Source organism: Cloeon dipterum, chromosome X (assembly GCF_949628265.1).
Source record: "Cloeon dipterum chromosome X, ieCloDipt1.1, whole genome shotgun sequence".
NCBI lineage: Eukaryota > Metazoa > Arthropoda > Insecta > Ephemeroptera > Baetidae > Cloeon > Cloeon dipterum.
In genome coordinates, this window is record NC_088790.1 from 8,831,896 (window position 1) to 9,319,482 (window position 487,587).

Consider the following 487,587-nt stretch of genomic DNA (forward strand, 5'->3'; position numbering starts at 1 on the left):
GTGTTATGCAATTTGCTTTTTGGCTTAGGTGAGATGCCATTCGCAGATAAATAATACACGACGAGCGAGGCCAACAATTGAAAATCGCACTCGCAGCCGCCTTTTCATGCTCTGCTTCAAAGTGTCGAGTGAGGAATACATTCCCATAGCAGAAATAAATTAAATTACAGCGGTAATTGCAGACCAAAAGTGGCTTTGTTTCAGAATATTTTTTAATCAAAAGGAAGGACATTAGTGAAGAAAAGAGGCATGAGTGAAGACGGACAATTAACTGTAATTAAAGTGAAAAAATAAATCTTACATTAGATTATCAGTAATTCCTTTTAGCATGCCGTAATTTCGTTAAGGATGGACCCAGATTTAAAATTTAAGTGGTCTCAAATTGGGCTAAAAATTGACATATTTGGATTAAATTGGTCATGTAATGTGCTAATCAAAAGACGTTCCACATTTCCTTGCTCTGATTGGATCGTTTTGCGGCGGATGAGAACCAAGTCGAGCGTACTAATCGAGGAGATTCCGAGAAACTTGAACGCCAGGCAGGCTGCCGCTGCGTCCGTCTGAGAGGAGAGAAGGATAAAAGCGGCACACACGGATTTCGGTTCGTCTCGGGATATTAATAATAATGCGTCTGGCCGTGCACCACAAACCTAGCTGCATTTCCCCGCCTAAGGGGAGCTAGGCAAAGGGCGCGCAGGAGAAGGGAGGGGAGAGGCGCGCATACCTCGCCAGAGATGCACCCACCGTATCTACATTTTTCTCGTTCCTATATTATACGAAAAGTGAAAGGTACGCAAATCGATCTGCCGCAGAAAGAAACATGGAAAATGTACGGTGATGCACATTGTTGCCTCATTGTTGTCGGGTGCATCCTACAGCAGAGAAAGCAGCGCATTATATAACCTAAAGCCCAGTGCAACAATTGGTTGATTGAGCCGCAGACGCAAAGGTCGCCGCCAGCCAGCTTCTGTGGCGCAACTGACTTCCTTCATCCGGCTCAGGCCACTTTTACCGATAAACTACATAAAAACGTGATCAAAATTTCGTCGGACTAGGAAGTTTTATTCAAGAGATAATGTAGTATTGGGAGTAAGAAAAACAGAAAAGCCCTCTGATGTGCACAGTTGTCCCTAGCTTTAATTTATGGTTGAATTAATAGCTGTAAAAGTTGCAACTATCACATTTGAACAAACAGAGCAGAATCCGACAAATTACATCTAACTGTTATTTTCGACATAAAAATTGCGACAATCTTACACTTCGGGGAGCTTAAGTGTGCACTAAAAATCAACTTTTACTTTTTCAATAATAAATTCAATTTCCAACTGGTTAAATTGCTCCCTCAGTTCTCTAGGGCTGACATTCTTGGAACTTGTAAACATTGCGCAAAAACCATTGATACTTTGCGGTATACTAAGCACTGCTAGAATTTTTTTAATATTTCTTTTTCCCACGCCGCGGCCGAGTTGTAAAAGACGTGATGTAATACGTATATATCCAGCTCCTATTGGGTCTGGTGAAAATTGCAGAAAATAAACATCCCCGGCGCGTCGTTTGATCGGCAGCAGCCGGTTACAGCACACAAGTTGTGACTGAAACGAGACAACTTTTACTTTCGTTCAAAGCCGCTTTAAAACGCCGCAACGCTGGATTCACTCGCCTTCGATTTTTGACACTTTTCCTTTCTTTCGTTGTTTGCGCGCTCAGACAGTTTTCTTTCGTAAGAAGAGCATTAAACCGACAAAGGACAACGCCAAAAAATGCGGTCGACCGGGCCGCCGCTCTGGAGAAATGAGTTCTGTTGAAAATCGCTAGGTAGACGAAAGGAGTATTACATTACATTTGGGGATGACGATTGTGGCGTCCTTGGCTTGCGTCACGAGAGAGAAAGAGCCGAGATTTCCACTGCGAGCAGATGCGAGAATTCGGTCGGGAGCAACGAGTAAAAATGCATTGCACGTTGCGAGTGGCGTAATTATCGAGGAGAAAAACTGTATTTCATTTTTAAAGCCTACCTTCTTGTGGTCCCAGAGCGCGGGGGCGCTTGGCTTGCCCCGCCGCATGTCAGCCTGGTCTATCACGTCGTCGTGCACCAGGGACGCTGTGTGGATCATCTCAGCAATCATCGCAACGCTCCGTTGTGACGGTAGGAGTTTTCTGCACCAAAAAATACGAAAATTGCATTAATTTTTCCCCAAAGGAATTGATAAAAAATAATGCTACTGGCCAAACTAACAAATATTTCGTCAATTTTTTCCTGTGAGATCCTTTTCCTTATTTTAGTAGCAAAGGCCTGTTGAATTTCTTCTTTAGATTCTCAAAAGAAATAAAGAGCTATTAGTTGGAGGACTTACCCATTATGAACGTCCAAGTGGCAATTGACTGCTCTGGCCATGAGGATGGCCAGCATAGGCCGGAACGCCTTGCCCTGCCCGTCGAAATAGTACGTGGAAATGGTCTGGAGTAACTTTTGATTTGTGTTGATGGTGAGCTCCTGGCAAGACACAAGCAAACGCAATCATTAACCGCGGTACATACACAGGGCAGAAAAGATCACAACAATTGCCGCCGTCTTTAGCGTATTTTTCTGTCCTCCGCATCCACTGGCAGGCTGTAGGGCTGGCTACTTTCACCCGGCCGGTGGAATACGAGTCTTTAATAAAGTGAAATCACGATTGAAACATAAGGCCAATCATCATCACATCGCGGATCCTGTTTCCTCCGCTCGCGGATCGCGCTCGTCCGCTTTTACCGACAGTGATTAAAATAAAACGCCCAAATGTTGCCGGAACTGGCTAATTAGTCTCCACGCGTCTTGCTCCCAATCGAATTATTTTTCAAAACGCACATTCCAACTTGGAAAACGTAAATGAAAAGTTTCACAGGATTGGTAAATGTCCACAAAACGAAGGAAACTTTGTAAAATGAAAATAATTTAAAGCGGAAATATTTTTATATTGGGCTTGGCATGTCAAGTCAAGCAAAGGTAAAAAATATTCTTTAGATTAGAAACTACGGACTATATTGCATTGAATTAAAAAGACAAGGGAGGCTGGGGGCGGTGGGGCTGACCTGCCGCATTCCGGCGTAGATCTCCTTGAGGTCATCCTCGAGCAGGCGGTAGGGGTCGACGGGGGCGTGGTCCTCGCGAGGAAGGGAGCCGGGGTGCTGCGTGTGCATCGTGCCCAGGGCACGCTTGGCCGTGTAGCTCTGCGCTATCGACGACGCAGAAGGCGCCACCAGCGGCGCCGCGGTCGCCGACGCTGACGAATTGCTGCTGCTACTGCATGCTTGTGTCTGTGGACAATGAGTCAATTATGAGATTTTTGAATTATCAAATTTGAAAATTGAAGGCTAAATAGATGTTTATTCAGTTATATGTTCCCCGAATACTTGCGAAATTGATTGCAAAACATGAGTTCAGGGTAAGCAGAAAATTGCAAATCGATGATTCTTCCGGCTCAAGAAAAGAGCTACGGATGTATTCAATTTTAATTAGCCTCCTGGGTAGAAAAATCGCAACTCTTATCAGTCACAAGGTCGAATCGGCTCTCAATTTGCACTTGCGACTGCTTGCGACCGGGGGAAAATGAATTATTAATTTTCGCACTGATTTTATCTCTCGCTGAAAGTGCAAATCTGCAGGCAATTAATGATGAATGGACGCGGTGCGCGAGGCCTGAATGGAATAGCTGCTATTTGCCGCGACCGCTGCAGACTGACTCATTAATCTAGATGAATGGCACGTGAGTATTTTGCCAATCAGACCCGTTTGTGTAGTGTTGCTCTGAGACAAAGTTCGCGCAAAGTTTTACGCGAAAATTAGGAAAGGCGGCGGAATTTGAACGGGGGTCAAGGGTCGACGCTGCATATTGGCCAACCGCTCACTCCAAGGTGAGCATCTGCCTTTTCAATTTGTGGGCCAAATCCTCTGCAGCTGACGCAATTTCTTTTGCACATCGCGGGGATTGTTTCCCTGCGAAAGAGAAAGAAAGTCGTGCCGCTCGGCACAATCATGTTCGCAGATAGATCGCAGACGAAAAGGGAAAACGAAAGCTCACAGCGATTAATGGATTCGCCGGCCCAAAATTTTTCGCCGCTGTTGCTGGCATCGAGATTAATGCATCATTAATGCTAATGTCGATTTGACAAATTGCACCTGAAGGCAAACTCACTTTCATTCGCGCAACATGCAGCTAACACAGATAACCGTTTGTTTTATACGGCATTTCTAAAATTTAATCAGGTAATGTGCAATCGCGTTTTTTAGGCTTTTATCCATCAAAAAATAAATGTTGTCGACTAGACCTGTTCAAGCATTTAAGCTAAATTTTGACCAACAATTTCAGTAGGGAATAATTCAATAAAAAAGCAATTAACCCACTAAAATGAATCCAAATTACTTGTGAGATACTTTGTGATCTGACTCCAACAAATTCCTTCCCTAAAAAAACAGATCTCTATAATTTTATTTTGATTTTTCTGAGGTTCATGGTCAAATCTGTTAAATGTCTTGTCAGTTATTTTCACTGGAATTTTTTAATAATATATTTTATCTGGCACAATCTAACAAAAATACTTTCCAAAATAGAATCATATGATTTATTTCATTTTGCTGAAGCCAATCAAAATAATTTCTCATCGCATATATATAAAGGAGGGTTTTGTAAAATAGGTTTCGCGGTTTGCGAATTCCTCGCGCTGGTCAACGAGCCGAACGTTCTCGGACTGTGTGGAGATTATGATCAATTAAAAAGGGCGGTAATTAGGTTTAGATGGTCATCGCAGCGCGTCTGTTTCGACTTTCACTGTGCATTCTGTGCATTCTTGCGGCCGATGCACCTGAATGGCCGCAACAATACAACAAGTAGTGTCAATTGGTCAAACGCACGCACGCACACACGCACTGGGTTCAAGGAGAGAAAGTGTGGAAAAGCGACGAGGAAGAAGCAAATGAAGGAACAAGGAGCCCGCATTCCTCTCCGCTTTTGTCTGCTTTTCTTCCTTTCAAAAGGGTCCAGAGAAGAAAGGCTGCGGCTTTTTGTAATTATCGAGACGCATCAACCTTGCGTTTGGTAAAAAAAATAACTAATCATCAGGCAATCTCACAAATTCCGGGATGTAACATAGAAAAATCATTAAATGCTAATCATGTAATTTTTAAGACTATAATTATTGCTTCCCTGGAAAGCACTTCTTGACAGTAAAATGTCAGATTAATTGATAAAGCTCCTCCAGAGCACGAAAATAATACTGAATGGGAGCAGGAACAAAGCGTTTGTGTAATTTTTCGTAACAAAATTAATGCCGTATAAAATTAAAAGTCCGCGAGATAAATGAAATTAATAGGCGTTTACACAGGCATTGTTTATACACGTTATTCACACTTGTTGCGTTTGGCCGCAAAACGCGTGTGCGTGTGTAAATGTTATCCCACGTTCCAAAAATGCGACTGGCATGCGTGGCGCACGTGGAAAATTCGGATTAATCCTCGAGTAAGTGCCCGGGGCGTTAGAATCTCGAGTGTGTGTAATTCGAGCGCAAACTTTCTAACTCTCGGTTTCTCCTCTCTCATCCTCGGATTCACTGCCAATGCCGAATATGCAGCCGACCAAAGTGCGGCCAATAGAATGGGGTCAAGTTGCTGGGCGTTGACAAAATAATTGCACAAAAATCGCGGCTTTAGCCGATTGTGCAACGGTCAGATCATAAAGACCCACACACCTTTATTGGCCGTTTGTGCCAGATTTGCGTGTCTGCACATCCAGCCAAAGCAGGATAAAAATGTGCCGTGTTTCAAGAAAAGCTTCTTTGTAATATAATTCGTATTTGGATCTGCGTATTGCGATCTTTAGAAGGCTTCTTCGAAGAAGATAAAATTTTAACGCAATAATTAAGAGCAAAATGCAAATTTTCAAAATCAGTAATTCAAGGTGTTATCAATATTCATAATGGTTAAGAACTCAGATGGAGAAAGGTGCGTACACGTTGAAATTTTAAGTATAATTCTTTCAAGGCGATTCGTAACCACTTATACTGACAGCGAATTTTCCCAGGTGTTTAAACGGTGACCTAGGCCAAATTTATACCAAACGTGGGCCTCAAGGTTCAACGCAAAAAAATCCTAACCTCACTCAAGCGTATTCTTCAAGTGGTGTACGACATTCAGTTGAATGATAATCCTGCATGATCAAGGAAAACATTATAACCAGTACTTGAAATATACTACATTGAAATCGGGTAAAAACCAGTAAAAACTAAACTTATGAAGGTTTCTGTGTCAATTTTAAAGTGCTGCTTTTCAATTGGCGGGCACTGTCTGCCTAAAGAAAATCATAATGTTTTTCGCTAAGTGGAGAATTTCAAGAAGAATAATGGCAATATATGGATTTTGATTATCACTTGGACCTAATTCGATGAATTCACATATCACTGACTAATCATTTTCAGATTTAACTGCCGCAAAAAATTATAAGTGGATTGCAGACGCACCGATGCTTTGGTTTCATCCCGGGAGTGCCAATGAGAACAAAAGCGTCTCGCAAATCAGTTGTACAACTGTTCAAGATTTCTCCTGGGCTAATGTATGCACAAGGGCCCACACGGTTGCAATTAAATGGATTAACTAATTAATAGGCGATGATGCCGTGCGCTAGTGATGCCCGCGAGGTGCGAGCCTCGATTAGAAAGTCGTGCGCAAACTATGCGAACAGAGCAGTAGCGCGCGGACAAACAAATTTCGCGAACAAGCGTAGCAGGATGTCTCCGCGTTGAATTATTCAAGCCGGTCTTGGCACCGAAGCCCCTAGTTGCCGTGTTGGAAATTCAGTGTCAAGCGCAGAAAATCGCTCTTCGACGCCGCAGAGCGTTTGTTTGTTCTCCTCTTGAAAGGCTCAAATAAACTCCAGGTTTTACTGTTTCAAATTGCTCTTTTGAGCATTTTTAATAAGGCACAATCCGACGCCGCACACTTGCGGTAAAAGCAAGCAACAGCAAATAACGTTTTGAGCAACATTCTATTGGGCAACGCGCCGGGCGCGTTCGTTTCCCAAAGATATAAAACTTTAGTGCCTCTAATTAGGAATATATCATATTGATTCGGTCTGCTGCTTGAGTTATCGTTGAGAAAGTGAATTTCTTTCTGCTTTTGTGCGTGTTTGCACTATCAGGATGAGTGAGCAAACCCGTGTTGTGCGAGTTGGGTGTGTGACTGTGTGCGTATTCGAGAGTTGAAGCAGTGAAAGTCACTGAACGAGAGAGACGCACCTGCTGTCTCCGCCGCCATTCTGGACCATCATCCAAGCCGGAGCCGGAAAGGCGAATTAGCATCCGATTGAGTAATATAATGGCCGACAAAGAATTCCTGACAGAGAGTGCGGTAATTTCATGTTTAACGAAATTTTATTGGATTTCCAGTTAGCAAAAAAGTTGCAAATTTGACCTTTCTGCAGATTGACCATCACCCGTTCGTCAAAGAGAGTGAGATGAATTTGCGAAAAAGCACTTGTCTTGCTTTCTTCGGTCTGACATAACTGACGAAAATCGGCAGCCGGTTCTTTCTCTTAAGTGAAATCTGTGTTTTTCAACAGCGGCGGGGATAAACGCACTTGCATCCCATACCATAATTTCTCCTTTACGCAACACGAGGTGGAGGCAGCCGCACGAATTTTGCATAGATCTTCGGAGAAATGCCTGAGCGTTGGGCGCGGCCGGCCGTCAGTCCACGCACAAAATTAGATATTTGCACTTGCGAAATTCATATAAGCGATTCGGCGCGGTTGGAGCACAATTCGCTGTTAAAATCTCTCAGTGTTAGACTACTCAAGACACAGCAACAATTAACAATGCAAATTATTCAAAATCGTGACGAAAACGTTTTCTACTGCAATACTAAAGATAAAAACTTGTGCAAATTTTAACCGATTTGACGCTTCTTTAACTTTCAGCCAGAGGCATTGTTATTTGTGCTTCAGATAAGGAAAATGCTTAGGAATCACGTTCTTTTGTAACTCACGGTCCCTCAGATTTTTTTCGCTTGATTTATGGCGCTTTTGGACGAAACTACAAATCTCTAAATCGTTCATCTTCTTAAATTTTATTTCCTCGGTTTGAGCTTGAAGTTGTTTGCCCTGCTTTCAGCTTCTCAGCCTGCTTACCGAGTGAGACGCTATACTACAAGTGCGGTGGTCAAAATAAAAGCGCACGCGAGAGAGCTCGGCGGCGCGGAAAATGCGCGGACAATGAGCACCGTTATTGTTGTTGCAATTAGAGAGAAATTATTAAGTGCATGCTGACCATTTGCGCGTGCGGTCGTAACTGCTTTGGCAAATAAAACACGCTAACAGCAGATGAGCAGAGTGAAAATGTTTGAGGAGAAATGCGACTTTTTTTCTCGATTTGCAGCGGGTTCTCATCGGCACCATTTAAAATATAGGAGGGCCGGGCCGTTTCGCAAGCTGACTGATCCGTTCCTCATATTACAATGAGCGAATTGGTGAGCGTGCAGATCTCCGCGACAGCATCTCAAGGCACACGAGAGTTGGAAATCCCAGAAGAGTGAGTCTGGCCCCCGGTTCAGCGAATATACCAGAAAAGCATCATAAAGACGAATGCCATCACCTAAGCTTGAGACAAGTATCACGGTGATAATTTAAACTATGTTTAGGAAAACCACAAATTACCGCAGAAAATAGATACAAAATTTGCGTGCTTATGAGAAAGATAGACAAAAATGAGGATGGTAAAGATCCCACCATTCTTAGGTAAGAATTAAGCAAAAATAATTGTGATATTACAAAATCTGCATAATGTTTTTTTTACAATTTTATATGTTTTACAATATTGTCTCGAACAATAGACTGACTGCAAATGAATTAACTTATTAAGAAGTAATCGTTTGTCGTGAGCATAATACAAAATGAAAATTTGTTCTGTGAATGGTACACAACCAAATTCATTGTTGCCCAACCTTAATCCGCTTTAATTCTGCGGTTTTTACCGACTGGCATTGTTGACTTGACTCGCCTAATCAAATTTTGCACGCAAACAACTTGCTGCGGTTTTCCCCCGACCAGAGACCAAAACTACGCGCTGCTCTGGCACGCGAGAATTCCCAAACGGACCGTCAAGATTTTTATGCGCAACCGACGCAAGAGCAGCTTCCTCATACTTTTCGTCACGTACGCGGAGCCTCCTGCGTCGCGCATCAAATCAGGCCTTTCCAAAGGGAAGCAAAGCAGAATTAACCAGATCAACCAAACACGTTGACCTTGAGTGTGGGGCGAATTGGAATGTCCGTACAAAAATTTTATTGAGTGATCAATACGTCAGTCGCGAGACTTGAACGTTCGCAGAGATAATTTTCGTACTACTCCGCCGCCAGTTTCGAAGTAATGGACGAGTCATTCTAAATTTCACGAATTTGTCTCTGCCGTCGAGGCGAAAAGCATTTTCATGTGAAGCAAGAGGCATTAAATCAGAACGCAGGTTACAATCAGAAGCAATTTGCAAAGTCGAGGCATTGCGCAGACGGACAGTTCAAGTTTGACATCAATCAAAGGAGGTGCCAATTTGCGTGGGCGCTATGCGGGGCCGCTGGCTCGCGCGAATTAGCATTCCGCGAGTGCGTGGCACAGTGCAGGTTGGCCGCGATGCCTGCACCAAATGTTCGGCAAAGGCATACCTGCAGGTGCGTGATTTGCATCCTCATCCAATCGCCTCATCGGCTCGCTCCAACACGAAGCTCGAATCGAAAAGATTCGAGCTCGTGTTGAAATTTCTTTGCATTGCGCATAAGCGGTGCAATTGGTCGTAAAAGCGGCGGGCAATTAGCGTTTTTTACGAAATTGGCCAACGTGCGCGGCGCATTCCTCCTTAAAATGCACACACACTTTCTTTCACAAACTGAACACTGAATGAAGCGCTAAATGCTGTCAAGGATTCTACCGCTGCGGAGAAATTACCGAGGCGTGCGTTACGTCACAACACACAAACCCAGGCGTTTGGGTTCGTTTCCTGATCGCATATACAACCCAGTTTTTCTTTCTTCACGCGAGATCCAGGTCGGCGATAGTAATTCGTGTGAATCCTCGGCATGACGCAAAACACACGGACGGACGCATCTTTCGCACCTTGCACCGATGACGCCGATCTCGCACCTCGTCAGTCATTCAAAGTTCACTGTCAACGCAGTAAAAAGAGACCCGCCGTCATTGTTAGAGTGCATTTTGTTTGCCCAAGTCGAAACTTTTCTATTGGCTTTGAACTTGCCAGTCAAGAACAGCATGTTTTTCGTTTGTTTGCGCGGACGTATCGTTTTACGCGGCGTGATTCAATTTTTAAGGAAATATATACTCAGAATCACAAGTTTCCAACCACGTTATTTTACCGGAGAAATATTATTATTTTTGGTTGAATGTGGCGAGTTTTAGAGGCCGAAACTCTCATGTCTATATTTACCCAACAATAAGCAGAGTTGCTGTAAGAAATTCGACTCAATTTTGCAACCTTCAACCTCGTGGACTCGGCGCAACATTTTTCGACGTGCTGCAATTACACATTGTTCCTTCAGAGTCGGGGGGCGAATTTGGCGCGTTGAGAAACGCTCAATCAATTCAGTTTTTCGCTTCCGCGAGCTGGCTCCCTCCCTAGTTCGCGTTGATTAGCATCCTTGAATGTTGGTTATTGTGATTCGGATGACATAAGCAAAGCGGCAGAGTGATTGTGCACTCTCATTGTAAAGGAGAACTTGACATTAGGGCCGAAAACATAACGTAATTAAATTGTCACCACGATGCAAATGGCGCAACATTGCTCTTTTCGCACTCGAGCGTGAATTCCCTCTCAAAAAGGTCCTTTCAATCTCAAATTGCGGGCTTGGCTTACGGACGTCACTCAACGGCGGGTTGTCATTAAACTTCTGTGCATTGTCCCGCGGATAGACAATGGCTGCGAAGGTTGCGCACGAATTTCTTGAATTATTCTTCACTCACAAGATACATTACTTGGTGGTTAACTTCCTAAAAAAAGAAACTTTATGCAAATAAGTAAAAATCGAGGGTCGACCAGCTCTAGAGCTAGGCCATTAATAAAGCTAGAAATTTGTCTGTTGACAAAGTGGTGATTTGGTGCTGGGTATTTTGTCCTTGGTGCCCGTGCCCGACGCGCTCACCTTTGCGACCTTTTCGCCAAACAGGATCCTCTGCCGAGCCACAAATCATAATGGCCGGGCCAGGTGGCCAAACACACGTGCAGAGGTCATGCAATGAATGGAGAACGAGATTGAAATTTCAAGCGATCCATTGCCCTTTTCGAGATTGAAGATTGCGCTGGGAAAGCCCGACAGGCGAAGAAAAACCAGACATAACGATGCAAATTACACAACGAAATTGCACTCTCTTGGTAAATACGAAATCACAGTAAAATACAATCACGAGAAAACCTAAAATTACACAGCGTTGCGGAGAGGTCTGACCTTTGCGAATTGCCTCTTACGTAAATTAATTGCGGTCGGAGAGAGAAAAATTAATTTCATTTTATTCCCTTTGGTGGCTGTGGTCCGGATTGAAACACGGGCCTGGAAAAACCAAGAGTGGCCTTGGTGGGTGCTTCATCGAAAGTTTCCCAGTCCACTTTTCACGCTCCACTCGAATAATAATTCAAAGAGCCTTCGCATTTGTCGCTTCCTACACAATCGAGGAAGAGCTTTTTTATTCAAGAAGCGACGCGATTCGACTCTTTATTACACGGCGCAACCTTTGCCTTTGATTAGCCTTAATTTGTGCGCGTATATTGTTTGGACGATCGGCATGTCAAGCATTTCGGCCTTCGCGGCCCACGGTTTTTCTTTTTTTCCAGAAGAATTTTCTCGCAGAACACGGATTCAAAATTCTTTGAACCTTCTTTGTTTAGAACTTTGAAATCAGGCCGCGTTCGGTTGCCAATTTGAATGGGATCGGTCGGGGCCGTCACCTTGGCAGTGAACTTTTAGATTATCGAGAGTGACCAATTGTGTTATGACGTGCGTATTGAAACGGACCGAGCGAGCGAGTCTCTCCGTCGACGGAGCTATAGCGCGTCCCACATTCGAAAGAAAGTCTCTCTCTCGACATTCCTCACTCGCTGGCTGCGCGGCTCAAAGGAAGAGTCGGATCGGCGTTTTGAGAAAAGCGGCTCGTCAAGGACGTCCTGCTTTTTTAAGGGAGAAAATGATTGAGGAGCGACCGTGAATACTCCGAAAATTAATTAATTAATTAATTTTTCTTGGTGCACACGCTAATATTCTGCTTTTCTGGCGACACGCACGCGACTTCTTTCTTGATATTCCGTCATTATGTCATTGTTGCGTGCTGCACTTGACTCGTCAGATTGTCTTTGTTCCTGCCTCGCCTCCAGGAGAAAGTGTGCATGAAGCAACTCCCCAAAACACCCGAGTTTTTGCGCGTTCATGCGAGCCGGCAATTCGTTTGGTATGCGGCTCGAGCAGTTCAACCAGGCCGCGCACAATGGATTTGCACTTTGCGAGGAAAACAAGTTCAATCAGCGGCATTTACCGCTACTTCCTTCCCTGTTTCGAAATTAATTTCAATACTTTGTGGCTAGAAGAAAAATTGTAAATGTTTAAAACCAATTATTAAGAAATACAATTTTCTTATTTTCCCATTTTCTCGAGTGTAAGATTAAATGCCATCCCAATCGCAATTGTGGAGGCTCAGGATAGATTTCCCTCAACGAGTGAGCGCAGTTCGATTTCCTCTCTTGAGCGTTAGACAATAATTAGTCAGCCGCTCATTATGGATCTCTGCGATTTTGAATCGACGCGAGTTACGATCCGCTATTTACTTTCCCTGATTGTCATTGTGCGCGCCGCGAGATGTTATTAGTGAAAGTTGTTGCTGCCGCGCGCGCGAGTGTGCCGCCGCCGCATCTCCTTCGCGCGAATAATGCACATTACCTTCCGTCGCAATGATAATTACTGTAACACTCATACACACAAACAAACACACGCGGGTCCACCGAGCTCTGAAGACCTGCTCCACCATTGTTCGATTTCGTGAAAACCGCGTGCGTTTCAATATATATATCTTGGCTGCCGGTACGCAGATAAGATTCGCCATTTTTCCTTCTTCACGCTTTTTGCAGAGAAAGCGTCAGGTGCACCGATTTTGGCCCAGAATTTCGCAAAGTCACATCAAGAACAGGTGCAATTTTTCTAACTCTGTAATCGGAAAGAGCGGAAAAGTAGCCCATCTTTTCAGTTTTCGCACTCTCCAAACAAACATAGGCCGAATATGTATATTTGAAATGAACACACACGACCGGCGCTTTCTTTTCATCCGACTATATCATTAGAGAGCTTATGCTTGATCTCCTTAGATTTGGTTCCTCGCATCTCCGCACCTATTATTTGGGTAAAAATTTTCCGACCCTCAGGCTCTCTCTTGTTCCACAAATATTCAATTTTAAATTCAGACCTTGAAATCCGTGATTGTCCTTCCAACGATGACCGCACAACTAGTGCGTTGAATTATTAAATCTGAAGTTAGATTTACTTGAACTGGTTTGTTCATCATATCCAAAATTTTAATTTTGTCATCACTTGATTTTTCTCTTTATGTGTAAAGTGGCTACAAAATAATAAATTAAATATATGTTGAGAAAAATTAAAACAAACTAGAGTGGTCGTATATTTCATAATAAAAAACGTTTTAAATTCATGGATCACAAAAAAGAACATTTTTTCTTTGATATGGATGAAAGCCGGATTGTTTTAAAAATATTTCCTAAAACAGAGTAATCAGTTTATTGAAGAATTGTTGATGCCACACTGTTAAAAATTTTCGACGTGGAAACTATGCTCGAATTTGGTCCAAACTTTGTCGGTCAGCAGGCTGAGGGCTTTTTTGGCCTCTGGGCAGCCAAGGGGCCCACGCGGTCCCAGTGGGATGCTGGGCGCGGAATTTCAGCTCGTTCGCGTTCGCCTCTCGCGCGAGTCCCTTTCACTATTTTCACTCAGCTCGCGCGCGCGGCAGAAAGATATGTATGAATGTGCATTAGGTTTCTCTGAAAAGTTTCGCGCGCGCCTATCTAGGCCAGAATCGCTCTTTCTTCTCGCAGCACCAGCTGCCGCCGACCGTTCGCCACCAAATTCCGATCAAAAGTGTGTTTCCAGCAAAATTCTGAGTCGACCGAAAAAATTAAAATTTCCACTGGACCAATCCTAATATAATGTATTCATTTCAAGTTCAGTGAAAAAACAATAATGTATCAGGAATATTCTTTTGAAATATTGAAAATTCTTGAGTTTAGCTCACACGGAAGAGCCCAAAATTTAATTTTAACGTCAAGTCCTTCCCAAAACAAAAAAAAATATAAAAAAAATTAAAAATGAGTGCATTTTTATTTTAGAGAAAAAATATCGAAAGAGGTTCCAGGGAGCTTACCTTGAAGAAGGCCGCCCTTACAAGGGGGTCGACGACGGCAGCAGGGGTTTTTCTCCTGGCACTAATGTGTCCAAGGCGGGCGCACAGCCTCGCCGAGCCTAAGCACGCCATAGTCAGCACTGCAATGATCGCCTGCCCGCCAGCTCCATTCTGAAGCAGCCGAACGCACATCGCCTCAGGTCCAGCCGCTCCGAAGGTGCCCACCTCCTTCTTTCTCTCTCTCCTCGCCTCCTGCTCGTGTGGTGTGCCCTGCCGAGGAAAGGGGGCAGGCAGATTCACGACTCACGCGCCGTCTTTTCCTGCAACACACGGTCCCTGCGTGTCAGTCCCGTCCGAATCCAACCCCCGTAACAACCACCCCCGGCCGAGCCGAGGGGTGCTACGAAATTAGGCCACTGGGAAAGGTTGAAGGACATTTACCTGTTCGAACCATGCCGCTGAGCACCAGCTGTTCGCCTGCCGAGTTCGCTTTTTCGCCACTAGAGGCATGCCAGCCCACCGACCGACTACAAATTAATCTGCACGTCCGCCGACTCCACTAACCCGCGAATTTTTCTCAAAATTCTTCTCCCGAAAAATGATCCAAAATTTACGGATGATATTTAACTGATCTTTGCTGAATTCATTTTATTTACTGGCCGATATACGAAGATAAACTTTTTTAAGCGAATAAACTTCTGGATCCGAATTCACATCCCTTTGTTTTGTTCCCTGTGTCCTGAATGTCACGATAACCCTTTCTATAGCTAACTATCATGCTTGTTACTAAGGAATATTATATTAATTAATTAATAAAATGTTATAAATGGTTTATAATTATTAATTTTAATCAAGTTCAATAACAATAACAATTGCGGCACGTGACAACGTCGTTACAATTTATTGTTTCGGTCGGTTATGCAGTTCCTGCTTGTTCACTTTTTGCCATTGTTCATGTAACTTAATTTAATTTGACTTAATATGTAATGTACATGAATAAAGAAACAGATATATAATATTATCTATGCGTTGTTTTGTACAAAAAGGTCAACCCAAGAGCAGATCCTTTCAACATTTGATTCCATATCCTCAGGGCTATTGCTCGGCAGCTCATGCACGATTTCCTCAGCATATGATTCCTTCGCCTCCTCCAGAATTGTTTGGAAAATTTCGCACTGGATGTTGTCCTCCAGTTTCTTGCCGTTGTACCCTCTGAAATGAGTTGAAATTTAAAGTGCTGACCAGTGAGAAAAAAATTAAAACAAACCTCTGCCGCAGTCGGTCAAATAGTTTTGTATTGTCCGTCCTGAGCACAAACACTATGTCAAACCACCTCTCTGGGAAAAAATCACAGCCGTGGTAGTCGACAATAACGCCACCTCCTGACATCGTTTCTTCCAGTTCGTCGATCAACTTTAGAAAAAATTTCTTTATAACAAAGTGGAAAAAGTGAATTTAAAAAATACCCTGTCTTCATTGAGCACTGGGCATCTGTACTCTTCATCAAACTCGTCCAGGCAATCATTTTCTTCGGCGAACTTTCCGACCTTGATCCACTCGAAGCCAGTTTTTTCTGCAAGCTGTTCGCACAGAGACGATTTCCCAACCCCTGGTGTGCCTAGAGGGCCAAGGGAATATTTTAAAACCCTATCTCCAAGGTGCTTTTGTGATGAAACTCACCGGTTACCATTATGTTGGGCTTCGATCTCTTTCCAGAAGGCATTTCCATAGACTTTGTAAGGCCAGGTGCTATCAAAATAAAGAGCTGTTGCCGGTGTAACTTCCACAAGAATTACGGTTTATCCAACCTTACTTAGGACGACTTATGAATTCGGCGAAAATAGAAAAAAATTAAGATTAGCGCACAAAACGTGAGTTGTGTGATGAGCAGGATTCAGCTAGCTTGTCGCATGGTGCATTATTGTGGGTTGTGTGGGTCGTTGCACGCTGTTGATTACTTTGTTTTGTTGGTACAGTGATTTTTACTAAATTAAAATTTACTTTAATTTTGAAATTAATTCCTCAAATTACCCAGTTTAAATTGTTAACTAAAATACTACTGTTAAAATATCATTTGAATGAGAATAATTGAAATTTATTATTAAAAAGTCATAGATCCTCCAGATTATTTTTCACCTAAAACACTATTTGTTAGGTTGGCTTAGTTGGTGCTGACCAGTTAACCAGCAGTTAACGCCCCCTTCTTGTTGTTGTTTTGTTTCACAGCCTCTGGTTTTGCACCTTTTTGCTGGGCATGGCGGCGAACGAAGAAAGGAGTAGCTCACCTTTGAGCGAAGAGGAATTAAACAGATACGAGTAAGGATTTCCCTCTTAGTTTCCTTCTAAAATTAAATTCAGTTTTCTCAATGCAGCTACATAAATATGACCAATTTTATTGAAGTATTGTACTCAAATACATATTTTCAGTCAAATGCCCAACGCAGATGGAGGCTACACAGTTTCGTACAACTGGATAGACATCACTGCAGAGTTTACAAAGAACGTTAAAGGTTTGTTATTGTAATATACATATTATGTAATATTCAGCAACCTGTAAATTCGTCATCATCATTATGTACTATTAATTGCAGAGATGGAGTTGGGTGAGCTGCTGCATGATGAAATGTTCGGCTTGCTGGAGGCCATGTCCGCGATCGAGATGATGGACCCGAAAATGGACGCGGGCATGGTGTGCAATAGAGGAAGCAAGAAGGCACTGACCTTCGACCAGGCTGTGGAGGCAGGCGCGCTTAAGCTGAAGGAGCTAACCGCGTCAGAGCAGATCGGAATTATCGACTCAACGCTGGCGTGTTTAGTCTCATGGCTTGAGGGCCACTCGCTCGCACAGACTGTATTCACCAACCTGTACCTGCACAAGCCATACCAAATCGAGGACCGGCCAATGAAGGCCTTCAGCATTGCCGTGTTAAAGATCGTCGATCTCATTCGTGACTTCATCACTAAGTGCGCATATTTAACTGTCTATCTTGCTAGTGTAACATTGGTCTTGATCTCAGAGCGCTGGTTTTTGAAGAGGAGGACTTCCAGCTCATCACCTATGGCTTCCGGCTTGTGCCTGACATCACGGAAACCCGGGCTCTAGGCATGCTCAGGGAGGTTGAGGATGAGCTCAGCAAGAAGATGAAAGCCTCCAAGTCAAAGATCATGGAACAAAGTCCCAGAGACGAGCAGCTCATCGCTCAGGTACTTGAAAATCTATAAAGTGTTTAACATATAAATTATTAAAATACAAAGCATGAAGACACGCTGGCCCTGTACTCGAGGATAAAATTCACAAGGACATTCTACCTGGCACTCTCGGCCCTGGGAAAGCGCGACCAAACGCTTGAACAGGGTCGGTATCTTGGCGGCTGCTCAGAGCTGCTCGTCATTCTGCAGAAGACCGTGGACAGAGGCATCAAACCTGCGCCGCCCTGCACAACTTCCGGCTCCAACAGAGGTAGTAAAACTTTTAATAGAAAACATTGCAGCAATCCATTCTTTTCTAGGAAGATGCAATGTGATAAATCAATATTAATTATAATATTACTAACATGAGGAAATTCGCGTGATAATTTTAATTGAATTTTTAGACATCCCGACGATAATGGGCTTTGATCCTCTGGTAAACCAGCGTTTGCTGCCGCCTACCTTCCCGCGCTACACCAAAATCAAGTGCCGCGAGGAAGCGTTGGAGTACTTTGATGCGCTCGTGCAGCGACTCAAGACAGTTACTAAGATAAGCAGCTACAGTTCCTTCCACGCAGCACTGGTATTTTTTGCGATTTTACTCAATCCGTGGTGGAAATTGACTCTCGTACGATGTGCAGGACTTTTTCATCGAGTTCAGTCGCAGCAGCCCATGCATCCTGTCGCGCTCGATTCTGCAGCTGCTGTACCTGCCGCACTATAACCGGGTGCTTGGCGCGCACAACTTCACCGACATACTCAGGGAGGCGGCCAAGACATTCATTTGCCCACCGGCCCTGATGCCCAAGTCAACGCTACTCAACAACCCACAGGCTAAGGAGTATGTGGACACGTTCTTTGGGCACTGCGTACGGCCGCTTGGCACTTTGATCCAGATATGCGGTAATAACAGAGCCAGGCAGCGGGACAAACTCGCACATCTGCTGGAGGACTTTGCATCTCTCCAAGATGAGGTGAGTGGATTTCAATTAAGGCTCATTCAAGCCAACCTTTTCCTCGTCACAGCTGTTTTAGGTTGTTGAAAAGTATAAGTCACATAATACTTGACATCTGTGGTGTGTTTAATCCATTTGAACAATTTTTTAAAGTAATAGATGGTAAAAACCACACACATTAAAATTAATGAGCTGACCAAATAATAAGTCATCCTTAAGTGGGGACAAATTATTCACCACTAGGGCGACTTATTATTTGGTCAGCTCAAAACGTTAACTCAATTATTTGGCTGAAAAGTCCAAACTGGTGGCAAAACAAACACAAGAGTCTTGATGCTTGTAATTCCTTTCAGCAGTGAAACATATATGTGTACGAGGGAGTGGCTCTTATTTCTAACATAAAACTCATTAACCTTACATAACTGGTGGCTTTTTCAGAGCGAAATTTTGGGCTCTTTTAATTTTTCTTATGATTCTGTTGACAGGCAGAGCGAGTGGATGCGTTTTTGCACAACCTGTCATTAAAGTCAGACAACCCGCGGCCGCACCTCGCCTGCCTTGGCACTTGGATCCTGTACCACGCCCTGCGAGTCATGATCATGTACTTGCTATCTGGCTTCGAGCTTGAGCTCTACAGCGTCCATGAGTACCACTACATTTATTGGTAATAATCCCTCATATTTGTATTAAAAAGATAGATGAGGCAATGGTGTTTCAGGTATTTGTATGAGTTTCTGTATGGCTGGCTGGTATCGTCGCTGTCCAGGGCGGACAGCTTCATCCTCGAGCAAGAAGCGGCTAAGGACATGGAAAAAGCGTCTGGGCGCAGCTCGAAAAAGAGCAAGGCCAAGCGGAAGAACAGGAGCAGACCATACGGCCGCGAGATCGCGATGGCGCAAGTGCTGCTGAACATGTGCGGTGGCTACCATAGGGCGATGGTGGCCCTACGGCTGGGGGACAAGCTGCAGACGCCACACTATGAATTTGACGACGAGCGCGTGCGTTACGAGCATCGTTTCGCGCCATTTGCTAGTCTGATAACGCCGCCAATCATGCACTATCAGGAGTTCATGGAAATGACCTCCAACATCAAGGAGGGCCAGAACAGCGCCTACTTTTACATGCAGGGCGCCGACTTCTTTCACCAAGCCCGATCTTTTCTCGAAGGACTTCCCTTCCTTGACACAGAGGTGAGTTAGCCATTTTTAATGTATTAAAATAATCTATAATTATTTTCTTCAGAGGTTAGCATTGATTTACGCAAATAATTTTGTCACGCCCCTACGTTAATTCAATAAAAATGATTTCAGAATTGGTTTTCCTTTTTTTCTGTCCATTCTTATTTATGTTGGCCTTTACTATTTTCTCAGAATCCATAAAATACAATCATGTCTGCTCTTCAGACAATTTCACCTTCAAAAATTTCCCTTCAGCCACGCTCCCTTAATCTCCATTTCATTGCCTAATTTGTTGATGCCATTGAATTGCTTTCAGGGCCAGGAGTTGTTAAAAATCTGCAAAACAAACTTTGTGGTGCTGAAACTGCTAGGGGGCGGCCACAAAAAAGAATCTCCAGTGGAGCTCGACTTCTCCAGCCACCAGCATTTTCCGATTATCAAAGTGTGACCCGGCTCAGACTGTTTTGTTACTCGTGAGTAGTTTTTACCGTTTTACCATTGCCGCTCGTGACTGCTGTTTTGTTAACTCAAATCTTGTATTGGTCAATAAAAACGCTAATTTATATGTTCAAAACACAACATTACCTCACTCTATTTTTACTCAAATTGATCCAAACAAATTTAAGTTAACAAGCAAACACATATCAGGCCTTCTAGGATTGCGTTGAGTTGGCCAGTCCGGAAAGCGAAAAGTTGAGGTCCCACTGCCCGTTGTCGGACGGGGTTGGCGGGGTCGGCTTGTAGAAAATGACACCTGCCGGGCCAAGTTGGGCGCAGTCAAACGAGATCACAACCAACGGCCAGTCGTTGAAACGCAGCTCCATGTTCAGGCACGAGTGCAAATTCTGCTCGTCAGTGTGGATATCATACAGCTTGATGCACAGCGAGAGGATCGGCAGCTGTGGCAGAGGGATGCACAGTGCCGGCGGGTTCTTGCCTTTGAATACGAATTTTTAGAATCTTTGTGGGGACGTTTTTAACCAATTCTATTAATATTGTGTATTAAAAATAAAATACCTTTAGTCCTGAACGATATAAGAAAATCTAAAAAATATATTTCTTAACATGCTGTAAATTAATTCCCTTCATACCTGAAACTCTGGCGTTGAAAATTGACACGTTTGAGAGCAGCAAATTAAGCTGGATGGCGAAGTCACTAGGGAAGTAGGTGAAGTTCAGGCAACCTGGTTATACCGATTTTTAAAGTTGACATTCCTTACTACAATTTAATCAAACCTGTGTGGTTGAAGTTGAGTGGACTGATATCGTAGAGCGCGCAGCATCCGCACGCATTTTTCACGCACTCGCACTTGCCGGGCAAAGGCAGCAAGCCCTGTTGTGTTTGCGGAGAGTCGATCCGCGGTGCCAACAAATCGACTGTAAAATTTACAAACTCAGCGGAGACCAACAGCACTTTTTGTAAATGAAAATTATCAACCTCTAAAATCTCGACAATGCCAAATTGGTGAAGCAAAACATTTTGATAGTTAAAAAATGGAAAATCTTACAAGTGGAGAAGGACGCAGTGTAGATTGGAATTTCGTTGGCGGCGGCAAAGCAACCAAAGGTGAGGACAATGGCGATGCAAGCAACCACCATTTTTCCGTTTTCCAACTCGAAATACTGCGTTATCTGCCGTGGCCGCTCGCTTTTTATACCAAAATCACGCACATTTTAACAACTCGCGATGAATTTACAACTCGTCTCTTCCTTTTTACTTCTACGTCTATCTCTATTTTACAATTTGATTGCAAAATTGGACTCGATTGTGCGTAGTCGCGGCCCGACAGCCAATAACGAACACTTGACGTTGATAAAAAATAAAAAAGAAGGTGAAACCGTGTGCAGACAATGGGACATACAAGTTTTGTAGCGCTACACAGTGGAGTGTCGTAAAAGGGTCTCCTTAATTAGTTCGCTATCATTTTCCTTTTTTATTGGCCATCATATCCTCTTGTGCGTGGAAAAGCACACGTGTCGACATTAAGATTTTGGTATTTGGTCTTCAACTATTGCTATAACGTCGATCAACTACTGAAATTTGATTATTATTTTGGAATTAGAATAGGTCGCCGAGAAATGATGGCACCGATGGTCGATGTTTTGCATTTTATTTAACTTAATTGTTGTGGGTATAAAATTATAGATGTAAGGTTCAAATTGAAAACACTTGAAACATCATGAAATAAAAATATTTGGTTGCAATTTTTAGTAACCTGAAAATGAATGAAACAAATAAGACTCAACTTCAGGAGTATTAAACTTTATATTTTTACGGAATAATAAATATCAATTTTTTAATTTTCAAAAACGCTCAAAGGTTTAGTATAATTTTTATGCATTTCTAAATAGTGACGTACTAAATTGGTCGTTCGGATTTAAAACATAATTTCCTTGAAGGAAGTAACAGAGATGACGGAGCTTTCCAACTAGGAGGCCCTGGACGAGGATTGACGGCCAAGAGAAGGAGCACGCTTCCTTTTGGAGATTCAGCACTAAACTCGTAGCTGGTCGCCAAATTGTTTCGGAAAAAGTCTCTGCGCACCGGCTAAACCCATTCCAGTGGGGTGGGTCCAATTAAACCGCTTTGACTAGTTAAAAAAGTTCAACAACTAAAAATCAGTTCATTTTTAGGCTTAACTTTTATTAATAAATAAATAAATAATTTAAATTCAATTTTTGGGAGGCTTCTTCTTGGCGGGCTTCTTTTTGTTCTTGTTCTTATCGGGCTGCTCAGGCTCAAGTGGGTCGTAATCCTCGCCGACACCGGCCCCAGCGCTACCGCCCCCGCCTCCGCCGGCTCCGTAATCGATGCTGCCTCCTCCGCCACCGCCGCCAGGCGAAATCTGGCTGGGACCGAGGCCGCCACCGTCCTCAGGTTTCAGGAAGGCGAAGCCGTCGGCGCCCATGCGGAAACAGTCGAACTCAACGGCCAGCACAGGGTTGGAGTTCACCTTAGTCTGCCACTCAAGGCACGCGTGGAAGTTGCGTCCCGGCGTGAACACATTGAAAAACTTGGCGCAAAAATCGAAGCGGGGGATGAGTGACACCAAGCTCGGAATCGGGAAGCACAGTGGCGGCGGGTTTTTGCCTTGTAGAAAAAAATAAGACCTCTATTACAAAGATAATATACGATGGACTACAAAACATTATTATTTCTTCAATGACATGTTTTCAAATAGCTGCAAAGATTTTACAAATTTGTTAAGAGTAAATTACCAGAGACTTGCCGCTCCATCATGGTCCTCTCGTTCATCAGGAATTTAACGCCAAGTGCAAACTCGTCAGGGTCGTATGTAAAGTTCATGCAACCTGAAATAGAAGATATATTTATTTTCCATTTTAAATTTTTCATTGTTCCATTTGGCGAGAGTTTTTAGTCGTACCAACTTGGGTGATGTAGATAGTTTGAAGGGCCATGCCGGCACAGCATCCGCACGTATAGTCCACGCAATGGCACCGCTGCTGGCGCTGCCTGATGGGGAAGATGCCAAGGCTCCACCAGGGTCGTCTGGTGGTGGTCTCGGCGTTGTCCTGCTTGCCCTCATTATTAGCGCGCAGCAGCGGCTCTTGCGTCGTCAGGGTGGTGACGTCGGCATCCTCGGTGGTGGTGGTCGTCGTCGTCTCCTCTAGGTCGTGAGCCGACGAGAAGAGCGCCGCCAGCGAGAGGAGCAGCACCGCCGGCCGCCACAGCTGCATCTTGATCACTAAAAACCGTACACCAAAGTAAATACGAGTCTCTTTTGGCCTGCTTTATTCCTTTCCTTGGCGGCACCAGTGTGACGTCACGCATCACGGTGAAATAAAAAAGTTCAGGCATTTCGCGAGCCGACCTAAGAAAAGAAAAAGACACGGCGAGAGCGTTGACCTTTGCCGTACGTTTAGCATCTCGTTATTTGTTGTGCAAGCTGCGTGAGCGAGTGACACACTAACAATCGCATTGTGCGCTTTTGTATGTATGTGATTGAAGCCGATTTGTTTTTATCCGTGATTCGGTTTCATTGTTTGGGACATTAGCTTATTATTCTTTGCTCCACTCTCCTTAATTCTTCAGACTCCTTTCAAATTTTACGACTTTGCCCTTTGCATTCTCTTCAATGGTTTACATCTTTTTAGTACAGGCCGATGTTCTTAATTCCAGATGGTAAAATAACATCAACTTTCCTGGTGGCACAGAGCAATGAAATTTCTCCGTTTAAATTGTTGTATGCTAGATCCTTAAAATGTAACGCATGCGAAAGAAGAAAGACTTTTAAAAATAAATACTTGAATTTCATTTCTTGAAATATTTTTATTTCTCTTAATTTCACACAGCTGGAGAAATTTTAAAATAATTGAAAAAGTCACATTTTGTCAGTCATATTTATCGTGTTTACACTATTGTTATAAATATTACGGAAATTATTCTTGTGCATAATGAAAAAGAGAAATTAATTCTATTCTCTCGGTCTCCTGTTGGTTTTATGTATTTCTTCGATTTCTATAAAAGTTGTTGTTGGCAATGAGGGCAGATTCACTTTTCCTTCCACACGCATTGGTTGGATCCTGACAATGTGGGAATCAGAAGTCTTGCTCGCTGGTCTCGGCGTGGGTTTGGGCTTCTTTTTTGTTTTCTTCACCGGCGTAATTGGAGTAGGTTCATAACTGAACAAGAATTTAATCAAATTATAATGCCGATGAAAAATTGCTCTTAAACCAAAGTATACTGCCAACGTTTTGCTGGCAATTAAATACCAGTCAAATGAATAAGGGTCTTGTATTATTTGGATTTCAAATTATTTGGTCTCTTTAAATCATTTGATTTAGAGTCTGATTGGCTATAGACTCAATCAAAACTAAGAATAACGAGACTCACACGTCCTCCTGGAGGTTATCGTTAGTGTAGTCCTCGGGGTCGAGCTGGTCGTAGACGTCATCGACGTTGGACGGCTTCTGCGGCTGCTGGTCACTCGTCTGGCCGCCGCCTGCGGACACGCCACCCTCCTCGGGCGACAACAGCGCTACGCCCTCCATACCGACCTTGACGCAGTCGAAGGACATCTCGAACATGGGCTCACCAAAAACGCGGCCCTCCATGTCGATGCACGTGTGGATGTTGGGACCGGCCAGGTACACGTTTGAGAACTTGGTGCACAGCGTCACGAACCGCAGACGCGGAACCGGTATGCAGACCGGCCGCGGATTCTTTCCTGCGAATTATTTAAAATCTAACAATTTTCATTGATTCTTTTTGATCAGGATACCTGAGACGACCCGTTTGTACAGCATTTTGTTATTCATCGTGATGCTCACGGCCATTTCAAACTCGCTTTGGTCATACTGCATGTTTGCACAAACTGAACACCAAAAGAGTCATTATATAGGAATAGGAATATAAATTTCTTGTTTTAAATGTCTTACATTCTTGCCCAAGCGATGCAAACGACACGCCAGTGCAACATTTGCATATTCCCTCGAGGCATCTGCAAGGTCCTTTGCTCTCGGCTCTGAAAACGGTAGTGTCGGCACCTTTTTCTTGCGCTATTTCGGCGAAAACTAGTCGAAAAAAATTAAGCAAATAATTTAATAAAAAATCTCAAAAGGAATTCATAATATGTAGTTTAGAGAAACTTAGTTTAGGTTAGTGAGAAACCCGATTCTTTTTAAATGTTTCAATCGGAAGTAAAAGCAATTCCTCTGACAAATAGCTCACCTTCAGGGGGCAAGGTGACGTTGAAAAAGTAGCCGGGCGGGTGGGTACGGGCACAGCTTGGAGTAGCCAGATTCAGCAGGACCAGAGCAATCAAAGCAACAAATTTCTCCATTCCTGTCGCTTCACAACCGCCGCACATCTCGGCGCTGAGTTTCTTTTCCGCCTCGTCTAGCGTAATTATTCCCTTTCCCCATCTCGAGGATTTTCAACGCTCCTTGTTCCCTCTTTTTATTCAAATGCACAAAAGTAAGCATCGCAGCTATAAATACACTTTAAGATGCGGAGGTAATTTAATGTACAAATAAAATATGGTGTACCGCTAATCAAGCGAGCGGCCGTGCAGTCAGTGGGTCAGTCCCGTTAGACCGAAGACGCTGCGATGGGCGGTGGCGAAAAGGGGGTCAATGGGTTTCCGACCTTCTCGTTTCTATCGAAAATGAAAAAACCAGCGTTGATTCTTAAGCTTTCTAGACTTTATTTATCATTATTATGGCAATAAATAGAGTATCGCGCGAGTGACATGGTGACACCTCCGTCTTTTTTATTTGGTGAAAATTTCAGACGCTGCCCGACCGTGGATTTTCCAAAATTTATATCAAACATTCATTGTTGTGCTGACATGGTAAAATGGGCAATAAACCTCAGTCTATTATCGATTAATGAGCGGAGAGCGTGTATTACATACAATAAATAATCAATCGTTTCGCTTGCGATAGAAATTCAACAAAAACACTTTTCCTTAACAATTATATTTACATTGAGCAAATGCGGTGTTTCTTTCATTTTCGAGTATAGCCGATGGTATGTGCGGGCACGGAGAAATAAATTAAATAAATAAATAAATAAATTATTAATAAATTAAGTTGCGTGGCGGCAGGGTTACAAGCCCGTGGCCCTCGTGTTTCTGCGTTTCACGATGACGGACGCGGTGGGCTTGGCCGCCATCACCTTGTCCTTGGACTGCTCTTCCTCCTTGACGGGCTTCGAGCTGCTGCTGTTGTCGTCGTCCTCATCGTCATCGTCCAGACTGACCTCACCCACCTCGTCGACAAACTTCTCCATCTCGTCGATGATGTCAGACGAGTCGTCCTCGGTGGTTGTGTTGCTCACCGGCGCCTTGGTCGTGTCCGGCTTCGCAGTCGTTACCTTCTTCTTGTCGTCACCGTCATCGATGTCAGCCACCTCCAGCTCGCCGATGCTCTCCACCTGCGAAAAATATAATTTTAGTTTTAAAGGAAAATCTAAAGAGTAATGGTCTCTTCCCCAAGATTAAAAGCGATTGGAACCTACCTCTTGGACGACTTCGTTGATGGCGGCTTCTAGCTCGCTGCTAAAGCTACCTGGCTCCTCAGTGGCGTTTTCCTCCTCTTCGTCATCCTCATCCTTCTCATCCTCGTCATCCTTTTCCTCCTCATCATCTTCCTCATCGTCCTCATCATCGTCCTTTTCCTCTTCGTCGTCCTCCTCATCGTCGTCATCATCATCCTCCTCCTCCTCGGAAGACTCCTTCACGGGATCCGGTACTCTTTCAGGCTTGGAGGTGGTTGTGGTGGAGACGGAGACCTGGACAGAGGTTGTGGGTGATAAGAGGATGGTGGTGGGGGACTTTTGCGTTGTCGTCGAAGGGCTACTCACGGTCGCCTCAGTGGTGCTGGCGGGCTTAGCGGGTTTGGAAGGTTTGGCGGGTTCAACAGCCGGTTTAGCAGGCTTGACAGGCTTGGCGGGCTCCTCGGCATCCTTGGCTGGCTTCTTCTTCTTGACTGGTGTTTGCTCAGCCTCCTCGGACGCAGTGACGTCAGACGTGTTGGCGTCAGACGTGTCGGCGGCGGCGGCCTCGAGCTCCTCGTCAGAATCATCTCCAAACAGGTCGGAGAGGAAGCCGAACAGACCACCGCCCTCCTCCTCGTCCTCGTCGGTCTCCTCGCCCTCTGCAACGTCGTTTTCCTCGTCATCACCGTATTCAATCTCGATGTCATCGTCGTCATCCTCCTCATCATCGTCCTCGGCGTCCTCATCTTCATCGTCATCATCGTCCTCCTCCTCAGTGACGGCGCCCTCCTCGGAAGTGCCCTGCTTTCCCTTGTTGTTAGCGCGGCGACGGAACTCAATCTCGTCATCGTCGTCACCGGCGTCGTCGCCGAAAAGGTCGCCAAAGAAGCCACCATCATCGTCATCATCATCATCGTCATCTTCGTCGCCCGTGGAAGCGGGCAGGGGTGGCGCGGCGGTCAGACTCACGCCGCGCTCGCTGAACTTGAAACACGACACTCTGAGTGAGGCTTCCAGGTCGAGCACGGCGCGCAGCTCTAGACCAAGGCAAGCCCGGAAATCATCGCCTTCGCGGGCGATCCCGTACACGCGGCCGCAGAACTGGCTGAAACCGCCCGGCATGTCCAAACACGCGCGACGTGGTTTCTTCTCTGCAATTCAAATCCAAAAAATTAGAAGTATACATAAAGTATATGAAAGAATGGAAAAAATGTATACAATCTTTTTATGTAAAGCAGCAGGTGATTTAAAAATTTTTTATTTATATTAAATTTAATTTTTAATTTATTCAGTGAAACATTAAGTTAGATAAATATTTATGTTCAGATTCTTTTTTTCATTTGCTAGCTAAGCGCGTTGAACTTCAAATTTTCACAAGAAAAGATCCAGTTATTCTAAGCAGTACTGACACAGAGGACATGAAAGCTTGTTTTTTTAGTCTCTGTGCGGATGTTGCAAACAAACGCGACAATCAATCAATTTTCACGGCCCACTTACCATCGATGGTCATGGTTCGCACAATGACGTTATCTCCGAGCTTCATGTTGAGAGACAATTTATCACCTTTCTCGTACTTTAGGGACGCGCAACCTGCGAAAAGAATAATTATTTTTTTGCGGCAGAGCAATTTGTGGCTTTTTTAAAGTGGCGAATTAAAAACGAGAGGAGCAAGCAAACTGGTTTTGGGTGGCTGAGAGTGCTTGTTAGCACACTCTTGGACGCGCCAAAGTACCGTTCTGTAGAGAGGAACGGGCGTTAAAATCGCCACATAATCGCCTCGTGCTGAATTCCTTTTGTCCTCTAACAGCTCAGAGAAACAAGCCCAGATTTTGCTGGCAGATTGTTTTACAAGGACAAGGAAGTTTGAATGAATTTTAATTTCCCAAGAAAAAAAATGTGCCGCCATTATTCCTTTGCAGCATTAATACAAATATGGAATTTTTGGACCCATATTTTTGAATGTCATTATAATTTATTATGAATCGTACCCTTGCTGCTGATGGGCAGGATGGGGAGGGCAAAATTGCGGCAACAGTTGCACTCGAGCTTGGTGCACTTGCAGAAGCGGTCCGTCGTGTTGAGTACTTCGTTCTCCACGGCAGCCGGGGTCACTTCAGCGACGGCAGCGGAGGTCACCTCGGCCACTGGTGCCGCGGTCGACGCCACTTCGGCGACAGCAGCCTCGACGGCCTCGATGACATCGGTTGTTGCCTCAGCATCTTGTCTCGATTGGATCACTTCAGGGAAAAATCAGCAAATATGATTTAAAATCAGCTACTTCATAAAAAAATACAAATTAAAATTGCTCAAAGTAATTTGATACTGAAGAAAAAAATATGTTTAAAATATTTCAAAAACGGAGTAATTTTTACCAATTAGTTTACAGTATTACAGTAGTACTTGAATCCTCGCATATCAAGTAATGTAGACCGTCTCACAGTGGATTTTTGAGCAAAGTCCTTTAGGAAAATTTTGCAAAAAAAATAGCTCACCTGATCTGGCGGAAGCGGAGGCGAGGAGCAGGGAGAGAAAGAGCGCGATTGTCAACCTCATCTTCTTGTTGTTTTGATTGCGGCTCGCGGAGAGTGGACGGCTGGCTGGTGGCTAAGCCGCGGATTGGGACGTGTCGGCCGCACCTGGCGGAGCAAACAAATCAAGGATCGCGCACTACGAACGGACACAGGCAAAGGCCGGCCACCGACTGCACTGCCCGGCACCACTTTTGTGCGTGTGAAAATTGATAGAGGAGAGTAGAAGGGGTTTCTTAATAAAGCACGCACACAAACGCACCATCCACACGCGGTTTCGTTATAAAAAGGCCAGCCCAGGCACGGACTGTCCTTGGAGAGTGGAGATTAGCACGAATTGTAGACTTGTGAGCATTTAAAAACTGATTATGTGCGGTGGAATGCAATTGATTCTAACGGAGATACCCGGAAATTTATGACTGTCCAGATCCGAAGCGGTTTGGTTTTAGCAGTACTTTTTCAGTTTTGCAAAAATGTAAGTTTATTTAGTCTGCATTGCTGTTTTTTTATATGTCTGCAACATTTTTTTATTAAATTTTAACCAATTTCTTTTTGTAAACGTTTTAAAATATAATCTGAAAGGACAGAAAATTTGAGGGTCTTGAAGACTAAGAATTGTTTTTCAAAAATCAACAAGAATCCTTCAAATTAAAAAAAAATGTCAGAAAATAGCTTTCAGAAACCCAACAGCAATAAAAGCCTCTTGTGAAGAAAATGCAACCATTCGTTTAAATTCAAGAGACAGAGTAGAATTTTAATTTTGAATACCGGTTAGGTATCGCGAAACGGAAATTAATATTTGCACATCACAGACTTCCGAGTTGAAGTTTGAGCTTGGGACATGCCGGGCCTGAGTGGCTAAAAGAAGCAGATTTTGAGATCGCCGCGGCGGCCAGAATAAATAAATAAATAAAGTACGCGGTGCACGCGGTTTGCTGGCCTACATTATCAGAAGCGGTTATCGACCTGGTTCAGATCGCGCGTTTGACACGAACTTCCCAAAACACAGTTAGGGGACTCTTTGGAAAAGTGCCGGGAAATACCTGGTCTAGGAAGATGCTTGGCAAGTGGGCACTGACGGAGCCGCTTGCTTTTCGTTCCGTTTGCCGTGGCTCCTTGGGCTCTTCTGATGAGCAGGAAAATGAACAAGAGGAATGTCGGTCATCAGGGGGCGTGCGGCCCCTCCATCCTCCCAGCGCTGCTCCTCTGGCTCCTCTGGCCAAATTTTGAGCGTCCAATAATTATGTCACTCGCTGGCATTCCGATCGGCCGCCAATTTCGTCGTCTCTTCCGAACAGTTACGCGCGCACACTTGCTTTGGTGCGGCCGTGACCCGCGTGGCCGCCGGCCGCTGCATTATTACCGTTCTCTGTTGTCTCCGTCAAGGCTGCGTGCGTGCCATTCGATTCCTGCTGATGATGCACGCGCCTGCCTCGTCCTTTCCGTGATTCCGATTTGACACGCAGATCGGAATGCTAATTCGTCTGCCCTGCCGAGAGTTTTAATTAGGCTGCAGGTGGCTTTGGCCATGCATTTCAAATCAAATTTCATTTTTGGAAACTTATAATGAGACCAAATCGTGCAATGTAAATTATCTTAAATCTCATTAATTATAGGAGTTTTAAATCTATTTTGCAATGAAATTACACAAGGTTTTGGATTGATCATTTCAGATAGATTTTTTTCTTTCCGTTTTATCTTCTCTAATCAGAAATTCAACATTTATCTAAAAAGCATCGTTCGTTTAAAAAAAATATCCAGTCTAATATGCGAATTGGCACTGATTTTTTTAACGAGTTGTTTTAAGATGGTTCTGTCGCGGGGACTGAAGCATATATTAAATTCAAGCCAAACAGGTTCTTAGTCCTCTTATTAGTTTCTCAGAACCTTTGCTATTTGGTCAACAGAATTTTGACAGGAAGCCTTTTTGCCACGCCTGTCGCAATGTTCATAATATTTGCAAAGAGTGGAATATAAAATCAAAATAACTTTTACCAATTAGTTCACAGCATTAATTTATTACTTTAATCATCATATCAGGTAATATAGACCGTCTTAGATCACAGTAGATTCTTCATCTTGCAAGCAATTCTTGCGTGCTTGCGAATTTTTAACAATCGAGTCAATATTTGCTATTTCTTCAACAATCAAAAGCACTGTCTCAAACCTGCTCTTCCGAATTTGTGTACAAAGAGGTAAAAAGTGTTTGAATATGTTTCTCAGAAAGTGTGAAGAGTAATTCTGTGGCATTGCACCGCGTGCTCCCTTGGTAATAATTTTTGGCTGTTCCAAGGATTGCTTTCGGAATTCACCTGAAAATTTCATATTTATTGCAACCTTGTTGGCTCGCGTGACCATTTTTGAACACGTGTTTACTGCATAATTCATAAATTGGCAGACGCGGCGAGGAGGAATTAAATTAAGGAAGGGGATACGCGCGTCGAAAACGAACGGCGTGCGGAATTTTGCTAATGATGTTGCGGTGTTCTATTGCTGCGGCGCTGCGCATAACGGTTCAACCCACCGATCACGGCTGCACAGAGCAAACGCGAGATTAAAAGAGAGAAGAAAAAATGTCAAGTCGTGTCCTTCGAAAGGTTTCCCCGCGCGTCGGCCCCAAAGTAGAGCGTTCAAACAATGCGTCTCGCAGCTCATTTTCATACATTGCCCCCTTGGAAACGATGACGTCAGCCCCCGTGCTCCGGGATGATGCATACACGACTTTCTTTTTGCGTCTTTTTAACGCTTCTTCGGAATGATCTTTTAGCTTCCTGCAGCGAGAGCAGGATGGGGAAAAACTGCGACGATCGCGTTTAAGTGTGTTTGGTTTACACAATGTGTGCGATTAACCCATTAGCACTGAAAAGAAGTAGAATGACGAACAGGGGCACACTCGTCGAAAACGATTTCCTCCTCGTCGCGCACAGCTCGGCACAACAACAATTTTTTCGTTTTGCACGAAGCAGAACGAGCAAGAAACTATTTCAAGAGCTATTTTCTTGTGAAAATATTTTAGTGAATTTACCCTCCAATTAATAAAATAAACTGTTTCACTATGTATTTTCTACAACTAAAAACTATTCTGCGGTCTCGATGAAATTGCTCATTAAGCTTAATCAACTAATTATGCAAATCGAATTTGTTGCAAGAAGAGGGTAAAAATAAATTCTACAGTAAAAATTTGGGTTTTTCTTAACGTAATAGTACTTAAAAAAGTAAGGGGAAGGAAAATAGTTTATATTTCACTGCAAGAAAGGCTTTCTGTGTTGTTTTAAAGTATTAAAGAAAAAATCGTAATAGAATAGTGAAAGTCTCGTGGTTGGCGTGACTTGGGAAAAAGATGAGTACTTTTTTGGTGTTTAAAAGTCTGATTTGATGAGGTTCTTCTAGTCAGCCATCGTATCATATATAGGGGTGCGACAACTCTAGAATGGAATTAACTTTAAATATTTCTAAAGCCCATTCCGAGCAAATTTTCTGTGCTTGTAGCAGAAATTTTGAGCAAAAATAAACATTTTGTCAAATAAGTTCATGCCAGCCTTGATATTAGCCTTGTTATTTATTTAATATTTGATGCCGTGCCAATTTTGATTTAAAACTAATCCTAATTTTTAATAGAGTCACATACTGGCAAGATTATTTTAATGGTGCTGCCAGAATGTTTTTAAAATACAGGTTTATTTCCTGAAATTCATCATCAGTGACTTAATTTGAATAAAAATATTTTTGCTATGAGTGGTAGCGTAAGTTAAATTTTTCTTTGTGTGTTTAAATAACAATTTTGCTAATTTAATTTCAAAAGAAAGAGTTTTTAATATTAGTTATTTTTATTGTTTTTAAGGATTTAATTGAAAAACGACGAAGAAAATTATCAAGTTGAATTTTACAGTATTTCTGAGAAAAGATACGACATTATGAATAAATGAACTAACAATAATAAAATTGTTTTCATTCAGGTGATCTCAAACGGTTTTACCGTTCCAAAAGTGTTTCAGTAAATGGATAAAAGCTGCTCGTTCAACGTTAATTAAATTATTTTAGGACATCCCCATTTTTGCTAGTTTATCCGTTTTCTTTTCAATTTATGGCTTTAAAAGTGATTTCTTCTCGAAGCTTCGGCTGCAAACTGAGAACTGAAACTGTAACGTCGCGATTTGCAGGGGATTCGACTCGAGTGGGGGCGCAACAATGGGCAACAATCATCATAAATCGCGTGGAGGAGTGAAAATGTGTTCCACCTTTGCACGCGCGAGCAATAGTCGGGCGAGGCGTGAGTGGCTGCTTTTTGAAATGTCGGTCAGCAGGTAAAGGGTTTCGAGAGAGCGCGAAGTGTGTCGTCCTCGCGCTGAGCGCCGAGTGCCGAGAGTTAGACGGCAGCCGACAGCGCAGCAGCCAGCATGCGACTCGTGCTCCTCGTGGCCCTTCTCGTGTCGGCCGCATCGGCCAAGTCCTTCCTCACCCGTGAGTGCCCAAATCCCAACGAATTCGATCATTCCTCTCGAGCGCGCCTAACTGTTCTCCGCGCAGTTACTTTTCTCTCTCTCTCTCGCTTCTCGGCCACCAGCGAAGAGCCTCTTTGAAACGGTTAATTTTTTGTGAACCCAAGCTAGGGGGCTATTCATTATATTGACTCGGGAGACTTGGTTATTCTTTTTCCTTTTCCTGATGCGATGCCCCTCCGCACAGGCACTATTATTCGTAGTTCATTTACAGGTTTCGTCGAAATCAAAAGTAAAAAAGCCGCTAAAGAAAGGTCGCTCTCTACCCGCATTTTTTCTTCGCTCACAAGGAAATTACCCTGTATTTTACAAATGTGTCAGATTGAAAATGGCAAATTTTGTGTCTTTTTAGAATAAATAAAACTTCCATTCTTTGGCATTCAGCCAATTAAAATACGCAAATCGCATTTCAAATCTTCTATTTTTCTCCAACAACCTTTGAAAATAAGCTTTTCTTAATAAATTCATATGGATGGTTCTAACAAATATGTCATCGTACAACATTTTAAAACTGAGCATTGTCTAATTGTTAAATATGTATATAGGTCAGAAAAAAAGCCATAAAAACTGTGCCATGAACCTCTGTAAAAATTGACAGTTCCAAAAATAATTACAGCCACACTCATTTTGGTTGAATTTTCTTGACCTTTTATATGTTTTTGTGTGCAGAGCTGCTGGGCTTGGACTTTGGCGTAAGTAAGGGCGGCCCAAAGGCGGACGCGAAGCAGGACAGCAGCCCCATCAGCAACTGTGTGTGCAACGGCCCCGGATGCGTGTGCTGCAACGACTTTAATCTCACCTACATTGACCTAGGCGGACCAGGCAAGTTTAAAACCCCATTTTTTATCGCTCTCTTTATTCCTATCCCGCGGCATGACTAATTTCTAGATCAATTTGTCTTGAAAAGTGGACTAACAGGATCTTGGCTGTACAATGAAAATAGAGCTGTAGCGGTTCCCGCTTATTGGCGTTAACTTAGTTTGTAACCTTTAGATGTCACTTGTAACTGTATGATAAGCTTTTCTAATTTACCCTGTATAATACACCTTCACTGACCGCTCACCTACGCACGCATACGGTCATGTCGCATTTACCTCTCCGGCCGGGAGTATAATGTCGTGCGCATAATATGACGCTTGTAATAACTTATAGACCCGAAGATAATACCGGGGTAAGCATTGTATTTAACTGTGATAATAATTATTGTTATTCTCGACTCGCATATTGATGCGTTAATTAATTGTTTATATATTGACTTTCCTTTGAGATTTTATTGTGAATATTTATTATGTAAAACTTTACAGTCTTATTTATGGATTAAATCTACGTCTACAAAGGAACCAGATGCATTTCCTTTTGGCTCGAACCGAGTACCCCACAGAGCAATATTCCTCGAACAATATGCATTTGTATGGAAATTAATCGCTCTCGTCATGCTCCCAACTTGGAAATGAAATTGAGTTGCACTTTTTTATTACTTTCTCTCTTTCTTGCGTTTTTTCTCTCCTTGCCTTGTTGGTCGCCGCAAAGCCGCTTTTTACGCTTTTACTCCTTTTATTCTCACCTGCTCACTCATTGTTGTGATTTCCCTTTTGCACGCAGGCTGCGTGAGTCTGAAATACCTTTCTCCTGAGGAAGGAATGGCTGTGAACGTCTCCTACGGTGACAGCCTGCTTCACAGCGAGGTCGTCAAAGGTAAGTTATCATTTGATCGCTTTCTGAACTGCTTCAAATAATAACATGAACTTTCATAAAACGTTTCTAAAAATATCCTTTTGAGCAAAAGCGTCCCTTTTATTTCTGTGAAGCCATGTAATTTTATTTCGTCATAATTTTTAAATAATAATATGCGTGATAGATTAAAGAAAACGTTTGCAATTATGCAAATTAGAAATGCCAGTCTTAACAACCTTCTTTGAGCGATTCATTGAAATTAAAACTAAAAATACACTGGCATTATCTTTCATTTGTACGATAACATTTCAACTCAAGATGCACAAGAAGCAGCTCTATCTCTACTTTAATTTAATTAGTAAGGTTCTGATTAAGTGAATATTTTGTTACGTTTTGTTTCTCATACCTGATTTCTCCTTATTTATTTTTTTTTTGTAGAATTCTTTTACTTAGAGTTTGAGACCCCTCAATATATTATTTTAGTTTAGTAATATTTTTCGTTTCTGTATAATATTACTAACGCACAATCTGTGGCAAGTCCCGTTGCAATTTATGGTGTAAATTATACAGGCCCGAACCCTGAGCCGACGTGCATGAGCCTGCTGACGGACCTGGCGCAGGTGTGCGCCCGCATCCAGGACCTGCAACCGACCTCAGATGGCATGCGGGGCTGCGTGAGCATGGAGCCGCGGCTGCTGGGCGAGTCGACGGCCGAGTACGACCTAGGCTGCTTCCGCGTCGGGCCTGAAGGCATGACCTTCGACCCTCCAGCCAACAACACGAGGCCCGCCACCACCCAGGGCGAGGCCGGAACCGCTCCTGAGGAGGAGGAAGGCGAGGGCCCGACCGAGGAGGAGGTAATCGCGGCTGTGAACGAGACCGCTGAGCAGGGCCTCGCCTTCCTCGGCAGCCTTTTCGGCATCGACTTTGCCAGCCTGGCCGGCAACGCCACCGAGACCCCGGACGCTGCCTCTGAGGCCCCCGTCGCTGAAACCAGCACCACCGAGCGCGCCGCCAGGGCCATGGTCGTGGCCAACAACCCCCGCCTCAACGAGGTCTGATCTCCCGAGCCAATGAGAATGAGTGAAAACCGGTCTTCAAGGGTGCAAAGCCCACGTAGTGTGCTTATTTATTGCTCTTTTCTAGTGTCTTTCCGCTTTTCTGTATACTTTTTACAAAATATATATTATTAATTGTAACAGGATTAGCGTTTTTTCTTTTTGAAGCACCCTATCAAACCCCACATTCACAGTCGTCAAGGGTGCCCCCACCCCCTCAAAGACTGGAGTCAAGGGGGGATGACGTCTAAATATTTTACTAAAATTAACGCTCCTGTGCTGCAAAAGGAGGCTAAGTGAATTGAACCGATTAATTCAAGGAGTTTCGTTGCTTTATTGAAGTAAACAATATTTTCCCAAAGTAAAATTTTTAAACCAAGATGACGCTAATCAGATCTTTGTATGGCTCAGTTGGCTTTGGACCGATATTGACACAACCGAGGTCGTAATGGGCGACGCGAACCCTCTTCAGCCTGGCTTCCGCCTCGACGCAGCCATGAAATTTGTGTCTGGTCACGTCCAGGTCAAACATTCGCAGACACACTTCAGCCCACTTCTTCAGGTAAGGCATACCAATACAAAAAGGCGGCGGATTCCGGGCTGAAACGATCCAGGAAAAATAGCCCATGAGGTTAAAGTGATTTGGACGTTGTGCTAGATTTCGACACTATATAGTTATTATTTTCAAGTGTTTTGAGGAAATTTCCGAATAAAGTTTTAAAAATCTGATCTATATTGTTTTGGCATTCTTTTTTTTTAACGGAAAACCTAAAATTTAATTTAATTTGTTACCGGAGACAGTTTCGTTGAAAAGAGTATGGTGGTTCAACGTGATGGTGTAGGATAGGCCGTAGTCGTCGCTCAAGTACGTCATGTTCGTGCAAACTTTATGAACAGAGAGTCAAGTAAATTAGTCATTTCTTATTTCCGCTAATTTAAGTCCTCAACTTGTGCTGTTTAGCTCAATCACGTCCACCTGCATGTGGGAGCAGCATCCGCATGTGTAAGTGCTGCAAACGCAGCTTCCTAGGTTTAGGGCTGTATTTTTTTTTAAATTTCAAGATTGAATCTAAACATTAAGAAAATACTTTACCATTGATCGTATAAATTGCCTCCGACGCTTGGACTGTCACCAAAAGCACAAGCAAAATTCCAAAAAATGTAGTTTCCATAATGGTTATAGGAAAGAATATAATAAAGCAAAACAGATAAAAAAATCACTGCGGAGATTCTCAATAATATTGTTGTTGACGCAAAGAGAAATTATCAGTAGAGTTCCAATATAATCATTATCAGGAGGTTGATTACAGTCGAGTTAAGTTGCATTGGCGCGCTTTCTCGTGGCTGATGGTGGAATCTAAGGCGGCGATAAATTCGTTAAATATATTTATTTATTTCTACAGGTATACACGGTACACAAATCACTCATATGTTTGCATGCTAGTTAAGTAGCCCGCCACATACCTCTCTTTGAGATACCTGAGAATGGAAATTGAGTCGTCTCCTGTGAACTTTGCAGGCACTTTGAAGCAGCCGAACACGGCACGCGCGATTCGGTCATTTTTAACATTAAGGATAGCTTCCAGGCAGCAGCTCAACTGATTATTGCTTTCCTGCACTTTGTAGAATCCGACACAGATCTGCACCACCCTCTTCGTCTCGGGAACGTTGTAGCATTTGTGTGACAGTTCCTCCACTGTGAAAACGCATTTTAGCTTAAAAGTGTTGGGGTAAAATACTTTTGAATTTAGATTTCACCGGTAGCAGTTTCATTAACGATGACTTTGTCGTTCAGGTCCAATATGAAAGAAATTCCGTAGCTCTTACTTAAATAGGTTACTTGGGTACATACTGTAAATAATAAGATTTTAGTATATGGGCGATGCGATAAAAAAAGTCGGTGCTTCCCCTGTTTGAGTATGCATGTTTCTCTAAAATTCTTTACTTGAATTTTATAAATTATACTCTCAAACATTTCAAATAAAAGAGATTGTATTTCCCATAAATATAAGATAAAGATATCTTAAACTCTCACATGTGCTGTTCAGTTCAATGATATCTGCTTCCAAATGGACGCAACAGCCGCATGAGTGATGGGCACACTCGCATTTTGAGTTATTGTCGTGCGGATCTGTGGATTTGATGCTATAGTTATTTGGATTTTTAATTTTAATATCCACGTACTCTCTACAACGTACCAAATGTAGCAAACGGTTGCAATCAAGCCGATGGCGCCGACCGCGAGCAGACACACACAGGCTAACTGACTCATATTACACTCTGTGAGCTTTTGATCCAGAATTTACTAATCCAACGAAATGGAATAAAGCACCAACCACTATATAGTGGCCATCAAACAAACAATCTGCGATTGATAATAACAATTTTTGATTAAAACAATTTATAAAGAGACTCTTATCAAACTCATAAAAGTACCAGATTATGTATACCAATAAATTTATTAATGTAATTTAATTTTTAGCTGCGATGCACGGCTTCTACCTGTATCTCTTTCCCTCTGGCGAAGAACGACCATCATTCAGAATAATTGCAAAACCATCACACCCTTAAACTAATCTTGACATTCCCTGACCGACTAAAAGGGTTTAAGGGGTGCTTAAACCCCTAAACGGCTATATTTCAACCCCTTGAAAATATTAATAACTTTATCATGCTGGAATTTTCTATTCTCTTGCTTAAAAGATAAAAATGTTCTCTCAGAATTTTGAAAAAGCCATAGGGTGGTAATTTAGAGTGAGTTTAGGACAATTCAAAATAATTAATTAAGTGCTGCTGGTAAGCATTTTTAGTAGTACGTTTTTTGCTATTAAAATTATAGGATGAGGATGATTGCCTACTGATATTTTGCAAATTGAAAAAAATTACGTGGTTAGATATCATATCATTGACAATGAGTGCGTAAATTAAGTTGCAATTATATACATAATATATGTCAATGGCTAATTTAAAGATGAATGAAATATTTATTATTAATTTGTAATTTAAAGATGCAAGATCAATTTTGCTTAGTATGTTCCTTCATTAAATACATATAGGGAAAACCAAAGAACTTCATACAATTTTTATTCCGTTACTTTCAAAATATATATGACATGGGATCTGGTGAGGAAATATGAAATCACCTGAAATCACCTGAAAATCACTAATACACATTTTCATGCTAGTTAATTGTAAGTAACCAGATATGTTATCTGCGATAGCTGTTATCAATTTTTTAATCAAAAATACAATTTATGAAGAGTATATCTTATCAAACTCGTAAGAACAAAATCATACTTAAAACGTTTAAAACCAAATTTTTAGCTCATTCGCGCATGACTCAATTCAATTAATTTATTTGTCTTTCAGCATAGCAGTAAGTTCATAGTTCATATTCATAGATGATGATCTTCTCACAATGCACCCTTTCTGATTGCAAAATATGTTCTTCTACTGCTCAAAGTGCATAACAATTTCCGGAATTTCCAATCATCAAATTGATTAAAAATCCAAATAAGAATTAATGTAGAAGAGTATCTACATGCAATGACAATGCTGACGTTTTGGCTGATTTCCCGCTTCCCCCTCGCCAGGCAGCATTTAAATTTACAGCGCGAAATTCGAATTTGTAAACAAAGATGGCAGCGGCCGGTCTGTCGCACGCACGTCAGCTGCTTCTGCAAACCTTTGTCAGGACCAGGGGTGTGTTATCGGTGGCGGGTATCGCACCGAGGGTGACATGCGGTCGTACGGGTCCCACGGCCCTCTTCTGCTCGGAACGGAGCCAAAAGGGTCCGGACGGCAAGCCACCTGCACGGCCCAAGACGGTGCCCAAGCCGCTGGTGACCCTGCTTGGACCGGAGAAGGGCAGCATGACGGTAATGCTACTTGAGGAGGCCGAGAAGATTGCAAGGAGACGCAGCTTGCAGCTCGAGTATGTCTCTGACCCTGATGCCAAGAGCAACAGGGCCACCTACAGGTAAAAATATATCCATGATTGCTATCATTTTTACTATTTATTTATGTATTTATACGGAAATAATCGAAATAATGAACAAAATATTTAACATACATAATGGAATAAAATACAGTTTCTGCCGGGTTAAACATCTCGCGGGTGGCGATAACTAGTCATGACAAGAAGTGTAATTTTCCATAATGTGTAAAGGATTTGTCAAGGATTTTCCCTTTTGTGTAATACTTATAAATAATATTGTCACCTGCCCTTCTTGCAGTAATCATATCAATTTGGCAATTTGAAATTTTTCAGGCTACTAACTGCCTCGTCAGGCGCAGGGAAACTTGCTGCAAAGGTCACAAAGCAAGACCACAAGGAAAAGCAGGTCTATATTTTGTTCATCCCTATCCTTAAAAATTAATACCTTGGCAGCTGTTGTTAACCTCAAAGATCGGAGCGCATGACCTTGAGTCAAAAATAAAGCAGATGGTCAAGTGGATCAAGAAAAGGACTGACGTGCGAGTCACCATCTCCGGCGCCGAATCTGAAGCTGTAAGTGATTCAAAATAAATCTTTTGCAGTCGCAATGACTAAGCAACCATTTTCAGCAAGAGGTGTTCAGCACCATCGAAAAAGGCCTGATCAGTTCTGAGGCACGATTTCTCCAGAAGCGGTTCAAAGGCGGCAACCTTAAGTTCACAGTCATGGCGCCGAAAGAGACGAAGAAGGAAGCAGAGAGCAGTATTGAGGATATCATCAAGACGGCTGAATGAAAATCAAGTGAGTCTTATTTTTCCTCGAATATATTTTATGTTCGGCAGACGCTGTTGTAAAACTAACAACAAGTTCACGTGTAAAAATATTGCGCGCGCGATTTGTACACTCTTAGCCTACAAAATAAGCGTTTTTCTTGGCACCGCGGATCGTTGGGCAGAAAAAGAGTCTTGCGGGGGCGTTGAGCGGGTTCAGTCCATCTAGTCACTTGTTAGTGCGGTCGTTTCTATGTTCCCACGCGTGCAGGCGGTTCAGAGGGTAGCACATGATGGCCGACACAAGGATTAGGCCCCCAGAAAGGTAGAATGTCGCATCATAGCTCCCAGACATGTCCTTGAACGCGCCTGGTAATAAAGGAAATTATTTGAAATGGGCGAAAACTTCTTAAATTGAACTTAGTGATATTACTGCTATATTTAAGTCTCAAGTTAAATTAAATTTTGGTAGAATTTAAATTCACTAAAAACATATATTTATTTGATTAAGAATGTATTTGGACAAACAGACTCAAATAAAAATTCAGTCATTGTTCCAGTAATTTAAAATTAAAGAATCAATACCTGCGATTGGGGCTCCGATGGACGCTGCGATGCCCTGAAAGAGCAGCAATAGGCCAAAGGCATTTGTAAGTTTTTCCAAGCCAAGCAGGTCAACCAGAATGATAGATCGAAGGGAGGCGAAGCACGCTGTGAATCCCAAGTTTATTTCTGAATTGAAGCCACATTTTAAAATTACCAATGGCGAGGCCGAAAACGCATGCGTAAGCATATTGGAAAACCGTGTCTTCGGACGCGCCTGAAAAAATAGTCGCAATTCCGCCTGAAAAAGAAACACAGTGACAATTTCAAAACTTCTTTCAACTAAGATGATATTTGAATCAGTTGATTGGCCGTTATTTCTTAATAGCCATAAAATTTACATTAAAAAAGATACATTTTAAAGCTGTTCCGTTTTAATGAGCACATTGTTGGCTATTCATTTTTATTTATAATTACCAATGGTGAGCGCGATGTTGTTGACAACGAGGGCATTGATTCCAGGCATGCTGGAGATGAGGCCGCACATGATACGGCCAATGGTGTTGGTGATGCCGATGCTTGAGACCAAAAACACCGCGGCGGACGCCTCCATCCCCATGTCTGTGGCCCGATCTGTAAAGCAATTTTTCATTTAATTAGACTGTTCCTAAATCCATATTTTTATCGTACGCAAAATGATTTTTAATCATACAAATCCCTTGCCTGAGAGAAACATGAAAGGAACGAAAAAGCCCATCATAGTTAGGAATCCAGACACGCAAAGCAAGATAAAAGTGGGGCTCCTGAGTAGAGTCAGGTCGAAAATGCTGTTGGACGGCTCGGCGTTTTGCTTGTCAGCCGTGGCAGGCCGCGTCACTGATACGTGATACGCCAGAGAGGTCTGAAAATAATTTAAAATCAGCCGCATGATGAATATTAAGCCGCATCTGCTATCAGGGTCACAAAACTTTGACCTTTTTCTGTTACTAGTAAATAGTGACACCCCCTTTATCTTCCATTTTTAAACCGCACACATCAATGGTGTGACTATCACAACTCTGGCATTCAAAGGGGTCGTGTCAGTCGTGTGTGATTAAATTTTTAAAAAGAATTATATATTCTCACCCTAGAGGCATATTGCGGTAACCGCTGCATGCTGCCGGTGAAGTACATGTCGTCCCTCTGCATGGCCTTGGCCTCGGCCTTCCTCAGCCCGCTTTGCGTGCTGCATTCTGATGGCGTCCGCACCCTGAGCAAATTTTAAACTGATTACCATCACTCTTACTCCGCTTTGATGGAATATCATTTTTAAATTTGGACTTAAGTACCTGGAGGCTCTTCTACTGCCCATTTTGACTATCAGGGCGGCGGAGCTGTTTCTGCTGATGCTCTGAAATAGGAGATTAAAATCAATTATATGTCTTAATACAGGAAAAAGGGTTAAATGCCTTTTGCTGAGGGACTCCGCCGTTGCCCTCCTCCTCGACAGGGTTCAGTTCAGGAATGGCCAGGTACCCTGCAAGTTACTATTAAAAAAATTCATTGACAGGGCAGGGAAAATTCACCATCTCCGTTAATATCTACGTTTGATCCTCCATTTTTCATTGCATTAATTGGCGGGCCTGACTGCTGCGAGTACGTTGAAAGTCTTTTTTCAGTCAGAGAGAGTCTGTCAAAAAGTAAAATAGGCAAAGAATGTCATCATTTTAGAGGGAACCAACCTGCTATTCTCGGGGATGCTGGCAAAGGAGGCTGAACGTGGCATTTCCAGGTCCTTGCTAATTCTCTTCTCCATCAGAGGAATCTGCGTCTCGTTCAGCTCTCTGTCGTCGTCCGACGTCTCCACGAGGGTCGGCTCCAGGGGTCGGAACAGCAGGCCCACCACCGCGCATGATAGCACAATGCCTGCGAAAAATTCCATTAAGTCGTTTTCAATTAAAATGTTGTCTTCTTCAAACCGGCTTGGACGAGCAGAGCTACTTTCCAGTCATAAGTGTCGATGAGGTAGGTGGAGAGCGGTGCCATGAGGAAGGTGCCAATGCCCGAGCCACACACGGCGATTCCCGTGGCTAGGGCGCGCCATCGCTCAAAGTAGAAGCCCACGGCGATCACGGCCGGAACATAAATCAGCCCGAAGCCCACGCCTATCACGCAGATAGTTCAATTATTTTATTGAAATAAGAAAATGAGACGCTCATTGTCATTGATTACGTCAAATCGAGAATTGCTCTTTTCTACTCTCGTGATTTCTTTTACGCAAGAAAATGAAATAAAAACGTATGCCTAATGTTTTTATAAATCTGAATTACTTAACCTGCTTAACCTAAATTATTTGTTAATTATGATAGGACCGACTTATATTCACTACAAGAGGGGTTGTTTCTAAGGGAAATCGGCGCGGAAGGAGTTGTTGACCCATTCATTGCAAAATAGTCAAGAGAGGTGCAGCCCACGTGTAGTGGCTAACAGTTGTGCAATGCACATCGCGGCAAACACGCGGCAATCAAGTTAATGCATTTTGTGCTCACCTCCAACAATGCCGTAGGAAAGGTAGAGAAAGGTGACGCTGTCCGCGAAGTACGAGACGCTGAAGCCGATAGCGCCTAAAACAGCGCCTAAAATCGTTGCTGCTCGGAAACCGTACCTGTTAGACAATGCGCTCACAAATGGACCTAAAACCAAACAAAATTATTCGCCAGCCCAAAAATTGTCTAATTTAATTTTAACAAGTCCAGTCAAATGTTATAAATGAAGTTGTGGTTAAGTTAGCAAAAATATAAGGATAAAACAGTATGACTTCACCTGCGATGAGGTAGAATCCAGAAAGGAGCGAGCCGACGAGTGCCGTCCTCGCCTCCGTCTCGCCAAATTCCTCGATGATGTGCTTCTTGTACATGCCAAATGAGAAGATGATGCCGTCAACGACGAAATTGCAGAAAAAGGAGGCGGCCACGATGACCCAGCCCCAGCCGCCGTCGGGCGGAATGGCCACGTACTTGCTGCCCATCGAGCTGCCAAACTGATGTGTTAAAACAAACTTCCAACTTTTTTCTGAGAGAAAGGGAGTTGGTCGGTCGATTTGAATTTGTGCAATCGCACTTTGGCACTCGTTGCTGCTCGACTGGTTGTTCCAAAAGAGCCTTAAACGCCGCACCGATCTTACTAAAGGTCGCACGCTTCAATTCGTTATATTTAAACTTGGATATGGATCACAATAAAAATATTTACTTGTTACGCATGACAGTAATTCCTAGTCTTACTGTATATATATTTTGTTTACTTCGAGAGGACTGAAACAAAAACAAGAGGAAAACGACTTCTGAATGGGGGTTGCGTTAATAAATAATGGCTTTATTTAAATCCTTTTTATTTTATCTGGTCTTAATAATGCTACTTGGCTTTTGGGATCAATGTTTTTTCCATGATAAATATATTTTAGAACAGAAATCGGTGACTAATTTTTATGTTCTGGTGTTTGGAACTAAAATAACTGGACAATCTTTAAAAAAATATCACCTCTGTTACTCAAGAAATTCAAAGAATTCCTTCTGAAAAACAAAAACAACGGTCAAAATATGTTGTGATATGTGGCTATTTACTTAAAAATAGATATAGCTTTCTCCTTTCTATAGAAACACACGAATTCAAAATTTCTTTGATTCGACCGTCTTAAGCCAATATTAGTCCACAAACATTTTAAGAGCGATAATGAGAGATCAGAGTCCGTGAGCTGCTTGAATCCGTGAAGTCAAACTTAAAGCCAAGTGAAAAACGGCGCGAGGGTCACCGGGGGCGTAATTTCACGTTTGCCCCGCGTGTGCGCTCGCCTAATTACTTGCCGCAGCTCATACCCTTTCGCTCGGAGGACAGAGAGAGAGAGAGAGAAAGAGAGAGCAGTAGAAAACAAAATAATCAGCACCGCGCGAGCTGTTGACTTTTATTTATTATTTGTGCGATGCGTCCAGCGCTATGGCCTCCCGCTTGATTGGGATAGATTGTAGTTTTATTTCCGCCGACGCAAACACCGCGCGATTGCACCACTCGAATTGCACTATGTGAGCAAGTATCACAACAACCAATCATCGGCAGAAATGGAAAACAAACTAGTTTACATAATATATGTTGAAATTTGTTTCTAACACTCACGAAATATTTTATATTTATATGCTTTTTTCAAGTTTCAAAGAGCTGGGAAATATGTTACAATCAAAACTGGATATCGCTAGTCTTCTCACTCCCATCTCTGATTGAAACAAAAAACGGACAATATAGGCTCACACATTATTCAATTTTGAAACAAGTCACGAGTGTTTTTTTTAAATCCAGCAACCTGCCAAGCAAATCAATTTTTCTTTTCTTGATAAAATCACCAATTCTCTCCAGATAATTCTAATCTTCAAATTAACTTGTAAAAACACGTAAAAATCGTTTTCTCATCATATCAATGAGCATTCGTTGCAATGAAACGAGGCAAGGAGCACAGTTGGAGCGAAAATGAGGAAATCAGTGACGCATCTTCCTGGCGCCGGATTATTAATTTATTCTTTCCAATTGCTATGACACACGTGTGCACATCTTGAAATAGCAAGCAAGAAATGTATCTTAAGAAATTTAGAAATTTCATGATTAATCATTTTGCACGGTGGCTACCTGTAAATTATCACGCGAAAATGTAGAAAAATGCCAAGGCTGTCACCAATTGGTGCAGCAATCGGCGCACTTGAAACGGCGGTGATAAAAGCGATAAAAACCCTACTTATTTACTGCCCATTACGAGTCTAGAGAAGAAAACGCGCGACTATTTGCACTCGATGTTTTTCTGCGTGCGTAATTGGTTTTATGTGCAAAAACACCTGTTTGTCACCGTCGTCTTTTATTCATCAACGTTGCATACCACGTGCGTGCGCGGATCGATTTAATATTCTCTTCTTTCTCTGTGAGACACGCATTTTCTCATTCTTCTCTTCTTTTCTCGCTTGGCGTAAAGAGGGCTTAATGAGTAAGCTGTTTTTCTTTGCTCGTATGGCAGCGGATTTACCACTTAGACTGTTATCAAAGTGGAATATCTTGGATAGGTCATCAAGACTCAAGCCGTCCTTGTTGTCGTTGCGAATCATCGTCTCAAGCAGCGCATTGATTTGTGTAATTTTATATTCTGACCTCGGCACTGGTGCTCCTAACTATCAGCCTAACATGTGCAACCGATTAAAAAATTACAAAAAAATATAATTTAATCGGTAAAACTATTTATGAATTGTCCGTGAGTGTTATTAATTGAGATTCGTATTCCTCATTTCCTATTCAATATTTCTGCCGCCGTTTTTATTTGTTGCATGTAAAAATTTTATTTAAAACATTATTTCAAAATTTTGTTAGCGGAAAAAGTCCTTGGCCATTTTAATAAAAACCCTGACACAGAACTATGTTATTTCTTGTATTGAAGTATTAAAACACAGTTTTGAAGCAAAATTTCGAATTCGTCTCTGTTTTTTCACTGATCATGAATTGATTGAACTCTTGAAAATAAAAATAAATCTTATTACCTGAGTTTTCTGTCAGTGGTGGAGTGTTGGGCGTCTGATATTTCAATAGGCACGGTCGTTGGGCTGGAGGCTACTGATTGCAAACCCACCCTCCCAGTATTAACCCTGCGTGCCGCGAGGAGAAAGAAGAAGTGAGAGCGCTTGCTCAACCGCGGCCGTAGCTTTGGCTTAGCAAGCGCTCGCGAGGGGGCAGCATCTCGAAGATTTTCTGGGTCACTTATCATACCAGTCGCGGTGGCAATGACAATTTTATTGCGAGAGATCTCGGGGTGCAAATCCTCGCGTCTCCGTTTTCACCTCGCACGTTCGCGGATTTGCTTCACCGGAGCTAGGCGTCCTGAATCGCAATCTTTTCTATTGCGATTTCATCGAGTTAACTTTGAAATGATGCCAAAATCAATAAGAATTGCGTCAAATCTCATTATTATCAGCTTTTGAAAATTATATAAGGAAATGCGAAATATATAAGAATAAAAACCAGCAATTTGTAAAATTATACAGTTTATATATTCTTTCCTAAAATGTACACAAGTCACATCACATATACACAAACGCTATATGTCGCAGCAAGCAATTCCTCTGTTAAAAAAGTTCAGACTAGGCACCGTTTGCACGAGACGTTGCGCGTTGAAAATTCATAAATCACACACTAAATCGTTCATTACAAAATAAAGTCGACCTTAGCATCTATTATGTCACAAGAAGCAAACGAGTCCTATAAACCATCTAGGCACTTACATATCGATGAGGATGAGCTCTGACTTGTTCGACAAAAACACTATTTTTCAAAATGATAAGATGAGCAGCGTATAAATAAAAATGTTTTGCTAATCCTCTCACCGGTACATGCATGAAAAAACAGGATAAAGAAGTAAGTTTTGCTGATTGGCAACGGCACTCGAGCAGTTCAATAAATAATCAGGAATGCGGTCAGCGTTGCTGCTGCTGCCACTGCTCCTGGATGGCGGTGGAGGCGCCCCGCACGGCTGCTCCAATGGTCCGAGCGGCACCCTGCAAAAGGGCAAATATTTGCTTGAGAAAACAAGCGTCACGATAGCCAGAGTTGATGGATCGCGCGATAAAATTGATGCATCACGCCGCAGCAGAACAATAATTAAAAAAAATACTCACTGAGACTACTCTGGCCATCAAGCTGGCAACCGTCTTCGTCACGTTAATGGCCACTGTCACCAGAGCGGATTGCGGTGGCGGCTGAAAGATAGAATTGATTTTGATGAAGAAATAGCATTATATATGGCTGACAGAGGCATTGTCTATTTTTACGATTTGAAGTTTTTAAATAATTCTGCAATTTTATGTATTAAATCAGAATTGAAGAAAGTTCACAAATAACTGGAAAATATTGCCAAAACTTGTTTTACCTGCGGGTCGAATGGCTCAGGAACTTCTTCTGCGGAGAAGAAATTCTCAGTGGTTGTGGTTCTGAGGCCTGGCCTCCGTGCCGGCTGTCGGTACTGCTGCCTGCCTCGCGGTTTCTTAAGAAAAACAAAATTATAGGCCCTGCATTTAAATGTATTTAGTGGCTTGGCTCACTGGAGTGGTCACTTCGGTTTCCAGGAAGACGTCGGCGGGTTCTGCAGGCGCTGCTGCGTTGGACGGGCCCAGGCTGGCGCCGCCGATGACCTTGAGGAGCTGGAAGAGCGTGGATCCGCTACCCTGCACCGCGTTCCAGGCGCCACTGGCTGCTGGCGGTGCTTGAGCCTGCGGAGGGTTCGTTGGCACGACTCTGTACGGCCGTTTCGTCGTTTGCACCTGATCAAATGGTGATTCGTCCAGCTCAATAGGCTCCTCTTTCTCGCCAGCTGCTAGCAGTTTCTGCAGAATATTTCAGGTTTAAAATGTTTCTTTGAGTTAAAAGTGCAGACTAAATTTACCGCTAAGTTAAGGCCTGCAAAATCAATTTTTGGTCGCTCTGTGGGTTTTGCGGCCTTTTCACCCTTTGCCGTCTCTCCGCCGCGTTTGCTGAGCAACTCGAGCAGGAGCAGGTCGTTGGCAGTTATTCCTCCAAGAGCATCGATTGGCGTGTCCTTACTAGTTTCAGCCTTGTTGTTTGATGCCTGAGGAAATGATTTAATAACAAAATTTAATTTCTGTATGGATTTCTACCGAAGTGGATTCGCCAGTTTCCTTTGGTACGACCCACAGATTCGCTTTTTTAGTAGTTGGTGCTGCAGTTGTGGTTGTGGTGGTGGTTGTTGTCGTGGTTGTTGCTTCTGTTGTTGGGCGCCTGCTTGGACGACGAGTCGTCTGGAAAGAGAGTGTAAAGGATGGGAAAAATTTAACTAACGACTGTATTACTTGACTGACTTGGTTGTTGTCACTGATGATGGGCACTACGTTATTGGGAACTTTCCTTCCACTATTACTTTGAGCCTAAAACCATTTCAAATGTTTCATTCTGTTGCTGAACTTTTCTTTTTTCCTGTTTCACTATACCTTAGCTGTGGTCGTCTTGAAGAGGCTGGTCAGATCCAGGCCTTCAAACTCGGTAGTGGTTGTGGTAGGCCTTCTAGTTGTTGTTGTGGTGGTCGTAGTTGTGGAAGTCGTGGTTGAAGTTGTGGTCGTTGAAGAAGATTTCTGAGTAGCAAATTGAAAACGTTAGTTACACCTGTTTTTAATTGCGACATTTAGCTATCGATTCGTGTGTACCTGTGCATCTAGCAAAGCGGACAATAAATCTCCTGGCCCTGAAGTCTCTGCATTTACAATTTCAACCTACATAGATTAGCACGGTCATTAGCAAAAGGGTTAAATTGCGGACAAAAGCAAAAATCGAAAATGCACCTTTTCAGTCGTGATATCTTCTTCATGAGGTTTCCACTTAAACTCCTGAGTTGTGCTACTAATTGAAGGTGCGTCTGTGCTTGCTACTATCGGTGTTGTCTACATATAATAACTAAATTAGAATTAAATCTAATAGATTTTTAATGATCAATGAAAACCGAAAGTTAAAAGGAGAGAAATGGAAGAATTTGAACAAACACCAATGAGAGGGTTGCAAACTTTACGATAACAGCAAAACGAAAGCTGATAATTTTTGTGCCATGTGTAGAAACATTACGAATTCTTACCGTACTGGAGGTCGAAGAAACCGTGTCTGGAGTTAGAACGCGATATTTGGCCAGTTCAACTGCCGCCTCCATAACCGTCGATAGCCTGCTCGAACCACTCTTGCTCCCCTTTTCCAATAGCAAATTAAGAAAGCATTACAACTAATAGCGAGAGCGAGATAGCCGTTATGAACTTAAGCGGAACACACAAAAATACGCATTGACTCAACTCTCAAATCTTACGAAAATTAACGATAAAACGATCGTGCAATTAACATGATGATGGGAAAGCATGCAGGAATATGGAATGATTTTTAGATATTTACCCCTTTGTTACGTGGTACTTTGTAAATAAAGGTAGCTCGCTCGGTAGTGCCCTTGGAAGTAGGCTCGTTCTGTAAGGTTTAGTTGAGTTAATATGGTTTATTAGGTCTCGTTTTAATCACGATTTGTCTACAAAATTCAACCTCAGTACGCACCGTGGTATCCAGCCCAAAGTCGAGGAACGGATCGTCGTCTTTCTTTGTTGTTGTTGTTGAAGTCAGTGCCTCAGCCTTAGGCGCGGAACTCTGTGAAAATTCAAAGTTATAATCTGCTTTTTCTTGGAGTTAAAATCACACCAGGAAGATTTCCCTTTTATATTTTGTACAACATGCATTTTTACAGATTTTCCGTCACAAAAAAACGATAGTTTTGTTACAAGTGTTCGAGTTTGTGCAAGAGTATGTGAATTGATATATCTAATAGAGAAGTTGAGAAATCTGCGCGTACCGTGGTCTGGAAGCCATGAGCCGACGGAGTTGAACCCGCGCGCAAGGGTGGAGGAGAAAGAGAGGATTGGGACACTTCATTGTCCTCGATCTCGGGAATGTCTGGTATTTTGACCGTGCTGGTCACTATAGGTTTTGTGTACATTGTTGAGTAAACGAAGGGTGTGCTTGTGTAAATTATGTTTCTTGCTTCCGTCACGGAAAATTCGTCTGCTTCTTCGCCCATCAATGTGTTAGCAGTAGAGCTCCTGGAAATTGTCAAGGATTTATTCTCAAATGGCGTGGTTCCAGGACTATCCGTTCCAGTGGTAGTTAAACTCTTTGAAGTGGTCGATGGCAGCGTGGAGGATTTGTACTCAAATGGCGTAGTTTCAGGAGGAGAATAAATGGTTGAGCTTTTCAAAGACACATGCACAGCCTGGGTAGTTGTTGGGATGGTTGTCGAAACCGTCGCACTCTCAATTCTTGTGTTCGTGTACGAGGTGGTGGTTGAAGGAAGGCTCAAGACACGTTCCCTCCTGGCTGCGAATTGATTGGGGAACGTGGAGCTGATCGAAGCCTGGGTGCTGCTCTGGGTGCCGAGTGGCAGGATGGGTATGCGCTTTAAAAACCTGGGTGGTGGGGTGTCCTCTTCTGGCTTGGTGGTTGTGGTGGTTGATGAACTCACCGGCATTGGCGTCGTTGACGCAACAAAGCCTGAGGTGGTAACCTTCGAGTAAGGGTCCGTGTAGAAGATTGTGGTACTGGCCTCGGTCGCCGACCGAGAGCTTTCTGTCACCAGGTTGAGGGCGTGGTGGCCACGGATGTCGTTCGAGAAGTCAAAGAGTGCCTCAAGGCGTGGAATGGTCGAGTCAATCTGAGGCGTCCTTGCCGTGCTAGAGCGCAGACCGTTGCTCGTGACGATGGTTGCGACCTTTTTAGCCGGCGGGAGATCAATCGTCGGAGTCGAAGGTGCCGGCGTAGTCGTCGTCGTAGTCGTCGTCGTCGTCGTCGGGGGCTTGATAATGGGCGTCGAGCCCTTGGATTTTTCAGTCACAGCCTCTTGAGATCGAGTTTTGGAAGGAAGCGTTTTTGGCAATTGTGTAGTCGTGGTTGTGGTTGTGCTAGTTGTTGTGGTTGTGCTAGTGGGTGTTTTTGTAGTTGTGGTGGTTGTAGTAGTTGTTGTGGGCGTGGTTGTAGTTTTTGGGGTGGAGGTGGTAGTTATTACTCTGGGGATTTCGGTTGTTGTGGTTGTGGTAGTGTTAGGTTTAGCAGTTGTTGTGGTAGTTTTTTGAGTTGTAGGTGTGGTCTTTGGGGCCGCAGTAGAAGTTGTGATGGTGGTTATTGGGATAATAGTAGTTGTGGGTTCAGTCGTGGTTGTGGTGGAGGGTGCCTGTCTCGTGGACAATACCCGGGGAGGGAGGACAGGGATTTTGGAACCACGCTGCTTAGCCGAATTCTTCTCGGATAGCTGTAAATATGGCCATGCAAGTTCATGATGAGACTGTACAAAGTTTAGAACTGCTTGCTATCCCACTTTATGGTACTGTACAGTTATTTTATTTTTATCGTTTATTAAGACCGTCTAACTACAAGAGTTACACTCAATAGTTCAGTGACACTGCGATTATTGAATATAAATCACGTTTAGACATTTCATGCGGTGGAATTGGATATTTTTTTTAAAATATGACACAATTAATCTCTCGCTCAGGATTTTGGCTATGTTACATCATGCGTTCAGATTTTTTGCACTCACCAGCGAGAACGTCAAGGAGGGAACCGTGGGCACGTAGACCGGCGTGCTCGACACTATTGTCTTCAGATCACCGCGGTATTTCGAGCTGAACTTTAATGGAGAAGAGTTATCCTAGAAGAAAATATAATAATACAATATTTTGCAATTTTTTTAAAAAAAAATATGCATACCTCATCCGAAACAATGACTGGTTTGTTTCTATTTAGCCTGGAGTAGATTGGTCTAGGTGCCTCAGACGTGCTGCTGGCCACTGTGTCCTTCGTGTCACGAAGGCTTTCCTAAAAACCGAGAAATCATTTGAAATATTTGAAGAAATGCAAATTTAAGTTGGCAGCTAAACGCGCGTCATCTATGGGTTTAAATTTTTCGATACGCATCCCGCGTTACCATTACCAATGTTCGGAAATTCTATAGTCACAATCAGCGGCAAGCCGTATTCAATTTTTTTCCTTACGTTAATGAGCGAGGCGGTCTGTAGCGCTGGCCTACTTCTGACGGGCTTGCGCAGCTTTTCAGTGGTGCCGCTCTTGACTGCCTCCTTGTCGTCACCAGGAGCCCTGGTGGTGGCGGCGAGTGCGGGCGATCGTCGACGTCCTACCGGCGTAGATGACCCGCTGCTAGGGCGCAGAGGGCGGCGTCCCTTACCGCTCAACAGCTGGTTTTCTTCTTCGATGAACTTGTCCTCTGTCGGGAGCGTATTCGGCTTTGCGGTCGTAGTCGTGGTCGTTGTTGTAGAAGTGGTAGTGGAAGTAGTCGTGCTCTTTGCAGGGAACACCTTTGAGGGTGTCACGATGAAAGGAGTGTCATTTTCCTGAAAATTAAGACGGAGAGTTTTTTTATTCTTTAATGCTGTGTTAGCCTTTTACATATTACAATACTGTAATTCTAAAATACTTTAGGTATGTCCTTAATGTTGTATTATTTCTTAAATTGAAAGTACCTTCGGGCCTCCACCACTCTTGATCTTCTGTTTAAACTCCTCAGGATAGTTGTCTGATTCGCTGATGTCCTCCTCGGAGCCTTTGGGGCGCTGCGTCGAGTATTTAACACCTTCACCACTGGGTTTTCTTCTTCTCGCGGCTGTCGTCTGAAATTTCAAGCACCAATGGTCATTTTATTAACCCTCGACATTGTTTAAAGCTCATTTTTACATAAGCTCCAATATTAGGCTACTTTCGGCATAATTTTGTACATCAGGTGTTCTGGAATGGTCGTTAGTAAGCGCATCAGGTTTGTCTGTATATTTATTAATGTTTCTTGAGGGTGGTGTGGGTGGGAGGAGCAAATCCAGCTACCTCAAAGCTGCCTCGGACCACTCTACGATTACTTAAAGGAAAAACTGCAAGAGCTACACCACCTTTTTTTGCTCTTTTAGCGGCTGCAAATCGTTACTTGGCGACGGAACGTGAGCTGGAAAAGGTCTGTCCGTCGTGGAGGTGGTGGTAGTAGTCGTGCTGGAGGTCCGAGTCGTTGTGGGGGGCGGTTTCGAGGGGGTAGTTTGTTTCAGGGAGGAGTAGGGATCGTAGGAGGCGGATGCCGTGGAAGAAAGCTTTGGCAGCGGCGGCGACAGGTCGAGCACCGAGTTTTTTATTGACAGTATGGTCGAAACGCGCGCAGGGGTGGCGGTGCCTTCAGGCGTAGGGGTTGAAGGGGTGGTTCCAATTGAAACTACCACCGCCTTTTTGTGCTCGCTCTTGGGCGAGACGGACTTGACGACAACCGTTGCCTTTCGGCTCGGTCTGTCAGTCGTTTTTCGAATTGAAATTTCCTCGCGATGGTTCGAAATCACCGTGACAGATTTGAACTTTGCCGGCACGGAGGTTTTGCTCGTTGCCACGGTCGTTGATTCGGACGACAAAAGGTCTTTGTGGGGCCTGAAAGTTGTCACTTCAGGGCTCGGTTTGGACGCGTTTGGACTCGGGATTTTAGTGGACGGTTTGTAAGTCACTGAAGGTTTATAAGTCACAGGTCTAACTTCGCTCGATGGCACCTCCTCAGGTCGCTGTGCGGATGGTTGAGAAAACTTTAATTCATATGTCATTTATAAAATAAACACAGAAGATTAATAACATAAAATATTAACTCGTGCATATTTCTATATCTGTTGTAGGTTTTACCGGCAAAAACGACCGCTTGACTGGTTTCTCTGTAGTCGGTTTCTCGGAATTGGATATTTCCTCCGCGGGTCTCTCTTTGCGCTGCGCGTCGCCGTACAGTTTTCTCCTGGCTTCCAGGGGCCGCCGTTTCACCACCGCCTCTTCCGTCGTACTCTGCAACCACACAATCCGTGCTACATAAAAACGGAGAGAAGTGCACGCTCATCAGCAACAATTATTATTCCGACTCCCGCACCTGCAAGAAAAATGCTAACCATGTCATGCGGACAAATAACTTATTTGTCCCAAAAGCCCATTTTCTGATTCCTATATAGCGATTAAATCAAAAGTTTTTTACTGTTAGAAAATGATTGTTTTAATTAGCTTCCAAACCGAATTATTATTGTTATTGAATTTTCGAGGAGCGCCAACCTCAGGAAACTTTGTGCTTCCACCGCGTTTCGGTCCTGGTACTTCTGGGGCGGAGAAGGATGACTTTCCTCTGTAGCTCCTTGCTCTATACGTAGCTGTGGTTGTCTCCTCAGCCTAATTTTCAAAAGTTTACTAATCATCAACCCGAAAAAACCGTATCAGATTTTACTTATAACATTTTTTTAAGTCTTAGAGAAAGCCTAAATTATACCCAAATCGTAACTGGTTTCTTTTTCCAATTTTTATTTAAGAAAAAGAGTAAATATGTAGGAGGCTGTTAGTTTCAATGCCGTGGGAAGATCATTTTTTGAGCGGTATGGAAATGATGTGTTTATTTTTCGAGCAAACTGTGCGAGTCACGTTCATGATGCACCTGTTTTTTACGTCATTCAAGTAATAAGTTTGAAATGGGTCGGCCGTTAGCACTCGTTCCTTCCTGATTTGCTTAAATTGAATGGTGCACAACGCAGCATCTTTTTGTAGACCAGAGCGGACATGGATCTCGTTTTTTCCTAGAGTGGAAAGGTGTAAATTATGCTTGTGAATAATAACGAGATGAGCAGAGTGACTGGCAGAAAATTAAATTCAATGAATAGTCCACCAATGAGCCCGAAATTTGTGTGTCACTGTTTGAAAGGAAGAAGCGCGGCACTATGTATGATTGAACAAGGATGTTATAAAGAGCAAGAAAAATATTTTTTCAATTGACTTAGCAGTCAGTCGCGTTTCTATTTGACCAAGCTAAGTCAATTGTGGTTTGTCAGGAAAAAAGTGACAATATTGATTCAAAGGCAGATTTTTTATTCTTAAAATCATGCAGCATTTGCTACAATCGTTTTATATTTAATAGCATTTTCCCCCCGAATGAACGCAGCAGATTTTAACAAAGAGTTAAAAAATCAAACGTCCAATGGGGAGGGCCGTGAACAAATCAAAGCAAAGCCACTTTGTTGATTTTGCGGTCAATCAAGGCTAAAGAATGGTCAATTTCTGCACGTCAAAATAAATTGAATTAGTATAGCAGCAAAAACATCCACTAATAATTAGGGCCTTAAAAAAAGGAAACGCATGAACTTGGAGCTGAAGAACCATTTTCCAAATTAATGGAAAGCGACAATTTGGGGCCGGCGAAGCAAATCATGTGTGTGCGTTTTGCTGTTCTTTTAATGACGCGCGAGTGAAAGTAACTCAAAAGCCTGTTAAAGTCGATTGGAATGGACTGGCTATATAATAGCACGCTTGGCCGAGCTAGCGGTTTTCCAATTTTGCTGCCGTTTTATTATTGTGAACCGACGGCGCTGAAACAATAGATTACAATTGCAGCCGATCACGTTTTAATTGTTGCCGTCTAATCGAGCGGATCCTTTCGCCGCAATTTTATTGACAGCCGCCAAAATCGAGCCATTATATCCGCCAACAAAGGCATCACATCTCATCTGCCGTTGTTCCATCACAATGCATGAAAAAATTACGCTGACACGAGAGCGGCAATTTAGTCCTGCAAACAGCAATTTCGGACGTGGCCTTGATTGTTGCAGCAAGCCGCTTTGAAAAGTTGTCGTCCTTTGGCCGAGAAATAAACCGAGAAAGAGAGATTGCCGCCAGCAGGAAACAGTATTATAATATGAGCTCAAATAATGAACGTGTACTCGACAAACTAGTTCTTTTTTTCTCACCTTCTCATCAGCGATGTACTCTATTAATTTTGTGACATTCCATACATTGATTTATGGGAAAATTGTAGAAGAATTCATATATGTTCACCAATTCCAAAATCAGTTATTTGATAAAATTTCAGGAATATCCCTGATTAAATTTTGTAAAAATCACTCTTGATAAACACAGGCAATCAATTTTTACTCTTCCCAGCTCAAAAGAAAAATTGCTGGGCACTATTTTAAAACAATTTCTTCGGACAAAAAAAATACATCCTCAACAGACAATTCAAAGCTTTGTCAATTTTAAAGAAGAATTTTTCCCAGCTGGCCGGACGGAAGGGAACAATTTTACTCTCTCCCAGCAGTTAAAAAGAATTTCAATTACTGTGCCGTACGCGAGTGACGAATTGCGTAAGTCTAGCTCGGTTGCTATACAATAATTTGTTGTGTACCTGTTGAGCGAGTTGCTTAGTGCTGGCCGGCGACTCCGCCCTGCTGCCGCCGCGACTCCTGGTTCTCTTGGGCGCGGCCGCTTTTTCGCTCTCGGCCGCGGCAAGGCCGTTTGCGGCCTCATCCTTCTGCTGGGGTTGCTCCGCTCTCTTCAACGCGGAACCCTGAAATCGAAAATACCAATCTCAGCACATGCAATTTTTTTCGAAGGTAGCAGAGACGTGACTTCGCACGTTCACATCTCCTGAGAAAGCTAGTTTTGGGCGTTCACATCTCCGAAGATGGTGTTCTTTGATAACGCAAAAATGTCACAACTTTTCCATTTTTTATTGCTGGATTGGAAAGAAATTTTATTAAATTATCAAATCAGATCGGAGTTTACTTTCACCAATCAATCCCTTGACACTTATTGGAATTTTTTACGAATTTGGAGCTACAAACATATTTGGTAGTTTTAGTTTCTTTCCTCTCAATGTGATTATGATTAGAAAGGGTTTGTCGCCTACCTGGTTGACCCCGTTATATCTCTGTCGTGCTCTGCGCCTGCCGTTCGCCGAATCTGCAGCTGGTGACTTCACATAATCGCTGCTTGAAGCTGCAGCCTCAAAATCCTCGGAAATGGCGAGACGAGGCAGCTGTGAAACAAAGCAACATAGTTAAAAACATTATTTCAATGAAAAAATCTAATAAATGGAAGACTTAATGAACTAAAATTGGGAATTTTTTCTCGAGATTAATACTAATTATTAACAGTTTATTTTTTACATACTTGGAACCAAAAATATTAAGATTTGTTTACTTTTATTTAAAAAATTGATTTCCAAATTTCGTACTTTGATGGATGAAAAATCAAATTCCATTCTAAATTTTTATACTCGTTCAGATATTCCTTTATTTGAAATGCATTTTTTAAATAGTCTTAGTTGATTTAAGTCTATACAAAGAGATTTTCCATCTCATATGATATTTGAGCAAGTTAAATATTTTTCGAAAGTTAATTGCACACCCAAATATTTCTTATCGTTAAATACAACTTTGTATAATTTTAAAAGTGAAACACATAATTTGTCGTTATAATACTTGTAGAGAACCTCCGAGTATATCGTGAATTGTGCTCCGTTGGTAATATACGTTCGACTTTTTATACGTTGTATATTTCCTGCTTGTCAAGAACACAACGCGTTCAATAACAAAGTTTGCAGACAGCTTAAAAAACGAGGCTGAGAGGAAACTGGACTGTTAGATTTAAAGCGGCAAAGAGCAGAATCACGAGCCAATTGGCAAAATAAATGGTCTCGTAACTCGGCATTTCACAATTGCGTAAAAATATCAGCTGCTTCGTGCGAATCCGTCACGAGAGCAGTGATAATAATAAACACGTCTGAAACTTTCGAGCGCAAATAAAGTATTATTGCAGCTTTTTCTTCCGCGTGGACGAAAAACTGCTGATCTGTGGCGACGAGGGAAATAAATTCTAGAGGGTATTTGAATAGTCACAATCAGCAGCCCGCATAATATTATGCTCGCTTGGCGCAAAACTTTCGCTCTCGTTTGCAGTGCGCACACCATCCTTGACGGCCAATATGAGCAAAGCTGTCCGTCTGGATCCAATTTCGACACGCACCAAGCGCCTTCAAACGCAGGTGCCTCGCCAACTAATTGAATTCCGACGAATTTTCGACTTTCACTGGCCAAAAATGGTGTGTTAAATTTTACTCGGAATATTCACAAAATTGACTGCCTTAATTAAAAAAGCGATCACTATAAAACTAAAAATTTAATGATCTGTGATTGTCGATAAAAAAAATGAATTAAAAATCTCTCCGCTGGTGTGTCAGTCTAATAATGTCCGCTTCCAAATGATTTCGATGATCATTTTCGATCAGGAAAGCCAAAAAACAAGTATGAACAAGCAACGAGTCTCGTTAAACAGTTTTTCGCACGGTTAGCAAAGCGCTTCCCATGACACGTCGTGCGCGTACACCGACATCATATTGTTTTCGAAACCGCCACCGCCGATTTGCGGTTTCGCCGAAATTTTTCTCTTCGTCGTCGTGATGCCATTAATTGCATGCAAATCGACTGTCTCTTTCACTTTTGCTGCTAATTTAATTACCGCGCGATTTGGCGGCACAGGTAGTGCACAATAAAAATGAAAATGTGTGCACTTTCCCGCGCGCCGCCGGAGAGTAAGTGAGTGAGTGATTAGAACGTTCACAATGCGAAAGTGCAGCCAGTGTTTGAGACAAAGGCGCTTTATTTTCGGTTTTTATTGGCTCTCTCACACAGGTGCGGAACTCTTTAATTTTATTAACTCGCTCGTTAAGCAGGTGCAAACAATGCAATCGTAAAAAATACTATGCTCTTTGATTGATCTGCCTGCGTATTGTTTATTGTCCGGGAAATCATTCGTCGCAGGGAGTAAAAATGCTATCAAATTAACTGGAAATTATTGCCGCTGTAAATCTTTATTCTTCTTTTGTTTCCCGCTTTAATTTGATTTGTGAGAATCGATCTGGCCACTGTCAAAGTGAAACAGTCAGTTATCTTTTCGTGCAGATTAGTCGGGTACTTTTAGATGCCAATTTTAGCAGCTCTGCGTGGCAGCAATGAAAATAAGATCAAGGTGACTGCCCGTTTTAATTGTCAACAGTTAATATACTTGGCTTGAATCGCACAAGAAGAGGAGTTAAATTAAAGTAAAATAGTCCACACCTGCCAATGAGAACTACTTTTAAATTTTTGTGTTTACCGACCTTAACCACCCAATTTTAATAAATGCATTTCAAGGGAATAATTTTCATATTGAAATTCACGGACTTAAGAGAAAGTACACAAACAGAAATAAATTGTTGCCGTATTTTGACACTATCGAAATGTCTTGTAGAAAGGAAAGTGACAATTATTAATTGCATTGTTTCGTTGGCATTTTCGCGACTTCCTGCCCGCTGGACCTGCAGGAAGGTGACACCTTTGTGTGTGTTTTCAAGGAATGCGTAGCTTTCTTTTGTCATCTAATGTAGGTCAGTGTATCCCGGATTCTTTCTTTCTCTCTTGCTCTCCTACGTAATCTTCATTACGTAAAAGCATCATGTTAATATTTTTTTCGTCTGCCCGAGAGGAATAAAGCAATTACGCTAAAAGCCAAGAGCGAGTGGAGTGAATTTTTACTTTTTTATGCAGTCGGCCTCGAGCAGATAAATTATGTACTAGCGCACAAAATCGAGCCAGAACAGAAAACAAACGCTCTTTATTTGTGTTCATGCACCGTGAGCGCGTGAATAAATTAGCGGATTGTCTTTGCTTGCGGGAGAGATTTCTCTACGAAAGATGGAAAAGCCTCAAATTACGCTCTTTTAATAATATGTATACTACGAGCGCTGAAAAAATCGCGATTAATTCCGACCGAATGCCTCACTTAATAAGCCTTTCACTTTCGATGACGAGCAAAAGCAGCGCCTTCGATCCTGCTGCACCGACGTTTCGCATCATTTCAACAAATTGCCGCTATTTTTTCAAATAAAGTAAGCAGCAATTTGCGCTCTTCTGCGTACGTTAAAGCAAATTGCATCGCGTGCGCTCATTTAGTGGTGCCCGCAATCACGCAGCGTGACTTTCGTTCGTATTGTCTGCGCCCGTGATGGTATCACCAGAAACGTGGCGCTCTTCTTGCAAAACTCGGAATAACGCAGATGCACCTTGCGCTTGTTCGCCGGGAATTTCACCTCGCACTTGACCTTTGCAGCAGAAGCTCCTCCTTTTCGCGCTTCTCGCAGACATCACGACCGCGCATAGAACGGCTGTTAATAAAAGACGCTAATTATGCACCGCTTTGTGTTTGCATGTCGGTTTTCGCAGGTCGTTGGCACACTTCCTAATATCCAAGCCGGAGATCAGATTTTTAAGATGTTATGATTCATTTTTAAATTATATAAATGTTTTAACATTAAATCAGAAAACTATCCGCTTTGTTGTTTGCACTGTCAAATGAGTACGAAAAATGAATATGAAGCGTTTAGGAATGATTTGAGAAAAGGCTATTTAATTTCCAAGAAGCTGACAGTTTTAGTCAAAACTATTTTATTTCTAATCATTTTGTACAGGCCTGTATATAAATTAAAATTTCTATTTATTTCCTGTGGTTAGTGGCAGCTGTCTGTTAAACCAAATACCTATTCCATAACCATTTTTGGATTTCCACGAGTTTAATAAATTATTGTTCAAAATATTCGTACGAGTAATTCAATTCAATTTCTAAGTACCGGCCGCTTTAAGAGCGGGGAACTTGCAAATAAAGTTATGAAATACGCCAGCTGTCGATGTCGAGGTGATTTTCGCTACTTCCCTTCTTTCCGTGCGAGTGGGCGCGTCATGATTTCCGTCTGTGATTCACGAGCAAATGCAGCAGAAAGCATATATGAGTAACTCTCTCATTCACCACGGAGTAAGAGTGAATGTTGTAAATCCTTGGTGGCGAGTGACCAGCGGCTCTGCCTTTTCGAGCCTTTCCATACGTAAATGGGGCACAGCGACGGAGAACTAATCTCTGAAAGGCGCGCCGCTCGAGCGAGTCGAAAACCCAGCTGCAAATGCAAACTCTGCACACGATGAATGGATTTCCACGCGTTCCAACATGCATAGGCGCGTGATACGATTTGAGTTTAATTTGCAACATACAGCTGACAACCGCGGGATTGATATCTACTTTTGCAAAAGGAGCGAGGCACTTACAATTAGAGAAAGTTTTCTGGATTGTAAAGTAAAAAATTTTGACTTTGAGCTCTGCATTTTTAAGGTCAAAGCAGAACTGAAAGATTTGATAAAGATGAGGAAAATAAAAAGTTCCAGGATAAAACTAATAAAATTCTTGAAAATTGATCGGGTTATGTTTAAAAATTTAATTTGTTTGTTATTTGGGTTTTAGGTGCCTGCAACTGCCTTGACCGAGAAATTGTGCATCTTTGACCCTGAAATATTGACTCGACTCTCCATAGCACAATCATTTATTATTGGGTTTAGCTACACTTTTATTTCCTCAATTTAATATAAAACTTATTAGAGTTACATCTTCACGTCCAAGCTTTCACAAGTATTAATAGAGTGGTTTAATTCCTCTTTCTAAATCTATATATTATTTTTAAATAAGCTTTCCCTCGCATCTTCCATACAAAATAAAGGGTTAAGATGAGATTTGTTCACCTTTCTGCGAATTCGCCAATTGATGCGAGTGCAAGTATGAGTGACGAAACTGCTTGGTCAATTTTATGTTCAACCTGATTTCTTTTGCGATCGAGAGTGCGTTACACATTTTCCAAAGGGCAAAGGCCACGTTCCTACGTTCGTTTGCTGCTTTTTTACGCGATCGCTCACGATGTTTTTCACGTATGTGTATTTCTCCGACCCAGTGAACGCGATTCTCGCTTGCGATGCGTGCGAACGCAATCATAGTTCAGTGTAAATTATTTACGAGAGCTCTGCTGATCAAATTCCAAATTGATCTCACGATCTGACAAATCATTTTTGCACGATATATTAACTCGCAGCACGTTTTATGGATCAGGTTTATTTTCTGCTGCATTTATTTGCACTTTTTATTAAAAAGTAGGGATAAAATGCTGCTGAGGAATATAAAAATGCTACCATATTCAATGATGGCTTTATTCTCAAACTGTAAAAAATGTTCCCAACATGCACCTTTTAATTACTTGCCTCCGTCATGCATCCAATATCGGTTGACACACATTTTCTTCACTGACTAACACGTGATTCCCGTCTCGGCATGTATCATTACGCACAAAATCCGTGTTAGACGAAAGCGAGATGGAAAACTTTCCTATATAAAGCTCTCTTCCGGCGTGGGCTCCATCGCGTCTCGTTTACGGAAACGCGTTCGTGTAATGCCATTAGCGCGAGTGCTCGGGCCAAACACGTAACTCAGTCAGTCGGCAATGACGTGATTTTCACAGCCGCTCTGATAACAATAATTATTATTGCTCTCTCGCACATGCTGCTAATTTTTTCCGCTCTGTTGTGCGAAAACTTGTGTCACAATAGCTAATTTGCCCGGCGCCAGCCAATCACGATCGATCGTAGCGACGGAGAAATTCGCCGAATCGATTTAATTTCGTAACTTTCTTCTTATTTTCGATGATCAAATGCTGGCTTGCTAGAGTTCCTTGAGGGCTTTCGATTATAGAATCTATAAATTAATTACAATAAGGCACTTTATTAATCTCCACTTCTGCAACATTGTGTATAGGAGATGCAAAGCAGGAATTTGGTTCATGACCCGACTTATTTTCGATCTAGATTTTTCTTCAAACTCGAATGTACTGTATTTGCCTCATCAAAATATACTATAATTAAAAACAGGCTTTAAATAGGGTCAGAATTTTAAATACTGACCCTAAAAAGCTTGTGGCTCAGATTAAAATGCCCCAGAAATTTTTGATTTGGCGCAGAAATTTTTTACTTTATGCTGCTAGCTCGGAAAAGCCTGTCAGCATTCGAGGTGGCACGCGTGAGTCAAATCGCAGCTCGTGATTTGTGAAAATTGGTAATGTCCGAGGTGCGTTGACAAGCGAGTCGTGCGTCACGCAGAAAGCCTGAAAGACTTGTTATTCCTCAACTTGCGTTCCTTTTTATTTTCATTTATGGTCGGCGATCGATTGCTGCGGGCAATGGGAGCATCTCTTGCTCCAAATAATGCACAGTTTTTACTTGGCCTACGTGCAAATTTTCACATCCGTCGTCTAGGGTGGGCATGAAATAAATACAATTTCTCTCTACTCGTGGAGCTGGTTTTCATTGCTGCAAAGAGAGGACTAATTAATTAGGTCCGTGTGCGCCTAATTTTCGGCCAGAGGACGGGCTTAAAAATATTGCTGGCGCGGGGACCTAAACGAGGATTCGGTCTCTTTTCAATTACGTGCGCCGTTCTCGCGGGATTTGCATGGAGCTCTCTATCTCATTTTACAAACCAACGCACCTCCCTAAATAAAACCGACTCTCATCTCTGAAATATTTTTTACTTCGGAACGTGGAATGTTTGAAATTAAATTAATTCTTATAACTTTTTCTTTTGAGCCATAAAATGTTCGGCGCTAAGATTTCCTAAATTTAACGCGCACAGTTTTCCAAAGTTTTTGGGCAAAAGGGGGAAAATTGCACTCACCCTCTGACTTTGTTGGACTCCAGGGTCCCACGAGGTGATCACGTCTCCGTAGCTGTAGTCGGGCACCGGCTGCTGCTCCCAGTAGAACAATTGCTGGCCGACGACACCCTGGACGCAGACGACCACAGCCGCAACGGCGGCCAAAATCACGCACCGCATACTGAAACAGAATTTCAATTCGGTCAACGTCAGCATCTTTGCAAAAATAAATTCAAGAAACAGTCATGGTCATGGAATTCTCATTAAAGCTAGCTTTTGTCTAATATCTAGGTTTTTAGTTACTTTATTTTCATGGATTCCGAGCGTTGACAACAGTTTTACTTTCGATGTTGACAGAATTGGCGACTTTCTACGAAGTCGTCGCAAGTATAATAGGACTATTGGCTCGTGACCAGAAAGAGTCTGAGTCGATGGGATGCTCCAGAAGCTATGCAGGTTGGAATCAATTTCACTACGTTTGCTTTGCACTCGAGCAATTCGGGCTGAAAATAAAACCGAAGCTCGAGAGCTCATTACAAAACCAATTAGACGATCGGTTTCGAGAAGTAAACAAGTCGGAAGCGGCTGAGGCAGCAAGCTCTAATTGAAACAGTGCAAAAAATTTACACGCATCGCAAGCCTTGGTTACGCAATCCGTTGAAAAGTGCAAAAATATTGCGGTGCAGGCATGATTGCAGATATTATTATAGAGAAACTGATGCCCTGTTTATTGCCAATAACAACCGAGTTGGAAATAATGCAAAAAAGTGTGTGTCGGGCTGTGGATTGTACACAGAACATTAAAAAAAGTAAAAGAAGGCCAAGAACCACGGACTGTTCCCGACATGGCTACCAAGACATTTAAGCAGAGGTAACTTAAAGTCGGTGAATGGTGCGTTTCTTACTGTCAATATTTAAAAAAAGCCATAAAGTTTGATTATAAAATAGAAAAGTAACACACATTGCATAGAAAACAAGCTATATTTCATTGCAGTTTCCAAGGAAACTTAAAAGGATTTTCACTTATATTCTTTTTCAAAGAAACTATAAAATTGATCAACGTGGCTTCCATAAATTTTAATTCCTCTCTATTTAAGTCTCTCGCGTGGAAAAGCCAGGCTTCATGAGCTGCTATTTTTTGTGGAAATGGCAACCTAAGTTAGACATACTTGAAACTCAGATTCACGGCTTATTAAGAAGATTAATTCTGCAGAAGCACATATCCTGTTTGAAGACTTCATTGTTAGCGAGCACGCAGATGATAAACTGTTATGCACCACGCCAGCAAAGATGCACAACATTTTCTAAATTCTGCGCGAGCATTGTTGAGTCTGAATGAAACGAGAGCAGCCGCCGTGAAGCAAATCTTTCCAAACAGATCTACGTGAAACAAATAAAAATAATCCACACGTGCCGACGCGTATGACACATAAAAATTGCATCTCCCTAGATGCCGCGGAGAAACGATAAAAATGCAGGGGAAACGTTTACAGTGTGCCGCAGGGCGCGTGGGTAATAAAAACGGTTTGTTTTCTTGCTCGGCGCGACATTCGTCTTTTTGCTGCTGTTGTAAAATATTCTGCTCGCCGCGGCCGCAGCCGGATTAATTTTTCTCTCGCATTTTTGCTCCTTCACTCGCTCAGTGAAAGTAGATTGCGGCTCGGAGACGGCGAGATCGGCTCTGTTTCGCGCCAGGATTGCGATCAGCGCGCTCTTTGAAATTCATAACAAAATTGTTTATGATTTGAGCGGCCAATCTAATCTGCGGCGCTTGTTTAGAAAGCATTAATTGTTTTTAATCGTTGTGGGTCTGAAAACGAATTTACGACGTGTTATTCAACATTGAGAGTGAATTTTTTAGGCTCTCAAAATTATTCGAGCTGGCTTATAGAGAATAAAAAATTGATTCTTAGTTGAAAAATTAAAAAATCCCATGTATATGCCATTAAAATCAACTCATGTTGATATGTATAATAGTTTTTTTGTTGTACTTTGTTCAGTTGTTCGAATAGCTGAATATGTAACAATTATGATCGCCCTGCGTGTTGTAGCGCATTTAATAAATTTTCTAATCTAAAAATTAACACTTCTTGAAATAAAAGAACAAGCTGATTCTAAATAGGAAAGCAGCAAAGCGAAGACGGGGGCATGTCCTTAATTGATGGAGAAAACACAATATTTGCTTACTTAGCGAATATTTTTGACGTGTCCATGGATTCGCCGCGAGTGGCATTAGTGGCTACAAGATTATGAAAGTCGAGCGGAAGGTGTGGGATAAAAGCAAAGTGCGCGTGGAGGCAGCGTTCACTTTTGTTGCTAGTAATTATTCAGCTTCTTTAATGGATTCGAATTAGCGTCGAGTCGGAGAAATCACACGTCTTTTGGCAGCACCGGATACTCTTTCGACGCGTAAAAGCAAAAATCTGCTCTACACGTCGCTCAGCAGGGAAGGACAGATCAACTTTTTATTTTTTTAATATCATGTCTTTAAAGAAAGTGGTGAAAGATTGGAAAAGGATACAAGATAACTTTGAAAGAGAGCGTCAAATGGAAGGGGTAAATAATTTAAATCATTAAATGCATTATTTTCCTCTGAAATATGCAGGTTCAATCTCATTGAACATTTTAAATAACTACGCGCGAGGAAGCCATTAGTTAATTTGTGCTGACTTTTTTCTGCGCAATGTTATATAATCTGGAGTCTTACTCTTACTAAAAATACCACGAGACTTAAATAAAGACTACAATGAGAAAAGATACATTTCTGTCACGGCTCCTCAAACCCACAAGTATATGTTATTTATAAAAACTTACTTTGAAGTCATTCAAAAGTTCATTTTTCAGTTTAATAGAATTGGAATAAGTTTTACGCCCATTTTAGCAACTAAAATGTAAACGTTTTGAAGTGAAAAATATTTCAATGATTAACCGCGCGTGAGTTACAATTAATATAAAATAAGTGCTCCTCTTTACGCAAATAAATAGCTGACAACAAATAATGATAACCCGGATTCGCGTTGCGTTTCACGGGGCGTAATCATAATCATCTCGTTTTGCGGTGAACGAGCTGGAGTCACTCTCCTTGCATTGTTGTCGCCGATTTGCATACACGCAGAGTGATTTTGTTCAATTTGTTTCAGCGGGCAATTGGGTTAGCGACACCGCAGCCTCTCTCTTTGCCTCGCTTTATCGACTCTAAAATTAGCCCTTCTCTCTTAAAAGTTGAGGACGCAGAATCAGGGTTTTCCTTGAAAATAAAGATAAAGAAATCTAGTAAGCGGATAATCCAATTTGTCAGCATTTGGAGTTTCTCTAAGTCAATTATTTTAAGTTGTAAGAAAAAGCTAAAAAATAATAAAAACCAATATTTTCCGAGTCAAATCTAATTACCGCGCGCAGGTTCATGCTATTTTTTAATCAAGCTCTAAGTGCACTGCTTCCTCTCTCCATGGAAATTTATCACGTGTGCAACGCCCCACATTTTTATGATTTACGCGCACAAAGAAAGGCAATTTGCACTGCTTTTCATTCATTTCTTCCCGTGTCTTGCGTTTTTATGCACGCGCCGGCGAAATTAAGCAGAGTGACTGGCTGAAAGTGCAGGTGCTTACGGCCCGATCCGAAGCGAGCACAATCACGCGTTCAAAGGCGTGTCAAATCGCCACACTTTTGCCCCGGTTTGCAACACAACCGTGAAATTTTAACACAATTAAATAAATGACCATTATCTTCACTCTCGTGTTTGCGGCTTTTGAAAGTTTTTAAAACAGGAAGAATGTTAAGAAGTATATTAAATTTTTAAAAAACAACTCATCGATTTAATTGAATTAAACTTTATCACTGATCTTGAATAATTGTTCTAAAATTTTCTTCCTGAGCCGGAACATTTTACTAGAAGAAATAATAATATAAAAATGTTTTAATTTAATACATTTTTACCAGGAGTGGTTTAGAACAGCATTCAGTCAAAGAGTTACGTTGAATCAAACAACAACACTTTCTAGCAATGTTATTTTAAGAAAGGCCATTGCTTGGGAGCTGTTGTTTCGCTCTCTTTTGTGAGCATTACTTGCATTTCCGTCACGTGTACTCAAAGGTACGGCTTGAGTACATTGATATATTCTCTGAATGTACCAATTGCGGGAATGTGTCGATATAAATTGCAATGGAAGAAAATATTTTATTCGCAAGTGGTGCACTGCACACACTCACGCGAGCCATGCCGTTTTATTTTGCAGCCTCCCACATTTGATACAATTGCAAGCGTTATCTACTTGAAATTAAATCTGCAGCACACACGAAGCCTCTCAGCAGGCAAAGAAACCCAAGATCAGAATATTCTTAATGGAAGAATGGTCAAAATTAATTCAGTGTGCTACTTATAAACATACATACAGATTTTCTAATAAAATAAATTTTCAGAAGAAAGAAACATCTCAATAATTTAAAAGGGTGCATTACTACAAAACCAATGAAAGCATCATGTTAATATATTGTCAAAATAATAACGTGTATTTTTATTGTGTATTGCATCATTCAAAGAAAATTATTCACAAACATATTTAAAAGATATGTGCATAAAGAAAACATTCAAATGGCTCCTCCTGTCTGCTTCAGACGTGAGTTTGAAATGAACGGGGTATAACGTTCAAAATTATTGAGTGTCTGCCAATCTAGGGAATATAAGTCTCATTTTTCCATGGGTAAATCACTTTGCCACGCTTGAAAGCCTCGTAGAATTTTACCAGTTTGGCTTCACCTAACAAAATGAAACCTTCTATGTCGTCTTTAACCCCTAGGAAGTAAAACTTTGCACCGATGTCAACCAATTTCGGTAGAAAATTGGACGCATTTATCGTCAGATCACTCAATGCTCTCAAAAAAGGCAAAAATTCATTAACAGAAGCGGCTTCCCTTAAATCAATTGGATATTCGGAATAATGTTGGTACTGCAGGGTTGTAAGCCTGGCGAGAATTTGCTGCTTGGCGATCAAGGATGACACCTTGGTCATGTCATCAGCGTCAAAGAGCGGGCTCCTCATTGCGAACGTTTCCAGCAGGGGTGCCGACAGAACGTTCGATATTATACATCTTCTAGATGAATATCTGCCATTATTCTGATTAGCTACGATAATTGAAGTGAATTTCAACTAACATACTCATTTGGTGTCCAATCGAGATTTTTCAGCTTGCCAAAATAATGTATCGGTTTCAAGTCGTCAGTGATTATCAAACCTTCCAATGTGAGCGATTCAAGGTTTGGGCACAGATTGAAAATAGTTTTAAACTCGAAGCAGACATCGCTCAAATCACAACATGAAATGGTGAGTGATTGCAAGTTGTGGCCATATGTGCGTAGGAATTTATGAATAACTTCCGCTCTTTCTGGACAGTTTAAAAAGAGCTTCTGAACATTAGAAAAGTGCAGTAGACCTTTCAGGCGTGGATCGTTGCAGGTGGATATTTCGCCTAAACCAACCTAGATGTAAGAAGCAAAAGATCTTGGCGTCAAAAAGATAATTATGGTCATAATTTACCTTGAGGCAAGAGACCTCTGGAAATATCAGGTGCAGTCCATTTGTGCTAGGTGGTGTATTTAAATGTCGCAAATCCGATGTTTGCAACGGATGTTTAGAAGGATCAAAGCTTTCAAGTGGAGAGATTGAGTAAACGTCAATAAAGTATCGGATAACCTGAAGGTTTGTTAGATGCTGAACGCAGATATGAGTAAAATTTAGAGGTGCTTCTCGGTAAATCTGATGAAAGCTTGCGTCTGGAGAAATCAAGAAAACCTTCAATTTTGAAAAGCTGCTTTTCAATTCTTCAATGCCTTCAAAATTTGGACTGTCAAAGAGGATCGAGGCGTCGACGTATTTTAAACTAGGCAGTCGCTTGCACAGTTGCATCAAATTCTCCAATTTGATCCAGTGCATACCAAGCTCGAGTTTCCTTAGCTTGTTCAGTTTGCCAATTGCGTCGAGATATGCATCGTTTGCTTCGGCGATCGACAATCTCCCACATGATCGCTCAGTTCGGGAAATCCTGAAGTCCTCGTTTATGACTAATGATTGCAAATTCGGTGCACTGGAGGAGATCATCTGTACGATCTGTTCATAGAAAATTCAACCAATTAATTTATAATTTCAGCCGAAAGTCTTAGATTCAATTTTCAACTTCTTAGGACAGAATGTCATCAGTCCGTTCAGTTTGATCTTTCTTGTCCGCGGACTGAGCAAACGTTGAAATGCATTCAATCGCGGTTCGAATAATTCCAAGTCTCCGGCTCTACTCCAACAAATTTGATTGTTTAGTTCCTCTAGTAGTCTATCTTGCAGTGGCCAGGCTTCAAGTATATAGGAAAATTAATTTAAATAAAGGTTTATAAGAATTTAATAAACAGCAGGTCGATTTTTTTATCTTGTTGTACAATGGGACAATTTAGAATAGGTCATATTCACTTAACTAAATTATATGTAGTCTGTTTTTTATATTGTGCTGAAAATCAATCATTTGTTCGCAGTCTAAATTTCATGTGCGGTTTTGTAGAAACTTTTAAGAATATACAGAATTACGGTGAATTGCTATGATGAAAAGACAGTCTTCACCGGCGAATTTTTTAGTTGAGCAACTGATATTTTAATCATTTTCATATATTTTCCTGCATATTTATTTTTGCTGATTATAAAGAAATAACTTACGAAGCTCAGACGGTTGCGGTTTTTTGGATACCCTTTCCGTTAAACAGTGGAGGTTGTTAACGATATACTCGACCACTGTTTCAAACAAAGACTTGCTCCTTGCCAGATTCTGCAATCTTTTTTCACAATCAATTAAACGCTGCTTCCACTCCACCTCGCTGCGAAAATATTTCATTAAGTCATTATCTATGTAACTAATTCACTATATCATTTGATTAACTTGTTCGTCCAGACGTAATGACCCTATGAAAAGGGAAATATGCTGTAAACTTACCTCATTTCGATATCCATGCCGCTAGAAATCAGGAGAGCAACAATAAAAACACGTCACGTGGTCTTCTTTGGAATGGTTGCTTTCTGATCTCCTGAGAGGTTAGTTTGGGGGAAATCTCTCAGGTGGCAGGTGCTGATGTTGCATTATCCCCCTATTAGGGGTGTGCGCGCGGAACTCAAATCGAACGAAAGAGCATGTGTAAGGGGTCTAAGGAGAGTATATTACTTCCGATAATATTTATCCAAAAAGGTTGAAACCTCACAAATAATATTATTATTTTACTACTGTTTAATCCTAACGAGGAACTTTTTTAATAATGAATTGAAATTCTGTTGAACTTTGAGGAAAATGTTTGGAATTTCAATAAATATTATTTTTATTATTGTAATTTTAATTATTTTTCCAACTTTTGCATTTTTTTTTGCAAGGCCGCAATAAGGAGGAGAAAACTGTGACCTCTGTGGCTAAGCGATAGCGTTCAGTTAGTAGTGAAAAATCGTCCAGGTTTACGCCCAAGCAAGCAGGCAAACAAGGAATCCAAGAAAGAAAGTTGTTCTGCACGCCGTTTGATTTACGGGAGATTTTTCTGCGGCCGCAGACTCCCACCGCGACGCACACTTTGCGTAACTCTCAGTGCATCTCCGCCGGGTGTTTTTCGCCGCCGCTCCAGTTTGACACGGCTGTAAAATCGAGACCGACGCAACAGTGGCTTCAGGCGCTCTCGGGCACCGATGAGAGTGAATTTCGGCCGTTCAATCTCAAGCCAGAACGTTCAAGTGTAAATACAAGAATGAGGGCATCAACCCAAAACAATCTAAGTCGAATTTTACTAATGTAAAATTTAATGTTTTGAAATTATCGTCGGTTGCTATGATAATTTCATTAGATGAACTTGTCAACAAGTCAACAAATTATATTTTGAATGTCGCTTTGAATTTCCAACCTCAATTAACATATTTTTATGTGTTTTAAAGTTTGAACATTCATTACTAAAAGTCTTAAACAATTTTTATTTTCAAACTCAGATCAAATTTATTGTTTTTTCAATGAAGGCAACATTTACACAATTTTTGTAAATCCTTTTGATGGATTTCATTTGAGAGGAAACGTCACGCAGAACCTCCATTTTTTAACAAAATATCGATGCGTGGAGCAACCCATTTTTGACAGGCGGCCGAGCGTGCGTTCATAAATAAAGTGGTCATCGCCCGCAGAAATCGAGAGGCCGGGGAAAGTCTGTCTCTCATCTGCGGTGTCGGATTATTAAAGCAGCTTGGCGCGCGAGATCATAACGCTAACGCACCTGCGATGACCATAACGCAAAGCGCGAATCCAGCAGCCGCATCCGCTTTCCTATACGCGAGAAACTCGCTGCAAAACTGGATTTACGCGACACCGCGAGACGTTCACTTGCGCTTTCAGAAAAAGCTGCTTCTTTCTCCACGCAGTGATTTGCGAATCGAAACCAAAAAATCGTGAGGAGAGCGTAAAGAAAATGGAATGTGGAGCAAAACAATGCGATATGGACCGCCGACACTAATTGAATCTGGCGGGTGTGGTTCTTGATTCAGGAGTTTTGCAACTTTTTGCGCAATTGAATTATTGCTTCAGTTAACTTTCGTAAATCGTGGAAATCAGTCTAAAGAAAACTTTGAAATACGCGTCCTTGAAAAAAGTCATTTTCCATTCTGATTCTACTTGAATTAGTTCAATTTATAAAATTAATTCGTGTTTGAACAAAGCAATTAAATCTCACTGACAATGAATATTAGAAAAATAATCTACTTGAACCTTAATTACAATGAAAAGTTTTAAAATTTAGAGAATATGTGGAAAAACTTTTATCGGGCTTTCTTCGAATTATTATACATTTTTTTAAATTAATCTACTCTTAATCATAAAATGCTGTGTGAGGCTGTGAACGAAATTATAGCGTCATCAGACTAGTTTGAAGCCGAATCCGCCAACGGTCGGACGAAAAGCTGGCTCGCCTCGAAAGCGTGCCTGGAAGTTGACAAAAGCCGCGGCGGTCGCGCGTGGTTTTGCTTTGTTTGCGTCTCCGGCTGCCGCGCGCATCAATCAAGTGTAAAAGCTGGTGAAATTGCTTGCTGCCTACACGAAATAGGATTTGGCGAAAAAGCGGCGCTCTCGATCGCTCTGGTGGCCGCGCACCGCCAAATTGTGTGTCACAGCAGTGCAGAGCGGAGATGTTTCACGCCCCAGGTTCATTATCACCAGACACAAAGACTGAAAGCGACGCTAAACAAAAAACACCGGCAAAGACACACAAATCAGCCTTTCAAAAGCGACCAAACCCTCTAGAAAGGAGTTTAATATTTACTTTGAATTTTGGACTGTGTTGGAATTTCCGGAAATTAAATTTATCATTTACAATTTTTTTACAATTTTAATCATTTTGATCTTCTCTACAAGAAAAATTATAGCTTTATTTTTATTTTGCGGAAGATATCTTTTAATTTTAAATTTTTTGCAAAACTTGATTTTCTCACTTTGATATCTATTTTTCTGAAAGAAAAATGTTAATACCACTTCAATGATCTATCATGAGAGATAGGTTTTCTTAAGATTAATTTGATCTTTAATTACAATAAATTTATAAATAAAGGTTGACGTACTAATTTGGAGACACTAATATTTTTAACGAGTTACTTCCAATATTTCTATTTTCTGGACATAAATGTATTTAATAATAAATTCATGTATGATCAGCTCTCTTTAAGGCCTCTGTGGTCCACTTATAGAAATTGAACACCCCCAACTTACCCAACTAGCATCCTTTAACAATCTTTTAATGCTAACAGAAATGTGCTCTAATAACCTAGTGTGAGTTTGAACTACTGTGTGTGCAAAAACTGGCAAAATAAATCAACTTCCATCATTCTATCATCAGTTTTAAAAACAACCAAAATTGTTCTGAAGCCACAAGTTATAGTTTTTTAATTTGTCTATTTTTCCCATCTTTGAATTTATTTTTAAAATGTTAAAAGTTCATTATAAAAGAAAATATTTCCATTTATAGTAATTCGACACTATTGCTCATTCGTGCATTAGCTTTTGATTAAATTTTAGGTCGGGAAAATACCTGTGTAAGATCCGAAATTAGAGAGGACGTGAAGCACTCGTCGGGTTTCAGTCCATGTTCCCGCTTCGCACAGCACTTAATCCATGCACAGCACTTGTGGTTGCTTGATGGCGGAGGTAGGAGCACATGTGCGTCTTTCACCTGCTGCACACCGACTGACTGACTCGGAGGAGCGAGTCACTCTTGGCCAGTCACTGCTGTTCTCTCCCGCCGCAGCCACCGACACGATCACGAGAGAGTTTCTGGAGCAAAACTGCCGCTTCGAAAAGGCGGAAAAACTGCCGGCGCGCACGTCCGATTCATTCACCCAGAGCTGGCGAAATATGCTCGCCGAAAGTGTCACGCCCGGCATTTGGCACCACGCTGACCTCCAAAGGATGGTTAAAAGATTGTTAATAATGAAATTGTTTTTGCTCTCTCGTCGAGCGCTTTCACGATTCATTAGCGCTTCAATCGGACGCACGAGTGCGATACCGTTGATGAGAGATGAGATTGAGTGAATGGAAATGTGAAAATTAATTTTTACCGCTCGTTTAATGGGTCACTAGAATGTAATAGGCATAACTTCATAACTAAACAGTAAATTAAAATTAAAAATAACATTGAAATTAAATAGCCTACCTATAATTAAAAAATCTTTGAAAACTAAATTAGGTCACTTTTTAGTAGATAAATACGATGTTTAAAGTATAATGCGTACAAAATTTGTAAAAAGGTGAGTAATATTAGAGTATTGAAAACAGTGTAATATGAAAAAATTAACAAAACACAAGTACGGAATTTCTTAAAGAATCGCACGAGATCGCTAGATATTACCTAAAATACGTAAATTAGAATATAGAATATTTATTAGACGCTAACTAATTACATTTTTTACCAGAAGCAGCAGCCTTAGTGAGAGACATTAATGGTTTCATGGGACGGAATTAGAATGAACGCAATTGCATTTATCAAACAAATCTAGGTTAAAACAATTATTTGAGTAGATGAGAAAATGATATCCGTGACAAGAATATCTGGTAGGTAAACATGACTCGGTCTTTATGACTGGTTTTGGTCCAATCATAGCAGGCGCGCACGTCACAGAATTTTGGATTAATTGACTGTCGTTTAATATTCATGTTATGCAAATAGCATCAATAAGTAAATTAAAATAAATCAATGTTTAAACGAGGAAAAATATTTTATAAAACAACACCGCCTGCTTCTAATCACTTAAAAAAAGTTGATTGACGAGAATAGAAAATATTCAAAAATGTTGTTTTTCTTTATTCCCGTGTCTTTTTCGACACATATATATATGCCTCGAAAATATTTTCGACGAATTAACCGAAAGATAACTGAGACCACAGTACTTTGATTTCAACCTGTTCAGTTGAAATTTTCAAGTAAAAAAATGGATCTCGTTGTTCGCAGCATCGACCTAGACATTGAATTCTACCGTGAGAATGGTCTGCAAAGATGGGAGCAGCTCAGGTCGCACGAACCCTTCATTGATGCCCTCGACAGGTATATCGATGAGCTGAGACTCAAGGTGTCCGCCGACCTGGAGGACCTGGCCCTGAAATTTGAAGGCAGTGACCATGGATACTACTCCAATTTGAGCGGAGCCTCCAGATTGGAAGCAGAATCTCAAAATCAGGTGAAGTCATTATTTTTAAATATAATGTGTATAAATTTGTTTTGAAATCATTCTTATTCAATTGAGGTATCATTCCATAAGCTCTTGGTAATTAAAATTGGAATAATAGCTTCAAATGAACAAAATTAAAACCCAAAGCTCTAAGCAAAAATTACCCACTTTTTACTAATGATTCGGTTCGCATTTTTGAAATTTTGAATTTAACGTTTGGAATGAATTTAACTATTATTGAAAAATCCATTTTTTGGTAGAAATGATTTGCTTCAAAAAAATGAAGCAAAACGACTTTTCCATTATTATTGCTTCTAGTTTTTTTCCAACAAGCTCTTAAATGATGTTTAAGGGTGATTAAAGGCTGAGTTAAAAATTGCAGATGCAGTAAAACATTTTCGTATAAAGTCGATTTTCCAAGTCAAAAATATTTTCCATGTCAGATTTGTTGTATTAAATTATTTATTCCCTCCAATATTTTTGGTGACATAAAGCAAATATTAGATCATTTTACTAGCAAAATAACATTCAGGTTGTGTTCCTTAACTTTTCTCACACGGCTTAATTTTGTTGGAAACATAACAGGGATCAATAGACAAAAGAAACGGTCAATATTAACAAACATTTCTACTTTGCCGAGCTTTAACATAGACCCCTTCCTCCGGAACCATTTCTAGCTTTTTTTCAGCAAATTTATGATTAACATATAGTCTCCTTTCTCGGAATCCGCGGTTCTAGTTTTCCAGCAAATTTATTATCATTGTCCTACTCCTCGAATAGGACCGTCTTCTTGATTTCCAGGAAACATTTTTGCATAGTCCACTTCCTCTGGATCCGGTTCTAGTTTCCCAGCAAGTTTATGAACATAAAACTCTTCTTCAGGATCTGAATCAAGTTGATCAACAAACTTATGATCATAGAGGTCTGCTTTTTGTCTCATTGTGAAAAGGCTGGAAGTATTGCAGCAGTCTTTGAGAGCTCTCCTAAAAATCAGACAAATTTAAATGGAAAAACATGCCTTCTCATTAAGGGTTTTAATAACACAAACCTGACATGGTAATTGAAATTTGTGCAAACGATTTGTTTGTTTGGATCAGCAGAGAAAGATAAGTCCGACTCAGTCTGGTGGCGCTCGCACAAATAGTGCCACATGTCGATCTCAACGAAGGTCAAAGAGGAATTGTCTACGGTGTTGTTGTCTGGACACCACGAACATTTCTTTGACGAAATATGACCTGCGTTTCAAATTGATTTAAGCTTGGAATTTCTTTATGATTTCTTTTGGTGCTTACCAAAATCAGTAGTTGACACTGTGCGGCAGCCTTTGTTCACCATGCAACACGATTCAATAATCAAACTGTAATAAATTCGGGTGGTTGAAATCTGACAATGCGGATACCAAAGCAACCAACCTCAAGGTGTCTTTGCAAGATGGGCATAGGATATAGTCTTGCAAGTCGAGACATTCGAATGGCTCCATGTGTCGGGCGCACAGTTTGTCCACATTATCTTCTTCCACTTCAGACAGCATCGCCAAGCTTTTCCACTCGACTTGATATCCACAAACGTCGCACGGATGTGCTCGACAGCTCGCGGTGAAAAGCCTGAATAACTTTCCAAAAACCGTCCTGCCGAGATAAAATATTAATATTAATACCCATGTTTGTATTTCTCAAGAGTGTTACGCACTGGAGAATTTTGGTGGTAGCGCTAGTAGCGACGATCGTACAAATTTGCTCCATAGCGATGACGCCGAACCTCTGTCAGTTACTTTCTGTGAATGACTGATTGTGAGAAGCAGGCCCTGAGCACCGATTGAACTACATAAACCTTTGTTGATGTTTTCAAGAGTTAAACAAAATTTAAGTGTATATGTTTGCTAAACACAAACTTAGAGATCAAAGGTTGATTAAATAAATAAAAAACAATACGATACATAAAGCATGGAATAAATTTAAAAACATCTCTACAAGTGTAATTTTCTCGAAGAGAATTTAAAACTAAGTTAAAATCGTAACAAATTTTTTTCTGTCGTAAAGTTCAATTCAGGATTGGATGAAAATTTGTTTATATTTGAGAAGCTCACAACTTTTATTAAAATTAGGTTAATGACATGGTCGAAAATTAGTTTACAAAAAATCTATCAGTTTTTTATAAGCCATTTAAATCATACAAGAGTAGTTGTCACATATCCGCCACTACCCGAGGACGAAGAGTTAGAAGTTAAAGAGCTTAACGATTCAACGTCATGACAGCTGAAATAAACCTCGGTAGAGTTGCAGCAGTCTTTGATAGCCCTCCTAATATACAAGGAAATTGAATTAATGTGGCAAAATACGCATTATTTTTTAAATCACAAACCTAGCGTGGTAGTTGAAATTTTTGCAAACGAGTCGTTCTGCGTCGGGAGCGAGCAGGCAGTACGGCTCCAGCAAGTGGGTTAAGCACAAATTCCGCATTTGTTTGCGCTCGAACTTGCTCAGAGGAGTATTGTTGGCCTCGCCATTTGGAGGGCACAAAATGCAAGAGAAATCCAGGCAGAAATCCAATTCTGTGATATTGTTAATTATGTTAATTATTATTACCATAAAACCGTGCTTTAAAATCACGCGCGCAATAATTTCTTACCATTATTATTGGACTGTCTCTGATCGTAGGTCATGCAACATTCTTCGCTTAACATCCTAAAAATTGAAAAAAAAAATGTTTTGAAACTCTTGCTTTGAATGAGTGGTTTTAAGAAACCTACTTCATGAGTTGTCTGCAAATGTTGCAAATGCGAGGTGATTCACAGCTTTTGACACCTTTGAACGGCTCCATGTGTTTCACGCACAGTTTGCTCAGCATGCTCAATTCCTCAGTGGACATCAGTGTCCCGTTTTCTGGCATTACGGGACAGTCGCTGACTGCGCACCGATAGCGTTCTTCGCGTTTACCATCTTTATCTCCACTCAAGTACGACCAAATATTCTTGATGGTTCCACTGGAGAAGAAAATGTTTAAAATCTAGCAGATAGTTACAAAAGATAGTTTTCTTACTCAACCATAAGAGTGACGGCGGCGGTGGCAAAGAATGAACCAATTTTATCCATTTTCGATGGTTTCTTTAGACTGACGAGCTATAGGATGCGGAAACCTCTCTGTCTTGAAAAGCACTAATACTGATAGAATATACTAAACTCTCCCTCTCAAGAACTTTGAATGTCAATGAGAAAATCAGTCCAAATATTTGCTTTCAAACAAACAAAAGAGGACAAAGACCATTTTTTGTTTAGTAAATGTATGAGTCGTCAGTGCAGAAAGAACTGACCTTTACCATTTAAGTTTATCAAAACAACATTTATTCACAGCTTCCAGTTCCATATTTATTTGTATGTGTAAGAATCTTAAAAATTGACCTGATTCTTAATAATATTTCTGCTTTTCACAGTTACTGGGTCAGTCAGACGACGCGGAGGAGAGCACCAAGATGTCTGTCTCTCAGCTTTGCACAAAATTCGAGAAAACGTGTGCCCCACAAACGGCGACCCCGGCATTCCGCCCTCCGACTCCACACCCTCGTAAACTATCCCGTTCGCAACTCGCCCCCTTCACCCAAAGTGGACAGACGAACGGACGAGAGGGTGAAATGTCTGTGCCATCCAGTCCCGTACCGGAAATCGCTTCGCTACTGTTTGAAAGTAGCAATAAGGACGGCGAGTTTATAAATTGTTCCGACGACGATCTACTGGTGAGTATCTCGCGTTAATTTAAAAATTAATGTATTTGTAAGTTCTCAATTGATATTATAATTCGATCAAAATATATTTATATAGGCATCAATAAAGAGGAAAACTATGGTATTTTGTTAACAAATATAATCCAATTTAGAAAAATTATGTTTTTTAATCTGCACATGTAAAAGTTATGCCTATATATACACACACCGCTCATCTCATGTAATGTATCATCTATATATTTCAACTGAAATAAAGTGGCAAAATTTCACAAAGTAAAATGCTAGAATTACAAAAACATTAAGTGCCAAATTTATTTTATAATTTTGATTCACTCTTAATCAATTTGTTTACACCATGAACAAAATATAATCCATAGAAATTATGAAAACATGAACAAAAGTATTTTTTAAGATTTTTAATTTATCTGGCCAGTTTTGATGCGAAAAAATCAAATAATAGAACACCAACGCCTGAAAAAAAAGCAGATGGATATTTGAAGCTAGGATATATTTATATTAAAAAATATACGCACCATTTTTTCCTTAGGGGTTTCTTTTGCTGTGGCGCTGGTACGCTTCGACGACCCTTATTTGATAGCCTGTAAATTATATAGTTGTTATAGATATCATGAAAAATGTCTCCAAAACCTTGCAATTCGGCGACACGTCACGTAAATTATGAGCATAAAGAGGGCGATCACAAAAGTAAAGTTCACTTCAGCCATCGTTGGCAAGGCTTTTGTGCTCGGTTGATAGATTCTTCAAGTTTATAGTCAAGATTTTCTCTCGTGTTTTAAACTTAGGAGAGAAACACTGAAATTTTGTGGAAAAAAATAAAAGAAATTAATATCTGAAATCCAGAATAACATTGAATCGTTGTTGAAAAGCACTCACCAAACTTCTCTAAATACAGCAGTCAGCTGTTTAAAGCTCAAATGAAATAAATGGAATAATCGAGATTTATTCTTTTTCGAAGCCTTTAGGGTATAATATAGAGTAAATCAAAAGTAGTGATATTAGATGCGCATTTGTGTTTCGAAATATTAAACACTATCCTACTCCGGAAAATATTACAGTATCGTTTATTGTCTCAAATTTAAGTGCCTTGAAACAAAATGCTTTATTTGTGTTGAGAAAAAAATGCTGGATATAACAAAAGTGACAAACCAAAACATATTCCTGCTATATTATATGGTTTAAAAAGTCTATAGATATTTTCATTATTTAGGAAAAGTTGAACTTTATTTGCAACATAAGGAAATATTGATTAGAAGTATTACATACTTAATATCTTTAAAATGTTCGCAGTTTGAAGAATGTTCATTGAGTTCAAATGAGAGTGTAACCCTGGATTTTTCCGGCCTGTCCTTCGAGAATCTGGATGAGCTACAATACTCGACTCCCTTCCCCTCCTTCGACGATGAGCTAGATGAGAGCAGGTTTCTCAGCTCTGAGGACGTCACGCGATTCAAGGACGAGGACTGGTGCGAGGTGCCGGACGAAGAAACACTCCAGAAATGGTCAGGCGTCGGCATCCACTCTTTCCAGGTCAGTGTCAACATGGATTAATAAAATCCCATTATAATTCTCAACATTTCGAAATCACCCCCCTCCAATATGCGTAACAAATTATTTAGATGCTGTTCAAACCGATTTATTTTCAAATCCCTCCACCAGGCTGATAAATAATTGAGAGGAAAAGCCTATTAAATTGGTTAGTCGATACCAGAGCTACAACAGAGACAAACATGGAAGGGGGAGGTTGTTTTCTGGTCATCCCACTCCACTATACCAAAACATTTTAGCCTGGCAGCTCTAATCGTTGCGAGCTATTTTCCCCTTTTAGCCATGTATATCGACCCTCCCTCCAACCCCTCCAAATCCAGGTATAGCTTTTATCTACCCTCAATTTCTTCCGCAGTCAAAGCCAGCGGTTTCTTTCACCCTGCCGACACGGCGCAGTCGCAACCTGTGGGAGTACTCAGCGCCAGAGCGAGCGCAAGACCGTGATATCGCCAATCGGGAGGAGCGGCGGCGTGAGCAGCGGGAGCTGCAGAAGTGGCGGGATGAGAAGCAGCAGAAACAACAAAGGACGCCGCGGAACATTTCCTTTTTCCAGCTACAGGCCCAAGGGCCCAACCCCGTATGAATTGTTTTGCCACTCCACATAGTTCCGGCAGTTCCCAGGCTAGCGTTGGCCCCAGGGTCCCGCTACCTATTTGTTTTTATGATATTAAAATAATTTTAAATGAGAAGACCGTGCGTTTAATTTAAAAAAATCTAAATTCTTGTACTAGACAAAAATATGTTATGTTTTTCAAATGTTGCAAATTATATATAATGACAAACCTAATTAGTCTCAGCATTACCCTCCAATGCAAAAGTTTGAATGTTCTACAAATGAATGACAGAGGAACTTATTGAAAGCTAGATGTTTGTCTAGCAAGCTATGTTTTTTGCGAGACATAAACTGTTCAAAGATTGAAGTTCATCTTTATAAATTTTTGGTATAAATTATTTCTTGCATTATTCAATCATGGAAATAAATAAAATATGAAAATTTTATTCAGACATTTATATTTTAATCAACTACAAAATTTAGGATGGGAGAACGGATCAAGGGAGTCGATTTCAGACCACCCGGCCAGTCTTTCTAGTCTCTCTTTCTCGTTGCTCTGGATTTAATCCCGAGTCTTCTGCTGTATAATCCCAACTATCCTCACTGGCAGTCATTTCCATCTCGGGACTATCCCACACGAATGACAATTGTGATTTGGATTCCCAAGATGATAAGATCACTTTACCGAAAACAAAATAAATATAAAGAACATAATAAGATCTTCACTGTTCATTTACTCTTTCGTATCAAGTCGTCATCATCGTCCTGTGGTGTTTGATTTGATTCAGAGTCAGAGGAGGTGCTGGCAATCATTGATGACTCAAATGAACTCCAATCTGCAGATAAAATGCGCCAGCAATGAAGAATGGAATTTAAGACTCAGTTTACCTTTCGGGGAGCAGCAGTCAAAAGGGACTAACACATTACTTAGTGCGCTAAGACAATAAAATAAAAAAAGTAAAATGCTTATTTATGTGTAGAGGTCTCAGCCAGCCGGCAATATTTTTTTGGGTCATATGGGCAGTCGCCGCTGCTAAGCCTCTACTTATATGCAATCAACACACCGCAAAAAGAATCGCACCGAGGAAGCGATTCTGGCCATTATATTTTCCCAAGGAAGAATGTCGAATCCAGGCATCCTCCTCCCAGTTGGCAACAGTCCCTGCTGACTTCCAGCAAAACTTATACTGAGGCTGTCCTCATTTCTCACAGTGGAAGATCTTCTTTTCTGAAATCAATGGGATATTTTTAGACTTAATTTGTGTGTTTAAATCCCCAAACAATAAATAAATAAGCAAAATGCAAATTTGAACAGCTGAATTTGGTAAAACTTGTAACTTACCTCCATTTCAACAAAAATCGCTGTCGATCGGACGCGGACAAGCAAGCACTTCTTGATAAAACTGTCAGAGCTGTTGCATGCGCGACAAATGGCTGTGAACTCCGTTTTTAACCTTGTTCTATCCACTCGTTACATAGAGAAACAAAAATGAGAGGAGAGAAAAAATAATGTTAAAAAAAATACCTTTCAACCAAGTATTAATAGAAACAAGCTCTCTTTTAAATTTAATTTATTGCTCAATCTTTGAAAGACTATTTACTCGGTTAAACTTACTTTTTTATTTCATCATTGAAAATATAATAAATCCGTCAAAGTCCTTCATTATGGCCTATCAAATTTTAAGCGACAAAGGAATTTTTTGTGTCACGCACCGCTGGTTTTAAATAAAAAAAGTTTTTTTCGGTGAATAAATTATTTATTTGACTTTTCAGCCCTGTACATCGGAATAAAAATGCATTCAATTTTAGAGTGTTGAACAGCCACCAAAATCGTATTATTTATTCTCCAACGCAGCCAAGAGCCCCAATTTGTCAGTAGTATCACGCAGTATCCGCAGTGCCGCGGCTGTACGCTGTGCCACGCGATGCAGCTGTCGGAGGGTCGCGGTGACCGATGCAGGTGCACAGGTTGCCGATCATGGCCTGGAAGAGGAGCTGCCAGGGTAGCACGATGCACTGCAACAAACTGCTACTTGGCTCATAAATCGCAGAATCGTCATCTTCGCCAACTACGATCTCCAACCTCGCCTTCCGACTGTTAAATTTGCCTTGACTCTGATCGCTCATCTCGAAAAGCTGATAAAGCAATCTATAAAATCCTCAAAGCAAATCTTATTGAAAGTGTTTAAAAAAGTAAGCTTACTTTCTTGGATTAGATGAAAATGTCGCGGACAGCAAAAAATGTAATCAGGTTTGCTGGGTAGCACTTAAGTCTAAAGTTTCTTGCTCCTAAAACAATCAAATAAAGTTATTAAATATGAAAGGCTTTGGCTATTTTTTTTAAAAAAAATACTTACACTTGAATTTTTTGAAAGATTTGCTGATTCAGAGAGGCTTTGCTGCTTATATGAGAAACGTGGCAAGGCACTGCTCTAACGCTTTCCGCTCGGTTTAAATAGGAGTGAAACGTTTCTCTCAAGCACTATAAATTAATTATTGTAGTTGTGTCAAGATCCTACTGATCAAACAAGTTCAAAGTTCTCCTGATTTTAAAACACATTATTTTGTTTGCTGTTTACAACGAGACATCAGGAGCAAAAGCCATCTAATAATAGTTTTAATTTATCTGAATCTTTAATCAGATTTCAACCGTATCCCAGTGACGATTGCACCTTTGGTTCAAGCATTACACTGAAATCGGCCAGAATGTGTTCCATTCTTTTGTAGTGGTGAATCAAAGGATTGCTAAATGCCACCCGAATTTAAATTACTGCTCAGCAGCGCAGTTTCTCTTGCTGTTAAAGGTGTGCGTGTTTTTGATATGATGCTGTTTCGGGATTTTAGTTAAAGCAGCCGATTTCGGTTTTACCTTACTGGGCGAAGTCGTAACATGTTGAATAGAGGCGGTGCCCTTATTTCGTAGTTAAATTCAATTTTTGTGATGCACTGACACTGACTATACATAATGTTATATTTTTATATGAGAAATAAGCCTTTAATTATTGCAATAAAATATTAAACAGAATGCCAGCTTTTTGCATTAAAATTAATAAATATATTGAATATATTCATTTAATCTCAATAAGTTATTATTAAAATCCACATTCCTAATTTATGATGATGGAATTTTTGCTCCTTAAGTATTTTTTACGTAGGTATTATTGCTATAAGAAAACTCTAACAAACGCGAAATTGAGCTTGGTGCTGAGGCTGTGCTTAGACCACTCCGATGATTATTTTAATCTGGCCCTCGAACGTCTCGCATTAGGTATGATTTTTCCAAGAAACTGAGTTTTTAATTATTTAAAATAATTTTTATTTTTAGGGATGAAATCAGCGAGTGCTACGCAGAGTTTGCTGATTTTAAGAGTCTGCAAAGTGGGATAGAGGTGTTTGGCACGATGTTTGTTGCTTGCAATAAATACAAAAATTAAAACGTTTAACCTTTGAGTGGTTCAATATCTTAATGGCCCAGGAAATGGTATAAAACTTCAAACACAGTAACTTTACGTGGATAAAACTGCTTAATTAAGTTGGCCAAATTCAAATTCTTTATTTTGACTTTCAGCATGGTAGTTCATAAGGTGAGCAATTAACGCATTATTTTAATTTTAATAGTAAAAAAATAATTTTAAAACAAAGAAGATGAGTATAAAAATGGCTAATCTCAATCAGCTTCCTATGTTAGTGAGTTATTATTAAATTAAATTATTTTAGTGATTGACTCATAGTATTCTGGTATCAATGAAACGCTCATTGAACTCAAAGGAGTAAAATAAAAATAATTTTTAATTTAATTCTTGAGCTTCACTTAATTTCACCATTTTTCCAAGTCTGATCTAATCTGAGTGGGAAGAAATGAATTCAGCGGTCAACAATCAGAATAAATCTACCCAATCGAGGTACTGCGGGAACTGCGCTATATGATGATCGTTTGAATCCCTAGTCGAGCGCGAGGCTACAGAAAAGAAATTTAGAATAAAAACACTATTGCTATATTTTTAAATTTATCATACAATCACGATCAGGAGACACACTGTTCGCAAAATTCACTTTCCTACAGTTCGAAAGCATCATGAACAGCCGTCGAAGCATAGCTATAAGATTCTGGAATTTATCGGAAAAATTTAAATCACGCAGTTAAAAATATGAGTATTGTCCAGCTTTTTTACCTTCAATGTTTCTTCTCGGGTAAAAAAGTCGATCAGAAAAATCCGTCTGGATTGCAAGAGAACTAAATAAGAAATGAAATTTCTCAATTAAAACAAGGATATTACCGTAGAAACGCTGTTAAGGTGGCGAATATTCTGCTGCACAAACTCTATTGAGTGGATGGATAGTCGTCCGTTGGATCGGTTAAGAGATATCCGTACATCATCTCTTCTTTGTATAAAGCTGGACAATTTGTGCATAGCGAATGAAGACTTTTCTTATATAGGGAGCACGAATAATACACGAAAAAATCATTCATGTGAGATAGTATAGATATTATTGTTTATTTCTTCGTTGGGTAAATGATTAGTTGCATGTCAAATAATCAAACACATGTATTGTTTGTAGTTTGTTGAATAATATGTATAGGCATACATAATCAAGCTATAAGCATTAAATCGATTGATCACATAATTAAATAAATGTTATAAGATAGTGAATAAATCAATGAACTAAAATCATGGTGCTAGGTCGATGATCATTCTCTATTTCCAAAAACAACTCAGAAATTTGGAATTCGGGTTACTGGTGTAAGGAGCAGTCTTGTATCGCCTTTCTGGAAAATTTCGAGTTTGAAAAATCTATCATCAAATCATGGCGCAGAAATAAAAACCTTAGGCGGAGCATGCAGTCTGGGCAAAGCAGATGGCGGTTTCTAGCGTTCACGTTTTTGAATTCCTCCTTTCCATGCTCAAGGCACAAGGCCGGCACAGCTTCCAATTCAGAATTACTCAGCGGATCGATGCAATTCGAGACGAATCGTATGAAGTCAAAAGGACATGTGCACATCATGCAAACTGCGTCGGCATCACCTGTAAAATATAGTTTGTAGGCTGCATTCCAAAGAATATTGGCAGGTTAATTTCTCACCATCAGGGCGTGATGATATGCAAGAACAAAGCCCGCTAAAAAGAAGAAGAGCAGAGACACATTAGAGGGTTCTGTTATTAAAACGATTTTTCTCTTTACCGGAGAAGTTCGTCAAAGAAGTTGGTCCCAGACATTATTACTTTGATTATTGTTCAATTGCAACGAGCCGACAATTGTGCGTGGATGTCACTGCAAACGATGTGAGAATGCAACTAAGCCACTGATTGAAAAGTGCAGCCGAAAGTGTTTAAATATCTTCATCTTTGGACCTATCAACAATTTTAAGGTTTTCGACTATGTTGCGCACGCAGAAAATGCTGAACGAGATTCCCTCCTTCCTCACAAAGCGGCCACCCCAGAGCCGACTAAAAGATTTGTTTTTATTTGTCAAACAAATAGTTATTTGCTAATTTTATAGATCCCAAATAATTATAGTAAAAAATAACATGAAAAAACCCTCACAGCATATTTACTTGCTCTATTTTTTTTTGCTCTTTTTATCCCTGTCCGAGGACCGGGAAGGGCGCGCATCGCACTGGCACGAATGCTGAAACCCGGGTCCCAATAACACCGCGAACGGATAACATGGACCCAGCTCACTCAAGGGCCACTTGCCTCCGCACCAAGGACTGCATTGAAACGCTAGACATTTGTCCCGTGAAGCCAAATCACGCATGCTGGAAAGGTGCAAACCAGCAAGTAGCGAGTCGGCGCCGGTGCGCCTCCCAGCCCGTTGAGCAATTTGAACATTTCGAGTCACTAAACTAACCCCTTTTTGCCATCTCTGACATTGGGTAGCCAGTATTAGATCTCCGAACTGCTCAAATACCTCCCATTGCTTTGACACTCCTGAGAATGCCTTAAGAATGCGAGCCAACGGGCTGGTTAGAATTTGAATTAATACAGATAAGAAATAAAAAATACATTAATTTTAGTAAATTATTTATTTACACGAATTGACCAGTTGCATAAACCCTTGGTTATTGAAGCCGCCAACAGATGGCGCAACCACAGACTTTCTTAAAAATTTTGTTTTAAGCGGTTTTTAGGCATTTCCGCTGCGATTTCAGATTCAATCTAGCTATTTTGCTTTTTTTAATTAATTTGCATTTTTTTGACGTGCTGAAAACCAAAATCGGTTCAGCCATTCGCCGTAGAAAAGTTGGAAAAGATTTTTTTATTTCAAAAAATAGTTTTTCACGATTCTACGGCGATTGGCTGAACCGATTTTGGTTTTCAGCGCGTCAAAAAATAGCAAATTAATTGAAGAATGCACAGTAGCTAGATTGAGTCTGAAATCGCAGCGGAAGTGCCTTAAAATCGAAAGTCTATGGTGGCGCCATCTGTTGGCGGCTTCGAACACTTAGGGTTTATGCAACTGGTCAATACATCAATTAAGAAAAAGTCAGTCTTTCAATATATTTTGCTCTGCACAACATTTTATGATTTGCTCCCTAATATTTTGACTGCTATTTACAACCTCAAAATTTTTTCGTTTTGTCAAGTCCAGCCTACATTCGTGGGTGCAAACTTTGCAGACAAGATCGACGTTCGTCGTGGTGATCAGGCTGTATTTGTTCTCGGCGCGCAGCATTTTCACCTCATCCTCAGTCAGCGGTGTTTCATTTTCCTCGAGAGGATAGTCGCACAATATGCAGCTTTGCATATCCATACCATACTCTCCTTTTTTGTCAGAGAAAGAGTTGAAAAATCTCACCTTTTCGATTGCCTGTTGTTGGAAACCTGCAAGGAAAAACAGGAATCACTCACACAAGTAACAAATAAGGTCGTTTGAGTGAATTTGAGTTGTTAAAAAATAATTTTTACTCTTTGGAGCTAATCGGAAGCACCAACTTTTCAGGAAAGTGTCCCGAATGCTGCGAAAGATATGCCTGTGAATTGGGTGAAGAAAATCCATTTTTACTTGTAAAATCAAATAAGATACAACGCACCTAGTCGCAATAATGATGGCAGAGATGTAATAATATAAGGTCCCTGGCCTAAAAGAAAAAACGAACAAAAATTAAATTTGTACATTTTGTCCATTATCCCACCGACATTTGATGGGTGCTATTGGATATTTAATTTGTGCTACAACCTGAGGAAAAGGTCCGATGCTGAAATTCTCCTAAATAAACATATTATTACCATTTAGAGCTATATTAAAATAAAGGAAATTCTTGCTGTGAGGTGGACGGTGCAGCGAAATAAAGTTGACGAGGAAAATGACAATATTGTGAGATAGTGCGACTGACTGATCTTTGATCTATGACCGCTGATTAACATTATATATCTAAAATAAATAAATGAAGACAAATATTTAAGCGCCGATGAACGGAACTGCAAAGAAATTCTTGCTTGAAAACTGGAGACTCTCATAAAAAAACTGTCAGAGGTGAGTTAAAACATTTATTGATAAGACAAATATGAAGAAGTATAAATTTGTCTGCCATTTAATTGCTTTATAACATGCGAGAGTTTTAAAAACGTAAATTCGTAAAATAAAAAACTACTAAACTGTAACTATTCTAATTTTTGTGTTTACATATCAGAGTCAATGGAAGAGAATGATCTGCTCATTTTTCAAAAGAAATTGAATCACAACTTATGGTCCCAGAAACGTTTGTTAGAATAAGTTAAATAAATGGAAATTAATTTTAAAATGCTTTGGTTGGATTGAATACAATAAATACAGCAAAATTTTTTATTTGGTTTCAAGCAGTCTGTTAACATGGGGTTTTGCTCAAGCCTGCGTTGCATCATCGAGTGTGTATGCTGCGTTATCCCAGGATGCTTATGTACACTTTGCTGTTTCTCTGTCTCGGCTGTCGCTATCTTCACCATGGTTGCAGGCTTAAGGTAAGATATTGTTCATATTCGTCAGCATAATTTCCAGAAATTTCCATCTTTCCAGCCTATTCCTTCAATTTTTCCCCTTCATATTGTAGACTTCAGCTAAAACAACGTTGAACGAGAAAATAGCAACCGGTTCCGATTCCAAAAATTTACTTTTCGTGCGTCTCGTATATTTTTCGATGGAATAAAATAAAGGTTGATGCAATATATATAGAGTTTCAAATGTCTTCTGAATGAAATTTAATGTTATAAACAAACCATCGAATTTTTAATTCTCTAACCCTTTATAACGATATGAGATAAATTAGAAAATGGTATTCACGCGTTGTGCCATCTCAATTATTATCTAATTTACCTCATATCTATCTATCATATATACCTTGATAGACAATCAAAAATGAATTTCATTGCTTTTCCACTACATACCTGTCGAACGGGTCTTGTCGCAACCACATTTATTCAGTTGTTATAATTTGATACAATAATAAGAGGATCAAAATTATCACTCATTAAGGGTGAACTTTAGCCGGCGCCGTGACGTTTAAAAACGCTTGTTGTCATTCAACAGTTGGTAATCTTCAACAAATAAACTCCAAAAAAGGTTTTTACTCAACAAGTTATGTATTATTCCTAACATTTTTTTGGGTCAGACCGAGACTCTTTTGGTGGCCGGGACTCTTATTGGTGGTTTTCGTGACACTCTTTTTGCCTATACCACAAGATTTCTTTCTAAAATAATGGCAAAAAGGTTCACAATCATTGGGGGAAATTGATTTCGTGCATTTCAATCAAATTTTTCGACTCTACATTAGGGAACAACCATTATACACGGAATGGGGCGTCATCTCCCGGTTCAGGACCATTTTTCCGAGTTGCAAGTCGATGTTGACCGTTTCTTCGACTCCGTTGGTAGTCTCGTGATTCTGTCTGCTCTGCACCAATTCCGTCCATTTCGGTCTGAAACCTTTCCTTTTCTTATATTTTGTTTTCAAACGAAAGCTGCGTTTGCCTAAAATGCGGTGTAAAATTGTAATTTTCTGGTCGGGAAAGGTAAAAAAACTCGTGATTTACCCTGCATTGGCTTTCTGCTTGCGGAATCAATCCTCTTGGTCTCTCTAAAATTAAATAAAATAAATTAGAAAAATTACAATGAAACTAGGTTAATAGACTTAACGGGGTCTTTTCCTGATTAGCAAGACGTGCATCTTCCAGTTGGTGCAGTAGCTGCATTAATTGTAAATTGTCCATTTCGATACTACGGTCGAAGTCTAAGTGAGAGGTGGCGTGATTATTATATTTATTGAAAATTCATTTAGGAAATTATTATAACTTACTTGTTTTTGGGATGGTTTGGTCCACATCACGAAAACAGCCGCAGAAGACTGTTCTACAAAAGACTGTCAACTTTAAAAAATCAATATATTATGAATAAGAAATAAACAAACTTTGCGCTTTGCCGAATATCATTGATGGCATTTAGCAGCTTTGAATAGTATTGCGCACGAAGTGGAACCTCTGACTTTTCCGCGTACAAATCATCCACCTTTTAAAATAAGAAATTAATTGATTTAAGCTTTCAGCCTCAAAGATTAGGTAATGCATAGTAGGAAACTTACAAAGAAAATCTTTTCCATTTTTTCTCGTGGATGTAACATCCAGTCATATGAAAATGATACGTCCATTGTCGCAGGTAGTTTGCTTGACACTGGAACTGGTACAAAAATCGACCTTTGCTCTTTACAAGGCTTCTCAACTTTAAACAAAAAATACTGTGTACTTGTGGAGATTCTCATCCCCACTCCTGATATCTCGAAACTTCCAAACATCTCCCTTGTATAACTTATATGTTCTAGGAACGCCACACTCGTTCTGCATTCGTCGGTTCGATTGCAATTTTTCTCTTTTTATAAATTTACTTAAATTAATTAGTATAATTAAGTGACAAGATCCTTTACCAAATAATTGATGTATAATAATAATAATATACTATGAATTCTGGTAGCTGACTTTGAATCTTGAAAAATGTCATGATTTATTTGTTATTTTCGTCCAAATGAATGCACTTGAAGAATAGAAATTTTCTCAGCCATCGGAGGGGTAGAGAATTTCATTCGTTGTTAAAAATGATATTACAACTTCATTTCTTAAAATATCCAGATTTACACTCAAAAAGAGCTTCTTTATTTATTTTGTATTTGCCTTAAAAGCTTAAGTGAAATGAAAGGAAATCGGTCTCCGCTCTCAGTGAAATGAATGAAAAGTTTAAAGTGGCACCAATTGATCTCATTTTTTTTGCTCATTGCGGTGTCTACTGCACATCCTGTTCACTTATTTCCAAAAATAAGATCGCTGCTAATTACAGTAGCCGAGTGACCAGTGCACGCAGGCAAAAAGTGGACTTTGCCTACGTGCGGCGCGCGACCGATTCCTCGCATCCAGATCAGACGAAAAGTTGCGAGAGAAAGTTCGGGCGCAAGTGATGCTATTTGAATATTTTATGTGAATCGTGCCCAAGATGATTTGAGCCTCGTTTTTTTGCGACACCCAAAAGCGAATTGAACGGGTTTGTGCCTGCTGTCACGTACGGATCAGCTCTCTGTGAACCAGTTTCCCCTCGAAGCTGCCAGAATCAGGGAAAAAAGCAGAGCTGTGCTCTTCTTTAAATCGTTTTGGGTTTCGAGGACGGACTCGTCGTAAAATTCAGTTACGGCCGCATGCAAATCAAGCTCTGAATTTCAAGCAGCGTGGTGACTTCTACTTTTCTTGCACCGCGCATCCTATTTAGTCACTGCCGGCAGCTGCGAGCTGATTAGAGATAAATAAACCAATCTGTTTATTGAATCCGATAATTTGATTTCAGATAAGACAGCTTTACTGCAAATGACGAATTTTATTGGCAATTGAAAGAAATTGGTTTCAGCAGTTATGAAATTAATTTATGTAGAATGATTTTTAACACCAACTTTGTAAAGTTAATATTCTTGGGGACAATATGGCCATCTTTTCGCCTCCTCGCACCGAAGTTTTTGATTGGAATGCCAGTCATTTGTCCCTAAAGCCGCTAAAAAGGTGCGAAAGCTAGTAAGTGGCGAGTCGACACCGGTGCGCCTCCCAGCCCGCGGAGCTATTTCAGCGTTTCGAATCTCGAGTCACTTCCACCTTTTGCCATATCTTACATTGGGAAGCCAGTATTAGATTCCTTAAACAACTCAAATATCTCCCATTGCTTTGAAACTCCTGAGAATGCCTAAACAATGCGAGCCAACGGCAAAATAGCACAGATTTCGCTTATTTCCATCAACAAAAAGTCCAAATATATTGTTCGGAAAATTTCTAAAATATTTAGAGCTATAAAAAATCGTTTTTAAAGATCGTAAAACCCCCTAAAAACAATTCCAAAAAGGCACGTGAAAACCTGTCTGTCATTTGGAAAACCTATCAAAAGCAGTTTTTCACTTCAATTTTGAGAATTTAAAGCTGGCGATGAGTAACCTTAAATTCTTGCAAATAAATAGCGGGTTCTAATCATCAAAATTGCATAATTATTGCAAGTAGTTGGACTCGTCTTGACCTACCATAATGAACTGAAGGGTTTAGGAGATTCTAAACATTTATCACAAATTATTTTTACATTTGTAGTCAAAAAATAAAAACATTAGAAATATATCATAGATAAATCATTTTTATTGATCACATTCTTTCAAATCAATTCTGATCGATGAAAAAATAAATCTTTGGGAGCTCTTTGGCACACTAAACCTATTTGGTCATACAGCGGAGAGTCTACTTATTTTTCTTGTCTGGCGTGTAGTAGTTAGTGGTGACGAACGGCATCTTGGCCACCTCAGCGTCGACTGGCTTGTTGCGAACCATCAAGTGCAGCCGCGTGCCCGCCTTAGCCGCCTGCGCCTGCACGAAGCCCATGGCCACGTTGCCCCCGAGGCTCGGCGACGGGCAGCCGCTCGTTACGTGGCCCAGCGGTACGCCTTTCAGGTCCACAATATGCGCTCCCGCTCTCGCAGGCGCGCCCTGAGAACGCAGACCCACCCTGCGCCGAGCTGGGCCCTGAAATAGTGATATTTTTTAATGCTAAAGCACATAACTAAGGATAACATGTAACTAAAATTCTTAAATTAAACTAAATTTCTTGCTGTAATTTTTATATTTTGTTCTTAATTGTATGACTTTGGCAAGAATAAACAACAATAAAAAATATTTATTTTGATATTTAGACGGATCGATTCCATTTTCTGGACTACCAATAATCATGGAACCATCGTATGATTTCAAGCTTTCTGTTCCATACTTAAAATCGTCTAAAAAAACAGCCTAAATTGGCAAATTTTTTTGCAAAAGTGCAGACCTCATAATGAATAAAATGCAATGAGAATCAATTTTATAGCCATTTTTAAATGAGAATTTTAAAAGTAATTTTAAAAATACAAAAAATAGCTTTAACCAGTCCTAAACGTTTAAACTCCAGATGCAGGTGAAAATAAAATTTAATATTTCACACTCAACATTTTCAGGAGATGTTTCAAATTATTAAATTTTTTGTATTTCGCATCTTTTGGACAAACCTGTCGAATCTGCTGGAGGATGGAGCTGGCACCTGGGAAGTCGGCAGCCTCACGGCGTCGTTTGGCAACGAGCCACGTGAGTCCAGCCTCAATAGGTGAGATTTCCTCGCTGAGTTCGGCGCCATAGAGGCAGAGGCCGGCCTCAATGCGGAGTGAATCCCTCACGCCGAGCCCAGCCAGCTGCACACTGCCGTTTTTGCACGCCAGCAGCTGCTCTGAGACGGACCTGCCAAACAAACAAACGAACATTCATTACAGTCCGGCTAATTGATCGCCTAATTTTTTGCCCTTACTCTGCAATTCCGGCCGGCACGCAGATTTCGAAGCCGTCCTCGCCCGTGTAGCCGCAGCGAGTTATCCGGCACCTGAAATCGCAAATCAATCAAAGTAATGAATCGAGTTTTTTTTCCACGCGGACATAAATTAATAATGAAGTGCAAATGGAAAGTAAATTCAAACCTCTCAGTTCCGTCGACGGCCGCGAGGGAGGAGGTCATGAACCTGAGTTGCGTCAAGTCGATGTCGACGAGCGGCTGCAGGGCGGTGGCCGCTGTGGGCCCCTGCAGGGCCAGCAGGGCCCAGTCCTCGGGTGTGTAGTGTCTGACGACCACGTCCTTGCCTTTGGCCACCCACTTTTCTCTGGCCTCGGCCAGCAACTTGCAAACCTCGTTCCTCCTCGCCGCGTTGGACACCAGGTGCACATATCCTGAAAATAATCCATATTATGTTTAATATGTATTGTTACGGAATATGTAGTATCCTTAAATTTAACTATCAACATGTTATAACATTGTACCAAGCCGTTAATTATCTTCTGAATTGGCTGGACTTGTAACGTCTTGAAAAATTCACGTTTCTAAAAATTTTCATAAATCTAATTTACTAACCCAGCGGCGTCTTGGTGATGACAAGATCGTCAACGACACCGCCGCTGTGCGTGGTGAGGACAGAGAGGGCGGCGCCGTTGTCAGGCAGCGCCTGCAGGTCAGCAACGCAAAGGCTTTCGAGGAATGACAGCCGGTCGCGGCCCCTGACCTCGGTCTGCAGCATGTGGCTGACGTCGAAGAGACCGCTGTGTTGACGCACGTGACGGTGCGACGCCGACATGCCCTCGCTGTACTGCACCGGCAGCAGGAAGCCCGCGAAGTCCACCATTCGGCCGCCCCGCCGCACGTGGAAGTCGTGCAGACACGTCCGTCGCGGCCCCTCGCCCGCGTCTGTCGCCGCCGAACGAGCCAACACCACCATTGGCCCCCGCAGACCTGCCGCCGCTCGGCACACGCTACTCAGCATCTGTGGTTACAATTTTGTTTTTATTGCTATGAGATTTTGAAATGATTTTATTGGGGAGAAGACAGGGCAGGGCGACTGCAGACTTTTATTATTATTAAAAATATTTTTTTCCCGCGCAACAAAATCTTGTTAATCTGGTAAATTTCAACTCGATCAGAATCTTAGTATTTAGTTACTGATACAAATTTTTGTATTTCTTTGGACGTGCAAATAATTAATTTCTTCAACAAAGTTTAAAATAATATTTAATAATTACAAAAGGTTAATTTCTGATCGATAATTTTATTTGCAGAATGATGTACCTGATAATATTAAAAATTGTCTTATCAAACTATTTTCTTCTAGTTGTAATTAAATATAATTATAAATTAAGAAAAATATATAACTTTTCTGAATAAACATTTGCTTCTCTAGCAAGTGGACATCAAAGAAAGCCATAAAAACAAGAATTTCTGTAACAATTTCATACTCACTGTCGGGTCAGATTGTTTTGTGATGTGATGCTGGGCAGCAGCGACTGGCGGATCGAGTGCTGGCTGGTTGGCGGCGAGCACAGCTGACGACACTGGCCCATATTAGGCCAAAGGTCGCTCGGCAATCATCTGCTCGACAAGTGAGTCTGCCCTGCCGCTCGACGCTTGATAAGTCGCACTTTTATGCAGCTTGTTTATCTGCGCCACACGAAGGACAGCCACTGGTCACCAACCGCCGATCGGATCCGCCGTTCCGACCTCGAGGCAGCACCGTCCTGTCTCGTCTGGTCCCATGCAAAGTCGCTGCTTATGCAACCGGTAACGCGGCACCAACCACCGGGTTGCATACCTGGAAAGGAGCTAGCTCTGGGATTTCTGCTCGAATAATTAGTCTCATTAGTCTTTACGCGGTTCTATTTGGATAGGATTGGTTTCATTTCTATAATAAAAATGCGCTTGCACGATGAAGTCTTGTAACAAATCATGTTTAACTTGCACTCACTGGGAAATTAAGTGGTTTTTATTTTTAAATTATTTATTTTATTAATTGACTTCTGTTGACGCGATTAATTCAAAATTATTTTCTATACCATCCAATGGTATTAGAGAAATCATTTTCACATCATCGTATAGATATCAAGTTTTTTAATTGAAATATTGAAATGTTTTTAATTAGTTCATTACACTCTAAATGGATCATCACAATACAAAATAGATCTGCATGTTGTTAACTTAATATGTTGTAAAAACAAAGTGAGTACACATAATTAACAAAAAACTTTTTCCGCTTTGGTATATATTTATTTTATCAAAACGTTATTCTTTGAAATTTCCGAAATTTCAATTTTTAAATTTGCTGAGGCCATGCGCAGAATAAAAATAATAGAATTAGTCGGTGCGTGGCTAAAAGTATGCACACAAATAAACGAGCAAAAAACGAGAGTAAATAGCTTATTTTGAAACAGTTTCCTAGAATCTGTTGAAGCTGTTAAAATCAAGGGTACACAAAACATTTTGCCTACAAAGCCGAGGAAAATAGAGTGGTGACCATTAAATTTCACCGACTAGAGTTTCTATTTAACCACATCCGAGGAAGCAAAACGAACGATGGAACAGTACAATATAATTGGGGCTACTCACGTGACCTTTGGAAGGCAATTGTAGGCAATTTAGTATAATCGTGCAAAACGCCTGGCGAAAGCAGATAATGTAAATAAATAAATTTTCAGCACTACTTGTTGAGAGACGAGTAGAGTGTGCGCGGCCGTGCAGATATGAAATATTCACGCTTCTACCGACGGCGACCTGCACCAAACGCGCGGTTTTCTCTGTTTTGCGCGCGTTCGGAAAACGGTGGCGACGGCCCGAGGATTAAATTATTATCTCGCACGGTGTCTCGTCGTCGTTTCAATTAAGCCTTTCCGCGGTTACATAATACGCTCTGTCGGCGAGTGTGACGCGCGGGAAATGCGAGAATATGCGCGCCGGAGCGGCAAACGAGAATTTACGAGGGCATAGGAAACGAGTCGTGGCACCGAGGAAATTGAAAAAAAAATACAAAAGTCTGGCGCGATTGAACAAAACTACAGGAAAGCTCTAACATGATTTTTATAGCATTACTCGTCAAATTAAAATATTGCGTTTTCCACATTATCTTTCGCCACAAAAAGAATGTGATATCAATGCAAAATTATAAACTGAAATCGAGAAGTCTTGAAAAATAAGCACGCTGCTAGATAATTTAGGTGACTGAAATTTATCGTATTTAATTAAATTTATTTCTCAAGTTCAATCTCTAGCGCCGATAGAGTGGAAAAGAATTCCGCGTCTGCGACAAGAAAAAAATCCAGCAGAAAATCCGTCTGCACAGGATTAACAGACTGTGTCAATTTCGCGTCGGGGACGTTTGAAGACTTTGAAGGCGGCGAGATAAAAGAGACGCCGAGATTGAATCAGTTAACAAACTTTTCTCTCGAAATGAATTGCCGGTGGATTGATGCAGCGAGTGTGCCACCGCTTCTCTTTGGGCCATTGTCCCCTGTGAAGACATTGGTGAAAGCTGCATCAAAAACTTTCTTGGCGTGAGACGAAAGCAGATAGACTGCAGCATAAATAAACAAATAAATCACATATTTCGGAAAGAGACTTTGAAACTAGCTGTGTTTGGCTGTCAAAAAGCTTTTATTCTGCGTTTCTGCTCGAGTGGCGTCATTATCCCCTCTAAGAAAATTTTGAATTGTCGTTAATAGTAAAGCGTTGCATTTTGAGCATAGTGGAGAGATTGAAACGATCGATTGGTTCATTCTTTATTGCCATCGATTGCCATGAACGTTATTCTGCTATATTAACTATGCTGAAAACTAGTGGTGAAATGATGATTTTTATGCTTCGTTTTTTCGAGACTTTATAAAAAGGTTTCCTTTTATGTTGGACTTTGACATCCGTTTGATTGGATTCCAGGACCATTTATACTGGAAAAATTAATATCATATCAGCATTTTTATTCGAACACTTTTATTTCTTTGGGTGAAATGTCCAAAATTCCAAAACAAAGCTATTTTACTCTTGCATTTTATAATTTCTATATATATATATTTATTTATTTCTCTCGTTGAACGTTTTGCATAAGCGTGTTATCGTGATTTTGAGGAGAAATTGAAATAATAGTATTTTTAAACTACATATATACATTGTATCTTGGTATGAAAATGTTCTTAAGTTTATTAAACTAGCATGCATATATTATGTATATCATCCATCCAAATAAGAAGCCTGAAACTGATTTTTTGCCCCAAATAATAATAAAAATTAAAAAACGAGTTAAAATTAAATCGTTGGCTCGCATATACCAGCCCGTTGGCTCGCATTGTTTAGGCATTCTCAGGAGTGTCAAAGCAATGGGAGGTATTTGAGCAGTTCGGAGATCTAATACTGACTACCCAATGTCAGAGATGGCAAAAAGTGGTTAGTTTAATGACTCGAAATGCTCAAATTGCTCAACGGGCTGGGAGGCGCACCGGCGCCGACTCGCTACTTGCTGGTTTGCACCTTTCCAGCATGCGTGATTTGGCTTCACGGGACAAATGTCTAGCGTTTCAATGCAGTCCTTGGTGTGGAGGCAAGTAGTGGCCCTTCAGTGGGCTGGGTCCCTGTGCGGCCTGATGCGCCCATGTTATCCGTTCGCGGTGTTATTGGGACCTGGGTTTCAGCATTCCGTGTTAGTGCAGTGCGCGCCCTTCCCGGTCCGAGAGGACAGGGATAAAAAGAGCAAAAAAAATTAAATTTTGGGGCAAGTAACCTGAAGATAAAATATCTCGCTTCGCAACACAATAATCAACTTAAATGAGTTCTTATCAATATTCGTCACTATCTAATTGATCAAATTGTAAGACACTTATAAAGTTGCGCAACCGAAAATGCGTAATAAAGCTACACCTGTATCGCAATCAAATCCGATAAAGACAAAAGTGTTAAAATATGGAGTATTTATTAATTTCTTACTTATTTTTCCTCGGTTTTCTTTCCCTATATGAATATTATTCTCAATGCTCAAAAGGGCACATAAATCACATGGCGCAGTGTACAAGCTGTGAATTTGGTCATAAAATTACTAGCTCTTAACAAAGGCTACACAATAACATAATAAATAATATTTTGTTGGTTGAGTCATCTGCTGTGATGCCAAAAAGGATACAGACTGAGTTTGGTTCTGACCCACTTATTAATTAAATTAATTATTTTTTCTTGTATGCTGTAAAACCTTTTTAACCAATGAAGATTTTTCCCTCGCATTCACAGCTGCATCTTTCGCCGTTATATTAATTTAGTTTGCCGGAGATGAAATCAATAAACAATCGCAGACAGACATTTTTTCCTCCTTCCCTCTCCAAAATTTGCGGTGACATCAGCGAAAAAAATAAACACTGTTGGCTCCTATCAAACCATTCAAGGCCATATATGGTATTACTGGAAGGGGATCTCATTGTCAGTTGCGCTTATAAATAACAGCTGCACTTCAGTTCGCGAATGCTCGAAAGCTGGTAGGTTGTGGGTGTAAATGTTGTTTAATCATTTCTTATTTTATTTCTGGCTCCAGAACTCTTTCAAACTGGTGAGAAGCACATATAAGGCGTTGAAGCGTAAGGAGAGTGCTTTGCATTGTCAAATATTCAGCTTGTGAAACGCACCGCAGTTTTCCAAAGTAAGATGCAACTATTTCAAAAAATTTGGTGTGCTTGGTGTGTCAGTGTGCTGCCTGAGCACGCACGTAATTATTGGGAGCGAGTAGTAGTCAATGTTCCGGCGAAAGAACCGCTTGCAACATTTTTGAAAGAGTTTAAAAAAGAATGAGAGTGTGCTGTATGATTATCGCTGGCTCACTGACAACTGCTAGCTCTCGAGCGGGATGGGAGTTTAATGGAGACGAACGACAGGAAAAATAGGGAAAATATACAAAGGCCGCTGTTGCTTGATATTGTTAAAAATAGAATAATGATCACGGTTGATTTACAGCTTCTGTATTAATACATCCATGACCAAGTTTAACTCTGAAATGGTTACTTTGCAAACTGAGATAAGTTAAAACTGGCATTTGAATTGCTAGAACAATAGATTACTGATTTTGGATAATTTTCATTTTTGGAAAGCTATTTAAAATATGAATATCACACATGTTCGAATTTTTTTTACATTTACCTGCTTTTCAGGATGGGTTGGATTTTAACAATGTTAGGAGCTGCAGTTGTAGCAATCGTTCTCTCGCTGCTCTACATTGTGCTGAAAATCAATGGAAGCCACAAATACTGGCAGAGGAAGAAGGTTTACACCCTGAAAAACAATACACCGATTTTGGGACACTTTGGCCCTCTTATGCTCAAGAAGAAATCATTCTGCCAGCTGATATATGTATATATCATTTTTTAAATAGAATATACAAGCCACAAAAGACGAAAAACTGACATTTTCTTTACAACAGGATTTTTACCAAGACGTGAAGCAAGAGGATGTCGCTTTTGGTGGCACTTATCAATTTCAAAGACCCGGACTGGTTGTCAGCAGCCCAAAGTTGATCAGCGAAATTACCATCAAACAGTTTGAGAACTTCATGAATAGAAGGCCTTTCGTAGATCAAAAGTGAGATCATTCTGTACCGAAATATTTTATCCTGAGGCTTTAAAATATATTTTTGGCGAATTTCTATTGGGTGTACATGTTTACAGTTAAAAAAATTATCGCTTTTTAGGGTAGACCGAATGCTGGGCCGTTCTTTGCTTGGCCTGCAGGACGAGGAGTGGCGTGAAATGCGCCACCACCTGAGCCCTGCATTCACCGGCTCTAAACTACGCGGGATGTCGGGCTTAATTGAGTCAACCTGCGACAAGTTCAATGAATTCTTGGCCAAGCGTGCGGACCAGGCTGACGAGCCCTTGGACATTTACAACTCTTTCCGTCGCCTGGCCGCAGACTTAATAGCAACCATTGCATTTGGTGCGCCATCAGATTCGATTTCAGACCCAGAGTCGGAATTTTACAAAAATGGCCTGACAATCACGGACTTCAGTGGAAAAAGAGCACCTGTTATGATGGGATTCCTGCTTGTACCCTCGTGCGTATCCTATAATTTGAGTAGATATCAATAGTAGCAATTTGCTTTATTTTTTTCAGATTAATGAAATGGCTTGGAATTCCGTTCATCCAACAACGCTTGACAGACTTTTTCACTAGTAAAATCTTCGGCGTGATCAAGTACAGAGAAGAAAACAACAAGACGAGGGCTGATATGATTCAACTGTTGCTTGATGTCAGATCGGGAGATCAGAAAAAGGGTAATAAAAACAAAAGCTTAAAAATATTTATTCTTCACAAAATTAATTTTTAAAATACTTCAACAAGTAGGTTTTGTACTATTTGGAAGTGTTAAGGTTTTAATCGCTTTCAGACATCTCAAACATGGACATAACCTCTCAAGCATTCAGCTTCTTCCTTGGAGGATTTGACACAATGGCTACCGCCTTTTCCTTCGTCAGCCACAGCCTGGCTTTGCACCCTGAAGTGCAAGAAAAGGTGAGAGAAGAAGTCAAAGAAGTGCTGTCCAAACATAACAACAAAATGGACTACGAAGCCACCAAGGAACTGCTGTACATGGATATGGTTATCTCAGGCATGTGTTTCCTTTATAATACTTCTTTCGAACTGATGAAACAGTCAAATGAAAACAGAGGTACTCCGGCTGTACCCTGTGGCGCCAATGACAGATCGACTTTGCGGCTCCACTGTCAGTTTCCCCGAGTTTGACTTAACTATCGAGAAGGGCACATCAGTCACTATCCCGGTCTATGGTCTACACACCGACCCTGATTACTTCCCGGATCCCTTCAAATTTGATCCTGAGCGCTTCACAGAAGAAAATAAGAAAAACATTAAGTCATTTACTTACCTTCCCTTTGGCGAAGGACCCAGGAACTGCATTGGTATTAATGTTTCAAGCTTAATACATATGAACATTTAGCTAAATTATGAAATAATTTTCAGGCAAAAGGTTTGCTCTATTGGAGCTTAAAATTGGACTGTCAAAAATTCTGAATGAGTATCAACTGGAGGTGTGTGAGAAAACGAATGTTACAAACCCAATGGTATACACTACATCATCATCCCTCGTTCAACCAGAAGGAGGCTTTTGGCTTAACGTCAAGCCATTGAATAAACAATAACAACTTGTAGAATACGCAATCACCTTTAACTTTCCAAAAGTAATAAATAACGCTGCAAAGAGCGATCAATAATTACTGACGACAGAGTTTGTATATTCAACTACATTTCAAATTTTAAAGCTATACTTCCTCAACTTGCACATAACAAGTAGTTTATTAGTTTCCTCTCGATCACGTTTTCTTTTCTCGTGATAAATTTACTAGCAAGTGATTAATCTTTATAAAATTTGCATCTTATGCCTAGTCTGTTTCTTTGGGGCATATATAACTTCTTTTATAGAACACTTTTTAAAGCACGAATTCGATCCAATTCTTACTAATTCTCTTCAAGAAAGAAAATAAATATCACAGAATCCCTCTTGCATATTTGATAAGCCTGTCAACGGTAGGATGAATTTTTGTCAGGAGGAAAACAAGCAGAAGACAGAAGTCAACGGCTCCAGTGGCTGGGGAACATGACGTGCCTCTTGTCAGCACATGAAAAGAAACGATTACGATTACCGCCGCATACCTGTCTAGCTTTGAATAGAGAAAGTGGGTCGCGGAAGGCATCGGTCTAGTTCGGCTGGAAAATCGCAGAGATTTGCCTGCTAGTCCTTTGGGGAAAAACTTTGCGTGCTATATCTGCGGCTTGCTGCAAAACTTGCTGTTCTCCGTAGAGAAAAATCGTACGCGCGTGAATCTTGGATAATTTTTGCCCCGCTGGCCCAACATGAGCGCGTGTAAAACACGGTGTTTTACGCCGGCTCTGGGAGAGCGGCACTCCGGGGGATAAAAGTGCTGGGGAAAACTATGCGCGACAGACGACGAGCGGAATAAAAATAATAATGCCACGCTCGCTCTCAGTTCGGTGGGACGAAAAATTGTTTCCTCACCAACAGCAAGCTGGAATTTCGGCGAACCGCACCTCTGCCCTCTCCAGAAATAATAAAAAAGTTGTATAAAAGGTGAACAAAAGAGAAATTTTCGGAAATGAGTAAGGTTATTAAATTTGCAAAATCACCAGGTGAAAAGAATTAACTGCAGTGGATATAAAAGTGGAGAAATATTTTTTCACCGGTGGCTGGCGCAGCTTAGCTAGATTCACGGTGGCTGGTCGCTGCCCACGTGCCCTAAAATTTTCCGGCTGGCGCGGCTGGCTGAGACCTCTAGATTTAAAGCATTTTTTTGTCATGGTTGAATAAATAAAAACTTCATTAATATTCAACAAAAATGGCTAACAACTAACAACAGACCAAATAAATTAAGAATATTATCATTTGTGCTACTGAAAATCCTCTGCTTTTTAGTTTTTTAATTTGCTCTCAAAGCTAAATAGACTTTCCACCTCTCGCTTCTCCTTGATCATTATTTCGTGTGCCACAGAATTGAATAGGTGGCGGCGGGCGAAAGGTTGAGGTGCAGCTTTGCGGGCTCGGCTGTGCAGAGCTGCACCCGGCTCATGACTTATTCATGGGTCGTCACGGGGGCACAGGTCCGTGGGTGTGTGCAGTGTCGGCGGCCATCAGCGGCGTTATCTCCGCAGGCACGTCAATTTCCACGCGTTAGCACCAAAACTTTTCGCAAATGCTCCTTTCATTCCTGCGCCTCGAAAAGTGTCGGATTTTCTCTGCAGATGCGCTGGAATCCCGGAAGATACGCGAAATCCGTCGACACACCTCCTGGAAAAGCTACTTCTTTTCGAATTCGCTCCGACCGCACGTAGGAGAGTCACAAAAATATCAGGCAAATAAAAACTACTGCATAATAGCTTTTTTCTGATCTGCAGTAAGGCCACGGAAGAGTCAGAAGAATTTCAATCATGCACTAAAACAATTTAATTTTTAAATTTTATCAGCAAAAATCTTCAAAAACAATGTCAATAAAGATTAACAAATGACACTAACCTTTTTTGGATAAGAAAACTCAGCGAATTCATATTTGCACATTCACAAATTTTTATTTTTATATCACATGTGATACACAAGTTGAATGCCACGCACGCAGATATTCATTCAAAAACTTGCTCACAAAGCGTCTCGCAAATTTCAAACACACACGCATCAATTGCTATTTGTACAAAATTTATTCAGCTTTTTATGCATCTTTCCTTTCGTTAATGCAATTAACGCGTTCGCACAGCAGTTTTTAAAACATTCTTTTAATACCTCAACATCAGCAAAATTGTTTTTGTTCCTCTCGCCACACAAAACGACAAACACTTTTTCGGGCTTAACAGATTTATTCGAACTGAAATGGAAAATAAAAACTTTCTCGAGTCGTCGCAGTCCACATTTTTTTACCACATTCCTCATCTGAGTCCTCGCAAATTGAGGGCTACCAACAAAACAAGCGCCATTGGCTTGTGGTGGCCGCGTATGCCTCCGCTGCCGTGGTGCAACTCCGCCGGATTCTCGCCTGAAATTACAGAAGAAAGGCTTCATAATTATTAAGGCAGTAGCGCCATTATTAATAAAAGGGGCTAGTTTTCATCGGGATTCGTTGGCTTAATTGTTGGGCGATGGGCGGGTTTTAAAAGCATTACTAATTTATATTCGCCGCCGGGAATCGGTACCTTTTGTTTCCGTTCCATTCGAGAGTTGGAATTTGTTTGCCGTTGGCGAGCGAACTCGCGGCTGGAACGCAAATTGGCAGCGGTAAACACTGCATTACAAGGAAAACTCGCACAAAGCCTTTTCACGTTTTTCCTGCATCAACTGACGATGCAAATTTGGAGAAAATAATGAGGTTAACTGTTACACACATATAAAACTCTTTTGTTTAAAAATACAATAAGAGACGCAATAAAGTTGAACCCCAAATTCTCACATTTTCTCAGTTTGTTCAGTTTGGATACATCCCATGAAAGTTTCGACAATTTTATGCCTATATTTTTCAATTGAAAAGCGAGGCCAGAAAGGGAAGAGCGTCTGCCAAATCGAATCAACCGTTTGTTTTTGCGTATAGCGCTGAAGGAATAACAAAACGTGAAAATTGATCGGGAAAGCGTCTTTTCTTCTGACGCGTCTCGCGATTGGGAAAATTGAATTTGCCAGGCAGGTGAAAACAAAAGGGCGTGCAGTTTTCCTTACCATTGAGCACGTGAACCGCGACGGTGGCCGCCTCAGTCGCAGATATGGAGCATGTGTAGTTGCCGCTATCTCCCTTCTCGGCGCGCGCCACCGCCAACGAGCTGTTCGCCCCTTCGTCCATCAGCTCCGTCTTCACGCTGAAATTATTCCATCTTGTTATCAGATCTCACAATCAGTGCAAATCGTTTTAATTACACACTCCCAACCTTCAGCCTTTGAAGTCGTGATTTTGATGCCCCTAATGGGGCCATACATCAATTAATTAAAAATTTTAACATGTGTGCATTATCCCAAACCAATTTATTATATTTACACGATTTTACCGATTCCATATTTAATTTTTCCCTTTATTAATCACGCGAATTTTTCTGTGCTAAAAGGTGAAAAGTTTGCAATTTTTGTTCAAATGAAAAAAAATCCTAAATAAATCGAGTGGCATTTCCACAGAGCCTCTTGTTTGGCTGAAACAATGCAGATACTGATTTTGCGCAAACAGATATTTCAGTATTAATTTTGTCTCCACTCGGTAGGTTCCAATTCAACACAAATTCGAAACAAATTCGAGCGCTCTCGGGTTTCACAGCCTCCGTGCAAACGAGAAACTTTTGTGTATTTGCTCGGTGAAAAATGTTATTTCACCGGGTTGTGTACAGAAAACTTGTCGGCGCCCAAATAAAAAGCGCGGTGCATTTTCAATGAGCCACCCAGGGGAACGTTTACTTTGTTCTCCAACTTTCTGCTACGGTTTCGTGTCCTTTTCCAAAGGTTAATTAGTCAACTTTTAATGAGAGAAGCAACAAATGTCACGACGATTTCGACCGAACAGATTTCTGAATTATTCAACACGAAGATCGCAATTATTTCGCGCGCGCCGGCAAATTGCAAATGTAATCAGAATTTTCCCAGCGCTGTTTCTTCCTTTCTTTCTCGCGGAAACTTACTTTCGAGATTATTCTACTCTAGTAGAGAGACAGGAGCTGGCTCATTTTATTTTTTCATCACTCTCTCGCTGAGCAAGTTGAGCCACACGAGGCTTTTTGCTAAACAAACGAGCTCGCGGTCGTAATCAAGTGTGTTGCGGTAAGTATAGTCTTGAGACTTATTCCACTTGGTCGGCGCGCATGCAAATTTATCGCTCTCCGCCCGCACGTATGCGGCGAATAACTTTTAGCCTCCAATCTACGTTTATTTAGCCGCGACACAACTTCGAAATCATCTACTTGCAAAGTTTCCATGACTTCAAAAGTTGACCAGATACGGATGTTGGTTTTTTTGCAGGTCTGCTAGAAAAATTTCAATAATCGTTTCCGTGAAAAATGAAGCTTTTCTGACGAAAAAGAGAACAAATTTGTTTCGGAGAAACAAACGCGCAGAATTTGTGAGTATGAAATATTCAGCTTGTTGAGATGGGAGAAGTTTTTCATAGCTGCTGCTTCTTGCGAAAATAGTTGGCAGAATATGATTGAATAGCCAGTTGAGGCTCGTCTCTCGATTTGCTAAAGAGGTTCGTATCTCGCTCGCTCTGACAGTGCCAAGAAAAGCGTCTTTTCACTGCAATGAAAATCGAACAACGTTCGGCGCTATTTGTTCTGCGCGCCGTGGAATAAAATGCAAATCAATCAGATGGCGAGTGCAATAAAGAAACAAGCGAGGCGATCAACAACAGAAATACTTTGTAACTTTTTATGCCAGCAGTTAAAACAAACAGCGCATTTTTAAAGTTGCAGTTGACATTTTTTAACTTCACAATATACTCGCTCTTTAAGCGATAGAAGAAAAATGTATATTTAAGTAGCCGACAGGAAAGTTTTTCGAAAGCGCAATAAAACTGATAGAAAAATCTCCAAAAGTGGGAGATGAATTAAAAAGCTATGACGTGATCAAATAGACAATGAAAGCCTTTTTAACTGCCTGCCAAGATGATTGTATCATCAAAAGTGTACTAAAACAACTCTTCATTTTTTAAATTGCTCTTCTTGAAGCTGCAAACGTCACAATTGTTGATCAAAAGCAGCAAAAGATTTATTCTTGCCTTCTTTAAAAGTAAGTAATTTTATTGCCAGAAAGTTTTGCAAAGCGGCTTCAGAGGAAATGCGAAAAAATTGCTTTCCGCACGAGGCAGAAGGAGCACTTTGGGGTTGTGCCTGCGGCCATTGCCATGCCGGCCACGGACTCTTTTTATCTGGCAAGCGCAACGGCGCGGCTGCGAAATGTGGATAATCCTCGCTTCACGCTTTAATGCCGGCCAATACACACAAACGCGCACACAAGACGGATGACTGCGACCCCGAGCCGCGCCGAGTTTATTTTCCCATTCGGACGCATCCCAGACCGGATTTACCGTAATGCACTTGTCATATTCCTTTTGTTGATGGAAATGAGGAAATATGTTGGATTTGCTACCGACGTGAAAATACATTTTGCAGTGAGAGGGAAAGGAGGATATACTCGTATTTCTTCCACGCACGTCCTTTCAGCTCACTCCAATCAATTACAATTTGATTCTTCGCATTTCTTCAATCACATATTACTCCAAGATGTCGATAAGCTTTTCTCAATACAAGTTCAAGCTGGCCTAAACCTCGTCTGACTGCGCGCAGCACTCAGCAGAAGTGCGAAAATGATTTTAAAAAGTATGCACGATTTCTAGTTTGCGCACAATCTTGATCAAATATATGTATTGAGAGAGGAAGTGAATACAAATATTCTTCGCATCATCACTTAAGTTGCAATACGGAAAACCTTCCTGATAAATGGATTGCTCAAATGTATTTACATTAGATCACGTTCAAACAAGTCACGAGAAACGCTAAAGTTAAGAATTAAAAATGTTGGGAAGTTCATTCGGTTGTTAATTAAACAAAAGGGGAATTCGAGGCATTTATTAAGCCAATAATCGACCAATTTGGACTTAATTTGAATGAAATCTGATATAATATGTACAAGGATATAATATTTCTTTTGGTTTATTTTAAAAATAGATTTTGCTATAGTTATATACTTGCATAATGCTGGGAATGGAATTTGTGGCTAAAAGTTAAAATACTGTAAAGGATATAATGTCACATGGTTTTGTACTTGATATTTCATTGCTGCATCGGATTTCAGCGCTACTTGCTTCACCAACCTAGAAAATAGGATTTTTGCGAATGTTGTTTCGCTTGTAGAACATTTTGACGTTTCAACCACGATCCTATATAACCTAAAAATTGTTTTAATTCAATACCTAACACGCTAAACATATTTTTCTCGTACTCCATTGCAATAATGTGTGAGGTAAAAAATCGAAGAATATGATAGCCGATGAAAGCGAATAAAAAAATAACTTCTATATTTATTGTGAGCAAATTACACAAAGATGAACCATTTCTCTGAAGATAAACAAGAATAATATAAAGGTAAATGAGAAAATAAGTCAAAATGATTCTCTTAGAGCACAGCTCTTGGCATTTCTTTCCGCGAGAGCCGCAATTTTCAAATTCGCAATCCAGTTGCGAAACAAATGATTTTTTCAGTGGCGGTGGGCGTTTCATTAGCCGCAGTATGTGTTTGTGCATGATTTATGGACGCTGCCATTCAGCGTGGTGCACTCGCGTGCCGCGTAATTAAGACGGATCCCGTGACAAAGGTTCCTTTTTCAAAGGCCGCCCAATTGTGCACACGTGTGCGTGTGTGTGTTTATTTTTTCCCTCTCCACCCATAGCATTTTGATGAAATGGAAACTCACCTGATTCCGCCCCTGCTGACGTCGTAATTGAGCGTATTGTTTCCGTGGCTCCACAGCACGACGGACGAGACCATGCTGACGTGGCGCACAAAGCACGCCAGCTGAATCGTGCTGTCCGCTTTGTAGTACTTCTCGAAAATCGGCCGACCGTGCTCGTCCACGATTTGCACCTGCGGCGCTGAAAATCACCAACGACAACAGTTAGTTTTCATTCACTCAACCTCCCCCGGCACCAACACAAAGCTGCTCAGGGACATTATTTGTTGAAATGAGAAAAGCATTAATGCTATTTTCATCCAACAGGGGACAATGACAAGGAAGGGTGACGCTGGTGACAGGGTTTCTTTTTAATTTATGTAGAGCAAATGAAAGTTGGTCATCTCATGTTATTGAGGAATAATGATTGTAAACAAGCATATTAAATGTAAAATTTAACTATCCACAACTTAAAAGATCAGGATAGCTGTTGTTAATTCTAAAAGTCTAAATTGTTTTCCTACATTTTTATATTAAATATTACTGCCATAGTTGTTTCCACAAATATATTTAGCAGAAAACAAGGAGCTAATTTAAGAGCAGCAGAGAACAACGAGTATTACTCTAGAATTTAGTTGTTGGTATAATGTTGCTGCTTACGCCGGAGAAATGAAGCGGCAACGCACTGCTAATTGCGAGACCGATTCATTTGCATTTTAATGGGAAAGTCGGCAAAGTCTCTGCCAGCATGCCGGCGACAAACAAGCACTAGTTTTTAACGATTCGCCATCCTTTTACAGCTGATATTAAAATTCATGCTCGAAAAGTGCAGGTTGGCCGGCATTGCGTGCGGCGCGCGGCAAAACTGGTCAACCGGCTTGTCACTCGTGTGCCGCCGGTTGCATAAACACCGAAATCGGAGCACGCGCGCGGAACAAAGCAGAAATGTTAGCTTTTTGCAAAGTCGACAAACAAACTGCCCTGAAATGAAATATGGCAACATTGAGCGACAAAAAATTGAACTTTTTTCCTGAACTTTCAAACCTTTGAAGAATTTAATTCAAAAATTCCTCTCTCCACTCAAGTTAAAAACGGGGGAAGTAAAGTTAAAACTTGCAGCTAATAAAAAATTCTGTTCAGAGAACTCGTCAACGATTGGCACTCGACATAGAGGTCAGGCAGCCGTGAAAGGGGAAATTGCGGTCGGACGCTGAATGAAAATCGCTCTCGAGACTCGAGTATGATCGGTGGCATGAGACGCGTACCTTTGATGTGCAACTGGACTCTGATGACCCGGGGCGGGTGCGTGGAAATTTGGCACTCGTAGGTACCCTCGTCCCTCTTGTTTGCGTACTTGATCTGCAGGCGCCAGTTGTTGGGATATTGGAATTCCACCGTGTACCTCGAGTCGCCCGTGTACGTGTGCAGGCCGACCGTCAGCAGCTCCAGCTCCCGCCCGTCCTTGCGCCGCACCCACGAAACCTGCCGACACACACAAATACAAAACAAACGTCAAAAACAACAAACGCTTTGTTTGCCGACGTGCTCCAAAACTGCCACCTCTAATTGACTGTGTACGCACGCTTTTATTCTCGTCCGCAGGTCGAGTCGCGGGGTCAACGAATTATTTGGTGCTTTGCCGTACAATAGAGAGTGTGGAGGGATAATATATTTTTGAGGAAAAATGTTACTAATTTTTGTATATATTATCCTAGAGAAAATATATTAATCCAAGCCAAAAACATCTCTCAAGTATAGAGCAAATAAAAAACTTTCCAGGTTTCGGCATCTGAAAATATTGTAAATTATTTGAAGCTCTAAAGTCCCTGCTGATATATTCATATTATTTGTGCGCGCAAATAGCCATCGTTATGTTTCCACAGATGTTAACAGCTAAATAAATAGTTTATATTGCTCACTTGAGCGTAGAATTGTTCCATTGGGCATTGGGCAGCATTAAAATTCACGAACGACAAATAATAGAAAAAGCATGAATAATTTTCTAAACACAAACAGTCGAGATAATTTATAGAGAACTACGTTCACTTCACATACACTTTCAAAGCTTTGGACAAAGTTTGATTGTTCTGTTCATGGCTGAGGAAATGGCAAGATAATCACAAGTACTTGCAAACCCACATCGCCAACTTTTTTGCAAATAAAGTTTAAAAATGGGGAGAGGAGTGCCACGTGAACATGTGTCAGTTATAAAGAAGGGTTCTTTCACTTAAGATTAACCATAGCAGGAAGGCAGAAATAATTTTGAACGATTCTAGAAATCCAAATAGAGCTGGTCATTCATATTTTTTTACACGTCAGTCTCCAGAAACATAATATTTAAATCAACTCTTAACTCAAATCACTGATATGACGAAATTGTGCGTCAATCTGGACTTCATTATATTTTACGGGCAATAATCTAATAAAAACTTAGTTTTTACTTTGTTTGACTTTGCAGAAAAAGCTTTACGTTCGATATGGTCAAACTGCCTCATTCCCATACATCGCAAATGGAGTAGTTTTGCCAAGTTGAATATCCATAAGGAAAAAAAATATGAATTTAAATATATTTAGCAGTCCCAGTTTAATTTAAAAAGGCATTTTTGCCTCAGCATTATGAAAAATTAACATGGTCTAAATCAAAACATTTTTGTTTTCAAGAGTAAGTTGTTATGGCGATGATGGTTGCCATAATATCTCACATCAGTCTGCGGCCTGAAACGAATTTGCTCGGAGTGGAATTGTCTGTCTCACGCGTGGCTGCCAAGTGATTGCGCAAACAATGCCTTTTTCTGTCATGTTTATTCAGCTATTCAAAGCAATTCAAAGCAGGAAATCGTCGCCGATAAACACACACGAGAGAGCAGAAAGGCGGCCATATTGGCGCGGCGCACACAATGCAGGCTGGAAAAGTGATTGACAAAAATAATAATAATTCTCTTTTGGCGCTGTCAATCGCACCCGCCGCCGCCAACGCCACAGCCGCCGTAGTGAAAGGGTAATTAGGCCAATTTGCAATTCCACTTTTGCACTTTTATTACACTTTGTCAGACGCAGATAGAGCAGAGAGATAAAGCGCCGGCCGGGCGGGCGAGCACGCTAATTATGCCCGGGAAGTGTCGCAACTCGCGCTTTTTGTCATCCCTGGGAGACGCGTAAGACACAAATCTGTTGCTCAAACTTTTAGCCTCAATGTGGTCTTTCCTAATTTAACTGATGACAATTCGTGCCGAGTTTGAGAGTGCTAAAGTGCAGCATCTTTTATCAACGGTTTGCTCAAAAGGCACCGAATTGCCTGTCATTTAATGTTTTGAATAAATATTATTCAATGGAGCAAAAAGTTGATTGCCTGAAAGTTTGGCGTTGCGACACTTCCCTCGTCACTCACCAGCTCACTCTGGCTGCGGCTGGTGCTCGCACTAGTATTTGATAAAGCCATGTCTCTTGCCGAGAGTAATAACAGCAGCGGCGCGGGTGTAATTACGCCGGCCCAGGTAAAACTAATTAGCCGGCAAAAGCGCACAAACAGCAGACCTTTCCGCCGAGCGGCCGCACTCTCTCGCAATTCCCACACTCCTGAAAATCAAATCGGAGTAGTGCCGCAGAGGAATATTTAGTTTTGGAGAAGAAAATTCTCATTGTGCTGAGCAAAAATATCAAGCTCTGCCCGACCGAGAATTTTTAGGGACAAATTGTTTTGAAGCTAAACTCGTCTATTTGGAGAGGGTTGCTTGGATTTCTTGGTGTTTGGGAAAGCTGCTGTCCCTGTGGTCACCCACGCATCCGGGTGAGTTGCGGCAGAACGCCCGCATGGAATAAGGTCTCGTCACTTTAATTAAATTTCGTCGCTTTCGTCACCCTATTTAATTAGAACCACAAAGTAACCAAACACGCAATTTTCTCATCGACGCTTACTGGTTGCGAGATTTACTGGATTGACTGCCGAATTATTTACTGAGCTCCGAGACCTGTTTACTTGGAACGCCAGTTTTTGCTCTGAGTAATTAGAGCTGCGGAGAATTTTTTACTCTCTTTTTAGCTGTGAGCTGAGCGTGGCAGAGATAAATTATTCAAGTCAGCAGACGCATGGCAACGGGAGACATTCACTTAGGCACTCGCTTAATACGCGCAGCACAAATGTCGGCGCGTGCAAAGAGCAGTTTCTTGTGTCTGCTGCAATGCTGCCTCTTAAATTTCAGCCGGCAAAGGGTAGACGCACGCGCTTAGTCACAATTAAATTCGTTGTGCCGGCAGGTATAATGCGTTTTTGCTTAAAAGCAGCTCGTCGGTTCTCGAGACAAAGGAGACTGTAAATTTTGCTCTCCACTGACTTTGTGATAGTATAAACCCGAGTTTAAAGATTGAGAGTCAATGTTGCTGCTTGCGTAACTCACTTAAAGACTGCTTTTGTTCTAAACGGCAATGAAGCAATGAAGTTCAAACACTATACCATGTCTAAAACAGAAAGCGATGAAATGAAATTTATTACCATGTATGTTGGACGTCTTTGCTAAAGTTAAAAAATGTTTGACCATCACGAGTGCACCAGCGATTTGGTCGTCCGGCGAAATCGACTTTTGCCCGGTCAGCGCGAATCACGAGCAAAATCATAAAATGTAGAGAAGCGCAAAAGAGCGTCACCGTAAAAAGCCAATAAACGAGCGCAGCTCGCCGCGCGATATACACATGTCTGCGTGTCTCGTTCGTCGTGTCGGCTTGATGTGTTCTCGGAGATAACGTGATTCGACACCCCCGCGCGCGTGTTGTGATTACGCGTTTCCCCGATTTTGTGACATATATTGGAAAATATGAAAATGGGGAGCGTGTGTCACCGGCTCCATGCAGTCTAATGCATTTTCAATAAATACAATAACGCAAAATCGAGAGAGACGCCCCGCCGACGTGATGGCAAATCGATTTCTTCCGCAGCCTGCAATACGAAAACGAAGCGACAAGTTTGATGGGCTTTCGATAGCACGCGCCTTTCTCCAGTGAAATATGCACCTCTTGATGCCGTGAATATCGAAAAAAGGATTATACTCGGACATTCTGCAGCAAAAAATGGATATCGCTACGGATAAATATGCATTTGACGAAAAAATTGCCTCGCTAGCAAAAATCCTGTCGATATTTTTTACTGACTTCTTTAGTTAAACGATTAAATTCCCCCACAATCTCCATTATCTTCCCTATAAGACATGTTTAAGGAAGAATGACTTTTTCTGGCGCAGCTAATAAGCATGGTCTAGACATACCATTTCAAATTTGAAACCGGCTTACTTGAGTTGTATTGCGTGTTTTCCACGTGGAAAGGTGCGGAACATAATATCGGGTCGTTAAAAGCAAACGAGCCTCGGGAGGCTGCGTTACACTTGTATTTGCATTCAATTTGCATTTTCTGGGCTGCTGCTCGCGCGGTAGCGAAACAACTTAATTACCTGCGCCGCAAAACGCACGCGAATTTCGTGTTTTCTCTTTTAGTGGCAGCGTCCTCTCGGTTGATAATTTCGGAGCAAGCTGCCCTGTCGTTTGCATACGCTCAATTCAATAATCGCCTTCCTGTTTACGGAAGTGAACCCAAGAATAAATAAGAGGCAAAACGTCCTCGAGTATTTGGTTAGGATACATTTCCCAGCAGGGAACAAGACGGAAATTCATGTGTGTAACATTTTTTAACCTTTACTCTGGGGGATGAAAAAACGTTGTATGTGGTTTTGCTAATTTCCTGAGCAAAATCAACATGACTGCTTTTGCATTGAAATAAAAAAGCCTTACAGAAAAAAATGTTTGATTTTTGTTTGTATACGAATGAATACATATATTTAAATCCATAAGTCCCCCTGTCGTATCTGGTTTCTGCCATCCTAAGTATCAGTGTGGGTGCGGATATAATGGTTGTTCTGTCTAGCTCCTCTTTGGACGCCCTGACATGCGGTAAATAGAAATTAAAAGGATGTCAACTGAATTGAAATAATTAATTAGTTCATAAAAAATAAATTAAATTTTTTTTATGAATTTACATAGAGAGGCAGTTTTTGAGAATTTATTTTTCTTTCAAACTGAATTTAAATTAATACTCACAGTCTTATCCTGGAGTAAGCTGATGCGGCAGTTCATAGTGGCGGTGCTGCCGATCTTAAGGGTCATGTTAGTGCTGTTGGAGACCTCCTCAAAGTGCGGCCCCCACCTATGGTCATGATGGTGGTGTTTTATGTTCATGTGCGTGTCGAAGATGTAGCCGAGCAGCTTCTTGGGCTGCTCGGTGCGCGCCTCCACCGCCGGCGCGGTTGTCCTCACCGTCGGCAGCGTCTCGATGGACAGTAGCGGCGGCGGCACGCCCGACACCGCGTACGTCACCTCCGATGCCGGCTGCTCTGTGCTCGCGTCTGAAACAAATTAATCCATATTTAACAATGCTTTGATAGAAACCTCTAAAGTCGAAAACTACGCTATGGCGCTATTTTTCGTTCTTGAAAATGTGCAAGCAGTCTCTTTTTGCATTGAAAGACTTCCCTAGTTTGACAAACGTTCACCTTTGCACAGATTGCTAGTCTGCAAACTTTCCCTCAATCCTCTCCGTCCACGTGAATGCGGAAATATTGATGAATTCGCTGGGTCTGAGTCGGCTCATGCTGGGTAATTGCTTTTAAAAGTTTGCGAGAGAACAAAGCATCTTTAGATTTTGTCCGCTTTCACCTCCTCTCTCTTTACGCGTACTCACTTAAAGCCAGGCACTCGTTTAGTTACGTTAGAGGAGCGTCTCTACCGGTTAAATTAAGCTCATTTGCCCACCAAAGTTTGTTTTAACTTAATTACCCAAAGAATTGGTTTTGTTTAAGCAAACTTTTCCGGACTTTGTCGTTAATAACATTAAATTAAACAAGTGATTTCGTTGAATTTTCCGCAAAGCCAAAAAAGATTATTGGAATAAAAGACTTGATTAGTTTAATATTGGAATACAAAGAAAGTCTGCGCACAATCCTGAGGGCATAAAATTCTCATTTCTCCTTAGGATAAATTCAGCTCTAAAAAGCGACGAAAATTGAGCTAAAAACGATGAAGATGGCATCGCGTAACTTTGGGACTCACTTAAATCAGCTTTCTGGAAATGGAAGCAATTAATTAATCTGCTATGTGCGTGTGTCTGTTTGTGAAAGAAAAGCTTTGAGAGCTGCGAAGGGCAGAATTTCCAGCGGCATGCCTCAAGAAAACGAGATGAATTGCTTCCCGGTAAAGGATCCGAGTGAAATTACCTTTTTGCGAGAGCACGCGCCAATTAAGCGAACGAGTTCCTTTTGTTTTGAGAGGGTAATTGCTCCAGTTAGACGTTCAGCACGAGAGTGAGCGAGCCTCCGGGCCCCCGCCAAAGGGTTGTCTCATTGTCGAGCTGATAATCAACTTTCTCCGCGCGCCTCACAAACCAAAAACGCAATTCCGGCCCAAGTCGGATTTATATCTTGCCGCCGGCGAGATATTGTGTCGCGAGAAAAATTAAATTCGGTCCGCAAACAGTTTAGTGGGTGTCACACAATAAGCAGGCGAAATGTACAAGCGGCGGCTATAAAAGTTTCAGGCACAGACTAGAAGATATTCGTCTCTCTGCGCGAAAGGCCTTTTGCGAAAAGCAGAGAGGAAAGTTAGTTCGGAGCGCAGCAACGGAGGCAGAAATAATGTCATCAGATTGAATAAGACAGAAGCCGTCTCTCTTTCCCTCTCTGCTCCTCCCAGCGATGTGTGTGTGCATTTTTTACTCTTTCCCTCCGTTTAATGAATAATATATAAATTGAAGAAAGAAAGAAGCTGCTGTTCCGCATTGTGTCGCGTTATCCTTTCTCGCTGCTCGGTGAACAAGACGGTTTCTGAAATTGACAAATTGGATAAGACGCGTGCTTCCTGCGCCCCCGCGTCTTTGTTTGCCGAACGACAACTGAAACATTTCTGCAAAAACGCGCGGCGGATAGAGCAGAATCTGGTAATGGATGGAAGAGCAACTCTATTGTGTTATTAGAACGCGACTTTAATGGCTGCTCGCCCGCAGCCAGACCGTCACATTCCGGCCGTAAAAACGTGCTCTGCGGAAAAATAATGCCACACGTATTAATACTTTAGCTTCTGGCTCCCGGCATCGAGTTTGGCCCGCTCTCAAAAGACGCTCACTCTGTGAAATGAGCGGAAGAAAAGAAATCGATTTATTGGACTATTTATTAAACTCGACCATTTTTCTGTGTAAATTAAATTTAGCTCACTCAATTGCACGTATCTTAGTTTATTTGACAAGATTTTGCCGAGCATAAGTCAATTTCGTTGTCACAGTTTGATCGGCTAAGTGAATAAGCATTCGACAAGTCATAAATTGGCCAAGCTTTCCCGCGAAATCAAATCTGCGCGACAAAAGGCTGGGTTGTGTGTGTGACACGGTACAAAGGATTCATCAAACGCGCGGCGCTTGGCAAACTAGCGTGTTTTAATCCAGCGCCGACGTAAAATCGGCAAGTGGGGCGTAAAAGGTGCAGACTTTGAGCATACACACTCGAACCATCAATCATTCTTTTACGAGTGGGTCCTTCGCCCACGGCCGCCCGCCATAAAATCTCCATGCTGGCGAGAGAAGGAAGTGAGCGAGGCCAAACGACCGATTGCCATGGCTGCGGCGTTTTACTCAGCCGCCACGCGTGCGTGTACAAAATTGTCTAGTAAGCGACTTCGGGGCTTTCTTGCTTCTCCCGTCGACAAAATAAAGTGGAAATAATGCATCTGTCCAGTTTTCCTCTCAATTTGGCGATTTTTTCGCGAAGATTGTGGACTGTGGAATTAGTTGAGTGGATTCCAGCGGAATTGCTGCTTTTCGAAAATGCGTGCAAACAAAGGGATGAAGTCGCACTGGTATCTCAATCCGCTCGTAAGTCAGCGAGGCAAACATAGACAGTCCTTTCTCGGAGAAGAAAAAGGGTACAACTATTTCGCCGGATCACACGGCTTTCTCTTTAGCCGCGTTCTATGCAAATAAAACATGCGCTGGATCCGCTCCAACCACGTCTCAATTTATCTCTCGGCCGAAATTGCCACCATTGTGTTCACATAATCACACTTCTCCGCTTTACCACTTGATTTCATTTGCGCGACAAGAAGGAAGTGCTGTTTCTGATGGAAATTAAACAGCTTTTTACTTTGCTCCCATTCCCTTGAGATCCGTGTTCTGCACGAAAGGACTGATTATTTGGATTGCAGTTTCGATCCGATCAAATTTGAAATGCTTATTTTTCTTTTCAGCATCACTGCTTTAGCTTGCCTCTCTTCAAACTTTGTTGGAAATATTATATTTTAATTATGCGGACACTCAGCCGCCACCAGGAGTAGTTATGAAAAAGTTTTCGGTGCCGCCCGATGAGTCTGCGGCAAATTTAATCCACTTTGCGGCAATATTAATTCCTGCCGAAAAGCTAGTTTTGACAAGAACCAAACTCGATAATCAATACACGTTTCCCCCCTTACGATACAAACTTGTTTAATCGTTAATTATTTCTGGCAGGCACGTGCGGAAAAGTCTGCGGCAAGAAGCTCAGGTACACAACCCAGCTTTGCCGCCTCATTTTTATGTGCCGATCTCAAGCACAAACTTGAAAGCCTTTTGCGCCGCCGCTTTGAATGATAAAAGGCGACGGCCTTTACCGCACGGCAAAAACCGCGAGGCAGCACGCTTTTGCTGAGTTACTGGAATTACAAACTCACACCAGGTGACCAGCGCCCCTCGCAACCTTTTGTCGGGGTTCCCTCCATCGTACCCTTTGCTTCTAGAAAAACTAACAGCATCAAGACGTGTCAGTCTGGTTCGCTGTTTTATCAGTGCAGAGGCGAGCTTGGAGCCTTTTTGCCGGCGCTTTGAATGATAAAATGTGGTTCTTGTCAAATCCAACGGACGTTATGAAATATGTAGCCAGCGGCGCGCAACCATGAGCACAACCGAGAAATCTAATTTGCCGACCGCCGAAATTCATTAATCGCCTTTGAAATTTCATTCTTTGTTAGTGAGACCGTGCGTGCACTGACTCGATTCTTTGAATTCTTCTCAACATCCGCTATCAAGTGTGATTACTAGTAGTTTGTTTTTATAATTTAATATATTTACGCTAGAGGGTAAAAAGCGAATTAAAAAAATACTCACTGTCAGATCAAAAACAATTTTGACCGTGTGTTGCGTCAAAGGTAAAACTTAAATTTTAATCAACAAACTTGAAAGCTAAAATACGAATTTTAAAAATAGTAATAAAAGTGCGAAGAAAATCCGTGAACATAGATCTACAGCTATTGCTAATTTTTATCTTCTTTACTTGAGTAAAATTACGTAGTTTAAAATCAGGAACCTTAATTTTCACATTTTAAACCAAATTTCAGTTACTTAAAATTTAAAAACTGTTCTTTCTTTTGCCAATCATCACTTAAAATTTTTGAAGAAAGGCAATCACATAGTATTATTTGTAGGTAACTGACCTGTGAGGATGAGGTGCATGAAGGTGAGTAGCAGCAGCAGGGCCGACGACTCTGACGGGAAGCAGCTCATGGTGCCGCGGGGCCTCGCGGGGGCTAGGGTGGGGGGCGCTAGCGCGTCACTGCCGCCCGTTGCACGACCATCCCTCTCGCTCGAGCAGATCAAAGAGCGAACCTACAACACACGAACAAACATCCTCTCAACAACTCGATCCCACCACAAAGTCAGCTGCACCGCGCATTAGCTTCGACTGCAAGAGGCCAACGTGAAATTGCAACCGGGGAAAATCTCTCAAGTGGAGCGATTCATTGAAATTTGCTTCTACACAAATGAGCTTGTAGGATTTTTCGCAAGCTGCAAGCTAAGAGTACACCTTCTAAAGATAAATTTTCCACGTATAGAAACACAAATTAAATATTTTGTCTGCTTTAAGTTTTGAATTGACAGCTTTTGTAAAGCGCCAATTATAATATAGTGTAAAAATTAATCACAATATTTCATGTTTAGATTCGAAGAAGTGCTGGTCCAGACCGAAAAATCGATAATTTTCGCTGACGGTCTCGAGTTTCGCGAAGAAGTCGTGTTTAACGAAGCGGGCAACACGCACGACTGGTGTGCTAAGCAGGCTGCCTACAAGTTTCGGCCCGAGGTGGCTCACTTTTCTCCAATTTATTTGGCTCGAGTCGAGTGCGCCGAGCAAATTAAACTCTCAGGTGTAAGAAGCGCTGTTTGGCTAAAGCGAAACGACTGTTTTGACGCAACTCGACCGAATTAAAGCCGATGGCGCCGCACTCAAAGCACACACCTCGCAGCCGTCGCAATCCTCCTGATTGCTCTATTCGCACCTGGCCACCGCGTTAAGACGCCCACGTCTCGCAGGGATTTGCCGAGAAAATTGGCTCACGGTTCATTTTTATTTCCAGAAAACCATGCAGGGAATAATTGCACACTGGATTTTACTAATTAATGCATAAATAAAAATAATGAGGACAGATAGAGCCTCATGTAATTTGAATTCGCGAGCCTGTAAACTAAAAATTTGATCTGCTATACAAAAATTTGCTTTCAATGAGATTCAATGAGCGCGGAATTTTTTCGTCCCATCGAAATTTCAAATGATATTCAATCTCCTCTCGACTGAGTGCTCGAGCGAACAAAATAATCAGATTCCCGATATGCAGAGCACTTGCTGATGTAAAAATCAATCGTGACCGTTCACCATGGAAAACAGATCAGGTGCAGATGTTGTCTATTCATCGATTTACATGCCAGAAACCGATTAACTTGTTTCAGCATCCAGGAAAATATTGCTTTCCTGTTGAAAACACAATTTTGAAATTGAATAAACTGCCTACGGCATTTTGTTCAAAAATCGTTGTAATGGTTGCATTAGCTAGTTTTTGTGCTGAATAATCTATTCGAAAACGAGCCATACGGCAAAATTGAGCTTCCATAATAGCAGAATAAAACGGAAACGATTGCGAATGCCATTGCTAATTCAGTGGCGAACTGCGTGTGCAAGTCGAGTGCAATCTCAACAGACAGAGTGATATAAAAAGCAACGGCGAAACACGTGCTCGCTCTCCCAGCGCGCTTTGAGTGTGTAAAAAATAAACTGAAATCACTGGCCGTTTAGCGCAGTAAATTTCAACGGGCCGGTGTGCAATAAAACACAATGGAGTCGGCTGTGTATGCAAATGGAAATAGAAAAAGCTGGCGAGCAGAGCAGGTCGGTTTGTTAGGCGAAATAAAAACAAACCCCGGGGCCGGCCGGCAGCAGCCTGCGGAATCACACAATTAGCAAACACGGCCGCCGCCCCGGCTGTTTAGCATGTTGTGCACTCTAATGAGCATCGATTGCGCCCTCGGTGCAATCAATTATTCAACAGCACCCTCCCACTTTTGCTTAATTACTCGCATAGAAATGGCACCGAATGGAAACTAACAACAACAATGCTTACGTCTTGAGCATGACAAATGGATGCAGACGCAGAAATCACCCCTTGAAAACTACGTCTTGGGGAATTTTTTGTTTCTAACCATTCAGTCTTGAAGGTCAATATAATACATATGGAATTGTCAAGAAGTAGTTTAACTTTGCGAAACTGCCTCTCCGAACCTTTGCTATGTTTACAGCTTTGACGTGAAAGTCTCCCAACCCTCCTGCTTTTGAACTATGACCAATACCGCGGTGCAATCATCGCATTAATTACGATGTTTTTGCGGGTAACAAACCAGATTTAAAATTTCATTCTCTCCTTCAGCTCAAATGCTGCAGTCGTGGGTGAGAATGATTTGCGCGAAGGGAGCGCTTGGAGGTTGGCGGCGTTAATTTGCGATCAAAATTCGGCTGCTTCCCGCGGGAAATTAGCGGCACTAACGACGCGCACTCCCCGTCGGGAAATGCAAATTCCCGCGCCCAAAAAAGCATTGTACTAATCGAGGCAGGGCCAAGAATGTGTATTTGGGACAAGGATTTGCATTGTACTTCCGAGCAAATATTGTTCCAGCATTGGAATGAAGACGGTTGCTTTTGCCCTGCGAATTTCGAGAGGCAGTATAGAACTTGCTTTTCCCTTGGGTATTTCACGAAAGCTTGTTTGCGATGGCGATTAGGCAGCGTATTTGTACATGTTGAAAAATTATTTAAACTTTTAGGCCCACGTTCTGCTCACAACACATATAATTTTAAAAATTTTGCAATTCAACTAGAAGGCGGAATAAATGGATATATAGGAAATTCTAAAGCAAGCAATTTTGACTTTCGCACCCATAATATACCGGCATTTCGTTTCACGCAGTGCGAATCGATAGAATTTAATTACCCACCCGACAGCGTCGTTTTTATTTATCTTTCGGAGGCGGGCGCACGAGGACGCGAGTTGTATGTGATACACACCATAAATTTCATTGTCACCGCCCCCTGACTGTGCTATGTGTGTGTTTGGAATTTCAAATTATCGCAGCCGGTGCACTGCACGCAGTCAGACAGCCGAAAGGCCACATCAATATGCAAAATGCAAAAAGAATTCGGAAAATGGCGATAAAAATAAAAAGACCGTGCTCGTTCGCAGATTCGGATGCAAATGAAGCCGCGCAGATTAATATGCGCGTCACGACGGCCCGATTCGTCTGCCCCGCCCGATAATCAGACTGACACCGGCGTCATCAATTTCCAAAGTTGAAAGAGCCTCGCATATGCGTCTAATGAACGCATGGAAAATTGTCGTGACGGGCCAGACACTTTATTAATCACACGTAGCTTTGCGGAAAACGCCTGTCAACGTCGTTCTTAAGCATTCAACTCTTGAACTAGATAATAGATAGCTGAATACATATTTCCAGTGAAAAATATTGGATGATATAATAGTGAGGCTGTGTTTCGAGAAAAAATTGGTTGTGGCCCTTTTTAAATTTTAAGTTCTTCCACCACAGAACTGAATTCATTATAAGATTTATAATATAAAAAAGAGTCTCTTTCTACAATGGTTGCGAATATTGCAAGAATCCTCTGGAAAGTGGTTTTGCGAAGGAGGCAATTTTTTTAATTACTGCGAGCAGAAGCATTGCTTGAAAAGTGGCGTTCACGAGTGGGATTTATGAAAGAAAGGGCGTCGTCTTTGTTTCGAGGAGCGTGGCGGAGAGACACTCAAGAGCTTTTCTTTTGAATAATCATCTGGAGGGACGTGCAGAACGAAACCGTAAACAGAGAAAAATTGCAACGCACCTCCCAGGACGGGTGCGCGAGTTTTTCTTTCCATTCTGGCCCTCTCGAGAGCAACCAAGTCTCGTTGCAAAATGCAAATTTTTCGTTTTCCAAAACGAACCGTGCAAGACATTTTTCTTTCCTCTTCAGCCGGCAGCCGTAGAGGATTTTTATCTGCTTTCCGCGCGAATTTCCGCACTCGATCGGCCTTAATTTGTTTGCATATTAACGAGATTGCAGCGACAAATGAATCGTAAAATGTGCCGATAAGAGGTGAAAATTAAAGCACGCTTGACTTGGTGTTCATGCACGACTTGTTTAATAATACTAGTGCTGCTGGGATAAAAAAAGTAGAAAATTGATTAATGCAGTCCTCGTTTCTCGGCAAATTGATTCCCGGCCACTGCATTAGTCCGATTTCCACGAATCCAACTCATTCGTCTCTGTTCACGAGCAAATTCAATCAATTTCGAGGCCTTAGCAGAGCAAACAAGGCAGCGAAACGGGGGAAATAAAATGCAGTCATGGTGAATCTATTTCGAATTTCGAATAATTTCGATTCCCCGTTTTCGAGTGGAAAGGATTAGCGGAGCTCCCAGTGATGTTGACTTACAGGATTAAAAACAATGTATCGCCTTTGTTACAATTTACGGTCCTCTGCAGGGACCATTTTTTGCCACCCGAATTTGTTGTTATTTCGCTCCAATTGCTCTCGATAGACGCTCGTAAAGTTGCATTATTAATCCGCGGTAATGAATTCGCAGCGAGCAAGCGAGCGAGGAGAGCGAGCAGAGCACATATTTATCTTTCATTATGGAATCGCTGACAGCGGGAGAGCGTACGTAAATTACTGATGCCGCCGCCGCTACTGGTGTGTGTGTGTGTGTGTGGCACGGAGCGAGAGCCATTCTTCGTTTCATGTAGCTTGGCGGTGGAAAGCACTCCGCCAAATTCGGTAAACAAATATATAATCCGCCAATCCACAAGTAAATTACGAATTCACCGCTCCACTAAATGAATTGGCTCCGACTGCGCAGCGAGTGAAGAAGCAAAGGCAAACAAAATTTGCTCGGATTTTACTTACTTCCATTAATTAAGTACCCTGAGTTCGAAGTGCACTTAAAGACGGGGAAGAAGTGCGCATATTTCGATGGATGGATGGATGAGCGGGTGGGTGTGGAACGAGGGAGGATGCTTTTAGCCCCGATTCAGTCTGCCTAATGGGGCAAACCACGCGCGCAGATTTATTTAACGTTCTGCCTTTGCTCGATAGGGAACGGGCGCAACGACGCAAAAATCACTGCTGCACGCGCTTTCGGCGCCTCTTCGTTTTCTGGAGGTAAATCGGTTCGTTTTGCCGCTCAGTAACAGTTCAAACGCTCCAGCCAAAAACCACTGCCAGATTTCAGACGCAAAGAAACAAATTGGAATGTTGACGGGAATCGTGAAAAATAATGCATCAATATATGGCCCTTGCTATTTTCGGAACATTTCCTCAGTATTATATACAATCAGCATAATAGTCTTTCTATGCACAGACGGCGAAAAACTCACATTTTTCTAGTAAGTGGTGCCGAGAGAGGCAAATAAGCACTCGGCTCCGCGTCCAATTTGCAGGATCAAAAGTGAGATAATCCGTACTCGTGAAAGCGGATCGGTTCCGCGCCATTCTGGTCTGCAAAGAGGAATCGGAGCCAATTAGGAAGAGAGCTGCGCATTCGTTACGTGAAACGGCCGTGTGAAATAGGAACTGGGGCGGCGAAGGGGAAACTGATGGGATCGCGGACTGATAATGGGCGCCTGCTTCATTTTCGGCAGCGCTGTTAACCAGATTTCAACCTCTTCGTCGCCGTTTTCGATGTTTTGTTTATCGACAGTGGCAATTTGCGCGCGTATTTGTTCGACGCCGCGTTCGCTCCACTCGCCACGAAGCGCAAATAAATGTGGAAACATTTGCCCACTCCACTCCGAGCTGCAACATTTAATTAAATGTTGCTCTACACGGTCTATACATTTGTTTATTTGCCTACTAGAGGACAAACTAGTGCATACCACTCGTAACGTTTGTTATATATTTAAACGCTAGTTGTTTTCGAGCTGAAACGGCAACTATTTATTCGTTAGCTGCAGCATCAGCTAAATGCCAGAGAAATTTAATTCCATCTGTTAAAGTTCAACCTCTCTATAAATAGATGATTTTTGCGGAAAAGGTTATGGAGGGAAATTTCGAGAGTGTGAAACAGTTGCCCGTTGGTACGCTGCTTTGAACTTTGTTGGCACTTTGCTGTCAAGGTCATGGTTTACTTCTCAACCAGCGTCCCCTTGAGATACGAGAGCGTGATTCTCGCACTCAAGTCTTTCTTTCGCCGCCAATTAATTATACACTGGCACACCCTAATTGATTGCGAGACAGACAGAAATAAAGCTGACTCACGTGGCCAGCGATAAGAAGACTAATTGAGTTAATTAGCCTCTCGCTGCTCCCCTCTTCCACCCCAGTGCCATTTTCATCCTTCTTATTCCAAAAATGGTGCAGCAGCCAAGTCTCATTTGCATATCAAAGTGCGGCATGTACCTGGCAACGAGATGAGAGGAAAATTTGCTCACGCCCTGCTAAATGCTGCAGCCTCAAGGTGTCAAATACCCAACTTGAATAAAATTATTGCAGAAATTATTGACGCCTCTGTGAGATCATGAGTCGCAGCCACACTCTCCACTCATACTTATACACTTGACCATTATAGATTTTTCAGCTTCTTTATCTTTTTGTTCGTGGGACGAAAAGTAAAGAATCACATTGACACTATATTTCTTTTGATTCGTTTAAAATTTAAGACAAGGCTTTGCATATTTCTCAAAATAAATAGAGAGTGTCAACGAAAGCGACTTTAATCAACATTGTAGGTTTTGATTCAGTTGCAAACACGAGAGTCCCGCATGAAAAGTTAATTAGTCGAGTTTCTCGTCATTAGTTGCCCTTTGACAAGAGAGAGAGAGAGAGAGGTTGAGTCCTGAGCAGAGACAAGTGAAATCAGTGGCGTGTTTGGGGCAAAACACGCGCCCTCACTTGGTGGCGGCAGCGCAAAATATATTTAATTAATTAGCCGAGTTAATTACTCAAGGCTGCGCTGCCTGCGAATGTTTGTGCGCGTTCGGGCTGGAGCGCGGAGCCTCCGGCGCGAGAATTTCGCCAAATTTACGGCGTGGGGCATACATGTAATGCAGTTAATACACGCGCACGGCAGCGAGCGAGGCATGAATATTATATGCGAGCCGAGTCGTTTGGACGCTTTAAAAGTTGGCTCAAAGCGGCGCAAGATGCGCTCCAAAGTTATTGCCGCTCGTCTGCTTTATTACGCAAATTAATTAAAAAAGGTGTACACGTGCGTTCTTTGAGAGACTTTTATAATGCAACGATACGCTTGCAGTTGTTAAGTTTTAGTCTGCGTCTGCAAATTGAATTTCAAAAGGCGAGAAACGAGCCCAGCGGGAAAGTAGGAAAATTTTAAGAGTAGGAGAGAGTTGTATTTTGTTTAAACAAATCTCTCCTCGTTTAGAGTTTTTTAAAATTTTTATCACATAATAAATTTGAGTAATCAAAAGCAACACATATAACTATAAGAAAATTTATTGCAGAAGGTTTGGGGAGAAAACCATGAATTTTTCCTTGAATGTGCGAGTATATCAAATTTATCTACAGGAAAAAGGAATTATTTTAATTAAATATTTAATTGAATTTTCATCTTTTTGAGGCCAATACGTTGTTCCAGTGGATCAAATTTTGAAAAAAGGAAAAGGTGTCTAACAGCTTGTTAAGAAATTTAAAACCATTGCTAATGTGAGGAGAATGTGGGAAAGGAAGTCGAGTGGCGAAGAGGAAACATGAGAAGGCAAATGCCGCAAAACTCAAACTTTTCGATGATTTAAAACATTTTACGACGAAGTCCTAATTTAAAAACGGCTGATAAGGCATGATTGATTTGGTGGATTTTGCAAACGTTCCCCACGAGGAGTCGATAAAAAGTTAATTGGCATGTTCATCCGAGGAGCGGACTTTTTTACGAGCTGCTCATCCTGGTCGGGAGTCGTTAGGAAGGTTGCTGCGGCCGGGGGACGCCCGCCGGCCCCTAATTGATTGAGTTGCGTCTCTCCCTAGCCCGTGCTTTCCAACGGACTGGAATTTATTTCAGTTGGACGCCGGCCAGACAAGTGTCTTTGGAATGCCGATGGCCCGATAGTTATTGGGCCAACAAAGCAGCGAAATGGACAACAAACCGGCTCTCGGTGATTAATCTTGCGACTCGAGCGCGCGGTGATTTATCATCAGAGAGCTCTTCAACACCCTCGGCTCGCTTTCTGTGCCACTGGGACCAAGGCCGGCGCCGAATTTCGAGATGCTGCTCGCTTAATTTCGCAGGGGCAGAGTTTTTAAAGGGAAGCTTCATCTGACGAACCCTCTGATTGGTGTTAGCATTTAGCTGGATTGATTGGATGAAGGAGGCTTGTACACAGCCTAAATTAATGTCGCATGATTTTTAAAATAATTATTTATTCACCGATCATGTAGCTTATCAGTAATTTTCGTTTTTGTAATTCTCTGCATCGGAGATAGTTAAATTACGTATTAAATTTAATCAAAGCTATATATGATGCAATGAGAAAACCTTCTCATTTTCCACGGGTGCAGTAATTTCTTGTATTTCCCTCTTTGACAAAGCTCTCGTTTCTGTTCTTTGTTTCGCGCTGTGTCGGGGTTTGGCCTCGTTTAAGACTCCGCATAGCGTCTCTCGCGTTAATTGCACAAAGCAGGCGGGCGCGTCGGTTCATTCCGGCCTAATCTTCGCGCAATAATTTTTCCCGAATTCTGTTTGTCCATGGCAGGCGGGTGTCAAAGCACTGCGGTCTTTTCCAAACAAAAGACGGAAATAAGGAAAGGCTTTCGTCCCGTTGGCGCAACGTAATTGCAATTCGCTCTGGGCGTTTGTTGTGCCCTCTCGCTCTCGCGGCGTCAAAGAGCAAAAAGCGGCTTTGTCTTTCCACTGTTAACAAAGACAATTATATGCGCTGCTCAAAATAGCGTTGCGTGCCTCTAGAATCGGCAAAATAACCAGAATATCGGCTCTCTTTCAACACAGACAAGGAAATACAGTAATTTTCTGTGAGCGAGAGAGGGACTATAAGCAGCTTTCTAACTGTTTCAGGCTAAAATCACTGCAATGGCATCAAATGAGGAAAATCAGGATCACTGAAGCATTTGTTTCCCGGAAAATGATAAATTTTTGATTTCCCGTCAAACTCCAGCAGCCACACCTTTTTGCGCTTCGATGGCGGAAGATGCCCGCTGAATCTTATTTTTTCTGTTTCGTTGATTCCAAGATTTTAATGATTAATGAATGAACACAATCAGGCTTGAAAGTTGGCTTTTAAAATTTTGAAGCAAGAATCGTGCAATCGGTTTAGGACCGGATGCGAAGTTTTGCAACTTTGCGAGACGTTTTGCTCCTTATCATAATTACGTGCGCGTGCAAGTTGTTCGAATCGATAAAAGCACTCTGCAAGCGGAGGAGTCCGTGTTTTCCCGAGCGATCATTACGGAATTCCAGCAGCCTGCCATTTCGCACAGAAGGCATCGTTTTGTGTCCTGCCTCTCCGCGCGCGGCGGCTGCAGAATTGAATTTTTTGTGCCTGCCGGCGAGTACTCTCTGGTTATACATTTCGGTTCCTCTCACTGCTTTTGCTGCTCCGGCCGAGTTACAAACTGCAGTGATAAAACACTTCATTCAAAGTGAATTGCTCCTTTAAGGAGCCGACAACTTTTCTTCTCTCCTCTTTCGCCGGCAAAACTTTTCCGCTCTTTCTTTCCTTCTTCGTCTCCCTTTCTGGTCCGGCATAGCGTTTTATTTTTTCCATCCCGCGACGGGCTATTATTTGCTGCGGCCCGAAAACGCACTGCTCGGCCTTTTCTCGGCGGTAATAACACGACAATATCGGCCAGCCGACAGTTGGCACAAATCCGCTTAAGAGATTATTTTTCCCTACCTAGTGTAATCCCGGGCGAAAATTTTTGGCTCCTCTGTTTATACAATGAAAAGTTGTGAAGGCAGGCAAACGGCAGACGCCGCGAATTTAACTTTTCACCACTTTGTCTCGGTGGAACAAGCAAACTTATTGCGACAAAGGCTCTTCTTGGCCCTTTTCAAACTCACACTTGGCACCATAACGGCGAAAACACTGCCGTAAAACTCGTTCTCCTTTCCGAACAGGCCAATTTTTTGCTTCCATTCATGAGATTGAGATAATTTGTGGCTAAAAATTTGGGCTTTTCCCTTTTACAAAATTTAATTTCAATTGTTTACTTTTTTAAACGTCATTTGAATCTCAAAAATATTTTCTGCAAGCTGTTGGTTAAAAGCGAATAAAATTTGTAAGTCACACATATTGATCCATGTCCGAGAGTGAGTGATCCTTTTGTAGCTGGGACAGCGGCGCGTTTTGACACCCCTGAGAGAGCCATTGCGAGCTATCTCTTTCCACTGAATGGTCTTTTCGTCATCCGCAGAGCGTGCATTATCAAAACGGGAAGGGCCGCTGCCGCCGGAATCAAAATTCCGAATATGGAAACAGCAAAAAGAGTGAGCCAGGGAAAAAAGATAGAGCTGGCTTTTTATTTAATGCGATCACGCACACACGGCGCTGGCTGCATTCGAAGTCAATAACACAGACCGCGTGCGAAGCTTGCCAAAACGGACGAAACAAACACACAGGCGGGCCCGTCTCGTGACTCTCGCCATGTCCGGTAGCTTGTCAGGCCCGAGCGACAAGAGAGAACATTCCGAAAATTCCGTGGCTGTCTCCTCCAATTCTCGTGCTGCCAGACCTTTTCGATAGATATTCTCCCTTAGGAAAGGAGTCTGTTTCAATAAAGACGCAATAAAATTCAATGGCCTCGCGATTAGCGGAAGGTCGACCCAATCTCTCTTGCGGTCAGAGAAAGGAATTTGGGAAAATGCTTCCTGATCTAGAAGAGGAATTTCTGAGATTATTCACCATTTCAGAGATTTTTTCTGTGATCAAGAAAATCATTTAGATTCATTTGTATATGATTTAAAAGAGCTGATAACTTCTGAATTGAACCCGTTGGAAGGAATTTATCTGCATCGAGTCAAGCCACCAAATTCAAGTACCTTTATTCTCTACGCTGCCGTCGGTCTTCAACGTTTTCACTAAACGAACTGGAATAATATTCTGAAAAAATACAGTCGAAGTCCAACCCTTCCAGAGGTAAATAAGAAGAAAAACTGTTGTTTTGAAAGGATGTCAAGTTATGGTGCTTGAAGACGGGCCGAGTTGGCTTTACGTAATGTTTGAGGCTGAAACTGTGCGCACACTGGCCTTTTAACTTGGACACTTTGGACTGAATTATTAATCCCCTTAATTATGAAATATGGAGCTGCACGCACTTTCGAGGTTTCTGCCCCGCCTTGCCCGCCGCCAACGAGTTGTTTGCTTTGCACCGACTGAGGAAACTTGGCCTCCTGGACAGATGAATAATGGACTTTCCGCTTTCCAGCGACAACTTGAAAGCACCAAGATAAAAGTGTGAGGAGAGCAGAGAACAATACACGAGCCAAATCTGTTTTTGGAACATTTTTATTGAGGCCATAATGTTTCTTTTTCATTTTTCATTTCCAAGAGTACAAATCACCAAAATGCACATAAATCACAACCCCAAAAGAATTAATCTATCTAATGTGCTTGGATTTCTACACTTTAAACAGAGCGTGGAAGAAAAAAATGCAATTATCATTAGTGCGAAATTTAATTTCTATTTCGTTATGCTTAATCTTGTGCGCGTTGGATGTAAATTTGTCGCGTGGCGCGCGTAATTGGATTTGGGGTGAATTTTTCCACGTCGCCGCCTTACTCTCTTGCTCGTCAGCATGCAAATATTTTGCTTTCTTATTAGCGTGCCCTCGGCCATGTCACGTCGTACTGCGAGGAAAAAGGTGGCAAAATATTCTCCTTTGGCAGAGGCGAGCAAAAAACCGCTTTTTGGCCTGGTGCGCGTGGCGAAAGGGCAAAAAGATCGGAGCGAGAGAGAGAGAGAGAGAAGAGGAAGGAAATTATGTTTCCTTGCGTCGGCCAGCCGCAGCAGCCCCGAAAAATAAATTGGCTGCGTGCAACGAGAGCGAGCGTGAAAAATGAATGGCAGACCGCGCACCGAAAGTGTTTCTTCTTAATTGCCGGCGCCGCTTTTTAATTGCCTTTTGCGGCGCCGCTCTCGTTGAAAAGGCCTCGCTGGCCGATCAACGTACAAATTAAATTTTTCCTCCCAAACGGACGTACGAGCGCTTCTGGATTCCTGCCAGCCGACGAATGAAAAATCAATCCGTTGTCCTGCTCCAGGTCTTTTTTAACGGCAGACGAAGCGAATTTATAGTTGGCAGCTCTGTTTGCGCCAAAAATGAGAAAGGATTTGTGGTTTTGATCGGCTTAAATTCTTTTTCTTCGTGTAAATATTTTTGCTTTTTCAACAGTGAAAATGGATTAAAATGAAAAAATGACCATGGCTTATGTTTACTTTTCAAAAAAGTAAAAGCCATAAGAAAATCACTTTCTATTTAACCATTGTTGGCGTGCGTGTGTTTAAAATTTTCCGTTGGCCGCCGTCAAGTTAATTAATTTTCATCGTCATCATGCCGCGTGGCCGGCTTCGTTTCGCTAATCAAGCAGAAATTCGGCGCACATCGGTTGTTTGCCTTTGCAAAACGCACACACGAAGAGAGAGCCGAATGAGGCCAGAAGCGTCTGTACTGGCCGCGGCCAAAAGCACACGCTTAAAACGCGGAAATCATGCTAGAATGTGTGTATTGATCGCCCAACCGCCCACTGCAAAACTGGAGAAGTATATGTTTTTTGTCAGCAGAGTTGATGTTATGGAGATTTGAAATTTGCCTGGATGTAAATACATTTTTCAACATCGTGATGAGCTTGGGGGATCGATGAAATTGCTTGTTACGTGTGTGGCATATTTTTATTGAAAACAATAAAAGTATACCAAAAAGCAGCTGGTGGATTGTGTCCGGTAAAAATAATCTTTCATGATTGAATTCAATATACCTCAAGAATAGAACGGAAATTCGATCGAATAACGTTTCCGTGCAAAAACGAGTCTGGCGGAATATATGTCACATGTCGATACACAATGCTCTGCTCTTTCGGAAAGCAGTGAGAGAAAAGAAAAAGAAACAATAACTCTCTAGATCGGATCTGATACGAGAGCTACAAATCGGGGCAGCTGGTGGTGTGTGGACATAAAAATCAGACTGCAAATCATTGCTGCCATATTGTTAAGAACGTGTTAAACCTGCACTCTTTTGCAGGACACAAAAATAATAAATGTGATACAGGGGTTGCAATTTTAATGCCTTTCAAGAAAACCTTGCAAATAAATATCATCTAAGGGGAAAAATACAAATTCTGAGATTTATTTGCTGGGTTGTGGAACGAATACTGTATTTGTTAAGGTTGTGCTTCGCACTCATGGCAACCCAAGTAGTGCAGTTGGGAAACCAGCAGAGTTACAAGTTTTCTGTCATCAGCCTCCCCGTCTTGCGTCGTTTACTAGCTTCCCGCCGTTGTACGTAATATATTTAATAACGACGTGTGTGCTGCTCTCGTCGCGATCCATTTTCCATTTTCCGGTGAGGCAAATTCAATTACGAAGTCAGGTTGCATTAAATTGTGCAATTCTGTGCGCGGCCTCGACCGCACGCGCCTGCTCCCAAGCATAATATATATGTTGTATGCGGAAGAGCCGACGAGGACGAGACGCGATTATGAGTACGCCAACTTTTGACACGCAACCCTTTTTCGCCCTCCTGCTCACGACGGCCGAAAGTTGAGAATGTGTGCTCTCGCTCGTTAGTGGCTGAATAATTGATGCCAACTCGCACACAATTTGACTTTTTGACACCCGAGTGAATGTTTGAATTGCTGTGAAACGAATAGTCTTCACGTGTCAAGGCCAACACTTAACATTCTCTATGCACGAGAAGAAATGCATTTTTTATTGAACTAGCTTTCTTTACAGAGTCTCTTGTAACAGTGTGACAGATTTTTCAACCGAAGCTAAACTCCATAAAAAGGTAATCTTAAAAGTGTGTCAAGAGCTCTGGGGTCATCTGGGCCGGCTTCGGAGGTAGAATTGAAATATGATGCTGATTCGCAGGTTTTTACGATCAATGAGTGCTCTGGCGGAATTCCAAAAGGAAAATGAACTCACGCGGACGAGCCAGGTCAAAATAAATAACGCTGTAATTAAAAAAGATGATGGAAAGCGGATTTCAATTAAAATTTCGGCCACGGTCGAATAACCCGCAGAGTGGCACGCGTAATTAGAAAAGCGGGCGCACATTGTCACTCATCTCGGTGGCAAGATGGATTTTTATAAAATAATTTTGCTTCGGCAAACACAATTTCGCGTGTCTCGCAAATTAGCCGGAGCAAAAAATCGGGCCGGCATCTTGTTTTATCGTGCGTCACGAGACTGACACGCTCGCTCGTCAGCGCAAAGCAAACAAATTCACATTTGTTTGGCCACGAGTGCTCCCTCACGCGAATCACAGCCTCATTTGTTGATCAATCTTGACGTGCGTCCGACGTCAGAAACGGAAAACGAGCAAAATTGTCCCGCCGACTGAAGACTGTCGATGACCTCAGTGAAATACGAAATAGGTCATCAAATTGTTGCTTCACTCTTCTCAAGGAGACGAAGATAGATTTTTGAGGGGCGAGATCCATAATCATTTAGGGAAAAGTTTCGTTTCTAGATTATTTTATATTTTGACAAATATCGCATATCTAGGGACTGCTTTTTGCTCCTAAAAGCTCTTAGAATTAAGAGAATACTACTCGTTTACTTACTGCCAAGTGTTTAGAATAATATTAAATGTTTCACACTCCATGGTTACACATTTGCAGCATTTTAATTTTTTTTATTACCCAATTGTGTCAACAAACACCGTCTAGACATCATATAAGCCTTGAAGTAAAGCATACACATTTTATTAAATATAAATTCAACCGTTCAAAGTAATGAGTCTGAGCCCCTCAAACCCTCGTAACTTTTTATATGCGGAGTTGATGAACAATCCTTCTAAAAATCGACAAAGCGAGTGATCCCATTTCCCGTGGAGATATTTCCCTCGAGAAGAAGGCGGAAGAATGCCTGCCACTGCAGCTCTTGTCGTTTTATTGAAAAGCTTGGCTGGCTAGCTGCTTGTTCCGCGGAATTTCAGGTCAGCTCGGCGTGTTTACTGTTTCTTTTGCAGCACGGACGCTGATTGCCATAAATTCTGTGCGCGCCACTTCAATACACCGAGGACTGAAAGAGTAAGCAGCAGGTATAAAAGCTAGCAGCCCGTCTTTTTATTGCGCGGCGCCCAAGATCGGCGGAGAAAAGCGGAGGCGAATTAGAGCGCGTTTCATTAGCGCTGCGCCGATCGAATTCCAGCCGCAAAAGTATTTCGTCGGAATGTCGATTCGACGCCCAAAATGTGAACTTCTAGGCATCTTCGCCCCGATATTTCCTCCCATGGATTATTTCATTTCACAATAATTAAACGTCAAACGCTATGTGCGTGGCGGGAATCCAGTCATTAAACACCAAACAAGGAATTCTTTAAAATATAATTATTTTGGTGTAAATATAACGGTTGCTTTCAATTAATAAAAATTTTGTGGAGTGAAGGACTTTTTAAAACAATCATTGCTCTGCAGTCAGAGTGGTTAAAAGTACAGAGCTTAACCGAGAGCCGCGGAGTGGCCAGTCACTGAACGCATTTTTCTTCCCACAAGAACCCCGTGTTAAATGCCTCTGGTAAATCGCTCACCATTCTGCTACCAATTGGTGGAAACCCGATTGTTTGGTCTCTACTTGTAGCTGAAGAGTTGGTCTAACGTATTAATTGTAAGAAACCACGAACGGCTGACATACGCACTTTGTCGGCCAACTAGCGTCGAGAGTTCCCCATATAGAACAATCGCCCAATTAAACTATTGTAGCTTTTCATACTTAATTAAATCGGTGTTAACCAGTTTTTAGCGTGTGTCTGTGATCATAAATCGATCAGACAAACTATACAGCTTCAAGTAGCAACCAAACAATCGGTTTTCCGCTTATTGGTAGCGGAATGGTGAGCGATTTAACACCGGGTTTTTAAGGGAGGAAAAACGTGTTCGGCCACTCCGCTTGTCTTCTTGAATGTAATCTCTAGCAAATAGTATATAAAATAATGAAATTTCTGACCAGATGTGTAAAGGTAATGAAAGAATACCAAATTTTACTCACCTGAAATGCTTGCTCTTGATATTATGTATGTAACAGTGACAATCTGAAACAAATAAAGAGAAAAATAAGAACAAACTCTAACAAACTTTTTAATTGGTCTGCCTTTCTAGCTGAAGTTTTAACTAGTTTCGCATCCCACAGGGCTGCAAAGCGAGTGTCGGAGGTTAGAAAAATTTCAATTCGCAAAGAGTGTCTGGCTTTGGCAAATTCTGTGCCTTATAGTTTTGTTTATTTTACGAGACGTCGGTGTGTGTATATTTTCAATTTGCGTGTGTCTGCTTTTTACGACGAGTTGCTGTGCTGATGAAAAAAGAGGAGGCATTAAAATAATTGCTTCCATATCATCTGTTCCGCAGCGAGGACGTAAAAAAGCTCAACACATCCATCTCGAGCAACGCCGCCGAGAGAAGGAAGGGCTCATTTGCATATCTCTCTCTCGCGAGCGCTGCAAGAGACGAACGAAACTTTTGTTTATGCCATCTCGTGACGCGTGCCAGCCAGCCCGAGAAAAAGCATGCGATTGCATCTCGTTCAGTTAAAGAAAGTAGAGCAATAAACACGCCAAGGGTAAAACTTGTTTTCACGCCAATTTGCGGGTGCAATGAATAAATCTCCTTCGTTCCCTCTCGAATTAGTGTATGAGAAATGAACTTTCACGCTCGCAAGGAATGAAATGAAGATGGAGTGACCTACATTTTCAAAGCTATTAAAAGCAAAGAGCAATTAAATGAGGAATTGCTGCAGGAGCGAATTTTAATGGCTGGGAATTTCAATTAATGAATCTTTTGCTGCTTTGAATTTCTTCGTTAAAAACAGAGTGTTTATTGAGAGCGCTATATAACAGGGATTGATGTTGATTACGATTGCCTGCTTTGTGGGTTGATAAAAACGTGGGATTACCTATTTACATATTATATAATGAAAATTGTGATAAGCCGCCTGTCTCATGAACACCTGTTTGTTTACGGCAAAGAAGGCTTTCTCCCAATTTCAGTCGAAAATAGCAGGGGCGTTGAGTAGATTTTATATATACTTTCAAAAACTGGGTTATATTATGAATTTTTAAAATGCATCTCCCCTCGGTGGGAAAAATCCAAAAGAAATTCTTTTGCAAAATGTTGTGTCCGCAAATAATGTAAGCCAACCTGCACTTCATACAATTAAAGTGAATTCAATAGTGGGTTTGGATTTCCAAGATTCAAGTTTATTTTTCGAATCAGTAATGAAATTTCAAATTAAAATGGACGACACTCTTCTGTCTAAAATCATGAAATCTAGACTACCATACAAACAAGCTGACTCGAACTTTTTCATGCATGATCGTCGTACTAAATTTTCTCCCTTTGGCACAGAAAATTCATTCAGAACCACATACATATATATTAAAATGCCTCAAAAAGATCCTGCGTTTTTTCACCCATGCAATGGTTTGGCCAGTACTGGAAGTCGGTCTTTTTCACAAATACATGTGTTCACACGACACGCCTGCCATGGCTTTCACTTTTTATTTTGTAAAAAGCAAACAGTATCATGCAACTGTGACGAACGGCGTTATTTATCAACTGTGATTTGCCTAATGCATTTCACCATTTTTTTCAACGCGATACAAATACCGTACCTTTTAAGTGACATCAATGGGAAATTGTGAACGCCTACTTTTTTAATAATATGTCTGTTACACACTTTCGTGTTAAATCAATTGTTCATTCAAATCGAAAATTTGTTTTAACCCCTAGAGAAAGAAATAAGAAGCCGTTGACAAAGAAGTGAGTGCACCACGGTGGCATTGAAGCTGAAATAATTCTCGTTTTGGAGATGAAGCGATTCCTGAGTCGGAATGGGTCAGACACAGCCCCATTTGGCAATTGCAATCAGTTGGAGTGGACGTAAAGCAGCCGTGAAAGCGCGTTCCCGGCGGCGAAAACGGCCCATTCGCGGCTGCCCTCGTGATTTGTCTCGGGCTGCGGACGCCAAACGGACGGGCGGAGGAAGCAATCGGCAATATTGCCGGTCCCCGAGGCCCCCGGGGCGAAAATTAATCGCGGGCCGTAAATCGCAATAATTGTCAGCGGCACCAAGGGCGGATTGATTTACGCGCGCACCTGAGAGTGAGCATTGTTAATGGGGGTGGTCCATCGGTCGGGAGGGTGGGCGGGCAAGGGTCAAAAGCCCCTCGGGGCCGCTTCGTCTGGATTAAGGCCGCCGTGTGCGTCATTAGCGAATTGCATGCATGCACTTGCTCAGTGCATCCCACCGGCTCTGAAACATACACTTCACACATGTGTTTTGCAACGCCGCGCGGCTGGAGCATCCATAGAATGGCTTTGGATGGAATTGCTGCTGCATGCACACGTGTTTGAAATATCACGACCTACGCTCTCGTGCTGTGCCATTGCATTCCCGGCAGCGAGACAGGTGCATGGTTATTAAATTGTGCGGTTTTGCTGCGCAGCGCACTTTGCATCCGTACAAAACAAACACGCTGATGCAGTTACCTTTCAGCCCTTTCAGCTTATGATTGCGTTGTTCTCTGAATCATTAAATATCTAAAGCAACAGTTATCTTGTTGATTAAACATGCGTTCACAGCAGCTGAGTTGATTGCAATCCAAATTACTGTGTGGCTTCGGGGTCGAGTTCCTGATTCCTGATAAAGATGAGAAAAATTTAGGAAGCTCTTGTAGGGCGTGTAATTGCGTACTCAATAATTTAGAACCGCAGGGAACGCGTCTTGCGGCATTTTCTGTTTCGAACAAGGCGTGTCAAAATACAGCCCTCGACAGTTTCTGGTTATATTAAGGGCAGAAGCGCACCTGTCTGGTGAATTTTCGATGGGCTTTGTTATTGAATTAAACCGGCGTGGCGCGACTGCTGCGCTGTTGCTGCTGCGGCTTTAGTTGGGTTAATTTCGCAGCGCAGGCAGGTTGCCGCGCACTCGCGTTATTGTAATTAGATAACACTTTGTGTGCGTGCGTGGGCGTACGACAGTAGCAATGGTGTTCCGGCGCAGCCTGATTGCTTATTCGTCGCGTCCCCCTACTCTAATCGAGTTGGCAAAACAATCCATACACATAATAATGCAGACGTTATTATTCGGATTTGTGCAACACCTGCTGTCGAGATTTTGCCTTGTTCAACTTTCGGGGAGGAGGGAGGGGACGGAACAATTGTCGCGACATTATAACCAAAGTGGGTGGACGATCAATTGAGAGGATTACAAGCAGGGCTGGTAAAATGGTCACACACTTGGCAAACGCACTTTCCATATGTGACTACCCCCAAAATCCTTTCAGTATCTCAGTGGAGGTTGAGATGAGTCTATATAAGTGTTCAGCTTTTGCAATTCTGATGGTTAGAACACGAGATTTGGCGGTGAAAATATTAGAGTAAAAAAAATCTTGTTTTTAGGGGTTTGACCTTTAACATCATCTAGCAAACTTTTAACGATCCAATCCTGTTCACTTTGCCATTTTTTTCAACATCATTCAAATTTTATTTAAAAGTTATAACAATTTATTGTCTTAATTAAAGAGTAGTTACAAAAAATTCTCAAAGAGAAGTTGTTTCCCATAAAATAAGGTTGGGTAGAGAAAAAATCGCACCGATATTTTAATTTAGAGTGGTATTAGAATTAAAAACAAAATTACAGGATTTAATGTAATTTTAATCTCAATTTTCTTCCACTACTGGTGTCCAGAAAGGGTTTTTGCGAAAAAGGTGTTGAAGCAAATTAGAGATTTTTCTCTAGTTGCAGTAGAGGAGGAAAATTTCCATTTGCTCGCATGGATAGGAAGTGGAATTTAAAATTTGTTCAACGAGATCAATAACATAATCAATTGGAGCTGAATCGGTCTAGGCTACATTCCGCAACCTCCCGTAAAAACAGGTAAAATTGGAATATCAACTTTTATATCCTAAGCTGAAAAATAATGAATGAGCACGTAACTCATAAATTCACACAACATTGTTACTCTGTAAAAAAATGCAAAAGTTGTTAAGTGACAAAAGAGAGAGTTTTAATGTTCAAACCTTCCATTCTGATAATAATCAGCATGAGAGTAAAGGGATGCATGAATTGGCTGAAGGAATGTTTGAGAGAAGATCATACATCAACCGGCTAAAAATCCAGTTTTACCGGCCGCGAGAGAGCAATCTGGTTTAGCTGGTACGGGCCACAAATTACTCTTAAATTAGCTGAATGCAATTACCGGGACAATTTAATTAAGCGAGCGGGCGAGTCCCTAATCTGCTGTTGGCGGAAGTAGCATGCGCCTCGGCCGCTCTCGTCGTGTCTTCCTTTGAGCCGCACTGGATAATTAATTAACACGCCAGCCACCTGCCGCGCATGGCAGCATGATTAGTCCATTATTGCATCCTAAATTAGAGGGTGAATGCAGTGCAAGCAGAGCAGGCCAAACGAGCTCGTGCTTGAGCTCAGCAATTATTTTAACGTGCCTCAGATAAGTCAGTTTCGCGTCTCAGTAAAATAAAAAATGCCGAGCATAAACAAGGAACGAGATCATGGAAATAAGAAAGGCCATAAATGCAGATAGAGAGGAATAACAACCGTAAAGCTCATTTTTACAGGCGGAGCCGAGATAAGCGGAGACGAGCACGGCCGTATCATATCTAATTTAAATTTACGGCGGTGGACGGGCAGAAAAAAAAGAGACGGCCGCCCAAATCCGCCTTGATCTCTGCTTTTTGCGGCGCGCGCGACATAAATTCCGCCGGCCGCTTCCTTTTCCTGACGAAGAGAGGTGCGGCCCTCTCTCCCGAATGTCAAAACACGTCCCTCGGCGCCGCGCAGATGTGCCGACAATGGCTGCTACTGGACGTTTCCATTCAAAAGAGCTGCCACCGCGCTTCAACGCCGCACAGCGACTCGCACAAAGAGTATTATGCATGTATATTTAATACGCGGCATGCGTTTTGTCGCCGTGCGAACAGTTCAAAAGATTCAAGCAGATGTACACTTCAATGGCAGCTCTTCTGAGTAACTTTTGTCCAGATGGTTCAGTTCTTGAGCACAAGCCACTGATCAAAAGGATTGATTTGTGTTCAAGTTACATGTAAGAAAATCCTTACATCGGCAGATACCATTTTGTTCGTTTGAGGAAAGTGAAGGGGAAAAATATTTTTTTTGTTTTCTAAGAAGAGCTTATTGTTAGGGCACCCATTGCTGTCGATCATTCTGTTATTTCCCTAGTGCTCCTCATGAGCAAACAATCCGCAAACTTTCCCTTTTATTTGATTGGGGCATTTGAATGGCGAAATCGGAAGAAAGGAGCGTCAAACAAGTTTAACAATGGTTAGTCGAGTTTCCTTTTGTCGAGGCTGGACCCTCACAGTTGGCGCGCAGGAGTGGAGTGTATCAATCCTCTTTAAAAGTTGGCGAGATGAGAAAGTTTCGGCCCAACCAGGCCACCATTTGTCATTTTAATTCGGTCTTGGCCCTTTCTTCTCCAACCCTTTTCCGCTCGACCGGCCCGAGAGAAGTCGCTCCTCTCCGCGTACATTATAACAATCTGCATAAAATTACAAGGTCTTGCAGCACCCACCTAGTCCGCGTCTCGGCTTTTGTGCGCGAAGGCGGTATTTTCGTGGAACAAGCTCATCGAGCAGCGGATAAATGTGCACCGCGGGAGAGCCCATCAGCCTGAGTGCCGGAAACGGCTTTTAAACAGAGAGAGAAAAGAAATTTCTCCGTAGAGCACTGGAAAAGAGCACACACACGCATCGCCCTTTCGAATTTATTCGGCCGACATGCTATCGCTCGTTGCATCTAAAAAGAGCAGCGGAGGAAAATTCTCTCTCCCTCTCCGTCGACTGCAACTCAGTGGCATTTCGTCTGCTTGAGCTTTAGAGATTGCTCTCGGCTTATTTGATAGTTCAATTTTGCACTACTTGCAGGATTATTGTCCGATTCTATGAAAATTATCAAAGGGTTCAAATGAAACTGGAGGATTCTCTCCGCTCTAAGACTGCGATGAATGAATTAAGAAGATTAGGATTTGTTTTGTCCGTGGCCTTTTGTCGGTCGATTCTCTACCGGCTGTTGCTGCAATAACTATGCATGAAACGTGAGATTATAGGCTTGGGCTGGCCACGTTGTGCTCGTAAAAGAGCCGCGCGCAACACTAATTTTTGAACATTTGCACAAAACACGCGCTAATTCCGTAATCATACTTGTTAGTATGCAGCTGCGGCGGCGCTGAAATTTATTATCCGCGAGCAACACGGTCGTGATGTGCTTAAAATGCACTTGCGGCTCAACGTCGGAATTCCACGGAGGGAGTGCAAAAAGCGCTTCGGAATGCGTTTTGGGAGAGTGCCGTAAATTTGCCGAAATTCGCCGAGAGTGGCGACGCTCATTACCGCAAGTACGCTGGTAATTGCTTCGCTTGTTCGCCGAGCGGAACATCGATGCAATTACGTGGAAAGCAACTTGAATTTTTCCTTCGATGTGAGTGGGTGCCTCTTTCCGCTCATAATATCAAGCGAAGCAAATTATTGCTGTTGGCATAATGATCCGTGTTTACGTCGCAGAAAAGCAAATTGGATAGCTTCTCCAGTGGCAGAATATTACAGTTCATCCCTCTCGAGAACCTTATTATTTCTTATTTTATATTATTCAGGATGCACTCTGTTATTTGATGGAGCATGCTTTAACCTGATGGTTTACCCGATATTATTAAACAATAGAACCATCTTGGTTGCGTTTTGTTAGGATAATTTTTAATTTAATCCTAGTTTGATTTTGTAAACTCTTTAAAGGCCATCATTTCAAGAACCATTTAAAGTTAATTATCGATTCAATCGTAATGTTGTTGCTATTTTATTACCGCAGTGGTGCACTGCTTTGATAATAACGTCATCAATTGAAAATGTGCAAGCAGTAAAATGACACTCAGCGCGGCAATAAAACGCGAAAATCTGTTTCGCGGATCCAATTTCGGCGGCAGGGCGCGATTTCGGGCCATATTGGAAATTTAGCCCGGCGACAGCTCGTCGTTTACGACTTCAGCCGGGAGATGCAAATTTCACTCGTGACTCTCGGACGGCAGCAAACTTGATCTAACTTGAATAATTGCAATCTCTGTGTCCGGCCGACGTTGTGTGTTATTTCAAAACCTGCTTAGCATGCGCCGAGTAAAATTAAACTCGCTGCCCGCCACGGCCACTAATGCTAAACAGATTCTAATGTGATTAGCATGCCGTCCGTCTCTGTGCTGACTATAGCAAAGTTGCGGCCAATTACAAAAGTAAATTATGTATGCCCATGCCGCGTTTGATCTCGTTTGCCTCCGGTCTGATTACCCTGGATTCGGCTCTCTCATCACGGGATAATCACACCTCTCGCGTAATTAACGTGTAATGCGATTATAAGGAAAGTTTTAATATTAATCTGGCGAGAGATATGGTTTCTTTGAGGCGAAATTGTTGAGAGAAAATAAATTAGGAATAATGGATTTTGGAGTGACTGGCTAAAGTAATTTTCTCCTCCAAGAGCCATGAACGATTAGCGTTTTTCTTTCCCGTATAACAAATATTAATTATCACAGTTACAATCAATGCTTACCCCGGTATAATCTTCGGGTCTATTAGTTATTATAAGCGTCAAATATGCGCACGACATTATGCTCTAGGCCGGAGAGGTAAATGTGACATAACCGTATGCGTGCGCAGGTGAGCGGTCAGTGAAGGTGTATTATACAGGGTAAATGAGAAAAGCTTATCATAAAGAATAGCGACATCTATAGGTTAAAAACTGAGTTAACGCCAATAAGCGGGAACCGCTACACCCGCACACAGATGGTCAAAGGCTGAGGAAACAGATATTTATTTTGAGCATCGAGCTTTGATAATTATTGTTTAGGTGTTTATTCTCACAGTTTGTCAAAGTACATTCATGTTATAACAGGTCAGTTTACAAATAGGAAGAATAATAAAAAGAACTTTTTTCTAAAGAAAGTTTTAGGTCTGGCTCAAAAATTCACTGCTCTGCTTTGCACAGAAATTACAATTCAACAAGCTCTCTTTGTGTGTGTGCATCGGAGTCAAAGAGCCGAAAAATCTGATTTCAACGGTGCAGGAGCTTTGAAGTGAGGCTGTGAATAAAATTTGCGGCTTTAAAGGGCTGCAGGTGAAACAGAGCCAGCCAGGTCGAGTTCATCAATGGGTCGGGGTCGGGGGGCTGCAAAGTTGGTCTGAAAGCCTATTATGAGGGCTGAAAGGCGCCTCGAGGGCTTTGCCAGCGCCCCGGCACGTATGTGTGCGGTTGAGCGCCGTGTGTATGTGTGTGTTGTGTGTGCGGTGCGGACGCTTGTCGAGGTGGCAGACACCACCGTTCGCCCACCTCCATATACTACATCACACACATCAACAGCAGCCATGGGGGTGAGCCAGACAGAGAAGAGCGAGTACAGGCAACGTCTTATCGCTGCTGAGTGCCAAAGCCTGTTTGCGAAATGTGTGCTCGCCCGCCGAGATGGGCCGGCTGCGATTTCTCGTATCGCTTGTCGGCCAAAGTGCTGTATCTCGCCCCAATGTATTGCTCTCCGTCTCCAGTTTGTGCTTTTCATCAGATATATCTTCCATCACAGTCCCTTTCTTTTGCAGATTCGTCATTTGATTATTTTGGCCTCTCTGGTTAAGAAATCCTGCTTTGTTCCATTTGATTCTCTGTTTGTGGGGATGTCTTTGCTTGGAGACAAAACATTCCATGTTTTGAATTTCTCCTGACCACCGCAACATTCAAGGTGACGCAACACTCACGTGTGCCTCTGTGCGTATTGTGGAATTGTAGGGCGTAATTTCCTAGACGGCAGGATTAAAAAAGGGAAAATAAATCCATTCGTTTTGTGTGTCTTATCTATTATGTCAAATTGCCATGTGACGCCTAGAAGTTGTGATTAGAACTGCTCAGGAGCAGAGCAGTTCTGATGAAATATTGAAAATTAAAAAGTTCATTAACACCGAGGAATCTGCTTATAATTTCAACTAAAAATCCCAAATTATCTCCATCATTATGGTTAAACTTGCCAAAGAGTTTAATTTACAAAGCAATGTTAACAATTATGATTTGAAGTTATTCCAAAGAGATTTAACCACCGTCTTAATTTTATGTTAATCGCTCACTGCGTGACAGTAAAAAGCAAACTTTGTCTCATGAAAAGCAAGCTAGTGCAATTGCAGTGAGGACGAGAAAAAGTAATTACAACCCCTGCGGGGCGAGTTGCTTCGGAATTATTCAAAGGGCTTAATTAAATTCCGCGAGGCAGCTGTGTGCGCGCGCGGGGCTGCCGGGGGAAATGCAAATGTCGAATTCCGCGGGGGCCGCGGCAAAAATTGGACCACACTCTCCCCGGCGACCCAGAAACCGCGAGCAGAAACACCTCAAAAGCCGCCGCCGCACTCACACACATACATATTTCGGCATTCTACTATGCGAGAGCTGCCTTTGCAGAGTCCTGCGCTGCCGGCCGTAAATTATGAAAGCGTTGTGCACTCTGCGCGCTCGTCGTGTGGTGAAATGGAGCGTGGGCATTAGCGAATACCTGGCTGGCTAGCAGCACACACTGCATTAGATAGTAATGCCTGGCAGCCGGCTGTAAATACGTCACATAACTGACCTCATGCAGCGCTAAGTAAGACTCCGAACGGCGCATTAACGGGGCCCAAATGCCCTCGCGCGCTCGCTGATCTTTATTTAAAGCGGGCATTCCGACTGCTCTCTAAAAGCCATTTTATGTGAGGAGATGCCTGACTCAGATACACACCGAGAGGAAGGAAAAGGAACGGCGCAATTTCTCGACTTAACTTTGAGGTAAACAAAACTAAACCATCTTCAAACAGGTTTTGGAGAGGGTGCTAATGAAAATTCAAGGTCGATTTGATGATTTGGCTATTGTAGCCTGCAGGTAAAATTGAAATGTCATTTTAACGACGTTCCTGCAACTCAAATTAACCCTTACGATAATTTACTAACCCAAATTTATTTAAAGCTATTTGAACTGCTTTTTTATATTTTTAAACAGATGGCATTTTTAGAATCTGGATTTTTCCTATAATTTTAAAGCTTTTTTTATAAAACAAAGTATTGTGCTTTGAGTTGCTACAATAATTTGGTAATTTCTCTTGGTTTGCGTTTATCCCGATTTTGCCTGGATTAATTTTATGGCAAGGGTAAGGTCGTCTCGTCAACGTGGCCTGGCAGTCAGTTATTAACAGAATGCAGACGAAAATTGCTGCGGTCCGCTTTAATATTCACGGCAGCGTGTGCGAGATGACATCAATAAAAAATTCAGCGCAAGATCCGGCCCAAGTTGCGCTCTCGCACGTTTTGTTCCTTTTAATAAGGAACCCAGCCGCCTTTGCCCAGCCGAAAATTGCTGCAAATGCGTTCACCGCACCCGGCTGTGCGTGTTAATGGAAACTGCATAGTTGACGCCTTCGGTTGATGGAATATTTTAGTTCCAATCACTGGGTACAGTATGCTCAAAAATTTACTACCGAAGACAAAGTCCTTTCCTAAGGAGAATATCATGGTTTAGCAAAATGCACCAAATCGATGGGAAACTTTCTTAAGAGGCTTTTGCAATCACGGTCGTCTCATATTTCGAGCTCGCCGAGGACCGTGAGTGGTGAAGTAGCCATTGTTTTCAAGAGAGTCGGTCGCGGTTGCAAAATGGCCTCATCCCGAGCTGAAAGACGAGACCCTTTGCAAACTTGAGCCCTCTTCATCAGCCGACGCCCCGCGTCTATATTTCTGCTCCGCCACCAGCAATTTCTCCTTTCTCTTTTCACAGGCCGAGAGAACAATTCGAGTGTCACTTATAGCCGCTCGCTCGCACTTATTGTTGAGTCAGTGACCCCGAAAATTTGGTCCGCCCGACCTCCAGCAAAGTTTGCCGCATCAAACTTTGATTGGTCCGAGAGCAAAACTTCATCGAAGACCCTTATTATATGTATTCTCATTTCTGCAATAGTTTCTCAAACACAAATTAATGGATGCCATTATTACAGTGTGCTAATAAATTTTTAAATATCTGAAAGGTCGCATTTAATATTTATTTTTATTTTTGCCACCAACTATAAAAAGGGCGTTTAGACCAGTAAGAATCACGTGTTTTTTAAAATCTCTTTAATAGTTTTGCTTCTCCCCCACGTCAGATTCTCCAAGCAAGCTACTTGAGCGGCCATGTTAGAATTCCCATTCGAGAGATAGGCTATTTGTCGAACAGCCTGGTTGTGCGGGTTGCTCACTTTTTAATGATTTTCCTCTACATATTTTTTCTATCGCTCCTTGATCTTATCGCTGTCAAGTAAATTCAGGAACATTCATGAAGCAGAGAATGGGAATTTACAAAGCTGTTTTTTAAATGGGGGCGTAACCCCCGAGAGAATAAAAAGAACCTGATTTTGTGAACACAAAAATAATAGTTATTCTGCATTGATCGCTTGTCGGCGGAAATTCCAAGCTCAGGTTGATTGTCAGGGGAGAGTGGTGAATCAGAGGTGCATAAAACACTCTCGAGGACACTCTGGTGAGCAACAAAGGGGCAAAAGGAGTGAGATAAATGCATCGGAGCGCATATTAAGGGCCTCGCCGTCTCTCTTTTCTGCTCGATACGTCTGCCCTGGGAAAAGAGCGAATGTGTTTAGAGCACGTAATGGCTTTTTCTTTGACTCTATACATGCAAATGCATTCGTGTTTGTCCATTCAATGCACTTACACAAACATTATTCTTTGTAGCGCGTTGCTCTTTGTTCCGAATAAGACGCCGACCGGCTTTTGTGCGCTCGCTTCGGGCTTAATTATGCTGTATTTATACACGTTTCACTCGTCCGTTGTTTGCCATTGCATTTCTAGCTCTCTGGCTGGCTGGCAGAACGAGACTTTTTTCCGTCCGCCGCAGAAGAACAAACCATGCTCGACTGTTTGCAGCTTTTTCCCAGCACGATTCCCCTACGACAGCTCGGCCAGAATGATTTAGTTTGTCTGTTGTTCTAATTGCACTAACAGAGAGTGATCGTGACTATTAGACTTGGAGATCGAGAAAATTCCTTCGTGTGAAAGATCAAAATTGCAGACAGTTTGAGTACACATTAAAAAATGTTCTACTTGAGCAATTTATTTCTTGGACGGATAGATTTTTTTGCAAAAATAAACCTCTGAAGGGAAATGAATGGTTTCTCAGGGTTGTGCATTGCCGTGTAGGGAGAAGAATCGGTTCGCGGCACGAAAGGAGCGGCTCTCGAGTGCGTGTAATTCGATGCGCTGCGCAGGAATTATTTTTATCGGCCTGCCGTGGCGAGGCGTGCGTGCTGCCGAGTAATGAAAAGCTTTTCGCACCTTTTCCGCTGCTGTATCGGCCAGGCTGATTTATTTGCTCGTCTTCGCTCTTTTCTTCCTCTAGCTTCCGCGCATGGAAAATGATTCATTCTGCGAGTCTCGGCTGCTTAAAAATTTAAATCAATGCCTCTTCACGGCGCGCACACAGAAAGTGAAATTGAATTTTCCTCCACGGTGCATAAATTTCCAGACACGAAATTCAAATTCGTCTGCGGATATATTCGCGCTCGAGTTTTATGCGTCAGCCAAGTTAGTTGTAATTTATTCATTCTTCCTCCACCGTACACGTCTGTTTCTCCTCTGCAAAAAAGGCAAAATCTTCTTTAATGTCGCATTCTTTTCTTTTACTTTTTATAGTTGTACATGGTCAGATTTCTGCCAGATGCAAATGAAGTCATCTGCAGAGGAAAAGGGAAGCTTTTATTAAAAGTCGCAATTATCGAGGAGGAGCAGCAAAAAGGCCGAGGATATGAAATTCATTAATTACAACGCCTGATGGAAGCTAAAATATAATTGGCTTAATTTCTACTTGCGTTTCATTTCCCCCATCAAGTTATAATTTTCGCTCAAAAGTATAGAGGAAGTCATTTTTAAAGCTTGATAAGAAAGTTTCTAAAAATTGCCATTTTATTCTGGAAAAGTGCCATTCAGTTAAAATACGGATAATTTGAACATCCCTGCATCGATTGTTGACGCAGGATGACATATTTTTTCGTGGTACTTTGAAGCCACCGGTTTGGAGTGGACGGATGGCGAACATTTTTGCGGTGCTGTTGCGAGAGACCGCAAAAGAGCGAGAGAGTCTCTACGTTTGACTCTGACACATAATATCGGAAACCGATCGCAGCGATCGGCCCGTGCCGTGCAGGCCAAAAGGCACGAACACGAGAGAAGCGCACACGCCACTACGCCAGGCCTCTCGGCCCTGAATCACATGCCAGCAATCCCTGCATCGGCTCTTGCCAGCAGTGCTAATTTTGACCCACTTTGCAACCCCAGCAACCAGATGGAAGACAAACAGTTTTAGACTTGACTAATTTCAAAAAATTAAAAATTCAGTCAGTTTTTGGCCCCAAATTTGAGCCAATAAACTTAATGGAACGTTTCGGAATGGAGCAAAATAAATTATTTAATAGAAACGCCCATTCAGATACGAAAACAACGGGATGAATTTGCAATCCACGTCGAGCGTGCATATTCACGCGTGACTGGCTTTTCATATTATTGCGGGCCATTTGATTTTGGATACTGCTCATTGAAATTCTGCAGCAATTTGCCGCCACGAGTCACTGGTGCGTTCGTGGCCCCAAAAACAATTCGAATCGATTGCACCGGGCATGCATGATTAATTTGCCCACTACCAGCTAAAAATTATTAAAAAGAGTAATTTGTAGGCGCCATGTGCTGGAAAAATTAGGAAAAATTCGTCTCATGCAGACGTCGAGATCGTATAACGCGCCGGGAAATAAAATTAATATGATAATAACCGGCGGAGATATTAACGTTGATTACCCGGCAGCCGGGCGCGATATTTAATCTTCCGCGCGCACGTTTCATTAAACTCCGAGAGTCAGAGTGTTTGTAATTAAAAATGGCGAGGGGCGTCATTAATTACTGTGACACGCGTATAGCTGCTGAAATTAAATAACTTTTATGACAATCCGTAGAAGCAATCAGCGAATTGTTCGTGACAGTCTGGATTAAAACCGGATATTCACAGAGAATAAGGAACAAAGAGCTAGGAAGAATTTACCTGCGGTGCCAAAATTTCCATATTCTTTCTAATTTGGCCGAGCGGCAGAAACAAGCAATCAACAGAATCCATTGTAACGAAATTGGGCGTCTGACTTGCAAATTCGGCCGCGTCTAATTTCAGCCGGAGCAGCTTGGGAAATTATTTCGCTGTTCGCGCCTGCCTGCAACGACTTGAATTAATTTCGGCCCAACAAGATCACGTACTCTTCTCTCTCTCTCTCTCTCTCTCTCTCTCTCTCTCTCTCTCTCTCTCTCTCTCTCTCTCTCTCTCTCTCTCTCTCTCTCTCTCTCGCTCGTTGCATACTCGGGACCGGAATCGCGTCGAGAGCACACTTGTGACCGACCAAACTCATTTCTAGCCGTGGTGAGAGAGCCGGGCTGCAAAACAACCGGATGTATTCAAATTCAAGCACGCTTCTTTTCATTCAGTCAGTAATGAGACCGCCATCTTGAATTCTGAGGTCAAGAGTTGACAAACTTTGGACAGATAAATCACCATGACCAAGTCAAACTCGAGTCCTCAAAGTTTGCTGAAGTGTGGTTCTGGGCCGCATTAAACTCGCATTTTAAAGAAAATTCTGCTAAAAGTTTGCTGAAATTAACACACCATAAATTATTGTTCAAGCTTTAATTGGTTCAACTGTTGAATATTACTTTTTTACTGCTAATATCAGCTGTGTACTTTGGGTCTCGCTAAGCAGGAGTTTTAGCATTTACTTTTTCCTTTTGATTTTTTTAAGCAAAAGAGCGGCACTCGAAATAATTAAAGCACGTCAGTTCGGGGGTTCGTTGCGGGTTCCGAGAGTAATAATGAAATGCACGAAGCAGGTAATTCATCTGTTCCATCCCATTACGCGTGGCGTATTAGTCAGTCCCATTTTGACGCTGCGTTTCCGCTCATTAGACTCGGTCACGGAATATGATTTTCCAGGCTGATAAAACAAAAGTAAATAATGACGACGGCCGGGCGGGCAGGCGAGCAAACAATTGGTTTGCTTGATTTACGACTCGGAATAATACCAGTTTCTCCTCGTAATGATAATTTGATGTAATTCCACGCCTGATGTTTATTTCATTAGCGTGATAGCGCCATGTCTTTTTTAGATTATTTAACTTTTTCCGTAAACAGCGTGAAACTAGCGATCTGAATTGGAAATTTCTGGCACCGTAAGCAAATTAACATTTCATCTGAAAGATTTGTTTCATCGAGACTAAATATAATTTAATTTGGGATTGCATGATTTACGACTGTAAGAAATAACTTATTCGTGTATTTTTGTTTGTTTATACATCGAATTCCTTTGACAGAGAGGATTGATATTTTTCCCTCTTGCACGCTCGTGTTTTTCGTTTGGCTCAATCAATGTCTTCCTCTTGTTCCTGCTGGGCCGCGTTGACGCTTTCCTTCTGGCCGTATGGAACTTCCGGAAGCCGTTCTCCGATCGCCTGCAGTGCCAATGCAATAGCAGTCGAAAGGTTAGAGAGGAAGCCGTCCCTGGCGCCGCTCTCCATGCCACGCAACTCGATCTCGATCTGCAACCCAATTTATTTCACTGAGCTACCAACCCGAGACAGTTTCTCTCACTGCGTCACTCAACTCCTCTATTTTTTCCGTGATCATCCCCCTGTCAGCGTCTGCTACGGCCAAAACTACGCAAAAAAATTAAAATGCCAAAATAAATAGCTTTAATTTTTTCTGTCCTTGAAGCTTAAAAGGTGGCTCCATTTCGAAGCCGTTTGCGTGAGTTGGTATAAAAGGTTGAATACCTGCTGCGAGGAAAACGACCAGGTGGGACCTCATGCCGTTGGGCGAGCCACTGACTGTGAGCTTTTGCCGTTTCCTCCTACGTATAACGCTGCTATCAGTTCAACTGCGACACACCGGCCGCCGCGCACTAAATTATTCACAGCCAGTATGACAAGTCGGGTGGAAAACTTTCAATTCGTGTGTGTATGTGTGTGTCCGGCGGCGCTGGCTGACCCACATTGTTAATTTTATCTCACGCGTCGAGCTGTGTTTTTCATACTTTTGTAAAATGTAATTAGCCACCACGGCTCTGATTGCACCAAGCAGCATCGTGTTTTATTTAAAAATGCAAGTTCTAATGGAAATTAAATTGCTGGACGTTTTTCAAATATAAAGGATCGTAGTGGCAATAAATTAAACCAGGCTTCATCCTCGTTGCAAAAATTGTCATTTTTATCCTCGACTATAGTCATCCAGTACGTCCTAATCATGAGTAAAAACAATCAAAATCAATACCTATAATGTCACATCTTAAAAAGTACAAAAAATTCCGGCATAAAATTCCATAAACTTCTTCACAAAAATCAACCCACCTAATCATGAGGCAAGCTCTAAAGACCAAATGTGAAAACTTCTAAGCCACCCCTTTTTTTAAAATACGCACATCTCACAGGTGGTAGGGAATCTTTCCAAATATCACGAAGCAAGTGGCTCGGGTTACTAATCACATTTTCTGAGCATTCCATTGCCACCGCCTCCAAAACCACCCTCTTCCACAAATTCGTTTCTTGCTTCACCACCTCCACATTCTTCCAATCAAAATTATGGCCTTTTCCTTGTGCATGTCTTGCTAACTGAAAACCAATGTTCGCAGAGCTCCCACTGCTTTTTCCTACTGCTCGCCTATGCTCGTCTAATCTGTACTGAACTTGCCTTTTTGTCTGACCAATATACACTGATTGGCAATCTGCACATGACACTAAATAATAGACACCGTTTTCAAGCACTGGTTCCGAGGGAGGTTTCACGCGCATCAGCTAAAAAAATAAATAAAGGCTCGTATTAATTTTGTTCCAAATGAAAATTTTGATTCTATTCAGCGTGAATGTTGAATTCTCCGGGGATTTTTTCACAGAATTTAACAGTTTTCAAAGCGTCAGCCAGACATGTTTGCGGCGAAAACACATTTACCCCCGCTGGCAATGAAATCAAACACGCTCTCTTTTGAGTCAGCTGCCGGACAAACCATTTTCATCAGAAAGTAATACGTTTCGGGAGATCTGCGAGTAATTTTTTTGTCTCTTTTCTCTCGTACAAAAACAGCTCTTTGCACAGGCGAACTGCTCAAATATGTATCATGTGACGTCACGCGCGAAACAGACCCGTGTTTGCTTGGGCTGGTGCGCTCTGTGTGCATGTACATTTTATACACGGATATGCGTGTAGCAAAAGGCGCACTTTGCCATCGCATCACGGCGCTGAGCACATGCTCGGCCTTCTGCTTAATTCCATGCTAAGCGGCCGGAATTTCGGCGTAATCAAAAGTCAGCAGTTTTTAAGCAGGGAGCTCTTTATGCTCCCATTCCGATTCCAACGCTTGGCTTAATGGACCAAAGTCGGAAGGAACGCAGCGGTAAAAAAGCACAACTATAGAAGACTGAGCCGCAGAGCCGGGGGTGGATATAAATAAATTCAAAATTGCAAATGGGTTTAATGCTTTTTGTGCTCAGTGAGTTTCTGTAAAAAGGCCGACGACGGAGCTGATATGGAGTGGGCCCAATTGATAATTTCGATAAACACCGCACGCGTTTCCCACGCAAATCACTAAAATTACAATTAGATAAATTCGTTGTAGAGTCACTGAGAATTTGCGGAATTCTCGTGGGGTGGGTACAAAGTTATACGGAAAGCGTGTGCGCTTGCTTTTCACTTCCCCTGGGGAAACTCGAGTCTAATTATTAAATCTAATTTGAAAGTTCAACAAATGTAAAAGAATCTCGCTCTTTCAAACAACTCCATTTGCGAGAAAGAGCGTGCCGCGAGCATTAAAAGTTGAGAGCGGGTTGCCAGCGCCGGCAAGAGAGCGGTGCCAAAAGCCTAAGTGATTTTTTTTAAAAAAGCGGACCAGGTCATTATTTGCTTTTGCGCCACCAGATGCGCCGCACCACGCCTTTTTGATCGTTCTCACACAGCAGCAACTTTCTGATTTTTCAGCTGCGCAATAGATCAATCTAAAGTTGCCGTACAGCAATTATTAACTCTGTGCGCAGAATTGGTTAATAGAAACACTCGCGTTGCCTTTTAATTCTTTGCCCTAGTTTCTCTCCTCGCCGGTGCTTGGGAGTTAAAAAGAAAATAAACAAATGAACGTGCGAGGTGCAGAAATACTGAAAAGAAGAGCTGCAATTTGTGCAAACTTTTAATCAAACGGCTCGCGGCGGCTGAGACGCAATTTCGCTTTCAATTTTGCAATTTCCTGCTGCTTTTCTAATTGGCTTCGGCTCGAAACAATAGCACACACTCCAACCTGCTATCCTTCACTCCCTCTATAGTAAAACTCTCGCGGATCAAATAAGTTTGAAACTTAATTGCCTCGCTCTCATTACTTTCTATTCAGACTCTTGTCCGCAGCCATTCTTGCAAACTAGCCGACAGAGGCACCTCCGTTGCAATCCAAAAGGCAATCAAAGGCTACAAAAATTTGTTTGCGACTCCAAACTATTCCCTAGAGTTAGCAAGCACACATTCTCGAAGATGTGACAGCCTGAATCCACAGAAGTTCGCTTTTAAAGCAGTTAATGCTGCTGAAACGGAATACGAAATGCACGCGAGGCACACACCTTTGATTAAATTTAAGTGTGAGAGTAGAGCGAAATGTCGAATCGATGCCACCGCACTCTCTCGCGGGAGAGGGGGTGGGGGCAGAGAGATGAGAGCAACAAATGCAACCCGAGGAAATAATCAGACCCGACGCGGCTAGGGTTCAATTTTTATTAAAGCGTGTCATTGCACTTCTGCCCCTACCTCGGTCGTGGTGGCAGATGACGCTCATGGTGAGAATATTGCCCCGCCGGGCCCGATAATGGTTCCAAGCCAAATTCTCCAGATATTGCACACGCCTTTTCCAGCTGCAGGAGAAAAGGTTGTTGTGTGCCTTGGTCACAATTCCAGCGGCCTATGCGAATCGGTCGAACGTGACTTAATCAGATTACGACAGCACTAATCCCGTTCTCGGCTTCAACTTTGCATTAACTTGGTTAGAAAGTTTCCGGCGTTTGCGAAAAACGAGATAAGAGAGCCTTCTCCGAAAGCAGCAACAGATATTGTAAGCAGCAGGTGCAAAAACTTGAGTATCTCGTCCCCATCATGGAGGCGTCTTTGAAGACCTGATCCCTTCAAACTTAACTACGCTACAACAAAAAATACATAGCAACTTAACTGGAAGTAAAGGCTTCGCAGATCTAGGCTTAGAACTTTCCTAAGTTTGACTAACAGGGACTAAATCATTTTTTTTTCATTTCCAAGCTTTAAATTACCAGGAATCACAAACATGAACAAGTTATTTATGTTTTGAAGAGTGAATGGAAAACAGAGCAGTATAAGCACATTTGCATTCTCGGTCAGCGGCTTCACTGCACGCCGCCATTTTGCTCCCGTGAGTAGCGACAATCATGAGGGTCAGCTTGATAATTGAAATTTAACCGTCTCAGCAGGAATGCGGAGGGTGTTTGGGGATTGATATGAATTGTCGGTGCGGCTAACGCAGTTTCAATTAGACGCGCCTTTCGAGCAAGCCCAGCATTCATGCGAATAAGTTTATGCTCTCGCTCGCGGTGGCAGCATAATGGCGGTGTAAATTTTCCAGTCGCCCGGCGACCGTTGTAATTTATTTCAGTAATATAGAGTCGTCATTGGCGTTCGCGCGAGCGGTGCACAGCAAGCGATAAATCTCAATTAATCTGGTGTGTTTAGTGAGCGCGCGTTCTCTGATGGTTAATAGCATCCTTCATGCATAAATGTCATTTTGTGAATTATTCGCCGCTGATTGTCGCGTGACCTCACCTCCATTCGCCACACCAGCACACTATACTTGCTATCAATGATTTTAATCTCTCCTCATATTAAAATTTAAATCACGACTTTTTAAAAAATGTTAATCCAGCACGCTTCCACTTGGAAATAATTTCCCTCTCTGCGCTTCATAAAGTATTATTGAAATGCTATGTTTCGTGGGCGAATCTCATTATTTCCACTTTCGTCTGATCAATTCTTCCGAGGAGACGACGGCGGAGAAAATTAATCGCATCGCAGTCAATTTTTCTCTGCGGGCGTAGCGACTAATTAATTAATGCGAGCGGTGAGTTAATCAAGAAGAGACACGCCCTGCGCTCCACCTATTTACATTTTTCGCTCACGGCGACTTTTCCAATTAAAAAGATGGATATTATGCAAATCTCCGTCACTGCCTGCGCTGAATACCCGATGCATTGCAAAGTTAATTAACCGCGTTTATGGAAATGACGACTCAATCAAATACTTTCGGAAAAGTTGCCAATCTCGAGCAGCTGCGTTTTTTCGTTTTTCTCAAACAGCACACGTGCTCACGATTCTACGGATTGATTAATCTCGTGTCGGAACAAGCAGGTGCGTGACAGCTTTTCTCGCGGGAAAAATTCAGAAAACGGAGAATAGCTAGGTGCGGCCTTCTCTATAAATATTCAGCTCGTTGGCTTATCAGAGACACTCAAACACCAAATTTCCAGTTGCTATTTTCCCTTTCATTATTCTCTCGAATTTTATTTGGGTTATTCTTTTTTATCCCTGTCCGAGGACCGAGAAGGGCGCGCACTGTGCTAGCATGAATGCTGAAACCTGCTGGGTCCCAATAACACCGCGAACGGTTAACATGGGCGCACCAGGCCGCACAAGGACCCAGCTCACTGAAGAGCCAATTGCCTCTGTTTATTTGAAAGTATACTGATGACGTGAACCAGAAATGTGGACATAAAATATCGTTCTTACTGCAATATAAATCTTCACATAATCCTAAAATTCCGTCTTTTTAATCGAAGCAATTCCATATTTGTAGTTTAATTCAAGAGATTTTCTAGCAAACATCTCTGTAAAAATTGTAAACATCAAGTAAAAAAAAAATTCGTAAAACAGAAAGTATGCATGGTAGTTTTATTTATTTACTCTCCACTCAAGATTATCTTAAATTTACTAAGACCAAAAACACAAAATTAATATTTTTTGCTTCTTTCCCTGTCCGATGACCGGGAAGGGCGCGCGCACTGCACTAGCATAATGCTGAAATTAATATAATTAAAATAAAAAATACAATTGCAAAACAACAGCTCACAATTCAAATTAATAGCTATTGTGATGCACACACAGACCCAGAGCTCTTGCTGAAATAAATCCACGAATTGCTGGTCAAACTATTCTACGTTGAGTTAATAGCCCCATTTTTACAGAGCGCGAGAAGCTTTTTCGAAAACACGAGCGTCGAATAAGTTACAAAAGCCATAAAGCTTTGGTCTGTTTAAAGAAATACATGGAAATGGCAATTACGCCAGTTGGCAATTTCAGCCGTGTATATTTCTTCCTTGGTCGTTTCGCGCGCGCAAAAACGCGCGGCCATAAAGTGGAGGGCGAACACAGCCCTTGCTTGTCCAGGGAGGCAGTTTTTTGCCGGACTATGCGCACACGTGAAATTAAAAAGAGAGCAGCCAGAAAGAATTAAGCATATTCTCCTGCTTCCCCAGAGAGGAAGAGATATATTTCGCCGAGGAAAAAACCGCTTCTGTGTGGCATGAGCGCACAATTCTGACCAGGCACACACACGCTCGGGCCTTTAATATTTTCTTCCGAGGGTAAGCTTTTGTTTTGTTTTGTTTTGTTAAGCTCGGAATTGGATTTGCTGAGACGAACATTCGTAATGAGGTCGGAAAGCGCGTGCTTTGTTTAGCATAGTCGCAAACCTCGCTAAATGAACCTGGAAAATTGAAACGCCCCGGGAGAGTAATATGATTTCGTCTTTCAATTCTGCCTCCATAGCTACAAATCAATGTCTTTTTGTGACTGTTTCAGTCTTGATGATTTCCTCTGCTCTAGTCTTGAGTGAGAATTTAGGGAAAATTTTCTATTAAATTAGATCGAATCATAATTCAACAAAAACTCCAGCAGTATTCCCTACACAGCTTTATTTCTAGGTCAGAAATGCCATTTTTAAGACCCTATTGCTTATCACGTACGGAATTGCTCAAACGGAAGGGGTGTATCAGTGCGCAGACGTAAAACTCAATTTTAGTGCCTCACCGGTAAAAATCATCTTTGCGGAGATAAAATGCAGAGCTAGCGGCAGAGCTCATGTGTCGCGCAACTTGTCGACTTTATTACTTATGCATCGTGCATCCCTCTTTGTGTGTGTCGAGAGCGGCGGGTTGCATTGCACAGAGCATCATTTGCTTCTTTTTGCCCATGCTAATGCACAACGACGGAGGCGGCCTGTAAACCCGGCCAGCGAGCGAGCGAGCAGCTTAATAAAAACGAAACGGAGCGAGCGAGGTTATCTCTGCGTTTATTGTGTGTAAACTATTCGGACGGCTTCGCCGTATCTTCGGCCGTAAACTGCCTTGTAAGAACCTGTCTACTCTCAAGACCGAAAAAGTTTTAATATTAATGTCTGCTGCGTAAAAATGTGAATCTCCAGGGAGGGGACGTGTAAGAACCGACACCGGTTTCATACTAAAATTTGCGGCTTAAACATCAAATTCCTAATTCAAAGTGTATTTTTTGTTTGCAACGCGAAAACAATAAGTTTTTATCTGCCCACGGAGAGTGATTCGAAATTTGATCCTGGCTAAAAATAGAAAATATTATCTAGACCTTGTTAGATTTGTCATAAAAATGGAATCTATTCGTAGTTATTTGAAAAGAAAGCCGCTGATTAGCCGCAACTGAAGTTATCTCTCACGCCCCCTGATTGTTGTGCTCTGTGTTTCGGGGTAAAAGTGCGGTGCTGGGCTCGGGCGGTAATCCGGTGCGCAACATTAAAGTTATGGATGGGCAACACAAGCTCCGCTCTGCTCCTCGGGAGCCGACTCTCTGCCAGAGATAGCGATCTCTCCTCTCGATCATGAAACCCCATCTAAATGCAAATAGAATCACACACACCCGCTCGCACCGAGTGGCATCAAAGCTGTCGGCCTGCCGACTAATGGGGCCCCGCACAACCAACTTTTGATGATTAAACCAGCGCCGAACGAGAAAAAGAAGAAGAAACGGTAGGCTTTACTAAAAAAGGGCACCCTGTGATCCGATTATTTTTCCCTGAGCCTTTGTCGCGACAGCGTGTTTGCAAATTTTAACGGTTCATTTTATCCAACATTAACTTTTTTAATTTTGATGTGATTTTTCCCAGCGGAGACCAGTTTAACTAGCAATTTTTCTGATAAGAAACAAACAAAAATAGCCAGCACAACTTAAAGAAATTGCAGGCTCCTAAGTTTTTGTTTGAGGAATAATAAATCTGATATCGCATTGGGAATTTAGCGAGTTAACATTTTGCACTCTAGTCGTGATTAGTTCTGAAATTCTAGTTAAGTTTGCAATATCAACAAAGTGTCACCGAAAATCTAATATAGGCCGGTAATAGCGTACCACGGAAATAGCAAAAGTTTTCTAATCAACTCAATCAATTTCCAATTGCTGGTGTCTAAAAACGACACTCAACAACCGTTTTCAGGCTATGAAAGTTTTAATAGCTAAAATGACTTCAATTTTACGGTAATTAAACTACGAATTAATCCTGATTGATCACGGATAACTAAGGCCCATATCCATTAATATTGATGATTGGAAGAATAATTAAAAAACGATGAGGGCAGCCTGACCTTTTTTGTGAGACAAGGAAAACCCGGAAGGGATAAATTTTATTCTGTGTCGGAAAGAGCAGGCCCAATTAAGGGAAAAGGGGCGGAGACAACGCACTTACCGCTTGCCGCGTGCTGATCAAATTAGAGATGCAGCGCAGGAAAAGGTCTGAAACACGAGAAACGAGCGCGAAATTAGACTCAGGCAGAAAAACAAGTGTTTCATTTCACCCCGGAGCACGATAGCTTTTCGCAAAAACGCTGAATTATGCATCTTTTAATCAGACACGGTATGCGTTTTTTTTCTCGGCTGCAAAATGCGTGTAATGACTGCGGCGTCGCTCACAATGCGGTATAAATTGGAAAAAGCTAGCCGGCCCCGCGGAGCTGTCAACCGCGCAATTTATTTGTTTGCTGCACGCCGACAGGCTCGAACAATGTGTGTATGCGCGCGCGGAATCCGCAAACGCCACAATTGCGCGATGCCAAATTGAGAGGAAATTCCGCCGCACTAGCTGAAACGCGCTTTTTACACATTTAATTCGGTGTTTAATGCACCAATAATCACTGTGGTGCGTCCGCCAGAGTGGAAGAGATCGATTCGTTTTTTTAATTAAAGCAAAGTCATCAACACTAATGGAAGCAGTAAAACCGGCAATAAAACTAATGATTACAGTTGCATATGCCGACAGTAAATTGAATTTGAAGAGGCTAAAAGGCTACACTGAAATGAATTTCTCCTTTTAGAAATTATGTAACAATGAAAGCAGAGCTTCAAATAAAGGATGGAAATTTATGCTTTTGAATCTTTGTCAGGAGAAGTTGTGTTGCAGGGAGAGGTTTCACAAGATTTAATTACTCGTTTCCTTTTATGAGTTGTACGCAGCTATGAGTGAAGTTTGCATTGGCCATGGAGACTCAGAAGATTCTTTTGTGTTAAAGATTTTGTTTTGCCCTTCAAATGATCACTTTTCTGCTTACTAATTTTTTTAATTAATATTTTTAGTTAATTTTTCTGGAAAATTAAAACTATTACACGACTTTTAAAACTGAGGTTGAAATTCTATTGGCCCCGAAATTGTCAACAATGTGCAAGCTTTAGAAAAATGAATTAGAACAGTAACACAAAGCCTTTTCCTTCCCTGATATTCCGCTCTCTCGAGTGTCTGTTTTCGATTCCTCTCGGTTCAATTGATGCGGTTCAAATGAATTCGGTGTCTCTCCGGTGAGATTACTCCTCTTCCTGCTCCGCGCAATTTGGACCGCATCAGTGCCAAGTAAATTGTGTCTGCTGAGTCACCTATCCGAAAATTCTCCTTCTGTGCCAAATCTGGTGCTAATGTCAAAAGGCCGAAGTATGAAAAACAGATGCTCTGATTGGAAATGCGGTTATCGTGGGTCTTTGAGTTGCAGCGCTCTACGAAGCCGCAATATTTGCAGTCTCGTTATTGTGTTACTTTTGTTCCTTTCTCTCGCGCAATCATAAAGTTACCGTCTTTGAGCTGATTGCCGTTCGGCGTTCGTTAGGCGCATCAGAGAAACCAAATGTTTGTCCTTCACTTAACTTAATCAGCCAGCTTCAACTTCGCTGTTTAATTATGTGCCGAGTCGAATCAAAACTTTAGCAGACGTCGCCAAATTTGTCCGCGTCTGTCGAAGTTGTCCCAGAAAATCGCACTAATTGGATTTTGATGGAAATAGAATATCCAATTTGAATTCGTTGCCCGCTTCGTCAAAATCAGGATATTAATTTAATTAATTAATGGGTTATTAAACGCAAAATATGCGTGCAACACTCTACATCAAAAGGTTTATCAATTTTTACACATTTTCGCTGCTTCTCTCAAAGTAAGTTTTCTTGCTGTACACTTTTGGATATGATATTTTTCACAAGTCTCGCCACTTGAAAGGAAATTAATTTAGTAATGCTTTTATCCATTGCTATTTAACCTCATAAAATTTATCACTCATTGGCAACGCTAGTCGGATCAACCAATTGCGGTTGACGCCATCTTGACTGTCTTTATTGTAACAAATTAAACTCCATTCGAATTCTCTAGTGAACGAATCTAATCAAAATTGAAGACATCACAAAGAGATCGAATAACAGTTTCTTTGGGAGGTTGGATGAAAAAACTCCATTACTGTCAGTGTTGACCGAAATCAGAGTAATATGAGAAAAACAAACCTCTCTCGTCCCCTGAGGTGCCTCAGCTTTTGTATCCAAAAAAACAGCTTTTCCGCGCGTGAGTGTGATTGGTGCCAAGCGTGGTGCGTCCGTTGTTTTCCAATCAGATATATCGCGGCTCGTTATTCACGGCTGCTGCTTTTGGAAATTAGAGGGAAAAGGACGCAAGATAAGCAGCGGCAAGCAAGCAGCTTTTGGCTGACCTCCACCGGCCGTGCCAAAACAGATAACAGGCGCTCGCTCATTGAATGTAAATCAGCATGGCAAACAAGACAAATTCTCGCCGGAGCAAAAAATTTTGCTCCACCTGAACGGAAGATAAAACGCGCGGCGGAGATTCATATTTCTCTCTCGTCTTGTGACAGCAAACGCGGAAAGCCAGTTTTTTTACTTGCCAACACAGAGGAGCATGTTGGCAGCAAAGTTCCACCTTCGATTTCTTGCGCCGAGTTTGAGTGTGTGTGCCTTAATTACAATCTGCTTTTGTAGCACGGCAAGAATTATTCCCGGCACTTTTGCGAGCAAAAGAACGCGAACTTCCTATCGCACTATAGCCTGGGTGGAAAAACATTTCCTCCTGCTTGTTCTAGCCAATAATAGTGGAACAAACGGGCTTCTAAGAATTCTTGCGCAGAAATTTTTGCTCGGCATTATAAAAAAAAATCTAGAATCGGAATTTAGTGGGGCCGACTCACTAACCAAAATGACCTTTTCTAATTAAAAAATAATCTTTTTCACTCTCAAAATTTTTATGTTAACCATTTTTTTGAATAAAAGTATATTATTTGATTTGGAAAAGTTCACAATTAAACCATCCCAAATGTAGAGTATACAATTTTATTAGAAATTGGATTGTTACAGGCAGTGAAAAAGAAACAAAATTTGCATCGTATTAGGTCGTTTAGCGATTAATTCAAGAAGCAGAAAAGCAATTATTGTTTCCGGCGCTTTCTCTGCAGTCCCGTCTCGTCCGTTTGTCTGCTCCACGCTGCAATTACATCCTTGAGCGGGCGTGACACAACAGACAGCCATTATTTGGCCTCTTTTCACCAAAGACAAAGAAAAGAAAAGAGGAAGACGCCACTGATCGATGTCTGTGTCAAACACGTCCGCTGATCAGACATTCAAAGCAATTCACCGATCTGTTTGGGTGTGTTTGTGCGACAAAAGAGAATGTAGATTATGTGTTAAACTTTATATTTAGTCGGTTCTGTTTTATTCTAATGCTCTTGATGCGGCTCAAATTGCTTTTTCGCCGCGCACGGTATTGTTTAGTATATGATAGAGAAGCTAGCCATTTTTATGCAAACTCGGGCGATCATCTATGATATTTGAGTGAAAAGAGACATGAATAATACATGTTTCAGCAGCGAATATGTGGCAGCGTTTTATGACACGAAAGTGCATGTAATTTATTCAGCGCAACTGCTGCAGCTTAATTGAGCCGGGATTTGAACTATTCCGTCCTGTACTGTTTTTTCCTCTGTGCGCGTTTCGCTTTTCGCTCTCGTCACGTTCTGCACAATAAAAGGCCATAAACGGCGCAGAGCAAACATTTCACATACAGCAGTAGCAGCAGAGCCGGCTTTTGTTTTATTGCTGGAGAAGAAATACCGTGTGTGCTGTGTATAGGAGAAAAATGCCATGATTCAGGCCGCGCGCGGCTGCAGGAATGTGGCAGGTGTGTAATCCCTGCCTCTGCTAACCGGCTAAATGCACCGGAAAATTCTCCACACCGCGTTCGCAGCCGCCGCCACCGAATTAATTATGCGCAAAATTGCGTCTTTCCCGGCCCCCAATCTCGGCTCGAAGGCACTATTTTAGCCGGCAAGTGCTGCCTTGAATTTTCGGCATTCCCTTCGAAATTTCTGCCACTGGTCGAGAGGAAAAGGTTCAGGACTGTTCTTGTACACAATTGCACATCTTGATGGAGACATTCAAAATATCTGGACTGTTTTTTTGTGAAGCTGTAGTGGATGCGGAGCTGAGCTCCTACTCCTTTTACTTTTGTTGGTTCAGGGTTATTTTTTTAATTATTGTTAGGCGTTATATATGTAAGAAAATTCGTTACAACAGAGAGATAATTTTTAATGATAATCAGATTTCGCCGGAATCGCGAGCAATCAAGTCGCAATACCAAGTGCTCCGAGCGTTTAAATGTGAAGGACGCAGCTCAATCGGGTAAATTGTTTTCTTATTTCAAGCTGTTCTTCAGTCAATTCTCTTAAAATGTTAAATTAGTTTAAGTGTAAAATTGATAACTGTCGTCAAGAATTATATTCTAATTTAAATTAAAAATTCTGTTTTAAGGTCCTTGTGTTCTGTTAGTCATAAAAGACTGATTAAAAGAAGAATATTTCAAGACTCCGAGGGACCATTAAATTTTTCCCCTCCTACCCCCAAAAAGCTATTCGTATGTTCTTTTGCCTAATCACGCTCTCTAGAAATAAAATTTCAAATTTGAAGCTGATTATAGCATTGATTATAGAATCATATTAGCATTGTCTAGAGGCCGAAATGGGTATTGGTCGTGATTAAATAAAGAGTACAAAAAAGCTGTTTCAAAACAATTTAAAATAAAGGGAGAAGATTGCGTGCAGCGAAATCTAAATTTAGATTTGAGTTTAAAATTGAATATTATGCAAAATGAATCAAATGATGAGTTTTCAACCGATCTTTTGACTCGACCTATATTATTTATAGATCCAACCGAACGTTCCACTCATGCATACAAATTTACTGAGAAATGTAGCGTGTGCATTAAGTTTCGCTTTGAAGGGAAATGATGCAAGAGAGCGTTTCTCAACAATGCAGTGCAGGAGCATCAATGCAGGCAGCCTTTTGACGTCGTGCGATTGCTTATTAATGCGTTGCCGCGGCCCCGTTCGGATCGAATGGCTCGCGTCTTGTTCGAGTGTTGGAGGATGGCTTGCAGGCGGGTGCAACGGTCACATCCGAGCAGCAAATTATGCACATTTTTATGAGAAAGGGAGTTGAATATTTACTTTGATCCGCGCCGCCTGCGATATGGAGACGCGCACATGCAATTTAAATCGAGCGCACACGATATAAATAGCGTGCAAGGAGGAAGAACTCATCTGCATTTTATGCAGCCGACGACCCAGCTCTTTCAATCGTTCTAGGTGTTAATTACGGGCCGTGATAACACATTCCTAGGGCAGCTGGTTCTCAGAAATTTTCAGTTATGTAATTTAGTTTGTAAGTTAGTTTATTCGTGAAAGTGCCGACCTCCGGGCAAACATAGCGTTAGATACACAAATGAGCACAAGCTGAGTGTGCAATTGCAGAGACAATTACTAAACTAAACGTGCAAATTAATTATGGATCCACTCGCTCACAAAATGAACGATCCAACGGTACACAAGGTGTTTTACGCCCCTATGCTACCGATTTCATTGTTCAATCGTGTAGCAACTAATTGGTGGTATGAACAGTGAAGATCCTATTAATTTGTGTAATTGAAACTTTATTTATTGAGCGCATGCCTAGTTCTATGGAGGAGATTTTCGGTGAAAGAGACCCATTTTTTACGTATTAATCGGTCGGGGAAAAAGTTAAGTTTGTTTTAGCGTCGTGCTGTGCTGTCAAATAATGAAGATTTCCTGCTTCAGGTGACGTCTATCGATTCATGCAGATTGTTTGCTCAGGCGTGGAATCGACACGAGACTGTATTTGCGTCAATCGGAAGTCTCTAAAATCCCCTGTTTGTTTTTCCTTCACGAAAACTTGAAGATTTATTATTCATTGCAAATCGAATATCACGGAAGCTCATCACTCTTGTTTGCACAGTAGAGTTCGGAAATTCATATATAGAGTATAAATTGAATTTTGACATCCAAGCTTTAAAATGTAGGTGCTACTGTTCCTGTATGAAAAAGCCTGGAAATGAAAAGAAATCAATTGCAGAATGGCAGAAAAAATCATGATTAATGCGCTCGTTTGCTGCAAAGGTTGGCAAAACCTCAGCATGAGATAAAATTAATTTATTGCATCTTTGATCAATATTTGGCAATTCGCTGTCGGAGCGTAAAATTGCTTGGCAGCACGCGTGTGTTCGCTCTTCGCATATTCATTCGTCCTTGGATCGATTTACGCCCGATATTTGTGTGTCGGTTGGCGCCGAATCTCATGCTCCCGCTTTCTCTCCCTGTGCGTGTGATCTATGCTTTGCACTGGGGCTTTTATCTCGATGCGAAGATGGCCTGTTTCCTCTATCGTTCACTGTCTGCCCGAAAACCCTATACGCGCACGTACCTTCAGCTAAATTCACGGCTTCGATTTCGATTCGGGCAAAAGTGCTCTCGGTATCCAAACATTGGCAAGTACCGCGTTTGCATTACAATCGCCTAGAAATGCGACAAAAAATAAGCTGATCTGCTCCTTTGCAAAGATCCAGAGGGCGTGGAATAGAGAGTCTTCGTCTCTGTTGCTATGCGCACGATTAATGTCATATTTTCAGCTTTCAATCAGAGCATGAAACTCTAAAAAGAATTCGATACTTTTACGGTGAGATACAAATTGTTGTTCGTAATAGAAATAGGGATAAGCAAAACTGATTCAGCATCCATATTTAGGATCGTGTTACGAAAATCAATTTATCAATGAAATATGAAGATGGATTATTTCCCCGTTGTACTTCAGATCAATTTTATCAAAATTGGAAACTAGTTTTACAAGATTTGTGAAGATTCATATATTAAGTGTATTTCTATTAAATCAACTATTTAAATTCTGAAAGAAACGTCAAATATTCAAAAATAAAATAAATATACTTTAAAATTAAAAAAGGTGCTCTTGTAGCACTTTCTAAACGAGGAGAGTATTGCGTGTCCTCTTTTTTTAAAGTCGAGAAGGCTTAGGAAAATTGTTGTGGCGAGGTCCGGCTGCACGATCAAGGCCGTTTGTGGGTATTTGACGAGAAGGGCGGACCAAGTGGATTCCGAGAGCAGTTTGCAAACCGCAGATCGGCTATCGGACAAACAGAGTAGCTGCGGTCTATCCGTTTTGCGTGATGGAAAAATTGAAACGCTGGCCGGCCGGCCGGCGCTTAGCAGTCGATTTGCATTCATTATTCCGGCTCATGATCCATCCTTTTTCGGCGTCAGAGTGAAAATAAACAAGGCTTTTTGTTAATTAAAACCGATTTGGGTGCAAAAAGTGTCGAGTTTCAAGTTAAAAGCTGGTCGGCCAGGCACTCGATAATAACAGAGAGAGATAGCTATTTGTTTTGGCAAGGACACGGGAGTTTTCCTCTGGCCAAACGTGGGACTGCGTGAAATGCGCCGACCAGCTCACCTGCTGTTTTGCAAGCCGATCTCTGCTGGCAAACTTTTTCCTCCTCGCTGCAGGCAAAATCGGCTGGCTCTCTCGTGAAATATAATGATTTCCACCATCCCTGAATGCTTTTTGCGTCCTTTCATTGCACCTATTCGTGCGCCAGTGCGAAATTGGGCTCCACTTTTTAACGAGTCCTCACGCATTCACAATATTCCTCCTGGGAGCCCTGCCGAAAAATCGAGCGTAGCAAAAACTGTGAATTTATTTCTTCTCGCAAAATATTTGTTCAGATAATTTCACGTGCTGTCCTTATACAGGCGCCACTATTCACGCTCAGAGTATAATTATTGGTTCTATTATAAATAGAATGCATCCCACATGCAGTATTTTATAAATAGAAGGATGCGCCCTTCATTCAATATTACCTACTTATTGAAGAAACTTGTAGGCTTTTGCGCAGGTGATAAATTGTAAATCAAGGTTTCCAAAACAGCAGAAATTCCTGGAGACGAGAAAATACAGCTTTTCCAAGAGGAACGATCAAAAGTGATGTTGTTTGAAGTGCATTGAAACAAAGACTTGAAGTAAAAATGCCAACAACTTATTTCGGTATTAAATGCACTCTTGAATGAAATTTAATTAAAATTCCCGCTTTATGTTGTATTTTTTTTAATAAAAAACCTTTTAAGGGGGATAAGTGGCTATAGAGTGAAACTTAATGAGGCAAAATGAAATGCCACGTGCCTGTATTAAAATTTAACTCATAGCCAACCTCCCATATAGTAAACTTTCGCACAGAGTAGAGCCATTAAACGCTAATATTTATTTTCACAATATCTGCGCAATATAAATATTTATTTATTTTTTAAAATCCTTGTATACAAACAACAATTCATTTGTTAATAGTTTTAATAATTGATAAATAGCTATAAATAAAGCACCTGATTTGAAAACAATTATAATTAATTTCCAAAGCACTAAAACCACGAATATCAGTTAAGCCAATCAAATCCTGGCAACGCACAATCGAACTTGCAGAAGCATTGCGCGAAATTTCTGCTACTCGCGCGCATTGAACGCGATTTACGTCTTCTCTGGTTGTGAGCAGGCGTTTATTCCGGCGGCTCCAACGGTACACGTGAAAGCTAGGGCGAACACGCGAATTATTTACGAGCGACACGAAGCTCTGATGATTTCGTGTCACGGGCCATGCAAATGAGCATTCGGCGCCACGCCCCCTTCGAACACCAGGTCAATGGCGAGAGAGCGAGTTATTGCAGCCGTAAATCGCCGCCACCGACAAACACATTCGTTAATAATAATAATCACTCGCGCGTCGCTTGCTTATAATTATCAGCGCCAGCCGTCGCGTATAAATTGTTAATGAGCGAACGAGCAAGCGAGCGGCAGGCCGGATAATTTCTGATGTGTGTTGCCCGAATTTTCCGCCCTGTGCCTGCATCAGCCCTGGTACCGGGGGTGTGATAAATGCGCTCGCTCACTCTCGCTTCCCGCCTACGACTCTCAGTCAAATCAAAATCGGCCTAATTTGACGGGTGACACTTTTTCAACCCTGTAAACGGAGGAGAGGGACTTGTTTGTTCCTGCTTCTTCTGCAAAAAAATGCGATGTTTGCCCATGATGCTGGAATCATCAAGAAACATCATTCACTTCCCTACGCCAGTATCAAATTGGAAATAATTAGAATCAACTTGATTGAAATGCTTTGCTCCATTAAATCATTATTAACGATGACGTCATTAATCCTTTTGCATGCGTATCTATTGACGAGATATTCATTAATATTTTTTACATCCTCCAGTTCGCTGGGGCTGTTAGCAGAAATTGATTGCTTATATATCATGTCTGAACCAGGCCCGTAAACAGATTTTTTGGCTCAAACGAGTAAAATCTAAATGTTGAAAAAATCAAGTGACCGTTCATAAATAATTCCCGGCGTTTATTTGCAGTGTTTTCCGATTGGGATCTGGTTTTGATGCAACTATCTGATTGAAAAAAGTACGAGCATTCCATTTCAGTGGTCGGATTTCCGCTTCAGCATTTTTGAAATACATACATGTTTTATCTTTTTATCTTGATTGGATTGGGTGTAATCAACGAACAGTAATAACATTGGTAATAAACCATTTTAAAATAAACATCACTGTTCTCTTGGTTTTCCTGGTTTTCGACGGATGAAAATTATTCAAACAGGTTCGTCTCTGAAAATGTGGAGCAAAGTGTCTCTTGGAAATAAATTTTGACAACTCACTGCTCGTCAGAGCATATTGTGCCAAGACCCTGGGGGCTGGCATATTATGCTTGAGCCCGGTGGGTGATGGCACTCTGTAAAAATGTGATGTTTAGAGCAATTTTCGTCCCCTGCGTCAGAGTGAAAGAGAATGGAGTGCGACGAGACTATTTTGTTCGTGCGTAGTATCCAATTTGCGCGTGACTCTATCGGCCACCAATTAGCGGCTATGCGCTGGCCGGGTGAATTGCTTTTAAATAATATCACCGAAATGAAGGATTAACGAGTGCCGATCGATTGTGCGGCGAAACCGTCATTTATAAATATGCAAACGCACACACAAACACACGCCAGTGTTTTGCACCCGAGAGCGAAATTTGTGTGTTTTGCGTGAGCGTGTGTTTGTGAACGCGCGCGGCTGGCCGTGTGTAGGTTTAAATAACTAAAAAGCGCGCGGGCCTGCCTTGAATATAAGGGTCAAACGGGTGAATTAACGAGCTCCGACGCAACAACTCGGCGCTTTCTCGTTAATTGCTTTTCATTTGGCTGTCGATAATATTCAACAAATTGTTGCATCCCACTTTTTCGCTGCAGCATTGAGAGACGAGATATAGGCCTATCCATTCTTCATCCATCGTATAATTTAATATGCACAAATTGGCTGAAATCCATTCTGATTTGTCTTTGCTGTTGTGCATATATTCCCGAGCAAATCGGCTCCAAAGTTGTCTAGGGAGTTTAGAAGCTTGATTTAATTAATTAATTAGTATAAATGGTTTAATATGCAATAATGGAACCCCCTGAATAGAATTATACATTTTCTTGTGGTTACTTACAACTGCCATTGAATTTTCTGAAAGCTCAATTTCAATTTGATGGTGAAAATTGGGAAAGATTCAACCTTGAAGACACGACACACAAAGTAAACGAGAAGGGATGAGAGGTTTGTATGTTTACTTGGGCGACGAATTTTATAAATTGTGGCGGTTTCTCCAGTGCTTAAATAATTTCTTGAAGGCATAGAGATATTCTTCATTTCAAGTTTAAGCTCTTTATTGACGAGAAGAACAAGTTGCATGCTCATTGAAGGCTTGTCGACATTATGTCTGTTGCCGCTTGGCTGGAGGAATTTTGAAGAAATGGTTTTCGCTCGAACGAAGACACAAAAGGCGAAATAAAGCTTGTCTCGAACAGAGGCCGATTGTCGGTTTTATCGACTCGGAATTTCACTCGCTTTATCCTGCCACCCGCATGAAAAGTCTAATAAGGAGATGCGCAAACTGAAAACTGAATGTGTGCTGTGATTTTTCTATTTTTTATTTTTCTGCCGCGCGAGTGAATTGCGAGTTTGATTGATTGCAGCACCAACTTTCTAACTTATATAACTTATATTTACACGCATTTGAATGTGAAGAGAGGTGAAATGAATGAAGTCTCGTGTGAAGCCGAGTCTATCGACGGGCACAGAGTGTGAGAGCACGGTCGAATGATGAATGTGGATAATCGCAAGTTGCAAAGTGCTTTTAAGGAAATCGATCGACAGACGACTGCTCTCTCGCTTGATGCTCTGCCAACAGCGCCCAATCAGAGTTTCTGTTTACAATTTGCCGAATCAATACGAACAATTAGCTTGATTGGATAATTCTCTTCTACCAACAATTGAGCGCTACTTGGATTCGCAAGGCGAACAATCGATCAGAACCCAAAGTCTGAGGAATAAAGTTATATATTTCAATTGCTGAGCTCAAGGTCGGATTTTAAAGGATTAGGAACGTTTAGTTAACCAGTTTTCATATTAAAGTAAACATATTCCGGCCAATCAAGCGTAGTAATTTTCACAATCAAGAAGTTCCGAGCAAAGCAGATTATTTTAATAGTTTTCCGTTCCAAATTAACAATTCCAGGCTGACACGCATTACAGCAGAATACGCATGAGCACACATGTGCGTTGAACACTGTTTTCCAGCATTGAACAAAAATTGGAACAATTCCTTTTACCAAAAGCTCACAAAATACTCCTGTCACAGGTGATTTTTTTTTTAATTTTAACATAGAGATCAACGCTGTGTTTACAAGTTTATAATATTTCTATTTGAAAAAAATTATCAGTAACTGATAAATGTAAGTGTAGATGCTGTAATGCAGATTTGTATCAGTATGTACCATCTTCTTAATTGTCCGACAAAACCTATGTCATTGTCCAAAGCAGCCTCATACAAATGCTGGAAATAGTTGTACGCCGTTGGCGTTAAATAAATATTCTATCTATCTATTTGAAAAAAAAATGAAGGAAGGAATGATCGACACAGAGTACGAGCAAGGATTAGTGTCAGTGTCAGGCAGCAGCCGCGAGTTATTGTTTTGAAAAGGACACAAAGCGTTGGTCTGCGTGTCACAGAGTGTGTGTTGTCTGGCCAAGTGTCGGGCTGGGCTGCAAAGCATCGCACACTCGACGTCCAACTCTCTCCACTGACCACAAACACAAAAGGTAGGTGTCGTCCGCGGGCGAAAAAGCATAATTCATCAGCCCTGCGCTTGCAAATCACACTCACGGAGGTTAATGAAATTGAAATTTATTCACCGCACTGGAATAAACGCACATTTCGCGCGTCTTTGAAGCGCTGGAAATAAAACCGACCGACACCGGACGTGCCGGCAAATGCAAATCGTGACCTCTCGATCGCACGCCGCTCCACAAGGATTACACACGAATAATTTCATAGTGCGGGGGAGGTTTTGTCAGGATAACATCCTTGACCTGTGAAATATGCCCGGAAAATTATACTGCGTAATGAATGGAAGCCGCCACCCTGCTTGCTTTTTTGGCTCAATACTGCTGCTATTGAGCATTCTAGATGGTAAAATATTTCCTTTGATGGGCTGTAAACCAATATGGGCTTCACAAAAACAAAAATATATAGATTAATTTATTATTTTCTATGGTTTCATTCAATCGATTATGGCTGTTTAAATGAAAATCTGTTCCTGAATAGTATACTATGAAATTGCAAATGGACGGATGCTTCTGTCGATGTCTTTGAGCACTGAAAATTACCGCAAATTGGACAAAATTGAGACTTGTTTCTATATCCCAACAAGATGAGCTGCATCAAGCACAGAGATGCAATGTGTGTTATTGCGAAGCAAACGCAAACACAGGCATGTAACAAGACGCATTACGGAGAGCTGAGGGCGGTTTCTGTGAATCACGACACACAAGACACATCCTACGATCGTCATGTCATAACATATCACATATCATACAATGAGCTTTCTGCATTATTGTTCCAGAGCTGTATTTGTCACAATGCAAGCAGTAACAACTAGGTTAAGAATTACTTGGGAAAAAGAAAAAATTGGATATTATGTCCTCGTTGAAAGTCATCTTTTTATTCATGCCTACTACTTTTTTGGCAGCTCTATTTCATAATACAAACAGAATTAATTAACACAGCATATTTTACAAAAATTGCAACAATACAAATTAAACTTCTTTCGATATTATTTGTGCAATTATTTATTTAATTACTCAATTTGTAGAATTTATATTTTTCCTATCGTAAATTTAATGTTGGATTTTGTGTAAATTTCACTCTATGAACTGAATATGTTTTAATTATTCAATGAAATTGAAGTTCACAGCCGAAAGTAGAAGACATAAATAAAAAGACGACTTTCAAAGAGGATATATCGAATTTTTGTATTTACATGAAGGATTCCTAAAGAGTTACCATCAACGACATGTACTTTACTAAAAATTAATTATTAATAATTGTTATAAATTATAAATGAGAAATAATATCATGCACTTTATACTCAATACATTTTCTCAGACGCAGACAAATTGAGCTATCAAAATTTGGCTGTTCTAAAAGTAGTACAATTTGGACAATTGGTAATTTCAATGGGTTTTTTATTGTCGAGCGGCGAAAATGAAGTCATCGAAGAAAAGCAGCTCGTGCGAGGAGAGATATTAAAAATTCTTTCAGCTCGAAAAGGCATTCGCGTTGGCGGAGGAACGAAAAAAAGAAAACAACGAAATTCGCCCGCTGCCGCCGCGCTCAAATATTTACGACGACCTTCTCTCTCTCTCGCTGCTGCTATTTGTCTTTCTTGAGACGGACGACGGATTCACAATTTTTGCCTCGTTTTATGTTCTTCACGAGAAAAGCTGCGGAGCGTGTGATATAATTACGCTGGAACAAACATGCAACGAAAACACGCTCCTTTCCAATTACTACAAAACTCTTGCGACTCAACCGCACACACACTCGCTTTTCGGACCTTGTTCAACATCAGCTTGAATTTCCTGTCCGGGAAGAAGAGGAAAAAGAAAGAAAGCCCGATGTCTGAGATACGGACGCAGATTCGTGATTTGCATTTCGCTGAAATTGAGAATCGTTGTTTTTGTTTGTTGTGTGCGATGTAAATGACTGATTTCGTCAAAAAACATTACAAATGAAGTGAAACTAGTTAATGATTCCGAGGATCTATGATGCTTTTTCCATTCCTGAAGATTGATAAAAAAAATTAAGCCTATAAAATTGATTTAGAAGAATCTTTTCCGGTGTGTGTTTCTCGTTCTAAATAATTTATCTTCAAATCCATCAACTCTCGTTATATGTTTTCACTATTTATCGTTGAAGCTTTTTTTAATTTAAAAAGGGTAAATAATATTTATTTTAAAATTTCAATCATTCATCATAGTAGCTAAGGCGAGAAACAGTTTTTTATACAATGGCCTAAGCTCTTAAAACTAGCAACAGTTAAAATTAGAAATAAATCATCCGCTTACAAATTGAACTTTTATGTGAGCCTTTTTTGAGCCAGCATACCTAATCTTAATTAGATCGTGATTAAAAGAAAACACAGCGATACCGATACAAGTGAGGTTGAGAAATACATCAAAGAAAGTTGGAGAAAGACGTGGAATCGGGCCGGAGCACCTGCTGCGGCGCTCGAGTTGCCTCCTTTTTTTATCTCCTTGAAGCATCAGCAATTGAGACTTATCGTTCTCAGCGGCCACTTAGAGTGGGAGCCGCGGGCGGGCGATAACAATTCGGTCTGATGGCCCTCGACGGACAACAAAGAATTCGTACCTCAGGTGCTGCGTCGAGAATCCAGATGTCTGCGCGTTGCGTTTGGGCTGCACTAGCTCTCACTCGCACTTGAGTTTCAGGGCTGCTGTGAGCGGCACGAGGCTGGCGTTGCGACTGACTGAGCGAGGCGCGGCCGACGCTGGTCGAGGGTGGCGGAGGGTGCGCGTGGCGCCGCCGCCGTTGAGCCCAGGTCACCACCGCACCACCGCCACCGCCCAAACAACGCGTCCGTTTTCCTCCTCACCCAGTTCATGACACCCAAAATTTGCGATTTCAAGAGTATTTTATACTAGCATTACAAAATTATACCTGCCGTTATATATAAACATAAAAATAAAATGAAACTGATTTCATTACTAGATTTGCTACAATTTACTCAACAATTTTGATTGAAGACACAAATGTCTACTAATTTTGTTATCCAGACTATATACTTTTACAAATATTTTGAGAAATAATAATAGACATAAATAATTTCGTTCAGGTAAATCAAAACTTTGATAATAAATATGTATTTAGATGTTAATAATATTGTTTCAAACAAAGGTCATCAAAGTTCATGATTTGCGTTTATGGTGTGAGTATTCATTTCAATGTGAAAAGCGTAATAACTAATTAATGGTTCAAAAAACACAAAACATCAAAATTTTCTGCTAATTATTCCAATAATTTCAAATAGAAACAAAAGACATTGAGAGTAAAACGGCAAGGCGAGGAATGCGTCCGATCAGCCCCTGCTCACTCATATGGCGCGTAAATGAGCCAGCTAAGAAGTTCAGCATCCACTGGCAGGTGGCAGGTCGATAGCTTTTTCAGCCAATCAGATGGCGAGTTGGAGTTTGTTGCGTGTTACGCCCACGAAAAACTCTGACACACGCCCCTCTTCGCCTCCCTCTGCACGTGGGCGTAACAGGCAACAAACTTCAAGACGCCATCTGATTGGCTGAAAAAGCTATCGACCTGCCACCTGCCAGTGGATGCTGAACTTCTTAGCTGGCTCATTTACGCGCCATATGAGTGAGCAGGGGCTGCGTCCGATCGAGCTCTGTGCGGTCGGTCGGCCGTTATCGGAATCAATTCATTTTTATCACGTGTGCGGTCATTAATTAGGAGTAGAGCTGTCTGCACCGGAGGCAAAAACGTCTGTATCCTACTCATAAATACTGAGCAAAAACGTCCTTAGCGCCCGCTGGCCCGGCCAAATTAACCGTTTTATTGCACTCGAACGGTCCGTGCCGATAATTTGGCCTTTGCTCTCGAACGAGAGCATATTTCCCGTTTGCCAAGCCTATGCGGTACAGACAATGAGGAAAATGTGGTGTTCATTTGCGAAAATATTTTCAATGGGGAGTTGTAAAAGGTTTGAGCTGTGATTTTTTTTTTAAAAGTTGTTTTTTACCTTTAAAAAGTCCGCTGCGCGTATACACGAGCTGACTTCAAATCAAGTTTCACAGCCGATTTTTTAAATAAAAAAGAATGGACTTTACGAGCGGAGCAAGCTGTCTGTGCACAAGGACACTTATATTGCATTCGAGCCAGGGCACTGATCGATTCTCGCAGCGCACAGGTGATGCCCATTCGAACATCTTCCTTCCTTTCTCGTGTCCGCAGCGTGCAATAAAGAATAAGCTGTTACAATCCAACCTATAATTTCCAATCGAATTCAAATATGGTAATGGAATTGATTGCATTGTTGCTGCTCGCCAGACGAATGAAAATTTCGAGTCAGGCCTCCAATTTGCATTGCGTTCGTCCGCATTACAACGACGGAGATCGAGAGAGTAATTAAGTTTTGTGCCCCGTGCAATAATGAATGTATAGTTATGGCGTGTTTCATTCTACCGCCACTGGCGTTTGAATATTCATTAATGTCTCTGCCTAGACCGAAACGAGCAAAAAGCGCGTTCCGTTAGCTACGCTACAATTTCAAATTCTCTCGAGCTGATAAACAAAATGTTTTTTTTAATCGACCTGCTTTCATGCCTCCAGAAAAATCAGCTCGTTATTATCGTTAATTAATTCATTTTCTTTATAAAAATAAATAATCACCTCTTAGTTTAAACATGTGAATATATTTTAAATATATGAAAACATAATGATTTGAAAATCCTACACAAAATGAGATTTTTTGTCCACTAGTCTTTAGGACAGCTTTAATTTCAATCCAATCAATTTTAATTGTCATTGATTTGTTTCGTTTTACATTTTAGTTAAGATCCGTTTATATAAATATTTGGGGGATAGAAGGGTTGAAATGATGAAGACCGATGAAATTCTAATGACGACTTTTTTGATGAAATGGTTAACAAATGAAATCCGATCGAACACTAATCAAGTACCAGAACTGAAAAAGTTTTACAATAATAAGTGACAAACTCTTTTGCTTAAATGACGGTTGGACTCACCCCTTTGAATCGGGTTCTGCAATAATTAACGTCCCACGTCAGCACCGAGTGGCTGACGGGCGAAAACTGAATTCTTATTTTAAAATGCTGGCAAAATTACAATAATTCAAACCGTCGACAATTGTTGGCTCCCAACAAAAAGCAGGACCACGCTGCTGTATCGCTACAAATATAATGTTGAAAATAAAAACGAGACTGAATTTCGTGACACGCCTCCAGCAGGGACAATCAAAAGCTCATTAAAATATTTAAAAGAGTGAGGGAAATGCGCGCACGTAAAAGGCCCGTTTGAAATTAACGGTACTCTAAAAATGTTGTATAAAAACTCGATGGTGGCAGTAAAACTAAAAGCTGCGGCTTCTTAAAGCTTTTTACGAGTATGCGCCTAGTGCTGAAAAATATATCTCGCAGCCCGCACACGAAAATATTTCTTTCTTTCTGTCTTTCTCTGGTGGCTTTGGACGCGATTGATAAATATCGGCGGCACGGCAAAGCGAAACAAGCTGCCGACGAGAGGGTATTACTCGTCTCCATTCGACACTCAGGAATTTATTCTTTCGACGCCAAACGGGCTAATGAATGGCTTTCCAACGCCCTCCCGATCTACAGCTATTCAGGCCGATGAGGTAAGCCTTTGACAAAAGATTTTGTCACTGGCACTCTTTAAGAAATAGGGCGCCAGCTTGGACGCCGAACTTGTTAAGGAATAAAAGATTATTTGTGAGGGTGGAGTCTGTCTTTCTTTGACTCGAGTAAATATTAATAAAATTAAATAGACAGATTTTTATGTGTTATATCAGTTTTGGTATATTTTTAAACAATACATAAATAGGTTTTTGTGATGATTATCGAATCATCAAGTTTTAAAAAGGTGCTATGGTGTGAGGGTGAAAAAATCTTGTCGCGTTAAATCTGCATTTCTATTCAAAACATCATTTAACTCGACCGCGGTCGCCAATCCCCCATCAATTTTGTGTGCGTGCAAAAACGCGGACAGCCCCATTTTCGGCTTTGTTCCTGCCAAACTAGCGCTTTTTGTTATCACCGTTTTTGTTTGTCGTCCTCTCGCCGCATGCATCGATACAAATCCCCCGAGTGACGTCACATCTTTCATCCTCTCCGCACGCAAACAGTCTCAACATGAGCACCGAAAAAATTGAATAACCCCGCAAATCCTTCCGCAACGCCGCCAGGACAGTTTTAATCAAGTTGCTTGGTGGGAAAACTCTCAATTGGAATATTTCCAGTCTAGCACCTTTTTTGGTTTTGCATTCCTATTATTAAAAATTACTGTCAAAGAGCATAATTCTTTTGGTTTCGTTGCGAGAGTTGTGAAAGATGCTAATTTTATCAAGTTAATTAATATGGCTCAACTTTGTGGCCATTTTCACCGCAAAACGCGAAATTAAGGGCTGGACGCGTTGCAAAACTTCCACTTGCCTGCTCTCTCAAGTTCGCCATTCTCAGCCTCTCGAAGCCAGCTCGCGTGAATTGCGCGAGTCAAGTGTGTGCACGCAAGTCGAGAAACTTTACCCTCGCTCTACCGTGCGCGCTCGTTGTCCGCCAAAACGCGATTCGCGGCTGAACCTGTAGCTCTAATTGAGTCTCGCTGCCAAAACTTTCGGGTTCACTTTAAACACTTTAGTTTGTTTTCCTAGAAAATGGAAGCCTCTCAAGCATGAAAATTTCCCGTACACTGTTTGAGGATCGCTGAGATGAATACCATTTAATTTTGTCCAGGATTGAACGATGCTATGTAAAAAACCGATTTTCGGAAGCTCTAACTTGAATATAATTTTTATAATTACTTTAGAAGTTCTCAATTATCTGATTCAATGAAATTGTCTGTTTAGATCAATGAATTCCAGGTCAACGTATACAAATCGGCAGAGATAGACATTATTAAAAAAAGTTCATTGTATTCAGAATGTTCAAACTCATGCATTTTGTACGTTCTTGGCTATTAATCAGATATATAAGGCATTCAGAGTTTTTGCTATGGCCAACTACAGTTGAGAGGCAGGCGTTTTTATCGACGAAACACTCCTCTCTCATTGTTTTATTATTTCTATGTAGAACATCGAACAATTGGTTTGCATAAACTGTTACAAACGATTCAATTTTTACCATTTACTCAACTTTTTATAAAAATCAATCTAACAGTCATCGTTGCAGCGCAATGAACACTGCACATTCTGTCTTTGTTTGTTCTGTGCACTTAAACTCAGTCTTCAATTTTTAGAATTACCGTCTGGGATTGCATTGCGAGCTCAGGCTGGAACAACAAAACTTTTCCGCATAAAACGGATGGAATAAGAATGTTTTTTTAATATCCATTGAGTCAGCGACGCAAAGAAGAGTACAGATTCGAGTGTGTACTGTCTGTGTCTCGCGTCTCAATTTCGCAATATGCGTTCTCTCCCTCTGAGTGTGAGCAAAAAAGCGGACTTTATAGAGCAGTAATGGCTTCCGACGCGATTTCCGCGCCAGCAGCCCGCGCGTCTCGCAAACAACACACACATTATTACGCGCGGCGTGCAGTGCCAATGCAAATATAGGCCAGGCAGAGATTTACAGCCTTTCGCACCGGCTTTGCTTTATCATAAACCCGAGAGCAAATAACTCTCGCTCAAAGCAAACATCTTTGTTTCCTCCTCGGAGAGCAGGCGAAAGTCACTCGCGCTTTTTCCTTTCTTCCTTTTCCTTCCGCCGCACTATTTTGCAATGCACCGAGTCACAATCAACTAAACCAAGCAGTCCCGCGGCTGCTGCAGGTGAGGCGCGAAATATTTATTCCGGAAACAAGGAGCGTAAACAAGATATCTCTCTCCGCAGCTGGCCGTAAAAACTTTTCCTATCGCCATAAACATTCCTAATGCCACTTTTATGATGAATATCCGCTCCGGTTGCGAAATACGCCGAGCTTGTTGCGCCAGAGATTGAGCCTCGGATCGGCTCCTTAGTTCCAATCTCACAGACGCATATAAATCTTGATGAGAGAAACAAATGCAGCCGGAAAGAAAAACGCGAAATGTATCGAGTATTATCGAAAGATGCCAACAGATGTTTCCTAGCCAGCATTTGTGGCACATAAATTGAGGACATGATTGGACATCTATTTTTATTAGAGTTCGGAGAAAGGGGACATCATAGGTTTAAATTTGTATTTTAAAAACGTCCGGGATCGGAAAGATAATAAATGTGGTAAAAATCTATAATATCTCGTAGATACAAGTCAATTTTCCAGATCACTGATGCTATAGCACGGCAAGCCGAAATGAATGAAAATAAAAAATAGCGAGAAATTCAAGCAACACCGTTTATGAAATGAAAATTTGCAGCAAAAATTTCATCATTTATATCGTAAATGTACCGATCGAGACTTGATTTGGATGCTATCTGCCGTATTAAAATAAAAAAAAATCATAAATATGCGCGATAATGGTTTGCCGCATTTACGCTTCAACGATCAGGAAACGCCAATCCAATATAATTTTTTTTATTTTTATTATTGCCAATCGCGATTGAATCGAACCATATTATCAAAGACCATTTTTCTCGCTAGAAATGGCTTTTAGTGATGACTAGTTATGCATAGGCCGACTCCTGAAGTATAATGTCTAAACAAATCTTTCAGATCATGTGTGAGCATATTGTGCCACAATAAGACCTTGGAAGATTTATGCATGAACTCGGCAAGTGAGATTTCATTGTTTTTCCAATTTAAACTACTTTCCAGCAACAGAACATTATTTATTTTCGTCCTTCCTAGCTCAAGATAGGACATTTCTTGAATTCAGATGTAAGCCTTTTTCTTATTTGTGTAACACTCTCGAATTGTATCACTAAAATGGTTTTCCGGTTCTTTATAGTGTAACATAAAAGCAAAATTTCGAAACGGAAAGCGATCAAGAAGAGCGATTACAACCGGCGGCAACAGACGGATTCACAGTGCGAAAACAAAGACGAGAAAAGGAGCGAGAGTTTGCGATAGCAAAAGCCCTTCCATTTTGGGCAGGTTAGGGATGCTCCGTTGCGGCCGGCGGCGCACAAACAGCGGACGGGGAAATAAACATTCGTCAAAGCGGGATGTTTCATCTGCTGCTGCCGAGCAAGACAAGATGATTTGGTATTCAGACGTGCACGAGCAGCAGTCTTTCTGCAGCTCGCCGCTGGCTCTATTGTGTGTGTTCGAATCAGATAAATGATGCTCGCTCGGGCCTCGTCTCCTGCGCCATGTTTTATTCACGAGACCACTGCCTGCCTGTCAGACGAGAGGCACACCTTTCGACATGTTTTTACTACCACTTGATTTTGTCCAACAGCCCGCTTTCCGCTTTCTTCGCGGGACGAATTCGGCTCTGCACCGCAAGTTTCAGTTTTTCACGCAGCACAAGAAGACTCTTTTGTTGTGTCAAATGATAGGGTCGCATATGTTTGAATTCAGAAGAAGATTTTTAATATATTATTCAGACAGATGCTGAATTCCATTAGTTTGAACTATTTTCAAATGTTACGATTCTCGAAGGTAATGTTGCATTTAATGACGGATTTTCCAAATTTTTGGTCTCTTGTTCAAATTTGTGGACATTAAAACATAAAATATCTCTAAAAAAGAAAAACGCCTTTTATTTGCTGCTTCAGGCGCAACGCCCGCTTCCCAGCGTACTCCCCTTCCCCCTCTTTCCTGGCCCAATGATGAATCTATGCCCATTTTTTATGCGTCATTCCTATTCTATCGTTTCCTGCCCTTCGTCGTACTAATCGCAATAATTCCTGACAACCCGAAACTAAAAGATGGAAAAGAAATAACACAGAGCAAAAATATTGCTCAACTCTCATGATTAGATTTTATATATGCTACACGCAGAAAGATTTTTACTACTCCATTCTCTTAAATAACTTTCCAAGTTTATAACGTATCAAGTTTAAAAAGATTTTGCACGCTTTTTGTGGAAAGTGTGTCGGAGCTAAATTTTTTCATTAATTATAACGACGAAGTTCATTAGTTTGTGTCCTGTGAGGAGAGACACTATGGGGAATTGGACCGTATGCAACGCGGCGAGCAAGCGAAGCGCACAGGTTGCATAACCTACCATCTCACACAATTATAATAGGTGCGGAGCGCGCTGCCGCGTGCGCTAACTTTTTTTACCGTCATTTATCTATCGCGTGAGCTGTGCAGGCTGCTCCAATTGCAAGAGTCAAGTAAACATTGCGAAACGATAATGATTCTATTCCAACTCTCTGAAACGTTTTATCCTACATTATCCTATTTCAATTATGTGAAAAATCCAAGAATGTTTGGAAAGAAATGAGCTTTATGAAATTTAAAGTGGCTTCAATCCGCAGAGTAGGCCATTAGGAAAATTGAAAACAGTTATTTTCCGACGATGCAAAAGAAGGAGAAGCGCAGTGTTGACGGTTCAGATCTTTTGATTAAACTTGGCAATTAGAGCAATTGAGAAAGTTTCCCTACTCGTTAGCGGCAAGTGCTGCACTTTGCATACTACTTTTTCCCATCTTATTCTTCAGTTCATTTGCATGCGTGAACCATGATGAGTGACTTCTCTGTACAATATACACACTTGAGCTGATGCTTTTCCAATCGAGAAATGCGTGCTCACGTGCCACTGAGAACTGTGCTCAAATGATAAAAGCGAGGCCCTCTCACTTGCGGGCTCACGCAACTCGTAAAAAATTACGTTTTAGTTGGCGATGATTTAAATGAATTCACTCGCTTTTTTACAATTTAAGTAAGGTCACAAGGGGAATTATTTGATAACGTGGATTGAGTAATCCTGTGGCATATTACATATAAAAATAATTTTAGAATCGAAATTCGAAGCCAAAAGTTATTAAATCATGATATTTTCTTAATGACTGGATTTCATCGTTGTTTAATTTTCCTCTTGCTGAAAGTCGTGTCCCTAAAGCCTCTAGAAAGGTGCGAAAACCAGCAAGTGGCAAATCGGCGCCAGTGCGCCTCCCAGCCCGTTGAGATATTTGAGCATTTCGAGTCTCTAAATTAACCACCTTTTGCCATCTCTGACATTGGGCAGCCAGTAGATCCCGGAAAAGCTAAAAATATTCCATTGCTTTGAAACTCCTAAGAATGACTTAACAATGCGAGCCAATGGGCTGGCGTGTTAGCTGATTAACAGATAATATAGCTCCTATTTTACATTAAAAAAATAGTTTTGAAACTAAAGTGGAACTATAAATGATTTCATCGAAAAAACCAGACTCTAATTTTATGGGTATAAAATTCGAAAGATTGTGATTCTATGTCCGTGCAGTACACACAGTAGAGAACGAATAAAATTCGAGAAAAGGTTAGCCGTGCTTAAATCCGGGTTTTCATTTTAGCGGCTCAGGCCGTGTCTAAGGGAGGTTCAGTCAAGAGCGGTTGACGTTTCGCCTGGCGCACCGTGTGTTTTGCCGCAGCTGCCGAAGCAACAGCATCATACACACACACATCACAGCTCAGTGTCTCGTGCTCCGACGAGTGATCAGCCAGGCAGGAATTTTGATTCGGACACAAATTTACGCCCTCACTCGGCCCGGTGCCAGCCAGCCGTTTTTTCTCCTGGAATTTTTTTCTTTCTCACGAACCCTCGCCGCGCGTATATATCTTTTCTATAAGTCCGCTGCTTATGACAGGCAATTTCGTGTAAAAGGTATTTCGAGATAAAGGCTTTCATCACACAGCACACAGGAGCAGCGGCATAGCGACGGCAAGAGGAAATTGTGTTTTCTGCGTTGCGTCTCGCAGATTTTATCACTTTCTTTGTGCGTGTGCCAAAATTCTGAACGGTGCATATTTCTCCGGCGGAAAGAGACTCGCTATAATAAGTCTCTCGGTCCTCTCTCCACCCAGATAAGTTAGACAATGCGCCGAGAGCATTATTATTGGCCCTAACTTCTTCTTCATTATGCACTAAAATCTGTAATTTTCTCCCAGGAGGTCTGCGTTTTTTTCTCAAACAATTTTTAGTGCCGATTATTTGCTGGTTTTGCAGTAAACATAAACAAATGGTACTTTAATTAATTCTCATTAGCATAGGTTTCAGTAAGAAATCGTACGAAATTAAATAAAAATCCCGTTATAACAAGATATATTTTTTTAATTTTTAGGCGTCGTTGCTTCTCAGCCATGTCATGGCAAATGTCGCGCGGTTCTCGTCGAGGGAAGAAAGTGTTTGCGTCTCGCGGAAGCAAAGTGGCGGGCAACGTCAACATTAGGCAGCCGGCCAAAAAGTGAGTGTTTTGTGCGCGGATTTTGCGAAGCCAGACGGACACTGCTTGCGAGCGAGAGAGAGATTTGCACAATCACAGGCCCGGCCGAGGCGTGTTATTTGTGTAGAAATGGACACACACGCACACACCCAGCAAGCTAGCTCCGGTGATGGAGGAGAAAACCGCCGCCATTGCGGTCTGGTAGCTGACCTTTTTGCACTCTCGCTCGTCTAAACACGCATGCAAACCGCACATCGGACGACAATGGGCTTCTTTTTCGCACGTTTGACTCTGCTTTGACGCTCCACTGCTCCTGTGGTTTTCCAACGGCCAAATCGCTTCAGGATGCTTTTGCGAGGTGCTTAACTTCATGATGAAACCCATAACATGTTTTCCCGAAGTGTTAAAACGTGCTGATATGAATTTTACAAAAATATTGGTACTTTTTGTGCAAATTTATTTACTCACCGAAACTAGCATTAGTAATGCTCAGAATTACAAATGGCAAAAGCAACAAATGGCAAGCGTGGCGTACATGCATTAGAAAAATGAAGTGCCATTTGCCAAATTGCCTCTGTGGCAGCTGTTAATTATTTCCACACGGCTGATGGTGAATGCAGAGAGCAATTTTGACGACGTTGTCCCACCGATTGTGTTTGTGCAAAGCCAGTCTCGGCCTCCTAGCTTTTCCTCCGAGCGAGCAGCAGACGCGAATATAAAATAAAAATATCACGACAGCTAGCGTACTCGACTGCGTGAAATTTGTATTGTTTGTGCGTTTTCATTTCGCGCTCTGCTCATCTTTTGTCACGCTCAAATTTTCGCCAGTCGAAATTTTGGAAATTTTAACAAAACGAATAAAAATGTTGCGAGTTACATACAGATTGCATTTAAAGCACTGTTAAAAGCAGTGTATGACGGCATTTTTCCATTTTCAAAAGTAAGAGGAATTAGCAAAATACTTGGAATAAATAAAAAAATAGGATCATGACAGGAAAATAAATAAATGACGATTTTTTTCTTTCTGTAAACCTTGGCCAGAAGAAAAACGTTGATTCATTAAAAGTTTTAACAGAATAATAGTTCCAAGAAATATTCAATTCGAAATAATGCTCAAAATTTTTCGCTCATTTGATGGTTGGAACATGATGGCGATCACCGAACATAAATTAAAAGTCAGGTTTCCTCAACACATGTGCAGAATATCAAGCAAGAAAAAAATTGAATATAAAAGTTGGAAAAAATAAGAATATTTCTCAAAAATGAATTAAATTTTTTGTACATATGCAAAGTAAAAAGAAACTCGGTGTTTGTTGACCCCGATTTTTATATTATTATTTGAAATCATGGCTAGAATATAAGATCTAAAAATTGCAAACTAAGATAATAGACCAAAACTTTGTTTGACTCAGAACTGGATTCATGCACATTCAAAGTCTGGAAACTCTGGGATGCTTGCAGAGCAGAAAATAAATAGGGCAATATGCAAAACTGCAATAACTTTGCTCGGCCAACCCGTTTATGCAGGCCATAAATCCGAGCTGGAAAGCAATTAGCGGCAACGATATATTTCAGCATTGTTGTCGGTCCGTGAGATATACGTGTGGATGTGCTCGAGTCCGGCGGAGCAAAAAATTGAAAAAGGCCTGCGACAAAAGGACTTCTGCAGATTCAGCGCGCGCGTGTTTTGCTTGTGGCGCGCGTTTTTTCCGTCCGGCGTTTTCAAAGCGGCGTCATTACCCGCCGAGCGTGAATTTTTCGCTCGCTCGCTTCACTGGCTGAAAGCAGATGATGCTGCGCCGCTGGCCGCTTTTAATGACGCGCGCTGATCAGCACGCCAAAGACGCTCTTATTTGCATTTTTTAATTGTCTACTGACTCGAATCGGTTTTCCTCGTTTATCAACAAAAAAAAAACATGAAATGAAACGCTTTTCAACAGTTTCTCTAATTAGAGACCGTAAGAGACAAATATTAAAGTTTTCACTTCGAAGTTTCTAGCTTGTGAGAATTCTCATCCATGATGAAACTTGTTCCAAAGCTTAAAGACTGCCTTTGATGAAGTTTCTGAGAACACCAATCGATTCTTGAGGGTCGAATTAGGTAAAGTGGATATATTTTCCGACCAAAAAGTGCTGCGCGACGTTTGTAGTACAATTACATAGAACTTTTTTAGCACCAAAAATATAAACCTATATGCGAGAACTGCGCATGCGTCAGAGCTGGTTATTTCAAAACTAGCTTAGAATTTAGATGAGCAGAGGTGACACTACGACCAGAAAAAAAGAGTGCTACCTCTATGTTTTTGCCGTGTTTAACCCTCTGCAAGTGCGAATTTCACACACAGCTATGTATTTTGAGAGATTTAATGGATATATATTGAGCAACAAATATGTTTTGCGGGGCGGAATGAACAGCCGGCCACTTGATCCATCATCTGCGGAAAGCAAGTGCTTGAGAAAGAGGCTATGCTTTGTCTGTGTGCAAAGCTTTGATTTCCCTTGAGTCATAAACATAGAGCTGCTGGAGTCTGTGAAATGCTCCTCTGCTGCTGCTGATACGCGCTGAGTGAGCGATCGACTCACCTTTTGCAGCCTGCTGCTTTTATTGCGTCGCCCAGCGCTTTTCTAAAGATTCGCGTTGACAAAGCGGAATGAAACGAATGCTGCTTCTCAAAGGGTTGCATCCCTCATCCCCGTCTTTGTGTTATTCACTTCCAGTGACATAAATAGAAGTAATGCGTTCAGCTACAATCCTGAAATATTCCTTTCCTTGTCCTGGGGAACGTAAAATATTTTCTTTGATTAGTTTGCAAAAAACATTCCATTCAGTGATTTTTCCACCTTTCACTGGGAAAATTTGAGACGCGCAGGCAGTGGGAAAACTAAACATTGCTAGCGGCAAACGCGCTCCAATATTTTCCGGAGCAACGAGTAAAAGGTTTCCTATTTCAGAAAGCGCGCTGTTCGCCGACAAAACGATGCAAATGTCGTGTGTTCAGGGCTCAAAGCAATTAAATGCAAATTCGGAAACAGAACACGCTTGCAGTGGCAACGAACACACTCGACATCGTAAATAAACAGACACAGGTGCTCAAATTTTTCATCTGCGGTGAATGATTCAACGACGAGGGGCGCGCGCATGCGATGTATCGCCAGCAGTCGGCACCAACAAATACGGTCTTAAAGGTTGCCAGCTCAAATAGAAACCGTTTTCCCAAGAATACAAGAATTATTGTTTCATTTCCTCGCAAACAATTTTCATAAAATAAATATAGAGGTGCTTCTATGATCTTAAATTAAAAAAAAATAATTTCACCTGGCGAGTATTTCAAGATACAAATATATTGTTTTGGGGGACTTTGAATATCAGCAGACTACGTGGCAACCTTAGCACGGGGCGTATACATACTTGAAAGGCCAAGTTTGGCGCCACGCACGCAAGCAGGTGCTGCGCCCAGATCATATATCAGATTTACGAACTTTTAATGCCGGCCGCGCGCGCTCTAATTCCTTTTCGGGCAAAACGAGAGAAGAAGCAGGGCGGGAAAGAGCAGAACTCTTCTGTTTTTATTTGGCAAAGTTACGACGTGTTGAACGGGGAAACAATAAAAGCTGCGTAATAATAATGCTTCCAACTTTGCAATGGACCAGCTTTCCTCTCTCCATCTCGCCGTCCGTGGAAATTACTCCGTGGTTCTTCTTTCCCACGTAGTAGAAAATAGAATTCAACTTTCTTTGGAGAGCTGTTGGATATAGCAAAAGAGATGCGATCGATGTTCAACGCAGTCTAACTTTAAATTTCATAGTGGGAATTTCTTTCCAACTCAATTCTTCTTGAAATGTTCACGTGCCTTCGAATATTTTTTTAGTTCCTTCTCGCTGGATTTATGAATCTGTCCTATGCTGTCTTTTATGCAGCAGTAGCAATAAACTCTAAATTAGATCCACCTCTATTTATCTCCCTGATTGCGATTTGGAGCGAGCAAGGTCTAATTTGTTGCATCATTTTTCTTCATGAAATCTGTGGCTGGCCGTTGATCGGAGGCGGTAAGTGGCGAGGAAGGACAGGACTGGTAATTCGCCCCTGGGGAGGCGCGGGGGCTGTGAGCATAAATTTGAACGCCAGACTCGTGTGCCACTCTCGGAGCGGCAAAGCCGGCCTGCGACCTCGGCTAAAAGGGGTCTTTGCGGCAGAAATGAGATTTTTAATTGCGTGCAATGCCGCTGGCCGGCTGCCGGCGCACGTTTGGCACAATTAAGCTCCGTCAAATGGGCCTCTACCAAGCCCAGAAGCTCTCGCAGCAAAATATCTTCGTATACAGGGTCGATTTGGTCACCAATCCCATTTCGCCGGCTGTTGGATCGCTCTATTTCGTTGGAATCCCTGGATTTTTCAAAATGTCATCAAATAATTTCTCAAAAATCGTTAAAAGAGATGATTACAATTGTTGGATTCCAATTTTTATCAATTCCGAAGGACTGCGACATGCCCTAAAATATTGCTATATATTTGATTTTGTGTTTTAATTAACTTGTGAAAATGTCTGGAAAAAAATTTCACACGAATTTATGTGGTTCTTGCTTGTCCCTTTTTAACATTGTTCTTAAATTTTGATGTACTGTTTCAGTATGAAAATGAAAAGAAGTTAATTTTTATTGCTTTGAAAAAGTGAAAAATAAAACTAGATATATCTGTAATTCACTCTGCATAATGGCTAGTTTTCCGCGGGTAAAACAAAAATAATTTTGTTAGAGCTCAACAAAAATTTGGTGGACCGCGGGCGAGAGGTGAGAGCGTTTTTAATTGCCGCGAGCGTTGATTTGCATAATCGAGTTTCTCAACAACGGCGGAGAGTGAACGAGAGCGGCTGGAAAAGTTGATTAGGCCGGCGCTGCATTAACGGCTGCGGGCTGGCTCGCATCAGCTTTAACGAACGCGCGAGCGAGCGCGTCTTATCGTCTATCTGCTTATTAGCAGGCTTAATTTCAGCGCCGACTCCGAGACAACCATGATGTAGAAGTGAGAGGGAAATAAGAAAGAGGACAATTCGCGCTGCAATTTGATTATATCGCTCGCTCCTAAGAAGCACTTAAGGCGCTGATTGCACTCTCTGTATGTGAGCAACTTGCATGCGATGACTCTCTATGCCTCTAGCAAAGAGCGCACAACAATTCCCCTCCAATTATTTGCTGCTGCAGGAACTCAAAAGATCAATGAAACGTGTATTTATATTTAGATATGAAAAATTTTAACTTTTATTAAAATAGAGGCATGAGTTATTCCGAGAGCTCTCTGGATATGAATATGAAAATATTGAAAGGTTTTATACTTTAATACGCTTTATAGTATGAAAGGATCAACTCGCTTGAAGAGAGGCCACAGAAAATCATTTTCTGATCAGTTTGGAGAAGTGTTAGAGAGATGAGCGTGGAAGTGCTCAAACCTTGGTACATTTCTAGGGTTTCTCTTGCCAGTCTCAGACTGAATTGGGCATATTGGAAATCGATGCGTGCGTGATAAGATGTTCGTCGCGCGCGGTATACGACGGCGTCAACGATATAAAAACTTTTTTATCCCCCATTATTACGAGATTTCCATCTGAAAAGGAGGCTTGTATGCTGATATTTACGAGAGAGAGAGCAGTGCGTTCTGCAAAAAAAACTTTTGTGTATTCCCGCCGTCGCCGCGAGTAAACAAGGGTATTTTTATCATTGACAGTGACACATGGCCGTAGTCTCATTCATCATTGCAATCGAAACGCTGATTATTAATGACGCGATATCACTTTATGCGCAGAAATATTATCAACAGAGGCAGAAAATCAGATGGAAAGCATGTTTGATAGGCAGCAACCGACTAATTTCGGGTTATTAAAAATGCTGAAAAAATAGAAGCGCCAAAATTTATGATTAAAAACCAGATGAATGAATTCTGTATTTTTCGTGCGGTGTGGGCAACCATAATTCAAAAGTGAAAATCCGAGCCATTTTTTATTCCACAGTACACGGGGTAAAATATTGCGCACGAAGTCTGCGGCGACACAGTTTCCCTCTATTATGCTGTAAATTTCGCGTTGAAACTGCAGCCTCGGGGGAAATAGTTGGGGCGGCTCGAAAGAAACGGCGGATAGATAAAAAAAACGGGAAGGAAGCCTGTATAATGGACATCAATAATTCATATCTGGGTGATTTGTCAGCGCAAAAGTTGTCCCGGTTCGATTGCAACGCCGCATCATCACCTTCCATTCGGGGCTGATTAATAGCTTTCACCACACCACGAGTGTTTACCAACGCGGATTTATCCATTTCCATATATTACACATTATACACGACACACAGCTCCCAAATACGCCAGAGTATGCTTTCGAATAATTTCAAATAAAGGCGGCTGGTCCAGTAAGCGACCGACAATGACCACAGTTTTTTTTCTCAAAATAAAAAATGCAATACGATAATTTTCAATTTTATTTTTAACTTGAAACATTTTGTTATATTCTATTAAACTTTGTTTTAAATCATGAAGCAACCGTGTTACTTATTATAAAAGAAAATATTTTTAGAAGTACATCTTAATATCAAATTAATTTCTAAAGACCAAATTGTTTTTACATGCGATATACGACAGTTTCAGGCTTCTCAAAAGGTTTTTGTTGTTGGCATTCAACGTGGCTTCATTAGGACTCATTTGATATTTTAAATTTAATCAGGTGCAATTAACTCGACCGTCCTAAATTTTCAACCCAAAGTAATGTACAGATTTGCTTTTTGTACACAACCTTTAACCGTTTAGCTAATTCCTTGATGGTTCACCTCATTGAGAAACTGGTGCATTTTGTTAAACATTTTCGCGTAACAAGGTTCATGTTCGCGTGAAATAGATTGCGAGCGGAACTTTTGAACTGGCAACACACAGTTTTCTCGAGATTACGCGTCGGTTAATGAATCGCGCGCGCGGCCTTTGCGGCTGCGATTAATCAAAAGGCGCCGAAGCAAGCGCGAGACTGACAATGAGCCGCGCGCGCACTTAATTACGCACGCCCCCGCTGTCAGTTATTAATTTCTTATCCTTTCTCCTCTCGGCGCGTTGACGCTTTGATGCAACAATGTGCTTTGTGCAAGCAACAACAACAACAGCGGCGTGATTTAGCACTCTCTGCCCAAGACAATGGCCAGATTGCCGGAAAAAACGGAGCCTTGATGAATTCCGGCCGTCGTTCGGAGGCAGAAATTCCTTGGTTCACGCCCGACGAGCAGGCAAAATGAGCCATTCGAGCTGGAAATCCGGTAGATCCGCGCCAATTAGAGATTCTCGCTGGATCTGCTTAACTGGTACAAAGACTCTTCTCTGAGCTATAACGTGTCCTATTCGCCCAAAGCCTCGCCTTAATTGGCGTTGACGAATGCACAGGCTCAACTCGGCGAAAGCTTTTAAGCTCGTTGCTCTCTCGGCACGCATGCAAATGCAATTCCAATTACACTCGTTATGCGTCTCAATTTAGTCCTTTTGTGAGTGTTGCGCTCGAAACGCGGACGAAAATTCAAGGCAAGTGTAAAAAGCGAGCAGTACACACACGTATTTTATTGCGGGTCCGTTGGATGACAGAGATTTTCGTCGTGTATGTGTGTCGAGAGGAGAGTTAATCCTACTCGCCTTCGGTCAAGTTTTGACGGCTGCGTGTACTCGTCGGTTGGGTCCTTTCGCCAGGTTGCTTCCCTCTCGCCGCCGCCGACCGACGGATTAATTTATTGTGCGCGGCGGTGGAACGTGTGCCTGCCGTCTTGACACACGTACGAGGTCTCTTCCCAGTAAATTCGTGCGTGAAATTCATGCGAAATGCGAAGCCAGCCGGAAATTTTGGCTAAACTATCTCACTTAGTTGGGCTCGCTTCAGGCGTGTGCGCGGCCCAATTAGACTCAATATTAGCTTTCCGAGGGTCTGACCGAGTTTTTGACTTTCTCAAACTACGCAGAGAGAGCGCTTTGTTGTATTTGCAGAGCTACACAAAAGTATGTGCCGCTGTTATATTTTTTCAATACAATGAAAAGCCATTATACAGTCACAAGCCTGCGATCCGCCTCTCAATACTTTCCTCTCTTCGTCAAAAGCCCAAACGTGTAATCATGTTATTCTCACGCGCAAAAACACACCCGCGCTCTGCCACCCGGCACAAAACACACTCGCGTATTATAGACGCTTTCTTGTTGTCAACCGCACGCGAAATTCGAGTCTTCTATCTGGAAATTAAACGCGTCTCGTTGGCTTCACACGTTTTATAAAGGTTTAACCAAAACGAGGTAGTTTCCTTATTTTCACCGTCAGCGGCTTCTTTCCTTGAAAAGTAGTTAGAAATCGGATATTTCTTTAGGATATAGGCTTACAAAATGCTATTGAATTTCTGCAGATGAGTTCTGATTTCAAATATAATGCTGCTCCATAACCTATTTCGATGGAGGACAACAAGCCGTGTCACGCTACCATTTCTCCGTATTTCTACAAAAATATCTTTCAAGGACATTGGATTCAATTTCTGTTATATCTGAAAAATACTTAAGTTTTGACACAGGCATCTTTCAACCTTCTCGTGCTGAAGGCTGAAGCCAGAAACTCTGATTGTGCAACTTTCACTATGAAGAAGTGAATCACTGCACTACGGTGATAATGATGACGTCAGCAACCTTAGCAAAGACCTCTGCCATACAGTATATATTGGATTTTGTTGGTTCCAGAGCCACTGCTTTTATCCCTCTCTGTATCTTTATCTTCCTTATAGCTGAGGCCTTAAAACTCGGAAGAATCGGATTCTGAAAACAACGTACCTTTGTGCTTTTGTTTGCTGATAAAGATTCTTGTCAAAAAGAATAGAGTATGTTTCAGAGGTTCTTGCAGTCGCTTGGGGCTGGCAACGCGGTGCCTTTTGGCCGGGGGCGCAGAGAAAGGGCTGCTCCATATTTTGTATCAAATAAACAGAGTGGAGCAAATCCAATCAGGGCGAAACCCGGCCGGTGGGTTGGGGAAGGAAGGAAAAAGCCGGCCAGCGTGGGAGACAAAGCGACGCATTAAAGTGGATAGCGCCGGCCGAGAATGATGGGGCGGAAGTGCGGCCGCCCGCGCGATGACGAATGCCGCCTCCAAAAGCCGACATGCTGATTCCATCTGCGGCCCGCATCTCTCTTTCCCGCTCGTTTTGTCGAGTCACCTCGAGCTGACTGAGAAATCTCTCTGCTCGCCGGAGATGCAGCTGAAAAAACGACCGCGAATCCGTCGCCTTTTCCTGCCCCATATATAAACGCGCAAGCACTGAAAGCAGCGGAAAATAGGCTTTTCTTCGCCATTTTTCTTGCCGTTACCCGATTTCTGCAAACCGAAGCAATGCAGAGCTGAAGGTCCAAATTGGCAGTCTTGTCGTGTAGCACGAAGCACAAAAACGATGTTTCAATCTTCTTGCTCAAATTTTAAATAAATGCCCAGCATATTTGATGCTCTATAGGCTCATCTCTTTTTTATGGTGAATATAATATTATTTTGTTGTACGAAAACGTTGCAAGTCCAGCTTATTAAGATAATAACTGTAAACTTTAAATTCATTGATGATATTCCTTTTAAACAAAGGATTTATAATGCATAAAAATTTCATGAGATACTAATTGAATTAAATAGGGGAAAATCTCTGATATAGTTCAGTTTTTCATCATTTTAACTATATAAGTTCGTCATTCTCATTCTATATTTAGAGTGTTATATTTGCGAGTTTGTTCATCGATAGAAATCCATATTTTCAGCTTTAACTCATTCTTTTTAAATCTTTTAGCCCCGAGCAAGATGGTTCCGATACCAAAATAAAATTTGAAACGCACGATGAACGTATCATCAAGGTTTTTATTAGGATTTGGATAAGTTTTGGACAATTTCAAACTCATCCACGTTAACGCTGGGGAGACGTCATATTTGGCTCAAAAATCCGGAGGAGAGAATGATTGTAGAGCGAGAGAAAAAAATAAAGCCATTATTTCCCGTGGTTAAATAGGAGGGAAATTCAGGCGTGACGGCAGATCATTCATCTCCCTGCTATTCCTTGCAAAATGCGAAAAGGTCTGAGGCGCCTGAATCCATTTTGTCGATTTTTACGACACGGAAAGGCCATTTTCTTGCTCCATCAAATTATATTCGACCGCGGGGACACGCCGGCCGACAATAAAAACAAGAAGTCGCTTGTTTTCCTGCGCCAATTGGCCCGAGCTAATATTTGCTCTGTGTCCGTCCGTTGGTCCGCGGCCGCACGCTACATATATGGATCATATTGATTCTTTCTTTCTGTGCTCTCGTGGCGAAAAGAGAAGAGCGAATGAGTGCTGGCCACCGAGAAAGTGATTGAGATAATGCACTTTGCTTCGCCAGCTCCCCCGGGTGAGGTGTGCTGCTTTTCTCTCTTTTTTTTGGCAAACGGCCCTCTTACATAATGTATTTTTGCTCCCTGTGCCCGTTATCTGGCTGCGGGTATTTTAATTTTATGACTGCTCGCTTTATTATCATAAAACGATAATGGTGCCACGCTCAAGCAGTGATAAATATCTCTCTTTGTGCATTTGCATCTGAATTGTAGCATTAAACGCGCTCTGACAACTCATTTACAGATGAAAACTTCGGAACGTGTAATTTACGAAACGATGAGACTAATTTTTATTGCTCATAGGTTGGACAAAATATAAAAGCTTCTATTTTTTTAAGTCATTTACTTTTGAATCGCGATTTTGCTCTGCGCCTGTTTCAAGTTAAAAAAAAATGACCAGACTGCATGCGTGATTTTAACTTTTGCTGTCTACAACACCTGTTTTAAATTCCTATATAGTTTGAACTTTGAGGTCTATTTTTCAATCCACTTAGCAGATTATTTTTCAGTAAAATACTCTCTAGCTATTGATTTTTGCTGCTGACCGACTTCTCACCAAGTTCGTTCTTGCTGGGCCTAATGAAAAATCGCTCGGGAGGAAGCGTTGGATGAGCGATTGCATCATCAATTTGTCATCAGCAGCGAGTTCTCTCTTGTATAAATGCACAAAAAGCGAGCCATTCGCATTCATTCGGTTCGTCGGTCACCACCGAGGGCATATTTCTCCACTCTCTTTTGAAATAGAGAAAGGAAGAAAGTACTTGGTCAGACTGCTTTTTTGCCTTTTCGCCCTGTGCTGTAACGAGACCAACTGAGGTAACGATCTTGATGTCGCCTCGTTACACGGCTAAACAGGCGCGATCCCCTGTAAAAACATTAACCTTTCCCGCTCAAGAGCAGTAAAATAAATTCTCCTTCTTGCCTCCTACTTGGTTCAAACTTTCGCCAAAATCGCTACTAGGAGAAAGTTTGAATGAAATTAATGTATGCCGAAGAAACCATATATTTGAGAAACCATACACACAACTGAAATTAATCAAATTAAGAGCTGTGTTAAAAACCCAGTTAAGTGGTCTCTCTTGTTTGATACAAAGATGGTTGACGCTAAATTGCGTATTTATGACCTAAAAGGCTCTTAAACTAATTGTGGGTGGTGAAAAAGAGTAAAAATCAGAACCTCAGCAAATCTGGTGCTTTGGGGGTCAAAGTGAGATATAATGGCACCAAGAATGGTTACGTGTGTCTATTGAGAGTGTCTCCGAAAGTGTAGGGGTGTTAAAATTCGCCCTGGGTGCCGCCGCAAGAAAAATCGGTCTCGCACGCAAAGTCTCGTTAGGAGCGCTAATGAGCAAAAAATTCGCAGCCCCTTCCCGACGAGTGCGGCAACAACAAGCGTTATAATTCGCCCGCCGCACACACGTTAAATCTAATGCGGTGCGCTCTTTTGCCGCCGCCGACATCGTCAATTTTTATCGTCGCTTCTTTCCTCCACGCTCGGATGGAAATCGTGGCCTACATTCCTCTGCACCTGTTCCATGTCAAAGGCAGCCGGAGAGAACAACGGATGCCATGGAAATTCGGGACACACGCATTGCGTCACACGCAGTCAAAGGTTGGCGTCACCTTGCACGCTGCTCGCCCAAATTCCAAGAATCTGGTGCCAACACCGCTTTTGCTAAAATGATCCAGCTGATTTCATTTTGCTGTTCTTCATAAGTGAAATATTTTCTAAGTGATAAGCAACTGGAGAGGAGCAAAAACGCAAAAATTTGGACTGTAAACTGCAGTAGAAGTGTTTTGACGTGGATTATGTTCGGGCCTCTTGATGAAATGTTGTATAATTTTTAAATTTTATTTAAATTACTAGCTCGAAATCATTGTTTGGATTTCATTTAAATATATGTTACTTGTCAAGACCTGAAATTTTAAGTTAAAACCTCATATTTTAAATGCATTCATTAAAATTATTTTAAAAGTAAGAATTCAAATACATATAAATGGGGCTAAGGTCATTCTGTTCCTCATTAAGCTTGACCAAATTAAAAAAAAATGAAATTAACATATTTCCTATTGTGACTTTAAAAATAAACACGATTTATTTGTCCCCACACAAACAAAACAGTGAGGTGCCATCTTCCTGAGCAAAGCAGGCCTTAAGTAGCTTGATCCAGTTTCAATTTATTCGTGCCCAGCAGTGCCTATTCTATTTATACAGCGGGGAAAATGCGGGATCGACTTGTCGGCCGGCGGCCGACAGCATTATTCACGTGACAGCGTGGGCGAGAGAGAGAGCGAGCGAGCCGGCGGCAGGCGTTGCTATAAATAATGGCTGGAAACAAGGCGTCGACACACACACACACGTTGCTGCTCTCAGCTCGTTTGTGTGTAGGTGACACGAGACGGGGCAGGTGTGCTTATGCTGCGGTCGCCTTCAAATGCAAATTTCGCTTTCTGGCCTCTTTCACGACGAAGGTAATTAACAGAGGCGAGAAACATATACGTCAACGGCGGAAATTAAAATGGGAACTAGCTGATGACGCTCGTATCAAGCAGAAATAACTGTACAGCTCCAAGTTTCCAAAAATAATTTTGTTTGTGCTTGAAAGAATTTCGTTAATATCACCGGGGTCCGGATTGCGATCTGTGAGTTGGTGTTTGCCGGTCAGAAGTCAAAATGGCGTCGAAATAATGGAGGCCCATCAGGAGACAGTCCAGCGGACAATCAGAAGCCGACCTAATAATTTCATTTCCGCTGTTAGTAAAGAAATAACAACAAAAACATTAATTGTGCTGAAGGAATTTTCATGATAAATTTTTCAAGCCAATTAAATTTTACGTTTGTAACTTCCCCGCCGTTCTATACGAGACGCCATATCTGCTCGTCGCGTGATTCCGGACCCCGGTGGTTAATATTGGGAGAGAAAAGTTACAGAGTTATTTATTTGTTTGAAAGATGAAGAATTGATTAGAGACACAGACGAATTTCTTTAATCAAGCTTTGCTGAAGAGTCAAAATAAGGAAGTGTCAAAAGGCTTTTGAGCTCAACAAAGTTGAGCTGAAATCCATCCGCAAAGGCGCCTTGTTGCGTCGGTCCGTCTAAAGCGGGCGTTTGTCCGTATGGCCGAAATGAGAGGCGAAAGAAAAGGCAGCAAAGGTGCGGCAGAGTCTAACTCAATTATCAACAGGGAGCTTTCGCCCGGCCAAATACAATTTGCACGCACGTCTCTCGCGGTCAGAAAGAGGATGCTTTCGATCGCGGCGGCTCGGCAAAGGGCAGATGATGGATTCGTGTTTTTGCTCTCGATCTACGAATTTGGCCGGGTGCCAATTAAAATTCGTCCGATTTCCCGGCCGCCGAGCAAAAGTTTCGGAGAAGTTCGCCCAGCCACGAATACATAACTTGGCCGTTTTGCCGCCGCCGAGCGCAGAAACTCTCTTTGCTGCTGCTTTTAGCATTTTTTGGGCATCATCTTTTCGCCTTCGCAGATAAAAAGAAGAGGAATCCGGACGAGCAAGCGAGCGAGTGAGCTAAAGAGAAAAGCAAAAAGCCGCTCTCCTTGCCCAGCCGGCAGCCAACGCTGCGTGTAATTTATTCATCAACTTTGTGTACACACTAATGCTTTTACACAGCTCATTATTCGCGGATAATGGAGCTCCTTGCTTGTTTTAATGCTCACCCTGACTGCTCACCTAATTCTTCCATTACAATTCGCGTCCATCGACTGACTAGTGTATTTAAAACTTTTTGCCTTTCTTGCAACTTCAAACACTTTTAAGTGAGGTTGCTAAAACGAGATGTCCTGAATTATTGAACAAACTTTTAGGAACAAATGTAACATACGAATAACTGATATTCTTAATATCACAGTAAAATATTATTTAAAAAGACGAATTAGGAGTCATTTTAGTTATTTCCAAAATTGTGTATTATTTTATTTCTTTTAAAGCTGAATCTGAGACGAGAAAATATATTATAGTTCAGGAACAGGAAATCTCGTCATGAGATTACTACTCACTTTTTTCAATTTCAAACTTGCGAAAACAAATGAATAGTTTTAAGAAATTTAAGAACCATTTTAAACTGATTTTTGAATTAAAAAATTCTTCTCGTCAGCTTCTTTGCTGAGGTGATTCGGAATTGAAATGCTTGTGACGGTTTCTGCGAGGATGTTTTAGTTTTTTTCGCCCTTTGCCAGCCACCACGTCTGTACAGTTTCGCCGTAATACAAAGCAATATGTCATAAAATAAGTCTCATATAGCGCGGCCACAGCAGGGGAGAGCGAGCGAGTTTTAGTGGCGTCGCGCGTTTTATGGGTGTCATATCTCTTTGGCAAGCGCGCCGAGGAATGGTCCAGCGCCGCCGCTATCACCCTTTGCTCGCCTTATCGAGTTTATATATTCAAATAAAACGTCCGATCATTTCTTCCACGTTTATTTGCACTGAAAAATGATTAAGCCACCGGACAGACGATCAGTTTAATCATCACCGAAGCCCCGAGGGTGCTCTTGAAATGATGAAAGCTCGATTTACTATCCTGTTCGATCAGGGAAAAACAGGTTTCATTTCCAAACAGGAAACATCTCCCACGCGTTTTTTCAACTGCCATATCATCGAAAAAATCATAAATATTTAAAATTTCATCCATCTGATAGGCTTGAACCTTGCAAAAATACAATATCGGTGTCAAAATAAACTTTCCCTATTTTTGTGGAAATTTCTCTTCGAGCGTTTCACAAAGAAAAATTTTCCAATAGACGTCTATGGAAAATCCTATCTATTCCCTGTTCGTATTTTACAAAAGAAACACACTGCCTCGCGGCAAGGAGTGCAGAAGGAAAAATAATAAAAGGAACGCTGTGAATAAACTGCAGTTGTTATTTTCTAAGATATTTATGAATATTATGACTCTCACCACGCCTCTCGGAAAACAAATTGCAGTTTCCGGGCAGCAGGCCAATCACGATTCTGCAAGTGAATCAGTGAACAAGACTTGCAGATTGCGTAGCTCGCGGATTTCCGGCGCAGTCCCGCCGGCAGGAAATGGAGTTCGCTCTATGCACGTTTCACCGAGTGCAGGAGAAAAAATTGCAGTCTAATAACGCGCCGAGCAAGCCGCTAATGCGATTCCTACGTGACTCGAGCCGCAGGCTGATGGGGAAAAATAAAAAGCAGCACATTCCGAGAGCTGGCTGGGCGGCCGACGCGCAGAGAAAGAGGTCATAATCGGGCGGAATACAAGAAAAAAGGGCGCGGATAATGGAAATTTTATTATGATTGAACCAGCGCAGAGAGAATGTTAATAGACTCTCGGCGTGCGCGAGCGAGCGACCGAGTGAGAAACCGCGTTAAATTTAACTGCTCGCCTTGCCCACCGCATGTGCTTAAGAAACACACTCTCTCGTTTATAAAGCTGTTCTGTAAAAAATAACAATGCGCCGGAGCTGTGTGTTTCCTCGTTCCTGTATTTAACCTTTTTTACATGGTCCACGGGGACTACAGATTTTTTTTGGGTTGAATTTTTTATCGAGCTTCTTTGTTAATGATACTAATGATTCCCCCTAATGATATTTTTATGGCAATTTTAAAATTAACTAAGTTCACAGAAGGAGTACTTTAAAAGGACAATAAAACTGTCTTTGCAAATCATTGCAGTAGCCCTATTTCTTGGTAAGTATGATTTTAGTAGATTTTTATACTATTTCTGTAATTACCTTAACACTGTCAAGTGTCGTTTAAATTATTGTGGTAGTTAAAATCATAATTCATATCTATCAATCTCAGTAGTCTTCTATTAAATGATTTTAGCAGTAAGGCCTAAAATCGAAAATTCCTTGAGAACTCTGGAGGTCGTAAAATGAAATATGACGAATCTTGCTAAAAAATTAAGGCTTTCATTATAACATCGTCGGGGTGAAAAGCGGATTGCACGAAACGTCCTCGAGTAATGACCTGATCAGTACAATTTGCGGCACCATTCATCGCGTCAGAGCAGAAAAAGCTGATTTCCGCGCCAGTACGTGCGTTTCGATGATGCCGAGGAAACAAAACGAGCGAGAAGCAGCAAATTGAAGTTCTCTCGCTGCTTTGGTGGCAAATAATTTTTCATTTGGCCTGTGGCGGCGCAACAATGAGCGTCAACAAAGCGGCGGCCGCGGTGACAAACGGCGGTGGCGGGGCCCGCAGCTGTCGGCGGCCGGCCGGCGCAGGTAGCCAACTGACACGCGCCAGATAACGAGTATATATGGACACTAAACAGCCACCGACGCACCGCCCAGGGCCCAGCCGCTCTCTGCTCGCGCGCGGCACTGTTTGATAGCAGCACCAGGGCAGTGGCCCACGCACATCGTTGGCGAAAACGCCAGCCATTTAGACACAAATGCCCTGACAGTGCCAGAATTTTTTTTGGTAAAATGTTTGACTCATTTTTTAGAGCACAATCATCCGTCGAGATTATGAATGATGTCAGCTCCGGGGTTCATGTCATTACATACTCATTACAGCAATGAGTTTTTCCTTTCCTCTCTTTTGGAACCGTTTTGCTCCCCTTTTTAAGTGATGATTGTTACTTAAATTATTCATCAAACGCAAAAGCCAAAAAACCTTTTATGAACTTACAAATTTCGCGTAAAAGAGAAATTTCGTCTCATTACAAAAAATTAACGCTCATACTTTTATTAAGTTAAATTGCTTTTCAATCAAATTCCTATTGATCAATTTATAATTGGAAAGAGTGAATTATTAACACCATAATTTACGATTCCATTAATAGTATCGCCATTTTGATCGGGCCGCCGTTACGGCTATAGTATACACTTTGCATTTGATCTGGTAAAGACACAAGAAAATAATATCTGTGTTCGTGTGCCACTCAAAAGTCTCAAGATCGAGGTAAAGCCATTTCGACGAAATTTATAACAAAGACAGAGATTAATTCTGGATTTATTTTAAACTACAAAAGTCCTGCCAATTCCGGTGAATTATCGGCTGGTGCTTGTTCAGCTTTTAATACTTTCATGTGTAAAATTAAATGTAGATTTTGATTGAATAATTTTTCACGGCCCGTGGAAGCAACAGCCGCATGCGAGTTAAATTGTAATTGGGAGGCAAACATAGGCAACCTGCTTCGACGAGCTGCCTGCCACGCTGCATACCATGTATTTCTCCCAAACACTATACGAAGGGTCTGATAATGGCGCGCGGGCTTTTTCGTCCAAGGGAAGAAACGAATGTGCTGGGCTTCTTTAGCTATTTGCCGAATTTCCCTACGAATTTACAAGACATAAAAAACAATAGCAGTACAATTTCTATCGGCTTAGATTGCTGCTGGTTTAAAATCTCGATCAACTCGAGCTAACCAGATTAATGGGCCCTATTAAGAGCAAGCTTGGCCGTCTAATTTTCGTAGCGGGCTGCTTTTTCGCCCGCAGCAGAGCATGAGAGCCGACGCGATTATCAGCTTGTTTCGCAGCCGCGCGCGCCGCGATAAATTGCTCGAGTAATCCTCATTACGGCAATTACGAGTGTCGACTTATGCGGATGTTTCCAAACCTCAGCAGTCGCGCGCAGCAAACAGCTGCATTGCATGCGGGGTGACTCAAATTAATGGCTTTGTGTTGTCTAATTATTGCAGCGCAGCTTTAATTGCGCCGGATTACGCGCCCAAACGGACCAATCCCTAGAGGACGCCCTCCGAGGACGGTTATTTGATTAAAAGCACCGTCGCTGTTTACAATTTTGAGCATAGGGTAATGCACTCGGGCAAAAATCATCGCGTGTTGTGTGTGTGTCTGCACACCTGCAATCAGGCCAATCAGCAATCAAAACTGAAGCGCAAACATGCACCAATTTAAACCGCCCGAGTGTGTCGCTCTGGTATAATTGAAATGGCTGCCTGAACCCGTTTCCACTCCATTATATCCACTCCAACCCGAATTGGTGCTGGTAACGTTTCATCCATTTTGTCGAATGTCTCAATTTTTAATGATCCCTGGAAAGATCAAAGCAGCTGGCGCAAGAACACAAACACAAAGTCAAATTTTTAAATTACAAATTTCGCGTCGAATTGAAACTCTTCATCGACCTTTAATTTTTTTTCCTTTTATTAAAAGGAGATCATAAGCCATGGACAGAGTCATTCAGAAAACGAAGCAGCTCTTGGTAACCCCGTTTTTCATAGCTGGCATTTCTGCTGGGTTCAGGGACAGGGTAGGGAAATGCTGATAAATTCGTCGCCCGCGGTGCAGACGCTTATCACTCGGCGGCGGCGTCCTCTCCTCTCGTGGCAGCAGGAAAAAATTGTCGAGAAAGAGAGAAATGCGCGTAATTACAGGCTGGCACTATCTTGACTCGCGCGTGAACCGAATTCAAGGATTAAAATGCGGTGAGCCTCGTATCGCCCGCTCCTCCAAAGCCTCTTTGCCGAATTTTTGCCACCGTGCAGACACGCAGATTAGCCTCGGCAAGAGGCGGCTCGACAGGCATTTTAATTCACGCAAAATTTATTCGGGCGAAAGCGAATGGCCAACAGCGAGAGAGAGAGAGAGAGAGAGAGAGAGAGAGAGAGAGAGAGAGAGAGAGAGAGAGAGAGAGAGAGAAGAATCATCCAGCGCAAGCGATTGATTTATTCAACAATCCAGCAAGCGGGCGGAAAATGAAAGAGTGAGATAAAGTGCAAATTGCCTCCAGGCAGAGGGATGGAATTTTTTTGCAGATTAAATTCCAAGCCACAGGAGAGAGTGCTAATTGGTCACGGCCTTCTAGCAATATACAAAAAGTGTGTTTGATTAGCACGCCTTTGCCTCGTTTATGATCATTTCATCTGATATTTTACGAGGTGAGTTGCGTGTTCAGCAGCTGAGAAAGATGAATCGCCTTGCACGAGCATGGTTGCCGCTAATTTGAAATTCAAACCGCGTTCGCCACATATTGCCCAAAGTTCGCAAGGATCTGTGAGAGTGCGAGCGTGCACTAAATTTTTACGCGGCCATGTTTAAAATTACTCCTCTTGTATAGCATTCGTCAGAGGCCGGAAAAGAGAGCGATCTGTTCCGGATCATTGAGCCAAATGCGAGTAACTGAAATTTAGAAGCTCTTCTTGCTCTTCTCTTTACGCAAGATTGCCTTTTGTGTCTGGGCCAGTATTTATACTTCCTGCCTACAAACGAAAATAAAATTAGATTTTCAGACACTTCTTCATACGTACATCGAGACGCGTACAGTGCTACATTCAATTTGGTTTTATTTATGAGCTGATTTCCCAATAGAATTGTGAACAATGCTTTGAATTATGTTATTTATGAAACAAACTACTGCTTTTTTAAACGAGACAATGTATAAATGTGCGAAAAAAATTCATTTTCATAAAAACCTTTTCAGACTGGAAAACAAACTAGAATATTTAGAGCTAAATATCTCATATAACTTTTTTTCGAAAATTTCTAATTCACGGATTTTTGACCGAATTTTATACAGGTTTTGGCTGATTTTAAACGCTTTTGCAGATTAACAAGGTCTATATCGATTTAAAGTAAGGTTGTTTGGTTTTTTATTCTAACAAATAAATACAGTCAAGTTTGGACGATTAGAAGCACAGAAAGAAAACGTCGACCCTCTCAATCCACTACCCTATGAGAACTTAAACTTAGTAGATTTAAAAAAAATTAAATAACGTAAAATCACAAAAATGTACTGCTTACTTTTTCCCCCTTAAGAAAATTCTCTAGATCCTTGTTATTTTTTTTTCAAGCAGCATAATTTTCAAATACGGTAAAACACACTGAAAAGCCCGTTTCGATTAAATGCAAGTTAATGATTGAGTTGTTCGATGATCAAACCGATCGTCACTTCACTCATGTCGGGAAAATGCTGGGTAATCTGGCCTCATCACCAGGGGATTACAATCCCCGGGCTGTCTGCGTGCCGATACAGCGCACTTTCAAGCCTAAGGGAGGCTAGGCAGACGGAGGCATTGGCATTAAACAGGTATTAATCACGGCGAATAAACGCGCACACTGCCTTAATAGATTTGCTTCCAGAGCGGCCTTGAGTGTGAATGCAGCGCGTTTGACGGCTTATTTCGTCAAAGGAACACTATCAATCAATCTGGTCGAGACTCAATTGCCGACGACTTTTGCCTGCGACACGCGTTTCATAAACAAACAAATGAGCTTGGCGTGGACGGAGATTGATTTCAGCACTTGCTTGGGATTAATTTAATTTCGACGCCGATGGAGATGGATGGCCAGTGCTGATTTCCTGCCTGTCTCCATGTTTTCCGGGCACTTTGAGTTTAGCCTGGCGAGGTAACAGAACTTGCCTTGTCACTCCTCAACAAAGAACACACGTTGTTTATCCAGGCGATTTGGATTTTGATACAGTGCACGTTGGCTCGGCTTCAGGTCAGCATTTTGAATTTCACAGGCGAGTGGCGGCAAAGCGTGCAATCTGTTGCCCAGCCGGCTTTATTATGAGCTTTGTGTGTGTGTGTGTGTGTGTGTGTGTGCCGACGCCGACTGCTTCTATTCCGCCGATCGAGCGCAGGTTGCAGAAAACTCGATTGTCTTTTATGGGCCGAGCGCGTCGTCTCGATATTGAGTGAGCAGCGACAAGAGGCGCGCGCTATTTATGCTCCAGCAGTCGGCCCCAGTCACGCCGATATTGAAACCATCAGCAGCCTCGGCAACAAATCGCTTTCTGCCCCCACCTACACCCTTCCCAATCCTGCCTATAACTTACGCAAGAGATGAAAAATGAGGAAAATATATAAAATTAAATTAGATGTTCATAAATATTATTTTAAAATCATCTTCACAGTAATATTAAAATGAATACTCTGGTAAAATTTATAGGCACCAAATTTATATACTGTTTAAATTTTCTCCAATGAAATGTTAGTTTAACATTTTTAAAAAATTTAAATATTAGTAGATGAAGTTATATTTAGGCCTTCTCCTATTTGCTATAAAGCAAAACTCTTTAGACTCCATTTTCACAGCAAAATGTGAATTTGGATCGAAAGCAGGACCAGATTGAAAAATCAGTCACGTGCAGCGGCTGATTTTGAGAGGAGTCGGCCGCAATGGGAAAGACAAACGAAAGCTGCAGTGGCGTATTTTTTCGGGCGCGAGTGAAACTTGATTAGCATGTTCGTGACTGCGTACTTGATGATCGATTCTGGCTGCCAGAGATGCAGAGATGAGCCAGAGGGCGTACAGGAGGGCCCGAAAGCACTCGACCGGAAAAAGGCTTGCCGACTCGATATCCGGCTCGACAAAAAGCGACTTTTTCAGACAAATGCGCGCGCTCTTGTGTCTGCTCGTGCAAATTTATCGCTTCCATCGCTGCCGCCGCCGGTGAGGAAATCGAGACACGTGATGCATGGCCTATTTTACTTCTTTTTCTCTCACTCCTTGAGTTTGTAAGATTGAGATATGATTCTAAAAATGAATGCTTGATCTTTTTACATTTGTATCGTTCACAAAGATTTTGAGCAAAAATTATGCTTCTGAATTGATTCGTTTCACTATCTTCATTTGTATAGCTATTAAAAACTCCGTATTAAAACTCACCACGAATTTTACCAAATTGATTCTATCAAAGTATTGATTTTTTATCCATATGCAAATACCAACAATGTATTTCGCTAAATAATTGATATCTTTGATTTGATTCCAACTAAGAGAGAACAATAATATTATGTCTTCATCCCTGAACCGTTCTTAATGAACAGAAGCAGGTGTCTAGAGGCAATTAATTGTGGTTTTGCACGTTCTGATGCACTCAAAATTAATTACGCGTTGTTCCTCGAAGGTGTGTGCGCTTCAGGAGCCTCTGTCACAGCTTCTCAGTCCAGTTAATCGCTAGCGAGTAATTACGCGATCGGCAGGTTGGCTCTAATTTGCTGCAGGTGCGAGCTGCCTAACAACAAGCACGCTTCCAATCCCGGCCACCCGCGTAACGAGACTATATTTCTCGTCGCTATTCAAATTTAATAACAGACTTGTGCTTTGCAATGCAAATAATGAATCAACAATATTGTTGCATTAAGCTGCTGAGACAGTCACTTATACGGAGTCACAGTAAACATAGAAGGTGTACTACAATAATTTTAATAAAAAATACCATAATTATAATGATCACGTAAGTTTCATAGATTTATATTTTTTAATCATAATTCATTTGAAATGTTTTAAATACTTGTTATATTATCTTAAAATTTGTTAAAACAAAATTGCATTGAAATTATCGCACACTTTTCCAACAGAAACCTGCTGTAAAAATTGATGAAACTCCGTATAAACACTTGTCAGACCCAGAAAAAATGTGGTAACATCAGCAGCAAAGAAATCGAGTGTGGTCGCACGAAGCGGCCGCAAAATATGCAGCGTAAGAGAGGGTGGAATAGTGATTCTGGTGAGCGCGGCCGGTGATTTTGAGTGCAAGTACTCGCCGTAGGAGAGCAAAACAAACACTAACCTGCTGAGTGAGAGCAGGAGGAACACGTTTCACCACCGCGTATGCAGACCGGCAATTGCCAACGCCATTGACAACATGCCGATGAATAATTAGTTGCACCCCGCACGCGAAAGGTCGGATGATCACCATTTCAACATTAAAATTAGATTTGTATAAATAAAACTAAAATAAAATCAAGAATAAGTTTTAAATTTCTGCAATGGAAACAACTAACGACCATCATTAAAGAACCTCTTATTCTCATTTCTAGGACAGATTTATGTTTTTAATAACACGACATACGCTCGGGTGCGACGAGAGTGAGAAATGTTTTGGCACACTTTTCTTTAATTATCGGAATAATTCAGTGCGGCTGCGGCTGACAACAATGAACATGGGAGGAGGAGAGTGGCCGGCCGAGCGGCAATGCTAATGCTTTGCGTATGGCGCCGGGCAGATTAATAAATTGTGCACTGCACGCTGCTTTCATTTCTGCATAATGTCGCGCGGTGGCATCGAGTGCAAGCCAAACAAACACACACCCTCGGTGCAGAGCAAAAGGAAATATCGCAACGACCCCGTTCCAGCTTGCTCGTGATGCCTTTAATTAAAATCACAGGCATTAGCTCCTTGGCAGCGCTTAATCGTGCTCCCCGGCGGTTGCATTCGAGGCACGTCACGGCGGCGCAAGTGCATGTCGACCCGCCGCTGCTTTTTCATTACGCTGCTTCACTCGATTCAGCCAGAATCTGCTGAGAGCTTCTCATTTCTTTTCCTGCAGCCCCACTTTGGCCAACTGACATTCTCATCTCGGACTCACAAATGGAGCCAAACTTAAAAGGAGGCGATTCAAGATGCATTTATCTGCAGTTAATAAAAAAAATTGATTTTAAAAGGTATTTCGAGCGAAATCCAGATTTCCCTGTAATATAATTTCAATAGATTATTATTTTTATGAAATGACAAAGTTTAAACTTATTTACACAAAGACGTTTGATTTTTCAGATAAACTGATGAGTTGAATGAAAAAATATAAATTGATAGACAATTTTTACGTGTCTTAGGAGTTCCAGGATTCTGGAAATACTTGTCTAACTTCGTTATCCATGAACTGTTAAAACAATCGAACCCTAAGAATTTTACTAAAATCTTGAAAATAAATATCAATTGAAAAATTTAGAAAGGGACATCTAAAAATTATATTCTTTGAAAATGAGTTTAAAATGCTGTGCAATTTTATTTTAAAGAGACAGCCAGTTTGATAGGCTTAAATTAAACAATAGTAGTTAAACATTGTACCCAAAAATATGCGCAGCCCAATAGCTATTTTTGAAGTGAGTCACGTTTACAGGTACAAAAATCTGCCTTTTGAGTGCTTTGAGCTCAATTTCCGGGAATCATTCGAATGGCGGTTGTGTGTGCAAATTAAGCCACTATGGCGTGGAATGAGTAGCTGGAGCGCCGTTTGCGGCCGACAACTCCGAAATATTGTTGCCAGCGCGGCGCGTCGTTAAAGGCAGAGTTTAGAGGCATTAACGAGAAAGCGCAGATTGGCGCGGATATTGTTCGTTCGTTATTTCGCACCAACCGAAACAGGAGATGGAAAGAAACCTCGTAAACTTGTGAATTAGGTCAGATTGCATGATTAAATCGTTCGCTACCAACTTAGATTAACGTTATTTCCCAGGTTTATATAGTCGAGAAATTTTACTTTGAGACAGAAAAAACTCAAATAAGAAGCCCCAATCCAAACTGATGAGTTTGAACAAAGATAAACTCTCCGCATTTGCACTTGAAAAGCAGTGACGAGAGCGTAGAATTATTTTGTCGATTGACTGATTCAGCAGAGGACGAAAGTGATGATGTGGAGTGAAACAAAGGCCCATACCGTCACGTACTCCCATTTATTTTGGGGGAAAACGCTTTCAAAGCGAGAGAGGTTCGCGTTTCGTCGAGTTAGCGACGCGCACGCGACACTCTCCATGCGTATTGTGTAACAAGCGGCAATCAAACCTGGTGATTGCTCGTCAAACACGCGGCTTTGATCGTCGGCTGCGCTTTAAGAGATTGCACTGAGCTGGATTAAGTTCAGCCGAATTGGGGTTTGCTTTGTTTGCATGGCTCTCTTCGATCGAATTTCGAAACCGTTTCATTTCCCGGCTAAATAAATCCGGGCTGTGAGCAAGAGTTGATTTTTGGCTTTATTCGTTTTTGCCGAGTGAGATTAAACCCGTTCATCATTCTGCAAAGTTCTCACAGCCGTTTCTCAGAGGTACTGCTGAAATGTTGTTTCTCCTGCACGCTCGAAGAACCAACTTTGAGCTTTTTTATTCTGTGGTACGAGAATAAATCTTCTCCGCGAGAATGCCGCAACACGAAAGGATAATCTTAGTCTTTGAGAACTAAGAAATCGTTAAAGCATATTTATGAGAAGAAGCCTAATGAGTGAATTGAAATGCCAGACATTTTACAATAAGCTAACAAAAAGTCTTTATTGTTCTACCAGATTCAGCTTCTGCCCAAATCCTATTTCATGGAAAATGTTTTTTTAATTTATGTGAAAATTTGAATTATGGAAGGAAAAATTATTAGAGCAATACAGATGTTTGTTATATAGCTTCGAGGAAATCGTCCGGCATCATTTCAATTTTTTGTTAGTGCATTAATTTTACGCTTTGAAAGCGTTTCCCCCCAAAATAAATGGGAGTACGTGACAGTATGGGCCTTTGTTTCACTCCACATCATCACTTTCGTCCTCTGCTGAATCAGTCAATCGACAAAATGATTCTTTGCTCTCGTCACTGCTTTTCAAGTGCAAATGCGGAGAGTTTATCTTTGTTCAAACTCGTCAGTTTGGATTGAGGCTTCTTATTTGAGTTTGTTCTGTCTCAAAATTTCAAAGCCTTTGATTATTCAGAAATTATGATGACTTTCTATGGATTTGTAAAATGTTTCCGAGTTGAAATCAGAATCGATCTGGAAGATTTTTAGATCACCAAACATAAAATACTCCGTTTGCAGTGATTTTGAGCGTGTCGCTGCCGAAGCAGAGTGACGCGGACCAGAGCTCTAGAAAGAGAAATTCCCCAGAGAAGAACAAGAAGGAGGAAGAAAGACACTTCTGCTCCACGGATAATTGTAATTAGCGATTTTATCTTGTTTGCCGAGGAAATAAAGTGTGCGTCTCACGTTTCCCTTTCTGGCGTCGCTCGCCGACACTCAGGGGACACTCGGTGCGCAGAGAAATAAAGCAAGAACACAGCCGGCCGGCCCTTTTCGTGTCAAACAAGCCAGCCTTGCTCGAGTGGCTCTGCGATAACACGCAGCCTCTCGTCGTCGCCGCCTCTGCCGCCGCGTTTAATTGTTGCCGACCTCCCCTGGGGACGGCAAATAGCAGTTCTCAAAACTCGGACAAGTTCTTCGGCCACAGCGCGTATAAATCGTTTTGTTTTGCATATCTATTTCAAAAATCAAGAGCAGAACATCAATTTTTCTGATGATTTTAAAATTAGGGTAAAACCACAATGGGTAAGTTTGAAAAAAGCATTTTCTCTGTGTTTGTATTATTATGTGTTGTCTTTGTGGATGCCCCCATTACGAACCATGTAATTAAGGGAAAGAGAACGAGCATCTTTCAATTTCCATTATTATATTTTGTATAAAGCCAGAGCAATAAGTGTGTGCTCAAACTAATCACTTCCTTTAATTCTGATTAGAATGATCAAACTTGATCTCAAGCCGCGAAGAATAACTTACAAACTTTATCTTGCCTGCTACACACATAGTGAAAATCTACATATATTAAATATTTCATATCCATTTAAAATTGAGCAGATTTCTGATTGATTGAGTCATTTCCAGTTTTTTATTCCAAGAAACAACTTCCCAGATATTTCAATAACGCCTGTAAGGCCCATAAAATATCGTAAGACCGCGTGGAGTGCTGATTTTATGTCCCTTCGACTCTTCAGAGGCCAAACTGATTGATTCCCGACGCGTGCAGGCCGTAAACACTCAAGAGTTTGTTGCTATTTTCCGATCCACGCACGTGCGTGCATTTTATATATTAATACCAGTAAACATTTTCTGCTGTATTAATCCAGCGCTGCGTGAATTTTATATAGTTGTCTCGTTTTACGATGTGAATGGACCTTGAGTGTGTCCTAATACGGTCATTTTCGCCTGGCAATGACGCATTTGCGATTTTATACACTAGGGAACAACAAACTCAAAAGGCTTGAGATTTTATGGGTTTTTTGCTATATGTACACGTCAGGTTGTTTGAGTCCTAAATGTGGACACAACTTTTGGTTTATTAAAATAAACTGTAACGAGACACTAAAAGCCTTAACACAAACTAACGATTTTGTAGCCTGTAGAAATGGTTGGCAAAAAAAGCAAAGGGAATCAATCCCGTAGTAACCGGGTAGCAAGTGTCGCGTTCTCGATCAGGCAACGGTTGCTGGTTTCGGTGTCGCAGCGGCGCGGCATCAATCACCGTTCACAATAAGCGCACTCTCTGTTTGGCAATGAGCATCGACAATTCGACAGCCCGCCGGGCCAGCGTGAAATTTTGATGGAAACCGAGCAGAGTGATTGATAATGCGGTCTGCACCGGCCGACGTTTACACCTCCCCTGATTGCGTTTGACCGACCGTTCCCTTGACGAAACACTCATTAGTCTGATTGCCCCGATGCCACACTCTCCTGGCTTAATGTGGCCATTGTCAGACGCCTAAATTGGAATTTCTATTATCAAACTCTGGAACTCCTCACTCATCAAATCGTCACAGCAAATGAGTATGTTTTTCAAGCAGAAATTATTAGATTAGAACATTTTTTATTGAACACCATTCTGTGTACTAACAAAGTCATAATAAAAAAAAGAGATGAAATAATTATAAGTATAATTTTTTGTACTTGGAAGCTTGGAACAGAGAGAAACTAATATTGTTAAAATTTAATAAAAGGTAAATATGAACTCAAACTTCATTGCAAAATATACATATTAACAGTGGACAGAGGTGAAATCAAGTATAGCCAATAAATAAAAATGGAGACATGAATCCTCCTTGCTCCATGTGACTGAAAGTGTTACTTACTTAATTAATTTTATTTTATTTATTTTTTCAGAGTCGTGGGTGAGCACAGTGATATTTTACTCGTGTTTTGGAGCGGCAGGTCAGCTGCGGGTGCGAGAGGCAACTTTGCACTCTGCGTTAATGGCAAGAGCAACAATAACGAATTTTTGGCGTGGGCACCCCTCGAGCGCCGTTACTTTCCATTCGTTTAATTCGACCTGCCACATGCAGCAGCAGCGGCAACGGCCGGAAAGTGTGTTTTGACGGCAAAAATATCCGCGATTAAATTGAAGAGTCGTAAGGTCGGTCGGTCTGCGGAAGGCCAGTTTAATTAGGCCGACGCGAGAGCGAGACAATTAAGCAAGCGTCGAGCCAAATTAAAATACGGAAGAGCACATTGTACCGCGCGTGGCAAATTTAATTCAGAAGCAGCGCAGCCAACTTGGTCAAAACGAATTAGAGCAGCTAGCTCGGCCGGTGTCAAACCAACTTTAATTTGAATTCGAAATTGTGACGCGCCAGCCAAAATCAATTTATTTTGATCGATGGTCATGTACAGCAAAACCGATTACCAAAAAATTTTTCCCTGTGACCGCCGATATCATGCTCAAAGCGCTAATCTAATCAACAAATTAAAGCCAAATTAAAACTAGTTTTATGGCAAAGTGAATAAAATTTATAATTGAGCTTTGCCCTCAGGGTAATTTACGTGGAAATGTCTTTTACTGAACAGTCTCAATCTGATCTCTCACGGGTACCCTCTTTCTTTTTATGCGGCTTGTTGATAACCCACAAAAGTTATGCTATTGAATTTTTCAGTAAGACCCCAAGATTAATTTATGTCATTACGTGTTCTTTTTTACGAAGTAAAAGGCACAAACGTAAAGTTGTTATCAGGATTACGCATTGGGAATGGATATTGCGAAAATTGAAGGAATCATTCGCTTATGCATATTTTACGCTTTGTGAAAATTGTGATGGCTGTATTCGAAATCGGATGTTCAAATCAATGACAGTATAGCCCAGCAATGATTTAATGATTAATGTCTCCGTAGAGCGGATCGGCAGAATTGAAGACTCGTGAGAGGAAAGCTGAGATAATGTTCGGCTCATTTGATATTTATTGCTGCAAAGTTTGTGCATTTCCGCTGGTAAAAAGCGGGTGCAACTTTTCCAACCGAGATTGGCTGGTGGCGGTGTGTCATCATTACGGCATGGAGAGACTCGCTCCGCGGGCAATAAATACTGTACATGTGCATATTTGCATGCGATACAGCGCGCACGCCGGCTTGATTTAGGCCCTCCGCGCTTTGATGTGTCTGCCCTGGGGCGCGCAACGCACACGACCGACTCGCTTGCTCTCTCTCGAATATATTTTATGCATATTGGCCGAGATATCCGACGTCGTATTTCACGTTCGGAAAACGCCGAGCAAGCCGATTCAGCGTCGCGGAAATAAATTGCGCCGCGCTGATAAATGGCTAATCTGATTTGCATTATGTCCCATTTGAAAGGCATAAAAGTCAATTTGTCTCAGGGAGTGATTCTTTTTGCCGAGCAAAATCCACTTCCGATTTTGCTCAAAATGGATCCGCCCTGTTTAGCCACTGCTTAAGTCACCAAATGAGATATCGCGCACTATGTCGGCCCTCAGTGGTGTTATGGCACGAAAAGCTAAAAAAAGCGCAGCGAGTTGTTAGAATATCTTTTGGAATCCCTTTGATCTTTTTTCAAAGTGGACCTACAACATTTACTTTGATGGAGAGCCAAGAAAAAGAGCTGCGCCATGGTATGTTGTATAAACAAATGTTCGAATTCAAATTTATATAAAATCGTTATAAATTAAAAAAGGGAATTAGGTAAAACAAATCAGGATGATCTTAGTTTAATGGTTGCTGAGGCTTTTACGTGGAAATCCGACGAGATATGTAATTCTCGTCTTTTTTACTCCAGAATTTATCCTCATCAGTTCATAACCGGTCCATTTTAAGTTGTAAAGAGCTCGCACGCTGCGAATATTTTGCTTCCTTCTCCCTTAGTGATCTTTAATATCCCGCCATTTAGAAATTCACTGCCTTGTGTCTTTTTAGGCTTAGACCGATGGGATGAGATCCGAGACCAATCTATTCGGCACCTACTGCGCTACGCCCTCAATGAATTATAAAATTCGAGTGTTTGGAAGATTTTCTAACACAACAACAACAATAATAATAATTGTTGCATTGGATATAATTTTTTCAATTCTTGCTGTAAGAATATATAAACTACTTTGCACCTAGAACAAATAATGCAGCACTGACTCTTGCGATGGAAGCTGCGGTGGACCTGGCGAATTGGATCATCAGCGTGTGCTGCGCCGCGCCACAGACCGGTTGTGCGGACTGCATAGCTGCGAGTGCTGCAGGCGTCTCGGCCCCGCGAACAATGCAGTCGGATTACCTAGCCGTGCGGCGGCACACACGTACTGCGATCGATTTGCTTGCACAATGATTATGTGTTATCAACGAGCCCGCGTAATTGTCGAACACACGTTCGCCGCGACTGCTTGCAAACAGAATACAAAGCCCTTGATCCCTGCTAGTCCAGTTAACAACTGCTAAGTGAAAATGTATTGAGCACCCCCGGAGGCTAATTTGTGCTGGCCGATACCGATCGTTTTTTAATTGCTGGCCACGTGTATAACGTGCAACAGTTTTAATCCGACAATGATGCTAATTGAAATTAATTTAAATAAATACGCCAAACACATGGAGAGACCAGCAGTATAAATGATTTAGAATTAAAAGCAAAAACCCCAAGGTTTAATCTCGGTCCATTGATTTAAATTTTATTTTTCCACGTTTTACCACAGTTTATGACACATTCTTCCCCTTTTCTACTCAATGCCGCATTTTCACTGGGAATTTGCTGCAGATTAGCACAAATAAAATTCACCGCTCGTCTAGTGGTAATGAGCAAGCATTAAATTTTATCAGCTCGGTGCAGCAGCGAGCTGTAAAAAATCGGCAAACAAATTTCGTATCCAAAAATGTTTATTTTAATGATGGGGATTACGCGAACGGGGGCATTAAAATTTTTAACGAGCACTTTTAGCAGCGTTTGTCGACTGCTCTGCGAACGGCATTCAAATTGCTCGGTCCGTCTCGCGTTCCGCTTTTAAAATTCCTCCTCGTTTTGCATTCGTTTTACGCCACGGGAGAGAGGGATATACACACGGATTTTCGACGAGTTGCGATGTAAAAAAGCAGGATTTATTTTTGGAGAAAGGTTTGCTTTCACTTCCATCTCTGCCTGCACTGAAATCGATTACAAATATTACTGCAAATTTCAAATTATTTAATCTTTCGTTAGTGATTAATGTATAGCGTTCAAAAATATTTAATATTATATATTTCATGCTAGTTCAATTTTTGCTTTTTTTACGAGTACATCCCAAACCTTATAAAGTAATCTGTTTTCATAATTTTATTTATTCAAATTATGAATCGAATATAAAAACAAAGAGTTTCCGTTTCTCAATTTTTGGTATATGAAATTCATACTTTCACTTGCACTCGAGAAATTGAAATCATTATTCTCAATTTGTCATGCAGCCTCTGCTTTCGCTGGCTCGGAGACCTGGGCAAGGTCAAAAGTGATGGCGGAGCGGAGACACAAAAGTTTTGAAAGAACATGCACATGCGGCGGAGCAGTCATTGTGCACGGAGCGAGCGTTGAATGAGAATGGCTGGTGAAACCGCAACGCACGCGAAAGCTGGCTGGCAAGGAGTAATTCGAGAAGCCACTTTGCAGCCGAGCTTTTACTGCCTGTCTCGCAGCGTTAACAACGCACAAACGCCAGGCCAGGAAATGAATGTCAATCGGCGCAAATTGGTATTGATTGCCTAGGCGATCGCTTTCACACGGAAACCCGCTCGAAATAATCAGACAGGAAATCAACCTTTCAAACTGCTTCTTTTCTTTTTTTAAAAAATGAGGAGAAGCTAAATTAGAAAGAACAAAGAAATGTTTGGCAATCATCCCTGGAAAATACGAATTTTTGGGCTGCATAAAAAGCGGAAATAGAATTCTTTTTTTCTCCTATGGAGCACGGGTCGGCAGGTTTATTTGTGTCTAATGATCTGCCTTGCGGAGGCACAGCACAATAATTACATGACTAATTAGCCAACTTTCGACCGAGCTTCCCTTTGATGTGCTCCAAAGCAGATTTTTCCCTCCTTTTCTCTTTGCATTCGCCTTGCTTGTTTATGCCGGATAAACAACGCAAGCAGGTAAAAACGGTAATTAGCCTCTTCGTTCCTTTGCCAGCCAAGCCGACCGGGTTCCAGGATGAGACAAAAATTTATCTGCTGCATACGCGTGCTCCCGGGAGAGGACGAAAAGTCAGCGCGGTGACGCATAAATTTTCGCCAGGCCTCTTGCCAAAAGTATAAATTCCATTTTGCCGTCCTGCTCAAAGTGATTCATTCTTACCGCAATGAAAAATTGCCCGCTGTTGGCTTTCTTTTACGTTCCACACATGATTTTATATATGGCCTCTTCCGAATTATTCGCATACGCACGCCTGGAAAATGCCTTGCAGGTATCCTCGTGTACGCAAAGTCAATGTTTCCCGGCCCATTTAAACTTTTCGGCAGGTACTATAAAAACTTTTGAGCTGTTCCAGAGAGAATGACACATTGCTTCGCAAACAAGGTCGTTGAATGTCTGTGAGGCGCGAATAATTTAAAACCAGTGACTCTTGGGAACAGGAGTTCAAGAACAGTGAGAAATTGATCAATAATCACTTTGTAATTTAATTGCTAAGGCGAACGAATTGGCTGATCAGGGGCTAATCATTTAGAGACAGTGGCTGTCGGAATAAATTGTTTTGACGCTCAGCACTCAGGCAGGCAGGTCTCGGAGGCGTCACTCGTGTCGATTGTCGTCGCCGAGTCTCGCGGGACACGTGAAAGGCAAAGTGCTTCGTCGCCACCAGACCAACTTAATGAGAGCGGAATTTCATTAGACTCAGCGCACAAGAGAGAGTTGAGTGAGCATTTCTTGTGATCTAGGAGTCAACTCAATGTCGGTTCGAGTAAAATTCCAAGAAGCTGATAAAAACAAATCATTTTCAGAATTTCAAACTAATTTTTCCTTTCACTGACTAATCTACCGAAATGATAGGATTGATATACAAGGAATGTGTAAAATTTGTTATTCTTGGCGTTAATTAGCTTACTTCTCTTGCTAGCTTTAGATAGATTGTATGATTTAATTGTTTTCACAGCTAAATAAGTAATAGAAGCTTTAAGGCTATAAATATTATAACTATCTGATTACACGATATTGAAAATTATACTTTTAATAATTGCTTTTACTTTTAATTTCTACAGCAGGAATTTTAATGTTGAATTGGGAAATGGTGATATGTAATTGAATTGGCTGCGGCTTCAAAGGCCTCTTAAAATTGGACTAATTATTCTGATTGGGGGCATTGTTATGTGGAGGAGACACATTGTTGTTGATGGAGCGGGTGCGGTTGGCAGCTGCGTGCGAGTTGCTGTTTCATTATTTGCGGCGTGTGCTGCGATCGGCGTTTTAATTGATTCATTATGTGCCTCGGCAGCTTTTTAATCAAATGCAGTGAAAGAGAGAGAGTAGAGAGAGCGGTAAATCAATCTAATTTATCGACGCTAATTGAGCCCTGCTGAGTGCGCCACCGTGCCAAATAGAAATTTATGAGCACCCGTTTCGGCATATTTGCATTTTTGCCGGGCTCGAAATTGCTACAATGCATAAATTTTAGCGCTCCGGGAAGTAGCAAAATCAAACGCATGTTAAGCTAATGGAGTCGAATACAATTTATTTAAAGTTTCGTGGCATGTGTTGTTTACAATTTAAGCTGTGCTGATGGTGTTGAGAGCATAAAACGGACACGATTAATCAGTTTTTATTTAGATTTAACCTAAAATTGGTTTTGAGGTTCATTTTTTGACTCTGTCAAATGAAAAATAAAATGTTTCAGAGGAACGCGTCCCTTTTAAATTTTAATAGAAACCCTTTTATGCTGTGGGTATCGAGGAGCCATGACAAGAATGAGTGGTAAAAATCGTCTTTTATTTCGGACTCGTGGTTTGAAGTACCAGTAAATTCAAGATCAAGACTGTGAAATAATATAACTGATTACAATCACATATTACAGTACATAATTTTAACATGAAAATATCAATTTCGAACATTTACAATTATTATTATAGTTAAATGAATCCTTACCCCGTAGTGCGGGTCTGATTAGTATGAAATCAAAGTTTCTAGGATTTTCTCGCACGAAATCTCTATCCTAGCCGGAGAACACATTTTGTTACGACTGCCGTCGTGCGAGGCTAAAGGTCAGGGTGCAATGCTTAATCGCACACCTTTACATTTCCACCTGGCGATGTGTGTTTAATGAAAAGTAGTTGCTGCGAAAGTAGTGGCGAGCAGGTGCCATAATACATATATATATATACACACACACACACACACACATATTCTCTTAGTTTCGCAATTAACGAAAATTAAAATGATTAAATGCATTTTTTATATTAAATAAACAGTTATGCCAATGGATTCTGGCTGCTGCATTCCATGAACCCGAGATCTGTTTTCTTGCTTGGATGTTGAAGGCTACAAGAGCTACACAATTAAATCCATGAATTTGATCCCGTTTACTACAATTCCATGTGTAACTCGAATTCTCATGATTTTAATGGTGCTTTGGTGACATTTTGGAAATCCGAAACTTTGCCGCCGCAAAGCATAAAACGAGAAGCGCGAAAGTTTTGCAGCAGCCACCATGTTCTGGAAGCCAATTACCGAATTGGAGGAGAATGTTTGGTGTTTGTCGGGCGCATTTATTTGCCGCGAGCGGTGAGCGAGAGGGAGATCACAACGGCGGCGGCAGCGTGATCCAATCCGCGGCTCCACATCAAAGCTGTAAGTGCATATTTGATCCAAAACGCGCGCGGCGCTTCCATCAGCCAAATTAATTTCACCTCTCTGGCCGTAAATGCAGCACCACTCTCGTGCGGATTTCGCCCGCTGCTCTAATCATTTTGCCGTATACATTTGAAAATGCAAACAAAAAGAGTACGGGCGAGAGGAAAAATCCGCTTCCATTTGTGCCAAAGCCTAATAATTCATGCTTTCAATAAAATATTACTCTCGCGCCCTTCGTTTGTTATCACTGTTTTTATTTATCGCCTCTCTCTCTCCGCTGCAAATTTTATCTCGTTTAGAAAGTGAGGAGAGCGCGATTATTGCCTCGGTACCGCGACTTTTGATGCCATTTGATGGCGGGAAACATTATTTCTCCGCTTCTGACGTCACATTTTGATTTGCACGCCGCGTCGAATGCCGCATCATCAATCGCACTTTAGACACACTGCGGGTCGCATTTTGCTCTCGAGCATTGATTCGCTCCACCAAATGTTGAATTTTAAATATTTATCTTTCGTTATGGAAGGGTCAGTACATTGCAAAACACACACGCTGGTTTCTCGCACTTTATATATTCTCTTGTAAAAATTCAACAGCAAAATTGAGATCTGTCTTCCCAAGAAAATATCTATTTGCATATTTCATGGAGCAAACGTTCTGGGAAAATCTGCACGCACTGCGGCTTAGGCTGAGAATTCAGCTATGCACTTTTACAAGATCTTCAAAGTTGAAATCTATTTTTTTAAAAAAGCAAATAATCCAAAAGTTTTACAGAATAAATTTGCAGGCCCAATTTTAATGACTGTTTAATTTAATATTTTGCAGAGAGGGTTACAAAATTAGGAACACCTTTATTTGAAAAAAATGACTGGAAGCAATTAAATTCCTCTGAGGCATCTCCTCCCCAACCAACTATAATTTTCGGGACACTAAATTCACCGATTCCCTGAATAATAAGCAATTATTGGCCACTTTAGGAAGTTAAGTGAAAGGCAAACGCAGCCGGCGCCGGTGAATATCGAATTTTCCTGTTTATTACATCAACCTTCCGATCTAGCTGCAAATTCAACCTGACCCCAAGTATAGACACATACTCAATTAAAATTAACCCCATAGCGTTAGAAAGATAATCAGATCCACTTGAGAGGGTATCAGGTTTGTTTACGAACACGCAACCATCTGCTTGTTTTGTTTCGACCATAATTCCAACCAAACAGTCAGACCGGCTTAGTATTTTTTGAATCAAGTTTGAGTTTCAAAAGTTCAACCCCCCCACCCAAAAAAACAAAGCATGAATAAGTGAAATACCATCCCACTTTTGGCATAAACTAACGTCATGAAATCCGCAGAAAATGAAACAAATATTGACCTGTTTCTGACACTCGGTGGGTGAAAGTTTTCATAAGGATTTTAGGATGCTGTGCATGTAGGAGAAATAGTTTAGGTATAATTAGGAAGCTGCTATTAGGTGTAATTAGGAAGAGCTTTTATGCCGTTTATGAAGGGGCGTTAATGTTGCTTCAATTCAATATCTTGACAAGATTGCAATGTGCAAAAATGAAGCATTCACATTTGGCAACCATCCCGAGACTTTTGTCTCCTCCCACGCAGACAATTAAGAGCAAGTTGGTCTCGAGAGGAAGAAAACGACAAGTTTCTATTTGTGTTGCTCGCGAGATAGAGAGCGAGAAGCCTTATATAGGAAAAGTAGGCGCAGTTGCTGTTCGTCGCGCGTTTTAATTAATGTTTCGCAGTTTTTCTTTTGCGATTGAATGGCTTCTGCCTGCAACAAGACGTACCACAAATCCTGCCTATTTCACTGCCCACGCTGGCCGAGTCAGCCGACCCACTCTAAGTCCGACCTCATACTAAATCACTCCTCTTTAGAAAAGAAAACAAGAAATCGCGTACCCAATCGGATCCTCGTTCCTCTATTTCTTCTGTAAAGCAACCCATCTTAGGGTTTCTTTCAAATCAGGAATCATAAAAAAATCATAGGATTTGTTAGCATTTGATTGTTGATTACTTAGTATCAGTTTGTGTTGAACCTAATTCATTCACCTCGGTTTTATTTTGTCCACGTAATTGCGTCCGTCTCTTGGAATTGATTTCGAGAGTGCGTCCAAACGTGCGTCGACTGAGAGATTTGGTATAACCACGGTCAAGACGGATCTGCTGCTCGCAAATCCGGAGTGTTCCGCAGCAAGTCGGAATAAATTGCGCTACTTGCGAATCACGTCATGCAAAACTGGCGTACACAACATGCGGACCAAATAGACCGGAATTTTTACTCCTGAGCCAGGACCGTCTAGATGGTGGACCCCAGAACTTTGATTATCAAACCATCATCTTTTTAGCTTTTAATTTCTTGCATCTTTTCTTTAAGAGGTGAAATTCCTTTTTTCTGACCTTATTAAAAGTTCTTTGGAATAGTTGAAGGCAAAATGCTTGAATTTCAATAAAATATTAAACCTGATCATGCACGACAGCAATGATTTTGTATGCATTTCTTGATGATTTTCCCAAGAAAATTCAAACATTTTCTGTCCTTTTCTTTGTTGGGGCAATTTGGTAGCAGCATTGAAGAGGGTCCCCGGCCTGATTGCTTCTGTGCGAATGACGCTCATTGTGTATTAGACCCGATTTGTATTCGTCGCATGCGGCCAGTGGAAGTGGGTTGACCTTTGCACTGCAAGCCTCTTTCCCGGCCGCGCCCGCTTGTTTTTGTTTAAGAGTGCGCGCAGCCGGGCCGGTCCCCTCCGATAAACAAAAGACCGACATTAGTTTTGAGTTAATGGAGCGACGGGCACCGACACAAACAACTCAAGTGCGCCCCTTTTTTGCAAACGCGCCACCAGAGGGGTCCGTCTGCATATTTTAAATTCCCGCTGCTCGCCACCAAGACGCCCTGAATAGAAATGACGCTGAGACAGTAAAAAAATATTGCCTCATTCATTCCAGCCTCTGGCAAAAACCGGTTCCCCCAAAAAGTTTTGAAGCTTTGGATCACTTCCTGTTGTCCCATTTTTTGCTTTGGCTCAAATAGGTTTGATTCCCTTGATTAAGTTCCTAGAGGGACTGTCAGAAGCGGGTCTGGACCTGGAGTAAACCATGCTCTGCGCACCAACAAAAATTAAATTTCTTGCCGGCAGCAAGAAATAAGTATACTCCATTGCTGACTAAATAGAAAGTTTTCATTCAAACCCCTTTTGCTTTTATAGTAAAAGCTAGGCGTTTCTTTGGACACGCGTGGCACAATAGCTTGTGGTTGTTTATCTTAATGGACGTCGGTTTCAACTGGTAATACTTTAATTCGAAAACCCCCTCTAGAACCGCATTTTTGCCGGCATAAATATTCGTCGGGGTGCCCCGCGCGCATAAATCTCGGTGATGGGCACGGAGCGGCCGGCACTCGCGGTGAGCCGCACACGAGACGATTTGGCCAAACTAATGCCTCACAAAAATCCGGCCGGGAACAAATGCGTACGGGCCGTACAAATCGCAGGGTTGAGCGCCATGGCAGTCCGCGCTCGTTACTCGTCCCAAAATAATTAAACAGTACGTTCTCATTTTCTTAATTCCATGCCTGCTGGTGTGACAAATAGATTTTTTTAAATAAAATTGCTTGTTCGTTTAAAATATATAAAATAAAATATCTGGGGTGTTAGTTATTTAGTATCCTATATGGTTCAATTAAGCTAGGGAACTACCGGTTAGTTTCTTTTTTTGCAGCATTGGTTTCCTTGTCTAGCTATCTGCAAGTTGAAACAATTTTTCACTTCCCCTCAGTGGGAAAAAATCCAGTGATATCATACAGAAGGAAGCATGCATGGTGCGACAGCTGGAGTCATTTCGTCGTGTCTGGCTGGTGATGCGAGTGTCGCAGCAGCATTAAATTCGCTAGCACGAGCGGCCAAGACAGAATCAAACAAATTTTGCGGGTGCAACACGTGCGCACCGTTTCAAATAATTTTGTTTTTTTTCCGACGAGTGACTCCGACGGTCGAAGCAATCAGTGTCCTTTTTTACATAAAAAAGCAAATTGAAATATTATCCAAATTTAAAGGATAACTCTAATTTTATTTGATCAATCTTGTATTTATTAGTTTTTAGAAACTGTTATTGCAATACCCATTTTCAGAGAAAATTCAGTCATAAATACGATTTAATTTTTTTTAAATAATTTTCCCTGACAACAGCTTGATTGCTTTTTTTCATTTCACGAGATCCATTGTCTCTTTTTTATGAACTAATATAGAATTGTTGGGAGTTGGAGACTTTAAATGCGCACTAGAGTCACTCTTTTGTATGTTTTCCACCAAGTTTGGATTTCATCGATCGCTTTTTTTTTTAGTGAAAATGGAAATCCAGACAAGTGCGAGCTGTATAAACGAGAGCAAAAATAAAATTGCGTAAAACACTTCGATTTTTCCTTTTTTTAAATATAAAAACAACCTGCTATTCCTGCTCTCAAGGTGGAGGAATTGAAATTCCGGGGCGGAGGCATGCAGCTCAAATTAAGGTGGCCCGGCTGCAGCCTTTGTACTAATGTAGACGACGACCCACGTTAGCATGAATACGGAATCGCGAGCGCGTGTGTGTGCTCGCATAAGGAGTCGCGACAGACCCTGAATACCAAACCGCGAGAGTCGTCGACGTGTGTTTGCTGCTGCGCGTTTGCATTCACAACCGCACCCCCGACAGTCTTGGAGACGCGCGCGGCTGCCCGAGCAGCTTGCAGTATACCGCTCCAAATTTAATTTCCAAAGCCACACGACGCTCTAATTCGACTCCAGCAAACTTCTTCGAAATCTGACTGAGTGGTGACCCCTGACCCATTTCGTCTGCCAATGCCAACCAAAACAGATCAACAACAATTACAATTGCGCATCCCAAGGAATGTAGAGATTGCGAAAAAAGTTAAACATTATTGAGCATTAGGGGGGCTTTCAGATCTCGTCCACCTTTGAAATTATTTACACTGAATTCACAGAGGTAAATCAGCTTCACCAATCTCATTTGCCGCTCAAGAATCTGGAGACGGACACATGTGTCTGTTTTTTTACGCTCAGCCAGACTGGAAATTGCAAGCAAGACTTACATGTAAAACAGCTAAAAAGATTCATGGGTTGATATTAAAATATACTACTTTACGAGGTAATTGATTGCATGGTAGAATAAAATACCACGTTAAGAGAGCAGAGGTAGGAGGAACACAATATGAGAAGATTTTTGGATGATTACTTCTCACGAGTGGTCCCAAGGGTGCAGTCTCCAAGATGTGTTTCAAAGCGGTGTGTGTTACAATGTTGCCTTGAACATTTCACCCGAGTAAAAGAGTCTCGCAACACACATACGTCTAGTCCTCTTGTGTTTTTTGGTGCCGTCCGTCGTGTGCGGGAAAAAGAGAGAATGCACAAAGAGGGATTATGAGGCTTTTCCTCCTTCAAGGATAACACCAATCCAGAAACGGAGCGCGTGCTTTTTGTCTGCGTCCTTTTGTTACAGAGCGCTCGGCGAAGAGCGAAGAAGCCCGTCGTCGATAGCAGCCTCCATTATTAATGAAATGAGGCCGAAACGCGGTGTATTTAACACAATACTTGGCATCCTTTGTAGAAAATCCCAGCATTGAATTACAAACCTGGATTGACAGTGACTTAAGGTAAATATTTTTCCGATTAATGTTTAGGCCATTCTGCCCAGAGAAAAATTATAGAGCTAGAACTTAAGATCGTTACGTAAGAAAACTTTTAAACTTTGGTCGATTTCATGCTGAGAAGAGGAAAAAATATCGGTCTTGCACTTGCCAGCTCGTAATTTCTTGCTGTTTTGCAAAATTACATTGGCAAAGTCTAGCAGCAAAAAGTTTGCGTGTCCAATTATTGTAAGAGCTGGTGCGATAAAATGACGAATGCGGCTCAATTATGTTAATGGCGGTGGTAAATCCTAATTTGGCGCGTGGTGGAACGGGCGGACAAGATAAATGCCTCGTGCTTGCAAAAAGCTGGGCCAGTTTTCGACTGCACGGCTGCCCGGCGGCGGCGGCGAAGCAGGGTCTTATCATTTGTTAGTGTCTGGACGCGCGGCAGGTCAACCCTCGGTTGACGGCCTGTCAGCTCCGCCGAGTTGATTATTAAAATCAGCCTCCGATCGGCTACGCGTATCAATTGCGAAGCTACTTGACTGGAACCAACCGTCAGCCTTATGCAGGGGCCGTGTATGAAAAAATACACCTGCTTAAAATAAAAAAGATATTTAGAATAAATTAAAATACTTATTGTAACGAACATATCATCATATTAAGAATAAGAATATGAGCATAAAAATTATTTACCCTCCTTCTATAAGTTTTAAAGTTATCAAAATTTAGAAAATGAAGCATAAAAAAGTCTACAGACAAAACACAGCATTAATCATTTTCGGATGGCATAGAAAATTTGGGACTAATTGCAACTGACCGACGGCTGACGAAAGTCTAACTGGGCACGTTTAGCACATCCCTTTTCGGTGTGCGTTGGGGCGAAACGAGAGTCTAGTTCATTAGGGTGAAACTGCGCCCGTCAGAGCCGACTAATCAGCCGGCAAATTAGACCACGTTGCGAAAAGACGCCGCAGCAGGTGCTGCTCGCCAGAAATTCACGTAATTGGTGCAGTTTTTCGGCTAGAATCGTCTCTTTTAACGTTGCAGCCAACAATCTCAAGCTCTATATCTTGAGGGAGAAAATTCTCGGCAGTCAAAATGTGTACCACCCACTGCAATTTTGAGAGTTGTTTACTTTGCGAAAGGAAGTATTACATTCATCCAGAAATTCGATGAAATGCTTAGGTCTAGCCGTCTCTTGTTTGAAGAATCTTTATTAAAATAGCCGCATTGCCTTAAAATGTCTAACAAACTTCCCGGCCCTAGTCGTGACTCTCTTTACGGGGAATTTCAAATAGCTCGGATAAAGTCATGCGAGATTCCAGACGGGCAAGTTTGCTCCTTAAAAAGTTTGTTTTGCAGCGCAGCGGGTCCAATTGCACTATGATTCGCCAAGTTGCTGTAAACACGTTCATTTTTTGTGCACTCTTTGTGAGCAGGTGAGAGCATTCTTCCGCACAGGTGCGTGAAAGGAGTCGGCAGGCAGAAAGAAAAAGAAGGAAACGAACACAGCACCTGTGAGACGGACACTCGATTTACTCGCAAATTTCAATGAACTTTCGCGTTGCCATGAAACATTCATGATCGAGAAAGAGAGCAGCTCCAAGTTTATCGCGTTGGATGCAACCCACTCACTTACTTGTCTTTTATTTCATGATGCCATTGATTCTCTCTCGCCTTTATCGAGATAGGAAAGCAATCAACTGGCCGCGCTCGGATAAGTAGTATCTTCGTAGCAAAACATTATTCTGCCTTTGCTGCTATGCTTGAATTTTAATGTGTCCTCACATAGGGAAAGATTTCTTCAAATTAAAATTGTGTCAAGTAATTTGGAGGCAAATACTGACCATAAAACTCGGTTGATCGACTACTTACATCACATATATATAGGTTTCAAAAGATAAAAATAAAATTATATCCTGATCACTTGAGCAATTAATGAGATTGTAAAATAATCTGTACTCCTAATTGCTAACGTTTTTTTAATCTCAACGTGTTTCGGCTCCGAATGATGCATTCATGAGATTCATATGTATTTTTCATAAGTGAATAACAAGGAATGGAAAAATAAAACCACATGCACGATCTCGTATGTATACTGTACAGCAGGGTATACAGAGGATACGTCAATGTATTTAGATCTTAGTTACATACTCGATTGTTGGTTCATTGTAGAATTTTCTTTTATATCCTCATCTACACTATAAGTCAAATTTCGACAGTCAGATCTAACAATCGAGCTAAGGGAATGTCAATTCCTGTGTCTAAGGATGGTGTCTACTATCCTTACCTGTGTCTGCTTTCCTCACTGCAACTGTTTCGGCCCCGCAGACCTCATCAACAGTACCTACATAATAAAAAAATGCATTCTACAGAATTAGCTGCAGATAATTTTATTTCAGCAATAGTTGGAAACATCCGCCTGCACTCATTTCTGTCTCTGAGTGTAAAAGATGTTACGCGCGTAACATTTAAAAGATAATCGCATTATTTTTAGCATTTTTAGGATAGAAAAAAACACCTTAAATCTTAATTCTATTGATTTTACAAAAGCTACTCCCACAAGCAAATAAATAAAAACGTTACTAACGTGGGCAAGTCAAGAACTTACTAATAATAGCTGACAATTTTAAAATCTCATAGCAAACACAAAATATTCTGAACTAACCGCATGCGAGATGCAGCGGAAAGTGGTGCGGGCTGGAAGCCAGTAAGCGAGAGAGAGCCAGGCCTGATGCTATATTCTAAAGGCGGTGGAATGGGCCGTGGCAGATAGTCTCTCCGTAATGGATGGTTTTCGCACTTCACACGCTGCTCTTAATTGTACACGGTAATGATAGACCGTGCACTTTGCAAAAGTGCCGACCGGAAAGAGCAATTCTGGCGAGAACTTAAATGAGCAAACATTTGCAAATATACATTTTTATCATTATGCAAGATCATAGGCCTCTCCGCCACAATTTTTAACCTATTTTAAATCTCCCACTAATAATGGAAACCGCTTGACCGATTCTCATTGTCAGCGTTAAATTGCGAGGTTTTAATTTGTGTGGCAAATGGATTGGCTTTATTTGTGACGACAATGATAATGAATCAATCTGGCACGAGTGCCACCACTAACAAAGTAATTATAGGCGTGCATTTTTCCGCGCGCACACCATTAGAGGGAGTGTGAGAGGGAGAATAGCGTAATGTGATTAACGAGCTAATTGAAATGGTAGCGCGCTGTTTGTTTATTAATTCGTTGGCTGCCAACTAAACAAAGCTGATACATACACGGGTCTGATACACACAGATTATTACTAATGCACTTTGTCCTGGCCTAACGTACGTGAACGAGACAAAAGCGCCACTCTGATGTGTGTTTGTGATATTGCATGACGTTTGCATGTGATTCGATGCATGCTCTCGAGCGTGAAACGCGAAAACAACATTGTGCACGCTTGTGAATTGCACTCATTCTGCATTATTTGCAGCAGCGACGAGAGTTGCTTTGCCTCGATTTGCTTTGATGGTCCGTCCTGACAGGGATACTGGCTCCATAAAATCATCTGTACATATACAATTGCTTGTAATAGCGTCTGCATGCCGTTGTGACGGTGTTGTCTCCATTGACGAGTCAAAAAGTGCAGCAGTGGAGGGTATGTCACTTAGTACTTCACGGATGAGTCTGACGCCAAGTCTGATTGTTTGAGCAGAGCTATTCGTGCGTGCCCGATAAAATTTAGTTATTAAATTCTGTTTGAAAGTTAATTTTATTCTTTAATTCCACTCAATACTTTAGCTCATTGTTGTTCATACAGAGTGCATAAATTAATTTACCGCGCACACGGCGTTTTCTGCTTCATTAGTGGCATGCCTCTTCTCCTCCAACGGCGGCATCAACTCAATCATTCGGCTGGCGCAATTGTTGTTGTGTGTCGCCTTGAGAAATTGCTGAGACGCTTATGAATAACGTGACTTACGAGCTGGCATATTATATTATTGCTGCTGCGAGACGTGCCACGCAGCAGATGAGAAACGTCGTCTCTCTCTCTCTCTCGCCTTCTGCTACGCGCAAATATGAATTCAAGCCGCTTTTCTTCTGTCTCTCTACAAAATAAAATATTTATTCCCTCGCAGGAAATTTGCTCTTGTAAGCCCACTCTCCCCAATAACGCCTCGAAATAACGAGCGGATAAAAACTTAAATTTTGATAATTGAGTGCGGGCTTATCGATGCTAAAAATAGAAATAAGCCGAGGAAAAAATCTACAAGTAATATTTTTAGTGTTTTTCTCGCATAAAATGCATCGAAATAATATATCTTCCGTGAGATCGATTTGTTTACGACAAATTTAGAAGCGTGGAATTCATGCAATCAAAGAAAATCACGAGAATCATCAGCAGTTAGACGAATTCAACAAAATGACGCACATGCTGATATAAAATCCGTTCGATGTGTTCATAATTGAAGTCAAATGACAAAGTTGCTTAATAAAAAAATATATACGACCAACTCACAATCAGTTCTGATATGGTCTTTATAATAATAAATGTGGTTTGTTGAATTGACTCGAATTCTCAAAGAGCTCAACGGGCTGGGAGGCGCACTAGCGCCAACTCGCCACTTGCTGGTTTCCGCACTTTTCCAGCGGCTTTAGGGGCAAATGTCTGGCGTTTCAGTCAAAGACCTCGGTGCGGGGAGGCGAAAAGATGGCCAGATTGGGCCCAAGCTTCTCTGCGGCCACTTGGGCCCCATTCTATCCGCTCAAGCAGCGGTGTTATTGGGTGAGCTCATTGCCCACGGGAAGTACTGCATGGAGTTGGTTAAAAAAAGCAGAGCGCGTCAGAAATAAAAATGCAAAAACCTTTGAGATATCTTCAACACATTTCCAAAGAACTAGTTAGGTTGGTAAATTCCCTCAATGAACCAATAAGAGCAAATATTAACATTAGCAACGTTTAAAATTGCGTTTTTAAAAGCCTTCCAAAATGTGCAATCCTCATACAAAATTTACGGGCATTGCGAAGGTGGGACAAATATATCCAACGAGGCAAACTCGCAAAGATTGGCTCTCTCTCGAACAAAAGCGGTTCATTGTTGTTTCACGGGACGAATTTTTACGTCAACAGAAAGGAAGAAAAAGGCAGACAAGACGAGTGAAGGACCGGCTAAAAGGCCGGATTTCCCGAGCCCTGCTAAGTGGCTAGACGAGGGACCAAGGAAGGGCGGCCCCGAACACGCACCACGCGCACTCTCCCATGAATTAACGCGGGCCAGCACCCTGCATTTACAACTAAATTTACTGTCGGGTCTTTCCTGAAAATTATTTATCCTATCTCACTTTAAATCTGAAAATATGTTTGCAAATTCTTTACGAAAAATAAATGAATAATAATATCATTCATAGTAGATAATTAATCAAATGACAGCTCAACGTTTAAACTATATGCTATGCAATTGTAGTACACATAATTTGATGCAACTCTCAGAGCAATTGTTTTTCTAGACATATTTTTTAATTGAGTATTTTCACAACACTCCTCCGCAAAATTTTACATTTCACGTTTTTTCATTTAATGACAAATATATCTCTGGTTAGACAACATAGAGAGACAGGCATATCGAGTGAAAGTATGCCTAAATCTTGAAAATAAAATGTTACCGCGCCACACAGTTAAAATGTAATATATAAATGAAAAATCTCGATAATTCTATTCATCTTAAGCATTCGTATTTTTGATTTAAAATATATATTATCGTGTCGAATCAACTTTTCCATTTAGGAAAGAAGCAAAGCATTGAAATCAGCTAAGGGTGCAACCTGGCGGTGGGGTTGCGAAGCGGGGGTGGTTGGTGGGCACGGCGTGGCGCCATCTGCGGAGGCAGCAGCAGCAGCTTGCGGTCACAGATGGCGCGGGCGGCCGGTGCAGTGGCCGGGGGCTGCGGCATGCAGCAGTCGCCCCGGGGGTAGGTCAGTTCATCGGCAATGCCGAGGGGGTTGTTTGCCGTTTGCCGCCGCCGCCTCCGCCGCTGGTGGCACGCTCTAAGGCGGATTCGTGTAATCTAGTCTCTGTTTGCTCGGACCAGACACACTTTCCAATATCTCAAGCAGTTTAATAATTTACAATTTTCAGCCTTCAGCTGCAGGATTACTTAAAAATCGTTCCCGGTACAAAATGAAAATATTTTAATCTTAAGATAATTGTTCATATTCTTATATACCAGTTATTTACGTAATATGTTTTTTATGTACTTAAGTGCAGGGGAAGCGGGGTATAAATATGCAAGCCCCCAATTTTTTTCCGGAAGTTGCTTTAGAAGCTGTAGGGAAGGGGACCGTTTTTCATTTCACGCAAATTGCGCTTTTCAGACGTCTTGCTCTTTTGACATCCGCACTTTTCGTTAGCTCGACACTTTCCCTTGAAATGGCGACAGATTCACTGTTGGCTCTCAAGTTTTGGAAGAGTTTAAAAGGCAAAAACAAACACATGCACGGTGGCGTTCTCGTCAGTCGCGGTCTTGAAGTTAATTAAATTCCCGCACCACGCATACGAAAACAAACACAAACTGCGCGCGCGTTGATGGAGGACAGGATCAAGTTCATAACGAAAATCTGGAGCTCGGCCTAATTACGGCTGCTTTTAATGAGGCCACCTACTTCTTTTCCCCGCTCATTTTTTTCTTCTGGTCAAAACAAAACACACACCTCGTGCAGTATAGGCAATCTGCAACGCTTTTGTGCCCGGCCGTTTGCCTATGCATTACTTGCAACAGGACGACATTTATCAACATCATTCTTTCCTAATTTTGTGCAAATTCTTCGCCATCAAATATTCCATTATTAATTCAAAGGTTTGATGATATCTTACAACCATTCAATGGCTGTTTAATGTTCTGCTTGGTTTTTTAACATGGGACTCGTCTTGCGAGGTAATCTCACATTTTTAGTCTTTAAGCACGCATTCTTTTCTAAAGCTGAATGATTATATTTGGTTAGAAGCAGGTGAATCGACTGGACTTGGACATATCAATTTATAATTAAACACACGACTCTCAAAAAGTTTTCACCACTTGATGCCCGTCTCCTGAGACCACCACAGTTCGGCGGTTGCGGCTTAGTTAAGTGCAAGTTAACTACCCTCAACCAGATTAGTATCAACAACAGAAGACCCTGGAAATTCACTCCAAACGGTTTAATTCAAAGTTATAGCTTTGCATTACTCTGGCTTTTCATGTGAATGGAACACTTGAGGGCACTTGTTAAGGACAGAAATCGATTTGTCAAGAAGACTTTAGTTGGCAGTCAATTTGCAGAATAGTGGAGGATTTAAAAATTTCTCTGCAGCTCACAATCAAATATATTTGCACTATCAAATAAATTAATTCCTCATTCTGAAATAGAGGTCTCCAAAATGTGTTGAAAATCAGGATCTGTATTGTACTTTGCTGATTTCATTTAATAAATTGTGGAGTCATTTTACCCGCTGCTGATCCACAACAAACATATTATAACCAAGTTGTCGGCTCATATGCTTTGCCTTCACTTGCAATGTAAGAATCCAAACGATGTTTGTGGGTTGAGTATGGGCTGATTTGAGCCTACATTTGACTCTCTTGATGGCAATGACGATTCCGTTCAGATTTGGGAGGGTTGCGAAAGCTTTCCGACTCGCTACTTGCTGGTTTGCACCTTTCCAGCCTACGAGGATGAATCTCGAGAGAGTCTAGCATTTTGATAAAATACCTCGGTGCAGTGGTTAGTAACAAGAGCTGTATTCCTGTTCTGGACTGCATGGGCTTTCTCCCAAGAGGCTCGTCAGGCTATGTTGTTTGTTCGCGATGTAATTGGGACGTGGAGTTTTCACGAGTTGTTCACTATCAGAGGGTTGTGCATCTTGAAAAAGGTGAAACTATCAAAATGAAATAATGAATTTATATTTGCGAGATCAATAGTTTGATCGCAATTCAAAACAGTAATTTAGTGCACTTTAAGTGACTAAGTTTGTTTTTATAGATTAATAGCGGAAGCAGTGGCAAGCACGTCTTTTGGACACGTATCTACGTGTGGGTAAAGCTAATTTCCTTTTCTGGTCAACCCCACTCGGGAGTGACAGAAAAACTTATCGGGGACACTTTAAAAAGCTGGTTCCGACCATTTTCTTATTATTTTAAAGGAAAGCGAGAGAGGAGAATTGTAACATCCCGTCATCCTTAAATAAACTCGTGCGAAAATTTTAATTGATTTCATATATTTGGATTTGGGAGGGCCATTTTTAAATTGAAAAAACAAGATTTTGTCGTTGGAACTCTTTTCGTTTGAGCTCTGAGATGAGAGCAGACGGGGCCTTTTCATTAACCAATGATCCAGAACTTTTTGCAGATAGTAGTAAATGGTATGAATTACGTTTTGATGTTAAGTACTGCCGATGAGGCCTGCGGGACTCAGAAAAGTGTGTCTTTGCAATTCACTCACTTTGAGCCACCCATTCTCTTTTTAAACAATCGGGGTAAACTTTGCGCAGTGATTTTTAAGATTAAAATTCACCGTTTCCCGTTTTTGCATATCGTTTAGTCAGATATGACTCAATTATTTCACTTTATTAGTTTATTATTCTAATAAATAAAACTCAACCCCCCCCCCAATTTGCAGATCTGAGATGAAGAAGGAAGGGAAAAGTAATCTCAAGATGCAAGAGTGAAATTCCTTATCAAAACTGCCGAGAATTTGATCTTCGAGAGAGAGAGAGGAAAGGGCTAGGGTGCGAAATTGCGCTTTTATCGCAGGTCCAGCTGAAAATTAACCGCACATTCGACGCTCCCTGGAGCCTTGGAGCGGATTAATGCGAGCCGGAGCGAAATCTATTTGCGGGAGGAGTTGATGCCGCCCGCGCGCGGGTGGGCAGGCGGGCGTGTGCAGTCTGTTCTGCATCGAGACCTTGGCCTTTCGCTCCGCTATAATCGCGTTAATACCCACCACATCGAAACAAAAAGCAGCACACTTTCGCGTTCGTCCTGCGCGCCGTACGGCAGTCTGCACGGGCGAAATAATGAGCCTTGACACCTGTTATCGCCCGCTCCTCATGCTGGCGAAAATCGCGAACCCACACCGACTGCAGAATGAAACCGGAGCCTTATCTCTCTTTTCGCGTGCGTGTAAAACACAAATTTCTAAATGTTTGTACAGTTAATTACCGCTGTGTTCCGCAAGCATTATTCAATCAGCAATCGCGTTGAAAAATACATATATGCATTATATCGACCCAAATCCAAGCTGCATGATTTGGAAATAAAATATATATCAGCTGCAATTTAATAATTTGCAACCGATTGTCAATTATTTGTTTCTCAATGTTCTGTCCAAATCATGATTATAATTGCATCATAAAAAATAAAAATAGATTCGAAGAAACCGTTTTTCCAGTAGTCTTTGCGGTGAATCCGCTTGATCGAAAATTGAGTCAAATAGGTCTTATCATAACCATTTCGATTTTTTCGATTTTCGGGATATGTCCAATTTTACAAAATTTATAAAATATTTCAGAAACTGTACACCCCTTTCTATACCTCTAATTTTTTAATTCCTGTGAATAATTGATCATATTAGCAAGAGGAAATTCAGTAAATGTGTTTCAGTTTGACAGCTATCACCAATGATTTTTGATGTAAATGATGATTTTTTTATTTCTCATGGGAACGTGTGAATTAATGACCGGATATCGGAACAGCGGAACACACTGAAATTTACCGTTACAGTGCATTTGTGAAATTTACCTTCTGTATTTAGCAAATAATGAGAATAATTAAAATCAATAACTCGTGAATTTAAATTCCAAACGCATTTGAACTGTTAAGCAAAACATCGGTTTCAAATTACGCGTGCCAATTTCAAGCCGCGACCCTACCCCATGCCAATACAATGGTTCGTCGGTGAACGTATATCAACGCTAATTAATTCCTCTCTCTCTACATGGCAAATCGCTTTTCGTGTTGCGTAGCGAACAATGCGTGACCGATATAGCAAACTGCTGGAGCATTACCCCTGCAAGCGATTCAGCGGAAAACGGGATTAATTTCGAACGGGTCCTATTAATTCGAGCAAACGGAGCATTGGGGTGGACAATCGGCTCTTGTCGCGGGCGTGGGTCATACACTTGACGTCACGAAACAAATAGCCGACGATGCCACGTGCTTCCTCGTCGCACCGGCCGCAGACACATGGCTGCTGCTCAAAATCAACAGCGGCTGCTGCGACGCAAGGACAGGGTCGCGACGTTTAACTGTCACAAGTCACAAGAGCAATAGCACAGAGCTGACATCTCTTTTTCTTCTACAAAAAACATGTACATAAATAAAATAAAATTTAATATTCAGTTCGTGTTGTCTGGAGACTGTTACTTTAATTTTTTTTTGTTAGTCAAATCGAACAAAAAACTGTCACTGACTAAAACTTGATGGAAAATAAATAATGCCATGTTTTCATCACCATCACCTAAGGGGGTGTTTGATCTAAGTTCTGCATTTCTGCAGCAAAAATAACAAAATTACTCTATTTTTTTCATGCTGGCTGAGTATTTCTTATATCCAGAAATTTCCTTGTAATAATGGGTCAATAAAAACGAAAATGATTAAAATTGACAACCCATTTTCATTTTTTTACTATTTTGGTCTAAACGCGTGAGGAATATCTGAAACGTTTTCTTGTTTGATTTATCGATTTACCAGAATTCCATCAATAAAGGAATGAGTAGGAGGCTGTATGAAAAAATCTAATATCACACATATATGAATTCATCCTTTTTTCCTCCAGGAAGTATTTATTTAAATAATTCGCTGGAAATCTCAGTTTGCCACGCTATTTTTGGAATGATGGCTTTCCTCATACTGAAAACCAGCACACACAAAGGGCCTTTGTGAGGAAAAACGGTGGACTATTTAGATTCCTCGCATAACGTACAATCGGGCGCGATGAAGGCTTATTATCTGAAATCAGAACGGCGTGTGAATATCAGATCAGTTGTATCTGGAGCGTAATGCATTTAGCCGAGCGCAAAGTACAGCACTGACTGGAGGCTGGCTCATTTGCAAAATCGGCCCTTCGCCGAGGTAAAGCGAAGTCTTGATTTCTGCTCGCGTGCGCCCCATCGTAAAACGAGCAGTACTTTAATTCTCTTATATATCTCTTGTTGCCTGATGCTGCAGGCATTGCAATAGAATGAGAAGCAGCATGCACTTGGTACAACGAGATACCTCAACACTTGACGCCGCACTCTCTGATTACGTTAATTCCATTTTCAAGCCACGTCTGCGAATCCGAATCAGGTCACGAACCACGCAACTTAATTACTTCCCCAGATTTAGATTACGAACCGCAAAAGTTATCTTTTACTCAGAACCAAAGAAGCATCCTTCAAATGTGCTGCATTGCTCGAAACTTAATTGTAATGATAAACATGAAACATGACCCCCACGGGTCACACCTCTCTTTTCTAAAATACCTAGGAAAAGTTCAACTCTTTTGTTGTGGGTGACTCCTGATAGCGAGCAACCCGCGAAAATTTTGTATCCCACTGACATACCTTGAACGAATAACACGAACGCACGAGCCTCATTTGAGGAAGCCCAGGTCAGAAGAGGACCGCTCGTGTTACTTCCCCCGCACCGGGATCTTTTAGTGAAACGCTAAGTATTTGTCCAGTGAAATTAATTCACGCATGCTGGAAAGGTGCAAACCAGCAAATATATAGTAAAAGTAGGACTGCCGGAAGCAATCCTCCCAAATCCGGAAATCGGCTAATTTATCCAACAGAGTTTTTTAGTATATCAATAAAAATATTTTTTAGCAAAATTTCCACTTTTGCTGGTCATGAAATGATTTATTCTCTTTTGAACAAGATGATATATGAAGATCAAGTTTCAACTGTGGTTGAAAGGTGTAATCCAGCGTTTGACAGTTGCTCTTCTTTGTTCCAGCGTTGGGAGGCTGGCTCGAAATCGGGGGCGAAATGTGGGGCGGCATCTGCTGGAAAGCCAGCAGCTTGCAATCAGCGAGTGTGTTGCATAATAATAATAATTCAAGCGCGCTCGTCTTGCCCAATCACGGCTAACTGGCGTTGGCAGTGACAGATGAGCGGCGTTTGTCGACGACTGGCGCCTCTGTTTCCGCACGCGTGATTAATCGCACCTAGTTCGCAGCGAGAGAGGGAGATTTTAATAATAAGCAAATCACGTCTCCTAAATTGGCTTTAATTGCCTCGCTTGGAAACGTACGGCTCGCATCGAGACCAACGGCCAACGGCTAGCAACAGGAAAGGAAAGCTCCAGAAGAATTTACATCAAGGATTTTGATAAAATGCAGACCTTTTCCTAAAAATATATAAACTGAAATCGATTATTTATTCCATACAATAAAACGTCAGAAAAGCTTGAAAAATAAATTTTTGCAAATTATAAAACTAAACTGGATTTTAAAAAGCTGACAAAAATTTTAATTCAAGATACACATAAAAAACTTTTACAATTTGAATTTGATAACATTGATTTATATATATCGCATTTTTACGACTACTTGCTGTCAATTTATCATAATAAAAACTGTTCATTAAATTTTTTCCAAATGGTTATTTACTCTGGTGTAAACCCAAAAGAAGTTGATTGCTCAGAAGTGTTGTTCAAATTTATCTACCTGTCAGCTAGTGACATTAAGCATCGATTTTTATCGCTCCCTCTTTTATTTATCTGGGGTGTCTGGTTGCGTTTCTTGCGTTTGTCTCCAGGGACCTGTCTAGCTTGAGCTTAAGTGACGCTGAAAAAAATGTGCGTGTCGAGGCATACAAATCGCACTCTTGCCTGCTTACGTCATGCTCTGACCGCTTGCGCATTTCGCCGGGCACATTTATTCACTAAATTCACCCTTGATGTGGCTAAAACGGGAAACCGCGGCTTTTAATACCAATTTCATGCCCGGCAAACAAACTTTGATAAGCGTGTCGTATGATTGAATTAATGAAGCTCAACGCAAAGTTTCGGAGAGACGAAGAGAGTGAAAGGGAAAATTAAATGGCGCTAGCAAGCGCATCGTCGTTTCTCTCAGGAGCAGAAATAGTTCTGCACCTGCTAATGCAATCATCGTCAACCCAACCAGCAATATTTCATGATTAAAATAAATGGGCTCCTCGCCAAGCATACCGTTGTGATTATTCTACGGTAGAGAAACTCACACAATTCAATTTAAACGCGTATATGAACAAAGTAATTTTAATATTCTAACTGGATGTCAGAAATATTGAAAAACATTCCAAATTTTCACTATAACAAATATTTTCAAATAAACTTAATTGAATTATATTACACGGTTATGTTTCCTCTGCAATCAACACATTTCGAAAGCGGCAACCATTATAAATTTAAGCACCTATCTTCTTTAGCAAATTGCTAATGCAAGCCACATTTGCTTTAAGACAAGAGTGGTGCGTCCATTTGAGAACATGACTCTTGGCATGGTTAGCAACAGCCTCTCGCGACACACGTAATTAATTTAGTTTGTGTGTGTGTGTGGCAGGCCATTATCTCAACGAGCCTGAATGTACTTTTTAGGCGTGTGCTAAATTCGCCCGAAAAAAAACTAGTCACAGTTCTCGACCCAAAATAACAGAAAGTTGAGAAACATCAAAATTTTAGGAAATGAGTTTTACGTAAAATATGAATCCGTTTAAAAATAAATTATCTCGATACAAGCCCCTTCAGTCGTATCAATAATTTTTAAAAAATTGCTTACAAACATGGTTAATTTTATTTTTTCCTTTCCTTTAATTTTAACTCGAATTCTTTGTTAGTAAATGTAAGAATTAATTATTTTCATACAATTAAATTTGCCTATAATATATTTCAAAGCATAATTACACTGGTGAAGATCGCTGGAGCAAACTTGTTGGACCAGGTAGCGATGCGTGGCGGGCACGTGTGTGAGTGCGAGGCCGAATTCGGTTTCGAGATCGGGAGGCGAGGAGGCGCTGCAGCCGGAGCAGCCACCGCAAGCAGGAGCAGCTCGTCACATCATTCGACCGTGCGCGCAGCTCTGGCCTACACACGCAGCCTCCTGTGTCCACCGAAGCCTCGCTTTACTTCCCTTCCGGACATGACTCTCGATTAAATCCACGTAAGTTGAATCGTGTCTTGCTGATTTTTTATTCGCTGCCGCCCGGCCAAGGTCGCCTTGCTAATTTTGCCGGCGGCCTGCATTCTTTCCACGTAGAAAATTACAATAAACTTCTGTTGTTGCATGTGCGTGAGGATCAGCGACGAGCAATTTTAATTGTTTCGTGCTGTCGATTTCTCTTCGATTTGCTCTAATCTGGTTTATGTTTTGCTACTTTAGTTTCAAAGTAATCTTTATTATGGTTCTGCAGGGCTATTTTGCCCCATACATTGCCATATCCAGACAAAATAATATCAGTTTGAACATAATTGTATAAATTGTATAAAAGAGAGGTGATTCAATATTTCTTGAGGTACTGTTCTTTTAAAAATTCCTTGAATGCACTTTGGTTTCCGTTGAGACACAAATTCGGCGGAAGATTGTTCCAGAGGCGGTAGCTCTGCACTTGAAAACACTTTATTTGTAATTTTAAAATTTTTGATAAATTTGATTCATGCTGTAGTCTAAAATAAATTGCCACGGTTTAAATAGGAATGCATAAATTTTGACTTGGACAAACTCAAGTTAATTCAGGAAATTATTTTTACTTTTAAATTTTAATATGCTGCAATCCAGTGGGAAAAAGATAAAAATAAAATCTCTCGGCGAGTGTCGGGCAAGGAATATGTATTCATGTCATTATCAGAGTGAACCAATAACCTGGTTCGATCAAAACTAAATCCAATTTCGCTCAGCTCACTCAATCGCAAGATCTCATTTGCATTTGCGCGTGTGTTATGACAAATTCGATCTGACCTGCCCTGCAGCAACAAACACCGCGAATGAGACATAGAAGGGGTGGTATGCAAAAGACTCGGCCCACCGCAATCTCACAGGCGCTGCAGATTTCACTTTAAAACAGAGTTTTCTAATTGCTTTTTTCTGAGCCCCTAGAATTAAAGCCGAACGCACAGAAGCTGCATTCGTGTCCTCGAAAATGGTTTTGAAACTAATTAAAAGTCTTATATCTCCTTAAACTTAAATATTTTAGAGGCATCACGATGTTATCTTTATTTGGTGGCATCAACATTATTTATTAGTCTCATTTTCTTATTTTATTTCCTCTGGAAATTTATCATCCTGTCCCTGCAAGTTGCATACAGTATAAACTTCATTATATGCGAAAGCAGCGCGTGTAGTGTACACAAACATACACACTTTGTTAATTAGAGCGGGTGGCGATTTGCATCCGCGAGTTTGCTCCTGGGTCGGCCGATATGAAACTCGCGGCAAACATCACGGCAAATTTTATGCGCGCGGAGACGCGCATTTAAACTTTTGCTGTAATTTCTTGTGCAACGCGTGCACCACAAACCTTGAGTTCCAATGCCTGACACGTCGTTTGGTTCTTTTTTTATTAGAACAAATTTCACTCGCTATTTTCAACTGCCAACAAGCGCGGCTTTGTGCTTTCCACGATTTTTTATATTTCTTTGAATTTTTTGGTTGAAAGCTCTAAGGGATTGGAATCGATTAAATCGTTCTTGCAATCGAACAGAGTGCAGGATGTTTGGTGCGTAGGCGCTTCCTTTGTGCCCTTGATTAACGCTTCAAAACTCAATATCCTCTGTTCTCTTTGTTTATTTGAATATACATATTTTTTGTGCATACGGAAAAGTCGTTGTGTGTTGGGACTCGTCTTTATTTCTTGCCTTCGCCGTTCAATTTGCTATATTTATTGCGTCTCTGCAGTTGGCTTGTACTTATTTGAACGCGCCTGCCTGCCTGCAGTGTTGCTTGTCGACAACCTCTTCTAAAGCAGCACACTCGACAGTTTCTATTCTTTCAGTGTTTCACCAGGAAAGGCGACTGTCTTTCAATTACATTACTAAAACGTTTTGCACTTGATACAAGCACAACGCAAAATCACATCAATTTTCAAGGGGCCTTCCGAAGATTTCAAAAATGCTTTCCTTAAATTTTCGGACAGCATTTGATTTTATTTCATAAACCAAGTTAGTGAACTTACCGTTGGTCCACTGTTTTTGTTTAGTCTTAGTGAGAGGTGAGACGACCATGTCGGACGAAAATGAGACGCAGAGTGAGCTGGACAGCTGCGTATGGCAGAACGCGAGCGCCAACAGCAATGGCACGAATGGACATTGTCTGGAGCACGCACCTGTCTTCACGAGCGCTTCTGCCGTCCGAGCGGCTGTCTTGGCCGTACTGGCCATCTCCTCGCTGCTCGCCAACGTCGCCACCATCGTCAGTATCCATAAACACCGCAAGCACCGTGTCAGCTCCGTCTACAGGTACTTAAATACACAAATTTTTGTTTAAATTTCGTTTCCTGAGGTAAGACAAGATTTGAAAATATCTGATATTTTGTCACTTTTAATACTAATGAATATTTATGCAAACTCGGATCCCAGCACAATTTTATTTCAAGCTTATGCTGGGACCAGGGTATTGTGGCAGGAAAAGTTATCTGATCAATCTGTAGGCTGCGTCTGTTTTGTTGTTTGGTGGTTAGAATTGGAAATTTTGCGCACCGGGAATTTTGTGAAAATATAAATCTTTGCAATTTCTCTAATCTACGCGGATTAGAGAAATGGTGTGAAATTTTTAATCAATTTTGTGCAAAGTGGAGCCAACGAATAAATTTGTATTTATTAATTGTTCATTGCAACAACGTTAACTCGCAATATTCTTCGCATTGTAAGTGTAATTGGAGGGAAGTCTCCGTTCGTTAGAAACTTTTGAGATTTTTTATTCAGAACTTTATGACTCAGGTGTTTTCATTTACTTTGTATCATTTTCCAGTCTCGAAATATTCATGGAAATTATAATTATCGTCACGTGTTTTGTTTTTCACACCAGGTTGATCCTACACCTGTCGATCGCCGACCTGCTGGTGACCGTGTTTTGCCTGGGTGGCGAAGCGATCTGGACATACACAGTGCAGTGGTACGCGGGCAACGCCATGTGCAAGGTGTACAAGTTCATGCAGATGGTCGGCCTCTACCTATCCACCTTTGTACTCGTGTTGATCGGCGTGGACAGATTTATCGCCGTGCGCTACCCCATGAACTGCCTCACCACCAAGAGCTGCAACCGCTACGTCGCCTGCGCCTGGTTCTTAAGCGCTGCCTGCAGTCTTCCCCAGGTAGGATGCTGTCTGAATATGTTTTGATGGGAGAGAGGATGTGATTTCCTGAAATGGGGCAAGGAAATTAGTCTTGAAATGGTTTAAAAAAATTTTCAAAAGAGAATTGCGCTCACAACAAGTCTGTTTTTTGTCAAAACAAGTGAAGCGGATAGTTAAATTTCATTTTTTAAGAAACAGACCTGTCAAAAACCTTACAAGTCAAGCTAATTTCTCAGAATTATCGGCTACACAGGGCAGCTAAATGTTTAGCAATATTTAAAATAATATTAAAATAATTTTCTGATAAATAACAATGTAGCGCGATTTGTAAGAGCTGAAACGCCATCTTTTCAATTGGTCCAAGTCACAACTGTGACAGGTGTGTAAGAGAGACGAGCTTGCAACGCTGCTCCCTCCGAGGGTGCTTTCATATTTTGTTATTTCCAATGGTAAAACATTGAAGTCACCGTCATTTTTGGTTTAAAAAACATCAATATAAACAGTTTTACACAGCCCCTGCGAAACTACAATTATCTGTAAAATTGCAATTTCGTGCCGCTGGCTGTAGAGATGTACTAAGATATGAAGATAATTCATAGCCGGTGTTGGTCAGTGGGTTGGAATGTGACTATGATGCATATTCATGCGCGGATTCACCAGGCTTCACTCCCGACCGGTTCTCATAGAGGAATTAAAGTCATGAATGAATCCGCTGCACGCGCGCGGTGCTTTCATTTTTGCCTCGCGCGAACTTGACCTTTCTCTAATTGCATCGCACGGACTGCAGCCGCGGCGAGTGCACTTTCCACATCGAAGAATTTTCGATTAAGCGCGCAGCCCACGCACCAACTGGATGTCGACCAGATGAAGCCACGAGATGCAATTTGTGGTTTATTTATTGCCCTCGTTTATATTGTCCGGTGACTGCGGCCACGCGCTCAGGCAGATTATTAACTTCGTCGTCCTTTTTTCTGTGTTTCTCTGCTCACAAAATAAAAGGAAGATAAACGCACACGTGTCTTTTGATTTTCCCCGGGGAAACTGACTTGTTTTTGCGTAAGACCGTTGGCACTCCCATGGCTTGTACATATTATGATTCACGATTTAAACAAAGTCAAGTTTCACAAATGAAATCTATTTATAAATTCAATATGGTTTGGTTGAACACAAATTGTGTACATCTAACGATATCTTTACATCACTTTGTTTAAATAATAAGAATTTACACATTGTTTCATATTTAATTAACTCTCAAGATGTACAGATATTAAGAAGAATTTGCCATTTTCCCAGTTCCTTCACCAAAATGCAAAATCCGGGAATGAAGCTTTACTTTTTTCCAATTATTACATCATTTAATAGCAATTTTAAATTTACTGGCTGACAATGTCCTCTTAACTCATAAATAGCTGGAACACACAAAGTGATGTATGATAAATAATACCACGTATCCAAAAGATGATCCAGATATATGACATCTGAATGAGAGCAGCAGCTGCGACTTTGTTGCGCTGCTGATTTTTTTATTCATACACAAATAATTTACAGCGACGAGGGCCACCTGGCTGTCCGCCCGCCCGCTCTTTTGTCTCTGCGCACGAAATCGAGCGCGGCCTATTCGTGCGAACTATTCTCTCGCGGCGCGCGTTTGACAGCAGCCAAGGATAATTCATTCAAACTGATTTGTCAAGTGGTGACCTGTTCAGATCGCAGCTGTGGATCAAAGACTCGCTCTCTCTCTCTGCTGGTCGGCGCCCAAAAGCGAGAGCAAAGCACCTGCGACAGCCGAGGAACATGCTAATGTCGCGTTTATCACTATTTGCTCACAGAAAAAATTTACTTCCCAGTCAGTTTGACTAAAATCATGCTCAATTTTCTGAATCCTAAATAAGCTGTCTGTACGTTCAATATCTCACTGAAAAAAGCAGAATAAAAAGTATTACTGACTGTATAAACAGATGGAAGATCTTCTCCAGGCAGGCTAGAGGCAAACATTCGTCTGCCTTCGGCCGCTGGCCTCCAAGGTCGAGGAAAGCAATTTATTTGCGAATTGCTGCCGATCAGAGAGGTCCAGCTGTTTGCACAAAGCCAATAATACGTGTTTGTGCGTCTCTCGGTTCAAATCTCAGCGCGTGAAAGAGCAGGAGATGCTCTCTTTTTCATCCAAGAGATAAGCATCTCAAGCCGTCCGAGAGTTACGCGACCCGAGGTGAAACTTTGGATATTATCTGCCAAGAGAGGCAACACAATGTGGGTTGCAAGCTCATGTCTCATGTCAAAGTTTGCTTGCATACTATATTCCCGGATGCAGAATGACACTCTTTTCATTTCTTTAACAGATCTGACGCTGCAATCAAATTACTTAAATTGCAGTCTCTAGAGAAATCTTAACTTTTAATTCCTTTAATGAAATTTGAAAAGATGCAGCGTTTTAAACTAATCTTAATCGGATCAACGCGTCATTACAATTTCCATCTCCTCGACCAAAATCTTTCCCGTGCGAGGTTATATTGAACTGTCTGTTCTGTTTGCACATATTTTATTCAAGAGTTGTGCCTACTCATCGGAAAAAGCAAGGAATGGAGAGGCCTCGGGGGACGCCACTTTTTCAAATACAGTCGCTGATAATGTTTTTCATTTTTCGATACACCGAAGGCTTGATAAGGCACGTCGATCGGCAAATCGTCGGGGATGAAAATTCGTGGCGGACAAGCAGCCAAATACATGTGCGGCAGGGACGAGCACAATCGCCCGAGGAAGGCTCATTTTCGAGCATGTTTACTCCCATTTCCTGCTCTGCGTACCTTAGCAGGATTTCTAGAATAGGCGTCTTGTATTCATCCACAAACAAGACTAATGGTGTAACTGCTGAAATTCCACTCCAAGGATTACCGGTACAGATCATTATAGGCATTGTCGAACAAGGAATCTAAATTAGGAGGTTAATTAAGGTTTATGTTTCAGCAATATTTTTCAATTTACCTTTTTGACAAAACACAATAATGAGCATATAGATTAAGTAATTAGTGAAGCTCAGCGGCGAACACTGTTCGTTCTATTGATCTCTGAGCTAGTTTGCAAATTCTCAATTAATAGTTCACTGCTAATTGTATGGGCACCCAGAGGAAAGCTTTGAGGACATGCGTAGGTTGATAATACAGTATAACTTGATATGTGCGAGTGAGGCAGGGTATAAAGGTAATTGAAGGGTTTGAACTAGACTCAACCAATGACAATCCCTTGATTCAAATTGCTCAGTGTACGTCATCGCAGTTAAATTATACGTTAACTCATTTGCAATGCAAAGTTGCAAACGCTAATTCGGCCAAAGGCTACCCAGAGTCTGCAGGGGTTGTGGTCCGGTAAAGATACACCGGGGATTACACTAATTAGTAAAACACAATAATTTACTGCCTGAAATATCACAGGGGTCACTAATTTAACATTGTTGTACTAGCGTCATAATATTGGGTTGAGTATTTTAACTGTACTTATTTTGGAAATTAACTTGATGTGGAATAAATTTTATAAGATAAGTTTCACTTGATAGAACATTATGAAATGCGAGTTAATTAATAGTAGCAGATACAATAGTTCTTGAGCTGGCAGTACTCAACGCCATCTGTATGATGTGTGTTAACCACAGGTCAAAGTTATGAGATTTTTTGGATTCAATTAATCAAACACAACTGGCAATATTTAAAATAACTGAGTTAAAAAAAAACAATCCTTCGAAAATCGTCCCGAAAGATATCTTATTTCGTTTCATATCACTGTTATTAACATCAGACCGCAAACGTTTGTTTTTATTGTGGCGTGGGTTGCCAAAATTGGTGGAAACCCACGTCAGCGCAACTTTAACGCACGCGTGCAAAAAAATTAATGCTTGGAGAAGCGCTATATAGTTGGGACATAGTATCTCTGGACTCATTGCCGGTCGTGAGCGTTCCGTTGCATACATACGCCGACGCTCGTGTTAATTGGAAACGGCGCGCAACAAACGACATTTCGCTCGCGGCTTATCTTCCAATTAACTCTGCAGTGCTCAAGAAACGCAACCGAGAGGGACAACTGTGGCAACGGAGGCGATGATAGCATTGTTGAGCTTTACGAGAGGCAAACGCTGATGGCAATTTGCAAAAATCATTCTGGAGTCTATCAAACAAGGCCGAAGATATTGCAACTGTCGATAAGTCAAGTCAGTTTTTATGAAATATTTAAAAAAGGAATTTCGACCTCCCAAGAAAACGGCACTGAAAGAGCAATTTCCCATTAATTGCAGGAATGTAAATTGTTGAACGTGACGTGAACCTGGATGAATTGAAAGCTCTTTTTTCCATCTAGAGCGAGATCAAAGGAACGACATGCTATGTAAATTGACAGCCACAATTTCTCTTTTTTCTTGTGACTTTTTCTCTCTTTAACAACCGTAATAAAAGGTTCCTCTCAACGTTCACGCATAGACTGCCTATCTAGTTAAAAAGCACCAAATAATGTCAACTTTTGCTCAAGGTTTAATCGATTTTAAACATTAAAAGACCTTTAGAGTAATTTTGTCCTGTGAAACCTATTTTTGATTCCATATTATTTTTCCGTTGGCACATAGCAATCTCACTGAATAGAATGAGAAAGCAACAATTATTTTAAGCCCCATGATCAACAATCGAAACCTCAGAAGATGCACACGTGGGTCAGCTTCAAGTTAGATTTAAGCAATAATGTGATCTCCGAGAACACAAATTGCTACCGATGAAAAGCTCCTTACTTGGTGCAACCGCAGCACCTGTGCGAAGCAGCGAGTGGGAAGACAAAAGCGGAGCTACTTTACTTTGATACATCATACAATCGGATAGAAAATCGTTATTGCATTCTGCTCCGTTTGATCCGCTTATGTAGCAACCTTCTCGCGGCGGGTTTGTTGCCGACTCTGTTTGTTCGAGTGCAACTAACCTGCTCCTGCTCTTGTTTTGCGCAGACAATTAGCCAGCAATCGAGCCAACATCGCAAAATAAATACATGCAAACGAGGTCAACGAGGTTTTGAATGGGCACTTGCGCGTACTCGCGCTTAATAAAAGTTCCACCTTATTTCCTTTTTTCAGTTTTCCCCCAATAAAATTTTACATATAATAAATCCACAGAAGCGCCACGCAGCAAACCGATTTTTATGCTCCGTTTAATGTGATTTTTGCTTTCTGTCTGAAATCATTTTGTGCTGCGGATTTTTTTTAGCGAGCAACATTTTATTTTCATATTCCTTGCTCTTCTGTTAGAGAAATTTTGTGTTCCGAGTCCAGGTTTGGTCGCTAGTTGTTACTGTCGCGATTTGTTGCTGACAAAACAGTACGGCTATATCAACATACCGGGAAAACCAGAAAACTTTTCTATCTCCTTGTCAATCATGAATAGGTTTCAGCGCCAGGGCGAGGGCTTTATTTTCAAAATATTCCTCTCAGAATCAGCACCACACTCTAATTAATTTGGATTTCATAGTGCTGATGAAACGCGTCCTCGATTGTTAAACAAATCGTTGGCTTAGCAAAGTTTCTATAAAAAATCAAGACAGCTACTAGCTACTCGATTTTCAGCATAGATATGAATCACGTTTAAAATGTTGTCTTAGCATTTTCATTTGCTTTTCGGAAAATCATGTAGAGTGCCAAGCAGATATTAGTCTGGATCGTCATCGATGTGCATAAGTCAAATATTTTCCTGCTCAAAAACTAATCGCAAAGCAATTTGCTTTTACTCGTGCCCTCCACTCTCATCAAAGTGGAAAAGCAATTAAAATGTAAAAAGGCGACTCCAACGCAAATTTATAAACAAGCAGAGGTCCAAAGTCCAAATTAAAATTGAGAGGGGTGGGAAAATATAAAATAAGTGCCCTCGGTCCTGATTCCAGGAGATTTGTTGTGTGCACACGGGAAATTAATTTGATTTCCGGCTAGGCGGCGGATTTTGGATTATTTGCGGCTGGATGAACTCACTTGCGAAGGAGAGAAAGCAATCGCACACTTGGCTCTCCCAGCGGGCCCAAGCACAAACTTTGGTCTGAACATACTATTGAGCGAAACGGCCAAGAATAAGAGAGATAAAGGCTAGACGAGAGTATTAACATTGTCTCTCCCAATAAAGAATAGAGTGAGACAACAAACGGAGAATCAGAGTTAATATTTTGCAGTGGCTTGTCTGATTCGACTCTCTTTCTTTAAATCTTTATATTTTCAACGGCGACTAATTTTGATTAGGGGCATTGCCGAAGCTATTTTACACCCCAGAAAATTTCACCCTTCGATGGTTGCAAACGTATGTAATTTATAAGAAATCAAAAACGCTCAAACGATTACGTAACAGAATTACGAAGTTAAATTTCTCATACGGCTTATGTTTCAAATTTCAAATAATTAAATTTTCTAACAGACACAATTATTTTTGATAATATTGTACGATAACAATATAATCGGAAATATTCAGACTTTCAACAATTTTACAAAGACCATAAATTATTGGGATTAGTTATGTAGACCTTTAAATTTAGATTTTTAAATCTTAATAAATTTTACACCAATCGATTTAATGTGAAAACTTATTTAGTGGGCATGCAAATCAATATTCATTTTTTCCAATGAGTGCTATAAAAAACTTGAATTGCAGCACGAGGAGTGTGCGCTTGGAAGACGATATCATTGCAAATAACTTTTTGTCAGTCCGTCCGCGCCTTGGCCAAGGCGGCGGATTAATTAAGGCCGACGATTATGCGCGCAGCACGTGCGCGTCTCGTAATTTTACTGCTGAGCAAATAGGATTAGAGTCGCATGCCCGCTGGGTGAAACAAATTAACGTCTACGATTGTGTGATTTCCGCAAACTGCGAAAAAGTTTTTTGGGTCCCACAAAGTCAAAAGAACACACGCAAGCTTCCAAAGAGCCGCCGAGCTTTGTGCTCTCCGTAAACCAAAGAAAGTTTCGAGCTTCTAGCAAGCCAACAGCGGTTCACTGTCTCGCTTTCAAGTCGAACACTTGTTTCTTAAAATCGTTATTCGCAGTTGCTGCAACGCTTTTAATTATTAGCTAACGACCGCTGCTTTTATTTTTGTGTTGAAACGGCAGTAATAAAAACCAGCAAAGTACGGAAGATTGAAATGCAAAAAAGTAACTATTGTGGTACGAGCTATAAATATATGTTTAGCTTAAAATATTATATAAAAAAATTTGAATGAAATTAACAATATTTTACTTTATTTTCCTTACTATAGTTCCGGCTGTCCACTGCAGCCCTAATTCATGGCACAAACTCACTTTTTGGCAGGGAAGACGAAATAAAGGAGGACGTTCGTTTCAAAAGTATAATTTTTCCGAAATTGGAAAAAATTGACAAAAAAATCAGTGGAGCCGCCCCGAAGCATTAATTTCCCTTTTATAAGCCGTTGTTTTATTTGCTCTCTTTACGTTCTCTTTAATTGGCAAGAAACAATGCGAGAAACAAATAATTTTACAGCTGCTGAGTGGAAATAGAGGTTGCTTCACAAGAAAAATTTCAAGTGAAGAGAGAAAATAATTCTACGTCGGTTATTCGCTTCAAAGCCAGATATTATCGTTTGTCATTGCGCTAACTAGATATGCGTAGTGAGTTTCTGCGTTTGGTTTACTTCTCCGCACGTGCGTGTGATTTGTCATTGCCTTGCCAACCGCATGCTGCATAGTAGCACAAAACAGATGCACCAGACCAATTAAACTCAAATGAACACAGCAACACAAATGAAGCCGTGCAGAAACATTATCTAAAAGTTTATTTCTTGTTACTGGATTACTTATCAACTTTAATTTTTTTATCTAACACTGATTAAAATGGTCTCACTGATCCTCCAAGGGACGTTCACTCTTTCCGACATACGGTGGAAATCTGGTGGCTGAGCGGGAAAATTAAAAGTCCATTCCTCACGCCACCACCGCCAAAAAGCGACGGGAAGAAATTTGCGGCAGATGGCGGCTGAATTGTGCTCAGCCAAGTCTGAATAATTGCGCTTTGTGCTATCAAATGGAGCAAGAAATGTCAGGCGAGCATTTTTTGCGTCCTGCGGCGAAAAAGTTGCTCTTCCAACTTGCATGCTTTGCTCCAACTTCTCGAGGCCGATATTGCAAAAGCAAACGCACACTCGAAATGGATGCAAAAAGTTCTGCGGGAATTGTGTCAAAGTCGTAATTATCGGTGTCCATTTTTCATAGTTAGAAACTCTGCTAACGTTGCAAATATCTTCAATTTATTCGAAAATTTATTCAATCAACGACTTTACGTTTATAGATGCAATCCTCACAATAAAGTTTTATTTAGTCGCAAATTCCGCTATCATAATAGTATGCCGTTCAAAGAAAACTTGTGCACTGTAAATTTCACACGAGTTTACAATTAGTGTCTTTGAGACTGGAAACTCGCTCCGTTAGTGACTCGGGAGAGATCAAAAGATCCATAAATTTACAGACGTGGTTTATTTGCAGACACGAAATTCTCGAAACACACGCGCAGCTCGCGAAGTTTAGCGTTTTGTTATTTTTGGTTCTCCCGCCGGGACAGACAACTGCGCGTGAAAGGTAAACCAAACCATGATGATAGATGGCAAGTTGTTGATTTGAACACATTTCGGCGCGGCGTTTATTGGATGGAAACCACTTTCGGCTTGGCGTGTGCGGAATAAATTATCAGGCGCTAAATAATTTAGCCGCTCCGGAAACGGGAGCATGGAAACTTTAGGCTAGATAGCGATGGAGTATAAACGTCCGGCCTGGCGATAAATTAATTTGGGAACAAGTTAAATCAGACAAATATGTGCGCCTCGGTGCCGCTGCTGATTTGCCCTCCACTCAAATGTGAGCCGCGTTTGTTTTACAGCTATTCACTTGCAGGTGATAAACTTGATTTTATGCCTCCCGCGAACATTGAATATGGTGGCGTGTTCATTTGGAAGTGTGGAAGTACAATTAAACAGCTGAGAACTTTGCCCTGAATTTATTTAATTTAGATAAAGTTGAATTACGGAAATATTTCAAACCGAATTTATTTTATTTATATAGAAAATAGCAAGTAATCAAAATTACAAACGTAGACAATTTAATGCAGTGGCTAAGTTAATAATTTTTTAGTTGAACAGAGATTTCCTCCTTGAAAATCCGTGTAAAAAGCGGAATTTTACGCAATTTAATTGCTTTCAATCAAGGATGGAGTTTTGGGCATGTTAATATTTCCAAGAAGAAATTTAGCGAGTTGGAGGTCATGCAGTCTCTTTATGATAGTACCCAGTAGTGAGAGCAGTCGGGTATACTGGTTTTGCCTGGAATCGGAATGACTAAAACAGGAAAAGGTAAAAAGCTAAAAAATTGACGCCTGAAAATTAACACTAAAACCCAAAAACATGCTAATATTTCAAAGGAAAAAGGCATTTGCCAACAATCCACAAATGAAAATAAATAAATTCATATGCATGCAGCGTTACTTTTGATGAGAACAGCCTTAGAGTTAATGATTTGATTTTGGTTTGAGCTTGTGGATTTAATTTTAAATATCGTGTTATATTGACTTTGATCTGTTTTGACACAATTTCACTGTCCTGTTGCCTAATGTTATGGTTGAGATTAAAAAGTGGAAAAATTAAAAAAAAACAATAATTTTCGGTTATGCAATGTTTTCAAATAAAATATTATCAAACATCACTGACACTGTACTATCCGGCACTCCCTCCATTATCGGGCTAAACCAGTGCTCCCATTTCTGCGTTGTCATAAGTAGTTTTAAATGGTTTGTGATTTAGAACCCTTCTCTCTCTTTTTTTTAATTCTTTGGCATGGATTCTGTTTTGCAGTTACTTTTAATGAGGCCCGAGGGGTTAGTACAGAGACCGAGCGAGACAATTTTCATCCTCAATAATCGTTGTTTATTTACATCTAATTTTAGTCTAGGTTACGAAGCGACAAGAAGCCAATTTTTTACTTTTAGCTGATCCTTATTCAAATACACCTAGAGAACGGCCATTTGTTTAGTAATTAGTCTTGGTCCGTAAAATTCAAAATTTGACAGTTTTTTTCGAGCAGCAAATGATTGTTCTTTAGTGGTTGAAAATGTGACTTTAAGTCGGCAGTTAAGTGCTCAAAGCCGCTCTCTCGCTCACTCTCCTCGGGTTGTTTCTCCGATTAGCAAGTCTGGCGCGGTCGGGATTTTGTCCGCGCGCCAAGCAAGGTGCTTAGCCATTCATGAGATGCGCGTGACCCAGGTTTGACCTTCCGATCGCATGATTTCTCGCGGCGAGCTGCTTTGCAAGTGTGAGTCCATTTTTCAATTCGAGATGCCCGACATGGCCATTCATTTCGACGCGAATTATTGACTCTGACAGCGGCAATCTCCCGTGAATTGCGCCTAAATGATGAATGCAGTCCATAGGAGAAAGCCCAGCAACATGTGGAGAATTGGCCAAGTTTCCCTGAGCTGCATCGATGGATGTACGCAATTTTTATCATTGATCAAGATGTATAGCTTGGATTTCAACAGTTAACCAGCAGTTTGATTCTGGCAGTAACGCAAGAAAAATAATTTATTTTATTGATCCCAACCTTTTTGACAAATCCGATCATAGAGGTTTAGCTAAGAGCCGAAGAGAGCTTTTTTATTTCTTTTACGATTTTGAAGTGTTTGGAAAGGGTCCGGCGCCCACGCAGTCATCCTTTATTAATAATCCCGATCGGTAGAGACATATATTTCTCTCCGCCGCCAGGCGAAAATAGCTCCCTGTATTATTCCTCTCGATGAATAGTTCATGAGATGCCTTGGCGCGTGAATTTTTCCAGCACCACTATCTACTGAAATGAGAACTTTGAACGCGAGAAGAAATCAATTTTCACGCCGTGAAAAACTGCGTTTGGCAGGTTTGGTTTAATTACGACCGAAAACACTAAACTGTCACACTTCGTTTTTCTGTCCTAGAGTTAGGTTCCTCCGAGCGTGAAATTGGCTCATTTCAATTTTGCTCGCGAGCCTGGAAAAACTCAAATAATCTGAACGCTTCTCTCGCCAAGACAAATAAAAAAAAACTGTAAAGCTTGAATTTCGACGACCATCGCGAGTTACTCAAAACGTTATATAAACTCATGTGACAGCCAATCGTAGTGTCTTTTTTCGGTTTAGAAATTTTTCAAAACCATTAGTTGGCCATCTCGACTGTTTGCGTTAACCCCCCCCCCCCCAAAAAAAAAACATAACATTTTGCAAGTTTCTTGGCAACTTGGTTGACTGCGAACTTTGGCCTAGCTCATCTCTGGAAGATTGCTTTAAACCATCGCGCGGCCACTGGTTCGTAAAATGCAATATCGATGTGAGTGCGTGTTTCGAGTCGCAGAGTTTTGGTCCTCAAACAGAACTGATACCGCGCAAACACATTTTGCTTTGATGCGCAAGTTTAAACGAAAGCAAACATTTAGTGTTTGAAAATCTGTTTTCAGAGAAGTTGACTTCATAAAAGCTTTCGAGGCTTAAAGTAGATTCTTAATCTGTTGGTCTTTGCCCAAATGCAAATATTTTCTCAAGATCAGTAAAATTAGGAAGCTTTTCGTAGATTAATTATCGCTTAAAGCGTATTAGCGGATTGGGGTATTTAACAGCTCCCAAAATCGATAAGGAATCACGTGTGGAGGTTAAATTTCGGTTCTGCCTTTGCCTCTGTGGAAAGTCTGGCGCGAGATTAAATTACTCGTCATTAATTAGGCGGTCGCAGGTGGCAGGTGCTGTGACTTTCTCGAAATCCACGCCTACCACACCGGCAAATTGGGCCTAATTTATTCTCAGCGTGCAGGATTAACCGGATCAAATAGAACTTTTGCGCGAAAATGCACTCGGCTTAATTACGCCCCCAACTAATAGCTCCGCGCATAATCCACTGCGTCTCGCCCCCGATAACAAATATGTGTGTGCTTATGCTCTCGGCGATATTTACGAGCTGATCAAATTGCTCAAAATTAACTGTGGAGAGCCGTTTATTGAGTTTCACTGATGCGTGGGGTGTAATTACTGTTCTAATTTTCTCACAATTTATTATTTCAACGCTAAATGATCCAATTAAAATGCTCACTGGATCGAAATTAAAGCCTATATATAGCAACACATATTGACACGTTCATTCGTTTGCTGTCACAACAAAAGAAGAAAGGACCTTGAATAGTATTTATTTATTTTTTGAAATTTCCCAGCGAGGTTATTTAAAATATGCTCGATAAAATGGAAGCAACAAAGAAAATGGCTGAATCCGAAATATTCTCCGTCTTTTGCGAAATTTCATATTGTGCTTTTTTAGCCAGTTGGGAATCTCTCGAGTAAGAAAAGTTTCAGCCGCAAACGCAAACTCCGCCGCATTCCATCTTCATGGCGTTCTTGAGAAAGAAAAGTTTTCGCTGCATTTATTTATTCATGCGTGCGACCTTATGTGTGCATTTCAAAAGACAGCCAAAGTTTGGGCTTCAGACTCTTCCGCTGCGACTTTCTTTTCTTCTGATTTGGACCGTCGGAACGAAAGTGGGAGGAGAAAAAAGGAAAAGGACCGGCCGGGCTTTAATTTGGCGAGTTGGGCAATCACAATCACGACTCCAGCGAGTTGTTTGTTGTTTTTATTGCGCTCCCAGGTCACTTGAACGCGCCGCACACAAATAAATACACACGCACACACCTCTATTCCGCTTTTTGCTTTTCCCCAGTCGTTTCCCGCCGGCGTCGCAGACTTGGAAAAAGCACTCTCGCACTTTGACAACTGCTAATTGATTGTTCCGCCTGTCCAAACTGCTTTTTTCGAGATCTAGAAAAAAATCTACTATCAAATTTCCTATCTATAAGAAAAAGCATGACTTCTTATTTTTAACTTTTAAAATTGTTTTGTTCAATTATGAAAGTTCTCGTGAGAGATAACGTGGTTTTGTAAATGTAAAATTAAATTAGCCTCTAGTTAACGCTAACATGACTTGCACCACAAAAAGACACCCTAGGCTGGTCCTGTTGGTGTTCATTATTGCGATGGAACATAAAATAAACTCATTCTGGCCTGGAGCCGTACTTCTTCGCGTTGGCTGTGCGGAAACGTTTGCGACTCGGCCCTTGGCCAAATTTATGGAACGCACCTCCGGCCCTGCGGAGCTTTTGCTAGCCAAGCCGCCAGTGCACAGGACAACTACGTCGAGCTGACAAAAGCCTTTGTGTGTGTGTTTGGCCTCTCGAAAATTCCAGAATTCTTCCCCTGCTGAAATATCTTCTCAATAAAATCTTGATCAAATAATCTTCCAAATGTTGCTCTGATTTGAGTTCAATCGACAAAATTATAATTCAGTGCGTCGTCACTCAACGAGGTTGCGCATAATGTCGCCCCCCACTGGCATATATGTTGAAGAAAAGCACCAAGCTGTATAAGAATTCATTCCGGCGCAGTTTTGCTCAGCACGATATGTCAAAATATTAATCAACTGTAAAAGCCAAGAAGTGGATATCGTGGAAGATTTTATATTACATAAAATCACAATCCAAAAGATTATGAATATTCGTAGTAGTGAAAATTGTCTGGCTTTCTAAAAATGTTTTTGCATGTAAGGAGTGCAAAAATTCAGATAATTTACGGTCATTCAAATTTCGCACCACATAGATTTTTGCTCATTCCTGCCAAAAATATTTTTTAGCCATTTCGAGCAAGAAAAGTTGAAAAAGATACAAGTGATTAATTGCTGTGGTCAGCTTGCCAAGTTAGAGCCGCGGTGATTTAGTAAATGCGATTTTTCAAAGAACGTTTTTATGTTCTTCGCGGAAAATTGAAAATATGGCTTCAAATATCCTCATTGATTTAATGAATTGTTTTAATACAGTACACCTGTTTCGGTGTGTCCTTGTAGGTTCAATATTGCACACAAAAATAAAATTTACCAATTGGAATTGTTAGCTGCAATCAATAACGATTGTTGCAATCTAAACAACACGCCAACATTTCAAACTAACAAAATTAAAGATTACTAAATATGGAAATTGTTCAACTTTACCTGTCGCACATGCCACCGAAGAAACTGAAAGCGATCATGCTTGATTGCTCATTTTCGTAGAGCATGACGTAATACAATGCCGAAAGTGTGTATTACAATTTTATTTTATAACTGTTAAAACATAATGAAATAACGAATTCAGCTACTTCTAACTCTTTCGGTCGCCAACTCTTTTCCGTTTTGTAGACCTTCGCTGGAAACAGCTTTTCTGGTATCTGCTCAGCTACAAATTGAAACGGAAAACGACACAAACAAGTGTTTGCAGCCGGGCAGTGGGTCTGTGATGAGAATGCAACTTGGGCCGTGCAAAATGGGTGCGACACGAGCTGAAAGCAAAGCGAGCACTTGATCGTTGGATCACGTCCAAATGCCTCGCCGGCCGCCCTTTCTGCAGCCAGGGTGAAATAAATCTTGGCCCGGATTAACCGCAAAGCGCAACTCTATGAGCTTTGCTCCTTATTATCGTATCAGCCGCCAGCGCGTTATTTTAGCCCAAACTTTATTGCAAAAGGCACTTGAAATTTGCCATCAAATGCAAGGAAAAGAGCCTCAATTCTCCTTTTTCATTTTCAAGCTTTTGGTAGGAAAAACCTGAACTTTAAAATTGATTGTAAATTTTCACTGTAAAGTTCAAAGAGGGTTTGTAATTGAAGTTCACCTTCCTAATTGAAATTTCATCTCTTTCCCATGTGTGCTATATTCATTTGTTTATTTTTTCCATTTCTGTGTTTGCCGTTTTCAAGAGTCTTGATTTGAATTGCAAATGGCAGCTGGTGTGTGATGAACTGTGTGTGGCAGATGCTGATCTTCAACGTGGTGAAGGGTCCGTTCGTTGAGGAGTTCTACCAGTGCGTCACCCACGGGACGTACACCAAGAAGTGGCAGGAGCAGACCTATACCATGATGAGTTTCGTGCTCATGTTCGTGTTGCCGCTGTCGGTGCTCGTGTGCACCTACTTCAGCACAGTCTTCACCATTGCACGTGAGTACAACAGCCCAAACCTTTTAACTCACTCCACAAATGGACACACAAATACTTTTGAGATAGAAGCTTTTTTGGTCGAATGGATGATCGACACTAAGTGCATGAAAGTGATTTTCCGTCACCCGATAAAACTTTCAAACCCCAATCAGAAAATTGCGATTCAAATGAAATGTTCATATATTCAAAACGATTAAAAAAATGAAAACATATTATGCCAAATTAAAGAATGTGCACTCTCTGTTGGTTACATTAAATTGCGTTTGAGAGCAAGATATTTTAATTTTGACTAAAATATTTTGCGATAAAACCGGCTTAAAAGTTTGCATGTTAATGTAGCGGCGGATACCGTCTCTTTATTGAAAATCAGGATTTATTTTGCCAGGAGGCAAATTGACCTCGTAATTTGCACACCATTTGATAGATCGTGAAGAAAGGAATTAAAATCAAGCAAAAAATCATTGGCAAATAGTTTAATTTTTCGAGGAATTAAGCAAAATGCTGAAATTTGACTTAATTGGCCCTGATTTCGTTATTAGCTATAATAGAGATAAACTGTTGCTAAATTTCACGGGCAGTAAACTCAATTAACTACTTGCTATATAGACAACAATGCAAAATAATTCTCTTATTTCTTGGCCTGTAAAGCTTTATTCACTTATCTTTTCTTGTTTTGCCAATGCATAAAATAATCAACATTCAAATCGGTAAATTTTTTGTCCAAATTGAGTGTAAATTAAAGATCAAATTTATATAATTCATTCAATGTTTGGTGTATCGCTCTTTTAGCTTTTACTTGTTAAATCCAGCGTCTTTTGGGGCTTGGAATATAATGAGATCTAATGTGAAAAATACGTGCAATCCATTGCTGTGGTCGGCTTTGCCCCTGAAAATGCGAATTTTCCTACGTACAATTTACTACAGTTTGTACTCATTCATCGAGATTGTGTTTAAATTAAACGAATTAAACTAAAAATCACTAATATTTCAAGCCTCATGTTGCAGTTATTTCTCTCGGATTTCCATTGGTGTGTAATTTCGTAATTGGACATTGCTTCTCACTGAAAACAGGCCAGCATGATGGAGCATTGAATAAATAACATTTGAGATAGGCTTTAATAACACACCTCTAAGAAGTTCCTTGATACCGGCAAAACAATAATTGGGATGACATATAAACTAAATATCTGCGTGCAGCGCGCGTCATGCACGGTCAGAACCCTCGTTAGAACTGCGTCGTTTGCAGAAGCAGGCAATGAGAGCAGAACTGCTCGTGTGTGCGGTTACTTTACACTCATGTTGGTAAGCGAAGAAACTTACTTAGTTCTAACATGGAACTACAGCTTTCATTACGCGCTCGGAGGTCAAACCTCGAGATATAAGCGGTCTGTTTCATATCCTCCTTGCTCGCGCGTCACAAACTCATTTGATTGGGGGAGCAGAAATTGAATACACTCGGAGCACAGAAATGAAATTCGAAACGGCTTGTTTTGCCTGAAAACATTTTCGACGAGGTGGTGCCGGCGTTGGCAGTGCGTGTGGGCGCACTTTATCATTTATGGCTTGCGGCGATGGAAAATCAATCGGAAAAAATGGTGCGATAAAATAGGATGTCGCCGCGTGTGGCATATCGCCGTCGAAACAAGGTTAAAAAGGGCGTCACGGTCGTGGGAAATTGCATTTCCGATCTTAGTTGGGCAATTAGAAGCCCGAGCTGATCGTAACATTACCTATGAGGATAAACAAAATTTTTAAACCGCGAGTATCTCTGCTCGTGCGGTATTCATGACCGCCGGAAATTGGGTTTGAATCGTAAATTCGGCCCAGCTTTCCCACCTGAAAGCTTCTCAATCTCCCGGCTTTCGTGCCACCAGGGATGCAGTAAATAATGCATGTACAGTTCGAGGAAATATAAGAATATATCAGGCTCTTTCGGTCAACAGGAAAAGACGCTGGAGACGATAGTTCGCATTTTTTTTAAACTGCATGAAGAAGTTTGAACGTCGTTTGCATCAAAGTAGATTAATAAAAATCTAACTCCCATGGATATATAAATAGAGTTGTGTTGCAATACGAGCAGTTTTGACAGCTCTCTCTTTCCTCCGTTTGAATCATTTAAATTTTTACTTTTGATTCCATTTTCAGAATTTAATTAATTATTCTTGCCCACCTTTTCGAATCATTTTACTGCCAGTGCTGCCATTTGACCTTATAGGGTTGGGAGTGCAGCCTATTCGGGTCTAATGGCTTTCTCTGCTCCAGTCGGGAATCAAGTCGAGCGGAAAAATGACTGCCTCCTGTCGTGCGGCGCGTGCAAACGCTTTCCTCGACCAGATTAGCCGAATTTTTCCTCCAGCCAGCCAATTAGACCGCCGCACGACCCGTCTTTTTTAAGACGCCGATTTTTTATTTTGCGGAAATTCCATTCTGATCACACTTCATTATTGATTTAGATATTAAATCGAGTTCTTTGAGGCGTAAATCAGCGCATAATTCAATTCTGTGGTGTAAACCAAATTTAAATCGGCTGGTTTGTTTTGCTATTAAAAAAATAATCCTTTTCGAAGAGTAAATAAAGCTTTTGTATTTTCAGATGTATTATCACAAATTTTCCGCTGCTTGTCATAGCATGTCATGCCGCGAGGGTTTCCAGTTTCGAAAATTCTGTTTGAACAATACGAGGCGTCAGTGAGCACTTGCTCGGATAAATTAATTCCGAGGTATGCATCCGAATATCCTCAAACATAATATAAGCTGCTCTCTCCGTTTGTTTGAGCAGACGGAGGAAGGAATTTCGCGGGTCGCTAAGCGCGTATTCAATCCTGAATTCTATTCCTTCCCAGGCCTCAAACTTAAAGGGATATGTTGTGCCAACTAATTATTTGTTTTCAATTAAAAAAATTGTCACAAACAAAATGGCTTCATTTCAAAGGCTCTGCAAAGATTTGAAAACATCTAGCGAGCTGTAGGGAAAACAAGATTTTGCTAATTGAGTTTGTCAAGGGAGGACGGAAGGAGCTTCGTCTTCCTGGAATGAAAATTTTCGTATTACTATAGTAAGAGCAAGTTTTCGCACGAGAGGAAATTCCAACTGGAAAACAAAGCCGCAACCTGCGCAGACTCTTTTTATTCTGCGCGTCAGTCAGCGTCTGCCTCCGCTGTGAAATTATTTTCCAAATTACACTCCACGGCGCGAGTCGGAAAATGTGCCTCCGCTGCGCAAATGACAGCCGTAAAGAAGCAAATTTTCCGAAAATGCGTGCATGTGGCGTCGCGCAAGGTGAAAAATTCATTTGTCGCGCAATCGACACGAGGTCACGCAGAGGCAGCTGACGCCCTCTTTCTGGGCCATCGACACAAACAACTGAATTATTCATCAGTCTGTGTTTCTACTTGTTGCTTGCATCTCGATTCGAGCGCGAAGTTTCGTCGCGCCAAGGGTGATCTGCCGAATTGATAAATCCGATTACTAAGTGACAAATTGATTTGCTTTTCAGCTGACCTGATTCCACTCCAATCTAAACCTGACGCTTCTATTTTCATGATTTGCAAAAATATTAATTTTTAAAAATCAACATTTATAACCTATAAAAAATAACAAAATGTATAAAACAGGATAGGATTTTGGATTAGTACTGCAGATTATTCTGAATCACAGGCAGTTGAAAACGATCAATTGCGATAATTTCTTATCACAAATAAACGAGAGAAGTAATGACAAAATATTGCTAAACCCATCCTTTATTCCCTTTGCAACAAAAATTCACGAGACCAAAATTTACTCTGCTTCCTGAATATCTAAAATCAAGAAGGAAAATTTAAGTGTACCTCATTGAAGGTTCTGCTGCCCTATCAAAGAAAATTTTACTCCTTGAAAAAAAAAATCCATTCTGGAGTTTCATTAAAAAAATACAGTTACACGCTCAAGCAATTCTTACGCAAGAAATATTTTGTGTGTTATATTTCCATTTTCTGTTTTATAGTTCATTCATTCATTCGTGAAAGAATTTAATAAGACAAACATTAAAGAACCTGCTTGGCTAAGTAAAAATCAAAGAGATATATTGATTTTACTTCAAGGAAAATAATGGTATTTAAAACAGATGTTTTGAAACGAATCAAGTAAATCGAAATTGCGCAGTTGTGCTCAGCTCCAACGAGGAGTGATAATAAGAAATATTTTGCATTGTGTGCTCTGACGTGCGCGGAATTTTGTCGTCGGTGGAGACGCATTGGGAGCAGTAAAAGTCGCGCAGAGTTGATCCTGGGCGCTGATTAGAATGAATTGCCTCCGGCGAAGGACGCTCACTTCTATGCAACTCGGCCGACTCGCGAGCCACGCGTGTTGCATACCCCAGACGCCTCGTAAACTTTATTTTTGAATTTTCTGCGCCGATGTGCGACGATCCGAAGAGCGCGAATGAATAATTTAATCGTCTCCGCATTCACAGGGAAAATGTAACGGAAACACAAACGACCGGCCTTCGATTCTCAGAGAGCACTCCGTAAAAGTCAATTGGTCTTGTTTGTCACTGGTCATGAATTATTTCACTGTCTCTTTTATTTAAACAGAAAAAAACACTGTGAACTCTGGAGGTATAGCATTCAATATTGCCAATTTTCTACCACAAACATTTATATTCTTGCACATCCTTGAAACCCCATTTCAGTGTTACAAGAAGAAAAATAATTGGTTTTTTACATCCGATCCAGTCCCAAAATTATATTTTTCCATGAACCTGGTTATATTTGTACAGCGAAACTGCATCAGATCGGTGTTCGTAGGCGGATTCCTGGAACAATCGAATTTCTTTCTGCGAAAGCTGATTATTCTTGGTATTTTTGGTAAGAGTATATAGGCGCAAACGTCGGATGTCGAGAGATATATTACTATTGGTTTTCTGCCCGCCTGTCATTGTCGACGAACGGAGATGATTGGGAGTGATGAGATGATTGGAGACGAGCGGAAATGCTTTCCAGGATCACCCTCTCCGTGTATACCCAAACAATGTGCGCGCTGCTAAATATTTCATGAGTAAATCCAATATAAGGCGATCAGTGTGCGGCCGCAAATGTATAAATCTGTGCTGGCTTGCCAATATTTTTCCTATGCCGATCGATGGACCAAGCGAAATCGTATACTTACAAGCAGCAAGTCGCCTGGAAAACTCATTCTTCGCGGCCAACCACAATGTTTTCCTTGCATCCGCCACGCCGACCATAGAACGTAGCAATTTTCCGGGCTATAGTCCCACCGCGAAAACGTATCAAACCTGATCCGTGGCGGTCGCAATTCTCGCTTGTGTGCGTCGACCAGCTTTCAACGCCAAACTGAGATTTGATAAATGGATTCTTGGCGTAGTAAAGAAACTTGATTACGTCGTCAGTGACACCATGATCTAATTCTTACCGCATTGTTTAAAGAACGTGTTACAATTTTCCCGCGTCAAAAATGATTTTGTAGGAGAAATTTTAGACAGTTAACATTTTATTGGCTATTGACATAGTTCACCTCCATACCGTGCCATCCAATTACAAATACAATCAAAATACAGAAAAGTGTCCACAAGTTGTTCACAAAAGCACACGAGAGCATAGTATTATTTATGATACACATAAAACCTTCTCTATGATGTAAAGCACTGTGACAGCGACGATTGCGAGTATAACAAAGGATTGAATTTAAATTTTTGCTTTGAATGTTGTGCGATGTTTGCAACACTCAAATTTGTGTTTAATTTTGAGCAAACGCCACAGCGAAAAGCTCCCTTGACGGACTAATAAACTCTTTGACACTGGGCTCTAGACACGAGCAGATTTTTTTCCATGAATCATTGTCGAAAAGAGTCACTTATTTTATTCACTTTCTCACCATGCATTTGCTTCGTTAGGCGTAAAATTGGTCAGTTTCTTTTACTTTCAAGAAATTTAATTTCCAAATTTCAAGTAAAAATAAAATCAAAGCTCAGCATTTAAACGACATGGTGGTATAAATTTGAGACTCTTTGTGAGTAAAAAATAGCGGTTATTCATGAAAGCTATTTGCACGTGGACAATAAATATGCGCAGCCGAACAGGTTCTCTTTTCTATAGGGACGTGCGTGAGGTGAATAGGTAAAAATTCAATAAATACCATGCGTGCGACGAGCAAATTTTCACAGAGAATTTTCCGAGCGTGTCTGGGTGATTTTAGCTAATCTCCAAACATGTTTTTGTTAGGCCCTATTTTGCTGAAAATGAGCCAATGTCTGATTATATTAAACGTAAAAAAGACGTTCTGGAAATAGTTTAATATTAAATAAAGCTAAATAAAATTCATGGAAAGACTGGATTGTATGAGCAATATAGGAAATCCCCGTCAGCTAAACTCGATACGCTAATTAATAATTGTTTGAACAGCAAATCGATCAATTTATTCTGTTTAAAGCTTGAACGCATAAACACGATACTAAATTCATCTTCGTTTGTATTCCAATCACTGTTTTTATAACTGTTTGGGCGCTCTTTTCCTGATTTATTTGATGCAAATAGAAACAAACCCAGTTAGGGATGGATATGTATTTTTCAGAGAGGCAATAAAACCGCACCTGCGCCGCACCGATTTCACAATTTGTGCCGCTTCTGGCCCGGAAAGTGATTCGATTGCTTTTTATTTTCCATGCGGGTGCTTTAATTGAGTCGCTGCTCCTCCGATCCAACCACAAATGCGGCACTGCTTTCGGTTTGAGCGGCCAAATTAGTGGCTATTTCGAAATTAGTCCAACTCCCTTCTGGGGTCTGTGCCGCCCAAGAGGGAAAATTTTCTTTGAAGGCAACTTGTTAGCGAGTGCGGGAGGATCCTCTTGGGGCCCAAACCCTGCCGGGGTTAATAAAAGAGAAAGGGAGGTGTCGGCGAAAGCGATACAAGCGCGCTGGAAATCATCTCGACCGGCTTTTCCGGCTTGTTGGGCCTCTCCATTCTTATCAACAATTGCGGCGCGAGCGATCGAATGAAAATTCTGACCATGTTTTTCCTACAGCTCTTCTATTTTGATAAAAAAAACGGAACTTCTGAAGAGTTGGCTTGCGTGTTTATGGTGAGACACTATAGTTAGCACAATATTTGGAAGAAGTTTGCGTAGCTGCCTGAGTATAAAATATTTGTTTAGTAAAAGTTTTATAATATTCACGCAAATAGTTAGCTGTCCGAAACCGAAGTAGTGTTCTTACATTCTAAGCCAAATTTATTTATTTTATTTTATTTTCTTAATATAGATAAAAAGTTTGGGTTGTGTTTTCTGCACTGCTAAGAGGGAACATTACCGAAAAAACCTCGTCTTATGTGTAAATTATTGAAAATTTCTTCTTTGTTGAATATGTAGCGCAAGACTAAACTTAATTCTCATTTCCATATTTAGGGCGTGATTACTTTGCTTTTAATGAAAGAATGTTAACGGTACATCTCGTCAAAATTCAACAATTTTTATTAAAATGTGAAGCATTTTCCGTACAAATCACGCCGAACTGTTGGTTAGAAACAAACTCCATATACATATTAAGGCTATTCCGGCTTGTTGGACATCTCCATTCTTACCAACTATAGCGGCGCGAGCGATCGAATGAAAATTTTGTCCATGTTTTCATGGATCCAACAGCTCTTGTATTTTGATAATATAAAAAACAAGTTCTGGGGAGTTGGCTTACGTGTTTATGGTGAGACACTAATCAGCACAATATTTGGAAGAAGTTTGAGTAGCTAGCTGCCTGAGCATGTTTGTTGAGTTAAGCACGCAAGAGGAGAACACACAAGAGGGTTTTATTTATCCACTTTATTTAAAAAATAAGCTTTCCGAAACTTAGTTCTATGCCAAACTATTTTCCCAAATATAGATAAAAAATTTGGGTTGTTTTTTGAGGGAAAATTACCGAAAAAAACTCGTCTTATATCTGATACAGGAGAAAGTAAATTATTCTTGAAAATTTCTTCTTCGTTGAAAATGTAGCGCCTTAATTCTCATTTCCATATTTAGTTTCAAAGTAATCTTTATTATGTTTCTGCAGGGCTATTTTGCCCCATACATTGCCATATCCAGACAAAATAAATTCAGTTTAAACACAATTGTCGCTGAGGCATGTTTACTTTGCGTATTGAAAAATTATCTACGGGTGTTAGAAGTGAGCCCTCTTACTAAAGTTTGAAATGAAACCTCCAATACTGTGCGCATACTGCTTTGTTCTCAAATAAAAACAGTCGGTCTCGGAGAGAGCAGTTGGGCCCTATATAGTTGCTGCAAAGTTACTCCTCTGACTTTACTTTTGTGCAGAAGAGTGTCTACGTCTAAACACTTGAACCGAGCATTTTCCCATCAAGATTAATCATTGTTGGTGCTTTCTCCACTCGAAGCTGCCAGACGAGTATTTAATTGGACCGGAGGAGAAGTTTGTCTTCTCATTAAATCACACACACACTGACTGTGTTCCTATCTCTCGATCAGCTTGATTGCAAACTTGGCACTCTCGCCGCTCTCACTTTGCTCTCTTCGCCATTGCGAATTCCGCCTCGCTCCAAGAAATTTCTGCACATGGAATAGAATCGAACTCGCCTCAGGGAAGGATGCTTCACTTTTTAACTGATTTCATCGTCAATTATTCAGCTGCATCTCTACTTTTAAGCCCCTCTTCCTCTATTAGAATTATTATATTTTTCACTTGTGTAAAATAAGCCCTTCTTGTGCACTTCTTGGCTGAAAGCTGCATAATTGCGTTTGAAATGCTTTTTGAACCGGAGAATCTGTTCAATCTGGGTCACGAGAATTCACAGTACAGAGGATAACTAAGTTTCCGCTCTTGAAATTTTGCTACTTTGATGTAGTAAAGTGCACCTTAGACAAGAGTTGCATTTAATAGCACCCATCTGTTGTCTTCGTTTGGCAGAAGGAAATCGAACGGCGTGTGCTAATCCTCGCACGAATTCGGCTGCGTGAACCACCGTTGTTTGATTTGGGCAATAGGGGCAGCAGTCGAAACGCAATTTGCCATGGGGGACGTATGCACGGGCGCAGCAGGCTAATTGGATTGCGTTCGTCCAAACGGCAGCTGGCCTGTGCAGGATTTATTCGAGTCGTTACTGTCTGTTGCACGTCGGTAGAAATGCAGAGGAAAACCGGAAATTGCTGCGGACTCCCAGCTGTTTCTAACAGCTTCCGACAGCAGAAACGAGAAAATTCTGTCATTGCAGGCTAATTTTGGAGATTACTCATTTTAAATTGAACCAGATAAATGATTCTACCGTCTAAAATTAAGTTATAGTATTTCAAGACTATTTAGGAGCTCTAAATATACATACTTGAAATCAAAAATACATTTTTTGCTCGCACCTTTATGCAATGAATTTGTTTTTCTTTGGAAACACAAACCAATTCAAGAAATTATAAAATTTAGAAAATCTTTTCCTCTTTTGAATATAGGAAGTTCTGGAATGAATGACCCGATTTTTTTCAAAAATATAAACGGCAAACTTGTATCTTGTTCCTCATTTTTATTTATTATTTCAAGTAAAGGTTAAAAGAATTCATCGCAAATTTTCTGTATAGCAAATTTTAATGCATAGAAGAAAAGAAGCCAACAATTTTTGGATATCTATTACTCAACGCTTGCCTCTTATGGCCTCATATTTTTCAGAGTGGCTATATCAATTCATTTGGAAATGAAGCCGTATTATTTATTTGTTCACTCTCATTTTGGTCGGATTCCAAGCGGGAAGAGCTAATGCGGCGCAATTTTTCACGTCACGGCCGATCCAATTTATCAACATTTCGACGCATGACTCGGAGCGTCGGAGATAAGAGAGTCATTGTCGAACGAGGAAAAACGCGCGTCGAACAAAGGGCTCTCAGAATGCATAATGTATCTCCACCCGGAATTCATAAGATAAGCCCGATTCTCAAACTTCCTAAAACCATCACGCTGGCAGGAAATACGCGGAATTTGGCGCTAATGATGCCATTCAGAAGACGCAGCTGCTTTTTGAAACACTGAATGGCGCCGAGATTGTCACGCGAAATAAAATTATTGTTTGCCTGGACCGAGCGACGGGGACGTGGCCCGTTTTCGCCACCCACCCAAGCGAGTCGCACGGAAATGCTCTTCTGCAGCTCTTTATTGCGCCGTAAACGCAAATAATTTTTCCTGCTCGCCCGCGACATAAATATTATGGTCGCCGCCTTTTACGACAAACAAAAGACTTGCACTCTCACGCCGTATGGGCCATATTTGTTGATCGATTTTTTGCGCAACCCCTGAAAAGCAATACATTCTGGTGAAGACAGATTATTTTTTAGCTCGATATTTGGCTCTTTAACAAAGAAATAATGTGAGGAAAAAGTTAACACTTTTTTATATAATTCCTCTATAAAATTCAAAGACCAAATTAATAGTATCCCGCCCCGTTATATCCTTTCATCCAAATTTACACCAATGGTGCCATAAAAATGAGATTGGGCCCTGGTAAATAAACCCATCTTTTGAAATAGTTTTTATGAGCACATGATTATGGTTTTTAATAGAATTCCCAACAACAATTCACTGTTTTTGCAAATTTCGTTGTTAATTACGCTTGTCGGTCACTTTTTTCCAACACTTTATACATGCAGAGTACTCTTTTCGTCTCGTTCCATCCATCCAGCTTCAGAAAAAAATGCCCAATCACGCTTTCCAACAGTTCTATTGTTTGATTACTGACAATGGGAGCAAAGTGCCAGAGTTGAAATGAAAAAAGTTTGAGCTGTTTGTTGGGCGAGTGGTTGCAAAATCATATACACGCATGAAATGTAATTGGGGTCTCAGCTGGGAAAAAACCCAGCGGTGTTTTTAAAACTCCTTTCACGCAAATTGTCTCACCAAATTTTAATCAGAGTAAGTTGGAAACGAACGATATGCACTCGGCAGATTACGCCCTTCTTTTTCCTTTTCAAACGCTCCTGTCGCCGTTTTGCAAAATGAGAGATAAGAGAAAGAAAGTAGGACGCGCGCACCCTCTTGAGAGAGTCTCGAGACTGAAAAGCCGCGCGCGCGTTTTTTATCATCCACTCTGCATTTACGCGTTTGTCCCTCAAAGGTTTTCTCCCTCGAAAAACAATGCCCTTGACACATGCATGTGTCAAAAAGGAAAAGGGAAAACGTTTTGAGCACTCCTCGGGCTCTCTATCATCAGAACGTTATTACCATAAATACATATCCGGAAGGCAAAAGCTCTGGATTATGAGATTTTGATTCGCCAAATTGCAAGTAAGCAGCAAAGCCGTTTTCACAAATTTCCTATTATATAGTATATTTTGAGATGGAAATCAAGGGTATAATTGATAAGGGCTTCAAACGTAATAAAAGAACCGAAAGAAAAGATCAATTTTAACTTCCCTCGGACTTAGTTGTTTTGAGTATTTCGTTAAACACAGTAATTTTACTACAGACAAAATAAATTATAGAGATCAAAATTGGCTTCTGCAGCTTCAGACAAACTTTGATCGTTCTTATCGCAGATCAGGAAATGATATAATGTGGTAGAAATTGGTTCACTTATCATTCACACACACTTCTCACTCGCACGGGAGTGGTAAGTCCCTTTATCAAATAGTTAAAACGAAACTGTGTAGTTAGCAATGAGGGATCCTTTTTCAACTTCAGTTAGGGTGTTGAAATATTTGGGCTCAATTTCAGTGGCCTTGAGTAACTGGTTATCTATGAAGTTAACAAATGCGTCAGTATAGTCACCGGCAGTGAAAAACTCAAAAGAACATCGAAAGCAAAATATTTTGCATGCCACTTCATACGACAGTCTGAATTTCATTAATTTTGAAACGGACAATGCTCTTTGTTTGAGACTGTTTGGTGCCGTGTTTTAAAATTTCTTTATGCGTGAGTTTTAAGCTACGTTTTCGCACATTTTGTGTTGTGAATACATATATATCTCTTTTACCTTCTAAAACAAAAACAGCTTCATTAAATAGCCGCCTGAAGTTACAAAGTAAAAAGTGAACTCACAGTAAAGTGCAAAAAAGGTTCTCAAGGAAAAAAACGACAATTTTTATAAACTTTTCCAAGCAGACTGGAGTTCAAAATCAGTCGCGCTACAGCCTCTTCTCTCATCAGCGCGAAATAATTTAATAAAGAAATTCCTTTGCGACCGCGCGTGTCGTCCGCATTCGTTTTCAATCCAACTCGAATAATTGAAGGATTTTCCCTCTCTCATATTTTTCCACGGGCCGGCCGTCGACTCCCGCACTCCATTTTCCATTTGCCTTTCATTCTCTCCTTCCCTCCCGGCGGCAGCGTGTGGATTTAGGCTCTGGATGGGGAATAATGCATGCAGTTCACACGCCCGCCGGAAAGCCGATTTGTCCGCGTCTCAGTTCCATAAAAAGCCGACGTGCACTTTGCTGCTCTGCGTCGACTATTCGTATTCTTTATTGCCCTCGAGCCGCACTTCCATTGTTTTGCAGCTGACTCAGCCAGATGCACACATTCAAATTTCACGCTGGAAAACACCAAGCAAAGAAATAATAACCCCTATCGGTTGCAGAACTATTCTTTTATTTCGCCATGACTCGTGATATTATGAATTGTGATTTTTAGTTTTTAAATCAAATTCTCAAAAGGGAAAACTCATTCTAGGCAAAAATCCTCTTTGAATATATTAGGCAACACTAGTTAAAATGCGTGGAAACTTCCCCTCTAGATATTAAGTCCTATACACGAAGCAGAAATTTAAACATTTGAAACAGCTTTGAATAATGAATGGAATTTTCACCACAGGGACGGTGAGTGGCAGTGTTTCACAAGGTTTCGGCTTTTTTATTTATGTTCAGATCGAACATTTAATCAAGTGCAGTTAATCGTTTTCAACAGCATTATTTAATTAAGAATCCTCTGTGGTTCATGGTTATGGTTTTGCCAATCACTCTCCGCAGATGAGCCTGATAGGGGCCGAAACAACGGAAACAACTGCTACCACAAAATGTTCCTCTTCACATCCATCACAGGTTTTGCAAGCGGATTTGTTGCTTTAAAACATAAAAATAATGGCCTTTTTTAAAAATACAAAAACATTTTGCAGAGCACGTAGTTTCATCGTTAAACCTACGCTTAAAGTTTGTTTTTACCGTTCTGGATTAAATTAGAAAGGGTCAGGCTTTTAAAAGGGAAGTCTTTTAAAAATTCTCCTACGTGAGATTGGTGCCCTCCTGCCCTCTGAATCCATATTTAATGCGATGAGAGGCTAGAGTAAAAGGTCGAAACGTCGGCATTTTTCTCTACTTCGCAAAAAGATGGCAAGATGACTGTCCGCCCGTTGTCCTGGGAAATTTATGGAATATTCTAATAAAATATATGAATTCATTTTCCCGCAGACATGTTCCAGAGGCAGAAAAATTCAAATTTTCAAAAAGGTTATCTAGCACTTCAGCAAGCGTGAGATTGAGGATTCCATTTTTTAACTCATTTAAATTTAAAAAATAATTATTCGAGCCTGTCTTAAAACTAACAGAATTAAATTGAAGAACTGAGAACGTTTTTCATATTTTGTGTTAAGAAAAAAATCAATTTTCAAATTAAAAATCTGAATTGAAATCTCCTGGCAGTATGTATAAAATTTAAAATATATTTGTTCACCCAATATTAAAATATACGCTTGTTGTAGCAAAACTCATAGAAGCTCATAAAAATGAAACAAAAGTCATTGAACTCGGACTATAAATTTTACATTGAGTGTTATAAAATGTCGTGACGACTTTCGACGCGGCCGTGAAACGTGCCTTGCGAATTCATGTTATTATGGAATATTTATGGCGGGCACGCACTTTTGCAGATCATGCAAATTGAGTGAGTCTGCGGAGCCGTGCGCGGAATATCACGACCCCCAAACTCGCCGACAGTACAAATCCACAGCGAAAACGGAACCGAGCGCGCGACAAAAGTTCTCTCGCCGCCGACATTTGCAATGCAAAAACGAAACAATTCAACCGCTCTCGTGCTCGCGAATTGACTCGATGCCGAGGCAACTCCCATTAACTGCAAATGCCAAGCCATTCCACAGCTCCAGAAACAATTTACAAATATTCACCCCATCGGTTTTGCTGCATTAAATTACCAAACACACTTGAATTAAATCGTGTATTTTAAAGGCGTTTTAAAAAGATAAATATAGAAAGGAATTCTACAGTTAATTAATAGGATTTAGATGCTATCAAAAGAAACTGACTTCTCTCTATGGAGCAGCTCAACAATTCAGAAAAACACGATTTTAAATCCAACTGATGACTCTGCATAGTATTCATTACTTGTATTATCAGGAATTCAACTATTTCGAAATTCAGTTGGAGATAATTAACAAGGTTACGCACGCGAATCTTCAGATTCCAGCGACCAACTAACAATGGCACGGTTTCGCAACTATTCCTTTAATAATCAAGAGCTATCTGCTAATTGGACTGCGTTAGGATTGTTTTGCTATCTATTGCATTGACAAGCAGCATTCAAGTTAACGCGAAATTTCTTGGTATCATTTCAAAGAACAAGCAGAGAGCACAAATTCCTCAAAGAATCCTTATTGGAGTTTCAAGCAAATTCAATTTACAAACAAGCAATGAAATAGCTTAATATTATAAGGTTTCAATTTAAGCGCTCTTTTAATTTTACAAAAAAAGTAATAAGCTTCTGATGAAATAAAGAAAATTTACGTTTGTGCCTATAGGAAGCGAGCGGCTGTTTAAGGCTGAAATTGAGACGAGTGGCAACAACGGGCGCTTCACGGCGGCGCCGGACCTCAACCGGCGCCGCCTCATGCAGCGGGCTAAAATGAAGTCGCTACGCATCTCCATCGTAATCCTGGCCGCTTTCGTCCTTTGGTGGACACCCTACTACGTCCGCATGATCTACTACATGTTCAACGACTCCGACAACCAGGTAGCACGTAAATTCGAATTTCCATTGAATTCTTAAGGAAACTTAATTCAGGCTTTAGCTGAAGAATAACCATTTAACACACTGAGAATATTGTAAATGAGCAAATGACATTCTTCAATATATCCACGATGCTTCCATCCTGAATTCCTGCTTCTAGCTGCTACGCAATAAATGTAGATCTATGAATCGCAGCTGATAATCCTGGCAACGAATTCTGAGAATTTGCCTTCAAGCAAAGTTGCTTAGTTAATGCTCTTAGAGCCATATATCGAAGGAATTCAAAACCTTTTAGTGAAGCTATTTTCAGCCGATGTGTATGAATCCGCCCATGAACATCTCCTTTTTCCAACTCAACGACTGATCATAGATCACATTATTCGTCATTCGCAATGACATCGCGCTGCAAAAAATATAATATGTATGTGCGTACATGTCATGTGCAGCAGCCGTGCAAAAATCAATTTTAATTTACAACCGACACTATAATGGATGAAATGTTTGACAAAAATGATTTTCATGATCAAATTAATTCTCTACCACAGTAATATAGAATTTTCTTTCATTATTTTATAAATTTTTAATTATTGAAGTTTTTGCAGAGCATTGATTTCACTTATTCTCTTATACTTATTCTTGTTTATTCTTGCTATGTCATATACAAAAAATACAGCACTGATTACTTTTTATTTTCAATTAGAGGAGCATACAATTCAAACCCTACTTTAAGCAATTGATTACATTGGCTGATTCATGTAAACCACAATCCAATTAGACTGATGAAAAACCTTTCAAGAGGCATGATTAAAAAGAATGCCTAATGTTTTCAATTGCTACGACCGCGGTGCAATATCTATGGATTGGAAAGTTTGTGACTAATCGGATTACTTTTTCTCTTGGCAGTCGGATATCCTGAGCCAGGGTATATTTTTCTTCGGCATGTCCAACAGTCTGGTCAACCCTCTGATTTACGGCGCCTTCCACTTGTGGCGCCCGCGACCAAGGGCCAACAGCTACAGATCAGCCGGCTTCAAGTGAGTTGCCTTGTCATTTCGACAACTATAAACACAGGGCTCTATTCCACCCCATCACCCACCCCCGCGGCAACCTTGTCTATTTCTGAAACGCACGCACGTGGAACAATTTTTTTTAACAGCGAATTTTTCCTCGCTTGCTGAGAGTCTTTATAAATATTTCTCGAGGGCGATAGGCTAAAGCGGTCGAAATAAATAGCGCCCACCCGAGACCCGAGACCCTTCTCCATCCATCAGACGCGCTGGCAATTTCCACTTTCCAGTGCAGCATGTGGGCCCCCGCGAGTGAGAACAGTATTAAATGTTCCACCAGCGTGACACGACTCGCAAACTGCCTAAAAAGCGGCTTTTATACGCTTCATCAAAATTACAGTACTACTTTCTTTGTTTTATACTCACTAGTCATTCAAAAAATAATAGAGAGAAATGTTTATTCGTGTACCATGCGAATCCTCAGAATTTCAAACAGATTTTTCAATAGCTTCGGTTGTGTCCCCTAACAAAATCACACTTACAAAAATCCCGGGAACCTAACCTCTTCTAATGTAAATTTTTAATATCTGGCCATTTCACCCCTTTCCTGTGCGCCGGAAAAGACTACTTTTGCTCACCCTCTCACTTATTTAAGCAAGAAGGGAGATATGCCAGAACTGGGCAACACCATAAATATTTTCTGAATACTTCCCGTCTTGCTTAATTGAGCTCCTTTTCCGTGAATACTGATTTAGTTTTTTTTTTTAATAATGTGCGTAGCAGAAAATTCTTTCATGTATTCGGCGGCGCTAACAGATGGCGCTACCGTTTATAATAATTTTTTGCTACTTCTACTGCGCTTTCAGATTCTATCCAGTTAATGTGAACTCTTGGCTTACAACCCGATATGCCAATCACTGTTTAGAAACCTAGAAATAAAAAAATTATTTGCTGTCGTTTCTACTGTGACTGCCTAAACCGAATTTGGTTTTCAGCGCGTTGAATGTAATTCCTATTACACAAAAAATACTCGATATGGGATTGAAACTGAAATCGCAGAAAGTAAATACCCGAAAATAGTAAATGGATGGTTGTGCCACCTGTTGGCAGCTCCGTACACTTTTGACTTTCCCAATAATTCGCGAATGCCTTGTTATATTTATTATTTCTTCTATTTCTCAGCAGGGACGGATCGACGCGTCGCAGCTGCTCAGCGACGCACGTGAGCTTGCGGCGCTGCAACTCGCGCAGCACACGTGTGACGCTGGGCCGTGGCGGCCTGGATGGCAGCCCAACGGGCCCCCCTGCGGCGCTGAACGGCTGCGGGGGTAGCGGAGGTTCCGAGCCGGCCACTGAGACAGCGCTCGTGTCACTCGACTGCGGCGCCAGCATCGAGGCGCGCCTCCTTGAGCCCGACGATGAGATTCTCGGCGCCGCCAAGCTCCTCGGCACCGATAACGGCACTGACATCATCCTCAGGTACTCGGCCGACAAGGCCGTACGCGTCGTTCAGACCCGGATCTAAATTTACTTTCTTTATTCCGATTTGTTTAATTTTAATTGAGGTGGCTGCGACTGAAATGAGAGTGGAGAGACAGGAATAAACGCCGGATAATCTTTCTCTTGCGATTTCTCACCCAAAGACTGGTTTGATATTATTTCAATCATGTAAGAGTTAAGAAAATTAAAATTTTACTCTTCATTCAAAATAACCTTAATAGGCTTACATAGAGTTAAACGCATTTTATTTTTTAACATTGCCTCCCGTATTAAAAATATTTCCTTTAATAAAGTTGAGAAATACTCAAGTCTTTCCTATAGCAACCATATAACCGTTGTAAATGGTGTGTGGTACCTTTGTTGTGAATCAACGCACACGCAGGACGGAATTTCCGTGAAATTAAGAAAACCGTACTGCGTGTTGGCGTGAAATACCGTCAGTTTCCACGGTGCAAATGACCTTGAGGGTTGGGGTACGTTTGCATTGGCCATTTTCCCCGAACGGCTCTCTTTTCTCTCGATTCCTTTCCACTCTCTTGGTTTCGGACGCAGCAATTCTTTCTGTCTCGCCTCACTCCTCTCGGCCATGCAAAATTTATTCGTCTAATGGCTCTGAACCCTGCCCTCTCACGCTCATTCCCAAAGAAAGAAAAAGCCTACATTCCGTTGTGAGACGAGTGTGTTGTGTAGTGGACTGCAAACAGGGACGCTCTAGGAAATTAATTCACTCAGTGTCTAAAGCTTTTGGTTCACGGTTTTTTCACAATATATTTTCGGACGAGAAAATGAAAGAAAGTAAATCATATATTGACGCCTGCAGCGATGCAGCAAAAATTTAAACCCGAGGTTCACGATTAAATTAAGATGTATCATCTCAGGTGTGAGATTTTGTGTACAAGGCTCAAATTTATCAGTTAAGTTCCTTGGGAGAAACGTGTAATATTTAAGGTGTAAATAACATTAATGATCTCCTCGTTCGTTGTCTCATTCAAAGGTGTTAATCAAAACTAGCTTTGTTACTTGTATGTGTTCAAAGCCGGGATTTTTCCATGTTGGATCGTAAAAGCGAGCTTGAGAATATGGTGCCATCTAGAGGTTGGTTTCAAATCAAAATGCGAAATCTTATTACGGTTACTTGATTATATATATCTATATCGATGGTCTCTGGTGAACTTTTTGATTTTTGTGATTTTCAATTGTTCTTGAAAGAATATATAAAATGTGTTCCTAAAATGTACAACCTGAATTGTTTACATACTATATAATCTCTTGACGTGGAAGCATATATTATGTCAAACAGTCTACAAATATGCATACCAAGTTCCAAACGCAATTATGTGGTAACACGTTTTTCCATGGTTCGTGGAATTATTGTTATTTGATGGTGTTATCAAAGTTAACAATTGTGAAAAAAGAATCTATATTATCTGCCGGTCGAAAACCTTGAAAAAGTGTATATATATTTCATCGAAATAAAAGAACAAAAAGGAGAGAGGACTTTGACTTGCAACCCTTTTACTCTCGCGATTTACGGGTGTGGAAAATTGCAGCGCAATTTGTTTTCCCAGCTCGCTGCCGATACAGGTCGGACTTGGTGAAAAATAGCTCGTTGTTTGCACTTGCACCCATCCACCCAGAGCAGCAGCAGCTACGGCTATTGGAAATTGAAAAGGGAACGGAAACTACACAGAGTTTGTTGAATGCTCGATAATTCTGCGCGAAACTTAAGAGGCGTGGTTTGCACTCTGGAGTCTGTCGTGTTTGACCAGCAAACTTTTCCCTGCTTCATTGATTGAATTTTGCAAAATCCACTCTGGAGACGCTCTTGTTTAGCCACTCGTCCTCGTCGCTTCTATTTCCCTTGAAACTTTCCAGCTCCAATAGCTGCTAGAATATTTCCCGGTTCCTGTTTTTATCCCTTTGAGCAATAATTCATTAATTTATAAGAATACCATAATAAATTTTAAATGACTAAACAAAGAAAAGGAATTGGGAACTCAAATTGAATTAATGACAAAGAAAATATTGTCACACGCTATTGTACTGTAAAGTTCGGCCCGTCTTATAAGCAGTACTTTATGAAAACGAAATTTATAAACACAATTAATAAGCTGCAGAGACCAGAGACTTTGTTGAAAACGTCCGACCGCACTCATCTCATAAAAATGTAACTTAATAGAAACGTATGACATGGCATTGTAGAATAAATATTTTTTCATGTGTATCATGAGGATGAAAATTGAACCTGACAGCCCGCAAATCGTTATTAACAGTTCATGGAGCGAAACTGTCCCCAGCGATTGCTTCCTGGAAGTGAGCAGCTCTCGTTGGAACGTCGAGGGTGACTGACTAATGATTGCTGCTGGCGTTTTTTCATCGACTGTCAACACGAGAATAACAAACATCAAGCTCGGGGCCGTTTAGAAGCGTTAATCGATTCGTGCCCGCAGCGACTGCTTCTATGCGAACAATTTATTTTTAACCTTTAACCTTCGTTTGATTGCGAATGCGTGAACAATTTTTTGTGATGTGTGCGAATTAATTATTTTGGCGGGAAAAGAGCAGCTCTTTTCAGGATGTGGATCATTGTTTCCCGGACGCGGCCCGCTGACTGGTCGCGCGCGCCTGCTCGCGGCACAACACGCAACCCGCTCAACAAAGGCGACACGCGGGTCGCATAAACTAGGATCTCGCCTTCACACAGTGAAAAGAATTTTATCCTTTTTTGCAAGAAACTGTTTTTCAAATCACTCGCTTTTCTTCCCTGAAAATTAGAAAATTCTTCAACCTGCTTTAGGAAGATCATCACCTTCGTTTGTTACTGTTTGGTCTTTCGTGAACAGTGAAGACTGCGTTGAAAGCCTTTTTTCTGTGACTGGAAGCCGCGATTGTTGCATTTGTAGGTTTCATCCCATTAAACGGTGATAAACTCGTTCTGGTGACCATGTTTTGCTTTCAAGCTGCCACTGAGCTTTCAAAGGTGCCGTACTTAACCAGGCACCGTCGGAGTTAATTAGCTCGGATTTAAAGTCTCACAAGTGCGCTTAGACAGCATTTAATTAACGTTCGCATATGCTCTTCGTCTGTTTTCCACTCACACAATTGATAACTTATATTTCCTTTCGCGTTTGAAAAATTTATTTAATTTTCATTCCTGTCCGTGTTGAAATAATTTTACAGAGCTCATCAGGTCGTCAATCAGCGTGTGTACAGCACCCTGTTGCTTGCGAATAACAAAAAGCAGCAGGCGACACGAGCTGGCAATAAAAAGAAAAGATAATATCCGCACGAAGCTCAACTCCCACGCAACGTTCAATAAGCAAATCAACCGGTCGCGTGTCGAAGCAGCAGCACGTTTGACGTGTCAAAATCGCAAAAAACCCACATTAATGTCGATTCTCCTTTCTTATTCAAATATTGAATGCCTTTGAAACGTTGACTATACCATTTTATTTTGCTGTCAACCATTAGGTTTTGATGTTTCCGATGTTTTTTCTTTGTTGATTAAATCAAATGCATAGGTTTCTACAATTAAACTGATGTCCGTTAACAAATTTAGTCGATCATTTATTTTATTCATCTCATCCCTAACAATAATTTTAGGGGTATATTTCCATGAAAATAAAATTCGCTAGATCAAGGAAATGTATAAAAAAGAAATCAACCGAACAGAATAAGAAAGGCAATTTTAGTAATAATAATTTTTTGGGTCTTTTTCAATTAAAAATAACATAATTGGAATAAATAAAAGCGAAAATTTAATTGAGGGATACAGATTAAGTTTCAAAGTAAGTTTCTGACCTTTGATATTATTTGAGCTTACATGACGATTTATTCGCATTTTATGCATTGATCAGCGGGGTACTCGCCTACTTGTTCGCGTTGGCGTGGACCGTGCGTCGAGAGGGAGGTGTGGCAAACTGACGATCAGATAAAGGACTTTTTTCACCACAGCACCAGCATAACACTCACATATATTTTTAATTAGAAAAAAACTGGGTTAATTGAAAAATACAACAAATAAACGTTTACATTTATTTTTGCTGGATTTTTTGATCCAATGAATAAAATTGACTCGGAGCCTGATTAGGCACAAAACTAACGAATTCGACTTAATCATCATAGCGGTAAGTCTACTTTAGTTTGGATAATTAACCAAAAAATATTTGGGGAAAACTTGAAAAAAAATCCTCTGATTTCATCATAACAGATTCCTTGTCGATTTTTAGCTGTATTTTGTATTTTAAACGAGTTTTAGGTGTTTCATTCGGCTAAAATCCTGCTCAATCGATGTTCCCATGAAGAATGGAAAAGCTCAGCAGAGAAAAAAGCCAATCTTTTAAAACTCACTGCTCTGATAATTGCGGTTCTGCAGCCTTTTAAGCCGTTCAAAGCTTTGTGACAAGTGCAGCCACATTCTGGCACGCGGAGCAAAAGGAAAGTGGCATATTGTGGCGCGAGTGGCGTTCCCTCTGGCCGGGGTGGCGAATTTGGCGCCGTGGGGGTGACGTCAGCGGGCGGGGTGTAGGGAGGTAGGGAGGGTGCTCCGCAACGCCAATTGCTAGGCCGCGCCGCGAACTAAGGACTGAGACGACAGCAGCCGAGGTAGGAGCACCGGGCCCAGCGACCGAGCGAGCGAGAGAGAGCCAAAAAGATCGGGCGTTGTGGGGCCATGTCCGAGCCGGACACCGCCGCCGCGTCCCGCTAGCCGTCCGATGTCGAGAGAGCGATCGAGCAGCGCGCGGGGGGCGCCGGCCAACATGCGGCCTTCCCTGACGTCGTCGCCGCCGCCGTCGTCGCCGCTGCCGCTGCTGCTGCTGCTGGCGCTGTGTTGCTGCAGTCTGCTGCCGCTGGCGGGTAGCGTATCCTGAACCAAAGCCTGACCTCTCGCCTGATCCGTGTGTCTGTGTTCGTGTCTGCAGACGGCGTTGAGGAGGACTGCGTTGACTTCCAGGGCAACACGGTGCAGCACGGCCTCCTCTACGTGCCCGGACCCAGTGTTTGCTCCCTGTGCGTGTGCTACCACAGCGAACCCATGTGGTGCAAAGCCATCTACTGCGACCCCCCATACGTGAGTTCGTTTAATCCCTTTCAGTCACCGCCATTCGATATTTCTAAACAAGCGTACTTGCATAATTTTTTGTTCCTTGTTAATGATTTTAAACATTTTTAAAATTAAATTAAAAATTTCGGTAATAAGTAAAAAGTTAATTTTTCTCGTAATTGCCTGCATGTAAATAGTAAAATAATTTAATGCTGAGTGGTTGTAATTGTTTCTGACGATTTTGTAATTATTTATTTGTTTTTATAAATTAAACTTTTTTTGGAAATCCTAGCGAGTTTATTCTCCTTGAATTTGATCTTAAATTTTGTTCTCAAGTATTTCATTAGAAATTCGAACATTTTTAAGTCGTTTTCATGTCCCTTCAGCTAAAACAAAAATTTGGAGGGCTTCATGAATTTCCAGGGCCAAAATTGAGCTTATTAAGGGAAGAGCATCGCTAAAAACTTGAAAAAAGGAGGTATTTAGCCCAGAGCGATTGCTGTTGTTTCCCCTTAATCTGTTTGCAAGACATTATTGATATTTGAACTGCACCAAAAATGCAAAAAGTGGATGGCCAGTGCGACTTCATGGTCTGCATTTCGTTGCGTGTTTGTCAATAAACTCACAGTTCCGCGTTCCTCGGAAAGTGGCGAATGAACAGCACGGGCCGTGGAAAATAGTCGCACGCGAGAGCTCTTAAGAAGGAGCCCTCTATTTCAATCAATTCGCTCCCATATGTTTTGAGGAACGAGGTCAAAATTCGCTCTTTTATTTTAAATATTACATTTTAAAACGGTTCTGAAAATTTCATTATGTGTTTATTGTAATATTTATCTTCCAGTATTTCCATTTAAAAAAGTCGAAAAATAGTTCAAATAATCTTACTTACTTCCATACCATTTTTTCATTAAATTTGGTTCCTTGATCTAAATTTGAGATGCAGCATTGAGGCCTTTCAAATTGGGAAATGCAGACTAGGAGTGTGTCGTGCGGTTGCACGCTTGATTCGTGCGGCAGGCAAGTGGGTCAACCGAGAGCGAGCAAGCAAACGAGCGACCTTGGCCGTGGCTTGCCATAAGCGCGGTGCGGCGCATTTTGCATTTCTGTTCGCGAAAGATAACAAAATATTAAAATTCAGCCCTAATCTGGATGTCCTAATCGCACCTGTCGCCGCCACCCTCGGGGGGAGGAGGGGTCGAAAAGACCGCATCAGCCTGCGGCCAGCGACGAAAACGCCAATACGATATATATCAGATTTAAATTTAAATCGCCTCGGTGGCGACGAAAACAAATTTTACTCTTCTCGCCAGCCGAAATGGTTGCGGTGTTTGTTGACAAAACACGTTTGTTTTCTGCCTTGCTCGCTTATTTGCCGTGTGGCTTGGCTAATCGATACTTGCGAAACGTTTAAAAGAGAACTTGCTTGCTCGCCCTCCCTGCCCGCGAATATAAAAGGCCACTCTGGTCGATTTTTTCTGCTTTGCAGCTTTAAATTTGATCTGCGCTAGATAAGGTTCTTTACAATAGTGACCAATCATAAATGTTCATGAAGCTAAAAACTCAATATCCCATAACAAATCTTTATGATGGAGTAAAACTGGATCTATTTGCTTTGATTTTTGTTTACTTTCATGGCTTTAAAAAAATAAACATAAATAAGTTGAATAAAATGTTCTTAAACTTTTATTCTCCTAATTAATTTCAAATTTTTTAGGCGTTATTGTGACTAACAAGGAGTTAAGAAAAAATAGTATATTATTCTAATTTGGTAAAGGTAATTTTATTTTTTAATTTTTTTAGCAGTTGTTCTCAAAAGATCGTATTTTACATTGTTAGAATATAATCAGAAAGGTTCGAATCATAATCAGGTTAGGTCACTTTCGTGTATAATATATTCTTGATGATACATTTAGGTGGATATCCCGTCGGTGGTGCCTATACAAAAATCCTTTATCCATTCAGACGCTAATTTGATTTTTGGTTTCCGGGAGCAGGGCTGCAAGAAGTGGCGCGTGTTGGAGCGGTGCTGTGAGTTCCAGTGCCTTGACGAGCCGTCCCCGACCGGCGACGAGCTGCTCGTGTCCCCGCCGGAGCCGACTGCGGCCACCTCGGCCGCCTCCGTTGCCGTCTCCGCCGCCACCGCGCCGCTCCTCCTCCTGTCCTGGCTCTGCTCGCTGCACTGATGCCACCGCTCAGGTGAGAATGCAACAACATGGGTCTTTTTAAACAAACCCGACGTGGCTGTTACAAAAACCATATGGAGGTAATTTACCTGATGGGTGTGTTTATGCTGATGGTATAATTTCGGTGTCATGGCCAAGACTAAAACCAGATAAAATTACTTCTACGTGGCTGTGTGCCGAAGCCGAGAAGACCGAAGAGTTCTTGCTAGGACTCTAGCCACTTAAGAATAAAAAAGCCATGTTCGCAGATAATTAATTAGAAAGCGTGAACATCTAAACTAAAATCACGCATTGTTGTCCTGTCTGCATTTATAACAATTTAAAATGTTCTTTTGAAGTGACAAAAACCGTTCATCTTGATTTGGAAGTGGGTCTTCTTTTCTTAAATTAGGTATATAAATAGAACACTAGCGGATGAAAATATTTTATTTAGAAATTGGAGATCAGCTTTGAATCGGATTGGATGACTAAATATATTTACCATGGATAGTTATGAAACTATCAATCACTTTCCAGTCATTCTTATAGAAATAAAAAGATAACCCGCACGACCTTGAGAAGTAGAGAACGTCTTCTCAAGCAACACGATAACCTATTATAAAACCTGGAAAACCTATAAATCTAATTAACATATCCAGCAGACTGCGAAAATGTTTTTTCTTCTTGCATTTTCCTGCTGTTTAAAATAACCTGCTTTATGTTAGTCAGTTTAAAATTAAGACTTTGGAAAAAAGCACATCTGAAGCCAAACTCATGTGTGCCAAAAAGCGATCCGATGCATGAAAATCAAGTCAGGCTCAATAATGATCGAGCTTTGCAACAAAATCCAGCTGGTCTACCCCGCTGTTTTTTTTTCATCGGGCTTCTGCCAGCTGCACGTGCGCGGACGAAAATAAATAAAAAGATGATCGCAGAGCCCTTCAAAAAGCGTCAGGTGCCAACGCAAACGCAGAGCCGAAGAGTGGCGAAAAGCTGTCCGAAAACCCAAATAAACGAAGCATTGGCCTCTTCATTTTACACCTCCTTGAGTGGAGAGTGGATCAGAAACAGACACACCCGCCTTTCTCTTCTCTGAAGATGTCCTTTTCACTTTCTCCCACTTGTGAACGATAAAAGAGACAATCGCGCGGCTGTAGAATAGCCAGAGAGAGTAATCGGGCCGGATCACCCTACTTGTGCAAAAAACCCGCCAAATAAATACGAATTGATATTTTCATGCTAATTCCACCAATAATATTCCAATAAATAATTAAAATTTTTGAATTTTTCGCCATTTTCTAAAAAAATTAGTTATTCCTCTCTCGTCTTCAAAGATCTCTTTTTAATGTTGTTTTTCTACATTTCACCCTCACAATCAGTGACCTGGAATAATGCTGCTCAGATATTTGGAGGGGGGATCAAGTGTGTTGAACTCAATTTTTTATTCACACTCTTTTCCGCAGGTGGCGCGAGCGATCACCAAGGAGAGCGGAAGGAGCGCCGAGATGAGAAAAATCCTGCCTTGCGAGCTGTTGCGTCACATAATGGAATCGGCTGCTTTTCAGGAGCAACTGATCGATCGATTAGGTGATCGAATTCATGTATAGCTTCGAACACAAACACACTTAGACACATTTTACACGAACACCGTGGACACGCAGGCTGGGTCCTTTGATTTATCCACGAATGCGAATAAGTGAAATTAAACAGGCGCTGCTGCTTCCAAAGAAAGAAAGAAAGAAAACTGCTCTCTCGAAGTAATTCTGTCGATAATAATGTTACAAATATGAAAATCGTATATATCACGTGCGCATATTAAGTGTAAAAGAAGATTGCAACTCTCGCGGCTTTTACGGAAAAATCAATCAAACAAGTGAGATTAAGTAAGCTCCTTCGGTAGACGCAAACGGACGACTGAGAATCATAAGATTAATCAAATTTATACTTTCGCGTATTTTTTTCTTTCGCCATCGTTTGGATGTGTAAATGAAAGAAACTTTCGATCCTCGCTTAACAGACTTTCCGCTTTGGAAAACGTAAACTTAGTGGCTGAAGTGCGCGCACACGGGCACATTTCGCAAATCTCCGCTTCCTTTTGCGACAACACGACGGGTCATCAACAAACTGAAATAAAATAATCGCATAATCATGGTCGGCAACACAGAGCTACAATAGTCCACTCACGAATTGCTCAGCAATGCAGTCGATTGTTGTGAAAATGAAAATCCTAACGCACATTTATAGCTGGTAAACTCCTTCATTTGAATTGTGGCAGTCGGTGAAAGAGAAAAAAATGTTGACACAAAATAATTTAGTTTGCAGCAGCTATACACCTTCTAAGGATCGTAGAGATTAGGATTCGACAAAAGTACCCTGATTGATTGTTGTGTTAATACTTGTTGGTTTTTCTTTTTATTATATTACCAAATAATAGAATAGTCAAAAATTGACTGCAACCATCAGTCAGCGGAAATGTCGATTTCTAATCTATACTCTCCTCAGATGTACTGTTTCAGTTCAACAAAAGTAAATACGGTAAATATAGAGTAAAAATCAGAGTGTATAGTCCAGGTTTTAGTTGAAAAGCAGATTCCCCTGCTATTTCACTTGGAATAGATTTTTTTATTAATTGACTTAGCTAATGTTGAGGGATATTTTCTGCCGAATCGCTGTCGTAAATTAAAACAATATATTCACTGGGAAATGTAGTCTATGTAGTTGAGTATATTAATATATAAAAAGTATGGGTCTTTCAGATAGAGTAAGATTGAGAAGAAAAGCAGCGAAAAAAACTTGAAAAATGACTTTTTACACACACGTTACAAAAAATCCGTTTGAGTTTCGAGACGAGCGATTATTGGTTGACTGTTCGCTGTACGTAGCGTTAGAAGAAACTTTACACACACACATACTATATTATACTCCTATTTATACTTGAATTTTGCTATCACGAATCCAGCTTTAAAGCTCTTTCGGGGGTGAAACGCGAGTTGAAAAATAAAAATATGGGGTCCAGCTGCAGAGAAACAATAAAAAAATAACGATTGTGCTTAAAGTGCTAGAGGACGAGTGTGACGCAAACGCGGAAAAGTAGTGATCCAGACCGACATTAATCCTATAACTTTTTTACGCGCCGCGGGGCGGGAACGCAGAGCTGGCACTCCTATCTTGTTAAAAAAATTGATTATAAATAACCCTTTAAAACACTTCTCTACTAATCACACTTGTATATCTCCAAAGGCTCATTGATACAAACACACCAGAAAATAAAAAGCTTCTCGAGCCACCAATAGAGGGCACCACTGTATATTTCTGTTTCTGGTAGCCAAAATCAGTCCAGTCAATCGATTAAAAAATCTTCCATCGCATTGACTGATCAAAAGTTGATTTTCAGAGTGAAAGTATTGAGTTATAGGTTGTAGGTTATAGGTTGTATTGATTGTAGGTAGAAATAATTTTATTTTGACGGTGGAGTCATCTGTCAGCGGCTATTCAAACTTCTAAGAAACTTACTCTTCTTAATAGTATGGTGTGTGAATCACTTTATATCGCATCGTTTAACCAGTCAAGTGTACATCGCGTAATACATACATATTATTATACCGCGTGTTTTACACACAAATTGCAACATAATACTATAAAATATGAGATCATATATATGCTGTGATTCTTTATCATTATGTGATATATTTTCTAGTCGCGCAGAGTTTGATGTCTATCAACGAAAAAGAAATTTGAAAGACAAAGTCCTCTTGATATGTTCGATTTATTCGTAGGTCGCGCTTTTATTTCCCCGCTTGTTTTGCTGCAATTTCCAACAAGATATATTTGCTGCAATTATCCGTTTCCACGTACATTATAATACGATATTTAGCACTTCAAACATTTCAAGCAAACTTGTACCTTCATCGGGATTAAATTAATGATGTTATATTGCTGCTTTTGTGCAATTTTTACACGGATATGAAAGGAGATGAACTCGAGTGTAATTTGAATGAATTCTTACGGAAAGAAAAATAAAACATTGCCTTACAATGCACGTGTTTTATTTAATAGAAAAAACACTTGAAATGCACTAGCAGTAGATACCTCAGCAACCTTCACTATTGTGATGAAGTTTAGTGGCTAAGTACGAAACGTCCCTTGAGAATCCTATTCATAATAATCTTCCGGCCGGCCAGGGTTGACATGCGCTTCTTCCAGCCGTGTCTTCGCACCCTCTTGATTTCACTGGGACGCGGAAAATGACACCGGATGTTGGCCAGCACGCTCGTTGTCGAAATGTTCGCGCTGGGCACGCCGCTCAACAAGGGTCGAAAGTGTCCGAAAACGCTCGGCGCCGCCCACGACGCACGGCTGCAAAGTTCCAAGCGTCGTTCAAGAATTACATCAATCTATTTAATTCAATTCTCACCATAAAAGACCACTAAATAGATTCGGCAGGGCCATCGTGCCGGTTTTTGCGTGAATCCGAGATCCACTCACACCACTCCTGTGTTGTCGGCTGATGCAGCTGCAATGAGGGGGGCGTAACCTCGCCTTCCAGCTGAATCGGAATGATTTCGCTTCTGATTGGTTGGAAGATCTGCTGAAGGTGCAAAAACAACCTATCACGAGAGAGACGTTCGTCCAGTTCACTTCTTTCAGTGTGGTGCCTTTGCGAGTTTGCGAAATTTTTGTTTCTGGTCTAAATATTGACTGATTTCATGCGTTTGTAATCGAGAAATGCGAATCAAGCGACCACTGGGGTTGTCAGGACTTGAACTCGGAATCGGTATCTTCTTGGGCGTGCTCGGCGGCTTTTATATTTGGAAACCAATCTTTGAAAAACATTTCAATTTCAAACCTCCGACTGAACAGTGAGAAAATAAAAATATAAATTTGTTGTGATTTTCACATTAGACTTTGCCTGGCAGGGAGAAAATAAGAGATGTCACCTCAAGAGAAAACAGTCAGCCTACTCAAGCGATATAAATTTCCACTTATCATCTCCGGCTTTGTCACCTGGTACGCCTTTTACTTCAAAGTTTACAGGCCACAAGCTGAACGAACACGGATGGTGGAAAACGAAGCATTTGCCGAAGCGGTATTCAAGAGGAGACAAGCTAGTGGAGAAGAAATCCAATAATTTCAATTCGTCGATGTACAAAATATTATGAATTTCGAAATATGTACATATTAGTGTTGATAAAATTAAAAACAATCGCTTCCCTTTTTGATTAAATATTTTCGTTTAATTTAACAATTCTAAAGACAAAGGAGAACTTGGTGACTGCATTTAAGTAGGTCCTTCACAATTATCTGTAACAAATGGATCACTATGCTGATCATCATTCGGCTTCTGAACTGACAAAAGCAGACCGTTCAATATTCTGGACCCTGGTCGAATTTGGTGTTGTAGAATGGCATGTAGTCAAGGAAGAGCCTCCAGTCGGTGAAGTAGAGCAGGGTGCCGAAACCCGTCGCTCCGAAAATGGACCCACTGCGTGCCCTATAAAATCAAGGGTAAAATTGAGACAGATTAATCTGATGCCAAATTAGTGAGGGTAAATCAATTTAAAATGTGCGTAATAGATTTAGGTTTTCACGGAATTTTGACCTACCAGGAAGTAAGGATTTCAATGTGTCTCTTTCCAACTGGTCCAGGAATACTGAACGCAGCTTTTCTAATCGCTCCCGACATGTTTGCGCGGCCAATTTCCAACTTTCCCAAAAATCAATCAACTGCCCGTGGTACAGCAGCTGTGCCAGCGAAAAAAGGGGCGTGGTCCCGATCGCCTGCCTTTCCCAATTCAAATTTCTAGCGGCAAATAATGCGCTTGGCTGTCAGCTGTCACACAATAATTCTTAGGAGTGTGGTGTGTGGGACTAACTGAATAGAAAAACGATGACTATATAGTTTTAAATTAAATGTTTTTATTGCATCAAATTCCATAATTATTATTTTGTAAAAATGGAACAAAGTAGGAAGGATTTCCAAAATATAATATAAAAAAGCAAATAACGTTTCCCATGTAAACCTGAGAAGACTTATTTCAACCAACACGATTACAGCTACAATTTGAACTTGTGCATAGAAATACATAATAATTCTTTAAAAATTCAATCTATGTACCTTACAACAAGATTTCACTTGTAAAGTGATATAAATATAACACATACGAATGCAACCGCCTCTAAATCAGATCAAAGCAGTCGTTTCTTTTTCCTTCTCGCTTAAACGTAATTGGAAAGCTCCTTTCAAAATGCTCTCGAGTTCTTAGACAAGTTTGAATAGCACAACATCACACGCAGGAGGTGTCTGGAAAATGCATCGATTCTTGAACAAAAGCAACGCAATACGACGTGTTTCAAAAATGGCAACGCAGCAGAGTGAGACAAAAAATACAATAAGTTAAAACGCGACGGCGGCAGACGGATATGAAAGCCCTCTCGCTAAAAATTCGCACTTAAGTTGGAGGAGAGCGTCTCTAGGGTTTGGCCGGCGGCGCGGGCGCCACACCGCCTCCGTTGTTGTTGTCCTGTTGGATGGCTTGCGCCATTTGGTCCACGCTGTCCTCGGCCGGATTCGCGTCTGGCAAATTGTTGTTGTCCGCCTCGTCATTAGTATTCTTGTTGTCGAAACGCTCATCGTCCGCTGCTGCTGCATCCACCGCCTCGTTATTGTTAATGGGATCTGGAAAATTGTATGGGATTTAAACCAATGGAAAAGAATCAACGATAAAAAAGAAGAGCGAGGGCTGAGATCACTCATTGTTCAATCTGCAGTCTAACTGCTGTATCTTTCCAAAATAATTTTTCTGTCTTTTTTTCTATTTTAGGTCTGCGGATTTATTTTAACCGAAGAGACCAAGCACATCTTACAGCCTTTTTTTCAGGGTTTGCCAATTTTGCAACAAAAATGAACTATTGAAAATAGAAACCGGTAAAAAACACTATTCTTAATTTTAATGATTCAACTCCAGAAAAATATCATATTTAGCGCCAAACAAGCAAGAGAGTATGAAAAATTCTATGAATTTTAAAAATCCAATATTTATTGCAACCAATGGCACAAAATCTGTTTTAATTTAAATACATACATATATTTTGGTCACTCAACAAATAAACTGTCATAAATAAAACAGTGCTTTTTAGCGTTCCGCGCAAATTTCAACGTAATATGCTGTCTATTAATCCACAAAGATATAAAATCCACAAAGTCTTCTGATCAAAATTTGTGACTTTCTTAAGTTGAACCAGTCATTTGGTTCATAACTTCAGTTTCTTCAAAGAAATTTATCCGATAATTACCTGCTGGGAATAATCTCGACTACAACCATGCCTGGGTGTGTGCGAACTAAAAATTCAATATCATTGAAACCCAACACACCGGTTAGCAAAGCTCATGCGACACGCGTTTTTAGATTACTACCTGGAGGTGGTTTAAATTTCGATCTCTTTGCTGTCAGGGTCCATTTTTAGAAATGGCAATATTGTAATTGACAGAAAGACTTACCTTCTCTCTCTTTGGCATTGTCCTCATCCTTTTCGTCTGCGTTCAGATCAGCAGCCTTGGATTTTGTGTTAACCGCTGACGCCGGAGCCACTTTTGCTGAAACACCACACCAAAAAGCTCATGTCATGCAATGCACACACTCACACTCATGGCACCCATTAAAATATTTTGTATGGGAAAACATAACAAATTGGAATGGAGCTGAGCCCGAATTATACCTGGCAAATTCATGTAAAATTTAAAAAAAATGACAATGTAACTGTGCTTGCGCCCTTGAAATTTTGTAATAAAAGTTTGAAATAACACCTTGAAGATTTTCCTCAGCTTTGATTTCTTTCCTTTTATTACGTTTAAACAACATCAAAATCATTATAAAAATCCACACTTTGTAAGGAAAAATTCTAGAAGATTAATTAAGCCCAGAATGTAAGTGCTCCCTTTGCCGAGTGTTTGGTTACCTTGGCCGGCCCGAATTTTAGTTACAGAAAAACGTGGCTGGGGCCGGGCAACGCCGGGTGGATCGTGTGGCAGTACGGGCAGCCCATGGAACTTGATTCCTATGAGACCGCGATCGACTATCTGCACGTTGGAAACACGACTGTCGTAGCCGCGAGTACGCACTAGAGCTGCAGAGCGTGTTGTGGGAGCGAGCGGGAAAAATCAAGCGGCTGTGACAGCTTACCTGCCACGTTTGGCGTGCCTGGCGCTGGCTGACTCGCCTTCAGATTGTTCAGTTCAGATGTCACCTGCCGAAAACAACACATAAGAATCTTTTATACGCATAATTTTATGATACTTTTAATTCTTTCAATACAAAATGCAATTGGATAATTTTGTTTCTAATGCAAAATAGAGAAATATTTAAATAAACATAGACGTGGATAATATCCTAAATTATTTAAATATTTATTATAAAAACCCCATTAGAAATTATTTCACATACCTTTTCCAGATCAGTCTTAAGTTTTTCCGCGTCTTTGCGCCTCTCCTCCTTCTGTTTGGCCAGCTCGTCCTTCTCTATCTTCAGGCTCTTGATCACCTCCTCCTGCGACTGACTCACTTTTTTCAGCGATTCCTGAGGATCAAAATAACAATTATTAATCATACTGAAAAATTAAAACGTGTAAGTGGAGATCAAAGTATCAACCTGCTGGGCATTTTCCTGAAATAAAAAAGTGGTGGGTGAGAATGAAAGAAAGGAAAGGTTGAGAAACCATAGTGACTGACCAGCTCGGTAGTGCAGAGTTTGGCAGCATTCTTGGCGGCTTCAGCGGCGGTCTTGAGGGTGCCGATCTCTGCGTCCTTGTCCTGCAGGCTCTTGCGCGTGTCATCGGCGTTGATGTCCTGCTGCTCGAGGCGGACGCGAAGCTGGGCCAGCTCCTCCTCGGTGCTCTTGAGCCGGCCCTCGACTGACAAGCGTAGCTGCATGCTCTGGTCCTTGTCGTTGTTGCAGCGGCGCAGCTGCTCGGCCAGCTCGTCCAGTTGCTTCAGCAGCTCCATGTTCTGCGTCGACGATGACCACCAGTTGCAGGTCATGATGAAGGCGACGACCAGCAGGCCGCCGACCAGCAGCGGGGGGCACCGACCGTGTGTTCCTCGCATGCTGTCCAAGCCCATCGCTGCCGCACTGACCGCTGACCTCGGCCCAAAGTGTCGGCGAAAATCACACACTCGACTCGCTCGCGTCGCCTGCCCACACGTCAGCACCGCGCTCTCGCTGATACGATGCAGGATTCAGGGCCCCGTAATCGCGCTCAGCACTGCGACGCGGCCATGTTTTCTGTTGTCCTTCCGCAGACGGCTGCGGCTGGCGAACCAAGCGCTCATTGGCGGCACCTTAGGACACACCCCTTTTTTGCGGCCACTGGCGCGCTGGGAAAGATCTTCGAATTCATTGCTGAGGCCTACAGCAGACACAGTCAGTCTTATAATGAATATATGACTGCCTGCCCAGTCAGAAAATACGATTCCAGGGAGTTAAATCTTAAAACGTAATTATGCATGGTAGTCACTCTGGACATCAGATAATAAAGGGGAGGCAGTGCAAAATAAACAGAGAAATAATAAGCATGCATTTCATTAGTCTCCTTTGTGCCACAGTTGAACAGCCATGCATATTAAGGCAATCCAGTTCAGGAAAAAAGATAAATACTGGATCGGTAATACAGATTTGACACAGAGAACTGAAAATTTCAGCGTCGATTTTAATCTGAACTGAAACAATTCCTTTTGAATGAACTGTACAGTTCCATCGTGGAATTAAACAGTCCCATGATAGAACTTAAATTATAAGAACCGTTTTAGTTCCTTCCGCGAAAGCGTGTGGTTCTAGGAGAAAAAAACCCGTGCGCATATATACTGAGTAACCAATTGGATTAATTGGATATATTTTAATTATTGCTTAAGGTACATCATACATAACTGCAAAATTGCAAAGGCCCATAGTTAAATTGAAAATATAGCTTGAGATAGCTGATTTTCATCTTGTTTCATATATCCTTATGAATATCGGGAATTTCTTCAAATTTGCACGCTCTCATTTTCATCTTTGAACTGCAGATCGTCACTGTTATCAGGTCGGGAGTAATCAGTGAGGTAGATGTCAAGCTTTTTTTCTTTGACATAAATTTTTGAAGAGGCTGCTTCAAAGATCTATCCACCCATCTCAGAGGGCCCAATCCTAGGTATTCTGAAAATAATATTTCATTTTTTAAATGATCGAATGAAAAATATATTGAACACACGCAATGCATTGTGAAAACCAACCACAAACTTCCTCCAAGACCTCTTCTGGGAAGGGTGCGTGGGCGATGCGGTTATCCCCTCAAGGTTTCTTGTCTCCATTTACTGATGTAAATAATGCAGTCCACTCATGGACCATAGAGAAAGCAAGATCCCTTAACCGATGGCTAATTTTTTTCGCTGGTTGATTTGGTCCTCGCTCTTTGCTAGTGACTTTATCCAGTTCTATTGTTGTTTAAATCATTAGCCCTCTCGGGGAATTTTTTAGTACTCGGAGCTGTAAATTAAATATAATTAGAAAAAGGAAATAAAATAGTTATTAAAATTTTATGCTATAAATAATTTTATTGACAAAGGCCATTATAACACTTACGCCAGGCTCTTTGGAGTTTCTAGGAAATTTCAAAAACTGATCATCATTTTCCTTTTGTTGGTAAAGGCTGCACTGCTCTCTGGAATCAATTAAATCTTCAGTCATAAGAGAAGTAATTTTTAAAAGTAGACAAAGAGTGAAATTCCCACTAACCCAGTGTAAGTTTTAATTAAAAAAATAGCAATAAAAAATTATTGGAGCACTAACTGATATGCATTCATAGTCAGGGTTAGTCTTGGTGTGTCTTTGGTCTTTGTTGCAGTAAACTTTGCGACCTTTCCATGAGTTCACACTAGCAACTCCATTTGCAGGGGAAGACTCAAGCACTGCAAAATCTGTTAAAAGTTTGAAAATAGATAAGAATACTGCTAAAAATAAACCATATATTTTTTAAAAAAGCTTTAAAAATTAAACTTAAATTTCGACTACTATGCACAATTTCACGGGTTACATTTCAGCCCTAACCCCGAAAAAAATCAAAGGGCTTATTATCCCTTACTTTTGAATTTTCCGAGCTTCAAACTTGAAATTTCACCATCTACAAACAAGTACTTTAAGCAAATATAATTGTCACCTAAACATTAAACGAAAAAAATTCCATACGCGGAGAACTGCTCCTAAAGTTTTAAATATTTGTATTTACCGAAAGATAAGCGCAAACAAAATTTCGTGTTTTAGTGTTTTTACGATAGTTTGCATTTGCATGCACAATTGATGATATTAAAATTTAGAGTAAAAATCAAATTGATATGCAAAGAATTTTTCAACTTTTGTGGTGTTTGCTCCATTATAAAAATTACACTTTCCGCCACCGACTTACAGTTTTCGCCACCCATACTTGCTCTCATAAGAACTGACGAGATGTGCGGAAACTATATTTTTTCCATAATCTTTGCGAGTCCATTCGTAATCTGCAATAATGATTTATTTGTTAAATGTTGAAAGTCAATTCCAAAATGAACTTTTTTGGGGATACAAGGACAAAAGGTATTTTCGTTTAATAATCAAATTCTCAAAGGTCTTTGTGTTTCCATTGTTTCCAATTGCTCCAGAAAAGTTGGGTTCTGCAGGAATTGAGTATTTTAAGTATTGGCGTGGCCAGAAATATGGAATATTAAACTGCACAGTAAAAACACCATAAAACAAACACAAAATTATCGAAGATTTAAAGGCAGTATATGGCCAGAATTGTACTGAATAGAATTTTATTCTGTTCAAACTTAAAAAATGACAGCAATTGAAATCACTCAAGATCAAGAAATCACAAATCAAAACCACAGCTTGCATAGAGGATGAAATTTTCTTTGAACTCTTGGTAGAACAAAATTTGCTTAAAATATTCTTTCTTTCTATTCCAAGAGTATTTTCTGCTGAGGTGTGTTTTACTTTTCTCCACCATGTAGCTTAAGGTAGTGTAAACTAAGCCGATTTTCACCAGAAAATACTCGGCCTCACTTCTTGCATGTGGTGCGGCCCTCATGCATGGCCATGTGTCGCGGCAGGCTATGTGGCGAGATGAACTTTTTGCCGCACGTTCCACAAGTCTTGTTGCCCGCTTTGGCTGTAATATTTGCAAAAATAACAAAACGAATAAATTAATTTTTAGGACCTTTGCTGTCAGTTTCATTAATTATTGTAAACACTATTTAATCGTGGGTATGTGATTGGAGCTTGTATCCTGATAATTATCGTTATTGGAATCAATAATAATAATTTACCTTTGGTCTTGAGTTTGCTTCCAAGTTGCTGCTTCGATCCCTTCTTGCAATACTTGTTCATGTGTCTCCTGAGGTTCTCCTCACTGGTCAGTATCCTTCCGCATTTTGAACATTTGAAAGCCAGGCGGGCCCGATTTGCTAAGTGCGTGGTCATGTGCACCTGAAGGTTGTGTCGAGTGCTAACCGTTCTGCCGCAAACCTTGCAAGTGGTGTCGTCTTCCTCTGGTTCAAGCAGTTCTTCTGTGAATTTGAATCGAAATTTCAAATTGAAATTTGATTAAAGAAAGTCACATGCATAAATTGAAGTTAATAAAGCAACGAGGGTGAATTCCATTTGAACATAAATATGGAACAATCAATATCGACATACATAGATACTAACTAAAAAGTAAATATTTAATTTTTAAGGAGCGCGATCTAATCGTTTTTGCTAGTCCTCTTGACCCATCCTTTGCATTAGTTATAATATAAATAACTATAAATAGTGAATTATCTTTGAATAACAATAAAGATATATCAAATTATAGTATTCCCATGATGAGAATGACGTTTTCATGTGTGATATAGGCAAGATTAATTATCATTTTCCTTGGCAGCAGGCTGGACTCATGCTTTTAAAGAAGATAAGGAATATTTATAGAATGCTTTAAAAGGCGTTGTTGGGTTGCAGGGTAATAAATACAGCTCCAATCTATTCCTTATAAGGCGTAGTGTATTTGAAGCTTTTGAGCCCAATTCGGGTTTAAGCACGGTTTAAAACACACCACCCTTCTAACAAATCAACGCAGTGCGTGGCAGTTCACTCAAAATTATGAGCACTCTGATTATTCAACTACACACACCTCGCACGCTCAATTGCTGTAGGTCGAGTGACAGCTGCTGGAGCAGGTAAAGCATGCGCGTAAAGGTCGTTCACCACCTGCAACACAGGTTGCCTAAGCCACCAGGCTTCAGTGTGAATGAACCTCACTGTTTGATGTCTCAAAGCACATACTAGTTTATTTCATGATTCACCTTTTCCATGTGTAAAAAATATAAAAATAAATTAATAGGAGAGGTCAGATTAACGATTAACCGCAAATAAAAATAAGTATTTTGGTAATTTAATTTTATCTATGTATATTTAGCTATTTTTATGAACAACAAAAATTACATTTTTCATCAACCTACATCGGAACCGCCACAAAAGTGTTAGACCAAAATGTGTTTACTCTTGCTCTACAACCACTAGTGTCTGGGCCGAGCAATTAATGGTGTGTTGTCTGAGGCTCTTCTTGTTGCAGAGCACTCTTTTGCACAACGCACACTGTGTGCGACCCTCGTGCACGGCCATATGTTCCTTCAGGTTGGCTCTGTTCCCAAACTGTTTGCCGCAATGTCTGCACGTGGTCTCTCCAAAATGCATTGGTAGGTGACTTGTGCAGGCGTGTCTGGTTTTAAAGGTTTTCTTGCACAGAGGGCACTGGAACCTCGAACCTAAATCCACCGGCTGCAGCTGGGCCTTCTCCACATTCGCTGGTTTCGTTGATGTATCTGCAAAATGAATCATTTTTATGCAATTTTCAATCTTAACCAACTCAAGCACTCTCATTTTATTTCTAAGTATTTATTTTTTACCTTTATATTTTTAGACCCCTTAGGGAGAGGTGGATCTTTACAAAAGATTCCTCACCAGCAATAAACCAAGGAATAATGACGATCGAGATGCGAATTTTCAAGCTTAAAATGTGAAAACCAAATCCGTTTAGCATTTAACATTTTTTAAATTAATATTAACTCATTTCAACGAGTTATTATTTGCCACATATGTGCTATAATTGATTTTCAATTTCTTCATCAATGAAATCAAATCAGAAAAGCTCCAATATAAAATATTTTTGTATACTTCCACATATTGACTCAAGAAAATAAGTGCGCCTAAATTAAATAAAAAACGTAACTAAATCATTCAGTTAAAAATTCACCTCTGAGGACATATAGCAATTAAATTTTTCCCCAGAAACCAATGAACCAACATCTCGATTCTTTAAAATAATTTTATGGCACTGTTTTGCAGTTAATTTTCAGAATATTGCTGAAATGATCTATCTTTGAAAGGAAAGTGAAGCAAGTCCAAAAGCTGATCGCTATTTACGCTGGGGAAATCCATTTTCTTTCGTGTGTAAGAATATATATATTGAAAATCCTTTGCCACCAAACAAAAATTGCTCTCTGCTGGCGCAGCTCAGGTTCATTAAGTGCCTCAGCGGGGCTCCGGACTTAACGTTATGCCGCGTATCACCCTTGGGGGCGTCCACGGAGGCGACGATCCATGGTACCCTCGTCTCCGGCGACCGCCCCCCCCCCCCTCGAACACGGTAAATGTTTTTTCTTTCGCGTCGTGAAACAGTTGAACGATATTATGCCACCCGCGAATAAAACCTGCTCTGCGGCACAGTTTCCTACGTTGTGTAAGGCGTATTTAACCAAATGTGACGATGAAGTTTGGGCCAATTTTGGCTTTACTCGCCTGAGTAACGTTTTAACATGGTGTTTGCCAAAAGTATCCTATCTCAATTCTCTTCTTCGGACAAAGTCTCATATATATAGTATAAATTATTTGACTAGGCTTTACAGATTTTTAGGGGTAAGGGTGGTTCAGTTTCCTTGCTGTGAGATTAAACAAGATTAAACAATAGAATACAGATACAGATTAGATACAGGTGAGCACTTTTTTACATATGCCACACTGCGTGCGGCAGTACGTCATGCATGGCCTTAAATATGTATAGTCTTGCTGTAGATCCTCTAGATGAATAAACGCAAATTCTACACGTGGTTCCTCCTGTGTTTGTCTTGATGTGATCCAAGCAGTGATGCCTGTTTTTGAAGATCTTTGTACTTCGTACAATTGAACCAGGAATCAGCCAACACCGGCACCAACTTAGGACCTCGGCACTTGAACTGGTTTGGACACCTGCAAATCCGATATTATTTAATTATGCTGAAATGATTTTCCTCAGAATTTTTATTTCTTTATAAATGCAGTGCAATTAAATGGTTATAATCCTAACTTTTTAGGACATGATCTAAAGAAGTAGAGGAGAGATAATTTTTCATAAAGATAAACTGAAAGGGGAGGGAAGTTTAGTTTTCCTTTAAAAATAAGAAACTCATAGCCCTTTTCACAAATTCGCTTTTCTAGACAGAGGCTACTGCCAAGATCATGCGACAGTTGTATTCAGTTAAAGTTTACCTTTCTCTGCTAGTTTGCTTGGTCTTAGCCCTTTCTTCACGCAGCGGTAACTCTTGGAAGTGTGCAATATGAAGTTGTCCCCGTTGATAAATAAGATTTTTCAACATTGTTGGCATGGAAATTGGATGCGGTTCACTTCGTAAGCGTGGCAAAGCGCCCCCTCAGGCAGTGGTGACTGCTGACCGTTTTGCTGCTAACTCGACACGTGATGTTCCAAGGATGCAGGTTGAAGTGCTGCACGCACTGGCTGGGGAGTGGTAGATCACATGCACACCGAGCACCCGAATTTCCAGGTCAATTTTTAGCGTCACTGGTCACTGGCCTCAGTTACCAACGCAGTTTAAATTATTTTCAACGTTTCACTTACTCAACGCAGTTTTTCACACTTAATATATAAAATATTAAACTTCTTATTGAGTTTAGTGGCTTCAATTTACACCACAAGTGCTAACACCTTCATGTTTCTGGAAAGCAGGCTGAATGAGTTGTTTAACTTCATCAAACGATCAGATTATTGTGCGAACCTGGCGCTTAAAGTGATATTTTTATTATGGCTTGCCACGAAACACATACTATATGTACACAAAGTTAATAGCTGATTCACAGTAACAATTTTTCTTGATGCAATCATAGAATTTAAAATCTAAGTGTCATAGTAAGAAGTTAATCATTTTGACTACTAAAGATTGCACTTTCAAGATCTGACACCATAATTTAAGTCTCAAAAATCTGCTCTACAAATATGATTCTGTGATTTTAATTATCAGTCTCTAAAAAATGTGTTTAGTGTACGTTCAGTCACGAACAGGCCAGAGTCAATTATTTCAATGGAGTATAGCAGTCTTGTTTTTTCTACTCCTATATACTGGCCGCAATGACGGATGCATTATTAAAAAAAAATACTTAGGCAAGAGCTTTAAATTGATAGTTGGGGGGTTATAGTTTTACATGATTTATGTTTTGTTTTATGAAAGGGCTATCAATTTACCTCCTCCCAAAAACACTTTCTCCAGTGTTTCTTAAAAGTACGATCGTTAAGAAACTTCCTGGAACATTTTTTACACGTTTTTGGGCCCTCGTGCTCAGGAAGATGTTCGTCAAGGTCGGCCACAGTGTTGAAAATTTTGAAACAAATTTTACACGTGGTCTCGTCTAAGTGCGACTTAAAGTGTTCAACGCAGTCTTCGTTCCGTTGGAACTTCTTCTGGCAAATAGAGCATCGGAAAAAAGATTCATGAACATTGTCAATGTTTCCAATCACTTCTGGCTTCGCCACATCATCGCATCCTGTAAATTCAATTAGCTCAAAGTTTAACTACAATTTTAACTGGACGTTTGAGGTGTGTAAGAGTGTAAATCCGTGTAGAAATGTGATGTTTTAATTCGGTTCCTAGAAATTTAATAATTTAAATAATTGCATATTAAACGTTATCGGCGAGGTGAGTTTTGTCGGCCGATAAAAATTGTGTCGCGATCTCGATAGTTTCAACTCGTTTCATAAAATGATCTTGGACAATACAGGGATTTGTGATGAAGCAAAGCAGGCTTAATTTCGATTTCGTAAAGGAGCTTGGGCCTATAATGTGGCTAACTTTTCGCTTCCCCGCACCGAGGTATTTTTTCAAACGCCAGACATTTGTCCTGGACCTGGAGCTGCTATAGAAAGGTGAGAAAACCAGCAAGTGGCGAGTCGGAGCTGGTGCGCCTCCCAGCCCGTTATTTTGTAAATGGAAAGGACGAATCACTGCCCTTTGATGCAGTGAAAAGGTACTGACGAGGAAATCGCTATCTTAGAGATGTTATAGGCACGTTTTAATTTTTGGTCATTCATTTCCTGTGCACTATCTTTTCAATGATATTTATTACTACTAAAAAAATAATGATTATAGCAAAAAGTTAAATACCTTGTAACTGTTCCAGTTGGCTTTGAACTGGAATTTTGTTGGCTAGGTCAGGATGCTCTAGCAGTTCTCCGGTGGGCGTTTCATCTGCAACATAATTTTGATGTATTAGGAATGTTTGTTTGCGAGCATGAGATTTTGGTGTTCAAATGATATTGCAGCTGGCGAAGCACCCGCTAGAGAGGACCCTTTTACATTTGTACCAGGTGGTTCGGCCCAGGTGAACTACCCTATGTCTAATCAGACTACTAACTGTCGAACGCCTGTAAACATTTCGCGCGAGTGGTCTCGTCTAAGTACGACCTGACGTAGTTGCTGCAACTTTTACTGTGTGCCAAAGAACTTGTGATGCTCAGAGCACAATCTGACGCCAACTTCCACGACTTTCAGTGGCATCTTGGCGTCAACAAGGCAGTATTGCGCGATACAGGCAGATGCAGGCCTGAATATCCAAATATGTATAAAGCGTCCATTCAACCCACTGGCAAAATAATTTGAAGTATATATTAATGGTTAGAAATCACACACGTCCTTTGACTGTTAGTATGATTAATTTTTATTTTAAGCCTACACCAACAGAGTATTATGTATATCGGGAATTCAATCCACTTTGGGGTATTTATTTATTTTTATTTAGGGGTGTAAGTTCATTTTTTTAGAAAACAAAAAAATAATAACTCTGCGTCTATAGTGACAGTCAAATGACTGTCTCTAAACACTTTCTTTTAAAAGGTTAAAGTTGGGTTCATAAATTAAAATCCTTTGTAAAAATAATTAAACATCCAGTACGCAAATATAAACGATAGAGGTAAATTTGAAAAGTGAAGTGATGAATACATTTATTCTATTAAAAAACTACAGTCGGTAATTGTTATCAGGACCATATACATTTAGCCGTTTTTTATTATTATTGTTGTTCATTCTCATTCAAACCGAATGAGGTACAAAATAACATTCATACAAGGAAAAGTAAAAATTCTAGCGGAAAACCGATAAATGAGACCGAATACATCGCAATACGATCCTTGCCAATCACTTTATTGTGTATATATACGGTGCCACTGGCAGGTCTTTCCAAGGGAACAGTGAGAGAGAACGCACGCTGGCCGAAAACACTAAGAAGTCTTCGTGTCGGGGGCGGCTGTAGGCGGGGGTGCCGGCTGATTTCCGCTCTAGAATACCAGCTTGAGAGGTCATCACCGGTTTTACGAGCGTCAGTTACGTCACTCTCGCAGACTACGCGCCGCAGCAGTGTTTGGGCCGCTTTACCCACGAACAAATTTTTGCTGCTTTGGTTAAAGGATTTTAAGATTTGGGACAGGTTTTGAGACAATGTGCCTTGAGAGTGCTCACGCAGGAAAAAGTCTTATTGCATTTATTACAGGTGGTTAAGCCCTTGTGCAGAGCCATGTGTCTCTTCAAGTTTCTTGCCATGGTATACTTTTTGCCGCAAACCGGGCACGTGGTCTTGTTAAAGTGCAATTTGATATGGCCGACGCAGTTGGAGCGATGTTTGTATATCTTCTCGCAGAAAGGGCAGTGGAATTCGGAGCCAACGATCACGGGAAACACCCTCACGCCGTCGTCAAGGTTGATCTCCCCGTCTCCTGCAAAAGGCCTTCCAGTCTTAGCGACAGCATTTTAACAATTTACTGTATATAAATGTCTATTTTGAATACGTTTGTTTGACAAAAAGGACCCTACAAAAATTTCTCCCCGCACATAACGCGTATAAAACCTAATGCTGAAACAGAGATATAAGCTGGATAAACCCGGCTGAAAAAGTATGCTGAAAGCATGCGTCATGTTATGAAACAGCAGAAATCGGGATATAATCCAATTTCGCTTTTCATCGAATATACGGCTAGCTCTATGGCAGTTTAAAGGATTTAAACGGCTCTAAAAACGTTTATGGCGGGTTTAACCTTTGCGTTTAGGTTTTCAGTATATAAGTTTTATCCTGTTTAGAGCAGTTTTATGTCGGTTGTATGGCTTCCTTTAATCCGTACTGCTAATTGCATAGCCCTCGGTATATAAAGCGGGTGGTGTGCTTTTTAGCTTTCAATTTCTGCTTACTAGAAAAGGCTCTTTATAATAAAAGCGCAATAAAATTTCTAGGTGATTGAAAGGATCTAAAATTTATTTTTCGAACTCATCATTAATTAAAAACATGCATTATATTCAATTTCAGAGCAACCGAGGCGACTTTTATTAAGCAAAAAACGCCGCCATATTACCGAAAAATAAATTAAAAATGAATCAATATTTAATTCTATGCCCATCTAAACCCAAAGCTCGATAAACACCAAGGAAGCTGCTTTTATATATTATTCCAATCGACGATTTTGCCACCTATATATTGGCATGACTCAACATGAAAATGACTGTTTTGTATAATTATGTAGCATTAAATTTATGTTTTCATCTTTTCATATACAGAACAGAAAAATAAATTAAAAAACATAGAACAAAAATAATTTAAACAACGGAAAGCATCCCCATACCGCATCTTTAATATTAAAATTAATTGATTTTTGCTCTACTGAAAATGCGTGCCCAAGTAACTATTTGGTTGGATGAGGTTAATGGCCGCATTAACCATTTTTTTCTTTTTGTATTAATATTTTAAGATCGATATTGCGTTATACAGCAAATAATTAAAATTATATGAGGGGATGGCGGAGTTTTTCGCTTAATTAAGATCACATCCGTTGCTTTTGAACTGCGAATAAATACTTTTTATAATTTTCGGGTGGTCGGAAAATTTTGAATAGGGCGTCCTTGGAACAATCAGTGTCAAAAACTTTGAAGCCCTTGCAGAGACATACACGCACTATGATAATTGAGTTAAATTGAAAAAATATCTGATGATTACCATTTGGAAGAGCCGCATCTGCATCATCTTCAAAGAGACCAATTGGAACGACTTATTGCCTTTGAATTTTTTAGGGTACGACTTATCTTCGTTTTCTTTGCTGGTGATTTGCCAGTTTTGGTGCCTCATGCTTGTTTTCCCAGTTCAGGATCTTTTCTTTTCAAGCTGAGTTCGCGTATTTTCTCTTGTGCAACAAATATTGCTAGAATTTCTATGAAATTAAATTCTGTAGGTCTAAGTCTAGGTGAGGAAAGTTCATTACTCAAAAGACTTTCCTAGATGAGAGTTAAATTGATATTTTTTCACTTTATTTCCATGCTTGCCGGAAACGTTATTTCTTTCTCGTTAATTCGGTTATTTCCGAATTCAATTTTTTCATTATGTCATAGAAACCGCGCACGCCCTCTGCCTGTTGGTTTAGTGAATTTTGATGGAAAGCATGAGAATTATATTTCAGAGATTTCTCGAAGGAGATGTTTAGCTATATTAAGATGATTTCCCGCTTGAGTTAAGTGCTCACTTTATTGTTAGTACTAGAGAAAAATGCTGCTCACAAAATTCCTTCTGTGCGCGTGTTATTATTTTTTGACATAGTTAATTTCTATTTAGTTTTGTAATTAATTATTGATTTGTAAATAAAGGGCACACGTGAGTGACGAGTTGGTGAATGGAGCTGAAAATTCTTCTGCAATTTTTGCAGGTGGTGCGTCCCTCGTGCCTGGCCATGTGTTTGTTTAAGTTGCCGCGGGTGCCGCAATTTTTTCCGCAAATCGAGCACGTGGTCTCGCCCAAATGCGACCTTATATGCGCGGTGCAGTTCTTGCGGTGTCTGAAGCTTCTCTGGCAAAAAGAGCATTCAAATGCAGAGCCGACTCTCAAGGCAACAGGCTTCGTCACGCCACCGTCGCGGCTGCCGTGGATGAAATTCGGATCGTATCCTGCAATTTGAGTTTCCACTTTCAAACAAAGACACTGTATAACATGCAGAAATGGAGAGTAAGTTTCATTTAAACTATCAAATTGTGTGCGAAATGATATTTGCTCGTGGAAGAGTACGAAAGATTTAAAAATAAACATTTTCACTCTTTGGATTAATATTTTATTTCGCAACCTTTAACACATACATGCATATGTTTAGACACATCTCTGCTCTTTTAAAGATTTATACCAGTTTACACCAAATCAGCTGCATAATATATAAGTTTAAATTAATTTTTACAATTTTCGGTCTGTTCTTGGATCAAGCTCTAGTTTGGAGGATGTGCCAAAACGATTGTTTATTTATTATTGTTAACGGATGAATTTTAACGATCTAGTTCTGTAAAAAGAACCAACTGTCAAAACTAGTCTAAAGAGCTATAGGATAAAATGCTATAGGGTAAAATGTGTCTGTGACATTTTCTTTTGCTTTGGATCAAGGAAAGTTAATAAATAAATGCGATCCACCCTTCTGTGATAGTACTTTTCAAGCTGCGCGTTCTATTAAAGTATGTATATTAGTTGAATTTTAATTTTAAAGACTACATAATACATCATGGCACGGTTATATAATTTGAATTTGCCACTAATTAAATGTTTAGGTTCCGGAACATTTATTCAAGTGAATTTTGAGTCTGTCCGCCCTGGAGAACACCTTTTTGCACTTAGGGCAGGTGGTGCGGCCCTCGTGCAAGGCCATGTGCAGCTTCAGGTCACCAGGCCGGCCAAACTCGCGACCGCACACGCTGCACGTGGTCTCGCAGAAGTGCGTCTTTATGTGCAAGGCACATTTGAAGCGGTCGGACAGGTACTTGTTGCACACAGGGCACGCGTAGCAGCCAGAGTTGAGCTTCACGGGCACCGCCGCTGCCTTTGAGTCTTTGCTGCTCTGCGGCTCGCGGTCTGCAACTTCACAATTAGCTTCACGTTAACAGAGTACTCAAACCCAAGTGATGGGCAAATTCAACTCATGCTAAAAACATGTTTTTGTACAAACATAAAATGAATTATTTAATTTTTACGAAAAAAATATATAAAAATATCAAATATCGGTTTCTATTTCTGAAAATAAATTTTGTTCGGTGAAAATTTTGTTTTGCAATACACTTTCAGAAAATTCAGTTCAACACTCTTCTTTAATTTCGTAAATAAGCTTCTCGTTTTGTAAAACAGGGTGTAGGAGCGGTAGTCGTATGAAGTAAAACACTCAACTACTGATTTTTAACTTGCTTTAACTTCCTTTATTAGACTGAGTGAACAGAGACCGGCCTAAACGGCTGGCCATAAAGTGCGTCGCGAAGTAGAGTTTTATTTGAATCATATTTATTGCTGTGCATTACTAATAAGGGTGAAATTGGGTTTGCCTTTATTGTCAGAGTTTATTGTAAATTGTAATATCGATGAATTGAGGAAACAATTAGTCAGCTAATTAATGTTGTTAATTTAAGTACACTTTGAGATAGGAGATATGGGGGAAACTTCTGGAGGTTTTCAGCACCATCTTAAGTGGGGGTGAGAAGTCACAAGAGCACAGGGCGCACTAGCACAAAGTGGGGGAGAGAGTCAGAGAGAGTCAGAGCAACCACAAGGGTAACGAAACCCGATTTACAGCCACATGCAACTGCGTGACTTATAGTGCTTCTCAAGCTCGCGAACGGTGCTTAAAACCTTGCTGCAATTTTGGCACGTAGTTCGTCCCTCGTGCACGGCCATGTGAGCTCTTAGGTGGCCGGCAGTACTTTCCTTTTTCCCGCAAACGGTGCACGTCGTCTCGCCGAGGTGCGACTTGATATGCGCGGCGCAGGCGCCGCGAGAACTGTAGCTCTTCCAGCAAATCAGGCACTTGAATAAGGGTTCGACCTCCCGAGAAATAGGCTCATACCCTGCAAACCCATTTTTTTCTTAGCTTTATAAGGCAGGTATTAAAAAATTAGTCACAAGTTAAAAATTAATTGCGTGTGAAAAAATTCCGTCAGAATTTTCTCGCTGTTTTGGCACGTTAAAGAGCAAACAAATCGTAGAATAGAGGGAAGAAAATTGGTGTGAAATAGATTCGCCAGTGGCAACCCCCATTTAATCAGCAAAAGCGATAAAAGATCATTATTCAAATAAGTCAAAGATTTTAGTCAATGAATTAAGCTGTCATCATAAATTGTTCAATGCAAATTGATTTTAAGCACTGATAATCATTTGAAGCTTCAGGGCAGAGGTGGAGCTGCTCCACACTGGACACTGGAAAACATTTTTGCATCTTTTATTGGTGGTTCGGCCTTCGTGTTTGATCCTTTATCGTCAAAACTGGGGAAGCACTCTGAACTTACTGCAGTTAACTTTACGCGTTGTCTTGGACAAGTCTTTGTGAGCGCCAAGTGTTTGCTTGGAGCTGAAAACGTTCCCTGCATTTAGGGCAACTGAGGGACACTGATTTAAACCTCGGATGTCTCGTAAACTGCATGAAATTTGAGCATCAAGAGCTTCAGCAGAGCTGAACATTATTTTGCAAAAGGTTCAAGTCCTAGCTGAAAAGCGACCTGATAATGTGCATTGCGGGTAGCGAGAGAACATGAAAATATAAAATCGAGCATATGTGAATTAGTTTTAAGCCTCTTTTGTTTCCAGGGTTCGCCAATTTTGCAATGTGCAAAAATGCACCAGTTTTTTTTTGCGCAAAAAAATCAGCTTGAACCCCCATCAGTTTTGGCTTTTCCGCATTTAACCCGAAAAACATCAATAAAACTCAAATAAGTCATATATACCGCCAAAACGTCATATTCTGATTTTGTAAAATCCCTGACGTTTCTTGATTATTGCCACGTGAGAAAACCTTTTAGTATTTTTTAAAGGAGGTTCGACTCTCGTGCACCGTCATGTGAATCCTCAGGTTACTGCCCAGAATGAACTTTTGGCCGCAAATCAGGCACGTCGTCTGGTTAAAGTGCGACTTGATGTGATCGCCGCAGGTGTGGCGACATTCGTAGCTGACTTCACACAAGGGGCGCTGGAATTTTAAGCCAAATTTCCTAGGGACCACACTACTCGAACCTACGCCTTCCTGCCCGTCTCCTGGAAAAAAGCCTTCCTGATCTTAAAAAAGTAACAAAAATATTACTGAAAAATGATCATGTTTTGGATTTTTATGATTCATCCGTTGGATTAAAACACTTCCAAATACACTGTCTTAAACTCTAATTTATTTTAGATTGAAATTTACTAATTTCAAGTATAATAATATCAATTAACTTGAAATTTAGGAATGAAGTTCAGTGTATTTTAATTGATTAGTTTTTCAAGTTCTGAAATGGTTGACTCAAGCTAACGTATTTTTTAGTTTATTAAGCGTTCAATGATTTTCTACTCTTTCAACCAGACGCGCCAGGGATTTGTCAGGATTTTCTATGAACTCAATGAGGTTTCCTCTCAAGCCCAGGTATGTCTTGCACTGCTCGGCAAGAGTGAGTTTTAAATGTATACACCGTACAGAAAACTCGATAGCATTTATGACACGTGGTTCGACCCTCGTGCTTTGCCATGTGATGCTTCAGGTTGTTGGCAGAGCTTTCCGTTTTTCCGCAGACGGTACACGTGGACTCGCCATAGTGCGACTTGATATGTGCAGTGCAGGATTGGCGATAGTTATAGCTCCTCTTACAAATCGGACACTCGTATTTGCAGCCCACTTTCAGGGGGAGCGGCTTTGTCACCTCCCCGCGACTTGTGAGTCCTGCAATCAATTGAGCAAAGAACTGAATTGATTCATTTTATTTATCAATTTCAATTTCTACGCTACGCTTATGAAGATCCAGTTCAAATAGTTGAGATCTAAACTGCAATAATTGACTATGGTAAACTCTGTCCTTTAGCGTTTCGAACTGAAGTGTTTCTGGTAATTAAATCTGTGCACTCAAGCACAACAATGACCACATTCGGAGAGCACTTTTTAATAGATCTGCTGCGCTTTTATGTTGGTTCATGTACTCAATTCCCTTTATATTTAGAATGTGCCGTTAAGAACTATTTCAGACGGTGACGTAATCTGTACTTTAAAATTCTTTTAACTCTGACCATTATCGTTGATGAACAGAGAGCGCATTTTCGAGCAGCCAACGCAAGTAATTCGAAATTATTATGATATGAATTTTAGGGGCAAATTGAGATATATTTTTATCAAAACTATTTTGCGATCTAGGGATTTTTCAATCAACTTGCTAATTTACCATTTAAAAATGTTTATTTTTTCCTTTAGGTGATAATTTATTCAGAATAATAAACTATTCGCATCAATCAGATTACCGATCGCAATGGAAATAAAAAAATCATGAATATTTGATTTAGAGGTGGCGTGGGAGCGCTTTAAAACTCAGTCACGTCTTCCTCTTTGATTCGGAACGGTTTGCAGGTCGCAAAGCAGGTGACCATGTGCTTTTTCAGGTACTACTCGGTGGAGAACACCCTGGCGCAGATGACACAAGTGGTTCGGCCCTCATGCACGGCCATGTGAGTCTTCAGGTGGCTGCGGGTGCCGCACGTTTTGCCACAAAATGAGCACCTAGTGCTTTCCAGGTGTGACTTGATATGCGCCAGGCAGTAGTTGCGCGCGTTGAACCGTTTGCGGCATTCCGAGCACTCGTAACCGCTGTTTAAAGGCACTGGTGTAATGCACGCAAGATCTGAAACCGGAGACGATATGTTCCAATTTTTAAATCAAATACAAGAGGAACAAACGTTATATTGATAAATTTGAAATATCCGTAGAAATTGAGGTCTTTTGACATCATATGAATGGATGATAAAACTCCAGTGTGGAATAATGCTTGGTGCTTGGATAGATCCACGTTTGCCATAACCGACACTGTAGTGCATTTTGGCAGGTATTCCAAAATTCCAATTCCAATCTATTTTAAAACGCACCTCTAGCAATTACTGCGCCAAAACTTCGTAGCCTATAAACGTTATCCGCTGGCGTTCAAAACTTAAATTATGTTGATTTCAATTTCATTCAAATAGCCATAAATTAATCAAAATTAATTTGATTTTATTATTTACATCTCTATTTTTCTTTTGGTCGAGGTAAAGCTCTGAGAACTTTGCATGCGTAATGGTCTTCAAGCTGGAGGCTCAGTTGCTAAATTGGCATGCTTGTGTGTCCATGTGATACTTTAGGTTTTTGGGAAAGCTGAATATTCTACCACAAATGGGACACTTGGTTTCACCAAAATGCGACTTTATGTGCTGATTGCAGTTTTTCCGACGAGAGTAGAGATTTTGACAGTAGGGGCACCGAAAATAGGAGCCGACCTTCAAAGAGACCAGTTCGATGTTGACGTCATTCTCCAATCCTGCAAAAAGTGCATATTTACTAGCCTCAATCAATTCTTGGTTTTTGCTGAATTTAATTGATTTGAAAGCAGGATTTTGAAATTTTCTTCACCCTTACAGAATTTATTTAATTATTTTTTTACGTTTTTTTTTCAGACGCAACTAAACTGCAAAGCCTATATCACTTCCAAGAGACCTGATCCCTCAGTTATCGCCAGGGACGAGAATCGAGTAGGGTTATTTTTTGGCTAAGTTTGAAATATAGGCCAAAATTTTGAGCTTTTTTGAAACGTTCAATTTCGGAAATGGCGCAGACGAGGCTTTAAGAGACAATTTTCTAAGGAGAATCACTCGCGTGGACCATTTCTCACAATCAATTTTAGCGCGAGGCTCAACTCATCGCTTGGCTCTGTGAACTATCTTTGCGTGTAGCTTGAGATTGGCGGCGGTGCTAGCGACGTGGTGGCACTTAAGGCACTGGGTGGCTCCATCGTGCAGCGCCATGTGGTCCTTGAGGGCCCGGGCGTGCGCGAACACCTTCTGGCAGCGGGGGCATGTGGTGCGGCCCTCGTGCAGCGCCATGTGCTGCTTCAGGTTGCCGCGGTTGCCGTACCGCTTGTTGCACACTCCGCACGTCGTCTCGCCTCTGTGCGTCCGCGCGTGTGCCATGCAATTGTTCTTCCTGCTGAAGCGCCGCCCGCACACGCCGCACTCGAAGCCGCCGCTTTTGGCTGCCACCACTGCCGCTTTCTCACCTGCCCAACAATTTTTTTTTCAATACGCTTTAATTTCCTGAATTGTGAGGGCCGAACGACTGTTAAAAAATTGTCTTAATTCTGTGATTTCAGAACCGGATGAAACCTTGTGTTGAATTTACCTTTATATTCTCAATTTGCTACAACCATTCTCCTTCAAGATATTTTTACCCACCAAAACCACAACCACAATCTATATTTGAAGACAATTCTAGCGATACAATTTTTCAGCAAAGCCTTCTTAAAATTATTTTCTTCAAATCAGATTTTTCTTCAGTCTTTTTTTCAGGGTCCAAAATCCAGCGCCATGCACAAATTTAAATAGATAATAAATTCGACGGTAAGGCACATTGAAATAAAGTCTTCCAGAATTTCATTTTCTATACACAGAGAAATAAGTGAGTGCATTGATTGTAGCCACCACCAAACTAAATTCTCTCCCCTGATCATCCGTAAGAAGAAACTTCAGCGTGGAATTATACTTGGATATCTCCAAGTTTGCCTAACTCGAAACTATAGTGCATTTTGGCAGGTATTCCAAAATTCCGATTTATTCCAACCTACTTTAATTTGCATATCTGGTACTTACTACGAAAAACTTCGTAACCTATAAACGTTATCCGCTGGCGTTCAAAACTTAAATTATGTTGATATCAATTTCATTCAAATAGCCATAAATTAATCAAAATTAATTTGATTTTATTATTTACATCTCTATTTTTCTTTTGGTCGAGGTAAAGCTCTGAGAACTTTGCATGCGTAATGGTCTTCAAGCTGGAGGCTCAGTTGCTAAATTGGCATGCTTGTGTGTCCATGTGATACTTTAGGTTTTTGGGAAAGCTGAATGTTCTGTCGCAAATGGGACACTTTGTTGCACCTAAATGCGACTTTATGTGCTGATAGCAGTTTTGGCGACGAGAGTAGATATTTTGACAGTAGGGGCACCGAAAATTGGAGCCGACCTTCAAAGGGACCGGTTTGATGGTGATGTCATTCTCCAATCCTGCAAAAAGTGCATAATTATATTTCAATCATTTATTGGTTTTTGCTTAATTTAATTGATTTGAAAGCATGATTTTTAAATTTTCTTCGCCCTTTCAGAATTTATAAATTTTTACGTTTTTTTTTTCAGACGCATCTAAACTGCAAAGCCTATATCACTTCCAAGAGACCTGCTCACTCAGTTATCGCCAGGGACGAGAATTGAGTAGGATTATTTTCGATTTGGCCAAGTTTGGAAAATTTGACAATTTTTTGAATTTTTGAAACGTTCTGAAGCGTCATTCAAAGAAATGGCGCAGACGAGGCTTCAAGAGACAATTTTCTAAGGAGAATTACTCGCAGGGACTATTTCTCACATGACACATTTAATTTTAGGCATCATGATTCAGCACGAGGCTCAACTCATCGCTTGGCTATGTGAACGATCTTTGCGTGTAGCTTGAGATTGGCGGCGGTGCTAGCGACGTGGTAGTGAACATTGTTATTTAACATAATGTGTTGTCTGGTGAACACAAATAAAGATATCATTCATAAATAACGAAAATGAACGATTTTTATTGCATGAATTTACACTGACGAGTAGAGGTAATTACAAACTCGTAAGTTCTGTTGACAATTTTAAATTGTGAATTATGGAAAAGCGAACGCATCCTATCACCAAAGTCCATTAGAGAAATCACCGCTTGAAAACGATCACAATTTGCCTTCGCTTGGCTGGGATCGGAAGTGTGTGGCTTCATGTCTTGTATTGAACCCAGCGTTTTTTTTTTAAGTTCCACTATACTTATTGCACGTCTTCTTATGGTTACTGAGGATGGAAAGGCTGCCGAAGACCATTTGACAGTTGCTGCACGTGGTGTGCTCCTGGTGTTCGGTGGCCATGTGGTGCTGCAGTAGACTCTCGTTAAAGAAGGCAAAGTTGCACAGCAGACACGTGGTCTCGCCCAAGTGCGCCTTGTAGTGGCTTGCGAAGTTAACCTCGTTCATGATGTCCACCTTGCACACGGGGCACGTGAAACGACCGGACTGCGTCGACATTGCGTTCTTGGCCAGCACCGGCAGGCACGCGGCCTGCTTCTTTCTCGTTCCCTGTTGCTTCTTGGCCTTCTTAGCAATCTTGGCCGACGGCACCCTGCGTACCGGCCTCGCCAACGGCCCTGCGAAAAGCAAAATGTTTGTGTATATATGCTTGATCTCCCCCCTAAAGCTTGCTTTTTAATTGAGAAACAGGAAAGCGGATTAATTTTCAAAATCAAACCTGCATTTCGAATGCCCTGGAATTTGCTTTTTGCGAATGTTGACGTTGAGACTCATTCGCTGTGCGCAAATTCATTTTAAAATCGCGTACACAACCAAATCGTCAAAGTTAAAAAATGGTAATCTAATTTAAAGCTACATGACAAAATAAATAGTTCAACTTGAAAAGGAGAGGGTTATTTAAAATCTGCCTTTCGTTAAATTTGCGTAGTTTTTAATGAGATAAGTTCAGCGTTTCTAACTCGTTGCTTTTTACAGTTTCCATTGTTACGGCGTAAATATAAAAACCCTAATACCATTCCTTATTATCAAAGCACTACATCCAATATAGCGAATCTATCAAAATCACAATAGCATTTTTCTAGAGAAATTTATAATTTCTCAGTCCACAAGTAATGTAAAATAATCAAGAGGCGGTGACAAATATAATTAAAATAATGTTCTCTATCGCCACCCCGATTAAAAGAGGCGCGGCCAACACAAATGAACTCAAAACTTCTTGGGCGACTGTTGGGTGGCGTGGACGGTGGCGTTGTGCCTGTGCAGGGCCTGCATGAAACTGAACACCTTGTTGCACAAGTGGCAGGTGGTGTTGCCCAAGTGCATCTGCTCGTGCGACCAGCAGTTGCTCTTAGTGCGGAACATCCGCGCGCAGAACTGACACGCGTAGTCCATGCCGCCGCTGCTGAAATTATAGTCGCGCTGCCGTTTGCCTGCAACCATAAGCACACCCACTCGGTTTACACTTTTCAATCGCCGCCGCAACTACAACCGCCCCAGTTCATTGAACAATAAGTTTACAGGAGGTGTTCCTATCACATGCAGGGGATTTGGACAAATGGGATAGCAGAGTGGGGAAAAATATCACAATGGTTTGAAGGGGATTTTATTATAATCGCACGTACTTTACACATTATTCTCTTATCTTTTATAGCTTGGATTTTGTCAAAACTTTGTTTTTTTTCTAATTTTAGCACTCTTAAATTTTTTTAAAAACTGTTAGATATTAAAATTAATTTATTTTCAATTAAATATATTTTGTCTTTTATAAGGGTGCTACTGTGGTCGAAAAAAGGAAATAAATTAAGTTTTTAAGCAACATGGGTTTAATTTCGTTCTTCGTTCCAATTTTTTAAGGTAAATAGGAAGTTTTATTTCATTTTATTCAGTTTATTTTGGAGAGTAGGTTAATGTTTCGTGAGGTGCACTTTCAAAGAGGAAGGAAGCCTTTTACAAAGTGAATATAGATAAAAGCGTGCTGGCGGGCTACTCAACTTATCACGGAATTCAGTTTATATTCTTGCTTTCCGCTTCGTTCAACGCCACTGCAAAAATGGTGCGACGACGCAACCTCGTGCGTAAAATATGTGCAATTTTTGCAATTGTGATTTGTCTCGTCTTGCAAATGAGACAAACGGGACACATTGAGGAAAATTACTCCAGGCTCAGCGAGGGACAGATCGAGCAAATTGCGGTTTGACTTATTTGAAAAGCGCGATGGGCATTTTTAAATTAAAGCAAATTAACTGCAGGAAGGGGCCGCTGCTGACATGGAAAAGAGGCGAAACCTCGTTAAAAACGTGTGCAAGAAGTACCGTTTGGGCTTGTACGAAGTCAAGGGGAAAAAGTCGCAGCTCTTCGACCATCCTCGCATTGCGATCGACCACCATTTCATTATTCTCCAGTGCGGTTATAGGACAAAATATTTATCCACCTCATTTGATAAGCTCTCAATTTCATTTTTTCCTATTGCGTTTTTATATCTGGATTTATCGGTTAAAAATTTATCTTTTCCATTTGGAGGGAGCACAACCTGACGTACTGCCCAATAAATAAAGCGGCGTCGAGCACGTGGCGCCACCATGTGCTGCATTTGACCGGAATCTCAGGATCCATTCCTCAGGGTAGCATTCTCGACCTGCACCAGGTGTGTCTTGGCCCTACCCTCTTTCTTGACTGATCTTAACAAGCTGGGAAAGGCGCTGACAAGTAGTATCAAGATGGTGACGGTGCGGCACCCATTCGTGCGACTCGTGTCCGCCTTCAGGGACAAGCTGGAGAACGTGTCCGCCACGCCAAACAACCCCAAACAGTTATACTCGCGGCTAGTGTGGGGCAAGATCGAAGCCAGAACCGGCAGCCGCGGTTCCGGTGACGTCACCTTCCGCCAATTCGTCCGACATCTCATCGCTGAGCCCGCGGAAGAGTAAGGGAGAAAATATGCAGATAAAAGATTAGATTTTGAAAAAGTTCGAATTTATTACTATTATTAATTTTGTCATCATATTTAAGTTTGGACGAGCACTGGCGTCCGTTTTACGTGCAGTGCATGCCGTGCGTGGTGAATTACGACGTGATCGCGCACGTGGAGACACTATTCAGAGACCAGATGTACCTGATCAGGGCAGCTAGGCTTGAGGGCAAAATACGACCAGCGTGGCAGAACAGGGCGGCTTCCGGCGCCATTGACCCTAGCCGATATTTCCAGCAACTCTCCAAGAACGATGTACGCCGTCTGCACGGAAAATTCAGGCTCGACTTTGAGCTCTTCGGGTATGACCAACTTGAAAGCTACCTCACGTTCGCAAAAGAAAAAGACTAGAATAATTCAGCAGCAGAATTTTATTCTAGGCTCTTTGAAAAGTTTACAAATATTACTATGTACAGGTTTAAAAAGAGACGCATTGGTCAGTTGCCGGTGTAATCTCAATAGTGCTAGTCCTTCTATGTTACAAAAGCAAAATAAAGAGAGATCTACAGTAGCATTTCTAGTCTTTTAGTTATGAACACGAAAATATATTGATTAGGAAAATAATAGAGGAACGTTAAATTTGTTCAATGTTAATGGCACTTGACGGATCACTCTTTTCTCCGTCAGATTCCACGTTATTTTTATAAGCAAAGGATTTTTAAATGTTCGATTATACTACCAGCAAAAACCAAAAACAAAAACTAGCTTGAGAATACATAGCATCAGTACTACCAACAGGGCTGGGAATCTTTCGTGGAGTTACTCAAACTTGCAGGTCAGTGGTTTATTGCGGTTTTCACCAGTTTCGTGAGGGTGTTTGCACTTAATTTAAGAAGCTAGTAATTCACCATTTTTACCATTGAAACCAATGATAAACGGCACTAGAAAATCTGGCATTTGGTTTTTCCCCATAAAAATTATAACATAACAAATTTTATTAAAATTTCGCCACATAAGACTTGGTAAGAGAGCTAAAACGGCAAAAATCAATTGCTCCAAATTTGTTCGCAGTGTATGCAAAAACTCGGAAGAAACTAGCCGCATAATACCAGATCTGCAAAAAACTGAGTGATTCCCATGCCCAGCAACCAGACTAAACTTAATCTCTGAGGGGCTATGATAAAATATAATTCTTTCAACATTTTTTAAGTAAAATAGCTTGGCTAGTGTCTTTTGGTGTGCGTTTTCATGTGATGCTTGAGGCTGGTAACGCAGCTGAGCACGCGTCCGCATATGTTGCACTTGGTGTTGCCAAGATGCACGTGCAGGTGGTTCAGGCACGGTTCGTTGAAATTGAAGCTTTTGAAGCATATCGAGCAGATGAACTTTCCATCGCGCCTAATCACCTTGCTCGACAGCGTCTCACCCGCCTTCAGGGTCAGCGACGTAAGGGTGGCCAGATCGGAGCGGCTCGACCGCGTCTTTGTCTCCTGCTTCTCTACGGGGGTGGCAGCCGGGGCAGGGGGGGCGATCTCGTCATTCGGGTGGAAGGCGGCCACGTGGTTGAGGAGCCGCTTGTGCTGGCGGTACGCCTTGCCGCACCACTCGCATTCCAGCTCAAGCAGCACCCCGTCCGGCGCCACCTCCACCTCCAGTGGCTCCTCCACCCCCTCCTCCGTAGCCGCCATAAAGAGGTCGTCGACCTGCGAACCTGCAAACACCAGCCAGCCACTTTAGCAATCGCCACCGACCTACGCCCGCCTGCACCGCCAAGCAATTTTTCCTTGGTTTAATATTATATATGTATTCTATAAGAAATAAGGATGATTTTGAGTCAAATGTGTTTTAGACCCGGGGCATTCATGATCCGGTAATATCTTTGGAGAGTATTTTATGAAGAAAGAGTGGTTGCAACCTACTTACATATTTTCCGTCCGTATATATAGCTAGCTCGCAATACTGACAATTTCGCACCGTCTGATCCAAAGACAATAGCTTCATTTTCTAATATTTTTTTTATTTAAACGTATTCTCTTAGTAATTAGCATTTAAAACAACAAACAATAGCTATTAGGAGCACCAGAGTCTCCTATTTGAATCAAATTTTCAAAGTGAAAATTTTTAATTTTATATTCATTCTCTTGTAGTACAACTTAGACAGGATAGCTGGCATGAATTATTTTCTGTTATTTTGATGCAGACAACCAGTTAATTCCATTAATTCTTGAGTGATTCAGGGGATAGCGTGGATTTTGGCCATGTGCTTGCTGAGCGCTGAGAGGCGAGAAAAGCCCCGGCCGCAGACTATGCAGGTTGTGCTGCCAAAGTGCTTATGCGAGTGATTGAGACAAGCGTCGAAGGTACGGTACATGCGCTGGCACACGCTGCAGATAAAGTGGCCATCCCTGCATATCACCCGATTGTTCTGCGGCACATCCAGTGTCATCAAACTCGGCGGCGCACCCATAACGCCGACTGACCCTGAAAATGCCCCATAAAATGACATTGTTTATTGGATAAAATTCTATAAATCTTCACTCGTCTGCAAAATTTTTAAAATTTCAATTTGGGAATGGCCGTTACTTGAAACCAGGGATACATATAAAAAAAAATAATGACAACCAACTCAAGACATGTTAAGCGACGTATTTATTTATTTATTTTCTTCATTGCTTAGGATCCCAACTGAAGTTGAAAGATTAGAAACAGCAGTATTTCCGAACGGGCTAGGCTGAGTTGGACGCGCGTAGTGTTTAGCGCACGTTTCGGAACGCTTAGCGTGCCTGCGGAGTTGATACTTGGAGGGGAAGGTGCGGTCGCAGTGGCCGCAGCTAACCAAGCCGAGGTGCTCTTCGCGGTGCTTATATAAAGCGCTGCGGTTGGACAGCACCTTGTGGCACATGTCGCACTTGGTTTTGCCCAGGTGCAGATCATAATGCGCTAAGAAGCCGGCGCGCGAGCTATAGCTCTTCCGGCACACACCGCACTGGAAACGTCCATTCCGCAACATCACCACCGGCCTATCTGCAAGGCGATCAGTTTTATGTTGAATACCACCTTTCCGTTTTTTTAGACTTGAAATGTCTAATGACGAGGGTCTATTTTCCAGAAGACCCAAGACAAACTCATAAATAAAACATTTTAAATTGTCGATCACGACCTTTCTTTGTGGCAGCCACCTTTCCCCCAACACCTGTGTCTAGACCCCTCTAAACTACCGTAACCTGCTTGTGTGAGTGACTAGCAATACAATAAATGACCTAGGTGCGGAAGCGCTAACACGGCTTTTTCCTTATCAGGACTGGGCCCATATCACTGATGCTCAGAATCCCTTATTATTCGTTTGTCATTGATTCACAGCCCCTCAAAGCGCAAAAAAGGAAATTTCTGCCATAGTGCAATAAAATGACACCACGGATGTCGATCATGTCAAGCATTTTATTCAGCGTAAGTTTGCGGAGAAAACTCTGTTAATTACGTTAGTCAGAGAGGTCGGAGTGGACGCTGCGCTTGTGTCTGTCGCGCCCGGCGGTACAACTGAAGGTTTTCCCGCAAATGTTGCACAGTGTGGATCCGGCGTCAGTGTGGGTACGTTCGTGCTTTTTGAAGTCGCTGCGACAGGTGAAGTGCTTGCCGCACACGCGACACGTAGCATCGCCTTGATGAACGTACGCGTGCGAGCGCAACGTACGTAGGTGCGCGAACGCCTTGCCGCAAACGCCACACAAGAATTTGCCGTTTCTCAGCAGCAGCACCTGTTTTTCCGTCCGCAATGGCTCGACTGCAACCAAAAAATACACCGAGCCACTTTAGTCTCTCGCCATCGCTTGCTCTTTATATTTGCCTTGCTTTACCTTCTCATATATTACCCTGCCTTTAGTTTCCGAAATTGATCATGGCCCACGGGTAGGAGAGAAGGGTTATTAAGATTCAAATTTTTAACCCGCAATCAAATAAAAACGTGTCAGTAAAACTACAAAATGTTGGCGATAAAGTATATAACACGGGAAAATACTATCAGTAATTTTAAGTAGTTTAAAATTATTTATTGTGCTTCTAGAGCTTCATGTATATTTTTTCTTTCATGAAATACTGACCAGTATTTTTGGTTCCCTGGGCAGTCTTTCTTTACCCTGAACAATAGCTACCATTTTGCTACTTAAAAAAATTTATAACTACACTTAAACATATTTTCAAGTGATCGTAGTGAACGCAGTTAGAATAAAATCTGCACGGTGTTTGATTTGCGATGATTAGACTCTGTTTTTATTGATAATGCGGGGCGTGACAGCAGGAGGCGGGGGCAGTCACTTATGGCTCCTGCTTTTGGTGCTGGCGGTGGGCTTTTTATGCGCGGTCTGCACGTGCCGGCCGAGGTTGTGGATGGTGCTGAAACTCTTTCCGCACTCGTGGCACTTGGTCTTGGCGAGGTGCACTTTGACGTGCTCGTTCAGGTGGTGGCGGTAGTTGAACGTTTTGCCGCACGTACGGCACGTCGTGTTGCCCAGGTGCACGTGCGTGTGCGAGCGGCACGTGCGGTAGTGGCTGAACACCTTGCGGCACCATCCACATTCAAACCTCGAGTTTGGCCGCTTTATGATGCTCACTTTCGTCTCGCCCAACCGACAATTCGCTAACTCGCTCGGGTCCAAAAAGTGCCGCCCTGCAAGTTGATCAACATCACATCAGTGCCACCTTTTCACTTTTATTTGCCTAAATTTAGTTTTTTTTTAATTAAATTAGTCTGCTCATCCAGATGCTTGTCCCAAGCAACATTTTTAGTGCGCCTCGACCAAAGCAATTTTGGATTTAGGCTTTAGTATATGTACACGGCTCTTTGAGAAATTCCCCCCTTGTATACTTCGCTTAAAATTCAATTAAAAACCACCACAAATTCATGCTGCGTTCCATTTCCCTATCAGATAAATTCCATTTTAATTCAAATTGCAATTTTAGCTTTATTGCATTACCTATCACAATTTATTGGGAATAAATGAAGCCAGACTTCATCCTTGTTGTTCTATTCCACTCGTCGTTTTAATTCTCGCTTGTACTCGCAGTTCAATTCTGATTTGCAATCTAGTGCTTCTGTTTTAAGTTCGCAATTAACACAAAGAATAGTCACCGTTGTTTAATTGTCACCAGTTAAGTTCTTGTTTATTACAATTCTACGATATCTATGAGATTCGCGGAGGTATGTAATTATGGTGAGTTTTCAAGTGTCTCAAGAAGTTTCGGCGGAAACGGAAAACTTTGCCGCACATCTCGCAAGTGGTGTCGCCGAGGTGGAAAAATAGGTGAGACCGGCACGTGCTGCGGTGCTTAAATGACTGCCCGCACACGCTGCACAAGATCAGGCCATCGCGTTCTATTATTTCAACTTTGACATTGCTCACATCGGCCTTCGACAACGAGAACGCCGACTCGATGATCACGGCCTCTCCTGCAACCAAACCAAGACAAAATCTCGCGTCAGAATACTCCAACAATAGGTGCTGCGGCTGCACACCAGAACTGCACACCGTCGTTTTGCTGGTCTGTGGCATAATTTAAGTTATTCGTTTAGATTTTATATTGGAGACGCCAACTCCTTGAGTATCGGTGCATAAAATATAGTTCTGTTGCAAATTAGTCATGTATATTTTGCGGTTAAACAATGCACTAGGAATGCCAGGACTGATGTACGAAGATGATTAGCCAGAATGAAGGCCTTGAGAGCGGGAATTTTGAAAATGAACGCGGCAAGATATCAGAACTTCTGATCTACCTGAGCAAGTGGGTGTGCAGTTTTGCTGTCTATCTCCTCAACATCACAGTTAGAGATTGAATGGTTGGTTTGGTTGAGAGACTGACTAACCATTTTTCTTATCTTGGTTGCTGGCATTCCTGTATGAATAGTTTTTTGTGCACTTGGGCAAAATGCTGTTTGAGGTACTGCTTGGTGCTGAAGCTTTTGTTGCACGCGAGGCACGTCGTTTTGCCCGTGTGCGTGTCTAGGTGCTTGTGAAGGTGGTTAAGGTTGGTGCACACCTTGTGGCAGTAAAGGCAGACCGTGGCACCCAGGTGGAAGTGCACGTGCGACCAGCAGGTCGGGTAGTGTTTGAACGTTTTCATGCAGAATTTGCACATGAAACGCCCGTCGTCCAACCGCTTGACGCCCGCGCCCGCGCCTGCAACGGAACAACAACGCCTCAAACTCTTTCTTCCAGTGTACCAAAACGAAAAATTTGCAAAACAGCGCCAGCGAGTTCGATCAAACCGTTCCAGGATTGCCCAACACAAGTGCCGCCCTTTGCCTCGTCGCTATGTTTAGTGCACTCACACGTCAACTTGTAACACAGCTTGTGATATGGCTCTAAGATAAGGTCAAAATGTCCAAAAAATTGTATTTTTAGAGTGGCCACTCGCGAATTACAATGACATATCAGTTTAGTCTCATTGAAACCACATCACAGCAATGGATTTTGTGTTTCTATTTTTATAAATTCCTAATAAAACTATAATTTTTTTTAAGCACTCGACTATCAAATTGGAGGGAAATTGAAAGAAATTGTTACTATATTCAACGCATTTTTTTGGGAGACGTACTATGTTTCAATCCTACCGGCAATTATTATCTACGCATTATTCGTTTGAAAATAAGATTTTCAAAGGTTTCTTTGAAAAAAATTATAATATAGCGGAGCCATGCGGATACAACACCTTCATGCTATTTAGAGTAATTATGTTCGTCAAGACTATGTACCTATGAGGCTTGACATAGTTGTGTGCCGCAAAAACTGACGGTGTCCATCCCCAAATTTAATGCTAGTTACAATATCTCGTGAAAAAGCAAAGACGAAAATTAACTTTTATGTAACACTCCCACTATATTTCATCTGGAACTTTGTTAAGAACCAGTTTTATAGCATATTTCTTAAAATTAATAATTTGCTAAGGCACAGTAAAGACATAATTTTATCAGCTTTAATTCTTAGCTAGCTCGCGGTTGTGGGAACGGTCGCGGCCGACGTTGGCGTGGTCCGCAGGAATATCAGGTTGCAGGGTGCGAACGTTCCAGCGTGGAACGAAGAGGATGCTGAAAACAGAGTCGCACTGGTCGTACCTCATCAGACCGACATGCATCTTGAGGTACACCATACACGCATTGCTATTCATGAACTAGCGGCCGCACGCGTTACACATTACCGTTTGATCGTCTCGACCCTGCTAGTAAGGACCACGCCCTCCGCGTCGGCGTTTTAGCCGGTGTTCGCCTGCCTGACTGACGTTACTTCTTCGGGACCAGGCCCAGCTAAGCTACTTAGAAGAGGGTCAGGCAGTGTTTCGCGCCACAGTCATAAACATCTCAATTTCTGAGTTGATTTATAAAAGCCTTCAATTTGCTCAAACGTGTAATATATATTAGAGTGGGAATGGGAAATCCCTGGAGTTTGGAGGTGGGTTGAAGTAGAGTAGTGCGCGAAACACACCCTGACATCAAGAAATGGCGGAGTGCCTACCTTTATCCTCGACCAGCGAGTCGTTGGAGGGTCCAGCCATTGCAAAGTTATCCACTTCGCCTGCAGGCAACAAGAGCGTTGGTAAAATTGGTTCTTAATTAGGAAGGTTTTTTTCCATACTTTCCAAGTCCTGTCCAGCAGCAGCCATGTCATCAGCGTCAACAGAGTCCTCAGGGTTCAGTTCGATGTGCTCAAAGTCAGGCGCCTCTGTCTTCAGATGCACATCATGATCATCTGACTCTATCACAGGATCCTCTTCCAAAGCCGCCACTTTGGGAAGGCTCTCCTCCTCAGTCTCAGGTGGCGACACGCGCCTCCTCTTTCTCGACGCTGATGGCGTAGGTGGAGACGACTTTGCCGTGTCAACAAAGGGAGCGAAAGGTGATGAATCGGCTTCAGGCTGCTGCTCCATAATATCAGTCTCTTTCTGTGGATGAAAATACAAGTTGAAGAGTTAAATCGAATTTCCTGAGCGGAGCGTACCTCTAGATCATCAGTCTTTTTTGATTTGTCCACGTCCTTGCCGCTGTTAGTTAGGCCCTGGACCTCAAGCAGTTCGGCAGTGGTCAGGAAGGACGAGAGTCTCTCCTCCTCCACATTCACCTCTCCTTTGTACATGAATTCAACTAGCGCCATCAAGTCATCAAACGCCACATTGCGGAAAATGATGACAGGGTGCTGGCAAGGGTTCTCCTGCAACCATTTTAACATATGTAAATAAATCAATATTATGTGCAATCATAATATAATATATTATTATGCTAAAGATCTATGTGTCTATGGTAAAGTTACAGTTTCTGCCGGGTTACACATCTCGCCAATTCTTATGAGAATCCCATGTAAAAGTAGGGGTGGCAAAAACTGTATGGAAAAGCAACAGTTTTCGCCGCCGAGTTAGTTTTCGCCACCCCTACTTTTACATGGGATTCTCATAAGAACTGGCGAGATGACATGTGTAACCCGGCAGAAACTGTAACTTTACCATATGGAAAAGTTACAGTTCTCGCCGAGTTACAGTTTTCGCCTTTCAATGTTAATAGTATAGGAACGACAGATTTAATGCGTGTAAACGGTAAAGTCGGCGAGAACTGTAGCTTTTCCATATCTACCGAAAAATTAAATTCTCAAAACAAAATTATACTTAGAAAGAGAGGAAATTCTACCTTGAACAGAGATTTGAAATAGGAACTGCAGGCAGAGAGGAGCATCTTGTGTGCGGGCACCCTTTTGCCCTCGCAACTCAGTGTGACATCAGTCAGATCTCGTTCACTTCGCAACGAGTCGAAAGCGGTCGATAGATGCTTGGCGTAGTTGTTCCACCGTAATGAGTACTGGCGGCTCGCCATGACTGCTGCAATAAAAATTACATCCGTGAAACATACCATCCAAAAGCAATGACAAAAAACAAAAAAATAATATGAATTTAGTTGGTCGTCCAAGTCGGCGTGGGTGACGCCGAGCGTTTCCCGCGCACTCGCGACCGGCCGGCGAACAGAAAAACAATGTTTTCCGTGCGCCAACCCTTGCTCTAGAGTATTTTGCTAAATTTACCTCGCGAGTCGGCTCAGGAGAGCAGAAAACGCCGATTATTCGGTGTTGAACGCTATGGACGCCCTTCAGTAAGATGTCGGCACTCGCTATTCGCCTTTATGTCTTGTGTTTGTTTGAAGAGCAGTGTGATGGCGCTGTTGCTGCACTTGCACTACTTGCCGCCACTTCCAAATTCCAAATCCAAATCCATAGCCATAGCCATAGAGAAGAGAGTTGGTTTGTCAGTTACTCGTTAATCGATGCGGTGTTGCATCTCTAAAAAGTTAAAGTTGGCCTACTTTTATCCCTTTTATTAATATGCTGAGGCTTTTATGATTATGGAAAAATCATTCAATTTTCGCCGCGACTGACGACTTACAGTTTTTGCCACCTATACTCTTATAATAATAAAGAGATTCTCACAAGAACTATAGCGAGAAGTGGAACCCGATGGAAACTATAATTTTTCCATATTATATATTACATAATATATTATACATACTAGTAAACCGTTTTTACTAAAATAACAAAAGGGGCATAGGGAGAGTCAAAAAGAGAGTGAGCTGGTAGTTGACATGTTTGGTTGAATCTCAGAAAGTTTGGCTTACATTTCAAAATTAATTAATAATATTTAGATATAATATTAAAAAGGGGCACGATCCAAGGAGTCAAAGCATTTAAAACTTCATGGTTAATATGGTCATGGTCATATAATTCAATAGATTTGTTTCCAGAATTAAAACCAAAAATGTGGTCAATGAACGTAATATACGTGCGATCACTTATTTGTACTAGAATAATTATGATAATTATGTTTGGTGTATATATTATTTTAGTGTAATTAGGTTTAATGTGACATGTTTTAATGAGTTACACTGTAAATATCGATTCAAAAAAATATAATATAAATTTTATCTAATCTAAATCTTTTCCCAAAGCGATGATTGATCGGTAAAAATTCATTCTTCAATATTTCCGTCATTCATTTCTTTCATTATAATCAAGCCACGCCTCCTTTTGTACAACCTCCCACTCCCACCTCCATCCCCGCCAGGCCGTCACCACCAGCTGCAACAGAGTGAACAAAGTACACCACACAAATTTCCCAAATTTCTGTTTCCATTGTTTCTCAGGTATTTTATTTCTCAATTATCTCCCGCATATTTAATCTGATTGATATTCGTGATCATTCAATTTTGCAGACAAACTGGTGCTACATACTTGCTGTTGAAATGGCCATGGACATGAAAAAAGAGGAGGACGTTAAGGAATTTGTAGAGAAGCTTGGAATTGAGTACAGGTTTGGGTGCTACTCTGAGAAGAAGGCCGACGGTAGGGTCGAATAAAAAGTTTGTTTAAACTGCTTGACACAGAAAATAATCTTCTGGACAGTTTGCCACCTACTGGGCGACTATCTGGAGGCGATCAAGAAGGATGAGTCCAAGGCGCGCAAGGTATATGAGACAAACTGCAAGGACCGTGACTTCGGGCGCAGCTGCCACAAGAGCGGGACTTACGCATTCAAGGCGTCGGACCCGAATGGGGCGCTGGCCTTCTTCGAGAAGGCGTGTGGCCTGGGTGTGTCCGAGTCTTGCCTGAACGCTGGACTGATGCACGTCAACGACAAAGCAAAGGAAACTGCACGGGAAAAGGGGTTGGATTATCTGTCTCGCGGCTGCAATGGTGACAACAGCCACGCGTGCTTCTACCTCAGTGGCATGCACCTGCACGAGCGCAACATGCCTGAGGCGAGAAAGTACTCAGAGCGCGCCTGCAACCTCGGCAACATGTACGCGTGTGCCAACCTCAGCCAGATGTACCGCAAGGGCGACGGCGGTGAGAAGAGCGACGAAAAGGCCGAGCTCTATAAGAAGCGCGCCCTCGAGCTGCAGGAGCAGGCCAAGATGCAGAAGGGCATATCCTTCCAAGAGGGCATAAAGCCTGTCTGATCGACATAGTTCAATTTTTGTTGCCCTATAGAGACTGATTATGAGAAAAACCAATGACTCTGGCTGGATGCCGCTATGTTGATCGTGAATAAAAAGGCTTAGTGATTGTTTTAACTCCTCTGTTTATGTCTCAAACTGCAACTCAAAAAAGTCAACTTTTGGTATTGAAAAAAAAATTTATTATGTGTACCCATCCTAAAAAATTAGTCACAAGGTGAAAAAATTATCATTCATCGAATTTCTCAAACATTTTCTATTACAAATTAATGTTTTCAGATTTAAATTGATTTTAATATTATAGTTTGGGAATTGACAGGTTAAATTAAATTGCTTCAACATCTTTCTTATGAAAATATAACTTTTAATTCTTGTAGCATACAATTATTTTTATCGGCTATATAACATGGCCATTGTTTTTATTCACTTTTTGGGTGCCCACTGGAAAAAGTTGCATCGGCTTTCAGGGTTATCCTTGTGACCCTCGCCCCTGGCGCACGCGTAAAAGAGTCTGTTGAAGTTAGGACCTGGCTTCTTGACCGTGCGTTGCACACTGGGCTCCTTATGGCCTGAGCACAACGGTGGTGGCCGTGGCCCACTCAGCATCGCTCGCCACGCGTCCGCTACCCCCGCATTCCTGGGGGCTGCGACCAACTCCGGCGCCGCAGACTCAGTCTGCAGGCGCGGTCTCTTTTGAATGAACGCCGTCAAGCTCATCTGCTTTGGTGCCACGTTTTTCGCCTGCGCGCACGGCTTCTTGAGCTCCTCACTGCTTAGCTTGGTCTGCGGCGCGAAAAATGCCGACAGCTTCTGCTGCTTGCCCACTACCAGGAACCTGAAGCAAAAGTCGATTTCAAGTTCAAAAAAGGTTCTTATTTACTCTAATAAATTATTGTAAGTTTTACAAAAGTAGACGCCAACTTATTAATTTAAATTCTAAAATCCGCAGGATGAATTTTAGCAGTACAACGGAAAACAGTTGACCAGTATCTTTTCAAATAAATCCGCATTAGTATCTTTGATTTTCTAACAATAAAAACTTGTTTTGACAATCTATTTTTGTTTTAATATTGCATTTTTAAATGTTAAGCAACTGATCAGCACCTGGAGCAGAGGGAGGGCAGGGGCACCGGGTCAGACGCGAGCTGGACTTCAAGTTGGGCGCGCACCGGACAATGGTCGCTTCCAAGCACGTGCGCCATAATGTCGGTAGCGACTAGGGAGTAGGACAGAGCAGCAGACAGAAGGATGTAGTCGATCCTGGTGCCATAGTTGGTGGCACGCGCCCTTTTTTGTGTGTTCCAGCACGTGAACGCCTCACGCATGTCAGGGTGCACCTGTCGGAAGGCGTCCACCAGCTGCAGCCGACCCTCGTACGCCGCACAACTCGTCACCACTCGGTCCATCCACAATCTGCCCAGGTTGTTCTGGAATTCCTCCTGCAAATTGGTAACAGAGAAAGGAACATTTAATGGAATATATCTTTTATATTCAACCAAGAAAAACGTTCGAAAAGAAAAATGAAGGCGGCATTAATTACCAAGTCACCAGGATCGCAGTGGTCGATGGGCTTGTGAGAGGTGTTGAGGTCGCCCAACACAACGACATGCCCGCCAGCCCCAACCAGTGCATGTGCTCTGGCCTCGAGTAGGTGGTAGAAGTCGAGTTTGAACGCAAGCCTCTCCTCATAGCGGTCTGGGTCGGCCCGTGGGCAGTACACGTTGATTACTGTTAAGGGTTTCCCATCCTGCAAAGCCACACAAATCTACTGAATTTGTTCAACTTCCAAATTTGATCAAAACAATTACAATCTTCCATTTTCAAACTTAAATAGTTTGAAGAGCTTTCTGATGTTTTTGAGTAAATGGGTAAAATACCTACACTCAACACAAACTGGGTGAGAACGGCTCTGCCTTCTGAGTCCAGCTGTTTCAGTCTATCAGGGGACAATTTGGTTGATCCATAGCATCCAACAAGATCTTGGCCCTTTTCCGGTGCCAGAACTTCACTCAGCCCCTCCTCAGCTTTCACTGGCACCAAATTGCTCCTACACAGAGTTGCGACGCCTGCGAGGACCAAAATTTTGCGATGAATTATTTTGATTACAAAAATGTATGCCTAGTTTCACCTGAGTAACCTGATCGTACGCGGGAGAAGCTAAAGAACGAGTTGTATCCATCAAATGTCACTATCTGCTCATCTATCACATCACCTAGAAAATATGTTTGATTACAAAATATTTTATTTTGATCTAATTTGTTTGAAAATTTATGAAGCAAATATCATGCATGGATATTTTTAAATATGAATTATAGCAAAAATAACTAACTGAAAAATTAAATTAATAAATTGAGTTATAGTACCCGTTAGCTTGGTTTCTTGCAAACAGATAATATCTGCGTCAATTTGGTCTAGAGCTTCTTTCAGCTGACTTTGAGTAAACGACCTGAGCCCGTTGATGTTCCAAGTCGCGATCCTCAACATTTTTTACTGGAAACAAAACCAAGGATACAAACGATAAAATAATTTATTAATAAAGCCTCAATTAATCCTACTAAGTGACAAACAAAAAATATCAAATTTTGATTTCCTAAAAAGTAAAAGCGGTTTGATGAAAAAAGAGCAGACTTTATTTTCATTTATAGGTTTCCATTTAAAATCGACGCAGTTTCAGTCGTCTGGTTTCCACCAATAGCTGACAGAGAGGCTGGGCGTGAGGGAGCGGACGTGGTGCCACCACTTGGGTGGGATGTAGAGGACGTCACCAGGTGCGAGCAGGCATGATAGGCCTTGAGTAGCGGGAAAGAGCGGAAAACGGTCTGGGTCGGGGCTCTCGGGGTCGACCTGCGATGTATTGGCCATAAGGCACTCGCCAGGATATGGGTAGAGGCCGTCAATACCAGCAGGGAACAGTAGCACCCGTTTGTAGCCACGGATCTGCGCCAGAAGGTTGTGCTTGGGATCGTGGTGCAGCGGTGAGACAGTGCCTGCTGGGCCCAGCCACACGTTCATGTCTGGCGCCTCTGAGCAGTAGTCCGGCACCAGAAGGTCGTCCATCAGCCGCGGAATCTGCCAACAAACAAGACAGAATTAATTTCAATTTTAAATTAAATAAAACATTAAGTTTGTAAGAACTCCTGAATCAAGCAACTTTAAATCACTGCTGCGTATAATTTTAGATATGCAAAGGGACAGTCGGTAAAGGAATGGGAGTTTTTTTACTGACCTGGAGGAAGAGCGAGTGCTGCGCGAGGTAGCCGGTGATGGGTGATTCGTGCAGCAGGTGCCCGCGCACAAATTCACCCAGAGGCATTAGCTGCTGCGTCCAGTGCGCGTGCGTGTAGTCTCTGCCCAGCTCAACAGGCACTGTCCGCCGCCCTGCAACCTAAAATATCTCTTTTATAGACATATTCTCATTTATTCATCAATCTTTAATAAGTTACTGACTTAAACTATGCACTGTAGAAAAATTTAAATCAAGTAAGGGCAAAATCACCTTGAGCAAGTAGCGGAGCGTCCACTTTTTCCTGGCCGGGAAGTGTTCAATAGTGTTGGTCAGCTTAATAGGTGTTTCTTTGCACATGTGGTCACGCCAGAAGGCGTGCACCGAGGGACACTCGGCCTCAGGTACTGCCTTGCACTGCTCCCATCCGCGCATGTAGCTTAACCCGTCCTGCCACGGCTCCTGCAGCTCCTCAGCGTCGTCTGAAGACAGTCGCTCAGCCAGGAGGTCGGCCGCCCTCGCCGTCACCTCGTCCGGCGCGCCCATGAGCAGCACCATGTCAACGGCAGTCAGGGCGCCCCCCAGGTTACCACGCTCCACGCAGATCAGCGCCTCCAGCAGCCCGACCTGAGCGTACAGACTGCGCGCTTCGCCAGCCTCGCTGAACTTTCCCGTGTTAACAGCCTCCGTCGCCGCCTCTTTCGCATGCTAAAATAAAGAAAAAAAATCGAGGATTATCATAAAAAATCTTTTTATTTAATTTAGTACCTGACAGTATTCAGCGGCTAGGTCGAGGTTCTTGTTTAAAAAGTTAACGCGGGCCTGGCTGTACAGGAAAAATTGTTGGGCAAGGTCAGCGCCAACCGGCGTCGCCTCAGCGGCTGTCCATGCGTCGAACAGTGCCGCCAATGCTGACCCTGGACAGAGAAGGTAAGGGCTCAATTGAGAAGATACATAAACCCCAATCTTTTTACACCAAAGGAGAAAAATTCTGGAAATCATCATGTGCAAGACCCTTCCCTGATGACCCTGATTGCATTGCAGGTGGAATTGAAATTATATTAAAGCTTTGCAGATTATTTGTGAAAACTCTTTTTACATTATTTACTTAGAATGCTATCTAAAAATTAGGAAAAAGTTAAAAAAAATCCGTTTGTCGCTTCAATTTTGTAGAAAATTGGCGCTCAAGTTTGCATGCTAAACAAACTGCGAGCATCAATTGTCTCTGTCTCTGTAATTTAAAATCACGATTTATTTCATTATTGAAGGGAATATTTCCTAAATATTCGCATACCGTAAGATTAATCACGACGTGAGATAACGAAATCAAGCAAAAAGTAATTGACACGCCGTCTAATTTTTCGATAAATTTTGCAAAAGATCCAAATGTCGGTTCTTGAGTCTACCTTCCTTAATTATAATTAGATGAAATAAATGTCTTGCCAATTCTAAACCCATCCCAGAAGGCCCTAGTTCTTCCCACCGTCCTTTTCCAAATTGATTTGTTTGGTTAACTTCAATTTTCCGATCAATTTTTTAACCAGAAAAATATATAATCAGGAAATTATGTTAAAATGTTTGCTAGTTTAATTTAATTATTCTTGCTTTTTATTTTAAATCCTAAATACAAAAATTCTAACAAATTAAATCCAGGCAGTGGTGCCTGAAATTTCTTTATTTTGGAGCGTACCTGCGGGGGTCAGACGAGGCGGCCGACGTAGGTGGCCCTGGGGTAGCGCAGCGCGAGCTCGGGCCACTGGACGAAGAAGTGGTGCCTGCGGAGGAGCGGGTAGAGGATGCGGCCGCTGAGCGAAAGCGAGCGCACGCGGCAAATGGACTCGACGAAGACGAGCCGGGAGCTGCCAAGCAGTAAAGCGGCCAGGAGAATGGGCACGCAGGTTCCGGGCCCGTTTGCCAGCACGAGGCGCGGCCGCGCCCGTCGCACCTCTCGCCACGAAGCGAGCACAGCCTGCGGCGCCCCCAGCAGCGCCGACCACCACGACTGCAGCGGCGCCCGCAGCCGCGGCACGCACCGCACCTTGGCGCCTGGCACTGCAGCCGCCACTTTTGCCACCGAGCCATTGTCCGTGGCGGCCACCACGAAGGTGCGCCGGCCGAAGACACCGTCGTCCAGCCGCTCTAGCAACCGCAGCATCTCGGCCGTGTGCCCGCCTGAGCCCAGCACCACTAGCACGCCGTCTACGGACCCAGGACCGGCCCCCGGTGGCCCGCCAGCCGCCACCGTCCACGCCAGCCGCGCCAATAAAAGCACCACCAGCAACAACAACACCGCCGCCGCAGCGGCCACAACAACTATCACGACGTCCGCCATCAAGCATCACATTCGGACGCGAATTTGCCCACAGAATTTCCCACTTCAAGATTTCTCTCTCTACTAACCTGCTTCGAGTTCAGAGTTCATCGGACCCGAACAAAACAATAACAAGCATCTTTATCATGTCATGGTCGTGGCTGTCACTCTTTCAAAGCTAGCAGCTGCTCAGACAGAGCAAACACAAAGCACGAAAATATTATCAACATTTCGGTTAGACTTAAGACTAAAGAGATCGGTTAAAAAGTTGAATATTTGAATGGGAAAACGTATTTAAAAATATCACCATCAATTTTGTATTTAAATATATTTATTTTCTGTTAATTATCTGCTCTTTGATAATTTTCCCTTACATACTAGACGCGCTAGACAAACTTTTTAACTTTAATTTAAGTTTATACCGGTACTTTTTAAGCGATCGGTAGCTAACAACTAGCTCACGACCGCTCACGACACGCCTCCGTTTACAACTTGTTTACTTTTACTTTACAACTTTTACAAGTCGCGAATAGACGAGTGTTTCTAGCGTTTCTAGTCAAGTACATAATATGCTGGGATCGGGAATTGCTGGGCCCAGCTATGCCGCGGCAACATCAACGAAGTAAAAAATATTACATATCATACTTAATACAAATGACAATCATACAGTATGACCACTTATATTTTGAGACTCTACCATGTTTTTTTTAAAATGGCTGCTTAACAAAAACTACTAAAGTTAGGCGGACGTCATTTACATCACAGCTTTATTACACGTTTGGTTACACATTTATTCGATATGGGCTCCATTTTTCTCAATCACGGCCTCCAGACGGGGTCGGACTCGGCTGCAAACCCTTTGAAGGTACTCTTCATCCATTGCACGCCATGCCTTCTTGATGGAGGTCTTCAGGGCTTCAATATTGGGGTGAGGCTTCTTGCAAGCATCCGCCTCGACTTTTGCCCAAACACTAAAGTCGAGGGGGTTCAGATCTGGTGAGCTAGCAGGCCACATCGTCTTGGACCAGAAGCCCGGCAGGTGCTGGTTTAGCCAATCTTGAGTCTTTTTGGACGTATGGGCCGGCGCAACATCTTTTTGGAATGTGATTTTTGTGTCCGACCCATATGTTGACTTCACCCAAGGCAGAACTTGCTTTTTCAAAATGTCTAAGTAGACCTCAGTGTTCACTTTAAGCCCTTGTTTTATGAACACTGGATTCATCTTCTTGCCATCAGATGCGACAAGTCCAAAGACCATAACACCAGCAGGATGCTTAGTTTTCAACGAAAATCGGATATTTTCTGGTACCTCAGATGCAGGTGACTTGCTCAGATACCTGTCAGTTCGGCTATTGGAAACTGCATCGACAGTGAACATCTTTTCATCTGAGTAAAAAATAACACGGCGTTTCGTGCCTTTCTTCAAATCAGATAGCAGCTTCCTACTTCTTTCCACTCTCGCTTCCTTCTGTTTGGTCGTAATCAAATATCTCTTGGTCCTGGCCCTCGACACGTACTTCAGAACATTTTTCACTATTTTTCGGACCGTTTCGCGGCCCGCTGCGTACGAGCGTGCGATTTTTCTAATGGAAATCAGCGGATTTCGTTAAATCTTCATGCGAATGGCCCTCATCAATGCTGGAGTGCGGACGGGCGTCGATTTTGCAGTTCGGGGCTTCCTTGGGGTCGGGGCAGTATCACCAATAGCTTTTATGCGGAAGACGGTTGCCCTGGAGCATTTGGTGAGGGCCATAATGTCCCGAATCGAGCGTTGGGCGCGGAGCAGCGAAAGGATTTTCTGCTTGTCGTGCATGTTGCATACATACTAAGGGTCTGAGGTGATTTTCGCGCACGTGATTGAGGGCCAAGCTCGGTGATGTAGCAGCAACTCGAGCAGTATCACGTCGCCGTTTGCTGCTGCGATGTGCAAGGCACTTCCTTTATCCGACACTAGATTCACATTTGCATCATTGTTGATAAGATATTCAATGCACTGAATGTAAGGGTTCAGCTCCTGTTCCCTTGGAGAAGTAAACGCCATCTCCGCTGGTTTTGGGTAAAATGGTGCATCGATATCGTAATTTGCATCGAGAAATGACTCCAAATCTACGGGCGGAGGAGATATTGTACACCACTCGCGAGACCTTGTCGCAAGAACAATAATTGGAGTTTGTCCATTCATCAGGTCTACATCAACACTAAAACCATTATTTAGGAAAAGTTTAAGAATATCCATTAATTTGTCTTCAATATCAACCCCGCGCGCCAAAGCGTACCACATTGCTTGCCTCTTCATTTCGTTGGTGTAAGGACGGTTTAAAAGATATTCCAAGCAGTCAAGTTGAGCGTGCATTGCTGCTTTATCCAGAGGGGTCAGCTTGAGGGAGGGCTCCTCCTCATCCCAGTACTTCACGCTCTCTGCACAGATATTAGCATCGTTTTCTTCTAAAAATTTTAGGATTTGTAAATTTCCATTTCCTGCTGCGTAATGAAACGGTGTCTCTAGCTTTTCGTCTCTTGCATTGACCTCCACTCCCTGAGCAAGTAGAAATTTGAGGCAATCTATGCTGCCGTGACTTGCAGAAATGTGCAAAGGGGTGAGACTCTTTTTTATTTTGAATGATTTAGCATTTAAGTTTGCACCATTTTCGTGTAAAATTTCTAGAGCTCTCGGTTGATTTAAAAGGCAGGCACCATGAGCAGCAGTCCATCCATCGAGGCAGAGGTGAGTCTTATTCGTCGCGTTTGGTATTTTTGATAGAAGTGTCCTCATGAGATCAACTTTCCCCTTACTTGCAGCGTGGAATAATGGTGAGTCTCCATCCTTATCTCTTTTTACATCTAAATTTTCTCCCATCAAATACAGAACCGTCTTTGTTTGTCCGCTCCGTGAAGCTATCTTTAACAGTCGCCTCCTCATTTCTAGTTTTCTTTCTTCGTTAGCTGTCATGTTTACTAGAATCTTGAGACATTCTAAGTGTCCTCGTCTTGCAGAATAGTCAGCTGGGATTCTTTGAATTTTGTCCTCCATGTAAATCATTTTAGGATAAGCATTTGCAACTATTTCGACAATTTTAAATAGATTTCTATCCGCTGCTAAATGTAAAATCGTGCTATCTTCTTCTATGCGGCAGTTATGTGGTTGAAGTAAATCCAGCCGGGCTCCCAATTTCAGTAGAAGCAGAGCAAGATTTTCATTGGAAATGCAGGCAGCGTACAGGGGGTAGTATTTGTACGTATTATTTCGAAAATCGTATTCGAACGGAGTGTTTAATAGGTCCTTAATATCACCAAAATTATTCTTTAACTTGGACTCAAAGAAGAGCTTGAACAAGCTGGCGTGGCCCTCTTTGCAGATATAGGACATCAAATCAATCTTGCGCTGCTGCAACTCAAAGCTCGTGATTGCTTCTATTTTGGTTGCTTCAACCTTTGCCTCTCTAGACGCTCCCAAAAAGTAACTGTCGATGAAAGCCCTAACCTGGTCGAATTTTCGTTGCAGTAATATGTCACTTAGCTGAAAATTGTCTATATACTGGCATAATGGATCTTCTGATTTACTCAAATTGTGACCACATTTTGATAGAAACAAGACGCTCAGAAGAAACTCTGCGTACGTTTCATGCTCAAATGTGACAGATTCGAGTTTCTTACTTTCTGGATTGATGGAAACTCTTAAAATGCCAATGTGGTTGATTTCGTGCTGCTTGCGGATAATTTCTCTAGATAACTTTTGGTCGTTAGGGAAGTATGATGATACTGTCAGTTCAATCATGAGATCCATTGCCTCTGACATAGATGATTCGTATTTCTTGTGTGACTTGTTCGTTCCGCAGTAACCCTCCAAATAAAACTCAATCTTGCTCATGACGAAGTGATGGTACAGGGAATGCAGACCACCGTCGAACGTATGCACTTGATCTCCAATTTCAGCAACCAACTTGAGTTGCATTGGCGTTCCTGTGAAATCGCTTTTTCCATCGCCGTTGAACTTATCCAACAATTCAGCGCACTCCTCACTATCTTTGAAAAGAAACATTCTCAAGAGCTTAATTTGCTCCTCCCGGGTCAGTGGATACATATCCAATAGTTCGAGCATGTCAATCTTCTTCCTAATGCTTTGCTCTCCGTGAATCCTGGTCGTAATCCATAAAGGTACGTTCGCTTTGTTTAACTGATGCAAAAGTTTGGAAGCGATATTTTCGTACTCCGGACATATTTCGTCAAAGCCGTCTGCGAGGACGAAAACATCGTGCTCACTTATCTTGCTCTTTATTGTTGATCCTTGGCTTGTCACCGAGTCTTTCGAGAAATTTGATGTACCAATCTGGCCCAGGCTTAAACTCTCCACAGGAATCGGCTTTTAATTCACGAAAGTACTGGCAGTATGTTTTGAAAGAAAAATGAATGACGAGAAATGTGTCTGGCAGTTTTTCCCGCAGTCTTTTGGCCAGCTCGTTTGTCGCCGCAGATTTTCCCATTCCGGCACCTGATCGAAGTAACCAAGAGCGGTTTATAGATCGATCATAAGGTTTCGTCGCCGCATCTTTTATTTTCATCACTAATTCCTCGAATGATGTCGTTTCTGCTTCTTTCACTTTCGTTGTGAAGGTAGGCTCTATGTAGACATTTCTGCAAGGTTGAAAGGTAAGCAGATGGCAAAACGTGCTAACCACCTGGAAATGTATTTCACCGTCTGGTTCTTTGTTTTGATGCAAAAGGTTCACAATCGCCTCTTGCAAACTAAGGTTACTTTTCAGCTCTGGATTCCGCAGCTCTTCTATCAATCCACTAAAGATGCTATTCTTCTCAGACTTAGCAGATCCGAAAAATGTAAATATTTCCCCGTGATTGTTTCCTTCCAACGTAAAGGCAGCTGGAGTCTAAAAATATTATTAGCATATTTCCACAACTTTTTCTCTTGTGCACAATCATACCAATCCAATCAAAGGACCGTCGTCTCTGTAGCCGCCGTCCAGAAAGAAGAACAATTTAGGCTTTCCAGCTAGATCGCTGGACTTGGTTCCAATAAATGAATGAGTTATCTCATTCGCAGCAACTTTTTTGTCTCTTGTGATATATGATGGTCAATCCCAGCTCAGGGTTATTAAGCAACCTTGCTAAAACGCAAATAACAATGGCTCCGTCTTCAGAGAGTCCTGAATTGTGGACTGAAGTTACTGAAATGCAAAAGAGTTCTTGTTGAAAAATACACTAATATATTTTAATATTTTATTATTTTAAGATATTATAAGATTTTAAGTAATTTTAATGCTATAAAATTTATTTTACCTTCTTGCACTACTTTAATCAAACGTTGCACACTGTACAATCTTGTTTCGAAATCTAAATTTTGGAAGCTGATCTGCATTTCTTTTGCTAAAAATACGTGCTTATCATCGTGGAAAATCAAAGCGCGTCCTCTTCTATATGGAAGTTTGTTGGTGGATCTCCATAAGTAATAGCGATTTTGTTCCTTTTTGACCAGCAGTTCAGGATCAGTTTTTGATTTGGCGTCTGTTTTTTCTACCATTGGAAAACTGTAATGTTTCATTATAGAAATACATATATATTTCATTTCTATAAGAATTATAAAATCTATTTGGAGTTTGGAGTAAATAAATTATTGATTGATTTAAAAGTGACTACTACCATAGACAAATCAATAAAAATGGAAGGCTAATTGGAGTTGAGGGGCTGTCAATTTTGTTGCTCGTTTCTCTTTTTGTTTGCTCAATCTGAAATGAGTGTAGACCGACGTTTTCTACGATCGCTGATTCAGCATTATCTGCAGCGTTTTTTAGGTTAAAAACTAAACGAGGCTTCCAGGGCCGAAACAGCCGTTGTACGGCACGAGAGCGTGTGATGCTATTTTTTTAATAATTAATATACCAATTAGCCTTCCATTCTTATTAATTTGCCTTTGGGATAGAGTATCCATTTTAAAATCAGTTAATATCGATATTTCATATTTATGTTTTCCCTATAACCTTGAAACGGTAAACTTCTTGTGGCTCGAGAACTGAAGCTGCGGAGTTTGGCCAAACGCTCCATTCATGGTAGCTTTCTCGCATATTCGCCACTTCACCCCAGTAAGGAAGATAATTAAATCCACGTCCTTCGTTATGCTGTCAAGCTCTTCGCAAAACCCCGTCACAAGCCAGGTTCCCAATCTGTTCCTCTGAGCCCTCACAGCTGCGCAATTGGTCCTATTTCAATATTTAATTGGTTGCTATAAACGTTAGTACCTTCAACTGTGGAATAGAAAATAATTAAATTTTCACAGTTGGGTTGAATAGAGAACCACATTGATTTATCATCCACTGGATTCTTCTCGAGGATTTCTTTGCTTGCCGGCAGGCGGATTTCATCACTTGTGCCGCGGCATGGCTACAAAATTCGTAAAAATTATTTTTATTTTCATATAAATAAATCATGTTTAACCATTATACTCACTCCGAAAAAGATAAGTTTGATGCAGTCTTGCAACTGAGGAATCACCTTGAGTCGATTCCACACATCATTAGTGTGGTACTCCTCGAAAGGTTGATTAGGATCGTTTGGTTTCTTCGCTAGATGGTCTGTGAAGATAGTTCCGCTTGAAGCACCGTGCGAAAGGATGAACAAAATAAACATTTCTGGTGTCTCGGCTTCTGCAGATTAATTAAAATAATATGTTATTTAACTGCGCAAGACAGCAATTACTGAATAGCGTTACCCTCTCCATTCACAGTAAAGAGTGAAAATAAATTGTCGCGATTTCCTAGAAGGCTTAAGATTTCTTCTTTTGTAATAGACTTTAAATCTTTGAATCGACATTTTCTTCTCGTGAATGTTGAGCATAGTTTGGAGACATCATCCTGGTTACCTTCTCTCACATCATCGGTATTCTTAAACTCGTGATGAATAACTAGCACCCAAGTTCTGAAAGAAGGGTGAGGTAATCGGCATTTTCAATTATTATTTTAAAAAAATCTGACCTTGCTGGGTTTTTACTTTGGTTTTGGAAGTATCCAAACGATATATCTTTGTCTTTTTCAACTTTGTCCATGTTGCATCTCTGGCTTTCAATATTTAAAAAGTCTCAACTTCCTAAGAAAAATTTATATGAGGCAATTTAGGCTGCTGATGATGCAAAAATAATCGGACTTGTCCTAGTAGATTGAAAGTGAAATTGTTTTAAATCTTCCAGCTTTGACCTAATGTGGTCATCTTTTCGCCTCCCCGCACCGAGGCCTTTTATTGGAACGCCAGACATTTGTCTGTAAAGCCGCTGGAAAGGTGAAACCAGCAAGTGGCGAGTCAGCGCCGGTGCGCCTCCCAGCCTGTTCAGCTATTTGAGCATTTTAACCAGTCACTCAATAATTATTCGCGACATGTTTCGGCTCCAACTGGTACCCTAATTTTAACACGTAGGCTTTGAAGCCCTAAAATACACGTACGTCCCATTATTTCTCCATCATCAGAAAAGTCTTACTCGAGTGAAAATGTCAAATCACAAAAATCACAATAAATTTATTTTAATTATTTAATCGTTGTATAATTTAATACTAGCTTAACACTTCCGGCATAAGTTTAATCACTTATCAATTTACCTTAAACTGGAGCAGGCTAGAAATTCGAGCAATCTTCTCTGAAATTGAAGTTTGACTGCCCTACAAAATCATCGGTATAGCTTCATCAAACTTAGACTTTTTCACTGATAACTATAGCCGCAGCGTCATGTCTCTTTTGACGCAATAATAACGCAACAACCTTGATGGTGCATGTCATCATGCATATAATTTAATGACAAGAATTTAGGAAAACAAAAAAAAACATCGAAAGCTTAACAATATTTATATTTACAATTTATAAAATCTAAACAATTAGATATTTTATCCATATAGGCAATTATCTCTTAAACAGGTTCTGAATTTCCTGCAGAGATTTGCCTCTGGTTTCAGGAAGAATAAGATACACAAAAAGTGTTCCTGTAGCAGAGACACAGCCGAAAACGAGGAAAACTTCGCCTTCGCCAAAAAGGCTTATAGCAAATGGGTAGATCTTGACAACAGTAAAAATGTAGATATAAGCAACGCTTGAGAGCAAGCCTGAAGCCAGCCCACGGCAGTTTGCAGGGATAATTTCGCCCAACATCACCCAAGGTATTGAGAAAAAACCTGGAAAATTGAAAAATATTTCATTATATGATTGGAAAATCTTTGCTGAACTACATCGTGCCTTTAAAAAATGTTTAAGACCAAAGCTAGGCTATGTTGAGGAAGATTTGGACGTCCTAGTCAAATTATTTAGTTTTCTTTCACTGCCACTAAATTTTATCCGTCAAACGTTTAAACCTAATTTTATTATCTCTCAGAATATTTAATTTAAAAAATTAAAATCATTTGTCAATTTCAATCAGATTTTTCACATACGGCTTACCGAAAGTGTTGAAAGCAATAAAGGTGGCAACGCAGGCGAGGGAGGCGAAGAGGGGTGGCGTGCCGGTGGCGAGGACAACGATGCCGAGGGCAGTCATACTGACGGCCATGCCCGCGCCTGAGATGATGGTGACGGTGCGGCGGCCGACTCTGGACAGCAGGCAGCAGCTCAGGCAGACGACCAGTAGGCGGGTGGCACCGATCACAATAGCTGCCTGGTTGGTGCTCAGCACGCCGTCGCCGGACGACTCGAACATTTGCACCGTGTAGAAGGTGACAGCGTTCATGCCGCAAAACTGCTGGAAGGTGAAGAAGGCCAGCATGATGAGCAGCGGCCGCCGGGAGGTGCGTGACAACAGACACTGCCACGCAGACAACTCTGCAGTTTCGGCTTTTGAATCGCTTCTGGAATGGAAATTTTCAGCGATGAGAGATGAAATTAATTTAAAAAAAGACATATTTTCTTTTATAGAAAACCCCTCCAGTTTGCAAAGTTCCGTTTATGGGTTCAATTGGTAGCGAAAAATAATACTACAATATATCGACCGGACCTAATCCTGCACGAAAAAAATATCGGAGAAAAATCTACACATTTTTTGCCAAAATATGAAAATTTAATTCAAGCTGATGAAGCTATTGTTTATAAAAGGGTTGCTTTCGAAAGTTCGCAGTTGCAGATGCATAATTATGTGACCCAATATTCCATTGAATGCATAACCACTTATGCCCTTCAAACTGAAACCTACGTGCACGTGCGACTTTCAATTTGTTTCGCCAATTTTTTTAATAAAAGTATACGCGTCAGTGAAACGTACTTACGTAGAAATTTGAGGATCTTCACCGCCACTGCTCTTGCCGAACCACTGCAGTGCTTTCTTCATTTCTTCCGTCCTACCCTTCGCCCTGAGCCACGCAGGGCTCTCAGGCAGGACGAACAGCACCACAAGGTTCACCAACGGCACTAGGGCGCCAAATGTCGCCACCAGGTTCCACTGCAGGCCTAACGCGCCCAGCATATACACTTGCAACAAACCAATCGCAAAAGTCACGCTCGGCACCGAGCCGAGGACGTTTCGCAGACTCGGCGTTGTCACCTCGCTGATGTACACCTGAGGAAAATGAAAACAAAGAATGGCTAATGACTCACACAGAACGATTGAATTTCATTATTTTGTATGTTTAAAACTTATTTTATAGCACCACTAAAAATCAAACATAATAGAGTTCCAATCTTCAATTTATCGGGTAAAACACTTTAAAATTTTGGTACACAATAGTATTCAAATTTATATTTCATCCCATTTTAGTGATAATATATAGCAGCCTTTTTAAATTTTAAAAAGTTCCGGTAATAATTATGCGGTAAAAAATGATTCCCCGTCTGAGATATTAAGATTAAATTTTTATATTAATGAAGACCAAAAAGACTTAGTTATTTATTATTAAAAAAACCAGAGACGGTGAGATTTTTGCTCGAAAAATGCTTATGATCGGAATGGTACTTAACATTTATTAAGAAAATGGATCGATTAAATTTGTTGAATTTGAAACCAATAATCATCTTGGATTTACTCCCTTTTAAAAATCATTCTATTTCAAATTTTTACAAATTTTACTGAATTTAAAATGTGAGTTAACTGTAATATTCACTTGTATTGTGGAGTCAATCATTCCAACGCCGAGTCCAGAAAGAAGGCGCCCTGCATAAATGTAGTACACATTGGGCGCGAAAGCAACGAACAGCCAGCCGATGATGCGGGGCACGCACTGCAGCTGCATGGACCGCTTTCGGCCCACGTTGTCCATCAGGTAACTGATCAACATGCTTCCAATGGCACAGCTTAGAGCAGGCAAACTTGCTGCGGATTTTGCAAACGCCAATGTAATTTAATTTCAAAAGAAGAAGCTCATTAACTTGCAAATGGAATATTAATTTACCTATCCATGAGGCCTCATCTTCCGTGATAGGGAACCAGCTCTCTTGATGCTGCATTTGCGGCAGCGCGATCGCCGAAAAGCCGAAAATCAAGCCATTGTCAAATGATGACATGGACCCCAACAGACATGTAAAAATCTGCTCTTGTACTCATGTTAGAATTACTGAAATTAAAACTTCAGCGCTTATTAAGCTCACCTCTTTAATTGCAGAACGCATCCTTTCGCTTTTCTCGGCGTCAGCAAGTGTGTGCAACAAATCCAAACAATTATTCCACCGTGCGTGCTAAAACGCTTGCCTTCTTATTTCATGTTCTTTGAATAACACACGAAGTTGTCACATGTTGCGCTCAACTTTGCAAAAATTGGAAAACGTGTGACTTGCTTAACGGTCCGGATTGTTTGCTCTGGCGCCTCCGAACAGTTTTATGGCACCTCGCTATTGTGATTTTGCACCAACGACCTTGCCCGCAGCGAGAACAACAGATAAATTGATCATATCTGCTATCTGCTGTTGAACCACATAATTCTTGAGCGAAACACGGACAAAACATCTTGTTTACTGCTGTCAAATTGGCACGACAATAAATAATAATTTTTTCTTTTGTACAATTTGCCTTTATTTCAGATACAAAATTTTAAATGAAGAGAATTTAAAAAAGTCCCTTATAAGGAATAGCACACGATTGAAAGGCCCAACCCGCAATGACTTAGGTGAAAAGAAAACCATTTCCCAAAACTAAACACAAGTTGTACAAAATTTACATATATTATTTGAAATAAAATTTATAATGGTATAAACCTGACAATTTCAACAACAATTAATATGTGAAAGAATCCTATCCAGCTGCGGCACCAAATTCAACGGGTGCAACTTCTCGGGCAGGCAGCTAAAAGCAATTCAAGATAAGCTTCTGCTGCAATGTTTAAAACTGCAGATTGAATACCTTGAGCTGTGGTATGGTGTTTTGTGCAAAGTGAACAGCATCCGCGATGGTAGGGAAAAGAGGCAGCGCGTCTTCGCCTTCTGTGTAGCCGCACTTTTTGATTTGCTCAAAAACAGGACCTTAAAAAGCATATAATTATATTTGTTTCAAAAAAGAAATTTTTTAATTTTAATTCCGTCTTACCTAGACAACCAGTAATATATACTGGAATGTCTACTTCTTTGTACTCGGTGTAAACTTTCTTCAGGGCACCACTGCCAGCTGGATCGATACTGCTCATTGAATAGAAGTCCAAAATAATGCAGTAGGTCTGCAAATTGAAAATTAATATCCGTATATTTTAGAACTAAAAATTTGCTAATTTGTTCACCTTCTGCGGAACATTTATTTCGGTGTGATCACCAACAAATGCAATATTAGTTGTTCCTTCCACTCTTGAGGTGCTTGCCTCTGCCATTCCTCCATGCTGCATTAAATACATTTATTGTAAATTTTATTAAAACTCGATTAAAGTAGCCAATAGTCTATTACCTGTTTTTTGAGCATCTTCTCGGTTTTCTTCATTTCCCGATTCTTTCTTCTTTTCTCTTTTTGGGCATTTATTCCGCTTAGCCTGGCAACTTCTTCCCTCAAGTGGCCCCTTATATTTTAATCAAAAAATGGAGATGCCATGATTGGGGTATTTTCAATAATGCTCAACTTTTACATATATATAATTGATATATCAATGAAACCTTACATTAATTATATATAAATATATATATATATATATATATATATATATATATATATATATATATATATATATATATATATATATATATAATGTAAGGTTTCATTAAAGTTCTCTCTACGGAGTGAAATGAAAAGATTATATTTTAATTGCAGTTGTGATATCACAAATAGTATGGAATAAGGTTAAATTAATTTTGAAATTAAAATTAAATTTTTTTCATTTCATACCTTGTCGCAAAGTTAATGGCTCCCTGGTAGCGAATGATCTTGACTCCTGAAAGTTGCTTGGCTGCTCTGTACCTGTTGACGTCGAGATAGAGGTCTGTCCCTGGAATATTGCCCACCAGACAGGTGTAGGCCTTCAGACCCTGAAGGAAGATGGCGCCGATGGAGAGGATGATGCCAATGAGCAGGCCGTAGTCGATATCGATTATCACTACACAAAGGAACACGATGATCCAAACTAAACCGTCGAGACGAGAGTGGCGCCAGAAACGTGGCAGGTCGGTCACTTGCATCAGGATTTTTCGCAGGGCAAACATGATGATGGATGCCAACACTGACTGTAATAAGGGAATTATTTTTTATTTAGAAAAATAGTATGAAGTTTGTGTAAGTTAATAATTTTTTTAGTTTTATACAACTTTAAATAAACCTGACCATTTTTTTTATTTTACCTGCGGTAAAGGCTCAAAAAAGTCTGCTATCCACAATAAAACTATGACTATGATGCCCGCAGCTATGAGAGCAGTGAACTGCGTTTTCCCACCGACACCCCTGAGCACCATACTCCTGGACAGAGAGGCACCGTAAACAATGCAGGCGAAGATCGAGCCAAAAAAGTTGCCTACGGCCTGGAATGAAACCAAATTTCTACCGGTTTACTCAAGAAAATAGTACAATTTTACATGGGCAAGGAATTCCTGGTTTGGATCGACCTCATAGTTTTCTCCTTCAGCCAAAATAAATGCCATCGACATTGAAACTGCGTAGGCCACAACGGCGGTCACAAAACTATTCAGCAAGAGTTCCTTGAACAGGTACAAATAGGGAAACGTCGGGCCAGGAATTCTGTAGGCATAAAAGCAGAAGCGATATAAAAGTAAAGTGCGCTGCATGACCAATCACAGTTAAAATAGGGCACGCGGACAAAAAGAAACGCAACCTCTTTGCGGGGAAATATCTTTTAAATGTATGCAAAATTTGCTGTTTAGGAAAAAAATGAATTTGAATATTTAATAAAATCTAAGAAAAACTTAATCTCTGTACTCTGTGGAAAATTAAATCTGGAGATTTTTAGCTATTATATAGTGAAAATTATATGAGGAAAATTCAAATGACGACACGTTCTCGTAATGTACAGCAGGAAATTTCCCTTGATTGATTCTCATTTCAGAAAACTCACAATTTTTATTTCTTTGAAATTAGCTTTTCATAGATGACGATTGAGGGTATTTTTGGGCAGGTAAATTTTCGTGATGGAAGGTTAAAATCACATGTAGGTCGCGAGGAGTGGCGAGATACCGTCATTCGTATCCTAATTTTGATTTTACAATCAAATCAGCAACTGGATGTTTTGTATTTAAAAAATATTTTGGAGACAACATTTCACTCTGACATATAGCTAACCAAGTTAGTTGAGCTTACCCTTTCGGAATGAAGCCAATGTCCACAGTGTGATAATTTTTCTTGAGCTCAAGACCTGTTGCTGCAAAAACACCTGCCACAATCAACACCAGTTCCATGGGGAATGGGATTTTAGTATATTTCTCCAGCCATGGCTAAAAACCGTAATGGGACGTTATTAAAATTAAGCAGAATAAATTTCATAATAACTTTATATAGAATTTGAAAGTGAAACCACACAATACCTTCAAAACGTAAAAGTTAAATATTAGTACAGCCAGGCAAATAACAGTTAGGATGATTGCAGTAAAAATTGCTGGTCTGGTATATTCCGTTGAGTAGATAAGCAGTTTGAACATGTCGATCCAGGTCTATAAAATTTTTTAAGTGTTTATGTTGAAAAAGGTGTAAATAATAATTCTTACATATATGATATTCAAAGGACCGGAGTATCTCTTGGGCTTGACACCGACTGCTGCCTTAATCTGCGAGGTGAAAATGTGCACACCGGCGCCGCAGATGAAGCCGTTGACCAGTGCGTCCGACAAAAGAGAGCAGACGATGCCCATCCGAAAGAAGTACATGATGAACTGAAATACAGAATTGTATTTATTGTGATTTATATTGGGATGACTGGCTCTCACGTGGAAAAAGGAGACTATCAGCGTAACAGACGTGCCGACCTCTATATCTGTATACATCACGTTCTTCTCAATCCATGTTCCGTTTACCTCCATGGACACAGTATGTGTGAAAGCAGGATTTTTAGAAAATTCTGCTACAGAACGCCCAACCAGAAGTGTAATCACAGCAAATGTACCTAAAAATTTTAATATTTGGTTTCTGAGAGACAAAAGATTCGTCCTTCCGTGGATTTATTTAAATATTTTTTTTTCAAAGATTACCCCGTGAGCCACATGCAAAGGCAACGAATATATTTTTAAATCTTTCTTGGCAGCTTTGCGTACCCATGGAATTGTGTCTTGAAGTTCCGAAGAAGAAGTAGGCAATGTTAGGAAAGAGGGCCATATAAATGCCCGTGACGGCTGGCACGCCGGCCAGAAGGGCGTACCCTAGACCCTGAGGAATGTGCATGATGGCGACGGTGACCCCTGCGATCACGTCGCATGGAAAGTCCAGTTTCCAATCGTATGATGGCAGCCATTGGAATATGGGGAAGATTCCGCGAATTATTTTCAAAGGCCGAACATCACCACAGTTGCTTTTGAAGAAATGCTTGATTCCTGCAACGAAAAACTTTTGAGCAACTTCTTTTTATACATCTGGCAAGCTAACTATTGATCTTCGGTTTGGCGTAGTCCGTTGCCTCGTGCAGATTTTCCTGGCTGTAGTATGGTCTGTTGATATGAAGATCAGATGTGTGAGGGTGGTAGTAAACTGATGGCTCAGTGAGAGCCATTGCTGTTACAAACAGAAAGCCAATATTAAAACACTTATTCCAGATTGAGTAGGTCAGTATTTGGAATTTATATATAAATTTTAAAGATTTAAGATTTTAGAAAACAGTTTGGGCGCTTTTTCGTGCTTTTGAATTGCCTGCTGATTGTGAGAGGGCAATGCTTTTCCGAAACTTTCCTGTGTTTTATATTTCTGTATAGGTTCCGCAAAGATGTTAATTTATTATTGCATAAGTATGGAGTTTGGTTTCTCATATAGGTTATTCCTTCAAACTTCAAATCAACTTAACTACGTATCCATTAGACAGTTTATTGCGAAAAGTTATTTTATACCTGCTAAAATAGGGATTTTAAAACCATACACCATCCAATGATAGGGGTTTCGTATCTTTTTTTAAACCAAATCTTGCAAGAAATAGTATCGATTTGATTTTAGTATAACGCGCGCATTACAGTACAGTTAACATTTTGACTATTGTACTTGAAGGACATTTGAACAACAAACCACCTACAACGTAGACATTCTTGAAAAATGCCAAATGAAGGCAGAGAAGCACGCAAGGTTTGTCATAAATGGTCAGATGAACTTAAATGCGGGGTTAGCTCCTCAGCCCCTATGGGCAGGAAGCTTATGAGTTATTAGGGTTGCAACTAATATAATAGCCGTGACTAGAGATTAGCAGGACATTTCTGTAGGAATATATAAAAATTAACGGTCCGCCACACACCGAGGAAGCTGCATTTAATTTTTTTCTGACAACCGTGATAACCTTAACCATCCCATCAACGTGTTTTTATAACACTTTAATTGTAAATTCTCATAAAAAAATAGGTAATTTATGTTGACTATTGGGAAAATTCTAGTCATTTAAGCAATTCAGCTCGCGGTAAATTATTAAACACTCGTCTTGATTTTGGTTGCGGCTCAATATTGCTAGCGGATGAAAAAGTACTGCGCCGCTTCATCGCCATTTCTCTAATGACCACAGAGATAATAGGAAGAAAAAGGTTTCAATCCATCGACTCCCAAAACGTGTGTAGTTTTCACTTTTTAGAAAATTAATGAATTAATGTGCATCCACGAGTGATTTGTGCTTTTAAGCATCTCGGCGATTTACAGTAGAGAGCAGACATGGAAATGCAACCTAAGGCTCAGCATCGCCCGCATCGCATATGTGTTAGTTTTTGTTGATTGATGTTGATCTTTTTTGCACTTTTTATCCCTGTCCGAGGACCGGGAAGAGCGCGCACTGTGCTAGCACGGATGCTGAAACCCGGGTCCCAATAACACCGCGAACGGATAACATGGGCACACGAGGCCGCACAGGGACCCAGCCCACTGAAGGGCCACTTGCCTCCGCACCGAGGACTTTTTTTAATTGAATCTTGATTTCCTTTATCATCTAGTGAGCGTCGCGAGAGGATTTTAATGATTTTATTATTAAACAATCCAAATCCATACATTTAAACAACCCCCTAATATTGTAGGATAAATATTTTCTCGTCGACAATAGAGCACGCCGGGAAGTCAAGAGAATAGAGATAAATTATTTTGACGCAAACAGAGCCAGGTATGCGGTCGTTTTTTTCGTGATAGTATCCGTCAACGTGACAAGAATGTTGCAAAATAAGTCCGTGTGAGAGCTAACTTTTTTCGTAGAATTGCGTCCGCGCGTGCTTGAACTTTCTCGCCGTGTTATTTAAAAGGGTAGCATCTCCAAGTTAACCAAAGCGCGGGTTTGAAATTTTTACGAGGTGGTTCACAAGGCTGAAATTGATTTCCAAATTTGCTAGGCTCAATTTCCGAATTCATTTAGCCTCGTCACAATCCACTAAATCAAACGTACAAAAATTGATCTACTGCACTGTGAAATCATAGCATGCACAAAAGTTTCGTTTATTTGCCTCTTGTCGTTAGTTAAAAAATAATTATTTTTCACTGTGTTCCTTTCAATTCAAGCCAATTCAAAATTGTTTTACATATACCATGTAATTCTCTGCTGGTGCTCATTAAACTTTCTAAATTTATTTTTCAATGAAATAAATAAATGCATGCGGAGCCATCAAATGTCAAATCACTAATACTATTTTTTATGTATTACCCTTATATTAATTGTGTTATAAGGACATGATCAGACAGCTAATAATAAGCTTTATCAATCCAAATAAAATTGTACAATCCAAAGATCGATCAATTGCTGTATAAGGACACTGCTGCATATATATTCAGCCTACCTGATATTGATATCGCTCACAAAGACCGTTCAAATTCACTCTGCTCCTTTTTGATTCCGATTTCCCCGAGCTGTGGTGGACGACTGACTTGTTTATGCAAAAGAGCTCACTTTTTAAGCTATCGTCACTAATTTGTAAATCGCCTTTTTCGAAACGCCATAATCCTCCAGATAAAACCTCCCTCTATCAGTTAGTTGCGAACCGCGGGTGGTCAATTCTGACAATTATGTATTTGAACTAACAACACATGCTAAATGTTTGTGTGTTTTTTACTCGCAAGACGTCAGAATCGCGTAAATCCTTACGAGGGGGAAGGGGATCTTCCGCCAACTTTCTTCGTTTATCGCAATATTGTTTTACGCACCGCACATATTTTGTTTTTGACCTAAATGTTATGTTCAAATCAAACGCAAGCTGTTCTTAATTGCCACGATTGAGTTAAGTCTTGAAATTAAAAATTATGCTTCTTTCAACCCAACACACAGCTTTTGAATTTCAGAATAATTATTGTAAAAATTATCTTTAGAACTTGCAATGTGCTTTTTTCTTCCTCATATCATTTGCTTCAGAACCCTCATCCCTTTGCCTTCACAGTTTTACCCTAAACTCCTTTCCGACGCACATTCAACGACCTGGATCATCGTGATGTACAAGAAGATGAAAGACGATGATGATTTATTGATGAATGAATTTTATTAAAAAAGATTGAGTAAAACCTATAATAATTTTTGGGTAGTGCCTTCAACAACAGACCAACCAGATAAGGTCTTGGTATAACCCAAAATATTCTGCTTCTTTCACATGCGCCTCGCAAAGGTAGTAAAACTGTGCCGCTGAACAGTCAAGTAGAGCGGGTAGCCTATCATTTATCAATCATCTCAATTATTCCTCATTCCTATCGCATTCTTGCCTTTTTTCATGCACTTTAAAACGTAAAATAATGCGTTTAAAAAAAATATATGTTTTAGGAAATAAAAAATATCTTTCCAAATTTGGCATTTGAAATGTAGGATTATATAGCTTTTGCATTGCATAAAAAATCCTGCATTGATCCAGAGTAACTCTGATTAATTTGACCTATATTGGAGGTGATGGGGCATGGCTGTCAGGAGCTAAAACATGACCATTCTGGCTCCCAAATTCCATCTCATTCACAATTTTGTTTAAAAAAGCTCTGATTATTTCCTAGATTTTCTTTTTTTTATCATAAATTTAAAAAAAAACGGAGAACGTCAATTGTAATTTTTCCTGACACTTCAAATTTGATGCAGAGTGGTTTTTGCTTATCAAGAAATTTGAATTTTTTAAAATTGGTATTAAAGACGCCGACATTTTCGTTTCACATAGAATCAACAAAAACAATTTTTGTAATGATGTTATGCAATGCAACGCTCACTCAAGGTAACTGGGTCGCAACCTTATCATCCCCGGCTGAACCGGAGGCTATTTTTTAGATTTTTGTCGTGTACGTCAACGTCAGATACAAAAACCTTTCCCCCACGTTTTTGTTTTTGGTAAAAAACAAAAACGTGAAAGCTGATAATTTTATTTTTCATTTTTGACATGTGTGGCCTTGACACACACCCACACCCAGAAGGAGTTTTGAGTTAATGTACGCAACTACGTGGTGGCACTTCCATACATGATTTTGCTCCTTAGAAACCTTGTTTTTTTAATTTGGAAGGCGCAAAATTTTAATTTCCTCGTAATATTTTGTTTCCATTTTTTTCTCAGATTGCTGGGTTTAAAACTCACAAAAAAAAACTAGTTAGAAGCAACAATCTATCTAAGATTCTTTATTGTAAGATCTGTAAAATACAATTAACTTGATACAAAGCTGAGTGACCTTCAATGGTGATTAGCCATATATTACTTACGCTATACATGCTGCTCGCTCAACTGGAAATACTCTGCACATGAATCCTTAGCCATCATCTTCAAAGTGAAATAAACGCTATTCTTTATTTTTAATTCATTATTTTAATACTGATTATGTAAGTTTTGATTTGTTTTTTAGAATTTTGCCCTGAATATTAAGCCGTTTTTTTATAAAATATTTGTCTCACCTAAAACTCTCTTAGTCTCAATTATTTAAAACAATCTTTAAGTGAAGTGTCTACCATCGAAATGCAGATAGCTTCTTTTCAAATCAATACCAAGAAATAGAGTTCTCAGCCAGCCGCGCTACGCCGTGCCAGCTCGCAAATTTTGGGTTACGTGGGCAGCCGCCAGCCGCCGGTGAAAAAGGGAAAAAAATTAAAGAGTGCAGGAGAGAAAAATGTCTTCGGGCCGTTAAGCACTATAAAACTTCACGTTTTAAATATTGTCAGCAGCGCCATTCGCCAGCCGCCGGTGAAAATGGCCAGCCACCGCTGGACAAAAAATTCGGCTAATCCGTTTCCGCCAGCCGCCACCTTAAATCTCGCGGCTGAGACCTCTACAAAGAAATAATTTTATAGAGGGACGATTGTTTGCCTAAATAGAAGGTTTCAAGTGAAAATAACAGCTCCTGCATATAGTTTGAATACCATAACTTAAATTACCAAAAATGGCCAAACAGCTTTCAAAAAGTGACGAAACGTTTTTTGTCAATTATAATATTTTTTTCCGAATTTTGAATTCAAAATGCATAGCATTTAGGCGTTGGTCCTCTTCGCATTTCCTAAAATATTTGCTCGTCATATCGATTTTTCTAGGCTAATTAAAAAATTTGCACACGCATCTGTAGAAAGTTGGTCGCACTGCTACTATCGATCGGCTGCTCCACGCCACGCGCTGACTAAGACCCAGTCTGCCAGACCTGCCGCAGGAGCCACCCCCGTCGCACCCCCTCCCCCAAGGGCGGTGGCAGATCAGCAGTGTGAGCAGTTCCACTCCTCCACCGAACGCGCACTCAGGACCCAGGCTCAGGACGAAAAGGTAGCTTCCCTCTTGGACGACAGGTAAGTCTCGGCGCCTCGGCGGCCAATTACACGACGATAAATGTGGCCAGGGCTCTGGGACACGGGGCTCGACTCAAAAAGGCGGTTTTTTCGGGCTCCAGGCGGGGCGGGAAGGGGTGCAACGCACCACCCTCAACACGTGGTCTTCGAGTGTCACTCAAGGGGTGCGTTTGTTGTCAAGAGGGTGGAGGAATTGTTTTGTTTTGAATTGGACTACGGATATCAGTTTTTCTCGATTTAGATAGAAAATTTTAAATTTTGGCTTAATTGATGGGAAATTTAAAATTTTTTTTTTTCAAATGATATGCAATTTTCTGGGTATGAAGTAGCATGTAGTAGATTGAACGTAATATAAACCTCGCCCTATCTGCCGCATTTCGCGCTGACCGGTCTGGCAGAACGCTATTTTATTGTCCGCCTGTAAATAAGTGATAAAACAAAAGATATGTATATATGCCTTGTGTGTGATGTGTGGATCGACAAGCGTGCATTTATAGAATGGTCAAAAGTTCCACACGCAAACGGCTTTCACTCTCTCTGTTACGTGAGACGCGCGTTAGTAGGCCTCCACTCTAATTTGAAATTGAGTTTGACTGAGAGGGGGTGAGATTCAAATTGCTTTTTTTCGCCCTTTTCATTTGGAGCGTGATCGACGAGAATTGCCGCCAACGCGTGCAAATCTAATTTTCGTATTCATCCTCCCCAATAGCTTTAAATATTGACAGTTACATCTTTTTTCAATGCACTTTTGCCCTAAAATCTCTTAGTGATTATGTAATAAAGCGAAATTCTGAAAAATGTGCTGATCATTCCGTCTTAAAGGTGGCACATTCAAACTCATTGCCCCCTGTGGCTTTATTCACGTCCTCTGTAAAGTGTGCTGTTACCAGAGCAATTTGGATTACTATTTACAATGAACTCCTGCTGAGAGTACTCATTTTGTCAAGGAATAGACTTGCCAGAAAATTAAGAAATGGCAACAGGCAGTTTTGTAAAAAAAACTTATATTTCCAATGAAAGGGACCAAAACTATCATTGTTGAACACATCTTTAATCAAATTCTACCGTAAACCGTACTATTGTACATATTTTGATTCCATTGTCAAAAAGGAAGGTGTAATAATCTAGTATTTAAATAAAAGCGTTGGAAGTTTGTTCGTAACATTTTTAAGGCGCTATAGATAACTAAAAAATTTCTGAATTTTCATTATATATATATATTAGAATGATGACTGTGGTGTTTAGTCATTAACAGCATAATATGACCGCAGATAAGATTTGAAAATTGGTTTTAACCATTAATAACCTATTATTACCTTTGTTTATGAATCTTTTAGTTTTGAAAAGTCATGACATTTAATCACTTGTCTACAAGTATTTGTAATTATCTTCAGTTAAATGGCTGGAAACGACGATGGAGGATGGTTCCCCGGATTGGGCAACAACAAGCCCAAGCCTAGGAGAATGGGCAAGGCTGACTTCTTTGACCCAGCGTCGGGCAGATCGACGCCTGACAATTACAGCATGAATCAGGTATATAGTATATCAGTGACTTAATTTCTTTATTCGTATTTAATTGTGAAACATAAACGCAAAACAGCATTTTTAAGATGTGTGTAATTAACTTTGAGTGCCTTCCTCACGATTTAATAACATTGCATATAGGGAGGTATTAGGGTAAGGAAGGATCGAGGATAAGATTCGGGAAGTTTGCCAACTCTCAGGCTTCACGAAGGCTCACAAAAGCGAAACGTGCACAGTACTAGATGAGTTCACTGCATTGCAGCACTGTGTGTGTCGTTCGCTCGGGTGAAAACCTGCAAATACAATGCTGTCGATGTGTGTGTTTATTTATTTAAGTCACGCCCTCGGATATTAACGAATATTTGCATGATTTCAATGATGTGCAGCTGCTTGTTTTCGTTCTAGCATCACACCGGAGCTTTACTTTAAAGGCGCTGCTGGCACACGTAGATCAATTACCACTAAATGTGTGCGTGTGCTTTTCACCTCCAGCAATACTTGCTAAACTAATCAGTAAAGAAACTCCACTTCCAGCGGCGCTGATATTACGCTTTCTGCTCTCTGGGGGCTCGACTGCTGCTGCGAGTATTGACAAGTCAAAATCAAATTGAGGATAATGGCTGTTATAAGATAAAAATTAAAAGAAAAACACTCGGGAAAGAATTAACAAAAAAAAATGTAGATATCAATATCATGATTAATTGTTGAAATATTTGATAATATTACTTATTTAAAAGTTTTTAATGCAACAAAATTATTCCATTACTGATAGCTTACATTAATTAATATTCGGGCAACCTCACTTAACGGCATTATAATGAGTACAAGAAAATTGAAACTCGGAATAAACTGTCATTTAACAAATATGCTTGTGAATGTAAATATTCATCAAGAGTGGGAACAAGTTCAACCCACTATTAGAAAGAATCGTTGACCCGTTCATACTAATGCGAACCGTGACCTTTCCCGTGCAATAAAGTTTCTGCCCACGTGATCAGCACAAGTTTTTTGCACTCTGTGTTCAACATAACATAAACACGTTTGAATATATCCCCCGTACTCTGGTTTTCCCCTTGAAAGGCGCCTGTAGGCGGCGTCTTGGTCGTAACTTGAACTCGGTACTACTTAAAGTGACCGTCGATGCTCATTGTCAGCATTTCATTGATTCATTCCGATCGCAGCGCAGCAGATAGCCGTACGGCTTTAGCAGTCAGCCGTGACCCCACCACCCGTCTCGTAATAAGACTAATAATTAACTCAAACAGGCCATCTCGAGCGCTAATTCCTCGCCGAGTACCAAAGCCACCGGATCTCAGGAGGAGTTGGACAGTCTGCAGGAGGACTTGCTGCAAGTAAGACACAGCCTGTTTCCCTTCAACACATTCGCCAGCTTTAACATGTCTTTTCGCCAGACTATCTCTCGTGCAAACCTACTAATTCCTCTTGCTTTTGTGTCAAACTTTGAGCACTAACTTTCCGTTCTCTTTTAATCGTGCCTGAGAGATTGAGATTTTTTCACCACTTGGATGGGTTGGCTTTTCAGGTTACGGTCGACAGCGGAGGCGTTACAGAGGAAATTGTCATGGAACAGGCTACGGAACTTGCGGCTCAGCCCGTTGTTGAGGTCGATGGAGTGAGTTTGATTAATTTTTAATTCATCTTTTGATCTGATATAAATATTATTATAAAGTTGTTTCCACAGAAACAGTGTAATTATAGTAACAACACTTTATTATTGTTTGCGAAATAGGAAAAAATCTCGATTATTGATATCAAATAATATGTACTTCATATAAATGTTATCAATGTGTCTTTCTCAAATATTCTATGAATGTTTGGAGCGGTTAGGCACGCCAACTAACAATAATAGCAGCACTTCTTTGTTATCTTCCTCATATATAGCTTTTTCATGTGTTCTTACCTTATGTAAGAAATATCAAAATACTGTTAAACGTGTTGGGCTGTCAATAATTAAAATAACATACTTATTTATATTTCAAAATGAAAAATATTATGACACTTTCTTAAAAAAGTAGAGCAAATAAAATTTAAAAACTAAAAATATTGTATTTCTCCTGATTGATTTATCTATGATCGCAATTTTTTTTAGCTTTTCGATATATTATCATTAAAACGAGCCTGTGTTGCTGCCCCTGCTCCATTTTACCTCTGTTATTAATTAAGCCAAAACTTGAAGTCTGCGCCTTTCACATTTTTTTTCACACGCCGCGAAACCTCACAAGTGTACGCATATGGTGAAGTGGTGATTATTTGCGTTGGTCATTATCCCTGCCCCAATACAGAATCGCTAATTTGGGCCCTATGTATACATGTGACCACTTGACATTCCGCTCGCACACATCGCCTTTAAAATTCTCTACACACGCATTTGGTGGAGAGCAAAAAACTGCTCACGCAACATTCCGATATTCTCCGAAAGCAGAGGATAAAAAAGCTCACTTCTAGCCCAGTGAATGGAATGAAAAGTGCAAGTTGATGAGTCACTTTTTCACCGTCTCTAATGAGAATGCAATGAGTGAGATGAAATTTCTTTGAATTTTGGACACACAGCAGGGCTTTCTAAAAGGGAGGGACGAAAATGGTACAGGATATCCTAATGCCCCGCGAATGATTATTTTACGCCCGCACCTTGCGAACGCCAGCTGAATCGCTAAAAGGTGTCAGGGAGCGACCAAATCAACCTTCCGCTGATGATCTCAGCTGGAGACAAATTTGATTCGCTATGTTGCAGAGATAATTGGGAATTTCTCACAAAAGTATTGTGTGAAGTGATAAAAATATATAATATATCTATAGAGTTGCTAGGGGGCAGCGATCAATTGTAAAAGGACGGAGTCGTTTAAAAAATACCGAGTGCGACTTAATTTTTGTTCCGCGAGACGCCAAGGTCAAACAATAATCAGCGGCTATTGGAACAAAATATCACAGATTTCGCTTGTACCCTGTCTTTCGAAGTCCAATTGTACGTGGCCACTATTGCGATATAGCTTTAAATGTGTTTATTTTTCCTCAAACATGAAAACATCATCCATTTTCTCCATCTTTCATGGAAATTATTTTTATTAATATTCTATTGATTAACAGTCCTGGCTTAAAGGGGGAATGACTGCAGAACTAATTATAGCACTAAATGATTCAGGTATTATAATATCACAGAAACCGCTCAGAATGATCATATTTTTTTCAAACGCTTTCCAAAAATGTTATTTTTCTGCAGATATTTTCTGATTCAATCTTGAAGTTCATATTATGCTTGCTATGCTCGTAAAACTGAAAATAAATTAACCTTTACCTCAAGAGCTACTTTAAATCATTCAAATTAAATTTAATTTAAAAATACTCATTTGGTCTCGATTGTTGCCACTAGAATTTCTGGGGTGGCCGCTCAGGAAGTTCTCGAGAAATAGACTTATTTTCCATTTTTTCTCTCACGCCATATATTCTGTGTGCTCAACATAATACAAAAAAAAAAACAAATACCGACGACACTAGCCAAATTTCACGAATAAAAAAAAATACAGAGGGGCTCTTCTTTGCGCGGATTAACTAAGGATTGGAGGAATTAAAGTGAACAGTGAACTCTGCGGAAAATAATAACTACGCACGTCCACGTTTTGGATAACTCGATTTTTCGGCGCTTTTAGCCTCAGCAGTAGAACAAAGTTTTACTCCCACCGTTTAATTAGCTGAAGGAAATTTTAAATCTTTGGTTCTGAAAACGATCAACTTTGCAGAATAAAATAAGCAATAAGGGATAAAATCTTTGCGGAACACCGCCGCTGCTCATAATTTGCTGATATTATATTTCAGTCAATTTTCAGTCACCGCTTCTTGGCAATTACTTGCTCCCAGCTATAGTGTGTTTATTAATTAACCTTTAAAAACACAATTCTGGTCGTGCGATGTTGAGATTATCGTGAATTCGGGCGTTTCATTGTGCGTACAATTTGTCCGCACTTTCGATTTCGGCTGCGGCTGAATAATAATAGCGAGTTCAGGAGCAGTGAACGGCCGGCCGCCACACACTGCCGTTTCCTCTCATCTGTACCGGGATGCGAATTACGCAAGCGCGCTTCCTTCGACTCGTTGTGGCGGTTCCTCTCTCCCTTTTTCCTACAGAACAGTCGAACAGTGCTCCCTCGTCTCTGCCACAGTGCACACATAGAAGTGAACACAGGCCGGGAAAAGCGCCCACCAAACCTGCTGCAACTGTGCCATCGAAATTCAGTGCCAGTGTGATATTAGAATTTCCCAGAGCTCCGCGATAAAAAGTCAGAAAAAATGGGCACTCCAGTGACACCTGTAAAAAAAGTCCCTATCCATCTGCAGGTAAAAGGCCAACCTTCAACTAACAGCTGGAACCCGAGGTTCCCCATTGATGTGTTATTTTTATTTTTTTAAATTGTTTATTCGTCTAATTTAAAAAAATAATAATAATGAGTTAGTTCAAGGAATTGCCCTCATTTTCTATTCAATTCTGATAATAATGGTTAATTTGATAAATTTTCTCCCGTTTTATTCACTCTGCAGAAGAAATTGCGGCAAAAGTCTACGGTTTTCTGCATGCAATAATTCTGCTGGGCGTGTGCGTGCCTACACCAAAATCAATACTGAGTCGGCCGAGCAGCTCCACTTGGCTCTCGGAGCGTCGAAAAAAGCGCTTCACGACCGGCAATTTGTATTTGGCTAATTTTCGGAAATTTCCAAAGCCTTTGATACCGACTCGGGTGAGCGCATGCAGCAAAAGCACGGGCCGGCGAATCTGAAAGGGCTTGGCCAGGTGCCACGGCTAAAAGTAGACACTCGCCACTGGCCACGCAGCGTACGCGCTCCCAATTTACTCTGCAATTCTTGCAAAAAGTGGTAATTACAACTCCCGAATCGGACTCGAGAATGGATTCTAAATAGAAAAGCGTTGCAGTTTGCTGTCAGATTTTTTTCACACAACCTTTGGCCGTCAATGCAGAGTTCGCCTTCTCATATCATATAGTTTCCATTGTGCACCGGCGAAAGAAAAGTTCGGAAAGAAGCCCCGTTAGAGGCAAAGCACGCTCTTTTGCGCGCGCTCCCCGATTTATCACGCTCGTTCTTTTCTCTTTTATCACCGCAGCCGCGGGCAATGCGCCGATTAACTTCCAAATTCGGCAGCAACTAATTCGCCGCCAGCACAATTACCGAATTTTTGTTTCCCTTTTCTTCCTAATTTGGTCGGTGCCCGTCTCTCCAGCAGTGACTCTCCAAAATCATTTCCCTATGCGAGAGAGCAAACATAGCATACACTCTCGAGCGCGGCAGGTGTTATTTTTTCTTTATATAGAGGTGCAGTTTTCGGGAGAGGAACCGCGGGCCAGCACTAAGGAAGTCACGTGGTGGAGTCAGTCTTTTTCCATCTGATGGCTATCGCCGCGTTTCTCATTGTGTAGAGCAAAAAATAATTTCGAAGCGAGCACAACAGTGCGGATAAAGTGTTTACGAGCTCGACAGCTGCGAAGAGCATGTCTTGGTTAGCAAACTGTCAAATGAGCGGAACAAAGAGGGAGTTTAAATCGTGAAACAACTACACCATTATACTCCTCTTTTCATTTTTACTTTTAAGACAATTCCTATTGCCGAGCTTTCACTTCTCATTAGACAAACGAAGCCTAATATTTCGAGATAGCTAAGAATATTCCTGAAAGATGATCTATCGGCGGCGCAGAGGGTGGGAGCGAAATCCAGCGTATACAGTTTTCACTTCTGCGTTTAGATTTAGAACTGAAGCGTCACTTTCATCCCCCGGGCGATGTGTGTTTAAACATCTCCGATTTGGAGCAAGGGGCGAGCGAAAATAGAATAGAAATGCATCCAGAGGGGTGGCATCGCTTAAACGAGGGGTGGCGGTTGCACGAGTGATAATCTCTTGAACGGCCGGTTTTACCCAGGGCGGGGTCGACACTTGTTTCTTCAGGGGTAGTTGGCATCCCTGTTGGCGAGACTGGAACATTGATCGCCGAATCTGCACCAGACGTGCGAGACTAAATTCGCGAAAAAGCGATGAACTGTGAGACGCCCTTTCTCTCGCACAGAAAATTTTATAGGTTCACGTTCTCGCTACGTCTGTTGAATAATAAATAGGTCGACTTAATAGTATAACATTCGTATTTTTATAAAAATACGCAAATTTTTCAAAAATAAATATGCGACGGCAAGGAATAAAAAATATATGTTCATAAAGAGAAGTTTGAGAATTATCGGGATGGACGCCATAACTGTAAAAGTAAAAATCAAATTATCTAGCACACTCTTTTAACGTGACAGCAGATGTTTTGTTCTGTAAGGCCGTGAAATTAAATGTGGTATGATGTAAATAATTCGCAAACTAAATTGATAAATGTATAAATTAAATGCATTTAGTGCTGAAAATATCTCAACCTACCTTTGTTAATTCATTAGACCGTTAAATTTCTTCCTCTCCTTCTCAAACGCTGTTCCAAGCAGATCAACGACCGATTTGACGTTTGTGCAAAAGCAATCTCACTTTTAAACGACCGCACTGATTGAAACTCCAAAATAAACGTGAAAAAATTTAAAGCCTGTTGTGAACCGTGGTTGGTCAATTTTTATAAATTGTACTCTAAAACACTTAACAACTTGTGGTGTTTTTGTTTTACTTAAAATAAAATGTCTCAATCACCCAAATCTTCATTTTTTGAGAGGAATATTCGACACAAAACCTTTTTCTGCGAAAAACATTAGAATCCTGATTTTTTTTGGTCTAACATTCTTATTCGAAATCATTAGTTTAACAATCAGAAAGTGCGTGAAAAAAAAACATTTCAACGTTGAAACGGAAGCTTGAGGTTTTGTGCCAGCTATCAGTAGTCGTCCTGTACAAATTTGCGGCCTAATTAATTTAATCTCACCATGGGCACTTTGCGATTAACGTGCCGATTCTCGTTCTCACGTCCATTGAACTAAACTATTGCGCTGTCTTCAGCATGTTCCCACGAGCGAAATCGTGCACGAAACTGCACTCATCATTTTGAATTATGACGTGGAATTCTATTGTAATGTATCTTGGAGTACATTTTATTGTTAGGTACTTACAGGTGTCTTCTCACACTCATAATCTTTACATTTTGCACGTCAACCGAGTTCCCGATAACACAAACCACATTTATTTTATACTCGCGTGATAACTTTATAGATACTGATCTTTCAGTCAAACGGTATTAATTTGTCTAGTATTTTTATTTAATCATGTTTATTCTCACTTAAATTGGAACAAGATACAAACGGTAAAATCTGTAACTTCTGTGTGACCCAATTGTAGAGATCAATAAATCTCGTCGCTCATGCCTGCATTGGTTGTGTATATAATTTTTTATGAACAAATTAGCCGAGCGGATATAAGGGCGCGCTCGTGCAATCTGGCAAATTAGCATTAAGCGCATACGCAGCAGAGCGCATTATTTCTATTAATGCGAGAACACACATATGGCACATGGCTTAGCTCCCATGCACTGCAAAGGGACTTCAAATTGGGGATAATATATGCCGCACGAAGGAACGATAAAAATAAATAAATGCAAATTGGGCAAAAATAAACTTTGCTTCTTTATGAAGAGATATAAATGTAGAGCAACTTAACTTTTTACTCTGCTTCTAAGAAAATCAAATATATTAAATAAAACTCATTCCAGAAATAATTTCTTAAAAAAGTTTCCGAACTTGAATTTTTAAAAATCAGGTTCAAAGCAAATTAAAAAAAGTAAAGCAAGTGCGATAAATTATGTTTGAAAATTTATTCAACGATACGGAAAGACTTAATTTTATGTTTAAAAATTCGTACTAAATTGTCGACGGATTATAATTTTTGCAGAGCTCACAAAACCGTCTGCTTATCAAGAATGGAAAGGTCGTAAATGCTGATGGAATTGAAGACGCCGACGTCTTCATTGAGAATGGAGTCATCACGTAAGGACAAATTCCTTTTCCACATGCCTTATTTTTGTTATACCGCTATGCTTTTCTCACCCAAGGCAACTAGGGCGCAACCTTATCATCCCTGGTGGAACTAGGACCATCGACGCCAGGGGACGTTACGTGATGCCAGGTGCGAAAATTGCTTATATTTGCAATGAGAAAAAAACTGATAACTGAAATTTGCTTTGTTCGACAGGTGGTATTGACACACATACCCACATGGAACTCGAGCTGATGGGCGCCACCGCGGTGGACGATTTCTACCAGGGCACCAAGGCGGCCATCGCGGGTGGTACCACCATGATCAGTAAGAAATTTTTCTAAATAGCTCCCAATTTCTCTCTCAACCGCGAAGGCACGCAATCTTATTTCCGACTTTTCTGTATTTGTTTCCAATTTACGTTCGCCTCCGATTGCTTGAGTTTCGATGGCGAAATCCATGCCAATGGGAAAAGCGTCATTCTGAACTGAGTGATTACCCACAGTGGGTGATTAGCCATTTTACTAACGCCTGGCGGCACGCTTATCTGGAATTGGCACGAAAGCAGTAGCAGCGAGTGTGTGTATATGGCTCTGTTGCATGCACGCTTAACTTTGAGCCCGGGCATGCGAGCCCCCCTTGTCTCTTAAGTTTTTAAAGATTTATTGCCTCCGCAGTGGACTTCGTTCTGCCACGAAAAGGCGAGAGTTTGATCGAGGCGTTCGGCAACTGGAGGAGAAAGGCTGACCCCAAAGTGTGCTGCGACTATGCCCTGCACGTCGGGGTCACTTGGTGGTCTGACCAGGTGTGTGCCGGATATTGCGTGATCATCTCGTTTTATTCATATTCTATTACATTTGGGTAGGTCAAGCAGGAGATGACCGAGCTGGCCAAGAACCACGGCGTGAATTCATTCAAGATGTTCATGGCATACAAAGATCTGTACATGATCAGAGACCCTGACCTCTACAAGATTTTCGAGCACTGCAAAGAGCTGGGAGCCATTGCCCAGGTGCACGCTGAGAATGGTGATATCATTGCTGAGGTCTGTTGAATGATTTTTATTTTTTTAATTAACAATTGTAAGAACATTTGTGGTTCTGCAGAACACAAAGAAGCTGTTGGAAGCTGGAATCACGGGACCAGAGGGACACGAAATGTCCAGACCAGAAGACGTCGAGGCTGAAGCCACCCACAGAGCCTGCGTAATCGCCAACCAGGTAGGAAAACGCCAGTTATTCCTTTTAGTTATTTTGATTTGCAGTTATTTTGATATAGTTCTTTAACCTTGAGTTCTTTGGAAGTTAAAATTAATTGCAGCACTTTTCCCATAGTTTTTGAACCTCACAAATGTGTACATAATTTTTTTCTGTTCTTTTTTATGATTTAATCCTGATTTGGTGTGCATGGCATGGACCAGGTGTCTTGTCCCTTGTATGTAGTGCACATAATGAGCAAAATGGCTGCGGATGTGATCGCCCTGAAGCGGAGCCAAGGGGCGGTGGTGTATGGCGAACCGATCGCCGCCTCCCTTGGCTCCGATGGCACTAACTACCATCACTCCTGTTGGCGACACGCGGCGAGCCACGTGCTCAGCCCACCGCTCCGCCCTGACCCTGAAACCCCTGACTACCTGGTGCAGATGCTTGCTGAGTAAGTCGCCCTCTAGCGCCAGTCTAGTGCCAGAAAAGCCCTCAAATGGCCAAAATTTAATTTCCCCTAAAGGTGCTATGATTGCGTAAAAAATGGCAATCGCGGCACGCATAATACTTAAACGAAATTTCGTATTTTCTGGACGACTTTTGGGAGTTTTTTTATTGCCTCACGTTAATTTCCATTGAAATACGATCTGTAAAATTCTAAATATTTTAACTTTTACGTTTTTTCGAGTAAAAATTCCAAAATATTCTGTTAAGTTGATCTTTGATTAAAAAATTGTTTATAGTAGAGAGCCCAACCTGACCGAAAATCTGAGTATTTTATCAAATTTTAACCATATTGTACTGGCTTCAACAAGTGAGAGGAAAAATTTCCACCTCATGAATTCTTTATTGGCTTGCTTATCTGTAAATAGATTTTATTATTTACTATTTTGCGAATTTTTAAAATAATTTTGAGGTCTTTTCTATTAATTTTGTGTGTGTTTGTGATGTGATCTCACTCTCTGCATGATTTTCGCACAATATTTCGCACATCATCACCTGCGAAACCTTGAAAACTGATCATCCGCAGGTTAACTGCCCACTTTACGTGGTGCGAGTGATGAGCAAATCGGCTGGCGACGTGGTCGCCGCCAAGAAAGCGGAGGGAAACGTAGTTTTCGGCGAGCCCCTGGCCGCCTCCGTCGGCACTGACGGATCGCACTACTGGAACAAGTGCTGGAGGCACGCGGCTGGACACGTGACCAGTCCACCACTAAGACCAGACACTGAAACCCCTGGACACCTGCTGGACCTCCTGGCCTCGTAAGACAAAATGCTTGATGAGAAGCCTCTGTTTGCAGCCTTTGTGGACTATTTTTTCTTTCTATAATTTGTTTTCATTTCAGAAGTAACTCTGGTTGGTTTTTACCTCATAGGGTATTTTGATACTTTAGCTTGATTTTAATCTATCATTTCCTTTTTATCTATTATTTCTCATTTCCATTCTCATAATCATGCAAGTTTATTTCAATGGTTTATTTTTTTATTTTAAATATATATTTATTAAACAATGATTTCCACAGTGACGGTCTGCAAGTGACCGGCAGCGACAACTGCACATTCAACTTCGACCAGAAAAAGCTCGGCCGCAACGACTTCTCCAAGATCCCGAACGGCGTCAATGGCGTCGAGGACCGCATGTCGGTCATCTGGGAGAAAGGCGTGCAGTCTGGTAAGATGGACCCATCCCGATTCGTGGCCGTCACCAGCACCAACGCAGCAAAGATCTTCAACGTCTACCCACAGAAGGGCTGCGTCGCCGTTGGATCTGACGCCGACCTTGTCATTTGGAACCCAATTAAGTCCAGGGTCATCTCCGCACAGACCCACCACCAGGCTGTGGATTTCAACATTTTTGAGGTACGTAACTAAGAACTAGTTGTAAAAACCTATAAATTTTATTATAAAAAAAGATTTTTTAAAGAAGTATAGTTAACAGGGTTTTTAATATCATCTTGAAATTAGATTTTTTGTAAATTTCGATAATTTAGGGATTGCGTGAAAATTGAGGCTTTTAATTATACAGCAATTATTTTTATTAGTTTGAAGCAATACTAACTATAGCTGGTAATGACCCTGGTAAAGACAAGATTTGCATTGCATGAGCATAAATTAATTTTTTCCTTAATAAAAATTCCAAATTTTGCATTTATTACAAGACGATTTTTTTCTGTCTATGGGTGAATTTAGAAAATAATCTCCATTGGCAAAATGGCAAAAAAATCCTTGATGTTGTAAGAGTCGATATAAAAATTTTCTCCATCTCTTTGTTCCAGGGCATGGAGTGTCATGGCGTGCCCGAGTACGTCATCGTAAACGGCCGCGTTTGCGTTGACGAGGAGGAACTGAAGGCCGTCCACGGCTTTGGCAAATTTGTGCCCACGCCTGCGTTCCCGCCATACGTGTATGACCAGGTGGATGCCCGCGAGAAGGAGAAGAGGCCCCAGGGAGTGATCCGCGGACCCAACGACGAGGACTACTCAGCCGAGCACATGAACGGCTTGGCCGTCAAGGTGGAGAAAACGGTGCAATTGGCCACTCCGGGCTCCCCAACCAACGACGGCCACAGCCACGGTCCAACCGCCTCTGGCGGCCGCAACATGCAGGACACCACTTTCTCCCTTGCCGGCGAGTACCCTAAAGTGGCTGCTGAAGTCCATGATGATGATGTCGTGGTTGTTGCACGTATGTGTGGTCTTTAGTTTTTCCCTTTGGATAGTTTGACATGAAGAAAAGAAGCTTTTGGCTGTCTATCATGATGCATAAAGAATGAACTCAAACTCCTCTTTTATAAAAATGATTTTAATATTTTAAACGTTTAAGGTTTGGAACTTCTGGAACGTAAATATTCATTTTAAACCCATTTTTTCTTTTCAAGTGCAAGATTGTATTAACGATCAAATTAGTATTATTTTGTTATATAGTGATCCAAAAGATAGTCACCTTAAAGTTAATTTGAGTAAGAAGTGCATGGTCAAAAAATGGATATTGTAAATAGTCACGATTATATTGCTAACTGCACATATGGAAAAGGATTCAATTTTTACCTGAGCCATTCTTGCACATTCGTGTGAGAAAAATTGCAATACACTTGTAAGTTTCCATGGCTCCCCTAAGTGTCACAAATTATTTTGAACTATTTATCGTTTTAGCAGATAAGTTTCAATGATGTGGTCCAAAGTAAAAATAAAAAGAGGAGTTTTTTCATCATTTTGCTATCGAAATTTAAGGGCATATATGCCAAAAAATAGCAAATATCAATTACTAACGGCAGGGATTTGTTTCAATAAGTTAATCGCTTTACAAGTACAAAATTAACATAAATTCATCAAAAAAAGGTAAATTCGACCAGTTCTACTAAACAAGGATTATCCCTATTTGTGTTTATTTGTATGTTATGTAATGCAAGTTATGACTTTATACTTGTCTTGTAAATTTCTTAAATTTCCACGTAGCTGACGTAGCATCCATTTCATTAAATGCCTGCATGTTCTTCTAATTAATTACATGTATTGCAAATTAACTAAATTATGCACATCACGAATATTTTTAGTTTGCAGTGCCATGATTGCCACTTAATCATTTAAGGTTTTAAAAGGTCTAATTCACTTTTAAAATTTGCAGGTGACGTTACACCAGCTCTGGATGATGATCGAAAGACAAGTGTCAAGGTGAGGAATCCGCCTGGCGGTCGTTCATCAGGCGGCTTCTGGTAAAGCGAGAGCACAAAGGACACGCGCGCATTTTGCTTCTTCTCACTCACCAAGCAGCTTTTCTTCTCCGACTCTATCCCAAGTAAAATATCACACTTCTCCCGCTAAGTAAGTGGGCAAGTTAACCAAACTGCAGCACCTGCATTTTTCTGTACCGAAAAATAACGAGTTAGAGCGACGTTAACTGTTTAATTTGAGAGCAAGTGCATGTCTAGGCGTAGAGCTGTTTTTTTTTCTAAACCTGATGAAAGCGACACTACTTGTCTTCACAGCGTGCTGAATGTATTTGGGTCATGAATAAAAAATGCCTGGATTAGGAAAATTTAAATGTATGGCTATATTTCAAGAGTAAATGGTTGATTTGTATTATCGAAAATGCATTGATAATAAATATCTTAATTTGTGCTATATGGAGAAACTAATCAATTTGGATTTTCAATAACCAACCTTTTTGTCACAACAGTGTGATGTCATAGTTTTACGTATCAGAGAAATTAATTCTAATAACAGTTTATATACACGAAATCTCACTCAACTAAAGGTAATCAAGACATAGACCTTTGTATCGCCTCCTGCAGTTCTCGTTCCTCTTCCAGCAGCCGTCTCACATCTCTTGGCTGAAAGTTTCAAGTAGATTTAAGAGGTTTTTCAAAGTTAGAGCGTGGTTAACTACCGTGACATTTTTGGGAGCGTCAAAATTATCTGGAGAGCCATTAAGATGGATGAATGCTTTAAGGAAGGCTGTAACGTAGACTGGATCTAGACTGACACCTTCTCCACCTAACTTTTCCAGACTTTCTCCCGTCCTGGGGTCAATCACCTGAACGTGAGGATAATCAGATTCGTCTACATTGTAGGTTCTTTGGAATTTGGAGCCCTCAGTGCTGGTGACGTTATACTGAAAACAAAACATAATTTAGCTTCCTTCAATTACATTAATTTGAAAGATTTCATAGTTCTGATAACAGATAAAAAAAACTAACTTGAACCAACAAAAAGTGCTCCTGGATATAGGACGTGAGGGATGGACTCTGCCACAAGTCTCTGTTCAGAACAACACTAAGGAACACGTTGCTGTTCTGCAAATCAACCAATATCCATTTTTTCTCCGATTTAGCAAATTCCTTGGCCTTTTTAGAGAGTGCACAATGTTAGAAATCCAAACTATATGGAAACATTTGAACCAATACGTTTAAAAAATCGCCTCCTTTGAATAAAAGGTCCACTGGTGGCCGGAAGAGATCTTCAAACCGTCTTCTTGACGTGTCCCCTTCTCCAGTCAAGGCAGCCTGTTGTAGTTCTGTGCAAAATAATATGATAATAAAGCACTATATAAAATTAATTTCGTTTAACCTGCTTCAACCCTGAAGTCCCTCAAATTGTCGACTACAACTGGAAGTGCGTGTGGATTTGCTACATCTGGCGGAAGCATGACATCTTCAATCGGGGCTATTGGCGCTCGCACCTCTGGTTCGGCCGGGGGTGGTGGTGCGCCTGCAGAGGCCAAGAAGTCAAAGTAATCATTCACGCAGATCTCTACGTCGGTTCTGGATCCCAGAAAATTTGCAGCCTCATCTTCAGAGGCGCCTGCAAAGCAAAAATTAATTTTTACATTTAAATTAGACATTAATACGAGCAGTCCTAACAATAAGACCTAGAGTTTGTGCATTTCATACCTGTGATTTCTATAAATCTTTTCAATGGATCATCTGCCATTATTTTTAACTTATCGGTTCAGCTTATGGAATAGGTTTTGTAAACTGTCAAACATGCCCAAAGTAATGCAGACGCCAAAAACAACACAGATGAAGATGAACGCAGAACTGATGAAAACATGCAAAGTGGAGGGAAATCCAAAACAATCTCACAAACAGGTTAGCCATAATAATAATTAAAAAACAAGTCAAAACCTGTCAAAACCAAATTACCTCTCTTAATGACTGCTTGCAAATCAGTGAGAAATTGTATTAGAGAGCTTTTTAAATTTTAATTTCATATTCCTGAATAAATTACATTTGATAATAAAACCCGTACATAATCTTAGTTAGTAACATCAGCGATGCGATGCAGTGCTACCAACTACTGTACAACAACAAAGACACCTGAGCTGCCGTGTGAGCAACAACCTGAAGACTGAAGGTCCTTGTTCGCTTACATAATTGAAAGGGCTCTCCGGTCGTCGGAAATATTTTCTCATATTCTATTTGAAATTTTTGTGATCTAAGCTTGTGTTCTCAAAAAGTGTTTCGCGAAGGACTGTCGATCAAACTTTGGGCCCGTTTCAAAGCCAATTTCTATTGAAACATAGAAAAAAGTTCGCCGTCGGTGATAAGTGGTAGATGAGAAGATAGTGAATGTGAAGGTCAATAAGAGAAGTGATGGAGGTTTTTTGACAGTAATACTTCTTTCGGCAGGTGAGTTGCTTCCGTGTTGGATTAAAATGACGGTCAAAATAACTCTTCGTATTTTCGACCAATCTTTCAGTCGCTGTTATTCATAAAAAATTAGCCACATTTTTACGATTCTTTTTTTTTCGAACTTTGTCCAATTTTATTCGGCAGTTCTTTTCCACAAATCTGTCGTTAAATCTTACAATGCCCTCTGCTCCCTGCTCTTGCTTCAAAATTATTAAAATTTTATTCACAAATGAACTTGATACAATTTCGCAATTTTATCGTGACATTAATCGGGGGGGAACAGAAAATAATAATTTTTTAAATTACAAATTTTGATGCCGATTTTAGCTATTTGTTATTTAGCGAACATCATAATGGCATCAGTTTCATATTATTAATTGTCCATATGACAGCGTTTTATGTGTTTCAAAATGGATTATAACCTAAAATTCTAATACAGTAACAACATCATCTTTACAGGTTCCGGTTGCAGCTAAAATTTAGGCAGTAATTAATTCGATATTGACAGACAAGATTGGCCGCATATATAGCACGTGAGACTCAACTTGCGCAGCCTTTACGCTTAAAGTAACTAATTGATTCCTATGCTGCAGGCGTTTAAATGTCAGGCTTGACCTTCCGAGAATACCTGAGGCGCAGAGAGCTAGGACTGAAACAGCCAATCGGTGTCCAGGACTTACTCAGAACGAAGCTTTTCTACAACATTCAACCAGTTGACGCCTTCACTGCTTCCGCTGCCACTGGCCCTTCGCATGGCGCTGTTTTCAACCTCCAATTCTCGCCCGACGGGTTGGTGACAGTAAATTAATCTCGTATTTGAAAGCAGATTTTTATTTTTGAATTAATAAATATTTATAATTTATCTACTACAAGAAGTTGAGTCTAAATTTTGATTTTACCGCAGAAAAAAGCTTGTGTCAGCTTGCGAAAAGAAGTCTGTCCTGGTGTTTGACTGCGTGAGCAGAAAGCAAGTGCTGGCCTTGCGGGAGGCTCACACAGACTGTGTCAACGCGATCACTTTCCTCGACGATCAACGCTTTTTTAGCTGCAGCGATGACACCACGGTCGCGTTGTGGGACTTGAGATCCTCTCGCGAACCGTTGTGCCGGCTCAGAGGTCACACAAGCTGGGTCAAGAATGTTGAGGTTATCCCGTCCCAAGGAGTCGTCCTCTCTTCAGGCTTTGACTGGAAGCTCATTTGCTGGGATATAAATAAGTGAGCTAATGTTGTGATTCGTCTTATTTGCAATATAATCAAATTTTATTAGAAAATACTGGTGTAAAATCATTCACAGGAGCAGTTATTTTCATTGTTCTTAGCCTTCTAATTCAGAGACTTTCACGCATTTTTTAACACAATTGTTTGACAATATGAATTCCATATTTCTCAAATTTTAATTATATTTGAAATTATTTTTCTGAATTTTGAATAAACTTAAAACATTTTCAGTAAGCATTTTTGGCTAAGTTTGAAACACACTATTATTGTTTTGCTTAGAGAGTCATTAATTCAATGGAAAATAAGTAGCGTTATGCATAAGTTGCCTCAAAGAGCCTAAATCGATGGGTGATTATTCCCTGAAATCTTAAGGGTAAAATTCCAACTACTTTGTTCATTAAATCAACTTTTAGTTTTAACGCTAATATTAGTTTGAAATCATTGTGCATTTTACTTCATACATTTTTCGTGTCATTGTCTTTGATATGAATGAAGTTATGATCCTCAATCCCAATTATTTTTGTTTTCCTTTACTGTTTTAGACTCAAAAAGTTATCTTAAAAAACATGAAAAACTACTCACATTTGATTTGTTTCTTTGACCAGAATTTCAGGAGACGACTGTGTTAACACGACCTTGCTCAAAACAAACGACTTAATGCGGACAAAATTGTCTCCTGATGGCAGCAAGTTGGTAGTCAGCACCTCATCTGGATATATAATGGTTGTGCATGATCTAAACTTAGATAATTTCCAAGAGGATCTCAAACTTTTTAAAGTAATTCTTAAAGTGACTTCTGAAAACTCCTAACTTAACACATTTTATCTCTCAGCCTAGCCTGTACAGACTGATGCAAGAAACGCTGACTATAATCCCTGAGGCAGCAAAATATACATCAAGATTCAAGAAAAGCTGCAAAAACAACAGGCTTGAACTTATTTCTGACTTTCCCAGTGGTGACGAATCCACCGCGATTTCTTCCCTGGAAATCCATCCTAACAGCTGGTGCGCACTCAGTAGGAACACTAGTGCACAGCACGACTCTGAGGTGAGCTCTGTGATTTTTGCCTTGGTACACTTAAACGCATTTTTCTTAATGCTCTTTTATTATTGCTTTTTATCATTCCGTTTTTAACAAAAATTGGCTGATTTTTTAACTTCTGTATAGTTATTCTTCAATTGTTCTGGAACAAATTCAAAATTCAAACCCAAATTCAACCTTTCATTCTATTTTAATGTTAAAAATTATTAAAGTGCATTTTTAAGAGGAATATTCTGCAATTTTTTTAATGCTGAAACTATGACGTTCTGTTCCAGTGGACTTGTTTGCATGACATTCAAGAATTGCCACGCAAAAACCACCTAGATGAGGACGAGGACATAGAAATAGACAGGAGTAGCACCAATTCATTTACGAGAGAGAGGATCGAATACGCACTCTCGTCAGAGGAGGATGTTAATTTAGGTAAGACACTTATGCGCGTCCATTCCGCTTCATTACTTAAATCAATTTCTTTGGATCTAGATGACTTAAATGAAATCCCGCGGATCCATAAAAACAAGCGACGGCTGCTGTACTTCAGTGAAGAATCAAACGTGGGGCAAGGCTTCATCAAGGAACAGGCATTCAGTCCAGACGGACGGCTGGTGAGCTCGCCTTTTGGCTTTGGAGTGAGATTACTGGCATTCAGCCCTGACTGTGAAGACCCGTGGACTAAACAAGGTTCGCCACTCGCGCCCACTGGTTCTAAATGCTTGTATGAAGTGCGAACCAACATTTGTCACGGTAATGTGGTCGCTTGCACTAAATTTAGCCCGGTCGAGCCTGTTCTCGTGTCGGGCTGCATTCAGGGCAAGATCGCGTGGCATCAAATGCGATTGTAGCAAAAACTCAGTTTTTTGACGTCTTCGGCTGTTTTCTAAACTATGATTCGAATTTAGACAATGTCAATAGAAGAAATTTATTTCTAGTTTGATATACACAAACACAAAAAGATCACGTGCAGTTTGAAACAAATTCAAAAACCACTTAAACAGTTAATAATCTCGAGTCAGGTAATAATGCTTCGGTCGATCGTTTCGTTTGGGGGGTTAACACTTTCTGACTAAAAGGATTTCTCAAAAAAGTCCGTCGATTCAATACTGCAGATGCTGCGGGCGTCGGAAATAATGCGCCCGCTTTTGGGTGACGTGCGGATAGCGCAGTCTCTGCTGCGGCGGAGAGTGCTGTCTCCGCACAAAGTGCTTACCCTTGTTAAAGCTGGAGGGGAAGTTAGAGAGCCTGGACGTGTCCTTGAAGTTCCTGTCCACTGGTGAAGCGACAAACATGGGCTCCAAGGTCTCAGTGTACTTGGGACTTTCGAACTGCGGGTGCTCCTTGGACTCTGGCTCGTCCTTATTGGCCACAACGACTTCTTCGTCTCTTCTGGAAGTCAGGCTGCTCACGTAGGACACTTGGGCAGCAGACGGTGGCAGCAAATCGTGTGACGCGGACAGGACGGCGTCTGGCACGACGGCCACCTTCTCACCGTAAGGAACTTTAACCCTAGTCTCTACGTTGACGCTGGCAGCCTCTTCTGGCTCCTCCTCCGCGGTTCCCTTCCTGTCAATCGGGTCTTCAGCGGCGGCGTCAGATCGTGCCGGCTGCTGGTCGCAGCTGTCATGGACGTTTATTTTCCAGCCCAAATACCGGTGAGTGTAACACTGCAATAAAATTAATGAGATTTACAGCCAATTAAGAAATACCAATTTATCCCCATAATAATTCAATCTTGATTTTCATTTAAAATTGCTTCCTAATTGAGATCAAAAATTAAATTATGGCTGACGTAGTGATTCTAAAATCAATTACGTTATTTAAATCAACTTGCCTAAAAAGCAAAGGAAAGATAAAACCATAAATTGTAAAACAAATTTAAAATTCCCCTCCGCATCTCTTCCATCTTTTTATTTTTTATACCTGATAGTAAACAGTATCAGGCGTGTTGTTGTCGGGCGTCCACTGCAGAATGCCTGGCTCGCCTTCGTCACACTCCAGCTTGAGTGTTTGTTGGTAAGCTCCAAAAGAGGGGCTGTCGTCCGCCGCGTGGTCAGGGCTGGGCGTCCAGTTGCAAAAGCGACCAGTGCCGGTAGGAGTTGCTCTACCCCTCTTGTCGAATTTAACGCCAGCGAAAACTTTTATAGCCTGCCGAATAGTTTGATTATTTATTTGCTCTTTTAACTCCTTTCTTTAAGGACGAGTACCTTTTTTTCTTCAGAAGTCTTGTGCTCATAGCCACCGACAGCGTCGTCGGTGATATAGAAGGGATGGTATCTAGCAGGAATATCGATATTGTCTCCGCCTTCAACCACAAATGTGTAGCTCTTTCCTCTAACCACGTTAATTTCAGGGATGAGCAGGCCGTTTATGAACCAGGAGATTCCCCAACCGACGTGGCCTGTGCAAAATAATAATTTAATTTATTCTAGTCTGACCCAAATCAACTTAACTTTTATGTTTATGCTTACTATGCACCTTGAACTTTGAATTTAAAGTAGCACATCTATAACTACTCAAAGCACGACAATTAAGGCCATCAAGGTTTGCAGTGTATCTTTAAAATTTTAACTATTAATAATATGACAAATTTTACAAGACTTAAATTAAAACGTTAATAATTGCATCTGTAAAAATGGTATTTTAAGGTCGTAATGGCCGTCTAATAACTTATGCATAAGTACGTATTTGTATTCTTTTTTCCATGCTTCTGTATTAACTATCTAAGCGATTGAAATTCGAGGTTGGAATGTTTTTATTTTTGTCATAATTTTCTTGCTCAAAAACGGAGCATCGATTTTAAATATCCTGGGCTTTCATTGACTATGGTAATTTCAAACAGGTCATTCACTGATGACTCTCATACCTGTAATTGCTGAATATCCTCTTTTCCCGCCAGTGGGTCCCATTTGAGCGTAGAAGACACCGTCTTCAGGTTCATAACAGGGAATAGGGGGAATAGACCAAGCGTCTTTGGGTACTTCTACGGGCTTAGGAGTAGCAGCTGAAACACTCATTTCCTTCTCCAGGTCGGTCAGAGCTGAGGAAGGAGTGCTGCCCTCCTCGGGTTTTTGGCAGTTCCATTCAGGGTAGCGGTTGAAGTTGAGCTTAACGTTGCCTGCAGCATGGACGTGTTTTGTTTTCTTAACTTATTGTTAGTATTAAAGCACAAAACATACCTTTAGGGTAGATGGAGTGGAAAGAAACTTCTTTTTTTGAGTTCAGAGGCCCTATTCCCCAGATGACCGCTTGCTCCGTTCCGTTGTTAAAGATAGGTTTGTCAAACTCGTCGGATCCTTGGAGTGCTCTCTGATAAGTCACTATAGTGTATCCGTTGACCATGGCTGAGTTCAGCAACCTGACGCTTGCGGTTTCGTCCTGTAGGATTTTAAACAGTAAAATATTGCCTTTTCGCAAGTCGAATCCATTACCCTGAGGTTGTTGTCAGGACAACTGCCTCTGCTGCCGGCACATTGAGATTTTCCCTCTAGGTAGTAGTCCACTGCGTAGCCTTGATTGTCCTCAGGGTCAATCCAAGCCACTACTGCATCTCCGCCAATCATTTTCGTTTTGGAGACGTCTCCAGATAAACCAAATGCCATGTAGTCTCCAGAGTCTGCGGAACGTTGAGATCCGATTGAGTCGAATCTTATGAAATTAACATGCTCACCAATTTTTCCGACAAGTTGAATAACTGCGCTCTCTCCGGCGAGGGCCCAGCGCACCTCGAATTCCGACGAATCGTGAAGAACTTCGCAATTCAGCCGCGACTAAAATACGGTTGAAAAAGGATTGTAAATAACTAGACGACAGTTGTACAAAAAACGCCTTTATTCTATTCATCTCTCCTTACGCCTCTGTACTGGAGCCCGCTTAACAAAAATAAGTTAGGGGAGCAATAAATAAAATGTACGCGCGAATATATAATATATGTAACAAAATATTGGAATCTGAGTTGATTCAGAAATCTACGGCTTTCCAAATTTAAGTTCAGGCTGTGTGGTGCTCAGAAATGGTAGAACACTTGTTGTTGGGAATTTTGCTGCTCGGCTGGTTGTGGAGCCACGCTCGTGAGCTGTTGTTGCTGTTCGCCGATGTAGTAATCTTGTTGGGGTTGCGTGTAGAAGTGGTAGACCTGCCTCTGGGGTGGCACGTACACTAGCGGCTGATGATTGGAAGCCAATGCGTACGTCGATGCGGGAGGGTAATACGATTGAAGCGGTGGCTTGAATGTCACTGGCTGGACATCTTGAGGGAAGAAATTCGTTGACAAACGCCTTTCAGGTGACGATGCAGCCACCTGCAGCTCAGGGTAGCTGTAGAATATGTCTTCCAGGCTTTTTGGTTTCTGCAAGAAAAGCCATGTCAGATTCGGGGCTGCGATCCCGTCTGTCAGGCAGTCCATTGCGTCTCGTTCTGTCTTGAAATTTGTCTTTGTCGGTCGCTTGTCTTTACAGGGACTAGAGTTTGGTTTGGTTCGCAGGAAAGAGAGGCGTAAGGAGAGAAACTTCACCCATATTATGTGATTGAATCGTGGATATTTGGTTAAAAACATTCACATGCCGTACAAACACGAGTCAACCTCGGGTTAATTGATGTCGAGTTCAATTGTAATTTTAAAATCGATGAAGCCAGGACATGCTATTCTGATACCAAAGGTTTTTCATTGCATTTGAGCGTACCTGAGGCGAGACGTTGAGCATCCGCAGGGAGGGTGGCACGAGTGCGTATGGGGGAACCTTCACGTGGCCAAAGTCGACCGCGAACGCCTCGCACCACACGCCAAAGTGACCTATTTCGTGAACAGTCAGCGTGCCTGGAAGGGTGATGACCAAGGTTTTGCTGTCGTATTTCTTGAGAGGGTCGAAACTGCCGTTTTCGTCGGCCACCTTGATGCCCTGGGGGGTGGGAGTTTCACCACTTCCGACCCAGAATTTCGCGTCTAAACAAACATAATTTGACAGTTTTACTGATTTCATGTCTAATAGTGGTGTAAATGAAAATGCTAATAAATGAACATGTTTATAAAATAAAACTTTATTGCTTAGTTATTGATGTTTTACCTGGAGCTTCACCGTCGTATGAAAAGTTTGGAACAAGGAAGGTTTGGGCGTCGACAATAACCACGGGGTCAGACGAAACATGATGAATTCCAGAGAGCGACCCCAATTTCTGCGGCTTTGGGTACTCGAAGCCCTTGGGGATCTTCACGTCTCCGAAGTTGACCTGAAAATCGCAACAATGGCCTAATAACTCATGACAAATCCCGTCTCACGACTATTTGCCCGAGTATATAACTTTACGATCGCGCAAATGGGGGCAGGAGGCGATGGTTAAAAACGAAATCACTTTTCCCGGTAGCATGAACCTCTATAATGTGCTCTCGCACGAAATGAAGATTGCGTGACTGCAACGGGAAAAATTGAACGGCGAACGGAACAAAGTGAAGTGCGAAACAAAAGGCGAAAAAGAAAGTGGAATTGGCGTGCGCAGCGAGGAGAGAAACAAATCTCGTCGCGACCAGCGCAATAAATCCAGAGTCTGCTTACCGAGAAATCCTCGCACCAGACCGAGAACCACTTGATGCTGTTCAAGGTTTTGCCCTCGGGTAGGGACAAAGTGATGTGCTCGTCGTTGTACTTTCTCAACACCTTGGGACTGCAACATTGAATTTGGAGCACCATTTAACTGTACTCATACATATACACTCTCAATCCATCTGCGAGCCAGCTCCTCTGGCTCACACCGCCGACCGAAAGGCGCCGGTCTGCTCTTTTTCAATTAAAACACGAGCCGAAAAAATGATCAGCCGGCGGAAACGAGATTTTCAGAGACTGGACACAAAATTGACCCAGAAAGAATGATGCGATATAAATTTGGCAATTAATTTACCTGCCCCTTTCGTCCCTGAGCCGGAATCCGGAAGAACTAGGTGACTTGGAGTTTCCAGCGTAGAAGTAGGCGCCTTGAATCGAAAGAAATTTGATGTAAGAAGGCAATTCTAAGTTTCTGGCTAAATTACTGACCTGGTCCCTCTCCGTCGTACGTGAAGTGTCTGATGTGCAGTGTCCTTGAGTCAATGGCGTACACGAAACCCTTGACCGCATGATGGTGCTCGCTCAGCTTGCCCAACGGCTTGCCAAAATAGCCCGGATCATCTTCATCCTTTTCTTTAAGGCAGTTCACTGAAAAATAAAGCATCGAATTTTTAAGCTTAAAGGTCAATAAGTCAGGCCTCCATAGGTTCGGAAATATATACTATTTTTTTAATTAATGCGAAGAAACCGTCTGATCATATTTTAATGGTTTGTAAGTCTTTTACAAATATTTAATAAATATCTCATATATGTTAAGAGTACTGCGACTTCCTGCCTCGCCGCTGTATATCAAATATCATTGCAGCTGCGACGGCGGGTCTTGAAAATAAGAAAGCACACACTGCACTTCAAACGCGCCCTTTTGTTAAGAGAAATTTCGACCTTTCTTTCGCTGCGGTGATGGTGATGGCTTGAGAGACAACGGGCAAAGATATCTCTCGCCACGCGCGCGCGGGGAGAGCAAAATTATTTTATATCCAAATGCAATGTGCGAGCACAGAAAATAATCCCCGTGCGCGCGCCTTTCTAAAGTGCAATCAGGTAAATGCTGGCGAGGGCATGTTAATTTATTGAAGTGCCAGTCCATCAGGTCGTAGAAAGCACGACGAGTGCATTTTACGTGAAAATAATAAATGCATGCAGCCAGGGGAAAGACAATACTCTAAATACATACGTGTGTGCACTGCACAGCTGGATCCGAGTACCAGCGTGTGTGTTGTCGTTACACAAAAATTGGAAGAGAAATGCGCTGTTGGCGTTAAATTACACCATGGGTCGCGAATAAAAGCACACGACTATTTTGTCCCTGCGCTTATGCAACATACCATTGGATGAATAATGCTGTAATTACGTTGCGCTCAGTTTAAATTGGGTGAAATCTGTTGAATTGGATGAACTGCTTTTATTTTACAGAAAATTGCACACCACTTTTGTTTGAACTGGTGTTTTAGGAAATGTGGTTTTAAATGCTGGGAAAAGAATTTTTCACATTACATTTTTATATTGGTAATTTTTGGATGACCTTAATTTTCAAGTTTTTAATTTTTCTCAATCTAAATAAAGATTAAAAATGAGAAAATATTTAATAATTCAAACATTCACATCAAATATATATTTTGATTCATTTTTTTAATAGAAAATAAAATAAATCAATCAGTTCAGATGAATTTTGCACCACATTAGCTTGATCTTTTAAAATGTGTGCTATAGACAAAAATAGAACTGTTTAGCATTTTGTATTGCAAACTACACGCCCATTTAGTGTTTTCTAGGACAAGTCATCTGATTCAATCATCGTTTTGGCTCAACAGTTTTAATTTGAACCATTAATTCTTGGTGTCAAGTTGATAAAATGTAAAGGAATTTAATTATTGCATCTAAAATTTTGAATATGATCCTGTCGTAATCAAACGATTAACTTGTATAGCATTTAACTTTCTGACTAAAAAGATTTGCTCCCTTGTCTGTTCAGGAAGTGAAATTGGCAGGGCAATTGGATGTTCTTGCAACAGTTAAATTACGTTTTTTGTATCGCAAAATGCAGTATCCTGCAATCACTGGCCAACATCCTCAATTAAAATCTGCTTGTTAGGCGGATTGAAAAGCAATCGTTGCAAAAGCTGGTTGTCTAATCGATTACTTAACAGCGACAATTAAGCGCACTTGGCTAACAGTCTCTGGATTCGGCACGTGCTATGTACTGATTTTTTTTGTATTTCACGTGGCTCGAAGCACGGTCGCAATTAAATTCATATTTCCAGGTGCACTGTCCGCTCTCGTAGACCCCGGGCAAAGAAATTAACCTGTTTGCAACTCAAAATTAACGTTACGCACGTAGTCTATAGCAAAATAATCATTTCGGCGTGTTGCAAAAGCGGGCAAAATGTGCTCTGAAATTTTCGTGTCGGCGGACGCGCATCTCGCGCGATCGGATGAGATAATTTCACTCGTGAATAATTAATCATCCGTTGCGAAAGCACGAGAAAAAGTCGTTTCGTATTGTTGCGCGGCTGCTTTTCCTGAGAAAACTCGGCGTGGTTTGTTTTTAATTGCACACGCGGCTTGAAAGACAGTCGGAAAGAAAGAGCATCCAAAACGAAAAGAAATTGGGATTTCAAGGTCACCTACATAAGGCATTGTCAAGAGAGGACTCCTCGGAGGCGATTTTTTTCTCTCTCGCTCGCTTGCTTCGCCGTGTGTCTTCGCTCCGCGCGCGATTTCGCAGCCAAATTTCACGCACACTCACAAAACAAGATCAGCGAGTTGCTTGTGCTCCTATTTTGTTGGCTCTGATCGAGATTATAAGACACTTCGGCCACTAGAGAGTGAAATTGGTGAAGTCGATTAGGGAATTGCTTAATTGGCAGAAGATGCTGCGTTCAATTGGGTTATATACCTTTTTACGCCGAATCCATTAGCCTCAGAAAAGAGGTGAGAAAATTTGGCAACGGTCACAATTTGTGGCGAGGACAAATTTTTCTCAGAAGAGCCAGAAACTGTTCTTTAGATGGTCTTATTCCATATACGAACAGCTATAAACAGTTCTCATCCAAGGGTTTCGCACAAACATTTAATACATTGTGTATTTGTGCATTAATAGACACACGTGTGCAACTTTCTTGCAACTATAGAGGGACGGTGAGTGTGAATAATTCAAATTGACGCGCATGCAGCAAGGGCAAACTAGTGATAATTCACAATGTGCACATCTCTATGTATTTTCCTTTTTTATAAATATAGAATCGCGCATCATTCAGCTCTATGATTTCTCAAGAACACGCGTCTTACACAAACGCCATAAAACGAGAGGCATTTTGCCGATTAAATTTCTAGCACAAAACTAATTAAATCTGCTTTATCTGGATAAGAAAATACAAACAAAGCGGCCTTGACTGAATTTTGTATTCCTATATTCCCTCTCTATATAAGGCGTTTGCGACTGTCGAAATTTCCTTAAACCAGAGTGGCACGCAAGGCTCTAATTCGGGCCTGCTGCAGCGGCAAAACAACAACAACAAAAGCATCGCCCGCAGCCGCGCAACAATACATTTCACGCTTCGTGTCATTGCCACGATTTTCATAACGCATGGTGCCGGGTGGAATTAATTAGACGTTTTATTATCTCATATCATGCATTTTCGCACATTTTACGCCGCTTTTTGCACAACTTTTGAATTGTTAATGCGCTCACGAAACGTGCGAATTTGTTTCATAAAAATTCACCACCCGCAGAAATTTTAATCGGAAATTAAGGCCGTTTTGGAACTTCACGCAAGTCATATATGCAAAGAAATTCATTTAATACTATTTGGTATTTGAATTATAAATTTGTTGCTAATTTACAATTATATTTAAACTAAATAACTCGTACAACTTTGAGCTTCGAAAATTATTCAACAGTTTTTTTACCGAAGTCGTTCATTCATTTCCGAAAAATTTCGTAAATCTATCTTAGAAGGTTCTGTGCAAAAATCCTCCATGATTTTAAGCTAAATTCATCACTCGTTTACCCTGAGATAAATAATTCAATTATCAGGAATTTTTAGATGGCTTTTATTTAGGGCCGCTTAATGCGATATTTTAAATCACTTTTTAACAATAATTGATCTTCTGCTTAAGGCATTTTATTCATACAAGTCCTAATAATCTCAGCTTAAGTGAATTGTGAAATGTTCGTGAACTGAACTAAAAAACAGTAAATGAAAAATTCAACTCGTTACAAATTACTCCTCGATCTCAAAATTTTTACTAGATACATTTTCCAGTTCTCTCGAGAAATCTCACTCAGTAAAAAATAATCTCAATATAGGTTGACTATTCTTCGACTTTGTTACCATAACCAATAAACAAATTAATCAAAAAATTTATCAGAATCTTACATATGATTATTTAGTAATGAATAGTCAAAATTTGAAGTTTTTTTCAGTTTTGATAAGTTTCTTTGCAGTTTACAGCAATATATGGCCTATATAGGTCATTGATGCACGCTGGGGGAAAATTAATCAGTGCAATCCCCTTCTCTGAGTTAATTTTTTTCGGTAGAGCAAGGACTACATAGAGACTTATCAGAAAACTCATCTGAAAACGAAATTGAGCATGTCTCGAATTTGCAGGGCACAAATTATTGCGGGCGTTGAACTCACCATTTTGGACAAGCAGCAGGGTGCAGAGGGTTGCGGCGGCCGCGGAGGGTAACTTCATCTGGCCGGCGACGAGCTAGAGACAAAACAAAGGTGCTGCTTGCCGAGCAGCAAACTACTTTCGACAAAACTCGCACGTCGGCGTTCGCAAGTCTTTTATATAGAAAGGTAGCGGTCCAGCTCGGCGCGCATGGAGGGGCGGCGGCTGTTTAAAATTCGTCCTTTAATCCACCTCCTCGTCGCGATGTATATGTGCGCACGTATATTTGTGAAACTGGTCTTTGCAGCGCAGATCGTTCAACTCGGCGCAGTCGATAATTATTTTCGCCCTGTCTAAAATTCGTTCGACCGTTGACCTCACCTTCGCCTCTGCGTCTGCCAGTCACATTTTAAAATTCGTTGCAGGGGCGGACGTGGTTGACAAATTTAATTTTCACTTCTTGAAAGCAAGTTTCACAGGTGTGATATATGGCGTGTTGGCTTTAAATTTGAGCCTAATTGTAAGATGAGGCAGTGTTTTTTGAATGCTAAATAAAAACACTAGTATATCTGAACTTCAGATTCAGATTATTTTCAGCAATCAATTACATAGACAGTGACTTGTAACTTGTAACGGACCATGAAAAGCATGAATCGTAAATTTTTAAGGTTTTTCATTGAACCAATGTTATTTGAGCGAAACAAGAGATTGATTAAATGGAAAACCATCTGAATAAACATTCAAACTTGAAAACTGTTTTTTATAAGCTTATAAAAAACTTGCGAGTAAATTCAAAATAATTTCGTTTATTTTTTCAAAACTTCTTTATGAATTATCACTTAGAAGTTGTACATTTTCTTCAAAACATCAGCTAAATTTGGTTGAAGTGACCAGAATCATAACCAGAATAATTACGATTTTATATTTTTTATTTTCAATTTTTCCTAAGTTATTTCAAATCAGGTAACAAATTTAAAATACTTTTTTAAATCTTCCAGATCTGTTCTTTTGCTCCAAGTTCTATTCTTCTAGCCCCATTTTAGAACAATTAGTAGCTAATTTAAAACATCTGAAATTCAGATCGTTCCTCAGACAGGGATAAAAAGAGCAAAAAGATCTAATCAATTTAAAACTTCTAGCCTCGCAATATACCAAATAGGCACAAAATTGATGGTACATTTTACCAAACGAAAGAAAATCTCAATTAAACGTTAATTTAAACAAATAATTTTTAATGCACAAACATCCGTTTTTCAGCGTTGACCCTATCTAAAATTTTGACTTAAATTTATTGAAGGAGCTCACAGCAAGAAAAATGAGAGCCATAGTTTGTTGCTCCCTAGATTTGAAAACGCCTGATTTGTAACTTCCTGAGTGCATATAGCAGACAGAGAGCCAAGTGACGGCGTTTATGAATATTTCACTCATTGACAGCAAAATATGGTGTGCACAGACAAGTGTGTTTTCACTTTCATAAAATTGCATCTAATTAACGCGGCGGCGCACTCCCGGCCGCTCGTCGCCACCGCCGTCGCCGGGACTGATTCTCTCCTGCTCTCCTCATGAATGGCAGCGGTGAGCGTTTCTGCAATACGCGCGCCAGACTCCGTCGAGCGTGCAGGCTATATTTACTCAGCCATTGAGAGAAGAATCACCGACGGCGGCTTTGAGTGCAAAAAACATTCAGGACACAGACATCGTGTCCAGCCAATAAAGCCCAAATGAATAGCCTCGCAATTTGGTTACAAAACCGCCGTGGCAGCGCTCGCGACGACGACACGACAATTTGTACAATTGCGCTGGCGAACGGCCTTGTTGGGCGAAAGGAGAAAACTTAATCAAAACAATAATTACGTCGACGCGCCGGCTCGCATGAAAGAAGCCGCTGACCGAGCACACATGTTTGGCACACTGCAGGTCCCCATTCAGAAAAAGCAGCGAGACCATCGTGCGGTGACACAGACACGCCGCTCAAGCAACTCAAAAGGTAGCTTGTCTGAGCGGCTAGCACCAAAACTTGGAGAGTCATAAATGCTGATTTTAGATCTGATTAGCTTTAGAGTGGAAAGATACCATTAATTTCAGGCGTAAATTGCATAATTCTTGCTTAGAGGTCTCACAATCATAGCCACGAGATTTAAGACGACGGCTTAGCCGAATTTTTAGCCTGTGGCGGCGGCTGGCTGACAATATTTTAAACGTGAATTTTGATAGTACAAAGGGCCGGAAGAATATTTTTCTCCTAGATTTTTTGATTTTTTACCCATTTTTTACCTGCGGCTGGCACAACTTGTTAGCCAGATTCACGGTGGCTGGCGGCTGACCACCACATGACCCAAAATTTGCTGGCTGATGCGGCGCAGTGCGGCTGGCTGAGACCTCTATTTGTGCTTATTAAAGGTCCAGCAGTAGAGGTCTCAGCCAGCCGGAAAATGTTGGGTCACATTATGGTTAGCCGCCAGCCGCCGCGAATTTGACCAAGCTGTGCGAGCCACCGGTCAAAAAGTAGAAAAATTGAAAAGTGCCGGAGCAAAAATTGTCCTCCTACCATTCCGACTGCTAAGCACTATCAAACTTCACTTTAAAAAGTTTGCCAGCCGCCTGCTAAATCGCTCAGTCGACGCCGCTAGGCCAAAATTCGGTTGCAGCCTGTTCAGCCAGCCGCCACCTAAAATTACGTGGCTAAGTGAGACCTATATCCCAAAATAAATAGTCAACTATCTCATTTTCACAGCCTTATTGATCCTCACAAGAGCTGAAAAAAGAAGGCATTCCAATTTTTGAGCAACATTTTTTTAACGAATTCTGTGTGACTAATTTATAAGTAGTGTTAAAGCAAATAAAACGTTACATCAACAATACATGATTGGTTTGTTTAATTATAATGTCAGCAACTGATATTGCAATGAACCTTCTCTTTCTTCCTCAATCACTCGACATGTTGAAAAACTACTATTGCAGTAATGCAGTCAAGGATTCGACACTGGGAAAAAATTCAATTAATCAAGTAGCCGAATGCCCCTTGAAATGACAAGTGTATTCACATCATCAAATAAAATTGCGTAACATCTTCTGAAAATATGGACAAAGTTCGCACATAACGCGAGTGTTGGCGGAAAAAGCGACGGCAGCGTGAAGAGGAGGCGCGACAGCAGAGATTTTATTTTACTTTTGCCATTCGCGCTTGTTTCTTTTTTTACGAGCGAGTGGTGAAAGTCTGCTAGCTGTGGGAGCGCGCGTCGCCAGAGGTTGCGCTCCTCTCGGCCGATCGAAGTGTGTGAATTGCTCATCATTTTCTGCCTGCCGAGATGCGCTGCCCTCGCGGTGCTGGAACACTTTTGCATTTCGGCCTACTCTCTTGAGATGAATGCTGCTCCGTGCGTGCAGCGGTTACGCACGAGAAGAAGAAAAAATAAAATGCTGAAACTTTTTTTTCAATCTTCGGCTTTTTTATATGCTCAGGTTGCCCCCAAAGCGACCTTTTCATTTTTGGGCCGCGTGTAGGATTTTTTGCTTTGTCTTCGTGCCGCCCACGCTTGGACACACTCTCCGTGCATTATACACTCTCGAGCGTGTGTAGAAAGGAGCGATGAATTTGCAATTTCGGCTTTCGGCTGTGCCTGCCTTAAGCACTATTTAGACAGCACTTTTTGCACAACAGTGTATACATATATTGATCATAATTGTTATGAGTCACACTTTGAATAATTATTTAGAACATTTTTTTTAATGTAACTGTGCTTTGTATTTTTCAGAATTTAAATTATGAAATTAAACCGATGTGTAATTACATGACATAAATTATCTTTTCTTCATTTTCAAACATAGCTCTGAAATAAGAGGGGCAGAAAGTCTTGATAAATTTACAAAATTTTCACCTCTGAATTTTTCTCATGAATATTTACAAACTTCTTAAACTAAAAAGAAACAATCGCTTGTCTTAATCGATCATTACAATATAATTACATCAAATTCGTTATTATTTTTTTTTGCGAGTTGGACTTCAAAATGTATGTGGGATTTTTTCGGAGGCAAGTTTTGGGAAACACATTTAAATGAAATGACTTGATTTGGTTTTACAATATTATTTACCACTCTGGAATGGTTTAAATTAGGTGATATTTGCTGATAATTAATTAAACGGAAAATTATAAAATAAACTCCAGTAAAATTTAGTAGTTCTCGTCTTTCTACGTTCCTGCAAATAGAAATAACGTTAATATGTATATATATATATTTCGTTTGCAGGATTATATGTTTGTATTTGTCTCATTTCTCTAAATTGAAATATTTTAAATAGATTAATTGAACTGTTCCGACATGTTGATCAAGTTTTAGCTTGAATTTCAATTGAATATTTTATTTTTAACTGTGTTATCCTGTTAATATTATATAATGACGTTGTCATAAAATGGTCTACGCGAATCTGACGAACTGATTCAAACTCATTTACGGTTAATACCTAATGCGGTTATTTCTAATTATGTTTCAAAGCGTCATTCAGGAATCACGAGTGCCTGATGCCTGACGTAAAAGGTAAAAGGCTCCGAGCTCTGATCGGTAATCTGGACTGCTATCGCTAAACAGCAAAACAATCCCCTCGCGCTTTTTACAAGTCATGTTGGTCAAACTGGTTCAAATGTACCACCATGGCACAATGTCAACAAAAACACGCCGCATACTGTCCTGCAGCTGCACAAATTGTTTATTATGTGTTTCGCCTTTTTCCAGGTCAAGTGATCAATCAATTTAAGATCTCTGATCTCTTGAGTATAATTATATGTTCAAGTCCAGGAGTTAAATACAAATTTATATGTGCTTTAGAAGATAATAAAATTGTAAAACTGAAAAGTTAGACACAATTATTGTCAGGACAATGGCAGAAAACAAGAAGCAAGCTGAGTTTTCAATTGATCGAAAACGATCAAAATTCCGGACTCATTTAACACCTGAGGACGAGTTGAAGAAATTTTCTCACGAGGTGATTTTTAATTAAGCTAACCGGAAGACCTTTTACTAATAATCCAGTTCAATCATAGGAGCTAGTCGCCAGAGTGCAGCAATTGGAGGCCTACACTTACCAGTTGAAGAATATTATTAAGAAGAGTGGAAGCAACGTTAGTAATAATGCCACCTTAATTGGAATGGACAAAATTAATAGTGATACTTCTGAGGAGACGTGCATATTAAAGAAGAAAAACAGACCATTCGATTTTTCAAAGTAAAATGTGCCAATCATTTAATAACAAGGTGCAATAATTATTAAAATTTAATTTTAGATGCAGCAAGAAACGGATTTTGCTCCGAATCCTCTACCTTGGCTGGGACCTGGATGGCTACGCTGTCCAGGACAACTCGACCAAAACCATTGAGCACCATCTCTTCCTAGCTCTGACTAAATCGTGTCTGATCCAAGACCGCCAAAGTAGCAACTACCACAGATGCGGCCGAACGGACAAAGGAGTTAGTGCTTTTAGCCAGGTGGTTAAACGTTTTGATTTATTAAATTTAACTCATTTATTTACGTAAAAGGGGTTAATTGGAACCTAGAAAATGGAATATTATGTTTTTAAGGCTTTATAAGATCGATTTATTGTTGTGTTGGTTTTGTTTCCTAAAATAGTTTTACAAATTTTACTTTCTAATTTGATCATTTTTGTTGATCATTTTTTTATATTTCATTGACACTAAAATATATGTTTTTTATAATTACTGGGTTTGGGCTGACACAACAAAAATTTGAGCAACAGTATTAATAAAATACTTTCTCTGAAGGTAATATCGATTGATGTTCGGAGTAAACTCCCTTCAGAGGCGACCGACCTATCCCAGGAGTTGCCTTACTGCAAGATGCTGAATCGACTGCTGCCAGACGAAATCAGGGTGCTAAGTTGGGCGCCAGCTCCCTCCCCTGAATTTTCGGCGCGTTTCGACTGTGTGCGGAGAAAGTACAGGTACTTTTTCCCAAGGGGAAGCCTTGACCTAGGACTGATGGAGAAAGCAGCTGCCTTGCTGGTCGGTGGCCACGACTTCCGCAACTTCTGCAAAATGGACGTCGGCAATGGAGTGGTCGATTACAAGAGATCCATTTTTCAGGCCTCTGTGACAGTCATGCAGCAAAATGATCCACACGTGAGTTTCCTTCTAAATTTAAAAAAAAATGTTGTAACATCCAATACTTTACTAAATTTACAACGACATGTTGTGTAAAACACACTGCTCCAATATATAGGAAATGAATAGATTTTTAAGCTAATTTGATTATTTACAAACAGTGAAATCACTTCATAAACATCATGATTTTGATGGTTTTGGCATTTTAAATTGTTTACAGGGATTTAGAGGTTTAAAGTTGCTATAATTCTAGTAATTCCATTAGTTTGCTCCTTAAAAAAAGAAAAACACCTTTACAATATATTATACCATTTTAAATTCACTGTTCTTTTTAATAAGCCTAAAGTCCCTTGAATTTATAAGATTTTTGCAATTTATTGTATTTTCCTTTGTATCTTTATTTTTAGTTGGAGAGTCCGTATGACATGTGTGAAGTGACTGTCGAAGGCAAAGCATTCCTGTGGCATCAAATTCGTTGTATTGTCTCAGTCCTGTTTCTGGTTGGAGAAGGCAAAGAGGATCCACAAATTGTCACCCAACTTCTAAACCCTGAGCAGCCAAAGCCTCAGTACCCGCTGGCGGTGGATCTGCCTTTGGTTCTTTTTGAGTGTGAATATGAACATCCGCTCGACTGGCAGCATGAGCAGGAGGAGCTTTCTCGAGTCGTGCTGAAGATGCAGGCCATGTGGACCGCTAATGCTGTCAAGTAATCTAACAACTAAGCCATCTATTTTGTTCTTATTATTTTGCGCATTGAACAGAGCGGCCATGATTGGGAAAATGCTCGCCAATGTTGAACCAAAACTCGAGGCACCGGTTCTGTCCCAAGCCGACAGCCTTGTGATGGGTGTCAAGCCGAAGGTCTACCAGCCCTTGCTCAAGAGGCAAACATGCTGTGAGTTGATTTATTTTGAGAATTATTCACTGGTTTTTAACCAAATAATATTTTTTTACTAGTTTTTTTTCATTTCAATTTAGAATAAGTATTTTAATGGGTTTTTTTCAACTCTTTAAATGATAAATACCAACGTCTGATTAATGGAAACAGCAATTTTTATGGAATTTGCTGAATGGGAAAATCATAAACTGCTTTGTTTTAAATCACCCCTTATAAGTACGCAAATCCCACCTAAAAAAAGCTGCAATGAGAAGTCTTCATGTACTGCAATTTTGGATTTTCAGCTACCCTCGAGACCAAAATTGACCATTACGTAAAACGAAGAAAACTGAAGAAGAATGAAGATAACAATCAGAGTGGAGATGTAGAAATGAAATAAAATCCGATTTTGGTTAAAATGATTTTAATTATTTTACAGTCATAAGATGGTACTCGTCCAAACATTCTCTCGTTCAAGCTACGGTTTAGATTTTGTGATGCAGACATTCACAGCATTTGATACATTTATGTTATATCAGACAATCCATTCAAGATATTTTTGAGCCAAGAACAAAGTTGAGCGCAACTATTGGCCTATCACGAGTCGATCTCATTTTGACAGCTATTTTTTAGTCTTAATAGCTCGGTCAGTGGACGCGTAGAAAATGCAGCATTTAGCTCTTTCACTCTCTTTGAATATAAATTAGGCAACAGCAACAGCAGCAACAATCAAACCCTCACACTCTCACATCTTGCTCTCATTTTCTCAGAGAATTAAAATTGAGGCGCAACATTTAACAGCTAGTAAACAAATAAATCAGCGCTCCGTGCAAAGGCAAAAAGTGCTGCGAGTAGGGCGTTTGCAAAAGAGAACACTAAACTTGTTTATGCTGAAACTGTCACGCAAAACAGATGAAAAATGGCTGGTTACCTCAACTTAAAAAAAATCAGAATGGGTCCAAGCACGACTGCGGTTGCTGCCACGCTCAGTGAGTCTGTGACAAATTACATCGGTAACGTAGGTGTGTTTATTTCAAATATAAAAGGCACTTGTTGGCGGTCTGAATCTAAAAATCTCATAACACACAAAAAAATCGTCAGCGGCGGCAGCAGCGGCAAAGATATTTATTTCAAGTAGCAGCAGCCCGGCCTCGGCAGGGTCTTTGGCAGAACGCGAGTAGTCAACCTGCGATTTGAGAAAATCGATCCAGGTCAATGCAAGGCACTTAGAAGGCTCAGAGGAGTCTCAGTTGGTGGCTTAGTTTTTGCTGAAGAGCTCGTTGGGCGCCACCGCTGCTAGGGGTGCGCTTGACTTGGGCGGCGTCGGGTCAAGGTAGATGCGCAGTCCGCGCTCCTTTCGTGGCGCGGCTGCAGCGCTTGTCCAGCTGCCTACGCCACGGGGCCGCCGGAATTTATCGTCACGCTCGATCTTCTTCCGCTCCTCAGCAGTCAACTCCTTCACTTGCTCGCTGTTGTCTCTGTTGACAGAAAAACAACTTAATTACGCATCTGTCACTTTTCCTGTTACATAATTTGACATCAAAATGAGAAATGTTGAATGATAATACAGATCTGAAACTAACAAGGGATTTTTTCCTATAATATGTACACTTTTGTGATATTTACATGTACCAATACAAAATATTCAATGTAGCGTCATTTTCAAATTACAGACTGTATAAATATTAAGGTAAAACCCAAAATTAATTAAAAAATAACCATTTTTGATCCCTCCATTTATACCCTCCTTTATGCAGTCTTTAAACTTTTAAGCTTTAAATATCACCACTTGTAGTTCCACACTATCAGTTAAGGTTAAAATAATCTTATATCATGTTATTCGTTTCTTGGATTTCTGAACCGACAAAACTGGAACTCTAACCTGTAGAAAATAACGTGGCCGTCTTCAAAGATGTTGAAAGGCCACTCATTGAGATTGTTGGCGACCGTGACCCACTCGAGTTCGCTTTGGACATTGAGGACTGATATGTCGCAGGGGAAAGAACCTGGTGCCTTGACTATGCCGATGTTCTCAATGGGAACATCACTCAATACCGACAGCTGTAAATTTCAAAAGTTAGCTGGTGTTAACACAAATCCACCATCACTTGCCTTTTCCTTCAACTCCTGGCCAGAGGTTGAGTCGAGCTCAACTTCTTGGAAAGGCCCCAGGGTTAATGTGCTTGGACTCCACTTGCGCACAAAAAGCACTAATTCCGGCAACGAGTCGTTGTCGTTCTTCTGAGGCCAATCTTCTGGTATTTCTTGCAAAAACATTTCCCAGTTGGACGAAAAACACATGCTCTCTTCAAACTTTTGGTGGTCATAGTAAACCTGGCCCGGGTTCTTCCAGCTCTTCTTTCTCAGTCGGCACCTTAAAAAAGGGTATAAATCACTAAATGAAGCATATTTCTAATTTAAATATTATACCTTTCAAAGGAAATCTCAATGTTGTTCTTTCTCTTCAAATCTTTCAAAATTTGCTTCTTGGCGTCGCCCACCAGCATGCCGTTTGAAAGCGTACAGTTGAACAGGAACTTTAAGGGCTAAAGTGAAGTAACGATTATGATCCGAAACCGGATTGACTGGCTTTTCCTTACATCAGCATCATCTGGAGTGAGTTTGTATATCTTTCCAGTATACTCCCCCTTCTTGAGCGCCCTGCCGAGGCGCACGTTGACTTTGTCGCCGTCCCGGAAGGTGGGCGTAAGGGTCTGATAGTCGTACTCATCGTTTGAGCGGACCACCTTGAAGTAGTCGCAAGGCACTCCGACGTAGCTCTCCAGCTGTTTCTTGAACCACGACATCGTGCCTCGTTTGTCTACATCTACCTTAAGGTCTGCCAAAATCATTTATTGAATTAGCATACGCTTTATCTCGCTTTGGTAAAATACTTTGAAAACATATTTTTAGGATTTAAAGGGAACGATGAATTGATACATTAAAAGAATTCACAACTTCATTGACGGGATTCGTAGAGTCTGCCTTTAAAATTTCTTCACGATATAATAAAAAACCGACTTAACAATTCGATTTTGAAACATTTCTCATATTGGATCCCGTAAAGATTAGCTGCATACCTCGCATATTCCGTCAAATAAAAAATCCCCAGGTGGTATCTCTTAACACTTTAATTCTATGTGATTTCACTAATTTCGCCAAAACCCTTAACGTCGAATCCTTTTGAGTTCCCTTGTAGGTAGGAATTAAAATCCAACACGAAAATGGCAGCAGTCTCAATCCAGTTACAGTCATTAAATGCCTTTTTACTTGGAAACCAAGATAGATTTTTGTCAGCTGACAAAATACTAAACTTACATTTGTTCGTTCCTTCTTCCATCAGAGTTGCTTTGAAGTAGCTGTTGCTCTGCGGCCGTGAATGCGACACTCTGCCTCCATCCATCTCGTCCCAATCAGACTAAAAAAATCTGTATTTAACACCTCCCCACGAAACAATGGCGAACAACCAACCTCAATCTTCAAACCCTTATCCTGCGGGGGGTCGTCTGGGGAGGACACGGCATTTCCGTCTCCAGCTGCTGACTCATCACTTGGAGAGGAGAGTTGCACGAGCAAATTCTCCTGGTCTCCGACCAACGTGCGGTCGCTGTCGGTGAGACTAGAGTCTTCACTTGCGCTCTGGTCAGTGCTGGCGGCCAAGTCCTCCTCGTTGCTTGGCGGGTCTGACGACAGCGCGGACGGAGGGACCACCTGAAGACTGCTTTGAGGACGGACGGGTGTGAGACTTGATCCGTCGACCACTTGCTCTTCTTCAGTCTTCTGCTGCTTCACAGCGCTGAGCAGTGGGATCTCCTGGTCTTCAAGGTCCTCTAAACATGCAAAGAACCATTTCTTGTATGGAAATATCTAACTTCATATTCCAGTATTTTGTTTGGTGGTGCTTGTTTCATGTTTCTAAACGTGGAGATCTCAATCAATTGAAAAAAAAAATAAAACGTATTACTTAAATTAATGTGCGGTACCAAGAAAAAATTAATGTTCTCTGCCGGCTTTGCAAAAAATTTTCTTTAAAAAATAATTACAACCAGGATATTTTTTCATGGAAAACGCAGGTATTTTGTCCTGATTTAGTGTTATAAACTGACACTCCAAGACTAAATTTCTGTGCTCATATGTGACCGAACATTTAAAAGAAATAGTTTCTTGAGAATTATTAACTCTAAGACTATTGAAACGTTTTCTCAAATACAAGTCACAAAATTTTGAGGATAGCTTACCAGATTCGAGGTCAGGTAGGGAAACGTCCAGACAGATAATATTCAAATATCTGTCGATCAGTTTCAAAAGCTTTGTGTTCTGGAAGGACTTATCTCCTTCATTGTAAACAGCAACAAATATTTTCTTCAGAGTGCAAGCGTAGCTGTCTGAATCGAATAGCTGAGAAGAGTCTTCTGCTGGATATAGACTTTCCAGTGACAACTTCTCCATGACAACTGAGATTTTCTCAACAGGAACAGAGGCAAACATGTCCGGTATGAACTTCTGCAGCATGTACTTGAACTCTCTGACTTCAAACATGTAGTTGATCTGCACCAGATGCGGTCCTTGGATCTCTTCAGTTTCAATATCCACGGTGTACACTCTGCCGATCGCATCTAAAGAAAAAGGATTATTTAAACTCATTTATCTCAAATTATTGCAACATTACCTCCACTTATGTATGGCTGCCAAGGATCTGAGGTGGTTTTGATTTGCAATAGGAAATTCAGCTTGTCATGCAATTTGGGACTTATTTCTCCAATTGTGTTATTTTCCAAATCTTGCAGACTTTTGGTTATGGTGAAGTTACTATTATCATAACAGACCAATCGGCAGTTTTCCAAGGGATATGATTGCAGATTCAGTTCCTGTAAATTAGAACATTTTTTTAATTACAACAAATTGCTCTGTATTGATAGGAGCACCTTCAATGCCAACTGGATCACTTCTGGCAGGGTTAGGCTGCTGAGGCAGTTCAGTTTGCAGTTGACTTGTCGGTCAGAGGTTGGCAAATAGCAGAAGACCTTCACTTTGGCCGAGTCCATTAAATAGTCGCGGCTGAAGCTGTCAGCGCCATTTCCATTTTGCATAGCTGCCAGGTGGGTCTGCGAGAGAATCATAATATAGAGCCAAGTTTAAAATGAAAGTTCATCACCTTGATATGGTCTGGGAAGTCCTCGACCTGAATGAATTTGGCATTCCTTTCCTTGTCGATTTGCCTGTACATGAGCATGTAAGCACTTGTACTTGGAGAGTATCCAGAGTAGTAATTCGCTCGGCTTCCACCAAAGGTTTTCCTGATATCATCACTTGTTATCTGTGAATGATACAATATATTTGTAACGCTTACAGAGACAGAAAAAATAATAACGTCAAAAGACAACTAGATGTCAATTTTGTTTTGTTGCGACACAAATACATATTTTTTTGCTCTTTTTATCCCTGTCCGAGGACCGGGAAGAGCGCGCACTGCACTAACACGAATGCTGAAACCCGGGTCCCAATAACACCGCGAACGGAGAACATGGGCGCACCAGGCCGCACAGGGACCCAGCCCACTCAAGGGCCACTTGCCTTCGCACCGAGGACTGCATTGAGACGCTAGACATTCGTCCTGTGAAGCCAAATCACGCATGCTGGAAAGGTGCAAACCAGCAAGTAGCGAGTACCTTTTGACATTAAATCTTTCTTGCAGATTGAGGCAACAGGGCTGATTGATTAAGTTCGTAAAACCTCAAATTTTTTAAGGAAAACCCACTGCATTGCATACAACTTTTCACGATACCGGTATATGTGCATTTGTTTAGTTGATCACAAGTATTGAATATGGACTGACCAAAAAATAATTTAATTTTACAGCTGATTTCACAAAATAATGAATTTAAATATACAACTTCACGATTGCAATTTTTCATACACCGTCTTGTTTGACGCCATAATATGAACTTTTATGGTGTCAAAATCGGATAAAACGGAAATAAACATGAAAACCCAAAATAATGGTGATTTAATCCAGAGGTTCTGCAGTGTAAAATCCATGTGCATTTTCGCGCATTGAAAAAATGGAGAACCTGCTGATTGACACAAATAAATAATGTTTACATAGCGAACAAAAAATGGTAATGATCACTATCACTTGAAAGTAGGTAGCTTGACTTACCCGGGTCACGTTTTGGTCATTGAAGCAAAACCACTGGCCACTGGTGAAGTCTTTGATATACGCGTAATAATGGCCCCCAGATGCATTTCCAGAGTGGATCATAATGGCAAACAATTCGTACATGTAAGGACCCTTTTCCAAGCTGCGCTGAGTGTTCTTCTCATTGTTGTCGCTGATGCATGTGGCTTCTCCATTTTCAAAGACATCATCCTCAATGTCCTCTCCATTCATCTGTGAAAAATAGCCTCGGTTTATTCAAGGGGTTGTCAGATTTGCAATTAGGCACGCACCTTGGCTTTCCCATTGACAACTGGTGTCTCAGCAGAAGCCGATTCTGTGGATGGTTGCATTTCTACCTCTTCGACAATTTCCAGTGGTGGGAGCGAGTCATCCATACTTGACAGCGACTCGTCACCATTTGGATGTTCCCCATTTTCGGGCACCTTTGCATCCTGGCTTTCTTTCTCTTCCTGCTTTACTACCTCTTCGGCTTCACCCACTTCCTTTTCTTTTTGAGGTTCTATGCCAGTTTTGCAGATAAATGGATTCATATCAAGAATCTCCGGGAAGACAACCCTGCACACAGAGTTTGATGACGTTCAAGTAGGAATAATTAAAATAACTCACTTGTCGTTCAGTTTCAATCTGTGCAAACTGTTGTAGTCAAAGCTGAAGCGCATCAGGTGCAGGGTCAGCAGATAGGGTATCTTCACGAACTTGAGGCCTTTCTTGGCATCACATTTCTTGTTGCAATTTTCACAGGCATACTGGTTGTTCCCATCTAGGGTCTCTGGCTCAACAAATCCTTTTAAGGCATCCTCCTAAAAGAGAAGGTACCATTTGTAAACAACAGGTTCAAAAACTGCTAGCATTACAGTGTAGGATTGATCTTTCAGTTCACTTATAACAAGCACAGATTTAACAACTTTAATTGACTTTGACATACCACAGTGCCATAGGCGGTTTCATTGCCAAAAGGTCGGATGGGCAGAGGTATGTCCAAAAACGTATCCTCTCTTTGCCCCTCCTTGCCGCACTCCATGCATTTCACATAGTCTATCATGTTCCCTTGGTAAAGCCTGTTTATGAGGTCAGCTTGCTCTGTGTTCCGGAATTTGTGTTCCAGAGCTGCAAACATGACTCTGCACAATTCCTGCACATCATGCTGTGTCCAAGAATCAGAGGAGTCCCAGCCAAAACTCTTTGTAAGATCTGTAGTTTCAACAGCTGCTTTGCTTGATGTCTGCAGACAATTGAATGGGTAAATCCTAAAATCCTGCTATGAAAGCAGATGGACTAACCTGTAGTTTTAAAAAGAGCCTCTGCAGCTGAAATGGTATCGATTTACGCCTCGATTCCTCATCAGTGCAGTCAAACTCCCACTTGTACAGAGCGTTTCTGAACTCTGGTGTCATGTAAAGTGACTGGATAAGGCTGTTCAAGTAGCAGGTCATCGCCTGGTTCACCAGCCCAACATACTCTGCGAAAATAAAATTAATTATTACGTTGGTCTAAGACAAATTTTATCCTTAAACCCCACTTTTCTCACAGGCTTCAATAGCTGGTGCTGTCAATGCGGGGAGGCTAGCCAAATCATAATCTGAAGGAAATGGAACGGCAGCCTCTTCAGTGTCACTGTTCACGTTAACTGCCCGTCTTAAATTCATGGTCGAGGGCAATTTAGTTTTCTTTGACTTCACCTTCGCCGTCAAAGTGAGTGAAACTCTCTTCCCGTCTTCAAAAGTTATGCCAACCTCTGACAGTTTTAGCGAGGGAGTTTCCCTTGATACTATCTGAAACAACATTAGGCTTTTTATTTTAATGAATTCTTCGATGGGAAAATGTTGTTGAAATTTGTTTTTTTTTTTTGGATATTCTCAGCCGTTTTGAGCTAGCATAGAAACTTTGTTCTTATTTTAAAACGTAGAGTATGTGATTAAAAAATTGCAAATTTAGTTTAGACCAATTCTGCATTCGCGGCCAATTACTTTCCATACAAATTGACACTTAAAGCCAAATCACCAACTAATAGATCTTAATGTAACTATTAACTTCATTTTCTAATAATCCACCAATAAATTGAGCTGGAATACATTACAACGTTTAGCAAATAGAGAAAATTCTGCATTCTTAATACATCTTTGGAAAGACAGAGATTGCTTGTCTTTTAAACAATCGATTTAAGCATTACTTCTGTCTTGTAGTTGATATCAAAATCAGATTCCTGGACTTCCAGCTTCTTTGCAATTTGCTGATAGAGATCATCAACAGTTGACGAAGTTCTGACGAAAATGGAGACTGGACTTGTGACATCATCAAACGTGATGTGGTTGTGCAGGTAGATGGTGCCAATCTGTTCCTCCTCAACGGGGAGTGGAGGCGGAGTAGGCGCCTGTGGTTCAGCAGAAGGCACCTGCTGATCAGTATTAGCGGTATCTTCCTGCATTCGCTCCTGCTCCTGCTCTTCAGCTGTACGGCTGCACACCATCTGTACGACGAAAAGAGAAGTTTTAACAGAAAAACTGAAGGATTTTGACAGGATTATTAGATATACATTTTTTCATAGGTTCACTGACAATGAATAATGAATATTTCAAGAACTTCCTAGACTTTTTTAAACTAAGTAAAAAAAGGAAATGCTTAGTCATCATTCATTTTCAAAACAAGTTATAGTTTCATCCAACTAGAAACCACGACAATATTTTTACTCAATTTCAACATAAAGTAAGTAAACATTGATCCTAGGCTATATACTAGGTTGCATAATAAATTATAGTTTTCATCTATTCTAAATGACAAATTTAAAAATTAAACAAGACATGGATGACGAATTAAGTAAACGGATTTAGAAATATGTACTATATTAATATGCTGTCATGTCATCGATTTCTATAATAAAAAATGAAGCAACGACACTGATGATGACGATAAGATTTTTGGGTCAAAAAATGTATATCAAATCATTAGAAATAGAAGGCCTTCTTCCCAATAAGAATTAAATACCCCTCAGCAAAGCGAATATTTTCTACTTGTGTGCACGACAAGATTATGCCAAGTCTAGCTATTTGCAGTTTGCTTGAAGCGAGGATGAATCAGAGTCTGGCTTCCTTAATGAAAATCAAAACATAAATCAGCAACGGGACAGCTGCTTCCCGGACGTCACTAGATCCCTTTTCCCAGCACTAAGAGTTTTTGAGACCGATTCGTTCAACTTGAGCCAGCATTCGCAACATTTTTAAGAAAAATTCCTCGATTTCGTTTTTAAATTCAGTCTTGAGAACTGCGAGATGAGAGACTAGATCGACACGCGTTTCGCCCTGATCGAGCCCGAGTGTCCATCTCGTTTGTCCGGCTGGCCTCGAGCCAGACGTCTCTTCTCTCTCTCTCTCTCGCTCTCCTACACGTTCATTTCTTCTTGCTCTCTCTGGCTTTAAAGAGAGAAATAAATGCCGTCGCCGCCGGGTTCTATTAATAAATGTGGGCCCGACACACACTCACTTGCTGACTCAAAGTGTTTCGGGCTTCACACCCGGAGATCGAAAGTTTGCATTTTTATTTACAAACACGTACTGCAGAGCATTTTTCACAGTGTCTGCTCTAAATATTATTTCAATAATCTCAAAAATGCAAAGCATTGTATTAGAAGAGTGATCGTCAATATTCATCAAGAAGCACACGAGATAAAATGGAGGCTCAAATCCACAGCTCGCAGTTAAAAATTATAAAGGTGGATGATAGAATATACAATTTGACTTATAAATAAGTTTAGTCTCCAAATCCAGGTTGAATAACCTAGAGAGCTGATTATCATAATATTATGAGACAATTTATCGTGGTTTGTTTTTGATAGATACATAATATGTGCATTCATGCTTGAGCAACTGCAAAATAATTATCTCATAACAGCAAAATTACCATGGCAAATAAAATGGAGACATTAAGCAATTATTTCACCAGCATTATCTACAAAACTAATTAATTAAGAGGACAACATAAAAATGATATTGCATCAAAAAGGACTGCGCAAAACACAGACAAGTCGCCTGCATATCAAGAGCTGAAACCTAATTTGGGCGCATTTGTGACCTTGGACGTCCCCTCCAGCGACTTTGGAGGTGATGCTGCAAATCACCGATAAGTCAACAAAGATTGTCGCGAATCAGAAGTACAGTACGTGTTCATACACGCAGTATTTATTCTATCGAGCATACACGATATAGGCAGCGATGACCTTACGAGGGGCATAATCTCAACCCAATTTTCGTCTCCCGGTTCCTTAATATGCTAATTGGACTTTTTAAAAACACACCTGACAACATTAAAAATTGATTCCAACAGTGGTACTCACTTTGAAAGTCTAACGCTACGGAAAAACGACGAAAAACACGCCCCGAGCAGGAGTCATCATGGACAAGATCCGACGTTGGTGGCCATATTGAATTATTGAAAATAGGATCATACGAAAAAGTGTTGCCAACTTTCAGGCCTCTTACAACGTAAGATGTTAAACAATACACTTGACAGTCATGAAACTCAACACGAAAGTTTTTAGAAACAATCAATTCATTTAATTTTTCATTGATTGTATAATATTTATTATAATTTTAATAAACTTAAGCCACTAAAATACACGCATTAGAAAAACTAACTTTGAGCAAGTGGTAGCTTCCAATAGTGAGCAGTTTTAGCCACGCCCACATAGCTTACAATTCGCACGTGTTGTGGTCGCTACTCGTTATCTTTGCTGTTTACAGTTGCTTCAGCTTCATTCAGTCTCACAATCAGCTTAATTTGTCTAGGCCTGCAGTTTGTGTGATTGACCGTAAAACCTCTTAAAGATGGACCAAGAGCCAGACAAAATACTGTTGTCGAAGAAAGAAGGCAAAGGCAAGAAAAGAGACAAGCAAGCGGGAAAAGAAAAACAAGAAATAGATCCCAACAAAAAGTTGTACCTTCGATTTCCGCACAAACTCCCCGAGTCTATCGTGATAAAAGAAATGCACCCTTTAATCAAAAACGTCGTTTTACCAAGACAGAAAAGTGCAAGGTAAATTAATTTGAGAGTTCTGCTCACACAGTGCTTTTTCACACCATTTTCCTCCTGCAGATTTTGCTTCGTAGAGTTTCAAAGTGAATCTGATGCCCAAACAGCAATGAAAGCTTTGAAAGACTATAAGACTGCCAACGGCAAGCAACTGTTCCTGAGCCTTGGACGCAAGGCTGAAGAAGCGCAGAGCGGCAAGGTTACATTTCGTATTCAAAGGACAGGAAGGAAGAATGTGTCTTTGTGAACCGAAAATGTCTTCATCATACTATAACTCTGGATAAGCACGATTACAATTAAAAATACAAGAGATGTAAGTAATATTTTATTGTATGAAGTGCACAATCATACATACATATTAATTTGATTATCAGGAATGCCCAATTAAAGAAGTCCGATCAAATTTAGTATCACATTATTTAATTCACCACTCGACCAGAATGCTGTCATTGTCCTCGATCGAATAAAAGGCCAAGTCCTTAAGGTCGTTGTCAAACTCGTACTTAATGTCCGGCTTGTCCTGACAGATGTAGCTCAGCTTTAGCCTGTTGGGTGCGGACGGCAGCAGCTTCGGCATCAAGCCCCTCAGTCGCTGGACCTTCATGGTCCTTGGCAGTTTTTTCTCCAGCTGCCCTATCTGATCGAGCTGGGGACACTTGATCACCACACTGATCAGAAGGTTTGGCTTCTTCTGGCCGCCCACCTCGGACGCCTCTGGGGCTCCGTGCACATCAACCAGTCGCTGGTAGCACGGGTGCGCCTTTAGGAATTTGTTCAACTCCTGCGGGTCGGCTCTGCAAGCCAGGAACTCCATTCCGTACTTCTTGAGGTAATCGAAGGCGGCCCCCTTCTTTTCAGCTGCCGTCACGCACACCTTGTCCAGGGTCTTCAATTTTTCCAGTCGGCAGATTAAGATCTGCCTGTTGGTTTCTGGGTTTTCAGCGCTTAGAACTGGATTTTCTTTAAAAATCAGTTCCTCCAACGAAGGCAGTATATCTAGGTTGCTAACTGACGCCCATTCGGACACTTTGTTGCCTGTCAAAAACAGAGTTCGAAGCTGCGGAAAGTCATCCTGTGACAATACTGGAATTGACGGAATCCTGTTGTTGTTCAAATGCAAAATCTGTAAGTTAGGCAATTTGGACAAACTATGCACAGCTTCCCACGACCCTAGTTGATTCCCCTCCAAATCCAGCTCCTGCAGGAATGGCAGATTCAAGTACGTGAGGTTGCTGAGTCTGTTGCGAGGCACTTTTAAAGATACCAAATTGGGAAAGAGATCTGCAATGTCTTCCAGCTGTTCTAAATCCATATTCGCGGCAACTAGATTTTCTATCCTGGCGAATGGTTCTTTTGGCCCCGCCCAGGAGTTGAATAAATTGTGGCTAATGAGAAGGGTTTTGAGGCGAGGCAGTTGCTTCACAATAGACGCAAGGTCTTCTACGTTGGACAGCAAGTTCTTGCTGACGTCCAGCTCCTCGACTTTGGGACACAGCTCCGACAGTCTGCTGTCGCCATCCCTGATTGCCAGGCCACTCAGGACCACGATTTGCAGACTGTGGTGGTTGCTGATCTTCTCCAGGTGCTTATCAAAGCCGACGAACTCAGCTGTTTTGAGCACGCCAGAGCTGCCGGTTCGAAAGCTGGTCAACTGTGCCTCGAAGTTGGACTCGTAGTGCTCAAGCAGAGCTTCAGAACAGCACCGGCCCAGTGTCACTTTGTGCAGCCTGACGAAGGAGCCAGCTGTAGGATGACTGGAAGCATTAAAAAAAGAACATTAAAATAAAGTTCCTCTGCAACTGCAGTCCATCAAAAATATTGAAACAAAGTTTCAGAAAACAGGCGTGAGTCTGAATCATACCTCAACTTTTTATGAAATTGAGGTAACACTTGAGGGAACGGTCGGGGTAATGCGTCTAATTTAAACCCACCCAACAAGTATCGCAATAAAAATACATGGGGATTACCGCCCTTCCTGTCTAGCAAAATAAAATATTCAAAGTCAAAAGGATTTTATTGGATTTATTCCCAACAGGACGTGTTAAAAAATAAAATGAAATTTGCCAAAGTCATTACAAAATGGACACGTACTTTGTATCAAAATACTTTCGTCCCTGGTGGACGCCGTCGTGTTTGCCCCTCAAGGGCTCGTCCCACTCGACGCCCAGCCAGCGTCCGGCGCCTGCACCCTCGATCTCGCCGTCGTAACGCACCGTCCCGCGGTGTCCGTCGCACGCGACCCGACGTCCGACGACGCTATCGCTGTCCAGCGTCATTGAGGCTACCTCGGACACAAGAAGACCGGCGGCAGGTGGCCGATTTTGTGTCGCAGACAAGGACACTCCTTTCTTTCCCTGGACGCGCCCACACTATTATGAGTGTTATGCTGGTTAGGTTGATTTTTGTTGTTTTTCTTACGGTGCTTACGAGTTGCAGAGCCATCTGGCGAGTGGGGTGACCAGTTGGCAGAGTTTGTCGCGGGAAAGAGGCGTGCAATAAAGGCCACTCAATCAATGATTTTCTCGATTTTCTGTAGTGGGCGCAAATAAGCGACAGTTCCCAAAATTCTTTGACAAAATGGAAAACAAAACTTTGTGATACAAAACTAAATGTAAAAGTCTTTGGGTTACTATCCTTTTGTATCCCATAATTTATTTTAAGCGATAAAAAGGATAAAAAGCTTATATTCATATACTGTAGTGTATTTAATTTTATTTAACTGATTATATCACCATAGCATATTGCTGAAACTCGTCAGCATAACAATGAAACATGAGTGAAACACACAGAGAGTAAAAAATTCCGGAAAATTAACAAAGCCTCCCCAATAGCCTTGCAATAATATTCTCTTTCGAAAACTGATTTAAAATTTGAAACCACCTATACACTTTGAGGCCGCATTTGATTTATTACAAAATACCTATTAATTTCCCTCCACCCCCGACACTCTATCTTGAGGCAAAACAAGGTCGTTCGCAAATTATATTTCACGCATTTCACACACGCGCTGAAAAGGGGCTGCGATAAATCAATGCGCTTTGGCAGACAAGCAATGAAATATTGCCCTGGCGCACTCGTCCCACTTCCCATGCACCTCAGTCGATTTTTTTGCCCTCGTATATGGAGACGGTGATGTCGTCGTCGCTCTTGCCCATTTCGGCAGCCTGCGAGCGCATAATTTTACGGAGCTCGGCTCTCTGGTGTTCGCGGCGTTCCAGATCGGCTTGGGCGTTCTTGGTTGGCGCCGGCGGCTCGATCAATAGCTTCATTTTGCTCCCTTTGCGTTCTAGACCAGTTTCCTCGTCGCTCACTGTCAACTCCTGCAAAATAATTATTTATTGCCAGATCAAACAACGCGGATGTTATAAATATTAATAATTTGGCTAATTAAATAAATTTGGTCAAGGTAAACATTCAAATGTCGTGTTTTTGATTGCGACAATGATGGATAACTTATTAATTATTCATTTCGTCAACATTACCCACTCCCCACTCATTTTGTGTTTTCTTTCCATCGATGTATATGTCATTTGAAAATATATTTGGAAGATGTAAATAAGTAAAATCTATTAAAATATTTTTGTTTAAACTTTTAGATGTGCTTAACTGTTCCAATAATATGGTTTGGTACCCAATTTTCAACATAGTGTTGTATACTTTCAGGAAATATATTAAGGCTTAAAATATGACCATACAAACATAATTATTATTTAATTATTTCTGTTCATAACAATAAAAATTTGACGCTTGGTCTACAGGGCCTACAATAATACATTATAATAATCAATCCATAAATCTTGAAATAATATAGAGTAAAATATTCTAGATTGACTAATCTGTGGCCATGACCCTCAATGCAAGTCACCTTAGAAGATTATTGACTCCATCAAAGTTGATTTTTATCTAATTGTAAGCCATTCAAGAAAGTTCCTTAAAAATATCTAAAAAGAAAAATATTAAATTTATTGGTTACCTCGAAAAAGGGATATAATTATACAATATTGTTAACATTATTTAGTAATATCAATTAAATTCTAAACAAACGCAAGGATTTTTAATATTTGAACAATTTAAACGGCTTAATTTAAAAACACATTTTTACCGGTACTTCCTTCCAGCCATGCTCTCTCAACCTCTTTATGCTGTCAAACATTTCGTCAAGGTCGGCTACTTGGACCGAAATAATCTCAAAAAAGCTCTTCAAATCGTCCAAATGCACTACTTTTTTGTTTCCTGCACTTTCATTATTAGCAATTTGATTCTGTAAAATCATTTCAAGTGTTGTTTGGCTTAGATATTCCATATTTTATTTAACCTCTTACCTCGTAGTCCTCAACAAACTGATCGAATTGAGTGAGTTTTTCTTTAACCAGCAATTTGGACATTCCGCATGCAGTTCTGATTTTGCCCTTGACGTCTTCTGGCAACTTCTTGTCGTGCGTTTCCAAAATCATCAAATACTTGCCAGAAAGTTGCTCGAAATGCATCGACACCTCTTGGCTCGCCTCTTTCAACAAATCGCCTGTGATGTCATTCTCGTCGCCGCCCTGCAAGTACTCCAGGTACCGAGAGTAGTGTTCACCGTGCTGATGAAACACATCTAAGTCCGCAAAAACCTGAATTCAAATCATACAAAATTGCAAAGGAATCCATTTTAAAAATTAGTTACTTCTGTGTCCCCTGAGCAGCAGAGTACGTTCTTGAAAAATGCCATTTTCCTCGCAAACTTTGCAGCTACTGCGCTGCCGAATGCTGAAATTCCAGGACACCTTATTTGCAGTCAACCTGTTGACGGGAAACGATTTGCATGAGCGAGCGGGAATAAGCAAAAAACGTGGACCACGCGGCAGTGGATTGCGTGCTAAAATATTGCTCACCCAAATTCTACGAATACACGAACGATATCAGATCGAATCACCGAATCAAATGTAAAGAGTGTAACAACGTGTTGTTCATTTACAAAATGAAAAATTCAATAATTTAATATAAATAGTGATTTTTCCTTAAAATTTTCACATTTTTCTATCCATTCTGAACATTTTACGAGATCAATTAACTCTTCTGCGAATAGAAAAGCTCATATTTTTTGCTTGGATTTCTTCATTGCCATTTAATTCTTATTTTACGTTATATTAAAAAATATTTAGCGCCTTGTAATAACGTAATGCTACTATTTATACTATTATTCCAAAATTAACCAACTATTTTCTATGAGTTATTTCTGCTAATTGTATTGAAGAAAAGTTAAATTTAAAGAATAGTTTCAACCATACACAGATTTTTTATTGGCCAAAAAAAATTGCTTCAAAAGCTTCAAGATTTGAGAATAAAATAAACAAACGAAATTTCACCTGACGTTGCAACCCCTTCACGCAGACGTTGAACGTTGTTGAATTTGACGCCTACTCTGTTTGCGCTTGACCGTGAAAATGCAATGACCAAACTCGGTGAGCAAGTGAGCAGCGACTAAGTATAATTAAGCTGCGCTTGGATGTTTTCGTGCGGTTGCTAGGTGTCATAAATAATCAATATGCCGAAATTCACACACAACAAAACCACGCGTGTTGTCTGTCTATCTCTCCTATCATAAATATAGAATTGTACGTATGGTATGTGCATCGAGCGGATCGTTGGTGAGAAAACGGACACGCGTCGAAACACCACCCCCTCCCGCGAGGCCACCCCCACTGCTCGGATAATGCGACCTTTAAGCAGGGTAACCGATGCCAATCAGCGTGTGTCGGTCGAGATCAATCACGTGAGACGTGAATGTACCTTTTCTAACTCTATGAAAATAATACCCTTGGAAAGGTCATGCTGAGAGCATTAAAATTTCAGTAGGTAACGGAGAAGAAATGTTTAATAAATAATTAAACAAAAAAAAATAGAGAAATAGACACAAGGGAAGATATTACATTAAATTTACTATAAATATGGGTTTTGCTTCAATAAAATAATATCTAGAGTTAAAAGACAAATTCGGTAGTTTAAATTATTAGAGGAAATATAAAAATTTAGAATATTCCTTTTCAGGATTTTGGTACATTTAATTTTAGCTATGCTTCAACAATGATATATTATATGAATTTTATTTCACAGGTAACAGATAATTAATACAACATTGAATTGAAAGTAGTTTTCCTTTTTTAATTTGCTCAGCAGCTCATATAGATTTATTTCTTAATCCAATACAATACCATTCTTCATTATGTGTACATATTAACTACTATCGCTCTTCGTGACTAACGCCTCCTTCTTTGGCTATGTGACCTTTGTTGCATTGTAGCGTTGCCGGTTGCATACTGGTCGCTTGGAACCGTTCAATGGTACTGGTGTTCTGTAAATGTATCACAAAAGTTAAAGGAGAAATCGCTCAGATATGATTTAACTTTCTTAATTTAACGATAAATGTATATTTGGGAATTGGATAACGTCCCATTTTATGCTGGCTGCCCAAAGACTTGCTTCAAATTAGTGGATTAGTATATATATATATATATATATATATATATATATATATATATATATATATATATATATATACCCATAATAAACATGTGCAAGCTTTTTTATAAAATTAATTCTGCAGAGAATTAAAGAATAAAGTGAAGTAAAAATTCTGTTCTGTGTGTTTGTTTCTAAATGTTTTCGTCAGTTAATTCTAGCATTCATCTTCTCGTAATTTTATTTTCTAGAAAACAAATTGTTTTAACCGAATAATCCAGCAATTATTACTGAATAAATACCATACGCACTAATTTAAAAAATAATCCTTATAAAATTTGGTATTTAGATCAAAAGCTTGCTCATCACGTTATGAAAAAAATAACTAACTTTGAACTCAAAGTGAAGGCTTGGATTGCAGAAGTAAAATGTCGATATGTTCACTTTATAACAAATGTATTTGATTTTTTTATTCCAAGATACATAGTGTTTTAAGATTCATTTTCACATTCAATCATTTACATCCAAATTAAAGCACATGCTTTCAGTTTTGCAAAAATAGTTAATTGTACATCAATTAATCAAAACAAAGTTGCTGAAATCCCAAACTTTTTTGCTGTTTTTGTGGACAGATGATACAATTAATCGCGCTAATTACATCTTTACTATTAAGGTGATCAGAGACTTTAGGAACTCATTCAGCTCTGACCTGGCACAAAAAACTTAAAACAGTATGAGGAGGTGAATTACAAAGTAAAACCAAGCACTGCGTAATGCATGAGTTAAGCACCAGTGAAAAGTGGTTAGGTACAATTTGGCTGAGGGCGTGGAAAAAATTATTCGGACTCTTTTCAGACAGAAAACAAATTTGGGCTTACAACCTTTGCGTAACAATTTGACGTTTCCGCGTTCTCCTGCTTCCAACACTTCAACAAAAATCTAATATTCACATATCACAAGACAGCCTCAATAACAAAATCATCAAGACAAAAGAGAGACACTTCTTCTTCTAGGTAATAATATTGTAATATTTTAATCGCGACTGCTTGTTAAGCAGTTGCATCTCCGCTTCTGCACAAAATTGCATATTTCTGTTTATCTTCTATTTACACAATCTGTTTACTCAGGGAGAGACTAGTTACAGAGTTAATTTAATCAACAAGATGCGTCACATTTATATGGCAAATCGCGCTGCCGCTGTCTGATTAAAAGTTCCAGCTGGGGAAAGTCAATTGGGCATAAAATATTTGATCAGGATGAAACAACATCACTTTGCAAACGAGAAAAAATTCGAAACATGAGGACTAAATGCAATTTTATTTGCGATTTAAGTAATTTTTCACTCCAGACAGGCAGGCGCAGTCTGCATACAATCAGAGACTCGAGTTATCAAATAATTAAAACGAGAAAAGCTCTTCTTAAATTGGCATGCTTCACGACGCCGCGTGAAACAATAATTTAAGGCTGCGTCTGCACTCGCTCAAACTTGTGTCCGCGTCACTAGCGATCGTTACCCGCGCTGAATAACAAACGCTAATGGGAGTGGGTTTGCTATGAATTATTGCAGCAATGGGATGGGTCATGCGGCCAGCGTCTCCTTCAGGGCGGCCAGCTGCTCCTCACCAAGGCCGATCCGGTCGTCCAGCTCCCGCGTGCCCACCTGAAGAGACGCCTTCATGCAGATGAAGTGCTCAAAGTCCGTCGACGCGTCGCCATCCAGAATCTTTGCAAGCATCTTTGCCAGGTGTGTGCTCCGCTTGTCGATGCACTCCTTTAAGTACTTGGCCTCCGTCAGTTGCGAGCTCAGCTTTTCCCTCTTGGCAAGCAGTGTGTCCTGTGATTTAAAAAATGCGATTTTTAGCAAATGGGCAGGAAGTGGGGAATTTAAAAACGGGGGTTTTGACAAAAATAAGGCTAATAACAGGTTGGTAGTTTATTTTTGAATATTTAGACGGTTTCCCATGACACTCCTAGGATTTCTGAATGATTTTTTTACTAATATCATCATCAGGGTTTCCTATTTTTGTGTTCAAATTGAAATAGATTAATTTAATAATTTTGAATTGATTTAGACGATAATGATTTAATATGGTAAAATCTTAAGCCAAAATTTATAATGTCCAAAACTAACCATTTAGTTACAAAAAATCACTCTGTAATCAGCTAAAAAAATTAATTGTTTTCTGGAAATTATCATTACGACTGCAGACAGCTCAACCTTTACTAAGAAAATAAGGAATTTGATTAAAAAGCCAAACGTACTTTTTCTTCACTCTTAGGAACGGCATTCAGTCCGACAAGGGCGTTCTCCACCCTGGCCAACCTGCCGGACAAGCCGAGCAGCAGGCTTGTGATTTTGCCGACCTCGTCCACGTGCAGAGCCAGCTTTGCTGCCTCCTGGTGCTTTGAGGCCTCTTTCAGTCTGTCCTGCAGTCCGAGTCCAAGCATCTCGTTGATCTTGATCTCCATGGCCATCACAGTCTGCTCTTCCTTCAGGATCTCCAGCTTTTTGGACAAACGTGCAACTAACTCCTCCTGAAATTTGGAGAGACGAATTTTAGAAAACAAATCAAACGAGGTAAATTTTGTTAAAATCCAATTAATTATTCCTACCTTTTTGCGCTGCAGGTTTTCCGTCATGGGTGGATTGCTGGTGGAAATGTCCTTGCTGTACCTGGTGAGGAACATTGCTTTCGGCTCTGACGTTGTGAAGTACACCGAGTTAGCCGGAAGCGTTTCACTCGCACTTCTGGAAATCGAATTTTGATTTAGTGAGCATTTTAGTCTCCGCGTTGGTATTTCGTGCTTACGTGTCTGCAGATTTATTGGGGCTGCTCTCCTTGGGGGGCGTCGAGGGAGGGGGCGGACTCAAGGGCTTCGTCGATGAGGCCGACGACTTTGAAGACGCCCTTGACGGTGGCCGGATTTGGAAGAGACCTTCCACAAACTCTGTAGGCTTTATTTTCTCTACTTGTGGCGCTGCGGAACAAATGTTTCAATTAAAATCTGGACGGTTGATTAAATTTTGGAATAATGAGAAAATAAACAAAAAGCCAAAGACAAAAACACATTCTTGAATTTTTACCTTCCCTTCCGTTGCCAGCTTGCAAATGTTTCGAAAAATTTAAAATCGTTAAACAGCCAAGATTGCATAAAGGAAAAATTCAAGAGTTTACCTCGAAGACAAATCTGAGCATCGACACGACAAAAACGAGACATTTGAGACACAGTCAGCGCAAATTAAGTGAGTTGCCTACCCAAGATCTCCTGCAGCCTGTCTGAGGGCGGGAGCTGACTGGCGAGGTCCCTGGTCAGCTGCGCGCACTCCTCCTCCTCCCTCTGGGCCACCTCAGAGGCCAGCCGTGATGGCACCGGGTTGCTCGCGGGAGCAGCGGGGGCCTCTTTGTTTGAACTCGGCTCTTGCCTGCAACACCGTCATTATTCATTTTTACATGACGAGATCTATAAATCTCTCCGTGTTCTAATTGCACGGCTGGTTCCTCGAGCGAGGCGAGAGATAAAAATGAGCTAGTGTGTTGGGTTGGGGCAATCGAAAAAGGCGAATAAACTCACGCTGCTTCCGTTCTGCTTGAGAGATCTGTTTGGCTGGAGGCATCCAGGTGGTTGCTTAGAGATTCACATGGCTCAGTCGGGGGCGGCACTGTTGGCGGGGGCGGGAGGGACGGCACGACCGGCTTCAGGCTCCGGTTTGCCACCGGGGCTGCGGGGGTGCAATCTGAAGCAGGGGAAAGGCAACGAGAGTTAAAATAAGTCACGCGTGGACTGGGAATACAATTTTTATCCTTATCGAGTGTGCGCCAATAATCACGAAGAGAGAGAATTTTTGGTAAACATTGGTGTGCGTGATATCAGTTTATTAATGCCTCTCCCTCTATCCCCTAAATCCGACGCGGGGCTTGTGCGTGTATCGATTCGGCAATTCATTAGAGTCGCTGGCACCGAATGTCACCAATTGCAGCAGCGCGATAAAAAGTTTATCAAGCATTGCAAAACTACCTTATTAAATTGTTCAGCTCTGAATCTGAGCCGTTGGCAATGACGATTACGACACAAAAAGTACCTGTCACTTAAGTCACCGAGAAAAGGGAAGATTCCACAGCCAATGATGCAAAGGATAAAGCATTAAGACATTTAATTGGAACACCAGTTTGGGAAAAAGAAAAAAATGCAATTAGTGAAATTGTAATAAAACAAGTAGCGCAATATGAAATAAATTTAAGCCACGCATTTTGATTTTAAAAACCGAAATTAATTCTCAGCGGAACCTTGATTCAGTTGGGTCTCTAAACCCAAACATTATCCTTAAAAACTCTTGGAAATTTTAACTCCACTTTTCAATTTAAAGACATTTAGAAGCTTGTCGTTTTCATATGCATTCAAACTATTTCAAGATATGACGAAAGATTTTTAAATTTCCAAAAAAAGAAGGGAAATATTTTTTAAAAAAATGTACGATTCTTTTCTACCAGCATCCTGACTAGGGCAGTCTATTTCATTACAAAAAGCGACAGTGTTCACTGAATAAAATAAATCACCAACCTGAGTTCAGGGTGGACCTGACGTAGGTTGGCTTCTTGGGTGGAATGATGAGCCTCTGGTCATCCTGTCTCTTTTCATAGAGTCCTTTGTTCTTGGTCAGAATATTGTTGGTGGACAAGGCGGAGAACTGCTTCGCCACGCCGTCCAGGCTGTTCTTCACGGAGTTGGTGTTGTTATTGTTGTTGTTCAGGTTGGTGATGTTGTTATTGTTGTTGAGGACGAGGGGGTCGCGTTGTTTGTTGCTAAGGGGGCGGAGGATGCGCGGAGCACTAGAGGCGAGCGCCGGCGCCACGCCGATGGCCACAGACGAGGCGATGCTGGCCCTTGTCGTGGCCGTCAGCGCAGTCGTCACCACGGCCGCCTTCACCGGCGTCTCGGGGGTGCGTTTGTACGAGCCTTCGATGCTGCATGGCGCGTCCACATTGCACCGCAGCAAGCTGGCAGACGACGAAGACACAACGGTCGACGGAATGCTCGAACTCTTGCTATTGTTCCTGCAATCAGAATTTCAGAATGATTTGTTAATGATTGATTTCAAAATTTTCTAAACACGAAAAAGCCAGGTGATGTAAAATCTTGTTAAAATAATATTCAGTTTGTGGTCAAGAAAATTCAAGGAAGTTTCTATTCTTTTTAAGTTTAACCACAGTGGGTAAACACCAACAAATTTAATTTTCAGAGCACAAATAAAAAACTGATAAATTTGGTGCCTTTTTGACAGTTAAGTTGAGACATTATTTATCTATTTCAATTTTAGCAGTCTGCCTGTTTACAGTTTTAATTAGAAACCATTTTAATTATTTCGCTGTGAGCTGGAATTTTATCGTTTAGATGGCTTTACTAGATTCATGGTGGAATATTTTTAATGAAATCAAATGGGATAAAACTTAAATAATTAATAAATCCACTTTTTAAGTGCATATTGGCTCTTAGGTCTACTTTTTTAACATTTAAAGGATTTAGACGGAAAGATTGTCAGCCTAGATAATTCCCCACAACTTTAAGTATGATTTTAGACTGAATGCATTATTCATGTCTTATACCGTGCTTCCATGCTCGTTTTAATTTCTCAAATCTTAAATTTAACAGAATACGCGTGCTTGAGAAATCTACAAAGGCTTGAGTTTTTTCCTTTAAAGACCGTCCCCTGCCCCCAAAAAAGGAATTACATAAAATTTCCCACGAATTAAGTAAAAAACAAAGATAATAGTTATGGCGAAAAGCATGACCGGAAAGAGACGGGACCGCAGTTGAAAATAAAAATCGGCATCAGCCCAATTAAAAGAAGACTGCACGTTGCGTCACTCGCTCAGTTTCTGCAAGCTTAATAAGGGAAAGACGCTCGCAGCCGGATGTGAATTAAATTTTTCCGCTTTGTTAGGCGTCGATTCGTGCAGCCGAGTCTCGAATCCAAAAAGTAAAAGCTGCAGGAGTACAACATTAGAGGAAAGAAAAAGAACGAGAGCGAGTGTGCTGCGGAAAATTGGATCCCATTGTAATTACTGCGCCGCACTAATGAGGAAACAAAGCGCAGAATGGTCAATAATTCATGCAGGGAGCTCACTCAGAAAACGGGTCAACGCGTACAGCAGAAACAGAAATGCGCGAATTGTTTTTGTTCGTCATCTGATTATCTCTGCGCGGCGCGAGTTTCTCTCAAATTAGCCAACGCCGCCGCTATTCAAATTCACGCTCTTTCGCTCTCGTTGGCTGTCGAGATGAATTGAGAGACGAGGATCAGACTCGAAATGTACGCGCCAGTAAATTAAGGTCAATTAGGAGGTCGCGAGCGGCACAAACGTTCTTTGTTTTTCTCGCACAGCACACGACCTGAGACAGTTATCTTTCCGCGGATGGCGCTCTCGCAATCGGTTTTACGCGAGCAGGTGCACACGAAACCTCGGCGGCGCGGTTTAACCTTAAGAAGGTCGCCGCACGCGAGTTTTTCATCCTATTTTGTCGCGAGTCACTGACACCAAGAAAAACGGGATCGGGAAATTATGATCCAACTTGAAAACCGAAAATCTCCTCAACACCTGTAAAAGTTTTCTATTATGCTCTAGATAGTGTGGCCAGTGCAATAAAAGTGTTTTATTACGCCAAATAAATTCCGCTATCACGGCCGGCGCATCACACCTGAATTATTCATCAGGAGTGAGCTGCTGTTTGCTCACAGATTAATGATAATTAAGACGCTCTCCAGACCTCCAAACATACATACAATTTAATACCCTATACACGAAATGTTACGGGTTGCTATACACACTGAACCTTTCTCAGGGTACTTAATAAACAACTGCAGGGCACGTAGCTATATAATTAGAAAGTGGTCTAGTTCATGTCAAGTGCCGCTTGATTATTTAAAATAGGATCGCTGGATGGACCTATCATCCGATTCTAATTTGATTTCTTCACTTTTTCAGGCATGAAAGATGCGTTTCAGGTTTGTTTCAAATATCACCAGATCAAGGCCGAGTGTGGTGTCAAAATATAAATAATGATATCAATAATTAACGCCCCCTTCCTTTATAATTTGTGTCGTAATAGGTTTACGAGAAATTGTCATTAACCATTCACATTAATTATCCAATTGAAAAAATTATTGGTTATTTCGTAAGTGCGGTGCCCCAGTTTTCAAGTCAGCTGCTCCGACAACAAAAACACTGAAGGTGCTGGCGACACAGGTGAATTGCGATTTTGCGGTTGCAGAACAGAATAGAATCATTACTAATCACACTCGTCGGTACTCTCTCAGCGAGAAATTTCTCCGTCAAGGTTTCAATTAGGCGAAGAAGCAGCGATCAGGAGGAGGTTCCTTCGGGTTTTTTACTCGCACTTCTCCTTCGACGGTTGCATTACAATTAACGTCATTATTCTCGTTTCATACCGCACACGCAGACGACATGCGGGCTGCGGAGAAATCAGATGATTGTTGGTCGCGGTTCACCTTTGTGCTATAGCTGTGCCCGGAATAAATATTTGCTCCAATATATATCAACCTCGTTTATCTCCAGCCAACTGTGTACCAGCACAGCAACTACTTTTGAAAGTGGAAAAAGGGCAAATGCACCTTTGTTTTGAACCGGTTTTGAGGTAATTTCGATCGGAATTTGACGCCAAACAAGGTCTGTTTTGCACGGCAGGGCGCGTTTCGACCAGAAAGGTGCCTTCAGGTTATTCGAGCCGACCTGAAAATGCTTGACATGCGGTTTACAATACTAATTACCTGACAAATGTCAGGCAGCTGAAAAGTGAAAACGGATCAGCGCACAATCGGTTGGCTTTGAATTAGAAATCTGAACAATGTCTCTTCAAACTCATTAGAAGAACAGCTGCTAATCGCCTTAAAAGCCAACTGCAGTAACGATGCATGATAAAAACGATTAAAATTTACACAGAAAAGTAATTCCTGCCAACCACGGTACACTCATGCTATAGGCATGTTTAATTCTCATAAAAATAAGCATTGTGGCAGTCAAGCGCTGCTGGGCTTTCCAAAATTAAGTTGAATTTTTTGTGCGCTTTTCCTTACTAAAAATACAACGTCGGAATTTGTTTGTTTCAGTCTATTTATAGTTTTACTTGGAAATATAATTCCAGTTCTGCAGTTGCGGTTTTGAGGTATACCATCCATTGAAAATTCTAATCAGAGAGAAAACACAAACGTTTCGGACCCAAAATACTCTTCCGAGGGTCATTTTCAGGTCAGAGTCTCGCTTTACAAAGACTTTGAAATATTTCTCTGACGCAAAGGCGCCGTAAAAATTCTTCTCCTTGGGGCAAGGAGAGTCGGCTGCCGAGCAGAAGGCAACGACCAGCAAACTGCACGCAATGGCGAAAAATCTGTGACCCGAGAATATAATAGCAGGATACAACACGGTACTTAAATCAGACGAGCCACGGGTGAAGAAGAAGAAAAAAATATAAAGGAGATTCGAGCAGAGAGGAGCAACGCCTGCGCGTGCGTTCGGCAAAGAAATGTGCGTTTTTTGTAACGACGCTTAATTGGCAGTAAATTACGACAATAATCTGCGGCTAATTGCAATAGATGGAGCGCAAAGAATTTTCATCAAAAGACGCGAATCGAGTTCAACAGTCGGGAATGGAGTCGATAAAAATACACACTATATAAGCAATTAAAAAGAGGTAACATTTTGACAATGTTGAGGCACTTAAAATATCTTACATTGTTGCAAAAAACTTTTCATTTTACAAAAAAACAATTACAAACTTCTACTATTTTATCGTGTGAGAATAAAAAAAATCAAAGAATTCTGGTCATCTTTTTACATCAACTACATAATGGTTTAACAAAGTAAGTTAATACGTGTATGTATTTTATAGCAGACTAAAACGGTGATTAATTTTAACTTCATAAATATCCCTGCACTAAGTTTTTCTTGGGATTTTATCTACCACAATAAACAACATAATTAAAGGAAATGAATCTCAGAGTAATAAGGAAAATATGACACCAACGCATACATTCCAGTTAATTTACTAAGAAGGGAAATATTTGATAATTATTATGATTTTTCATTAGAGGTTGACTAGGAAAGCGTTTGAAGCCTTCTCTAGAATAATGTTATTAAATGTAAAAAATTCAGACTTTCAATACCTAATTACTAGCTTTGGCAGGCAAAAATTGATCTTGAATCGGGGTCGCCGGCATGATTTCCAAGCAGTTTTTCTAACTTGGTTATTTTTATAGCCAACACTTAAAGTGCCGCGCTTCTGCTAATATTCCGCGTGTTTGCCAATGCGTGGAAAGTTTTCAACAATCTCATCGCGCGCCAATCGCCGACATCCTCTTTGGCAGTTCGCTGCTTTAACGGCACGAAAAAATGTGTACTAGAACGGCGAAATCTCACTTTTGATCGAGCATCGCGAATAAAACGGAAAATTACGATCTGCACGGGGCGAGAGGAACAGGATTTTTATACTTTATTTGTCACTTGGCTCGAAAGGTTATGTGTCGCCTGGTGCATTCGCGGCGGCGGGCGTGTAATTCGTAAATTTGTGCGGTATTTGCATGGAAAGGCCGCGTGCGGCATAAGAAGCAAACAACGATCGTGTCATCTGCCCGAGCGAACAGAAACTTTCTCTCGTTTGCTTATAGTTTCTTGTCCGTCGTAAAATTTATTCATTCGCCGCGCACAGTCGGGAGAAAATCTCTGCACTTTGCAAACAAACAACAAACAAGTGCTGCAAAAAAAATTATCCGACCGACTGGAGAGAGTTTCAGCTGATTTTGGGAACCGTTTAATTTGGGACCGTTTTCCTGCAAGCGTGACCCTCGTCAGGTGATCAAGAGTTCACACTTTTCCTTTTACTTGGAACAGACGTAATAACAAAGCTTTTCCTCGGGGCGAGAGAAGAAAGCAAAATGCTGTCGATACCAGTGAGCATAACAAGATTGGCGGTTCGGCCGTGATTAAATCGAGTCGGGCAGCATTCCACTCGAATTAATCCTCGACCAATTTAATTACCTCTCGCGATTTTCCTAATTTATGGTTCCTCGCAGCGAAGAGAGGCACCAGACACTTTTACTTCAAACTAGTTTTCTGTTGATTTTTTACGACACGCGTGTGTGTTTTCTTTTTGGCGTAGACGAGCAACACGTCAACTCAATCAGCAGAGGCACACACGCGCCGAGGATATTCTAATAGACAAACTTGTCCGTGGTTGACTGACCTTTGTCCCGTTCTCAAACATTTCGGGCATTTCTAGGCAGCGACAAATTCCTCCGCGCGGTGTTTCGCGTGTCGCACGACAAGAATGAACAAACAAAGACACAAAAGGTTGTGCGTTGTCACGAGCTTTTCGCAAACACTGACCATATGAGTCAGAAAGACAAATTTTGCATCATCCTCAGCAAAGACAAATCCTTCAGTGCAATAAAGCTGGACTTTATCGTCATCCACTTAAACATGAACGGAGAAAAATTGTCTCAAATGATAATTTTCTCGCAACATGAGTCTGACGCAGTACCCTGAAAGGTCAAGGCGAAAATTCAGCAGCATAAATTAAGATGGGTGTCACCCGATACGTTTGTGAGGTCACCAGAGTTCAATTCCAGCGTGAAATTGCTTCGGTAAGAGTTTTCACAGCAGTGCAAAAAAGGGACACTTTTTGCAGGCATTTCCCGTTTTCGGCACGCATGATTTACTACTGTTCGACGCTTTTTGCACGGTGCTTATCTAACAGCGAAAATCGCACGCTTTCTTTCTCCTCCCGTGTGTCTTCCTATTGTTTAACCAGGCATTAGACTCGATTGTTTTTTTATTCCGATTCCTTATCTTGAGAGCAAAGTGTGTATTTTGCACACCTATGCGTTATAATCACAGCAAGTCGTTTTCGCCAACTTCGTCAAAGCAACGCGGGGTCCCGACCTTGATGAACGTGCAAACATTTTCCCATTCTCACTAGGAATTAACAGCTTGGAGCCGGAATGGTAAACATTACCAAAGGTGTGATGTTTTAAAAGCCGAATCCGGTGTTTTCGACACAGCTCTGGCCCTGATTTTTGCTACCTACTAAGGTGAGTAGACGTAGCAATGGAGTAATCAAACGCTTTTAACTTGAAAAATGAAGCAACTTGCTCCCTCCATAGCAAAGAATATCGCAGATATAAACTAAAAATTTCAGATTTTAATAAGAAAGCTGGGGGAAGAGGCCCGAAAAGTGGCAGCAAATCAAGCAATAAACGTCTCCAGGGCAATTAACTGTCTTGAATTCCAGCATTCCGTTCAGAATCTCTATTCGAGCGGCGCAAAATTTCACCAAGCACGACAGAGCCGAGAGAAGAAACTGTTTTACCTGAGCCTAAACTTGGTGCTGTGTCCGAAGACCATTTTGCAGCCGGGAACAGTGACAATTTTGAGCGTTAAGCACACGATCCAAGGCGGGTGGGCGACCAGTATCCAGGCATGGCCCGTAACGAAGCACAGGCACACGAATAACCGAACTGACTGACTAACTGACTGGCTCCAGTGAGCGAGCGAGAGGAATAAAAGTCGCGCTTTGTTCTAACTTTTTGCTCGTCGAGGTAGCGAGTGAGCGCGCCGTGTGGTGGGAGGAGAGCCGTGTTTCTCCTGGCCACCTCGCGAGAGAATTGTACACGTACGACAGAGGCAAGCTAAGCTCGGCAGATACAAAGGTCACTTGCTGCGATTTTAAGCCGGTAACCAGATTTATTTTTTGTTGCAATCACATTTGAAAATTTTTGCACATACATGAGCAGGTTTTAGGAGTAGAAAAATGATTACCTCTTGGGAAAAGAAATTTATTTTTGTCATCCGAGAGAACACCTGCATGGTTTTTACAAAGAGCGTCATAAAATAGACATCCGATGACAGGTCATACAAATCTAAAAAAATGTTTAGTGATGTCAAACAACATAAAACTGAAAAAATGACGTCAGGAGTAGGCTATCGTGTATTGTTATTATTTTTTTGTACTTTGAACTTTTGTGTTTCTCTAAAGTGGGAAAAGGTTTAACTCCTCTAGCGTTACAGTTAGCTCCACAAAAGGTCACTTACGAAGGTTTCGTTGCGCACTTGATAATTAAGAAATCGAAAAATTCCCCGTAACGTGGCTTGTTATTTTAACCCTTTAATTTCGGTTCCAGTCACGCCCCTGATTGTCTGATTTACGATTTTATATATTTCATGCTGGCTGAATGCCCGAGTGCATTACACGCGCGATAACAATCAGCCGGCAGCCACGAAATTTGAGCAGAGACGCAGAGGAGAAGGAATGAACGCTGGCCGCGGCAAAATATTTTCGAGTGACCTCACCCAGAATTGCACGTGCAGATTTTGCGATGCGATACGGCGAGCAGGTCGGGCCGAACGTGCCGTGAAATTGAATTGTATCAATTTTGCTTCCGCATGAAAGCGAAATTAAGAATTCGACTTTTGCAAAAGCTAATTACGCTGCAGGAATAATGCATATATATTATGCATGCAGAGTGCTAAATGTTAGAGAAGGGAAATTCGGTCGATTGTGCAATAGCAAAGGTTGGAAAAGGTTTGGAATCATGACTTGACTGGCAAAGAGCTTGCTAAAAAGTCACACCCTTCTAATCTATTGTATATATCCACTTTAATATCTGACTTCAATTCTATTGCAAGGAATGAAATAAATCAAAATGAGACGCTAATTATAAAATTATAATTTAAACGTACACTCACAAGAAATTCTTGTTGAACAAATGAAACAACTATTTGAAAAAAAGAAGTCTGGGCGTTGAAATTTACATAATGATTTCAATTGATAATTTTCGACAGATATATCGTAAATAAATTTGCAGTTAGCATATAACTCAATCTTATTTGATAAACTGCCAGGACAATGTAACTTTGTGACTACCGCAATAAAAACAAAATTAAACATTGCTAATAAGATCCATTGTTATTTTCTAAATGGATACAATTTTATTTTATCTCGTACATAGACAGCTAAGGATTATTAAAAAATAACAGTTTATTTATCTCTCCAGTTAAAAATCAATCTAAAATGAGTGGCATAGTTTTGATTCAATTCTAGCCTTATTTTTGTAAAATTTAAGAAACAATATTTGAACGGTTTAATATAAAGCATAGCCATAAATTCTTAATGCGCCCTCAGCATGTCATTTCAACCTAATATTTAAAATACTTTTAAAAATATTCATTTTAAAAAATTAGCGGAATTTTGTAATGCCGTCATTAAGCTTCAAAATAAAAAATCGAAAAATCAACCATTGGACTTATCTTGAGATTTTTTCTGTCGCTGCTTTTTCCACGCCACAAACCGAACAATGAAAAAGTAAAAAATAAATCGGTACTCACACATCAGTGCAGACGTTGTCGATGTCATTAGGCGGTGGAGGCAATGGCTCGTCGCATTGGAAGACCTCATCTTCGTGGCTGGGTGGAGGTGGCGTGGGTGGTGGTGGCGGTTCAGGACTGGAACTGCATCTCTTCAGCTGCGGAGGCTGCTGCGGCGCCAGAAGCGGCCTGCCGATATTCGCCCGCAGATGGGGCTTTTTCGGAGGCCTTTCAGGCACCCAGTCATCCAAATAGATTGGAGCCCCCATGATCAGGGGACCAAGCAGGTCTGCCGAGGTGTCCGTGGGCGATGGCAGCTTCTTCAGTGGCGACTTGACGTGGTGGGGGCTCAAGTGGGATGGCTCACCAGACGAGATGCTACTTGAACTGCTGTGGCTCTGCCTGCGGAGACTGCCGTCCGAGTGCGGCGAGAGGGACACCGGCTTGGCCAGGTAGCACGGCTCAGGATCACTAAGGTGCCTCTCAAAATCAGGCTGGAATCAGCGAAACAATTTTATTAATTCATGTATTGCAACATAAAAAAAAAATCAACTTTTAAAAAGCAATTATTGAACTTTTTGTAAAATTATTTTTTGAGCTACTCATGAGTATTTTTTCTACCAACGAGCATTTGATATATAGAAAATATTACTTAAAATAAATTTAAATTATGTCTTGAAAGGAATTGTGGCACTCAAAACTAATTTACTTAAATTAAAATCTTCATGGCAGTCTGGCAGGGAGTTTAAGAATTATAATTTTAAATAGATTTTGCACAAAAATATTCAATATATTATTTATCTTCAAATATCTATCAAGATCAGCACTAATTGACGTTTGAGAAATGATTGGACTTGTCCTCGTTGATTGAAGTTGTGATTTTTATTATTCTCGACATGTTTTGGGTCCAACTGGTGTCCTATTCATGAGCAATAATTTTATTGTTGACAAATACCATTAAAATTTAAATCTTCAATTCTTGTATCATTCAAAACTGTCAAAGATTTTGTAATTCAGACGCAACCAAGAATATTTTGAAGCGTAAGGGTAAGGCCAAGCAGTGGCGGTTCTCACCTGTTCAGGTCTCCTGTAAGCTTCAACGGCAGCCGACCTGGGAGGCGCGGGTGGAGGCGCCAGGTACGGCTCAGACTTCCAGGAGGAACTGCTGTTCGTCTGCTGTTGCTTCCTCTCGTAATAGTTGAGCAACGCCTCCTTCTGCATTGCTTTCAGGTTGGACGAGCTGTAGGAAGACTGATTCGTGGGTTTCGGTCTTGGCTGCAGCTTCGGAGCTGACAGCGCAGACGTAGAACACGAAAAATTGTGCCGCTCCAGCTCATTCACTCTTTCAGCCACGGAGAAGTTGTGAAGGGCGGAATTTCTATTTAAGACAGAATGTCATCACATAGAAATTTCTTATCTAACACAAGTTAACTCAGGCCTAAAATTATTTGCTAATTTTATTGATTCTTAATTTGTGCACACGAAATTTATGAATCAACATTTTTAGAAATTAACTAAAGAGTTTGTGATTGATTTTTCTTAACGACAATTAAAGTGCATACCAGGATTTCCAACTCAACTTCTGTATTTTTAGTTTTGTTTCAAAATGAACTGAAAGAAAACAAAATTTCCACATATTTTACCTAATATTTCCAGTAGACTGGTTGAAACTTCTGTTTGCCCTCAACCAAGACGAGTTGTTTTTGGAAAGGTTTGGCTGGTTGTGCTGCGAGGACAGGATGAGCACGCTCTCGGACATGTGCCTCTGCGGAGTCTGCACTTTGGAGCTGTGCGCGATCAGCTGCCGAGTATTCAAGGCTGTGGGAACAAACGCATCCATTGTCAATCGAATTCCCACCGCGAAAGGATTATTTGGCCGGTTATCAGAAAAGAGAGGCTTTGACTAAAAATAGTTTTTCTGAGAAGCGCTCATGTGTAACTCGAAGACACGACTTTCCCTGAATTCAATGAATGTAACTTGCAAAACCTCGGCCATAGACATAACAAAAACACAATGCGCCGGCAGTTGAACTTGAGAGCGAAATCCCCATTGAGCAAGAGCAACTTCTTCAAATAATAATTGAAAAGGTGCATTTATTTCCTATTTGTGACTCACAGGACAGGCCCATTGAACTGGAAGTGACGCTCATGTCACTGAGCGAGCCTCGCCACTGGTCGGCGGACGGCTCCATGGTGCTGGCCACCTCATCATCATCCCACGCCACTCCACTGCTGGCAACGCTTGCCTGGTGGTGATGATGGTGATGATGGCCACTGCCCCCTTGACTGTCCTGACGAAGCCTGCAGAAATGAAATCGATTAAGGCCAAGATTCTCTTTGACGAAACTGTGTGTTATAAATTTATGATATTTCATGCATTAAATGTTATTTCTGTAGTACAAGAATAAAAATTTAAGTTAGTTTTACATTTGTGTGTAGTTTACCCACGGTTAACAGTATAAAATTAAAGTTATAATATAGTTTATGATCCTATCCACAGTAAAAAATATTTAGATCACTATTATTGAATTCTTAATGACAAAAAATAGTTTTGGTTCATATTTAATGAAACTAATAAAACGAAAATTTAAAATTCATCAGATAAAATAATTATTTTAACTTGATAACATGCTCAAGTGTAGTACGTGTTCTATAAATACAGTAAAAAATTAAAACAGGGATAAATTACTCTCATCTAAATACAAATAATAATAGCAGTTATACCTGTCTAAAAAGGGCGTATTGGTTGAGTCGGTGCTGGAAACATAGCTGTGGTATCCCTCAGATTGGGCATAACTGCCCTGCGACTGATGCACCGGTCCGTTATTGCTGAAGAGCTCTGTTGACTGATGCCGCATCAATGCACTGTCGTAAGTTCTAGCATACTCCTCCACGTCGGCCTGCGTCAAGAGGGGCATCTGAAAAGAATTGAGAGTTCAATTTTCCAAATACGCATTTAAATTATTTTGTAATTTTATAGGTAAACGAGGATATTACATTATTAGTAAAAATTAATAAAAAAAACAGTATTTCCAAATTGAAGTTAATCTAAGTAAACATTTACCGTTTTTCTTGTGCTTTTTAAGGTGTTATGACAGGAGCAATGACGATAATTACCTGATGGTGTTCTGTCTTTTGAACAGAAGCATCCCGTTCGGGAGGAGATGGTGCCAGGTACCTGAGGTCGCCGATGGCCTGTCCCTCCCTGTCCAGGGTGGGCAGCGACCTGAGATGCGGCTGCTCAGGGGGAGGTGGCTCTGAAAACATCAGAGCCGCCTCCGACCTTTCCTGCACGGTCTTCAGGGTGTTACCTGAGGACGCCTGCCTCCTCAGATAGGGGCGAGAGTAGTAAGGACCGTTAGGCTCCTTGGGGTAGTCCGTCTGCTCCGTCCAGGACTTAGACCTGCAATGACAAGTTGAGGTAAATAAAAGCGTGAGCACTTACCGTGATGAAACTTCTTTCTTTCTTTAACAAAGCTATATTTCCAAAACAAGATTAAAGCTTTGGCTAGTTATGAACAAACATGTTCGTGTGCGTTCATTACCTAATTGAAAGCAATGAGCTGTTTTCTACTTTGACATTACTTTATTTCGAGACAGTCTCGTAATAATGAAATGGTTTTGTGGACTAGGATACTAGTCATTAATTTATTGGTTTGATAAAATACCAAGTAATTGAACCAATTTATAAGAAGATATTATTTAATCTTTCGTCTCATTTTAAATATCAAATGACTTTAAAATTCATAATAAAAAGGTGTCTAAAGTACAAATACAGGCACTTTCATAAATAAATTTCATTGATACTTAAAGATTGAATGAATATAGAACAGCAAATATATTCCCAATATTAATTAACTGCATTAGGGGTTGTTTTCATACCTGTGTGATCCTCCTGTGTTGTGGCAGCATTGCTTGACAGCGGGCAGTTGGTCTGCGGCGGCGGGCACAGGCCACGAGGGAAACTTCTCGTGGCCCGGGCCGTATCTGAGGGCCTTGAGACTGCTGGCATCTCGCACTGGCGGGGTCGGCGCTTGCTCCCACCCTGAGGCAAAGCAACCTTTCAGAGGCACTCCTGATTCTTTTCAGACGCTATAATATACACTCGGCTCGCGCAGTACAAATTGTGAGTGTGTGTGTGTATAAGAAAAATAAGCGAGCGAGAGAGTGAGATCACGCGGTTGGCATGATTGTGCTGTTTTGCCACCCTTGGCTCGCGAAAGAGCCACTTTGAAATTTGATTTGGGATGGGCAAGATGAAAAATTGTTTATCTTTTAGATGGCATCTCGGTAGCTCTTGAATTGAATTTGTTAGCTCTGATCGGGCTAAATTAATTCCTATTCATGCGTTAAGGATGTCGAATCTTAAAAGTGCGCGTTTTAGTTCAATTAAGCAATTGATCGCTCGTCGCACTCAAGCCGAGAGTGTCAATTAATTGGATCAGCTCAGCCGAAAACTGGTTCAAGTCTGGTTCCCGCCAATTCTCAGTCTGCTCGTACGAGACACGAAAAAAAAATGCAAAATACCTCTCAGGGCGAAAGAATTCTCATTCTCAGCCTTCACGGCTCGTCAGAATAAATTAGCCGGACGTGTCGCGCGAAAACGTGTCAATCAGAAATTCATTTCGCTCTCGATACACATATAGGGCGTATATTCAAAAGCGTTTTGCACTCTATTTTGGCAGCGATAATGAAAAAACCTTGGTCCGCCGAGAAATAATTGACTCTTTCGGACAGTGCATGATTTGCACTTTTACTGAATTAACTCGAGGAAAATTGAGTTAGGTGGACAAAAGTGGCTGTTTGATCTACTCAAAGCAACACACGGCTATGCAAATAATTTGCACTTGAGAGGAAGAAGTGAGGTCTCAACAATTGTTCAAATCAAACAATGAATAATGGACGAAGAAGCAACCAAAGTCAAGGTAAGGAGCTCGGGGAGTATTTATTTTCGCACGTTAAATGGAATCAAAATCAAGAAAATTCCTAACCTAACGTTGCTATGGTCTTTTAATTGCGGTTTTTCAAAGAAGAATGCTGGAGGATTCGTTTCGTGCTCAAAATCAGGGCAAAAGACTATTCAAATAATGCATGGTTTAGTGCCACATTTTTAAGAATGAAAGAAATGCCTTGACTAATCCTTCCTGCTTGCTACTGCTGTCGTTTGACAATTCTAATTATCCGACGCATCTTTCCAGTAAGCTGCGGAAAAAAATCGCGCGAGCACATGTTGCGCGTGGACGTGAAACGTGAAACACTCGCAACTGTTATTTTCTAAATCTGCCGTTCAGACCGCCATGTGCGCGCAGTGCACAAATCTTCCGGTCTGCGAGCATTGTTCCAATTCTATGAATGACACTTTTTGCTTGATACCAATTCGATTTGCCCGCTCGCAGTCACAAATGCACACACAATGAACTAGACGAGAAAGGAATCTCGCGAGAGATCAACTAGAATCAAAACAAACACAAAATAGTGTTTGTTCTCAGTCATAAAACTACTTTTTCGTCAGCTTGGAGGCGTGTGGTTTTTCACACGGGCGAATTACACTTTCGGGAAAGAAACCGCACGCACTCAGCATGTCCATTTCTCCTGATTGGATACAATAGGGGAAACTGCTACTGCTGAGAGAGCAAGAAAAACGCACTTTACGCACGCTGATTTTGGCTTATAAAGGAGCAAACAGCGGTTTGTCGCTTCCTTTTTCAATCAGCACCGGAAGGTGAGAAAAAGACCGCACTGATCCCATATTGTTTTACAGTTGCTATTATTGCATCTTTGATTAACAAACTGCAAAATAAAAAAAAAAAAATAAAAAAGACCGTTGGAACTAGTAAAAAGTTTAAATTTTCCACTGTTACCAAGGGGGTACCATTTACCATTGTGCAAAAAATAAATTGTCCTCACCTAGATTCTAAAGCTGTAGTCCATATTTTCAAAAGAAAGTAAAAATAAATTAATGCCTTCCCGGTGGTGTGCAGCGTCGCCCTCGTTTTCATCCGTCGCAATTATCCGCTGACACAAAAATTCACGCGTGAATTTGATATTGTGCGTCGAAGAACACTTCTCACGCGTCAGCATTGTGTGTCCGCCGTGTCGTCTCTTATTTGCACGCGTTTAAATTCCTTCCTTTCAACACGCTCCCACCCACGTACACACGCATGCATTATTTTGAACGTGTAATTATCCGTATTTTCGTCGCGAGAGTTTCGGTCGTAAATTCGGCAGAAAACATTGCCGCTGAAAAGCTGGCCGGGCATTGAAAATTATTAAAGCGGCGAGCCATGTGCGGGACGGGGCAAAATTTATGGCGTCAGCGAATTTCTCGTTCTTGAAGCGGAGAGTGCAATTGTGTTATGAATAATATTAAACACGAAGGAACTGTGCCAGGGACTTGTTTTCCGCCCTCGGACTTTTCTCTGCTTCGCTCCTATGGCCGAGAGTGAATTTATTTCGCCGCTCTCCCGACGCCACCGCTGCTGCAACAAGCGCTCTCGCCAACAACAATAATAATAATATTTAATGCGGTCCGTGTTTGCATTCGTGCAGCCGTGTAAAATAAATAATGTGCATTCGTACACTTACTAAGTAAGTCCTGGAGAACTATCCAAGTGCATTATTCCGTTCTGACTGAGTGTTGCTCAACAATTATATTGCTTGGCAATTTACTGCTCTAGAGAATTTCACACTTTTCCGTCGGCGCGTTCCGAGCGAGACAGCTCGAGATTCCGTGCCAATCAATCACGGTGAATGAGAATGTTATTAAGTGCGTCGGTATAATCCCTACGATTGACGCTTTCGATTAGGTCTGCTTGCGTAACTTTGACGGGATTTCCTAGCGTGGGTCGGACATTATTCTCATTGACATCGAATTGTAACAAACTTGTCATACACGAGGCCCACCCAGAGCAGTGCCTGATTAGGGTGTTTTCAGATCGTGAGATCTAGAGATTCGTTTTACTATTGAGCGATCAAATAACTTATTAATTGAAACTGGAGGCGATGAAATAATGAATCCTGCAGTATTTGAACGTTGCGTGTTGTAATAGATCCTGTTCGTTGCTTGTTCACGTCTCCTGAAATATATTTCTCTGCACTCTTAAATCAAAGCAGACACTTTATTTGCGTGGGTACGCAGATCTCGATGGAATAAATTATTTGATTCTAGAAAATCTCCGGTTTAATCTACCCTTCAGGGGTTCTCCTACAAGGTGAGTGTTGGAATATGTAAATTTTAACTTGAAAATTATTTGGTTTTGACATCAATACGACGCCAAGCAATCCTTGGTTTAAAAATATAATAAGGTGTGTCATGTTATTCTTGAAATAAAGTGTAATTTCAGGTTTTTAAAATTGAATTTTCTTGCAAATATCACCAGTTAAGACTAAAGAAGGCTAATCGGTCTTAGTATTTGAATTGTTTTGGATAAGTAACACGTTCGGATTTTAACTCCAACCCCTAGAAGTTTTCAATGCAACTATCACCAAGATAATCGTCGAGCAGGGGAGTGATTTGTCCCAGCCCCTTCAAGACGACGCCCGTACAGATTTTTTCCATCAGAACTAAAAAAATCATCTCTAGCGATAATTTTCGCGTGTTTGTGATTGTTTTAGCATATTGCTGTGTACGACTTAAATCTTTTGATCTACCCATGTTTCAGCGACTTGATCGCTCGTATATTTTGCCTGGCTCACTTTGATTATCATTTTATGTATATGATTCAGTGAAATAAATAAATATTAATATTGGTGCGGTCTTCAGTGTGAATTTTCGTGTCTTCCACTCTTTAAAACTCGAGCCCGGAGCTTAATATACAATTCAATTAAGCTTTTGAAATTTGCTTCGATAAATTGTGGTGCCACTTAAAACGCCTATTTTACTTTTCATCTCAGCACAACCAAACCATTTAATTTTATCTTCCAAAATAATTTTTTGTCACTCACCAGCTTTGGACGCGTCCTGGATGCTGCCCCAGCTGCTGAGGCCCGAGGAGGATGAGGCCGGCAGCGAGCCCACCGAGTCGGAGCGACTCGGCGGGGGCGGCTGCTGCAGGTGGTGGCCGCCCGCCCCAGTGATGCCAGCGGGAGCGGGGGCGTCGTTGATGTAAAAAATGCTGACTGGCTGCTGCAGATTCGGCGTGGAGCGGCTCATCGGGAGCGAAGGGACTTGCGGGGCTTTCGGCCCGGCCGCCTCTTTGGCCGCTGGAGAGAGAGGCTCGGCCTTTGCGGCCTCCTTGGTTCCATTTGCCCTGAAACAGATGGGAAAGAAAACGTTAATTTAAGAGCAAACGTGATTGTTAGGAAATAAAATGAGATATCAACGGTTTAACTTATTGTTAGGTGACTAACATTCTGGTTCAAGTACTTTTGTGCTTCTCACACTAAAAAGCTCAAAATTTGCAAATTTCCCAGACTCCTGTTAACTGTAGAAGATAAGAGATTTCTCTATTACTGCCATACTTTCTACTTCATTGGCCTACGAACCTGGCTAGGCCACCAAAAAAAATTATGAAAAATTACTTCAACATCTGCAAATCACGACAAAGAGAAAAGCAAGATTGAAGTCGACTGTCATCATTCGCAAATTTTTCAACCCAGTGTGACTAATGTCGTGCCTGAATCCTTCTCTTTTCTAACAATGCTAATTTGGACGAAAGAACCCGTTTTTCTGCCGGCTCTCAAAATGTGCTCGGCGCTCGTGAGACGGCGGGCGATTTGCATATTTATCATTTGTTGCCATTCCGCCTTCTTCTGTGTTCCACATGTTGAGCTATCAGACTAGTTGGCTCGATACACATCCCGCGTGCAATTATTATTATTCAAGAGTAATAAAATCACGTGTGCCAGAGCTCTTTTCTCTTTGCCTGAAAAGGTCAATTAGGCTCGGTCGTGCGCTCGTTCGCGTTGGCTTCCTCGCAGCCCGTCGGCTCAATTATGTTGATTACTATTGCCACCATTGTTATGCCACATAACACGGCGAAGAGAGCGAGCGAGATATATGCAGAGCGCGCGAGAGTCTTCCTGTTTTCGTCGTGAGCCGCTCGATATATCCACTGCAATGCACTGCGCGCGGCGAAGGGATTTTGCGGCGATTTTTCGCCAGCTCCGCACGCCGGACTCGCAATTACCGTCTCTTCGCACCGCTGCTCTTTCTGCGCGGCGGCTGACAATTCAAACGCTTACTCAGAAGCAATTGACGAATTGAAGGAGACATTCGCGTTTTTTTTGCGACGCCTTACGTTCGCACATTGTTAACGGTTCATGTTGGCGAATGGCTAATTTTCCGGATCCTTGGGAATTAGTGACCCGAAAAACGATTCAAGCAAAATTGAATTTTAAATACCAAAATTAAAGTATTCATTTTATAACTAAAATTGAAAGCAAACTCACCAAAATGTTGATATTTGTAGAGACCTACAGTGCATTTTAAACTGATTTCATTTTATCGGGCAATACAATTAGAACGATACCAGAAAAGTAAAACGAGGTAAGAAAAATTTAATCATTATTTTTCTTTATGTGGATTTACGCTCTCATTCTTAGATTTGACAAACAGTGTTTTGATTTTGAGCATAATTTCTCTGACAAAATAAATCACACTTCTTAAAAGGCACACCGTGATTATTATTACTGTCAAGCAAAGAAATTTAAAGCAGTTCTCTTTGAATCTACACCGTAATCTTGGCTTTAAAACAATTGTGTACTATGAGACCTTTTGGGGTAAAACGATTATCTGAACTATATGCCCCAATTCTTATGCAGTTATCACCATCTCGATTTACTAAAAATTATGAGGTCTCCTTTTTGCAGAGAGCAAAACTTTTATTTTTCGACTCCTTTGTCTACGAATCTGTTTAAGTTTTGATTTTGTAATAATTGGCTTGTTTCTTTACAAACATTGACAATCGACAAAGGAAACCCTGAAACTAGTGCATGATAAAGCAATTGTGACGAAGATTCAAGTGATTTCCAAGCTTATTAGCTGCAAGATTGGCACCTCATTGTTGCATGAGTCAATGCAAGGAGTGAGAAATGCTCATTAAAATGAGAAGCGTGTGCCGCTCATGCTGGCGATTTATTCAAACAAACGATTTTCTCTCCCAAGCGGTGTGTGTGAGTCAGTCGGACACGTGAGAGAGTGAGGCAAGCGCGAGATGAATATTATCATTTTTCTGTTTGCGTGCACTGATTTGATGTATTTATTACATAATTGAGAGGCGCTCGACGTGCTGAGTGACCTTGCTCGATTTCACGCTGCATTTTTGCCATGCGATCCGACGCGACGCCGAGGAGCGAGCGAGAAAGGCGCGCGAGTAGGAGGCAATCGCTTTTCTCGTTTTTTGTCGCCATTTCCAAGTGAATATTGAACCCAGTGCGCCGCCAGAGAAAAGACCTTGAACAACAACAGTTTCCATCGCAAAAAAAGAGAAGAAAAGAAGAGAGACACTCCGCATCCAGTACCACCTCCTCTCTCACTCTCTCGCGCTGAGTAAATGGTGTGCGCATAAAATAATCCCCGAAGCCTGTTGATGCGATAAAAAGCGAGTTGCGCCGCAGCAGCAGCAGCTGAAAACGATTCCAAATAAACACCTGTATGGCTGCGGAGTCGCGCGGGGCTTACTTTGAATAAAATATAGCAGCCGGCGTGCCGTCTGGAATTTTCAGAATCTGAGGCTGGATTTGAACTCGCGTGACCTCTGAACATAAGAAATGACACCAAACACGACCATTGTGCGCGATCAGGTTAAGGTGCAGCTCTCACGGCCAATCAGGCATTGAATTCGATATAGCAACAGAGGCACATAATGAGACTCGCATTTAATTGTGCAGTGTCAAGTATTAAATATTGAAATACATACTTGAACATCACAACGGAAAAAAACAAATCGTTATTTGGATTGCATTAGTTAAACGTTACTTTTTCGCTACACAATTCATATTTAACTGCTTACTGTTTAAGGCCAAAAGAGCTTACTTCTGCTGCAGCAAATAAATTATTTTAATAATTTGAAAAATAAAAACCAAATTTTATTGAAGGAATCAAATTCAACCATATCAAATATTGGTCGTTTTTTATGTGATTCCGTTCCAAAACTACTAAGGCTATATTTTTAAAGTGGATCCTTTTTCACAGAGATTTTATTTATTCAATATGATTAAGAATTAAAAAAAAACTTCCACAGATTTATTGGCAGAGCTGTTTCTGGTTGAGCCAGCGTGTAATTTTAGTCCGAAAAAGGTGAGATGGCGCGGGTGTTGTTTCTGGGTCGTCTGAATCCGATAGTAGCGGCTTTCAAATTCGTCTGCAGGCGCAGAGAAACGATTTTACTGATTAACCAGCCGCATATAAGACGTTCGGTGGGCAATAAAAAAACCATTTTACTCGGAGACTGCAAATAAAACGTGTCTCTGGAGGAGGAAAACGATGCGAGTCGAGTGATTTAAGCGAAAACCGACGCGAAACTGGCACTTTTTATCGGCGTGAAACTCGGCGAACGATACAGAATATGTCGAGAACGAGCGTCGTAAAAATTTTTGCGTCAGCCTAATTTTCAAATTAAAGAGCGAACGTGCGTGCATAAATCGCAGAATATTAGAGAAATATTAGGTACTTGGTCGGCGGCCATTACGACCGCGCGCATACAGCGCTGGAAATAAATTCGCCCGAAAATTGCGTCAAAGGAATCCGTCAAAGGCCGCGCGCGCGATTTTGTTTCGCAATAAAAGTTCGCTAATCCAATTTGTCGCGCGGTCGCAAAGCCTTTGAAAGCATTACTTTCTGGTGATGCAAGCAGAGCCGGTCGCGCGATAATTGGACTCAACCACCTGCGCGCCCTTTGTGAGCGCGGAATGCGAGAGCTTGGCAGCGAATCGAGGAAAGATTCGAAATTGAAAGCAAATTTGGCACCTGCACGTCAGTCAACGGCACAAGAAGAAGCCAAGCGAGCCAGCCTCGCGCGAAACACACAGAGAACAATGCCCCGTGCCCGGCAGAGAACCCCGCCGAAACTCATTTCACTCAGGTGAGGTGCGAGCGAGCCAACCTGAGACTGACTGAGTGAGCTGGCCGGTCTGCTGAAACCCTGCGATGCCTCCAACTAAAACTTTTCACCAGGTCAGACGATCAGTACGATCACACGGGAGAAATTAAACGCGTGCATGGTCTTTCGCCATTTAAAAACTCTACTTTCATGGACGTTTCTTTGATCAATACATTACTCTCAAATTCCCAAGTTGAGGGTTTTCTGATGTAAAATTTCCTAATTCCTTTTTTGTTATTGAGGAATGTAGAAATTACTATAAGCTTAAGTCAAGCCTAATCTATTAACAACAAATTTAAACGCATCGCTTTTTTAAATTTTCTGGTAGAGATCCCATTAAAAATTTTGAATTTCTAGTTTCAGTAGAGGATTTGAGCGTGCTAGAAACAAATTACATGACTTTTGCATTATAATAAATTATTCCCATAATGCCATACTTTAATTACATTGAAATAAAATTATTCATTCAAACTAGTTGCTTCTCTAAATGGTTCAAATTAGTCTGATTTTTTCTATCATAATAAAACAATTCAATTAATATTTAAAAAATGAATCACAATTAGCGTTTTCATTCATAACATTCATACCGCCCATAGGTCTTTCTCGACCTCTCTTGTACCATCCATGCGCAACCAAAGCAAATTTATTTTCCAGGTTGATTTTTTGGGCCAGATTTCATCGATCGATTAGCTTAAAGAAATTTTCCTCACAATCAGCCATGAAAATAGCCAATTCCTTCCCTTCCGCACAGTTATTCCAATTTGCGGTGCCCTTGAGTCAGAGCGAGCCCACACGAGCAATTTTCGAGCGGCTCATTCACGACGGTCCGAGTGGGCGTCTCGGGGCTCTAGACGAGCCATCATCCCGTGATATAATGTAAAAACCGGTTGCCTTTTTTGTCATAAGCGAGCGAGCACTCCTTGGAACATATTTTCTGAATTCTTATGCACGCCGATGATAAAGAGGCAATTGACTCTGACTCAATATGTGATTTCCATAATACATGCCGGAGATATTGATAAATTACTTCTTCATCTCATCAGCAGCGACGGCGGCAGCCGGGACAACGGCAGCTCGCTCTCTCTGAAATGTGTTTCTTATACTACCACTACTTCCAGAGATGGAACGCACAGATTGAAAACAAAAGAAGCCATTATGCACGCCACCGAGCGACGAGTAATAATAATTTATTTATGTACACGCGGCTGCATATTATATAAATACGCTCGCCTCGCGCGGACCGCGGTAATTATATTCTCTCCACTTGTTGATTTTTATCGTCCAATATCGATCAGAGCAACAAAGCCGTGTGGCCACAGGTAGCACAATAATAACAATGCTCGTTTTTGATTCAGGTGTGGCCCGAGCCGTTTTTTGCACTGCCCGCGCCAGTCCCAATCAAACCCGCGAGAGAAGCCTTCTCATCGTGATTGGCTTCGGGAAAAAGCAGCTGAGAGCTTGTTTGTATTGATAATGAAAATGAGATTGGAAGCAAGTGATGCTGATGCTGCTGCTACTCTTTGCGGTGGAATTTTGTAATTTGCAGGCATTTTTTTTGAAACCCATTGTCAACTTGTTGGGCAACGAAAAGCAGTCGGATCTGCCCAATTACATGCAACGCACACGCAACATGCAATTTGGCGAAACGCGGCCAATTACCATACGGCTCACATGACACCAAGTGAAAGAGAAGAGATGCACAAACAAACACATTTCGAAATTTCATTAAAAAAGTGAACCACTTATGCGCGAATAGGCGCGTACGTTACCGGGCGGCACGAAAAGTCGTGCCTGGTGAAAATTCATCCTAGCTCAACTCAAATCCGGCTAATTGCGCAACTGCGCAAGCGATGAGATGTGCGTTTTGCCGAAAACCGCAACAACAACAACAACAACAGCAGCAGCAGCCTCGTCGAGGAAATGCAAAATCAAAGCTGTGCGGCTACTGCTTTTTGTTGGCCGGCCGGTAAATTGAAATTTAATGATGCGCCTCACACGAGAGGAGTTAGTTCTGTTCCACTTACACCTTTACAAATGATCTCTCTCTTGTTTTGACGTCACCCCATTTTTTTCCTTCTCGGCGTCGGATTAGCGGGCAAGGAATTTCTCTGCCTCCGTTAACGCACAGCTGCCAGATAAGTCCTGATCTTATTACCCGAAAATTGAACCCAAGTGACCCGCAACACGCGTGCAGCGACATTCGACACGGACGTTTGAAAGGTATCCTTTATGCTGTCAGGTGGAGCAGAGGAATGTGTGGAAGAGCAATCGAGGTTAATCAGTCTATTACGAGGGCATGTCTAAATTTTGATGAAACACCGTGTTTTGACAAGAGCCCATTGAAATTTTTAGGAGCGCGCTGAGTGAGCTGGGATCCAAAATAATGTATATCTTAAGAAGCGCGCACCAGTGACATTCACTTTATAGTCACCTTTCCGCATGCATATTTGCGGGCTGAAATTTACGATAATTTGTTTTGGCATCGAGTTTTGCAGCTTTCGTGCGACGTCTCGTTCTGCAAGACAAAGGGCTCAGCTGGCCAAACACAATGTTAACATAAATTAAAATCTCCATTTTAGGCGGAAGGCGCCTCCCAGATTAAAAGAAACCTTCGGCGTCCTTTTTCTCCTCCACTTGCGCTTCTTTTTGTTCGCCGAAGGTTGAATCGTATAGGCTCGCTCGCTTTTATTCGAATGTAAATTGAAAAAGGTTGTCCGCCGACCGAACGCGCCTCGCGGTACGTAAGGAGTATGAAAAAAAGTATGTGTATAATAATACACTAAACGTGCAGACCTTCAATGGGCGGGCGTTTTACATAGAGGCAAAGGCGCAGCTCCCTATTTCGCATTATGTTTTTCATTGTGATAGAGTTAAAGTGCCTGTTGAGTGCTGTAGAGTACACACTCCTCGCCTCCATGTGCATTAGCCGTCTAGTTAGAGTTTCAAAGTGGAAGATTTTGACTGAATAACAATCGCTATGGTGTTTGGCAGACGGCGCCACCATCAATTCAAAAGTTTATAGGCCCTTCAACACTATTTTTGAATGGAATTGTGCAAATCTAGAATTTAAATGATAGTCTCAAACATTAGTCTGACCTATATTGCTGTTAAATATTTTCAGTCTCTTAGCGAAACATTTTTATCTTTTTTCCATGTGTCAAACAAATTCTGGTATTTGCGTCAAAACTCACATTACCTGTTATCAAGATGTTAGGGAAATAAAATAGCTAGACAAACTACAAATGACCATACGTCATTAATTTTGTGTTTAAATTCATCTATACACTAGTTTTTTTTTAATTTTCTAAGAATCAATCATCGGCACAATTCTGAATTTATGAGAACTGAATGACAAGTTATGTGACAAAATGCGTAGTAAAAAACTAGGTTTGAGGATTTCATAAAATAAAAACCGCCTCCGCAGATCAAGTTCAAAGTCCCGGTCTTCGGCAGCCGAAGGCCACTTGCTCTCGAGAGATGCACTTCTTCCACTTGGTCTGGTCCATTTTCTTATCTGACTCGCATCACTCTCTATGGACCACCCACTTTCCCATAAACCGAACGTGCGATGAAAGCAGGATGTTTTCGGCCTCGGCCGGGAAAAAGGGTTAAATTGATCGTTGAGTGTCGCATGCAGAGTGACAATGAAGGAAAATTTCCTCCTTGCCACAATGACGTGTTTTATTTGAGAAAAATTCGAAAAATGACTGATGTTGATTTCTCTTTTTATCTCACTCGCTCGCTTGCTCGGATGACAGGACTTTTTATAACGCGCTTGGTGTATAATAATGTAATACGTTTGACACCTACACGAAACGAATTGCTTCATGACCATCGAGAGTCGTTTTATAATAATAATCCAGGTGAAAGTTGCGTGAACACAATTGAACAATTCGTTCGTTCGTCCGTCCGTCCGGACGGCGCTGTTTTTGTTTTCCCCCAGACGCAAGGGCGCGGCAGCGGATGATTCATAATTGCGCGTTAATCGACGTCGCTAATTAGAGGCACACACTGCGCAATTGACCCCGCGTTAAGTGAGCTCACGATCAGCTATAGCTGCCGTTCGGTGATTTGCATCCTTGCGAAACACTGACGACTATGAAAAGCAGCGGTTTCACTTTCCGATCGTTTTCGACCAGCTGCACTGACGCAACACACACATGTCACGGCACTGCTTTCGCGAAGAGGGACAACGCCGTGGCGCGCTTTGTTTATGTATTAGCGATAGATAAGCCGATTGATGATATAGACACGCTTCCATTGAGGTTGGAATAGTCTGCGACAAGCTTTGGGCTTGACAAACAACACCAGTTGTTTGGCGATAACTGTGTTGCCCTGGGAATTTCGGTCGATAGGCTTAATCCCTTAAAAATATTTCTGTGGCCGCTTTTACAGTGCCAGCTGTCACAAACAAATTTTTCTGCCAATTTAAAAAAAAACTTATTTACGGATAGGTGATACAAGTTCAAAATAGATCAGTTTATTCTTATGATAATTAATTATTAGAGTGATTAGAGAACAATCACTATCATGTTTTTTTTAAACTATGATAAATCTCGCAAAAATTAGGGAAGGCATTTTTTTCAAACAAAACCAAAATGACAAGAAATATCTAAAACAACACAAAATGTTCAAATATGTTTCCAGAAAGGCGCAGAAATTAACTGAGCAATCTTTGCTCGTTCTTTCCGGTTCCTGGAATTATTTCTAAAATATTTGTTGTTTTAGATTCACTTGCATAGAAGGGGTTGTTTCTTGAGAGTAAGTTTGACGTGCGTATTTATTATTTAATATGCCAGCTGATTCCAAACAGTATACTGTTTAACATATTTTTTCTTTCACCTTCTTTTCTCTGGCTCTCACTCCAGCTTTTGAAAAATTAATTATAAATAAATGTCGTCTTTTGAGGGAATGTCCCAGTTCTGAGGCAAAAAGGTTTTAATTTTCTGAAGTGTCTGTATTGAATGTTTACAACGATGCCTTAAATTGTTGTTCGTCAACTGAGGGATATTCAAGTTGGAACGATTTTTAGGATATTTACTCTCCAGACGAAATTCAGGATTTCTTGGTGCAAAAATCTCGGACTTTCTCGAATGCTACTAAATAAAAAGAGCCCTTATCTTTTACTTTCAGATGTACTCATAAATCAACTGAAACAAACTGGATTAAAATGCAGAAAGAGTACATTTTAATTTTGGACTCCACCTTCCTCAAGATTGCGGGAATGCAGCGTTTCCCGTTCAATCCGCACGATTCTGCCAATAATTTTTTCCGAAACAAGGGAGCATTACGCAAAGTGCACTGCTCAAACTCGCATTTCACCGAGGCAAACAATGGCCACGATCAATTGTTCCTGGCGCAGATTGTATGCATGCATGGTCATTGGTCTCACTCTTGATGCTTTTGAGCGAAAGGCAGAAAATCGTGGGAAATGCCAAGGGCAGTGTACAAAATAATGCACCGCTCTGTTCCATTCTTCGGCTGGGCGGGAAGGTTGTTGAATCGAAAACGTGTGTGACCTTTGGATTCAAACTGCAGCAGCAGCGGCAGATTTTTTTACCGGCGTTCGACAACGGAGGAGAGAAAAAGAAATCCCATTTCGGAAACGGCCACGCTAATCGATTTTGTGCGGTGGAATTATTTATTTGTGCGGTCGGAGAGACGCGCGTTTTCTGATCGGCCGATCGCACCGTGGAAAAGTGAGTTAGAGATTCGAGATGCGTCAAATCAGTGACGAAATCAATCTGGTGGCCGGGGAAACAATTAATCGGCGCTTTCTGCAGCGCAGAAAAACGAAAAAGTTTGATTTGATGGGCTATTGTGGCGATTGCTATCGCAAATTGGATCGGAACCTGGATTTCTAAAATTAGCTTAGTCACGATCCCGATTGCAAAAAGGATTGGGTCATTTTAGGGGGTTTGATTTGATAGTTTAATAAGGTTGTTGATTAATTTCGTTGATTAGTTCAACAGTACATGATATAAAAATAATTTTTACTATTTAAGGGATAGTTTGAGTAGATTGATCAAGCGAAGGAAGTCTACTAAAAGCATTAATGATGATAACAGAAATAAAAATTCAAATTTTGCTTATTTTCCTACAAGTTTTTTTTACTCTGCAGTTTTTGACAGAGTTTTTCAACAGTCTTTTGATGGAGAAACACTTTGTTATGAAATAAAATGAGATTTCCAGTAGGGACACACAGTGCTCCATTTCAAAGTCACTTTTCTATACAGAGCAGTCTGGGAGAACTTTAGCTTCAACTCAACTCTAGAATCCAGAATAAGTTTATGTAACAGGTACGTGGATTTTTCTGGATTTAGTATTAACATTAGTCTGTTGTCAAGAAAAGGAAATGATCTTTTAACTGTAATTCCAATTACTCTTTTCCTTGGATAATCCATTGGATATGGATAGTATTCATTAATTTCGTTCGACCATTAAATGCTCGTTTCAATTAATCTCTTTTGAGTTTCAAATGAGTTGAAGAAGCTCATTTTATAGTTTATTCATGCACTGTTTTTTCAATCCAGTTCTTCCATAAAAAGGGCCGAACAATCTGTTCTTGAGTCCAATCCAAAGTTGGAATTGATCGAGCAATTGTGAGCTGCACCTTGATTGGAAAAAGGCTTGGTACTTGTGCAGTTTCTTGGCACTATCAATCACTCCCTTTCCTCGTCTGGAAATCCCACAGACCATCAGTCAGCTTGGCTGGCGATTTGCAAAACAAAGAGGCGGCTCGCGTTTCACCCGGAGACAAAGCAGCGGTTCATTTGCTCCCAGAAAGGTTGTCTTTTGGAAAGGAAGTCGGCCCATATCGAGAGTGCCGGCGAGTTACGTGTGTGTATTTCGCTAATATATACACTGCACAGCCGCGAATGGTAGAAGCCGAACAAGTTGGTAGGCAACGTGCGCGCCAGGGATTGTCACATTTTAATGATCCGGGGCTTCGCGTTTCTGTTGTGCAAGAGAGGAAGTAGTGTCAAAAGAATAGACCACCCGAGTCACCGAGTAAGAGACACCTTGGTGCAGGTGTCGCAGATTATTTTTTAAAAGGGAAATAAAAGTCCGGCGTGCGGGCCAATTTGTGTTTGGTGCGGCTTTGAAATGCCTCAAAACAAATAACAATAAAATCCGGGCTGCGGGAATAAAATCTCGTGGGGAGATATAAAGCGCACGTATAACGAGCACCTTTGAGGAAATTCTGAGTTTTGAAATTTACAGGTTTTTCTTGCGATGATAAACGACCAATAAAATTTTGAATTTCCCGAGCTTTGGTTGCACATACTGGCCGGATCATAAATCGACTTGATTTATGCTTTCTGCGGAAAGCAAGAAATTATTTGGCATGCAAATCAGTCGTCGTCGTCGTCGTCGTGCGAAATGTCTGCCAAGCGCGGCAGACTCTATGGGAATGATGACCCCACGCCGCACTCTTGAATTTATTATTCGACTCTCTCGCGTAGACAAATTTGGACATGCCTTTCTGCTGCTCGATTCATCCATCACATACGCAGAAAATCCATTTCATTAGAATAATAAACCCGCACCAAGGGCCGGGACGCTTGGCACGAGAACAAAATTCCAAATTGACAGTCCTCTGTTTGCAAATCATCGCGTTTCCATTAATTTCGCATTAGCAGAGCTATCACCTGTTGAGATCGGAATTTTATTCGCGTGATGAATGATCGCTCGCGACTGCAAAATTTATTTAAGAACTTTCTCTGAATTCAATTGAAAAGCCCTTCCTGGGAAGCAAGTACACTCGTAATACATCAACCTTGATGCAATGCCCGAATAAAAGACACATAGCGTAATTTTATTCAAAAACAATGGCAACCAATAATTTTCGATTGCATGTATTATTCAGTTACGTGTCCTGAAAAAATTGTATCACCTTGAAAAAGTACAAAACGTCCTGGCAACAAGCCAGCGTATTTTTCAAAGCGGACGCGTTGGTCAAGGTATATTAATTTTAAAAAGAAAATCCAACAAGTAGTGTCGTTGATTTTTTAAGAGCTGTAAGCTCAGTACTTTAAAATATATATATATATATATATATATATATATATATATATATATATATATATATATATATATATATTTAAAATTATTTTTCTTGGAGAGGTTCGATCACCTCTCGTTTCAGTTCAAAGGACCCTGAAAAGACGCCAGCCGGTCTGTCAAAATTCCCATGAGCGAATTTCCACTAATCTGACATTCGTAGCATCATCTCTTTGAGAATCTCCTTTTTTATTATTTCGTTACAAAACATAGCTTGTTCGGTGTCATTTGTCACGTTATTAGGGCCACTTACACCAATTTCTCGGGCTGGCAGTTGACAAGGCGGGTCAGGATTCCCACGCTTATCTTTCAAATTGAATCACATACGGCGGCACTTGAAAAAAATATGCCTTCATATCGATTAACAAAACGCGTGGCGCGAATTTTAAGGCAGCTGCGTTTCAGATTTCATTTTTAATATTCGCTGCGCGGCATCAAGATCATATACAATGCCGCAGCAAACGAGCATTTTTCATTTCATCGCCGTTGCTGCTCGGAGCATGTATCGAAATCACGTTACTGAAGCCTTTACTCGTGTCATGGGCGCTACATGTAAAAATAAATGAGAATGAATAATCAACAGGATTCGGGCCCCGCCTCAGCGAGAGCAGAAAAATGTCTCTCTCCGCGTGCTGTAACAATAATAAAAACGTATGTATGCCAGCAGTGCTTATATTGCTTTCAAATTACGTCGACAGAATAAAAGGATGCTGTAGCAAGAGAGAACGAGGAATTTGGAATGCACATAATACAAACATTGTATGTATATTGCCGCATGTTGCGGGTATAATATCATAAAAATTCATTGCCCTCCGGACAGATCAGCATTCGTAAGGCCAAAAGCCTCCTCTTGGACCGAAAATCTCTACTAGTGCGTGCGGAATCGCCTAACCGCTTTGGTTGCAATGCAAAAAATTTATTATCTACTCTAAATCGCATTTTACTGAACTGAACCTCCACTTCTGAAGGAGGAAATCAGGATTTTTCGGCATTGACTAGCGGATTCCTAAAATTCGAGAATGCTGGAATAGATTTTTTGTTAGTTCCAAAGTTGCGTGGTACATAAATACATACATACTTATGGACTGGCGATTTTAATTTAAAACTATACATAATTCTTTTAGGAGCCGAGGAGTAGTTTTTTGGGTCAGAATCACAAAAAAATTAAGATTGTAAAGGTGCATGTTGTCTTTTGTCTTTTTGCGGTAACTCGAGATTTTGCGTTTTTCTCGTGCTTGGTCCATTCAGCTTTCTTGTAACATTGTTTTTGGCAATTCGATAGCTGATGTGGAAGGAACATATCCCTAAGTTGGCCTCATAAAAACAAATCTGTATAGCAAATGTCAGATTCAGCGAAAAAAGCCTGCAGATCAAGATTCTCAAGTGCCCCGCGAAGAGGGTAACCACAACGCCGAGTACCGTAGATTCACACACTTGTTCGACACGAGTGGAAATTCTCATGAAGTGGCGTCAGCACCCTTGTAAAGCCGAGAGTCGTGTTGGAGGAAATCGCATAAATTTCAAATCACGCATCGATTTTACTCAGCATTCCAGAGCAAATTGAGCGTGCGACAAATTCAATAAAGATAAATCTCGCGGCGAGAAAATGGGGGCCCTTTCTTTCTCCTCCTCCGACGACAGACAATACGTGAGCGGTAATTACACGCCGAGAGGTAATCCTGTTAAGCAGGACACACATTATTTTTCTAGCCGGGCGACAAAAGTATCCATCTCGACTTGTACGTTTTCATTGCAGCGCGCAGGAGGAACAAGCCAGCGGCCGCGACGTCAACGCGCACATTAAGTACAAATCCGTATCGCCGTTGCACTGGATAGAATGCAGCTGCAGGCCAGAATGGAAACGGGCAATGGCCAGTGTCCTCGTGTACCATATTTATTGAGATCGCATTATTCAAATGAGAGAGCACGGGCGTGCATGCAGTTTAATTGCCGCGTTGATGACGAGAAATCGAGATCGCTCTTGATTGAAATACACTTTTGTTATCACTATTGACGACGCTTGTTACATTCTCAAGTGAAAAACAGGCCTTGACAGCAATTTTGAAAGTAACTTGAGGGAGAAGTAATGTTCACGACCTGCGTCGAAGTGAATGGTATCTAGCTTGGAAAATTAGTGATATACTTAAGTACGCTTTGCTTTACAGTAAATTTATTGATAAGCATTAAGAACTGATTACCGTTAGTTCATCGCTAAATGATTCAATTGAAACAGTTCCCGGATGTTTTTTAATTTTATCATTGGAACTTTCATTTGAAATCTTAACCGCCACCAGTTTAAGTGAGTTTGAAGTGCATATAATATAGTGGGATCCTTTATTGAGTTTGCGTCCTCCAGGTCTAAAAGCAAAGGTACTTTGTGTGATTTCGTCAGCGTGATTTAATTGAGTTAGTGAGAAATTAGTGATTCCCTTTGATCACACTCATGCAACTAAAATGAAGCAATTAAGCGAAAACATTGTATGACCGATTGATTGCTATTTTCCACCGTTAGATTTGAACTTGGTAGATCGGAAGTCAGGCAAAGAATGGAAATTTTTTGCACCCTCCCATCCCATTACAGACAAATTCTTTTCCAAAACATAATCAAACAAAATCAAAATCATCCAATGCAGATTGGTACGTTTAGAACAGAGTAAATATTCACTAAAGAAGCGATTCGAAAAAGCCTTGCACGTGCCACTTACTTCATTGTCAGTTTCGCCTCCGAACCACGATTCAAAAGGCTGATAAACAAACTCGTCATCGGTTTAGCCCGTTTTGAGGAATGTGTAATTTAGCTCGGCCCGGGGGCATCGGTTTCCAATCCGAACGAGTCGTCCGTCGCCGCACCGACTGGCGAGAGAGAGATGAATAACGATAATCTGCGCAAACTTGCTGCAACCGACTTGCATCTGCAGTCGCTCTCAATTATGTAGATTCAGACGCGGGGCACGACTGAAATGAAAAACGCCCACCGCGAGCGAGCGAGAGAATATAATGATAACTGTAAACAGCCCGAGCACATATGTCATCGTGTCAAAATAATCGGGCGCGAGAGCTGCATTGTACGCCGAGCGAAATGAAGTGGAAAAATAGTCAGTCAGTCCGTCCGTCTATAACACTTCGCACTGATATTATATATATTACCAAGCGCCAGAGGAGCACGCGCGTGTTGATTCGCACAAAGACGCGCTTAATGATATTATTGTGAGTGTGGCTTTTAAATTGGCTGGCCTCATTTTTCTCCGAAGAATGCCCATTTCTTTCATTCGACTCGCCGCCGCACAGCTTCTTTCCTAATGGCGTAAAAACACACACACACACTCTACAAGGATGCTGCAGCTTGGCGGCAACCTTTCGCTTTTGTGTATAATATGTGTTAGGTCGAGCACGTTTTTTATATATCGTCCACCCGTCGACATACAACGGGTACCTTTGTTTGAAATTTGGAACAAACACTTTTCTGCCAAATTGGCATTTATTTCAAAAAGGAACATTCATCACTCTTAAGTGCGTTTAGTGTTATCCTGCGCTTCTCGGCAAAAGGGCCACGGTTGCCCGGAAATTTGTCTTAGGTCACGTTGCAATATTTTTTGCGAGATAAGCCAACTGCTCTCAGCGAAAAGATGATTTTTATTTTTAAGAATCGATCGAGTTTCTACAATGAAGTACCTGAATTAACTAAACGGAAATTGCTGAGCCCAGAGAGAGAGAGAGAGAGAGAGAGAGAGAGAGAGAGAGAGAGAGAGAGAGAGAGAGAGAGAGAGAGAGAGAGAGAGAGAGAGAGAGAGAGAGAAGCTTTAATCAGATAACTCGTCCCAGAAAAAATTAGAGCTCTAATGTGGAGATATAACAATAGCTTTTAAGTCATTTAACAAAACAAACCCAGTAAAATCAAGCATTCCAAAAACAAAACTGAGTGAGAGAAGCCCCTATAAAAGATGGAATTGCATAAATTCAGAATCTTTGGTTAGTAATTTTTGCTGTAACTTTGGAAATAGAAGGAAAAAACCGAAACTCACAATCAGAACATGTCATTGCTGTACTATAATATGAAAATAAAACGAAATTTATGATATCAAATTTGTAACAAGAGCAACAGAGAAAGAACGACCGCTTAGTCTGCACGCAATATGTAGAGCATCTGTTTAGTTCATGTTTGGAAGCATATGAATATATGAATCACATTAAATGGAAAGTTTCCACATTCTCTGTTTACTAAGTGGCGGTTAGGGTGACTGTACGTGGGCACTTGAAGACAAAATGAATGCAAATATTTCAAGAAAATGATCCAATTTCCCTGCAGCGAGCTTTTTTACAAATTGTTCGGTATCGCAGGTGGTGCCGCTGCAGACATTCGCAGAGTCATGACCCTTTTTCCAATCGCTCCGAACACACAAACGGAGCGTTTCCCCCGAGGCCCATTCTCGAAACCTATTACGCGATCAGCTGTGAGCAACACACTTGCAAAAAGTCCGCCTTCGCAACAGCGCATAAAGTATGTGGAAAAGGACAGAGTCCGCTGACCAAAAACAATTAGCCGTACTTTCTATTAAGCGAGATCTGCGATCAGGAATCGTGCACCCAATGCACGAAATCGCGAAACAATCGAGTATCTTTCGGGCCTGTTTGCTTTTACGGCCGCGGCGAATGGCTCGCCTGGTTGTCACTCGCGACAAGCAACATAAATTTCATATTATTTCCAATCTTTATCAGCAGATGGCTGCGGCCCGTTTCGCAAAACACGCTCATTGTGTGTGCTTTCAGCGCGAGAACGAGAGAGGTGAATGGATTTTCAAGTACGGCCGCAGTGAACACCTACGCGGCTAATACAGTTATTATTGAGTTATGTTCTCATACGTGCGCAAATCAATTTTTATCTGCATGAAGAGCCCTCGGGGATCGGTGGTATTAATTTTCCATCATCCACCAGCCAACGTAATGAGACACGAATATCGGTGTCGAGAGCGAGCACGAAGTCTTGAGCTTCTTCGCTCATTAAGCACGACTAATTGATGTATGTTTTATTAGCTTAACTGGACTCGAACGCAATATTTTGTGACACGAATAGCATTATTTATTACTAATTGATGTTTGCTTCGCTAATAAAAGCGATGGTCTTTGTTTGCCAAATCCATATTGTGGGTTGTAAATTTTTTACCGTGAGATTTCAATCATTACATCCATCCTCTCATGTTTTGTGACAAAGATAATTTACTATGATTTTGAAAAATCAGAAAGGCTGCTCCATTTTTGCCTATTTCTTACACGAAGACAGAGATGTACAGTATTCGCAATTTAATATATTTTAAAAGGAAAAAATAATATTTTGTGCAAATCTCAATTTTGCTACCCTTTGAACTCCTGGATTAATCCATATTAAAGTTCTTAAGTGAGCCATTCGATAAAAAAAAAAAACAACAATCGATGCAACGGTCTTTTTTCAATACGTTGGGAATCTGTGACCATAAAATATTGCATTTTAATTATAAACTACCGAAATTTCTAATTCAATTTATAGAGATAGAAAAAAGCTCCTGTGAAATGGGTGGCATTATCTTCATTAGTTTTCAACGCCGGCGTCGACATTTATAAAGTGTTGTTTCTCGCTGCAGCAGCAGCAACCTTTCGTCCTCTCCTCGCGTACCTTTTCACGAAATAACCCTTCCCCGCTGTTTTGTGAGCACAGCAGTGCGATAGTAAATCAACCCACTAAATCTAATCTCCGGAGCAATAAAACGTGAAGTTGCGGTTGCTGCATCTCCGCGGCATGCACGCATTCGTTCGTTCACTGTACACACACGCGGGCTGAGTGCTTGTTGCGAGGAGCGAAGAGTTAAATTTAAAATCTGCACTCCGCCTGCCCTATTTTCGGGGTTCAAATGTCAGGTGTGAGAGCCTTGCAGCCCGCAGCCGTTTATTATTGGCAATTTGCTGGCCGCGACCGCAAACATCCTTAATTCGTCAGCTGCTCCAACTCGGCGTATATTCGCTCAATTTGAATAATCTTCTTTCTTTCTCTCTTCGGGCCGGATGAGAGAGAGAGAGAGAGAGAGAGAGAGAGAGAGAGAGAGAGAGAGAGAGAGAGAGAGAGAGAGAGAGAGAGAGAGAGAGAGAGAGAGAGAGAGAGAGAGAGAGAGAGAGAGAAAAGGCGCCGTGCGGCTGGAAATGGTGATTTTGCGCCTTTCTCGAATTAATCGGCCTGGCATCGCATTCCTCGTTTTATTTTCCAGCGCAGAAAGAAGTCATAAGCTGATTGAAATATAAAAAGTCTTTTGTGAGCAATAAATCCACGCGCCCAACTTTTAAGAAAAGGGCTTTGCCCATCAAATGTGAAATAATGAGTCGACCAACGAGCGGCGAGCATCAGGGAATTCCTCTTTGCTTTGGATGGATGGCTTTTAAGAGTATGATGCATGGATAATACGCCGCTTTAACACATTCCTCCAACTTGTTTTATCGCACGCACGTTCACTCCATTTCCACAGGCCAGTGGAATTAAAACCCAAGAGTTCAAAGGTTTATGGACTTTTTGATATAAATTTCTGCGCGAAGAAAGTTCCATGCATGCTCCAAAAATTATGATTTTCGTTTGTCTGTAAACATCTTTCGACAGCCTACTCCGATAATTTAAATCTCGTCCATTCCTATATTCCTCGAGTTCCACGACCCGATCGTTATCACTCTCATCCTTACGAGAGGTGAAACAAAAGTTCATGAATAAAAAATGTGGCACGCATCAGCTCTCCCGTCCAGTCATTCTTTCGACGATGATGCAGTTCTAATAATATTTGTCTGTCTGTTGTTGTGCCATTTATGTGTGCTTATTTTTTTATTTCAGACCAAAAAGATAATGTGCACGTTCGGTTTGGCGAGAGTAAAAATAAACATGATGCCATCCATATAGCGAGTGCGAGGAAAGAGAGGATGATGACTTCGGATTCGGCGCTCACCTATTATTATTACCTGCCGGAGAGGCTAGGCGGACCCGAGGAGATGCTGTACACGCTATTTTTTTCTGCATCCGAGGGGTCGATGAATTTCCAGCTTCCCAGATGAGCGGATCCGACGTACGAATTTTACTTTCGTTCGCGGAGCCAGAGTCGAAAGGACCCGGGCGGCTTCAATTTTTTTTCTCTTTTACGACTTGCCACTGTTCACTTTACGAGGGTCCTTTGTCTTAATCCCGACGAGTACAATAACGGCAGGGTTAACGAGCGCCGCACAAAATAAACCTTTTGTCTGCGGGCACGATAGGCGAAAAGTAAATAAACGAGAGTGTTTCTCCTTTTTCCGCTGTCTGCGCGCCTGTACGTCTTTTTATTTTATTTTCCCCTGCGAGGCCGAGTGAGCGAGCGAATATCCCACGAGTGAATCATTTCCTGCCCTCTAAGGTCCTTTTGTGTCTCTTCTCCGGCGCGGCTAATTAGACGACACTGCGACTTTTCATCCTGCGCGATTTTCCTACCACGGCAATCGCGGTGAGTGTTGTGTTTGTTCCCTCGCGCAGAGTGAGTGTGTGCTGTGTTTTAACAGAGTCAACACACCTTAAGAATGAGGCAAACGAGGCGTGGGCAGAACTCCTTTCGAGTGGATTAAAACGAATGACCATTCAGAGGCGGAGTGGAATTTCCAGCATAAAAAATCTGCTGCAGCAGAAAAATTGAATGACGGCTCACGTGCTTTAAAAGTGAGCTTTCAGCGTGATAAAAAAATAGAACGTCAACATCCTCTGAACTTGCGGTGCTGAATTGTGGTTGCACTCATGGAACATTAACTCTCGAAATAGATAATCCATAATATAATAATATCTCAGCTCTCATCCGCAATCCTTTATTCAAGTAAGAATTTGTGAATTGAAAATAATCTGGGGCTTTGTTTTAAAACCATCGCTAGCGTAACTAATAATATAACTCTGGTTACGTCTGCGGACTCAATATTACACAATAAGGTAAAATCACGTCTCCCCCCTTTCTTTTCTGTCAATGCACGGACAAATTTATGCAAGAGCAGTGGTTGCTCTTTGGCTTCGGAGTGCACAAACAAATTCAAAATCCGCCGCGATGACCTTGTCAATTCGTTTTCCAATTAAAATTCCTTTCCGCTTCTCCTTGCAAAGGTCGTGCACCACTTTCAGCACGCGTAACACAATTAACAAGGAAAAGAAAAATACATAATGCTAAAAACTGGCGCATCATTCTCACCTTTAGCAGCCGGCGAAGCAGAGTCCCATGCGCACCTCGATTCAATTCAGCTTCAGCGGCGGAGGAAAAAGAAAGAAAAGGAAAAATCGACGACGGGCAAAAAATCAGCTCGGCACAATGAACAATCAAGGTCACTGGTCGCCCGAGGGCCGAGTTGGAACCGCTTTTCCAACCGGAAAAGTCGGGGCTTCAGGACAAAGGGCGGCGACACACGTCCTGTGGAGGGCCTTCAGCGGGGCTCCGGGGGCCGCCGCGGTACGATCAAGGAGAAGGGAGACGTGGAGAGCTCCTTCCCCTCCGAGTGCTTCGCACCAACTGACTCCGCTCGAGCGAGAAACCACTCGGCGACTGACTGACAAATTAAAATATGCACCAGGTGCGAGCCTCGCGAATTGTCCGCCGGGGGCGCCACCGCGTCGGCGCAAACCGGCTCCAAAAGGGCCCTTTTTGCCCGTTTCCCCGGCGGCAAGGTTTTCGGGGTTCGTTTCTGCCTTTTTCCTTAAGTCTAACTTAGCCGGCGCGTGCACTTTGCGGCAGGAAAGAGCGAGCTATGGGAGTTTTATTGTTTTTGCCAGAGCGTGCTCGTGGGAATTTCGCGCTTGGCGAGAGATGAGTTCTCTTCCCTCGAACTATTTTTCTCGCGGATGTGTGTGTGTGCATTTTTGTCTGCCCTTTGTCGGCCGCCGAGATCAAATTCCTGCAACGCAAGTCTTGCGCTATTTTTAAACTCCCAGTCGAGTGAGCAGTATTTAATGCCGAATTGAATCGAGAGCGATAAAATGGCAATTCAGATCAGTACCTAAATGCTTAACTAAAAACGCCAGAGGAATCTTGAAAACAACTTTTCAAGAAGTATTTTAGCATTGCTACGCTGTCAGTTAAAAGTGCGCGTTTGATTGCCGCGTTCGTAAGCAATTGAAATTTCTGGTTTCAAAGACCAGAAAAGCAGCAAGCAAGGCCGTGTCCACGTGTCAAAATAAATTTAAACACAAGCAAATAAATGATTCTCTGTCAGCCGGAAATTCCGATTCATTGTGCATTATATTATGTAAGAACAAACAAACAGTACAAGCTCATAAATTTCTTAGTAAAAATGCCAGCGCGAGTTGAAAAACTCGTCGGCCGGTTGGAGAACAATCACGAAATAATTTGGAGTTGATGAACCGAAATTAAAATCAACCTTGCTTGTTCTGTCGAGATGAAAAAATAACAACGTCTTCCTGCAGCGGTCTTGTTTTTCTCCGACAGTCCACGTTTTGAATCCGTGCGCATTTTTTCAGCGCGGCACCAGTCGAATCAAAGAAGGAAATTATCAACAAATTATTATTAATTGTGCTCTCTGCCGAATGAATCCGATTTTAATTATTTGTCAGCGCCGAGTTCGCTTCTCAGAATCGAAAGCTGGCTATTATTAATTAAGCAGCGAACCACAAAGTCGGAGATGATAAAATAAATGACCAGCTGACAATTAATTAGCTTAATTACGCGCACGGGCAGCTTGCGGGTAATCGAGATTTGCTTCTTATTTGAGAAGAGGTGGCGACTTAACAGCACCGACTTAGAGAGATAAATTGACATTATTTGCATGAGTCGGAGACGCGATTGCTTCACGAAAGGTCAGTTAAGCCTGTCAACCTTCAGAACCTTCCAATATTTTTTAATCGAAGGTAACGGATGACACTATACACTTTAGATTATTTCAAATTATTACAAATAATTTATTCATACATTTATTTCGAAATGCTTCTTTCCTTTTAATAATTTACTCCTCGTAATTTTCATCTAAGCAACTCAATTGACTTAAATTGAGGGAGCGTAATTTTCCAATTTAATATGATTTTTTTCCTCCTGAAAAAGCAATTTAAGGGTTTTGCTGGAATAAAAGTTTAATAAATTGCCAAATTTTCGGTGATTTCAACGCCCGGTTTTTGTCGTTCCCTGTGAACTCTTCCCACGGGTCACATTCCTGTCCTTCCTCTCGTCAGTTATGATAACACAACTTATAATCCGAGTGAAAGAGTCACCGAGCACAAAAGTGTCGCGTTTCACGATTCCAGGAGTTGTGCGATGCCGTGTTTATAATATTACGAAGGAGGAAGAGCAGCAACGCGAGCCGAAAACGAACTACCATTATTATTTATTTATTTTACGTGCCTCCTCTGTGAATTCAAGCATCACCGAGCAACGAACGGACGAACGAACAAACGGGCGAGCCGAGATGGAATCGTGAAGTCGTGTCTGTGTGTCTGTCTGTGTGGGTGCCTTCGCAGAGCGAGGCATTTGAACTCGAATCTGGCGGCGCGGTCCGGTTAGGAGGGAAGACCGCGCGCGTCCTGCCTCCCGTCGACCTTTATACTTTGCATCATGCCCTCGTGAAAGACGATACTTCTGCACACGACCACTCGCTTCACGAATTCACGCAATTTTGGAAGTGTATCGGGTTATAGGAAACAATTAAAAAAGCGCACACACACACACACACACACGAGAAAGTCGAGGGACAAACTGCTTTTTGCCAGCTTTTTGTCCAGTTCGTCGGAATTGAGGTCAGCGATTGGCCACACGTAATAAGATGCGTCGATCGTCCTCGCTTACACACAAAATCTAAACATGATAATAAGCCGGAAAGAAATACAAAATTGTTTGCTTCATAAAATGCTATTTTGCGTGGTGCACCGCTCGATAAAGCGATTTTTTATTGTTTGCTTTTCGTCGGCCTTGATTCAGCTTTTCGAACATGTCAGCTGAATTAAATAAATATCAACAACGAGCGGTCGATTGCGCTCACAAAAGGCGGCAGCACCAAATGCGGCATGACAACGAGATTTGCAATTTTCCTTGATGTCTTCGAGATAAATCAATTTTGGTCTGATCCGCATTGCATTACAATAAATTTAGCTGCCGTGACAAGTCGACCGTTCTCAGAAATTAACGAACTGAATGCGCAACGCGACTGAACTTCTTGAAACTGTTTTCCGAATGCATGCTAAATTCAAATGAGGCCGCTCGCTTCCCGGAATTCCTCCAAATTCAAATTCGAAAGCAAACTCGGGCACACTCACTGCCTGTGGGACAATTATTTATTTCCTTTTCAGCAATTACACGCATGAATTATTAAAATGCGAGTAATGTTTAATGCATGCTCTCAGAGCAAACGAGCGTGTGTATTTATTTCTCTCGTGGCGAGTTATGCGCCATTAATAATTAATCGAGCCTCTCTCGAGGCACAGCAAAGCCACGGCGTCTGGTCGCCGCACAGAGAGTTAGAGATGGGCTGCAAGCGCAGCGTGCGTTATTTTTCCTAATCTCGTCTGCATCTCTAATGGACTTTCAGTGTTAATCCTCGCGTCGCGGTAATGAAATTCCATTCAAATTTCCACACAGCCCCGAGGAGAAAGCAGCTCTGCGCATTCGACAACACACGCGGCAACATCATCGCCTCTCTGAGGAGCAAACGGGACCGTCAAGCCAAGTGGCCTCCCACGCATCCTGAGGAAAGTCTTGGAGTAAATTATGGTTTCCCTGACGATATGCGGAGTGATTCCGGAATCGAACTCCGGCACCGTTTAGATGATTAGATAGCTCGAAATTTATTCCAACGATGCACAGTATGTAATATCGTCAATTCAAATTCTTAGATGTATTGAACAGGGAAAATTAATTAATTACTGATGTCCTGATGGATGCGATTGTGGTTGCCTGAATCGAGAACTGTTTTCTGCAATGATGAATTATTTTTTCGCGATACAAAAACCTTTGGCCGTAGCCTCTCCGCAAGAGGGTCCCGATCATGTAGCCAAGTCATATTGTGCTGATCAATAATAATGATGCAAAGGCAACAATTAATGCTCGTGGCCGGGATGACGCGTGACTAGATCATCATCCGATGCGAGATAAACGCCCGCCCGCTCTCTTTGTGCCCACATAATGCAGGAGATGTTCCAGTTTCGGATTCGCACGACTCCGATCGCAGATATTGATTGCGGGCAAAAGGCGAACGCTGCCAGGCCAGGGGTGGAGGAGAGAAAATTATTATCGGGACCGGTACACACATAGCCGCGTCTGCAGTGGAGGCCATTATCGTGCACTTGGAGCCAGACTCGGCCATTGCCAGCGTTCAGTTGCTTTTGGCGTAATTAAGGGTTTCACTATGCCACACTTTCGACGTGAGATTAGCATTTTTGCTTTGTGTCTGATCTTAAACTGCACTTTGGTCGTTCGTCCGTGAATTTTTAGTGCCTGAATCTTGACAAAGGTGCAATTTAGCAGATTTGCTAGTCACATTTTCTCGACGTAGTTATCAAAGAAATGGAAAATTCTGTACTCACTTTATAGCGGCGGCGGACTTGTCGACCTTTTCGTTGAAGGAGTAGCGACGCTTGTCCTTATTCTTGCTTCTCTTCCGCAACCCTTTGCCCTCGCTGTGGTACGCAGGATTGGCCCTGTTTAGGCTTTCTTCTGTGCTAGCGACTCCATTTGCGTCGCTATTATTGTTGTTCTGATTGCTATTATGGTTGCTTCCGCCAAGACCACGCAACCACCGACCGAAGGGGTTGGACGAGGGCGTGCTGGTTGTCGAGTCCGACCTGAAACCAGAAAATAAAACACCGTTGATGCGTCTGCCATGTTTGATTCAATTTACAAAGGAATCGTGCCCTATTTGCACTTCATTAAAATTCCTTACATTGTGGAAATCTAGTAAAAATGTATCGACAAGTTTCATTAAACAATCAACGAGCCATTAAACAACAGTTATATATATACAGAAAACTGCGTAAACTGATTATTTTTATCGTGTGGCTGATCTCCGACGTGACTGGCAGTTAAAAAAAGAGAAAAGCTGAGGTGTCTATTAAAAAATTTACGATCATCGCGATATCAATCAAGCGGAAAACGCGACAGGATAAAACCCAATTAGCATAAAATTTATATTTCACCTCAGCGTTTACAGTTTTCTTAGTTCGATGTAAGTGTAATTTATAACCCTCCGAACGTATCATTCGCCACAATTAGAGTAACAAGGTATTAGAGCCATGCCATTACGCTTGACACTCGAGGATGCTGCGAGATGGATGAGAAAACGCAATCTTCTTCTGACACTTGTGAGGAGAGAGAGAGAGAGAGAGAGAGAGAGAGAGAGAGAGAGAGAGAGAGAGAGAGAGAGAGAGAGAGAGAGAGAGAGAGAGAGAGAGAGAGAGAGAGAGAGAGAGAGTAATTTTACATTCCAACCAGCACTCGAATTCACAAAACGTGAGAGTCAAGTGACACTATATGTCAAGCCTCGCCGTCATTTTGTCACCTAGAAAGCAAAAATTGTGGGGAAAGTCGAAAATTTTTGCAAATTTACACTAGCTCGGCTGACAGGAAAATTTATACGTGACGAAACTTTAGACCAAGAACCGAAACCCGACCTGGAAAGCACCTTCGGGATGCCGTGCAAGAATTTACATTAAAGATGTAACATTACACCTCATATTTATCAGGATTGCAAAATTATTCGCTTTCATAAACTTCTCGTCACGTAATTCAAAGGTTAACACGTTGATAGCGACCCGAGTTAAATTAATATTGAGCTTTTTCCGCCGCGGAGGAGAAAATGCATACAAAGGTAATTTTCGCTTTCCATTGTTCACCGATCGGAGTGTGTAATACAATCAAGAAAGGAATAATCGTGGACCACCCTTTAGCGAGTCGTGCGCACGAGAAACAATATCTCTCCGCGGCTGGATTCTTGTCATTTGCATTTTGTGCATTCCAGGTCGCGCGCGCGCGAGTTAGCGAGTGCATTCCTCGTGATAAATCAAATGCATTATTTTATCTCTGCGCGTCCAAACAAAGTCTCCTCTTCACCTAACGGAAGTGCCAGGTTTATTTTCCACACTTCTTGTATGTATTGTGGAGGAGATAATCTCCACGCCAGTCGGCGCGTATTTTTTATTCGCGCTGGCTCGAAAACGCGCCCGACCATTAAATCACACTCGCACATCAGAAAGCGCCTGGATAAATACAAATAATTGTGAATAGTGTGCGCGGCTTCACACTTTGGGTGGCATTCACATGATAATCATCGTGAAAAAGGAGACGCTCGAAAAACGGTGAAGATACTTCACGGCATAGACACATTCCACGCCAACAATAGTGCTGGGAAATCGTGAAATTCGAGTAGTCTTGAAAGAACTCATAACTAGCTCCTGTTGCTAAAATCGAGATGCCTATTCACTTGGAAATCAAATAAATCGATTTTTAACAAGGCTCAGGTTGTGACTCCACCCTCAGGGGGTCTGAGAGGTGACCTTGGAAGATGAGCAGTGAATTTTGTCCCCGTGAAAAAAAATTCGGCACTGAGAAAGGTGCTAAATATTTGCGGCGTGATCGGTGTCAAAAGGTACGTTTCGGGGTCAGAAGAGGTCAAATTTTGGGCCGAAAATTCGATCAAGCCACGCCGGTCCGTCGGACGCGCGGCGATTGCCTTTTTTCGGCCCGGGGCGTGCTCGGTAGCGGCGTTGTGTTTCTTCATTCAAGGAGCGCCGCTGATTGTAATTCAAGAGGTAAAAATGCGCCCGTTTTTCCAGCAGCATCAGATCGCCGCGAATGATTAATAACGCTGCGTGGTGCGCTTCTTGTTCCAGCGGTACAATTACAAGCAAGGCCACGCCATATTGTAATTATTCTTGAATGCAAATCGGCCGACGTCTCCCTTTTTGTCTTTCCTTTTTGCACAGAGCCTGAGACAAAAGCGGCGGTGGCAGCGGCGGCGGCCAGACACTCTATGCAAAGCGGTTTTCCTTCGACTCGCGAAATCCTGACCAAAATTTTCATTGTTTCCGAAGAGGCATTTTTATCTTTCAAGAAAACTTGACTCGCAATTAAAGAATCTGATCCGAATCTCGTTCCGCGCAAATGCCACCTTCTGTTTATTTATTGAAAACCTCAAATGAGCGGTTGTGCCGAAATAATTCCCCTCGCCAAACGCTCTCGAGTTTGGTCCGTTGGCCCAAACAAAAGCTCCTCTTACACCAAATTGGCCCAGAGTTGTTGTTTCAAAATCACTGACCGAACTAATTATGGTAATTACGGGGGCCAGCTGCTGATGATTCCATTCTGATACCAAAAAATCGAGTTCTTCTTTCTCTCTTCTTCAAAATGAGCCTCGCCTCACGAGCCCGGCCTCCGAGGCGGAGAGTAGAACTAGTTGTTCTAAAGCGAAATTGATATTTCCAACACCAGTCAGGGTAATAACAACGAACCTGCTGATGCTGCACGGTGTTTATTTTGTGGCAGCTTTTTATTTGGCGAGTTGATCGAGTTACGATGCAAAGCCATTAAAACCAATGAATCTAGTTTTTACCATCATTATTTTTCTAAATTAAAATCACTTTTACAGAGGTTTACAAAAGTGGATACGTATCTCTGGTATTAACTAATTAAAAAGCCTGAGTCAACTCGCTTAATTACACAACAATCAAAATCCCTGCAGATTTATTTGTTGGAATCATGGGCCGCTAAACGAGAAAATTTCATGAGACGTGGCTCACATCGCCAGCTTTGCGAGGAATCATTTTTATTCCTTTGGGATTTTCCGTTCAAATCAAAAATTTCATAGCCCAATAATCAGCGATTTTTGTGACTCGACAAAACTTTAATGGAGTCTTTGAAAGATGGACCAAATTTGCAGCCGTTGCAGGGGGGAGAATGGAATCAAGAAATTCGTCAAAGCAGCGATGACAGCACGAAAACGAAACCAGTTATTGACTACTGGAAGCACATCACGACTTCGGTGCAAAAAAACACGCGCGAGCATTTCCTGCGAGAGAGCACATCTGTCGCCAAACGCCGAGGAAAAAAGACAAGAATGAAATGAAAATCTGCGCGATTCGAAGCAAATAAATGTAAAATGGGTTTGCGCTCGCCAAGTTAAAGGGCCCGAGAGCGGTGGCGGCGGCGGCGGTGCTTGCTCCCAGAGCCCGCATCAAGGCCAACCACTCTTTTTTGTACACGCCACATCGTATACACGCCGTGTACCGACTCCATACGCTGACTTTATGTATGTATACGTCTCTCGTTCGCTCATATATGCGCGCATTCGCCGGTGGACGCCTTCGCGGAATTTCAATTTTTCCACCTTTGGCAGTTTCAAAGTCGTAAACAGGTGCTTTTAATTAGGACTGGGCAATTAACAGGGCAACAAACCCCCATTCATGCTGCTGCTGGCGGAATTTTTTACGCTAGCACTCAAAAAACAGGCCGACTGTAATTTCAAGTGAGTATTTTTTTGCTTTTTAAATAGTATGGGTCTACTTGAGTTTTAGACGGGTTTGAGAGTTTTAATGAATCAGTAGGATCTAAAATGAAACTTTGCCAGTTTTTTCTTCAATCCTGGTATGATTTAAACAATCGGAGGCAAATTGAATTTAAAAAAAATAACAAATTTTACCAAATTTTAAATTAAAAATAATTTGACTTAAGCAAAATGCAGTGAACTTGACGCATTAAAAATATAATAATTTACTCCAAATTTAATTATTAATAAGAGGCCTGGGCTTAAGAAAGCTTTTTAAATTTTGTTTTATTTACAAACACATGGGAGCCTTCAAACCCTTTAAAGTTAAGGTTTGAGGACGGTTTAGCTATTTGGGTTTTACAATTAAGATTTGATTCAATTTTTCCATAATTTAGGACTGAAATAAATAAAACACATTCTAGAATATCAAATTTAGTCTGATTCACGCGTTTTAAATCAATTTAAAATCACGGCAGCCCCGAGAGCAAGACATTTTTTTTATTTTTTACTTGTTAAATATAAAGACGAAGATTTCGAAGGATGTCTAGTTTTTTCCTAGCCTTCCCTTAAAATCATCCAGTTCAGCGGTGAGCAAATATTCTCGATCAAGATAAAACGGTCCGCTCTTTTTCCTCGACTTTTTACCGCGTGTCCAGTTTATTGGCGCGAAGCAAACAAATGCGAACGAAAGCGAGTTGAAAATTTAACGCTCATTTAGCGCGAGTGCGACGGGACGAGGAGGCGAAGAGCAAACACAAGTTGTTAATCTGCGATTAAAAGTCAACTTCGTTAGTCGCCTGCTCCGTCGAGCGACCCTCCCAGTCGGGGAGAGACGTGTCTAACCTTGTAGCTTATTAAATATTTACAACCGAACGCAATTAAGAGCGACGCCGCGTCTCCTCTCTGCAGAAAGCGAATAAAACGCCAACAATACGGCCGCGTGCGGGTAATAATGGAAATATGTTCATGTACTCGGCTCATAATGGAGACGCGCCATCTTGCCGCACGCGCGGAAAAAGCCGGGACCGCGTTTTTTATTTGTCTGGCTCGTGCTTGGTCCGCTGAATAAATTTCGGTGTTTATTTATAGGCGGCATCGGCGACTTCTGGATTACGCGGCAGGCAAAGTGAAACGCACGCAAGCTGTGCGGGTTGCCTGGCTACCGAATTTGCAGGAGCTCTGCTCACACAAGGCAGAAGCAGTGATCGGATTCTAAGAAGTAGTGATGAATCGTAAAGCGAAGTTGTTTATTTTTAATTACTGCTAAAATGTCGAATTTAGCCAATTATAAAAGGCTCGAGGATAATAATAAAAAGATTAAACTCTAACTATACTGTTTGGATCCTGAAGTACTTACATTTATTACTACTTTTTTAGCCCCCCTCAGTGTTGAAACTACTCTTTTCGGAGAGCTAAACAGCCCAATTTAACCCTACAAATTTAGCAAAATTATCAGTAATTGAGCTTCGTTAATTTCTATCTTGACAATAATAAATGTTATTTAAACGCAATTTTTCTCAATCAGCTCCATGAAACGATAGAGGGACGATCACTACTAAAATACGAAAGTATTGTTGTTATTTTCATTCTTTCTAACGGATTTAGATGCGAGTTTCTAGAATAAGCGTGCTTTGGTTTGATCTCAAACACCATTAAAATTTTAATCAAGTTCAGCTACAAATAGAATACTTGCCAACCTTCTTTGGACTTACTTTTGTCTGACCATTTTACGCAAACATTTAGCTTGTAAATTGAGAAAACGCTGCATATTCATGAAAATTGGAGTTCGCAAGAAAATCTAATGAAACCCAATCTACCAAGATTACAAAGAATCGGCCATTAGCATGAGTGTATGGTTATAAAGGCATAAAAATTCAAATCAGTCCGCTTATTTGCAGGGCCAAAATAAGTTATTCGCGAGTGGAAACAGGCTTTTGAATGAAACAACGATCGCCGTCAGCCACCAAACTAACAACTCTCAATTTTCGGCCGCACTCTCAGATGTAATTATGACTCGACTTGCGATTTCAATATAAAAATAAAAAGCTTTGGCTCCGGCCGCCGATTAATCCCGCTTGGATGGTAATCTGCGGGTTAGGACCAAGCAAGAAGAGACCCATGATAGCAGTTGTTCACTTTCATCCGGCCACGCAACTTTTGCACTCATCATTTTTTATTACAAGCTCTCATTAAAAGCTTGTGAATTAAAATTCCAACGGCGAGTTTTGGATTTGCGTTTGGAGCCCGAAAAACCGGTTGGGGAAATATGAAATCTGAATATTGACCTCACGACACGCGGAGCCGCCATTGTGCCTCAACCGGCACGAGTAATGACCAGCAACTCCGCCCCACCGTACTTAATGGCCCCTAATGGCGCGTGACGTCACCGCGGCTGCAGATTAAATAGGCAAAAGTCGTGGCTGATGCGAAGAGCGAGCGAGCAAGAGAGAGAGAGAGAGAGAAAAGTAAAAGCACGCAACATGTATGAGGATAAGCCACACGCTCCTTCGCACGCTTCTCTACACCAGCATCGAGTTTGGGTGTGGGTGCCCACTTTGCTCTCAGTGGGAGATTTTGGCACTCGTAAATCTTATTTTTATGCAAGCCTGGACTCGTGCTCGAGTGCCCCCATCGACATGTAAATGGGCATCAAACACGAACAACCCCATCATCATAATTCTCGGCTGTTTAAATTTAAATTTTCTCACTCCATTAACAGACGGAAAGACAGAAATGATGCATTAAGGTATCAAAAAATAAGACGAATTTGTGCTTCATTTAAACTGATGATTTTGGAAGTCGATTGAATTCAACAAATTTACCTTTAAGGAAAACATGATTTTGAAAAACGAAAATTAAGAATGGACCTAAAGAAAAAATACTTGCCACAATTGAGACGAGGAAGCATGAGGAAAAATTGAGAGTTGTGGTCGAGTCGGTTTTCCTCATATAGTTTAGAGGTAGGCTACTCCCACAATTTGAATAAAAACATACTCTTTCAGTTTCCCATGTATTTTATGATTTTTTTAAATAAAAATAAACACTGTCCAATTATCAATGCATTATAATTTATGTTTTTTCAATATAATAGTTCTTATGTCTTAGAGTAAAGTTTCACTTAAGAGAAAAATCAAACAGTATGAAAAATATTCATTTTATAAACTAGCTCTAATACTCAGAAAACTCTGAAAACGCGCGATTATTGTGTTCAGCTCTTGTCACGACAGCGTTATGATCAAAGGTGACCGCCGAACGCGAAACCTAATATCCAGAACTGTACGACAATGTGCCGATTTTCACGTACGGAACTCTTCAAGTCTCGACCCTGGATATAGGCCGCGTGTTGAACAATAATTCTGGTTTGCGGTGTACGTCATACCATTAAGCGAATTGAGAGCGTGCTAGACGAGCCGAATTGAGAGTCCGCACCTGGACGAGGAGCGGGCTAAAAGGAAAGATGACCTCAGAGACATTAAGGGGTCAGATTTCAGCACACACGTTGCATGCTTCTCGCTTTCGGTCCGTTCGAGTGACAGTTTAGCGCAAAATCCGCGTCAGCTGAATAAATATAACAAGCAGCTTCTCGCTCCAGTTACGCCAATCAGCACACCAAAGCCCAGCTTTGCGTTTTCCCAATGGCGCTCGTGCCCAGATATGGTGCGAAATTATTATTATCATTGTTTGGAATGAGCCGCACCATTCCTGACACACATACACATCTCGTGAAGTCATGAAGCACACATATCGAGTTTCGTGAAATTGCGCTGCCCGCGAAAAATGAGTCTTCAGATTAGGAGGTTTCAAGATGAGCCGTTCTCTGCAGTTTAAGCCGAACAGATGGATGCTTGTTTCCAGGTTGCAACGTTTGTCTCTTAGCAAATCTCCTGCTTGCAAGTAAAAATGAATGAAAACGCAGAAAAAGAAGTTGGAGCCTGTAGAGACGTCTGACAAATATTTCGTTTTTGGATGGATCACAAAAGCTCATCGTGGTGTAAAAAATGCAAACTCTATTCTTATTTACTCTTACTTTTGTCTGCGAGCACGGAAGCGTGAATATTCCAATTTCACTCTTTCCCAGCATAAAAAATTAGTTCGATCTTGGAAAGGTTCGCTCGAGTGACCGACCACCTCGAGCTGTACATATCGATGGGTGTTTATAAAAATGTGGCACACCTGCTGCGTGTGCAGACGCCAGGCGCGGGTTTCAGTATCATCTGCCGTTTTGGGATTTTTTGTGTCCGTCGCCCGCGTTCCGACCAGTGCGGCTATAGCAATATTTTGTAACATTTTATCTCGCTCTGCCGGCTGTTCGATGGATGCGATTCTTTGTGTGTTGGGGAAACGAGCCTGCGTCGTGTGCCTTTCGGTGATTTCGTGGAAAGCGAGCTACTCGTGTGTGCCACAGCTCTTTTCCAGCTGCCTTTTTTTAATTTGACGCACTCTGCGCACCAGATTATGAGCTAATGACGCGCCAGTGGAATGAAAAGAAACACACACTTCTCTCGAGAGCAGAGGAATTATGTCTCGCGGACGCCGCTTCGAATTATGCATGGAAGAGAGGAAATTATTTTTGCCGCCCCGGGGTAACGTGCTGCATTCCAAAGGAGAAAAACTTTTCATTCATTCATACTTTGCATCGCCGTTCGAAGCAGGCTGATTGGATGCAGCAAGCCGGAAAATAGCCGTCAACAAAGCTCATTCAAAGGTGAAATTCGATCTGCGAGAGCTCTGGGGGCTGTGGATAGGATTTTCAGACTAAAAAATACTACAGATGAGAAAACTGCACTAATTGAACAAGCTTTTAATCCTAAATAATTTAAACTTGCTGAAAATTCAACTTCATTCCTGACCGATAGCTTAATCTTTAATCGGTTTAAAAGAGAAAATGATGGATATTTTTCTATCTGATTTTTGGCCTTGCAATTGATCTTGTGCAAAGTTATGAGAATTCTTTCAATTTTGCGATGAAAAATAAATTATTATAAAATTTTTGTTCACTATCGAAACCTATTTCAAATTATTCTATACCGGTCAGGAATTCATTGTGTAAATCCCACTACTGGTAAAATCAGAATTTTATCTTCGATTTTAACATGTTATTGAAAATAACAACGTATTTTGTTCCATCTGTTGCTCAGGGTGTCACAAAGCCCGTCGATATAATTTGTATCTCAGCTGGGATAGATTCCCAGCGCCAGACAAAGGAAACGAATCGCTGCGACTGACCGAGCAGAGCTCACAAAAATGCGCGCAGGTGGAAGAGCTGCGAGAAGGAAGGTTGGCTCATCCTGTGTGCCAGCAGGCAGGAGATGAAGTTGGAGAGGAAGTAAGCTAATAAATTATATCAGGAGAAAGAAAGAGCCCATGTAAAATAATCCAGCCAGAGGCCCCTGCCGATTTTCAGACCACAGAGGAAACATCCCATTCACTAATAGCACACGCAATCTCACCAATAGCATTCCGACAGTGAGAAATGCTCGTGGAATGGAACCAAACAAACTTTTTAGTCTTTGCCTTGCGCCTGAGCAACGCCAGAAAATTAATTTTCCTTTCTGAACCAGGAAATTTACATTTCTAGTGAATCTGCCGCGCAAAAGTCACAGGGAAATTTATTTTCTTTATTCACTGACTGACAAACACAACACCTCTACTCTGTTTGGAAGCGCCAGAAAATAGCGGAAACGTCACAATTTGAATACTTAATTATACGGGCAGGCTGAGGCGGACGACTGATGGATGGCTTAGCCTTCAGTACAAACAAGCAAAGTTCAGTGGCCAGCCATATTTGAGCAATTCAATCGCAGCATTTTTAACCTCCACGAAGGTGCCAAACGCCAACTAATTAAATTTGATAGGTTTCAATTTCATCGGCAAGGAAGAAAAACTGTCGGCAAGGCACAAAATTAAAGCCCTACAGTCAATTAAGAGGAACGGCGTCGGGAGATTTCAATTCGTGGGCTAGAGAGCTTTTAGCACCTCAAGCTCTCCTCGCGCGGCTTTTCTTTCATCATAGGATCTGACAAGGGAGTATTCCCTTGACTTGACGTGTGTGGCAAAAGTGATGTATGTTAAGAAAGCTATAGAACAGAGCAAAATTCAAGCGTGTCCCTTTGCTACGCTTAAAACGCTTAAATTCGTTTCCAATATACTCGGCGCCAGAGATTTATCCTCTATCGGCGGTTGTTTGTTCTTTGGCTCAACTAGGGAGGTAAGGTAAGGGAGGTATAGTTCGGGAAATATTTCATCCACAAATACATTTATGGCAATCGTTTTAGTGTAATGCTGAAAAACTGCACAGGCCAGGAAAATTTATGGAAGGGAGTTTATTAAATAAATTAATTTACATCAAGAAGCTGTTTATAATTATGTTTTTATGGCAAAAACTTCGATGGAAATAATCCAGATAATAAATTTTGGTAGAATAATTTTGACGAATGTCATATATTTTGATAATTTAGGTTATCTTAGTTGAAATCGCTCATGAAAACAGACTTGATGGATTAGACTGGCAGGAGCTCATAGTAAAAAAATTTGAACGAGCCTCCTACAAATTCCACTCATTAAAAGAGAGAACGAAAGAGGACAACCAGCACCCTCCGTGATTATTTAGTATTTTATTGAATAGAGAAAAGAGCAGCCGTAAAATTCTAGACAGATCCAAAAGGAAATAAAAAGCTCCCTCTACAGTATTTTACACGTGCCTCATTTTTTGTTAACATACCACCCGAGCCCCATAATTCCTGTGGGGTGTATAGAATTTGTTGTGCGTCTCGAGCATCCTATATTACAGGGTCCCTCGCGCCTCCAGCAGGTTACCTTTTTCGCCCGCATGCTTGTTGACAAGTCACCCGATCTCACATGGCCTGGCAAAGGTGCTGCGTGCGTGCGCTGTGTAACAACTGGCGCATTTTATCCGCCTTTTCGTTCAGCTCACAGATGCTTTTACGTCCTTGAAAATAATTTACCTTCTGTAGCCGTGCAGGGGAGTGCGTACGTTAGAAAATTCGGCACAAAGGATTTCTGCCCCATTGTGTGAATATGGGGTGATATTGCATATTTTTACCCTCTTCTCTGAAGCGAATGGTGAAAGCGTGGAAGAAATATTTATCTACTAGGTTGGATCAAATTGAGTTGTGCCACTCGATTAATCGTTTAGTTCTTTGCGTGTCGGGATTAATATTATCCTAGAGCTTTTTTAATGGATTAAGAATTGGATAGTACGGTCGTTAACTTGAGGTTGTATAAACGAGGCGCGAGAAGGAAGAATTTTTCTCGGCGGCAACGGTGCTAAATTGTATTTACTCAGAGAAGGCGCCTTTGCTTTTAGCTTTACACTTTCATCCTCGCTGGAATTGGCCAATTAGTGGAGGGAGTCTGGAAAAGCGTAACAGAGCGAGAAAGCAAATTTTCAATTAGTCTATCCTGACAAAATTGCCGCAGCTCGCAATTATCGCGTTAAAAGCTGGCGGTTTCCGTTGAGAATCGAAATAACAGCTATAAGCATAATTGCTCGGCGCTTCTTTAATGGCCCCCGAAATTTACAGCCTCCGTCGCAGTCGAAAAATATTTATCAAGTCGGGCTGAAACGCGGCAGAAAATAAATTCACTTCCTAGTGCGCGAAGAATGAAGAAGTCAGTTCTCACTGAAAGCGCAATGACTAGCCCGCTCGCGGCAGGCGGAATTAACAAGATTTTGTTTTGTTTTCGGCGTGGGAGTTTGTCTCTTCGAATTTGCTGCCCGACGACGGCGGAGCTGAGCGTGTGTTTATAGGTACAAAGCCACTTTTATGTATATATATCTCTCTCTGGCTGTGGCTCTCGCCTCTTTCTTCTTTGTGTGTGCGAGATGCAATCAGCATACATACAGCACTCTTATTCTGAAGAAGGCAAGAAAGGTTGCTCTCTTTTGGTCCGCCGAGAGAATAAAAGGCTGCTCGAGAACGACAAACGGTACTCTGGCTGGCTGCGGCTCTCGGCAACTCGCACATGCACATCATGTCTTTCAGCGACGACGGCACCGCATCGCGCAATTCGCCTCTCTTTGTTTCTTGCGTGTGTATGTGCTCGAAATTAGCTCGGATTGAATCCGAATGAGATGCGAACCCGATACATTATGCAATGATCAATGGTTCCGAGAATGGACATTATCCCACGAAGCGGAGGCGAGGAATTGAAATCCGATTTTTTTCTTTTTTTTTTTTTGGCCCCTTTTGTAAGTGGAAAAAATCTGTGTTTGAATGGGGCATAGAAGATTTGATTTGTCCTTTCAACCTGCAATAAACTGTATCGAGACCAAAAGAAAATTGTTATTTAATTAAAAACTCCAATACAAAATGCAACGTAAATAACCAATTTAAAATTTTCAACAATAAAGTTCATAAAAAGAGCCAAAAATCTAAAAACAATCTGCAGTTTTCCTTGAAATTTGAAAATTAAAAAAATTGTGGATAACTCTGACTAATTAAAACTAATATTTGATGCCCCCGTAATGAGGCCTTACTGCTGCCACCACACGCTTTCTTCTTTCTTACCTCAGCTACGTTGAATAGTTATCGCATTTCAGGGAGTCGGTAGGCTTCAGTGTAAATGCTGATTTCAAGTAATGCCACTTTAACCTCAAAACTTGATTAAGTTTCCCTGCGTCACATCACAGGTGCATTCCTGCAGGTACTTGTCAGGTCGGATTTCATCTCAGTCTCAGGGTGGTCGTGTTTGGTGTCAAAGCGAGTTCGGGCGCCAGAAACGCGAAAGTGCCGACCGTTAAACCCCGCCAAGCAGGAATTCCACCTCGGCCGGGCGCTGCGCGAACAATAGGAATTTTCGGCGGGGAAAAAATGTCAATAACTCTTGTCTCGCGGCTGCGGTGCGGCCAATTAATTAGAATCACCGGCAGCACTATTACACGCACACTCACATTATTCTCTCGATAAAGAGCAATTTATAATCCCGACTTCCAAGTTCAAGGTGACCGGGATGGCGGCAGCCAACAGCAGCCAGCCTGCGCTCTCGCAAAGAGTCGCGGCCGATGATAAATTACCGCCGCCTCGCTGACTCGCTCGCTCGCTCTCTGCGAAGATGAAAAATGAACCCATTTGGGCATTACACGCCAATTTCAGGCCATTTGCTCTCTCTCTCCCCCCGTCCGAGCGAGCATTTGCATCTCCTCGTGACGGCCGGGTCCCGTTCCGAATCGCGACCAGAGCTAGACGCTGGGCTTGAGAGAGTCCCACGCAGCTCGATTTTCAGCCCGACAATTCCATTTGGGGACGCACCCCATCGCGGGAGTGTGCAGTGCGAAATCGGCTCAGCGGATCGGAATGCTCATCAGGGTCACGGGTTCAATTTGAAACGAGTTTTCGAGCGCCGCGGCAGACGGGTCTGCGAGGTCAGCCTGGAAAAAATCACGCGGGAGCACCGACGCTCGTGGGCGTTCCAATTTCGGATTCGGACTCGGCGTCTCTTGCTCTTTCAGACGGACCATTTTATGGAGCTGGTACAGTTACGGCGCAGTGTCAGGTTTTATTTGTTCTCCTTTTATTGTTGTCACACATTTCCAAGCGCATAAAATTGGACCAACCTCTGAAATGAGAAAAAAGGATTCAGACTCGCAGGCTGAAGATTTTTTTAAAATTATTTTTGGGTAACATATTTGTAGCTGTTGGACTGCCAAATATCTTAAAATTTTTTAAATGTTCATATGAGGACATACCTCTTACAAAGCCCAGAGAGCGAGTAAAGATAAAAATTTCTCAGGCAAAACGCTTGACCGAACGCAACTTCACCTCGAAATATAGTGAATGAAAGAAATGCTTTTATATAGTCAAAGTGATAAATAATGAACAATGATTACATACTGACAGATAAAGACAATGATACAGACGTGAATAAGTCCATTAAACGATTATTGACCATTTTTAAATGCGTATATAGAATTTCTCAAGTTAACAAACACTCAAACACTTGGATTACGTTGCTCTAACTGCGGTTTTAGATGTATAGGAAATTTTTTGAAATTTTCATATTAATTAAAAAAACAACTTAATTAGCATTTTGAATTTTCGCATTTTCGGAAAATCTTTTAATAATTTTTTTTTTTAAATAAGTAAATTTCCATATTATGAAATTTAAGCCAGCTTTCCTGCAAAAATCTTTCCATGCAAAGATTTTCTGATATAAGAGATAAATGCATGATACAAATTTGCAGTTGGCCTGAAGCATAATAAACTGAATCCTCGATCCGCTGAAAGGATTCAAGTGCTACACGTGCCTACGTGAAAAATTGTAGTAATTGTAGACGTCTCTGAGCAAACCCAGCAGTAAATCAATCGTCATACGTTTTCACACTGGATTACATTGTAAGATTGCACGATCACTCGGCCGAGATAATTCTGCATGAACATCATGAAAAACAAGGCCAATTTTCTTGTTCCTAATGATTTCTTTACCAAATCCATCTTCTTCGGCGGCTTTTCAATCCACAAGATCGACGCCAGGTAATTTTGCAGCGATTTAGCGCGTGAGTTATGAGCATATTCAATTTGGCCGGGCGAAAACGTTGCTCAGCACCGCACTGATCGGCAATTTGCCACAATTAGCCACACTGGCTCCATTAATCTCGGCAAAAAGGGGATCGTCGCCGTCATCGAGGAGAACATTGCTGCAATTTGCAGCGCAGATCCATCGCAGATTATGAAAGTAAAAAATTGAAAGCCGTTAGGACAAAGCACACGCTGCTGGAAAATGGTCTTCTAATCAATCACACGGCATCATGCTCATCTGCTTGATGAGTGTCAGCGAATTTTGCATTTTTCCCTCGCCGGGATACATTTCACCGGGCTTTCTAATTAGCTCTCGGGAAATGGAAAGTGGCGAAAAATTCGGTAATTGGTTAGAAATGCCGTGAGTGAATCGGCACTTATTGCTGCATGGCTACCAAACTTTGGCTGCTGTGGCCGATGACGCAATGCGAATGCTTCCTCGTCAGAAAAAGATGAAACGATCCGCTCATTTTTGCTTCTTTTTTCAGAACAAATGGCAGCTCCAGCGCACAACCTTGAGCCGAGTTGAAACAAGAGGGAATAAATCAATACGATCGGTCAGTTTCGCGGGCAGAATTATTTTCCGAGCTGCATGATTTACAGTCCGTCTCTCGAAATGAAACCGAATCGTGTGCAATAGGATAAATTTATGCTTCGCATAATAAGTAAGCGATACGTTGCTGCATTCCATCGGCATCAAAGTGATCTCGTTTGAGCGTGGGCGACGGGCACATGCACTCTACACACACACACACACACACACACACACACACACACACACACACTCACATACAAGACGCCTCAAAGTGCAGCACTTTCCAGCACAATTGCGCAAAATATCTCAATCCCGCGGCTGGTGTGCATTTAATGCGTCGGTTATTTATGCCCGATCGTTTTCTCGGTATCAAATAAACTCGCTCGCTCACTCACTCGCGCGCGGCTATCGGCTCATCAATCTGTGATTGATTACCGGCGCAGACTAAAGACACGATTCTGGCTCGACGTGCTGGCGTGCCCCCATTAAATAACAATTATTCTTGGGAAACAGCCAGCGTCCGCAATAAATAAGACATTGATCACAACCGAAACCCATTGATCGGACAGTTTGGTGGAAAGGGCGTCCAAATTGCACCTGAAGTGCCTTTTCACCTCAGAAATCACTTCGGATGACGTGAGAACGCACAGATCGATATGCAACATGCCACGCTTCGGGCGCAACACCAGGCAGACTCTTTTCAGGGTAGAACGACCTTCGGCGTGGTAACTTCAGCGTGCAATAAAACCTAAAGATTACATCTAGTGTAGAAATCGAATCGCGCAAGGGATTTTAGTGCAAAATCTTGCAATAAACACAGGTCCCATTGATTCACGACGTCTATGAGCGGCTTTAATTGGCGTCAGGTATACAACAAAGGTTGTCAGGGTCAGTTTTATATGAAGGAGCGGCCTTATTCGGCGTGCTGCTCGGATAAAGGTACATGAAAAGCAATTATATTTGTTTTGAAACAAAAAGGTTTATCACTATACGACTGCGAAGTTCGCGTGCACGCCATTCTCAGGTAACGTTCAGGGTCTGCTATTGAAAATTTGCTCAAGCGATGCCGTGTTAGACGTGCACTGGTGGGGAGAAAATGTACAGATATTCGCAGAAGCTGGGAATTGTATATTCATTGTTGTTTACCTGATAACCAGTGGCAAAGATCAAAACAGATTTGCGATTTTAAAAAAAAAATCCTGACCTTATGATTTTCCTGAACCTATCGCCAAAGATCGATTGACCCTATGTTAACGTGTGACTCAGAGGAAGTATTCATTTCTTCTTAGAGAGTAATTGAAACTCAAATTTTTAAAAATTACTACAAGGAAGGTTAATCTGAAGACACCTGGAATGCACAGTGGCTGATATTTAATTGCAGCCCTTATTATTTTGAAGCAAGGCACAGAAACTCACCCGTTGGTGACTTGGTTGCTGTTCCTCCGTAGAATCCTGACACTGGAACGCGCCTTGCCGAACATAAAGCCGCCCCCGCCCTTAGTGGGGGAGCTACTGTCGTTCGTCTGGCGCTTGGTCGACATGGCTGCCGAATTCCAGTCAGACCGGCATCCCGAGTGACGATTTCTCGAGCGAGCAGCTGCTAGAACAAAGGCGCATAATTGTGAGAACGTTGACGAAAATGAATCTGCACATAATAATTATGCATGCACAAAGCAGCAGCTATTGCAAACAGATTTACACGTACGGCATCCTAGCGAGCGTGGAATTTTCCTGACCGACTTTTTGCCAGAATGGCGATGGCGCACAATTAAAAAAGATGTTCCCAGCCAGCTGAGAGATAAATCAAACATGAGAAAATCGGCGTCGCTAATTACCTGTGCGAGATGAGCGAGCAAACGTATGCACGCATGCATATTATTTGTCGTCTGCGTAACCGGCGCGCATATGTATTCGGAGATTACATTTTTTCAGCATTACCATAATTGGTCGCAGAGAGGAAAGCTATAAATGAAAAGTTCCCGGCTTGCCAGAGATGATTTGCGGCTTTAATTAAGGCGGACGCAGCAGCCGGCTCGTGAAATTTATGCAGCTATTTGAAACGCGATGCACTTTCTTTGTTCTCCCGAGGATTCTGCACGGATCAGCACGTCCAGCAGATTTCTTGGGTCTAGACTTGAACATTTGGCACAAATCTTCCTTCTTTCACGGCAACGAAGAGTGAGAAATCTTTAGTTTCTTTTCTACCGTTTCCAGCAAATTTGTTATCATTCGTCATTGATTCCAGTTGCACGACCTCTGTAAATCACTTTTTATCTGTGCAGACCACCGATTTTCCCATTCGCGCGCGACTCTGCCGACGAGACGATAAACAATTTCACGTTTTAATAACTGTACATCTTTAAAACCACAACGAGTTTATTGACGGACACATATAGTGCTCTTCTTAAAAGCCACATGTTTCTCATCATATGGCATTGCTGAAAAACATCCGCATTTAATGTAGGAGAAGATCGTTCTTTCGTGAAATTGGCTCATTCCGCAATAAACTTGATATAGCACCTCATATGCAACCGTTATTAATTTCGGCTTCATCGTGGTCATATAATCAAGAATTTTGACCAGTCTGGAAATTAGCGAGAATTCTGGTTTCAGTGCTCTCCGTGAGGACTCATTAAAACGAGTCACTTCCTCTTCAGTCTCATCTGTGAATTACGACCAGTTTTATGGGACACAAAACACAATTAAACTTATTTTCAATCCAAACCAGGGATAGCAAACAATTCTGTAGCTAACTTGCAGTTCATATTGGAGTTGATGGATTAAAATTTACTAAATTATATTTTATTTTTTAAATTCATAAAAATTTTGGCACAACGATGAAAAACTTATATAAATTTATTTTCCCTTTTTTCAAAGGTTTGCAGAGACAAGTTGGGGAAACGAGTTTGCAAAAAACTCACAAATTGATAAAAACTGAAAATTAATGGATTTTTATCCCCTTTTTTAAGTCAGCTCTGACTACTGGAAGTTCGTTGGCAACCACCACAAAATAAAAGCGTGTGCTTCCACCGCAAGGAATGCTGCAATTGGAGCCCAAGAAGTTCGAAAAAGCCTCTTACGCCTGGCGTAATTACTTCGATCGCAATGCAGCCCACCTGTCCTGACGAGCGGCACGAAAAAAAAGCAAGCGTGGCATTCCTGCTGATAAAACAGTAAAAGAGCAACCAGTCCGGGGGTGAGCGATCTGGCGACAATTTTCCTCGCTGAAATTCGCGGAGAGGACAAAAGGAATGGCCTATTATACCCGTCAGACCACAAGTTGTCGGGCTGGATCGCCGTAGTTTTATAGCGGTTTCGCTCATGACGCCGAGCGCATTATCAATTTACCCGGCAGCACGACAAACGGACAAACCGACCGGCCGACCGACCGACGGCGGGCAAAATCATTATTTCTGCAGCTCCTGCACTTTGACTGACTCGCCGAGAAACTCGACACTCGCGGCCAGAGTTATTTTTCTTCGTCTTGCTCGCCTCGATCGGCGTGACATATCACTCAGCGCCACGTTCATCGTCGAGTTCTCGTGATTTTCCTCCCGACGGCGCAGAGGATTGCGAGTCGGGCCCGGAAAATTGATTTTGTCCGCAAATTGCGACATGTATTCGTTTTAGCTCCGTGCATCGTTTGCAGCTTGCCACTCTTATTAGGAAAAGGGTGGTTAATGTAAAACGTGAACCACTGGCGCATAAACACTATTTAACTCCCGACGAATTTCACGACTGCAGGCATTTTTAATTACAATTCAACTAATAAATATTATTTAAGAATCATTGCCAAAAAAAATAATCGACGCTTTCCTCATTTCAAAAATGCACGTTTGTAAAAATCCGGAATTTTTTTATTTCGCCCCTTTGTGATGATAAGGCAAAAAAATTTTTAATAAATTATGAGATAAATATTTCGTTTTCGTGAGGACCCCTGGTTTTGATTTGCTTGTCAAACATGGGATCACGGCCCATGCATGCATGCCTTTTAATGTAGAGTGGATCCAGGTGTTTATACCTGCCTTTTAAGATGCACCGGAGCAAACAAATTATATGCACATCAAGACAAAGTTGATTTGTTATCACGCGAGCGCAGTCAATTTGTTGCTTGATTGGAATTTCCAGCCTGAACCTCAAAGGCCTTTCTCCTCACACGTAGAGCGGTCATAAACCCGAGGAAATCGTGTAAATCACGATTTTATGGCGAATCGCGACGTTTCCTCGCCGCTCCACTCCAATTACAATAAAAGCAAGCCGAATATATATGCATACACACGTACATAATTAATCGGTCGGCAGTGAAAACGAGACCGTAAAACGACGCACAGCACAAAGTGTGTAAAATGTGTCTCAAAAACGACAGGGAAAAAGCAGATCGAGTGAGGCCGACTTTTCCGCTTTAATGCTCTGCAGCTCGTTGACTTCTCTGATTGAGTCGAAACTTTGATAGAATTGCGCGCGCGTCTGTGCGGGTAAAAAGCGGCTTCAATTGCTAGTATGCGCGATTTTCCGCCGTCGTCTCTTGACAAATGATTAATTGCAAACACCTTTTGCGCCGATTCGTTCTAGTTTTTAGACGGAAATTAAGAGAAACCCCTATTTTTTGTCCTCTGAGGTCAATGGAAGAAAATACATTGAACTCAATTTTTTAAGGTTTTTCTGTGTATCATTTAAATTTAGGAAATGTTATCAAGTGGTATAAATTACCAATAAAATTTCAAAACAAATTATATATTTTAGCTCTTGCATTTTAAACCGTGTGAAGTTTTTTCTGGAAATGTTGAATTATGCTGATATTTGCATTCTAAACCTTCACACCGAATTTGTTATCGAGTTTTCGCCTAAATAGCTAATTTAATGCAACAAAGCACGGATTAACAAGCATTTTAGCGGTCTGCTCTCTTCAAAATATGCGGGAAAGCTAATTAAGATATAAAAATTCGTATGCAACCAACCAAGCAGATTAAAACTGTATTCTAAATAAATTGTTTGCTCAGCGCAGACTTTTCAGAGACGTGTTCATGCTCAAATTGATTTATACGAACACAGCTTCGCTCACGTAATGGTCCTGCTGCGAGAGCTTTGAGAGGATAAATTAATTAAAGTCGAGAGACACGCAAAAGTAATTAAGCCGATTTACGGCCATTTGGCGTGATTTCAACTTTGACTCGACGGAGCAGAGAGAAAAGCGTGCAATTTCAGTCGTTAACATCGCGCAGCTTGAGAGAGGAATAAGTATTTACAGAAAATTGAAGACGCCCTTCAAAACTGCGCTGAACGGTGATTTAATTTAATTATTTTCCGATACTTGTTGGAAGGCTCGATGGCTGAAAAAAAGGAACGTGTCTCGTCGGAATGTTGACAAACGAGATGCGAATGAGCCGGTCAGAGCAAATCTGCCGTTTTTCGGAAGAAGCTGTCGCTTTGTTTCGGTTTTCGGCGTAATCACCTACATGACAGTTGCCCGTCAATTTCTGGGAACATTGCAAATCACACGACCGATTTCGTGTAAGTTGAGTACTGCTTTTAGATGTGGGCACAATTTACCATACACCAAACATGTTCAAGAGTAATTTAATTGTTTCATGATAATTTCTCTCGGGTTTTTCAGGTTCGTAGAAAATAAATTCAATTTATTGATAGTAAAATTTGTGTTCCAAGCTGTAGATTATTTTGTGAAAAATGCGAATGGAGCAATTTTTAACAAAAATATGGACGTGGTAAAAATAATGAATCACGTATCCACCTCCACTTATAAATTTCAGCATTATTTATTCTAAATCTCGTATCAAGATGAAGACTTTTTGATGTATGAATTTTAAATTCAAATACCGTCGTAAAAAATGCGTAATGAGAGTGTACATACGTGGTGCCTGTATAATAAAATGCAAAGTGAGCCGGAATGTGAGATTAGCTCGCAACGCCGGGAAAAGTGAACTGTGGCCATTTGCATCAATTACTTGCTTTTTGTTTATGCTCCCAATGCTGGGGAGGAGCATAAAAAAGGAGATGTTTGTGCCCCGCAGCCCGGCGGAACTCAGGTGATTTACGCAAATTGTTTTGACGGCCGCGCGCGTTTTACGATTGGCAAGGCTGAATATTTGTATTTCTTGCACGTCTGTGGCTAATTGAAATTCTGAACCTGAACCTGAACTCTGGTGACCCGCGAAACATGTGATTTGGACCCAAAAGTTGGAATTTAATGATTCAGGAAAGAAAAAGAAGTTTTCACTTTCAAGGAAAAATAAGTAAAATGCAACATTCGTATTTGTTTATATGGTTTTATAATCATTTTAAAAATTCTACGAATAAATAATATATCTTTTCAGTTAATGGTTTCCAAGAAGTCTAACCATATCTGAGATAAGCGTCTTGAGAAAAAAGTCTACAAACGATTTTAAATAGTGAACGTGAACGGACAAGAATTTTACCAAATTTTTCCACGCAGAGATTGAAAGTTTTATAGCCGTAAAACAAAACAAACTATGCAGGTCTGCGCCGATTTCGAATTAGAAAATCCTCGTCAATCACAAGTTAAACGGAGCAGAATGGATGTAAATTTAACGACTCTGGTTAAGATCAAGTTCTAGTTATAGTTGCTGCCGATCTTAGAAAGGTGAGGATATCCACGGATGATAATTAAACGTCAGCAGCAGATATGACGAGCAAATAAAACTGATAATAATTGGTTGTGAAAATAATTGACAACATGCGGAAGAGTGCTTGTTTGCAGTCGCGAGAGTAAATGTTTTGACAGCCAGCATGACAGGGTTGTCAATTAGGTAGCCATCAATTACTCGAGCACACACGTCAACCGCTTAATTAAGATTTAAATCGAAAAGAAAATATATACAATTGCGAGTGACATATAATACCTACTTAAAATTCTGATTCTTGGAAGAATCATCGGGCCTCTAGCTACTTTCGTTATTGGGAACTATAACGACCTTGCTCACAATAGGGCGACCCCGTGCTGAGCACATAGTAATAGCTAGTGCTAAATAAAGTCCGGCCACCACCTGTATTTTTCCCTTTATCTAGGGATTTCTCTAGAGAAACGAAGCCCAGCGTGACATTGTGGCCGAACCTGACAGCAAAATTTCCCCCTCACCCTTTTACAACTAAGCGAGGATCTTTTGTTCGCATTTTGTAAATAGAAAAACGTGCTCGTATACAATTTACATTTTTGTTTGGGTCAAATTCTCTTTACAAAAGATATTTTTTCCATAAATTGTTAACCAGGTAAAACTTGTCTGAACCTGCACACTTTAGAAATATGCAGGAACACGTTAGGACCTGCGTTAAACCTGATCAGTACGAAAAGAATCGCTAAATTTGCATCATTGTGAAAACAAAAAAGGCATATGAAGCGAAGCAATAAAATAAATACACACACATACGCAATTCATGAATTTAAAATAAATGAATGGCTATTAAACTTGCGAAATGAAATGCAGATCAAAGATAAGTGACAAACAAAATAAATATATTTTTTATTTACTTAGTGTTATTTCGACTAATTTGCTCGAACAGTTTTGTCAAATTATTCACGAGACATTTATTGAAGTGATTTTTTTCAAGAGCTCCTCCTGAATTTACAAATCAAAACTTGATTATATTTTGTTCAATTCAACCATTTCTCTTTTTGAAGTATTTGATGTTAAGAAAATATGACAACCCAGAATTTTTCAATAAAAATTGTTTGTTTTAATTCATTTTTGCGTTCAGACACAATTTCAAACAAAATTCTATATATGTTCATGGCATTTATTAGTCACTAAAATCTAAAAAATCAATCAAAAGAAAAATCCTTTCGATTGACACTTTGTACATAATGTCAAAGAGAAAATTATTTCAGGACATTTGATTCAGTTTTTTCAGTTCAAAGTATTACGAATTATAAACTAAGCAACAAATCTATTGTTGTCAAACTTATTGTAATCATGTCAATACTAAAGTGAAATAATTGTATTATTTGCCATCACATTTAGGCTGCATTCCAACCCCCCATTCACCACCAATAGGGCAACAACTCGGCGTTTTTCACCACAAAAACCAAGTATTATACCGTTTTGCACTTACCTCTGATGCAGGGTTCTCTCCAAAGTTGTATTCCGCCGATCACCGGCTTCTTGTCGCCACAAAATCCGTGCCGAAATTCTGATTTTTGGTGTGGGCGCGCACGACCAAACAAGCCGCGTTCACGAACGAAACCATGTGAACGACACAAACATGCATTCGTTGCCCCTTGTTCCCTCTCCCTCTCCGTTCCTAGTAGTCCTCCCCTTCACCTGACGAGATAAAGGGCCGCACTTCAGCAGGTGTCAGCACCGCTCGGCTCTTAATAAGTTGCGACCTTCACCAAAATACTATTGCCAGATCTGTATGCAACCTGCGTTACATGTCTGTTGGAATGGCGAAGCAGCATCCGTGAGGAATCTGGTGATTCACAAGAACCTTTGGCTTCTGGTTTATAGTTATCAATACAATTTTTAATTTTACCAGTGTTTAAATTCGCGTTTTATGTAACAAATGTAAATCCAATCTAATCACGTATACAGCCTGAATTTTTGCACGGTGTCTCGGTTTTTGAACGCACTGAATCTTCATATAAATGCTACGCATAGTGAAGCTTCTATTAGTGGTTATAAATGCATTTATCGATTTTTTATTTTTTTAAAGAAACTCACCTAAGATGGGGTAAAATGTAAAATGAAGTCTAATCATGAGTTAATTTTAGAATTAATAATTAGATCATGAGTAGAGGCGTATGGTCTTATTTGGAAATTTTTGGATATAATAATTATTATTAAATTGAAAATTCAGACACATGCTATTAAAAAGGAACAAACAGAAATTAAAGACTGAATTTCACTTGATTTTTTTTTAATTTGGAAATTATGAATTAAACAACACATGAATTAATCAAGCTCCTCTGCGCATAAAGATTGAAATGCACTGTGGCCGCAATGGCTCCAGCAATTGAATGAATTTAGTATAGGGTTTACTTAGTTAGTTTTATTTTTTCTTACCACTAAAATATTATAATTCAAACCAATATTAACAACGTGGTAGTTTTACTGCATAAAATCTGCAATCAATGTCGAGATGACGTAACTTGTTTTTGTAAAGTCATTTTGACAGGCAAAGGTGGGTTTTAAAAATTTGTTTAAACGCAGTTATTTGAAACTTATGGTTTTGTTGAACCATTTAACTGAGCAACGGTCAACCATTGATAAATTTGTTTATTATCCACGGTCAAATTTTCTCATCCTCCTATTTGAATGCTTTGATAGCGAATTTTTGAAATTGCTCACTTGACCCTGGCAATTGTTACAATTAGCTGCGATCCACTTGTCAAAGCTGGCAACCCTGGTGAATACCTCAGGGTCTCTTGACGTGCAGCCCCTTGCTGACCCGTAGGACACGAGTCCAACTTGCACCATCACATTCTGTTGCTCGTCCGTCACCATCATAGGACCGCCACTGTCACCCTGTTGGAAAAATTTTCATTCTCAAAATTATCCTATTTTTGAGCATTAGTGTTTATGTGTGAATAGCTTTTGTGTTCGAAGCCAACAACAGTGGATATTAATTTTAATACAGATTACGCTCTGTTTATGCGTCCACTCTTGTTGATGAAATACAAGTTTTTTATCTGTCGCGGAAGAAAAAAGACAACGAGAAGATTTTTTTATGATGGAATGAGTGCTTTCAGTTGCACATATTTTGGTTTCCAGCAAATGCAGTGATTTTATTTCTCGTCTAGAATGGATAGTGCAGAAATCAGATTTAAAGCACAGTGGAATGGCCACGAAACTTGCAAATCGGCTGCGATTTTGTACGGAACATGTGAAGATCATGGCAATTACAGGATTTAATTTCATTTTTGGTCACATCAAGTAACAAAAACAATGTGAGAAGGGTGAGCGCTCTGACCTGGCAGGTGGCCGTGCCGGCTGTACCCTGAGAACAGATGTGAGCATTTGTGAAGCTTGCGGCACCATAAGAGTTGATGCATTTGGAATTTTTCTGTATAATAAGATCGGTCATCCTGAGAACAGGACTGATGTCAGCCTCTGTTCAAAAAGATTTTTAAGATCACTTGAAAAAGTAACACATTTAACGCTCACTGTCAGAGGTTTTGCCCCAGCCAGCTACGGTGACGGATGTACCCTGCTTCAGTATTCTTGCAGTTTGAGCTTTTGTTGCCAATTTCACCAAGCTAATAAATTCTTCAATTTGTAATTAATTAGTTTTCCCCTCCCATCAAGAAATAAAACTAAACCTGTTATTTCTACCGGTCGATTTAAATAAATTATAGCAATGTCGTTTCTCATGGTGTCCATGTTAAAATTTTTATGAACCGCTTTGGAGTTACTAGTCCTTGAAGCGGTGCCTCTTTCGTACTTAGTTCTCACCTCCGCGCCGAAAACCAAGCTGAACGTGTTGAATCTTTAAAAATAAGTATAAAAATTTGAAATTTATCCATCGCATAGAAAGGGAAAATTACCCAACCGCACAGTGCGCGGCGGTAAGGACGTGGGAGCGAGAAATTAGCGATCCTCCGCAAAAGCTGACGTCGTCCATTACAATGCCCACTAGGTAAGGAAAATCCCCACGTCTCGCTTTTCGACCTCTTACGATTCGGGCTGCAATCGCCACTGTTCCTTCCTGTCCATCTAATTACACCATTTTAAGAGTCAAAGGAAAATTAGTTTAGTGAATAGACTGAAGAGAGAATATCAGTTCGATCAAATTTTAGGTCTTTTTTTATAAAACCCGATTCTCTCCTCATAACAGAGCAGTGTAAAAGAATGCATGATCTCGACGCTCAACAGAAAGTTAAATTCAAATTAAATTATTAGCAAGGACTGCACTCTTACTGTAATCAAATAAAAAACTAGACTCAAGTAATACAATTTATCATTATTTGATCGGCTTCTTACTCCCATTTTTCTGCACTCATGGGATTTTGTGCATTCGAATCTACCTGAACTTTGAGGACTAAAGATAAAGAATATGTTTTTCTAAATGATATTTTTAAAAAATGCAATAAATATATCTTGCCTCCATGTTGGGTTCCGTTTAATATGGGCATCGTTTTGCGCACCCTTTTAATTTCCACCTTGGACGGTGGAGACACCTCCCTCAGGTCAGTGTTAATGATCGACCCTTCCACCGCCACCTGTAGCTATCTACCGATATAATAAATCGAGATTGTTATGGAGTTCTCACAGTGAGGGTGACAAAAAGGGCAATCAAAATTATTTTCATCGCTCGTCCACATTGACACAGCTGGCAAGTAGTGGGTCGCATTCGCCGTCAGATTCGCGCAGTGTTTTCCGACCTTCACTTACATTTTCAACACATCATGGCCGCTCTTTCCTGTCCAACAAATTTATAACGAAGAACAACGACCGGCAGTATTCCAACAGTTAAATATTCGTGTGACCAAGCTGGTCTGCCGGAACGAAACTTAGGGTAGTTTTGAAAGGTTTTACGACTGTGGCAATCTGTGAAACATTTTAAGCATTTCTTTTTTCTAATCACATATCAAAATCCACAAGAGCAATACCGCAATTGTAAAGTGGAAAATACTCTTTTCTTGCTTGGGATATTCTAAAATATTGAACAAAGAGTAAGATTCTATAGAAATAAATCAAGACGATGATCTGAAATTTCTAAAAAAAAAATGAAATTAATATTTGAAGCAGAAGAGAGTTTAGTTTTCAACTTTTCTGAGCAATTTTGGTCTGCTTTCTCAGCTCAGATTTCGTAAGGAGGCCTTGGATTGGCAAAAAAGTATAATTATTTAATATAAATTTTCTTTAACAAAAACAATCGGAATAGTAAAGGATTTTTCTGTACATACATAATTGAAAATGAAGAAAGAAGTTCGCATTGTTAAAAATTGTCAAAAATGACATCGACTCAACTGAATGATTTTTTAATTATATATTGTTATTATTATATTTTGTCATTCTTATTAATAGTATTTGTAACGTTTATTCTCCATTTTTAGAAATTAGACGGACAAAAGACTTAGAAATTATTATTAAGTTAAGATTCTTCTCTTGAAATTAAACATTTGATAAATCTAGAATGATGATCATTTAAAAGTGTTTGACCATTTCTGCGTCTGACCGAAAAAAACAACAACTTTCGCAAGTCCCGCTATAGGATAAATCTCTAAGCTAGGTGTTAGGGACGGCCTCACCTGTGTTAAGAGTTCCGTAGAAGCACTCTATGGTTGGATCGTTTTGTGCAGGAAAAAGTAATTCCGCATACCTCGGCTCGACGCTATGTCTTTGACAATGCAAACGTATGGTGGGTCAAATGTCTCATCTCGCTCAGCAATAAAAAAAACTCTGATCAAAACCGGTTGTTTTTAGAAAAGTGGGCCAATATTTCGAGGAGCCCACTTCACCTCTACCATTCGCAGACGATGCGGATGCGCGCCGAGAAAATTTACGTGAAGTCGGCGAGACACCAGTTTTTAAATGCTCTCATTTTCACAACGACAGGACACTTGTGGTAATTCTCGGCCGCGAGAAATCGGGCCTGGTTTAATTTGCAAAATTGAAATCGTGCGGTTCCGCTCGTTTACTTACCTTACAATCTTTACTTACAATTATTCCACAAGCAGTGCACACCCTACATTTGACCCTGTTTAACTTTTTATTGCTCCAGCGTGTTAGAAAAATCTGTAAACAGTAATAAAGCACAACTGATTGAATTGTATAACTATTATTAAAAAAATGACAAAAAGATTTTATTTTATAAAAAAATCAGATTTTGGGATACAGAATTTTATTAAAAATAAGCATTCCACTTTTTTATTTCTGCCTCGTCTAATTCTCCCGTTTTAAATTAACCAAGAAACGTGAGCTTAGAAAATTTCTGTCTTGTGCCAAAACCAATGGAATGGCATTCTCGGAATATCTTTCTCATCGAATTCGATTGAATGGCGAAAAAGAAAGTATCGAAAAAGAGTGAAGGAAAAAATTAGGCGTAAAACATTCAAGTGCACGAGCCGCTACAGGTGGAAGTGGGAAGAAAGCAAAAAGAAGGAAAGAAAGAGCTCGTGCAGAGAGCGGTCACGGTGATCTCAAGCCAGTTAGCATTGCCTGCTTCTCGAGGAAAGAGGTGTTGCGTTCGAAGTGAGCAGACGCTTGTGATGAGCTGACTCACGTGCATCCCACATTTTCCGCCCTTCTCTCGGATTAATACTCAATTTGAGGTGAGCAATATATTTTTAAAGTTCGTTTTTAGTTGAAATTTATTTTTATTTTGCAAATTAAGTTAGCGGAATATTTAATTTTGGAATTGTTTGATAAAATTGAATTCTTCGTCGCAAAATTAATTTTTAAGCTAGTCTTAATTTTGTTAACCAGTTTTAGAATAATATAATCGTTTCTAAAAATTTTTCTTCAGAAAATATTTATTGTGAATTAATATCACAATTTTTGGGAAACCTAAATCGAAGAAGAATAACTTTTGTGGAAGTTTCCCAAGCAACAATTCACGTTTACGTGCTAAATATGTTAGTGTGCGATAAATCAAGATCGTATTTAAAGTGCTTGAGCTCATGATTCATTCTCAAGTGTGAATCCGGCCTAAAAACCCACAACAATGTAACTCAATGAACGTAGCCAGGCGTCATCACAAACAATTACTCCGCACATTGCATTTGTATGCAGTAAGAAGAGGTGTGTGTGCATCTCTCGAACTTTCATAATAGCAATAACGGCGTGCCAAAAGAGCAAGCCGCTCCTCATTCAATTAGCACAATGGGAAAAAGCGAGTAACGAATCCGATCGCGGCAATATAATACTCGTAAAACATGAGCCTGCCGCGCAGAGGTGAAACAAAAACGAGAGAAAGAGAAGAAGTGTGTCAGTGGGGAGGCAGATGAAGCTGCTGTGGCTCATCTTCACTTTGACAGAGGCACACGCACGCAAGTGCTTTTTGTCCATGTTGGGAAAGAATTAAAAGCCACTCTCATTGTTTATTTAAATAATTAAAAGACAAGCTTCCTTCCCTTGAGAAGCAAGTACACACGATTAATATTGAATTAGAGATAAAAGATAATCGAGTTTGTTAGCAACTTAACCTGTGTTAGAATAGTTTAACATTAACAGTTAAATATATGTTGTTTTATTCATATATCTGTGTCAACCAAAAACTACAAATATCCAGATATCAATAAATGATGATTAAAATTATATTTTTGCCACATCCTCTATTTAAAACATATGAGGAATGGCTTTAATGTAAAATATTGTTCAATTTAAAACCCATTAAAATTTTCTTAGCTGGGCATTAAAAGCATTTTTAAATTTTTAAACCTCAAGTTTTAAACGTTAATTAATATTGTTTTCCACAGTTTGGATCGATGCTTACCGATTGATGAACCCAAAAATATCTGGTGTCGATTGAGGTGTAATTTAAAAGAAATTTTTTTAAAATCTCAGCAAACTGCAAGGAGCAAAAACTTGTTGCCTATAATTATTCGGCCCCAGAATGTGAATAATATGTAGGGCACACACGAAAATAATCTATTCACGAGAATGCCTGAAGCCAGCGAGCAGGAAGTTAAAACAAACAAAACGCACCAACAAACCATTTCACCCACGATAACGAGAGGCAGAGTTAAGCAATTGCTCTCTGCGGTGGTTAATTGCCACAGTCTATTAATTGGACGCATCTTCGGCGGCGCGTAGAGCAGAGGCCGCGACGCCTGCGGAGCGGAACCCCGCGCAGCTTCTTTGTCTCAGATGGAGATAAACAATAATGCTAGTGCGTGGAGAAAAAATGCGCTCCGAGGTGGCCACGCCGGCGGATCTTCGCCAAATCGAGGCCAACACCTCGAATTATATGCCTATAAATTTGGACGACGGATGGCATGCAGCATTCCTTCCGCTTCTTTTCGGCACAAAGTTAAAAGAGGCACGGCCCGTGATTAGAGCCTCGGTGCCAAAATGTATTAACGTTCCCATTCTAAGAAATGAATATTCATTTCGGGAGAATAATGTATGAACAAACTTTTGTGCCGGTTGTTGTCTCCAAAAGTGCAGAAGGAATACATAATGAATTTTCTGGCGTACCCATAAATGTCAACTGTGCTAAGCTAATAACGCGGCTTTTCATTGTTTGAATCAAAGAGAGTACATCTCCTACTTTTCAACGGACTTAACATTGCGTAATTTTGGAGCTATCTCTAAAGTTCGTGCAAATGTTTAAAATCCAAATCTGGCCTAGTTTTTAATTGGCTGTGTTTTGCCACAAAAATCACGCAGATTAAGCACATGTGAGCGCGTTTAATTGGTGTCACCGCTAAGCATCACCGTTTTAATTTCATGTAGAATGGTAAAATGAATAATGATCATCATAATCGCACGTTTTATTTAAAGCTGCCAGCTCTTAAAAATTAATTAGAATAATCTAACGAGAAAATCAGTTTGCACCGCAAGATTTAAGTTCAAACACAAGTTCTACTCAAACTATTTTCCGAGAACCGCAGATTAGCGTGCGTTACGTCTGCTGGAAACGGTGCTTTGCCGCGTTACATAAACTGTCGCGATCGCCTCGGAGATTTCAACATGTGCAACAGAGATGATGTGCGTCCGGCCGGCCGGCCGGCCGGTCCACGCGACCGTCTGCATGCAGCGAGCCCGAAATACCGTTCAAGCAGCACCGCTGCGATCAATCGACGCAGACGGGAATCCAAATTATCTCCTGCTCTCCGCGTTTCGGTTCGATCGTAGCACCAAAAAAGTGTTCCACTTCGTAAACGAGCAGACTGCTGGGCTCTGCCGCCGGTGATTAGGCAGCAGCATCGATTTCGAGACTGGTCAGTTGAATCGCGAGCTTTGCATTTTTCTACACTTAAATCAATGAACTAGATTGGTGCACACGCCTTGGGTGTTTTCGCAGCTCGCAGACCATAAGATTATCAGATTACGCTTGGATGAAAATAAAGAGCAAGCTTATGAATTGTTTTCTCTTACTTTGCATTCGCTCTAATTGCTTGATCGGCTAAGACGTGCTTGCGGGGTTTATTTCCCTTGAAAAACAATGAATACTCTGGATATTTCTCTCTGCGGTTTGATACACGACGACGTGACAAATATTTTTAACTCGATTCATTTTTACAACTCCTGAAAGCCATTCTTGTCGTGCACAATTTTCATTAAATGCACATAGCCTGAATTTTATTTTCATGAATAATGCAATACTGAAAAACAACCAAATATAGGGAGAAATATAGAGTTGTAACCGCCTTTTATGGCATAAAAATTCGTTTAGAGTAATTGAGGTTTCTGAAGCGGCCAGTTTTCTCTCCAGCCCGGTTTCGCTTTTGCCGCTTTTGCTTTTAACTTTCAACGAGCACTTTGTACTTATTTAAAAACAAAAAAGAAATACACACAAACAGGATTAATCTTTAAATTTAAGAAAAACAGAATGGCTTTACTCTGCGTGGTAAAATAAGTCTGGATGGCCAGCTATTAGTGAAAATTTTATGAGGAAATGTGTACAGTACGAGAACGTGACATTTGATTTTTTTAATTTAAACTAGAACTTATTTTTAAGATGAAGAATCCCAACCAAAGCATCTGACAGTGAGCCTTTGTTTATATTTTTATGAAAGAGACATTTTATATCAAACATTTTCACTCAATATTATAAAATTTCCCGAAAATAATTACGACATTCGATTATAAGACAACTCCTAACTTGATTTATATTCAGATTAATGTGAAAAAATGTGTTTAAACACGAACTGCAAATAACTAATTTAAAATTATTTCAGATGGCTAAAAGATCGTTATTTCTACTATTTGCTGCGTACCTGGTGCTGACCTGTGGCGCCAATTCGACCGAAGAGACTCCTGAAGATGCCGAGGTGACAACCATCAAAAGCCCGTACGTGCCGGCCCGCGAGCCGCCACCACCAAGCCCCACCACCACCACCACCACCAAAAAAGTGGCACCAACCACGGAGGCCGTGGACACAACCAAACCGGTCATCGTGATGGCCAAAAGTGCCTCCTTCCGCCCCTCACCCCAAATCGAGTCTCGATCAGACACATTCACTGGCAACGAGCCCACCTACAACGTCGTGCTGGGTTCCTCACTTCCTGAGGAGTCCGCTGAGGCTCCCCCTCTGCTGCCCAAAGTCCGCCTTCACAATCAGCTGCCCATAGCCCCTCCTCAGCTGCCAAAACAGGTGCAAAGGCCGCAGCAATCCGTGGCAGCAAGCGGCACTCGCAACCTGTACGTGCCTTACGGCCTGGCGGCACCCGTCAATGTCAAGCAGCCTATTATCAGGACTCCGGTGGTTCGTCGTGTGCCAATTGAGACTTTGAAGCGGCCAGTGAGGCATCCTGGACCCCGACCAGCAATCAGACCACCTCAGAAGCCGCACCTGATTTACTCCAAACCACCACCAGAGGTGCGTGTGATATAAAAATAACTAGACAATTAAATTTCAAATATAATTAAGAAAGAAATAAAATCTTAATCCATTTATGAGCTTTCTTAACCACCATCCTAATTTTTGTGCAATTTTGAAGGAAAATTAACATAATTCTAAATATTGAAAATTACAAAATTCTTTTCAAAAAATCAGTAGCTTTATTCCTATTTAAAATTCACAATTTATAATATACTCCATTTATTTATCAATAACGCAAATATTTCATTAAAAAATCTCTTTATATGGTTTGAAGGGTGTTTAAATGCAATTTATTTAAACATTATATTAATTTTGTTCTTACTCATCGATCTTTATTCTTTTTAGGTGGTCTACTATGGCAACGAGCCTCCTCCTCTTGACTACGAGCCACCAGCAATTTACCGATCGCGACACCGTCCCTCGCCCTCAGCCTACTATTCGAAGCCAATCCCGCCAGAAGACGAGGAAGACATCATGAACATCCTGGACCACTACATCCCCGATGAAGACCCCTATCAAGTCCAAAAGAAAGAAGGGTCGTCCGGGGGCATATCGCGATTCATGTTTCCCATGATGCTGATGGGAATGACCGTCAATCTCTTCTCGTTCATGTACAACTTCTTGCTACGGCGCCGACGCCGACGCCGCCGCGACCTCGGAGGACAAACTGAGGAGAACGATGAGCCGCAAGTTCTGCAATTTGTGCTCGATGCTCTCGAAAGGTTTGCTGCTGAAGAGGAGAAGCAATGAAAGACCTCTAGTTTTCAATCAAATTCATGATATGCTCAAAAATCTGAATATATGAAGTGTGGCATCAACACCGCAAGTTTCACCTCAAATTATTTATTGTAGGATGTAAGATAGTGCGTGCGTATTTAAGAGTGTTTCTTGGTGTCGTGGAAATATAGGTCTATTTAGAATGTGTGTGCCATGTGACTTTAATCTGTAGCATTACCGGTTGTGAAATGAAGCCCGCTGCTAAATTTTGTAAATCAAATAATTGGATCAATTCGTCCAATATGAAGATAATCAAAGATCAAGGAACAAATAATAACTGCACTTCTTGCTGCACTTTTTTATAGAATTTAAATATATTCATGAGATTTTCATCACGTACTCTTGTTAGGTGTAATGCATCGATTTGCGAATGCCGCGTGCACAAACGTGTGACATACTTTTTGCTATCCACGTAAATATTTTATCCACGAAATGTACAGCAATAAAGAGATTGAGGCAGAATAACCCAGTCACTCTCACTGAATTTCTCCCGACGAAACTGTGCCGATTTGCATGCCCACGCGGCTCCTACGCCGAAAGCTACTCTCAATCAAACCAGATAAAGCGAGAAGAAAGAGCAGCTTTTCTGGGAGTTCCCAAAGCGGCGGCCACACCGCCGACCTCAGGACCGTTACTTTGCCGGCTCCTCGGCTGCGCAAACAACGCACACACGCACTTCAATGCCGGTTTCACATAATAAGCAGGTCGCTCACCTTTAATTGTCATTTACACTAAAAGAGCGTTTTCTTTGTTCTGAAAATTAGTTGGCTGGGATCAAATTACGGTTTTCTAACAGAATTAATTAATTAAACGTTTATATTTACATTGAGTGTTGTTGGTTTTATTAGTAAGGACTGGAAGCCGTTTAAAACCGCACATAATCTTGAACCGAATACGTCAATTTTGTATAGAAGTAATTTTCCCTTGAACTCATAAAATAAGTTTTATTTAATTGCCACGCATAAAGTTAGTTCGACTCAACACGTCCTTAAAGCCGTGTTCTCAATTTAAATAAAATACTTTTTTGGTATAGTTTGCAGCCAGAATAGATACATTATAAGATGAGAATAAAGGCTTACAGCATTGCCCTTACAGCATTGCCTAAAACATCCTATCATAATAAATTATTTGGAATTTGACGAATAAAAGGGATGCCAGTCTAGAGGACAATATCACTAATCTCAAATATGCGAAAGTAAAAAAATTAATTGATACCGGAATTTTCTAGACCCTCTCAGAGGCTAATGGTTTCATCTGTTTTAATTTTTGTTTCAGAAATTTTCAATCTATGAAATTTTCCGTTGTGAAACACAGTATGATTCCGCAAGGCTCTATGACGCTGCATTGTTTTCGGCAAACGACCATCGACGCTCATACACGCATCCATGTGATGGAAGTCAGCATCCGCTCACACGAGTTGGAAACAGGCCAAGCTTTCGCTCTTGCTGCCAGTAATGTTAGCTAGTAGGGATGCTATATTTCCGGGCATGCATACTTTTACTGATCTTCGCAAGAGTAAGTAACATGGAAAATAATATTTTATCAATCTCAATGGACACTTGCCAAACGAAGGCACAATGCACTGACACAGACACGGGCGAAAACGCGACGTCCAAGGATGTATTCAAGGGAAAGACTTTTGTGCACCGCACCAAACCCATTCCCAGCGAGAAAAAGGACTCTGTATTGGAAAGAATGAAAAAACGACGACAAGAAGCTGCTTTAAATAGTGATGAATAACACCAGTCCAGCATAGTTTGGAATCAATAAAGAGCAATTGTAAATTTTGTAGAGGACGGAACGGTCCAGATTGGTACAAGGATCATTCATGGCCGCCTTGCCAACAAAGGGGAATTTCCTTACCAGGTTGCTGTCATCGCGGATGTAGATGAAATCTGCGGCGGTTCCTTGATATCTTTGCGCCACGTACTCACAGCTGCACACTGTGTCTACGGGTAAACCTTTGAACACCTTAGATATTTGCAGAGAAAGCGAAAAATCCATTGCAGTAAACATAAATTTGATCTAATTCTTGGATCTCTGGACCAAGAAACTGCGGACGCCGGATCCACAACCATCACCTCCACAAAGGCAGAATATCACAACTTGTACAACAATGAAACCCTGGCAAATGACATCGCAATAATTTACCTGCCTAAGGCCGTGCGTGAAACTGGTACGAACAATTTTCCGTGTGATTTAGTTAAAAAATCACGAAAAAAATTAACGCAAGAGATCGGCTGGCAACAAGAGCAAAATTTTAAACGGAAATCACGTACGCGCTGGGCAGCTGTTTTCAATGGTCACTCTCAGCGTCCCAGTCTTTCTATGTTCCTATTGGTGTAAACTGTAATGGATACTAGGAATTTGTAGTTTTAAGAATCCTTAAATATATTTTTCCCGTTTTCAAATTATGGGTTTGCTATTTTAGATTATATCAAAAGGATAACGCTGCCAACAAGACAACAATCCAGCAGGGTAGGGCAGCCGGGAGCCACAGCAACAATTGCAGGCTGGGGCAGGACATCTGATGGTAAAATGAAAATAAGCTAGCCAATATCCGTGAAAAAAATGCTTCTCAGCCTCTATGGACGTTAGCCAAAAACTGAAAACAGCAAACCTGAATATTTTACCCAAGAGCGAGTGTGATAACGCTTATGGAGTGGAGAACATCTTGAGCTCAAATGTGTGCGCCTTTGGAGATAATGGCGACAGCACTTGTCAGGTTTATAAACTGTTTAAATGTTCTATACGCTACTGTAAACAAATTTTCTACCACCTCCCAGGGTGACAGTGGGGGTCCTCTCGTGGAAAAAGTTGGCAATGAGCGCGTGCAAATCGGTCTCGTTTCTTTCGGCGCAGGGGAGGGCTGCGAAAAGAGTTACCCCGAGGTTTACACCAGGGTTTCCAGTTACATTTCTTGGATTAATCAAAGGACGGAAACTAGCTCCTCAGCCAGTAAGACGCCACCCAAGAACAAAAGGAAGCAAAAGCACGTCAACAAGAAGCAGAATAAAAAGGCTAAACAAAAATTAATTAAACCCAAGAAATTGATAATTGGCAATAATGCCTTTTTTTGAGTTGTATCGATTTTGCAAAGCATTTTAATAAAATCCGTTTCCAATTTGGCTAATTCGGCATTTTCTGTGAGACTGAGAATCAAAACAAGGACATATAAGATGATGACCAAATTATTGATTTTTTCCCATTCATTTAGAACACTCAGAAAAATATTATTATTTTAGACGCATGGCGTACTACGGTGAATCATGTTGTCGTCTGACCTGGCAGACATACACTCATTTGAATTACTATCAATTTTACTGTGGAAAATCCAATCACCGAGGTATTCAATTAAAACGCCATGCATCCGCCACATATACCGGAGTTCCAGAACATATATTATGCTCGGCAGGAAAGTTGGAAATCTGCCGGCAGTGCCATCGGTGAGTCAATGGAGATTGATCTGCATCTCCAAGTTTCCAGCGGCTAATTGGAATTATTCCACCTACATAAGCACAATTTTTTCTTACCAACGAGGCTGGAACTCCTCATACACCGAATGAGTACTTTAAAGCAACAATACGAGCAAACTA

General features: G+C 41.1%; 40 protein-coding genes and 1 long non-coding RNA gene across 97 annotated transcripts in view; 14 read left to right on the top strand and 27 right to left on the bottom strand.

The window, feature by feature from the left end:
* Nucleotides 1-14,950, bottom strand: part of qless (decaprenyl diphosphate synthase subunit 1 qless) — a 21,235-nt gene extending 6,285 nt beyond the window's left edge. Inside the window, exons 1-5 of one of the 2 annotated variants that reach the window (XM_065492742.1) lie at nucleotides 14,862-14,950; nucleotides 14,442-14,740; nucleotides 3,073-3,297; nucleotides 2,355-2,494; nucleotides 2,016-2,157 (exon numbers count right to left, since the gene is read on the bottom strand). In XM_065492742.1, coding sequence (XP_065348814.1) covers nucleotides 2,016-2,157; nucleotides 2,355-2,494; nucleotides 3,073-3,297; nucleotides 14,442-14,612 — 678 coding nt within the window. In that variant the 5' untranslated portion in view covers nucleotides 14,613-14,740; nucleotides 14,862-14,950. Of the gene's footprint in view, nucleotides 1-2,015; nucleotides 2,158-2,354; nucleotides 2,495-3,072; nucleotides 3,298-14,441; nucleotides 14,841-14,861 lie in introns of those variants that run through there. The other variant, XM_065492741.1, reaches the window with a different exon arrangement.
* Nucleotides 14,951-15,247: 297 nt separating this feature from the next.
* Ak6 (adenylate kinase isoenzyme 6) lies at nucleotides 15,248-16,337 on the bottom strand. The gene is made up of 5 exons (XM_065492743.1): nucleotides 16,229-16,337; nucleotides 16,101-16,169; nucleotides 15,887-16,038; nucleotides 15,688-15,833; nucleotides 15,248-15,632 (listed from the first exon to the last, which is right to left on the bottom strand). Exons 2-5 carry the CDS (start codon nucleotides 16,147-16,149, stop codon nucleotides 15,443-15,445), a joined length of 537 nt encoding a protein of 178 aa, XP_065348815.1. The 5' UTR covers nucleotides 16,150-16,169; nucleotides 16,229-16,337; the 3' UTR covers nucleotides 15,248-15,442.
* Nucleotides 16,338-16,599: 262 nt separating this feature from the next.
* Nucleotides 16,600-20,327, top strand: Naa35 (N-alpha-acetyltransferase 35). The gene is made up of 10 exons (XM_065492908.1): nucleotides 16,600-16,736; nucleotides 16,848-16,930; nucleotides 17,012-17,384; nucleotides 17,438-17,624; nucleotides 17,676-17,880; nucleotides 18,014-18,192; nucleotides 18,251-18,583; nucleotides 19,051-19,229; nucleotides 19,284-19,755; nucleotides 20,060-20,327. Exons 1-10 carry the CDS (start codon nucleotides 16,675-16,677, stop codon nucleotides 20,189-20,191), a joined length of 2,205 nt encoding a protein of 734 aa, XP_065348980.1. The 5' UTR covers nucleotides 16,600-16,674; the 3' UTR covers nucleotides 20,192-20,327.
* A 69-nt stretch (nucleotides 20,328-20,396) lies between these two features.
* On the bottom strand, nucleotides 20,397-21,740 carry LOC135945306 (uncharacterized). The gene is made up of 4 exons (XM_065492909.1): nucleotides 21,252-21,740; nucleotides 20,980-21,120; nucleotides 20,835-20,927; nucleotides 20,397-20,680 (listed from the first exon to the last, which is right to left on the bottom strand). The coding sequence occupies exons 1-4, from the start codon at nucleotides 21,340-21,342 to the stop codon at nucleotides 20,397-20,399; spliced, it is 609 nt and encodes a 202-aa protein (XP_065348981.1). The 5' UTR covers nucleotides 21,343-21,740.
* Nucleotides 21,741-22,370: 630 nt separating this feature from the next.
* Nucleotides 22,371-23,499, bottom strand: LOC135945309 (uncharacterized). Its single transcript, XM_065492914.1, has 3 exons — nucleotides 23,130-23,499; nucleotides 22,963-23,055; nucleotides 22,371-22,834 (listed from the first exon to the last, which is right to left on the bottom strand). The coding sequence occupies exons 1-3, from the start codon at nucleotides 23,440-23,442 to the stop codon at nucleotides 22,416-22,418; spliced, it is 825 nt and encodes a 274-aa protein (XP_065348986.1). The 5' UTR covers nucleotides 23,443-23,499; the 3' UTR covers nucleotides 22,371-22,415.
* Nucleotides 23,500-23,999: 500 nt separating this feature from the next.
* On the bottom strand, nucleotides 24,000-25,743 carry LOC135945308 (uncharacterized). Its single transcript, XM_065492913.1, has 5 exons — nucleotides 25,436-25,743; nucleotides 25,144-25,278; nucleotides 24,987-25,079; nucleotides 24,599-24,932; nucleotides 24,000-24,387 (listed from the first exon to the last, which is right to left on the bottom strand). The coding sequence occupies exons 1-5, from the start codon at nucleotides 25,572-25,574 to the stop codon at nucleotides 24,180-24,182; spliced, it is 909 nt and encodes a 302-aa protein (XP_065348985.1). The 5' UTR covers nucleotides 25,575-25,743; the 3' UTR covers nucleotides 24,000-24,179.
* Nucleotides 25,744-25,886: 143 nt separating this feature from the next.
* LOC135945307 (protein starmaker-like) lies at nucleotides 25,887-30,432 on the bottom strand. Of its 2 annotated transcripts, XM_065492910.1 has the most exons (7): nucleotides 30,276-30,432; nucleotides 29,197-29,340; nucleotides 28,693-28,941; nucleotides 28,202-28,294; nucleotides 27,071-27,855; nucleotides 26,726-26,998; nucleotides 25,887-26,641 (listed from the first exon to the last, which is right to left on the bottom strand). In XM_065492910.1, the coding sequence occupies exons 2-7, from the start codon at nucleotides 29,255-29,257 to the stop codon at nucleotides 26,315-26,317; spliced, it is 1,788 nt and encodes a 595-aa protein (XP_065348982.1). In that variant the 5' UTR covers nucleotides 29,258-29,340; nucleotides 30,276-30,432; the 3' UTR covers nucleotides 25,887-26,314. The 2 variants fall into 2 exon arrangements, with proteins under 2 accessions (XP_065348982.1, XP_065348983.1); XM_065492911.1 differs by lacking the exon at nucleotides 30,276-30,432 and having other exon boundaries at nucleotides 29,197-29,468.
* A 3,172-nt stretch (nucleotides 30,433-33,604) lies between these two features.
* Nucleotides 33,605-36,609, top strand: LOC135946432 (uncharacterized). The gene is made up of 4 exons (XM_065494643.1): nucleotides 33,605-33,693; nucleotides 34,401-34,553; nucleotides 35,334-35,426; nucleotides 35,976-36,609. Exons 1-4 carry the CDS (start codon nucleotides 33,630-33,632, stop codon nucleotides 36,464-36,466), a joined length of 801 nt encoding a protein of 266 aa, XP_065350715.1. The 5' UTR covers nucleotides 33,605-33,629; the 3' UTR covers nucleotides 36,467-36,609.
* A 176-nt stretch (nucleotides 36,610-36,785) lies between these two features.
* On the bottom strand, nucleotides 36,786-37,728 carry LOC135946434 (uncharacterized). The gene is made up of 4 exons (XM_065494646.1): nucleotides 37,557-37,728; nucleotides 37,412-37,501; nucleotides 37,256-37,348; nucleotides 36,786-37,063 (listed from the first exon to the last, which is right to left on the bottom strand). The coding sequence occupies exons 1-4, from the start codon at nucleotides 37,633-37,635 to the stop codon at nucleotides 36,834-36,836; spliced, it is 492 nt and encodes a 163-aa protein (XP_065350718.1). The 5' UTR covers nucleotides 37,636-37,728; the 3' UTR covers nucleotides 36,786-36,833.
* A 108-nt stretch (nucleotides 37,729-37,836) lies between these two features.
* LOC135946433 (uncharacterized) lies at nucleotides 37,837-38,772 on the bottom strand. Of its 2 annotated transcripts, none has more exons than XM_065494644.1 (4): nucleotides 38,648-38,772; nucleotides 38,499-38,594; nucleotides 38,222-38,314; nucleotides 37,837-38,159 (listed from the first exon to the last, which is right to left on the bottom strand). In XM_065494644.1, the coding sequence occupies exons 1-4, from the start codon at nucleotides 38,733-38,735 to the stop codon at nucleotides 37,885-37,887; spliced, it is 552 nt and encodes a 183-aa protein (XP_065350716.1). In that variant the 5' UTR covers nucleotides 38,736-38,772; the 3' UTR covers nucleotides 37,837-37,884. The 2 variants fall into 2 exon arrangements, with proteins under 2 accessions (XP_065350716.1, XP_065350717.1); XM_065494645.1 differs by having other exon boundaries at nucleotides 38,499-38,608; nucleotides 38,662-38,766.
* A 938-nt stretch (nucleotides 38,773-39,710) lies between these two features.
* mIF3 (mitochondrial translation initiation factor 3) lies at nucleotides 39,711-82,297 on the top strand. Of its 5 annotated transcripts, none has more exons than XM_065496065.1 (5): nucleotides 39,711-40,442; nucleotides 40,734-40,806; nucleotides 40,854-40,973; nucleotides 41,030-41,201; nucleotides 76,116-76,250. In XM_065496065.1, the coding sequence occupies exons 1-4, from the start codon at nucleotides 40,102-40,104 to the stop codon at nucleotides 41,192-41,194; spliced, it is 699 nt and encodes a 232-aa protein (XP_065352137.1). In that variant the 5' UTR covers nucleotides 39,711-40,101; the 3' UTR covers nucleotides 41,195-41,201; nucleotides 76,116-76,250. The 5 variants fall into 5 exon arrangements, with proteins under 5 accessions (XP_065352137.1, XP_065352135.1, XP_065352134.1 ...); XM_065496063.1 differs by lacking the exon at nucleotides 76,116-76,250 and adding an exon at nucleotides 54,946-55,299 and having other exon boundaries at nucleotides 39,715-40,442; XM_065496062.1 differs by lacking the exon at nucleotides 76,116-76,250 and adding an exon at nucleotides 42,236-42,402 and having other exon boundaries at nucleotides 39,716-40,442.
* On the bottom strand, nucleotides 41,207-47,495 carry LOC135947319 (monocarboxylate transporter 5-like). The gene is made up of 14 exons (XM_065496059.1): nucleotides 47,257-47,495; nucleotides 44,516-44,724; nucleotides 44,242-44,385; nucleotides 43,672-43,857; nucleotides 43,435-43,618; nucleotides 43,279-43,382; nucleotides 43,162-43,229; nucleotides 43,042-43,103; nucleotides 42,839-42,962; nucleotides 42,437-42,614; nucleotides 42,191-42,346; nucleotides 41,931-42,014; nucleotides 41,756-41,881; nucleotides 41,207-41,539 (listed from the first exon to the last, which is right to left on the bottom strand). Exons 1-14 carry the CDS (start codon nucleotides 47,478-47,480, stop codon nucleotides 41,400-41,402), a joined length of 1,989 nt encoding a protein of 662 aa, XP_065352131.1. The 5' UTR covers nucleotides 47,481-47,495; the 3' UTR covers nucleotides 41,207-41,399.
* Nucleotides 47,741-75,010, bottom strand: LOC135947318 (mucin-2-like). Of its 3 annotated transcripts, XM_065496056.1 has the most exons (25): nucleotides 74,700-75,010; nucleotides 64,646-64,805; nucleotides 57,978-58,106; nucleotides 57,474-57,635; nucleotides 55,364-55,477; nucleotides 54,953-55,105; nucleotides 54,193-54,837; nucleotides 53,776-53,922; nucleotides 53,290-53,646; nucleotides 53,006-53,113; nucleotides 52,836-52,946; nucleotides 51,099-52,547; nucleotides 50,807-50,896; nucleotides 50,654-50,722; nucleotides 50,349-50,456; nucleotides 50,062-50,160; nucleotides 49,927-49,992; nucleotides 49,714-49,854; nucleotides 49,576-49,650; nucleotides 49,384-49,524; nucleotides 49,152-49,334; nucleotides 48,811-49,092; nucleotides 48,639-48,752; nucleotides 48,388-48,468; nucleotides 47,741-48,267 (listed from the first exon to the last, which is right to left on the bottom strand). In XM_065496056.1, the coding sequence occupies exons 2-25, from the start codon at nucleotides 64,802-64,804 to the stop codon at nucleotides 48,187-48,189; spliced, it is 5,064 nt and encodes a 1,687-aa protein (XP_065352128.1). In that variant the 5' UTR covers nucleotide 64,805; nucleotides 74,700-75,010; the 3' UTR covers nucleotides 47,741-48,186. The 3 variants fall into 3 exon arrangements, with proteins under 3 accessions (XP_065352128.1, XP_065352129.1, XP_065352130.1); XM_065496057.1 differs by lacking the exon at nucleotides 50,349-50,456 and having other exon boundaries at nucleotides 74,700-75,009; XM_065496058.1 differs by lacking the exons at nucleotides 49,927-49,992; nucleotides 50,062-50,160; nucleotides 50,349-50,456.
* An 11,472-nt stretch (nucleotides 82,298-93,769) lies between the features above and the next one.
* On the bottom strand, nucleotides 93,770-96,667 carry LOC135946448 (aminomethyltransferase, mitochondrial). The gene is made up of 6 exons (XM_065494662.1): nucleotides 96,454-96,667; nucleotides 95,575-95,980; nucleotides 95,147-95,393; nucleotides 94,981-95,052; nucleotides 94,688-94,913; nucleotides 93,770-94,172 (listed from the first exon to the last, which is right to left on the bottom strand). The coding sequence occupies exons 2-6, from the start codon at nucleotides 95,978-95,980 to the stop codon at nucleotides 93,891-93,893; spliced, it is 1,233 nt and encodes a 410-aa protein (XP_065350734.1). The 5' UTR covers nucleotides 96,454-96,667; the 3' UTR covers nucleotides 93,770-93,890.
* Nucleotides 96,668-100,351: 3,684 nt separating this feature from the next.
* Nucleotides 100,352-103,242, top strand: LOC135946635 (cytochrome P450 9e2-like). Its single transcript, XM_065494937.1, has 9 exons — nucleotides 100,352-100,493; nucleotides 100,550-100,654; nucleotides 101,160-101,358; nucleotides 101,429-101,586; nucleotides 101,696-102,058; nucleotides 102,118-102,278; nucleotides 102,392-102,613; nucleotides 102,672-102,923; nucleotides 102,985-103,242. The coding sequence occupies exons 3-9, from the start codon at nucleotides 101,161-101,163 to the stop codon at nucleotides 103,161-103,163; spliced, it is 1,533 nt and encodes a 510-aa protein (XP_065351009.1). The 5' UTR covers nucleotides 100,352-100,493; nucleotides 100,550-100,654; nucleotide 101,160; the 3' UTR covers nucleotides 103,164-103,242.
* Nucleotides 103,243-105,084: 1,842 nt separating this feature from the next.
* On the bottom strand, nucleotides 105,085-175,160 carry LOC135946578 (uncharacterized). Of its 2 annotated transcripts, XM_065494860.1 has the most exons (9): nucleotides 175,054-175,160; nucleotides 160,340-160,386; nucleotides 136,482-136,524; nucleotides 120,426-120,597; nucleotides 116,019-116,323; nucleotides 111,203-111,419; nucleotides 109,962-110,139; nucleotides 106,235-106,371; nucleotides 105,085-105,560 (listed from the first exon to the last, which is right to left on the bottom strand). In XM_065494860.1, the coding sequence occupies exons 4-9, from the start codon at nucleotides 120,493-120,495 to the stop codon at nucleotides 105,454-105,456; spliced, it is 1,014 nt and encodes a 337-aa protein (XP_065350932.1). In that variant the 5' UTR covers nucleotides 120,496-120,597; nucleotides 136,482-136,524; nucleotides 160,340-160,386; nucleotides 175,054-175,160; the 3' UTR covers nucleotides 105,085-105,453. The 2 variants fall into 2 exon arrangements, with proteins under 2 accessions (XP_065350932.1, XP_065350933.1); XM_065494861.1 differs by lacking the exon at nucleotides 136,482-136,524.
* LOC135946580 (uncharacterized) lies at nucleotides 151,849-152,452 on the bottom strand. The gene is made up of 3 exons (XM_065494862.1): nucleotides 152,361-152,452; nucleotides 152,179-152,243; nucleotides 151,849-152,126 (listed from the first exon to the last, which is right to left on the bottom strand). Exons 1-3 carry the CDS (start codon nucleotides 152,392-152,394, stop codon nucleotides 151,950-151,952), a joined length of 276 nt encoding a protein of 91 aa, XP_065350934.1. The 5' UTR covers nucleotides 152,395-152,452; the 3' UTR covers nucleotides 151,849-151,949.
* A 64,074-nt stretch (nucleotides 175,161-239,234) lies between the features above and the next one.
* Nucleotides 239,235-276,451, top strand: CrzR (corazonin receptor). The gene is made up of 7 exons (XM_065493885.1): nucleotides 239,235-239,364; nucleotides 241,397-241,655; nucleotides 242,224-242,509; nucleotides 257,337-257,520; nucleotides 272,246-272,457; nucleotides 273,358-273,488; nucleotides 274,644-276,451. The coding sequence occupies exons 2-7, from the start codon at nucleotides 241,420-241,422 to the stop codon at nucleotides 274,984-274,986; spliced, it is 1,392 nt and encodes a 463-aa protein (XP_065349957.1). The 5' UTR covers nucleotides 239,235-239,364; nucleotides 241,397-241,419; the 3' UTR covers nucleotides 274,987-276,451.
* A 3,086-nt stretch (nucleotides 276,452-279,537) lies between these two features.
* Nucleotides 279,538-286,524, top strand: LOC135945213 (integral membrane protein DGCR2/IDD-like). The gene is made up of 4 exons (XM_065492739.1): nucleotides 279,538-279,818; nucleotides 279,884-280,032; nucleotides 282,000-282,201; nucleotides 283,631-286,524. The coding sequence occupies exons 1-3, from the start codon at nucleotides 279,677-279,679 to the stop codon at nucleotides 282,186-282,188; spliced, it is 480 nt and encodes a 159-aa protein (XP_065348811.1). The 5' UTR covers nucleotides 279,538-279,676; the 3' UTR covers nucleotides 282,189-282,201; nucleotides 283,631-286,524.
* On the bottom strand, nucleotides 286,197-286,725 carry mRpL34 (mitochondrial ribosomal protein L34). Its single transcript, XM_065492740.1, has 2 exons — nucleotides 286,582-286,725; nucleotides 286,197-286,523 (listed from the first exon to the last, which is right to left on the bottom strand). Exons 1-2 carry the CDS (start codon nucleotides 286,614-286,616, stop codon nucleotides 286,286-286,288), a joined length of 273 nt encoding a protein of 90 aa, XP_065348812.1. The 5' UTR covers nucleotides 286,617-286,725; the 3' UTR covers nucleotides 286,197-286,285.
* Nucleotides 286,726-286,733: 8 nt separating this feature from the next.
* Nucleotides 286,734-287,391, top strand: LOC135945215 (uncharacterized). The gene is made up of 2 exons (XR_010575414.1): nucleotides 286,734-287,026; nucleotides 287,084-287,391. It is a non-coding gene; the product is annotated as an uncharacterized LOC135945215 (long non-coding RNA).
* A 670-nt stretch (nucleotides 287,392-288,061) lies between these two features.
* On the bottom strand, nucleotides 288,062-291,475 carry LOC135945212 (Golgi membrane protein 1-like). Of its 4 annotated transcripts, XM_065492738.1 has the most exons (7): nucleotides 290,893-291,474; nucleotides 290,609-290,740; nucleotides 290,348-290,411; nucleotides 289,666-289,761; nucleotides 289,582-289,611; nucleotides 289,461-289,506; nucleotides 288,699-288,843 (listed from the first exon to the last, which is right to left on the bottom strand). In XM_065492738.1, the coding sequence occupies exons 1-7, from the start codon at nucleotides 291,280-291,282 to the stop codon at nucleotides 288,834-288,836; spliced, it is 768 nt and encodes a 255-aa protein (XP_065348810.1). In that variant the 5' UTR covers nucleotides 291,283-291,474; the 3' UTR covers nucleotides 288,699-288,833. The 4 variants fall into 4 exon arrangements, with proteins under 4 accessions (XP_065348806.1, XP_065348808.1, XP_065348810.1 ...); XM_065492734.1 differs by lacking the exons at nucleotides 289,461-289,506; nucleotides 289,582-289,611 and having other exon boundaries at nucleotides 288,062-288,843; nucleotides 290,893-291,473; XM_065492736.1 differs by lacking the exons at nucleotides 289,461-289,506; nucleotides 289,582-289,611; nucleotides 289,666-289,761 and having other exon boundaries at nucleotides 288,062-288,843; nucleotides 290,893-291,473.
* A 546-nt stretch (nucleotides 291,476-292,021) lies between these two features.
* On the bottom strand, nucleotides 292,022-323,221 carry LOC135945129 (zinc finger and BTB domain-containing protein 24-like). Of its 24 annotated transcripts, none has more exons than XM_065492559.1 (13): nucleotides 323,062-323,221; nucleotides 322,674-322,861; nucleotides 321,994-322,203; nucleotides 321,631-321,937; nucleotides 321,511-321,570; nucleotides 299,638-299,721; nucleotides 294,499-294,738; nucleotides 294,236-294,341; nucleotides 293,601-293,691; nucleotides 292,988-293,115; nucleotides 292,781-292,859; nucleotides 292,432-292,684; nucleotides 292,022-292,354 (listed from the first exon to the last, which is right to left on the bottom strand). In XM_065492559.1, exons 2-9 carry the CDS (start codon nucleotides 322,854-322,856, stop codon nucleotides 293,625-293,627), a joined length of 1,257 nt encoding a protein of 418 aa, XP_065348631.1. In that variant the 5' UTR covers nucleotides 322,857-322,861; nucleotides 323,062-323,221; the 3' UTR covers nucleotides 292,022-292,354; nucleotides 292,432-292,684; nucleotides 292,781-292,859; nucleotides 292,988-293,115; nucleotides 293,601-293,624. The 24 variants fall into 24 exon arrangements, with proteins under 24 accessions (XP_065348631.1, XP_065348638.1, XP_065348632.1 ...); XM_065492566.1 differs by having other exon boundaries at nucleotides 294,216-294,341; XM_065492560.1 differs by lacking the exon at nucleotides 292,988-293,115.
* On the top strand, nucleotides 313,070-314,419 carry LOC135945132 (carbohydrate sulfotransferase 11-like). Of its 2 annotated transcripts, none has more exons than XM_065492585.1 (5): nucleotides 313,070-313,291; nucleotides 313,350-313,501; nucleotides 313,621-313,744; nucleotides 313,788-314,023; nucleotides 314,110-314,419. In XM_065492585.1, exons 1-5 carry the CDS (start codon nucleotides 313,151-313,153, stop codon nucleotides 314,417-314,419), a joined length of 963 nt encoding a protein of 320 aa, XP_065348657.1. In that variant the 5' UTR covers nucleotides 313,070-313,150. The 2 variants fall into 2 exon arrangements, with proteins under 2 accessions (XP_065348657.1, XP_065348658.1); XM_065492586.1 differs by having other exon boundaries at nucleotides 313,072-313,291; nucleotides 313,797-314,023.
* Nucleotides 323,222-324,034: 813 nt separating the features above from the next.
* Nucleotides 324,035-325,103, top strand: LOC135945981 (cytochrome c oxidase assembly factor 7 homolog). Of its 2 annotated transcripts, XM_065493950.1 has the most exons (3): nucleotides 324,035-324,173; nucleotides 324,243-324,372; nucleotides 324,433-325,103. In XM_065493950.1, exons 2-3 carry the CDS (start codon nucleotides 324,273-324,275, stop codon nucleotides 324,987-324,989), a joined length of 657 nt encoding a protein of 218 aa, XP_065350022.1. In that variant the 5' UTR covers nucleotides 324,035-324,173; nucleotides 324,243-324,272; the 3' UTR covers nucleotides 324,990-325,103. The 2 variants fall into 2 exon arrangements, with proteins under 2 accessions (XP_065350022.1, XP_065350021.1); XM_065493949.1 differs by lacking the exon at nucleotides 324,035-324,173 and having other exon boundaries at nucleotides 324,198-324,372.
* Nucleotides 325,104-325,329: 226 nt separating this feature from the next.
* On the bottom strand, nucleotides 325,330-330,724 carry LOC135945980 (DNA-(apurinic or apyrimidinic site) endonuclease 2-like). 4 transcript variants are annotated; one of them, XM_065493946.1, is made up of 7 exons: nucleotides 330,610-330,715; nucleotides 327,350-327,476; nucleotides 327,115-327,198; nucleotides 326,868-327,052; nucleotides 326,527-326,733; nucleotides 326,091-326,425; nucleotides 325,330-325,821 (listed from the first exon to the last, which is right to left on the bottom strand). In XM_065493946.1, exons 2-7 carry the CDS (start codon nucleotides 327,468-327,470, stop codon nucleotides 325,410-325,412), a joined length of 1,344 nt encoding a protein of 447 aa, XP_065350018.1. In that variant the 5' UTR covers nucleotides 327,471-327,476; nucleotides 330,610-330,715; the 3' UTR covers nucleotides 325,330-325,409. The 4 variants fall into 4 exon arrangements, with proteins under 4 accessions (XP_065350018.1, XP_065350019.1, XP_065350020.1 ...); XM_065493947.1 differs by lacking the exon at nucleotides 330,610-330,715 and adding an exon at nucleotides 327,615-327,737; XM_065493948.1 differs by lacking the exons at nucleotides 325,330-325,821; nucleotides 326,091-326,425; nucleotides 326,527-326,733; ... (1 more) ...; nucleotides 327,115-327,198; nucleotides 327,350-327,476 and adding exons at nucleotides 327,594-328,055; nucleotides 328,213-328,371; nucleotides 328,483-328,917; nucleotides 328,978-329,126 and having other exon boundaries at nucleotides 330,610-330,724.
* A 4,105-nt stretch (nucleotides 330,725-334,829) lies between these two features.
* Nucleotides 334,830-337,719, bottom strand: LOC135946784 (uncharacterized). Its single transcript, XM_065495150.1, has 8 exons — nucleotides 337,501-337,719; nucleotides 337,239-337,444; nucleotides 336,977-337,173; nucleotides 336,769-336,910; nucleotides 336,511-336,715; nucleotides 335,813-336,060; nucleotides 335,458-335,700; nucleotides 334,830-335,403 (listed from the first exon to the last, which is right to left on the bottom strand). Exons 1-7 carry the CDS (start codon nucleotides 337,569-337,571, stop codon nucleotides 335,567-335,569), a joined length of 1,203 nt encoding a protein of 400 aa, XP_065351222.1. The 5' UTR covers nucleotides 337,572-337,719; the 3' UTR covers nucleotides 334,830-335,403; nucleotides 335,458-335,566.
* A 621-nt stretch (nucleotides 337,720-338,340) lies between these two features.
* Nucleotides 338,341-341,296, bottom strand: LOC135946570 (facilitated trehalose transporter Tret1-like). Its single transcript, XM_065494846.1, has 6 exons — nucleotides 341,078-341,296; nucleotides 340,882-341,017; nucleotides 340,594-340,802; nucleotides 339,763-340,052; nucleotides 338,945-339,348; nucleotides 338,341-338,682 (listed from the first exon to the last, which is right to left on the bottom strand). The coding sequence occupies exons 1-6, from the start codon at nucleotides 341,096-341,098 to the stop codon at nucleotides 338,414-338,416; spliced, it is 1,329 nt and encodes a 442-aa protein (XP_065350918.1). The 5' UTR covers nucleotides 341,099-341,296; the 3' UTR covers nucleotides 338,341-338,413.
* A 177-nt stretch (nucleotides 341,297-341,473) lies between these two features.
* LOC135946569 (prestin-like) lies at nucleotides 341,474-347,961 on the bottom strand. The gene is made up of 15 exons (XM_065494845.1): nucleotides 347,840-347,961; nucleotides 345,483-345,608; nucleotides 345,155-345,430; nucleotides 344,831-345,006; nucleotides 344,612-344,776; nucleotides 344,432-344,557; nucleotides 344,208-344,341; nucleotides 343,469-343,631; nucleotides 343,238-343,414; nucleotides 342,789-343,123; nucleotides 342,357-342,465; nucleotides 342,196-342,291; nucleotides 342,009-342,135; nucleotides 341,826-341,944; nucleotides 341,474-341,768 (listed from the first exon to the last, which is right to left on the bottom strand). The coding sequence occupies exons 2-15, from the start codon at nucleotides 345,604-345,606 to the stop codon at nucleotides 341,718-341,720; spliced, it is 2,178 nt and encodes a 725-aa protein (XP_065350917.1). The 5' UTR covers nucleotides 345,607-345,608; nucleotides 347,840-347,961; the 3' UTR covers nucleotides 341,474-341,717.
* A 2,638-nt stretch (nucleotides 347,962-350,599) lies between these two features.
* On the top strand, nucleotides 350,600-365,608 carry CRMP (Collapsin Response Mediator Protein). Of its 9 annotated transcripts, none has more exons than XM_065495556.1 (14): nucleotides 350,600-350,781; nucleotides 352,176-352,314; nucleotides 353,571-353,657; nucleotides 353,849-353,938; nucleotides 360,188-360,282; nucleotides 360,348-360,421; nucleotides 360,488-360,598; nucleotides 360,949-361,076; nucleotides 361,137-361,316; nucleotides 361,378-361,491; nucleotides 361,692-361,924; nucleotides 362,997-363,333; nucleotides 363,750-364,158; nucleotides 365,098-365,608. In XM_065495556.1, exons 2-14 carry the CDS (start codon nucleotides 352,180-352,182, stop codon nucleotides 365,187-365,189), a joined length of 2,085 nt encoding a protein of 694 aa, XP_065351628.1. In that variant the 5' UTR covers nucleotides 350,600-350,781; nucleotides 352,176-352,179; the 3' UTR covers nucleotides 365,190-365,608. The 9 variants fall into 9 exon arrangements, with proteins under 9 accessions (XP_065351628.1, XP_065351627.1, XP_065351629.1 ...); XM_065495555.1 differs by lacking the exon at nucleotides 361,692-361,924 and adding an exon at nucleotides 362,504-362,736 and having other exon boundaries at nucleotides 350,603-350,781; XM_065495557.1 differs by lacking the exon at nucleotides 361,692-361,924 and adding an exon at nucleotides 362,504-362,736 and having other exon boundaries at nucleotides 350,603-350,781; nucleotides 363,750-364,101.
* LOC135947011 (UBX domain-containing protein 7) lies at nucleotides 365,500-367,023 on the bottom strand. Its single transcript, XM_065495567.1, has 6 exons — nucleotides 366,863-367,023; nucleotides 366,540-366,773; nucleotides 366,377-366,486; nucleotides 366,170-366,316; nucleotides 365,860-366,084; nucleotides 365,500-365,803 (listed from the first exon to the last, which is right to left on the bottom strand). The coding sequence occupies exons 1-6, from the start codon at nucleotides 366,900-366,902 to the stop codon at nucleotides 365,732-365,734; spliced, it is 828 nt and encodes a 275-aa protein (XP_065351639.1). The 5' UTR covers nucleotides 366,903-367,023; the 3' UTR covers nucleotides 365,500-365,731.
* A 237-nt stretch (nucleotides 367,024-367,260) lies between these two features.
* On the top strand, nucleotides 367,261-374,893 carry LOC135947010 (DDB1- and CUL4-associated factor 10 homolog). Of its 2 annotated transcripts, XM_065495566.1 has the most exons (8): nucleotides 367,261-367,600; nucleotides 368,063-368,136; nucleotides 368,197-368,392; nucleotides 368,508-368,819; nucleotides 369,428-369,599; nucleotides 369,655-369,870; nucleotides 370,140-370,287; nucleotides 370,348-374,893. In XM_065495566.1, the coding sequence occupies exons 3-8, from the start codon at nucleotides 368,205-368,207 to the stop codon at nucleotides 370,704-370,706; spliced, it is 1,395 nt and encodes a 464-aa protein (XP_065351638.1). In that variant the 5' UTR covers nucleotides 367,261-367,600; nucleotides 368,063-368,136; nucleotides 368,197-368,204; the 3' UTR covers nucleotides 370,707-374,893. The 2 variants fall into 2 exon arrangements, with proteins under 2 accessions (XP_065351638.1, XP_065351637.1); XM_065495565.1 differs by having other exon boundaries at nucleotides 370,140-374,893.
* Nucleotides 370,770-380,260, bottom strand: LOC135947007 (protein Skeletor, isoforms B/C-like). Of its 2 annotated transcripts, XM_065495554.1 has the most exons (13): nucleotides 380,099-380,260; nucleotides 375,885-376,043; nucleotides 375,751-375,823; nucleotides 375,408-375,516; nucleotides 374,922-375,084; nucleotides 374,541-374,800; nucleotides 373,529-373,628; nucleotides 373,290-373,474; nucleotides 373,038-373,236; nucleotides 372,725-372,976; nucleotides 372,066-372,259; nucleotides 371,782-372,006; nucleotides 370,770-371,525 (listed from the first exon to the last, which is right to left on the bottom strand). In XM_065495554.1, the coding sequence occupies exons 1-13, from the start codon at nucleotides 380,154-380,156 to the stop codon at nucleotides 370,959-370,961; spliced, it is 2,544 nt and encodes an 847-aa protein (XP_065351626.1). In that variant the 5' UTR covers nucleotides 380,157-380,260; the 3' UTR covers nucleotides 370,770-370,958. The 2 variants fall into 2 exon arrangements, with proteins under 2 accessions (XP_065351626.1, XP_065351625.1); XM_065495553.1 differs by having other exon boundaries at nucleotides 373,290-373,628.
* Nucleotides 380,261-384,737: 4,477 nt separating this feature from the next.
* Nucleotides 384,738-388,551, top strand: LOC135945093 (tRNA pseudouridine(38/39) synthase). The gene is made up of 7 exons (XM_065492504.1): nucleotides 384,738-385,056; nucleotides 385,115-385,296; nucleotides 385,355-385,556; nucleotides 385,851-386,207; nucleotides 386,597-386,895; nucleotides 386,951-387,084; nucleotides 387,372-388,551. Exons 1-7 carry the CDS (start codon nucleotides 384,952-384,954, stop codon nucleotides 387,464-387,466), a joined length of 1,374 nt encoding a protein of 457 aa, XP_065348576.1. The 5' UTR covers nucleotides 384,738-384,951; the 3' UTR covers nucleotides 387,467-388,551.
* On the bottom strand, nucleotides 387,474-397,696 carry Usp47 (ubiquitin specific protease 47). Its single transcript, XM_065492503.1, has 19 exons — nucleotides 397,575-397,696; nucleotides 395,418-395,714; nucleotides 394,767-395,019; nucleotides 394,528-394,706; nucleotides 394,173-394,469; nucleotides 393,854-394,047; nucleotides 393,517-393,802; nucleotides 393,227-393,457; nucleotides 392,222-392,383; nucleotides 391,992-392,171; nucleotides 391,736-391,934; nucleotides 391,305-391,682; nucleotides 390,538-390,896; nucleotides 390,385-390,484; nucleotides 389,667-389,905; nucleotides 389,497-389,612; nucleotides 389,179-389,440; nucleotides 388,949-389,127; nucleotides 387,474-388,544 (listed from the first exon to the last, which is right to left on the bottom strand). The coding sequence occupies exons 2-19, from the start codon at nucleotides 395,712-395,714 to the stop codon at nucleotides 388,325-388,327; spliced, it is 4,131 nt and encodes a 1,376-aa protein (XP_065348575.1). The 5' UTR covers nucleotides 397,575-397,696; the 3' UTR covers nucleotides 387,474-388,324.
* An 886-nt stretch (nucleotides 397,697-398,582) lies between these two features.
* Tbce (Tubulin-binding cofactor E) lies at nucleotides 398,583-400,667 on the bottom strand. The gene is made up of 2 exons (XM_065494624.1): nucleotides 400,362-400,667; nucleotides 398,583-400,024 (listed from the first exon to the last, which is right to left on the bottom strand). Exons 1-2 carry the CDS (start codon nucleotides 400,544-400,546, stop codon nucleotides 398,695-398,697), a joined length of 1,515 nt encoding a protein of 504 aa, XP_065350696.1. The 5' UTR covers nucleotides 400,547-400,667; the 3' UTR covers nucleotides 398,583-398,694.
* A 301-nt stretch (nucleotides 400,668-400,968) lies between these two features.
* LOC135945612 (disks large-associated protein 1-like) lies at nucleotides 400,969-403,900 on the bottom strand. Its single transcript, XM_065493409.1, has 5 exons — nucleotides 403,622-403,900; nucleotides 402,940-403,055; nucleotides 402,593-402,886; nucleotides 402,373-402,531; nucleotides 400,969-401,590 (listed from the first exon to the last, which is right to left on the bottom strand). The coding sequence occupies exons 2-5, from the start codon at nucleotides 402,982-402,984 to the stop codon at nucleotides 401,366-401,368; spliced, it is 723 nt and encodes a 240-aa protein (XP_065349481.1). The 5' UTR covers nucleotides 402,985-403,055; nucleotides 403,622-403,900; the 3' UTR covers nucleotides 400,969-401,365.
* A 1,253-nt stretch (nucleotides 403,901-405,153) lies between these two features.
* Nucleotides 405,154-473,984, bottom strand: Shrm (Shroom). Of its 5 annotated transcripts, none has more exons than XM_065494687.1 (18): nucleotides 473,836-473,984; nucleotides 467,167-467,347; nucleotides 450,725-450,982; nucleotides 426,032-426,336; nucleotides 421,970-422,132; nucleotides 421,205-421,490; nucleotides 420,812-421,005; nucleotides 420,204-420,388; nucleotides 419,731-419,905; nucleotides 419,162-419,327; nucleotides 418,109-418,581; nucleotides 409,275-409,768; nucleotides 408,288-408,450; nucleotides 407,972-408,138; nucleotides 407,525-407,693; nucleotides 407,328-407,463; nucleotides 406,977-407,249; nucleotides 405,154-406,548 (listed from the first exon to the last, which is right to left on the bottom strand). In XM_065494687.1, the coding sequence occupies exons 2-18, from the start codon at nucleotides 467,289-467,291 to the stop codon at nucleotides 406,294-406,296; spliced, it is 3,987 nt and encodes a 1,328-aa protein (XP_065350759.1). In that variant the 5' UTR covers nucleotides 467,292-467,347; nucleotides 473,836-473,984; the 3' UTR covers nucleotides 405,154-406,293. The 5 variants fall into 5 exon arrangements, with proteins under 5 accessions (XP_065350759.1, XP_065350757.1, XP_065350758.1 ...); XM_065494685.1 differs by having other exon boundaries at nucleotides 419,162-419,465; XM_065494686.1 differs by having other exon boundaries at nucleotides 419,162-419,465; nucleotides 467,167-467,350; nucleotides 473,836-473,981.
* Nucleotides 473,985-474,751: 767 nt separating this feature from the next.
* On the bottom strand, nucleotides 474,752-477,449 carry LOC135946504 (brachyurin-like). 2 transcript variants are annotated; one of them, XM_065494731.1, is made up of 7 exons: nucleotides 476,992-477,449; nucleotides 476,824-476,947; nucleotides 476,267-476,435; nucleotides 476,042-476,208; nucleotides 475,887-475,988; nucleotides 475,693-475,832; nucleotides 474,752-475,247 (listed from the first exon to the last, which is right to left on the bottom strand). In XM_065494731.1, the coding sequence occupies exons 1-7, from the start codon at nucleotides 477,070-477,072 to the stop codon at nucleotides 475,002-475,004; spliced, it is 1,029 nt and encodes a 342-aa protein (XP_065350803.1). In that variant the 5' UTR covers nucleotides 477,073-477,449; the 3' UTR covers nucleotides 474,752-475,001. The 2 variants fall into 2 exon arrangements, with proteins under 2 accessions (XP_065350803.1, XP_065350804.1); XM_065494732.1 differs by having other exon boundaries at nucleotides 476,824-476,941; nucleotides 476,992-477,447.
* Nucleotides 477,450-478,839: 1,390 nt separating this feature from the next.
* LOC135946503 (uncharacterized) lies at nucleotides 478,840-484,456 on the top strand. Its single transcript, XM_065494730.1, has 3 exons — nucleotides 478,840-478,996; nucleotides 482,570-483,211; nucleotides 483,560-484,456. The coding sequence occupies exons 2-3, from the start codon at nucleotides 482,570-482,572 to the stop codon at nucleotides 483,962-483,964; spliced, it is 1,047 nt and encodes a 348-aa protein (XP_065350802.1). The 5' UTR covers nucleotides 478,840-478,996; the 3' UTR covers nucleotides 483,965-484,456.
* Nucleotides 484,457-485,349: 893 nt separating this feature from the next.
* LOC135945642 (brachyurin-like) lies at nucleotides 485,350-487,124 on the top strand. Its single transcript, XM_065493459.1, has 7 exons — nucleotides 485,350-485,506; nucleotides 485,564-485,720; nucleotides 485,784-485,946; nucleotides 486,001-486,167; nucleotides 486,423-486,524; nucleotides 486,574-486,716; nucleotides 486,778-487,124. The coding sequence occupies exons 1-7, from the start codon at nucleotides 485,462-485,464 to the stop codon at nucleotides 487,069-487,071; spliced, it is 1,071 nt and encodes a 356-aa protein (XP_065349531.1). The 5' UTR covers nucleotides 485,350-485,461; the 3' UTR covers nucleotides 487,072-487,124.
* Nucleotides 487,125-487,587: the final 463 nt, after the last annotated feature.

What these genes read in the sequence shown, in the direction of transcription:
- LOC135945093 (XM_065492504.1), top strand. Translation starts at nt 384,952, where the DNA reads ATGGCAGAAAACAAGAAGCAAGCTGAGTTTTCAATTGATCGAAAACGA. An exon ending in TGAAGAAATTTTCTCACGAG is followed by an intron (nt 385,057 to 385,114) that starts GTGATTTTTAAT and finishes GTTCAATCATAG; the next exon opens with GAGCTAGTCGCCAGAGTGCA. An exon ending in GCTCAAGAGGCAAACATGCT is followed by an intron (nt 387,085 to 387,371) that starts GTGAGTTGATTT and finishes TTGGATTTTCAG; the next exon opens with CTACCCTCGAGACCAAAATT.
- Shrm (XM_065494685.1), bottom strand. Translation starts at nt 467,291, where the DNA reads ATGTCGACCAAGCGCCAGACGAACGACAGTAGCTCCCCCACTAAGGGC. An exon ending in GACAACGTCTGCACTGATGT is followed by an intron (nt 409,769 to 418,108) that starts GTGAGTACCGAT and finishes TTCTGATTGCAG; the next exon opens with GAACAATAGCAAGAGTTCGA. An exon ending in CAGGTCCACCCTGAACTCAG is followed by an intron (nt 408,451 to 409,274) that starts GTTGGTGATTTA and finishes CCCCTGCTTCAG; the next exon opens with ATTGCACCCCCGCAGCCCCG.
- Naa35 (XM_065492908.1), top strand. Translation starts at nt 16,675, where the DNA reads ATGGCGGCGAACGAAGAAAGGAGTAGCTCACCTTTGAGCGAAGAGGAA. An exon ending in GAGTACCACTACATTTATTG is followed by an intron (nt 19,230 to 19,283) that starts GTAATAATCCCT and finishes ATGGTGTTTCAG; the next exon opens with GTATTTGTATGAGTTTCTGT. An exon ending in TTCCCTTCCTTGACACAGAG is followed by an intron (nt 19,756 to 20,059) that starts GTGAGTTAGCCA and finishes AATTGCTTTCAG; the next exon opens with GGCCAGGAGTTGTTAAAAAT.
- mIF3 (XM_065496060.1), top strand. Translation starts at nt 76,096, where the DNA reads ATGGATCTCGTTGTTCGCAGCATCGACCTAGACATTGAATTCTACCGT. An exon ending in GTTCCGACGACGATCTACTG is followed by an intron (nt 80,063 to 81,358) that starts GTGAGTATCTCG and finishes AAATGTTCGCAG; the next exon opens with TTTGAAGAATGTTCATTGAG. An exon ending in TCGGCATCCACTCTTTCCAG is followed by an intron (nt 81,599 to 81,971) that starts GTCAGTGTCAAC and finishes TTTCTTCCGCAG; the next exon opens with TCAAAGCCAGCGGTTTCTTT.
- LOC135945309 (XM_065492914.1), bottom strand. Translation starts at nt 23,442, where the DNA reads ATGCAGCTGTGGCGGCCGGCGGTGCTGCTCCTCTCGCTGGCGGCGCTC. An exon ending in TATCTACATCACCCAAGTTG is followed by an intron (nt 23,056 to 23,129) that starts GTACGACTAAAA and finishes CTTCTATTTCAG; the next exon opens with GTTGCATGAACTTTACATAC. An exon ending in GATGGAGCGGCAAGTCTCTG is followed by an intron (nt 22,835 to 22,962) that starts GTAATTTACTCT and finishes TTTTTCTACAAG; the next exon opens with GCAAAAACCCGCCGCCACTG.
- LOC135947011 (XM_065495567.1), bottom strand. Translation starts at nt 366,902, where the DNA reads ATGGCAGATGATCCATTGAAAAGATTTATAGAAATCACAG. An exon ending in GGACTTCAGGGTTGAAGCAG is followed by an intron (nt 366,487 to 366,539) that starts GTTAAACGAAAT and finishes TATTTTGCACAG; the next exon opens with AACTACAACAGGCTGCCTTG. An exon ending in ACGCTCCCAAAAATGTCACG is followed by an intron (nt 365,804 to 365,859) that starts GTAGTTAACCAC and finishes TGAAACTTTCAG; the next exon opens with CCAAGAGATGTGAGACGGCT.
- LOC135946434 (XM_065494646.1), bottom strand. Translation starts at nt 37,635, where the DNA reads ATGGAAACTACATTTTTTGGAATTTTGCTTGTGCTTTTGGTGACAGTC. An exon ending in GATTGAGCTAAACAGCACAA is followed by an intron (nt 37,349 to 37,411) that starts GTTGAGGACTTA and finishes CTGTTCATAAAG; the next exon opens with TTTGCACGAACATGACGTAC. An exon ending in TTTCAACGAAACTGTCTCCG is followed by an intron (nt 37,064 to 37,255) that starts GTAACAAATTAA and finishes GGATCGTTTCAG; the next exon opens with CCCGGAATCCGCCGCCTTTT.
- LOC135945129 (XM_065492560.1), bottom strand. Translation starts at nt 322,856, where the DNA reads ATGGCGAGCCGCCAGTACTCATTACGGTGGAACAACTACGCCAAGCAT. An exon ending in CCAACTGGAACAGTTACAAG is followed by an intron (nt 294,739 to 299,637) that starts GTATTTAACTTT and finishes TCAAATTCACAG; the next exon opens with AAGAACTGCTTGAACCAGAG. An exon ending in GGCCGCACCACATGCAAGAA is followed by an intron (nt 293,692 to 294,235) that starts GTGAGGCCGAGT and finishes TCATTATTGCAG; the next exon opens with ATTACGAATGGACTCGCAAA.
- LOC135945612 (XM_065493409.1), bottom strand. Translation starts at nt 402,984, where the DNA reads ATGGCATTTTTCAAGAACGTACTCTGCTGCTCAGGGGACACAGAA. An exon ending in AGTTTGTTGAGGACTACGAG is followed by an intron (nt 402,532 to 402,592) that starts GTAAGAGGTTAA and finishes ATGATTTTACAG; the next exon opens with AATCAAATTGCTAATAATGA. An exon ending in ATGGCTGGAAGGAAGTACCG is followed by an intron (nt 401,591 to 402,372) that starts GTAAAAATGTGT and finishes ATTATTTTGCAG; the next exon opens with GAGTTGACAGTGAGCGACGA.
- LOC135947010 (XM_065495565.1), top strand. Translation starts at nt 368,205, where the DNA reads ATGTCAGGCTTGACCTTCCGAGAATACCTGAGGCGCAGAGAGCTAGGA. An exon ending in CTCCAATTCTCGCCCGACGG is followed by an intron (nt 368,393 to 368,507) that starts GTTGGTGACAGT and finishes ATTTTACCGCAG; the next exon opens with AAAAAAGCTTGTGTCAGCTT. An exon ending in AGGATCTCAAACTTTTTAAA is followed by an intron (nt 369,600 to 369,654) that starts GTAATTCTTAAA and finishes TTTATCTCTCAG; the next exon opens with CCTAGCCTGTACAGACTGAT.
- LOC135946569 (XM_065494845.1), bottom strand. Translation starts at nt 345,606, where the DNA reads ATGGCTCTCACTGAGCCATCAGTTTACTACCACCCTCACACATCTGAT. An exon ending in CGCCAAACCGAAGATCAATA is followed by an intron (nt 345,431 to 345,482) that starts GTTAGCTTGCCA and finishes TTTTCGTTGCAG; the next exon opens with GAATCAAGCATTTCTTCAAA. An exon ending in GCCATTAACTTTGCGACAAG is followed by an intron (nt 342,466 to 342,788) that starts GTATGAAATGAA and finishes TTAAAATATAAG; the next exon opens with GGGCCACTTGAGGGAAGAAG.
- LOC135945980 (XM_065493944.1), bottom strand. Translation starts at nt 330,548, where the DNA reads ATGCTTGATGGCGGACGTCGTGATAGTTGTTGTGGCCGCTGCGGCGGC. An exon ending in CGCTCCGCTACTTGCTCAAG is followed by an intron (nt 328,372 to 328,482) that starts GTGATTTTGCCC and finishes GAGATATTTTAG; the next exon opens with GTTGCAGGGCGGCGGACAGT. An exon ending in AGCACTCGCTCTTCCTCCAG is followed by an intron (nt 328,056 to 328,212) that starts GTCAGTAAAAAA and finishes GTTTGTTGGCAG; the next exon opens with ATTCCGCGGCTGATGGACGA.
- Tbce (XM_065494624.1), bottom strand. Translation starts at nt 400,546, where the DNA reads ATGACGCTGGACAGCGATAGCGTCGTCGGACGTCGGGTCGCGTGCGAC. An exon ending in CGAAAGTATTTTGATACAAA is followed by an intron (nt 400,025 to 400,361) that starts GTACGTGTCCAT and finishes TAATGCTTCCAG; the next exon opens with TCATCCTACAGCTGGCTCCT.
- LOC135947007 (XM_065495553.1), bottom strand. Translation starts at nt 380,156, where the DNA reads ATGAAGTTACCCTCCGCGGCCGCCGCAACCCTCTGCACCCTGCTGCTT. An exon ending in CCTGCTGCTTGTCCAAAATG is followed by an intron (nt 376,044 to 380,098) that starts GTGAGTTCAACG and finishes TTTATTTTTCAG; the next exon opens with TGAACTGCCTTAAAGAAAAG. An exon ending in AGGATATTCAGCAATTACAG is followed by an intron (nt 372,260 to 372,724) that starts GTATGAGAGTCA and finishes TATTTTGCACAG; the next exon opens with GCCACGTCGGTTGGGGAATC.
- LOC135945307 (XM_065492910.1), bottom strand. Translation starts at nt 29,257, where the DNA reads ATGAGGTTGACAATCGCGCTCTTTCTCTCCCTGCTCCTCGCCTCCGCT. An exon ending in CTCCGCTTCCGCCAGATCAG is followed by an intron (nt 28,942 to 29,196) that starts GTGAGCTATTTT and finishes TTTTCCCTGAAG; the next exon opens with TGATCCAATCGAGACAAGAT. An exon ending in GCGAACCATGACCATCGATG is followed by an intron (nt 27,856 to 28,201) that starts GTAAGTGGGCCG and finishes TTTGAATTGCAG; the next exon opens with AGAAGAAACCACGTCGCGCG.
- LOC135946433 (XM_065494644.1), bottom strand. Translation starts at nt 38,735, where the DNA reads ATGAGTCAGTTAGCCTGTGTGTGTCTGCTCGCGGTCGGCGCCATCGGC. An exon ending in CATTTGGTACGTTGTAGAGA is followed by an intron (nt 38,595 to 38,647) that starts GTACGTGGATAT and finishes TCAAATCCACAG; the next exon opens with ATCCGCACGACAATAACTCA. An exon ending in CATTGAACTGAACAGCACAT is followed by an intron (nt 38,315 to 38,498) that starts GTGAGAGTTTAA and finishes TATTATTTACAG; the next exon opens with TATGTACCCAAGTAACCTAT.
- LOC135947318 (XM_065496056.1), bottom strand. Translation starts at nt 64,804, where the DNA reads ATGCGGTGCGTGATTTTGGCCGCCGTTGCGGCTGTGGTCGTCTGCGTC. An exon ending in CTGAGCCATTCGACCCGCAG is followed by an intron (nt 48,469 to 48,638) that starts GTAAAACAAGTT and finishes TCTATCTTTCAG; the next exon opens with CCGCCACCGCAATCCGCTCT. An exon ending in TGATGGCCAGAGTAGTCTCA is followed by an intron (nt 48,268 to 48,387) that starts GTGAGTATTTTT and finishes GCCCTTTTGCAG; the next exon opens with GGTGCCGCTCGGACCATTGG.
- LOC135946570 (XM_065494846.1), bottom strand. Translation starts at nt 341,098, where the DNA reads ATGCGTTCTGCAATTAAAGAG. An exon ending in GAAGATCCTCAAATTTCTAC is followed by an intron (nt 339,349 to 339,762) that starts GTAAGTACGTTT and finishes TTTCCATTCCAG; the next exon opens with AAGCGATTCAAAAGCCGAAA. An exon ending in TATTGCTTTCAACACTTTCG is followed by an intron (nt 338,683 to 338,944) that starts GTAAGCCGTATG and finishes TCAATTTTCCAG; the next exon opens with GTTTTTTCTCAATACCTTGG.
- LOC135945306 (XM_065492909.1), bottom strand. Translation starts at nt 21,342, where the DNA reads ATGGTGGTTGCTTGCATCGCCATTGTCCTCACCTTTGGTTGCTTTGCC. An exon ending in CACTGCGTCCTTCTCCACTT is followed by an intron (nt 21,121 to 21,251) that starts GTAAGATTTTCC and finishes TAAATTTTACAG; the next exon opens with TCGATTTGTTGGCACCGCGG. An exon ending in ACTCAACTTCAACCACACAG is followed by an intron (nt 20,928 to 20,979) that starts GTTTGATTAAAT and finishes CGGTATAACCAG; the next exon opens with GTTGCCTGAACTTCACCTAC.
- LOC135946784 (XM_065495150.1), bottom strand. Translation starts at nt 337,571, where the DNA reads ATGGACAAAGTTGAAAAAGACAAAGATATATCGTTTGGATACTTCCAA. An exon ending in CTTTACTGTGAATGGAGAGG is followed by an intron (nt 337,174 to 337,238) that starts GTAACGCTATTC and finishes ATTAATCTGCAG; the next exon opens with AAGCCGAGACACCAGAAATG. An exon ending in AAGAAGTTTACCGTTTCAAG is followed by an intron (nt 336,061 to 336,510) that starts GTTATAGGGAAA and finishes GAAACATTACAG; the next exon opens with TTTTCCAATGGTAGAAAAAA.
- CrzR (XM_065493885.1), top strand. Translation starts at nt 241,420, where the DNA reads ATGTCGGACGAAAATGAGACGCAGAGTGAGCTGGACAGCTGCGTATGG. An exon ending in CTGCCTGCAGTCTTCCCCAG is followed by an intron (nt 242,510 to 257,336) that starts GTAGGATGCTGT and finishes TGTGTGTGGCAG; the next exon opens with ATGCTGATCTTCAACGTGGT. An exon ending in TACAGATCAGCCGGCTTCAA is followed by an intron (nt 273,489 to 274,643) that starts GTGAGTTGCCTT and finishes TCTATTTCTCAG; the next exon opens with CAGGGACGGATCGACGCGTC.
- LOC135945981 (XM_065493950.1), top strand. Translation starts at nt 324,273, where the DNA reads ATGGCCATGGACATGAAAAAAGAGGAGGACGTTAAGGAATTTGTAGAG. An exon ending in CTCTGAGAAGAAGGCCGACG is followed by an intron (nt 324,373 to 324,432) that starts GTAGGGTCGAAT and finishes TCTTCTGGACAG; the next exon opens with TTTGCCACCTACTGGGCGAC.
- LOC135945213 (XM_065492739.1), top strand. Translation starts at nt 279,677, where the DNA reads ATGTCGAGAGAGCGATCGAGCAGCGCGCGGGGGGCGCCGGCCAACATG. An exon ending in CAGTCTGCTGCCGCTGGCGG is followed by an intron (nt 279,819 to 279,883) that starts GTAGCGTATCCT and finishes TCGTGTCTGCAG; the next exon opens with ACGGCGTTGAGGAGGACTGC. An exon ending in TCTACTGCGACCCCCCATAC is followed by an intron (nt 280,033 to 281,999) that starts GTGAGTTCGTTT and finishes TTCCGGGAGCAG; the next exon opens with GGCTGCAAGAAGTGGCGCGT.
- LOC135947319 (XM_065496059.1), bottom strand. Translation starts at nt 47,480, where the DNA reads ATGATAAGTGACCCAGAAAATCTTCGAGATGCTGCCCCCTCGCGAGCG. An exon ending in CGTAGATATTAACGGAGATG is followed by an intron (nt 43,230 to 43,278) that starts GTGAATTTTCCC and finishes AGTAACTTGCAG; the next exon opens with GGTACCTGGCCATTCCTGAA. An exon ending in CATCGGAGCCCCAATCGCAG is followed by an intron (nt 41,540 to 41,755) that starts GTATTGATTCTT and finishes CTTTATTACCAG; the next exon opens with GCGCGTTCAAGGACATGTCT.
- LOC135946504 (XM_065494731.1), bottom strand. Translation starts at nt 477,072, where the DNA reads ATGCGACCCACTACTTGCCAGCTGTGTCAATGTGGACGAGCGATGAAA. An exon ending in CCCTTTTTGTCACCCTCACT is followed by an intron (nt 476,948 to 476,991) that starts GTGAGAACTCCA and finishes ATCGGTAGATAG; the next exon opens with CTACAGGTGGCGGTGGAAGG. An exon ending in AAACGGAACCCAACATGGAG is followed by an intron (nt 476,436 to 476,823) that starts GCAAGATATATT and finishes TGGTGTAATTAG; the next exon opens with ATGGACAGGAAGGAACAGTG.
- LOC135946432 (XM_065494643.1), top strand. Translation starts at nt 33,630, where the DNA reads ATGCGACTCGTGCTCCTCGTGGCCCTTCTCGTGTCGGCCGCATCGGCC. An exon ending in GGCCAAGTCCTTCCTCACCC is followed by an intron (nt 33,694 to 34,400) that starts GTGAGTGCCCAA and finishes TTTTGTGTGCAG; the next exon opens with AGCTGCTGGGCTTGGACTTT. An exon ending in CATTGACCTAGGCGGACCAG is followed by an intron (nt 34,554 to 35,333) that starts GCAAGTTTAAAA and finishes TTTTGCACGCAG; the next exon opens with GCTGCGTGAGTCTGAAATAC.
- Usp47 (XM_065492503.1), bottom strand. Translation starts at nt 395,714, where the DNA reads ATGGTGTGCAGCCGTACAGCTGAAGAGCAGGAGCAGGAGCGAATGCAG. An exon ending in ACTTCCCAGACCATATCAAG is followed by an intron (nt 392,172 to 392,221) that starts GTGATGAACTTT and finishes ATTCTCTCGCAG; the next exon opens with ACCCACCTGGCAGCTATGCA. An exon ending in TGATCCAGTTGGCATTGAAG is followed by an intron (nt 391,935 to 391,991) that starts GTGCTCCTATCA and finishes TCTAATTTACAG; the next exon opens with GAACTGAATCTGCAATCATA.
- LOC135945212 (XM_065492734.1), bottom strand. Translation starts at nt 291,282, where the DNA reads ATGGGCTTGGACAGCATGCGAGGAACACACGGTCGGTGCCCCCCGCTG. An exon ending in AACTCTGCACTACCGAGCTG is followed by an intron (nt 290,741 to 290,892) that starts GTCAGTCACTAT and finishes TTTGATCCTCAG; the next exon opens with GAATCGCTGAAAAAAGTGAG. An exon ending in CAATGCCAAAGAGAGAGAAG is followed by an intron (nt 288,844 to 289,665) that starts GTAAGTCTTTCT and finishes ACAATTTTCCAG; the next exon opens with ATCCCATTAACAATAACGAG.
- LOC135946503 (XM_065494730.1), top strand. Translation starts at nt 482,570, where the DNA reads ATGGCTAAAAGATCGTTATTTCTACTATTTGCTGCGTACCTGGTGCTG. An exon ending in ACTCCAAACCACCACCAGAG is followed by an intron (nt 483,212 to 483,559) that starts GTGCGTGTGATA and finishes TATTCTTTTTAG; the next exon opens with GTGGTCTACTATGGCAACGA.
- LOC135945132 (XM_065492585.1), top strand. Translation starts at nt 313,151, where the DNA reads ATGGTGCGACGACGCAACCTCGTGCGTAAAATATGTGCAATTTTTGCA. An exon ending in CACCATTTCATTATTCTCCA is followed by an intron (nt 313,502 to 313,620) that starts GTGCGGTTATAG and finishes TTCCATTTGGAG; the next exon opens with GGAGCACAACCTGACGTACT. An exon ending in ATCGCTGAGCCCGCGGAAGA is followed by an intron (nt 314,024 to 314,109) that starts GTAAGGGAGAAA and finishes ATCATATTTAAG; the next exon opens with TTTGGACGAGCACTGGCGTC.
- LOC135946635 (XM_065494937.1), top strand. Translation starts at nt 101,161, where the DNA reads ATGGGTTGGATTTTAACAATGTTAGGAGCTGCAGTTGTAGCAATCGTT. An exon ending in CATTCTGCCAGCTGATATAT is followed by an intron (nt 101,359 to 101,428) that starts GTATATATCATT and finishes TCTTTACAACAG; the next exon opens with GATTTTTACCAAGACGTGAA. An exon ending in GGATTCCTGCTTGTACCCTC is followed by an intron (nt 102,059 to 102,117) that starts GTGCGTATCCTA and finishes TATTTTTTTCAG; the next exon opens with ATTAATGAAATGGCTTGGAA.
- CRMP (XM_065495556.1), top strand. Translation starts at nt 352,180, where the DNA reads ATGGCTGGAAACGACGATGGAGGATGGTTCCCCGGATTGGGCAACAAC. An exon ending in ATTGAGAATGGAGTCATCAC is followed by an intron (nt 360,283 to 360,347) that starts GTAAGGACAAAT and finishes TTCTCACCCAAG; the next exon opens with GCAACTAGGGCGCAACCTTA. An exon ending in GGGACGTTACGTGATGCCAG is followed by an intron (nt 360,422 to 360,487) that starts GTGCGAAAATTG and finishes TTTGTTCGACAG; the next exon opens with GTGGTATTGACACACATACC.
- Ak6 (XM_065492743.1), bottom strand. Translation starts at nt 16,149, where the DNA reads ATGGAAATGCCTTCTGGAAAGAGATCGAAGCCCAACATAATGGTAACC. An exon ending in GCCCAACATAATGGTAACCG is followed by an intron (nt 16,039 to 16,100) that starts GTGAGTTTCATC and finishes TTGGCCCTCTAG; the next exon opens with GCACACCAGGGGTTGGGAAA. An exon ending in TTTGACCGACTGCGGCAGAG is followed by an intron (nt 15,633 to 15,687) that starts GTTTGTTTTAAT and finishes AACTCATTTCAG; the next exon opens with AGGGTACAACGGCAAGAAAC.
- LOC135945308 (XM_065492913.1), bottom strand. Translation starts at nt 25,574, where the DNA reads ATGTGCGGCGGTTGTGAAGCGACAGGAATGGAGAAATTTGTTGCTTTG. An exon ending in CGTCACCTTGCCCCCTGAAG is followed by an intron (nt 25,279 to 25,435) that starts GTGAGCTATTTG and finishes TTTTTCGACTAG; the next exon opens with TTTTCGCCGAAATAGCGCAA. An exon ending in GTACAAACGGGTCGTCTCAG is followed by an intron (nt 24,933 to 24,986) that starts GTATCCTGATCA and finishes AATAATTCGCAG; the next exon opens with GAAAGAATCCGCGGCCGGTC.
- LOC135946580 (XM_065494862.1), bottom strand. Translation starts at nt 152,394, where the DNA reads ATGAGGTCCCACCTGGTCGTTTTCCTCGCAGCAG. An exon ending in GGTCGTTTTCCTCGCAGCAG is followed by an intron (nt 152,244 to 152,360) that starts GTATTCAACCTT and finishes TTTTTTGCGTAG; the next exon opens with TTTTGGCCGTAGCAGACGCT. An exon ending in TAGAGGAGTTGAGTGACGCA is followed by an intron (nt 152,127 to 152,178) that starts GTGAGAGAAACT and finishes ATTGGGTTGCAG; the next exon opens with ATCGAGATCGAGTTGCGTGG.
- LOC135946578 (XM_065494861.1), bottom strand. Translation starts at nt 120,495, where the DNA reads ATGAGCTGCTTCCCGTCAGAGTCGTCGGCCCTGCTGCTGCTACTCACC. An exon ending in GTCAGCAGGGGCGGAATCAG is followed by an intron (nt 106,372 to 109,961) that starts GTGAGTTTCCAT and finishes GAATAATTTCAG; the next exon opens with CGTGAAGACGGAGCTGATGG. An exon ending in CGCGGTTCACGTGCTCAATG is followed by an intron (nt 105,561 to 106,234) that starts GTAAGGAAAACT and finishes CTGTAATTTCAG; the next exon opens with GCGAGAATCCGGCGGAGTTG.
- LOC135945642 (XM_065493459.1), top strand. Translation starts at nt 485,462, where the DNA reads ATGCTATATTTCCGGGCATGCATACTTTTACTGATCTTCGCAAGA. An exon ending in TTTTACTGATCTTCGCAAGA is followed by an intron (nt 485,507 to 485,563) that starts GTAAGTAACATG and finishes TGCCAAACGAAG; the next exon opens with GCACAATGCACTGACACAGA. An exon ending in ACAAGAAGCTGCTTTAAATA is followed by an intron (nt 485,721 to 485,783) that starts GTGATGAATAAC and finishes TAAATTTTGTAG; the next exon opens with AGGACGGAACGGTCCAGATT.
- LOC135946448 (XM_065494662.1), bottom strand. Translation starts at nt 95,980, where the DNA reads ATGCTGAGTAGCGTGTGCCGAGCGGCGGCAGGTCTGCGGGGGCCAATG. An exon ending in GCCGTCGACGGAACTGAGAG is followed by an intron (nt 95,053 to 95,146) that starts GTTTGAATTTAC and finishes TTGCGATTTCAG; the next exon opens with GTGCCGGATAACTCGCTGCG. An exon ending in GTGCCGGCCGGAATTGCAGA is followed by an intron (nt 94,914 to 94,980) that starts GTAAGGGCAAAA and finishes TTTGTTTGGCAG; the next exon opens with GTCCGTCTCAGAGCAGCTGC.
- mRpL34 (XM_065492740.1), bottom strand. Translation starts at nt 286,616, where the DNA reads ATGGCCCTGCCGAATCTATTTAGTGGTCTTTTATG. An exon ending in CTATTTAGTGGTCTTTTATG is followed by an intron (nt 286,524 to 286,581) that starts GTGAGAATTGAA and finishes GGAACTTTGCAG; the next exon opens with CCGTGCGTCGTGGGCGGCGC.